This window comes from Zootermopsis nevadensis, unplaced genomic scaffold (assembly GCF_977971745.1).
Source record: "Zootermopsis nevadensis isolate Lab colony 2312 unplaced genomic scaffold, Znev_1.0 Znev_ptg000017l, whole genome shotgun sequence".
Classification (NCBI taxonomy): domain Eukaryota; kingdom Metazoa; phylum Arthropoda; class Insecta; order Blattodea; family Termopsidae; genus Zootermopsis; species Zootermopsis nevadensis.
Window position 1 is genome coordinate 15,658,959 of NW_028259149.1, and position 576,716 is coordinate 16,235,674.

Below are 576,716 nucleotides of genomic sequence, written 5' to 3' on the forward strand. Positions count from 1 at the left end.
GTATGAAGATTTCTGTCTTCTGGGTTGTTGCGCTGTGTAGTCTGGTCGATGTTAACCAACGTTTCAGAGGTCATACTGCCTCCATCATCAGGGCGGTGAGTATGAAGATTTCTGTCTTCTGGGTTGTTGCGCTGTGTAGTCTGGTCGATGTTTACCAACGTTTCAGAGGTCACACTGCCTCCATCATCAGGGCGGTGAGTATGAAGATTTCTGTCTTCTGGGTTGTTGCGCTGTGTAGTCTGGTCGATGTTTACCAACGTTTCAGAGGTCATACTGCCTCCGTCATCAGGGCGATGAGTATGAAGATTTCTGTCTTCTGGGTTGTTGCGCTGTGTAGTCTGGTCGATGTTTACCAACGTTTCGGAGGTCATACTGCCTCCGTCATCAGGGCGGTGAGTATGAAGATTTCTGTCTTCTGGGTTGTTGCGCTGTGTAGTCTGGTCGATGTTAACCAACGTTTCAGAGGTCATACTGCCTCCGTCATCAGGGCGATGAGTATGAAGATTTCTGTCTTCTGGGTTGTTGCGCCGTGTAGTCTGGTAGATGTTTACCAACGTTTCAGAGGTCATACTGCCTCCGTCATCAGAGTATGAAGATTTCTGTCTTCTGGGTTGTTGCGCTGTGTAGTCTGGTCGATGTTAACCAACGTTTCGGAGGTCATACTGCCTCCGTCATCAGGGCGATGAGTATGAAGATTTCCGTCTTCTGGGTTGTTGCGCTGTGTAGTCTGGTCGATGTTTACCAACGTTTCAGAGGTCATACTGCCTCCGTCATCAGGGCGATGAAGATTTCTGTCTTCAAAACTAAAACTTAATTATCTTTATTTCAAGTTAATTACTGTACTGTTAAGATACTGTCAATTTGCAAAGAATACGGACCATAAATACTTTATCGTGAAAGATTTGGGATTGACAAATGAGATGGTTGCACATGTAGCACGCAGCAAGCAATTTCGGTTTATATGTATCAAATTAAAAGAGAACTTAGGAGTGTTACTAAAATTGGTAGGAGAGAAATAGGCCGTGAAGATGGAATTCCAACCATTTAATCACAATTTTTAGTTTAAAGTGACAAATAAAAAAAAGGTTACTGATCCGAGACATTATACATAACATCAAATTCCTATGTGTCTTGTATAATAATGCCCTCTTCCACATTCCTGTAGTGGCAGGTCATTCCGTTCTGCTCCCACGTCTGAATTTCTTCAGAATGTTAAATGTCACTGTTCCTTCACGGTGTGTCCTTGAGACAATTTAAAAGGAGATTCCTACTTTGGCTCCTATCAAAACTGAAGTCTTTGGAAACTTGTTATGCAGTGCTTTGTCGATAACCCTGATACGTGTTACAATTTCAAAATGGTGCGATGACGTCCAATTTCCGGTCTGTGTGTGAAATAGCGCAGACCCTGCAGATGTCCGTTGTTCTAAGTCTCCTCGCTGTAGTGTCTGTATTAAGGCTTTGACCGGGATGTTCTTTTGTTAAATCTTATGTCGTACCGCCTGATTCGACTTCTAATGGTGAGGTGAAGTGTTTTCTTCGCGGTACGGTCTGGATTCGTAAATATTATGAAGACGAGCTTCGGCTTCAAAGGGTTAACCAGCTGATTTTCGTAATGGTGAGGTGTAGTGTTTTCTTCGCGGTACGGACTGAATTTATAAATAATATTCAGACGATCTTCGGCTTCAAAGGGTTAAAGACTATCACGATGCTTCATTAAGGTGGTACTCGGTGGCGTATCGTTATATTAACTAAAGCATTGAAGACCACCCATAGAATTAAAATTGGGTCACTATGTTCAAACCAAAATAACACACGTGCACTAGTTTACTATTTTCAGAAGTCCTGGTCTAGACCGGAGTTTAAATATCTCGGTCGGTTGCTAGAAGTTTGAGTATAAATCATCCAAAACCCAGGAAGATCCGAACATTGGTTTATCGGGGGGGGGGGGGGGGGGGGAGGAGAGAAAATGCAGCGGAAATAAACGATTTTTTGTGTCACACTGGCATTGTTTTAAATTATTTCAAGTGTAAATAAACTGTATCAAAGCTAATAGCATCTGCAGATATATCACTGCATGAAAGTTAGAAAATTTCCTGACGGTATAGTCACCATATCGAAAAAATTGTCAAATAAAATACAGATTTTAAAATTCTGAAACCGAAGTTCGTCCAAATAATATAAATTATGAAGTCCCTACGAAAAAAAAAAACACTCCACTCCACCATTACAAGTATTTATTTTTGGTTTATTTATTTCACGACTGTTCTTTCATTAGCTCAGACTACTAACGTCGAAAGAGGGGATTGTAGTGAATAATGAATTGGAAAAGGATGTTGGGGGTAAGCGGTCGCTGCCTTATTTATGGCATTATTCCAGCGGTTTCCTGAGGGACTGAGGAAAACCACGAACCCCCCCCCCCCCCCCAGTCAGAACGGTCTGTCTCCGGGCCGAGATTTGAATCCGGGACCTCTAGAATACGAAGCAGGAGTGTCAACCATTCGACCACTACGTTCGTACTGTTCCTTTTGGTACACATTTGTAACTGTACACTACAGGATGCACACACACCAAAGAAACACTCGTAAAGTTAAGCTATCAGTTGTAAAAAGTAGTGAGTTTTGAACTTTAAAACCTTTTACAATGTATTTTAGCCACTAAATTTTAAATTATTATTATTATTATTATTATTATCCCATTAAATATTCAACACTTTATGGGGTATGTACTTCTATGTACTCGAGACAGACCTTGTCCCTAAGGTACATAGGACAGCAGCTACGTATTTCCGGGATCCATATTATTTTTAGCAAGTGCTACTTGTATTATATAATTTTATTGTTAGATATGACTATATATTATATATTTTACGACAGTTATTATTATTATTATTATAATTAATGTTATTGTTGTTGTTGGACAAACGGAAAATGAAAAATTAGAGCCTGGTGCCTGTGCAATGACGTACGTCGAAACTGACGGTGGCCTCATTTGGCCGACACATGCAATTAGACACAAAAATGAACACGTATAATTAGTGGAATAGTGGGCGTATTAAAGTAGTGTAATAAGTCATCAACACTTAATAAGGCGTATATCCTATTATACCCTATGTACATATTTCTGTACGACGAGTTTCACCTTCGAGTAGAGTAATCTGTATGTAGGACCACCTGAACAAAAATTAAACTGACTTAATAAATTCAATGTAGATTTCAACACCGAATTCAATCCAAATACGTGCACTAGTAGTTTCGGTGATAAATGGAACTGACGGGCAAATGACCTCATTGGTATGCATTTGTGCATAAAAATCCCTGACAACTGACGTGGCTTGTTAATGTTTGCAAGTTGCATCCCTCATGAAATCTCTCCACGCTCTGATTATAATCAAGCAAACTGATAATTATCAGAAGGAAAAATTACCAGCATAATTAATGTCAGTCACCTGAAGACGGGTTTTAGTTCAAGCTCCCCGAAACGTCGTGTACGAAATTTTTTTTCACACAGTGGACACTATCCAGTATATTTGCATATCAATTGGATTGTGGCCTATTTTAAGGTGAAATGCCAGCATGATAGACTATAAAGTAACAAATGACAACTACGAGAAGTTTTAATAAATGTAGTCGGAATCCTGTCTGAGATTCGAACCCGGCCCTGCAGAAATATTTTTATGATTTAAGGACAACAATGTTAAATGAAGACACAGGTTCAGGTTCCAAGTGAATTCAAAACCACAGTACTCGACAGGCCCAAAATCTCTCGGTTACTGGTCTTGGCCTTTGGGTGTCGTTCGCTCCGACAAGATTTGTGTCTCTGTGTGTGAAAAATGAATCTATATTTACCTCACAGTAGGCTTGTCTTTGAAGTGTTATGTATCGACAGGAGAGTCTGGATGTGGGAACGGGTTGGAGGGTGGGGGGGGGGGTAACAGGAACAAAGCGTCTGTGCTGTTAGAGCGTCACCACACACTTCACTGGAACCAGGTGAGAAGGGCAGGGCGAAGTGTGCTGCGTTAGTGAAGCAAAACCGTCTGAAGTGGGAATCAGTTCGTTGTGAACTGTGATTATTGCTATCGAAACCTCGATTAACGTTGGTCAGAGCCATGCGGAAGATATACAGAAGGTACCACAGAGGAGGGTTCTGTAAAGTCCCTGGTATGTATGTGATTTTTACTTGTTTTTACTAGAATTATATTCCAATATTTTCCATTCCAAAACAATCTTTGAAGAAATTGACAGATTATAATGAGACTGTAACACACCCATTAGAGGTTATGTCCATATTTGTAGCTTAATAATTCCTTGCTATTATTAATGACAACGCGGCGGCCATTTGCAGTTAATGAATGGAGAGTGAGTAAAGCAAACATTATCACGTGAACATCAGATCTGACGGCAGATCTTCGACACGCATTCAACGTCAAACATGTTCTGTACGAAACCTTTTTCACAAGTTAACAGTTACAAACATGGCGGTGTTATGAATCTGTTTTGTTGAAGCAGTGATATCAGAGAAACAAAATAACAGTTCAATAATTAATTGAATAGAGGCAAACATTTGATATAGAAGCCCGGAACACGGTATTTATTAATTATGGAAAAGCATTGGATAATGTATTAAACCGCACTGTATCGGAAAATGTCTCTTGTTCGTAGTATATAAAGTCAGATCCGGTGTAACTTAACCTAAAATAAACGGAAACTGTTTAAGGCCGAAACGGAAGGAATACTTAAGGCTGAAAGTAGGACTCTGAAATGTTCATACAGTTCCTACTGTTCTTTCTAGAATTTATCTTGAAGGAACTATTATATTTTAAAATGGAAGGAGTAAAGTTTCAACCGTTCACATGTACAGAAAACGTGAATGAACTGCTGTAGAAAGGAAAGAAAGAATAAATAGAAGAAAGACAAACAACTGAAATTACGTACTTTTCAATAACAGTGGGGTGCACGTTTGCAATATTAAAATTCTGATTCATGATGTGGATCATAAACACAAGGATACATAATTTATCAAAGAAATATAAGTAACCTATTACGTTTGACTGGTTCTCTGAAGTGGTAAAATGCTTAAGTTAGATTACGAGCAACACGTGTAGGGTGTAAGTAGGCAATGGCACTTTCTCGTTTTGCATCTTTTCATTTCTGCACCGACTCTCCTCCTTTGCCCCAAATTGTTACAGATAAGTCGTCTGGATCTGCCTCCTAAACCCTTTGAAATACAAACGCGGTTCGTCCTCATTCACTTGAAGTAGCCTCTTAACCTCCCATCGCATATGAGGTCAAGTTCTTTTTTAAGTCTGCTTCATTTTAATTATTATGAAGCACTCTTACCTAAGTGACTTATTATCCATTTAATCCATCTCCTGGTAGTCTGACTAAACTGGAAAGGTGAAGGGTTTACCTCACTGGTCTGCACAGATCCTCACAATGGCTACATATTTCGTACTGTATCCGTCCCTAGTTGAAAGCAGCTACACGATACCGAAAAATGTTTTACATGAAGATTTTCACAGCTTCATCAGATCTATATTATAATATAAGTAGGCACATCAGTTTATTGACTAGAGCCTTTTTAGGCGTGTTTGCAGTCCTCTGGAGTTTCGACTGTTTGTCTGTCCGTAGGCATGAGAACTTGAGAACGAATAAACTTATTCCGATTAACAAATCTAAAACTTCTTGACGATGGTGAAGAGTCAATTGAATAAAAATTTTCTTGGATATTATCCATCGTCTAGTAAATATAAAACGTAAAACGACGTTTTGGATATAGGGATTAGCTCTATCTAGTGGGCCCAACTGTGTAGGAACCTGAAGACGGAGATAGAGTCCCATCTCCGAAACGTAGTTTTACGTTTTATATTTACTAGACGATGGATAATATCCAAGGAAATTTTTATTTAATTTATTCCGATTAAATTCGATATTGGAGAAGTTTACGAAAAATATTTAAATGTTTTAATTTAAGTTTACGTTAGGAAACTGTGCCATTTTATATAGCATCTTAACTACGTATCTTGACTTTATCTCAAGAAATACCCTCAGAAATTACTTAAATGAGGTTTTTTTACCTTGGATAACCATTTAGCGGAGCATTAATTCCGTGATTAACTACAACACATACTTTTTCAGTAGTTTCTTGGTGTTATTTACGCAAGGTTAATAGATCATTCCACACGAAATAGATCAATTACTTCATCAGGAGATCGCAATTAAAAAAGTAAAGCAATGATTGATTTCTTATTGCGTCAGATTTTATTTAAGTCTACTAAAGCAGTGTTCTGTCCCAACACGACTTTGAAGCATGAATTAAACAGGTTTTAAGCCTTTGAGCGTATTTAGTTTGTCTTTTAGTGTGTGTAGCTGTCAAAGTGGCCTCGTGGACTGGAGGCTTGGGCCTTGTGTCGCTTGGTAACTGGGACCACGGGTTCGAATCCCACTCAAGCCATGGATGTTTGTCCGCGTGTTTCTGTGTTGTGCTCTCCTGTGTACATGTAGAGGCCTTGCGACAGGCTGATCACTCATCCAAGGAGTCCTATCAACTGTCTAATAGATCAAGCCAACGAAACGTTGGGACCCGCAGATGCTCAGGGCACTGAAGAACGGGTCGTTCCCAGTATCATAAGTAAGTTTAGTTTGTATAATAACAATGAACAGCAAAGCCTGGGTATTGTTTGTTTGTTTATTCAGTATTTTGTATTTTACTTCTCTTAAATTTGAAAATGTATCAACTGTTAATAGTTAATTACACGTGAATTTAATGTATGTTTGTTGAAAGGGTTTATCGTGGTCATAATTTAGTTCGGTAAAGAGTTGTAATGGTATGGATTATCTCGAAGTAAACAAATTTTATATCATTTTATGTTTGTTTGCGCGTGTAATTTGTATATAATCCCATAAGCTTAACTCGCCTGTTAAGTATAGATACTGTACAGGCTCCCTTCTGAAAAATATGATGCTGTTTGATTATTTAAGCTTCGTACATTAGGTTACTACTTCTCCTTGAGCAACTGTTGAACTTTCTGAAGAAATCAAATTAGACCTGCTAGCTCGAAAACGAAACACTGCTAGACGTAGTGACATATCTCAGTAATGATTGATTTTGTTGAAGAAAGTTCTTTTACTAATTTTTAACCTGTTTAAAGTTACGATTGCACATTGTAGATGGGCTGAAGCCCTAACCGATTCTTTCACTGTCAATATTTGCATGATCTTTCGTGTATCCTCGTTCACGTAATCCGCCAGGACCATCGTACCTCACATTATGGCAGGATATAAATGGAGACTGTGACAATGAGCTCTGTTATTGTTAGTCATATTCAAGGCCTCCGTACAGGCCCCAGATCTCATAGAGTTCCTCAGACGTGGGCCTTTTGGTCACCCTAAGTCAGGGCCTCCTTAGATTAAGGCGCATTAGACGCAAGATAAATCCGAGCCTGGATGACACGTGGGAGGGAGGGGAAGACAACGAAGATCTTGAACATGTGGGGAGATAACCCAATATTTCCTTGTACACTCTCAGATGTGAAATTATTAAGTTTCAGTGTAGGAAAATCCCAGCAGTTGAGACAAAATTAAAAGGAGAATAGATGTTTTAAATTTCAGTGGACATACTCAGACAGAAGTTTTGCCTTCTTACACTCTGCGCTTCCAAATCTTAATTTCATATCTTTCTGTGACGGAGCTAAAGCTCAGAGTTATTCTTCGCCCACTGCAGCACCAAGTACTCCAGTTGCCATAAACTCCTGGTCCTATTTTGGCTATTTTTGGTTTTAAACTTCCTTCTGGAACTTACCGACACTTGGTCTTTGCCTGATAAAGTCTGCTTACAGAACAGTTGCCTTCTCAGCGCAGTTTTAGGTTAGGTAGCATTTTATTATAAATCGCCATGAAAAATTTGTAAGTTGTCCTCATTTATGATCAGTTGGTCCCCGAGTGCGTACAAAGGGCGAAATCGACTCCGGGTCTGGAAAGGTTTGATAACCATTGATGTACTGTACAGATGGAAATTAATTCTTCATTATGTGCGAATCATCTACATTCATAAAATGAACGTAAAATTCAGTATGTACTGTACTGTACTAATCAATCTGATTAAATATGCCCCCTGTAGCACTCAATAATCTTTGATGAAAAACAAATCAACACGAATAAATCGTACTTGTTTGTTTCCAGGAATTGTTTGTTCAGTACACTACAGTTTCGTGACCCTAGATACGACAGCATGACGTGACCTTTAGATGAAATGCAGAGCTGCGTAAAATGGACGAATTATTTGTAGGCATACATTTCCACTTCGACCAATGCGAATGGGAAAGGGAATCCATAATTTCCTCCTCATATAGTGCACACCAGCTACCCCAAAAGAGTTCTTTCGTGTCCTCTTTGCTTGATATTGATGGAAAGAAATACAAATCTTCAGATACCACGAACAACCCTCTTTAAATTCTGTTTTTAACATTTTAATCATCGCCCTGTTGATGGAGGCAATAAGTTTATGTGAAACGTCGGTCAAGACAGCCATCTTCGAGGAAAGGTAAAGTTTCCCTAACCTGAGAAATGTTCTGTGTAGAAGTATAGGAAGAATAGGCTAGTTGTACATCTCAATATAATTAAAACTACAAGAAGCAGAGGCTTCAATGAGAAGCTAACAGTCGCTCAGCTACACAGCACGTTCTCCGGACGGTTCTTTGCCATATTAACAAGAGCCCCCCAGTGGTCTTGGTACTGAGCTATTGGAATTCGGACCGCATCGTCATATCTTATTTCTTTAACATCCGTTAAGGAGTATCCTTCCGTCTGAAGTAGTTTTTCCCTTCGGAATTTTTGACCACAATTTTGTGCGCATTTCTTTTTCTCTCTCACACATCTTATTACTTCCTGATTAATGTCACTCATAACACTTGGCGAAAGCTCCATTGGTAGTAATTGAGCAAAGAAGTCATCTTCATACTCCGGAAACTTTGCACACCGGAAGTGGTCAGCCCACCACTCCATACTTATTGTATACGATTCTGAGACGGCCCCAGAGTCAGTATGTACGTAGTGTCAAAGATAAATTCTGTCCTGTCTGCTGGAAATTAAGCTAAACCACTCAGCCTGTAGCCTAGTCATTTTTGCTGTGAGTTGTGTAGGTTTATTTAATAATACAGGAATATATATTTGTATCTCAGAAACTTTTTATAGGGGGTGTGGATAAATCTCGTGGTTTATGAACCTTTGCTAACCATGATCATCACCCTGATGATGGAGGCAATAAGTTCCTCTGAACCGTCGTTAAACTTATACCAGACTACACGATGCAACATCCGAGAAGCAGTTAATCACCTTCGTACTTGCCGCCGTCAGAACCTAAAATTCTACCTACTGTCACAGTAGTCAAATCAAAAAGAATGGGCATGTAACTTGAGCAAAATTATGAGGGGAAATCTTCTGGAAAGCGGCTAGTTTGACATCCAAGAAGAAGATGTCACAACATTAAAATTTGTCTTAGGTGCGTAGCTTTGGAAGATATGATGTGTTTTGAAATGCTTCAGAATCTTGTCCAATGGCAATGCTGAAAGAGTTTATCAAATCTAAAACTTCTTGACGATGGTGAAGAGTCAATTGAATAAAAATTTTCTTGGATATTATCCATCGTCTAGTAAATATAAAACGTAAAACGACGTTTCGGAGATGGGACTCTATCTCCGTCTTCAGGTTCCTACACAGTTGGGCCCACTAGATAGAGCTAATCCCTGGATGTGCGGGCATTTACTATACACGAATGTGATAGCAACAAACCTCTTGAAGCAGACACAGTTAAATTTTCTATTGTACCTAAAAACCACGCCATCCAGAACACTCAAATTAAACTCGTCAGCACTAAATGAAGCCGAGTTTCCGAAATTAATATTTCATTCGCCAATCCGAGTTAAATGTTGCTCTGTGAATTGTGTATTGAAGTCCGGGTGTGTGACCTAGAGCCGGTGACTTCGAAAAAAAAAATTCCTGGAATCGAACCTTGGTCGTCTAGGCGGCAACCAGTTATGTAAGCGACTGACATGCTGGTAGCCCCGAAGCATCGAAACTTCTTTTAATCTGTCGGCACAAAAGCTATGTCCACCTGAAAATGTCGACAAATGCATTAAATTATTTCTAGCCATGTTGCAACATAATTTGCAATGTTAGATTGTGGAATTATTCTTCAGATTTCGTACTACCTACAGTTGACAGCTGCTGTTCCAGATTGAATTCTCGTTAAAACTTTAGTCACGTCCGTCTAGAACAGCACGATATGTATTATGTCATGTAATTATTACAAACTCGAGGAGGATGAGTTGGAACGTAGCGTCTGTTGCGTCTTCAAATCCACTTGTGTTTTTTTCCTTTGCATGAAGTCCGGTGATTATGGTGGGATATTCGTACCGATAGTACCACAGGTCAGTGCTTGGCTTGCCCTCAGGAACCAAGTGCCGATGGAAACAAGACACTAGAGCCCTCGCGGAGAACACATTCAGCTCAGACAGGTTATATCATGTTATATTCTATATTCTTATCTTCTTGCTCACGTGATAATGAAGCTACGGATGACCCTTGGGAACACATGATGAGAGTTTCTTGATCAGATTCGTCTGAGAATTCATTATGAGATAAAGAATGTTTTAAGAAGTTGTTGATATTTCTGTGATCAAAAGGGCGATTGATGAAGTCTGCTCCCATCGCAAGGCAGAGAAGGGCGATACAGATATCCTCGAACCCAGTGTGTGACCTTCTACCATCTGTCCATCTTTTTAACTCGTACTGTCGTTATAATTCATCTAAGTGGAGGGGATATTTACTCATTAGCGAATTATCACACGTAGTTTGTCAATAGCTGTCTGCTATGTTGATGAGTCGTCTGCTTACGAATGATGATATCACTCTTAATTGTGATTTCTACATATAAGGAAACTATGTAAATGCATTCTTTTCACCGGAACAAAAACTGGAAACACCTTCATGTCGCCGATTTTAACACCGATCGCATTTACGCACTCCTTGCTCGAAGTCTAGTAATAATGGGAAAGCTACTTCTTCGGGTGTGTCAGTCTGCATGTTTAAATTGTCATTATTCTTTGCCCTTCAGAACCTTCAGACAGGCGACTGTATGATGCACGGCTGAGTTAATCAGCATCCCACTCTTTAGCTGTATTTGTAGAAGGATTAATATGCATTAAGTTAATATAATTGCGTCATATTGTGAATTAAAATTTAATTATTCGTGTTTTTTTCCCCCGTCTAATCACAATTGTATATAAATAAAATTTATACATAAGATATTAAAATATCATTTACATATTTGGTACATCTTTTTTACTGTACAATTGTGATTAGACGGAAAAAAAACACGAATAATTAAAAGATTAATATGCAGTCAGAATTTGGGCTGAAATATCAAGTATCAAAATATGAAGTATCAAAATAAAATGAGAGTGTGTAACTTACAAATTAAGCAAAGACTCTTACCGTACGGTTGATTGGTTACCTCTCTTCGAAAGCCCAGGCGTCGATGTAAGACCGGAGATCAGATATTTTGACTGATTTGTTCTGGTGTTTCTCATTTCCTCAAGGCATATTCCTTGAATTAAGTTTTACTTCAAAATTCTTCCTAGTTTCTTCTGTTACTTTTAAATTTAGCGTTTTATAACTCGTGCTATTAAGAAAGTTTAGTAAACAATTAAACTAAGGAAGAGACAGTTTAACCTCGAAGGCTTGTATCTGAAACTTACGTCATGACAAAAGAAACAACAGTCCAAGAATGCTAAGACTTTTAAATTAAATCGTTGTGTCGGAGTTCTAAAATGCTGAAGTAATCTTGGCCAATTTTAAGGTGCTAGCCCAAATGGTACAGGAGGTATTACAGTCAGGGAGAAATGAAGATCTGATTGAATTCGGGAAAATCTTGCTATCATGCAATTCAGAATGCTTTGTCTTCCCGTCTGCTATCTAAAAACCTAAAGGTTAAGACATTCAGAACCTTCTTTTGTTCTGTATAGGCGTGACATTTATCTCTCACGTTAAAGGAATAACAGATTGAGATTTTTTTTGAGATTAGAGTGCTGAGGAGAATATCTGGACCTAAGAGGGACAAAGTGTCAGGGGACTGTCCTGGTGAGGGGTCTCTATAATTTGTATTTTTACCGAAAATTTTTAGAACAATAAATCAAGGAGGATGAGATTGGCGGAGCATGTAGCGTGCACAAGTGTGGTGAGAACAGCGCAGAACATTTTGCTTGTATAGCTTGAAAGGTCGATACCACACGGAATGTTTAAGCGTAGGTGGAAGGATGATATTAAAATGGATCTCAGGGAAATATGATTTGAGGGTATGGTTTGGATTCGTATGGCTAAGGATGGGGACTATTATTTAATTCATTATCGTTTTTTAATTAATTGTATTGAAGCCAAGATGCATTTAATTATTTAAACGTTCGATTATTACACCCCCAGTTTGAATATTTGTTTCGTAATTGTTTTTATGGAAAGGTAAGAATTGCGTTCTATCAATTGATTCGTCATTCTAAAATCTAAATATAATTCCCTTGTACACGAGAAAGATCTTGTGTGACTTGGAAGAATTCTTGGGACAAGAGAAGAAAAAAGTGTACACCAACATTTTGAAAATACGCTCTGCTGTTTTACGTATATCATCGGCCTTGATTTTTAGTTATTGCAGACATAATTTCACTTTTACTTGGTCACTCGAACTTTTTGCTTTGTATAGTATTTTATGAAAAATTCACCAGAGGCCTATCAAAATCTTTCGCATCTTCATCTGATATAGTATTTTTTACAACGACCCACTGGGTTTAAGCCTCTTGAAAAGTGAAGGTCTTTTTTGAATACACACGAATCAAGATCATAATCTCCCGACGACATTTAATTTATACCTCCCAATATCAAACTTCTTGTAAACTCGTTAATCAGCTTCGGAGATGAAACATTACGGATATGAATTGCCCGTTATGGATTATATTTTATGTACTTCATGCAGAGAACGCACAATGAATGCGATTCCAAATGTTCTAAGAATCAGTGACACATTTCTCCCGAATAACCTCACTACTGTTAGTCAGTTATTATAATTCTGTTTGGATTACGTCATAATTGCAGCGAGTAGGCTGCTATGTAAAAATTCCAGTGAAGCATACGTTAAGAGCTGCTCACTGGAGCTAACGGAGATATCCTATTGGTGTGCAACAAGGTCATGTGGTTAGGGAGTGCCATCTCCAGCGATGGACTCACCGTGAAAAAAAAAATGTATAAGTTCAGAAACCACCACTAGACTGCTCTGGTGTCGTTCTCCTTGGAGTCTTCGGAGGAATTGTGCGGACGTGCGATCTCAGCCAAAATCAGTGAGAGGCCAATCAAGCACCGACTACCAGCGAGTGAACAGTCAGTCTGTGAGAAGGCGAGGTGTTGATTAGGTGTCTAGTTTAAATCCAGCGGCGTGTGTCTGACAGTTCGGCGCGAAACTTGTTTCTGTGAAGATTTTTTTTAAAAAAAGAGTCAAAATAAGCTGAGATAAAACAGGTTCTAGAATGGGCAATTGTTGTTCGTCTTTTCGGGCAGTATTTAAGCCCAATGAAGGCACCAGCCTGACCCCTCTTGCCCCCACTAGAGGTTCAACAAGAAGGCCGGAGAGCCTTCCAAAGCCTCCCACCACAGTTGACGGAACCAGCAAACGTAAGTTTTGTAAATGTTATTCAAACCAGAGCTTGTATGCATTATAAGGTGCGTGTGGTATACTTGAATACTTACTTAAACATCAGACTACCAAATTTTAACAGCCTTTGGTCGGAGTCAGCGCTGACAAATCCGCGAAAGATTTGTTCATGAAAGGACCAACGTTTATAGTAAGAGTAAAAACAGATGTGCGATCATTGTGTATTGTCTCTCGTGTGTGAAATTCTAGTTACTCCATAGTTTACATCAGAATATATCATTGATATCCGGCCTGGGAACTCTAGTAACAAGGCCCTCGAAATTAGTTGTTAATTTAACATTTGAGAGTTTTCTGTGGTAATTCGTATGTAATTCGTGGTGAAGCATTGGTACGTAAAACTGGTTATTAGTTCTGACCTTGGTTCCAACACAGGGAAGAAAAACCCTGACTACCCTCCATGTTGTTCAGTCATAGACATTGTTGCATTCCGATACAAATTATAAGAAGCTGCAAGTGAACAGCTACGGAGACCCTAAAGATGGCTTTCAAAATTGAGTCCATGTCGTTTTGCATTTCCACTGGTTATAATTATTGCGATTTGTACACGGTGTCAGTATGCTTATTATTCAACTAAATGAATCGATTGTATGTTTTAGGTTAGGTTAATGAGTGAATGATAATTTTAATTTTACGTGAAATCTGCACAATTCATAAGGTATGATGGAGTGGATTCATGTGGCTAAGGATAGGAAAGTGAACACAGCAGTGCCCATTTTGGTTTCTTAATAAGGCAGTTTCTTGATTAGTTGAGTGACTATCAGCTTTTACCCCGTGCGGACAGTTATCGATTTATTTTATCGTTCCAATTGTTTCTATATTTATGCAAGTGACTTGCATTTTCTTTCGTCCCGAGAGCAAACCCATATATATATAACGCTGGCCTTGTAATCCTGGGGTCTCGGGTTCGATTCCCGGCGGTGCCCGAATTTATAACTTGTGTTGGGCAAGGCCGTGGTCTAGGCAACACGGAGTTTTCCTCCGTGGCATCCCAACAATTACTCCATTCACACACAGAAGAAGGCAATGGCAAACCACTTCTGGATCATCTGCCAAGAACGTATATGAACAGGTCCCAGTCCGAGAAAAGGATGGAAGGATCCTGTTCATATGGACCTGTCGTCAGACAGAACACTACAAATAAAATATATATATATATATCGGACTGGACTGATTTGCGTAACATAAAATTTAAATAAAATTGCCTTTATTTCTTTCAATCTTCATGTAGTACCTCATAACATTAATCTTGAAGTTATTTTATGATAGGACAGTTTTAAGACGTTTGTCTTGGATATAAATTATGTACTTATAAATAAATGACAGACATGAAAAATATCGACACGTTGCAAATCAGGTAATATTATTATTGGCCGTCTTCAAACAACAGATCAGTATAACAATCTCTAGAATTTAATTACATTTTATTTCATTTATGAAGCTACATGTTTCGGACACATGGTCTTCGTCAGGGATCACAACCTGACTCTCCAAGGAACAAATCATTAACCCTAACCAACTTTACGTTAACATAAGATAATATGAATAAGTATTTCTGACAAAATTTAAGTATAAATAGGCACTTTGTGACGAAAGATACAAATTTTATACGGTGTCTGGTTTGTGGATTTATGTAATGAAGTAGGTTTTCTCAATATAATGTTTAATTTAGAATCGATTCTTGGGTTATTTAACGATATTGTATCAGCTGTAGACATGTAACGACTTGATTTGAAGTAACTGTGACGTATTTCTAAGGTGCCGTCTCAGTGGCCACGCGGTCTGAGGCGTGGGCCTTGTGACGCTTGGTCACTGGGACCGTGGGTTCGAATCCCATTCAAGCCATGGATGTTTTTCTATGTTGTGCTGTCCTAGGCACTTGAAGAACGGGTCGTCTTAAGTATTTTAAGGCATTCTTCCAGCCGGGAGAGACCAAAATCTTCTGACAGTTGTAGGGCGATAAGACACTACATTTTTCAAATCGCCCTCCGCGGACGTGAAACTGTAGGGTTGGGGAACGTTCTTATGTGTCGTGTCATCGAAGTACTAAGTTGTAACCCGTGGTACAGGAGGGATCAATCAATCAGTCGGCTTCGCAATGCGAGAAAGTATCGCATCGGGTTCTTACAACCACTCGGTATTAATAATGATTATGTCATGTGATTGTTAAGACTTGTAAATGCACTGATGAGGTGATTGCTCAATGGCTGTGTTAACGGAAATGACTTGTCGGAATTGAAGCACGTAAAACTTTCACGAATTCTTAAGCAGTATTTTATGAATAAGTTCCGTAAGTATGACCGAAAACATCGCTCATGACACATTAAAATAAATAACATTTTATTTGCCGTAGACTTGAGAAGAATAATTGTATTTTAAGGATGAACTAGATATGACGACCCTCCGCCATAAAAAAATCTCAGGATAACCAATCATATACAATTTTATTTGAAGGTACCTGCCAGACGCCCTGAATTTTTTCAGTTTTAATTATTCCTTAAATACTAATTACATATTATTAGGTATGCAGAACACCTTAATGGTGACTCAGCTGATAATAAAGCAGTGTCTGTCGTGATATTGACAAGGAGTGGAATTACGTTGATATTATAAACGGTCGAATTATTGAGGAACGCGAATCGACGTTTCCGTGTATAGTGTTCCGGAGCACGTGCGTCTGGTGACTCCGGGCAGTCAGGATACAAATAGAACGGGCATGAACGTGTCGGAAGGAAGGAAGGAACATGTGCTTCTGTCATCGAGTTTGAAAAGTCTCTTTTGCAGAGTTAATAGGAAATGCACTAGACCCGAAACACATAAACGTTTCCCACAGAACTACTCCGTCCAATTTTAGTTTTTACAGCAATGATTTCTCAGAAAATGTTTGCCACCGAGTCTTTTAAAGCGCAAAGACTGGAAACCTTATTTTAATTATAGAAACTAGAAAATTTTCATTTCCATTGTGTTGTATTGTTTAACAAAATATTATTTGTTTGTTTATTACGTTAGTAAATGTGTCAAAAAGGGTTAATTAATTTCTTCCGTTGAAGAATGTTTTTCTCAAACAGATGATAAGTTATTCAATCTTCTTTTATTAGGGAACCCAGAAGTCGGTAAGCATCGCAGAAAGTCTACTTTGGACCCTGTCTTAAGCCTCAATCCTGTCCTGATCCTCTAGACCAGTGGTATTCAACCTTTTTTGTTCGCGTACCCCCAGATATAATTTCTCTTCAACTTTGTACCCCCAAAGTTGTTGGTGTATAATTCAAGTTATTCATAGTATATAATCTACATTTAAGATAAATTAAATACATTTCAATACTGATTATTCAGTGTTTATCATAAAATAATATATATATATTTTTTTTTTTAAATTTCACGTACCCCCTAAGATGTCTTCGCGTACCCCTGGGGGTACGCGTACCCCAGGTTGAATACCACTGCTCTAAACGTTCTCTTGAAGTACTTTTTAATATTATTATTTAACCTTCAAACGAATTAGTATTTGTTACAGAATTATTAAAGTTTCTTAGGCACGAACTAAAATATTTGTTTTAATTTTATACTCTAACGACATCTAAAGACCATTCTAGTAAACCATACAGGAGTGGCTGGTCATCGTATTGTAAAGATGTACCAATTTTGTGCTATTGATTAGGACACAAGAGATAACGTGAAATATTACCGTAAATGAGAAATTGTGTGAATATCACACCATAGGGTAAAATACATCTTGAAAATGAAGACAGTAAAAATTTACCGCATTTACGGAGACTGGATGGGATGAAGTCGTCTCGAGCGATCGAGTGTGTGGGTATGGGATTTATTTATGACGTTTCTGAGACTCTCTGCTTCAGTCACCAGAGATTAATTAATTATGGAAACAGAAATTGGCCTGGAGACTTTGGAAACTAAGTTCATATTCACACTGCTGGTCGCAGTGAAGAATCTATCAGCATAGTTAAGATGGACACCGGATGGAGCTAAATCCCCGAAACGTCGTGGATATTAAAGTACATCGTTTAGCAAATAATTATAACGTAATCTATCTGCAGGCAATGTCTCGGAATTCGACTGGTAGATCTGAAAACTATTAAATCCCTAATTGAAGATGGGTGATAAATCAGTCGGAGTTTGAAGCGGTCTCTTCCTGAATATGAAACACTAATCGAAATCGATACACCCGACGTTGTGTTTCGTTGTCCTTTCCAGTGACTCATTTGAATATCGATAAAAGACTTGGTTTAACGGTATGTTCTTTGTTATTGTCACGCATGTGTTATAAGTGGAGTTCATTAAGGTATTTGTGTATGCAGATTACTTTGCTGGAGCAGCTGCTCTGATAATTAGGAATACCGTTCGAATTATATCACTCGCTCATATAGAACTAACTAATGCACACCTGTATTCAGCTGCATTCTCGGTTTCAGTCTGAGTAGCAGAATGTTTGGAAGTGAGCCTCGTGGTAGAACGAACACCATCTTACGAAGAATTTGAAATGTCGGTTTCAGGCAGGTTTTCGGTTGTCACAAGTACTTGTATTATTATTTTTTATTATTATTAGTGTTCTGTCTGACGACAGGTCCATATGAACAGGATCCTTCCATCCTTTTCTCGGACTGGGACCTGTTCATATACGTTCTTGGCAGATGATCCAGAAGTGGTTTGCCATTGCCTTCTTCTGTGTGTGAATGGAGTAATTGTTGGGATGCCACGGAGAAACCGGGGAAGCCCCCGGAGGAAAACTCCGTGTTGCCTAGACCACGGCCTTGCCCAACACAAGTTATAAATTCGGGCACCGCCGGGAATCGAACCCGAGACCCCAGGATTACAGGATTTTTACAGCTGTGTGAGTTCTGAATTGTAGCGTATTTAGGGTTTGCTGAGTCTGCTCCAAACCCAAATATGGAGGAAACACGTTCCTTCGAATTTTGATGTACAACCACAAGACTACAACATAACAACCCAGAATACAATAATATGAATGTGCAGAATGAACTACTTATTCTGATGATCCAGATCACAATTTGGAAGATCATGCTACATCTGTACATTGAAATGTTTTTGAACAGACCTGTTACAGAGTTCATTGCTCATGCTTTCTGTTCGTCGCCTAATTTCGTGTCTCCTCAATTTTTCAAAAATTTCTGTCGATGGCGTGACTCGGTCTCTAGAGCCTCGTTTGTGACAACAGTTATGCTCCTCTCGAAGACGCTGCTGCTAAGGAGGAATGTGTTTAGTTTTGTACGATTTACTCCACACATCCCATGTCCGTTTGGAATTCGATGGACTCTTCTGGTTATTTTAATCTCTGGCATCCATTTTGTTTAGCTTATTCTAGCAGCCATTTGCAAGCGGATGATTGAACCACGCGAAGTAGCTAACTATAAATACTTCACATATTTTTCTCTTATCAATTTGCGAGAGCCCCGTTTTTGTAAAGAGACAGAGAGAAGATACTGCAGTTATTTGATTGCTGTGTAGAAAAAACAATTCGTAGTTGGCAAAAACACGTAGTCCTGTCACGCTGTGTTTGTTGGCCGTCGTTGGGTTTGAAGTTAAATTACTTTGCGTGCTGTTATACGCAAATTAAAGTCCCGAAACTTCAAAAAAGAAACTTAGAGTAAATTTTAGAAATAGTATTTTCTCCACACCAGTTGTTCTCTTTTTATCACCGTGGCTTCGTTCTTCTTGAGTTAGGCAGCGGTATTTCCTTCGCACCAGATGTGGTAGTTATGCGACCGCGATTCTGCCACCAAAGCTTGATTTATAAGAACAGGGCGCATCGCCTAAAATTAGAATTTAGAGTCAGGACCCCCATTTGGAAGGCTGTGTTTATATGCTCAGACTGCCAAAGATAGCTCAGACAACGTTTTATTGAAGAGAAAATATTTGAAGCTGAAGGAGTCGTGAAACCCCATGGCCTAGTCACTGCACTGACAGAGCTACAACTGTTAAAGTTTTTGTTCCTGAATGCCCCATAAACGAAGCGAAACGTAGAGCACTCAGGACGCTGTATTATGAAATGACGGTAGACTATTGGCATAGGAACTTTTGTCCAGAACAGAGATTAGGTACGAGGGTCTTTTTCGTGTGTTGGGATGTGTTTGCCATCTGAGAGGCCATACGAGACTGGGATGCTGTGAAGTGTTCCAGTGTCTTGGAGTTACGAAGGTAACGAATTTGTTTCTGGGGCTAGTGTTTGCTCGTTCGAAACTAAATTTTGCAAAATTACATTTGACATTCCCGTCTGTCCGCATGTAACAGTACCAGAATTGCTGGTATAATTGTTAACAGTTTGTCATAACGTTTGTTTTATTAACAATTATTTGCTATGTTATTCGGGAATACTCTTAATGTTTTAACATTCGTAACATTGTATGAACAGAGATTTTGAGTTTGTGTTCAGGAAAATATTCGATTCTTCTTCTAATTTTCGACGCAGATTCTTTCTAATTGTGTACGTTGAGATTCTTAGCAACCAAAATAATAGTCTGTATCATTATAATACTGGGACCATCGATGGGATGATGATATACAATACAGACAAAATTTATTAAAGCAATATGAATGAAAATAGACACCCTCAGATGATTCAACAACTCGAAGAGTATACGACAGCCCAGTTTGTTGCTTATTAAGCTTCCAGATAATTTCTTCAGCCATGGCGAGACATTAATAATAGAACTCTGATAATGTTGGCGAAATCATGGGGGAAGTCCCTTGAGGAAGCTGAAGCTAACTGATCCTTTCTAGAGCCACACACGAGAAGAATTTTATTTATAGTTCCATGGGAAAACATCTGCTTGAAAGCTGTATTCAATCTTCACCGAATGCGTCTGTTAACTCTAGCGCATGTGGATAATCTTTTCAACAACACTTTCCCATTCCAGCATGCTGATTGACGAACCGGCTCGGCTGTTCTTTTAACATGTATTTGTCACTTTACACCTTGAATATGTCCAGACCAGAGCATGAATCAAACGCAAACCTACCTTAATCGTAAAGTCACTGGTTCGAAAAGAGCGTAAACCAATGATAAATCACATCTTATGGAGGGAGTTCAAAGGGAGAACATGATTATAACGGAAGATACAGTAGTTTGCTTGAATATCTTTTAAAATTATTTTTGTCGTCCTTTTTTCTTACTGAATTCATCTGAGAGGGAAAGCAGACGAATGATAACGTAATTCAACAGTCGACAAAACATTCGCGCAGTGAATTAATAATAGACTACTGGAAGGATAAAGAAAAAGGCTTTGGGAGTAGAAGATGGAGGACATTGTGACGGGCGAAGAACGAAAGGAAGAGATAAAATGAAGAAAGTGCAAGTCTGCGTGGATAATAAGAAATTCAGACTGATTTAGGTCATAAAATTAGGATGAACGTATTGAAAAGCTACCTGGCAGCAACCGCGTATTACGGTACGAAAATTATATCAGAAGCGGCCAAACTCCCCGTGTAACAGATCTTCCCAACGTCTCCCATGACATTCTAGCTGAGGTCAACCTGGTGTAGAGTTCCTTGCTCACACCAGTTGCCCAAAATCTGAGCACATGCGAAAGTGATGTATTCACGAGCAGAAGTGTGTTTCATTCGAGAACATTACTTACAAATCTCAACTTCAGAAAAAGATTTACAAATATCAGTTTATAAGCTGAATAGCTTGATAAACAAATACGGGATGACGATCTCGACAGAAAAGACAAAGACACTGGCATTCTGTTGTCGAGAACAAACAATAAGTAAAATAATAATAAACAAAATTATTAAATATATATTTATTATCTCAGTCTATACACAAACGTATTTAAAATGTTGTTGTTAAAATTTATATAACACTATAACATCTGTAGTATAAAATATTACAATAAGTTATATTATGTTATATTATGGCGCTTTTATCGTAGTATGATGTTACATTTATTATGGCGCTTATTATTAATTGTACGACATGTTTCGATGTTTTATGACATCATCTTCAGGTTTATATCGTCGTTTTTTTAAACAAATAAATACTTTTAATTACCTCAGTTGTTCCCTGTCATATGAAGCACAAAAAGACAGAATTTCTGAAACTTACGGGCCTTATCAACATGATTTTTAAACCATCAAAATTATAAAAGCAAACTAGAATAAAAATATAATATAATACTTTCGTACTACCCACAATTTAATATGGCAGCGAACACTTGACATTGAAGACAGAAGAATTGCAGCTGCCCGAGATGAAATTTATGAGACGCACTGCAAAGTACACTTTGGTGGACTGTAAAAGAAACGAAGACATACTTAAAAGAGTTAAAAATAGAAACCATTTTAGACAACATTTTGAAATGTAAACACACTTGGCTTCAACATCTTAACAGAATGCAGAAGCAGACTTACCAAATTATTACAACACTACACACCATGTGGGCGAAGGAATTCTGGAAGACCACAGAAGAGAATTTTAGACTCCGAGACCGGAACGCCTCAATATGACCTAACACCTCGACTGTTTGATGATGATGATGATTGCATTACTTCGCATCGAAATCAGTGAAGACTGGCGTGTGGTGCGCTTTGTATAGAGGGCAAATTGTGCGACCAATAGTTTTTTAGGAGATGAAGAATCATGTGACGCAAATAATTTTTCTGTTGTATGAAAATGAAAGGGTTTGCTGGTTTCTTCATGATGGTACGACGGCCTACGCTACGAAGACAGCAACTGCTTATTTTACAGTTTTTTGGTGAGGGCTACCTTACCTCGCACATTATTTTTCTTTAGGGAATTCCGAAAGAAAGAGTTTATTTGAATAAGGCACTAAGCTTTGGGAACTGAAAATGTATTGAACAGACTTCTGCCAACGCTGATCCAGAAACATTTCGCAAAGTCGCGCCGAAACAGAGATGTTCGTCTTCGAAAAGGTGGTCGACATTTTGAGCGTCTTCTGTAAACCTGAAGATTTCTGTCTTCTGGGTTGTTGCGCGCAAGTTTTGTGTCAAGAAAATATCGTTGAAAAGTACGTGACATGATACTAGTCTATGTCTAAGAAAATAACACGACGGCTGTACGAATTAATTTCATGGTGATATCGTAATCATCGTAGCTGGTCACCAATGTTGCGGCCAATGTATCTGAATAGGCCTCTGCGTGAACGATGACAGGAGATTACAATTCCATCCTACCATTTGATGGAGGAGGTCTTCCACCTCTGTTGGCCTTCACTGCCGGAGTTAAGATCGACCAGCCGATCCGGAAGACAATACATCAGGCTTAATATGAACAAAGTTCTTCACAGTGAAGGAATGAAGGAATGGTGCTTTGTATTAGCGTAACATCGTTACAGTGCACGGTAACACTATCATGAAATCCTATGAATACAATGTGGCAATATGGCGTACCCTACAGCTACTGACCCACCGAATCTGAAATCAGAAGACTAATTTCGTTATCACGGCTTTGGGAATCTTCGCTACCCTTCTTCAGTACGATCATGTCACTATTTCGAGGGAAAGATGATTTGTCAGATCGCACACATTAAATTGTCTCACCGTTATCAGTCACTCGATCACGTGTAAACTGCAAGGTGATTGCCGGTAGATCGAGTGAGGAGGATGGCGTAACAGAGGAGGAACAGATTATTTCGAAAACCAGTGGTGAAAGTGGAATTTTCGCTCGCAGTTCACATATTTGCTGGGGGTTCCAGCATTGTCCCTTCTTACGAACAAGGTCCGGGGAGAGATCGACTGATCTGCTCAAAAGAATGCAGTTCCTTGGTAACCTCGGAAGAATAGATGAGTTGGTCGTGCTGTGGGACGCTCGGTTTTAAAACCAACCTTTTAAAGTCCACTGTGCCGATGAAGGTTGTCTTTTGTGATCCTGTATCACACTCGCGGTTAACAGGTGTGCTTTAATTCGGTTGTAGTAAAAGTTGACCTGTGATAGTGAGGCAGTGGGGCAGTGGGTAGCTTGCCCTTTCACACGAACTTCAGGCCACATTCCTCCCCACTTCCTCAGCCAGGCGGAACAGTCAGGCCCACTGCACATCTTCCTGCCATCACACCTTTGTTCATTATGTACAAATTCTATTTTGATGACAAGAAGAAATAGCAAATTAACTCGAAGCCTCACCCTGTTTGTATATAGTCGTTGGGGCGAATCTACGCGTTCCACGTCCGTTAGAAGTAAAATGCAGAGGATGGAAGCATTTCTCAGCGAAAGTACTTCGTAGATCACTGTCTCATTTCCTATGTCGGGAATGCCTTAGTTTTACGTAGTGTTTTATACAAACAGGACTTAGAGATTTGACGGCGACAGACTCGATAAAAAGTCATGTCAGTTATGTGCAGGAGCTCAACATTTCGGAGATCTTCAACGCCTCCATCATCAGGAAAATGATTTACATCACACAGCGGTGTCCCATCACATAATTCCTTTGTAAGTAGAGGCGTTGGAGGTCTCCGAAAAGTTGGGCTCCTGTCCAGAAGTGACACGGCTTGATGCCAGAGAGGACTTTATTGTGTGTAACACATGTTCCCCTTCTGCACTCAATCTCAGCCCGGAGACCGGCTGTCCTGATTGAGGCTTTTCGTTGTTTTTATCAGCTCATCCAGGAAAGTGCCGGGATAAAACCTTAAATTAGGTCACGACGTCTTCCTTCTACATTACTTCCAATTCATTATTCACCATCAATCTCTCGTTCGAAGTTTTTTTAGTGTGAGTTACTGAAAGCGTCGATAAATAACTATATGTAAATAATTAAATTATACTCTTCAAGCTAGTGACGTAGGCAAAGCTCACGGTTTGGTCCGGGTACTGCAATGTCAGCATGTTGAGGCAAGCAAAGGAACTCCCATCTAGAGCAGTTTTCCCCAACCGGTGTGCCGCGAATTTTTATAAGAAGTTTTATTGAATAAAAATTTATTTGGATATTATCCATCGTCTAGCAAATATAAAACGTAAAAACGACGTTTCGGAGATGGGACTCTATCTCCGGAGATAGGGATTAGCTCTATCTAGTGGGCCCAACTGTGTAGGAACCTGAAGACGGAGATAGAGTCCCATCTCCGAAACGTCGTTTTTACGTTTTATATTTGCTAGACGATGGATAATATCCAAGTAAATTTTTATTCAATTGACTCTTCACCATCGTCAAGAAGTTTTAGATAAATTAGGGTGTGCCGCGGGTGAAATAGTGTTGCGGGTCACGGATACAGAGAGTAAAACCTTGCCTATTTTATTCGTGATTATAACTCTGAGTAGAAGTGTTTTATTTGAAGCATTTCGAACTGTACACAGAACCATTTTTAATTCACCATTTGGTAAAAATGATGGAAATACAAGAGATTTTTTTACAGCACACTTAATACTGGTTATACCACTGATTTTCTCGAAATGAGTTTAATGGACGTGTTGTGTAAGACAATGTGAATTTATACATACATTGATATCACTTTATCTTCGTGTCAATAGCCCTGCTTTGCGAGCTGTGTTCGAAAATACACTTAGACCATTAATTAATGCAGGCCTTGACATTAATTAATTAAACATATATATGGTATTAATGATGTTGTTGAATTACATATATGAATATTAATAAAAAATCATGAAAGCAATATTTTAAGATCATTTAAAGTTAATCACATTTACACATTGTAATATTCCTTTATTAGAATTGTCGTATGTCACGTATTACGCCTTTCTTTCTTTCAAATGTCTATCTATAGACGGAGGCTGGTAACTTAGGAACTATTACAGTACAGTCATCTTTTTCTGACCATAATTTGTGCTACGTTCAATTTACAATACCTTAAAGTGTCAGACATAATGTTAAAGATTTGTAAATGTTTATTATGGGCCATCTTTATCCTAAACTTATAGGTCTAGCTGTTTGGTTAAAACGAAATCCTTCAATTTTATTATACTCAACTCTCTACTGTGTAAATTTTATGTTTCGCTTGGCATATTTATAAGTTTTAATGTCGATATCAATAAAATACTAATGAATGTATTGATGTAAATGCCTGGAGTTTGAACACACGATGCCCCTCACCAGGAGGTCAAGGTCATCGCTATCCACTCACTTGAACCATTTTGACCTGTGAAACTCATGACACAATCGCCGAAGGTCCATCGCACTAACTGGACGTTGCAATGTGACAACTTTTGGCCGGATCGAATTCAGAAACTCGTGATGCTACCAAAAGTTTTTACTAGGTTTTCAACGTGCCAGAGGCGGCCAAATACCAGCCAGACTCGCTGCTATCTTCAATTGTTTTTATAATATGTCCATTTGAACGTATTTACTATTTTTAATTTACCATGTCTAAAACTAGGTATGAAAAATTCGAGTGGGCCTTTTATTACATATTGGGTTTTATGCCTGTCTTAACACTTCATAACACCAGCCATAATTTAGGATATCGTGTCCGAATTAATTACAAACAATTTTATTTAACAGCATGCTACACACCGGACTTTGAGGACTTGGAGGAAAAGCTCCATATATTCTTCACCTTAGCACTAGGTGATGGCCAGTTTCACACTCCGTCAGCTTGTCTTGGTAGTCAATGGGTAGGAGGCTTCCTGGGCCCGACCGTGAGCGTAGCTTAGAGAAGAATCCCTTTCGGAAATCGAACCGCGGTCGCCCAGCCTATAGCTAGTCATTTGCTGACTCGTAAGCTAATTTATAATACCTTTAGGAAACAAATTGAAACGAAGAATGTTCGGTCAATGTAGTAATCAGCAGATATTTATTAACGTTTTAAGCACAAAACTTTTCCTGTCATGTTGTAAAAGACACTTTCGCCCCCCGATTTTAATTAATATTTTACTTGCCTGTTCTAGTAGAATGACACCATTTCTGAATACAATCCTGCCGAGTTACAATGCGTCATCATTATCACGCGTCCCACGTTTTACCAACCAATAAACGTAATTGTATGTATGAAGAGAAATAGATCACTAAATCCCAGATTATATATAATCACTGTTAGATCTATATTACGAGGCTCGTCCACAAAGTAAGTTTCCCTGGGGCCGTTTACAGAAACAAAACACAATTTCATGGAAATATTTATTGCAACAGATACAGCAAGTGTCCAGCTATTTTTCAACATATTCGCCACCGGAATTGAGACATTTGTCATACCGTGGGACCAACTTTTGAATACCTGTGTCGTAGAAGTCTGCCGCCTGGGATTGGAACGACTGTGTGACAACCATCTCCGCCTCTCTGCCATTCTCAAAACGCTGACGCTGACCGGACAGGAATTTCTTGAGGTGTAGGAAAAGATGGAAATCACTGGGAGCGAGGTCCGGGCTGTAGGGTCAATGATTAAACACCTCCCAGCTGAACTCCTGCAGGAGACTTGCTGTCCGTCGAGCCGTGTGCGGCCTAGCGTTATCACTGACCGCACTTCACAGTCGGCGGGAGCTGGAATAAGAACCTCCATCTTCAACAGCTGCAGCGATGCTACTGTGAGAACGCGGGAAGTGCCGTTAGTGCATGCGCCATGCTATGTCATTGCTCTATCACATACGCACAGTCGCTTCGCGCAATATAAGGTTTGCTAGCTGTGGGACGAGTGGGAAACTTACTTTGTGGACGCGCCTCGTATATGTTTGAAGGAAGTAGCTTCACAAAATTTTCCCAGAACCTTTTGTTATGTCAGCAATTAGTTTGCAGATATCCCAAGTAACAGCCACACACAGTGCAAGTCTAGACTTGCACTCTTGTGTAGAAGGTTAGTTCCAAAGTAGTTAAAAGACTTCGTTCCAGCTTAATTCATCATTGGATCCGTACCTGCCATTTGACATAAATAAATAAAACGTTTATATAATTCGTGCTTCTTGTTAATAATATTCCTTGGGGTTTTAAACCAACTGAGTGGGACAGAGTCCATCTCGAGAATAATTACCCGTCTTTTATGTAAACCGAAAATTCATTACACAAAAAATATATATTTGCGTCACCTCTCGGACCGCACAGAATCATTATGAACAGCGGTCTAACTAATTATCTCACACCGCGATGCACATGAAAATCCGTCCCTATGCGATAACTGTTTTTCTACCAGATGTATGATCACCCGCCGATAAAACATTTCTTCCATGTAAGTTCCTATAGGCAGACTCCTATCATCTTTTGTTACATTTCTAGATAGAAATTTCAGAACTTGTCTATTTTATACATTCGATGTTTCAAGTTTCCGATCCCAGACCCCGAGCCAATGAATCTCATACCGAGAGTCTTTTAACGTTGGGGGGTTTCCAGCACATTTTCCATTCTTCGATAAATATTATATGTATTTTCGCGTAAATTTAGAATATAAGCTTTTTTTGTTGTTGTTTCATGTCTCAGATTCACAGTTTATAAGTTTATTTTTAACACAGTTTTTTTTTAAACATCCTCTCGCCAAAGGAACACATTCCACATCTTTCTTGTCGTTTTAATCGGGGATTTTTCTTTTCTATCGCAATATTTTTGGTGACCTTGAGAGTGAAGTGGGAGTTTTAAAATGTTAGCGTTTTTGGCTTTCCGCCGTCATGTGCTAACGGATGACACACGTTGACTTGAAAGTGAATAGAATACTTGACAAAATTGTTACTTTTAAGCATATATTTCTGTAACAGTAATTTCAGTATTGCGAGATTTTACGTTCTTATGGCGGTTAGTTTGAATATGTCTTCTGGGTTGTTGCGCCGTGTAGTCTGGTCGATGTTTGCCAACGTTTCAGAGGTCATACTGCCTCCATCATCAGGGCGATTCTTAGTATGAAGATTTCTGTCTTCTGGGTTGTTGCGCTGTGTAGTCTGGTCGATGTTTGCCAACGTTTCAGAGGTCATACTGCCTCCATCATCAGGGCGACGAGTATGAAGATTTCTGTCTTCTGGGTTGTTGCGCTGTGTAGTCTGGTCGATGTTTGCCAACGTTTCAGAGGTCATACTGCCTCCATCATCAGGGCGATTCTTAGTATGAAGATTTCTGTCTTCTGGGTTGTTGCGCTGTGTAGTCTGGTCGATGTTTGCCAACGTTTCAGAGGTCATACTGCCTCCATCATCAGGGCGATTCTTAGTATGAAGATTTCTGTCTTCTGGGTTGTTGCGCTGTGTAGTCTGGTCGATGTTTACCAACGTTTCAGAGGTCATACTGCCTCCGTCATCAGGGCGAAGAGTATGAAGATTTCTGTCTTCTGGGTTGTTGCACCGTGTAGTCTGGTCGATGTTTGCCAACGTTTCAGAGGTCATACTGCCTCCATCATCAGGGCGGTGAGTATGAAGATTTCTGTCTTCTGGGTTGTTGCGCCGTGAAGCCTGGTAGAAGTTTACCGACGTTTCAGAGGTCTTTACTGCCTCCATCATCAGGGCGACGAGTAATATTTATTTGGTTACGTGTAAAGCAATAGGAAGAATTCGTAGATTGGACTTAACTGGCCCAGAATATGGTCGAGTAGCACTTTCTTTTAAACACGAGAGAGAATTTTCGGATTAGTTGAGGGATAATTCTTGAGCAAGTAAATGATTGTTAGTTTCTCAAGGAAGTCTCTGCTCCATGGAATTTGAAAGATCATAAATGGACATGATGGATGGAAACAGGAGGCCGGAGACAATCTTGTAGTAAAACCTGCAGAGCAATGGTTAAAGGTAGAATAATAAAGCGTTAAAGATGTTTGTGAGGCCAGTGAATAAAAAAAAATATATAATTTTGGAATGGAATAAATAATCGAACATAAATACGTAATTCAAAATGAATATGTAAACAGCCTAGCAGAAATATCTCAGCTGTTTAATGCCAGATACTCTTTGTATAAAAAGTTATAAATGTGAGTGGTTTTTGTATTTCTTAACGAACAGGTTATGATTTCCGTCAAAATTATTTCGAGGGCGAAACAAAAAAAAAAATGGGGGGACACTGGGTTGCAGCAGTGGTAACCTTATTCCTTAATTTGAGGTTAGGTGCGTGTTTCCATGATAAGTCCCGGACCTCCCGTATCCTTTTTATCTGTCTCCTCAAAGAGGATGCAGTGTGCTGGAAACATTTTGATAAGCGACAATTACATTCAACTGTATCAGTGAGCACACTGTAATCCGACCGCTTATTGCTTACTTCCCAATTTTTCATTAATCATCGTATCATTTGACGCTATGTAGTCGTCTGTTGTCAGCCTCCTCAAAGTATTTTTTATTTTAGTCGTCTCTGGTCAATACCTGACCGTCGTGACCCTCTTTCGGGGCGCTCATGCAAAGATACCACGGTAGGTTAGTACTTCCTTCCGTGGCCAGTCTTTATCCATCAGACTTGAAGAGGAAGAACGCGGACAAACATCCATGCCTTGAGTGGGACTCGAACCCACGGTCCCAGCGGCCAGGCGCACGAGGTCAATGCCTCAGACCGCGTGGCTACTGCAGCCGGCTCTCAAACTAGATTGAAAAGTTGATTGCTGTTAGACGTATTTCGCACAAACATTGTCTCCCTTGAGGGCACGTTCTCAACAAGGGAAAAGATCTAGCTTGGTTATCTGTTTTTTTATATTCTTTAAAGTTTTACAATTATATTAGTGTTCCCTAGGTGGATTATTTGTTTTTATTTATATTTATTCATCTATTTTGCTCTGTGTTAATATTGTTTCTATTTTGGGTTTGCCTGTACTTTGCAGTTATATTTAATACTGTACATGTATAAGTTTAGTTAATCTGTTTGTGTACTATTTTTAATTATTATTTCATTATTACTGTACGTATTATCAGTGTTTGCCTGTTTTTGTCTTCTTGCTGTTGGCAAACACGTAAATAAATTAATTGAATTGAATTGAATTGAATTGAATTGAAAAAATCCTAGATTTAACTGAATCATATTTGTTGTCATTCTCACAGAAGTTTGTTATTACGTTTCAAATCCTTGCACAGTCTTCAAGGTTTTTTTTAAATGCCTAACATTCTCTTACGTCTACCAAGTGTGTCTGTTCTGCGTAAGATTTTCCGACCACTCTCTCCCTCTCTCTGTTCCTCTCTGCCTCATGCTTTCTATGCGTTCCGCACGATTTGCCATTTTTCTTTAATTACCGTAGTAAAACTAATAAACTTCTGGCAAAAAAACAACTTCACCTCAGTGGCAGGGATTTGGAAAACCCTAGGTGGAGTGTATCTGCACACGTATTGGCGATGCGTGGCCCGGAATGTGACTACTGCCATGTATGGCCATGGCAAGGACAGTAAAACAGGCTCTTAAGTTGATCTCGCTCTGTGTATTAAGACGAAGTCGAAACTAATGTGTGTGTATTCTTTAGTTTCAAGTTGTAGCCATGACATGAAAAATAATCACACAGACATTGAGAAAAGAGATTTTGTGATTTTGCTAGTGCATTGGCCCGGATGTTTATAATTAGTCGATAAAAATATATGAATTCAGATACGAATCTGTTCAATGCTACATAGAACTATAAATTACTTTTTATAAGAAGCTGAAGTTGTTTCTAGTAGTTAAAAAAGCATAATAAAATTTCTACACTTCCTTAATCTTGGTGTTAAATGGAGATCAGTTTGTAGTTCGCATCCTGGCAGCTTTACCGGCAAGGAAAGAACCATGGTATCGTAGGATAGGAGGCTTGGTGGACGAAGTGTTGAAGGAAAAATCCTGCCCTTCCTGGAATCGAACTCTGGTCGTTCAGCCCTCAGCCCATTACAATATTATTGTTTCTCTAAATATTCTCCACTACGAAAAATGTTCCTAATAAAATCTGTACACCTCAGTGAGATTTATATAGTGTTATGACAAATATATCTATGATGAATAGTTATTAGCACAGGACGCCCGTACTAAATTCCGTCGAAATCTGTTAGTTTTCGAGATGGAACATGCAAATGGACGGATGGATACGCCGTTCCAATTTATTCGTTTATTTGAAGCAGTTTCTGTACAGAACACAATCAAAGCATCATTCTGAGATTCGACTCATGTAACTGAGGAAAACATCAGCCAAGATATTCATTGTCTCCACCACAACACAAACAGAAAACACCAGCGAACATTTATATTTCGACCGGATTACGAACCCGTGACCCCTTGTAATAGATTATGAAATGATTACAAATTGGTGACATCACGTTCCGGTTTCATTTGCATGAATCTCTTTCATTCATCATCATCCAATCAAGAGATACATCCGAATGAAAACTATTCAGTGTCTGTGTGGTGAGGACTAATGGTAATTGTCTGACGTCATGCGTGGTCACGGCCTTGTGACGTAATTCTGCCTGCGAACTTGTCAGAATTAACATGTCAGCACCTGTTACCTTCTTCAGAGATGGTCATCGTTACAAATGTATCTGTTCATGAAATACAGCATTCAGGCCACATGGATTCTGAGGAACAGTTTTTATTTGAAAACAAAGATGATTAATTCTTGGGTTATGGTAGATTAATGGTGAACTGGAAAGGAAGCGATCGTGGGTTGATCTGCTTGGAGGAACTGAAGAAAATTATGAAGTTAGGCCTCTGTCGAAATAACAGCTGTCCGGAGCCCTGACCACATTACCACGACTTTGATATGAAAATGTAGACATGTGAATTTATTTTTTAAAATCCTTCTCTCAGATTTTATCCAACTTCTAAATCAGTTTTTGTCATACTGGAAAGACGTGAAGCGAGATATTTAAGTACAGAAGTACCCCATCAGTTTTGTTGCGACAGAACATTTTTGAATTTCCTTACAATATCGAAGCAGGAAAATCAGAAAATTTGAGAATCGCTGGTCTAAATTATAAAATAATAAAATTACGTTTCGGAAGCAAGATTCTGGAGATAGGCCTTTTTTCCTCTCCTCCTTTATTTTTTACCTGAAGACGAAACAGAATCCAGCTTCCGAAACGTTGCAGTTGTATTGTGTTGTAATTTAGGCGACGGACATAGTTTAAGGGAAAATTTGTTACAAATTATAATGCACCATCGTTAGAAACCTGCACACTTTGTCTATGTCAGTTTCTCGTTTGTGTGTTCCTGATAGAACCCTGAAGTATTTATATTTTAAGAGACCATTAAGAATATGCCAAGACATCCACAGCTTCAATACATATCCTTCCTTTTTCAAAATTCAAATTCAAATTTCTATTCATCATTCAGTATTTTGTTTGTATTCGGGAGTCTTCGGTTTTCTTCGTTTTCTTCAGTCGAATGCTGGACAATACCTTGAAACACGCAGAACGCCATCTTAACAGTTTCTTCCATACCATTCGACAGCATATTTACCTCTGAAGTTGAAACAGCGTTTTTAATCTTTGCTATTCTAAAAGCATTGTCGCTTGAACAGTAGAGCAGTTAAATGGTGAATGGCCTAGCTTTGTTCCTAGTGCACATATCTGTAGAGTTTACAGTAAAATTTAGTTCGGTGAATTAACCCATTTTCCTGTTGAAGTTTACGAAGCATTGTTTACCTTTGTCCTGTAATATGACTGCTCTGCACAAGAACCAGATCACGAGCCTGGCCAATCTTAAACAGTTTCCAAGAATAGAATGTAGTTCGCACTTCTGATGAGAGTAAACAGTCTAGCGTGTTTTTATAAACCTAGCCTGGTTTCATTATCCGGCGGAAAGATTGTCTAGTATCCGTTCCCGCGATCACTTTGAAATCAATTATTTTCACAACTTACATCTATGTACTGTAATAAACAAATGTTGGTCGGTAGATTGGTTTGTCAACTTCGACTATCGAGAGATTTGGGTCTCACGGGATAATATGTATGAATTTGTGTGGTCTTATAACCGTTACCATGGTAATGCTGTTTAAGGGATTTAGAGCCTTATGTCTTATCTATGTATGTTGATGGATTTTGGGCATTATGAGATGATACTCGTATTTATGATAAGTGAAGCTCTGATTCAACTTTTAAAATTATTCATAAAATAGATTGTCTTACAAAGAAAATCGTATCTTTGAAGTCTGTGAATTTTATTAGAAACATTTTTGGCAGGTAAGAATTTTGTTTTCAGTTGTGAATGACGTTTTGTAAACGGAAAAAATACTGCACCTATCATGAGAATCCAGCTGTATGTATTGGCATAGACATAGCATTCTGAACGAAAAGTTGGGACCCCGCAGTGCTCAGGCACGTGAAGAACGGGTCGTTCCCAGTATCCCCCAGTATCCACTTAGGTAATATGTACACACTAATTATGTTATTTCTGAAAACAAAACTAGTACAGTGGATTCCGGTTAATTGGTGCACATCGGGACTGTTAACACTTTGGCCCCAATTATGCGAAGTTCCACGTAAATAGTTTAAAAGCTTTGTTCTGTAAGATTTGTCCCAAATAAGCGTCTGCCCCCCGATTAACCGATGGCCCAGTTAACCGGAATCTACTGTACGTCACAGTTTGTAATTGATCTGGGCTGTACTGAATAACAATGAAACTATATAGAAGACAGTGTAAGTTTCGATTTCAGTGAATTTCTCCTAAGTACAAAAATCCGCGGTTTAATTTTTTCAACAACTTGTAACAATGAATAGCACCTTTTATGTTGTTTACTAACCGCGGGTTGGTAACAGCTGGTATAAACTAGTTGCGGGCCATTATTTTAACTTGGGGGCCTGGAGGGGTAATTTAAAAAGACAGACGAACCTCGTCAGAAAAAAAAAAGACTGGCACTACAAAAACCGGTCTAGGTATACATTGTTTACAGCGACTGAACACGCAGTACTTTATAAATACATGTAACCTGTATCAAAATGCAGACAAAGAACACGTTTATGGTTAGTTCGGATGTGATGTTACTTTTTCCTGATCTGTGCTTGTCGGCTGTTAAGACACGCATTTGACTGAATGTGGAGTTGACTCGGGATTATCTTTTCCTACCCAACTATCAGCTTACGGAATGAAAACTGTTGACCTTATAATTTGTTAATATTGGATAATTTTTCTTAAGCCTACCTCAGAGACAAAGGACATCTCGTATAAAAAAAATATATCACTGTTAAGATGCCAAGACTGATTTTATTCCGACCCCAGAACTGTGAGTGAAAAATTCTACGCATTCATTTTGTGTTCTGGCAACTTGTAAGTAGTTTGCATGTACTTCAAACCACAAAAACTTACATTTCCGTCAAAATTAGCATTTTTTAGTTAATTATTTCATTATGGTTTCATTTCATTTTCTTCAATATGTATAAGAAAGACTTTATCAGCTAAGGGTTGCACCACCAATCATCATTGCCATAATAATAATAATAATAATAATAATATAAATCAGAACGCTATCTCAACCCACACAGAATAGGTTTAGAACGCTTGCCTGCGTTCGCATTTTGCCACTCCAAGCATAGACGTTGGTTTCTGAGTTACGTGGACATTGGTATTTTAGGGTCTCATGGCGGCGAGTATGAAGATGTTCTGGGATGTTGTGCCTTATAGTCTGCTAGAAGTATACAGACGTATCCATCATCAAGATGATGATAGATACAGCTATACGACGTAGCATACCACAGGAAAGTAATTTAACTATTTAACTGGCAGCTAAGAACTGATCGCCTGTCTTTAAAATCTAAATCTTACGTTTACATATATAAAAACACTATTTTGGACAGTCTTGATCCTCCAGTCTCCTACCCTGTCACGTAGTCCATTTTTCATGCAATGGACGCCCAGTATTACCCTTGAACTGGAGCCAAGCATATTTCAAGCAAAGTAGCTGTCACTTTATGTCTAGAAAGACAATTCCAATGCTGATGTCACTCTGAGTTACGAGTGATTGGGAATGCTTGCTACAAGGAAGTGACACCACGCTGGTTACAAGCTCGGAAAATTTACACCGTACTGGTAAATATCCTCTTCCATTTTTAGCAACATGTGTTCGGAGGCACTGTGTCTGATTTGTTCGACAGTTCCCACTCCTGTCCGCTGGACCGCAGAACTTCAATGTCTTCCTCACGATTTCCCTCGTTCGTCATTTTGTTATCAACACTCATAGGATATTTAAAAGTACGATTTTGAGGTCGTGCAGAGTAGTATAACCTTCACATTAAATTTCATCCAAATCCGTCCAGCGGGTCTCGAATTGAATCGACTGGACAGACGGACATACAGACTCGACCAGCTTATATAGCGTTGTCTGTGTGCAAATAATAAGACAGAGATACTCCGTGGCGTAGGATGGAACTGTTGAGTAAAGTGGTCTGTTGTTGCTAGTAGGAGTCATAGATGAAGCTTAGGATTTGTACAGGTAGTCTTCTGCTGTTAGGACAATGAAGTCGAGACGTTTAAAAGTACTGGAAAGAGAGATACATAATGACCGAAGGCGGCTACTTGGAATGTTGAGGAGATAGGACAACATTAAGATGAAGGTAGTTGCTTCTAGGTTGTTCCCCATAAGCTGGTAGAAATTTAGACAGCACCTCTGAAACGTCTGCAAACTTCTGCCTTACTAAACGGTGTAACAACCCAGCAAACAGCCGTCTTCATACTCTCGCCGTGGAATCTCAAATCTGGACATGTGGATGATTTGGGATAGTCAGTCTATAAAGTGACCGGCCGCGACGACGACTGCCCTCCCCGTTGAGATTTTTCATGGCTTCCCTCGGCCATTCTAGATAAATATTTCGGACGGTACGAGAAAGGCCACAACCTTTGATATTGGTTCATGCTATTGTATGATACGTAGGATAATAATCCTTTAGCCCTTTGCGGTCCTATGTCGGACCGAGTCGACATTTAAATATCTGAGTTCCTATCCGTTGTCGGACTGAGTCCTCCACGTATTTTACGAATTTTTTACGTGATCTGGAGTCAAACTGAGGCTTGCAGACAGTGTCAGCGTATCATTCAAGCCTTATTCTTTGCATTAGTTCTATCCTACTTTTCCTGGTAAGACTTTGTGTACCTTATGATATTGAAAGAATTTAGGAGAAAAACGTCGATTTGTTCTGACACGTGTCAAAGGAAGCCAAGTGTTCTGCCATACATCATATAGAGACGTAATATCATCGTGTGTGTAGCTGTCATATTTACTTAGAATAGAAGTATTTTATATCTGATAAAGTTACAAAACAAATATCCCATCTTCATAGTAGGAAATTATATTTTTTTAAAATTATTTTTGATGCCAATGACATGCGCATTCAATCGTCTTCTTATCAAGCATTCTTTAAGTGTAATGACTTCATCGTTTACTCTTCGCTTTCCTGGTGCTGAACTTGGTCTAGAACATACGAATGCAATCAGTGCGACAGGAAGCGTAGCTCTGATATTATGAATACATCGTATCTTAATGCAATAAGGCAATGTCCTACGTGTAAGCGATAACAAGCGAGCTGCATAAGCAGCATGGGGTGTCATATGAAGCGGGGAATCGCTTGTTGTGTCCTACGTGAGAGACTGCAATAGAAACACACGGCCTTCCTGCGCATGCCCCAGAGCTTTCTTGCGCATGCGCCTTACTGGTCAGCGCAAAGGGTTAAGCTAATTCAACACGACATAACCGTGTTGTTGAAGTAGCTTCTTTAAATAACGTATGAGTTTAAATAAATACAGATTAGTAAACAAATCGATGGTGGTTATGTTGAAGTAACTAAACATTATGTAGAATTGTAATCCGTGGTTTAAGTTTCGAATATCGACCGGATTTTTGTTTTCCTTTTTAAGAATTATGTGGTATCCTTCTGTATTGCTTGGTGAATTCCGGGATGGTATCTTTAAATACCCAGGCGAGACCGCTTGTTTAAGAATTTTTATCCATTCATCTTTCCATATTGTTCGACGCTATATAATTTCTTGTTGAAACACGGAGATGATAATCCAGGAATAAATCATTAAAATAAATGTTTGATAAAGGGATGGGTAATTAAATGAAAGAACTAATTAATGAAAAATTGAATTCAAGTAAAATATAAAATATATACTTGAAAAGTTAACAGTAGAGATCCATCTTAATATTCTACCATCTGTGGCTAGGTCTTCAAAGTGATCTTTTCCTTTCAGGCACAGTTCTTAACTGTGTAAATTAATAAGTGAACAAACTCAAATAAGTGGGTTGTTGGGCACCTACAGGAAGCCAAAATGTGTAGGCAGAAGGGCGAAACGATCGCGTTCAGTGAGGCTCGTTCAAAGGACGTCAACAGATGCAGACTTCTGTCGCGGACAACAGTGCCCACACGCTCGGGCGACCTTCTGACACCTCGGCCGCATGACCTGTCCTGCGATTAGAAACAGGAAACCAAAGAAATTAAAACTCCACAACAAATTCTGTTGGTAAGATTAATAGGCTACCAGCTAATACCTAGCATTCGACGTCATGTTGTACGTAATTACATTTTATTCTGTACGAAAGTGCAGAATGTGGAGAATGTTTCCGTTATGTCATTCCATCCACATGTTACAATTCCGAATTACGCCGAATAGGTCTCTCACCCTGAGCGAAGGGCGCTGAGGACACGATTAAGTGGAAGGAGTGTCAGGAGGATGGAGAAAATTGCGTAATGAAGATTTTCATAATTTGCTGTCTTCATAAAATATTGTTATGGTCATTAAATAAATTAGTCCCGGGCATGACGTTAAACTGCGTCCACAGACCGAGTGACCACCGGTGTAAGTGGTCCCCCCTCTACCAAGTGCCAACAGCCTCTTCGGAGGGAGGATGAGCGGGTGGAGGTTCAGGACACCCTAATTCCCTTGGGGTGAGAAATCACCCCTAAAGGCGGATGAACCCGGATGGGTCAACGGCATAGGATTTCGCTAGTATCAGCAGCTCGAGCTGCTGCCAACCAATCCTAGGATTGATTGCAACGGAAGAAGAATAAGATTGAATAAATAGGCTGGGCTGGGCGAAAGATAGAAACTCGTGCGTGCAAGATTTTGGTTGAAAAGCCTCGCGAGATCATGCTTGGAGACCTTTTTTTGTTGTAAATAGCAGGCAAATGTTAAAATGAACATTAAACAAATTGGGGAGTGAAGGTGTAAACCAGTCATGTGGTTCACGACAGGGTCTTCTTGAACACAGTAATGAACCTTAGGATTTCTCAAAATCAGGGAATTTGTTGTCGAAGGGAGATCCTGCTTGTTGGAGGAGCTAGTTAGAGAAGTCCGTTGCAGCCTTAATGGCTTGAGATCCATTGATGTATGCGTACCATTGTAAAATGAAGTTAATACTGTTCATGCATCCTTCGTGGAGATTACTGCTAGTGTTATGTAAAGGGGGCGAGAAGGAGATCCATCAGCTGAATCACGCACGGTCTTTTTTAACACTTCAGACAAGATTAAACTTCAGAAGCAGAGCTTTCGGTCAACTAACTTGTAGTCGACAATTCGCGTTACTGATGTCTGTATGAATGAATCTGAAATTACGAACTTGTGTTGATCTTCAGTGTAATTATGTTCAAAGCGTAATGATATCTGACCTTGGTTAACAAATTTGTTCAGAGTGACAGACAGACAAACACTTAAAGACTATTCTTGTTCGTCGAAGCACAGTATAGAATAAGAGAGACTTGAGGCACAACTTCAGGATTTTAAATAACACACAGTGAACAAAGTAACTCAGCCCGCGGCCAGTCAAAGTTTTTTGTGCGATCTTCTTACGTTTATGTAGCATTGCGTGATTCTGCATAGTAAAAATCAGTTGTTCCCTCTGTGTTCAACGTTTGTTCAGAAGTGAACAGGTAATAAAAGTAACAAATCAGTACATTTGTTAATAAAAATTGAATAATTTGGACTGTGCGGTATTAAGTTAGCATTTTTTATGAATTATCATGTGAATTCAACAAATTAAATAGATAGCCCGCGAATCGAAAACCTTTAAAAAAACTCTGCACTAGACGAAATGTGAGATGAAGTCTTTGCTTTGGCTCGTGGTGTGATCAGTTCTCTCTGCATAAATTGAGGCTAAAGATGGGATCTCTTACGTCGAGTCGAGATTCACTTGGCCTTGAGATGACCACAAAAACTGCTGTCTGATACATAGGGGCGAGGCGGAACGTGATGAGCGCTCGATCTGCTCCAGGATCCGACTTCCCACGTGCAGCATTGCGAAGGCCTGCTTCAGGCCAACGTGATTTGCAAGGAAAAACTGCGTTTCAAAGTTGGCTGTCTCCAGGATCAGGCTGAAGTTTTTGAATCGCGTCTTGAAGCTAATGATGACAGAACCGACATTTTCAACAGAGCTTCTCGCTGAGCTGTTTTGTTATGAATCTGAGCCAATTCCCACAGTGTTTTACCTTAATTTGTGTGATCTGGTAAGCACGTAGGATGGTAGCGTTTTAAATAACGAGCATTTCTGATGCAAATGACGCAGCTGTGTTACTCGTCTCAGTAGAGCTGTCTGAAGAGGGTCAGAAAGCGGGCGGGAGTTGGCAAAGGTTTCTTTGTAACATGTCTAGATTATAAGTTTGGGTTCGTCTTTGTTAGAGACTGTCTTCAGCTGGTTGAATGTGGGTCGAAGGAGCGAGGGATGTCTGGTTGATAGAAATGTGGATGGTCTTTGAATACCATCGAGCAACGTGCTGAATCGGGAAGTTTGTAGATTTATGTTACGAAGGTAACCCTTCAGATGCCTTACCGAATGCCGAACAGTACCGGATCTGCCTTCAAATAAGCCAAAAGCGATTTCTTCGTATCGATGCAGCTGTCCGAAAAGAATTTAAATTAACTGACCGTGAAAACTTTTGATTTTACGTGTGTTCTATCCCACAATTCATGACTATTTTTCCATCATATTCGGCGTTGTAACATTTACAGGTGTCCCGCGCCGTAGCCGCGTGGTCTGAGGCATCATGCTTCGGACCGGCGATACGGAATGCGCGCTGGTTCGAGTCTCGGGGGAGAAGAAATCCTCTCATGAGATTTTCGACCAGTGTATGGGACCGGTGCCAACCCAGCATCGTGAGGAAATTGGGGAGCTACGATGAGTAGCGTAATCCGGTCAGGAAAACTAGCAATGGCTGGGGGTTCGTCGTGCTGACCACACGTCACTCTGTATCTGGTTGGATGATCTTTCATCTCTGCTTAGGCATGTGAACGTGAGGCCAGCAGTCAAGCTAGTCGGCTTTGGCTCTCAGAGGGCTCTTACGCCACGGATTTAATTTTTTTTTAAACATATGAAGGTTAAACAGTTTTGCTAGTTGGTATGATTATTGACGAGTTAGTCGGTTAGCTTATTGATTGCTAATTTGTTATTTTCTTTCTTATGTGACGCTTTGTTTGGTTCGAAACCTCGTTCTAGGTGCATGCAACGTGTCTCTTTTCCTCAGGAATGGCAGGTGTAGTAAGTAACAGGCGAAGCGTGGGAAGGACATGAAAGATGAAACTCTTTAGAAACCCTCGGAGATCTTTGTCGAGGATAATAATATGAGGGAGGTATCTATTGAAATTGGTTGTAGTGGCTGCAGCCCCTTTCGTGTTTTATGTAACGGAGGGCCTATTCTCTTCAGGAATGTCACGCGAAGTTGTAAAGAAACTCGATACATTGGACAAGTAGAGCTTTGGTAAGTGGGACCTCAGATTGTTCGCGACTGGTACATCTGTGATCATAATAGTACCCATCCACGCGTAGAGTTTTCAACAAAGTTTATGAAGCTTAAGATATATTCCAACTGACTCATGGCAGTGTCTGGTGTCGAGGTTTCACTTCTGGTGCTGGAACCTGAGAAGTGTATGGCTTGATGGAGCTTATTGCTTTGTTGGTAATTTGTCAGTTTATCTGTTTTTTGGGGGGCAAAGCAATTTATGTATTAAATGTTTTAATTAAATAATTTAATAAATCTATTTTATGTATTGTGATAAAACAATATAAAACATCACTGTCATAAAATAATCAACAATAATTTAATTATCATGCACATTAAATCACCAACTCCTGTTAAACAGCGTAATCAAGTAACCATTATTATTATTATTTAGTGTTCTGTCTGACGACAGGTCCATATGAACAGGATCCTTCCATCCTTTTCTCGGACTGGGACCTGTTTATATACGTTCTTGGCAGATGATCCAGAAGTGGTTTGCCATTGCCTTCTTCTGTGTGTGAGTGGAGTAATTGTTGGGATGCCACGGAGAAACCGGGGAAGAAGCCCCCGGAGGAAAACTCCGTGTTCCCTAGACCACGGCCTTGCCCAACACAAGTTATAAATTCGGGCACCGCCGGGAATCGAACCCGAGACCCCAGGATTACAAGGCCAGCGTTCTAACCGCTAGACCACCGTGGCAGTCAAGTAACCATTATCAAATAATAATAATAGTAATAAACATTCTTCCTGTGATGGCGTTATGTCAGAGGATGACGTATTCGATGGTTGTGATAAAACAGTTCGTGTGGCCACGAACAGATGGCAGCACTAATAGTTGATATGATCACAGATAAATAACAGCACAGTATTTTTGACTGAAATCAGCGACGGGCAGACAGACGAACAGTACGTGACGATAAGGCGTTCTTCGCAAATGCTAAAGCGTGAGAGAACGCCTTAAAATATAAATACCATGAAGTAATTCATATTGTGATTCTGTAGAGATATGATTCATTATACCAGCATTATGTTGTAGAGGTCTGCACAGGCCGAGATTTTAGAGTTCAACCCGGACCCCGAAGCTGATCTTCAAATATGTTACCTGCACACGAACGAAGCCAGACTTATTTTATTCCAGCCCGAATGAAGCCCATATATTTACAATCTGCCCTGACTGCTGTGTGAATAATACATGTTTATTTTAATGCATAGATGCCAATTATCCTTCAATGAATTATTTAACTATGCTCTAGAACATCCGAGGTTAATCTGAAGTGTGAAGCACCGACCAGGAATTTCCAATAAACTTGCACGTGCGGTCCCGTGTCATCTCCGCGCTGCTTAATTTTCTGACAGTTTCAAGAGCAATTGATGGGCTTAACTACAAATACATTTTTCAACGAGAAAAAAAATATCCCCAGAAAGCCCGAAATGTTGAGGCTGCTGTCATTTGAACCTGGACCGGTCTCTGGCCGAGCTCCGTGCAGACGCCTACGCCTTGGTCATTTGTTGACACTACCTCCATATTATTTACGTCTTCGGAAAAATCTTGGCCGAAGACAGACTTTCTTTGTATGATTTGAGGTTTTCACAGCGGTGAATATGAAGATTTCTTACCAAATTTTTCTTAGTCATACTCTGTTCCTTAAAGCAGTCGACGAATTCTCTCTGTTGGAACAAATCTACACAATTTACGGTATCACTTCTCCTTAATTGCTTTTGACGTTCATGTAAATATTATTTAAACACTAAAAGCCATCAACTGGTTGATACTGTTTAGGGAAATAGTCGCTGTTTATAATGTAAATCAAACGAAATACATTAATAAATTATGTGAACACAATACTTTGAAAGGGTTTGACGTTTATATAACCTATTCATTTAAAAATACGTCGTTAATTTTCAACTAGAACCAACCATAAAACTTAATTCATCTTGTGTGAATCCATTACTTTAAAATGTAATTAAATCTAGTGAAAGTGAATCTTATTTCCTAAAAATAAAAAAAATAAAATATAAAAAAAGATTTATGTAAAAAAAATCCTCTTCCAGAACGCAGTTTCGGCGTGAATCTGCGTGCAGGTCACGCCCTTAAGTTGTCGAGTTGTTGAGTATCGAAGAAATACACTCAGTTTTAAATGAACGTAGTTCAGATGCGAGGCAAAGAGGCGTGTCTTCGAGTTACCATGCAAACCGCCAGGCCTTGTTTTTGTGTCATGTGAATTGTAAGAGTGAGTGACGCATGTCTTGAAGTTGTAACTTATTTTTCTTACCAACCATTTAATAGAAACCTGTTGAGATGAGGAAAGTAATTAAGTTCTTTCGCGATGCGTCATTAACTGGACTGTGATGTATGAAGATGGAATATCTTGGGAGTACGAAAACATGGAGCTTGAGAAATTCATTACTTAGGCCTACTGGTGCAACGTATCGGCGGAGATAAACACACTGATCCGAAACGCTGGTATCTTGTCTGCAAATGCACACGGCTGTGCAACTGAGAGGAACGTCGATTAATTGTTGATTACATTCCAAGCATAACCAGGTTTAAGTCTCGGATTTCACGTCGCGGCATGTTGGTAGCACTGCGGATTCGTATTCGGGAGAGCCCCGGTTCGAATCTCGTCCCGGTAACCAGTAATTCTTTACTGAGGTTTTCAAATTTTTTAAATTCCAGGAAAATTCTGGATCTTAAATTTGTTCACTGTTAATTCTTTTCACATTATTTTTCATCCATCATTAACAAATTATGGACACTATAAATCTAGGAGTTAAAGAAGTGTCATTAAATACACTAACAACGGAACCAAGTCGATTTTAACCTCAAATTCGACACCTATAGATAAAATAGGATGAAAGAAAGAAAGAAAGAAAGAAAGAAAGAAAGAATTCTTTGACCCCTCCTACACATATCTCGAAGGAGAACTCTTAATTTTTAACATTTAACATTGAGAAGCCAACAGCACTTCTCTCACAGAATGCGAATAAAGGAAGAAAAATAACTAAATAAATGCAGAGAGTTTAAAAAATAGCCCATAGATCTATTATAGATATGGTGATTAAATTCGGCTTGTCGGGAATCGAACCTCAGCCGCGTGGATCGCATGTAAGCAAGCTGCTACTTGAACTCAGTCGACCGCGTGTCCTTGTCAGGCTATCAGCAATGCTGCAGGCTGTCGAATGGATAGTTGGCTGTCTGTTGAAAGGGATAAATCATTCATCTTCAAATCAGGTTAAGTTTATGTAAATAATTTTAATTCCATTCGAATGTGCGTTTTCATGGATTCGTAATTTAAATGTTTTTTTTGAGTCCAGTTGTAGGTTATTTTTTATTTTGGTGGTCTAGATTTTACTGATCGCAAATGATTTCAGACCTAGAACGTTGTTTTAACCATCTGCGAGACAGGAAAACGCTGTTTTACAATCCAGAAGATTAAAGGCAGCATGAAAATAAACTTCCCTGGAATTATCCGTCGTATTAATTTAATTAAAACTACGTTTTAGAGACTGGAGTCTGCGTCGGTCCTCGGGTAAACACTATTCTAGCTCCATCGACAGGGCCTAATAGATTAGTATTTATCTGAGGACAGTAACAGACCCCAGTCTCCGAAACGTCCAGTTTTAATTATATTAAGACGAATGACCGTAAAGTTTGTTATTTTAATAATACACCCGCGTCATAAAATTTCCTATTTAATTCACAGTCAACAAATGCTTGCCGTGGTATCATCAAATGTTCAGGAGTTTGTCAATGCATAAAAATAATATTTCTGGATTTGAAACATCCGATGTTTTGAATTACAGAGACAAATAAATTATTACCTGTGCAAATGAAAAGGGTTGATGGGTGGGTTAATAATATTAACATAATGATAACGGCTCCTTTTTAGATCTTCATGCACTCACGATGCCATATAATTTGACTCCGTACAATATCTGTAGTTAAAACAGTGTTATTAAACATCCGAAGAAAATTTTAGTAATACAATTTCTCATTTGGCGTTCTATAAATAATGCAGAGAACAAGAACCACAACTCCAGATGAACATTTGTTGCATTTGAACTAAAAGCAAGTCCTTTGTGGCGACCCGAGGTAATGGACCATTTACCAGACGTAATAAGCCCCTTCTTTTTGGAAATGTTTTTTTTTTACATCTCATAAGGGAACAGTGCGAATGGCACTACAAAGGCAGCCGGCTCGTATCGTCTATAAATGGATCTTCCAGTTGCTTTCCCCAAGGGAAATATACAAACTACTAAACCGAAATTAAGTGCGGAAATGTTTCTGTTTGTCTTGAGTCGCACTAAAGTGTCAGAAGGAAGACAACTGGGATATGAGGAGAATGGAGGTCCAATGTATATATTCTATGAAAGATGATCAATGTTTTAAGTTCGCCACATAAGGTGATATAAAATGGTAAAGTTGACCCAGTCGTTCTCAGCACCATAGCTCCATGCATTCATAACATTGGCACTAGACGTAACTCGTATTTTTATTAAGATTCGCAGGATTGCCAATTGAACGGTTTAAATGACTTTCATGTGAAGCTAAAAGTCACTCAGCTAGTCACGAAATTTACCACATTTTCAGAACACGAGGATTCATTACCTTGTCCACTGGGACCCACAAATGGTATATGTCCAAAGCCAGATGAGTCCAGACCACAAGCCCCTACCAAATTTATTCAAGATTGATTTTAATATTATCCTCCCAACTACGCCTGGGTCTTCAGCTGGTCTGTTCCCTTGAAGATATCCCTCCAAACGTTTGTAAGCATTTGTTATTTCTGTTGTGCGTGCCCTTCCCATCTAACTCATCTTGTTTAACCGCCCTAATTGGGGCGCAAAATTAAAGTTCTCGTACAGAACTGGCTTCCTGTTTCTTTCTCTCTCTACAGTAAAGCGAATTTACTAAATGGCTCATTTAAATACCAGACACCAGGAGGCGTGTGGCGTGTTTCCTGCAACATGAACACCTAAACAAACGTGCTTTATGAACACTAAATGTTTTATTGTCAGATTAATCACGATATTATGATAAACACGGTCTCCGAATAGCTCACTTATCTTTCCGTACACAGCTCTTGAAAAAATAAACGTTGAGTAGAAACTTTACTCTGCTGTGTTTGAAGCAAACCAACTGGAGGTTTTAACCAGGGACATTATTCGCTGGGGGAATTTGGAATGCATTTATTGGACATCAGAGAAGGACAGACGAAAGGGAATGGAGAACTATTTTTCTTGTTGTCATTTCACCATCACCTTTTCGTGAGACCCATTATCACAGTCGTCTTCTTTATCTTTATCTCATTATCATATAAATATTCTTCTTATTCGTGTGAACAGTGAGTGTTCGTCTCATGTTTTTGAAAACTATTATTATTTGAATTTCAGATGAAAAATATATAAAGAAGCTAATAGGGGTGCTGATCTAGAAGGAAACTTTGGAATGTTAATGTAATATATAATTAACAGCAGATTATATATGGGAAATGTTTACGGTCAGTCAGTTCAAAATCGTCCATTTTCCTGTCCCTTTCCTATAAAGTTATCGATTAAAATAAGAATTTAAACATAGGATTTGAAGTTTTCACTGCAGTGAGTTTTAAGATGGCTGTCTTTTGGGTTGTTGTGCCGTGTAGTCTGGTAGAAGTTTACCGACGCCCAGATGATGGAGGCAGTATGACCTCTGAAACGTTGGTTAACATCGACCAGACTACACAGCGCAACAACCCAGAAGACAGAAATCTTCATACTCATCGCCCTGATGACGGAGGCAGTATGACCTCTGAAACGTTGGTAAACATCGACCAGACTACACAGCGCAACAACCCAGAAGACAGAAATCTTCATACTCACCGCCCTGATGAAGGAGGCAGTATGACCTCTGAAACGTTGGTAAACATCGACCAGACTACACATCGCAACAACCCAGAAGACAGAAATCTTCATACTCACCGCCCTGATGAAGGAGGCAGTATGACCTCTGAAACGTTGGTAAACATCGACCAGACTACACAGCGCAAGAACCCAGAAGACGGAAATCTTCATACTCACCGCTGTGAGAACCTCAAGTCTTACATGAATGTAAAGGTGTGGAATGCAGCGTCGTGTTATAATTTAAGGAAAAATCCGAAATTTTATAGAGTAACTGAGGACAACTACGAGAAATATGTCAGAACATCTAGTCTCGGGGGTCAGACTTGAACCGAGAACCTTCAGAATACGAAGCAGACATGCTAACCGTTCGACCGCAACGTTCTGTCCAAATTTAGCGCTCAATGGAGAACTAGAAAAATACGTAATTTCGAACTTCACTAATTGTAATGATGATATCGTTCGAATTACGTAAAGAAGGATGAAGTATCCGGGACGTGTAGTACGGAGGGTATGAGACATGCCATGTTCCTTTCAAAATTGTAGGGGAAAGACAACTTGGAGTGCTCAGACATAGATGAGAGAACGCTGTTATATAAAACAGATGGTCCTATTTGGGAAATAAGATCTGAAGATTGAAACTGGAGTGATCTAGCTCAGGGCAGAGTAAACACGGCGACGAACATTCCCGTTGCACACAAAAGCGAAATCTATTACGCTGTTGAATAACTATCAGTGGTTCAAAGAAGACGCTGGATACGAGAAGGTAGTAGGAGGAGATAATTAATACAAAAGGGAGATTTGGATAAGTGGAAAAAGTAGTAAAACTTGATGAATAAATGATGAGGACTGAAGATCAAGAGATCAAGAAGATTAAGGAAGGAGTAGAAAATAAAAATAATAAGAAGAAGACGGAAGGAGGATTGTAAATGAGTTTCAGTAAAAAGCAATTTATTTTCACTGAGTGAGTCATCATTGCAGGCTAGAAAAGGTTCCATTTTTCACTCAAGATTCCGACAGGCTAGTGGTCTTGCAGAAGCGATCCAGACAAGGGGCATCTCCCCTCGTTGACATCAGTGTCTCAGACGCATGTGGATATAAATGGGGACCGAACTTCGAATTTGAAGAAGCAAACAGTCTGTCAGGCTTTGACTGTGGTGGAGAAGATATCACTGCGAAAGGCTGACTGCTGTAGCCAAACCTCAATTTCTTTTATCTTCACGTTTAGAACGTCAGATCGACGGAAAAAGGAATGCGCGAAGTGTCGATGTCGATCAAATCGATCCTTCGTGTCAAATATGTCTGTGCCATGGCTAAAAGCAACTGTCCCCGATGGCAGAAGCGTGGATTTGCTGGCTGTGGCGGGAAACATATCTTAAGAGCCCAAATTATGTTCAAATCGAACAAAATTCATTGTCAGTGTCTGAATAAGTTGGAATCTTTTTTTAGACTTTTCATTGTGACGTCTGAAAACAACAGTATGAACTCCGTTCGTTGAAGGGCCTGACTCACAGTACTGATTGTTTGTAACTCTGTGGTGTGGAGTTATTCTTGAGAAGCTGATAGTTGCACATATGCTTAAGAATATATACGATTTTACGGAATAGGAAAGTTCATTACCGTCTTAAGAACAGTAAACTGCTGGACACTGTCATGATCCAGATGAATCCAGTTCATATCCTTAAACCTTATTTAAGATCGATTTTAATAAGAGTGATCATCTAGATACAGATCCCAGACTTTCAGCAATAAAACCAATATTTAGTGATCAAATGATACATGCATACATACCTCAGTCCTTGCAGAACTGGACTCGACGCTTAAAATTGGTTAATACACTTTTTGACATGTCGCAGGAATCTACTGGCGAATTTTCTCTGAGGTCTTCGACGGTGCGTGGCTTGATCATTTAGAATTTTCCCTTCAGTAGGCCCCGTAGAAAAAAAATTGGCTGAGTGTCTATGGACCTTTCAAGCCAGGTTTTTATAGATAGCCAGGTCTTTGGAGCATTGTGTCCAGTTGTGTATGGACGCTGGGACAGCTACTTGCACTTACACGACTGTGTGTATTAACCTACACAAATCAATCATTGGAGCATAAATAATGGTTATGTTGCTGAATGTCTGGGGCCTCTGACGAGAGGACCATTTCGTGTATTCCCCTCAATTACATCTAGACCTCTCAAGTGACCTTTTTCCTTCAAGTTCTCCGACTAAAATTTCGTATATATTTTTCATCTATCTCATTCATGCTATGCATTCAACCTAACTAACTAACTAGATGGCTTATCGAACCCGAAGGTTCATCACCGAATTAACCAAAGCCCTTCACCAGACCCTGTCCTGGGCCAACAAAATCCAGTCTCCTTCAACTCCTATCTCCCATAGATCCCGCCTGAGATTATCCTCCCATCTACGTCTAGGTCTCCCCAGCGGTCTCTTCCTCTCAGGATTCTCAACCAATACCCGGTGGACACCTCTTGTCCCATCCATGCGTGCTACATGCCCCGGCCATCTCATTCTTCTCGACTTAATCACCCTGACAATACTGGGGAAGGAGTACAGATTTTTAAGCTCATAATTATGCAGTTTTCTCCACGCCCCATCGTCTTCTCTCCTAGGCCCAAATATCCTCCTCCACACCCTGTTCTCAAACACCTGCAATCTGTGTTCCTCCTTCTGAGTGAGAGACCATGTTTCGCACCCATACAAAACAACAGGCAAGATTATTGTTTTGTGTACTTTAATTTTCAGGTTATGCATTCAACCTATCATTATTAAACTCATTATAAACTGATTACATAACATGTTTATTAACGCGGCTTTTAGAATACACGTTTTATTCACAAAAATTTCTATGTTTATTTAGAAGTTAATTACTTAATGGAGAGGTAGACCTACTGAAGAGATCCCGAAGCATAGTCTGATTTAGACATGACGTAATATACTTTAATCATTTTCTTGTGATTCAAGCTCGAAGGTTAGAATTTCGTGACGATCTATTGCCACCTTTTCGGAAACCTGTTAACTTGGGGCCAGGGTCTTCCCGTCTCTGTTCTGATCAGCTTCGGGCGCCAGCAATACAGAGACTAATTACTTGACTTTCGTGAAACTCGTTAAGAAATATAATGCCGTTGTACGCCACGCCATTATTATGCAGCTAGGACTAGAGGCCTGCACGGGTAGAAATTTTAGAATTTCTCCTGTCCCAGCCTGAGAAACCCGAAATATGTTACTCGCACCCCACCCACGTCCGGTTTCCTTTTATTCTAGCCCAAATAAAGCCGGATATATTTACTGTCGTATCATTAATACATTTTTATTTTAATGCATAAATGCCAGTAATCCTTGGATTAAATATTTAACTACGTTTTAATAACATCTGAGGTTATTTTGGGGTTTGAGGATCTGTACAGATATGTCGAATGCCAAGTTTGTAAGGTGTTATCCTGAACGATTTCCGGGAAATCAAATAGGTTTAGGAGATTGACTGTGTCACGAGGATGACTTTTTCTTCTCCAAAGAGGCCCAGAGCGTTCTACATTTATCATCATCTGGACCAGGCACGAACTCGGCTCGGACTCGAACATTGTGCTGCGCGGCCTAGACCCCGGCCCGTGCAGACCTTCGGGGTGGAACTCTTAAACTGACAACAGGAGTTTCAGCCTCTGCGTCATGACGAACATATCCGTCTCCTGCCCAGTGAATACAAAGGGCTCTTTCAAAAGGAATATGGCGACCGAAGCAATACGCTGACCACTCACATCTGTGTAATGCATAAGTTGTGTTTCTAGTACTCCGTACGTCTTACGCGGGACAACTTGGCCTTTTTCTGTCAGTTGAATTCAAGGACGGAGACAGACACGCAACTTTCTTTGTTCCTTCGGTCGGAATGCTAACACGAAATACTTGGTTGTAAGAGTCTGGTATACTGTACACATCGGCGTGTTTTGTTTCACGTTTTAATCCACCTTACGCTCACCATTTGGCTGTGTAATTTGTCAGTTACGGTATCTTTTATAATTACCAAACAACCTTCGAAGTTAGCCTTACGATAATTTCCTTTACTTTCGTAGAATTTGATGATTTCACGGCGGTGAGTCTGAAGATTGAGCCCTGTAGTCTGGTAGAAGTTTACCACGTTTCAGAGGTCCTTGCTGCCTCCATCATCAGGGCGATGTTTGTAATGAGGGACTAAAAAGATTTTTTTTCATTGTAAATTCATGATTTACAGCAGACACTCTTAAAAACGAGGGTGTGGTCGTATCAGTCATGATGGTTGTGGAGATAAATGTTATTAAGTGGTGTTTAAGCTGTGTCATGACACCCGCAGTATTACGAGGGTCAGACATATTAAGAAAATTGTAATTATATCCGCTTGGAATCTAACCTTAATTAATGCAGAAGACGGGCCTGGTTGAAATATTAGCAGTCAAACGCTTTAGAATATTTCTGGCTTTCTCGGGCAAGTGTCGTTTCGTATAGAAAAAAAACTTTGGTCGTAGTTGCGTTCCTGTCACAAATATTTTTCAAACATGGCACCCGTTATCTTTATATTGTTTCCCAAACATCAAACTAACGTTAGATTCTCTTTGAGCGTCGTTAAATAATTCATTCAAGGATTACTGGCATCAATGCAATCAAACATGTGTTAATGGTTGGAGAGTCAGGGAAGATTGCAAATAGATTGGGATTCATTCGGGCTGGAATAATAGAAAATTGCTTTTAAGAGGGGTGCAGTGGGGTAAGATATTTGAAGGGAAATTTTTGGTCAAATGGTCCTCGGACGATTAAAATTTGCAAATTTCGGCCCCTGCAAACCTCTACTGTCTATTATAGTCGAGTGATAGCATGATTAATGAATAATTAAGTTATACCATTCCGTCGTGTACCTGATCGATATTTGAACTGGGATTTCCCGAATACGAAGTAGGAGTGTTAAACAGTCGACCGCGATACAATCGATTTAGAAAATAGAAATTGATTTTAACAGCGAAGCGAAATTCTTAAGGCGTCAGTCCTGTTTTGATTCATATGGTTATTCAACCACGCTGTTTCAGTTACATAGGTCAGGTATATAGCGTTAAATGAGTTAGGAGGAAGAACAAGGCGTATGAAACTAATGAATTGGATTCGTTATTCGCCGGTGTTCTTAAAATTCTAGAAAGAAGGTTTTGTTAACTTCAGGGCTAGCACCAGATACTTCTTTTAATGTATAATAGCCTTTTATTCTGTGCGTTTTGGGTTCTTTATCCTGGGAGAAAGCGGCCTGGCGCGAAAGTAAAACTAGTGCCGAGGTCAAGAAAGACTGGAGCTATACCTCCACACCTCCATACGCCTCGATGGCTTGGCACTTAACAAGTACCATGGACAATACTTTGCCTTTTTTCAGTTTTTTTTTTAAATTGGATTTCACTTCTTGAGCAACCGGAATAAGGTCCCCTCTCCCCAATTAGTGGCCTTCACCTACAAGACTCGACCAGCTTTCTCTCCCGGTGACTCAACTATTAACCGGAGAATCGTTGAATGTCTGTCTGCCCTTGAACACAAGCCACAGTTAATTCTTGCATGTGAGTAGGAAGGTGTTTCCGGCCAGTCCAGTGGCCCAAATAGTCTTCTTTTTGTCAGGATTATAATATTACAAGAGAAGAGTAAGTTAAAAAGACTTAATGTTTTACTTTATTTTATTTATTTAGTGTTCTGTCTGACGACAGGTCCATATGAACAGGATCCTTCCATCCTTTTCTCGGACTGGGACCTGTTCATATACGTTCTTGGCAGATGATCCAGAAGTGGTTTGCCATTGCCTTCTTCTGTGTGTGAATGGAGTAATTGTTGGGATGCCACGGAGAAACCGGGGAAGAAGCCCCCGGAGGAAAACTCCGTGATGCCTAGACCACGACCTTGCCCAACACAAGTTATAAATTCGGGCACCGCCGGGAATCGAACCCGAGACCCCAGGATTACAAGGCCAGCGTTCTAACCGCTAGACCACCTCATCTTATTATTATTTAGTGTTCTGTCTGACGACCGGTCCATATGAACAGGATCCTTCCATCCTTTTCTCTTCTCGGACTGGGACCTGTTCATATACGTTCTTGGCAGATGATCCAGAAGTGGTTTGCCATTGCCTTCTTCTGTGTGTGAATGGGATGCCACGGAGAAACCGGGGAAGCCCCCGAAGGAAAACTCCGTGTTGCCTAGACCACGGCCTTGCCCAACACAAGTTATAAATTGGGGCACCGCCGGGAATCGAACCCGAGACCCCAGGATTACAAGGCCAGCGTTCTAACCGCTAGACCACCGCCTTCCTAATGTTTACTTACTCAGAATTAATTACCTCAACTCTGACATGCAGTAGGAGTCTTTGTTGTTAAATGCAACAAACCAACTGAACACGTAACTTGAATAAACATCGAGGGCCCGAAAGAGGTGAAGGAGTGATAGAATATCACACCATACGTCCTTCAGTGTTCGTGTTATGTTTGCTAATCTTTCTTCAGGATAGCACGGATTCAGATTCAGCTCGGGTAGTCGATGTGTTCGTGTTCGTGTTCATTATTATTTTCCTGTGACTAGATACCTTCAGCATCTACAATGCGTCGTAGAAAGCCTCACAGATGCAGTGGAATAGAAATCAAACGGGATCTTTGTTGCTTCGCACTGACCTTGATGGTAATTTATCGCAGATACGAATCTGCTGTTGAAAACGCAACTGCACAGGACAGTGTCAAATTATGTTTGTTTTGAATTTATATATCTTTCTATAATCCTACACTTTTTGTGGTGTTATAGGTTTATACTATGAGCCGGTTTTGATAAAATCTGTTGGACGTATTTATAGTAGTTAAGCATTATATATTGATCATGTTCTTTGAGTGTAACCTTGGAAAACTTTTAATGGTTACCCGCAAATATCAAATTTAATTGAATTCATTCGTTTGTTTCAGAGATGAAACATGCGGATACTTGAACACCATTTGTCCTGCATGCGTTCACTTATTTCACGTTGTGCAAAATAACTTATTAAAGTTACAGAATAGGCTTTATTTATTTGCTTGCCACTGCAATGTTTGTTAATCGATAAAACAATTCGAGTTCGAGATAAGTGGTATAATAATTCGATCTTGATTCATATTCCCACTCTCGAATGAAAAGTTACTAGTTTCTCTCAGCTACGTGTGGGGAAACAAGATAAATGGAGTTAGGGTAGGTTAGGTTAGGTTAGGTTAGGCTAGGCTAGGCTAGGCTAGGCTAGGTTAGGCTAGGTTAAGTTAGGTTAGGTTAAGTTAGGTTAGATTTGGTTAGGTTAGGTTAGGTTAGGCTAGGCTAGGCTAGGTTAGGTTAGGTTAGGTTAGGTTTGTATTCGTAAAATTTGCGCTGTGCGTCCGAAATCGAGTTATTGTTTGGGTTCGATTTGTCCCTGGGGAAAGACCATTGATAACCTACGGAATGGAGGCTGGATGTATTCAAAAGCCAGTCTGGACAAAATGGCGCAAAGAACAGTCTTAGCCCTTGCTGGGAATCGAATATTATTATTATTATTATTATTATTTATTATTTACTGCAAATGGGTTTCGATGTCCATCACATAGGCAGTCACTTTACTGACAGTGTTGATTATCATCATCATCATCTGTTTTTGTTTTTGTTTTAGCATTTGTCAAGAACGTACGCAAATCTGCGTGGTATATAGGAATACTTTTTCCCATGTTGCAGCGGTTGAGGGGGCGGACGTGGTGATTTCCGTGAAGGAGGTGGACCTGCTGCTTGCAGAGAATGGACCGTTGCACCACACGGATCAGTACGATGTCATGGAGAGAGAGAAGGACCCGTTGCTCGTTGTACGACGAGGACAGGTGTTCTCTGTCAACATAACCCTCAGCAGGGCCTTTAACGTAGATAAAGACGCTGTGTCCTTCATCTTCACCGTCCATGGTGAGATTTCATTTTAGACTCGAGGTTTTGTCGTTTGATGTATCCGGTTTAGATCTAACAAGGAAATGGAAGATTTTACGTAACGAGGGAACTTGGTGACTTACACAGATCACCAAGTATTGAGCAGTTGATGAGCCGAGGCTGGAGAAGCTTTAGTCTTTTATTTGTGTTCTTCGCGAAATATTATTAGAGTGATAAAACGTGAGGAAATTAAATGGACAGGACTTGCGAGAAATATTTATAAAATTTTAGTTTTAAAATCTAAGGGATGATAACTTTCAAAATAGATCTGGAAGGGAATAGATTGTGAGGGTATAGGCTGGACTAATCTGGCTCAGGATAATTTTATGGTTTGTAAAGGGAGGGGAGTTTCTTGTCCAACTGACCACCTTCCAGTTTATTGCGGAGGAATCTGCTCCGTGGAGTTACTTAGTTCTGCCTATGGCAAGCAACGATGATAATTTTCTTAACCGCTTGAAGATTTTATGAGATCTCGTTTTATTCTGATGGAAATCACGAAACTCTCCGACCATTCGATCAAATGAACCGAGAAGCAGGATTATTACGTTGAAAAACGAGATACGTCTGCTTTGGTTTCTTCAGACTTGTAACAGAATTCTTTAATTCGTATGACCAGGAATATTCCTCAGAGGACTCTCATAAACTCTGTAGCCGTGTTATTAGGGTTCAGGTTGGCCTGCTTTGTTTCAGACGCGGAGAAGCCGAACTATGGTCAGGGTACTCTGATCGCGGTACCGCTCCTTGCGAAAGGAGCCGAATCGGGGACCGCCTGGAATGCGGTATTGGAGTCCAGCAACGAGAATGTCATTACAGTCAAGGTAAATGTCTGTCTTGTTTCTTTATACCGGGGTATGATCGGGTGCGGGGATTGCTGTATTCCCGGTGTTGTAAGACATTTGCCATTATGTTCTTGTATGGCTCTCCGGTCCGTATTCGGTCCACGGCCTCCTCAATTCTCCTCTTCCATTCGGTCCTCTGTTAGATCCGTCTGTCCGAGGCTTTGATCGAGGTTTCGAAACATCTTCCTTTTTACAGTGCAAGGTTGTTAGCCTTGCGACCAACCCCCAACCTGGAGGACCAGGGTACCTGTCTTAGTCTGACCTCTCCCCGTAGGGAGGCCCTACCAGTAGCGCTTGGGGTCACTGAGGAACTCAAGCCCCACCACCAAGACAAGGTGCAGGTACCATTAAGTGGGGACTTGCCATTATAGAATGTGGTATATTTCAGTTTTGTGTGTTTGTGTCTAGATTACACCTGCAGCTGATGCCATCGTGGGGCAATGGAAGATGGATGTAGACACAAAGCTGAAGAATGATGGCGCCGTTAGCTACAGCCATAAGGAGCCTATTTACATATTGTTTAACCCTTGGTGCAGACGTAAGTACTTTGAATGATGTGCTGAAGACAAGATATTTTGTATGATTGTTTTTGATATAGGGTACCAGCTGTTATCGTTAACAATTTATATAAATGGCATCGGATGTTAACACGACCGCTTTTTACGTAGAGGACCAAGTGTTCCTGGAGGACAGCGAACTGTTACAAGAATACGTGCTGGCGGATAGCGGCCTTATCTGGCGAGGCAGTTACAACCGCCTGCGACCATGCGTCTGGAAGTTTGCACAGTTTGAGAAGGACGTTCTGGACTGCTCGTTGTACCTCGTGTCACATGTGGGAAAACTGACCCATGCTGGGCGCTCTGACCCAGTTAAAACCAGCAGAGTTCTCTCAGCAGCTGTAAGTATGTGGGTGTGAGTGAACCATTAATGTAATTTAAAGATTTTTTAATTTGGCCATTCCGACTTAACAATTTAGGGAAGTAATTATGTCTGGACATTTATGTTTGTTCGCCTGATCATTATAGCTGCCTCCGAAGTAATGAATCTTTTGTTTCAAATCACCAGCTGAAAGTCACTCTTGAAGAGAAATGGTGAATTTTTACTGCTGAAAGTTGTTGCGTTATGTGTACCTGCTTTTGTACATGGAACGTAACAAATTAGCTTACAAACTGTTGTTCCGTACACAAATTTGGACACGCGTGGAGAAATCAAAGAAATTCATGTTCAGTTTTGGATACAACGCCCAGGAGATGGCAGCGTGAATAGAGGATATAAAAATAGTTTGATGACACATTGAAGTAGCTCAGGTTGTGGCATCATTCTGTGAACCTTCAGGTTCCGTAAAAGCAGAGCATTTTCTTACCATTAGAATAATTAACAACCGCTCAACTAAGACTATGCTGTGGAGTTAGTTCAGTTTCTTAGTAAAACTGGTTTGGTAATGCATTTAATTGGTTTAGTCGGTCACACTTCGTTTATACTCAAACAATTCAGACTGAATACTTTATACTAGGTGAACTCTCCTGATGACAATGGTGTTCTCATGGGCAACTGGAGCGATGATTTTGATGGGGGCACCCCTCCGACAAAGTGGGTGGGCAGTATGAAGATTCTCCAAAAATTCTTTAAGGACAAGAAACCTGTGAAGTACGGTCAATGTTGGGTCTTTTCTGGTGTTCTTACAACAAGTAAGTATCGGCAGATGGCTCGGAGCACATAAGAAATTGAACGAAAGCGTCAGAGATCGATTGATGGTCTTGTTATTTAATGATATTTCTTTAATTTTCATGAATAAGATGGGAAGATTATCATGAGTGTTGGATGTGAATGATTTTGGAAGTAGTCATGGCTCATTCCTGACATTCGTCTGGAGGAACTGAGAAAATCACAGAAAACCTCGGTTACAACAACCAATAAGCACTAAGAATCTCCCGTATTCCACCCTAGAGCATTGTCGCTATGCTGACCACCTCAGTAAAAACATAATAGATTCCATCACTTTCTTTACAGTATATATTTTTTAATATTTTAATATTTTCCGTCAAATCACAATTTTAATAAGATAATAAAATATAAAATATTTAAAATATCATTTCACGTTCCGCATCGAATGATCGATTTACAAATTGGAACGTCTCTTACGACATGTTTCGGTTATATTTAACCGTCCTCATGTATAAATTAGATTGGTAAAATTTAAAACTCGAATTACAATCATTTACAATGTTATGCAGTTTATTGAAATGTTCTTATCAGATTACTCTTATATATTAGAACGAAGGTATTGTTTTTTATATGGCGTGGTTCATGTGATGTTCAATATTAGTCTGTAAAGCAATGATTTAAATTAAACATTAATAAATATGGATGCGGAACGTGAAATGATATTTTAAATGTTTTATATTTTATTATCTTATTAAAATTGTGATTTGACGGAAAATATTAAAATATTAACCTAATTCACAATATGACGCAAATTTACTACCTTAAGTATATTTTTTGACAGAAGTTACTTCTTTGTAGATAATTCTAAAGTCCCAAATGTCAATACTGACTATAGACTCTCTTTAATCTACATTTGAAGGTCCGGTTGATATTTGCGATAACGATTCCCCTTTAAACTAATATTTAATGTCCCTATCAAACTAAGATTGACTGTGACCTGATGCGTTATTTGGTTGTTTCAGAAATACAGCGTCACATGTATCCTTCTTGCTTATTGTTAGACTGAAATTTAATTTTAATGGACTAACATTTTTCACAATTTACAGAACTGCGTCTTAATGACTTGGCGTCTTAGTCCATCCAACAGAAATATAGTAGTCTAGGTGTTAATGTTAGCGCCAACATTTACATTCAGAACATAATTGGAAATCTGAGGTTTTAGTACGAAACGCAATGCATAATAACAACAAATTTAAAATTAAATTCTGTAGCTATGGAGTTTAAACTTGTTTTCTTGCTGTCTGTGAAACACTGCTTTATGTTTCAGTATGTCGGGCACTGGGTATACCCTGCAGGTCTGTCACCAACTATGCCTCAGCTCACGACACGCAGAACAGTCTCACGGTCGATTACTTTGTTGACGAGGATGGCGAAGTAATGGAAGAGCTCAACAGTGACTCTATTTGGTACATTTATGGAATTTGCGTAATTGCGGTTTAGTCTTCCATTATATCATAGAACGCTCGATGACCAGAATCCTTCTTGAGAAACTGTTAGTCACTCAGGTTATCAAGAACTCAAAACCTTTAACCCTTTGAAGCCGAAGATCGACTGAATATTATTTATGAATTCAGTCCGTACCGCGAAGAAAACACTACACCTCACCATTACGAAAATCAGCTGGTTAACCCTTTGAAGCCGAATCTCGTCTTTATAATATTTACGAATCCAGACCGTACCGCGAAGAAAACACTTCACTTAACCATTAGAAGTCGAATCAGGCGGTACCACATAAGATTTAACAAAAGAACATCCCGGTCAAAGCCTTAATAGAATTTAAATGCTTATACAGCTAACCGACGACCTTAAACAAGGAAAGAAGATGACGTTCCAGGAATTAAAGCGAGAAGCCGGGAATAGGGACAACTGGAGAGCTCTTTTTGGGCAGAGCAATGGACCTGTCGTAAGACAGAACACTTAATAATAATAATAATTACTGTTCACAAGTCTGCCACTGGACCCTGTCATTAGTCAGTCAATGTAGTTCAGATTCTACAAAGAATGCCAGACAGACTTCTTATTTTTCTTCTCGAGCACTACAGTCTGTCGTGGACGTCGGCTTCCAGTAAAAATTTCCTCCATTCTTGACCGTCCCTAACCCTACTTTCCTATCGCCGTGATCTTCAAATCCTCTTCATTTATCCATTTTTGGTGTAGTCTAGCTCTTTTCCTTGTTCCTTCCATTTTAGTTATTATGTTTTAGGCATTGTTTCATTATTTATCCTTACATTACGTCCACACTATCTCAATCTGATGGATTTTGTAAGATTTTACGATATCCGCTCCTAACACACGTGCTATCTCCTTATTAGCTCTTGTTTCCCAGCTCTCTCCTTCATTTATGGGACCGTAGTTTCTTCTAGTAATCTTTCTTTCAATTGTTCTAAGGGCCTTCATTTCATTTGAAGCCATTGTCTAGGTTTCTGAACCCGTTACGTAGAATAGGTCTTATAAGAGTTTTGTATATATATATATATATATATATATATATATATATATATATATATATATATATATATAATTTGGTGTTTCAGGACAAAAAATTTTAGTAGTAATTTTAAAACGAGCGTCTTTTCCATTGTCTTTAACTGATCCAAATATGTGAAACTTTCAGCACCTTCAAATTTAAAAATCACCTATTTTTAGGTTTTGATGATATTGTCTTGATTGCGAAGAGGACATTTTTAGATATTTAGTTTTCTTTTCATTAATTTATAGTCCCAATTTTTTTCCCCCTCAGTTTCCAGTACATATAATGATTCATTCGTTGCTGGAATATTTCTTGTAAACAAGACAACATCATCAGAATAAGCACAAATTTGTTGGATTTGTAAACAATATTTCCTTTCTCTACAATTCATTCTAAGACCATATACAACAGGCTTATATTTTATTATTATTTAGTGTTCTGTCTGACGACAGGTCCATATGAACAGGATCCTTCGATCCTTTTCTCGGACTGGGACCTGTTCATATACGTTCTTGGCAGATGATGCAGAAGTGTTTTGCCATTGCCTTCTTCTGTGTGTGAATGGAGTAATTGTTGGGACGCCACGGAGAAACCAATTACTGTAAATAAATGTGTACATTGGTGTTTGCAACTGATCAGCTAATGAAAGCGTATTTTAAGTTTCTACTCTTATATCTTTTGATTTATTTATGTTAGAAGGAGGATCATATTTGAAAAAGTTTTATGAATGATTTGACATTATAGTACAGAATTTTAAAAAGTTTTTCAATTGACCAGAGTTCATATTAAAATTTTTCATTTGCATCTTTTCCAAATCACCCTATGATTCCGCACTATCTAAGCAATTGATAATGTTGTTGAATAGACTAGGAATAATCAGGAATTTTATACTGTTTGTATTTAATGCAAGATTATTTTTAAATGTATACTTGGCCGTCTGTCTTTTGTTCTAGTTGTAGTATTTCCCACTAGAAATGCAAGGTTCAAGATTTTATTTGTAGAGATTGGTAGAACTGTAACTAGCTATGGGTTGGCAGTCCATGTATCTGTGGAACATGAAATTAATTTCATATTCAAAGTCGCATGCAGCTTATTTTCAATGCCGGAGTAACAAGAAACTTGAGTTTGACTCAAGTGTAGATTCTGTAAAAAAAAACCATTTCATTTTTTAACAGCGTGTTTACGTCGGCAATGAATGAACGTAAAGTCTACCGAAACGTGCGCAGTTGCGAAGATGATTCAGATGATATCTGTCATGAAGATTTATGAAATAAACATATTCACTTACAGGAATTTCCACGTCTGGAATGAAGTGTGGATGGAGAGACCAGACGTTGTTCCTGGAGGAGAGTACGGCGGCTGGCAGGTGATTGACGCCACCCCACAAGAGGAGAGTGACGACATGTACCGCTGTGGCCCTGCCTCTGTGAATGCCGTCAAGCGAGGAGAGGTTCTTCGGCCATACGATAACGCCTTCGTTTTCTCTGAGGTCAATGCTGATAAAGTGTTCTGGCGCTATTATGGACCAACTCAGCCACTCAAGCTACTGCGTAAGGACATGTTGGGGTAAGTGATTGAGTGGTTAGCATGTTCGCTTTTTTGTTTAGTTGGTTACGAGTTTAATTCGGATAAGCTCAGAGTAATATATTGCCCGTGAATAAGACTCTTACTTTTAAATTGAATCTGTAAGTTTTTTGGGGGGTTAATTGTTTTTGAAGTTTTGTGGTCCTTACAAGACCACTGTAGGTTCAGTCAGTGCTATTTAATATTTATGTTAAAAACCACTTAAAAATTAAAGGGCTGCCATAAAGTAACAAACTAACTAAATTTATGAAGAAGAATTCTTCCTGAAAAGCTAATTGTTCCTCATTTAGTCTGGAAATTTTCTGCAAAACATGAGGTTTCATTACCCTGTTCGCAAGAACCCGTCGTCGACTCATATCCGAAGTACGCCGAAAACAGGCTACACCCTCACACTGTAAAATATTTTAAGATTATCCTCCCTTCTGTGTTTAGATTTCCCAAGTGGTCACTTTCCTTCAGTGTATCCGACTAAAATTTTGCATGCATTTCTTAATCCATGTTTTATCTGTCTCATCCTAATAATATGTGGTAAGAGTACAAAGTATGAAGCTCCTCGTTATATGATATTATCGATCCTTGTGCGTGTTCCTTGCTCATTATTCTAAGTATTCTACTCAGAATCTTCCACTGGACCCTATCGTAAAACACATGAATCCATGAATCCATTCTACACCTATATATTTAAAATACATTTTAATATCACACTCGCAATTATACCTGGGTTTTCCAAGTTCCTTTCTTGTTTTACAGTCACATCTCTACATGTCCTTCCCATCAGTCTCTTTTATTTGAACTCCGTAATATTATTTAAATGAAGAGTACAAATTACAAAGAACCTCATTATGGACAAGTTCTAATCCCATAGAAAATAATTTTATTTTTTATTTAGTGTTCTGTCTGACGACAGGTCCATATGAACAGGATCCTTCCATCCTTTTCTCGGACTGGGACCTGTTCATATACGTTCTTGGCAGATGATCCAGAAGTGGTTTGCCATTGCCTTCTTCTGTGTGTGAATGGAGTAATTGTTGGGATGCCACGGAGGAAAACTCCGTGTTGCCTAGACCACGGCCTTGCCCAACACAAGTTATAAATTCGGGCTGTATATTTTTATCTTTATGTCTTTAGATAAAAGATGGGAAGATGAACAAGTCTGAACTGAATGATCGCAAGCATTCCCCGAGTTCTCTGATTTTAATTTCTTTCGGAATTTTATTTTGATTTGTAACTGTCAGAATTTGAAATTTGCAACACTTTCAAAGAATATACTAGGTACCTTTTGTTCCGACTGATCTGTTTCACAAAGTAATTGTTAATTAAATAAGTAATCGATCAGTTATAGAAGCCGAGAACAAATACACAAATCATGTAACTGGCAGACAGCAGAGTTTGTGTTTATGCTACTACTGAAATACCATAATTATTACAATTACTGCTGCTTGACAGATTTTTTACAGTTATCCAGATTCTGTGAATAACCAAATGTCGAAACAAGCCAGATGTAATCTGCCGCAGTAATTTGATTGCCACTCACGATGAAAGTTATCGTAAACTTACGTGTTGAAAGCGGCTTGTAAAAATAAATTTCTGTGAAATTTATTTTTAATTTATAGTTGGATTTCATTTGGGTTAAATCTTTCAACTGTTTTTATTACAGAATTGGACAGTTTATCAGCACAAAGGCTGTAGGAAAATGGGAGCGAGAAGACATAACCAAAAACTACAAATATCCAGAAAGTGAGTATAAAATGTGGCATTAATAAACAGGACTCTTTTATTACTGAATGTTGCAGCTGTTAGAGTCATTAGTATTCCTGCTTCATATTTACAAGGTCCTGGGTTCAAATCTTAGCGTGGAGGCTGGCTATCATGGTTGAAGTTTTTGACGGGTTTTTTTCAGTCCCGACAGTAATTGCTGGGATGGTACCATCAATTAGGCCTCCACCCATTTCTTCCATATCCTTTCTAATTTATTATTAATTGACCATCGTATAATTTAATGTTATATAGTGTGAGCTGCTATCGGCATTATTAAATAAAGTATAAATAAAATAAGACACGACGAAGATGGAGGTTCACGCTTTGTAAGTAATGGAGGTGCAATATCTTCTCATTCCCAGTCTGTTTACTTCCAGGAGAAGCAAACATGCAATAACTCACATTTTTGTAGGTTTTGACACATAAAAGTTACAGATAAAATTGCATGTTTCATGGGAAATGTGAAGTTTGGATTCAGAGGAAGAAAACAATGTAGTTCTCTTAACATTTTATTCAAAACAACAAAGATGGGTCATGTAAATTATCTCTTGTGTACAGAATTAAACATCAATTAAATTAATTAATGCATTTCAATCAATGTATGGTAGATAGCAGCACAGAAGTATGTTTTTCACCATGGATGGTGGTTATGTGTACACAGTACTAAGATTTCCGTCTTCTGGGTTGTTGCGCTGTGTAGTCTGGTCGATGTTTACCAACGTTTCAGAGGTCATACTGCCTCCGTCATCAGGGCGGTGAGTATGAAGATTTCTGTCTTCTGGGCTGTTGCGCTGCGTAGTCTGGTCGATTTTAACCAACGTTTCAGAGGTCACACTGCCTCCATCATCAGGGCGATGAGTATGAAGATTTCTGTCTTCTGGGTTGTTGCGCTGTGTAGTCTGGTCGATGTTTACCAACGTTTCAGAGGTCATGCTACCTCCGTCATCAGGGCGATGAGTATGAACATTTCTGTCTTCTGGGTTGTTGCGCTGTGTAGTCTGGTAGATGTTTACCAGCATTTCAGAGGTCATACTGCCTCCGTCATCTTACACGTACACTGTACTGTTCTGATTTTTAGTAAGAGTAAGGTGGGAGCTCTATGTTCAACATCACATAAGTTGGACCCACAAACATTTTAATGAATACACGTGAGAAACTTAATATTCATCTAGTGTATTGTCATTGCAGAGAGTGAAGAGGAAAGGGCAGCCATGTTGAAGGCACTCCGGCAGAGTGAGAATCTTTTCAGTCGCTACTATCTTAACGAAGACTTCAATGACATTCAGTTTGATTTTGAACTCAGGGATGACATTGTAATTGGTTCTCCGTTCAGGTATATTAAACAAACAGTGATACATTCTACCTTTAAATTTTGTAATGTTTTCACCAGTGCATGCATTTAATGAAGTATTTTGAAGAAGGTAGACTGTTTTTGAGGCAGTGAATAGTCGGTAAATTTATGTGGTAGTGTTGAAACATTTGTACATCAGAAAATAATGGTGGGAAAATTTAAAGTAACGCAGATTCTCATTACTCAATTTCAATGCAACAAAACTCCCTCAGTTAAAGAACTGAACCAGTTTTCATCTTGGCAAAATTATATGAATGATGTGTAAGATAAAGCCTATAGGAATTTTTTGTAAAACATAATTTCATTTTGTGGAAGATACACCTACATTTATCTAGATTTTTGTAGTTTGTGTTATGAAAGGAAAGTAAAATAATTGTACTGATGTAAATGTAAAATCTGAAAGGGGACACACATACTCAAACACAGACAGTATGGTGTCCTTGTAAACCTATATTATTTTGTTTTTAAGAAGGGAAATTGGACTTAAAAAGAACAAGGAATACAGAAACAGGTCAACTCTGAGCAGCCATTTTAAAACATACATCATGCATACACATCGGACTGATCTAGTTTTGTCCTTGACAAAATGAGTTCAGAAAACACTAGTGTTTTCAACGTCCCGCCATACAAAGACTGAGCTTACACAATGTCTTAAATGAAGCAGAATTTAATAAGTAACATTTGAGGTTTTCACAGCGATGAGTATGAAGATTTCCGTCTTCTGGGTTGTTGCGCTGTGTAGTCTGGTCGATGTTAACCAAACTTTTAGAGGTCATACTGCCTCTGTCATCAGGGCGATGATATTCATCTACACAGCGCAACAACCCAGAAGACAGAAATCTTCAGAATTTAATAAATTATCAAGAAATGCTGGAAAATGTAAAAAAAAATGGACCGATGATATTTTGGAAGTATACTCTTCAATTGTGAACATAAAAATACTACTCTAATAATATAAAACAGTATGTTTTGAATTTAGATTATATTTTTTTTACAAATGAAACTTGCATGTGACTTGGTAAGAATAATTGTGTGCATAAAAAATTTGAGTTATAAATAATGGATTGCGAATGAATAAGAATCATAAATAGTCAACAACTACTGAAATACTGTCGACTTATATTTCAGTGTGGTTGTGATATTGAAAAACCGTAGCCGCAACAAGGACCACACAGTTACTGTGACTTTACGGGTGGACACTGTCCTCTACACTGGTCGGCATAAGGATGCTGTCAAGAAAGATAAAGAGGAACGTCTTGTTAAAGCAGGAGCGGGTAGGTGTTCTTAGTATGGTCGTGTACAGGTTTTTGGAGCTCCAGTGTTATCACTGTGTTCAGAAGAACTTTTCCTCAAACTTGTACAGAAAGTAGTAGGAATATGCATAACGTCAAAAATTAAGGCAGTTCCTAATTATTTTAAAAACTTGGTCCCACACTGTATCCTGTTTCAGGAGTTTGGAAGGACAATCTCCTGGTATACTGGTCCAGTATTTTCAATATAGTACATCACATTTTTAATTTATTTAATTTTTTTTATCCTCTGCCCACTTTGATAGCTGTGGGACATTCTGGTGGGCTTTCTGTACTCTTTAAAGTACCTGGTAAGTCCCATTTAGAAATATGTGTTAACTAATTTTTACAAATTGTTATGTTCCACATAAAATTAATATTCTTAAGTCAATAAAATTCCAAAGTAAGATTTGAGGTTCTCACAGTGGCAAGTACGAGGATTGCTATCTTCTGGTTTAAAGGACCATGAATGAAAGAATGAAAGTTATGATGGTAGGAACTAATGTTAGACATAAGACACCATACAGTGAAATATATTTGTGAATTTATGAACCTAACTAATTGAAATGCGAGTGTCTTGAAACTTCATGTTTTGAAACTTAATAGCTTGTGCAAGTAGTTATACTATCCAATGCAGTTTTCTCAAAAATCTGTGGATAATTTTTAGAGGTTTGTTCTTTTCTACCACATTCATCTTCAGCACCACTGTTTCAGATCTATATTAAAATATTTTTACTGAAAATTATTTCGTACATGTGGATTTTGACGCGGTTTTATCTGTTCCTGCGAACACATTAAAAATTTAATATTTTCAGTGAAGGAATATTTCCAAACATCTTTTGCATTCATACAAATTCTACAAATCCTACATTTTCATTCTACGCAGATGAACAAAAAGACATGTTTTATATACATGTTTCCTACAGAACTTGCAGATGTTGATGACCACCCAGAGCTGGTCTCAAAATTGTTTATTGCTTCGGTCGAAACAGGTTTTGTTTCTGCCAAACACACACATTGCTTTGAATTAAATGGACTCCATCGAGAGTAGATAATCTTGCACCAGTTTCATAGAATATATACAATAAGGTAATGAGTTGGATGTTACAAAAAGAGCATTTAAGAAGGGGAAACTCATTGTGAGAATCCCTCTTCATCTGCAATGAACTTTAAAATGAGATGCTATTTTTGATCATGTAATTCAGTGCATCTCTTTTAGGCAGACTAATTTGTTTTTAATAAAAATTGGCAATATAAACATATGTTTGAGAATAAGGTGAATTTAAAATAAGATTTCATTTTACTGCTAACAGTCGAGGAGATCAGATTGGATGTGTCATATGATGAATACTACAAGCGCCTGGTGGACCAGTGTGCCTTCAATATTGCCTGCTTGGCAACTGTGCATGATACCAACTACGAATACTTCGCACAGGACGACTTCAGAGTCCGGAAGCCAGATATCAAGATTAAGGTAGGATTTCAGGTTTTCATGGTGATGTGAATATAAGGTGGGTGATTTCCAGAATTGTGCCGTGTGGTATTCGGGTGTGTAGCAGTGTTTTGGAGGAACATGGTGCCTCCATTTTTCAGCCCTAAACATTGGCTGAAGATACAGGTTCTGTGTTCCTCTGATATTCTGGCACACAGGAAAAATGTTACATGGAGCAACAATCCAGAAAATTGCAATTTATAGAAGATTAAGGTAGGTTTTAGACTTTTATTTTTATGAGAGTTCAAGTACATGTTGCACTAGAAGGCAGCTGCCCCTATATTGCTTCTGACGAGTGTTAGTGTTGACTGCTGAAAAGTAGAATTTGGGAACATTTGTACTTAAATTTAATTATGAAAACAGTATTACAAAAGTGCCATTTTATATTCTCACTAGCTTGAAAATGAGATAGCCAGTAATGAGGCCAAGATATTAACCAAGTATCTTTGAAATGCACGTCTAAACTAATACCAGTTTATCATTGTGAGTCACATAAAAAAGCCATTGATTTTTAGTTTTTGTATTAATGTCTTTGGTGATGGTATTACATTACTACTTTCTTTGTTTTGGAATTCATTTATCCACTGTCTGTTGAAAGATTTTGACTTTTTTTAAAAAAACTTTCAACAGCTGATAACTGAAGTACAACAACAAACAACTGTCTCCAAAAAACACTGATATGAGTTAGAAGGTTTTGAAATGTTATGTTTAGATTTTTATCTATTAATTATCATGGTAATTAATTTTTTTCAATTTCGAGGAGATACAAAATTTTCTAGTGAGAATGTCTTTTCTAAACGTATAACATATATTTTAGTAGCTCTGTACAAAATGTAATGGTTACACTGCTATGACTTGATGAAGATGTTTAACAATTTTGAAAGTGTGCAAGCAGGCAATTGTTCTTCACACCCTGACCTCCAGAGTTTTGTATCCCTTTAAAATCTGTTACTGATTATTACCAAACAAATGTAACTGACATTTTGGTGGTGGAATTTCTGTCACACCAAATGTAATGATCAAGGACATGATTTCCAGTTTCCAACATTTTTTAAAACTGTACATAATCTGGTGTTTCTCTCTAGTATTTACCTCATACACATTCAAAACATATTGGACATCTGAAAATATAAAAGACATTTTTCTTGACAATTTAGAAAGTAAATTAAATTGCATTATAAATGTTCATACGTTTGTTTACTTTATAATATTTTGCCTTCTGATTTTGTAGATTGATGGTGAGGCACAGCAAGGCCAGGAGTTTAGTGCCACTGCCACATTGAAAAATCCATTGCCATCTGCTCTAAAGAAAGCCCAGTTTATCATTGAGGGTCCAGGCCTGACTTCTCAGCTGAAGATCAAACTGCCACAGTAAGAAAAATTTTCAGTTTTCTTTTCATCTGTAGTCCTTTGAAGAGTCTGGACAAATTATACATTTAGTGGAAGAATTATATAATTTACACTGTTAAAAAACATCAGTTCCATGTATCAGATTTTTTCATGATACTTATTCTACTCTGTCCAATAAGTAATTTTTTTTACCTTTTTTGCACGTAGTAGTCGGAATAAGTGTATACAGCGGAGGTCATACCGCTCAGGTTTTTTTTCTCTCCAAATATTAAGTACACAATTCATCAAGTAATTCAGTGACTTGGTTCGCCAGTGGTGGCGGAAGAATTATGGCGCTGTGGGAGAAAGTAGATTTTTTTTTTATCTGCAATAAAGTAACGTGTGGTACAAAAAAGTACCAAAGAAGGCATTAGCGTAACATGTAGAGAGTGAACGCTTATGTTCACTCTGTATACTCAATTTTGAAATGCACCTTTCTGGACTATCTTATATATTCAATAGATGGAAGAATTTTTTTTGTAGCAATGAAGCGTCTTGTAAAGCAGCTGCTTGGGAAAATGAAACATACGCAGGAGTGTAATATGCTATAATGAAGAGCACTGTAAATGAACAGATATTTACCTGAGAATTTCTTGGTCTCTTTTATCATTTAGTCGCCAGTATATATTATATGCCATTTAAAGGATAATATAATTGTTACAATGAATTTCAGAGAATGGTCAATTGGTCAGGTAGATAGTTTCCAATACTTACTTATTGCTTGGGCAGGTGACCATTATCTTAATCAGGTAGGTAGATCTTTAGGTGGTTTGTTGAGTAGTTCTGTCACGAGGAAACAGAATGAAACTGTCATGGTCCTGTTGCATTCCATGTCTAAGAATATCAGATGGGAATTGACTGGTATTTTATATTTGATATCTTAATCAAAATGACATCATATTCTGTACTTGTATCCAACAGGAATATACCCCCAGGTGGCGAGGCAACAGCTACGTTCAAAATGACACCAAAATTCTCTGGAAGAAGTACCATTGCTGCCAAGTTTGTGTCAAAGGAACTGGAGGATGTAGATGGCTTCTTGAACTTTATGATTGAACCAAAAAAGGAGGTTGTTAATGGCACTGGCAATGCTGCATGAAATGGCGCGAACTATGAGACTGGATTAAAATGTATTTTAATGGCTGTATGTTTTTTCAGTGGGTGCTCATTTCATTTAGATGGTGATGAGTGCTTGTATATTAAGATGTTACTAAAACTGTCTTAATTTGCAGCATATAATTGCACAAAAGTGTTCAAATTTTACGTAGTCCCAATTTTAGAAGGATGGTTCAGTTGCAGCCAAACTGTTGCCGCTTAAATCTTTGTTTCATATTCTGCACACAAGATACAGTGTTTCTGAATATTAATGTAATACTTAAAATTTAAATTGTTCTTTTTTAATGTTGCCTGTGGAAGTATGTTAAACCAAATGTACTGAATGCATATTTTTATTCTGATTTTTAAATTTGGTAGCTCGTCGTGCTAATACACCAGGTCCTAATCTTATGCGTCAAGCCCTTTAATTTACTCTCAGGGCATGAATTAAGTTATTTGCTAAGATTTGTAGTTGTCTTATAAAGTAATTAGCTCTGGCAAACTAAAAACAAACACTGTTTCTGCAAATACTGAGGTACAGTATGCGACTTTAATATTTACATCCATTATTTGATTACACCCGTCGAGTATAAATAATTGTTTTTTCCTTCCACAGTATCTATTTTGATCAATTTCAGAGTGTCTTCAGGGGTTATACCAGCAATATAAATTATAAGTTTTACATGATTTTTATGTCCTAAAAAAGTCACATTTTAAATTGCGACACAATTTTAAAATATTTTCACATGTTGGTGCTATAGTTAGTGCCTGGTCCATATTTTGGGTACCATTTACTATTCCTCCATAAAGTTACTAACATTTAAAATTTTCACACCTTTCTTCGCCCTTTCGAACTATTCATAACCTAAAACCATTCCTCTCATGACTAAATTCTTATTCTTAATGGAATGAAAATGATTATGTATCTCCTGTCTGGAGGGGAAAGTCTAATTTTTGTTTACTTTTTTTTTCAGTATTTGTTGTTCTTCCCTTAATTTGTAGCGATGACAATATCAGTTAGATTCCCTCAGCTACCAGAGGTCATCTATCTTTCTCCTTGCTAAGAGATGCCATCTGATAGTTTGCAATTTTTGCACATAGGCGAAGGCTGACAAATAGCAAATATAATTCCTTAAAAACAACCTGAAGGTGGGAGACATGTAATAACTTTCTTTCCATATGGAATTAAGAGTGTCACATAAGACTTCGACACACAAAACTATTTTATAAAGCAGCAATAAGAAATTTATAAAGATGTTAATAATTTCAGATTGACAGTCATAATATGGACATTTTTAATGTTAATTTTATAGAGGACTAGTAAATATGTAATTTTTTGAAATTGCTGGTAATTTAAAATGTAATAAGTTTAAGATATTAGAAGCACGTAAACCTTGTACACAAGCGTGGCCCCCCTGAAATTTGTTTAAAATGAACAGAAATATGTTGGTTGTATTTTGTGACTGTAGGGTTTTAATTTTTTTTCTTTTCTTTTTGGTCAACATTAAAATAATACGATAACCCTGAGGGATCTCCAATATTTTACATCTGTACAAAAATATTGATTTATGATGTTCATTTAAGATTAACTTCGGTTGAAATTAAATCATAAGATTGCTGTTTTATTCTATATAAAGTTGGTAACCCTGATTCTACTATTACTGTTCAAGTATCTGTGTCATATGAAAGGAAATGATTGCATTTATATGTTCAGGTTTCTCGTAAAATACGCACTATCATATGAGCAAATTCATGACTTTCTTGTGTGAAAACAACCTGTTTGATGACAAAATTAATTAATTTCTAAATTTTTTTATATTTCATCATTATTGTATTGTTACAGGTATTTTACTCATTCAAAAAAGTTAAATGGGGCAGATAATTTCTGATATAGACTTTGTCAATTTTTGATCAGATAGTCAGCTCTTATCCTTACTAATTTTGCTTTAGGTTCCCGTACTACTACAACTACTATGGCGTAACAGCCCAAATTCGAGCCCTAGCCTCTTCTAGGTTCCCGTACACTTTGTTGTAATTTTAGATTGTATTTTTGGCATCACTTGTTGGTATGAGAATTACTGCTTTGAAATGTCTCTCGTCCATTATCACCACCGCCACTGACATCATCATAATCATTTGTTGTCCTTCATTATTTTAACTATGGCAATACTGGACTTGAATATAGGTCATAACATTTTTCAGTAGACGTACTGAAATAAAATAATAAAGAAGACTGCTTTTATATATCTATATTTACATACATACTTACATATGGTATTTGTGTTGACTTATTTCATATTAAACATACTCGTGTAGCAGGCTGTTATATCTTATTATGAATTTTCTACGGTACGTGTGTTAAAGTATGACGTAAGTATAAGAATATGCAGTTAGCTGTTGTGTTACTCTCAGTTTTAAAATATTTATGGTAAAATTAGTAACCGATGATTGGGTGGCTAATTTCTGTGTGTGAGCTTGCGTTACGTTGCGTGAATTGCATTCAGGTTATTGGACTTTATCGCGTGGCAATTATATTTACTATTTGTAGTATTAGTGAAGAATACTTCTCTATGTTAGTTTACATTTTACAATGAACCTGCGTTTTGCATGTGAGAACATTTATTTCGCTTGTATGAAGACTGAATAGGAATGAATGTAAGAGTGTTATTAACTAATCAGAATTTATGAAATGCATTTAAGATGTGGCAATTATACGCAGTGTGTTTATCAGCCATAAATAATCATTGTTTTATTTTTTATATATATATTTATAGAAATTATAATTTTAATTGATTTAAAATTATTAGAAAGCCCCAAACTACAGTGATTTTTTCTATGTTTTGATTCAGAATTAATTTATTAATTAATTTTAATGTTTAGGACATATTGAAGGATTAATAGTACTAGATTGGTATTGAAACTTGACAGTATGATAATATTTTGCAGTTTTGCCTGTTTATCACAGCCAGAAAAAAGTGTCTTATTTGTCATGTTGTATTCAGTCAGATGCTGATAAAGTTTTATGTTTTGAACTTTGTAAGAAAACCACATCAAGAATAGTATAGACCCAAAAAGAATTCATATGAAATATCTGAATCTCATATCAAACTGTGATTAAAACAAAAATATTTTACAGTGAATTTCATGGTAACGTTAGTGAACTTGGATTTTAAATAACCTGAAATATACGCCAAGACATTTAAAAATGTTTATATTTAGCTTCTGTTTGTGTGTTTACCATATAGGCTATATACTTTAATTTAGCATTTGTTTTATTTAATAAAAATTATGCTTTAAACTTCTTTTTGGTTATATTTTACCTACATTAACAAATACATGTTTCAAAATGTAAAAAAAAAAAAGGTGTAGTTCCATCGCGTTGCTGTTCCTACACAAATGTCTGTGTCCACCTTTCAATCTATGCTAGAAGTATGTTCATACATGCAAGGACCTGGACTAATTATTTTATAATTTTTTTTATTTGCTTACATTTAAAACTGCTGATATGAAGTTTTTAAAAAAAACTGAAGTCCTAAGTGGTGGTGGGGGCATATTAACCTCTTCTTCTGGAAGAGATTTCACTGTAATTTATAAATAAATGTAGCTCGTAATTAGACACTTCTGAAATATCTTGAATATTGGGAAAAATGTGCATTACAGATGTAGACATTTTCTGTAACACAAAATTGCATGTTTCATCTAGACTGATGATTTAAGATACAGGCCTGGCCATATTGTATGAACACGCACTTGAACTTGTGTGCAGAAGAGTCCTCATTTACTCTCTGATTTTCCAACGCAAGATGATTTTTATAGCAGTGCAACATTAACTCTTTATCTATTTCTTCAGTGTTATTACAGATGAAGCAGGCTTTACTGTGGATAGCATAATACTTGTGGGAGGAGTGTTCAATCTAGGTAAAAAAAAGTAAAGTTAATGCTGTGGGCCACCACATAAATTTAATTTCTAAGAATTCTAATATGATTACTGTAAATGTACCTAAATTGAAGTTACAAATGTTTGTGGAGCAGAGATAAGGGTGTAATTTTTGTTGGGGTAGTTTCACCACATCTTATTTCAGCGCGTATCATTTTGTAATTAATACGTGTGTATAGAGCGAAGCTTTCACCGCGATGTTGATGAAAGATTCTCGGGTTACAAGCTGCGTCGGGTGGCTGAACGGCGAATAAACCATATCTTCTGCCGATGTTTCGAGAACATCTCTGCTCTCATCCTCAGGGCTGCTGGGTAATAAACCTGTTCCTTTGTTGCGCGCTCGCTGATGTAAGAATCTTTCATAAACTAATACATGTGTACTTTGAAAGAGTTAATTTTTGTAAAGAAGACAAATTGATTGAATTTGAAGAGTTGTTTGCGTGTGTATTCTTTTTTGAGGTTGATAGTACCACAAACTGAAGTATAAGATGGAAACATTTGAATACAGACTGATTATAAATGAATGGTTGTCTGTTTTTGAAGTGACTGTGGAGAGACTTTGACAGACATTTGTGTGCAGCCCACAAAATTCAACAAGATTTGGCAGCTGGGAAGTCACCATTCATCAGCTGACTAGAAAATTGTCAGGAAGAATTTTACGGTTAAAATGCCAAGAAGATGGATTGCCAGAGGCAGAAGACCCCAGAGCTAAGTTTGTAAGATTTCTTGTTTTGAGGATATTTTATAGAGGCTGTCTTCTCCTCCTCACCTCCCATTATCTCAAAATCTTAAGCACAAAATTCAAAATTGAGATTCTTGTGAATAAATTTTTGACATGTTGTCCAGTGTTTGGAATGAGATTGATTATTTTGGTGTGTATAATTACCATTGGGGTTCGCATTGAAATCAGATAATTTACAATCAAAACTTTGAGAGATCTTGTCTATGCTCTACAGATGTCACTGTGCATAGCTTACGTTTTTTAGAATTAAAAGTGTAAAGAATATTTGTAATCATCCTGTATGTATATATGTATTTAGATTTATTGAAAATGGTTACAATTTGAGAAATGTTTTTAGTATAACAATGTTTACCAGACTTAATAAAACCCATTTGGTGATCCTTCATCAAGTCAAACGACTCGAGATAAAAGAAAAATCATTGAATGCTATTTTTTAAAAAAATGAAAGAAATTGCAGCACAAAGACTTTTTAGAGTACCTCTGCTTTTATCACCACGGACAGTAATTGTAGAGAATTGAATTCTAATTGTAGGTTCAGCTTCCAGTATTGTGAAATTTTGTTTTTGTGACATTGCATATAAAAGTCCAGAACATAACCTAAATTTTGTCACAGAATACAGATGTTGATTTGAAATATACAGTTTTATATTTTGCTTACAACCGGTCCATTTTAGCAGTAGCAGAATAGGTTAATGAGTGCCAATTACTCAGGTCTGATGCTAAATCATTACTGCCATAAGCTCTGTCTCCATCTGATACAGATCAGTTTTGGGAAATACATTTTTAGGCAGGTAATTATATTTTATACTTATTGTACTCGTATATGAAAATATGTCTGTGTTTCAAACTGTAAAAGGTAATATTTTTATATGAGAATAGGATTTGATGTTTGTGCTATGATTCATGTAAAGTTTTATAAACAGAAGAAGCTTGTTTGTATCTGATAACAATAATTTTTTTTTTCATAAACCTAATTATTGTTTACCAATCCTAAGCCAGCGTCAATAATAAAGTTATTTAAGACAGTGTAAAGGTCGTTATTAACATGTGTGTTAAATCATTTTATAATGTTAGGTCGAAGTGTAGACGTCCATCAGTATGACGCATTATAATTCCTGATTTGACGTATTACGTATCCTGAGGACGTTAACAAATTTGTGATATCAGGTAACAATATTTTCATGATAAAAGTTCAGACTACTTTAGTTTTCATTCACGTTTCGTTTCGTTTATTAAACAGGTTAAACAAAAATATTTCTGTGCGTGTTCACAGAAAGATCTGTCGGCCCTCAAGTTTTTGACTCGCTCGTATTTTATGTTCGTATTTTCTATATTCTCAGGCATTATTTGCCCCTGTTATATCTTACAGAAGTAGGTTTTGAGGGTGCAGATTGGATTAATCTGGCTCAAGATATGGAAGTGTGGCGTGATCATATGAACACGGTGATGAACCTTCTTGTTCCATAAAAGCCGAGGAATTTCTTGAACCCTATAGACCGCGCAACTGCGCTTATACGTAAACATGACCCTATTTGATTTAGCATTCTTTCGTATTCAAACAGTTAAGTGCTACCTGTTGCTACGGGTTAAGTGATTCCAAAATAACCATAATCGTTCTGCATTAATATGACCTTGGAAACTGAATTACTGTTAAGTATTGCAGATAATTACTACTACAGCATCATAACTCCGCTGTTGAGCCATGTACCAGTTTGTCTCCGTTTTGTAATAGAGGCCTTTGACATTATACAGACATAGGCATTACACAAAGTGAATAATCAAGTGACCAAATTTATTTATTTTTTGGTAAGGAATTAAGCAAATACATACAATTGTACTAATTTCTGCACGTGAATTGCCTGTGTTGTTCGTTTTGTAGGCATGGAAGCACTGTCCTTCACTTGGATATTCAAACGAGGGTACAAATAGTTTTGTATTGTAAGCATTTCATTCGTTCCTCGCACTTGAGTAAGCTCCCGGAGTCCGAATTCATAATAAATCACAGCTGATTGGAATACCATAAACAAGAGACAAGTACCACACTGATCAAGAAATTTCCAACCGGGAATCTCAGTGTCTGTATCTCAAAATAGACATCTTTGGACCAAAGTGTATTTGCATTTTTTGCTTCTCTATCGTCATTCAGTATGTCCTAAAATTTATGGAAGACAATATTGAATGACACTGTATATTCATAGAAATTATTAAATGCGCCCACCATGTTTTATTTAATGGTGGTAGCTCTGTCTTGATGTCACGATGAGTAGCGACCACGTTCAAAACAGCACACAATCGCTGAGCGCTTAACGAGTTTAGTTTGTCAGAGTATGAAAACCAGAATGACGAAAAGTGACGTGGTAGCATGGCGGAGAAGAAGAGGTTGTTTACAGTCGAAAGTAATATAATATTTTATTTGCAAGTTTGTGGTTCCATGTGTAGTGTACAAGTATTGTAATAAGAGAACTGATATCTGCAGTCAGCTTTTTATACTAGGCATAAAATTCGTTCGTTTCTCCCTAGTGTTTTTGCTTATTCTGAATCACACGAGCGCTGAACACAATGTGGTGTATTTATGAAGCTCCTTGTCGTTCTGTTTCCGGATTACGAGAAGGGAGTTTGAACATTCTGATTTTATTGTGTGTTACGACAAATACTTTGCTGTGTAATGTGTACATGATACAGATGAAAGGGAAACGAAGTTTCTTCAGGATAGCAGACACTTCCTGCAGGCGGTGAGTACGAAGATTGTTCATACATTTCCCACGGTGTGTACTGGGTCCAGTGTAGTGTCGTGTTACCTGCGGACGCCAGTAACCTATATATAAGCCTTTTGCAGAACCGACTTCTGAGCGAGCCAAATATCATTGCCCCTAAATCAGTGCCCACTTAATTTAAATACTCGCCTTTAGTTTAATTGATTATAATATTAAAAGAGAAATTGTTTGACGAGAAACTGAAGACGTTTATAGAGTAAACAAACCAACAACTATTAACACTATAATAAGATACTACTGCCATACGCGTTTCGACCTCAAGAAATCATCAGTGGACTAAATGTATTAATTTACCTGATTATTATTCTAATACACTACACGGTATGCAAAATTTTAAGATTGAAGACGTTTAAACTAAAACGGGTAGTTAATATGGTATTATATTAGTGGTTTTTTTGGGAATAAATTTCGTTACTCTTTTGTATGTCCTGTGAAAAATGTCGCTACCATTATGTTCTTTCCTACATGTTTAACCTAAAGTCTTGTCCCATTGCATAACTTCGGCGAGTGGGCTACTCCACGAAAAGAAAAGTGTTGGTATTAGAACTTCCGTTTTGTTATCTTTACTTCGTTTTCAGACAATTGTCTATTGAATTTAGTTTTCAGTGTAACAAAAACTATCTTCACCGGGATTCTAACCCAGGTAACATTTTTTCGGGGTTTTGGCCTTTGTCACTGTAAATTCGCCGAAACAAACAATCCTAGTGTTGCCTATCATTTTTAGATTCCAAGGTAGAGAAAACGACTTGAGTCCGGAATAATGTTTTCTGTTTTGTGTCTTTCGTTCCTGCAATCTTCTGCCCGAAACTAACAATTGTTGTCTTAAGATGAAAATGACTGTCTTCTGGGTTTTTGCGTCGTTAGTCTGGTGTCCGGTAGAAGTGTACTAACGTCCTTTAGTGACTCGTCGCCCTGATGATGGAGGCATCAAGGAACTCCGAAACGTCGGTAAATTTCTACCAGACTACACGGCGCAACAACCCAGAAGAGAGCTATCTTCAGACTCACTGCAGTGAAAACTTCAAAATCTAAAATTGTTGTCGTTTTCGTGTTTTTATACCGTCATTAGTTTCCAGAGCAACTACAGAAAGTATCTTCACCGGGACTGGAACTCGGGAAACTTTTTCGGAGTTTTGACTTTTCTGAACTCGCTTCCTGATTTCAAGGCATAATCGCGACACATCTGAGGCAAATCGGTTTGTCCGTTCTCGTGCTGTAAGCGAACATACATACGCAGACACGTACAAGATACGTAACATAATTTTATTTTAGTTTTAAAATATATTTGTTGTAGGAGAATGTATTGTTTTTATCTGAATCTGAGAGTTCCCAAATCTAAAATTGTGATATTTTTAAAAATCTTTAATTTTCCTAATGCTAACGATTGACACAAATCAATAAGTTGGTTTAAAGCCTTCAGTGTTTGCGTGGGCTTTGTGGGCGATGAATGAGTTGTTAGTTTGATGAGTGAAACTTTATATAATTTTCCAAGCCCTAATTATAATTTTTCTAGTGGTATTTGTTGTACCTAGTCATTCCGAACACTATTATGATTTTTCAGTCTGTTTTTAAATGTTTTACGCTACGTAATAATTCTTATGTGAATTGATTCCAGTGAAAATCTAACAGGTAAACCGTTTTCACCCACGAGCTCATGAAATACTGAGTAGCTAGTACGCACACAGCGTATGTCTGGCCATGTTTTTATCTTTCGTCATAATTTCTTCATACCATTTCAATTCTGCAAGGATAACAGCCAATGTATGTCGTACATGTGTAACTTGTTTCAAATTACTTTCATGGCATATAATTTTGCAAAGTATTAATTACGTATAGCCTATTATTTTCTCTTATCATTTAATCTTCTGGTACTTGCATTCAGATCAAAGGTTATTGACCGTAATATATTACATCGAAGTTGGATGGGAGTCAGGATATCAATTACTCGTGATTACAGACCAGAAGAGAATTAACATTTTCTTCTAAAAAAAAGTTAGAATCAATTTGGTGCATTTTTTTTGTTTTAGTTTAGAGAAAATTTGTATCTGGACACTGAACACAGGTTAGATTGTTGTTTTTTAACGTCTCTACACCGACTGGAGAAACTGTTTAGTGACCAATGAAAAGAGAGATTTAAATACATTTTTTTTTGGATGTTATCCATCGTCTAGTAAATATAAAACGTAAAAACGACGTTTCGGAGATGGGACTCTATCTCCGTCTTCAGGTTCCTACTCAGTTGGGCCCACTAGATAGAGCTAATCCCTATCTCCGGACAGGAGAGGAGTGCCTGTTTTAATTTGGTAGGAAAAATCGTGGCCTATTTCAAGGTACTATGACGTAATTAGCGGGAAAAGTGAGTATAATTACAAAATTGCTCAGAAAGTATGTCCTGGCAGCTCCGGAGTACAACTCAAAAGCGTTTCACGGTTTCTCACTACAGAGGTCCGGGTTTGCGTCCGGATCAGTCAATGCGCGGTTTGTGGTGACCAAAGTGGCGATGAGAGAGGTTCATCTCCGAGTTCTTCGGATTTTCCCTGTAATATTAATTTCAACTCTACTCCGAATTCTCTCATAAATCATCTGAGAGATGGAAGAATGGTCCATTTAAAAGGCTCAGTTCCGCAAAGGCAAAGTCTCACCCCATCGAAACAATCAAAAACTTCGCTTACGCTAAATTCTTCTCTGTGAAAGATGTTTGAATAGGAAAGTAGCGCGAACTTGTGAAACGCTGGTGAACTTCTACCAGAAGTTAGTATGTTCTGCTAAGAGATGGCAATAGTAGACAGCAAATATTCCAGCACCATCTATCGTAACATTGTACGGTTTCGAATGTCTGTTGATAAAAGCTGCCCCCTCCCTCCCCACATATTCTTTCTAATTCACAATCATTCTACCATTCGACGCCACAAAATATAAGTTTTTTGAAAAAGTGTAATTAAATGAACCAAAATTTATTATCATGAATATGATGGCAAAATATTAATTTTTGCAGACATGAGAGCTACGTTGGTTTTAGAATGTGTCAAGGTCTCTGTTTACTCGCAATTTTTATTATTTTTAGAGTTACGTATGTAGCCTGAATGAGTTTGAAAGGATCGGAAAGAAATGTAAGTGGATGGATAAAATTATTTTCTTGCGCGAACAAAAATTTAGCGAGAAAGCATCTTGGAGAATCACTGTTATAAGGACAGACGAAAAAGGAGTCAGTTTTGTTAAATACTCTCTTCAGAAATCATTTGCATTCATATAAACTGGATTATATATCTTTTTCCAGAGGAGATGGATGTAGCCGGGAGCTGGAAACTTAAGTAATCTGTCTATAAAATTCACCAGATAATAGTTTTAGGAACATAAGACCTCAATATTTTTACGTTTGTAACAAGTGGCTCTGTCTCTATTATATAAATTTAAACTAAATTACGTATAAGTTATGCTTTGTAATAGGGTCCAATGGAAAACATCATAATAGGTGAGATTTCACGTTCTCACAGTCGCGACTTTAAAGAAGACAATCTTCATTATCTTACGTATTGGTGTTGTGCCAGAGACAGTTATTTAATTGAACTTAGTTCCTTATTGTAAGTGTGCTTCATCAACAACCAGAAGACCAATTACAGATATAAAACAAGAAAATAACAACAAACAGATTTTATAGAAATTACGTGACTGTAGATAACATTAATATACGAAACAACTTTTTACTGAATACATCAATATTTATGTAATAATAATTCAATGAAATTAAGTCATTGGGGTTAAAATGAAAGAAAAGATGCAAAGTAAATGCAAAAATAACAAGGTACTAAATCAAGGAATTCATAAAATAATAATAAAATCACACCTTCTACGTAATGAAAACTGATTTTTTTCTCAGTCACTCTGGGTAAGTAGGACCTCAAATGAAGCCACAGCAATTTTTAATTTTCATTTCAGCATCGTATTAAGTAAAAACATTACGCACATTTTAAAGTGTGAACCATAGTTCCCATTTAGTATGAGGATTACTTCGCAGGGACCAGTTTTGGTGTAACTGAGGAAGAAAATTAATATCTCCATTGTCAGGAGAAGGTTTACTGTTGTAAAAACTGACTGATTACGAAAAATTAATAAAGGGGAAACATTTAAGATGTGGCAAGCATATGTTAGATGATTTCATTAGCAGACGAACGAGCAGGCGGTTTCAATATATAACGTGAAAGATAAATTTTTTCATCCGCTTAAAATAATAAATATCAGTTTAGTAGAAATTGATTTTACGAGTACAGAAACTTAGCTTCAATGTGTGCCGCCGGAATATCAACTTGTCATATAGATTAATGTGGCGGATGCGATCACGTGAGACAATACCACATTAACTGCAAACACTGGACTAAATCCTGATGAATGAGGCTTGTTATGGGATCAGTAAAATTCTCGTTTTGGATCACGTGGCACGATTAGTTCCACTTTTGGATTAGGAACATCTGAGTGGATGAGGGGAGGTCGGCTGGTGAGTCAACAATAGCAATGTTAGTCTTGCTTTCGTCACACTGTGACAGAGGGATGCGCAAAGCTTCAGGAGATACCGAGATAAATCACGTGACTTTTGTGAATTTAATACGAGGGTAGACGATTTAAGCTTCGCAAGGGTCTTCATAAGATACGAATATATTTGTTATGCTGCAATGATAGCTTTTTAACACGCCAGGCACAAAATATATTCCAGAGGATGTAACTGACTATATCGGATAAAGTACTTCTTAGAAGCTAATAGTCTCTCAGGTAGTAAAGAATTTTGGCCGGCCATTCTATTGAACTCCGTAAAGGAGATGAAGGATAAAATTGTAATTCTCAACAGAAACGATCTCACTTAGTAAAATAAAACGAGAAAAGTTGGTAGTTGTAAAATAATAGGCTAATATATCGAAAACTAATAAAATATTTATTATTTTATTTAGTGTTCTGTCTGACGACAGGTCCATATGAACAGGATACTTCCATCCTTTTCTCGGACTGGGACCTGTTCATATCCGTTCTTGGCAGATGATCCAGAAGTGGTTTGCCATTGCCTTCTTCTGTGTGTGTGAATGGAGTAATTGTTGGGATGCCACGGAGAGACCGGGGAAGCCCCCGGAGGAAAACTCCGTGTTGCCTAGACCACGGCCTTGCCCAACACAAGTTATAAATTCGGGCACCGCCGGGAATCGAACCCGAGACCCCAGGATTACAAGGCCAGCGTTCTAACCGATAGACCACCGTGGCGCTAATAAAATATAGACTAAGGTAATGCTAATTAACATTTGCGGGATGGTAGCAGACCGCGGGCCACAGGCTGAGATACGCTGTTGTAGACAAGTCCTGTATTCTTACTTGATGATGGTCGTTAACCGTTTGCTGCTAATCTTTTTGTAAATAACACATTCCTGTTGAGTTTTGATTGGTCGACAGACAGAAGCAATGTCCCGTAATCCACTGTCACAGCAAAATTTTACAAGCCTGGTGCTATAGGCTACATTGCTTACATTCTTTGATTCAGACTCCACTGAATTCTTATATGCTGCCAAATTGTGTAATTGAACTGAGTATTTCAGCATTACCTGAAGGTTTGTTGTAAATGGTATCAGCTTCTTTATTTAAATAGTGTGAGTTTTGTGACTGTGTTTTAACGTGAACGATTATCCGAAAAGAAATGGTCACTATTTTTATGTGTGAAGTAGCAAGTGTTTATCATCATCTCTTGATGCATTCGTTATGTTTGAATCCATCCTTTTCACTGTCTTCAATTTGACTAAAAGTATTAGAATACTTATGAAGCCAAACTTTATTGAAATCAAACTCCTACGATCTGAGCTTTTATATTGAGAGTGGTTACTACTGTCTGTATATGCTTCTTTTGGTTTCAAGGATCCTTTTCTAGATAAATTAAATTAATGTTGAAAATATTATGATAAACGACCATAATAAACTTATAAAACAAGTTCCAGATCTACATTATTATTGTTGCATGTTTAATTCAAGAAATAAGGCAAGACAGAAGAAAGGAGGGAGAAAGGGTACATTGAAATAAAGTATATGAGAAAGTTTGATAGTTATATTGGAAACTGCGTGTGTTGGACTGCAGTCTGCTCCATATTTGTTGTGAGTTAGGTGTTCACGTCTTCTTCAAAGCTGTACGGTACAGTTTCAGAATGCCAAGGTAGAAATTTTGTGTACTCCGGTACGAATTTTCCGTTTGTATTCTTTATTCTTACTATAATTTTTCTATTTAATTTCCTTTTTTTTCATCTTAGTAGCTAAGTCGCTGACTTTGATATCTGCGTTCTGGGTGACTCCATTTCAGGGGCATATTTCATTAAATACCATTACATAGAGCCACGGTGATCTAGCGGTTAGAACGCTGGCCTTGTAATCCTGGGGTCCCGGGTTCAATTCCCGGTGGTGCTCAGATTTATAACTTGTGTTGGGCAAGGCCGTGGTCTAGGCAACACGGAGTTTTCCTCCGTGGCATCCCAACAATTACTCCATTCACACACAGAAGAAGGCAATGGCAAACCACTTCTGGATCATCTGCCAAGAACGTATATGAACAGGTCCCAGTCCGAGAAAAGGATGGAAGGATCCTGTTCATATGGACCTGTCGTCAGACAGAACACTAAATATAATAAATACCATTACGTCTGGGGCCCACGGAACACGTGGGCTTCTTGGAGAATCGCGAAACTTTGCGCCCTCCATACGCCTGGTAGGTGTGGTGCTTGGAAAAGGTGTAATTGTTCGGTCATTGCCTTGAATGTTATGTTGTTCAAAATATTTCGACAAGTTGTTGCGTGTGCAAGATTGGTTTGTTGTTCTTACTGAGTTCTCCAGGCCTGTGAGGTAAAATACCCCCTCCCCCCTCCTTGTACACTGAAAGCACCCTCTTTTCGATTCTGATCGATATCGTTGTTTCCCGTTCTATTCGATTTATATCTCATATAATGCTACAGAATCCTATTCATTTACTTCTACTCTGTGGTTTCTTCCAATTTCCCGTAGACCCTTATAAAATTCTATTTTCCCTTCATTTTACGTTGTCAGTTTAGGACAACGTTTGAACCCCTGATGTTTATGATTTCAGATTACTTACAGAACCATTACAATAAAATGAGGTCATCTAATCTACTGTTTTACAGGATTAAAGTTATGTCAATCATATTTCAGCTAGAGCTCCTCTTTTCTGTCTCCGGACTTTAGCTACTTCAAACTCTAATATAGATTTTTATTCCTCTACAGTCGGTCTCTAGAGACGGATTTGATAGCTGTGTGAGTCAGCAGAAAGCTACTCTCTGACATAACTTGATTAAACCGCAACGGTCAGCATTCGCAGGTGCCATAAAAATGATCACAACATGAAGCCCCTTCGTGCTGAAGTTACACCACGCAGAAGGGAAATCGTTTTACAGAAGAACTACTTTGATTGGAAGTCAGTTCTCAACTTATAACGGTCCAGTCAGTAAAGTGACTGGGTATCCTACAGACTGGAGGACCAGTGTTCTATTCCCGACAAATCTCAGAATACCTCACGACCCTGCCGATATTCAAGCTGGCTGCTTCCTGACTTCCGGTCTAAATAGTTACCTTTGTACAGAACTGTCTGGTTATTATTATTATTTAGTGTTCTGTCTGACGACAGGTCCATATGAACAGGATCCTTCCATCCTTTTCTCGGACTGGGACCTGTTCATATACGTTTTTGGCAGATGATCCAGAAGTGGTTTGCCATTGCCTTCTTCTGTGTGTGAATGGAGTAATTGTTGGGATGCCACGGAGGAAAACTCCGTGTTGCCTAGACCACGGCCTTGCCCAACATAAGTTATAAATTCGGGCACCGCCGGGAATCGAACCCGAGACCCCCAGGATTACAAGGCCAGCGTTCTAACCGCTAGACCACCTCATCTTATTATTATTTAGTGTTCTGTCTGACGACAGGTCCATATGTACAGGATCCTTCCATCCTTTTCTCGGACTGGGACCTGTTCATATACGTTTTTGGCAGATGATCCAGAAGTGGTTTGCCATTGCCTTCTTCTGTGTGTGAATGGAGTAATTGTTGGGATGCCACGGAGGAAAACTCCGTGTTGCCTAGACCACGGCCTTGCCCAACATAAGTTATAAATTCGGGCACCGCCGGGAATCGAACCCGAGACCCCCAGGATTACAAGGCCAGCGTTCTAAACGTTAGACCACCGTGGCTACCTGTCTGGTTACAGACGGATAAATCAGCCGAATCTGTGGCTAGATGAAGCACTAATGGGTTCCATAACCGATAAGTCATCCAGAAGTTCCATTAAAGAAAGTTATCTTGGTATTTCTCTGCTATTATATCTGTTACAAGTACAATAAGAAATAAATTGCCTCGTATTAGACATAATTTTGTTAAAGCACTCACTGACAGAGATGTCTGCTTTGGAAGTGTTGACGTCAATCAATAATTTAATTTAATTTATATGAAATAGATTTTGGTTTCTATGGCAGGATGACCGTGAACGATGAATTGGAAATGGTGCTGAAGTAAGTGGTCGTGGTCTGTTTTAAGTTACAATACTGACATCTGTCTGGGGTATCTAGGGTAATGACTAAAACCCTAAGAAAATTCCGAGATCCTTGGATCCACCGAATATGAAACAGAATAGATCGTCGAATACCAAGACGATTTGCAGTGATGAATTTTAATGAATGTAGAAGAAATAATTATGGCTTAAATAAAGGTACGGAATTTTCCAGGAGACTAAGGAAAATTTCTAGACTCTCAGTCAGTATTACTGACGTTGTGTTCGAGATTCGAAACCGGGGCTTCATGAATATAATCCAGAATTACTGACCACTTCTCTGCGCCTTGTGATTGAAGCCATGATTGCCACTTTGGTCACCGGTTAAACCAGCTTTGATGCTGGACTTGAAGATATGTTATCGTTGTTTAAATGCACTAGGCCAGGGGTTCTACCTTGTCGAAGGCAATCTGCCGGGTGAGGAGGCTTGCGTGCTCAAATGACCCTTAGGGCTATGCCGGCCTGAGCTTCGGCTCATGGTAGGGTCACCCAAGCCGGACAGGTCTAAGGAGATGCGCTAGACTAAGAGTGATACCCTGGTCCTCCAGGTTGGGGGTTGGGTGTAGGGCTAACAACCTTTCACCTTTAAAAAAAATATGTGTTACGAAAAAATCAACCAAGCCTCGGATCAGGACGGACTCTTTGGCACGACCACGGCAATTGAAAAAGGACATGAGATTTGGTACCTGGAACATTAGGAGCCTCTATAGGGCTGGGGCACTGAAATCAGTGTGTAGGGAATTAGGGAATTATAAGTTAGACTTAGTGGCAGTGCAGGAAGTGCGATGGGAAGGGGAGGGCACGATCCCAGTGGACAATTTTACATTTTTCTATGGAAAGGGGAATGACAATCATCAGCTAGGGACGGGTTTTTTTGTTCATAGCAGAATTAGGGCAGCAGTTAAGAGAGTAGAATTTGTTAGTGACAGGTTGTCTTACGTAATTTTGGAAGGACGTTGGTGCGACATCATTGTCCTTAATGTTCATGCCCCAACTGAAGACAAAAGCGATGATATCAAGGATAGCTTTTATGAAGAATTGGAATCAGTATTTGATACATTTGGCAAGTATCACATGAAAATTCTGCTAGGAGATTTCAATGCAAAAATTGGGAGGGAGGATGTCTTCAAACCCACAATAGGCAGCGAGAGTCTCCATGCACTTAGTAATGATAATGGCGTCAGAGCAGTGACCTTCGCTACGTCAAAAGATTTAATTGTAAAAAGTACAAAATTTCCACACCGTGATGTTCATAAATACACTTGGACTTCCCCAGATGGCAGAACACACAATCAAATAGATCATGTTTTAGTAGATAAGAGAAGGCAGACAAATGTAATTGATGTGAGATCATTCAGAGGAGCAGATTGCGACACTGATCATTATCTGGTGGTAGCAAAAGTGAGGGAGCGGCTTTCAGTAAGTAGACGAACTAAACAAAATTTTGACACAGAAAGATTTGATTTGAAAAAATTAAGTGAGGGAGAGGCAAAGGAACAATATCAAGTTGAAATTTCGAATAGGTTTCAAATTTTAGAGACAAATGAGGATAATGAAAGTGTGGACATCAACAGGGAGTGGGAAAATGTCAGAAACTGCATCAAAATTTCAGCAAAAGAGAAACTAGGATACTACAGGAGAAAGCAAAATAAACCGTGGTTTGATGAAGAATGTTCAAAATTAATAGATCGAAGGAAGCAAACAAAATTTCAATGGTTGCAGAACCCAAACAAAACAAATGCGGATAATCTATGTAACGTGAGACGTGAGGCTAGTAGAACCTTTAGGACTAAGAAAAGGGAATACCTGAAGGGCAAAATTGCTGAACTTGAGACAAATAATAAGGAAAAAAACATCAGAGACCTGTACAGAGGCATTAATAACTTTAAGAAAGGATATCAACCCCAGACTAATTTGGTAAAGGATGATAGTGGCAATTTGCTTGCAGATCCAATAAAAATTGTGAATAGGTGGAAAAATTTCTTTAGCGAGCTCTTAAATGTTCATAATACTGGTGATATTAGACAGATTAAAATGCATACAGCTGAACTGTTGGTGCCAGAACCTAGCTTAGATGAAGTGGAACTAGCCATTGGGAAGTTGAAAAGTTATAAATCTCCAGGAATTGATCAGATTCCGGCCGAATTAATTAAAGCAGGTGGCAAAGGGTTGCATATGAGGATCCATAAGCTTATTCAGTTAATTTGGGATAAGGAAGAGATGCCACATCAATGGAAGGAATCCATAATTATTCCTATTTATAAGAAGGGGGACAAGACTGAGTGTGGTAATTACCGAGGAATATCGCTGCTATCAACCTCATACAAAATTCTATCCAACATTCTTTTGGCAAGATTAACCCCATATGCGAATGAAACTATTGGGGATCATCAGTGTGGGTTCAGACGAAACAGATCAACGATTGATCAGATCTTTTGCATTCGTCAGATACTAGAGAAAAAATGGGAGTTCGGTGGGACTGTACATCAGTTATTTATAGATTTCAAAAAAGCCTATGACTCTGTGAAGAGAGAAGTGCTATATAATATTCTTATTGAATTTGGTATACCAAAGAAGCTAGTGGGTCTAATAAAAATGTGCTTAAATGAAACCTGCAGCAAAATTCGAGTAGGTAAATATGTATCTGAGACATTCCTCATCAAGAACGGTCTAAAACAAGGAGATGCTTTGTCTCCCTTGCTCTTTAACTTTGCGCTAGAATACGCCATCAGGAAGGTCCAAGGTAGGCAGGAGGGTTTGCAATTGAACGGGACACATCAGCTATTGGCATATGCTGATGATGTTAATTTATTGGGGGACGATATAAATACAATAAAGAGGAACGCAGAAGTTTTACTAGAGGCTGGTAGACAAGTGGGGCTGGAAGTAAATTCAGAAAAAACTAAGTACATGTTAGTATCTCGTCATCAGAAGACAGGCGGGCAAAATTATCTTAGGGTAGCTAATAAATCCTTTGAAAGGGTTACAAAGTTCAAATATTTGGGAACAACAATAACAAATCAAAATGATACTTGTGAGGAAGTTAGGAGGAGACTAAATTCCGGAAATGCTTGCTACTTCTCAGTCCAAAATATTTTGTCTTCCCGTCTGATTTCTAAGAACCTGAAAATTAAAGTATACAAAACAATAATCTTGCCTGTTGTTTTGTATGGGTGCGAAACATGGTCTCTCACTCAGAGGGAGGAACACAGATTGCAGGTGTTTGAGAATCGGGTGTTGAGGAGGATATTTGGGCCTAAGAGGGAAGACGATGGGGCGTGGAGAAAACTGCACAATGACGAGCTTAAAAATCTGTACTGCTCCCCCAGTATTGTGAGGGTGATTAAGTCGAGAAGAGTGAGATGGGCGGGACATGTAGCGCGCATGGATGGGACAAGAGGTGTGCACCGGGTACTGGTTGGGAAACCTGAAGGGAAGAGACCGCTGGGGAGACCTAGACGTAGATGGGAGGATAATCTCAGGCGGGATCTATGGGAGATAGGAGTTGAAGGAAACTGGATTTTGTTGGCCCAGGACAGGGTCCGGTGGAGGGCTTTGGTTAATTCGGTGATGAACCTTCGGGTTCGGTAAGCCATCTAGTTAGTTAGTTTAGGCCAGGGGTTCTAAACCTTTTTCGCTGAAGTACCACTGATTATAATTTGACATATTAAATGTACCAATAACCAAATGCGATGAGGGAAAACTTGATGCCTGCCCCCCAGTGGCGTAACTAACATTTCGCGGTCACCACATGTGTATGTACTTCGATGAGAAATAGTTTCTCTCTTTAACTGCATATACCTAAAGAAACTCTACATAAAATATACTGAAAGGTATGTGCAAAGTAGTGAATAGTTTAATAACTACTCAAATACATAATGTTGGAAATTAAAGTGTACGTACATTTATGACCATTTCACATTGCACAAAAAATCTATTTTTGGATACATAACAGACCAATTTAGGCTTCATTTCGAAGGTTGTGCTTTCGTATGTCAGGTTCAAATTCAGTTAATTTGAGCCTTGATTGATTTTCTTACTTATTTCGCGTACCACTCAACATTGGCTCGCGTACCACCAGTGGTACGCGTGCCATAGGTTGAGAATCTCCTCACTAGGCCATTGACCACAGCTTTGCTGCTACTCCCTTTGGCCTTCATTTGTGCATTAAAATCCTTATTTAATTTACATGCTAATCGTAAGGCTTCAGTAACCAACACCAATTGATGTGACGTCATATTGGTCGCAATCTGGCAGTAAGGAGGTTCAAAGCATTAGAGCATTTTTAAAATCGCTTTATAAGCCACAACAACGACCGAGTTTGATGTATAGCCGCAAAATATAGGTCCAGAATCATGCACATTGTCGTGACGTTATTTATGAAACATACCATTTCTCATTCTGAAACCTTAACGCGCCAGATTCATCAGATAGGTGAACCTCTGTAAGGAGCGAGGCACGAAATTTTGAGTTTTATTGTACTTATCGGGAAATAGTATCTGTGTTCTCGCTTTATTTCAATATTTTACTGTTCTTCTGCGCATTGTTTCGTATTATACTTAGACATAACCATTCTGTGTTTAATTTTGCACCAATTTCTTCGTAGTCACTCCCGAAATGCATTCCTGTCCATTTAAATTAAGCACGTAAAATGCAGTGTTGAGGGGTCACTTTCAAGTGGTAAGGCCTGGATGCATTTACATAGTCAGGCGCCAGCTCTGTAAATAATTTTCTTCAGGATAGTTAAATTACAGAAGATTAAGATGGACTGAGCATGTAGAATAGCTTAGAGACGAGAAATCAGGGTTGTGCCACAGCTCAGGCGCTAATTCGCCAGATATTTTGCCACTGAGGCCAGGGTTCGAACCCAGGTCAGTCTGTGCGGAATTTGTGTTGGAATAGGTTTTCCCCTACCAATATCATTGCTTCACTATTCAATATTCACTCATATGTGATCTGGTGGACGAACAGTGGGTATGTTAGAGGTCCAGCTCCACAGAGACATAGTTTCACCTATATAAAAAAAAGGCTTATGACAGGTATATCCATGTGAATAATTTATCCGACGTCTTTAAGGGAAAATACTACTTGTGAGATCTAGTAGTAGTTTAGAAGATGCTATCAAAAAAAATCTAAGATGTGGAGGTTGTGAATGCACGATGTATTGGTTTAGACCAGTGTTTGGCAACGTTTCTACACTCTCGGTACAATAAATATTGTCGAAGAGTCATGACGGCACACCAACCCCATTTTGCATGTCGTTGGGGGGAGGAGAAGAAAAGGTAGATGGTCCATGGCACTGATTGGCAGCGACAACTTCTTATAAATCGACCCCAACCGAAAAATGTTCTATTTGATGTTCATAATTATTCATTTTTATTATTATATCATTTATTTTAAATATATTATTTATTTGAAATAAATTAAAATATAATGTTTCCTACCGTTTGAACGAAAATTTATTAATTATGTGTAAACTTTAAAACTTAAAGATACTTATTCATATTTTTACATGTAGATTGCAAAAGATATTTAGAGTGTCAATTAAAGCAAAGGAGAGGTTCACATATTTTGCTGCAAAGTGTTTGTGTTGTTCCCCAATTCCATTTAGTAGATCTTGTCTGTCCTCAGTCTACCCGATCATAATAAAGAAAATGAAAACTGAGACAGAGCGGAAATCAAGATTAACAATTTTTTTATCTCATTATGGTTATAATTATAATGAGGTTAAAATTTCGCGGCACACAGGTTACGCATCACTGGTTTAGACTAAGAACAGGATGTGATTAACCTTTGAGTTTCATAGAATATAGGAATTTTTTAAGCACCTGAGTGACTTTTAACTTATGTAGGAGTTGTTTGTTCTCTCTGGTTGGATTCTGTGCTGTAAGTATTTCAACATTTAAATATCTCTACATGTTATCATTATAAATCTTGGTGTTTCTTTACACTTTCAAATAATTATGAAAAGCTAATTTTCTTAGATGGTAGAAATCCTTGGTCGAGTATCGACCTATAACAATATCTCTATCTGTCTGGCTACAGCCCCACATAGAAACACATCACTTTTCAGGTATCGTGCAGCGTTCTAGGATTTTCTAGACCATTACTTCTTTCTCCGCCGTTGTGGCTGGCATCATTATACAATAAGTTTCCTCAGATGTGTAGACGGACTGCCACTTCCTGTCGTTAGGTGATGTACTACATTGCGAGCAGCCAGGCGTGGTGAAATTTAGGGGAGTGAACTGAAACCATCTTCTTTCTAAAACAGGAAATGCTCAGTGATCAAACACAGGGAGATTACCACACAAGCTCATATGTGTTGAAGGTACAATTTAAAATGTTGGGTGTAGTTTATTTATCGAATGTTTTTGGTTTAATTTCCCGACATCCGGTTGTCTGCAGAGAGTTTTCGGCAAGGTGGATGTCCGACAGAAAACTTCGAACCCAAGACGGACTTCCGGTGGAGTCAGTGCAAATTACGATCGAATTAATGTTGCCCTCTTCTCAAGTATAGATGCGATTCAGTTCCCGATAGATGACTAATATTGATTCTGTATAAAGTGTAATTAAAATTACATTTTAGTGAAATTGAGGTTGTATTATCCTTAACATGCAGTTTGAATGGTTAAATAAGAAATGATTACATAAAAGTTTCGTTACACTTTATAAAGAGCGAGATTTTGAAATAATAAGAGCTAGATGGGATAATAATATTATAATGAGTCTTCCGAAAATAGGTTGTAAGGACGTTTGTTGGATAAAAGTTGGCTTAAATTATGTCCAAAAAAACGAGTCCTGATATAACTGTGTTGATTTTTAAGTTAGATTAACAAAGAGTTGTGAAAGGTTGAGTAATTCAAAGATTTCGGTCCTTGTGTGGGACATAAATAAATATTAATTTATTTGTAGTGTTCTGTCTGACGACAGGTCCATATGAACAGGATCCTTCGATCCTTTTCTCGGACTGGGACCTGTTCATATACGTTCTTGGCAGATGATCCAGAAGTGGTTTGCCATTGCCTTCTTCTGTGTGTGAATGGAGTAATTGTTGGGATGCCACGGAGGAAAACTCCGTGTTGCCTAGACCACGGCCTTGCCCAACACAAGTTATAAATTCGGGCACCGCCGGGAATCGAACCCGAGATCCCAGGATTACAAGGCCAGCGTTCTAACCGCTAGACCACCTCATCTTATTATTATTTAGTGTTCTGTCTGACGACAGGTCCATATGAACAGGATCCTTCCATCCTTTTCTCGGACTGGGACCTGTTCATATACGTTCTTGGCAGATGATCCAGAAGTGGTTTGCCATTGCCTTCTTCTGTGTGTGAATGGAGTAATTGTTGGGATGCCACGGAGGAAAACTCCGTGTTGCCTAGACCACGGCCTTGCCCAACACAAGTTATAAATTCGGGCACCGCCGGGAATCGAACCCGAGATCCCAGGATTACAAGGCCAGCGTTCTAACCGCTAGACTACCTCATCTTATTATTATTTAGTGTTCTGTCTGACGACAGGTCCATATGAACAGGATCCCTCCATCCTTTTCTCGGACTGGGACCTGTTCATATACGTTCTTGGCAGATGATCCAGAAGTGGTTTGCCATTGCCTTCTTCTGTGTGTGAATGGAGTAATTGTTGGGATGCCACGGAGGAAAACTCCGTGTTGCCTAGACCACGGCCTTGCCCAACACAAGTTATAAATTCGGGCACCGCCGGGAATCGAACCCGAGAATCTTGACCAAGAGAAAATAGCAGAATTTTGTGTTACGGACTGTTAAGAGTGGGTAATTGTACATTAATGGATTTCAGTATCCTGGTGAGTGCACGTTATAATGGAAGTATTTTTTCACTGCATTACACCCTCAAAACACAGTGCTTTAACATACAAAACAGTCTGAGAGCATATTGCACTCATTCATGTAATTATCAAAGTAAATCACTATTATTTCCGTAAATAGAATTATTTACAATTAAGAGGCTTTGTGGTTTCTTTTCATTGTCGTATGAACTAATTTTTACGTATTATTTAGATAAACTTTAGTTTCAAACGGGTAATGAATTTAAGTAAACTTAAAATATAAATGCCAGAAATACTAACCATAATGTCAATAAAATGTATTTTCGTCTGTCCTCATAATTTGTGTGACGACACTGAATAACTGTGTTTCTGGTCAGGTTTTGTAACTCTTTGTGTATGTTAATCGATTTAAGGACTTGTAGTCGGGTCAATCCTCGACGAAGAACATATCACACAATTGAGATGGAAAATTAGAGTAATCTTAAATCGAAAATTACCTATTTTCATGCTCATTTTGATTTACTTTCTGTAACAACAATACGTGAAATATAATTGTAATTTCTTATACGTCAACTTCCTAGCCAGATTTGTAGTGGTCTCCCGACGTTTCTGTGTTGTTTTCGAGTTCTGTTAAAGTGCAGTTTCTTAATGTCTGACTGCTGAGGTAGTTACCTATATTTGTGTAATTAATTTCCTACTAATTCGTAGTTTATGTTAATCCTTTATTACGTATTTAGGATACTTGGAATTTTTATCATATTCGAAGGAGAGAAAAAAACAATAAATAATTGGAGAAATTAATTGTCGTGTTTTGTTTCTTGCTCGTGAATGTTGCATTACAGAGCGATGGCGACTATTTCAGAATTTATATGTCCCCTATAAAATATAATATATAAATAAACTAGTTCTAATATTTACTATTTCTATACACGAATATAGTTTTGTAGTAATGAAACTATTAGAGCTGCCCTGTATTCTGCACGGCTTATAAGACGGTAAGATTCATAAATTAATTGGGTCATGTTTTCTTTTTTTCTTTTTTAGAAATTCTGTATACTGACATGGTAGTTTGTAGGTATGACGTGATGAGACAAGTCGGATAATTGATAGGATATTCATAAAAACAGAAATGAAATATTACTAGTCTAGATAACGTTATCGATGGGACAGGAACCAATGTCTCTTGGTTTATTGAAATGTAATATGAATTAATGTCACACAGAGGACCAAATCAATCTTACAGAATCTATGTCCTCAAAATTGCTTGCAGCCACCCGACAGTTGAGACATTGAGTTTTAGGCAGAGACATGTTATGGTTACGTTTTAATGTTGGGAGTCCCTCATCGGTTACAGAAGTAGCTCGTTCTGTTTGATCTGCTTGAATTTTATACAAAATCTGATGTCATATCGTTTTATGCATTCTTTGCAAAACGTGCATTATTCTGTATGAACGCTTGAAAGGCTATGGGAAGGTGTCTGTGTGTCGATCTTCTTAAATACATTTCTATCGGTTGGTATTGCTACATCAATTAGAAAGCAAGTTCCATTTTTGTTTTGGACTAGACATCAGGATATATAAATAAATACATAGCGCTTACATTTATAACATTGTTCTATGGAGACATCTAATTAATAATAACATAAACTGAATTTATTTTAATATCAGTCCAAGACGTTTACAGGAAACTTGAGTGTAATTGTAGTTCAATAAGTTTTCTATAAAACCGCTTACCATAGAGAATATGCAATTTATTATTATCTAAAAAATCTTAGTTTGAACATTTTCAGATATTGGTATTGCAAAGACTGAATCTTGTGTATCTGTAATGGAAATTTAATGATAAAATAAATCATTCGAGAATTCTCTCATATTATAAATGTTTTAGCCGCATTTGTTATTCAATAAAGTTTTCGCTCTCAGTATTTAATTGTTAGAGATTATAACACGTATTGTGTAAATTCATTGAAATGTTCATACGTTATCTCTCCTCTTAAATAATTTATCGTACACTGTCGATGTCTCTTTCATTAGAGCGAGAGCTCGGATTTCAGAATCGAACGTGTTTCGTGCGTTTATGTAAGCTCGGCGGAAATATGGGGATTAGAGGAGGGATGGAAAGAAGTTGATGTAATCCACGGGAGATTTTGTAAGAAGGTCCTAGGGATACCAAGGGTCGGAGCAAATGGGGTAGCCGAAGTGGAACTGGGGAGAGACAGCAGGAGGAGCAAGGTTTTAGGGTTGGTCACAAAATTTTGGTTAAGGATTTTGCAAATGGACAGGGATGATTTAGTAAGGAGATGCTACGACTGGCAGGTACTGAACTTGAAAATTGGGGGATGGGCTAAGGGGGTAAAAGAGGAATTAGATAAATTAGGGTTGGGGTATATTTGGCAGGATCCGCAAGGAAGAAGTGTGGGCAGGACGTGGGAAATTTTAAAGGAAAGGTGCAACGCCATAGAAAGACAGAACGTTTTTGCTAAAATTAGAGAAAAGAGATCTCTGGCGTTGTACGGGGAGATGAAATCAGGGTGGGGTAGACAGGGCTACATTGGTTGCTGTACGAGGGTGGAGAGAGAGGGATGGGCATGGTTCAGAGCGGGTATTTGGAAGCTGAGAGGGATGAGGGGGGGCATGGATGGGAAAATATGCCCTTTATGTGGGGCGACAGAAAGCGAGATTCACATACTATTAAAGTGTACGGAAACCGGGAGGTGGAGGGAACAGCTCCTGAGGAACAAGTGGTTCACCGTTGGCGAAGAGTTGGCCTTCAAGAAAATTTTAAGCACTACGAATGACACGGAGGTCAGGGATGTAGGGAAATTTCTGTACAAAGTAAGATGTAAAAGACAGGTCAAAATTAGGAATTTAGAACTGCCACTGAGATAGAAGGCACGAGAACAATAAGAAAGAGTTATGTAAATAGTATTAGGGATTAAGGAATAGTCATGTAGAGTAGCATTAGTGAATAGTTGTAGTAAGCAGTAGTGCTAATAGTGCTACGTATGTAAGGACTGTGGCCGTGAAAACCTGGTGTTAGGCGGCCACAGATCTCTGTATATAGTCTAAACCAAATATATTATATTATATTTTGGTAAGCTTCTCGCTTGAACGTCTCAAAGACCTCTTGTGTCTGTGTTGGATAAACTCTTGACAATTCTAAATTGGCCTCCTACCGTTTGTTTTATTCCGTCATTAATCAGCAAATTCGATATAGTTGCGCGACTGGTAGGTTGATGAATGTGGCGGCACCTACATACACGTCATCATGAAGGTGACGTACCTATGAGATATGAAGAAGGTAGCCTCAACAAAGAAACTCGCCAGGCTTTCCGAACGATATCTCGCCTAATGGAATTGTTCGATACGATAAATGACGAAGATCGATTACTAGCACATCGTACCCTCTGGATGAAATGACGTTTAGAGGGAGAGGGGTGTGTTGTGACATGAACTGCTCTATCCCGAGGGCGAAACAAATGACTGCGATAAACATGATTACGCTGCCTGTAACGTGTGGTGTTATGGGTTTCGAATCTGCATAGCTGTTGTGATTGAATTATTAATGATGTACCGGACCTTTTTTAAACAGTTTGTGCAGTACGCCTGTTATCCCAAACAATGTGTTAGTAAGGAGGTCGATGTCTCGTCGCTAGGACGCAGGATAAAATTGTGATATATAACAAAAATTAACCGCTGTATAGGACAATAATATACGTAGGCCTACACAAAGAATTAATTAAGAGCAGATTAAGTTCTGAAAATGCTTGCGATGGTTCAAGATAGGGATTAGCTCTATCTAGTGGGCCCAACTGAGTAGGAACCTGAAGACGGAGATAGTGTCCCATCTCCGAAACGTCGTTTTACGTTTTATATTTACTAGACGATGGATAATATCCAGGAAAGATTTTATTCAATTGACTCTTCACCATCGTCAAGAAGTTTTAGATTTGACAAAACATTTTTACTTCGCGTTTTCTATGTAAAGGATTAAAGATTAAAATATACAAAAATGTATATCTTTTGCGAGGGAGATTTAAAAAAAATGTTTACAGTGCTGAAATATTTTTGTATGTTTGGCAACATTACTGAGGTCTGATAAGAAAGGTCATACATTGATGTGCTGCGAGTATGGTCAGATGAAATCTGTGCCGAAGTGAGCATGGCTCAAAGATGACTGTCTCACTAGAAGGAATCGAGCGGCCAAAGAAGGTTTTCTTTTACAACAGTCGGTGAAATATTTTTCGAGTCTTGCTGACTGAATTATGTTTTATTCGATAATTATTTAATTTATACGAACACAGCCACGATGTAACTGTTTTAGATTGTAATTTGTTAAAACGTATTGAGTAATCTCATTTTACACCTTACGCTATGAAAATTGAATGTAATGGCTTCGTATCTGATTTGGTATGAATGTATGAATGAGTAACTTGGTCTACCAACGGAATACATTGGAATTATTATTATTTAGTGTTCTATCTGACGACAGGTCCATATGAACAGGATCCTTCCATCCTTTTCTCGGACTGGGACCTGTTCATATACGTTCTTGGCAGATGATCCAGAAGTGGTTTGCCATTGCCTTCTTCTGTGTGTGAATGGAGTAATTGTTGGGATGCCACGGAAGCCCCCGGAGGAAAAATCCGTGTTGCCCAACACAAGTTATAAATTCGGGCACCGCCGGGAATCGGACCCGAGACCCGAGGATTACAAGGCCAGCGTTCTAACCGCTAGACCACCGTGGCAGTACATTGGAATATGACGATAAAAGACTCAAGACGGCAAAATGTATGCGAGGAAGTGTTGGTGATTCCGTTTTTGGCTTTTAACCGATATAAGCACCGCCTAGGCTGAGGGCTGATCAACCGCGGTTCTGACCTGTAAGTCTATCTTGTGTCGAGATTAAAGATGTTTCAGCATTTTACGTTTAGATCTCCAAAGTCCGGTTATTCGTTTGAGAAATGACATATGGGGCTGGATATGGGATCACTATTTTACGTATGTTTTATGAAACGAAATCCCATTAGCTCGTTCTACGACTGTCAAGATGCAGAGTCGATAGGCTTACTAATTTTATTCTGCTTAAATCTGGTGTGAAACATAGTAGAAAACTACCTTCTATAGGCTATTCCGTTCTTTTTAGTAATTTCAGACTAACATTTATTACGTTAGAGGAAAACAGATAGATTTTACAGCAGAAAATGTAACTGCCTGATAAAGCAAGACGCTTACCTTGAATGCCACTGATCATTTACTGGCAGGCCTGTAGTTTATAGACTGTAAAGTGATAGCAGAATTCAATGATAACCGCTTCCGACAATCAGATATACCTTTATCGAAGACTCGGGAGTTATTTGTGATAAGGTTCTCTTAAGTGAGACACCAATGCAGTCACTCTGAGTCAGTGAACGAAGTATCGTACCAACAGAACTCACATTTTGTGTTTGATGCTTAATTTTTTTGGGAGATCCCGCAAACAGTAGGTCGGAGCACCACTAATTTTGTAGCGTATCTTTAAGGTAAGAAGAATAAGAACATAAATAAAACTTGGGATAACGAGTTCCTGTGACCAACTACCGCGCTATAAAGGCTTGAATTAGGCGTGTGAAAAGATTCTGGATCTCGGCACTGGATTGAGGCGAGTTAGCTTTACACTCCAACTGCTTTTACTGTCGAGTAAAGATTCTACCGTACCGCGTTTATAATATGACACTATTGGACACTAGTCAAAATCTTTTAATTTAACATCCATTTTAACAATATCTGTCCATCTGCGATTTGGTCTTCCCAGTAGACTCTTTTCTTCAGTTTTTACTTATTTTTTTTATTTAGTGTTCTGTCTGACGACAGGTCCATATGAACAGGATCCTTCCATCCTTTTCTCGGACTGGGACCTGTTCATATACGTTCTTGGCAGATGATCCAGAAGTGGTTTGCCATTGCCTTCTTCTGTGTGTGAATGGGATGCCACGGAGAAACCGGGGAAGCCCCCGGAGGAAAACTCCGTGTTGCCTAGACCACGGCCTTGCCCAACACAAGTTATAAATTCGGGCACCGCCGGGAATCGAACCCGAGACCCCAGGATTACAAGGCCAGCGTTCTAACCGCTAGACCACCTCATCTTATTATTATTTGTAGTGTTCTGTCTGACGACAGGTCCATATGAACAGGATCCTTCCATCCTTTTCCTTGACTGGGACCTGTTCATATACGTTCTTGGCAGATGATCCAGAAGTGGTTTGCCATTGCCTTCTTCTGTGTGTGAATGGAGTAATTGTTGGGATGCCACGGAGGAAAACTCCGTGTTGCCTAGACCACGGCCTTGCCCAACACAAGTTATAAATTCGGGCACCGCCGGGAATCAAACCCGAGACCCCAGGATTACAAGGCCAGCGTTCTAACCGCTAGACCACCTCATCTTATTATTATTTGTAGTGTTCTGTCTGACGACAGGTCCATATGAACAGGATCCTTCCATCCTTTTCCTTGACTGGGACCTGTTCATATACGTTCTTGGCAGATGATCCAGAAGTGGTTTGCCATTGCCTTCTTCTGTGTGTGAATGGAGTAATTGTTGGGATGCCACGGAGGAAAACTCCGTGTTGCCTAGACCACGGCCTTGCCCAACACAAGTTATAAATTCGGGCACCGCCGGGAATCGAACCCGAGACCGTACTAAATGTCGGCTCATTTTCATTCTTCTAGATTTTATCATCGTAATAATTTCTGGTGAAGAGTGCAAATTATGAAGCTCGTATTCAGTGATTTGAATCTAAATAACGGTTTATTAATTCCCGTAGATGAGTCTCCGGTTCCATACCATGGCAACCGTTTGCAAAACTGAGACTGGGCAAGTATGCGCTGAGATGGCGGACTATAACAAAATGTAAAACGTTCTCGGTAGCGAGAAATAACTGCGGTTGTTATGGATAGGTGCCCAGTTTATGCGGTTAATGTTCGCAACACCGAAGCAAATATCAATGGTCTGTGACGAGAGCACTATAAAGCCATTCGAATTGCCGTGCCAAATTCGTTTTATTCCTTCTGAGTCATATAAAGTTTTTCTTGCTGACTATGCCGCTAAACATTTATTCTTGAGTAATTAATATCCGACTTGAAATAAATAAATAAATACGTAGATAAACATGTGCGAGACCTATATCTGTGTACAGAAATATTTATATAAGTAGAGAAATATTATAAACCCTAAATTAGATATAATTTAAATTAGTGGGTAAATTGTAAAATTCATTTCTGATGTCCGGAACTGTTAATCTTGTGTCAGACCGCACAACCAATCACGTTTCTTTCATCACTGTGTCGTAATGCCATGTCGTAAAATGAGGTACGTTCGACACAACCACGTGATGTTCATTTGTAGTGTGGCTCATGCGTATCGAAATGTAAAATTGCTGGATGAACTCTGTTGAAAGTCGTATTGAGCATTTTCAGAGGTAAAGATGTCCAGTGAAGCTGTGCCATATTGCTTACATTGAGCTCTAATGCGTAAACAGTTATTAAAAGGGACGGTGATGCTACTTATAGAATAATTTTATTATACGAAAGTAAGTGAAATATTAAATAAGATATTGTATGTGCGTCATATTGTGATTTATTTAAATAGTATTAAAAATATATTAAAATTGGCCGTCAATCACAATATAAGATAATTAAAAGATTAAAATATCATTTTATGTTCCGTATCGAGTACTCGATTTACATGTGGAACATTTACGACATGTTTCGGCTATATATAGCCATCATCAGGTGTTATGTTATAAACTTTTTAACTGAATTACTGATTTTTACTGATTTTTAATGATTTTTAGTTTTCATTTTTCTTATCATTTTCTCATCCTTCATATTGTATCTTCATCCGTTGTTGTGTCACATGTCACTAATATGATTGTATTTCGTAGTGATGCCAATGTTGTGTATATTGGACTGTGAAGTAAAGGTTTCAATATTATTAATGAAAATTGAATATAGAAAACAAAATAAATAGCTGAAAGTAATCATGTAAACTTACCCAAGAAGTAATATCGTAGCAGTATTAGGAGAGATTGGAGTTATACTGTATCGGATCGTGGCTGGTTACCGATGTATGAAGGACGTGAACATGATAAGAAAAATGAAAACTAAAAATCTTAAAAATCAGTGAAAATCAGTAATTCAGTTAAAAAATTTATAACATAACACCTGATGATGGCTATATATAGCCGAAACATGTCGTAAAATGTTCCAACATGTAAATCGAGTACTCGATACGGAACGTAAAATGATATTTTAATCTTTAAATATCTTATATTGTGATTGACGGCCAATTTTAATATATTTTTAATACTATTGAAATATTAAAGTTAAAATTTACAGAAATGATTGTGGTGGAAATTATGTGGCAAATATTATAACAGCATGAAAAGTAAGAAAATAGAATTATTTGTTTTCGTTTCAATTTTTGTTTTCTGTATGTGAACGGCGTGTGACGGGAATTAAAATGTCTCGTACAGACTCGTAGAAGCCATTTTTATCCGTTGTCATTTTCTCTTTCCGATCTTTATCTGTAATTCGGAGGCCTCGAAATTAATAATAGGCCTAATTACAAATTACGAAGAGCTGAATACTTGCGCTTATAAAGAAATGGACACTGCGCACGATGGTCGGATATGGAACTAGTTACGTTAAAAATATTTTGACGTGTCTGACTTTCGTCGTGGAATTATAAGAGATTGCCACTCATCATTCAGTGCCGAATGGGCTGACGTCGGTGTGCCACTGTAGGGTCTGTTAGTCTCGATCTTCTTGGTACAGTACCAATTTTACAATGTTAAACCTGTTATTTTGTGGTCTGTGAAGTGTCATGGAATTTTATTACCAATTTCGGTCGTCCACTGCGCTGGAATCAGTTAAAGCATTGCAATCCTCGTCCTCTGCTATTATCTGGGAAATAACTCAAATTAGAGGTCACCGAGAATGGTTCTCACACTGCTGTAATGACAGGCATCCACTTCACTTGTGTTTTTCTTGTTTTCGCCTCATCTCTTTGTAGACTCCTCCTTCAAGATCCCAGCTCGGAACAAGAGGGATTTATGGCACACAGTGTCTTATGTTGAATGCTTTTGGGTTATGTAAGGATGATATTTTAAATGAACAAATTATATCTGACAATAAGACGTTTGTGTTTTGATGCATTTAAAAGGATGATAAGATTTTAAGCTCTAACGGCGGCGTGTATGTAGATGGGCGATTATCGCCCTGATGATAGAGGCAGTAAGCACATGTGAAACATCGGTAATCTTTTACGAGACTAGACGGAGCTATAGTCCAGAAGGCAGCCATCTTCAGGAGAGGTTGTGGCCTGCTTCAGTGTATTGTTATCTTCGTATGCAGGTACAGAAAAAGATACAATCAGTGTTGTTGGTATAGTTTTGTGGATATACAGTAATTGAGACGAAGCCATTTATTGTTAGAATAGTTTGTAAGTTCATGCTCTGACCTTATCTCCTTAGCCGTTTGATTTTATCATAGCTGAGCGACATCGGTACAGAGAGCATAGAGTTAATGTTAATGCATTTGTAGCTATTTCAATAGACCGATGTTACACGATACAGCACTTTTGTCCGTAAGGAATTACTAGGACCATTGGCGGTGTTATTAGAAGTCGTGATAGCTCAGTCAGTACTCTGTCCGGACGACAGGGATTCGATCCCCAATGGGGGCAAAATTTTTTTATTTCAGCCTCTGCGTCTAGTCCGGATCTAGGGTCCCGTCGCAGGGGGTATATTATTATTATTAACTAGGTAGCTTACCGAACTCGAAGGTTCATCACATAATTAACCAAAGCCCTCCACCGGACCCTGTCCAGTCTCCTTCAACTCCTATCTCCCATAGATCCCGCCTGAGATTATCCTCCCATCTACGTCTAGGTCTCCCCAGCGGTCTCTTTCCTTCAGGTTTCCCAACCAGTACCCGGTGCACACGTCTTGTCCCATCCATGCGTGCTACATGCCCCGGCCATCTCATTCTTCTTGACTTAATCACCCTGACAAAATTGGGGGAGAAGTATAAAATTTTTTAAATTGATCATTACGCAGTTTTCTCCATGTCCCATCGTCTTCTCTCCTAGTCCCAAATATCCTCCTCAACACCCGATTCTCAAACACCTGCAATCTGTGTTCCTCCCTCTGAGTGAGAGACCATGTTTCGCACCCACACAAAACAACAGGCAAAATTATTGTTTTGTACACTTTAATTTTCAGGTTCTTAGAAATCAGACGGGAAGACAAAATATTTTGAACTGAGAAGTAGCAAGCATTTCCAGAATTTAATCTCCTCCTAAATTCCTCGTGAGTATCATTTTGATTTGTTATTGTTGTTCCCAAATATTTGAACTCTGTATCACTTTCAAAGGATTTATTAGCCACCCTAAGATAATTCTGCCCGCCTGTCTGCTGACGAGATACTAACATGTACTTAGTGTGTCTGAAGATGGCTGTCTTCTGGGTTGTTGCGCCATGTAGTCTGGTAGCAGTTTACCGACGTTTCAGAGGTCCTTGTTGCCAGTTTAAAAATTCTGGAGCTTTATTCACAATTTGGCCCTGGCATTTGCGAACGGAACCAGTTCCGTCAGAACTATATAGAATCAATAAACTTTATGTGTCGGGGTGTCTGACTGGATGATGACATCGTGGAGGTTTCCCCCTCCTCAGGTTACCATGATAACGAAGGTAGATACAGTCTACAGTTTTCATTTACGTTATTATGTAACTTGGGTGTCAAAATTTATCCGATGTAAATAAAAAATTAAATGACTAAACTGTTTTCGTTAATTCTCCAGTATCAAATTTAATCAAAATCTGTTTGTCATTTCTCTAGTTTTCTCGAACTTACGGACAGAGAGACAAACAGACGAATTGGACTCAGAGCAGTTTTAACAGGCGCTCCGCAGTGTTGTGAGGGAAATTGTTAATGAAATAACGTACCAATTATGTCTTTATGTACCCTAAATTACGAATCCTGCATGTAATTAAAATAAGCCAATATGCTGCAAGTAATTTGTATAAATAGTTTATGGTCTACCTTCTCGTACAAAAACCATAGCAAACTGATCATGAATATCAGTATTTTTTCGGATAAATATAGCTTAATTTCTCATTATGGGATTTTGTGTGATTAGTAACTCTTAGCGGAGTATTTGGTCGTTCATCCGCTAGTCCAAACATTTCATTTTTGAAACTACTGAACGGCTTTCATCGAAAGGTGATACTAAGAATCTGCACTAAACGTTTTGTGCCAAATTGCATTTATGTCTAGACTGGACAATATAATCGCTACTTTAGGAATGAAAATAGTCCAAAACTATTATGAAAAAATGAATTGATCAAGTATTCGTTACATAAAGATCTACAAATGTTATTGATGTATTTTCGATATGATAAATACAAGTTACTTACGAGAAAAAGAAGTGTCTTGACTTGGAAGTCGATACCACTGTTTCGGAGAAATATGCTACCTCCATCTTCAGGGCTTAACAGACCAACTTAGGCGTAATGTTGGTATATTTTAAAAAAAAGTTGAGTCTAAAGAATTTTAAAGACCGAAATAAATTACAATCAGGATTGGTTTTGTTTTTTGTCATTGAATGTTGATGTGTATTAAATTGTTTATACCTTATATTCTTGTGTATTGCGATTCTCATGTGAATGATTGGTTGGTTAGCGGATGCAGTCTTTTCATAACCACTAGTTGTTTATAGCTGTCATCACTTCACGAAGAACTGAAACCACGATTTAAACCAAACTTCAAGCATTTTAGCCTAAATGTTGTTAGTGGCAGTGCCTTTAAACCTCATGTAATGGTTATAGGCCTACAGCCATTACACCATGTTTTTGAATTTTTTTTTTATTCGCAATTATTCCTCACCTGACGGAAATGTTATATCGCTATGTCTCGATTTTCTCGCGTAGTTTGGCATAACATCAGATATTTGATTTGGTTCCTGCAACTTAACTGGATAAAGATCTGTTATGTTCTGTCTTGTTCATTGCTTTCAGCCCATCTCCTTCCCCCTTCTTCCATTTCCTATCATCTCTCCTCATGTAAACGTATTACCACTTCTCACACTCTATCTTCCTTTCCAACTTTTTTAAACTTCTTTTTTTATTTCGTGGTAGAAATAATTTGTGAGTAAGGCCTGGAGCTGTGCTTCACTACAAACTAATTCATCATACTAAGAGATGCGGCAGTCTTTAATTAAACTCTGAAGCCGACTTGAAGGGAGGGCTCTCTGCTCTCTCGTTCCGTTTTCTCCTTATCTCTGTTCCTCTGTACGGATTCCTTCTGCCAGTTTCTCACCTCTTCCAGAGAATAAATCCTTGCAGAGTATAGTCCAGCAGAGAAAAGAGACAGGATATGATTGAACAAACGACATATTAATTCGATGCATAAATATCTTCGCTTTTGTATAATTTGAGGTTTTCATGGCGTGTTGTAGATGCCAAAATTAAGGAAAAACGTGCTGTCTCCATCTTCATCGCTTCCGCCAAAGCATCAACAATAGCTTTGTTTTTGATTCTTGTGTATATGTTACCGGCAAACTATGAAATCCGGCAATGTATAAAGTGTCTAAAGCCAGTAGGTAAAGTATGAAATTCAGGCATTCTGTGGAATGCCCAGAAATTTTATAAAATTCCTAGAACTTTTAGGCAATGTATGAAACTAACAGTTTATTTTATACTTTGCGTAGATATTCTATAGAATACCTAGACGTTTTGTAAAATGCCTCAGATTATTTAGGCAAAGTATATAACAAAGAAGTTTCTTTAATATGATTTATGTAGGTTTGTTTTATATTTACAAAAACTTAATATAAAATATTTTTTTAATTCTCAAAACTTTTGCTATGTTCAGATTCAGTATCTTGGTGTTTACGTACAACCTCCATCTTTACAGATTACCCAATCGACTTTGATTAATTTTAATTTACGCAACCAAACAATATTAACATTACGATTTATTTAATACTTTGCCTACTGACTTTAGGCATTCTATACAATGCAGGTAACATATACAAGAATTTAAACAATCTTGCGAAATAAGATGACTGTCTTCTGAGTTTTAGCACCGTACAGTCTGGTAGAAGTTTACCAACGTTTCAGATGTCGTTGCTAACCAAACATCACTTATCCTGCTGCTGGAAAACTTCTACCAAACTACACGGCGGTACAACCCAGAAGACAGCCATCTCGTACTCACCGCCGTGAAAACCTCAAATCCTACTTAATTCTACGAAAGCTTATAGCGTCAGCAAACATTTGTGCTGAAGAAAATGTTAAGGAAGAATGAATAGTAAAATAGCCATTACTGTATCAACCAGAAAGGCATTACATCGGTGTGCTGTGCTTCAGAGTTTACTGCGAATAAAGGACAGATTCCAAGTACAGTAGACTCCAGATTGTACAGTGGCGGATTAACCGTGGTCTATCTAGTTTAAAGGAAATTAAAAATTAATTTAGAAAATCCGTTGAAGAAGTTAGGGATTGTAAAAAGAAAGGAATTAATACAACAGTGGAATATTATTTAACTCAATAACATAAAATAATTGTTGCTGAAACCTAAACTTTGCGACAATAGAACGTTATTACAATCTGTTGAAATTCTCTGTTTTAAAATAAGAATGTACTGTATTATTTTTTTAAAATAATTTGTTTTGTTAGTAAATCTTTAAAAAATTTAAGTTGGGAATATCTGTAAACAAAACTAACATATTTGTTACATTTGAGAATTTTCTATCATTTTTGCGGATTATCCGGGAAAATATATTTCCCAACCAACCCGGATAATCGGGAATCTACTGTATTCGAAGAAGGGGGGACCAAGGAAAATATTTGAAGCTTTGATGTTATTTAAGATTTGAAAGAAATTTTTCCTGATTTTACATTATCACGTGGTATGTAGGAGCGCGTAAAGATTCTGGGCATAACTGGAACGGTGTTCAAGGTATTCTTATAGAATTGTGGTGGGGAAACCCGGAAAATGGTCATACCGCAGACCGCGAAGTTCGGAAAATAGCATTTTAATAGCTAGTAAAAACCTTTTTTTTTTTTTTTAAATTTTAATGACTGAAGATTAGTGGAACTAAATTATGATTGTGGCTTCTTGTAGGCGGTGGAAATTTCGGTTTTTAACCATCAATTTGTACTGTTCAAACTTATTAGTTTCTTGAAGGAAATTGACATTGAATTTTATGGCATTTGTGCCAGTCAGACATCGGTTTGAATGCATATTTACTCTTAAGAGGAAGAAAATGACAAGAAAGTAGAGAAAATAATATAAGGAACTTTGATGATATAATATTTGGTTTAGACTATATACAGAGATCTGTGGCCGCCTAACACCAGGTTTTCACGGCCACAGTCCTTACATACGTAGCACTATTAGCACTACTGCTTACTACAACTATTCACTAATGCTACTCTACGTGACTATTCCTTAATCCCTAATACTATTTACATAACTCTTTCTTATTGTTCTCGTGCCTTCTACCCCAGTGGCAGTTCTAAATTCCTAATTTTGACCTGTCTTTTACATCTTACTTTGTACAGAAATTTTGATGACTTGAACTTTTCATGAAGTATTATTAGGGAAATCAAACCAGAGAGGACGACGTGGTTGTATAATGTGAAATTTTGGCAAGCGTTAATGAACGCCCGGGTTCTGTGAACGTTGCTGACTTTGTAAAAGGAAAACAGCTTACAGCTGTAATGTGTGTAGACTTACGTGTGTGCGTGGTGGTGAAATAGATATTGAAACAACTTTTCTTGCCGCAATGATTCAGTGAAATATTGGCTTCAAGGATGGAGAGCAGAGTTTGTCAAAACCAGTGATTGTTTTGACAATTAATCCCCATTTACTGCAGATACAAATATTGTCAATGTAAGCGTACATAATCAGCAACAGATGTATTGTACAGCAGAATCATTAACTATTGTTGACAGAGCGGATCAACACGTTACATATTGTTTTGCATACATGGATTAATATTTATTTTCTGTGTTTATTTTAACATAGGCCTACAAAATACAGGATGGAGGAGAGATATAAAAAGAAGAGTGAAAATATATACTCTAAACGCATTCCTTGCGAATTTAACTCGTTGGTGTTATCGTATGTTCATTTAGTGCAGATATGAAACTGCATATTATAAATAAACTCTATTGCTCACAAAGAATAAAACACATGTGGACAATTCATAGCGGGATGGGCTGATGCTTTCTGATATTCATTTACCTATACACTATACTGAAAAAATTAAATATTCTTATGCACATAAATCGTTGATATCTCTCATAGTAATGAAAAACGTAGATCAAGGGAAACTGAGAACAAGGCGTTGAGAAGAATATCTGGACCTAAGACGGAGGAAGTATAGTAAAGTAAAGTTTATCCCACTATACGCCATGTAGGCGCTTGGGGGTGAGAGGAGGTATAGCTCCTCTCTTCCTTGACCTCGGCACTAGATGGGGGTGAGTGGTCGGCATCACGCCCCGGCCGGATTTACCCCCGGGAAAGGACCCCGGTACCCATTGTAGAGGAGGCTGGGTGGGCCCCAGAACCAATCTGGACGCAGAGGCTAGAGAAAAAATCCTCTGCCCGACGGAGAAAGTAGTGAATTTTTTTTAAGAGGGACTGCATAAAAAGTTAGTTATTCTTCAACAGGTCTTATTGAAAGAATTGGAGGAGAACAGAGACGACAAATGCGAAATCAATTTTAGTCAAAAAACCTGACGGGAAGAGACCACGTAGGTGACAAGACTAAATAGAAGGATAATATTAAAGTGGATCGTAACTAAATATGATGATGTGGACTTGATTAAACTGGCTTAGATTCTGTATAAAGGGATGATTTTTCTTAAACCTGCTAAGTGTTAGTTTCTCAGGAGGAAATCTGCTCTTTAGAGTTAGGCTTACATTTTATAATGTTCCGGAAAAGTTTAAATGATAAACGAACTTCGTCCTATGTTGCTGTCCAAGTTGTCAGAGTTAAGAGCCTAATGTCACTGTATTATTGAACGTGCGCGATTATAGACCTACGTATGGAGGTTAAAAGTGTGGCAACCAGAACCTGGTGTTGGCTCTGGTTCTCCACCCTTGCAAGCAGCCCGCGGCTTATAGCTGTTAATTAGTCTCACCATGTAATTACCGAAGCTTCATCTTGAAGCAGTGTGAGGTCATAAATAAATCTGAGATTTGTAGTCTGTTTCGCCCCCTTCTTACACAAGCTCATACTAACCTATACTCTTATCTTACTGAGCCATTAGCCGACAAGACGATGTTTGCGTGTTACCTAAAATCTTTTGGCGGCAGTGGTCAGAGATGATGTTTTATTTTTATCCTCTCTTTTTCATCTCGTATGAAATTCGTATATATCTTTGTGCCTACAGCCTTATAGGAGGCGTTTAACCATATAGATATCAGGGGTGTTAAAACAAGTTTAAAGAACTGAATCTAAGGAAGGAGAAACAAGAAATTAGAGAAAAATCTGCTTAAATATTTGTTGTTTCCTGTGTATGATTTTGTTCCGTGCAGCATTTGATCAAATTTACTACTCGAAAAAGTCCTAAATAAATAAATTCTCATCGCCGAAAATCAAAATCTTATACGGCTCGAAATTATTTGAATTGTTAATGAGAGACAAAATTGTAAAGAGAGAGAGGTTTGGATTGCCGAGAATGTGATGGTCTGTAGAGGTCACATCAGGCATTTGGTAGCCTACAACCCTAAATGAATTAACTCCGTCTTCGAATAAAATAAAATAATAAATTAAGTAGCTAACCTTAAAGGACGGAACTTTCAAATTATTCTTTTAAGTTTGCCTAGGCTACGATCTACCCAATAATATTCTTCACCTCTTGTCTATTATTAGGGTAATACATTTTCCTGTGGATATATTTATTTTAATACATTGGTTGGTGAGTAAACCTCTTTGAAAAAAGTCCTTTACAAGAAAGAGAATGACGTGGGAAGATAACATTAATATTAATCTTATGAAAATAAATTATGACGATAGGAGGTGAATAGATCTGCCTTAAATTCTAACTTGCACTGTAAATTATACCTTTTTATTAATTAATACGCTTAAGCAACAAATGATCTGTCAGACACAACATATTTTATCTGCTGGTTTATTTAGTGATGTTGAAGTACATGTACGGAACTGCTTCAGTGCCATAACCAATGTTTCTTTTTGGTAGTAGGTTTGTACGTTTGGGTTACACTATCAAAAGTCAATTTTAGTTAAAGGCCGTATATTTATTGCTAGCCTTATAATTTACCATACTTTTAGCTTATCTTGTTGGTTCACATGGTTGTTCAGTTTATCGGCCTGTTTCTTTGTTGTGAAGCTCGGGTCACGATGAAAACCAACGGAGAGTGTACGTGGGGTTTCAATATAGAGCCTCAAGGACCATGTTACTGTTGAGGTTCAGGCTTGTGGTTGTTGTTTCTCCTTATTTTCGCCTCCTTTCCTCATTCCCATTCTCTACGCCGTTTAAAATGCAGTGTCGAAATCATTACTTAGGTGTAAACTTGGAAGGTAATTACCAACGGCGTTAATAATTCATTATATCTAGTCGTTCCGGCCAGCGATATGCCGTGTGGCGGAGTCCAGAAAGGTGCGAGTAGGAGGGGCTGTCAGACGAAAAAGGGGCCAACGATGATATTCACCAACCGAACCGGGTTGTTTCATCTCAGCAGCACTTTTTTTGTACAGTCCAGGGCAGGGGTAGACATCTCTCTTTACTCGGGGCCAAATAGGGCTATTTCAAACTTTCGTAAATCTTTACAAAGAAATGCAAAACTTCAAATATTGCTCCTGTTTAGTAAATTTTAATTATTAGTGCAGCGGAACTATTTTGTCCATCCCTCGAATAATGCCTAAAATCTCTGAGCTATTCTGCGTCTTTTAACTCTGAGCCCTTGCAGGTGACATCCTTTTTTTCTGTTTTTATTTTTACAAATGTTGTGCAGAATAGGATGGCGTGGTGGTGTGCAATACGGCTACTAGGCCGAATGGATATGGATGTGGGCCGAAGAATTGGTTACTTGTTTTCTGAAACCTTTCCTATGATTTTCCTCAATTTTTACAGGCGAAAGATTACAGAATATTTAAATATATTTGAGTTCTTTAAATACATTTATTTCGCCATCTTATCATATTTAATTCGAAATAAAATCTAAAAATGATAAAGAATTATTAAATACCCAGCAACTGAACACACATCTTAATATGTTCCCAACAGACCTAATTCATGCAGAGGCTCTGGGTTCGATTCCATGAACATCCATTTCTAAGTATTTTACTAGCTTTATTTCTGTGAAGGAATTTGATTTTAATGCCTAAGGAATATTAAAAAAAATAAGTTAAAACCTTATACGAAAAAACAACTTGTCTGCTTTAAAAAGATCAGTTGCTTAGTGTAGTTTAGGGAAATAATTGCTATTTGTTCTGAGAATGACACGAAACTGAAAACTCCACTCTGTGGACAAAGTACAGAGTTTTGAGTTTTGAATGTTAAAACATGTTCTGTTCCGCAAATTTTAGTTTGCTTTACGTATGGCTATACGCATTTAATCATAACTGAGAACATTATTTTTTATATAATAATGTTTTCCTGTTTATTTATGCAAGTTTGTAACCTCTCACATAATTTTTAATTACGAGCGGACGAGAAATATATACCTTAATCGTGTTGGTCTGGCTAACACTTCAAAAATGAAGAATAGAAAGTGTTATCCGGTCTAACACAGTGAACATGAAAAGGTTTAGCACTTGTCATTGTGAAGTAAGTTCTATTTTATTCATAACGATGGTATTTGTTTATATATTTTTTATTAACATGTATGGACAAGCCAGTAATAATTAGATTAATTGTGGACTATGATTTGTAATCTACTGTATGTGAAGATATGCCTGTATTGTAGCGGACATCGAAGTGTTTATTACTGTTACACGAGTCTGTGAATTGGAAAATAACGTGGGAAATCATAAAAAAATTTATGTTTTCACGGTTAAGTTGATGAAGATAATGATCATATTGTGATCTTGTGAGTTGTTACGTCGTGTAGCATTTTGACTGTGATAATGTTCCTGAGGACTGAAGATGTATCTCCTAAGCGATGGGATACAGAAAAAAAAGCTATACGACGTAAATCAGAAGAGTCCCTACGAAATCATCATCATCATCATCATCCTGTTAATGTATTGCCATGTGACTGGTTACGGTATCATTCAAAATCTTCACTGGCCTTACCAGTAACACTGTTGGGACTCTAGATGATAATGGTAAGGATTCTGTAGGCCAATTATGTGATAAAAGAGACTTGTTATGGCCGGTTGTGGTGGTAAATTCCACGCAGATTAAGGAGCGCACTGGAGTCACGGTTAACAATCTAGATCCCGGATTGAATGCGTTATTTGTGCTGAACTGTGTTATCTTCCGATAGGATGATTGCCCATTAAAGGTTTCCTGCTGCAAATCGGAAAGATTCAATGTGTCTGAATTAACCTTGATGTCTGACTTTTCGAGTATTTAAGGAATTAACGAACGATTTGGGGTACAACCTGAGGGTTAATACTGATACTAGATTAATTTTTAAGAGCGTTTGTACCTAAAGATTGCAAAAATCCTCCGAAAAGCTTTGACATATCTGTCTGTTCGTCCGTTTGTCCGCATTTAAAAACTCGAGAACAGCTTAACGAATTTTCATAAAAATTGATATTGGGGCAAATGTGTTAACACACTTCGATTTTGCTTGGAACTGGACAAAAAATAACTGTAAATTTACATGCGTTTTAGCAAGCGGAAATGACTAGGTGGGAAATTCTTAGGCTAGCAGGGTTGCTCTGGTTACTACGGTAAGTGGGGAATCCTCCTTGATTACGCCATCGCCAGTTATTGTCGCCGGGCAACTCACTGGGCCGTTCGTTACAGTCGAATTCTGGCGAGGGTTACAAAAGAGTTTCGCTGTGCGCACAGAAAATTTCGTAGCTTGTTGTATCTTGAACGCTTTCTGATTCCCAGGTTTGTTTACGAAAAGCTACGTTTTGGAAACGGCTTTATCTCAGTGTTCAAGCGAGGGTGGGCGACGTAATTTGCGGGGTCCGTTAGACAATCAGCGAACATCTTCCTCACAAACTTTATGAATTAACTTATAAAATGGCTGTCATTGAATATTTTTCCTGAACCTGTTTGTTTAATCTGGTGTACAGTTTATAGTACTCTGACCACGAAAGTATTATTTGTCGAAAAGCATAAGTATTTGGGTAGTGTCTTAAAAGAGGCCACAATCGGGACTTTTGAATTCTTCCTAATTCGTCAGTATTAATCATCATGTCCCTAGAAAATATTTGACCTGTTCTGTGGGAAAAGCTTTATTAAATAAATGAAGAAGATATTTGGTTCCCGAAAGATCAGGTCACGGTTTATATACCCCTGCATCAAGTCAGCCTTGTTTCCTACCTACACGAGACCTATGCATGGTAGAGCTCTCAGTCCCACATACAAGCTGTTTGCCCACCATATATCCAGAAATAATTAGTTCTCCTACCACCATCACGTGACAATTAATTACCTTTATGGCGGTCTATAAGTCATCGAATATTGCAGGGATAGGGTCGGGCAGCCATGTGCCTACATGAAACAGTCGATCCATGTTTCTTCTATACCACGCTTTTTATTATTATTATTTTGATCAGGTGTATCAGCGACACTGGAAATCAATGTGGGTGGAAGAGTGTGGTGGACTGTTTAAAAAAATGTTTTATTGCCTTGCGCAATGAGAGGACGGGAAAGGCGTTTGTAAGAGAGATGGAGTCAGAAAATTAAATACGAAAGAGAGAGATAGTGGATGACAATAAATAATTTGAACAATGAATCTTAACAAATTTCTAGTGATATAAATTATTCGCCAGATCTCCCTAAACAAAGCTATAGGTAGGTATGCTTGTAACCACAAGAACACCTTCTGCTAGAAATGTGGAGTCCCTCTAGTTGGTGGTCTAATAATATAGGTTGTTTTTAAAATTAAATTGTATATTTGAGCAGTAAAACCTATATAAGTGTATACTAATAGTTCTTAGGATATGTTTGTTCCCAGGTGACATATAGGCATAACTATTTTCCAATATGACTTTATTTTTGTTTTATTATCTTAATGGATTTTACAACTAAATGTCTTTACCGGCCTCAAAATTCACTTTCTGGAGTCTTAGGGGTCTCCGCATTATTGCACAATCCCTATGTGTATAATTCCATGCTATTTTTTTCATTTAAATCATTGTACTAGTAGTGATCTATTCAAATGTGGACTATTATTAAACTTAAATTTCTCACACATTTAAATAATTAGCTTTCCTGTATTTTTCCCTATCCAGTAGTGTGGACCCTGCTAAGGACCTTACAGTTTCTTCCTTCCATTTTTTATGGGTCTGTTCTGTTTTCTGTCATCGCATATTTATTTCTCACTAAATTTTAACACTTCTTTATAATTTCGTGTATGTGGTCTTCGATAACATTTTACCAAAGTGAGCGTCAATTGCTCAGTTTATAGAGAGCCCATGTTTGCGTTTCTTAAAATAATTTCTACTTCAATACGAACTTATTTAGTACAGAGACACGTCTCATTTCTGCCATTGCTAATCTTCTCCAAAAAAATGTCTGTTAGCGTATTTTACTGCGATTTAACTAACATTTTATGTAGGCTTAACTAACTAACTAACTAACTAGATGGCTTACCAAACCAGAAGGTTCATCACCGAATTAAGCAAAGCCCTCCACCGGACCCTGTCCTGGACCAACAAAATCCAGTCTCCTTCAACTCCTATCTCCCATAGATCCCGCCTGAGATTATCCTCCCATCTACGTCTAGGTCTCCCCAGCGGTCTCTTTCCCTCAGGCTTCCAAACCAATACCCGGTGCACACATCTTGTTCCATCCATGATTTAATCACCCTGACAATATTGGGGGAGAAGTACTAATTCTTAAACTTGCTTTGAAATAAATGTAAGCACCTTAAATTATTACACTTTAAATATGAATAATTAATGTTTTGGAAAAATGTGCTCAGGAAAATATCTGAATCTAAGAAGTATAAACTATGTACACAGAAAGTTCGTGAGTTACTTTCAGGCCTATATTAGCACTTAACCTTCTCATCTGAGACGTTTCGATTTCAAATCTGATCCCGGAGACTGACTACACTTACGGAGTTTTTTCATGACTTCTCTTAAATTATGCCATACCATTATGAATTCTTTCTACCAATCGAAACTACGTATCCTGAGTTATTTTTAGCGAAAATAAAATAAAATTAATATTCACATATCTTCTAGTATATTTAGGACATTGAGTTGAAAGAGGCCCTGGTTTTATTGAAAATATTTTGCTAAGGTATTAGCTTATAGCTGAATATACCAATCGATGCACATAGTCTAGCTCTCAGGAGGTTTGAATGGCGATAAGGGGGAGGAGAAGAGTGCCTATCTAATTGTATTGAAAGTTTTTATGGACAATAAAATCGGTAAGGCTAGATGTACTTCTTAATAATGTAAATGCCCTCCAGCTAGTTCGTCCTGTTCTTTTTTTGTCGCTGATATATAGCATGATAATGTAGGGTAGAGGGTGGGGAACCACTTGAATGCTTAATGGTGATGGCTTCTAGCTGTAATGATAAGGGCGAAAATAATACGGCGGTATCTCAGATTAATTAGACCTAATATGATATAACCTTACACCCTGCAGCTTGGTTGGCTAACGCCTATCACAGATTCAATTTTTTTTATGGAAAGAAGGCGAGTCGTGCTGCTATCTGCCTGCTAATATTATGTGTCGACCTCGAAATGAGAGGATTTAGTGTTTGTTACACAAGAGTTGTTTAAAAAATATATATGAAACATATTTTTCGTTTCAGTGAGAATCGTTAAGATTGTATCAGTAGATATGTAATTCAGGCGCAGTAAATGTGGAACGTAACTATGGAGGTTAAACCTGTTTGTGTAGCTTACTAGTGTGAATTAACCATTTTTAACTGACGTACGAGAATGTTGGTTTAGAATTTCTTAGGGCATTCCAAAAACACATAATCCCCAAAACTGCTCTACGATGTTAAATTTTTTGGTATTGTAATTGAGTTGTGTTAATACTATGTAAACAATTTAATTTTGATACATATCACTCCACTGTGCTTTCTAGATTACGTGAACACCACATCATATGTCATTAATTTTCTAAAAACAAAGCAGTGCATCATATAAAAATTCACATTTGACATAAAATATACATCTAAAGATTTCCGTCTTCTGGGTTGTTGCGCTGTGTAGTCTGGTCGATGTTTACCAACGTTTCAGAGGTCATACTGCCTCCGTCATCAGGGCGGTGAGTATGAAGATTTCTGTCTTCTGGGTTGTTGCGCTGTGTAGTCTGGTCGATGTTTACCAACGTTTCAGAGGTCATACTGCCTCCGTCATCAGGGCGATGAGTATGAAGATTTCTGTCTTCTGGGTTGTTGCGCTGTGTAGTCTGGTCGATGTTTACCAACGTTTCAGAGGTCATACTGCCTCCGTCATCAGGGCGATGAGTATGAAGATTTCTGTCTTCTGGGTTGTTGCACTGTGTAGTCTGGTAGATGTTTAACAACGTTTCAGAGGTCATGCTACCTCCGTCATCAGGGCGATGAAACGTTGGTGTACATCTACCAGACTACACCGCGCAATAACCCAGCAGACAGCAATCTTCAGACTCACCGTTGTGGTAACCTCAAATCTTACATAAATATACATCTGTTTAAAATCTACAGTTATATTTGAAATTTTTCTCAGTTGGTGAAAATGAATGAAATAGAGAATTTTTGATTTATGCAGGATATCTCTATCTTTAAATATGAGCAATACATGAGTATCTGTAATACTTGAACATGAAGTCCAGTAAAGTATGAGTCTCAGATCCATGGGGATTTTTTTTCTAAACTGGAAAGCACGTTTCCATTACTGTTAACATTTTGCCCAACCTTGTTTTTCATAACCAGATTATTTGTCTCTGTCCACAAGTTGTACCTCGTTTACTGTCCCACATAGTAAATATTTTGAAAAGGAAGGAGTCTTAAGTTTTCATTATTTCTTATATATCACGGACATTCAGATATTTTAGAGCGACTGCTTTTTTAAAAAAAGTCAGTTTTAATTTTTTCGAGTTTGTGTTAGCTTATTTTTTTGGTTGGGTATTTTTATTCGTATCATCGTGAGTATTTTGGGGGCAAATAGAAGCTTCTATCTGGAGTCGAACCTTGGTCATCCATCTCGTAGTTATTCTTATTAATGGCTGATTCGTACCTGAGTGGTGTGACGTGGCATTTCCAAAACACGGCCCTGTGAACTATAGAATATCCCAAAAAAATGTGAGCAGCTTCAATGCGTGTAATCTGATACGGAAGAAAAACTATAAATTTGAACAAATTATATTAAAATCAGACCTGGGGATGCGTATGAGGATATAAATAATAATAATATATTTGCAAATTGCGTTGTTATAAAATACAACATATTATTACTGAATTGCTGGTTGCAGTGTTGAGTCAATGGTAGAAATAAGATAGTTCCGATTGTCTACGTGATATATTATATAATAAAGAGAGAAGCATTCCTCAGTGTGTATGTGCGTACACTTAACGTCACAGTAATATTGTTTATAGTTGACACTTCAAGTCATCCAAACATGGAACATGGAAAGCGTTATTCTGCACATTGGACGGGACCATAAAGAAACTTTTATATTGCCAAGGAGTAAATGTGAGTTGGTATAAATTCTCCCCAAAATGGAATATATGAATGCAATACGACGACATTTTTATTTTATTTTTTACTGTTTGTATAAGGAGACAATACAATGGTTGCCGTTTGTATTGTCAAGAGTAGCTGTTTTGGTGGGCTGTAACACCTTCACCATGTTGTGGAAGTGTTGTATGTTATACGGGATAGTTATTTTAATGTAGGATGAATACAAAGTTTGATCACACGTGAAGCCACAGTCCTATCGTCTGTGGTCTTCTTATAAATTCACGAAAGCTTTCCTGCGAGATTGTTGAGATAATAATGCACGTTTATATTGGTGAGTTACAATTATATTAGTTTAAGGTTTACATGCGTCATGTTTGTGTTTTTGATTAAAATATATAATAAAATTCAGGTCAATACACAAAACTTTATTTGGATGTTAAAATTTAAAATTTAAATGTTAAAATTTTAACATCCAAATAAAGTTTTGTGTATTGACCTGAATTTTATTATATATTTTAATTATATTAGTGTTCCCTTGGTGGATTATTTGTTTTTATTTATATTTCTTCATTTATTTTGCTCTGTGTTAATATTGTTTCTATTTTGGGTTTGCCTGTACTTGGCTGTTATATTTAATACTGTACATGTATAAGTTTAATTAATCTCTTTTTGTACTATTTTTCATTATTATTGTATGTATTATCAGTGTTTGCCTGTTATTGGCTTCTTGCTGTTGGCAAACACGTAAATAAATTAATTGAATTGAAATTTGGATACATTTTAGTCTTGTAACTTGCTACAAATTATATAGGTTTTTTTATACACTCATAGGAACATACGACTATTAATTTGTTAACGTTTTATTAGCTGTATTGTTAGTGTAGTGTCAATGGTAGGATGACCTGTAAATTATATATTAGAAAGGATGCTAAACGATTCGGCCATGGTCTACTTTAAGGTAATATCTCAACATTTTCTGAAGCAATGAGGGAAAACTACCAAAACATACGTTAGGATAGCTTATCACAGGGCCGATTTCACAGTTATACGAACGCAGATTCATACATACATATACATCATCGTCATGGATTAGGCACTAATGCCTGTTCCGGCTTCAAATTGATCTTTACATCTTCTTCGTGGTCGACCTAGACATCTTTTTCCACTAGGTTCGTAACTGAACGCAGTTTTAGGAAGTCTTTCTTCAGGCATTGGTTCAACACGTTTTTTTTTATTTTCTTATATATTCTTGTTTCAGAGGTCCTTGCTGCCTCCATCATCACCCTGATGATGGAGGCAGCAAGGAACTCTGAAACGTCGGTAAACTTCTACCGTACTACACAGCGCAACAACCCAGAAGACAGCCATCTTCAGCTTAAAACTGACCGCACGATCCAAGGGGTACATAGTCTTCGTTAAACATTGGTATTGCGGGTTCAATTCCCTTTTAGGGCATGTATATATTTCTTTGGTTCGGGTTGTTCTCTATTGATCTGTGTGGTCGAAGAGTACTATATTATGTATGAATGAAAACCTCATTAAAGAGAGAGAGATAGTCTCAGCTTCATTGGGTCTGTAGACTGAACAAAAAGAAAACGTATGAGTAGAAATACGAATGATATTTAGGTATTTAAACATCTTGTGCTGGAATACTCAGTTGTGGTTTTGGAAATACGTAAAATAACAAATATTTCACTGAACACCACATGAGTCTGTAGAAAGTTACCACTACACCAATCTGTTAGTTCAGAAAATGGAGCTACAAACAGAATTATATATTTGTGGAACCTTTCTTTTGAGGTATGGCGTCAGACCATAACACTGTAGGAATCCCACTAAGAAAGTTTGAATGGTGGGACAGAAGTCATCGTCGGGAATACCAAATAAGTTACGTGATTGGGAGTGCCATCCGATGATAACGAGGCCACGCGCAGAGGACACTCAGTCCAACAAGTAGCCACATTTAGCGTTTTGTTCGTAACCTGATTTAGTCTGAAGTCGAAACAGGTTTTGAGTATTTAAATCTTGTAGTGGCTGAAAGCAACTGCCCCTAAAAATTCTTAACTTAAATTTCAAAATATTTTGAATTATTTTTACAACGTTTATAAATTAATTTTATTAGTTTAAATGTGGCGAAGTTTTAATCTTGTCTTAACACCATGTCATTAAGGCGTATTAATGGATGGCACGGATATAAAGCTGCTTGCACGAGATGAAACAGCCTAGTCAACGTTCCATATCCTTTATTCGCATGGAAAGGACACAGTCTCTCAGTCTTATTGGATACGCGGCTGGATGTATCCGCAGAAATGATTTGAACGTTTCGGAAGATAACAACTTAAAATTTGTGGGTAATCGAACTTCAGCCGTTAATCTATATTCAGTCGTTTTACTGAACTATTCTTTTTGTGATTAACAGTGGGTAATTGTTTTTATACTGAGGCTACCTTTGTGGTATAACTTAAACGTCCTTCAGTGGCTTTCAAGTCACTGAAGAGTCTGGACATAATTCTGTTCCTAATTTCAAATTCTCATTATCGTGATTTCGCTTTGTTAATATTCTCGTTAAAATACCTAGTAAAAACTAAAGTACTTCCATGTAGGATTTAAGGTTATTGGCAGTCAGTATGAAGATGGCTGTCTTATGGGTTGTAGCGCAGCGTGGCTTGGTAGAAATTTACCAACGTTTCAGAAGTCCTTTGCGCCTTCATCACCGGGGCGATTATGGAGACACTTTTACCATATTTGGATTACAGTATGTTCGACATAGCCTGGATAACTTTTAATAGTCTGAGGTTTTCTCCAGTCATTCTAGGAAAATAGTGTTTTTACGTGTTTAACAGTTGGTAATTTATTATAATCCACAACCTATACAGTTGATAAGAGATATTAAAATAGTAATCAAAGATTCCAAATTACGAAATATCATGGAACACGAGCATGATTTTACCGTGAAGTTGTGTGTCGCAAGGAAAAATTGTAAAATCAACTAAGGAGACGATTTCGAGAAATTAAGTTTTAAAATTTGCTGACCTGAGTGTACAGTGTTTTATTAATCGCCTGGTGTGATGACTGGCTTTGCCACCCTGCTGGGAAGGCGCTGCAATCGTCTCTACAGATCTGTTCTTGTCACTATGGCACAGACAAAACGTATTCCGTGACCCTCGAGGATTATAAGGAATGCAGGACGTGTCCATTCAAAGAAAAAATGAGAGAATAACTACTCATGATTTGTTATATCCTGTATTCATTAGGTTTCGAAACTTGAATCACCAATTCAGATCATGTGAATGTTTCTGAAAAATAAAATCAATCCTGAAAGAACTTAGGCTTTTACTCGTTTCAGTCCAGGTGGTATTGCTGCCAAAGACTAGGAATATGAATTGATAATCCAGTAACTAAATCCATGAATAAGAGACCTTCTTGAAAAGCTAAGAGCCACTAGGCTAGTGTAGAGATTCTCGATCCCTTATGAAACCGGAATGTTTATTAATGTGTTAACAAGAAACTGCCGTGGATCTTGGCCAGAACTAGATGAGCCCAGACCAAATAATCACATCTTGCTTCTTTAAGATCCATTTTAACATTATTATTCTATCTACGTCTAGGTCTTAAAAGTGGCCTTTCCAACTTAGGTTTCCGGAATAATATTTTGGATGCATTTTTCTCCCGTTCTCCATCACATCCGCCTTTATTACATCACCTTAATACTAGTTTATAAGAAGGATAAATAATAAGCTTTAAAATATTTTCCTCCATTTTGTATCTTAAGTGCGTCATGTTTGTGTTGAATCATATACATATATTTTTATTTTACAGTCTATACACAAATTTGCATAATAACACTTGGAAATTAATTCCACAGATAATGAACGTCTAAATACAGACACCAGATCATTATGAAGACGGAAAATTTTACAAACATACTAAAAGATCAATAAATGCAATGCATCAAAATGTATAATAGTTTTTAGAATGATATAGATTGATACACCTGAAGATGATGTCATAAAACATCGAAACATGTCGTCCAAAAACAAAAATAAAAGCGCTGAATAATATAATGTCGTAATACGATAAAGGAGCGCCATAAATATAACATAATATACTTTATACTGTAAATGTTATAATATTTTAACAACATTATTTTAAATAAGTTTGTGTATAGACTGTAAAATAAAAATATATGTATATTTTCCTCCATATTACTCTGTCTTATTACCGAGTACTGTCTTCAGGAACGTGACTTCAGAAAACATTAAATTGTATTTATCTTTTTATGTATTATTTATGCTGGTGTGTATAGGCTCCGAGAACGTTAATAGGAATTTTAAATATTTATTTTATCGGATGTATCATTTTTAATTCTGGGTGGTTTGGGTCTGTTGAATTTGTTTGATAAAGTCACAAAACTTATTAAAAGTCATGTGTAACAATGCCATTAGATGAGGTGTTGCTAAGCATCCTAGTATGGACTAAGTAGCAATGTTCCTTTGGCTGTTATATATTATTTCTAGTTTTTTGGAATTTCCTGTGCCTTATTTTTGAAATACGAATAAACTAATAATATTCCCGGGGTCAAATTCGAGGGGAAAAAAATTCGTTGTATAAATTCTTCGGATATTCTGTTCCTAATTTCCGAATTAGACAAAAAGCGATAATTTGTCCAGGGTTGTCTGTCCAAGAGGAATACAGTAGATTCCGGTTAATTGGGGCAGCCGCTTACTTTGGCCAAAGTTTTCTAGTCCCGATGTGCACCAATTAACCGGAATCCACTGTATTTCTTTTCGTGTGTTTATCTTTTGTACGACGTGACGTTTAGGAGAAACCGATTGAACTGGCGGATTTTGACTACCTGGACATAACACCGTGTATTATTGGTGGTGGATATTGACTTTTCGGAAGGACATGCTGCGTTTATCGTCAGAAAAAGACTAAGCCTAAACTTTGAATCGTCTTTGAACCCACCACCACACGATGTCTAGGCATATGAGCGGCTCAACTCATCAGAATAATGTTCCCTTATTAAGATGTATATAAGTCAATGCAGTGAAATTTTTGAAACTAAAAAGAATGACTAAGTGGGAATGAAATATATCATTTAACGAGGAGTCCTGTGACTTACACAGGTTCCTTAAAATATTTGTGATAGTAAAAGTCGACGGTCTACATAAGTAGCTCGCACAGGAAACTATTTCTACATAAGTATGTAGGCCTGTAGGCTCGGAAAGGAATTTGAGTGGAGAAGCATCTTGAAAGATCGAGGAGAATGTGTGGAGATAACAGTAAGTTGCATCCCACGGTGGAGAAAGGTCTTGAGAATGGGAGGTATAGATGGAACTGGGTAAGCATCAGTCATTACCAATGATGCTGAATATTGGAGTTCTGCTGAAAAGAATTGTTAATAAAGTAATAATATGATCTGTGTCTTTTTGCATTGGAGACGCATAAACAGAATGCCCAATCCAAAATCGGAATGTAGTAATACATTGAATAGTAACGCTAAGATTAGGTCACGAACTACGATGCTTTTCAACTGGACATGTATACTTCTTCCATTAAACTGTGCACAATACTCGATGATTGCGTTTATCTCGAGTCCAATCAAAACTGAGAATTCTCTACAAACTTGGGGTTATATGAATCTTAAATTTATAATGCTACTTACCTTCAAGTGACAAATTATCTGCCTGTTGGGCTTCTAATCCGATTACCAAAAGCTCTCTGGACGGCACAATACAAAATAATAGATGTCTAGTACATGACGTAGTGATAAATGTTGTGTTTGTACCAACAACGGTATAGGTATCATAAAGATATGCGGGTAGTCAGATGTACGAATCTGTGAAGTTGTTGAGTCAGATTATAATGCGGAATGTTAGGAGGATGGGAAACTGTAAGAACTGAACTTCGCCCCATGGAGAGATAAAGATTCTGTCCAATATCATCATTTGATACAGCACGCCGTGTTCTTGAAGTACATCCTTAAAATCTTACTTAATTTTCTGAATCAGTTTATTTAGATTTATGCTTTATAGAATGAAAATTAAAAAATGTAAATACGGTGTTATACTTATAACAACGACATTTCAGAGAAGCAACGAGATACCTCAGATCATTGAGATTGTACTCAGGCGTAAATTAGTGTTTCATAAAATTTTCTGCGCGAAGTATATGAAATTAACTCATAACGGTAATGTGTCTATATGTTGCATGTTCGAATTCAAAGTATGCATTGCGTAAAATTTAATAATATGAATATATATTAGAAGCTGTCATCAGAATGTGGTTATGGTTCATGTTGGATCATTATAATTCCTGCGTTGTATGAATCTCAACTCAAACGTTATGGGTTTTGTTAAACATTTGTCGCATATCATAACACATAGACTTAACTGAAGTGTGAAACTTTGGTTTGAAGGTGTTTTGGTATGATGAAAGATTAAATAAGTTTAGGAAAGAGAGGACTTAATATTAGACTTTATGCATAGTGAGTAATTTTGTAGCAGTATGTCTCGGGTTCGATTTCCGGCGGTGCCCGAATTTATAACTTGTGTTGGGCAAGGCCGTGGTCTAGGCAACACGGAGTTTTCCTCCGGGGGCTTCCCCGGTTTCTCCGTGGCATCCCAAAAATTACTCCATTCACACACAGAAGAAGGCAATGGCAAACCACTTCTGGATCATCTGCCAAGAACGTATATGAACAGGTCCCAGTCCGAGAAAAGGATGGAAGGATCCTGTTCATATGGACCTGTCGTCAGACAGAACACTAATTAATTAATGTAATAACAGTTTTGTGTCTGCGGTAGGTAAGAGAAGTGAGGTACAGATATCGGAAAGAACTCATATATCAATTCTTCTTTCACACACCCATCTTTAGAATGGTGTGGTTTATTCTGTGCATTAATTGTTGAGGTAAACAGCCTGATTCTGTAAACGGTGCAAACAAATTGTCAGAAACAAAAATCTTCCATGCTTTACTGAAGAAATCTATTTTTTCCAAAAACTAAAAGCTACTAATTGCAAAGAAATGTGATCATGGAACTCATTACAATTTACGTTTTTAATTTAATGAGATGAGAATTTTGTTTGAAGTCTATGAGTGCGATTCTGATATAATTTTTCCAATATCTGGCTATTGTAAATAGCAGTTACTAATGAATGATTATCATTATGTTGTTTCAGGGATTTAACACATGCGACAAATTCTTTCATAGAACTACTTGTGAAATATATTGACAATTCTTGCATAAGGTCCAACACTAGGCTTATCAGTAAGAGGATTAATAAATTGAAAAGAAATGTTGGTTGCTTGAAACCATACTAATCGTTTGCTTTAGGCGGAAAATAATTATTCTGTTTGCCTTTGTCATCCTGTAGAACTTTACTTGTTTTCATATTTGACTCGGAATAACCCGAGTTGTAGACATTTATACAGCACAATGCTGTCGCCTGCGTTTTATATTGGAGACGTCATTTGCTGGACATGGGTCTCGTAATAGTATTTTTAATATGTTCCAGGTGTAGGCAAGTTGTCCACTCTGACACAGTGTCTGCACAACGATTATTCATTTCGTATTCTTTTCCAAGGAGACGAACGGAGTGAGGGACAGTCCAAATGCTTGCTCTGTTATCTCTAGCTGCGTCCATAAGGCAGATTCCAAGATATAGTTAGTTAAAAAATAAATATCGAGAAGAACAAACTTAATTCACGCTTAGTTTTTAGCATTCATTTTTCAGATACCGACAGCTAGAGGAGGCTGCTGTACTCGACTGCCCTGTTCGTGATTTTGTTTAGTGTCAATTAAACATTATAGTTTCAAAGCTCATAAACAGTATAATATTAATTGAATAAAAATTTCCTTGGATATTATTTATCGTCTAGTAAATATAAAACGTAAAACGACGTTTCGGAGATGGGACTCTATCTCTGTCTTCAGGTTCCTACACAGTTGGGCCCACTAGATAGAGCTAATCCCTATATCCGAAACGTCGTATTACGTTTTATATTTACTAGACGATGGATAATATCCAAGGAAATTTTTATTCAATTAATATTATACTGTTTATGAGCTTTGAAACTATAATGTTTAATTGACTCTTCACCATCGTCAAGAAGTTTTAGATTAAGTATAATATTAGGTTGAACAAGAGAAATACGTGTGTTTCTCTTTCATTTCGAAGTACATTATATAGGGTAAATATATTAATGTGTAAAAACGTATTTCACGTTTCAAAATTTAAATATCAGGTAAGAAACATAGTAAATAAAACTGCATTCATTAGGAGATTAAGAATATGTTCCTATGATTAACCACAACAATATTAATATGTTATATTTTTTTTATTTAGTGTTCTGTCTGACGACAGGTCCATATGAACAGGATCCTTCGATCCTTTTCTCGGAGTGGGACCTGTTCATATACGTTCTTGGCAGATGATCCAGAAGTGGTTTGCCATTGCCTTCTTCTGTGTGTGAATGGAGTAATTGTTGGGATGCCACGGAGAAACCGGGGAAGCCCCCGGAGGAAAACTCCGTGTTGCCTAGACCACGGCCTTGCCCAACACAAGTTATAAATTCGGGCACCGCCGGGAATCGAACCCGAGACCCCAGGATTACAAGGCCAGAGTTCTAACCGCTAGACCACCTCATCTTATTATTATTTAGTGTTCTGTCTGACGACAGGTCCATATGAACAGGATCCTTCCATCCTTTTCTCGGACTGGGACCTGTTCATATACGTTCTTGGCAGATGATCCAGAAGTGGTTTGCCATTGCCTTCTTCTGTGTGTGAATGGAGTAATTGTTGGGATGCCAGTATTTAAAGGAAAAGTAAGACAGCAGGCCCTGTACAGTGAAGTTGGCTATGTGATTTGAACCATGTACGCACAGGACCTAATATGGTGCTTTGTTTCAAATAGGAGTAAGCAGATTCGTACTCAGTCTTTTTATATTTATATTCTCCTTTGAATCTTCATATTTTCTATTCTTATGGTTGGATTCTGTAAGCATTATGAGGAGTGTTTGTTGACTCCAACTGCGGGAGATTATTAGGAATCTCCGTGGGTAGAAGACAGTAGATTGATGAGGGTTCAGGTTATCCTAACAGAAGAAGTCTTACAGAACAGAAGCACAAGATATTATATTTCACACACATGCATAGTCCTGGTTGATTAAATTTTATAACAAAAATGTAAGTGAAGGATAAGAACTTGTAGGCCTAGAATTTTACACGTGTACTGGTGTAACCTTTTACTATCCGTATGTTGACTAATAACATTTTGTATCACCAAGAACGTGGGTTTTCCGATCAGGGTAAAAAGTAAAAAAAAAATCCGTTTGGAAAATATAGTTCTAGCCAGGTTGGAAAGATGACAGTGAGGATGTTTCAGACTGGAAAATTTAACTAAAACTTTAAACATACGTAAAAGAACGCAAGTATATTATGTGCGTTTAGAGGTATTAAATCCACTTTTTAATGGTTTCATCTCTGGCCACCAGATCGTAGCATCATAAAGTCTACCTCACGAATTTCCTTATCCATCATTTTATTATCGCAGGATATTCAAAATCACGGTTTTGAGGTCGTGCAGAACAGCACAACCTCCACACCAAATTTCACCCAAATCCGTTCAGTTGTTCTCGAGTTGAATCGACGGGTCAGACACGACCAGACCATATAATACGTTCTCGATATGGACTTCGTGCAAAGAACGCATAATAACTAATTGTTATTTACAGACTAATAGTTTTCAAGGTCTTCAGATAAATTTACCCCCTTTTAAAGGAACAGTGTGTTCATTACAGTATTTGGACGAGCCAACATATAGTTCCTATCTTGAGTCAAATTAATCTAGTCGTATGTGTATGACGTAAATAATTTGCACTTTACCAAATCAACAGTGCTAATCTCTCAACCACAGCTTTAGATTTATAGTTCACTTATGCAATAAAACTATAATTCATTGAAGTCGATTAAAAACAACCTATAAAATACTAAGTTACGTAACAAACAGTTTGCTGCTCACGTACTCTGTTTCTGGAACTTGTCAGCTGTCGGCAGAAAAGTCAGACTATAAAGTTCGCTGCGGTCTGTCTTTTAAGAGTGATCATGTGGGATGTATAATTGCTTGAAACTATGAAAACCTTTCATCAGTGAACAGGGATCATATTCTATGTTTTCATTGTTTATCCACCACAAATGCAATATTTATTGTTCCGAGGAGAGCCAGGCTTATACAAATAAATTAATAAATATATCGATTTTATAAACTCGATACAATAAACAAAGTCCTTCTTGAGAAGTGAATTGACAGTGAAATTACGCATCTATTGGCTACAGTTTACAATATCTGACATGACATCCTGAACTTTTGTCAAATCCCGGACATGATTATACATTCAAGTTAACATTAATTTTATATTTTATATTTGCTTATTTAAAATTATACTAGTATTTCACATCTTTGTTATCTCCTGGTTTATGATCTATTTGTCCTAATATTTCTTCACTGACGTTTTCCATTTCTCTTCTTATTTTCTTAAATATAACAAAACTTTCTGCAAATTTGTCATAATTTTTATTTTAATCTATTCTTCTCATTCAAGTTTCTGCAATAATACTTATGTCTTTTATCTACGAAGAGAAATTAATTTATGTAGGATCTGAGGTATTCACGGCCGTGAGTTCGAAGTAGTCTGGTAGAAAGATAATTCATCTCTCAGATGGCCAAAAATTCCCTGCCTCTATGAAACTCGCAGCTATGTTATCAAATTCACAAGAACTCGCCATTGAATCCTATTCTGAACGAGATGAATTCAATCCACACTCTCACACCCCATTTCTTTAAGATAATTTGTAGGTTCTCTCGGTTCATTTTTACGTCCTTGGTCATTCTTGCACCAATGCTATACAAGGTCATTCCTATAACCAAGGATCTAACCTAACCTTACCTAATCCAACTCAGTCTGACCTAACCAAACCCAAAGGTGCTACTCCGCCCCGGACTTTGAGACTTATTTATTATTATTTAGTGTTCTGTCTGACGACAGGTCCATATGAACAGGATCCTTCCATCCTTTTCTCGGACTGGGACCTGTTCATATACGTTCTTGGCAGATGATCCAGAAGTGGTTTGCCATTGCCTTCTTCTGTGTGTGAATGGAGTAATTGTTGGGATGCCACGGAGAAACCGGGGAAGCCCCCGGAGGAAAACTCCGTGTTGCCTAGACCACGGCCTTGCCCAACACAAGTTATAAATTCGGGCACCGCCGGGAATCGAACCCGAGACCCCAGGATTACAAGGCCAGCGTTCTAACCGCTAGACCATTCCATATAGCGTATTCCCTCTCATCGGACCCCTCCTCACACGTTAGGTTCCAGCATCAACCCCCTTCTCAACAATTTGATTTCAGTCCATTAAGTGGGCATGGATAACCTTAGTACAGTAATCACCTAACATCAACAGTGAACCCGGTCACACTAGTGCATTTCTTCATTTATCCATAACCCCCCCTCTCATCCTACAAGGAACTTGCCTCACTGCAATGGAGAGAGATGAATCCAATCCACACCCTATTGTTTTAAGATAATTTTTTAATATTATGGTCCAATCTACGCTTAGATTTTCCAATTTGGATGTTGATCGCATATATATCGATTTTATTATATATTATAATTTTTTAATCGAATGAATACTGTAATTGTGTGCAAAGGTAAAACACGTTTCTTTAGCACCACGCCATGGAGGCAAAAGTCCACACATGCTTAATATATACATTAAATGGTAGTGGGTTTGGCTGTGCAAGAGATAATCTGGTTGTGCCCAAGAACTGGTATAAGCATTGTAAAAAAATAACAGGGAATCGAAACCCACCCAACAGTCATAGCCTGCCATTTTACTGCCTGATCCGTCCCGGCACTCGTAATGACGCATAGAAAGTAAGGCATAAGGGATTAAAAGAAATTGAAACCACCTTCACTTTTGCGAGGTCATAAACTTGTTAACGACTTCATAATATAATGCGTTTTTGACGGACCTCGAACACCTGTGAACAAAGTGAAATGAATTATAGCTGGACATGCCCGTTTCTGATTTAGCGTTCTAGACTGTTAAGTATGTTACAAAGTTTACAACGTTAGTCTTAACTGTGTCCACTTTTCGTCATTTTTTGTTGGTGCAGATATTTTATTCCCTTTGATTTCAAACACATTGTTTATAACCAAGACTGAGAAATCAAAAACCACATTAACCATGTGCGGATTTACAAATGTACTTGAAAGAAAATACGTTACTTCAAAAATTGGTAGACGCAACCGGTCAAGGTATTTAGTACCTGCCTTTACGTTATCCGAAAGTTTATTACCATCTTCACAAAATTCCACCATCAGACTTTAACCTGATCCTGTTGACTACCTAACCTAACCTAACCTAACCTAACCTAACCTAGCCTAACCTAACCTAGCCTAACCTAACCTAGCCTAACCTAACCGAACATAGCCTAACCTAACCTAACATAGCCTAGCCTAACCTAACCTAACCTAACCTAACCTAACCTAACCTAGCCTAGCCTAACCTAACCTAGCCTAACCTAACCTAACCTAGCCTAGCCTAGCCTAGCCTAACCTAACCTAACCTATCCGTTCCTAACCTAACTTATTTATAGAGTTATCTGAGTGAATGCAGAATGAAACAGTAGAACTAATACGAAAGGCAATCCGGCCTCTGCAGTTGACAGGGACATTCTTGTTAAAACAAGCTGCAATACAAACTTGTGGGATTTGCACTGCTGTTGCGTCTTGTTTCCGGCAAGCATTACTGCAGCTCCCTTTGTGGACCGACAGCTAGGAATAGATGCAATTAACCTTTTATTGCCGTCAGACGAGGGAATGATAAATCTGCCGTGTAAACGAGCTTTGTTCATTGGTCAAAACTTCAGTTCCTTATTTTTATTGTTGCATTTCTAGTCAGTGACGGCTTGTCGAACACGAGAGTTGAAATAAATGTGTGTTATTTATTTTACATAAAACTTTCATATGCAATTTTGCATATGTAGTTGGTCTTCATTATAACTAATTGGGTTACAGATACAAAGCTATTGTCTACAATTATTATAACACTGCAGATACCAATTCATAGAGTGAAGAAATGTTTTATTGTATTTTACTTTAATATTCACTACATTTATCAATGTTTTGAATTACAAGTAGTAGATGTCAGTACGGTGCGTTATGTTCAGTTTTTATAGAAGGCGCTGAGGAAAATATTTGGACCTAAGACGGATGAATTACTGGGAGGTAAGGTTAGGTTACATACTGAGGAACTTCGTGAGTTGTACTTCTCGCCGAATGTAATTAGACTAATCAAGTCAATGAGGATGAGATGGGCAGGGCATGTAGTCTGAAAGGAAGAGAAGAGGAATGCATACAGGGTTTTGGTGGGCAAACCAGAAGAAAAGAGCCCACTTGGATGACTTAGACATAGGTGGGAGAATAATATTAAAATGGATCTTAGAGAAATGAGATGGCGTGACACGGATTGGATTTATCTGGCTTAGGATAGGGACGGATGTTAGGCTCTTGTGTATACGATAATGAACCTTCGCGTTCCATAAAATGTTGATCAAATCATTGTTTGGGATTCTCTCTTCGTAAATATGTAGTAGGTCACTGTACAAGTTTAAATTTACTCTACAGCGTATACTGTGAATATCACATTACTGTCATTGGTACACTATTCCTAAGGAGCCGTCACTGATACTTTTTATGTATCATTGTTATTTATTGCAAGGTTGATTTGTTAGGCTTGCACTGTGTCTGTAATTTTAAATAAGAAAAGTGAAATGGTAATCCTTAGAGACGGAAATGTCTGTCTTATTATGATAATTACAAAGCAGCTTTTGAAAGACGTGAACCTAACGCGAATATTGTATACTTCATTTCTGTCTGCTCATTAAGATTACTTTGCATCTTATCTTGAAGACTTACAACTGTGTGTTTTATTACTACAGTTTAATGGTTGTATTACAGTTTCTTCGTGGGTGGCATGTAAGTTCAAATTATCGTGTAAAATTGCAGATATTAATTTTTTTTTATTAAAATGTAAGGCGGAAAAATCTCATGTGACATCGTAACTGAAATATGAATTTTGAAATTAATTTTGTTGTGTGATGAAGGGTTTTTCAAATGCTAAATTCAAGAAGTGGACATGTTGTTTGTTTTAAATATCATTTTTGTTTCTAATTTGTCTTGTCTGGATAGTTGGACACTTGCATTTTTTTTAGATCTGTGTGAACTAGTGTTAGAGATTTCGTAGAATTTTCTTGAGTACCATTTAGTATGTACTTATTTATAGACTTCCAACGAAGCTGCTTTGTTTATGTGTAATTATCATGTGGTAAGATAAGTATACACGTGGTGCATGAATCTTATTTGACATAAACGACACGGGTTTCAGCACATGACGTCGCCGCAAAGAAATTTATTTACAGCGTTAAACTGTTAGATCTTAATGTTTACCGGGAAAATAACTTTTCTTTGAATAATATTTGCAGTAGATTCCTCTTAAACGTTTAGTTTCCGGTTAAGAACAGACTTTACATCCAGAATGACAAAGGTAAGTGCTTTTAAATACAATAGGCACTTCTGATATGCAATCCGAGAGCAACACGAAGGGCCATTGAGGTTATTATTGTTTTAAATTCGTAGTTGTCCATATTTTGCTGGTGCAAATGTTAAACCAGCATAAGCGTAACATATATTAAATTGGCGGTTTCTTACATGATCAAGAAATTCTCAGTTTCTGTAGTAGATTTGCTACTTAAAATGAGTCGCTTGAATCCATTTCACAAATTCGCATTCTATTTCTTTGAAATACAATTTAATATTATTTTTGCCTTAGATTTGTCAAATAGATTCTTACCTCGATGGTTCTCCCAACTAAAATTATGTACGTATGTATTTCTCATCACCCCCATGCTTTCTACATGTCCCACCATTACTATCTTTCTAGATTTAATTACTTGAATAATACTAGGTAAAGACTACAAAGTTGAAGCTTCTCGTTATGCGATTGACAGCCATAAATTCATTAATAATTTGTTGCTGGTACATTTTTCGTAAAATATGATATTTTCCATTTTGTATATTAGTTGAATTTTAATTATGCTTTTGTAACTGATATGAGCTTTGAGGTTTTCACAGAGGTGAGTCTGAAGATTGCTGTCTTGTGGGTTGTTGTGAAGTCTAGTCTGGTAGATTTCTACCAACGTTTCAGAGGCCATGCTACCTCCTTCATCAGGGCGATAAAACATGACCTCTGAAACGTTGGTGTACATCTTCCAGGCTGCACGTCGCAATAACCCGGAAGACAGCAATCTAATTTTATAACTGATGTTTCTAACTTCCCACCTATAAGGTTTGTAGTGAATAATGTATTTGAATACATGATGGTGGCATAATAACGACGAGAATCTTTTCAAGCGAGGTCCTTGGATCATAGAAATAAATGAAACTATTAAAAAATGTTGATCGAAATTCAACAGGGAATGATATTTTTCTTGTCATAAATTCCTTCTTCCCTTTTTTAATTTTCTATATGGTTTTTGAACGCTATTCATCTTTAGAAATGAACTACTGAAGTTTATTTGTAAAACAGAAAATTCTATCACACACAAATACTGAAAAGTGATCAGTCTATCATAACACAACGCCATAAACAATGAAGTGTTATATTTAGGCCTATGTAATATGTCATATAGAAGCCTATTAAGTGCGCCATTGGAAGATTTGTCAAATAACCTGCTGTCTCATTGACCTGTCTGGTGTCAGGTTATTTAAAACGTAGCACATTTAGCCTACCTAGAGAGCTGACAGGCGTTTGTGTAAGTAAATCCCCAGGATTGATTTTACCTGTTCTTGTTTTTGATAAAATAGGTCATGTAAAAGCATAGATTTTTTGTATGTTTAAATAATTAATTGTTATAATTGTGTTTGTTATCCATGATCTTATATAAAAACTAAGCAATGTCATTTCGTTTAAAACTCTTAAAATGCAACGTAGCATGCAAATTAAAAAATGAAAAGATACAAATTGTTCCTTTATTTTGTATAGTTGCATGTCTTGGTAGAATAAATAAAGTAAAACAAGTATTGGATTCAACGTCGAGATAAAGGTGACTTTCGGAAATGTAGTGGCCGGGTTGTTACTAATAAGAAGTCAACCGGTAGCACAGGAGTTGCTAATGATATCAGCCCCCCTACTGTACGGGCAACGCACATAATGCATGAGTACTGGAGGCAGACCCCCTGGTGATGAATACCACATAAAGGTTGGCGCAGACCTCGTAAATTATTAACACTCTGCTTATAAGACATCGGTTCAATATGCACAGAGAAGCCGGCTGTTGATAACTATGCAGCTACATGCATAAAGCCCCCGTTTCATAGCAGGTGTCTGAAAAAGGACGTTGATGGTTGATGGTTACTTGGTCAGACGGTTAGATCTTATGTTGATCGGTTGATTGGTCGGCTGTTGGGTGGATGATTACCATGTTCGTTGTTTAATGGGTAGTTGGAAGATTATGTCGGTCGATTTATTCTTACGCTAGGTGATTGTTTGTTAGGTAGATCGATCGATTGATTGGTCGGCTGATAAATTTTTGTGCAATGAATTGCATGAGTAGAACGCATTATGGACTAGTCCTGTCTGCCGGTTGTTTCAACTCGAACCATACTGTACGGATTGGGATGAAATTTGGTATGGAGTTTGTGCCATTCGGCACTACAGGCCTACGCAGGTCCTATTTTTTATATGTTTGTAACTATAACTGGACTGTTAATCAGCTCTTCAAACTATAAGTGTGTTTCTAAATAACTCATGGATGCAAAGTACAGAGATTGTATTTGTAAACCCTATGCATTTTGATAGCAGGACTCGTCTCTGTTTATACTCAGACCTGCTTCGGACTTATACCTGTTGTACTTAGCATTTCGTAAGTACTACGCAAAATTGTTTGGCATGAGACTAATAGCAGCCAATATAATGATTAATGCGACCATCGTACCTTACAAATTTATTTCGTTTAAGAAATAATTGCATTGGTTTCAGCTGTGGGTAGATGTTACTCCTAGTCATACCTTAATGTTAAAGTTCAAAATGGTGGCGCCCAGTCCTATGCAGATGTCGTCATATATCAAGCTAAAATACTTCCCATTGTATGCTAATGAACCACTAAACGTGTGTTTGTTTCGGATTTAACCTAGTGTTGGAGCCATCACATTAAGGATTTTCAAAATGCGAATCGTGACAGTGTCATTTTTCTTAAATTTGATTACAGTACATATCCGTATTTTCTTAAAATCAGAATATGGAATTCTGTACATAAAATTTTCTTCCTTTTCAATAATATTTCTCTGTCTTCCTAGACACCAATTTGAAGTAGCATGTCACCACCAAGGTGTTCGCGAACGGCATTTTGGGTACCACAAATTTAGTCGTGTATATGTTACTGAAATATATTAATATAAAGTCAGTATATTGCATCATTTTTCTTATAATTCACATTTTAAGGATGTAACCTTAGATCGCTTATTGAATTTTTATCATATATTGTTATGTTCTTGCTACGTTATTGTTTCTAGCTTCCTATTCTCAAAAAGGTAGACAATACTGTTTAATGATGAAATTAGTTTAAGGAGGAGTACAAATGTGTATTTCAATTAAATAAACATATTATATAAATACGTTCTTTACTACTGTCATTGCCTTTGAAGTTAATTTATTTCAGGTACCAACAGTCTAATGTCGCGAGGCTTGTGATCACGTCAGATTTGCTCCTTGTTTCGTTGTATATTCAGCACATAGAAGAACGTTTTAAATAAAAAATTCAGATCGTACTGGGGTCTACAGTTCTTGTAACATGTTATTTCTTTCTACAGTTGTCTTTGAGAAAATCAAGAATTATTTACGTAAGTGTCACGTAAAGTACGTGCACATTGAACCTACATTAAACAAATTTACTTTCAAATGATACAAATTGAAGTGTCGACCGACCAGCATTACAAGAATTCAGTGAAGTGCCTTCACTAGTTTCGGAGGCGAAACAAAGCATTGGAATACTGACTCGACACCCCCTTTCAATTTTTCGTAGATTCTGGGCGAAGATCACACAAAAAAACTTTCTGGGTGATAAAATCTTATCAGCGTATACAGTACCTTACTTTCTGCACAGTGAACATGGTTGATGAATCGACCACACAGGCAAATCATGTAACAAACGTGAAACCATCTTGAAAGTGTAATTGATTACAATCAATGACTGAGTGATTCCTGTGGACGTATCATTACCATCGTCAGTAGTAAGTTACGTACACAATGGACTGTGTACCTACCCTGTTATTTTTATTTAGTTGGTCATGTCACGTTCTAGGGGGTGATATAGTGTAGCCCACGGGGTGGTCCAGCCCTCCTCATGAGGTCAATTTGTCACACCCTTCATCCGACTTCCCCCAGCATGACTAAGACAAATGTCCAGTCGTCCATCATATTCGTCATAACATCTCACATACTTACAGATTTCTTTTTCATCTAACATTTCATATTTTCAGTCTGGTTTCCGATGTAAGGCCGAATGTCCTCAAGTATTTTTAAAAGCCCTCTGTATGAACTTCTTTCGTAACGTGGTGAGTGTCCCCAGTGGTAGTCAAGTTCTCTCCAAATCCTGCGAGCATTGTCTTGTCCACTTGTTGTGTGGCTCGTAGGATTTTTTATCTTCAGTACTTCAATGCTGTTCGGTGTAGTAGTTTCTATATAGTTTTACATATTCGATATCAGTTCTCGAGGACCCATAATGAGAAGTCAAGTGAGGTGATCTTTTGCGGTTATGGGATTAGCCAAGTTAATGTTGTGATTACTAGACCAATGCACAGCCAAGCGGCGAACACGCAAACACATGCAAATTACCTGGGGACGTATATCACAAGTTATAGTACATTTCAATTGCGAAGTTTTAATATAAACTGCGCAAAAAATTTTAAGTGAATTTTTCATTGATTGAAGTTAGCTATTTATTTCTAATGGACTCAACTGAGAAGATATTCCCCTCGAGGAAAGAAACAGGTGCATTTTCCTGAAGGTTTTGTGTTCAGAATACTAGGCGACTGGAAGACGTAAGGAGTTTTGCATGGACTTTGTGACGTTGTAATCGATCCTTCGATCAGTAATCTCCACGTCTCGTCCGATTAAGCAAAACTTTACCTGTCTACGATCAGGATTTAGCGGATCTGTATTCATCAGTTGGTGTCATGGTTGATTACTTACTGATATGTGCATGTGGGGAGTCTCGGTTCGGCGCCGATTATCTTAAATGATTTCAATGGCTCAAATTCATCTACGCGAATGTTAGCGTCTAAATTGGCCACAACCGCTTCCTTCCTTACATTGCCAGTTCTTTATTCACACTCACTCTTTCACTAAACTCTATATATGATCTGTGCCCCTGAGGACGGCCAGTTAAATTAGAAAACAAGCAAGATAATAGCATTTCGAACCTATGTTGCAGTACGGTTAGTATCCCAGCAACCTATTCTTGTAGAGCAGAAATCAGATTTTCTCTGTTTATTTGGCTTTTTATGCAGTAAAGAAAAACAAGTTTAGGAATAAACGCTTTCTTTACACCTTGGGATTCTGAACGCTCCTAGCTGACACCAACAGTTACCATATAATTCATATTGTCTACTACTACTCCTACTATACGCGTTACTGTAAGTGTCGTCTACACAAGCGTAGCAGTAGATCTCATGGGTTATAAATACATAAAATAATTTTTAACACAAGATGATTATACTTTTTTACCATCTTATTCACAACTGAGCAAATTGTAGTCCAGTTAAGTACTTAAGTACTCGGCTTCCAGTACAATTTTTCTCCATAATTGACGCTGACGCATATTTTATAACTACAATGGATTCAAGTAAATTGAGACACCTCGGGACTAGAAAACTTTGATCAAATTAAACGGCTACCCCAATTATGCGAAGTTGCACGCAAAGAGTTAAAAAAAATTTGATCCTTAAGATTTGTTCCAAATAAACGGCAGCCCCGATTAACCGATGGCCCCAAGTAACCGGAATCTACTGTAGATGAGATGTGACTATTCATAATTCTGGAGATATTTCTACAAGGAGACTAAATCCCAGATCTTTGTAAGCAGCAGGATGAGAAGGCAAAGACAGTAATATCTGGTGTAGTCTGTGTGTTGTAACGTGCTTATTGCCTGGTATGTCTAAAACTACGTTTGTCTTATGTAAGATACGTTGTTAAATCTTTATCATATTTTGTTAACAAAGTCAAACAGGAAAATGAAACCCGAAATCCACATGACTGTGTCTAGTGACATCCATATTGAACCAAAACCACTTATTTGCGTGCACGATTCGAGTGATAAAAAATGCACACGCTGAGATCGTGTGTAGTCTTGACATGAGGCAGCTTGTCACTGTGTGTGGAGAATGACAGAAAAATCAGACGTACGTCATTGTAATGTTTGATTACGCATAATGGATGGCTGTTCGTCTTGACTTGTACCAGGTTATAAGTCCATAGCTGAGTCGTAGTTTACTTCAAGATGCTGTACAATCCTCTCAGATTTTCTAGCCTTATTAGCTGACAGCTATATTATGTACTGTTAAGAAATGGCGATGACCTATTTCGTTATACTATCATAAGATTCACATGGAATTAGAAATTAGTTTAGTTACTAGTTAGGCCTGTACATTCCTATTTCCGTACTCCGTCTAATTAAACTGCATCCTAACTGCCTTAATCCCTAAATATGGAGGAGATTCGTCCCTTTGAATGTTTGGTAACTGCCTACAACACCACACGGTCTCACAACCGAGAATATCACAGACGGAAACACGAGAATGATATGTCAGTCTATCACCCCTCATAAAAGTAAGCAAAGTATGATATTAAGGCCTGAATTAGGGCAGCCCGTGCTCAAGAGCATTTCTGAACCAAATACTTCCGAATAAAAATTAGAAATATTATTATTTGATCTCTCCTGTCCTGTGATATGTTATAGAATTTGATATCTGGAATTTGAAAATCCTAACGTCTGCAGCGTCACACTATGCCTATATTGATCAAGCCAAACAGATTTGTAAACTTCGACTGAGAACATAACATTGAATTCTTTAGTGCAGGATCAGAGATGTTACCAAATACGATCTGAGGTTTAGAAAATATGTTGGCTGGTTAGTCTTGTCATACTCCTGCGGGACGGTGATCGATACAATTGTAATGGAGTCTTTACAGAATTATGATAGACGAGAGCAATACGAAGTAGGCTACTCTGAGAGAAATCTGTTCCAATGCTATTTGTATAATACGTACAAACCAATTCAGAAAAATTCACATAGGTCTACTAACTTGCATTGACAGTCTCTTGGACAGTTTATCTTGATTTTACTTGTTCTCTGGATCATTACGCTCGAAATGTAATTATAAGTAGGCATTTTGTCAGTATACAGTCTTTAACATATCTACACATGCAGTCTTTCATATCTTAAGCATTTGTTAACTTCCAGGTTTTCTCTGTGTTTTTATACAAGTGTGATATTTAAATGTTTACCCTATGGAAAGAACACAGTCTGGAGGTTTTTGAAAACAAAGTTCTGTGGATAGCATTTGGATCTAACTGTAAGAGAGAGGAAATTATTAAAGGAGACTGGGGAAAATATATGGGGCCAAATGAGGAGCTTTGCAATTTGTAATATCCATGCAATAGTATTAAGGACATTAAATCAGTAGGGATGAGATTAACGAGACATATGGTGAATATTGCGAATCATTTTTATTTATTTGTAGTGTTCTGTCTGACGACAGGTCCATATGAACAGGATCCTTCCATCCTTTTCTCGGACTGGGACCTGTTCATACACGTTCTTGGCAGATGATCCAGAAGTGGTTTGCCATTGCCTTCTTCTGTGTGTGAATGGAGTAATTGTTGGGATGCCACGGAGAAACCGGGGAAGCCCCCGGAGGAAAACTCCGTGTTACCTAGACCACGGCCTTGCCCAACACAAGTTATAAATTCGGGCACCGCCGGGAATCGAACCCGAGACCCCCAGGATTACAAGGCCAGCGTTCTAACCGCTAGACCACCGTGGCAAATATTGCGAATCATATACAAGTTTAATGAGGAAACCTCAAAGAAAAATAGCTTTTGTAGACAGTACGTGGATCCAAATGAGAGAGTAATATAATAATGGGTCTTGAAGAAAGAGTGTGTGATGGTGTTGAAAGGATTGAACTGGCTTACGATATGGTTCAACTGCGAGAGGGTTTTTATGAAAACTGTAATGAAACTTATGGTTCCATAAAAGGAGGGAAAGTTATTGACCAGCTGAGCAAAAGTTTTCACCTCATATGATGCATTTCGGCGACTTGTTTACTGTTACTGGAGTTTATTAAGGTTTGACGCTGACTGTACTTCCATGGCTCATTGATGTAAAAGCTTCAACTACTAAGCCTACTCAGAGTGGAGTGAGATTCGAAGTGGGTCCACCCAAGATTCACGGTCGAGATCATCACAGTACCATCACGAGCAATCTAGCATCAACCTTCACACTCTATACTTCTACGTGAACTCTCTTTCAAGCGGTCACTGCAAGCCAATGCATCCATTTTTTTTTGCCAAGTGATTGTATCATCCATTTACATAAAAGTGTGCCTAATTAACAAATAACGGAAATCAGAATTATTCCGAGCTGGTGGGGTCGATTCATTGACGAGCAGACATAACTGGGTGTACAAAATGCCACTGTGGTCTAGCGATTAGAACGCTGGCCTTATAATCCTGGGGTCTCGTGTTCGATTCCCGGCGGTGCCCGAATTTATAACTTGTGTTGGGCAAGGCCGTGGTCTAGGAAACACGGAGTTTTCCTTCGTGGCATCCCAACAATTACTCCATTCACACACAGAAGAAGGCAATGGCAAACCACTTCTGGATCATCTGCCAATAACGTATATGAACAGGTCCCAGTCCGAGAAAAGGATGGAAGGATCCTGTTCATATGGACCTGTCCTCAGACAGAACACTAAATAATAACAAAATGAAGATGCAGTTAATGTTGTTTAATACGCCTTTATTAACTGCGTGATAGGTGATAGGGCGTCGAATTATGGACTAGGGCCTGATCGTAAATAACACTGAGAAGTATAATGCATGTAACGACTCAATCTTCGTCTGTTTACGTAATATCTCAGCATTTGCCTGAAGTGTCTGATAGAAGCCTCGGATTATTTATACCGGGATAACAAGTTTTCGGGCTGGAATTCGAACCCAGAAAATCCAAAATACGAAGCAGGAGTGCTAAGCTCTTCACTGTCGCGTTAGAAACTGTGTGAATTGCTGGTAGTGAGTGTACTTAGAAATTTGAAAGCATCTCGCCCATTCAACACGTAAACACCATTTATATTCTTTTATATTTTGCCGCCATTGAAGTGGAGATGTAATATCTTCACACCCCTAATTTTAACATTTGATAAACATCAACAGTTGCTTGTGCGAAGGAGGAGCCCACGAAAGGTACGTTCGTGCGTGGGAAAAGAAAATGGCGACTTGATTCTTTAAGATAAAAATTAAGCAGAAATCAAAACGTTTTAAAAAAAGAAAAGCATCCAAGCGATCACATTGTTTAATACGTGAGTTATGGCCCGGACCGCCTGTGGAAGCTGGCTTTGTGCGTGAGGAAACAACGAACCTTAATTTCACTCTGTAACTAATATTGTCTTGATACCCACACATTATCTAGTAATTATAAATGACCCGATGTCCTTTGTTTAGAATCTTGTTTCGGAGGCTGATATAATGACAAGCGCACACTTATGGTTCCTTTCACGTGCTTATACAACACAAAACGGTTATGATAAATGGGTCTCTACCACAATAATATAACTGCTATTAACATATTTTCTTTGTTTCGTAAGAATAGGAAAGCTTTTGGGTTTTTGAAGCTTCGGCGTGACAAATTTTTATAACGTTTCTCACTGTGGAAAATTGTTGTATTTGTCCAGAATTCGATTCCACGTTTTATAGAATATTTATACCACAAGATTTCCATAGTGGAAACTTCAAGATCACATATTAAATTAAAGTATATTGATGGCGTTCTGCTGGACTCTGGCTTCAAAACCCATCATACTCGCCAACGCGAAGACCTCAAATGTTAGAAAAATTAATGTTGATCTCAGTTTCAAAATTTGAGTCTTAGCCATATTTTTTATTACTGATGAAACAAAACAAACTAAATAGTAAGTTATTAAGATTAATAAGTCTTCAGTGACATGGTGTTCGTACCGAGTGTCACAATAGTCGATTAATTATTTTCTATAATACTGATTTAAGAAGAAAGTGTGATCACTCAAAATATATATAATATAATATGCGGTCAGTGTATGCTTGTTTTGGGAAAGAGTAGCCCCAGTCCCAGGGACTTCTCTTGGCGCGCGGACAGCAGTAGAATTAAACGTTTACGAATAAAGAAATATTCTGATAAAGATTTACGTTTTGAGCTTCTCAGAGACATTGTTATTTCCATTTAGGCCTGATATTCAAGCAGCTCAGCCATGTTTTTTGAGGTCCGACTAAGTTATCGAACTATACATGATGTGCGGTCCCAAATGCCCCATTTTAATTTAAAAATGCATGTTAATTTGCTAATTGTGTGCAGCTGTTCTATATTTTAATTAAATGAATTGGAAATATGTTTCAGTTAAATGCATGTTTGTGTGTGTGCTTGCGGGGAGGGGGATAGAACAATAAAAATGTCTTATATTTGAGCTTGGAATTTGTAGAATATGCGGTTATGAGTCTCTTATGTAAATAGTATTAGGGATTAAGGAATAGTTATGTAGAGTAGCGTTAGTGAGTAGTTGTAGTAAGCAGTAGTGCTAATAGTGCTACGTATGTAAGGACTGTGGCCGTGAAAACCTGGTGTTAGGCGGCCACAGATCTCTGTATATAGTTCTAAACCAAATATATTATTATTATTATTATTATTATTAATTCCAGATCTGGAATAAGCATGTGATAATTAAACGAAAATTTTTGTTTTCAATCATGTTAACATGTGTACTAGTTATGTAAATAGTATTAGGGATTAAGGAATAGTTATGTAGAGTAGCGTTAGTGAGTAGTTGTAGTAAGCATTAGTGCTAATAGTGCTACGTATGTAAGGACCGTGGCCGTGAAAACCTGGTCTCTGTATATAGTTCTAAACCAAATATATTATTTAAATTTCAATTTCAATGAGTCTCTTCGCCCATGGTTTCTGGAAGAGTCGCCTATGTTTAAGTCGCTCTCAGTAGACATTGAGTTTGACATGTGTGACATAACCTATATTCACAAATTCTTGGGACATATTGAAGTAAGCCCCATTCCACAATCGGTTTATTGCGATCCTTAACACTTTACGAACAGAAAAATAGTTCAGGATATAAATAATACTATTTTGTTACACTCATAATTCAGTTGCGATTATGTAGACAAAATGACATTGGAACTGCTAAAATAGGGGTGTTTTTGGATTTCATTAAACCCAAAAAATCGTGAGGTGTTGTTCCCAAATACTTGATTGACCTTTCTTAATCACTTAGTCTACTGAAGATTGGAAAATTTAGGACTATGTAGATAACTTGTGATCTGATATCCAGGAGTGACTCGACAGGAAATTACCAGAATTATGTACGTACATTTATGACTACGTCTAATCAGTGCAAATATCTGACAGCTATTTGACAATTGTTTAATTGTTTTACTCTTCTCGAGAAGTTTTCCGGCTCCTAGCGACTTAGAAATAGGCTCATTCGACCCGCCAGTAAACGTGATTAACCACTAGGATTCTAACATCAGTTAACTTGCTATACCCTGAAGCCTCGTATCGTAGTAACAGGCCTTTTGCTTCAGAGCCAGAAGTCGTCTAATTATTACATTTTAGATACTAATGGTGGGTCTACTTTCGAGTGTTTCATGTCCGTTCGAAAGTAGTTCTTTGTAACCGCTTTTCCACACAGAAAGTATCAACACATGCCACTGCCTACAGCGCCAAACGCATTCTGGCGCAAAACTATAATCACGTTATTCGAAATATAATTTTATCACACAAATATTTTATTTACCTTTTAAAAGCGTTAAATTTATTATGTTAATATTTACTATGCTATTTGTGTGCTAGCTAGAGGTGTTCTTAAATTATTGAACTAAAATGCCAGTGACTTTTAAATCGTTTTGTTATTATTTTATTTCAGATGATGTACCGCGTTGTAAATTGATGAACATTAAAAATATAATTTATGAATGTTGAAAACATCAACAGGCCCAGCTAAAGTTATAAAATAACGCGATTAATAAACAAGAAATAGTCTGCGTTAAAATTAGTAGGTACCTGGTAAAAAAAATGAAGAAATGCTTCATCATTGAGTAGCCTAACAAGTGGATCAGAATTATTCCGAGGTCGAACTGCGGTTTGACTGTTTTTGTATGAAATGAATATTAAAACAGTAATATTCTATTAATGGCCCGGGTAGTAGATCGGAAAGGAAACAGGAAGATAATTTTGTGACAGATGGTTGGAATAAGAAAGTGATGGAGATGGATTAATATCAGGATTAGTGACGGGATTTAGTGTTAGCTGTGACGAACCTTTGTGTTATGTTGCGTGATAAGGTTCATTCTTCTTCAGCGGTCACTCTGTTCCGAAAACAGTGGGCTACGTTTGCTTCTATAAACAGCGTTTGCCCTAGTTTGTTACGTTAGTGCTAACTGTGCCTTACTTCAGTTAAACCATATTCTTCCTAAGAAGCTAATGCTAACTCATCAAGTTTAGAAAATTTTCGTCCTTTACAGAACCAGAAGATTTATTGAATTGCTTACAACAACCCACCTCTATGTAAGACTTGAGGTTCTCACAGCGGTGAGTATGAAGATATCCGTCTTCTGGGTTGTTGCGCTGTGTAGTCTGGTCGATGTTAACCAACGTTTCAGAGGTCATACTGCCTCCGTCATCATCGCCCTGATGACGGAGGCAGTATGACCTCTGAAACGTTGGCAAACATCGACCAGACTACACAGCGCAACAACCCAGAAGACAGAAATCTTCATACTCACCGCCCTGATGATGGAGGCAGTATGACCTCTGAAACGTTGGCAAACATCGACCAGACTACACAGCGCAACAACCCAGAAGACAGAAATCTTCATACTCATCGCCCTGATGATGGAGGCAGTATGACCTCCGAAACGTTGGTTAACATCGACCAGACTACACAGCGCAACAACCCAGAAGACAGAAATCTTCATACTCACCGCCCTGATGATGGAGGCAGTATGACCTCTGAAACGTTGGTAAACATCGACCAGACTACACAGCGCAACAACCCAGAAGACAGAAATCTTCATACTCACCGCCCTGATGATGGAGGCAGTATGACCTCCGAAACGTTGGTAAACATCGACCAGACTACACAGCGCAACAACCCAGAAGACAGAAATCTTCATACTCATCGCCCTGATGATGGAGACAGTATGACCTCTGAAACGTTGGTAAACATCGACCAGACTACACAGCGCAACAACCCAGAAGACAGAAATCTTCATACTCATCGCCCTGATGATGGAGGCAGTATGACCTCTGAAACGTTGGTTAACATCGACCAGACTACACAGCGCAATAACCCAGAAGACAGAAATCTTCATACTCATCGCCCTGATGACGGAGGCAGTATGACTTCTGAAACGTTGGTTAACATCTACCAGACTACACAGCGCAATAACCCAGAAGACAGAAATCTTCATATTCATCGCCCTGATGACGGAGGCAGTATGACCTCTGAAACGTTGGTTAACATCGACCAGACTACACAGCGCAACAACCCAGAAGACGGATATCTTCAACCCACCTCTAGTCCCAAATCCTCGTACTCTTGTTATTTTAAGATATGTTTTTAATAGCATCATATTAGTTTATTCCATTTACAATTTCAGGGTAATATATATAATAATTTCTGTCATGCACCTCATACTTCTTGATTTGATTACAGTCTTTGGTGAAATTGGCTAATTATGTAGTATCTCATTACAACTTTTTAATTCTTGTGCAACGTTTCACAAGATTATGGTTCTTTTACGTTGAGATGTTCCAACCCCGCAAGCTAGGGGACTCCCCTTGTCAGCTGTCGGTGACTTCTTATTCAATACATTTGCAGCTGACCTATACATCCGGAGGCCGGGTTCTTCAAAGGAAACTTGCATGGTGACAAGGGACATATTTATCGTTGAGTTAAATTACTTTGAAGAAATAAACTAGGCCTATATTGCTTCAACTACCTTGAAAGACAGTCATTCTGTATTAAGTTTGATTTCTGAATGCCAGCAATTTATGCATCCCTTTGCTGAATTCTATAGAAAATGAGGAGTGGTTTTATAAAAAATAAAGACCAGTATCATCTGCATATTCTTCATGATTACAAAGACCCAGGAACCACAACCCCTCCTATTCGTGATGATGATCATACCAAATTTGCATTTGTTCGCATCACGCCATGTAATTGTTTCTGTATTGACACAGCTTGAGGCTAGTTCGGAGCCGCTACACAAATGACATCAAACGATGCCTGCTGTCAATCGAACCAGACTCCTCCCAGTGTCAAGCCTCGTACATCGCCAGTTGGCGTTGTAAGTAAACAAGACGAGGGACCGCTCACAAAATGTCTCGCGGCGCACGATATAAAAATGATATTATTAAACATATGTCAGAACAGTTGTGGGTTGTATTTTGAACGAAACGTGACGCCATCAAATTATACAGTTACTATTAAATTTTCGATAAAAAAAAAAACATGTTAACGTTTGTGCTGTTTTCTAAAAGGTACAAAGGAGTCATTTCACGAAGACCGTGTCTTTCTTCGTCACACTAATTTGATCTGGAGAGGGGGGGGGGGGTGATTTTCGAAACTACGTAATAACAAAAAATGACGAAGGTTTATCGCCCAAATATATTTCTGTTTGCTTAAAATTAAATTATTTGGTTATTCCGTCAAATCACAATGTATTTAAAATAAGATAATTATAATAATTAAAATAATTATCTTATTTTAAATACATTGTGATTTGACGGAATAACCAAATAATTTAATTTTAATTTAATAAATCACAATATGACGCAATTACAATATTTTATTTTCTGTTTGCTTGCTTTCTCTCATAGGTCCTCATATTCTTATCAGCACTCTTGTTTTCTAACAGCGTCAATCTTTTACTTTCTCTCAGGGTCTGACATTCAAAATATTCTGAAATAAACAGTAATAACCATTTCCTGAATTTAATCTGCTCTCAAACTTATGAAAAATAATGCTTTATTTTACGTGTTACAATCATTACCAGAAATATGAATTCTGACACATTACTAAGGTTCATTAGTTAATGTAATATTGTAATTTATAGTGTTAAATAAATTAGTGTTGACAGTGCTACGCTGTTACATAAGTTAACCCAGTATTTTGTTTCTAGCGTTAAGAAAAGTCAGTGCTAGGCGGTCATTTTTAAGTTAGACATTAACATTTGTCTTTGTTTTCTCACATGCGTTGGCCTTTAATGTAATTACGTACATTTTATAAGATAATTGTAAAAACAATTCATATTTACTAGTCGGGACAAAAGATTTAAATTTGCTTTAGTAAAACTTTAGTTACATCTTTGATTACCAGTACAGCGGGCTTTCAGAGTAACGCACTGGTCGTTTCACTGCACTACATATGATTGTAAAAAGTTTTCGTTTTCCTGTCCAATCATGTTAAAACAGTGTACACTTATTAATAGGGAATGAATAAATCTTACAAATAAAATTCCTCTGTGCAATATTGTTGCCAAGAGAGCAGAATGTTAGACAGGCTATAGATCTATATAGGATTTTAGATTTCCAAAGCGGTGAGTCTGAAAATGGCTGTCTTCAGGTTTGTTGCGCCGTGTAGTCTGGTAGAAGTTGACCGACGTTTCAGAGGTCCTTACTACTTCCATCTTCAGGACAATCGCCCTGATGATGGAGGCACAAGAACCCAGAAGACATCCATCTTCAGGCCATAGATCGTAAGCAAATAATAGTAAAGGACTTAAAATACAATTCTGCAAATCTGATAGTTAAATACTCATAAGGTTTATAAAATTTGTAATTTATGAATGGACCTCTATGCTTGTTATAATTCATTTCAGAAGTTTATAACACACCGTCTCCAGACTAAATGTGGAGAAAAAAGTATAAAATGTATCATATCTGTTACTTTGTATGTGTGTAAAACCTTATCAATAATTGTAGGACGATCAAGACAGAGAATGCGAGTGGAGGGCAAATTGAATAGATAAGAAATGCATCCAGAATTTTTGTCTGAAACCCTGAAAAGAAGACTGAGATGTGATTTCTAAACCTTTTTAAATCGAAGCAGACATTTGTCTCAGAGTGAGAATTCAGTCACTCTTTTTCAAACGAAAACTTAATTTTCATCTACGTCGAAGAACAAGAATTTCAAACCCTTTCAATCTGCTTTAAAATATATGAAATAAATTTCACATACTCCCTTCATGTACTCTCTCGGGACACATGTACCACCAGTTCAGAATCTCTGCCCTGAGTATATATGGGAAAATAATATTAAAAACGATGTTAAAAGAAATGGAGTGGGAATGTGTTGACTGAATACACCTGACTCAGGATTGGAGCCAGTGGCGTTGTCTTCTGGTTTCGGAGATGATCCTTCGTGTTTTATAGAAAGCGGATGATTTGTTGACTATCTGGGCAGAACGAAAATGCTACTCCGCATGGCATCAGTTTAGTTAGTCAGACCTGGTTTCTCAGTCCACAGGAACAATATAAGCAGAAGGTTTTGAAATCAGGGAGTTGAGGAAAATATTTGGACCTAAGAGGAAGGAAGTAACCGTGGGGTGGAGAGATTTACGTAATGAGGATCGTTATCATCTGTAGACATTTGCTTCTGAAATATTGTTAGAGCGATAAAATAAAGTGTGATGAGCGGGACGTGTAGCACGCATGAGATCATAAATGTGTTTCAAATATTAGCTAGGAGATCTGAAGATAAGAGACCACATGGAAGACTGGATTTATTTATTTTGCACGTTACAAGAGATAGTGAACGCTACTGAAGCTTTGGTTTGCACAAGGGCGAGTAATTTCTTGGCTGCTTTAGTAATTATCTGTTTCTTAAGAAAGACATTTCCTTTAAAGTGTTTTTAGTTCGGTAGTTATAAATGTTTGGGTTTATATGAATATCCTCTTTCTTGAAGATATCCGTCTTCTGGGTTATTGCGCTGTGTAGTCTGGTCGATGTTAACCAACGTTTCAGAGGTCATACTGCCTCCGTCATCAGGGCGATGAATATACCAATAGGGTGTGAGGAGCTGGATTTATAGGCTGGGAAGTGAAAGGTGTAGCCTGCCCCGAGCCAATGGGAGCAGGTATGGGAGTGGACCAATGGTAGCGCGTGGGCTAGAGTGGGAGAGGGAGATAAAGTGAAGAGAGAAAGGTGAGTTAGGTTGTATAGATAAGGGCCCTGAAAAGGGCCGAGTTAGTGGTCTGGTTGGTTCTGGCGGCGCACTCTTGCTCGCTCTCGGAGTCCTCGGAGTGTGTCTTACATCCTCTTTCTTCTTTCAAGATATAAAGATCTACATAAGCCCTTTTAGTATGTAGCGCACAGAGTGAAGCTGTAACTAGCCGGCTACCCAGAGTTGTTGCATGGAATAATAAGAGATTCTTCTCAAAGCCCTGTGGCTGCACTTCCCTGTCGCTGTGTTTGTTCGTCCGTCAAACCAAGTTGCTGTCTGTCTGTCTGTCCCTCTGTCTCGGTAGATGGATTGGCTGCACGAGCTGACCCTCTGTTGTTGCCATGACGACTCAACATGTGACAAGTAGACACAGACCTTCAAGGTAACAATGGCCCAAAACAGAACACATGAATCTTTCTGCCTGTCTCAGACACTGGATTCTCATGAATTACATGTCTAAAATAAACGCAATTGATAACTTACTCCGTGCAGTATCCTCTGTGAAAACATTGCAATTTGTCAGGTAGCCAATATGTTCCCTGCTGTTATGTAATCACAATATTCATCATTGTGTTCGCTCAGGTCTGCTACTGGTACGTATACTGGGGCCACTTGTCTCCAGTCCAAAACTGAACACCCAACATTCCACCAGGATCATTTGCTGTATCATTTTATACCCCTTAACTGGGGTTTCAATGAAAATTTTTCAAACATTTCTGATGTCATCATACGTGCTACATTTCCTGTTCATCTCTGCTTACATTATTTGATTGCTCTTAACAATATTTGGTGAGAATTCCAAATTATGAAACTTATCATTTTGTATAATTTCTCTGCAGGCCCTAGTTGGTTCATCCTTCAAACCATAACTTCGTCACTTTGGATACCTTCACTCAATCTGTGCTCTTAAGAGTGGAGATACAATCTCCCTTGTTCATATAAAGAAGTAACGTTAAAATGTGTGTTCTTCGTTAGAACAGAGAATGATAAAACATTTTGAAGTGAATGAAAGTAGACATTTCCCTCATTTAATCTGCTTATAACTTCATCTTATCACTTTCCTATCGTGAAGTGAATTAAATTTAAAGAATTTTCAATTTTAGATCGACACTGTGGCGCTCCCAAGAGTCGTATGAATTTGTATTTGCTCAAGGACCAGGGCGACGTAATCATAAATCCCCCATATATTTCATGGCTTGGGTTTTAATTACGCACACTTTTTAAAGGCAGTCACAGATTACAGTCAAAAGCCAAAAATACATTTACATTAAACATACCTCAAACTGTGGACAATATCCAGAATAATTTCTATGCAAAGTTTGTAGCACAAGAGAGAAGAATGAAGTGAGCGTCATAGAATACAATATTTAATTTTGTTATTTTAAATAAGGCAAGATTTACGCTGTTTTACACGCAGAAAAAAAGTTATTGAAATTGTTGTAGAATTTGCGTTAAGCAGTCAAAATTTGACATGTTGGCCCCCGAATCGCCCTTTTACGAAAATAAGCTGAACGTATTTTTTAATAATATAAGTGTAATTATAATACTGTAAACCAATCCCGGATACTTAGAACTTTATAAAGAATTCATTTGCGGGTGTGGAGATAAAGTTTCTAGCATTTTTAATACGGAGGTACGTAGTTACCTGCACGCTCTTGCAGTCTTGGTGCATCAACAGATGCATGTTAATTGCGAGGACCTCTGAACTCTGTGGGGAAGAGAATAATCCTTGTCTCTATTTGGACTCAAACCAAGCTCATGCTTACTACCAATAACTTACCTAATTAATAGGAGAATGTTTATCGGCAGCTCGGTTGCTTGGTTGATTGGTGATTATTTGATGTTAAGGTATTTTGGACTTCATAAAATAATATTTGTGTCTGTGTGTTTACTATTTCAGACTTCTCCGTCATTCTTAACGGGCATTTTATTAATAAAAATTCAATTGTTTTATGGTTATTGAAGAAAACGTTTATAGGAATGTTAAGAAAGAGACACTATCAAAACACGAAGATCTACGATAGAAGTACAACGCGTCTGTGATGTGAAGGCAAAGATAATACTGATAATTTGAGAAAATCGCAGTTTATCACGATCGATAACATATACTCCAGTGTGTCACCAAATAAAGGAGATAATTCTGGGAAGAGCGTACATGTGAAAAATATATAAATGCCACTATTTATTTCAAATGTATTTTCCGTGAGATACCGTAGTATATAATGAATGTCAGGGACAAAGTTTTTTCCGCGTTGTGCCACAAACGGGATAAATCGATGCCTGTGATATGCAGGCCCTATTCTACAGAAATTTTTATCAAAAATCGAACACTTCTCTGGGACCTAAAATTATTAATATTCGTTGCGATTCCATTTTGTGCTGGCTTTAGTCTATAAGGATATATGAGAAGGTTCCTTTACTGTAGGCTACTTAGTCCGCTATTGTTTAAACGCGGAGTGATGGGCTCCTGACTTCAGCACGTGCTGCTTTTTGTTAGGCAGGTGGTCCAGCTTTCAACTTTCAATTTCAACAATATGTCCAGTTGCTTGTTGCTCCTTTTTCGTGGCCACACTCACTGACAGACAGGACTGATGTTCCTTTTTGCTGTGCGGATAGGTTTACCGACCACACCTTCCTTCAAGTCTTATCTGCCATCCTCTCAAGAAGGCTGTCTTGAGAGGGACTACCTTGTCTAGTAGCATTATTTTATATTTCATTTCAGTAACTATATATATATATATATATATATTTGTGTAGAATTACATTCAGTCATCTTACTTCATAACGTCGATTCAGATATAAAGTGAGTATAAGCATGCAAATTTTCAAGAGTGGTAAATAAGAATAGTTTATACGGTAATTTCTGTTTAACATACTACCCATCGTTAAGCAGATTTTTTAAAGTGTCATTTGCCTCTCTTGAAAAATAGTATTTTTCAGATTTTCGAGTTTGGTTCGACGCGATGTCCCAAGTATTTAAAAAAAAAATCCACCCTTTCTCGATTACTTAATACGAAATCCACGTTAGAGAGCGGATTAGTGTAGCAATAAAGCTCTGGAGGTTTAATAAGCGATGTATCAGGTTCAAGTCTCAATTTTGTGCCGGCTTATTTATTTTCGTGGATTTTTCAAGGCTGTTGGGGTTAATTTGTGGGTACTAGAGCCTAACGCCACGGTGGTCTAGCGGTTAGAACGCTGGCCTTGTAATCCTGGGGTCTCGGGTTCGATTCCCGGCGGTGCCCGAATTTATAACTTGTGTTGGGCAAGGCCGTGGTCTAGGCAACACGGAGTTTTCCTCCGTGGCATCCCAACAATTACTCCATTCACACACAGAAGAAGGCAATGGCAAACCACTTCTGGATCATCTGCCAAGAACGTATATGAACAGGTCCCAGTCCGAGAAAAGGATGGAAGGATCCTGTTCATATGGACCTGTCGTCAGACAGAACACTAAATAAATAAATACTAGAGCCTAACTTGACATGATGCTGCAACATCCTTTCCTTCTCACTATATTCCCGTCTCATTACAGTCTATAACATCATCTGTTGAAAGGGTATTGTAAAATAACTTAATAATCAACTAATCAATTATTGGCCATTACTTTGATTGGGAGTTATATTTTTTCTGCAATTCAAGACAGTTTCTGTTATTATAGAACGGAACGCTTATAACCATGCTCTTAAAATCCTGAAATTATCGTCAGAACTAAACATTTTGAGCTATGTCGTAATAAATTATTTCTATAAGCTCTCATAAAACAGGACTATTATCAATTTTTATAGCCGGGAGTTGTTAGCTCCACTACAGCTCGAAATATATTAGCATTTTGATTTTCTGGAAGTTTAATATCGATGTGTTAAATCCTGATCCACTGAAACGAGAAAAATTTGAATTTCTTTTCGACAAAATGTTATGTCCGTTTGAAATTTTTATTTGCATTTTTAACATGTCTCAGCTAGAAAGCTTAGAAATCTGAATAAAGATGAAGTTATAAAGTTCCTAGCACGTAGTTTTCTCGGGGTATTGATTACGACATCAGTACCATAAAATAACGGGTCCATTGGGTCGTCTTGCGAGCTATTTCAGATTACGTCGCATCCTTCTTAATCATTTTCCTAATAGGTGTCACATTTTAATAATATACTCCAATCCCCGTAACGTGTAGTTCTTCTGAGAGGTTACTTTCAATGACGGTTCCGATCAACAAAGAAAATTATTAACCTTTTCTATCTGAATCTATTTGAAAAAAATAAGTGCTGATTTTATAATTCCATGGAATGCAGAAAACAATTGACAGCTTCATTTGTCAATGTTTGTGGAAGAATTATTTCTACTGACATCGCCACATTACAAAAGGGTTAAATCAGAAGAGACTGATGTTCTGAAGTACGTATCTTGTGCACTTAATGGTAAGGATTAAAACATCAGGTGTATCTAAATCTATCTCAACGCGTTATAGCTCGTTGTTGCATTAATTATGTATCAGTTCCACCTCCCCTCTGCTGGTCGGACACAGTGCAAGCCAGGCGAACCGGATTTCAATGACAATCGAACGCCAAGTTCACTTCATTGAATTAGACAAAAGACTTTCATGCATAGAAGAATGACTATGATGTGTGTGTGGTGTGGAGGGAGATTAGTCTCAACTCTTTGGTTATAGTCAACGGCTGCTTGATAGGTTTAGAGACAGCTAATACGTAATAGATGGAACCATTGTCATATAATAGGCCTATTACCGAAGGCATATAATGTTGAGAAAGAAACATACGGTAGTTAAAAAGGGTTCGTTGGCTTTTACAGCGTAATAGGCATATATATGAGTGTGTTTGTGTGTTGGGGGAGTGGATGACGCGCCTTTAATCTGAGGGATAAAGACTTGGACAGTAGATGAGCGTGGAGGGGTCAGGGGTGGATGGGGTAAATGGCTTGGGAGGTTCTTCCCTCAATCAAATGAGATAAGCTTTGTTGTTATGCAGATAGTGCTAATGTGGTACAGATGAACATTTGTTGCGATTCGTCAGCATACAAATTCTTCAGTTGTCAGTCTGTGTTTTGCTGTATAACTTTTCAAAGGCCTGACCGCTTAAAATGGAGAGTTGGTCGAAGGATAAACTACCATTAGACATAACTTTAAGACACTGTGTTTAAGGATTCCAATCCTATGGTCGTAGTAACTTTTAAATTATATGAAAAAATATATCTTTAAGTACAGGATTCTGATTTGTAAATTATAGGTGTTTTAAAATATGCGTTGACTGTTATGGTTTATTTTATCAGAAGTAGAAAACAACACGGTTATCCGGAGTTATTTGTGATTTTGTGGGGGGGAAATAAAAAAAACATGTATTTACTTTTGTATTGAAAATTACCAATACGGAGATGACACAAATTTTGAAGGTTGTTTCTAAGGATTTTTAAGCCTTTCCCGCGCGCAAAAATTATTTTGGGAATACTGGATATTATATCTATATGATGATATCGTTTTGGTAATCATATTAGCTTATTTCTGAGGATAAATAATTTTAAGTTTATTTGCAGCCCTGCGGTAAACCTATCAAGAGCTCTGTCGAGCCGTCTTTTTGCCTGTAACACTTCGAGAATGAATAAACGAATTTTTGTTGAAAATTCATATCGGGGTGTTTTAATAAAAATGCCGAAACATTCTAATTTTGGTGGAAATCGTCAGCAAAAACAGTTGCTTTACGTAAATATCTGCGTTTCTGCTCTTCGATGTTAATGGGTAGGGAATCTCCGGGCTATTTTGTTTCCCATAATGCTATGGCTACCAAGGCAAAGACACTTGAAATTTAGGATTTACATAATTTTTTTGCCTTATTTTATTTTGCTAATACCGTGTGAGATCACTTTTCAGACCCAGATGTAGATGGTAAGATAATGTTAAAATAAGATGTGGTGGTGTGGGTTAGAGTTAACTGGTCCCGTGGCGGGTTTTTGTGAAGTTGGTAGCTAACCTTTAAATTCCATTGAAATCGGGGAATTTCTTTACCAGATGATAGACCTTAAGAGTCTCAAGTCTGATTCTGGTCCACAGAGGTTATTGATCAGATAAGTAACTGATGGATCATCACAGAAAAACAAGTACAGTCCTAATTCGTATGGCAAAACGTTAAAAACAATCTATGGCTGATTGTTACTACGAGTATCTCCGAAAGATACAGTCAGTTGGTTACTTGGTTAGTATTTCAACTTCGTATTCAAGAGATTTCGGATTAAATTTCACATCGGTTTTCTGCATTTTTTCTCAGTCTTTCCACACAAATACCAGAAAATTATACCACCATCGGTACCTCCTATAGCATTTCTCGTTTCTTGTACGTTATTGAAAATTTCTTTAACCAAAGGATTAGTAAGCAAACAAACCACTAGGCGGCAGTGCCAGAACAGAGACTAGTGAAATTCTGTATAGTAATGGCTGCTCGCGCATTCATATACGGATGAGTGCTGGACCACATCTGAAACGGCTGAAAGGATTTCCTAAGGACCGTCGCAGGTTACAAAGGAACGGGAAGTATCATGAAAAAAAAGGATGTTTATTGTCTTAGATAGAACAGCTGAATTTGAAAATAATTAGTTTCACAAAATGAAAAGAATGGATGAAAAAATGTGTGGTGAAGAATTTTATGAACATGATCTATTTGTAAAAAAGGAGAGATTAAACTATACGAACGTTGCAGGACAATTTCAGAGTTAAACCTTGGAATTCTAACAGTGTAATAAAGCTAATCCTTGAGGTTGATAAAGGCAGGTGCACAAATACTACGACTGTCAGTGAAACAAAAATGTCCATTCGACTGATATCTTAAAAGTGTGCCATGTCATTAGCGGTGACAGGATTATTTTAAACACTGCTGGCCCATGCCTCACATCTGACAACACTCGACTTCTATACCGAAAGGGTTCACAGTTACTGAGTTCGTGAGTGACAATATTTAATCCTTTACTGCTATATTTTCAGAGAATAAAATCCTCCAGTCAGATGCTGTAATCAACATTTTAGATGTTGCGTTTGAAAAGTATCAAATATACTAGAAATTTTTATATCCTTTCTAATAATCTAATTTAAATCCCAGCATGTAATATACAAATTCACGACTGAGTTTAGGGGCATATATATTCAGTTTTAGCAGAACCACTGTTAAATTAAAAAAAAAATCATGTAACATTTCGGTTACATACGTAGCACTGAGCTACTAGATGGCATCGTCAACTAATGATAAGTCAACAGTTTATTGTAAATATATCTGAATCAATACATGACAGTTGAATTCGCAACTTTTTAAAGTATACAAGAAATCTCTCTAATCGGCAACAGTTATTAGCGACATCTGAATATCTGGTAATAATCTTACGTCAGGGCCTGTACAAAGCAGCGTATTATTATTTAGTGTTCTGTCTGACGACAGGTCCATATGAACAGGATCCTTCCATCCTTTTCTCGGACTGGGACCTGTTCATATACGTTCTTGGCAGATGATCCAGAAGTGGTTTGCCATTGCCTTCTTCTGTGTGTGAATGCCACGGAGAAACCGGGGAAGACCCGGAGGAAAACTCCGTGTTGCCTAGACCACGGCCTTGCCCAACATAAGTTATAAATTCGGGCACCGCCGGGAATCGAACCTCGAGACCCCAGGATTAAAAGGCCAGCGTTCTAACCGCTAGACCACCACTGTAAGAAATGGGACGGTACAGTTCTTACATATTTCTCGTAGCGAAAGACCTTCACCACCAATGATATATATATATAACAACACCTGGCGGCAATTTGGTGACCCAAATAACTGATACGTAGCCATTAATTTTCCATCAGTATTTAGAATACTTTGACAGGTTTCATTTCCTTCAGTGGGTTGACACGCCACATGATAGAAATAACATTTAGATAAACCACAATGGAGACAGTTGTGAAGTGGATCACCGTTAAATTTTGCTCAAAGGGACAGCCCATTTCAGAGGGAGTGGAACTGTATGAACCAAACCTTAAATAATTGTGATTATTTCGTGTGGTCCTTCATCCATTGTGTGTTCTTGTTTTGGATATTCAAATATAACTGTACATTCACTTGCATGTATACACATTGTGTACATGAAAAAAAAACTACGTAGAAATTATGGTGTTGACTTCTTTTAATACTTAAATATGTATGGCAAGAACTCTAAATTTATATATATATAAAGCAGTGATCCATTTCTGAGTACAATTGCCACAAGTAGAGGTTCCAGCTGTGTTAATCCTGTCACTTGAATTATAAACGTTCGCGCTATCATCATGTTTATAATTGTTAACATATAAAGTATTTCTCCCATACAAGATTTGTAAGTGTGCTGAAGATATAAGGCCAGATAATGTTAACATCCCTAACTCAAATGGTTTGTTAGATATTTACTGCAAAATATAATTATATTTCGCTCGACCTCCATGTTGTTGTTTTAGACTTTACAAAATATTATGACAACAAAAGTTCATATACCACACCATACTTCAGGGCCGTATATTTACCCTTTGATGGACTAAGTTATATTTTATACTAAAAAGAAACACAAGACGTCCGCTTTACAGTAATGAATTTATTAAGGTTTTTTATTAAAATAATCACCGTTTATTCTGAGAACAATACGAACCCTATTTATACGCATTGTCTGTAATATGCAGAGTTGCTTCATTCAGTTTACTACTGCTATTCAAGGACTTAAGGAGGTGTTAGTGTCGGTCCCTAATTAGACGCTCGCAGAACCACGAAGCTGTGTTATTGACGACAAGAAATTAAAAATAAAGAAAGCGGTGTAGTTTCTTTCATCATGATGTTCGGAACGAGTTTAATGAAAATTCGTCAGGTAATTCAGTTATGGAGGAGCACACATTACACGGTCTGTCGTACGTACTCTGCCGCTACAGGACACTGCAGGTAGAAACACATAAATTTTACTCTCTTGAACAGGATTCAAACCCATAATTATAATGCACGAGTTGTCCAAGACTGTCCTGTTGCTGAGATATGCTGAAGGCAGAGATTTGAATGCATTTAAAATACATGTTACCAATGCAACAATTTTACGTAGGCTATAGTAAGAAATTATCTATTTTCACGGTTAAATAAATTATTCGGCCATGGGTCAGATATCATGTAGTTTATGTGAGAATTATTTACAGTAACTAAATTAGGCCTAAGCCACAACTTACTAATGGGCTGGGATCTTACGTCATAAATACGGACACGTGAAACAGTAAATATTACCACCACTGTTCTGCTTGAGAGACGTGACAAATTGTTAAATTACATTAATAAATAAGCTACACCGTTCCTTAGATTTCGTCGTTCCTACAAACACGTAGTCGGTGGGGGTGAGAATGTTATTAATTTACAGGAATGTGCACAGTATACTGATAAACATATTAGACATTCATGTGAAACATAAATTTTAATAATTGATTACGATTGTTTTATTATTAATTATTATTAAGTTTTGCTTCATAGTTGTAGCCTATCGTTTGATAACGTCATATTTGACGGTTATGTAAAAATTAATTTTAGAGGATTCTTCTTTTTAAATTCTTGTCTTGTTTGAGGATTTTCCAGGCGTTGACGTCGTTGTTATGTGTCATTTTCTCACACGTGTGTGGAATCTACAAAGAATTCAACTGAACTGCCAAGCTATAGGCCTACTATAAATAATTTATTTGTGTGAACAGGTAAATATACCCTGGCGTAAGCTGTTTGTTTATTTAGATATATCTTTAAAGTCTAAGTTGACGTAAAAGTATTTATTTTCAGTTTATTCTTATTTGCGACAAGGGATGACGAACCAACTAACTTGTTAACAGGAGCCCAATGCTCATTAGGCGTGTATAGCACGGAGAAATTATAGAATACTAACAATTATCTGTATCTACGAAACTTATGTTTCTCTGGTTGTATTTCAAAAGAAAAGAAATAAACATGAAAGAAGAATGAAAAGAATAAACTGATCCAAATTTTCTTTCGAAATCCGGTCGGACAGCCACAGCCTATTTTACCATTGCTCAGGCGTGAATAAGGCAGACGTGGGCCTCGTATTATTCTCGGGTGCGATTTACGATGATAACGGAGACTGTCAAATTGTCAAGCCTCATCAGGTGAAGATGGATCGGATAAGGTAACTGCTTAAGGTAGCAGAATATATTCGAATCCATGTCGGTGGTCCATTCCAGCATTCCATCACCACTCCTTCTCTCACGGTAGTCTGCACAATAGTATTAATAAATAACTTATCTGCTTGAAACATCTTAAGTGCCTACCAATACGCGTGACAAGTAGCTCGTATTTCTGAACTTCGTGCATTCGTGTCGAGATGGTCCCCATTTGTCGCCCTCAAAATCAATATGTCAGAAATTATAATTTTCGAAAGCGATCCCCCACCGAACACACGCCGTGTGTATGTGCACGGTCAGAGCCTACATTATTTTGACTATATAATTTATATGGCGTCAAATGGGGGAGATCTGAGTTATGTCGCATACAATTTAAGGAAATAACTCAAACATTATCTCCAGATGACAATATATCTTTACAGTGACAGATTTGTATTATTTTTATTTTAAGATTAGTGTCGGCCATTTCAGAAAAGTATTAAAAAATAAAACAATAAATTATACTTCAGACAATTGACAGTGCTCAATATTGCAGGTGTAATGAATCGATCGTTATGACAAACATTTAGACAATCATAAGGAATTATTCGAAATATAAACTATGAGTTAGCGAATAAGAACTACAAACACTTGACAGCAAGCCATTGAATGCTGCATCGTGAGAAGGTATACACGTAATTAATAATTACAAGTTGAACTCGAGGTAGGCGGACACAAATTTCTACCGCGGGGTTCTCTGTAGGTGTTGAAGGTACTCGTTCGTTCGGTCGTCATCGCCCTCATCTGACCTCCAGGGGAACATCGGAGGCGGAGGTTGCTGTCAGTTCGTCTGTCAGTTTTCATTTCTCCGGTCAGGCATTTTCTTCTTAGGAGGTCCGTCGTCATTGTGTACGCTTTGTTTCTGCTTAAAACTGAACTTGTGAACGGATGTCCTACTAGATAAATTAAGTTTTACAACCACTGGAAAATTTGCGCTTGTTGCTTGCTACGCGGTGGATGCCTAATGTAAAAAACTACCCCCTTTCGTCTGGGTAATTTTATTAGGTCGATGATAGCTATAAACTTCACCTGCTAACAATTAAATAAAACCTAATGATATGCAATTTAATTATAGGAACTGTGTGTCGGTTCGGAAATGTAGGTTTATTGAGAAAGGAGAATTTATTTAAATAAAATTAGCATAGAAAGGCATAAACTCTTCACTGAGTCATCTTTACTAACATGCATCTATTAAGCTGTTTAACTCTGGATACACATAACTTACTTATCATAAATGAGTTCTTCACACTCTAGCGCAGCGGTTCTCAACCTGTGTGCCGGGAGCTTTTGGAAATTGCACTGCTTTGATTAAAAGAATAATTATATAAAATTACATATTGAAATTAAAAATAAAAATAATTTATATCACATTATTATCCGCAGTTGAGTATAGTTCATAATAAGTTAAAGAATAACAATAATTATATTTAAAATTTAAAGGCAGAAATTAGTGACAAAACGGTTGAGAACCACTGTTCTAGAGGGATGAAAGAGGACCTTATGGTTCCGTCCTTCAGTCTGTTTTTCCTATAAGGTAGGTAGCTTACATAACCGGGGTCATTGTTTCGCAAATAAAAAGCCTATTGTTGTTATCTCAGGTTAGATCAATCCAGGTCTTAGGAGGACCAGAACTGCCCCCGAAGGGCTTCGCCATCTTCCGGGAATTGTAACCCTCAGGCACCCTCTGGTAATTCTCCTAAATCCTGGCCCAAAGCAGGATTTTTCCTTCACCAGGTTGGACACCCTTCTGCCACTGCCATGTCAGTTTAGTTCATCTAGGCCTCAAGAAAACTGGGAATTTCCCCGAGGGGGTTCGTCATCAACGGTGTTTGGCCGCTTCCTGGGACAGCACCCCCTTGTAATGCATTTCACGCCAAGTCCCGGACCTTCGCCATCCTGGTCGTTCTCCAGGAAGCTGTTTCGTTGGGGCCTGATCCTTTCCGATCCCTGTTCCTGGAGCTCTGGACTTTCTTCTCCTATGACTACCCCACCAGGGATTTATAAATCATTTTTCTGCCTTCATAGTTTTTCGACGATAACGAATTCGAACTCGGCAGGCGTTTGTTCCCTCCGTGTTCGTTTACTTTAACTCTTTTTCCCCAGGGGCATTACTTTCTTGGCCTTGCCTTCATTATTTTGGACACCCTTGGCAGGCCGTTGAAGAGGATGCTTACTTTGTTGAGGCCTCGCCCCCAGTGATTTTTGCCCCACGGGCCAACTCTCCCCGGTCTTGAGTACCAGGCGAGGACACCCCAAGCTTCCACCATTTTGTTTGCAACATTAATGCAAGGATGACCTGAGGTCAGTGTTGAACACTTGCGTAAAAATGGCCACATTTGACGTTGGTGCAACACTGCGATGCGTTAAGAACACAAGACCGTGCTGAGGATTTAGTGTTGATCCATGCGAACACACAGAGCAAACAACACATAATAATTAGACTGTGTGATATAAATATAAAGTTTCACTAAAACAAGTGTTTAACAGTAACAGGTATTCTGAACGCAGTTTACCAGGAAATGAAGGAAAGATTAATTTCCAGGATTAGCTTCAGTTCCAAAAATTTTTATTTTAGCCCCGTCTGATTTATAAAACACCACAGATTATGATACGAAAATCATTAATATATCTAGTTATTTTGTATGGGTGTGAAATGCGGACACTTTCTGTAAGGCAAAAAAATCATACATTTAAACTATATTTAAAATTTAATTATTTTGAAAAAATATTTGAATCTACAAGTGATGAAATGATTGAGATGTTACATAACGAGGAAAGTTTGTGAATATTTACAAGTTTCCTAATAATGTTAGAATAATAAATCTAGAAAAATAAAATTGGCTGGGTATGTAGTTTGCATAGCTGGGAAACCTCTTGAAATACGAAAAAAGATGAGCTAGCTGTTACGTAAGTTTTAAAGATGTGAGACAGATAGAACCTGCTCAGAATTTGCTTTTAATAATTGGATTTTTTATTAGTTGTATTTAACCCTCGAGATGTACCGCCCGAGATTTAATTATATTCCTCAAGATCTGTAGTGATTGAACACTTTCTGTTTATGTAAGTATTCTAAGGTATATTCATAATAAATTAAGCCACAATTCAAAGCTATAAAGATGTTGAAATTTCGGGTTTTGCTGTTTGCGAGTTAATTAGGTATGTATATATCTGTTTGGGACAAGATAAGGATCATACACACATTTTGTTAACATGAATTCCAGAGGTCAGTAAAAGCAAGAAACACGGTTGTCTCCATTGGTTACCTGACGATGGAAATAAGACAAATACCAATTCGTTATCTTAGAAACGTATGAAGATGACAGATAAAGACTTGAAGAATAGTTACACGCTCGGAAATTATTCATTAGCTTATTATCAATAGTTACAGGAACACAACAAGGCTAAATATTGCGACTCAGCTGTTAGCTGCTTCGTATTTGGTACGTTCTGGTTTCAAATCCCGATCCAGAGACCATCTATCCTGACTTAGTGTCTTCAATTCTTCCTAACATATGCAGGTATAATACCTAGGCCACGATCTATTCCTTTCATATACTTTCTGATTCATTAATTTTCGTATCATTCGACGCTGTTTATTCTGAGCTACTGAGAGCGTCGTTAAATGAACTACAAATAAATGAATAAGGAAATAAACAGTTCCCTTACTGCTTCGTTAAAATACTTGTGTTAGAAATCCGCATCGAACATTCCTACGTACGAATGTGTCAGTAGTGACAGAATTGGGATCACGTGGGCAGATTACAAGAGCAAATATCCTGTCAAATATTATAAATATGATTACAATGCCATTAGTAACCCGTCTAAGAAATTTTTCATATTCGTCAAGGAGTATAAAAGGTGTTGAAAGGACGTGTACAATTTTACGAGTCATGGCGGAATCATCAATATAAAAAAGAATGATTTAAACCCACTCCTCCGTACGACAAGGAAAAAGCAATTACTGGCTGAAGAAATATCCGTCGAAATTTGTCGGGATACACATGAATATTTCATATGTAGTCCACACCTTTTTATAGCAGACAATGGTATGTGACGTGTAGTTTGAAGAGGGTTTATGCCATTTGCCCTGATGCCCGTCCGCCTGGCACTGTTTCGTAATGTGATTCGTTTCCAGACATCACATACCATGATTTTTAATGTCCAGTCTCCATTGCTTCAATGGAGTGCTCGTTTTCTCTGTTGTTTCGGAAGTCTGGAGCAGCAATTCGCTCAAATCCTGATTCCTTGTCTTAACATTCTGCTCCTTGCACTTTGGTAAATACTGCAATAATGTTTTAACATATTCCATGTCAGTTTCTTATTTTAATATGTCTGGACTTCGTTGTAGAACTCAACGTGTTACTAAAGAAACTTAAAGATTAATTTTACTCTTGAAGATTTGTAAATAGGGAACAGTTTAAAGTAGTTAACAGACGGAAGAAAAGCGTCCAAGAATGTATATTAGTTTAACAATTTAAATTCCTCATCTTGAGTGTATTGTTTTGGTATTGCATTTTTTAAAGAAGAAAAGTTATATATTCACAAATTTTTGTGTATTTTAAATATTCGTGAATGCCAAATTTCACTCAGAGAATGTTTAGAACGTTGTCATTCCTTGGTCATCACATTTGAGGTGAATTTATATTATATTTATATATATATATAAGAAAATAACAAATTGTGTATTTGGTAATGCTAGGAATGACGCAAGATGGCGCCTACTTCTTGGCTTCTCAGTTTATTAATTCTCAGTCATTTGAAAGACAAGAACTTATTTATTAAAATGTGACGTCTCTATAGCATTTCAATGGAAGAGTATCTGAAGCTGCAGTTAATTGCCCAAATGCGTTGAAGCACAGGTGACAAGAGCTGAATTGCAGCCAGAACGGACAAGCCTACCGAAGTGCCGACTGAAGTTTACACCAAAATATAAATAAATTAATTGCTGTTTGTAAGTAACATTTATGTAACGTCTTAGACTTGAGGTTGTAATGGCTGTGAAGATGTGGAAATCGACTCTGAATATGGAGACCTCAAGTTCCTCCGAAGCGTTGGTAACAACCTACAATTCAATCCAGAAGACCACACTCGAAACATTTCATTTTATAAATAGGCATATTCAAGTTTAAAATGCCGGTATTCCTCTGGCGTATTTGACCCATAAAATTCATGGAAAGCCTAACATTTACGACGCTAATAGTAACTGCATTTAGCAGCTGTTTGTATGACATCTTATAATTAAGAGGATATTAATGGATGGATACTGGGTGTCTTTATCTGCTACCATATTTCATCTCCGGAAGCAATCAATACAGCCTGATCAAAATTTTAACTGGAGATAAAAGTTGTCGTTTTAAATTTAGTTTATTTATCTGAAATTCATTTGATCTTAATATTTTTTTCCGGTATGGTTTATCTTGCAAAATAAATCTTAATTTCATAGATGATCTACGTCATCATAATCTATAGTTTCAATGTTAGACGATTTCTGATGTGCTGTATGTTTAACGAAATGTAAAGTGAAATATTCTGTGTATGCAGTGTGACAAACATTTAAAATACATTAGTACTTTTAGTAGATCAGCATCTAGGACAATTCGTAATGCAGAACCATAAAGAACATATTTAAAAAAAAAAAATACATGAATTTGAAATATGGTTTGCATTTTTTGTATAGAAACTGAGGTTCGTAAGACTTGAGGTTCTCACAGCGGTGAATATAAAGATTTCTGTCTTCTGGGTTATTGCGCTGTGTAGTCTGGTCGATGTTAACCAACGTTTCAGAGGTCATACTGCCTCCGTCATCAGGGCGATGAATATATATATTCATCGCCCTGATGACGGAGGCAGTATGACCTCTGAAACGTTGGTTAACATCGACCAGACTACACAGCGCAATAACCCAGAAGACAGAAATCTTCAAACTGAGGTTCCTTAAACTCAGTCGACCAGCCCTTTGAACAATCTGGCGTGCGCCCGAAATACCTTTCATGTGACTGCGTGTCCAAACTCCTTGCTGGCAATCTGTGTCAATCATCGCGAGGGGAAACATATAGCCGCCCGATCAGATCGTGTGTTTTTCTGAGATTAAGAACATCCAACACGCTCATTCGCCATGCTTCAGTGCAAAATACCATCTCCCTCTAACCCCATTACCTCAGAGACGTAGCTCCATGATTCTGCGCATTACACATGGATGCACATTACTCATTAGTCACGGTTCCAATTATTGCCAGGTAATTAATATTTTTACGTACAATTAGTTATCGCAAGACTTCTTATTTTAAAGAGCGTCGCAGTTGTATTGCATTGCTTAATGAGGCCATGAGAAAACTTAAAAAGACAAATTAAAAGGTGCCTCGCCTTTCTTTTATCATGAATTTATTTTATAGGTTAATATAGTTCCTTGGCATCAACGAGGGAAGCTGGAGAGATTTCTCTGTGACGTAATCTGTGCTACATAAAAGCCAATTGTTTATTGTTTGCGTGTCATCACAGAGACATAAAGCATCTCAGAAATTATACATAACAAAATATTCTGTTTAATAAGTTCTTTAGTTAATTAGGCAGTTTTAAGAAGCGATTTTTGTGTGGGCGACGAAAAGTTTAAATAACGTAATATGTAGAATTCTTGTTTCCAGTTTAAATACGTCATTCCCCCGCTAATTTCTGAGTATTTTTGTGCTGTAATACGAAATGTTTATAAAATATCCTTGCTAATCTGTCTGTATGATATTTCAATGCCCTTTGAAAGTATTTACTAAATTTTGATTGATCTCAAACTTCAGCTTTTTCTTCTCTCTTGTCTCTCCGTCTCGTTATTCTACTTGTAATCTCATTTCCCATACTTTATTTCTACTTTTCCAAAATAACATCTGCATTCTTATTCTCCTCCACTTCTCCCTATCTTTTCGTGATTTATTTAAGATTCAATGTAATATTATCCTCCCATCTACTCCTTGGTCTCCCAACTAGCAATTTTCCTTTCAAGTGCACCGCCTAAAATTTTGTATGTATTATCATCTTTGCCTATACTGTATATGCTACACCCAAACCATCTTATTCTCCTTAATTTTTCCATCCTAAAGGCGTAATATGTGAAATTTTCTGAGTTAGGAGAACTTGATTGGTTACTATGTTATTTAACGATGTTGTATCAATTGCGGAGTTATAAAACGAATGAGATTTAAACATCTTTAATGATGACTAGCTAAGGATTGTAGAACACATCGGTCATACTCTGTTTCAATAAACTGTCCGGGCTAATGCCTAGAGATACTGAGGAAAATAACGTGACGTATCAGAGTATACGATGCCACTACGGGCACATGGATCATTTATTTTCGTCATATAAGTGTGAGGCGTGTTGATCTCAACTGGTCATTGCGAAGGTGTCTTGAACAAGTTTATTATAGTCATATTGCTTGTACATGTTCACTCATGAATAAGAGTAAAATTTATCAGTGTGGATAATTTAAAGTTGTATTAACATTCGTGTGTAAGACGGTGATAACTGATTAATGTGGCATGTTAATGGAACGTCTGGTACGTGTTATGTCATAAACTGCTTTTTTGAAATCGGTATGCGAAGACAAACCATTCAAGACACCTTTTCTACTTTTATCTTTATTTAAAATAAGAAAAGCATCTTTCTGGTTGTAGTTTTCCAGACAAGAGGACGTCAAGCTGTGTGACGTAGCCATCTGATAGGTCAAATGGATTGAAACCTTGTGCCTTACGTAAATGATTTCAGGATAATCATTCAAGTGTTCGAATTCAACGTGACTCGTTTCTAAGTCTCAAGTGTCTGTCCGTCTGTATCTTGTTTCCAAAGCCTTTTGTAATATATATATATATATATATATATATATATATATATAAACACAGAGTGGTTCAAAAGTTCCTATGAACTTATAAGAAAACAAATATATTTTTATGTATGTGTGCTACTGGGCTTTTGAGTCACTCTGTACATTGAGCTATCTAGCTCCTTATTCACATCGATATATAGTCCTATTCTGTTTGAATCTCTACAGAGGACAAACTATTCTAATGAAACTTTTTCATAACTCTCTTATATCTATCTAGGAAATTGAGGATGTGATGTTAAACTTCGAACACATTCTCCCTTCTCCTTGGCGATAAATTTATAGTAAATAATTATACCCTCGTCTCATCCGAGGCTAAAACGTCGTTAAACATCATATGAATGACCTATGAAGATGACTGTATTCTGGTATGTTACGTCTTGAAATTGAGGGAAGTATGCACCTTCGAAACGTCGGGGCAACTCTTAGATCAGAGATGCACAACATCCTTCTTTCAAAGGGCCAAATTGCCAAATTACGTTTATCGGCGAGAATCATTAAGAATTTCCTGGTACTTGAATAGCAGTTTTGAAAATAACGGCTGTAATTTACAATGTCTTATTTAAGTACAAAACAAAAGAGGTTTGAAAAAAAATAAAATAAATTGGGACTTACTAATATGGATGTTAAATTTCTCGGTAACCGGGTAAAATATGTGAAGGCAAACACTCGCCTCATAAGAACATAATGACGAAGTTTAGCAGGCCTTATGCGGCCCGTGGGCCACGGGTTACGAATAACTGTTTAAATGTCTACCCTTCGAGCTTTCATTCATAACGCATAACTCCTGAACAGTGTGTCGGACGACGGAATTGTTAAGAAAGAAATGGTTTTAGTTGTTAGAGCAGGAAAAAATGGAATCCAACTTGGACCCCATACTTCGAAAGGGGGGTGGGGGGTGGAGATAAAATTTGATGTGTCATATCCAAAATCCCCTGAGCAGTGCGATAGAAGAAATGAATGGTAACTACTTCCTTTGAAGAGAACAGAATAAAGAATTCTGATTTTATCTCGGGCTGCTGAAGACAGTCTTTGTATTCAACCACAATTTACGTGTCTCAGGTTAGCGTGTTATCATACAGGATACAGGCCCGTGTGATTCTCACTCGGAATAACATTTCCTTTTACGCTTCTACGCGATGTACCCCCTTGCCCCTCAGTTAACTCTGTCTCATTTCGAACTTGTCCATGACAAGTCTTCTGGTCGTAATACCGACTGGACTTTATACATACAGATGTTTCTGAGGAACATACTGCCTCTACCATTGGTATCTACCAACAAATAAACCACTCCTGTTTCGTGTTCGAGGATTTCGGTTTATGTTCTCACCCTGAAGGCAAATTTAACGATGTTTTTTATGATTTTCGCCAGTTCCTCCAATATAACGGTGGAATACATACTTTAATATAGGGCCTATACTGTAACCTCTTCCTTCCACACCCTTTCCAATTTATTTCTTATATTAATTCTACACTTTGACGTTACAGGCCTGTAATATGTGCAGTTGAAAAAATGTTATTAAAATGTGTAATAAGCAATGGTGTGGATGTTCAATAGAAATATCCACTTTTGAAAGTAAACAACATTTTTGACATTGAGTACATGAGAAACTGAAGTTGTCGGCGTATTATATTCCCCATTACACGAAATTATACAGAAAAAAAGAGATTACCTCTCAGTTAGGGTGGAGCTGTAGGTTATATTCTGATTAGCGAAAAATGTGAATTAGTGTTTAACATAAAAAATGAATGTTTTTTGCAACAACCAATAAGGACAAAACAAATGAAATTGTAATTTTTAGGAGCAAAGCAGTCTTGATGTTTGTTGAATTTTATTTATTTGTATATTTCTGCGGTATTTTAATCACTGTCATAATATTCTACCTGTTTAAGGCTAATTCAATGTACAATTGTATATTTTGTATATTTTAATTTCAGGTTTTAGATAGCAGTCGGAGTGGTAAAATTTTCTAGAATTTCTGAACGGAATGGTAGCAAATATTATTTCGTTCAAGGTTATGAAGTTGAAGATAGTGTGTGTAATACGTTCGTGATAGGCGAGTAGGCATATCTGTTTACAACACAGCTTTAATTTTCTTTAATATACAAAATTGTACCTTGGATACGTATAGACTACAGAGTTAGTAGACTGCGACTTTATATGAATATGACATTTGGATTAAATAGCTAATCAAAACCACATAAATGAAAGAACGAACTACAGGCTTAACGTCACCTAGAGTCGTGCGACCTCGTCTCTGTTTGTTGCTGAAAGTCGTAACTTTTCAGGTACAGTGCAGCGCAGTGGCCTCTGATGAAATTTCTTGTGACGCGTGTTTTAATAAGTCTGATGCGAGGCTTTTACTCGCCTGTCTCATTGTGTATGGAAAACGTCTGTCTGAAAAATCTACCGAGGCGGATTCCACTTGGAGTTACGCTCAATTCCAATGAAAGTGGACACCAGCTCCATTTTTAGTGATACTTCTTTAAGAGAATCGCGGAATATCATTCGTTTTTCAGACTAAACTCAGATACGCAAGAAACGTAGGATGAACTTCAATCCATTTTATGCTTGTAAAGGAAATCTTGTTCGTTGAATACATTTCCATGCCAAAGTACTATTTATTTTTTTCGAAATTTGACTTTTAGCTGTTGAGAGGTGGACAAGTTTCTTCAGGTGAAATTCTCGAACACGGAACAAATACAGAAGGACCAATGATTCTTAAGAAGGTATCTCTTGCAGATCATGGAGAAAGTTAAATCACAGACACAAATATTGTTAATTGATTTACTTAACAAGAATTTGTTAATTTATGTAATGCCCAGTGGGTTGATATTTACTTATAACTCAGAGCCCATGGCTTATTTTTAAACAATCCTAACAGGATTTGCTTGCAAGAACTCGGAATAATCGCAAAATAACATTAGGTTTCCAGCATCCGGATATATAAATCGAAGCCTGTGTCTTCCAGATGTTTTGCAAGAGCGATAACCACTACACTGTAATGTTCAAAGAAAAAACATAATCCCAATATATTAACAGATCGACGATGTATTCCCTGAATATATCTTCTAACCAAGAGCGTTACTACTTAGGGTCGATGATTTATTTTTGATGTAGACAGAATAGTACTGTAACTTGCTGTAAACGTAAATGGAAGCAACATATAGAAAAATAGCAACGAAGCAATTACTAGAGAGAGACTTGAGTCTTACTGCCTGACGTAGATTCAGATGGAACTGAAGTGGAGAACATTCAATCTATACTTAGTTCTTTCAAAATCGACATCGAGACGTTGCATCAGCGCTTGAAGCAGGCAACTGAAGCACAATTTGGAAGATCAAGGTTTTAAAACTTGTAAAAGAAACCTGGAAACAGCAGTGGAACTATGGTTGACAATTCAGGATAATGACTCCTATAGGCAGGGGTCAGAAAACCTCGATCCATGATATAAGTGCGAGTCATCACAAGACTTACGCAGAAAAATAGCACGAGTCGTTCAACGACGTATTATCGGTATCAAACATTAACAAATAACTCTAGGCAACAGGGTCTAGTGTTTCTAAACCTATTTTCTGACCACCTCTCGTTATTACGTAAGCAGACCTATGTTGGTTTTATTTATTTAGTGTTCTGTCTGAGGACAGGTCCATATGAACAGGATCCTTCCATCCTTTTCTCGGACTGGGACCTGTTCATATACGTTCTTGGCAGATGATTCAGAAGTGGTTTGCCATTGCCTTCTTCTGTGTGTGAATGGAGTAATTGTTGGGATGCCACGGAGGAAAACTCCGTGTTGCCTAGACCACGGCCTTGCCCAACACATGTTATAAATTCGGGCACCGCCGGGAATCGAACCCGAGACCCCAGGATTACAAGGCCAGCGTTCTAACTGCTAGACCACCTCATCTTATTATTATTTAGTGTTCTGTCTGAGGACAGGTCCATATGAACAGGATCCTTCCATCCTTTTCTCTTCTCGGACTGGGACCTGTTCATATACGTTCTTGGCAGATGATCCAGAAGTGGTTTGCCATTGCCTTCTTCTGAGTGTGAATGGAGTAATTGTTGGGATGCCACGGAGAAACCGGGGAAGCCCCCGGAGGAAAACTCCGTGTTGCCTAGACCACGGCCTTGCCCAACACAAGTTATAAATTCGGGCACCGCCGGGAATCGAACCCGAGACCCCAAGATTGCAAGGCCAGCGGTCTAACCTAACCTACCCTATTATTTATTTATTTAGTGTTCTGTCTGAGGACAGGTCCATATGAACAGGATCCTTCCATCCTTTTCTCGGACTGGGACCTGTTCATATACGTTCTTGGCAGATGATCCAGAAGTGGTTTGTCGTTGCCTTCTTCTGTGTGTGAATGGAGTAATTGTTGGGATGCCACGGAGGAAAACTCCGTGTTGCCTAGACCACGGCCTTGCCCAACACAAGTTATGAATTCGGGCACCGCTGGGAATCGAACCCAAGAAGTTGGTACTTATGAAAATTTTAAAACAATTAAAGGCAGTTTTTATAATACCTTTCTTGGTTGTCCCTGGTGCTCTGATCGATCTATGTTTTAACCTGAACACATGACAGACGAGCATAATGTGCACTCGCCAGTTTTTCTTTTAAAACGTTCTCCCTTAAAATATTTCGTATCACTAACGTTTATTACCATACTCAACAATTATTCGCATTTATGTGGTACTAATTTTCTCATCCTGTGATTTCGAAAGTAAGATTACATAATACTTTCTCCTTCGAGAGTTCTATTAATGTAGTAGCCATTTTGAAGTAGTCATACAATTATAATTTCTAAAACAATAATGAAAAGAAGCTGGGTCCAAATGATGTATCTCCCATTGTTTACATCTACCATCTATTTCAGTACTGCCAGTACAAATTGTGAGATAAACTGAAACATTGCTTAGTTTTTGACTTCAAAGAACATGTTGGCACAGCCTTCAGACGCGCGTCTATCAATTTCATGTTACATGGACCAAGTTTTGAGCGTAACCAAACTGTAGAAGAGCTGGAATTCAGACAGAGATAAAACTCCCTCTCGCGAGCGCCCAAATGGGCGAGGGGTTGAGGAGGGCAAATTCTGACTTTTTGGTCTGACGTGTGATGGCGTGTGGTACGTGGCGACAGGCCCCGGGTTTAGTTTGCATTGTAAAACAGGGAGAGCCGGATTATGACAAGTTTCTGTCTTGCCAAGTCTCCCACGGAGAGATAGGCTAGGAGTGATGGGTGAGAGAATTATGCTACTCGGCTTATTTCCTTTATGCGATGTCCAAGACTTCGCTTTATAAGTGAAGTTACAACTGTATAGTACATTGAACTGATATAAGATTCTTACATATTTAACTGCCTTCTATCACCTGTAGGGATTATATGGCGTCCGGTGAGACAGGAAGATGATAATGATTGATGAACAGGTAAGAATTTCAGAAGTGTCGCATATATCAATCTGGGATCTCTGCGTTAGTCTGGGCAGGCTGAGGAAAGCCACGACAGAGTTAGTACAGAAGATTTCTGTCTTCTGGGTTGTTGTGCTGTGTAGTCTGGTAGATGTTTACCAACGTTTCAGAGGTCATACTGCCTCCGTCATCAGGGCGATGAGTATGAAGATTTCTGTCTTCTGGGTTATTGCGCTGTGTAGTCTGGTCGATGTCTACCAACGTTTCAGAGGTCATACTGCCTCCATCATCAGGGCGATGAGTATGAAGATTTCTGTCTTCTGGGTTATTGCGCTGTGTAGTCTGGTCGATGTTTACCAACGTTTCAGAGGTCATACTGCCTCCATCATCAGGGCGATGAGTATGAAGATTTCTGTCTTCTGGGTTGTTGTGCTGTGTAGTCTGGTAGATGTTTACCAACGTTTCAGAGGTCATACTGCCTCCGTCATCAGGGCGATGAGTATGAAGATTTCTGTCTTCTAGGTTGTTGCGCTGTGTAGTCTGGTCGATGTTTATCAACGTTTCGGAGGTCATACTGCCTCCGTCATCAGGGCGATGAAGATTTCTGTCTTCTGGGTTGTTGCGCTGTGTAGTCTGGTCGATGTTTACCAACGTTTCAGAGGTCATACTGCCTCCGTCATCAGGGCGATGAGTATGAAGATTTCTGTCTTCTGGGTTGTTGCGCTGTGTAGTCTGGTCGATGTTTATCAACGTTTCGGAGGTCATACTGCCTCCGTCATCAGGGCGATGAAGATTTCTGTCTTCTGGGTTGTTGCGCTGTGTAGTCTGGTCGATGTTTACCAACGTTTCAGGGGTCATACTGCCTCCATCATCAGGGCGATTCTTAGTATGAAGATTTTTGTCTTCTGGGTTGTTGCGCTGTGTAGTCTGGTAGATGTTTACCAACGTTTCAGAGGATGTTCGCCCTGATGATGGAGGCAGCAAGGCCCTCTGAAACGTCTATTAACTTCTACCAGACTACACAGCGCAACAACCCAGAAGACAGTCATCTTCAGACTCGCCTCCGTGAAAACCTCAAATCTTACTACAGAGTTAGTACAGTTGGTAAATCGAGCCGAGACACTTCGACCCTGAAACAGGGAGCAGATCAAGTCAACTGCATGCAGCACTGAAGTGAAGTGTTTGATTTCTGAGTCCTGTAAGTTATTCTGCGGTCATGCCCCCTCCCGGCCTGGTAACTGCCCCGACAATATATCACCCTGCGTCTACTGAGACTGCGCTTTGTGTATTTTCGCATGCTGAGAGGGACTCTTGAATACTTTAGTTGGGGTAATCAGTAACACCAGCAGGTAGCTGCAAGTCCATCTGGTTATGTCTACCTATCGGAATACGTTTTATAATGCTGAACCACATAATGCGGCTCTATAATGCCCACATCACTTCCTTCGTGTCTTGTACATATACAAAATTACGGTTGCACTGCAGGCGAGAGTGTAGTAAGTCGCTGTGACGTAAGCTTCCAAGATAGCCACGCGCTGCACGAATAGCATATCGAAAAACGTCGTGCTTGTTCTAATTTGACGGAAACTTTGCTGGTAATTAAATAATTGAAGTTTTAAATAGTCAATAATAACGAAACAAATAATCCAATAACGGTACTACCAACAGCGGGGCAGCGGAAAGCAATGAATACGTGTGAGAAATGTCTTTGTACTGATGTTCTTCACACATTGATGGTGGAGGGAGTGGGTTACGCATGCGTACAACGGTCATTGACTACCGGGCAGCCTACGTCACTAGTACTTCCTAGACTCTCGCGTACAGCACTTGTTTTCTCTTACAGAAATGAATATTGGCCTCTCACGAATATAAAATTCTAGTGTGTTTGAGAATATGATTCTGAGATTAGTTGTATCAAAGAGAAAGGAAACAGAAGAAAGATTGGAGATTATTTCAACCGGTGGCGTATAGTACAGACCAGGAGAAAATCCCTGCTAGGAATGCGATACACGCGCATGCGCAAGATTTCGCGGTGAGTGACGAGCTACTACTAGCCAACTTAAAAGCATTCGTTCCACAATCACTGAACAGACAACAGGCTTTCATGTGTTCTAATGGGAATAGCTTTAAGATTTAATCTAGAACACATTAGAGATGCACTCACTCACTACAAACTACTCTTTACTGCTTGATGTTTTCAGTCTATGTGTAGTAATGTAACTCTGTGGCGTGTCACACTTCCCACCAATAGCAGCCCTCTAGTTCACCTGATAAGTAACATTCCCCCCGCACCGCACCAGAAACGACTTCTCCTCCGCAGGACTTTTCTCCTGGTCTGTGGACAGTACATGAAGTTGCTTAATATATTAAAGTGACGTTATAAGACAATGTTACCCATGTGGAACGATAAGTAATAAAATATGAAAATGAAACAGGTTAGGCATGCGGCGCGAATGGGAACTATAAGAAATTCAGAAATAATTTCAATCAGAAAACCTGAAGATAAGAGACCACTTGGAAGAAATATACGTAGTTTGGGGTAATATGGACATTAAATAAGTGGGTTTTGTACGTGTGGACTGGATTTATCTCGCTCAGGACAAGGCCTAGGACCTTAAAAAAAAATAACGCTGTCCCACTATATTTCATGTATGCGTTTGTGGTGAGAGGACTCATTCAGGACCTCGGCACTAGATGGGGGTAAGTGGTCAGCGTCACGCCCCGGCCGCAGTTAACCCCAGGAAAGGACCCCGGTACCCATTGTAGAGGAGGCTGGGTGGGACTCGGAGCCGGTCTGGACGCAGAGGCTAGAGGAAAAAAATCCTCTGCCACCGTCGGGGATCGAACCCCGGTTGTCCAGTCCGTACAAAAGTAAACCTTAGGGTTATACAAATACTGGATAGTTTTTGGAGTGTTTGGGAAAATGTCAGCTTTACAGTAAGGACTCTTGACAAAGCTGCGGATATATCCAGAGTTTGTTATGGAAGTGAACTTGGATTAAGAATAAAATATTCAGAAAGAGGCCTACAGGCGCAAGACTACAGCGCAGAGCAGAGTGTCAGAATCCAAACTCATTTTGCCTTGTAAACCTCATAAGAACAAACATGGTGGTAGCATGTTGGTTGGACAACAGGTCCTGTGTCGCAGGTTGCGGTCCTGCACTGCAGGTGACTGGCTTCTCGTGCCGAAGCGATTCGTTAAGAGGGATGCTTATCGCATCTTACCATCTTGTTCTATCCAAGATTATGGTGATGGATGTGAGAACATTTAGATGTTCCAGTTGCCTGAAATGGCCGAGTCATTTTTAAGAGTTTTTCATTCATTAAGTAGAAGCTTACACCCTATAGAGAATTTCTGGCCCAACCGTATTGTCACTCTTGAAAGCCGATTTCTGGATTACATCAGGTGTGGCATCTCCGTGACAACTATTCTTGTTGATCTGAAAGCGAATGGATGTTGTTGGATGTTCGCGTCTGGAAATGCATTGGACTAAGGTACTTACCAATTAATCGATTATCAAAAAGTGAAGTGAATAAGACCAATGCAGAATCTGCCCGTCATTTATTCATCAAATTAGTAATGTCGATCGCATTAATTGTAAGCAGATTTAGCTATATTTTTAATATTACATGGGATTGTATGTTTATGATAATCTGGCACAAAACGGATAGACGTTTCGCTCGCTCAAACACTTCGTGTACGTAGTTCGTGTCCCTCTCGGATCATGGACATTTATTAACAAACTGATATTTTGTTAGCAAAGGGACTTGGAATATTCTGCTGTTCTTAAGAGATTATCACACGTTTGTAATAGAGAAGATCAAAGTTTGAATTGAGTTCTAGCACCATGGAGGAAGTGTGACACTGACGGTAGAGGCTTGTGATAGTCTGATCACACATCCAAGTCTTCTCGCTTGACTTAATACAGATTAAAAAAACATTAAATCTTTATTTCTTTTTAGCCAACTTCGCAACCTTGCTTAGTGCCGGTTAAAATTGCTATGTCGATTGCAACAATTATGAAAAAGAGTCTTGACTAAGTTAGATTGCGCAGGCAATTCACATCTGAGTCATCGCACCCGAAGGTGAAGTGCGCAGGTCGAAAAGTGTAGCAGATAACAAAATGATTTTCTTTGGAATACAAGTTTTGTAGACAGTTGTTCTCTCAGGCCTCTACTTTTTATTGGCTTAAATTCACAATAGGATGAAATCCCTAAAATTAGTACTGACTGTTTATTCCCTCGGTGAATAATTTCGACTTATCGACAGTGAATAGCCGCATGCAAATTTAATGTCTGTTTATTAGATTATATTATTATTATTATTTAGTGTCCTGTCTGACGACAGGTCCATATGAACAGGATCCTTCCATCCTTTTCTCGGACTGGGACCTGTTCATATACGTTCTTGGCAGATGAACCAGAAGTGGTTTGCCATTGCCTTCTTCTGTGTGTGAATGGAGTAATTGTTGGGATGCCACGGAGGAAAACTCCGTGTTGCCTAGACCACGGCCTTGCCCAACACAAGTTATAAATTCGGGCACCGCCGGGAATCGAACCCTATACCCCAGGATTACAAGGCCAGCGTTCTAACCGCTAGAACAAGTTCTGTATTAAATTAGTTTCGTATATACATGTCGTTCTACCGAACACGCCACTCTGAATGCTTCTACAATCTTGCGTACATTTTACAACTTTTTTTATATTTCAACTGTACAATACTGTAACGACGTCCCCTTAAATATTTTTGTTACTTACAGGACTACGCATTTTAATAACCTAATTGTAGGACTGTTAGTGTGGTTGAACCATTTGTAGCTCTTAGGCACACCTTCGGGGATCCATCAAACCCTAATAACTTTTGCAGGAATTCCTCTGGACAATTATTTTGCTTATTTATTATGGAACAGTTTTTTATTTCGACTGAAGATTTCAAGACACGGTGGGTAATGCATGAAGAATGTAAATAGGATAACTAACTCTATGAAGCAGGATACAGCTTTAGAAGCTTGTAGTCGCCCTATTGGTCAAGAAGGTTTCCAAACTTTTTCTTGAACATGAATGTTCATTAATGTGTTGACAAGAGCCCATTGCTGGACTCTGTCACGAGTCAGATGAATCCATAATCCTCACACTGTTTCCTTCTAAAGCATCTTAATATCCCCCCCCCCCCCATATACGACTAGTCTCCCTTTACGGTTTCAAATAAAACATTTGTATTCATCGAGATGCCTTTAAAATTTATAAGATATTGTAGGTGCGTCATATTGTGATTTTATTTAAAAATAGTATTAAAATATATTATATTATATATTCTCGGAGAATTTTCCATATGTAAATCGAGTACTCGATACGGAACAAAAGATAATATTTTAACCATTTAATTATCTTATAATACTTTATTGTGATTGACGGACAATTTTAATATATTTTAATACTATCTTTAAAATTTAGTCCATTGAAGCACGAAGCTAATGTAAATAATATTTAAACATGTCAGTACTTACTTCAAATAAAACACAACGCATCTACGTTACACGATCAATTCAAAAATATTTTTTAGTGAAATAATCCTTGTTTATTCTGGGAATCGTATAAACGCATAAGTGGCCTACAATCTGTGGGAACAATTCAGGGTAATTTCAAGTTAAAATATGCAATACATGGGTCTATAGTAAACAATACGATATTGAAGATAAGATTATTGTTGATATAATTGTAAGCGTCATATAGTTAATTTTCTTTCAGATTTGAAGTTTATAAATTTATTGCATTGTTTATAAACCCTGTGACTAATAGGGCCTATTACGTAATGTGAGTTTAGAGTGCATCTCCTGTCGATATGTAGGTAGATCTGTAATTTCTATGAATTCGCCGATAGATGATATGCAAACAAAAACTATACAGACGTTAGAACATGTCCTGTTGTGTGTTAATGGAGTAATTGTTGGGATGCCACGGAGGAAAACTCCGTGTTGCCTAGACCACGGCCTTGCCCAACACAAGTTATAAATTCGGGCACCGCCGGGAATCGAACCCGAGACCCCCAGGATTACAAGGCCAGCGTTCTAACAGCTAGACCACCGTGGCGGTACTGTTTATGTTATGTGGAGAAAAAATGAAAGCAAGTCAGAAAGAGGAGGGAAGCTCAGTCCAACGTAATTGAATGCTGTCACTTTACATAGGCCATCTATGACATAATGTTAAGCAACTGTAAACCATTACTAGATGCTGCAACACCTCCGAGTAATCACCCGTAAGTAGTGTGGCTAGGAAGCTGCTCTGTTTTCTCTGGAAGAGTGGCACAGATCAGGATAACATCGTATCGGTATGCTGCGTGGTAGCCAATTCCTCACGCCTAATATCGGTCGTGTCGGCTTGGAATAATACATGTTATCACGCCTTGGACCTCCCTAGCAGCAGTTCACAAGAATTATGGCGCCCAGACACGCAAAGCTCATTCGATCGAAACTAATCGGCCGTCTTTTCCACTGTCTTGATTTGTTTCCAGGCGATATTACATAACTCATTCTCTTTTTGTCTTACGGCAACTGATGAGTGCATTGCTATTTATAACAAAAAAGACTACATCACCATCGGTTTGCTGACCACTCACCCCCATCTAGTGCTGAGGTCAAGGAAGAGAGGAGCTATACCTCCTCTCCCCCCAAGCGCCTACATGGCGTACAGTGGGACAAACTTTACTTTTACATCACCGTCGGTTAGTAATATAACTTAAAGAGTGTCACTAGTAGGCCTTTGTATAGTTTAGTGTGTGGAAAAAACGGAATTAGAATGCAATTTTTATTTATTTGTAGTGTTCTGTCTGACGACAGGTCCATATATTATGAACAGGATCCTTCCAACCTCTTCAGGTTGTCAGGGACCTGCTCATACATATATACATTCTTGGCAGATGATCCAGAAGTGGTTTGCCATTGCCTTCTTCTGTGTGTGAGTGGAGTAATTGTTGGGATGCCACGGAGAAACCGGGGAAGTCCCCGGAGGAAACCTCCGTGTTGCCTAGACCATGGCCTTGCCCAACACAAGTTATAAACTTGAGCACCACCGGGAATTAAACCCGGGACCCCAGGCTTACAAGGCTAGTGTTCTGACCACTAGACCAACGTTTTAAAGAATCTTTAGCGTCAGCATTTGGGTGGAAACGATCAGTATCCGCCACCCAAAATATGACTCTAACAGCCGTTCGGTTTAAGTATTTCAAATAATGAACACAAATGTAGTCACTTATATTAAATCAATATATTTCGAAAGTTTGTTTATATTTGTTCCCTTGTGTGTCTAATATATATGTATATGAAGCTGACAAATTTCCTGTTCTTTATTTGTTTTTCCTTAAAAAATACTAATTTCTTATACATAATAATGCATAATTTTTTAACTTAAAAATCAATTAATAGTGTTAGTACACTTCAGGAAAGAAAACACTGAATTATTGTGTAGGATTTGAGGTTTTCATGTCAGTGAGTCTGAAGATGGCTGTCTTCTGGGTTGTTGCGCCGTGTAGTCTGGTAGAAGTCTACCGACGTTTCAGAGGTTCTTGCTGTTTCCATCATCAGGGCGATGATGGAGGCAGTAAGAACCTCTGAAACGTCGATGAACTTCTACCCAACTACACGGCGTAACAACCCAGAAGACAGCCATCTTTCACTGAATTATTATTGTCATAATTCACGTTCGACAGACGAGATTATACATGCGTTACATCGCTCATATTTAATGACGAAGAAGGACGGGACATTTAGGACCAAGTCATGCATTGGGGAAAGAACAATTCGGCTTGTACTCACAAAATCTTCCTTCCGTGAATCTAAAGGTAATAATGCGTTTGTAGCACAAATTGCACATATTACACGCATAATTAGGAGGTTGTGATTCGATACATAGATCTATAGTTTATGGCCTAATATTAATCCAAGATTTACCTCATGTGAGTAACGATAGCATATAGAGACTGAAGAATCCAAGAATTTAAAAATTATTTTAAAGAGAAAAACCCACATATGTGACATTGCACAGTTAATTATACCAAACAAAGTTTAAATATACCGCTAGATCTCTCTTAGTAACAAATGAACATCAGATGGAAATATTTGTGAACTAGGTATACATATACGGACTTAGAATATAATGTAGCATACATGTAGACTTATAAATAGACTTGACTCTACACACAGTCACTTCTTAAAATTAAGGGAATGAGTGTGTGTATGTTTTACTTACGTGAACCTGCTGCATATTATAATAATTAATTTATGATTATTTGCTGGCTTCACAGATTAAAAACAGGTTTAATCTACCCAAATCCTTTTCTATGTTCGAGGTACACGTTTCCACCTCAGTTCTAAGAAATAGAATTTTACAGGTTACAATAGGAACGGACATAAAGATTTTGTTAATTTTCCTAGTACTTTGTGTCTAGACTAGAGTAAATATTTGTATAAGCGGTGCACAATATCATGAAAAAACAGCCTTTAAGTATCAGTTATGATGACTAAAAATCATTTATAGACAGAATGGTACATTAGCAAGGCGTAGGATGTTGATGGAATAAAGTGGGGTATAATGGGAGTAGCGGTGGCCAACACATGTCGACCGCTCATAACCACAAACGTTGGAAACTCACAGTTACCGCCCTGAACATTGCTGCAGGAGTGACCATGATGCCGGCACCACGGCTTGCGTTCGGTTGACGCTTCTTCCAGATGTTTTCCGAAGGACAGTGACAATAGCTGATTCAAGTCTCATAGTAAGAGAAGAGCACAGATTGAGAGTACATGAGGTGAACACCCTACGGGCATGTGAAACACAGAAAACCCATTGTGAAGTAGGCCAACCTAACAGCAAAAGTCAATACCGAAAACTGAAAATGTGTTCCTCAGGGGTATGGTCAGTAGTAAGTGTGGTGGTTGACACGCCTGCTTCCAATCTGGGAAGTCCGAGGTGTGGTCCTTGACTCAGAAGGCGGCTAACCTAACTCAAAAATTTTGTGGTTTTCTACTGTATCTCCAGTTAAGTATCGTACAATAGTTTTCTTCCAAAACTTTACCTGCACATTCAGGACCTTAAATTAGCCACGACTTCTATTTTCCAATTCATAACTTTCAAGTCTCCTTCTATTCAACACTGTACAGCTTGAATGTACAATGCCTTCGAAATCTGTTCATGCAGTCCCGCACAACCAATTACAGTCACTTGTACTTGTCTTCTTATGACCACCTGATATGGAAATAAAGCGTTACCACAATGTAAGCTGTGGATTAATAGACTAAGAGCTAGTTGCTAGTTGCCAGTTTCAACACTTGTAAAAACACTTTAATGGAGTACAGTTGCTTTTGGAAATGGAGGTATGAAACAGTAAAGAAAGGAAGATAGACAAGAAGGAACAAGGTTACCAGTTCGAACACCTGCTGTTTTACGAAATAAAGACTGATGTTTTCAGGTTAGAGTGTATAACAGTCATTGTGCGGGACTGCATAACAAACATTCTCATGCACTGAACAATTACGCTGTTTTAGGCTAAACTATGAACCTGAAAATGCGTTTTAATCAAAATTATATTAAATTCTTTTGAAGATTGGATTTCGATTTGTGATATGAAGGAATTTTTCTCGTCGTAAACACATCGAGACCGGGTTTGGGGTTCAGTAAGCCTCATATCCAACAGGGACCGTGTGCAGAGTTATCGGAACGTGAAATGGACTTCCCTACACACCTCCGCCTCGTTGCCTACAGAGGTTAAGGATGCTTATTCCCCCATATGTATTTATGATATGGACGTTGAACTCAGGGACAATTTTACCTTTAAAATACAAGTGATCATAATGTAAAGTGATCCGTTTCTGTCTCGGCGACCGGGATTCAATTCTCTACAGGAAGATACTTAAATTCGTTATGACGACCTGACGGCTTCCATTAACTTCTTAGCACATGAATCTGAATACTATCTTTCACACAATTAGGCCCTAGATAAATAATCTAACAACGTATGAAAATCGTTTTTCTAGCTCCTCGGACTTTTTTCAATATCCTTACGAAATCATGATATCAGTATGAACAGAGGACATAAATTGAAAAAAAAGATTCATGAGATGTCGGTGGGCGAAGGTAAAGGGATAATATTAAAGTTTATTTTACGATAAAAAATGCTCAAACGTAGATTCAGCTTGTTGAGCATAGGATATAATGGTGGGTTTTGTGAACACAGTAACGAACATTTAAGTTCCATGAAATTAAAGGAAATTTTGCAGCCCTGACGAATGTCAGCTTGTCAAGAGAGATCCTGCTTTTCAAAGAGGAGCAAAATATGTTTATTTGAATTTATTTCGATATTGAACTTTTCAAATAAAAACTGAAGGTGTTAATGAGATAAACTTTTGTCTAAGGTTTTTTATCTAGTGTTCTACCAAGTTTCTTGTTAGTGGAAAATTGGAAAACATTTGTGATTTCCATTTAAAGTTAAGAATTAGCTACATGGACAAAATTGAAATTGCTCTGACAACTTTTAGCTCGGACTGCCAATGTCAAGTTTTAGTAAACACATCGAATTGTTAAGGGGATGAAATCTACAAATGGACGGACAAATAGATTCAGTGTTTCTGTTAATATGTGTGCTGATTTTATGATCTTTGTGCAACGTTTTTATAATAATTACTTTACGAACTGTTGGAAAAGTCAGATACCGAAGTCTATTAATTTCCTTTTAAGAAAGGTCTCGCTGTTTCGTTATACATCTCTGAGGTAACTGAAACCAGAAAGCTTCCATCCAACGGAATGACCCTTGTTATTAGATCGAAGAGGAGTCACGTTGCAAACTTATGTGCCTTGTAATGTTTTTAATTTTCGTGCCAAGTTCTGACCTTGTTTTGTTTTTGTTTCCCAGCTGGTGGGTCCACTTTCAGAGTGGCGACTGAAGCACGTAATACGTCTTTCCTAGCATGACGTTTGCCAGAGAGACAGAGGGCACTCCGGTGCCACTTTATGGCCATTGGAAATGTTTCTTCTTGAAATAATCTCAGAAAATATTCTCCTGTTTCCATTCTCTCCTTAATTCTCCTGTATAGGACCACAGCAGAGTGTGTCAAACTATGACAATCCTTTGGCAACTCAACAGCAACTGAACTTATTAAAGTTCCTACGCATGTGACATAGTGTTCACTTTATGACGTTTCTCGTTTTATGTTCTCATAAATGCAGTCAAACCGTTTAGAAGTGGAATTTTCCCCTTCGTATTTTAGTTTTCTCACTCCATTAAGTTTTCATGAATGTTTCGTGCTCTTGAGGTAGACGGAGCCGTGGGTTAGAGTTTGATCTAACACTTCACATTTCATGATCCGTAACTCAGTAATAGAGGCACACGTGCTACGTAAAAGTTTAACATTGCACCATTTCCGTAGTTGGGATATCTGTACCATCGTCTTAGAAGAATCAACTGTAAATACAAGGAAGTTGGTACAGTATCTGCATTAGGCTTGCATGTTTACTTGTTAGAAAACTGTGTACCCGATTTATTTGTGAGCCAACGTTAGAAGATTTCATTATCTATACTACGCTAAGATAACAGGCTGGTTATACCCCAGAGACGTTATGTACGTCATTATTTTCTGTAAATACGAACCAAACATACACTGTGTCTTAGGAAACGTGTGATACGTCCTATTACCACTCGTAATTCGAACATTTAATTGATTCCATCAGAATAATATTAAAAGGAAACTTTAACCTAAAGGTCTAATGTGAGAACATGGCGTACGTGGTAGGATTATAACAGACTGAATCTAAAGGTGACTGAAAATATTTACTAAATTAAACTGGCACAGTATAGGGTACACATTTGCATTTTTGTCTACCAGACTATGTGGCACAACATCCCAGCAGACGGTCATTATCAAAATCGCCTCTGTCTGAACTCTGACTTTATTCGCTGAGACAGGGAGCTCAGTCAGTATAATATAGGTTGCGCGAGAATTGGTGGAACATGCGCAAAGGACTGATTTTGGTCGTATGAGATGGACCCGTCCGAAACACGCGCTAGAGGGGTGTCAGCTTCAGTTGGTGTATAGCTCTAGCTGTGTTTAGTTCGGTGCGTCACCGCAGCTGAGTCTGTGCGACCCCCACTACTACTGAACTCCCCTCTCTCGGCTTACACATCGCGCATTTTAGGCGCCACCAATACTCGCGCGACCTGTAACCGTCTGTAGTATGAATGACTAGATTCTGTGAGAACTAATAGTTTTCAAGACAGTTAAGATTATATTGTTGTCATGAGTTTCGGAGCCGTTTAGACTTGTCAGTAGATGCCAACATTTCGGTGAAACATACTATCACCGGAAGTTCTGAAGATAAAGACAATATTGAATAAAAATTTACTTGGATATTATCCATCGTCTAGTAATAAAACGTAAAAAACGTAAAACGACGTTTCGGAGATGGGACTCTATCTCCTTCTTCAGGTTCCTACACAGTTGGGCCCACTAGATAGAGCTAATCCCTATCTCCGGTCCGGAGTAGGAACCTGAAGACGGAGATAGAGTCTCATCTCCGAAACGTCGTTTTACGTTTTTTACGTTTTATTACTAGACGATGGATAATATCCAAGTAAATTTTTATTCAATTGACTCTTCACCATCGTCAAGAAGTTTTAGATTTGATATAAAGACAATATGTTTGACGGGAACGTTGGCATCTACAGATAAGCCTACACGGCTCCAAACCCAAAAGAGCTTCATGGTCCAGATTGTACTCACATCATGGATTTTTTTTCTTTTCCAAACCAATTATCGGTATATTGTAGCTTCTTATCCTGTGGGTATCGAGGGCTCCTTTCCCCTAGAGGAAGAGGCTGGGACACGAAACTGATCACTCATCTCATCATGGAGTGTTTATTAATTAGGCACAGGGATAAATCTGCCTCTCTGGCATTAAACATGCCAGCACTTTAAAGTGTTGTACTTTTCAGAAGTTGACGTACGCTATGGGCCTCTGCCATCTATCGTGTCTTTCGGTATAAATGATTTAAATTTCTGTAGGCCTGCAATGCACGAATTCCTGTCTGTATAGCTATCTAATTCAACCACAGCAACGTTCATCAAGCTGCGATAACCACATTGAAATGACAGTCACGCCTCGCTTGTTTGTAACAGGTTTGTGTAATCGCTGGACGTGTGTCGGCCGGCTGATGGAGCAGATAGTAGTGGCAGGCTATTGTGAGGCTAATGGTGCTGCTAATGCTTGGTACTCCAGTGTGAAGCCTGGGACAGCTACTGGCTCTGACCTCACACGCTGTTCAAAATATTCTCACATGACGCATTTCAGCACTTTATAATTCGTCGGTGCCAGCTTAAATGTATACAGTACTACAATGTTCCAGAAATAAAAATTTTCAATAAGTCCACACTAAAGGTGTATATAGATTTTATTAAAATATTATTTACAAGTTAGAAATGAACTCAAGGCTTCTGGGTAGGTTTTATATAAAATGTAGGCTCTAAACAAGTTTCACTTACAATTGTCGGACTTGTACACATTTATCCTGGGTCCAGGTAAATTATTTAATTCTACATTAGTTTCACAAAAACAAAACTTTACCTTACATAATTGAATTTATTCTCTCAGTTTGCGTTCACAATAAAATTGTGTGTCGTAAAAATGTGTAAATCAAACACGTTACTTCCACAGACTATATGGTCAAACTGAGGATTACGTTTCGGAACATATAGCAGGCCTATACGTGTTTTTCAGCTGGTATAAATAGCCGACTGATGGTTAATTATTTAATTTCGTAATTGAAACATTCTGGTCCTATCAAAGGACTTCTAATTTATTTTACTTGAATAAAGTATTATTTATTATTTATTTAGTGTTCTGTCTGACGACAGGTCCATATGAACTGGATCCTTCCATCCTTTTCTCGGACTGGGACCTGTTCATATACGTTCTTGGCAGATGATCCAGAAGTGGTTTGCCATTGCCTTCTTCTGTGTGTGAATGGAGTAATTGTTGGGATGCCACGGAGGAAAACTCCGTGTTGCCTAGACCACGGCCTTGCCCAACACAAGTTATAAATTCGGGCACCGCCGGGAATCGAACCCGAGACCCCAGGATTACAAGGCCAGCGTTCTAACCGCTAGACCACCTCATCTTATTATTATTTAGTGTTCTGTCTGACGACAGGTCCATATGAACAGGATCCTTCCATCCTTTTCTCGGACTGGGACCTGTTCATATACGTTCTTGGCAGATGATCCAGAAGTGGTTTGCCATTGCCTTCTTCTGTGTGTGAATGGAGTAATTGTTGGGATGCCACGGAGGAAAACTCCGTGTTGCCTAGACCACGGCCTTGCCCAACACAAGTTATAAATTCAGGCACCGCCGGGAATCGAACCCGAGACCCCAGGATTACAAGGCCAGCGTTGAATAAAGTATATGGTTATTAAAAATAAATTTTTTTCAAGTACCATAAAGTTTACAAATTTCACTATTATAACATTCTAGAATCATCAGAAACAAGTAGATGCCTTATCACCATTGCTTTTAAAATTCGGTTTAGAACTCATTATCAGTAAATTCCAAGATAACAAAAAGGTGTTAGAATTTTAATGGGATACACCAGCTTCTCGTCTGAGCTGTTGATGTCGGGCTATATTTTATTTCGACGAAAATATAAATTCCACGAAAAACACAGAAGCTCTTAGGTGCTAATAAGGAGTGACGACGGAAAACAGTACGTGTTATGTTACCAGATATCAGCGTAAAATTAAAGTATACAGAATTGCAATAACGAAAAATGAGAGCAGATTAGGTTCAGGTAATGCAGTTTAGAATATTTTTTCCAGGCGGCTATCTAAAAGCTTAGAGATTAAAACATGCAGAACTATAATTTTACCCACCGTTTTGTATGAGTGTGAAACTTGGTCTCTCACAGATTGAGGGTGTTTGAGAACAGGATTCTGAGAATAGCTCTTGGACCTCAAGGTTGCTTTGGAGATACAATAAATATTGTTTCTCAGCTTGTGACAGTGGTTGATTCGTTATAGGAACATTATATTAGACATTGCCCATTGTCTGCGGTATATTAAATATACATAGCGTTGATTCAGCATATGAAACGTCGTATCATGTATCAAATATACTTCAGACAATGGACAGTGTTTAATATAATATTCCTATAGCTTACCAAATATCTTTAGGATAATCAGATCAAGAAGGTCGAGATATACAGAGTATGTAGAACGAATTGGGAGATGATAAATGCGTAGTAAATTTTGGTGGAACGCCTGACGGAAAGAGACCACTTGGGGATTTTTTATTAACGCGTTAATGGACATTTTTATTCCATAATGATCCTGTATAACTGAATCACCAAGTCCCTCGCTTTACGTATAATAGGTCTGTTTTAAGTTGCTGGCTTAGATCTGCTTTATTTTTCTTAGGTCGAGATGTATTCCTAAGCACTGTTTTAAGATGTTTGTCACTTTTGTTCTTTCCCCTGAAGTAAGAGCACGTAATATACAGTATTACATGAATTTTGTGTAACAGTGTAGCCTTAGTTTCATATATCAAACTCACAATCATCTTCATTGCATCCTTGTTTCCAGAATTATGGTTCTCCTGTGTGGAATTCTTATTTTCTTGTACCTAGTGAGCAGGTGCCACTTTATCCAGCATCCAAGGAAGATTTTCTTTCATAGGAATTAGAAAATGGAGAGACGGAAATGTTTCTCGAATCCGTCGAATCTTAAATCCCTTTCATACGTAGACAACGCACATTACTTTACAAACAAGATGGTTGCCGAATATCCTAGGCGGACAGACAAGGAGATAGGGAGAGAAAAGACGCCTTGTTACTGTAGCGCAGAAAATCCTTAAAAGAATCAGGACACCTGAGTATTATTATTCAAGTGGAAGAATGCTCTAAGTAGCTAACTACACAAGATTTTAGGTTTTAGACTGAGACAATATTTTTCTCCGAGACAACGATAATCACTTACAAGATTTTATAACTTGTGTTGGGCAAGGCCGTGGTCTAGGCAACACGGAGTTTTCCTCCGTGGCATCCCAACAATTACTCCATTCACACACAGAAGAAGGCAATGGCAAACCACTTCTGGATCATATGCCAAGAACGTATATGAACAGGTCCCAGTTAAGTATTAGCTCTGCAAGCCATTAAATAAATTTTTAAGTATTCGAGAATATTAAAAGTCAACGGAATGAAGGAGTTAATGTTTAATTGCTTATTTATAGGGCTTTGAGGAAGCGTCCACTGATGTCATAAACTTGAATACTGCTCCAGGCACAAATGTTGTACCAGTGTTTCTGTGTTGCGATGTCCTATGTCAGTGGATTCCATGTACAAGGAGTCCTACTGAATGTTCATACGATTCATATTTTCAGAGCTAATTCCGAAACTGACTAGCCTAGAAGCCCTATACCGTGATAGTTCAAGAATAAAGCTACCATTTTTCTCCTGGCAATGGTATAATTATTATTATATGTTATAATCATAAACATAATTATATAGGCCTCTGTGATGTCCTGAACTGTTGTGACTTATGCAAAATGCCATAATTTCCAATGAAATGAAATTTGATTATTTACGTATTATCAAGTAATATCCTCATATTAGGGATTTTTAGAGATAAATGTAGATGTTGATCAATATTTCATATAGCAGACGCTGCGATTAAGACTGGCATGGTTCCAGTGGAACTACAGTATTAGTCTAGCTATTATCTGTACTTGCTTTTGGCTCAATATTTGTCTTAATCTCTCTCTTTTTGTTGTGGGTTGTTTGTTATAAACATTTTTTAAAGACTGGACAAATAAGACCAATGTTTCTCTTTTATATTTGTTACTTTTGTGTTTGATTAGTTATGATTATGATAATTATAACTAAGCAACTAACTCCGTGGAACACAGTCTGTCCTTTTATGAAGTGGTGCTCAAGCATGGGGTCAACTTTACTTTTGGTTTTTGTTAAATTACAAGATATACATACACTGGATCTGTAAAAACAAGGATTAATTTGACTAAATTTTAGGATTTTTCTTCGTTAATCACAGAGTGATAATGTAATTGCAAACACCGTCATAGGTCTATATTTTTTGCATTCAAGTGTTACTTACCGGCATTATTCCATCTAGGCGTCCTTTATGCTCGACAGAATTTTTTGAAAATTTACGTCAGGGTTTCACATTATATGTGAGCCAGGAGGGTAGATCAAACATCTGAAGCGAAAAATTCAAGTCTGTTAGGCTGTTACAGTCTTCCACAACAAATGATATCGGTACATTTTATACACAAATACTTTAATTCACAAGCACAGAGCTGCATTTTTTATGACGACGCTGGAACGTAAAACAGGTTTATTTACGAAGATTTTGTCTGTTTTATACTAGCAGTCTCATTTGTGCTCACACAGTAAATTGATTCAGATAAGTTTTACATTTAGAACGTACTAAATACAAGTAAAATACTAAGTTTTCAAAGATCGTTAGTCAAGTCATCCTGTTCCTTGAAGACTTCAGCTTAGCTTTATTTGCCAAGTACTTTCTAGAATGAAAGTATTCTGAGGTGATCCAATGTATTAAGGTGATCTATCAAGTTATCTCTGAGATAATTTGCCATCCATGCTCTGTAATGCGCTATGAATTAGAAACACGATAAATCTAATAGACAATATTTAACAAAACTGATACACTATAGATTATTTATGAGGACATTTCAGTTGCTTCGGTTTACAAATTTGTGTATGTTCAAACACAGTGTAAATGTTATAATAATTTTGTATATTCATTTCTATTACAGTGACTGAACTTTGCTCAATTGTTAGGCCAATGTGGAAATTAGAAATAACGCATTTTTAGCTTATGTAGCGATATATTTTTCAAAATGTACGACTTTTATTGAATAAATTTTTAATCAATGTAAAGAAACACCATGGAGCAGGGGTACGTGATAATATTTCTTGTCTTTCAGTGTGTCGGTAATAACTAACGATTCACATGAGTTAGGCAAGTGAAATGTCGTATGAGGATCGATAATGAACATGAATATAAAGTATACACGACTCTTTTTATAAGTCAACAGTTACAAACATGGCGGCGATGAAATTTAAAGTTATATTCGACAAGGTTAACGTAGACGGAAATTGTATGTAAGTTCTTCCCAAAATTAAAATAAGCCCAAAAACATTTTATCCCTGAAGATGGAGACAGTAGTTCCTCCGCTAATATCTACCTACAAGTCCACCAACATCGACATCTTCACCGCTATGAGATATTAAATCTCGTTCTTTAATCGAATTGCATTCTAATAGGCCTATTGTATTACCTATAAACATAAATTAGCTACATTTAATAATATACAGAATATATGTGTAATAGGAAATTAGGCTCTTTGAGTTATATCCGAAACTAGTGGTCACTGAATTTAATATTTTAGCGTTCTCGATTACTACAATATCGATTTTGCATTCACGTCATATTTGAACATTGCAACAAATTTTTTTTTGTAGAGGTCGTAATATATCCTATTACCTTTTCATGTTCATAGAATAATACAATATAATATACGGTATAAATCGTAATTATTAATTTTTTTTTTATTTATTCACATTGAATCTCTGGCAGGCAGCATGCAATAAGAACCATTATGGATAGATTAAATATTCAAACTAAAATATTCATGGAATTAGGCATTAGTAAAGTAGTCGTGGTGGAGTGCAGAGAACATTAACAAGAAACATGTAGGTTGTCACCTTATACAATATTTATTGTGATTAAATAATAATGCCTTGCTCGTAATACAATAAGTAATTAAGTATATTAAATATTTATATGATAAATGAGAGAATGAAGGTATATAATATATATATATATGAATTAATAAATAAATAAAATGCTGTATTTCTTTCAACAATCATTTACTTTGTCCGAGATTCGAACATACACACTCAAAGCACAATTTACAAGGGAACTTCAATGGAATCTCGCACGCTGGCGGTTACAGGAGTCAGTTTGTACCCTTCCGCGAAGCATTCTCGTTCGTTCAGTCGAATACTTTGCGAGGTGCTGGCATGTCATTCGTGCGTTACAAACATTACAATTCCTTTCTTCGAACCTCCGAACAAGATGCTCGCGTGACGCCGAACCCAGATGCAGCTGACTGCGATTAGTTTTACATAAAAAACAACAGACAGCGAAATTCCACTAGAAAGTCATCCATCGCTTTGCTGACTCACAGTCAATGAGAGATGAATGTCTCAACGCGTAAGGTGATTGAGCTGAATCGAGCTCTGGCGGCGATCGCCTTCAGCCGAGTTTCTATTAAATTTTCATTATTTTGTACAGAAAATAACAGGCCTAGATGGCCTATTGAAACGGTTTAGATAAAAATAAAAGTTTTTTCAGCTCCGTTTAGGTCTACTTCTGTGGTAGCAATGGAATCGTAAGTTATCCATGTGCGTTTGTAGAACAGCATGAAAGCAGATAGAATGCATGGGTGCAAGGTTTCGTACATTCTAGACCACAGCACTTAAAGTAAGCAAGTCTGCAGCTGCATCCTGGGAAAAGAACTCTCGGTAACGAATTAGTAACCCGAGAGCCGTTCTCGGCTTGGAGGCGAACCGCAGTCAACTACTGACAGCTATTTCCGACAAAGAACGCATAAAAAATAAGCAAGAGTTTTCGGACTTATAATGTTCTTGCACGATGGCCACTGAGCCAGTGAGCCTTTGCGTAGATATGGAACCTAGCAACAAATACACTACGTCTCACTATAAGGAAGGGATTAAGACAATCCGGTTCACATGTGGCAGTGGTAAGGCTTTCTTAGTCCGCAATCTAAGATTGTCTTCCAACCCGCCTCAGAAAAGCCGACAAGAAAAATAGCTTTACGTAGGCCTACGTTGGAAATATTAGCGAACCTAGTTGCGACAGGAGTGTGCTAACGCACTGGGGCAGAGGTTTTACAGTGCGACCCACTGCCAGACAATAGTCAATGTAGCATAATGTTGTTGCCAACTCTTATAAAAGTTATGAGGTTGCTTTCTTATATGCCACAGAAAACTCAATTGAATAAAAAATTTCTTGGATATTATCCATCGTCTAGTAAATATAAAACGTAAAACGACGTTTCGGATATAGGGATTAGCTCTATCTAGTGGGCCCAACTGTGTAGGAACCTGAAGACGGAGATAGAGTCCCATCTCCGAAACGTCGTTTTACGTTTTATATTTACTAGACGATGGATAATATTCAATTGACTCTTCACCATCGTCAAGAAGTTTTAGATTTGATAACACAGAAAACTGTTGCTGAAACAACTGTTTATTTGTAAAATTGTTCTTTTGGACTGTGTCTGCCGTCTTAATTTATAAAATAAAAAAACGATTTGGAAGCTACGTGCTGGTTCCATCTTCAGTCCAAGAAATACAATTTTACATATTATAATACACACTCGTCAGAAACATTCAGAATTCAACTGTTTATTTACGCTCTAAAGAGAAATATTTTTATACGGATAATGTTATTACATACAGCACATGAAGTTATCTGATTTAAACTTTCGACCAACGCAAAGTATTCCAGCAACCCACAGGAAAATATGGCGCTTTCTTGGATGAAGTGAATTTTTGTGACAAACAAAGGTGCTTCGAATTTTGAAAATGTTCTATTATCCTGTGGAATGTAGGCCGTGGGAATATTGAATTGACTGTACTTACAGTTTTTCCTTGATTTTCCTAGCTCTTCCAAACAATCTGTGTCTGTAACTGTAGACTTGTCCCGAAATGCATATTTTTATGCACTACTGGATGAAAAAGTCGTTGGCAACATACATCTACGTCGACATATGTAGCATATGCCGATGATTTAATATTATCCTTAAAGATACTTAAATTTCAATTTTGGGAAATCCATTAAGGTATTAATTAATAAATTAGAAATTTCACTAATATAGACCTATAGGTCTTTAGTTTTTAAGTGAGTGTGCGTTTTAATATTATCCTCAGAACATATCATCTCATCACTTCAAATTTTCCATCAAAAATTTTATATGTATTTCTCATTTTTATTTCCCATGATTTAATTACTGTAAGTAGCAAAGAATACGAGTTATGAATTGAATAAATTTTTTTTTTGGATATTAACCATCGTCTAGTAAATATAAAACGTATCCAAGAAAAATTTTATTCAATTGACTCTTCACCATCGTCAAGAAGTTTTAGATTTGATATACGAGTTATGAAGCTTCTCATTATGTAATGTTCTCCATTCTGATATTTATTCTGTCCTAGGTTCAAATATTACAGCCAGTAATTTGTCCTTAAGCACACGTCCTGTTTGTTTTTCGGTTAGGGTGCACCACACCCATATGTCGGTTCCAATTCGATACAGGTTTATACCAGAAGACTACAGAATGGATAAAGCAAACAACTTAATCCGCTTTTGATTAAACCCTCTGCGTGTACATTAAGAACACAAATATGTGAAAGACCCAAGAGATTGCTCAGATAGCTTATAGACACGGAGGGCGCATCTGGTGGATGTAGGAGGCTTTGCAGTGGACAAATGTAATTCTTTTCAAGACTCCTGGCCAAGGCGGGTAATTGCGGATTACAGAGTGCGGTAAAAGTTTGAGTCTAGCAATTGTCTTATCCTTCTGACGACTGTTGGGCTTCGTGAAGATCTCTGTTAATTACGACGCCCAGTTCTTCCTCGAGGTGTTGTAAATTTGATGCCAAAACGAAACTATTGTTTACCGACCACTTGGGTCAGCATTCGAGGTTCAAGTAACGATGCCGACGACCGACCCAATGAAGGGCTATTCCTTGATTGTGTTTGTATCAAGGACATGGACTGTTTAGTTTGAAGAAGGGGACGGGTTCGTTGAAAGTCTTTCGTTAAACGAAAATACGACTCCTAATTGGGCTTGTAATTCTGGGGTCTCAGGTTCGATTCCGGTGCCCGAATTTATAACTTGTAAGACTTGAGGTTCTCACAGCGGTGAATATGAAGATTTCTGTCTTCTGGGTTATTGCGCTGTGTAGTCTGGTCGATGTTAACCAACGTTTCAGACGTTCAAACGTTGGTTAACATCGACCAGACTACACAGCGCAATAACCCAGAAGACAGAAATCTTTATAACTTGTGTTGGGAAAGGCCATGGTCTAGGCAACACGGAGTTTTCCTCCGTGGCATCCCAACAATTACTCCATTCACACACAGAAGAAGGCAATGGCAAACCACTTCTGGATCATCTGCCAAGAACGTATATGAACAGGTCCCAGTCCGAGAAAAGGATGGAAGGATCCTGTTCATATGGACCTGTCGTCAGACAGAACACTAAGTAAAATAAAATACATCTACATCGTGAAAACTGAAAACTGGTGCTGACTAAATGGAAAGATTTAAGAATTCAAATTCAGAAAATGAGACAAGTCAATCAAGAAGTTGATCCTTTCACGAAATTTGATCACGAGAAAGAAACAAAGCATTTAGAAATGAAGCTTAGAAATTATTTCCCCCGTGTTCCTTTTTAGCCACTTTCGCAACGAAAAGTAATATAAAAATGTTCCAGTTAACCTGGACATGTCAATTTATCCGTTCGTCTGTCTGTCCGAACGTAACAAACGGAGAATCGCTGAGAGGATTTTCATTAAATATGATGTCGGTAACTTTCACCAAAAGTTGATCACACAAACCAATCTCTGATGTGTTTCTGCGTGCTGAAGAGACCGTGTGGGGAATCCCCAGTCAGACGCACAACCACATCGTCCATGATGACGTCATCACTCAGCAGTTCAAGCATCAGACTCCCGCCTCAAGCAAAGAACATCGACTCCCCGAAAGTTTTGATGTCGTTGGCATCACTCTCAACGTCAAATATTAAAATCTGTCGAAAACGCCATGATGGTTATTGTACGCCATGCATATGGTTTTGTGACTTCTTACTTATGTATAATTATTTATTTGTCGCCTTGTCTGTTTCTTTCTTCCTGTACTTTATTTATTCTTGTTATGTTTGCTTTCTTCTTATATTTCTGTCTTAATTTTTTATTTTATTTTAATTTATTATTTGGAATCCTTTCTTTCAATTCAACCCACCGTTTCCATGCCAATGTACACAGAGGTAATTTAGTAATCTGTAAATAGTTTTAAGTTCTGCACTAATATAGGCTGTATTACAAACATGTATTCAATGCGATTTACGTTTTATAAAACTCAGAGTTAAAAAAAAAAACTCACCCGTAACAAACTTAATTTATTTGTAAATTTTCAATGTAACTTTTCCGTATTACAGTCCCTCGCTCCCCATCACATTATTTCAACATTGTATTTTTTATTTGGAAGCAATTCATACAAGTAAATATAAATAAATCCTTAATTAATATTTCCCATCCTGTTCGTATAAAAATGAAGTACAGGTAAGCCGGCCGGGATTCAGGAGCTCGCTGTTAGCAATCCGTTCACATCGATTTGCTGCTAATGCATGTTCATTTCACAACACAACTATGAGTCCCACGCCGGCTTTTTGTCTTTTTAACCCTGATGTGTCCCTCCACGTTTCTGAGCTCATTCGTCTAGGGGCCCATTCAAACACACACATGTAACATAATACTCTACGTTCCCCTTTTTTGTATTTGTAATAAATAATCGAGACTTTTTTGTACTCTTTTAAACACGTGAATTGAGTCCCATGTTGAAGAGACCTGGTCTTCAAGTGAATTCCGCCTCAACTGTAGTCGCGGAAGGATATTCAGATCTAACATGAGTGTTGTTATTAACGTAGTTTATTTTATTTTGTTAGTATTTTATTAGTGTTTTACATTTATACTAGTGTTTAACTAGATATATTATATATTTGTTTAAATCTTGTCAGCCTAATCACAATAAAATTCCTATTAAATATTAAAATATTACTATAATTAACATTTAAATATTTAAAATATATTAAATGTTGTTCTCTATCGAAATGTTCGATTTACATTAGAACATAACTTTTTTACACGACATGTTTCAGTTCTAAAAGAACCATCTTCAGGTGCATAAAATTATATAAACTTAAATATAATTTCTTAAATGCAACTTTTTGCCAGATGTTTATCAGATTTCAAATGATGTTTCCTTCCAGATTTTATTGTATTTTTAATATCGTATTCGAAGTTGTTTTGTATATGTACGTCGTGCTTAACATGATTTTGTGTGGGTGAACGTTTTGTTGTTGTTTTTGTATCATCCAGAAATGAAGTTGTGGAGGAGTTACGTCTTTCTGGAAGTATTGCTGTATATTATTTTCTTTTTATTAAATTTGTATCTCTGTATTAGTGTTTGCCTGTCATAGGCAATATGCTGTTGGCAAACACTCAACAAAGCAACAAAGGAATTGAACTATTATTATTATTATTCAATAAATTAATTGAATTATTATTAATATGGTATATTTATGTATTTAGTTTCATTAGTTTATTTTTGTATTTTTATTATTATTGAAATGAATTTAATTATTTATTATATTTTATCCTGTACTCTGGTTTAGTGTTTGGCTGTTGTCAAGCACTTAAATAAGTGAATTGAATTGAATTAAGTCTGTATCAGAATATAATGCTTTGTTTTTAGCCAAAACAGGGGATGGTTTCGATTTGTTTTAAACCTGTTTCGGCGGTTATGCTAGGAAGTACTCGGGTAGAGAAAATTAGACTAAAAAGTGGGTAATGATGAGTTTCATATCCTGTAGTCATTTCTCCGTCTTCTTGTTATTATTCTTAGGGTGATTAAATCAGTGGTGGGGGTATAGCACTTATGGGGTAAAGATGTATATAACATTTTTATTAGTAAACTTTTAAAAAGGGACAACTTGGAAGATCTAGAAGTAGACGGGAATAGGCTTATGTACTTACTGTTAACATATGGCCTACTTGTATCAGGGAATAGGACTTGAAACTGTAGGATCAACAAAATTGACTTTGGATTTTGTTAGAAGGCTGGTTTATGAAAACGTTGTGATAAAATGAATACAAAAAGTAGGCGTAAGTGCTTATTTTAAACAGAGACATGTCTGGAACGGAAATAAATCCTGTCCCATTGAATTTCTTTATAAGCAGATTTTACTGTATTATACTGAGCGTATGCTCTAACTTACTGAAATATCATTAGACTGTTTGTCTTCAGGTATTATTCTATTTGATAGTACAATTTTATTCATTGTACTACAGTCTTAGTTTTATAGAGTAGAATTTTACGTTATAAACCTAAATATATATAAGAAACTGTGCACTACATTATAAATGCCTCCTCATATACATCATTTAGGCTAATTGCAGAGATTTGTGTATTTCATTTTTCGCAAAGTGTATTAACTATGTGAATGTTGGCAATGGCCCATGCAGCTACAGTGCCCGACTGTAAGCCACCCGCTCTATGAACGTGATTGACGAGGGTCTGTACTAATACGCTTTTTAAAAGTTTAAGTCCGAGAGTTCTCGAGAGAGACAACGCTTAGATAATAGGCATTGGAGGATAATGCCACTAAATTGTAGCCTTGGGGGTTATTTTTCAATTTACTTAAAATAATCCACCGTCTCTAAGTTAGTGAAAAAAGTTAAGAATTCTTTATAGACCTACCAGAAGCTTGTTACGTCATATCTGTTTTATGAGTTGCCCGTCGTCTGCTTCGCATCGAGAGAGCTGCCCCGTGTTGGTGGTCTGGACTACTTCCTGTCATATTTAATGTTGATTTTAACATTTTGTATTCAGCAAACTGTAGAAACACTGCAGAAGTAATGTTGGTAAGATCTGAGATTCTTAAGATTTCTGTCTTCTGGGTTGTTGCGCTGTGTAGTCTGGTCGATGCTAACCAACGTTTCAGAGGTCATACTGCCTCCATCATCAGGGTGATGAGTATGAAGATTTCTGTCTTCTGGGTTGTTGCGCTGTGTAGTCTGGTCGATGTTAACCAACGTTTCAGAGGTCATACTGCCTCCATCATCAGAGTATAAAGATTTCTGTCTTCTGGGTTGTTGCGCTGTGTAGTCTGGTCGATGTTAACCAACGTTTCAGAGGTCATACTGCCTCCATCATCAGGGCGATGAGTATGAAGATTTCTGTCTTCTGGGTTGTTGCGCTGTGTAGTCTGGTCGATGTTTACCAACGTTTCAGAGGTCATACTGCCTCCATCATCAGGGCGGTGAGTATGAAGATTTCTGTCTTCTGGGTTGTTGTGCTGTGTAGTCTGGTCGATGTTTACCAACGTTTCAGAGGTCATACTGCTTCCATCATCAGGGCGATTCTTAGTATGAAGATTTCTGTCTTCTGGGTTGTTGCGCTGTGTAGTCTGGTCGATGTTTACCAACGTTTCAGAGGTCATACTGCTTCCATCATCAGGGCGATTCTTAGTATGAAGATTGCTGTCTTCTGGGTTGTAGCGCTGTGTAGTCTGGTCGATGTTAGCCAACGTTTCAGAGGTCCTTTCTGCCTCCATCATCAAAGCTGTCGTCCAGAACAATCCAGAAGACAACCATATAAAGGAACAATATTATTTGAACGTAAATACGAAGATTACAATAATATAATCAACACCAGAATTATTATTGCTGCATTTTTATAAGATAGGTTATTTAATAAATTATTTTGCATAGATTTTATATATATTTCCTTATTCCATAATAATTATTAATTAGTATTTGTTTAACGTACGGATGCTATACGCATATTATGCTCTTTACGTTATGACATTTCAGTCTCTTTCATGTTAAAATTAACTTTTGGTCTTATAAAAATACACATATTTTGAAATATTAGTAATAAACGCCATGATGTTGGCCATGTTACTAGTCGAAATACGTTTCTTATATTGATATATCGACCTTATAAATGCTATTCAAAAGTTAAAGATATGAAGGTAAAATTGTGTGTAGAGTAAAAGTGGCCAAGATTATGATAAAAGTGATATGGGTAAGTATTCCTATTGGTCACTTCAACTGCAAAAAATTCTGATTTAAGAGGCTTTATTTTTGGACTGGTTTTGTAGAATATTTCAAAAAGAGACTTTGAAATCGTATAAGAACTGTAAGCAACCTTCTTTCTCCGTCCATAACCTCATCTTCTTGCATCAACGGCGTGGAAGAGAAGTTATGGGTGGTTTTGTGAACGTGAGTGGACACAGAAATGGAAATTGTATTATTTCCAATCCAATTCCGTAGTCCACTAAATTTCATATAGCATTAGCCCTCGTATGCTGCATTAGTAACTGCTTTACTTTTGTAATATCAGGATGTCTCTCCCCCTTAGAGGACAGCAAGTCTTTATCAGAGTCTCCCTCGTTTGTAATAACGTAGTCCTAGTCTATAGTTTTTCTCCGAATTGTAGATCGAGTGTCGTAAAGCACGGGAGATGTGAATGCAAAATCCCTTCCTACAATATCATAAGGAATAAGAAAATCTGGTGGAGATTGTACAGATATATACAAATGTTGAGGTTCTTCAAGGATATAACACACAGATGTGTGTAATTTATAGATAAGACGTGGTCAGTCTTGGTATGGTGCTGTATAAAGTCTGTTACAATATTCCTGCTCTTCGTTATGTATCCAGACACCTAAAGATGTTGGATTTGAAGTTTGCGATTCAAAAATGATCTCGATTGTTGTTTATTGGATTTAAAATGGATCAACAGTAGTGGTATCACGCGATTAGTTAACATTCTTAACAAATCAGACATGTGATTAGGATGTTCTTCTGGGTTTTGGCGCCGTGTGAACTCGTTGGTAGATGTCAACGTATCGGACAAATACACTGTCTCCATCTTCAGGGCTTCAGTCCATTTCCCCGAAACTTTGGTATCAACGCCAAAATTCTTACATCTTTGCAGTTATGAACAACTGAAATCCCCAAAACTAACCTTCAATAACCTTAAATTAACTTAAAGTTTAAGAGTAATATTTTCTCCACCGGAGTTAATGATTAAATGACAGTGTAACTTCTACATCAGATTTTCTAGATCTACCAAACAGCTAGTTCCTTAGTCGTTGATCTCTTGGTAAGCTGTATTAGTTTGATTAGTTGAATAAGTAAACCTGATTAGTCAACTGGTTAATTGTTTATTGCCGTAGTAAATCATAGGGGGTTACGTCTATGGCGTGGGTGTTTACCTCTCGAACACTCGAATTGTGGGTTCGAATCTCACTTGATTCTTGGATCTCATGGTCTATGATAGCAAAAGGACTTTATACCCACCCCCTTACCGAGCGGTCCCAAGTCACCAGTACAGCGTTGCTAGCTTTGCTGAGCTACGAGTTGCGAGCTGTCTTCACTCTGATTGGATTCGCTATTTATGTTGTAACGCATTGCTATTTTGCTGACACCTTAAAAAATGCAATTAGGTGACGGCTGTTCTGTAATAAACTTGTTAATTGTTTAGTCCATTGCTTGTGACTTCATCTTTGTGAAGTTGTTTATTGGACAAAAACGTTTATAAAGTGACAGATATTTTATTAAATTTACGACTTGAAATGTTATATTAATAGGCCTAGAGTACCTTAGCATTACAGACACACTACATAGTGTCGTAAAGTCATCGAAATACTGTGAAATGTAGCCATGCTGCAATCAGTAACTGTGTGTACGTAATGCAAGTTCAATATGAACCGGAGAGGTCAGTCTGCTGCTTCAGAACATTTGGCAGGACTTGCACGTCGACGAATATATTCAGATAGGGGGCAAGAACTGAAGACCCACATGTTCTTTGCAGTTGTAGTCATTTTGAAACCTTCCACGAGTTCTGCTAATATAACAGACCAGATTCAGTTTTATTTGCTCTAGTCCACTTCTTGCCATGTGCCTATATAAGTTATTTTTGGCTGTGGTTTGAGCGTTAAGATGGAATCGCCATAAGCTGCGATGTCTGTCCCGTTAAGGTTTTATGGAGGTATTCCTTCACACTCAGAACATTTAGCTTTACTAACTTATTTCTGAACACATAATTTTGGAAAGCAAAGCAATGAGTAGAAATTTTACATTTATACTTCAATCCATAATATTTTAAGTCATGTACTGTAATATAGTTGCATTAGCTAAAACATGAAACTCTTCTAAATAATATTTAAAAATTCAGTTCGCACCTCTTAGAAAACGGTTCTACATTATGCAGATAAATTGTTTGATGCTTTTATGGACATAATCGATATTTTCAATAAGAATAGTAGAAAATTTAAAATAAATTATTTGGGAAAAATACATAGTTACTGTGTGAGAAAGTATATGTCACATATAGTTACCGCTGTATTTTAAAGGGCTGAATACTAAATTTATACAGGAAAAAAGCCTATAGGAAGAAATATGAAAACGTGTTAAGAAATAGGTCTATAAGACGAACATTCTCCCGAACGGACTAATAATACGAAATAATGATGCAGATCGGTCGATTAAGAAACATGTACGTACGTACACTTCCGTTCCACTTACGTAAGGTCAGGGCATCATGGTCAATATTCTTGTTTCGTATCCGAGATGTCCATGCTAGATTTCCGTCACATAGGTAGACTATTTTGACTCAGGATTTTTCAGAATAACTTATGGTAAATTCTGGGACAATACCTTACAATAGGTCATAACGAATTATTTCCCTACGAACGACTGTTATCCTCTTAAGAAGGACTCTTATTTATGTACTTAAGCTACTTAAGACACGTTACTAGTAATTTTTAGTAGGCCTAAACTTGCAAAGTGATAGCGGACACGTCTTTTGGAAATGAAACTTTGATGCAGAATGCATCTTATAACTATTCTATGGTCAATATTGCAAGGATTACGATGTAATCCACTTGTTATTTGGAACGGGAATGCGTTTCGTGGCTGAGACAAATGGGCTTAGGTCATAATTAAATAGGATTTGAGGTTTTCACGGCGGTGAGTCTGAAGATATCTGTCTTCTGGGTTGTTGCGCCATGTAGTCTGGTAGACGTTTTTGACGTTTCAGAGGCTTTGCTGCCTCCATCATCAGGGCGATGATGATGGAGGCGGCAAGGACCTCTGAAACGTCGGAAAACTTCTACCAGGCGCAACAGCTCAAAGACAGCCATATTTAAGTCATAATTAAATTAATATATCTACTGGGAAGCTGTAAACCATCTGGGCCTAGGACACGTCCTGAGTAGAATAATTTCGAGTGTTTTACCGTTGAGCAAGTCTTCTAAGTTTAGCTGTATGTAAAATGTTTTATGATATTAATAGAATTTCCCGAGTGAAGTGACGACCCGTACATAAGGCTCTAGTTACCTGATTACCGTGTAATGCTCGTACTTCCGGTGCAGCGAGGAAGCCGATGTTGCTCAACTCGTATCTCCGGGCGCGAGAATGACCGGAATAAATCACACTTGTGCGAGCCGGATGCGTTCCGAGCACTTGCAACAACTTTCATAAAGAGATTCGGTAATAGCCGTTACTGTAAAAGTTTACTGTTATAAGAAGAATTCTCTCCCTTTATAACCTTCCACCAACTGTTCTAAATATACGCGGAAAAGAATTAAGGTAAGCTCGTTCGTTCTCTTTTACTGTGATGCACGAAAAAAAGGCTTGCTTTATTCCTTACTTCTTTAAACATCTTACTTTATTTAACTCTTTGTATTTCTACCCTCTCTTCCGTCTTGACTATTCTCAGTTTAAGTCTCAATGCTTTTATTCCTTTACTCATAATTTGTTCATCCACTCTCATATCATTCTACGTTTCTTACAGCTGTTATAAGCAACTTCTTATTTGAAGATTTCTGTCTTCTGGGTTGTTGCGCTGTGTAGTCTGGTCGATGTTTACCAACGTTTCAGAGGTCATACTGCCTCCATCATCAGAGTATGAAGATTTCTGTCTTCTGGGTTGTTGTGCTATGTAGTCTGGTCGATGTTAACCAACGTTTCGGAGGTCATACTGCCTCCATCATCAGAGTATGAAGATTTCTGTCTTCTGGGTTGTTGTGCTATGTAGTCTGGTCGATGTTAACCAACGTTTCGGAGGTCATACTGCCTCCGTCATCAGGGCGATGAGTATGAAGATTTCTGTCTTCTGGGTTGTTGCGCTGTGTAGTCTGGTCGATGTTAACCAACGTTTCGGAGGTCATACTGCCTCCGTCATCAGGGCGATGAGTATGAAGATTTCTGTCTTCTGGGTTGTTGCGACTTGTAGTCTGGTCGATGTTAACCAACGTTTCGGAGGTCATACTGCCTCCGTCATCAGGGCGATGAGTATGAAGATTTCTGTCTTCTGGGTTGTTGCGCTGTGTAGTCTGGTCGATGTTAACCAACGTTTCGGAGGTCATACTGCCTCCGTCATCAGGGCGATAAGTATGAAGATTTCTGTCTTCTGGGTTGTTGCGCTGTGTAGTCTGGTCGATGTTAACCAACGTTTCAGAGGTCATACTGCCTCCATCATCAGGGCGATGAGTATGAAGATTTCTGTCTTCTGGGTTGTTGCGCTGTGTAGTCTGGTCGATGTTAACCAACGTTTCAGAGGTCATACTGCCTCCGTCATCAGGGCGATGAGTATGAAGATTTCTGTCTTCTGGGTTGTTGCGCTGTGTAGTCTGGTCGATGTTAACCAACGTTTCAGAGGTCATACTGCCTCCATCATCAGGGCGATGAGTATGAAGATTTCTGTCTTCTGGGTTGTTGCGCTGTGTAGTCTGGTCGATGTTTACCAACGTTTCAGAGGTCATACTGCCTCCATCATCAGGGCGATGAGTATGAAGATTTCTGTCTTCTGGGTTGTTGCGCTGTGTAGTCTGGTCGATGTTAACCAACGTTTCGGAGGTCATACTGCCTCCGTCATCAGGGCGATGAGTATGAAGATTTCTGTCTTCTGGGTTGTTGCGACTTGTAGTCTGGTCGATGTTAACCAACGTTTCGGAGGTCATACTGCCTCCGTCATCAGGGCGATGAGTATGAAGATTTCTGTCTTCTGGGTTGTTGCGCTGTGTAGTCTGGTCGATGTTAACCAACGTTTCGGAGGTCATACTGCCTCCGTCATCAGGGCGATAAGTATGAAGATTTCTGTCTTCTGGGTTGTTGCGCTGTGTAGTCTGGTCGATGTTAACCAACGTTTCAGAGGTCATACTGCCTCCATCATCAGGGCGATGAGTATGAAGATTTCTGTCTTCTGGGTTGTTGCGCTGTGTAGTCTGGTCGATGTTTACCAACGTTTCAGAGGTCATACTGCCTCCGTCATCAGGGCGATGAGTATGAAGATTTCTGTCTTCTGGGTTGTTGCGCTGTGTAGTCTGGTCGATGTTAACCAACGTTTCAGAGGTCATACTGCCTCCATCATCAGGGCGATGAGTATGAAGATTTCTGTCTTCTGGGTTGTTGCGCTGTGTAGTCTGGTCGATGTTTACCAACGTTTCAGAGGTCATACTGCCTCCATCATCAGGGCGATGAGTATGAAGATTTCTGTCTTCTGGGTTGTTGCGCTGTGTAGTCTGGTCGATGTTAACCAACGTTTCAGAGGTCATACTGCCTCCATCATCAGGGCGATGAGTATGAAGATTTCTGTCTTCTGGGTTGTTGCGCTGTGTAGTCTGGTCGATGTTAACCAACGTTTCAGAGGTCATACTGCCTCCATCATCAGGGCGATCTCGTAACAGCCCAGAAGACAGGAATCTTCTTCATTCTCACCACTGTGAAAACCTGAAATCTTGCAACTTCTTATTTCTTGGTTCTATTACAGTTTTTATTTATTTTTTTGTTCAAGTAATCTACACCCTCTGTAAATCAGCGTTGATCCTAGAAATATAATGTCGCTCCAGAAAGTTTCCAAACCAAATTTAACCTTATGTATTAGGGCTACATGATTTTTCTGCTTCCCGTTGGATGTGTTATGTAAACACGGTGATCAACTTGGGCCCCATAGAATAAAGGCTTTTTTGAGAAACCAATGAATGCATAACAGATCCTCGAGTTATTACTTACTTAGCTATTTTATTGGCTAGTCACTTATGGACTTTATTACTCCAACGGCTGACTTGTTAGTTATTAAGTTTGGTAGATATTTTTATGTAATTAAATGGCTAATTAATTAATTAAATACTTAGTGAAATTATTTCTGATTCAAAACCAAATTTTCACGTTACTATTTGATAATTGGTTCTTTACTTAGTAAAATAATTTGTGGCTCCAAACAAATTTTTTTAGGGCGTGCATTTGAACTACTTTGACTAGTTTGGTTTTACCTTCGCGTTGCTCCACGTTTCATGTTTTTCCACTCCTTCCACTTTGTCAAATGTTCGATAGCATTTTTCTTACACAGACTTCCGAATTGTATCACGCAATTTAATCTCTTAAACTTCTATGTGAAGTCTTCCAACGTTATCGTGTTTAAAAGTTCTTTCGTAAGGAAACATTTTGGTAGAATGATGCAGCATTTCGTTTGAATCATAGTTCCCGCAAGCTCCAAATTTTGCAAGGCTTTTAAAAGATCATCCGTGTTACTGCACTTGTTATCTGAGTTCTAATGCTCATCGCCGAGGGGAGCGGCCGGGGGGCGAAGGGGTTTGCAAACTGTTTCCTGGCCACTAGAGGCTAAGGATTAAGTACTCCGGTCTATAGAGGAACGTCAGTTAGTTTGAGGGGAGGAGATGAAGGGTGAGTCGGCCTACAATAACACTGCAGGATGTACCGCAAGAAGGGAGTAATACCTCAGCAAATTATCTTCAATTGTAATCCATACACTGCCTAATCTAGAGTAAAGCCTCAGCAGTCTTCTAAATTAAGGGGTAATGACGTCATAATCACAAATTGAAGAAGATGAGTCTGTTTCTTCTCAGTTTTTGTAGAAACGTCAGTAGAAATGATGGCGTAGGCTTGCATCTGACAAGAACAACATTAAACGGAACTGATTTATTCCCGAAATATGATGATGTTCTCAATTAAATCATGGGATTGTTTGTTTCCTGAAACTCTTTAAACCTTCTGTGCTATGCACGAGTTCTTTTTTTTTATGTAGTGTTCTGTCTGACGACAGGTCCATATGAACAGGATCCTTCCATCCTTTTCTCGGACTGGGACCTGTTCATATACGTTCTTGGCAGATGATCCAGAAGTGGTTTGCCATTGCCTTCTTCTGTGTGTGAATGGAGTAATTGTTGGGATGCCACGGAGAAACCGGGGAAGCCCCCGGAGGAAAACTCAATAAGTTAGGTGCCTGAGCCTCTTCGACACAGTCTGGCTCTATCTTAAGTCAGATTAATTCATTCCGTACACTGTTCCTTTTTAATATTTTACAGGAGTGGAAAGATATTCTCTGCAAATATACAGTTGTTCCGAAGGCGTTCTTTACGCCACGTCCAGTTTGTATAAAACACGAACTTCATTTGGCCATTGGCAAATGGTAACACGAAATTTTCGACTGAAAGTTGTGACAGATAGAGGGACAGATGGGAAAACAAGCGGACAGGACGTGCCAATGAGGCAGTTTTTGAAGGATCTAAGGTTTTCACAGCGGCGAATCTGATGGATGCATTAAGAACCTCTGAAGCGTTGATAAGTAGATTACACGGCGCTGGAGCTCAGAAGACAGCAGCTATCTCCTAAGGCGAAAAGTGAAAAGATTCCTAAAATGAAATCATTGCAGTTTGACGTACATTCAGTAATGTGATGAAGACAGACGGTAACATTTTTATTTCTTCATTTATTGCTTAGGCAGTGAAGATGATCCATCAGTTACGTCTTGCGGTTCGTAAGAAGACTACACGATGGCGGAATAAACTCCATGTGTCACACAAACCATGGAACGAAAGAAAAGAAGGTCGTAATCCGGTATTTATTACAAGCCTCCATCCCTTTAACCGAGCGAGCCCTCAGCAATTTTATTGTTTTCGATATTAATCTTTGCAGATCCATTCCTCCCCAGCCAGACAACCGTCCTCCCTTCCCGTTCCCAGATCATTCGAGTGTGTACACAAGGGGGAGGACAAACACGCGCGACTTCCAAATTGTAACTTTCGACAAGAACGGGCTAACTTTGTTGGTGCTGCTGATTTGGTATGGTGTAATTTCTTAAGAAAGTTCCCGATTGGTGTGGTATACATTTTAATAAGCAGCTCAGATCCGATCACAATGGCGGCGCGGTCTAGAGTACAGAAGAAATAGTCAGCTCGAAAACTAGAGTCAAGGGTTCGAATTCAACTACAGACTGGATGTTTACCCACGTGTTTTCGATGTTGTGATGTTAAAGGCCTAGCAACGGGTCGACTACCCCCTCCCCAATTCAAGGAGCACTAAAAAGTTTCTACTACCCATGTCAGGTGACTGAATGGAGACTAACCACATGAAAGGCTGTTAGCCCGAGAAGAATTCATTATACTTCTAAGATTTGAGGTTTTCGCAGCTGTGAGTATGAAGATTTCTGTCTTCTGGGTTGTTGCGCTGTGTAGTCTGGTCGATGTTAACCAACGTTTCGGAGGTCATACTGCCTCCATCATCAGGGCGATGAGTATGAAGATTTCTGTCTTCTGGGTTGTTCCGCTGTGTAGTCTGGTCGATGTTAACCAACGTTTCAGAGGTCATACTGCCTCCGTCATCAGGGCGATGAGTATGAAGATTTCTGTCTTCTGGGTTGTTGCGCTGTGTAGTCTGGTCGATGTTTACCAACGTTTCAGAGGTCATACTGCCTCCATCATCAGGGCGATGAGTATGAAGATTTCTGTCTTCTAGGTTGTTGCGCTGTGTAGTCTGGTCGATGTTTACCAACGTTTCAGAGGTCATACTGCCTCCATCATCAGGGCGGTGAGTATGAAGATTTCTGTCTTCTGGGTTGTTGCGCTGTGTAGTCTGGTCGATGTTTACCGACGTTTCTGAGGTCATACTGCCTCCGTCATCAGGGCGATGAGTATGAAGATTTCTGTCTTCTGGGTTGTTGCGCTGTGTAGTCTGGTCGATGTTTACCAACGTTTCAGAGGTCATACTGCCTCCGTCATCAGGGCGATGAGTATGAAGATTTCTGTCTTCTGGGTTGTTGCGCTGTGTAGTCTGGTCGATGTTTACCAACGTTTCAGAGGTCATACTGCCTCCGTCATCAGAGTATGAAGATTTCTGTCTTCTGGGTTGTTGCGCTGTGTAGTCTGGTCGATGTTAACCAACGTTTCAGAGGTCATACTGCCTCCATCATCAGGGCGATGAGTATGAAGATTTCTGTCTTCTGGGTTGTTGCGCTGTGTAGTCTGGTCGATGTTTACCAACGTTTCAGAGGTCATACTGCCTCCGTCATCAGAGTATGAAGATTTCTGTCTTCTGGGTTGTTGCGCTGTGTAGTCTGGTCGATGTTAACCAACGTTTCAGAGGTCATACTGCCTCCGTCATCAGGGCGATGAGTATGAAGATTTCTGTCTTCTGGGTTGTTGCGCTGTGTAGTCTGATCGATGTTTACCGACGTTTCAGAGGTCATACTGCCTCCGTCATCAGGGCGATGAGTATGAAGATTTCTGTCTTCTGGGTTGTTGCGGTGTGTAGTCTGGTCGATGTTTACCAACGTTTCAGAGGTCATACTGCCTCCATCATCAGGGCGATGAGTACGAAGATTTCTGTCTTCTTGGTTGTTGCGCTGTGTAGTCTGGTCGATGTTTACCAACGTTTCGGAGGTCATACTGCCTCCGTCATCAGGGCGACACAGCGCAACTACCCAGAAGACAGAAATCTTCGTACTCATCGCCCTGATGATGGAGGCAGTATGACCTCAGAAACGTCGGTAAACATCGACCAGACTACACAGCGCAACAACCCAGAAGACAGAAATCTTCATACTCACCGCCCTGATGATGGAGGCAGTATGACCTCTGAAACGTTGGTTAGCATCGACCAGACTACACAGCGCAACAACCCAGATGACAGAAATCTTCATACTCATCGCCCTGATGACGGAGGCAGTATGACCTCTGAAACGTTGGTAAACATCGACCAGACTACACAGCGCAACAACCCAGAAGACAGAAATCTTCATACTTACCGCCCTGATGACGGAGGCAGTATGACCTCTGAAACGTTGGTAAACATTGACCAGACTACACAGCGCAACAACCCAGAAGACAGAAATCTTCATCGCCCTGATGATGGAGGCAGTATGACCTCTGAAACGTTGGTAAACATCGACCAGACTACACAGCGCAACAACCCAGAAGACAGAAATCTTCATCGCCCTGATGATGGAGGCAATATGACCCCTGAAACGTTGGTAAACATCGACCAGACTACACAGCGCAACAACCCAGAAGACAGAAATCTTCATACTCATCGCCCTGATGATGGAGGCAGTATGACCTCTGAAACGTTGGTTAGCATCGACCAGACTACACAGCGCAACAACCCAGAAGACAGAAATCTTCATACTCATCGCCCTGATGACGGAGGCAGTATGACCTCTGAAACGTTGGTAAACATCGACCAGACTACACAGCGCAACAACCCAGAAGACAGAAATCTTCATACTCACCGCCCTGATGACGGAGGCAGTATGACCTCTGAAACGTTGGTAAACATCGACCAGACTACACAGCGCAACAACCCAGAAGACAGAAATCTTCATACTCATCGCCCTGATGATGGAGGCAGTATGACCTCTGAAACGTTGGTTAGCATCGACCAGACTACACAGCGCAACTACCCAGAAGACAGAAATCTTCAATAACATGTTCCTTATTTTTCTTGGTTTATCACTCTTTATCGGATATAAACATTTTCAATCAGTAAATACACGAATATTCAGTGACTGTAAACGAATAATTAAAGTAGTTGTTATTGAAGCGGTGATAGCCGGTCACTGGGTCGAGGCTCGAACAGTGGACATCCAGAATACAAACTAGGAGTGATATTCGATTTTGCTTGTTAACTACACTACATTCTTCTTCTCGAAGTCATAGACGATGTTACATGTTACATTATTGCTCGCAATCAATGAACAAAAACTGTCTGGAGGTTTTTTGTCAAAGAAAAAAAGAGCATGAAATGGTAGGGGTGTTGTGTGTGGGCGAGTGAAAGAAGAGAGAGGTTGAGATTATAAAGTCAATATGCGGGAATTTAAAATTCCAGCCAGGCATCCACCAGCAGCGTAGGCCTATATAAGTTATATTATATGCTCCTTGTCCTTTTCAGCTCGATGGAAAGCCATTTGCCTGACAAATCCTAGCTGACTCTTTTGTTCCGCATACATAAGCTCCACTTGTTCTTTATTTTTAAATTATCTCCCTTCCTGTCACTTAACTCGCACCCTTACCCTAATACACACACTACCTGCACCACATGAAAGAAATTTTTAAAATGGCGTGCAATATGCATATTTTACACAATGCGTTTTGTTTCTTTTGAAAAATATTTTTCATAAGCACTGGTATGTTGGTTTTTAAAGTGATGTGGTTAGGAAATGTATGAAGAAAGAGACAGGGTTAACATTTAGTAGGCGTGGTTTTGTTAAAGAGGTGTGGTTGCATGTAGTACAAAAACAAGCCACTGGGAGGAGCTAGTGTTCTCATATTGCATTGTGGGTACAATAACCTCACCTGGGACGTTGTTGCTTTTCAAAAACATGCTATAACTCTTCAGGATACAATGACAAACACTTGAATGTGAAGGAGTGTTGTAGTAGGAGATAAACAAATACATCGACGTGGTTTCTCCTCTGCTGTAGCTCAGTGAAACTGTTTTCTGACAGCATTGATGGCAGTCTCTCGTGACCCAGCTTGGTCTCGGTCGGATTTGCAAGTGTCATGTCTTCACATACAGCTGAAGGATCAAGCGTGAACTATTCCTCGAAAAGAAATCATTGAATTTTTGAAGAATAGGATGAGCACAGTATCACGTGGTGAATAACACTTATTCTCCCACTGAGGCGACGTAATGAGCCCGTCTGTCGTATGCGTTACAATTCCTAGAAGGATTAAATTATCACAACGGCACTGAGAACAATGTTATTCTTTTGAATAAAAATTTCCTTGGATATTATCCATCGTCTAGTAAAATATAAAATATAAAACGTAAAACGACGTTTCGGAGATGGGACTCTATCTCCGTCTTGAGGTTCCTACACAGTTGGGCCCACTAGATAGAGCTAATCCATATCTCCGACGTTTCGGAGATAGAGTCCCATCTCCGAAACGTCGTTTTACGTTTTATATTTTACTAGACGATGGATAATATCCAAGGAAATTTTTATTCAAATGACTCTTGACCATCGTCAAGAAGTTTTAGATTTGATATAAATGTTATTCTTGGTTTGTATTCGGGAGGACCCGGGCTGAATTTTTAACCGGTAGTTTACGAAGATTTTACATGGTTTTCTTCAGTCCTTCCGCATATAATCTTAAAATTATTTGCTGAGATTTTTTGTTTCGCTCCAACTTTTAAAAACACGCTTTTAAGAGAAACTGGAATACGTTCCACTTCAATTTATTATATTTAGGTCTATGTCAAATAGAATAAATAAAATCAATAGGCTAATTTGTCCTACATTTACTAGTGTTCCCAAAACTTTCATTAATCTTATTTAGGCCCATTTTTGTGCTTGTTTCAAAAAGGAAATATTTATATCATTTTTAAGAAAATAAAGAAAGTGAAGATTACTTTTATGAACATGCTTATCTTAAAAACGCTGGTCGGATTTAAATATTTCTTTGACACTTAACGGCCGAGAATTGCTTACACTCCCTATGTAAATATTTTCCCCAGTATCGATAAGTTATCATTAAAAAAATTCCTGAGGCTAGCATCACAGGCTTATGAATTAAAGTTTAATTCTACTGGTCTCTGATATAAGAAGGCTAATTTAATTTCACGCCCTGTTCCAATGAATGTGTATATTCTTCGAATTTTTGTCATCAGTTTGTAGGCGGCATAGATTAAAAGGCGTACACCTGAAGGATTAAAATTTATCTTAAGCAAACAGATGGTGTGGATTGGATTCAGCTGACTGAGGATAGGGTTGAATGATGATACCGTAATAAATCTTCGTGTCTGATAAAAAGTGAGGAATGTCTTAATCTGTTAAGCAATGTTTCTCAAGAATGTTTCTACTCCATGAAGTTAAATATATCTGTAGGACTATTAAGAATAAGAATGTATTCTCTCCAGGTTCACTTTATTTTATACAGTAGACCTACAGAAAATTACACGCAAGAGTGAAGGCATTTCGCTGTTAAAATCTTTCGTGAATAGGAATTCCCGGTGGAGTGAACTTGCTCCAAAATAAAGGAGCAACCTTTGTGGCTGTACTTAAAAGCGACCTTACATTTCTGAGGCTTCACTCCGTGTATCTACGCTTTTGGAATGCGTTAGGTCTAGGGTTTATTTAAAACTCAGTTTCGAATGTGGGAGGCGGGCGAACTAGTAGGGTCATGCTTACAATTAATCGTTATTTCCGAGCACTCCTCCTCCTCCCCTCAGTGGCTATATAAGCTAGACTCCCATGGGATTTGACACTGCTGCAAGATCTAAGAGGTTGACTTTCCGCCCTACTGGCTTTAATGGTGGAGACAGAAGAAAAACGACAGGCGTCGACGTGGTAGTGGCGCTACGGCCATCTTCCCCATCCTCCTGAGAGTTGTTCATACAGATCGTAGCGACAGGAGTGTGCAGTGCTGGTTGCCATCCTGCTTCTGTGCTTAAAGTGACCTCGCCTGTCATCTGCCTTGCGTTATGATTTATTAAGAAACGAGAATGGAATTTGTGTTTCACAAAGCGTTTTATCAACCGGTTTGACGCACAGTCAGCCTAGGCGTAAGTGTGCCTAAAATGCGTTTATACATATTTAATTTAATGAGTAGGTCTATTTGCAACAAGGCGTGGTAATATGCTAATGACTAAGACCTTTGTCAACTAATCGATTAGATTGTTACAACAACATTGTCGACATACCTTGTTTCTTTAGTCTATCTATAGGTTTTATTTTAAGTTTACATAGGTTTATTATGATTTCTCAGAATAATAATTTTCTTATAATTATTTCTGTTATCTCTGTAACTGTTAACTTGTACTTAAATGTTATCATGACTTCTGGTTTGTAGTGACGTGTAATGTGGAAGAAATTTAACAATAAATTTTTACCAGACTACACGACAATACAACCCAGAATACAGCCATCTTAATAAGTTACAAGTGTTGAAAACAAAATGACATGAAAGTATTTATACCTAAGAATAATGAAATACGTGAGTAATTTATAGTAATAAGCCAACATAAAACGGAACTTTGAGACTCTTTTGTTGTTGGGAGAGGGACATCTAGGATGTTACTGTGGGCTGGACATGCACCATGAAATACACAGAGAAATTTAGTGAGCAGACATCTTGGACAACTGCCAGCTGGGTAGACCTAGAAGAAGATGGAAGAATACCGTTATCATGTACCATAGGGAAATACGTTTGTGGGGATGAAACATAGAAGAAATTGTCACTAAATCATGCCCAATGCAGGACTCTGATATTAGCCATGTTGAACCTTCGTGTTGTACAAATTACAAGAGATTCAGTTACCTTGGACCTTGATCCGCCACTGTAAAGCAAGGAAGATGGCGACGACGATGCATGGTGAAGAAGGGAACGATCATTACACTGCAGTGCTTCATTTGCATGCCCCTCGGGTGAGATCCAACCACTGTTCATCGTGAGAATAGGCGCATTAATTAGCATTTAGATGGCTTAATGATAATTAGTCCCCATTAAGCTACCAACAGCTGCAACTCGATGGGTTTCATGGCAAAGTGAACCACCATGAGGCATGGTGTAACATGCGGGGGAGAAAGGAGAAATGGTGTGAAAAGAAGAAGGATAAAATACAGAGAGCATAAAGGAAAGAGAGAGACACGTGCTCAAAGGAAATTGGGAGTGATTTGTAAGTTGGTACAGCTAAAGGAGGAGATTGGAAGATGGACGTCGTTATTTGAGTTACCAAGAGAATGTTAAGAAGAAATTCAAACTAGGAGGAATAAATAGGTATAAATTTTTATATTCTTCCTCTGATTTCATGTAAATGTTTGAAGAGAGTGAACAAGATTTAAAAGTGGTTAAATTCTTAGTTCTAATTTAGCGACTTCTTCAAACTTTCAGGGTATTAATGATAATGACAAGGAATGTAAATGCCTAATATTCATGTTAAATATGTCTATGTAGGGTAACTTATGGCAATAATTCTCAAAGCAAAATTTGTCCACCGCTGTCTTTGCAGTTACGAACAGCGTAAAAATTCTGGCGGGTTCGATCTGTTATTTATTTAGATTTTCATTTCGTGAATTCTAACTTTAGATAAAAGTAAAGTAAAGTTTGTCCCACTATACGCCATGTAGGCGTTTGGGGTGAGTGGAGGTATAGCTCCTCTCTTCCTTGACCTCGGCGCTAGATGGGGGGGTGAGTGGTCAGAATCACGCCCCGGCCGGCTTTACCCCCGGGAAAGGACCCCGGTACCCATTGTAGAGGAGGCTGGGTGGGCCCCAGAGCCGGTCTGGACGCAGAGGCTAGAGGAAAAATCCTCTGCCCCCGTCGGGGATCGAACCCCGGCCGTCCAGCCCGTAGCTAGTCACTATACTGACTGAGCTATCCCGGCTCATTCTAACGTTAGATACTTACATAAAAACTGTGTATAATAGAAGGGGCGGACCTTCGTTAAATTTAGATCAAAGTCCGTTGAATGATTATCGAGTTCTAATACGACACATTATGTGAGCCCCTTTCAAAAATTATCTATAAAACATTAATTATTGTTTTATGGTGTAATTCATAGGCTCTTAGTAATTCGAGTTATCAGTTGCATAGGTATGGCGACACTATTTGTAATTTAATTGTCATTCCAGAAGATCGCTAAAAGTTAGTTTAGGCGGCTTTAAAGTCTGTGTTAAAAGGCGTCTATTTCTCAAGATTCTTGAACAGCTGTCCACTAATCACGTCTTCTTGTAAGCTAGAAATGTGGTATAAAGAAGAAAATGAAACTAGGACCATCGAAGTGGCCCGGGCGGAGGGGAGGTTGACCCTCATATGTGTCGATGCCTGTGGGTGGGCTTCTGGGCGCCGTAGGTTCTGGTACTTGAGAGTTGTCGTCTGTCTGGCTGCACTAGGGGTGTCAAAATATGGGGTAGTACGCCTATATATACATTGCAAAACTGCAAAATTCTAGAAATGTCTGTCGTTCCTAAAGACGTTTTTCTTCTTGGAAATTTTTGCTGCATATTCTGATAGGTTTAAAACGACCTCTCAGGGATGTTTTTCTCTTCATCATCAGGATGATCGTCCTGATGCTGGAGGGAAAGTTTGTAGGCATTAATTAATTAATTAGTGTTCTGTCTGACGACAGGTCCATATGAACAGGATCCTTCCATCCTTTTCTCGGACTGGGACCTGTTCATATACGTTCTTGGCAGATGATCCAGAAGTGGTTTGCCATTGCCTTCTTCTGTGTATGAATGGAGTAATTGTTGGGATGCCACGAAGGAAAACTCCGTGTTGCCTAGACCACGGCCTTGCCCAACATAAGTTATAAATTCGGGCACCGCCGGGAATCGAACCCGAGGCCCCAGGATTACAAGGCCAGCGTTCTAACCGCTAGACCACCGTGGCGGTTGTAGGCATATAGACAATTAATTAGAGATCCGCTAAATGTGCTTGTAAGCCCATTTTGCAATTCATCTGCGAATTCCAGCAGAAATTTGGATTTGACTTTCCATCTCCCCCTCTACCTTTCTCATTCTCCTCGATTTTATTACGATAGTGTATGTAATATTTGGCGACTTACACATATTATGAAGCTCCTCATTTTTCTCCCAATTTGTCTCTTTGGTCTTCAGGAACCTGTTTTTAAACGTTCGTAATCTAGTTAGTTCCCCCTTTAAACAAGGCTGAACGCTTATACAGAGCAACAGCTAAAATTATATTGATCTTACGTGTTTATTAAGGAGACTGGAAGATAAAATATTCTAAAGTACGTTAAGTACAAATCTATTAAGATTTAAGCCTTTATAAAGTAATTGTAACTTTATTGATTTATTTTATTGTGTGTATTTTATTTATTCAATTGACTCTTCACCATCGTCAAGAAGTTTTAGATTTGTTATTTCATACAGCTTATTTAACGACGCTGTATGTGACGTAAACTAGAGAGATGCGATGATTTATGAACAATGAATTGAATAGAATATGGGGAAGCGGTCGTGGCCTAATTCAAGGTTCTTTCCCGGCATTTGTCTGGGAGGGAATGAGAGAAATTATGAAAGATCTTGTTCATGATAACCGATCTCCGGGTCGAGATTTGAACCTGTGACCTCTCAAATGTCTCGGTGAGACTGCCGGTTATAGTAACTATTTGAACCACCTACTATAAAATTCAGTAGTTTGTCATGTCACCCACAGAGGCCTATTCACTTTATAGATTGCATTTGTTTTTCAGAATAAACAGGAATTTTTTTTTAAATGTCATGAAATTACTTAACTCTGTAAGCGTGATACAATGTTTTTTTTAAGGTACCAAATCAAGAGGGGAATTACTACTTAAAGGGTTAATCTTCTTTTAATTTCCCTGCAAAACGTAATTGTGATTTATAGCCGTCGTTCTCAAGTATTCGAAATTTGAAACATTCTCGAATGATTTCGGTTATCAGGTTTATTCGCCTATTTTCGTATTCGTGTATTTCGGTGATAAGATATGATGAGGCTAGGTTACACAAGTTTCCTCTGCGTTTATTGCTACATCAGCCTGTTCAGTAACATCTGTAAGAAAGCAAGTTTAAAATATTCTGTAATCTCTTTACATGTAACACCTTGGGACTGAACTCGGGTCTGCTCTTCCCAGCTGTATGATGTAGATTTAATAAAGAAGACACCAATTTATAATATTTTATGTTGTAATTGTGTTCTCATTTTATATTACTTATTTTGATTTCAAGGTTAATTATTTCAAACTGCGCGTTTAATTTCCAAGACCGTGAGGAAATTATAATTTCGTGTCCTTCTCTTGTATGGTAGTCGATGTAGATCTTTCAGAATCATGAAAAGAACAAGCAGAAGATATTCAATCTATAGCCTACACCTCAGACTCTTCCAATATGCAAAGCAAGCAAAGTTATGTGTAAACCCTTCCGAGTTCTATCCTGTGGAGGCTGGGTAAGAATTGTTTTTCTGGCGTTTCAGAAGGCATTAGAATATTAATAATCCTAGGCATATACAAAACTGAATGCATTTGATAACATGTCATTTCTCCATTTTCCAACTCTTTCATTACATAGCCTATGGAACATATAGGCTATTGTATAAGAATCGTGAAAATTATAGCCTTGCTCCTGTGATAGTAATTGTAATAGCATTTAAGAATATAAAGTTTTGAACTTGGTCTAATTAAAATAAGAGTTATTTAAGGAATTTATTTTATAAACTGAGTAAATTAATTGTAGATCGGTCGGGTTACAACGTTTGAAAATAAAATTTATGAACGCATTTCATTTAAATGAAGCGTATATGTTGGTTTTATAAAACTACGTCTTTAATATTTCTATCCTGATATTTAGAATAATAACTGTAATTTATAAATTTCTAATTAATTCGCAAGAAATAAATAAATACTCGCTTCTTCCGTGCAGTGTCTTTGGAGAAAGATTTCGCTGGCTGTTGGCACCCCTATACCAGAACACGCGTGGTCATTGTAACAGTGGGACCACCCTAGCGACCACTTTGCTGGACATACGTTTGGAGCCCTTGCCTTCTCACTACCCCTTAGACATTTTGTTCAACAAATTGCGTGAGGCTAGAAGCTGAGGCGGTTAATACCTCCCCTTCAATCTTCAATTCTATTTATAGTCGCCACCGGTTAACCAACATATAGTATCGTATTTTAGTTTATAATAATTTTTACTTCACAAGCAACCGCCTTATGTCACTATCACCACAATTCAGTCGGACTGAATAGTGTGTGAAATATATTTCTCCACGGTAACCAGGTGCCGGCCCTAACCTGACTTTTGTTGTGACTCCGCAGTACAAAACAAATATACAAGAGAGTGTATACGGAGGGTTGTATGTGGGGCACAATACTTAAGGTTTAAGAGGCATGTAACTCAATACTGTTCAGTTACTGAACTGATAGTTCCTTGAAACAGGACAAAAACACCAGAATAAACTTGTTTGAGAATGCCAACCACAGATATAGGCCCACGGACAGCAAAATGCTTCTCAAATTCTCACTAGAAGTAAATTCCCATAACTACAGAACTCAGCTGTTCGTTTATTCTCTACATATACAACGGAAAATTCATAATAATGCGTGCTGTTTCGTCTAGGTAACTGCTGGGAAGAAAATATATACTGTAGACTACACCAACTAAAAAGTTGACAAAATTTCAATTAATACATTTTTGTGTTAACACTATTATTAATATACTTACTTAGAAGACCCGATCTTCAGTGCCTTGAGCTTTGGCTTGATCTATAGACATTCGGTAGGACTCCTTGGATGAGGGATCGGCCCTTCTCAAGACCTCTACCTGTACGCAGGACTGCACAACACAGAAAGACGCGGACAGACATCCATGGCTTCAGTGGGATTCGTATCCTCGGTCCTAGTGACTAAGAGGCACAAGGCCCACGCCTCAGACCACGCGGCCACTGTGACGTCATTATTAGTATACAATTTCGTTAATTTGTGTTACACTCGACATACAAGGGACGTAGTGACTCCTCATTCTTCCACTGAGTAAAACATTGACCGTCGATGTCGCTTACAAACGCAATCCATTTTCATCCACACACAAGTTTGTTGTTCCGCACGATTATTAGAAAGCTGGAGAAATTTGCAGACGGAAAATCTTAAGAAAAGAGAATGTTAATGAAACCTACACGTAGACAGGATAATACTGACACGGGTCTTAAAGAAATAGGGTGTTTGTACGCGGACAAATAAATATTAACCGCCGGTCCGCACAATTTTTTATAGAGGCATAAAAACTTTTAGTACCGAAAGCCATTCTTTCTTAGAACCCTTAATTCGGAGAAATCTCCATCGCCGCAGGAACTCAGTGTTCCAGTGATCACGTGACAGCCCAGCAACAGCGCATTCTGTAGTAGCAGCCAAGAGGCGTCAGGAGGGACAAATCGGTGGACGTCATGACAGTTATATTATTTTATTATTCAGTGTTCTGTCTTACGACAGGTCCATTGCTCTGCCCAAAAAGATTTTAATTTAATTTGTTTAATATAAATACCATCTAAATATATGAATTAAATAAAAATGAGCCAAAAAGAACACAGGACATTGCTTTATTTTGTTCACAGGAATAGCGATGAAGATTTCTGTCTTCTGGGTTGTTGCGCTGTGTAGTCTGGTCGATGTTTACCAACGTTTCGGAGGTCATACTGCCTCCATCATCAGGGCGATGAGTATGAAGATTTCCGTCTTCTGGGTTGTTGCGCTGTGTAGTCTGGTCGATGTTTACCAACGTTTCGGAGGTCATACTGCCTCCATCATCAGGGCGATGAGTATGAAGATTTCCGTCTTCTGGGTTGTTGCGCTGTGTAGTCTGGTCGATGTTTACCAACGTTTCGGAGGTCATACTGCCTCCGTCATCAGGGCGATGAGTATGAAGATTTCCGTCTTCTGGGTTGTTGCGCTGTGTAGTCTGGTCGATGTTTACCAACGTTTCAGAGGTCATACTGCCTCCATCATCAGGGCGATGAGTATGAAGATTTCTGTCATCTGGGTTGTTGCGCTGTGTAGTCTGGTCGATGTTTACCAACGTTTCAGAGGTCATACTGCCTCCGTCATCAGGGCGGTGAGTATGAAGATTTCTGTCTTCTGGGTTGTTGCGCTGTGTAGTCTGGTCGATGTTAACCAACGTTTCAGAGGTCATACTGCCTCCGTCATCAGAGTATGAAGATTTCTGTCTTCTGGGTTGTTGCGCTGTGTAGTCTGGTCGATGTTTACCAACGTTTCAGAGGTCATACTGCCTCCATCATCAGGGCGATGAGTATGAAGATTTCTGTCTTCTGGGTTGTTGCGCTGTGTAGTCTGGTCGATGTTAACCAACGTTTCAGAGGTCATACTGCCTCCGTCATCAGGGCGAAGAGTATGAAGATTTCTGTCTTCTGGGTTGTTGCGCTGTGTAGTCTGGTCGATGTTTACCAACGTTTCAGAGGTCATACTACCTCCATCATCAGGGCGATGAGTATGAAGATTTCTGTCTTCTGGGTTGTTGCGCTGTGTAGTCTGGTCGATGTTAACCAACGTTTCAGAGGTCATACTGCCTCCATCATCAGGGCAATGAGTATGAAGATTTCTGTCTTCTGGGTTGTTGCGCTGTGTAGTCTGGTAGATGTTTACCAACGTTTCAGAGGTCATACTGCCGCCATCATCAGGGCGATGAATGAGATACTTCAGATTTTCTTATGCATGACAATAAGGATAGGCACGACTCGATTATCCACCTGAAAAGAAGTTAAGATTCAGGTTTGTTTAGAGTTGTAATGACGATAATATAATATTTGGTTTTATTGTTTAGCCTGTTTTAAAGGGAGATTTTGCCAAGAATGTAGAATGTTGTGTGTGGAGATGAGCTGTCGAACGACTGTTAAATACGACTATTTTGTGTTTTTGTCAAAACAAATTTACACACGCATAGGCCTACGTTTCGTATATATTGAACTTTTTAAAGCCTATTAATTTTATGCGCGATTTTGTACGAAGCGTAAAAGTAAATTATTATAATCATATTTGTTTATTAGTCCGATTGTATAGATCTAGGTCTACTTTATCTCCAAAATAGCGACCAAAATTTTATTAAATTCTGTGTTGAGGGGTCTGCACGAACATGTGTAGAGAAAGTTTACGTTAATTTTTATTCCTGTCTGTCAAACAGCCTAGTAACTGGCGTAATATGCCTACTGAGAACGAAACAGAGTACGACTTTATTGATTTTATCAGACGAAAAATTTAAGACACGTTGCATAATAATTAGTGTTATTAAGACTGGAAACTTTTATTTGAAACATTTTCCGTCATTATGAATATTTAAGTAAGTTCGTAAAATAATTCTTATACCTACAGACTATATGTATTCTGACTGATTTTGCAACAGGAGACATATACAGTAATTTATTTGGAATAAAATGAAAAGCAAATTTACTGAGTTGAGGCACGTTAAGGTACAAAGAACACATTTTAAAATATTGTAAAATGTGTAAGGTAAGTTAAATCTCCATTTTTTAGTCTCTTTCGAGTATTTCCACTGTGGTCATAACTTTTTCATTGCATTCCTAAGGACAGAAGTCACCATATCACGCATTACTCAAACAGCGTTAAAATAATCATTGCTTACACCATAAGTTAATCTTTAATGCATCGTAATCATTCAAAAGACCTGGTAGCAGTTCTACACGCGAAAGCATGTCGTGGTTCAGGTACATGCCAAACGTCATTAAAATTTCTTGCATTACCGGGAAATATTTTCCTTTGAATATCCGCTTGACTGAGACCGCAGTAACTCATAAACGGATCCACAGTAACGGGTGTCTTGGTGTTAAGTTCACTTTCCAATTTGTTCCTGTTTCATATCGCATTCATCTTGTAACTTAGGACTAAACGTAAACTGTCTCTAAATCTGAAGGATTTTGATTATGGTGTTTTTTTAAAACAACGAACCATCTTGGCATTATCCATACTCTTGATTTTTGTTAAAAATACGACGTTTCGGAGACTAGACTGCCGCAGATAGGATCATCAATTGGGCTCGACAGTGTAGGTTTTACCTGAGGACAGACAGAGAATCCAGTCTCCGAATCGTCGTATTTTTTTTAACGAAAATAAAGTTATTTATAGTGTCCAGAGAATTCGTTTTATTAATCAACTGTCTCTATTTACCCTCCACCCCCGCCTATGTACGCTGTTATTTTCTGGCCAAAGTCTCTCAGAAAGAGAAAGTTAAACTGCTTATAAATAGCCAGTTAACCTACGAAACAGAGTCTTTCTTGAAAGATGATTTTTGCGGTTTTTAGTCTCTGAATATTCTCGAAAAATATGGGCTATTCGGTATTATGATCAGCTGTATCAACTTGTAGAATACATCTTATTGTAAATAGGACGATAAAATGAACTTACGATATTTTACTGATACCACAAAAACCTTATTTCTAATTGTTGTTCGAAAGAAGCTAATTGAAGTATATCTTAAGTGGTTTTAAATGTTTTCCAAGAGCTAGTCACTCAGCCTCAATGTGAGTACTGCTTTAACTGAATGAATTTTACGGAATTTAGAATTTCTGCGTGCGTGTACTGACCTGAAATGTTTCCAGTCTTTTGGGAAAGGTCCTACACCGTAGAATTTGTTAACCTGTCAGCGAATTCCGGCGACTAGTTAGTTGGTTAGTTAGTTTGTTCTAAAAGTATTAAAAGTGTCCTGGTATCGTAACCACTGCATTCATATTGGATCATATCCACATAATATTCTGTGGATACGAATGTTTTCCACCCTTTGAAAATGTTTCAGCTATCTTCTGTGATATAGAATGTTGGCCTATTAACACAAAAGCCGTTTCATTTAAGTTCCAAAAGACTGTCGCCAGCCGTATCAGAGAAACATAAACTTAAATATTCTTGTACAAATTTTGACTTGAAACGGTTGGATTCAGTAGTGAAAATTAACAGAACCGAATATTCTCGCGTGTATAAGCTAACATGAATTGTAAAACCGAGTGTTATAAATTCCGACATTATTCCTTTTTAAAGAAGAAGGCCATCTCATACGAAAGTCAATTTTTTCTAAAGGAGTGTTTAAATAGTCTAGGCCTACTGAATTTTTATGTTCTTAGAGCATATTTTCCTTGTAGACACGATCCCTTCGTAGTCACGCAACATTGTAGAATGCCGAATAGTCTGGTTTATCTATGACCATGGCCAAGATGAGCAACCGAACAATTGTGCGGTGAAACACACACAATCATGTTCGCTACACACTGTTTCTCAATGCTTGTTCCTAAATTTTAGATTCAGTTGAAAATTATGTGTCTTCCGAGACAAAATTGCTGAAATGTGAATCAGGTTCTTTATACCTTACCCTACAGGTGAAAATAAGCCTGAAATCATGCAGAATTTGGTCTGGGGACATATATGTAAGAATAACATGGGATACATATTACCTGATTGCTACTTACGCCACAAAGATGTTTTGGATAATAAAATTAAAGAGACATAGCGGAGCGATTTGTGTAAGTCTTTATTTACGTATAAATTACATCATAAAAAGTTAAAGTAAAATTGAAGTCTCGTGGAATGTCATTTAGGAGACGCTAATATCGGAATATATCTTATAGAAGTTGGCAACTCTGCCACATACGTACAGACACATTCTGTGGCATCGCTATTCCCAGTGTAAGTATAAACTTTCTTCAGAGGTCGGTTGATTTGTGACTATATCTTAGATATTGCAGTTTTAATTTGAATTTTACTCTCTTACGACAAACGCATCCTTCTTGATTCCGTGATTTTTGGTGTTTCCTTAAGATGAAAATAATAACTTCAAGGGTATCAATAAACGTGGATTGTGGGGAGTAATTTATCAGTGGTAGAAACATGCAAATAAATAAGAGGTTTGAGCGTTTATCAAAAGTTAATTACAATTGTCAGGTGTGCGTAAAGTAGGAATCTATGCTGAAAGAGTAGAAGGTACTGTTTTAAATAATGCACTTTTAAAGTAGAACGGAACTTAGGCCTTCTTTGGGAATATACAGCGTACTTCTAGCCAGTTGTCCATAGCTATAAAGTGACTGACTGTTCTCTGTGAAGTTTCAGAAGGACGGAGTAAGAGATTTCAGTGTGAATCCTTTCCTTCTCAATATGATGTAAGTGAATCTTGGTATTAATTATAGTTAGTGAAGTACAAGCCATAGAAATGAACCATTTAAGAAGTTTTGAGAGATGTACAGAGTTAAAACTGAATATAAGTCTTTGCAGGACGTGGCTCAGAATATCGATAAGAAGAGGGCTGTTGTGAACGCGATAATGAACATTCTGATTTCATAAAAGGGAAGTAATTTTTTGAATATCTGAGTGACTGTTATCATTCCAATAAGAGCTCTGGAAGGAAGAAAATATAATCGCGGAACAAATAACAAATTTTAAGCGGGAGGGAGATTAACACATCAGATAACGGACAATAACAGATTTACAAAATTTGCTTTCGTACAGTGTAAGAGGGAAGACTTTGTGAAAGATGGTTATGTAGGCTTAGAGGTTTTTAACTAATCAATGACAACAGAAGATTTAAGGAATATATTGTGATTAAATTAATTTTATTCAAGTGATTACAAATAGAATTTATGTTATAAATATTCGTACTGCAGTCAAAGTGCATCATTTCTAGAATAGCTGCATGGCTCCATAGTTTCTGTACTATGTTTGAACTATGTTGGTCCTTTCAACTAGATTCAAACCGGTTCTGTTGTGTTCCTCCAAATCTGTGCTTCAGATGACGGATTTTTCTTCGGTGAAAACATAGTATCCTATACCAAGACTTCGGTTTGACGAGGCCTCCAGTTGGTATATCAGTAAGAAGAAGCTCTGGGAAGAACTTGATAGGCCTATGTTCCATCTCATTCTTCATTTTATTCTGTATGATGAACTGACAAAAATACATATTAATTCTTAATTTTAATAATTTCATGATATATTCCGTAGCAAATTTCCATAAATTAGGCCTGTCAATTTCCCACCATGTTAAAAATATCTGATAAGCAATGACATATTATAATATATTTCGAATTCAAAATACTTTTATTAATTTGTAATCAGAAGACACTTGCTACTCACTGATCTGGCGTCACTGTATCGTGATTGGCATTCTTGTTCTGTATTCGTGTCGTCCTGGTGAACGATTAGCCACTTGTAGTTTTCTCGACTTTACTCAGTCCCTACACAAAGGTTCTGGTATAATATTGTTAAACCGGCCACAATTACTTCCACGTCAGTCACAAATCAGGGTTCCTTTCTACAATCTGCACAAAATATATGGTACATATTCATAAATTAAAAAATAACTTATCATCACGAAATTTAACAGTGTGACGAGATGAAAGTTGTATTGTATATGTTTAGGCTGTGGATGTGATAGAACCTTTTGTTCTTTTGTTAAATCTTATGTGGTACCGCCTGATTCGACTTCTAATGGTTAAGTGAAGTGTTTTCTTCGCAGTACGGTCTGGATTCGTAAATATTATGAAGACGAGCTTCGGCTTCAAAGGGTTAACCAGCTGATTTTCGTAATGGTGAGGTGAAGTGTTTTCTTCGCGGTACGGACTGAATTCATAAATAATATTCAGACGATCTTTGGCTTCAAAGGGTTAATCCTGTTAACGGAAGAATTGATAACCTTCGAGATACGCTCTGCATCAGACTTATGGTTAATGAAACGTTTATTTGTATTTTTATATTATTCAGAATTGTTGATTTCGGAAAGAAAACATTGCCTCTATATTCATGAGAACCTCAAAGGTCAAAATTATTTCTAATTTTGTACAGTAACTGCGTTATAGCCTATATATAGTATATATAGTATATATATATATATTTACTTTTATTTACTTAAGCTAAGGTATCACAAGTGGTATCTTTCAGTACAACAGCACCAGACCTATGACGTTTAAATGCTAACAGAGTTTACCACGGTGGATTAGGCCTGGGCTACCATAGCTGTGTGTTGGTTATAACAATGCCTATAATAAACTCAGGTCCATAACATCTGCTAAGTAGAACAACAGTTGCTGGCAATGAAAATCTGAAAGGCATGTTCGTACATAAAGTTTCACATGCACACATATTGCTTCTCAAAGAACAGTCTCCGAAGTGTTTTATACTCACGCTAAGCCACCCACATTGAGACTGCAGGCAACAGTAACCAAAGCTATTCATGTTTATCAACACAAGAATTCTAGTAATAAAATTAGAGTCGAGCAAACGTGAACCCCATCTCTCTACACTTCTGTGTTGGACAATTTCAACTATCTGAGTTTATCATCGTTAAAAAAAGACAACACGAAGTTTATGGAGTTCAAACGATATATTGTAATTATATTCATATTTTTATAAATAATATATGTTAGTTATTATGGGCGTGTGTAGGGATCGATCCAGAAACCACTTGAATATAAAGAGGATGGAAGACGTAATATGTTCGCCTAATATTGTTACGGGATTTAAACGAAGAATGAGATGATTTTTACATGTAGCACGCATGGGGAACATGAGGAATATCTATTTTGAAAAACTGAATGAAATATTTTACTTATGCTTAAATCGGAGGATGATATTAAAATGTGTTTTAGAGAAATGCGATACTACAGATTGGATTTTTTTGTCTCAGACGAAGCTCTGATGACATTGTGACGGATATTCGGGTTCCATAAACCCAGGGGATCTGTTATCCAGTTGAATGATAAAACTTCAGGACGACCCTGCGCTAGGAGTCAGTTATATGGTTTTAAAAATTATGCTGGTTTTGTGTAACTTGTAAACAACTACGGTTGAAAATATGTCAAGAAGGAAAATGTATGCTTCTGTATCGCAAATCTCAGAAGCATGTTGATCTACCTACCTACCTACCAACCTACCGCATATCCAAGCTCTAAATTCTTAACTGCATGAATGTCTGTCTACCTAGCTCGACGCATTGTATCATCCTACATCCCTCCTACCACAAATATCTCTCTCCATTCTTTGCTCTTATGCTAGTGACGATGACGTGATAAAGACTTGTTTACATTAGCCCATCATTTATTAAAGGATGATTAATCACGTGTTAGGGTATGGGTGTTAGGATGAAAAGGACCGTGGTGAAAGGAGAGCTCCCTTACTTGTGTGTGTGTGGCTGGTTAGTGAGGTATTGTGTGCATCTGAGGGACCTCACAATTTTACATTTAGTGTAGCTATTCTTGTGCTGTGACCATGGTCCAAATGATGGGTGGTTTACTGTAAGCTAATCCTAGGAAGGACGCTACATAATTCATACCATCTCAAGCAACACAATTATAATGGAAATAGAAAAAGAGATGGAGAGAGAAGTAAGGATGGAATAAATGAGAGAGGGATAACAAACAAGAGAGACAAAGAAAATGAATGAACGAAGGTAGGAGAGTTAAAGAAGGAAAATAATACAATTGGTTAACATCAGCGGAATATTTGTTTGTATTTTAAGTTCCAAAATTAACTTATGTAAATGTAACATTGGTAGATGTTGAGAGATCATTAACAATAAAACCCACGAATTTTTTTTTTCAAAATAATGCGTGTCTGAATAAGAATAGAACGGAGTTCTCTAACACGAAGCAAAATTTCTAACCACAAAATGTGGAGGTTCAGTGCGTTCAGAAGCTCGTGTATATTATTTCTTATGTAAGTGGCTGAGTGCAGACACTGACATATTCTCCAGCAAATTTTATTGAGATGCGAGCATGCATGTTTATTGTTTACGACCTACATGTATCCAGGGACACATATGGTTTTTCAATTTCTTCTGAAAGGCGACGCGACGCCACGTGTCTGTATGTTTTACCGTTGTTTAACGCCAAAGTACTACGGAATTTCTCTCGCCTCTAAATGCTATAGGCTTACACTGACACATGTGGCCGATACTAAGCTAACTACACTAAACTTATGGAGAGTGGATGAGACTGCATTTTATTTTCACATTTGTAAATTATCACTCCTTCCTCCTCTCGAACATAATTATACACGTTATCATCGTTAGTTACCCTAATTTCTGAATTGATAGGTGTAAAACCTGATTTCTCGCCCTGGTGGAAAGGCTGAAACTGGGGATCGGAGAGGATAGAATGCTCAGGCCCTCAGACAAAGGAAATGACAGGAAAAATGTTAGGTATTTTTGCTTTACTCTAATTCTACAGTTCTCGGAGAACCTTGGCCGCTCGCTTGTATGAGGTTCTGGAACCATTCTTCGATGGGACTTCTTGAAAAAAAGGGGTCTGCCTGTCGCATGGCCTCTACATATAAGACATCACAATACAGAAGAACGAGGTCACACATCCGTAAGTAGATTTGGATTCGAACCCAATATCAAGACTCAAGGACCCAGGGTCAAGGACCAGGCCTTAGACCGCATGGTCACTAGTTAGACGTGTTACAGTAATGAAATAAAGGAATATGAGTTTTGCGGGATATGTAGCACGCGTGGAAGGGATGAGAAATACATAAAATTTTGGTCTAAAAAACTAAATTTAAGAGAGCACTTCGAATACCTAGTCAAACGAAGGTTTTCCGTGTTTTTGTAGGACTTACCTGGCATCTAGACTGATTTTGTCTATGTCAACACAACAGCTTCAGGTAAATTTTTCCCAGATGTTCACGCCTTATTTTACCTTTGATAACTGATAGCGAATCCCACGTGCTTTAGAAGTAAAACGAAAAATTCTCTCCGCTCAGGGTAACGACTGCCTTAATGGGCTAACAGCCCAGTCATCCGAAAAGAAGTTATTTTTAAAATTTACTACAGGCTTTCTAAAAAAAAATACTTTAAACTCAGTGTAAAATTGTAGCCAACCAAAAATTACCAAATGTTAACACGGTTTCTTTATTTGAAAGACTGACTGATAATAGGCCTAGCCCGAAATTCAAAAACGATACCGAAACTGCTATTGGACATGATATTGATTAGACAAACTTTACAACCTTGCAAACTATTTCTGTAACAGGCCGTATTACTTTTATATTATGCTTATAAACTTGCTCATAAACTGATCGTTTGGTGTGAAGTTTTATATTTATTTAGTGTTCTGTCTGACGACAGGTCCATATGAACAGGATCCTTCCATCCTTTTCTCGGACTGGGACCTGTTCATATACGTTCTTGGCAGATGATCCAGAAGTGGTTTGCCATTGCCTTCTTCTGTGTGTGAATGGAGTAACTGTTGGGATGCCACGGAGGAAAACTCCGTGTTGCCTAGACCACGGCCTTGCCCAACACAAGTTATATATTCGGGCACCGCCGGGAATCGAACCCGAGACCCCAGGATTACAAGGCCAGCGTTCTAACCGCTAGACCACATCATCTTATTATTATTTAGTGTTCTGTCTGACGACAGGTCCATATGAACAGGATCCTTCCATCCTTTTCTCGGACTGGGACCTGTTCATATACGTTCTTGGCAGATGATCCAGAAGTGGTTTGCCATTGCCTTCTTCTGTGTGTGTGTGAGTGGAGTAATTGTTGGGATGCCACGGAGAAACCGGGGAAGAAGCCCCCGGAGGAAAACTCCGTGTTGCCTAGACCACGGTTTTGCCCAACACAAGTTATAAATTCGGGCACCGCCGGGAATCGAACCCGAGACCCCCAGCGTTCTATCCGCTGGTGTGAAGTTATGTTCTTTTTAAGTCAATATTTATTCTGTTATAAAGTCAGGGGCAAAATAATTGGTGCGTGTTCGACAGTTACTAGCGGTGGAAGTCTTGGCCTCGCCATTTTGAAAACATTTTTCTCAGGTTTCAGTTCCTGATCGCAGTTCGAGTCGTGCAGCTGACGATACGGTGAAATACATTTCCAGTTACTATTAAAATCGCTATTAATTTTCTGGAATTTTTGACGTCAATCACTCGCCAAGTTATTTGCCATTTATAATAATACGCTTAGCTACAAGTTTTGTCTGGGCACATCTACCGACCCTTCTGTCTTCTAGACTATTTCGCATTCTACAGACTGGGTGAGAAGTAAGTAGGCATTGAGAAATGGTTATAACCTCTATATTTACAACTACTTACTTCCCACAAATCCTGTACATACAGGAAGGCTATCATAGGGGCAACGCGGCTTAAGGAGCGCGTGGTCTTGGGGCCCTCAGAACTAGGATCGCGAGACCCATTCGAGGCTCAGGTGTGTGCCTGCGTTATTCTGTTCAGTGCTGCTCTCTGTCGTCGGTCCCATAAATTCGCTACGCTTACGTAACCTGAATGTTATCTTCATGTTCATCATAACTTCACTGGACTCGCCGAATGTATAGTTTAATCCAATACAAATCTTCACTCAGTGTTTTAATTAATATGTTCCTAAGACGATGGACCTACAGAGAAAGGCAGGTGTGGTTTTGTGTTTCTGGTGGTCTTGTGATGGTTGAAGGCCTTAAGGGCCTACTTCTATGAAACTAATATAAATGGACTCTATTAAAAAAATAGGCTCACCGGGAGTTTTTGGACAAGGAAAATTTTGTAAGACTTGAGGTTCTCACAGCGGTGAGTATGAAGATATCCGTATTCTGGGTTGTTGCGCTGTGTAGTCTGGTCGATGCTAACCAACGCTTCAGAGGTCATACCGCCTCCGTCATCAGGGCGATGACGGAGGCAGTATAACCTCTGAAACGTTGGTAAACATCGACCAGACTACACAGCGCAACAACCCAGAAGACAGAAATCTTCATACTCTGATGACGGAGGCAGTACGACCTCTGAAACGTTGGTTAACATCGACCAGACTACACAGCGCAACAACCCAGAAGACGGATATCTTCATACTCTGATGACGGAGGCAGTATGACCTCTGAAACGTTGGTTAACATCGACCAGACTACACAGCGCAACAACCCAGAAGACAGAAATCTTCATACTCTGATGACGGAGGCAGTATGACCTCTGAAACTTTGGTTAACATCGACCAGACTACACAGCGCAACAACCCAGAAGACGGATATCTTCAAGGAAAATTTTAACAACATGGGAAATCAGTTCCAGTCTTGAAGTTCAATTTGCATAATGCCACCTGAACGTAACCTTAAGTGGCCACTGAACATTTTAATATTATCCAAGAGAAAAAACTGCTAGCCAATAGAATCTAACGTCTCAGAAATTGTATTGCTTGCATCATATGAAGTTATTTTGGGTCGCAGCAGGCTATAAACATTATAGCACTATTGCAAATGGCATAACGACAATTCGATTCTTGTTAAAAGTAGCGAAACTTAGTCCTGAGAAATTGGTTCAGTAAACTGTTCCTTTGTTTAGAGACAAATAAACAAGTAATGGTTAATGTCGTCTAACAATAGACAGTAATTAAGCCTTGTGAAGCCAGTCGCTCTAGATTGTGTTCCATTAGGCTACTGGAAAAGAAGTTTTTAAGTTAAGAGGGTTTTTCTTATTTGTTAAGTCTAAGTCTCGGCGTGATCGTTACGGGGAAATTTTCATTTGCTTGGCAAATCTACGTTTCTGAAGATGGCTCTCTGTCTCTATTTTCCAGGTTGGCTTATACCAATTCCTGCTCCTTAAATCCTACCCTAAGACGGGGTAACGGATAGGTATGAAGTTATCACTCTAGTCTCGTGTTCAGAATATTCAGGAATCGAATTTCGACTCGGAGACACTAACTGAGGTAGAATATTGCGTGCTATTTCTCAGTCCCTACGGGTAAATGCAAGCCTACGTTACACCATGAAAATAATGGTAATGACTAATATCCAAACACTTTCGTGGAGGATCTAAGGTTAATGATAATCACATTTTGAATCCTTTCAATTTCGTCATTGATGATTGATCTAAAATTCGAGTCTATATTTGTAAAAAAAAAAATCTGTACGAGATTAATAAAATAAGATTATATGCTAACTAGGTCTATTTAGGCCTTAATTTTAATATGTGGATCGTACAAGCCTATAGGCCTGTCTTATTTTTATAATTAAGATAAAATAATTTACATTACATTTAAAGATTTCGGCAGCTCTGAGTAAAAAAATGAAAAAAAGGATAAATGTTATAGAATAAGAAAAATAAATTTATAAAGCAATGGAAATGCCTAGTTTGGTCTGAAGTCTGTATGAACACACATGCGTAAGACTATGGTATTAGGCTCAAAAATGACAAATAAAGACTGAGGTACTCAATATAGGTTACTTAGATTTAGCCTAGGCCTCTAGAGGCGTAGAGAGATCGAAAACAAGTCTCTTGAACACTGGACAAGCGGACGGGCCAACTCCTTGAAGGCCTTTACTGGTCTGAAATACGCAATTTTATCTCCCGAAAGCTCTGTTCAGGCTCATAGAAGCCTATTAAAGATAAATGATTTAGAAACTATTTAGAATTCTCTCTGTGGCCGTGCGAGTTGACTCAGGTCCCACGCCATAACAAGAAATAGGTACTGTTATTTCTATTTTGTGGAAAACAAACGTTTTATCTGTGAATTAAGAACCATTTAGGAACAGTAGTACTTGACATGGGGTCCGCAGTGGCCTCGCGGTCGCTGGGACCGTGGGTTCGAATCCCACTCAAGCCATGGATATTTTTCTGTGTTGTGCTGTCCTGTGTACAGGTAGAGGCCTTGAGAAGGGCCGATCTCTCATCCAAGGAGTCCTACCAAAATGTCTATAGATCGAGCTAACGAAAAGTTGGGGACCCGCAGTGCTCAGGCACTTGGAGAACGGGTCTTTCCATGTATCCCAGTACTTGACATGGAATGATGTGTCAGAAGATCGTTTCATTTATCGAATCAAAGTCTCGTACGTACGAGAGACAGATCAAAACACGAAAAGGAATGGTAAAAGTTGAGAGTACGAGCAAATATTAACACCTCTCCGAATACGATGACTTCTGTTCGGAAGTGACCTTGCTACTGATCGTTCAGACCAGTTTAAAGATGCCTGAAAGGGGCCCCTTTTTGTCAGACCACACACATGGCCTAGTGCTAAAGACCCCCCCCCCCCACTCCATCTATTCCTTTGTCCCTTGGACCGCAGGGCTGTTTGATTGTACACTTCACTGAGCCAAATTCAACATCTGATACCCCTCCTTCAGACGCGCGACTGCCACCAATAACACCGCCTAGCCTACGCTTCTAAACCACGCCCCATACGTTTCGTGACGTAAATTACTTCTGTCCCCCCCCTCCAATGTGATATCATTTCCCCCACCACGTAATTTGTCAATCAGTTCTGCGCCTCCTAACTCCGCCCCTTCTTGGGGGCTCCTGGTGCGAAGAGCCTGCCATCTGGCGGCGATCGCTGGCAGCGCGCAGGGTGTGGAGAGAGGTTAGTCAGTGCGAGAGTGCTTCGCTGTTAACCACGAGCTTGTGATGGCGGGCCCGTGCTGTGGGTAGAACTGGGCCACGGTGTCTTGTGGCGTGTGTTTAGGAATGTTACTGGGGACAATGCAAGAGAATGGGCCGGGCGCTGCGATGCTCCTTGTACCCACAGTGAAGACGAGAGCTACGGACTTCTCGATAGCAGCGATTATGGCTCGCGGGCCGCGTGCTGAGAGGCGAAGTACCTGCGTCCCTACATCGGCGACGTCAGCTCAGCACACCGTCGGTTTGCCAACGCTGGGTAAGTGTAAAAAAAACAGTGAGAGTGGAAAACAGCGCTTTGAGTGTCTTCATCTCGTCCGCTATGAGAGAGTCTTATTAAGACATTTTTTTCGTTATATAAGTAAATGTATAGAGGCCTATGGGGTTTTACCACCAACTCATAAATTACAAGAAAAATGACTACTCTGTGAGGTGTAATGGTAAGAAATAGATTTTATAAAGGATCCTACACAGGTGGTAACCGTTCCTTACCTGAAGATGGAGAAGGAATCACATTCTGAGAGAGCGTACAATCCTCTGTCCGCCTACGGAGTCCCAACTCTGTAAAGTCCGCTAGGCCATTGAAAAGTCCACGTAATTATTTTTATTCTGAATTTATCCATCGTCCATCATATAAAATGTTAAGTGGTCCTCGTCTCATAACGCTCTAAAATCACTGACAAAAATAGTTAAATTGGGTTATGTTTTATTATGGTTCAGACGCAAACTAAATTGTGCAGTCAGGCCTCGTTTGATGTAAAATGTAAACTAGGCCTGTATTGTGCGTGCAGATTAATCAACTTACTTCAAGCCTAATAGACTTTATAGTCTATTAGAGGTCAAAGGCGGTAGTCTAAAGCCACAAATGGTGATTTCTGAAGATGGGACAAATCCGTAAATATCGTCTTTACGCCTAAAGACATTGAAAGAAATGGAATTTTAACTTTAATGTTGTCTGATTATTGTGAAATTATGTAGCGTTGCTAATTATTTTTGAATGTTAAAATGAGATAGTTTGTACAAAAGCCCGTGTTGTTTAAGGAATTCAACATTGAAACATGAGCTTCGCGGGGAAGTCGCGTGTCGTTGACTGCAGGTGACCTCAGTTTAACTCCTGAACACATGCACTACGTACAAAAGCTGATTTGTCGTGTCCTGTAAACCGTGTGCCTATGAATCTTATTCTCTATTGTTTAAAAAAAAAATCTTCACTGAACACAGCGTGAAGACTTCATTTTTCTAGGGTCTTTTGACGGGAATAAAAGTAATGATTTGATGTGTTTTTTTGGGAAATGCTAAAGACTTAGCCTACGCAACTCTCATTAACTATTTAACTTAATTTTTTTTTGTGAGATTAGGCCTGATACGCTTATAAATGAGTTTCAAATAGGCTTAATGATAAGCTTAAGCAATCTTATTTTCAGTTTTAGATGAATTAAATTAATTGATTTTATTTTCTAATTGAAGTAGACTGCACAGTTGTTTTAAAATTAGACCTTAGGCTTGTAATTTTATTTCAGTTTGTATCTATTCTACCTGTTTGGGTTAAAAACTACAAAATTCTAAGGACGCTTAAGAAAAGTTTTTCTCTTTATTTTGAGAACGAAAATGAAATCTATGATGGCCTGCGTTCCGAGTTGTTGAACGTCAGGGCCTGAATACACGTAGCCTACCGCTAAAACTTAACTGGTTAATAAGCCTATATTTTCAGTTCAATTTCATGCGTGAATCTTAATTTTATTGATGGTATAAATCGTGCCCCAGAAATTGAGCAGAAAGGTAGGTCTGAATAAAGATTACAGTTGTCAATAAAAAAAATTACGTTATTATAACGTCAACTGTTTTGAATATGCTATGATTTTGGCACAGGCCACAACACAATTTAAATGTTTTACGCAATGAGTACAGTGATCACATGTTCTACAAAAGACAGGCCTGCCACATACATTTCTGAAGTCGCACTTAACTGCAGCGGAAAATTAATAAAAATGTTTGATGTAAGAATTGTTGCTATCCGATGTTTGAAGTATAAACCGGCTTATGTGCACGCGCTGACATAAGATACTCTAAATCGAGTTGAAATAGAAAAATTTCTGATCGCATTTTACTTTGAAAGCAGACAAAACAGATGTATATCTAATTTAAATATATTAGGCCTACGTACTTGAAAACAAATGTATATAATGTAGACCTATCAATAGAATTTGTAGGTCTACCTGTATCTTTTGTACAGTAAGGTTATTTCAGCTACTGAGATTTATCAGAGATGTACGGACACAACCGGAAAGTTCGAAAGTCCGGCAGCCGTCAAATTGTCCCAGTTGAACAACAGTAATTTTCCGAAGTTGAAGTTGCTTAGATGGGGAGGTCTAGGTCCAATGGTGTTTTATTGGAAAATAAACATAGATTTGAAGGATATTTGTGTGAAGGACGTTCTTGCACCAGTCCTTAAACGCGAATTGGCTAGGTCGTTCGCTTTGTTCCACTAGCTGATATCAGAACTCATTATTCTTAACCATGGGACTCAAACCCGTATCAGATCCAGTATCGTCGTGTTGTTAAGGACATATTCGTCCAGGTGATATGATGGGTACTTGTCGTCTGAACGAAAGGCCAAGTGTTTTTGGTGGAAGGTATTAACCGTGGATCAGAGCCAATCAAAATACATAAGGCTGAAAAAAAAAGTGAAAGTCAGTGCGATAATGTTTTAAAGATGTCATTACCATTGCAATGGTTTTTCCCCAGTTACACCAGATGTATTATTCAAATTTATTACGAACGTCAGATTTCAGTTTATCAACGACTGTGTGCGATAATCTATCAAATTATTTGTATGACACATCACTTAACTAAATTGTCTTACAAGCGGCCAGAATATTTAAATATTTGGTAGAACTCCGTTTGCAAGGCTCGGTCTATCGCAAGACCTATTCCAACACTGGACACCACGATACAGACATCAGCGAACGTAATTTCAATGCCTCGAGCGTAAGAGCATTTACGTCATCTTATGAATTTAATGATGTTAAATATTTAAATAAAAATAACACCGACTAAATATTGGCCTAATTTAAATTATATGTCTGTCTACAATATTTATCCAACAACATATTCATGTAAATGCGATCACTAACTAAATTATTATTGACGTTTAATACATTTTAAATGGCTTCTGGTGATTTAAGTATTTGCTACGTTTATGAACCAGCGAGAAATGTAAGATCTGATTGTGTAATTTGTTTTTAATGTAAACCCCGACTTACAGATATCTCCGCTTGTACAGTTTATTGATTAAAAACTGAAGTGCTAGTACGCAGTTGAATTTAAGGTTAAAAAATTAAAATTTGAAGATATTCCGACTCTATAAAATAAATAATTACAGTTTTCCGTCTGTAGACCTACTCAGGTAGGATCCTACGTCCGATCCATTGATAAAGTTTACGTCTTTGCTGCAAACTGCTGTAATCGGCTTAGTAGGTGGTATTATAATCAACAATAAACTCAGTAATAGTAATAATAATAGTTTATAAATAGGAGACTTTTTCAGATTTCTCGATTATGGACTTATTTAACGTAATGCTAGGTATTTCGAAAATGTTTGTCACCATTTCTCGCTAGAGACAAAATGACATTTTTTGTTTGTTTCTCGAATTGTTTCATGGCTAGGGAAATCAGTGTGCCAAGGAATTTGAACATTACCGCAGTGAATTATTTAAACAATTTTCATAACTTGCTGCAGTGCAGAAAGGAACAACACAATTTTGCATAGTGTTAATTGCGTTATAAACAAATGACAACAGTTGAGTTATGGAGTTAGCTTTTAATAACATGCACCCGTTTCATTACAAGTCAAAGAAATATCAAATAAGGTCTTCTTGAAAAGCTGATGGTCGCCTAGTTAGGCAAGAAGTTCCCCGTCGTTTGTAGAGCCCAAATGTTTATTATGACCAATCGTCTCTGTCCATGTCCGAGGCCCTCTTTGACGCATTGAAACATGAAGTTTTATGGCTAGAAGCTGGAGGACCCCCTTGTCGGCTGTCTGTGGCTACGAATTTATAAGTATTTGTCATAGGCCTATCTGGGGCCCGTCTCATCCACGCACGAGCTGAGTAACCTCTGTGCCCCAGTGACAAGAGATCCTCTTAACTAACATAGGCACAATAGTTTTTATAGAACCTAGTAGATATATTTGCAGCATGTAAACAAGTAAATAGATACATAAATGGATAAAGTGAACATCTTAATACACGAATGGGAATAACGTCTGCATAAATAATAAAGTGACGATAATGTAAGTTTAGGGCACACATAGGCTGGGCTTTTACAACATTTTTTCCTGTATACATAGATCAAAACCAGGTGAGAAGAGGTCGATTGTGCTTACAATGGGGTTTAGTTTACATTCGGTTTAATACGCGTATCATTAAAAATTAAGTTGCGATCAGAGTTTAAAATGCCTCCGTCATCAGGGCGATGAATATTCATCGCCCTGATGACGGAGGCAGTATGACCTCTGAAACGTTGGTTAACATCGACCAGACTACACAGTGCAACAACCCAGAAGACAGAAATCTTCATACTCATCGCCCTGATGATGGAGGCAGTATGACCTCTGAAACGTTGGTTAACATCTACCAGACTACACAGCGCAACAACCCAGAAGACAGAAATCTTCATACTCTGATGACGGAGGCAGTATGACCTCTGAAACGTTGGTAAACATCGACCAGACTACACGGCGCAACAACCCAGAAGACAGAAATCTTCATACTCATGGCTGTGAAGACCTCAAATCTTACAAAATAAGCTTAACAGTGTCTTTTCTTTAACTATGTTTCTGTGGAATGTAGTTTAACATGTGTACATATCGGAAATGTAATACCGAAACAATTTAAAATCTGCCTCAAGTGTGAACTTTATCTGCTTTGAATTAAAATCTGTCTTTTCTCTTTTAACTTCAATCAGTAACTTGAAAATCAATTATTTCTTTGATTTCAAACACTACCAACAATAACTACGCGAGAACAGTTAGTATTGTAGGAGTGACGTTTACATTACACAGAAGCGTTCATATGATTTTGTGATAAAATTAATATCTGGTGGGCATTTTATCACTTTAACCTGCCCTCAGCGATATCCTGGCAATGGCCCCACCGCTATGCGGGGAGTCGGTCGGCTTTACAGCGCTCGTACTCCGGATATGCGGACACCATGCGACGTTGAGGAAATAGGTTGCTGCTATTACAACGGATATTAAGTAGCTTTTCCTACACTCAGTTTAGGCCCGTATCTGTTATGAGGTATTTAGGCCTACGCACGTGGCACATGATTATACATTAGATGTAGTTAAGAGATAAATTTTTCTTTTCTCATCACGGGTTAAACTTCCAACCTTTATTAATTATCACTGTGATTTAAACAGTGATTGTACGTGATTTTAGTCATTGTTTTAATTAGCGCTTAAAATACTGGTCGTATGAATTTGGGGTTAAAATTTGATTATTATGTGGCGGCTGAATGACGTTAGATGTTACTACAGTTATAATCACACACTAAAATTTACTACTAAACTCTGAAATTAACTTCTGTGATTTGTAGATGTTTATATATTAATATTAAATAGCCAATAAACATTTAAAATTTTTCTTTGTTTTTGGGTACCCCTATATTTTATTACAAATCCTGAATTCGTGGACGCTTTCCGATCAGTGGGAATTGAACCAATGTGGGAGTTAATTCAAACAAAATATTTCTATCCTAGTAATAGGCCTATATTTTACAGGGTATTACATTTTATTTTGGAGTAATTAGAGTGTACGAGTAACAGCGGCTTTTTGTCAGTTTTTAAATAAATATTTCAGTGACTCGCTGGTGGTAAGTTACGTGACATTGTTTACTTGTCCAGGTCAGAGGCTAGCTCAACGATTGGGCCTAACAGATACATTTTCTTCATTCTTGCCCAATTTTTACCTGAATTTGGAAGCAGAATTCAGCTTTCAAAACGTTGTGCTTGTATAATTTAGACGATGGACAAAGTCCGAAAGAACAGTTTTAAACATCACGAATTATGTTTTTGTTTTCAGTCAGCGCTCAGAATGGACGTAGTATGAACTATCATTTTCAGAGCAAAGTATCTTGAAGTTCTTTAGATACCAGTGTCCTAGTATCCGTTTCTCCTGATGATAGATGATTAATACAATACTGTAATTAATACAATAGCTTTAAGTCTACACTATACTACACGCGACTAGAAACAAAACATTTGAAGAAGGCATTGCGATATTAATTCAGTGAAATTAAAGGTATTAGAAAATCAGGAAGTTTGATCTGTATTAATTATTGGTGCTATGAGGAGAGTGAAAGAGGCAGAGTTATGCTCGTTTGAGGCCTTATAAGTGGACCAGACGAAGTGGATAAACTATAAATTATGGTTCATAACACTGTGCTGGCGTTAGTAAGCGAATGCAACAGTAAGTTATTAAGTAATTCACGTGTTGTATTTGACGACATTAGATAAATTAAGAAACCAAGACCACTGATGATATCGATGGTAGACTCTACAAAGCGTGAGAGATTGTGGATTGAGGATAGAGTTTTAAGGAAATAAACATTAGCAAGTGTTCCGTTAAACGTCTAATAGCCGAAATATGCCCGTTTCTAATACACATTGGCAGGCGTAAATTGCGGGGTGTCTAACTGTTAACCGAAACTGCTACTTTACTAGGAAGAAATTATACGTTTACTGGCTCATAAATCGCGGTAAATGGACACTGTGACAGAATTTTAAAATATTATTTACTTGACTGTAGGCAGAACAGTCTACAACTTCTAATGTCTTCATAATTAATATTTATTTAACTACACTCATTAGCTCATAATATGTAGCGTAGAATGGTAAGATGATTAATGAATTTTGAAAAGATGTAAAATAACGCGGCCATGGTCTGAAGTGACTGAGTAAGAACTCGAAAAGATTCTGTAATATTAGCCGGCGTCTGGCTTAGATTTAAGTCCGGGACTTCGAATACGACGCCGGAGTGCTAACCACTCAGCCGCGACGATGATGCAGGCATTTGTTAATAAAACAGAATCTAAAACTTTGCTCAAATGGATTTTAACTTGTAAGTAATTTTAAGTAAACTTGTTCAAGGTGCACTCTCGTTATTATACAGGCAAACGTATTTTCTTTCCGACACCCCGTCACGTCGTTATTTCACATTACACAGAAAATACCATAATGTATAGAAAATTATTCCTGATTATGAATTGTAGTATTGTTCGTATGTTTAGTTGAAGAGATGCAAATAGAAAAACAATTCTCAGAACTCATAGTACACATGGATTTATCTTTATGCTCTTCTGTCAATGAAAATGTTTCTTAGTGTAATTTATATATTCATAGTAATTTAATCAATAGTCGTTTGAAATCAGAATCTATAATATCTATTTGTCCCGATTTATAACCAAGTATCAGAAGCCAGATAGTGGCTCAGGCCAGATGGGTTTGTGCTAGTTTTCCTTTTTCTATATATTATTTAAATCTTGTCCGTCTAATCACAATAAATTCTTATTAAATATTAAAATATTACAATAATTAACATTTAAAATATTTAAAATATTAAATGATGTTCTTTATCGAAATATTCGATTTACATTAGACCATCATTTTTCACGACATGTTTCAGTTCCTAAAAGAACTATCTTCAGGTGTATGTAATTATATAAAGATTCAAATCAATAATAACTTAAATACAATTTCTTAAATACAATTTCTATATATTATTTTAGCGAACATTTTTATCAGATGTTTATCTTTATGATTTCTTTTTTTGTGTTTACAGCCATTAACTGATATTGTGTTACTATAAACTTAAACCACTGACGAAATCACAATGCAGTAATCTACAAATAGGCTTAATCTTGCTATTTATGTTAGAATATACCTATTATTATTTATTTCTTTTAGTACTTATAGACCCACATATCTTTAATATTTCTGGGTTGTGACGCTGAAACGATGGTTGTTATCTGCAAGACTACACAGCGTCATAATTCAGAAGAAAACAATCGATATATTTACCGCTGTGGAAATCTCAAATGTCAACATATCTATTTGCATTGGCTTTCTGAAAAAAGAAACAAAAGTAGCTATTTTACTGTATATATCATGGCTGACGTATGTCTAAATCCGGCACAATTCCAGATTTCGTACAAATAGCAGAAAAATAATAACTTTTAGTTCAGTGGAGACGTGAGCTCATATTTGGTCGAGATCGCAAGATGGCGGACTATCGGAATTTAGCACATTAATCGTTAATAAAGACACCTGCTTCGCCCGCTTGTTTCCTTAAACATGGGAGAAACGATTTATAAGTCCACGAATACCTGAAGACGTCTTCACTGTGAGGGCAGTGGAATTTCACGGGCGTGCCTCGTGATCTATCTCGTTCCTTCTGCTTATTTCAAGAGCCTAAGCTTGGTCTAGTCTACAGTAAACATTTTTCACCTATAACCTATTTGAGTGAAGGCTCTCATATACGCCGAGCTTTCCATTAGGGCCTATACGTTTTAATAACACTTTGGAAAGTAATTATAAGACCTGAATTAAAACACTCGGCAAAGGCCATTGGCGTTGTGTGTTTTGGAGTTCTGAAGTATTATAAATTGAGAGAATAGACCAATTTAGATGTAGGGTAAAGGAATTGCCTGAATGTTAATGGTAGGCATAATTACACAATCACAATCTTCGATATTTATGTATTTCTGAAAATAATAGATTCTCTAATCGAAGAGAATGGGTAGCACATATGAAGGAACTGAAAATGAATGTAAAATTTTAACCGGAATATCTAAAAGGAAGTGATCACGTAAGATCTGCTCCTTTGTTAAAAATTAATAAAATTTTAAAATGTCTGTTGTATGCCAGTTATGCGATCATGTTTAACCCTTTGACACCGAAACGTGTTTAAATAGAATTAAAGAATTCAGTCTGTACCTCAAAGAAAACACAACACTTTACTGTTAGAAAGATCAACTGGTTAATGATGTTTACGGAAATAATCTGTGTTTACGCTGAGAATCATAAGTAACACGTATAAAATGAAGACTTATTGATTGTCGAAGAAGGTGGGACAGAGAGCCTAATTACCACTGTGCTTCCACGTGTTAAACATTGTGTTAATATAAGACAGTATTTGTAATTTTCAGACATTCTGTCATAAATATTACTCCGATGTTTGAGAAAAAAGTAGAAACATATTTTCTTCCCGTACATAATGTGACACAGTTTCCATTCCATAAATGTGCTGAAGTGTAAGTCAGCCAGCTAATGTTAACTTCGAAACGAACGTTAAGCGCTCTGCCCGTTGGCCTTGCTTGGATAGCTGGTTATTTGCTGAACGTGGGATTCACAGATCACAGCAAAATGATTTTGACGAGCTAGTCCTACATTATGTAAGTGACCACAGTTCCAGCTTCATCCGTGATGCATTGTGATTAATTTGTAATTATACCATTGACACCTGAATTACATTTGAATCTCTTAGTAATATTACAAATTTAAATAGAATTAGAGTACTGGTAGTAATAGTCGTTATATCCTTGTACTGGCAAAATTTGCAACTGCACAATCATACGTTTGCATCACCGCACCATTAATGTTGGCATTGCTCTGTATTTACCAGAACATTATACTCATCTGCTTTGACTGTATATTTAAGTGTAAACGTTTTATGTAGGTAAAATCTAGCGAATGAAATTACTAATGGGAAAAGGTTATTTAAAATGCAACGGGGTTTGATTTGCTTTGTATCATCATTTCATAACTGGTTTCTTTCTTTGCTGTCTTTTTCGTATAATCTCCTTTGTCATATATTATTTTTCCTTTCTTATAACATAGAATGAGATTAAGAAATATGAACCACACAACGTACTACGTTATATTTTGTTTTGCATACCCGTTTTAGAAGTGTTTCTAGAAGCTGCCAAATAGCAGCCAAGATTGTAGAATATGACATTTTGCCATCTGGCGAAACAGATTAAGCAAAATCTTGCTAGGTCACTAATTTCGTCATCTACTGAGGATGTTAGGTCTCTCCAAAAGCATATACGAGGAAGAAATAGACTACGAACGTTGGACATGAGACTTTTAAGACACAATACGATACAAGACAGGATACAATCTTCTCGACCACAGAATTAACTAAGAAATTTTAACAAAATTCTGATTGGTTTTGTTGAGAGAAGAGTTTTAACTTCCAAACACCTTTGGCGACAGATCTGTGTTACTAATTTCTTTATTTTGGACTTTGTCCATCTTGATTTGAAATTTGAATTATTTAAATAAAACACTACATTTCGAAAGATAGACGTTCCTTTATTTTTCAGGGAGGATCTGACAGTTGGCACTATCTTGTTTGTTTTTTTTAAAAAAGTGGAGTCGATGGCATTACGTTATGAAAATTTGGAAATTGCAGGAATATGATTTACCATTCTTCGAAAATGAAAAATAAACATTTAATTAACACTTTCATTTTGAGATGATGCGACCCTTATTGTTGAACACAGCAGGCTTCCAGCTTCTCTGTTTCTGAGGCAATAATCCGCCGACGGATCTGTTTTACCTGCCGCGTGTCTAATGGAACTAATCAACAACTGGGACGTGTCGGATTTACACCTTAAGGGCTTCTCTGCGGGCGAAAATCCCTGCGTCTTGGCAAAGCACAGATGAGACCTCTGTTGACGAATGATGAGATTTCCTGAGGAGATGACACAAACAAAGTCCCGTCTGTGTTGCCGGAATTTATAGGAGTTTGCTGTGAAAGCCATCTAGAGGTGATGGAAAGTTTGTAAGGAAACAAGATTCAGCATGCAAGTCAACATTTGATATACGACGGCTAATTACACACCTGCTGAAGTACTCTATATTATTCTGTTTTGGGGTGTACAACCAGAGTTGAGTTCTGGCCCCCCCTCTTAGGTTTTCTCATTCTAAGTTATTTCTTGTACAGAATGTCACACTTTAGAATATCCTCGTGGACTATCACCACAATAAAACGAGAATTAAAGCGGATAATTATAAGAATTTAATTTTTACATTAATGTTTTAAAAATTATGTAGGTCTTTTAAGGTCTCAGATGCCCCTATTTTAACGTTAACCTATGGCGTTTCTTGATTTATAAGCGTAATAGAATTAACTTAATAATGAATATGATCGGAGCGTCTGAATATTTTGAATTGCTACTACTTATAACATTAGACTGCATGTTGTTTTATATGGGGAGCGTGTACTTTCTCTCATTACAAGGGAAAAAACAAACTGAGGGTGAAGATGGCTGTCTTCGGGGTTTCTACGCCGTGTAGTCTGATAGAAATTGGTACTTACTGCCTCCATCATCAGGATGATCAGCGCTCTGATGATGAGGGCAGGAAAACGTCTGAAATGTCCGGTCGCTTATACCAGACTATAAGGCGAGGTTTCCCTGAAGACAGCCATCTTTATACACGTCGCCGTGAGGACCTGAAATCTCATATAAATTAAGGATGTTTGAGAAAAGAGTGTTGAGGGAATAGCCTATTTGGATCTAACAGGAGGAACTTCACATTTTGTACACGTGAATCGATAATGAATCTTCGGATAAGATGAAAGTAGTATATATATTGAAAACCTGTAAAACCTCCAACTTTTAAAGAGCAAAACTTGTATATTGGAGTGTCTTATGAGTTATCTTAAAGTCTCTTTATTCAAAACGCACGAATGACCGAACATAATGTTCTTGAGCTTGTTTCGAAAATTTTTGAAATGTACAGATTTTCCAAGAAATGTTACGGTGACCAAAAACACTGATGATCTCTATACAGTAGCTATTAGTCTGTACGAACCAAAAGAGCCCATGGGATATGTACATTTGACGCAAGCCATCTGCTTCCTTTATGTCTTCATTACAGCGGGGAGCCATAACTAAGCACCCGGTAATCAAAAGGACAAGTTCATTGAAATCTCTAGCGAGAGCTCAAATTGTACGATCCTATCTAGCTAAATGGTTTCCTCCCCAGTATTCTTACATCATTCAGGCACCTGAAACGTGATAGGATGCTACAGGTAGCTCTAAATTACCTCGAAAATTTACCTCCAAGCTCGTATGCTTCATGTTTATTTATCGAAATTACTGATAAATTAAAACTTCAATTGAAATACAAGCTGAAAGTTAAAAACACACTGGTATAATAATACGGGTAGTGAAACAGTAAGGTCTTAGATTTAATTACGTAGGTTTATACAGTGTTCTTTATTTTGAAGTCTCTTGATTTACGTGTGTTAAGAAGATATTTAAAAACATGTTTTGAGCTGGGTAGAGTAACTTCGTACAGGATAAAACCTACAGATTACGAAGCATTTCTTATAGAACAGTTGACTGTTTTTACCATCGTCACGTTTTATTTTCTAGCCCAGGGAAAGCGAAACTTTTCGCTGGATGGGGTTTAGTGACGTGGTCTTGTGAATACGACAATGAAACTGTGGATTCTGTAAAAAGGCATGTAATTCTTTGGTCAACTGAACAACTGTCAGCTTCTCAAAGACTGTGTTGTGTTTAGTTGGGTGGGTCTAGTTACCAGAAAGAAGTTGCGTTAGATGTTTTTTTGTCTTTCCATTACTAAGATAGGTCTATCTGCTGGAGCATATGTTTTTAAAGTTCTTGTGTGTGTTTGCAAGACAGGCGACTTATTTCATTAGTGAGAGTTTTTCTTATATCTGATTTTATGCAGTCTGTTTATCGAATTGACATAAATCTGGAATAATCCACAACAAAAAGATGGAACTAGTATATTTCTCCGAAACGTTGGTATCTATCTTCAAGTCAACAAGGCGTTACTACACTGACACAAAATTCCGGGGGGTAAGTTGTTTATTGAGTTGCTCCAGACGGTAATATGAATTGGAACCTGTAGGGTTATTACGGCTGTCAACCTAAATCTCAGTCGTGGAAACCGGGCATTGGCGCCAACTGTTTGTCATCCATGTTCCAATACATCGGTGATAACATGGCGCTGACAAGAGTAGTAATAGTTTGGAGATAACACGAAGTCGCACTGACCTTACTATCGCCTGGAGAATTTAGTAACATTTCATCCCTACTTGCCCAGTCTACAAGTACTGACTAATTCTTAAGTTCGTTTAAAGTCGCTGTTCCAACTGCATGAGTAAAACTGGAAGATAGTGGTAGGTTACGATTTTGAAGGAGGCAATTTTAGACTAGTTATTTAAAGATAATACCCCTTATATACACACACCTTGAGAGGCATAGGAAATCTACGAAAAATCTTAGTCATGATGAAGAATTCCTCTGCGGAGATTCGAACTGTGTACCTCCCGAATACAAGTCTCGATATAGGCCGTATATTTACACAACTTTCAGGTTTATGTCTGTATACAGAATGTAATTAACAAACATTTTGGCAGCGGAACTTACAGGTTTATCACCAAAAGCAGCCAGCAAGTCAGCCGGCTATTTGACACGATCCTGAGACACTTCGATTCCCATCCTGACTAGGAACTTTCCCATCACATAGTATAAAGTTGTCCAACTCATTCTCGGTCTTCCGGCTTAAGTTTCGCCACCAAAGTCACTTTAACGCTCTAAGCCGTAACAATACTAGATGATAATATGTATCAATAAATGACGAGGTTCATCAACATATAGACCCAATTATTCTAAATTGGGCACCACATCTTTCTTAGGATCACATATATCACTACGCACTTTCTTTAAACCCCCTTATATGTATGTTTTTCTCAAAATAAGAGTCCACATTTTGCATCCATACAAAACAACGAACCATATCCTCTGTCAACGTTTCGAGAGCAATTTCTGTTTTCATCGTCAGGGATGCTGCGTAACAAATCCGGTCCTTCAGGAACATCGGCGAGCGCGCTACAAAGTACCAGATTTGTTACGCAACAGCCCTGAGGATGAGAGCAGAAATTGCTCTCGAAACGTTGGCAGAAGATTTGGTTTAATCACCATTCAGCCACATGACAAGGCTCGTAACCCGAGAGTTTTTCATCAAGTAACAAGATTGTTGCTGTGTTTTCAGATATCCAGTCTTTTGGGAAAAGGGCAGAATAATAATAGTTTTTGAACCGAATATTAACAAAATTTTGCGAAATTATTCTTCTAACTTCAGCATGAAACTAATTTCTCATTGTTACTTTTAACCTCAGGGATTTACATTTAGTAACATTGGTCTAATTTAAGTGATTTATTTCTTAACGCTGTAGATAGATTACGGCCTGTTTATGAAATTATTATAAAAATTAAAAGAAGAACTTACTACTTTTCTTGTTCCCTTTTGGTTTGTTTAGCCCGACCTGATACATGCTTGACTTTCATCCATTTTCTTCCGATTGCTATAATCAATGCATAAAAATGTCTGTCTGAAAATATGTAACTTAATACGAACAATGGCATTACTAAAGAAAGTGGATTGCGTGGTGACCGTGTAAGCCTATAATTGATACGCCATTACGACCTGTTGACTGGTTATTGAAGTATAAATTGTTTCAAGGGAAACACCGATTCACCTCCCAACACTACTTATGGAAAATGAGTTCAGCATCTAGAGCAGGGGTGGCCAACCCAAATGATCTTTCGGGCCACTTTGGAAATGCATCATAACTCCGCGGGCCACATATAAAATTATATATCCCCATATTAGATTTAGATACACTTTAGACATTTTTTTGGAGTGAAAAATTGAAACATAATGAGTTATTATTATTGTGTTTACTATTATTCTTACATGTAAACATAGATAATATAATAATAATGATACTAAGCGTACATTGTAAAGAAATATAAAATGTTCAAGGCGGGCCGCGGGTTGGGCACCCCTGATCTAGAGAATGCAACAGAACAGAGAAGATTAGAACAGACTATACCAGAATGAAATAAAACAATATAGAATGTAGCAAAATGAATGAAATGAAACAGAGGTGAGAGGATTAGACTGACGTAGAACACAACAAAATATAATTTAATAAAACGAAGCAAAACAATGTAAAATAAAACAATTTAAAAGCAGAATTGAGTTGGATAAATCAGTACAGAATGTAATGAAACACGACGGAAAATAATGGAGCAGAACAGAACTGAGCATTATGGAGGTCAATAGAAATGTAAGGTAGAGTAGAATAGATTATAATGTAGGAAATATAAACGTGGTTATACTTTTTACTTACAGAGATATACTGAAAACTGAATAGGCATGTTATATGTACATGTCAATCACATACGACTCTACTGATAGGATTTTATGGTGACAAAAATACTATTTGGACATTCGTGTTTATTAAGCTTCTTTGTGCCTAGAGCAAAGTGAAGGTTTGAATGTAAATGTTCATTCCTAATGCAGAAATTTAACACAGATGCCAAGAGGCCTTTAGATGCTGTGAAGCTCGATGGTAATGCTTTTGTAATTTAAATTCTGTGAATGGTAAAAGCAAATAAGCCAATACTTGATAAAGTACAGCTCCCTGTGAATTCTTAATCTCAACTGTACTGGAGTTAAGTGGCCAGCGCTGTCTCAGTGCATATAACAAGTTCTGTGGGACAGACTCTGTCTGGATTTGATGGCGAATGGAAAAAAGCTTTGCCCCTGTAAGGAAATCAAACCTCGGTCGTTTAGTCCACAGCCAGTGACCTCTTATAAACACTGAAATGAACCTCCGGGTTCCATAAGAGGTTAGGATATTCTTTATCAGTTTAGAGACTTCTCAAGGACGACTTCAGGATGATGGAAGAACACTCATTTTGCATCACAGTCTGATAGATACTGACCAACGTTTCAGACGAGCTTACAGCTTCGATTAAGTTAATAAGTTCCTCTGAAACTCCAGTCAATATCTAAGAGACTACACTCTGCAGAATTCCAGAATAAGCCATCTTCATACTCATCTACTCGAGAATGTCACTTAAATATGATATTCATCCATTCCTTTTTCTGTGTTTGCGCAGAGCGACTGTCACAGTCAGCTGGCCGCAGGCACGAGGCAGCTCGCGACGCCGAAATGGATGACGAGGACAGCAAGTTAGGCCGTCGGGTTAGAGGTGGACGCCTCGAGTGCGTGGACGAAGTTGAAATGATCCATACCTCGGACACGGATGATCACCCGGCAGTGGACGATGATGACGAAGACATTGAGGTAGACGTCGAGGAATGTTCGGACAGTGAGACGATGCAGCAACACGATCAAAGGCTGGGAGCCGGAAAACTGCTGAAGCCGGCCACCTCGGAGTCAGGTTCGGAGCAAGGTGACGAGAGGGACGGGGACTCCCCAGATCCGGCAGACGAGAAGGCGGGAGCAGCTGCCAAGGTGAAAATCCGCTGTAACTGCGAGGAGCTTCTGCAGGCTGAGTGCCACCTCGAGACCAAGGACTTGTGGGACAAGTTCCACGACCTGGGGACGGAGATGATCATCACGAAAACGGGCAGGTGAGTAAGCCTACATACACGCTACCAACATTTACTTTGTGTTTACTGACTGTTTTCATTCAGCTCCAGTAACTACAGGATGTTTCTGATTCAAGACTGTAGAGCAGTAGTTAATGAGGTTGTTGAGATTTTGAAGAAGAAAATACGAATAACGTTTCTTCATGTAGGATTTGAGGTTTTCAAGGCGGTTAGTCCGAATATGGCTATATTCTGGGATGTTGTGCCGTAACATTGGTAGATATTTACCAGTGTTTCAGAGGTCATTACTGTTTCCGTCATCAGGGCGACTCTAGCTCTATTTTTAAGCTGCCCTCAGTAGTCACCCAGTCTGACGTGTGTGACGTAGATTCTAGACCAGGGGTGACCAACACGCGGCCCGCGGGTCGCATGTGGCCCGCCTTGAACATTTTTCCGGCCCGCGACATTCATCACACTTTTACAAAATATATTTATATTTAATTTTTAGTGCTATATATTTCTTTACAATGTACGCTTAGTATCATTATTATTATATTATCTATGTTTACATGTAAGAATAATAGTAAACACAATAATAATAACTCATTATGTTTCAATTTTTCACTCCAAAAAAATGTGTATAATGTATCTAAATCTAATATGGGGATATATAATTTTGTATGTGGCCCGCGGAGTTATGATGCATTTCCAAAGTGGCCCGAAAGATCATTTGGGTTGGCCCAACCTGTTCTAGACTATATAATACCGTATACAATTCTGTTGTTTCCAGGAATACTGGAGTATTATTTATCTGTATTTCAGTTAAATATGTCTTTTGCGTTGCTAGGTGGTTACCAACTTATTGGAAGAACGTATTTAACCACCTACGGTGTTACAATGCAGAAGATCACAATCCGAGGTCAATACGATATGAATATGGCTGTCTTCTGGGTTGTTTCGCCGTGTAGTCTGGTAGAAGTTTACCGATGTTTAAGGGATCCTTGCTGCCTCCATCATCGCCCCGTTGATGAAGGCAGCAAGGACCCCTTAAACATCGGTAAACTTCTACCAGACTACACGGCGAAACAACTCAGTAGACAGCCATTTTCTCACACACCGCAGTGAAAACCTCAAATCCTACAACTACACGGTGTTTTGACTTGTGAGCCATGTAAATTACGGATCTGTTGACCACCCAGCGCATAGTTTCGTCAAAATCATTCTACGAACTTCTGAGGACTGTGTGGCAAATCCGAGTTCTCACTGTGTTTCCTTTTTAATTACTTCATGCAAAGAACTCTTAAAACGGTGTCTTCTTACAGCTTGTGAACAAAGTAAATTAATTTAGTCGTAAAGATGTGAATGTAGATCAAGGACAAGGAATCAGGTGGCTGGATAAATTATTAGTTTATTTCTTAATTTACGAAAAATTGTTTTAAAAACAATGTTCTAATAATACATAATTACCGGAAAAATAATCTCCCCAACCTCCGCGCAGTCATTGGCGAATTAATAAATTGCACTCGGCTTCATTCATTGTCTTCACTCTTTAGTCTCAAAGTTACAACTTAGGTCTAATTAGTTTTCAAGGCTTCAAATTGCAAGATAATTATGAGTAATGTGACCTACTTATTTTTAAGCATGTATGAAAAGAAAAAAAAAACATTAAAGAGGGGAATACGTCTCGATATATTTTGATGTTAGCCATAAATGTTAAAGTTAAGTAATTAAAATACATTTCAATAGAAGATAGTGGACTGCAAGGTTGGCGATATGACTCACATATTATCACTAACTATAGAAAGTATGTATACAATACAAAATAAACTTACCAGCGACGTTTTAAATAGCTTACCAGATCAGTTTCTTCATAGTTTTCCTTCAGCTTCATACGGCGGCCAGTATAAAAAAGGTCTTCTGGGATGTTAAGCCGTTAGTCTCATAGAAATCGACAGACGTGTTAGAGGCACTTACTGCCTCCATCATCTGGGTGGTGACACTGATAATGGGAACAGCAAGCATTTATGAGACGTAGGACAATTTCTACGAGATATTTGCTGCATTATCACTAAAAACATTTACCTTTATCTCCAAATAGACAAGGACCGATTCAGTTTCAGAAAAAAAAAATTAGCACGTGTTCTAATAAATAAACAATTATTTGCCATGCGCAATAAATGTACAACAGAGAAATAGGAGAAACATATTAGCAAAGAACGATCTGGAAACATGAAGACCTGTGTAGACCTAATCTATTGCAGCATCTTATTTTATCTCCATGTTATGAGATGTGCAAGGGTGTGCCGTATTGAGACCAACTGGTGTTCCTTGTTGTGTATGAGTGGACTGACGGTCTTATTTCAAATGCCAATCACCACTGCTGTTTCCAGTTTTTGCACTGTGCAATCCAACATCCTGTACTTATAATCATAGGCAAGAGTGTTATGGTTGACCTTTCATCATGTTCGTGTGTTAGTCGAACGTCGCTCCGAGTGGCTAGCAGTCTTGCTGTATATTTTAGAGGTCATAGGTTCATATCTCTAGTCAGGATACGAGCTAACCTGACTTGAGTTTTCCTTTGTTTTACTCAGTCGCTTCAGCAAAATGTCAGTGCACTATTTTTTGATTAGAATATTACCGCGTCCTACTATATTCTTTGCAATTAATTTAGTAATTCTGTCATTGGACGGTGTACAGTCTGATTTACTGACTGATTCTTTACATGAACAAATAAAAATGGCCACATGTCTCCCTGTAATTTCATAATTTGAATTCTTCCCCAGAGATTATTAAGATAATAAAATCAAAGACGCGAAGATGGGCGGGGAATTTAGAACGTATGGGAGAAATGAGAAATTAGAGTGTTTTTAAACACCTGAGGTTAAGGCCTAGGTGTAAATGGAGGGATAATATTAAAGTGGATCTTAGGTAAATATTGTGGGAAGATGTAGACTGGTTTGACCTGGCTCAGGATAGGACAGGCGAAGGTCTGTTAATAACACGGTAATGAAAATTCGGGCTCCAAAAAAGTCATGATTTCTTGAGGAGCTGAAGGTAGCTACTATCAGTTTCTGAAAAGGACTTCTTCATGGAATTTAAATATTTTGTCTTTGTTCCGTTTAATAACTTATGTAGCTCGCAATTTATTCATAAATAAGGCTTGATTTTATTGTTTTCTCTAGGAAGAGAAGTAGTTTTATAGGATTTCGAAATCCCGTTTCATAGTTCACTTAAATTTCACGTTTAAATGTAGCATACCAGTCAAATATTTGACTATATGATCACGAAATGAAACTTCTGTGATCTGCTTACATTTGTAGAACTCAATTTGCTGCTCGACCTGTGTCCACATGCAGATGTTTGAGATACGAGCCGGGCTTTACGATTCGTTACAGAGGGAATTCGAGAAAAATTAAAAACAAAACTTTTGAAATGCACAGCGTGATGTCGTCCTCGTGCGTTTCGTACCAAGTAGCAACATCTCGGCCTTTTATTGAGAAACAGCAGATGACTTCCACAGTCAGCAAGGTAGCAGATTTATATTGGAGTGTCCATCTTGTGGTATTCACGTTAAAACATTTCTGTTGAGATTAAAAATCTCGTTAAGTGTTGTCTGACACTTCATTAAATCTGCATGTCATAGAAACTGTGCACTGACAAGCTGAGTTGAATCTAGGTGTGACCAAAGTGTATTTTCGAAAGCTGTTTACATAAACCAGAGTTCGATACAAAATTATATATCTTCGTTATCAGAATTTGTGAGAAATAGGTAAGATTTAAATATTTTCTGGAAATGTATCCTATTACTATGATCATAGATAATACAAGATTGATCGACATTTTTTTTTTATATTTTAATATTCTTAAAATTGTTATATTGGGTGCTTTAGTGTACGTTAAAGTATTCACGGTTATAGAAACTGAGAAAATAGAGCCTGCGGTTGAATCCAGGTGCGACCAAATTTGAATTTAAAAAGACAATTAAATTTCCTTTTCTAACTAAGATTTCGTACAATGCAAATATCAGTTTTGCGAGATTAAACACAAGATCTTTAGTCCTTCATCTTAAATTATTTTAGTTTAGTTTGTACACTTCTTTAGCTGAATTTTTCATCAAATCGAAATTTATTTTTACAAATAAATTAAATTGAAGGAATTGTGTGAATATGTTATATCTGTATACTTCACGTCAGGTAACTTATGATGTTTCTGAATTTTAGTCCGCTCTTGTGAGCACGCTAATAAAACTTAGTCTTCATACAAGGCAAGAATTTTGTTTGACTACCTGAGCCACAATTAGATTCTCAAGGATTCTGGTCCGTGGAGTTACGCACGTTTTCAAATACAGCAGAAATATATTTGAAAGTGCATGAAAGACCTGGCAAAATAATTTTTCATCATTGTTTTGAAAAGTAAATTAAACGAACATAGTTCCAGATTAAATGAAAAGTGATTCGTGAATTTGCTATTTGCTGCATTCTGTATGAACTCTTAAAAGTTTTAATTTCTGTTACAAATAGGACTATAGATTAACCCATTAAAGTGGTTTTAATTCGGTTCCTGCCACCGAGAAAAGACTTCCGATATTTCTTACGAAAATAGAATATCACGATGTACTCATACTTTTTGTGTTATACTCGATTTGATGTTTCTAGATCATACTAAAGTATTTATTGGTTAATTCTATAATTATTATTATTTATATTAGTGAAATAATAGCTGATAAATTATCGTAATTTAACATGTGCAGTTTATAAACAAATATATTTTTAAAATAAGTTATACTTGGTTTTAGAGCAAATTTAACACCTATATGGTTAAGTTATTTGAATTATAAAGTGCATTGATGTTTGTAATTCTCGTTAGGTATTGCCTTTATTTTATAATTGCAGACAGGCTTATGTATCATTTTATTTGTTTATCACTCTGTGTGCGTGCGTGCGTGCGTTTGTGTGTGTGTCCCCTCCCGATAGCTTTTGAAGAAAATGAGTTTTTATGAAACTTGGTATGAGTATCGTGTTGATAAATAGAACCCATCCCTTTGAACTTTTGAAGTGCTGCCATCATCATCTACCAGTAAAACTACTTTTTGAATCGTTCCAGCCTAATTTTTTCCGAATGCGTCTTTAAAGCTTGTCCTCTCCCTTAATCCACGTGGTTTGCCCATTGTGTTTAACAGTTTGTGAAGTTTGTCTGTTTTTAATTTCGTCAAAATTTTATCCGATATGGATTGATTTATCTCTTATAATATATTATATTTAAGCATATTTCACTGTTAACATAAATTTAATTTTATTATCTGCAATTCAATTTTGTCTTTAATATTAGTAGACGTAATAAGAAAATGTCTACGTGAACTTTCGTAGTTTAGGTGACACATTCTGTGATTCGAAAAAAAATGCTACTTGTCTTCAGAGTACTCGAAATTTTTGTACGATATAAAGAACATGGAAAGCAGACCGAAAACTGTATTTACCTATCGGATTGATGGCAATAGGCTAAATTAAATTATAGTAACTGGGCTTGAATTACTTGTATGGAGTAGACGATAAACATAGGCTTGCATATGTGATCTGTAGAAAACAACTTATTGTTTGCTTTTCAGCTGTTATAAAAATGGCGACGGTAAGAATGTTTTATTAGAAGTAACACAAAATTTAAAACGGTTGGAATCTGTAAACGTACTAGCGGAAATTATTAACAGATGTAAGGTTTACGAAGCATGGACAACCATTAAGTAGCCTCAGGATGGATTTGGTTTTTTCGTTATGGTCGCGGACCATAATATCGATGAAATATCAAATAAGTTATTACAAGTAATTCAAAACAATTAAGACCGAAATCGAGAGTAATGTTTCGATGAAACGAAAATGGCGATCTGTCGATTTTAAAAATAAAACATCTTGATATTTTAAACATAAATTAATAAATGAATTAAATCATGTAAAAATTTGAGATGGCCGGATACAAGAAGGCGGACCGGGCATTGTGTGTTCTTCCCTTCTTATTCTCACCGTTTAGACTGAAAGATATTGAGGGCTGTAGGCGTCTTGAGTCCTGGTCACAAGTTTTTTGGTTCTTATTTCTGAGACTTTGTATCAGATTATACAGTCTATAATAGGAATCTGACCTGTATAAAATGCATAGGATACCACTGAGATTATATTGTGGTTTTCTTCTCAATAGGGAGTGTCATGTCATTTTATGTGTTATAACGCGTCCCTCCTTTGCATCACCTGTCTTTCCCAACTGTAATACATTCACTGCCTAATTTCTCATCAAAACGACAACCCTATATCCCAGTAGAAAAAACCATTGCATGATCTGGAACTTTCGCGGCGACTAAGTGTAATTAATTCTTCTCGGGCTACCAGCCGTGTAAGGTGGCTTAATGAAGAAAAGACCATCGTTTCGTGAACCATCTTCGTCCTCGTCCACCTTACACGGCTGATAGCTCGAGAATAATTTATTATATTAAACCAAGGTAATTCAGTAAATGTGTAGAATGTAATTCTGCGTGTATTTTTAATAATAAGTTACTAAAAAAATCATATTTAAAACTAATTAGTTAAGAAATGTTATCAAATCTGAAAGTTCGTGACGATTGTGAGTTATTTAAATAACAATTTCTTTAGATATTTTCTATCACCTAGTAAAATAATAAAATAGAACGACGTTTCGAGAGATGGTGCTCTATCTTCGTCTTCAGGTACCTACTATGTTGGGCCCAATAGATAGAGCCCCATCTCCGAAACGTCGTACTATTTTATTATTTTATTAGATGTTGGAAAATTTCCAAAGAACTTTTTATTAGAAGAAATGTTATGTTTTATAAATTAGCCGCAGGGTATTTTAGGGTATTTATATTTAGGTTCTAAATGGGCGAATATGGTAATGGTAAGAAATACATACAGAAATTTGGTGCTTTGAAATACTGTGAAGCGGACACTTTTAAGATCAATAAGTAGATGGGATAATAGGAGAATATTATAATAGATCGAAGGAAAGAAGTTGTGTAAGTGGCTGAAGATATACGGGGATTTCGTATCAACGGCGTTGGACCTTCTGGTCTACTACCGAAGATTTAGTTTGTTAGAATAATTATTTTAGTACTTCAATTCACGATCATCTCGTTTTCTGGCGAAAAATTTTACCCTTTACCACAGAATGTTTTTTGGATCTAAAGTTGACAAAATAGTTATTTTCTTATGACGCCTCCGCTCAACACATTTCAAATATTGCCCTGGAGTAACTAATCGCTTTTAAGGTTTGTATTAAAAAGAAAGAAAGGAAATAAAATTTTTCAGAGGGGATTTAAGAATTTTATAGAAATTTTGCCGTTTATTTATGTAATTAGCCTTGGATTGATCTTACTCATTAATACGGAAATGAACCTTCATATCTTATAGGTTTGATAGTATGCGAATTTTCTATGGACAGAACTTACCATGACAATGTTAAAATTCTATTGAATATTAAAATTTTAAACAATTTTTCCTAAATGGTATACACGTTATGGAAAATCAAAATTTTTCGAGACTGCACTACGAAAAGTAACCAATACCGCGTTCAATTTAAATCTTGCCTTGGAGATGGGATTAGGCAGTGTGTTTGAACTGCACTCCGCAACATACGAATAGCGGACAATGACAGGATTACTAGCAATCTGACACTGTGCTGGTATGCATACCACAGCGGACGACCTACCCGGTGGTCTAGCTGCGTGTACGAGTATTTTATCTCGTCTCCTACTGAAATCTGAAGATATTTCTCGAACAGAAATGCATTCCATTTGTACGTCTCCTTGTAAAATATAAATAAAATAAAATAACATAAAAAATAAATAAAATAAAATAAAGTAAAAATAAAATTGTCTTCGTGCTTAAGAACTTGGATATGGAAGCGTCTCAGGGCAGTGGAGGTGAAGCTCCACGCTTTCACTTTCCTGCCGCATCATCTGTTAGGAAATTTATCACAGCGCCCATTTGATGGAGGCTGACAAATTCCCAGGGCCCTTGTGAACGAGAAAAGTCCCGGTCCCCGCTGGGAATTTAAACTCTGTTGGCTATCCCTTAACCAGTCATTTTATTTGGCGAAATTCGCATCCGTGTAGGGCGCCTATTCAAATTGTTTTTTTCTGGTACCAACTTGTGCGCTGGGGAAGTTAAACGGATTTTCAGGATGGTTAAATATTGGAAAGTCTTAATAAAAACTATCGACCTTTAACGACAAAGTGAGACTTCAGGTTCTAAAGGCGGTGATAATGAAGATAACTGTCTTTGTGGGATGTTGCTCTTATAGGTTGGTAGAATTTGACGACGTTACAGAGGGCGGTCGTCCTGATGATAAGACAGCAAACGCTGGTAAACGTCTACCAGACTACACGATACGTCTCAGAAGACCGTCATCTTTTCAATTTAATCGATCACTTAACATAAGAGAAATTCTTGATGTAATATTTCTTTCATACTTAAAGAGTATGGAGCAATTGATCTTATAGTTGAAGGCGCATGTTGTTTGCTTTGAGGTGGGAACTGAATTTTCATTAAATAACTCTGGTCAACACGAAAATGTCAGACCAACGTACGTTCTGCTGATTCGATTATTATAAGCATTAATAAAACTGACAGAACTTTATACCTTGCAGTGTACTGATGTGTAAACAGTTCTGTTTGAATCCATGATTTATATATTAAATACCTTAAACTTATGCAACCCCGCAACAGGATAACTGTTATATGCCTGCTAATTTGTTCACGTTTTGTGTAGACTCTTCGAAAGAGAGCATCAAAAGTTACCTTTTGGAACTGAAACTCTTAGAGGTAACAGCAGAACGAACTCACTATGTTATATTATGAATAACTTGTTTAATGATTTATTTATTTATTGTTAAAATAGTTGTTGGTACCGAGAATCTTAGACTAAGTTGTTAGAGCACAGAAAACTGGAATGTATAGAAGTTCATTTTTCAGTCACAAATGGCTAATTATCGAACTAAATCTGAGGTACGATATGGATTCTCAGTTATTTATTATAATATCATTTAATAAGCAACATAGTCTATACTCATAAGATTATGGATCGTAAAATTAGGAACTGTAGAATCAGAATCAGTGTTGGATTTTGAGTAAAGTTTGAGAGGCGTTGGAGACCTTTCCGTAGGTCGGTGGACGAATGTGGGGAAAAATCCTGGAAATGTGAGACAAGACATTCAGTTTTTCTTTTTATATATTTATCTTATTTTTGTACATCGCTTCCAATTCATCACAAATGGTCATCCTACCACGTATCGCTTTATAATGTATTCTATAAAACTGAGAATATACTAGTAAATGAATTGACGAAATAGCATTTAAATATGACGTCCTACACAGATGTAAGTAATTGTGTTTCATTATTTAGTCTTTTGAACTCTACGCCATTAGGTTATCAGTAGAGAAGTTGACAGTTAAAATGAAGAGAAGATGAAGTCTGGTAGAACAGTGCCAGTTTCCGTATACGGTTGTATCTTGTTAAGTATATTTTCTGTATAAGACAATCATCTTCATTCTCGTCTCCGTGAGAACCTGAAATATCAACTGTTAGTTTCTGTCATGAGTTGACAATAACGTTATTGCATGGATATCATGATAAGGTCTTCTGTTCGTCTAGAGGTGACGCGCACTGAAATTACGTTAATATTCTTGTCGTTAAAATATTTTACGTCACGCTGTTAAGTAGACATACACGATATAATGGACTTGATAATCTAACAGGGAAATAATTTTATATCACTTGTAGTGAACCTGTAAATTTGAAGCACGTACACAGCAATAAAAATGTTTGTTGTTTAATTAGGCAACACTTTATCGTAGCACATGTTAACGAACATTTAGTAAAACACAAATACAAGAAGCAGTGTATATTCATTAGGTTCTGCGTGGTACCAAGTGTGCGCAGAAGCGTATAAACCTTTTCACGCACAATTTAGTGTTCGTGGAGACATCAGATTTTGGTATCGGAATTTGATGGTTTGTACAAGACACGAAGGTACGGAGCCTGAAGAGCGAGCTCATAACTTATTTTTGTCCAAAAGTAGACAGGCTGTACCAATGTTCATATGAGATTTTGAACTTTCTGGACACCAAAACAGCCCACGGAGTTCGTAAGCCCATTCTAAAATAACCCATAACACGAAACGAAGCATTTAGAAATTATTTCCTATTTGTTATATTAAGTAAAGCTTACTTGTTTGCAGTCAATTAGGCTGATGCCTGTGTTATGAACTGCTAATAGCGTTTTGGGGTTGTACGAAACACGCATCTTATAATAAGCATTATCACGTGTTATATGCATGAAACAGATTTCGCGTGAGGCATTACATATTTTATATGAGCGTCTTTCGAATGATTTATTGTTATTATTATTAGAATTATTGTTACTGCTAGAAACTTTGTCATTTTTTTGCATTTATCAAGTTTGTGTCTCGAATGTGAAGATTAAACAGTACGAAGAATAGAAAGTGTGTAGACTAGTGAAATTTTAAGGAGACATAATTTATTTGATTTTATGGTATTTAACTGAATAATAGTAATAACATCAAAGGTATGCAGTCGTTTTCTGAGAAGCTGCTAGTTGTTCATGTAGTCAAGACATATTCCGCCTATGTACAAATCCCCTAATGTTTGCTGCCATGTTTACAATAACCTGTCACTGGACTGTACCCTCAGCCAGTTGAATTCAATCAACCTCATTTACTTCAAGGTCTATTTTAGTATCATCCTTCTATCTACAAATACATGTCAGAGTGTTTTCTCCCTTCAGGTCTGCGGCCAAAATTTATGTAGGCTTATGATCAGGGACGACGAAGTTCGAACACCATTAATACCATTTCAGTTCGTTCAATTGATTTCATATTCTCAAATTACTCTTCCCCGGAATCCTAATTGTCAACAAGAAATGAACCGTTTCCATATTCCCTTTATTGTTCTCCCTAATTCATTTCTAAAACATTAACACGATTAGAGTAAAATATTTCTTAGTTTAAGGAATGTATTTCTTATATTGGTTTTGAAATGTATACTCATTTTTATTCTACATCGTTTTAATAAAGAAGTTAATGTTAATATTTATGTACTAGAGAATATTCCACTAAATAAAGGACAAATAGAACACATCAATACGTAAATCATATTTATTAGATTTAAATAAAGAGAAACCCATTTGTTAAAAACCTCAAAGATAATTTAGAATGTGCATGTGGGTTGTTTTAAGTTGACGATTATTTCGTTCATGCTTGTGTATGCAATAACATCGTTGGTATTTTAGAACAACTTATGAGTAATGACGTCGATCCTATCAGTGAAGAAGTTGGTAACAGTCTTGACGGACAAGTTAAAACTTACTTAAGTGCAGAAATACATTTAACAGTTCAGTTTGAAATAATATCTAATATATTTATATTTATCCCCTAATGATAACCGGCTGAATATTGGCATTACGTGTTCTTTACATGACAGTCGATCGTATTACGATATTTTCATGTTGAACAGGCTTGAAATTAACAAACGTTTCATGATTATCGTGGAGATGTGAATGCAAGCAATCGTAGAAATACATTTTGCCTTTGTAATACGTCCGTATGAAATGCTAAATAAAAAGCTGATATCAGATTAGAGATGTCGAATGAAATTTTACATAACAGGTCCGTATGGACATGTTGTGGATGTCAGTTTTTAAAATAATAAATATTTGCAAGCTTTATAAATTAATTTAGATTTGATGATAAATCGTAGCTACACTTAACGTACCCACATCCAGATGTTGTCAACATTTACAGAATCGTTGTTGTTGGTCTTCAGGGCAGTGTAGATACTTAACAGTGCCTCCATCTTTAGGGCTGAACAGTGGGCAGGTTACAGTGTATGTCTCCGAAACGTCGGTACCTACCTTAAGTTCACACTTCGTTATTTCACAGAACACCGGCCATTATCACTATATTCATCTACGGGAGAGCTGAAATTTCACAAAAGACTGATAACTTATTCGTGACCTAGAATATACACGTAATACCAAACAGCAAAACAGGTTTATACATGTAGGATTTGAGGTTTTCATCGCGGTAAGTCTGAAGATGGCTGTCTTCTGGGTTGTTGCGCCGTGTAGTCTGGTAGACGTTTATCGACGTTTCAGAGGTCCTTGCTACCACCATCATCAGAAACGTCAGTAAATTTCTACCAGACAAACAACCCAGAAGACAACCATATTTAGGTTTATATCTGTCAAAGCTCAGAAACACGTCGCTGTGGCAATCCGCAATAGCAGAATTTTTTAATTTCTGTATGTACAGGGTATGTCAAAAGTAGCTGAACACCTTTGGAGAACTGTAACCTTGTTACCAGACAAGCTAATGGATCCTTTGAAAATGAGGCAAAGTTTAGATATTTGGGAACGAAGGTAACAAATGAAAATTTGATCCATGAGTAAATTAAGAGCAGATTAAATTCGGATAATGCTTGATAACATTCATTTCAGAACCTTTGGTCTTCTAGTCTGCTGCCTAAAACGTAAATAATCAAAATATACAAAATATAATTTTTCCTTTAGTTTTGTATGGGTAAGAAACTCGGTATCTGACAGTAAGAGAGAAACGTAGATTGAGGGTGTTTGAGAACAGGGTGGTGTGGAGAATATTTGAACCCAAGACGGATGAAATAATAGCTAAGAGGGAGGAAGTTTCATAATGGGGAATTTCATAAATTGTACTCCTCTCCAAACGTAGTTAGACTGATGAAGTCAAGTGAGGAGAGGAGGGTATGTAGCCCGTATGGGAGAAAAGAGGAATGCATACAAGGTTTGTCTGGGCAAACCAGAAGGAAAGAGACCACCGGAAAAACCTAGACATTGATGGAAAGATAATATTAAAATGGATCTTACAGAAATATGTTGGGTGATATGGATTGGATTCATCTGGCATAAGATAGGGGCCTGTGGCGGGCTGTTGGGAACACGGTAATGAACATTAGAATAACATGAAATATTGGGAATTTGTTGAGTGGCTGGGCAATTGTTGTCTTCTCAGGAAGGACTCGGCTCTGTGGAATTAGTAAGTATGTGAGTAGTTGCCGTAAGTGACGAGGGAGAACAGCCTTGTGAGTAGATCTCTTGGAAGCATTGTGCTCTTGTGCAGACGCACGTTAACAGTTTCCAGGATTTATTCAGAAAGCTTGCCCAGCTTTGAGTCTGACTTGTGCAAGGCCCATATGTGCTGGCAGGAAGGACGCCAGATTGTCACCATGGCACGAAGGAATAAATCAAGACACTAGTTAGATGAAGTTGTATGAGTTTAAATCAGCAAGTGTAGGCGCAATGAATCACGCACCCTCTCCTCAATGTACTTGTCTGAGCGCCACGGTTCCGGAACGAGCTCATGCATCTATTGTCATCTCATCCCCTGCGAGGCGGTTCATCCGAATTGTGTTCACTGCTTCTCACATTGTCCCGATAATGAGATACAGCTAATGGCTCTGGCAATCTCATTTGCGATCATTTTTAAATTGAAAACTGTAATGTTCTTTAACGTTGTAACAGGTACTTTTAAATATATTTTACACGACGTTTAGACTAATATCCTCATTATACAAAAATTATAGTCATAAAAGTATGAAGATTTCTGTCTTCTGGGTTGTTGCGCTGTGTAGACTGGTAGATGTTTACCAACGTTTCAGAGGTCATACTGCCTCCATCATCAGGGCGATTCTTAGTATGAAGATTTCTGTCTTCTGGGTTGTTGCGCTGTGTAGTCTGGTCGATGTTTACCAACGTTTCAGAGGTCATACTGCCTCCATCATCAGGGCGATGAGTATGAAGATTTCTGTCTTCTCGGTTGTTGCGCTGTGTAGTCTGGTTGATGTTAACCAACGTTTCAGAGGTCATACCGCCTCCGTCATCAGGGCGATGAGTATGAAGATTTCTGTCTTCTGGGTTGTTGCGCTGTGTAGTCTGGTCGATGATTACCAACGTTTCAGAGGTCATACTGCCTCCGTCATCAGGGCGGTGAGTATGAAGATTTCTGTCTTCTGGGTTGTTGCGCTGTGTAGTCTGGTCGATGTTTACCAACGTTTCGGAGGTCATACTGCCTCCATCATCAGGGCGATGAGTATGAAGATTTCTGTCTTCTGAGTTCTTGCGCTGTGTAGTCTGGTTGATGTTAACCAACGTTTCAGAGGTCATACTGCCTCCGTCATCAGGACGATGACCAGACTACACAGCGCAACAACCCCCGAAGACAGAAATCTTCATAATCACCGCTGTGAAAACATCAAATCTTACATATAAATTTGTGTTGCACTGTAACATTGTCTGTGCTTGTTTTTTTTTGTTTTATTTTCACTTTTTACACAACTTTAATAAAAATAAGTAAATATTTACAAATATCTTATAAAATTTAAATGTACGGATGATATTTTTTTGTTATTTTAAACCCAACGTTTAAATATATGACAAGAAGATATAGTAGCTAGCTTTAACAAAACAGTGCAACTTGTATTCAGATACGACCGAGTGACAGTCGAAACTTACTTCATCGTGAACCCAGAGAGTAAGTGCAATAATAGATAGAACACTTTAACTGCAATAGACGTTCGTGTGAAACCCTACGGTTTAATAAAAATGCACTTTACATTTTACGTCTGCGTGTCTTTGTGTGTGTCCCCTGTTATAGGTTATGAACAGTGACAGACTTCTGTGAAACCTCACACGAACGTCACGCCACTAGGGGGACAGCCACCTTTATCCTACTCAAAAAAAAAACTTACCATCACTAGAACCAAACTTCTGACATGGGACCGACACTAACGCTACGAGTGGTTTCTTGATACAGAATCATAGAACCCTACGGTCTGATCTTCGTAGCTTATCAACTGACTTCAGTCAAACTTGTTATCGAGGGTCTACGCTTTATTCTGTCGAGCTAATTTCATTTTGGTCTGTGAAGCCCTCACTTTATGAATCCGAAATCGAAGTTTGCCAATTTTTATAATTCATATAATTTGAGATATTCAGGCCCATAAAGATTTCGATTATGGTCTTCAGAATTATGATACCTTGTAGTCTTCTCATTGGTTACTAGTATTGTGGATGAACTTACTATCTTATCCTTCAGGGTAGAAATGTAAGGTACTTGTCATTCAGACAAATACTGTTTATTTGTATTGTTTTACAATGTGGTTTGTATTTGACGAAATACAGATAAAAGTACATTTTTTCTTTGTACTGTATAATGCAATTGACTTTCATTGCTTATGGGAAACTGAATGTGTATAAGCAATGAAAATGAAATGGCCTATGCAAGAACGCAAGAAAAAGACATTTGGAAGAAATGTGTCTTCCAGTTGAAGAAGGCCTATAACATTCCACGCATTTTCTTGATAAATTCCGTAAATGAGCTGGATTGGTGTTTGCACAAAAGGCCACAGCTCAGCTGAAACATAAGAACATTGCATGGAGACTATGTTCACGGGGCATAGCCTGACTAGTCACGTAATTATAATCTGATTTATATGTGTAAATGATGGATCTATTACATGAAAACGAAATGATTCTCGTAGCAACCAGATTGAAATTTGTATTTCGCAGCTTCATAAAACATGAAGACAGGAGATTTTACATTAACTAACTAAGTAGCACTTAGTGAATTAGCGAATATAGTGTTAGTGTTCAAAATGACTACTGTTCACGGCTTCCGTAAACACAACACAGGGGATAGATAACATGGTTATTACACCATTATAACGTGTAAATGTTACCGGCAAACTATGAAATCCGGCAATGTATAAAGTGTCTAAAGCCAGTAGGTAAAGTATGAAATTCAGGCATTCTATTGAATGCCCAGGCATTTTATAAAATGCCTAGAAATTTTAGGCAATGTATGAAACTAACAGTTATTTTATACTTTGTGTAGATATTCTATATGATACCTAGAAATTTGGAAAATGCCTCAGATTATTTAGGCAAAGTATATAACAAAGAAGTTTCTTTAATATGATTTATGCAGGTTTATTTTATATTTACAAAAACTTAATATAAAATATTTTTTTAATTCTCAAAACTTTTGCTATGTTCAGATTCAGCATCTTGGTGTTTACGTACAACCTCCATCTTTACAGATTACCCAATCGACTTTGATTAATTTTAATTTACGCAACCAAACAATAATAACATTACGATTTATTACATACTTTGCCTACTGACTTTAGGCATTCTATACAATGCCGGTAACATATATTTTTGAGACAAACTGTAGATTGTATTTAAGTTTTAATAACAGTTATAAAGACAAATATAATACAGTTTAATTAAATAAATGTATCTACATTTAAAGTCACGTTCAAAAACGTTCTTTTTGACGGAAATTGGGAGTTCTTTCAGTACGTTGGGGCGAAAAGAGGAAACCGGTGACCTGACGTGGAGGAGACTATCATTTATCAAGCGACTGCACACACAATTTCTGTCTATTAGGTCTGTGCATACAGGAGTATAAGATTGATACAGATGAGGAGGGCAAACTAAAGCAATTTAATATAAGTTGGGGTGGTGGGTGGGTGGAAGGGGGACCGGTTGATAGCTCTACCAAATGTCATCTACCTAGTGGCTTCCGCTTGTTGCTTTGGCCGTTGATTGCAATATCGCGTGCGGACCCACTGACCGACCCTTGGCCACAGAACTGTAAACTATCGTCCACTTCCGCCTGGCGGCTTTCATCATTGCCCACACCGTTTTCTAAAACTACCCTCTTTCTCTCATCTCCAAAAATGTTTATTTTTTTCAGTGAAACAAACGGATGATGAATACTCGTGTGTCATTATTCATTCTTAGTGTATCATGATGTTCCTTTTTGTTCGGGTTAGAGCTCATCTTTACGGAGGACGGTAATTCCAAGTGTGAAATTACTTTTAATGAATAAGCATTAGTGAGAGAAAGGTCGGCCATTTCAAACATCCTTCGTTTGTGACTATCCAACCATTTCATGTATTTTTCACCTCGGTTTAAGGAAGTATCATTCTTACGCTCTCATTCCTCTGATGATTTAGAAAACAAGCAAGAAAATTACGTATAATGATGATAAAACAACGCGCGTGACGTTGCAGACTACATGTTGGATCGATGTGACCTGTTTAATCGGACACATTCGCGAGGCACAGAGAACTGCTTAACGATAAGTATCAGAATCTGCTACAGAATTTTCACACCATATAAATTGAGAATGAAGTGATATCTGAAACTTTTTACTGTATGTGATGCCTGTTGTGATGTGGGGGTTTTGGTTATGATAGTGCATTCCCACTGTTTAACGTTTAAAATTGTAACTTTTAAAATACCAGGAACTTCAGCTACTCTACGGATAAATTTATCTGCAATAGAGATTAATTAGACATTTTCATGTGATTCAGTTTTGAAATTAGTCTAGAAGTAAAAATACCAACATAGTTGTAATAGACTATAGATCTATCCATGCGTAATAAATTTTCTGAAAATGTTTCAAAATGGTAATATCTGAGAACAAACTGAAAAGAAAAGGAGTTAACTATGGAAATGCTTATTACTCAGTTAGAATAATATTATTGTCCTTTCTACTGCCAAGACGTTAAAACAGATTGGGCTATACAAAATATTCCTGGTTATTTTGTACTTGTTTTCTTACTTTGGGGAATTTAATCATCTTCAAGTGTTTGAAAACGAAGTGACCAGAAGATATTTTTAAACTGAATAATATATATTTTCAGAATGTTTTATAATTTCTTCATGGTTATTTATATTTGCTGCGTAGACCGTATTACTCATTTAGAATAATATTAAGGTATATTGTGATTTTGGAAAGTGGAAAAAGTGCCTATACTTATTTTAACTTATTTGATAATATTTGTTTGATCTCACACTTTTGAGTAAAGGTGAATACACCAGAGTGTGCTGTCTGTTCACAGTTTAACTTACAACAAGCATATCATTCCTTGTTGGTTTAAAAGATGTATGAAACTGTATGTCTATTTATCTTTCACCTTTTAAAGCTCATAATACTTCAGCATAAATAAAACCACATAAATTACACTTCTTCATCACTCTCTGTCTCTCTGGCAGACTGTCTATTTGTCTTGTTAGCACTGCTGTTGAACATAAACATTTTGGCGGTCCTCAGTGCGTCAAAGCATGTAACGTTTTGAACAAATCCAACATTGTATTCCACGAGCTGAGCAGCAAGGGGACGAGTCGTGTGGCCAATCGGCCAGGGGTGTCCACGATCCTGAGTGATGATAGTGTACAATTCTGTTGATTAGTCAACTTTGCTGGCGTCTTAAGAACTCTTCACTAGTCTGTAGATTAGTCAACTTTGCTGGTGTCTTAAGAGCTCTTCACTAGTCTGTAGATTAGTCAACTTTGCTGGCGTCTTAAGAACTCTTCACTAGTCTGTAGATTAGTCAACTTTGCTGGTGTCTTAAGAGCTCTTCACTAGTCTGTAGATTAGTCAACTTTGCTGGTGTCTTAAGAGCTCTTCACTAGTCTGTAGATTAGTCAATTTTGCAGGTGTCTTAAGAACTCTTCACTAGTCTGTAGATTAGTCAACTTTGCTGGTGTCTTAAGAGCTCTTCACTAGTCTGTAGATTAGTCAATTTTGCAGGTGTCTTAAGAACTCTTCACTAGTCTGTAGATTAGTCAACTTTGCTGGTGTCTTAAGAGCTCTTCACTAGTCTGTAGATTAGTCAACTTTGCTGGTGTCTTAAGAGCTCTTCACTAGTCTGTAGATTAGTCAACTTTGCTGGTGTCTTAAGAGCTCTTCACTAGTCTGTAGATTAGTCAATTTTGCAGGTGTCTTAAGAACTCTTCACTAGTCTGTAGATTAGTCAACTTTGCTGGTGTCTTAAGAGCTCTTCACTAGTCTGTAGATTAGTCAACTTTGCTGGTGTCTTAAGAGCTCTTCACTAGTCTGTAGATTAGTCAATTTTGCAGGTGTCTTAAGAACTCTTCACTAGTCTGTAGATTAGTCAACTTTGCTGGTGTCTTAAGAGCTCTTCACTAGTCTGTAGATTAGTCAACTTTGCTGGTGTCTTAAGAGCTCTTCACTAGTCTGTAGATTAGTCAATTTTGCAGGTGTCTTAAGAACTCTTCACTAGTCTGCTGATTAGTCAACTTTGCAGGTCAGTGAACTTGGAGGTGGCTTAAGAACTCTTGACAAGTCTCTGGATCAGTCAACTTAAACTGGTTTAACAACGCTGACATGAAGTGATGGCAACCCCTGTGCTATGCTGAAGGTGTCTGTAGAGTGTGAGCATGAGAAAGAAAGGAAAGAATGCGTGATTTAGCCCACTTCATTACGGATATTGTGTGGGCCCGAGTCCGCCCTATTCGCGGTCACTGACGCGTTGAAAGCCGGTACACCGAACCGTACCGGCGTGATACGGGTTGGCGCTTTGTGAGCGATGAATGGCTGTTACTGATGCTGTGTCAATAGGATGCTGGACTCACCCATCCATACAGCCAGCCATCTGCTCACAAATCTGAGGAGAATCTACTTACAAACTAGGAAATGTGCCCGTGTCATGGAGAAGTCATGAGAAAGATTATTTCAGCATTCCACACTTTTGCTCTTAGCCAATGGAGATGAAGGAGTTCAGGAAGTTAGCTGTTTTTTCTAACACAGTATCTCAGTTGCTGAGGTTGTATAGCATCGGAAGACATTTTATTAATCGATTTTTTGGATGTTTAATGATGCAGATCAATATTGGATATTTCTGCTTTGTATTTGACAGGTTTTGTGTTTTAGTACCTTTAACAGCCTTCGCCACTCTTTCACATCTTCGTTAATTAATAAATTACAATTCTCTTAATTTCGGTGACTATAAATTAAGAAGAAAATAAAGAGAGAGTAAGAAAGAAGGAAAACACTAATGTTTCCCCATTTCAAAATAAATTCCAGGAATTTGTAGCTTACAGATAATCATCACCCGCTAACAGACGTAGGATACATCTCACAACACAAAATCGAAAATGAACGTCTAACTACAGACATGAAGAGCATTATGAAGACAGAAAAATCTACAAATATACCTATAAATCAATAAATGCATTGCATCGAAATATATAATAGTTTTAAAAAGATAAAAACGACGATATAAACCTGAAGATGATGTCATGAAACATCGAAACATGTCGTGAAATTAATAATAAGCGCCATAATAAATGTAACATCATACTACGATAAAAGCGCCATAATATAACATAATATAACTTATTGTAATATTTTATACTACAGATATTATAGTGGTATATAAATTTTAACAACAACATTTTAAATACGTTTGTGTATAGACTGAGATAATAAATATATATTAAATTCCAGGAAGTACAGCACAACAGTTAATTTTATGAACATTAAGCGGTGTACTCTAAAGCAGAATTTTTGCCGTTGATTTATCGTTTTTCCTTCGTGTTCTTGTGTTAAATTTTCAATTTATTTGAAGTAACTTACACACGATTTACTCCATATACACGGTATTAGAGAGCTGTCATCCAAATCGTCCTAAATATATCCATCAAAGCATTGCTCCTTCTGTCAACATGTGAAAATCGATCGATCGAACACTCGATATATGTATGTATGCATATGTGTGTGCGTGCGCGCGCGTGTGTATATATGTATCGAGAAGTTATTAATAAAATTAACACAATATTATATTATATTAAGAGATGCTGCATTTGAATCTCTGCCCAGGGACCACTGTATGCGACTGTAATATCTCATAAGTTTCCTCAGTCCTTCCAGGGTAATGCCAGGATAGTAAGTTAAAATAGGCCACGATAATTTCCCCTCCGTCGTTCCCTAATTGAGAGTTCATAGTAATCTATACAAATTGTTTGTTGCTAAATAAACCGTACAGTAAACATTGCTTTGATATCCAAATAATCAATTAACAAATGAATCAGGCAGTCAGTCGGTTATGTGGACAATTCGTATAAAAATTGTAGGGAGTGTTAATAGTTCAGCGTTTTGTTTTGGTTTTAATTTCTAATTATTTAGGGCCAAACACCAAAAATAAAGCTGCCACAGGTTTAATTAATTGTGGTTATTCTGTTGTGAAGAAGCTACGGATGAATAGTATAATAGTTTATTAGAAATTATGAAAATATTTAAGTATTTCTACCTTGTTGTATCAGAATAGATCTGTATTTTAGAAATAGGCCTGTAAATTCTTATATCTTGATAGTATTTAAATAATTCGGCCCCTGGCTCTAAGCAAACAAATTGCATTAATGTTACAAGTAAATCGTCTATCGGTAACTAATATAAGATTATGAGCTGTTGTATATTTTGAGAAGGAAATTTATAACCCACATTTTTGGGCCAAATACCAAGTTACTGGACTTAGTACACGTAACTGCCCTATAATAAATTAATTAGTGACGTCAAATTTCTCGTTACCTTTAGGCTATAATCAGTATTTCATGAATTAAGGCGCTGGAATATAGGCCTTGGACAATTTCGAATGAGTTTATATCCCGTTTGCGTCTTTGAGTTTATGAATATGACTAATTATGTTGTTACATAACCCAGTTATTCTGTATACAATTCTGAAACTTTTATCACCGCAGCTATAAAAGTATGTACGTCTTTTGAAACATGTGGAAAATGAAACAAATGAGCTATGTCACGAGAAAGGCGTACGAACATGTTTGCGTAGCAATTATCATATTAACGTCTATTTTAAATGTTCGGGGCTGCACAATTATTATAATTATAAATATTCTGGACACTAATCCGATAACGATCTTTGCCCTAGAGGCGTTCAATGCTTGCTCAACTTAAACCTTTGTCTGTGGTCCCCTAACAACTTGATGGTTCACACAGTGACCGCTCGTAAAATTGCTAAGAAGATAGGCTACAGTAGACCTATGTAGATGACATTCTTTAAGCCCAGCAGGTGTGTAATATATCAGAAGAGGCATCTGGAACTTAGAATACTTGCTGCAAAGAATGAATGAAAGGACTTCGCATTCCAAAGTGTATTTTTCTCATTTGAAGTTTTCTCCATTCTTCTTAACCTCTTGACAGGAGTGTGTAAATAAATGGTTGGTTAAACACATTCTGAGATCAGCAAAGTGTCTACTAATCATAAATTCTGTCGGTAGATTGCCTAATCTACTCTTCATAACAGGCGTGTTTAATGTTGCTCTGTACTGCGTTGATGTAAATGTTTGCAAATGGAATACAATTGACATGTAACGTGAAACATTTACTACGATACTACGTGTAAGCAAATTCGGATTATCGTGTTAAATCAGTGGATAAAATACAGGCTATGCCACGCGCACACAAAATGTAGTATTATTTGAAATAAATTCAAAACGAAAATATCTTTATAAAAATTAGATGTTATGAGAATATGTTGCAATAATATTCAGAGAATGGAATTAGCATTTAAATATTTAGGAAAAGTCATACCTTATTAGATTACATAAGGAATGCAGAAATGTGATTACATTTCAAAAAATAAATAAGACTTTTTCTCTCATAATCGATCCTCTTCTATCTGTAGGTTTTTGTTTTTACACTTGATCTATAGACATTTGGTAGGACTCTTTGGATGAGGGATCGGCCCGTCGCAAGGCCTCTACCTGTACACAGGAGAGCACAACACAGAAAAACGCGGACAAACATCAATGCCTTGAGTGAGATTCGAACCCACGAGGCACACGCCTCAGGCCGTGCGTCCACTGTAACCAGCCAAAAAATAAAGAAAATTGTTCTTCTTCTTCTTCTTCTACGCACTACGGCCCTTTCAGTATAGCCTTGGCTTCTCTTGTGATCGATGCCCAGTTTCGGTCTTCCTTTATTTAATTTGCCAGGAGATAAGAAAATTGTTACTGAATAATAATTCTGTGAAGAGTGTTATTATCAGGGATACAAAAAAAGAGAATACATTCCATCTTTATCAGAAGGACGGTTTGCATTTGGCACTGAAGTCGGAGTATTTAAGGAAAGAGACTTTGAAAAACTGGAAGTGGCACAGATGAGGTTCTTACATTCTTTAATGGATGCTGGAAGACTTCATCACCAATAAAATATAGATGTTACAAATACATTAGTGGAATACTGTCGAAGGAAATGGCTGTAATACATGCGGGCCTAGGGGATGAAGTCGGATTAAACAAAGGTTTATATTATGGGCTCTGAAATGTAACTAATATAAATGTAAGCAGATTTTTGGTGCACGAAGAAAATATTATTATTATTATTATTGCATAATATGTGACTACGCGGATGATAAATTACAAGTCTTAACCTATTTAGGCGTTTTGTACTCTCTAACTTGAGCAAAGAGAATTTTTGCCGACCGGAATCCCATGTCCCATTTTTGCACAAAAATTATGCAATGGTTACAACAAAAACCTGGGGTAGAATTTGTGCAAGAATGGCCAGTTAACGTGTTCCGAACGCTTTATTTTACAAAAGACCGTTGTCTCGTTTGCGTATTTTGAAAGAATTCCGATTAATTGAGTTCCGTAAAAGTATGTAAAAATTTTATTTGCAATCGAACGTGTACCAAATTTGTAAGAGCTTAAGTATATTTTACAGCATGGATAATAGTCATAATTCTACGTTAGGGCGAATGCACATATGTTTTTCAGCCTACATTATACATACTTGTAGCGTATTGGAATGATGTACATGATTTGTGAGACTTAAGGTTCTCGCAGTGGTAAATATGAAGATTTTTGTTTTCTGGGTTGTAAAAACTATTCTGTCTTGTTGAATACATTCATAGTAACTAAAAATAAGCCGACAGCTACTTATTCGCAAATCCATTCTTGTTCATCTTCCTATTATTCTGGACACTTTGTAACAAGTGCAGTTGGAACAGCGTCGTTAAATAACGTGAGAATGAAGCATATTCTTCAGAGATTTGGACATCTTTTGCTGTTTGCAAACCAGTTCATAAACACGTTAGTATCTTTCCAATGCCCTATATCCTATGCAGCTGAAATAGCATCGATAAATAACTTAAGCATTAGGTACTTATAGCCTTGGAGTTCGATCGTAGCAGTCGTGGTTCCTTCCTATCTGAGCCACTGCGTTGATAAATTGCGGGCCAGAATTCGTGGCGTGCCAGACCACCGCGCTCACTCAAGTCCTCTGGGCATTCCGACATTTAATTACACCCTTGTAGTGAGCCACCATGCTACACAGATCTGCTAGTATTATATGTCGTTACACGACTTGGGGAACATGCTGTAGTTATGTTGCACCTGTTTCTACCATTTTAGACCAGTTGGTCAGTACGGGATCAAGAATGTTTGCACTGGCTGAAAGATACAGGGGGCTCTGTCATATTCCAGACCATAAAAACCTTTATTAACACCTGGCTGATTCACTTCGACTAATGATCGTTGCCATTTATCGAAAATTATGGTAAAAACTATAAGAATTTAATTTGTATCTTATATGCGTCATGTTTGTGTTTGATTAAATATATTTATTTTGTACAGTCTATACACAAACGTTTGAAGTTTATTGGTGTTGTAAAAATTATATAATATTAAAACATTTTATTGTGTAAAATATTATATTAGCGCTCTTACTATTTTTAATAGATATTTATACAAATATTTATTTATTTCCTATGTCAATTCATACTCATTCCAAGAAAATAATTAAACATTAATTCCACAGATAAATATAACTTCTGACTACAATAAACAACTTACCATGAAAACGGAAAGCTACAAACAGAACTACGGATCATTATAATATATTGCATCAAATATCTAATAGTTTTTAAAATATTTTAAATTGATAAAAACCTGAAGACGACGGTATTACCCGTCGAAACATGTCGTTTTAATAAAAGCGCTAAAAATATAATGTAAAATCGTATTTACGATTAAGAGCGCTAATATAATATTTTACATAATAAAATGTTTTAATATTATATAATTTTTACATCAATAAACTTTAAACGTTTGTGTATAGACTGTACAAAATAAATATATGTAAGAATTTATTACTTTCATTTATGGCAATGGGAATTGGTCGGGAATCCTGAAGGGAAAAGAGAACTGGGGAGACCTAGACATAGATGAGAGGTTGATACCACGCGGGATCTGTGGGAGATAGGAGTTGAAGGTGATTGGATTTTGTTGGCCCAGGACAGGGTCTGGTGGAGGGCTTTGGTTAATTCGGTGATGAACCTTCGGGTTCGGTAAGCCATCTAGTTAGTTAGGTAGTTCTTATATTCTGAATACAATGTAAATAAAACAAGTATGATACATAATTAACTTATTTGCGATGAAGTAGACGATTTTATACGTATTTGAGGTTAAGGTGAAACTGTAGTTTGCAGGATGAATTTAAAATGTAAGAAATTGTCAGATTATCATAAAGGATTTGTCATTAAAAAAATTTCTAATTGTAATAACAAATTTAATCTTTAGGATACTAGAAACTACTTGTTCGAAATGAGTTAAAGATGTACGGCGCAAAAAAGATGTTAAGAATGGAGTAGATGAATAAAATTGATATATTAAACTTGTAGGCTTACTGAAGAACTAATGTATGATAAGGAGCTCATCCCGCAAAACACGTGGGTTTCGTGGGAATGTCATATTGCATTAAATACACAACCAATAAACTGTGAATTAAACATACGACATTTATTGAATCCGATGATCCAACGTCGTGTACTTAATCTGAATTGGAACTTGCTAAGGAAACATTAAATCGACTCCACACTTTGAAAAGTACTTCTGCAAAGTTAAATTGTAGTATTACCCTCTTATCTGCTTCTCGGTCACCGTGATTGTGCATTTCGTGTCTAGTCTATCTCAGATCTTCTTTAATTTTGTTAAAAGTACAATTTAAAGTCTTTATTATGTAATTATCTCCAGCCTCTTGTTAATTCTCTTTCTTAGACCAACATATTTTTCTCAGCTTCTCGTTCTCAAACATATTCATTCATGCATTTTTTAAGGTAAGAGACCTAGTTTTTATTTTTTTATAAAACACCAGGTAGGCCTATAATTCTGCATGTTTTAATTTTTAGGCTTGTAGATAGGAGACTGAGAAATAAAATATTTTGTCCTGATTGATATTAAATGCTCCCCGACGTAGGCCTAAACCTGCTCTTAATTTATTCCTTAATTTAATATAACTTTCAGTTCCCAAGTACATGAACTTTCCCGTATTGTAGACTGATTAAACTGCGATATGACTTTAAATCAAGGTTGGTTTTGCTGGTGACGAGACGTAAACACGTACTCAGTATATATTTGGCCTTTCTCCCTACTGCCTTTTACTACAGTTTTAGGGTAATAGCTGCTTCGAAAGTTTGGTATTGACAAACGTTTCGTCAAACATTACAGTTGCATTCTTCATGGTTGGTATACCAATTTTGGAGTTATACATTGAATACCAGCCGCCAAAATCTACTGTCAAGAGCTAGAGCTTGTATTTTTATTTTCAAATTGCCATGTGTCCTCCCCCGAGTCAGTGTCTGACCAGAGTTGAGGTCCCGTAGAATAATCGTGTTCGTCTAGCATGCAGCACTCCGGAATTGCCGGAGGGTTTCATTCTGAAATTTTCTTAACCCCTCAGGCAGTAATATGTTGGTAACTTAAAATAGGTCGCCACTTGTCTACTCTCTTCACATTCCCGATCGATCGTCAACATTAAACACGAATTTGGTATTACGTTCAAAAGCCTACTTTTATTAGTAACCCAAATTTAAACAAACTAGCATGCTACTGTTAATTTAAATCGAGAGTAATAATTTGATATCTAAACTAAAATAAAGACGATATTAACAAAATTCTGGAAGGGGTTATGTTTTCTAATTTAATTCTACGTCTAAACTTAGGAGACAATTATAGAAATATACTGAGAAAGATTACGTTTTTAAGCTAATATTTGGAATTGTAATTCTATGCAAATGGAAGTATACAGTTAGTACTTCTCAGATATCTTCCATTTGTTTCTTGATTTCTTTCTATCTTTTCTTTTTTCCTTATATACTTCTTCCTGCCTTTCATTCCTCGTGTCTCTTCCCTCACTTCTCCGTGTTTCTTTGTTTCGTCTTTTCTTCTTTCCATGCAACAACCGATCAGTTAGCACTCGAGACATTTGGCGTTAAATTAATAGTGGACGAAGCAGTGTTAAAGTTTAGTTTGATATAATTTTACACCTGAAGATGGTTCGATGAAACCGAAACATGTTGTAAAAATGTTCCAAATGTAAATCGATTATTCGATGTGGAACATAAAATGATAATTTAATTATCTTATTTGTAAATTTTAAATTTTAAATATAATTGTGATTAGACGGACAAAACTGAATAATTAATTTAGTAAGAAAGTTGTTTTTATTAACTGCAGCTGAATTCCTCCAAATGGGCAATGACTTCTGCCTCCATTTAATCATCATATCTCTTATTTATCACACTGTGACTCGTTTAGAAAGCAACCTCAGTGGTTGGTTCATTGTCTTAAAATAACCGAATAAGCAAGCAGCGTTATCTGTTATTGTATTGTGAAAAAATGAGACAATTCGAAAAACTATTTAAGCATATTTTGTTTCAGTATCTCTCAACCGATTTCCCATGATGAGACTTGAGACTGTAACTTAACTGCGATATTTTTTAAATTAAATTTCTTGTTAAACACAAAAAAACAGTCTACGAATATACGAATTGTGAGAGGGCAGAAATATTCTTTAGATCAGATTTGTTGTTTTATCAGAATGTCTTTTACTACGCAATTGTTGCCTGGATAGTTTTCATGTGTGCTATATTAGACACGCTTACATATGCGTTAAATATCCCGCCTTTTCGGAAATTCATGTTTTTAATTTTAATGTTTGTCACTAGTCTATTGCTCCATCCTGAACTGTTGTAAGGCTCTTAGATGTTTGTGTAAGAAGCATTGCTGAATTCAGAAAAGTGTGTGAATTAGCAAAAAGCTAAACATGAATAATTAGTATAATATGCAAACAGGAACAATCGTATACATTTATTTATAAATGATTTCATACACACAGCTTTGTGATAATACTTTAATTAATGTGCCACGAAATACCGAAATATATTTATGTGTGCCGCCACGTGAAAATTATTCCATAACTATTTTAAATAAATCTTCAAATCGAGTTCCAGGTTATGAAATAAATATTCGGTTAGAGTGCCGAAAAATCGAAAGAATAATCAGGTCGACATTTGCTAACGGAGCTACTCAACCCAATGACCATCGCTCGAGATTTCTCGGTACATGATATTACGCCATCATATCATCACGCGATGTCCTGAATAAAACATTTGGCGTCCGTGAAGGCTTCATAAATGCGGCTGTTCGCATGAACATATTCCTTTTAAATTGATTATATGAGCATGTATGGGCTACACATATGATAGGTGTAAACGTGCAGTGTGGAATAGCTAAGGCCTTCTTATGATTCCGTTATAAGCCTAATGGCATTTTACGACTATACCGGCCTCTTTCTAATGTTATTTGATCCTCGCAAACTTCGTGACACGTAGTTTTTAGATTTGTTTCGAGAATTCTCTTTTTCTTTTCGAGTTTTACCACTGACATTTATTCTTAATTCCGTTTTCTTCTGTCAGTCTTGTTGAAGTCTTTTGTTTACAATGAAATTTGTTTCTTTCTTGTCTCTGTTTATTCCTTCAGCAGTAGTCTTTTCCCATGTTTCCTCTGGCAGTCCTTGTCTCCACTGTCCTTTGGTCTTTCTCTCTCCTGTCCCGGGTCGCTTTTTCGTCATAAATGATTCAGTCTTGTAATTCGACAAACAAAGTCTTCGCTGTCAGAGAACTCTAGCGCGTGACGTGTTGGGTGCATTTTTCATGATGAGCTCCTTTCAAACTGCTGCATCAGCCCCTCCCCACCCTACCGTACCCTTCCAGGGGGTGAGGAACGTAAGTATTAATATTCTGGAATGCAATATTGCGGTAGGAAGCAAGTTTGTGGAGATATATTAGGGCATCATGAAGGCTCATGTATATCTGACCTGACGTTGATAGGAGACTTTTAGGCTAGGCCTCAACTGCCAGGAAACACGTACCCACATAAATAATTAAACAACAAGAAATAACATTTATTTCGTCATATTTAACAATAACAGAAATACCCTCCATTTTTGGTGTACATGTATTTTTCAAAAACTTTTTTCTAGGTTTAAATGGGAGGATATTAAAATTGGTCTTGTGTCGATTACACTCATCTGGCTCTGGATGAAATAAAATGATGGGATTTTGTGTACGCGGTCGTAAACCTTCGAGTTCGATAAAATGCAAGGAATTTCTTGAGTGAATGAGTGGCTGTTAGATTATCAAAAAATTTTGTGCGCAGTGAAGTTCTTTAAGATTGTACATGCCTTATTGGTCTTAATGTTCATTTAGTACGGATACAAATATATGGTTGCAAGGCTAATCGCACTACAGAGGAGGCTTCACAAAACTGAAGTTACTTACTATCGTATTTCGTTATATATTTATCTTACTTACAATACAGTTTGTACAACTTAACAATATATGGATTTTACGTTATGTACTAAGTAGTAGTAGCCGTTTATATATAGAGCTTTCTTGTAGACCAAAGTTGTCATGTTCGTAATAAAACAGGGCATATACGAGTATGCTATTCGACTAAAATTAAACCCACTCAACAAACTTTACTGTAGGCAACCAAATACTATATTTTAACAGATTATTTGAAATGTTTTAGAGGTAAAACATAAAATTGATAGACTTAACTTACCCATAATGAGTTCGTTATGTGCTATTTGAGGGAAAACTTATGTAATGAATATATGATAGAGATGGTTGTCTTTGTTCCATGCTTAAATAACAATGCCTAATCAACATAATTGTTTTAGCTGTCAGTTGTAAGTATGTTATGAATAATGAAATAGAAAGTTCGTAGAAGTAAGCTCCAGTGGCCTATTTTAAGGCACTGTCATAGCATTTGGTAGTAAGAACTGACGAAAAACTTGAAAAAACTATAGTCCAGATACAAGTATCTGTAGTAGCGAATGTGAGGCACGTTTACTAATCAGTGGGCCTGATACTAACATTCAATTTTGTCTTGATTCAAATAAGCAACTGGCCAAGTCTGCTGCAGTAATATATTATATATTATATATATATATATATATATATATATATATATATATAGTCAATTGAATAAAAATTTACTTGGATATTATCCATCGTCTAGTAATAAAACGTAAAAACCGTAAAACGACGTTTCGGAGATGGGGCTCTATCTCCGTCTTCAGGTTCCTACACAGTTGGGCCCACTAGATAGAGCTAATCCCTATCTCCGGACAAATTAAAAAAGTGAAAGTCCCGGAATAAAAAGGCATTACCACACCATCCATCCGCGGGACGTAAAAGAATAGTATGTAGAAATCAAAATTCATAAACACGAATAAAGCCAAAAAAACAAAAACTCACAAAAGGTGGGAATAAATACACCTGAATATTAACTTGAAACTCGATGCCCAACTCGGATTTCTTCAGAGATGACAGGTATCCAAATAGGAGATAGGGATTAGCTCTATCTAGTGGGCCCAACTGTGTAGGAACCTGAAGACGGAGATAGAGTCCCATCTCCGAAACGTCGTTTTACGTTTTATTACTAGACGATGGATAATATCCAAGTAAATTTTTATTCAATTGACTCTTCAAAATCGTCAAGAAGTTTTAGATTTGATATATATATATAGTGATCGAAAAGTCACGTAACTCATTCCTGAAACATGTCCTATGTGTCAAAAACATTAAAAGCATTAAAGAAAAAGCGATGTTATATTGAGTGTTGCAAATGTCAGGTAACACCCTCGGTCGGCCACAACAGTTTCTGTCCTGCACACTTTTTGTGTCATAAACTGTTCACCGCTTCAGATATCGTCCATTTATTTGTCACAGGAAAATCGTAAAATGTATTTCTAAACAAACTCATACTCGAAAGCTAGGCAGGAAACGATATGCCGGTGGTGTTCGACAGTAACGCAATCGTTGCACTTGTAAAGAGGACACCATTGCACTCGACTGTTTGAAGAGTGCTGACGGAAGATGGCTGTCTTCTGGTTGCTGTGCCGTGTATTCTGGTAGAAATAATCTTTTACGAGATTACACGCGATGCCCTGATGATGGAGGCAGCAATGACCTCTGAAATGTCTGTAAACATCTATCAGAATACAGTATGCAATAACCCAGAAGACCGCCATCTTCATACTCGCCGCCATGACAACCTCGAATCTGTGAGGTTGTATATAGTTGGTTGATTGGTTGACGAAATTGGCTCAGGATTGCTTACAGTGGTTGGGTTTCTTAGCAGTGTTGAATCTTCGGCTTTTATTGTCAGAAAGTTGGCCTTAAATCATTTGGTTAGCTAAGTTTGCTTAACTTGTTTAAATTAACTCTGAATACTTGCTTCTGGAGGATGAAGTGATACGCAGATCTTAGTTTGTAACAATACAAGAGCCAGGTCCAAATTCAGCAATTAACCAAATCTGGTCTATTGGATCGAATGAACTTAGCAGTCCGTACCCTGAACAGTGAGTTGTGTGTATTCGAATAGGTAAGAAGAGAAGCCAGAGAGCATAGGCATGTGCGTTGGTGTTAGTGTTGGTCCAGCTCGATACCGACCCTATGGTCTGAGGAGCAATTTGTACTGTGTATTGGCGGAATCGATGATGTGAGCAGAAGGGGTGGATCAGACTGGCTATTAGGGTGTAAACTGAGAGTGCGCACGAGTCCAAGGGGGAGATCCAGCTTATAAGAGAGGGGTGTTGCAGATAGCTCAAGGGTAGAAAGAGATTTTCGAATCGCGTTCTGCAGTGTATGAAACGGGGGTTGGTTCTATATAGTGCAGATAATTAGCTTCCTCATTGACTTCGCCCTTCACGCCGGAGGCACCCAAGTTTATTTAACTATTGGCATTGCTGTTGCTTAATTGGGATTACTGAATCTCGTTATCCCTCTGCACCCATTACAAGTTTAAAGGCCTGCAGCGTTCCGAGTTCCACGTCCGACGTCTTGAATTTGTCTCTTTTATCAAATCTAAAATTTTTTGACGATGGTGAAGAGTCAATTGAATAAAAATTTTCTTGGATATTATCTATCGTCTAGTAAATATAAAACGTAAAACGACGTTTCGGAGATGGGACTCTATCTCCGTCTTCAGGTTCCTACACAGTTGGGCCCACTAGATAGAGCTAATCCCTATCTCCGGAAGACGGAGATAGAGTCCCATCTCCGAAACGTCGTTTTACGTTTTATATTTACTAGACGATGGATAATATCCAAGTAAATTTCTATTCATCAGATATGATTAGATCTAAAACTTCTTGACGATGGTGAAGAGTCAATTGAATAAAAATTTTCTTGGATATTATCCATCGTCTAGTAAATATAAAACGTAAAAACGACGTTTCGGAGATGGGACTCTATCTCCGTCTTCAGGTTCCTACACAGTTGGGCCCACTAGATAGAGCTAATGCCTATCTCCGGAAGACGGAGATAGAGTCCCATCTCCGAAACGTCGTTTTACGTTTTATATTTAATAGGCGATGGATAATATCCAAGTAAATTTCTATTCATCAGATATTATTAGATCTAAAACTTCTTGACGATGGTGAAGAGTCAATTGAATAAAAATTTACTTGGATATTATCCATCGTCTAGTAAATATAAAACGTAAAACGACGTTTCGGAGATGGGACTCTATCTCCGTCTTCAGGTTCCTACACAGTTGGGCCCACTAGATAGAGCTAATCCCTATCTCCGGAGAGTAGTTTAGGCGTTTCGGAGATTGTTGCTGCCTCTATTATCAGGTCAACGACTTCTGAAACGTCGACAAACATCTACCAGGCTACATGCTCAACAATCTTTATATTCTTTGCCGTGAGAATTTCTTATATCACAAAATATCAGTTGTTCTCAAATTTATTATAGTTTCACCAAGAAATATGCTGTCCGAAGAAATAGTGAGATTTTGAATTCATGAGTTAGGAAATTGTTATAAGTTTTAACACGATCTAGTGGTTTGTTTTGTCTTTAAAGTATCAAGTTTGTTCAGATACGTGGAAACGTTTAATGCAAGATAATTGCTGCCTTCCGTTCGCTTGTAACATTTTATAGACACATCAGACTACACTTAACATTTTCGGTCAACTGTGACCGCTGAAAGGCGGAGTTTTGAGGCACGACTGCAGTTCATATTGGCAAATTATCAACTTTTGCAGTGCAGTTATATCATCACAGCGTTAGGTAGTTTGGCGAATAAAACTTACATAGGTAATTATGTTCTCGTGATGACGGCTACTACATACAGGCTAGACTTAGCTTCCCTGAATAGCGTCATTTTTGAGAATATTTTTATCCTCAGCTGGTCAAGGAAGACAGCGCGTTTTATGAAATCAATAAAGTCGTCGTGTTCATAACATTGTTTCCTATCCTCTGCCAGATGAATCCAGCCCACGCCTCATATCCTAATTCTTTTAAATTTATTTTAATATTATCTTCTCATCTGTGATTAGGTCGCTTCCATTCAGGATTTCTGACTAAAATTATGTATGTGTTTATCTACCCCATACATGCTACCTATCCCGTTCATCTTATCCTCTTTGATTTGATCACATTAATAGTTCTCATATTATTGAACTTTTAAAATTATGCTAAGTCCTCATTATGTAATTATCTTCATTATCAGTTTAATTATTCCCCTTTAAGCCCAGAAATAAAGGTTTCCGCTTAAATAACGCTGTGTGACACTTCTATATTATTAGACATAGAATTGTTCCGAGATTTAGGGTTCCCACAACGTTAAAGTCAATCATAAGAGTACGACTCACATGCATAAAAATTGATCACATCATATAATTGTGAATCTGTAGTTGACCTGTTGTTACATTATAATGTGGATTGAAGTTTTTGGAGGAAAACAGGTATATTAATTTCTGCTCATAACTTCATCTATTTTTTAGACAAGCCGTCGTTTTGCCATCAGAACAATGAAAGAATGTGAATGTGACTCGTTTGCTGCGTTGTCCAAGTCCAACATTTATGAGTGACCGCGTAACCCCATAAAGCAGTGTGGACAACGCGATGTTGTTACAAGTAATCCGCGAGACTTCACTATTTTGTCTAGGTTTCAATGTTTCGCTTGGCACAGTCACTCTGACTAGTCTGAAAGAATCGTTGATACTTGGAAGCATATTAAGTTAACGATCGATGGACAGAGGCTGACATTGGTTGAAATGTGTTTTGCAAGTCGACTGCATAGAGCGTATTAAAAGAAATACTGAATATTTTAATTGGAAGAATAATATCTGAGATATATTGCTCAAGGCAGTGATGATGTCGTTTGTACACTTCTGAGCTCTGACGCCTTGTAGTCGCCCGGGACTATACTGTGCGTTTCGCCTACGTCACTGGTTTGTAAGTAGAAGGAAAACAAACGTTTACCTACATCCTACCGCTCCCACCCTCCTGGTTACCTTGATTTTTACTTGTAACTGACGTTTAACTCACAGATTCGCCCAAATACCGCAAGTGCTTAGCAAAGTTTTAAAGGGACGTATCGGCTCCATTTTCAGAACTGAGAATTTACAGATTTTATGAACATTACGTTGGAAGTATTGCCACAGATAAGTTTAAAGAAATTTATAAAATAGATCTATCGAACAATATGAAACAGCCTACACGTGTAACTCATTGGAATGCTAATAGTTTTCGTCTCCTCAAAACATCTATAAAAATTTAATTAAACATTTTAAAAACTAACTTCTCTCATCTGTTACAAAAATTTTGCTTATGTAGGTCTATGCAAATTTGTGTTATTTAAAAATTTAGTCGAAAACCCTGATGGGTGGAACCAACTTGAGAGACCTGAACGTTGATGGGACAGCAGTAACATTGATCTTAAAAAATTATATCTTCTATGGACTGGAGTCATCTGGCTGAGTACAGAAGCCAGAGACAGACTCGATAATAATCCTTCGGCTTCTATAAAACTTGATAAATTCCTCCAGGTTAGGGGTTGGTCGCAAGGCTAACAACTTTGTACCGTACAGACGGACCTAACAGAGGACCGAATGGAAGAGGAGAATTGAGGAGGCCATGGACCGAATACGGACTGGAGAGCCATAGAAAAAGAAGAAGAAGTTGAGAGGAACTGGTAAAATTGAGAACAATGGAGTTTACAGAACAGACAACTATAATATTTCGGGAAATGTAGGAGGAAGGAAAATATATACTGGTTAAGACTGGCAGTTTATGAAATTGGTCGGTCAACCGATTGGCTGTGTTTTTTTTTTGTATAAACCGCTATCTCGATACATTTGATTCTGAAAATTGACATGGAAACTTCAGTCGAGATTGAATGAAATGTGTAACTCAATTAAGTGGCTGGTTATTATCAGTGTAGTGTCATAAATGTGACTGACTGAACATTGCAATCCAGCTAAGCGACTGACTAGCTTATTTGCATATGCATGTGTCTGACTGGTTGAATAATTGACCAGGGTCAACGTACCATTCCACCACCCAACTCGCGGACCTGCAGCGAAGATGAAGGCCTACTTAATTGTGCAGGAGACAGAGTGGGTGACTTGTAGATGCCTACAGCAGTAGCTGCTCTATGCTTCTTTCCAGAAAATCCTCTGTTGGGACAAGGTTGACATGGCGAGGAAAATTTACGACTCTGTAGTCAGTATTATATATACAGAGCCTTAACCTGTCCTCACTCCCCTCCCGCTGGTCTCCTTTCTAATAAAATGTTTCTTCTCAACTTTCCTTAGCCTCTCCTCTCTAGTGCTAGCAGGGGATAATTCTACACTACATTACAATAAAAGAAGTAAAACGTTGTAAAATGGAACCTAGGAGCGACTAGATTTTTAGTTTTAAATAAACTTAATTTATTATCAATTTCTTTTTTAACACTTCACGGCATCTCAGCTGGAGGTGAAAACATACCTGATCGTCCATTTGCCTGCGACCACAATAACTCGTATGAATAGGATACATCAAGCAAGACCACCATCACAACATCAGCTATGGCGCGGTTGAAGCTAAAGTTTCGCTCCACGCGTTTTAAAGCACGACGGTAGATGGAGGTGAGTGGCGAGTTTCACGTTCTGGCCGCATTACCTTCGGTAAGAGAGAGCCCTCAGTACCCATTAGATACGAGGTTGGTTGGTCTCCAGGATTAGTCTTAACGCGGTGCGGAATTAATGATTTTATCTCTACCTAAAATCTAATATCGGTTTTCTGGCCTGAAACTTAGTCATTGTAATGACTCAACTGCCATCTTCAGAACACCAGAAAGAAGAACAAAGAGGTAGAACTTTAATAAAAGGAAAGTTTTCATCTTGAAAGCTTTTGGGAGTTAGTGTAATTTTTGGTGGATATTTTATAAAGGTTAAAGAACAATTTTATGTCGGTCTCGGGTTCGATTCCCGGCGGTGCCCGAATTTATAACTTGTGTTGGGCAAGGCCGTGGTCTAGGCAACACGGAGTTTTCCTCCGTGGCATCCCAACAATTACTCCATTCACACACAGAAGAAGGCAATGGCAAACCACTTCTGGATCATCTGCCAAGAACGTATATGAACAGGTCCCAGTCCGAGAAAAGGATGGAAGGATCCTGTTCATATGGACCTGTCGTCAGACAGAACACTAAATAAAAAATAAACAGTAAAAATAGTAGTGTTAGCCTCGTGAATGGAGGATGTGGCTGTCTTCTGGAATGTTGCGCCGTGTATTCTGATAGAAGTTTATTAACGTTTTTATTCGTTTGCTGCTTAAGGAAGTGGATTATGTAATTAATATCAACGTTACGTATTTTGAGTAGTAACGTCCTGTAGACTTGTAGGAAGATACCAACGTTTCCCTGAAGATGAAGGCATTATGTTCCCCCGTAACGTTAGCATCCACCTCCTAGTCCAAAATGCGATGTAGCCCAGGTCAACATTGACATCTTCACTGCTTAAAGAACCTGAATGCCATGTAAATCATTGTTTTCCCCTTACTTAAACACCACGCGATGAAGACGTTTGGTACAGCGGAGTTAAAGTTCCAGAAATTATTCCCCCTTGCTCTAGATCGATATGACGGATCAGAATCATGCTCCGGTCACTCTTCTCAAGAAGGACGAGCTTCCAGTATTGACAGGATAGAAGCCTGTGTTATTCTAGAACCGGTACAATAGTATGTCTTGTTCATAATAAAATGACATAATTAATTCATGAATTGTTCATACTTTTCTCTGATCGGTTGTATCTAGTTACAACATACTTGTTTTATGTCTCATTGTAATATAGAATGGTCATAATATAGTTGAGGATTCTCGTAGGATTGATATAATCCTAATTTCCTTTATGTAGAGTTGAATTTTTAGTAAAGTAAAAAAATCGACTGGGTAATTAAAACACGGTCCTGACTGCCTTTACGCATGTAACAGAAGTTCACAATGTTCACCCTTGCTGAACTCTGTCTGTCCATTTAATTCGGTTTTTTCCGTCTAATCACAATTGTATATAAATAAAAATTTTATACATAAGATATTAAAATATCATTTACATATTTGCTACATCTTTTTACTACATGTTTCGGTTACATTGAACCATCTTCAGGTGTAAAGTTAAAAGTTAAAAATTATAATCTTATAAACTAAAACTTAATTACTGTTGTTGTGTAAATTCTGATGATGTTAACTTCCAAATTCATTGGAGTGAGGGTATATTTTGAAGTGATAGTGGTTCAACATTGGTCTGTAACGCAAATAATTTAAAATATATTAAATATTACTGGACTTGAAAGAAAGAGTATAGAAGACAAAATGTAATAAGGTAAAAATAAAAATAAAAATAATGAAAAGTAAAAATAAACATACCGAGGAAGAGAGTAGATATGTCTTGAAGGTATTCAGAAGTACTAACGTATCCGAGGAGAATTATATCAACTTCTGTCTGTCCAGCTTTCTTTGTTTTCTGCTACGATAATATTTTTCATATCTATGTTTTATATTACATACGTACTGTGAACATTCAGAATAAACCATCAATAATAGCAGAGTAATAATTTCTCTGTCAACCTTGTAATTTATTACTCGTTTTAAAATGTTGTTAATCTGTTAAAGTTCTCTTTTATCTGTTATGCATATTATAATAAATTATCCAAATGAAACGCATAACGTAATATGAAAAATAATCTGAACATCCATCGATGCATACATAAATATAATTCTTTACTATAATATATTATACAAAATTATACATTATTTTGTGTGTGCCGCGAGACATTCAACGATATTTTGAAGCATAAACACGTGGGGAATGCCGTGAATTGCTTCACTAATTAACTCCGTGTAGTCATTCAACTGGTCAATAATATTTATGATTTTAAAGTGTCTGTGATTTAGTTTAATCATTTCATATCATTATACCATATTTTTAGAAGATCCCGATTAATGTTACGACACAAATATCACTATAATTCTCGGTTATTCTAATAACATTTTATGAATGTTTCTTGCTCCTTGCGTGATTTATCTCTTGCATTGCCACGGTGGTCTAGCGGTTAGAACGCTGGCCTTGTAATACTGGGGTCTCGGGTTCGATTCCCTGTGGTGCCCGAATTTATAACTTGTGTTGGGCAAGGCCGTGGTCTAGGCAACACGGAGTTTTCCTCCGTGGCATCCCAACAATTACTCCATTCACACACAGAAGAAGGCAATGGCAAACCACTTCTGGATCATCTACCAAGAACGTATATGAACAGGTCCCAGTCCGAGAAAAGGATGGAAGGATCCTGTTCATATGGACCTGTCGTCAGACAGAACACTAAAAAATAATAAGATGAGGTGGTCTAGCGGTTAGAACGCTGGCCTTGTAATCCTGGGGTCTCGGCCTCGATTCCCGGTGCCCGAATTTATAACTTGTGTTGGGCAAGGCCGTGGTCTAGACAACACGGAGTTTTCCTCCGGGGGCTTCCCCGGTTTCTCTGTGGCATCCCAACAATTACTCCATTCACACACAGAAGAAGGCAATGGCAAACCACTTCTGGATCATCTGCCAAGAACATATATGAACAGGTCCCAGTCCGAGAAAAGGATGGAAGGATCCTGTTCATATGGACCTGTCGTCAGACAGAACACTAAATAAAATAAAAATAATAATATCATAACTATGGACTACTTATTTAATAAACATGAGCATATTATTGCAAGGCATACACATTGTGAAGCACTGTGGAACTTTATACAATGCTCAGCCAATTCTTCCGTTTACGTAATATTATTCAATTGCGTAAATAACAGACGAGTTTCGTTGTTTGGCTTCGCTGAATAAAAACCAAACAACCTTACGTCCAGGTTTACCACTTTGTTTCCTTATATTGACGTGGCTTTTGTATTGTTTCCATGGAAACTACAAACAAAACTTTGCCCTCCAAAGGACACCAATACAAATTTTCTTTCCAATACGCATTGTGGTTTTAGGAGGAAACTCGACTTTATAGTTCTGTAACCCACAGAGAAGCAGGTTTTCGGTGAAAGGCTTTTTATTGCCGTTTTGTTAAAAAAAATAAACGGTCCTTTCCATGAGTTCAAGCCACAAATCGAATGATCCTGTTTTCCTAAGCCGTTGTGACCTTCAAATGTGTGACGTGAAAGAAGTGAGACAAATTCCTGGAACAATCTTCGAGGGACCATAAACACATAAAAACTGGAGGAATGGAAATCACCTTTCTAAAAGGGTAAATCTGGACTAAAATACTAGCAGGAAGTTATGTGACAAACTTATGAACATGGTTATCATCCGGGTTGTAGCGCGATGAGGACTGATTGCCCTGATGATGGTGGCGGCAGGGAAATGTGAAACGATGGTCAACTTCTCCGAGAAGACCGCCATATCTGTACTCACAGCCTTGAGATCTTGAAATCCTTCTAAACTTAACGAGATTTGTTCCTTCAATATAAATTCATAATTACTCAATTTAAGTGTTTTGAGAGATTGCCACTAGAGTTTCTTTATTGTTGAGATGTTTTTTTATAGAATGTGCCTCTGTAAGGCCCTTGTCCGTCCCTAACAGGATATACCAGGGGAATACCTGTCCCACTGTCACTTATTTTACCAGATATGTGTTATCATATGGTTTGCCCTGAGCACGAACCCGGGCCGTGGCGGTGAGAAGCCCAAACTGTGGCCTTCCAGTAGCATAAATTCGAAAAACGTTGTCTGACTTTATCTCAAAGTTTTGTATCGTTGTCATATTTAAGGTAAGAAGATTTCTGTCTTATGGGTTGCGGCACCGTGTAGTCTGGTAGATTTTCACTAACGTTTCAGAGGTCATACTGCCTCCGTTATCAGGGCGATGAGTATGAAGTTTTCTGTCTTCTGGGTTGTTGCGCTGTGTAGTCTGGTCGATGTTTACCAACGTTTCAGAGGTCATACTGCCTCCATCATCAGGGCGATGAGTATGAAGATTTCTGTCTTCTGGGTTGTTGCGCTGTGTAGTCTGGTCGATGTTTAACAACGTTTCAGAGGTCATACTGCCTCCATCATCAGGGCGATGAGTATGAAGATTTCTGTCTTCTGGGTTGTTGCGCTGTGTAGTCTGGTCGATGTTTAACAACGTTTCAGAGGTCATACTGCCTCCATCATCAGGGCGATGAGTATGAAGATTTCTGTCTTCTGGGTTGTTGCGCTGTGTAGTCTGGTCGATGTTAACCAACGTTTCTGAGGTCATACTGCCTCCATCATCAGGGCGATGAAGATTTCTGTCTTCTGGGTTGATGCGCTGTGTAGTCTGGTCGATGTTAACCAACGTTTCAGAGGTCTTACTGCCTCCGTCATCAGGGCGATAAATTCACCGCCGTGGTCTAGTTTCGTACAACCTTTGGTTTTCCTTAGAAAATTCATTTAAGCACTTCGTATTCGGCTCTGGACTTTCTTAATGGGTACCTAACTTTCACGTCCATATAGTAAGGCCGGTATAGCCACTGTCTTGTAAAATTTAAATCTTGTTTCTTTCCGTGACTGCGTCTGAAGCTTGGCTGCAAAGACTCTTAAAACTTTGTCTGCATTTAATCTGTAGGTTATTTTTAATACAATCATTTTCTGACAATTTGAGGATAGTTTACGGAAATGAATGGGATTTCGAGGCGTTGCTGGAGTCATGATGCCTGCGATTCCGACCTTGTCTGGACTCGGTCCAGTTTGTTAACCTGCTTTCCAACACTGGTGTCAACGGCAGTAATTCATTTCGCTTACCAGAGTGACAGAAATTGAGAACTGAATTCTGTGTCCCAGGCCCATGTTTGGGATTCCTCTGGACTCTTCACACCTGACTCAAGAGGATCTGTCTGTTGTAGTAAAAGGATTGTTATGCTGGTATTCATTTCAACCAATGTTATAAGCACCTGAAATTATAAAATTATATAGGATTTAAATCAGCTCAATATTTTCATTCATTCAAATAATTTTAAAGGCTGTCATTTCAAGTACCACCACTGTATAATTCTGGTTTCAACTAAAGTTTTTAACAAGGCGCTAACTTTACTGAACTAGACTTACCTTTGTTTGGAACTTACTCTTCTTTAAACGCGATGCCAACAAGGAAGCAATATACTAGATATTACGACAAGCGTCTATATATTTCGAGCTCTACCCTCGGTCCCCAGTCATGTTTAATGCATTTTAGAACCGGTTTTTAACATATTAAGTTCCTTTATTACTGCAATTAATGTGAAAATAACTCGACAAGGCATTTAACCGAATATGCTTCTTACAATGAATTTCATACGTTATTTAAGATCTTGATACATTTTATTTTGTAGGACTAGTTTATATTTCTCACACGAAACTGAAAGCCACGTCTACATACGTATGTTTATGTTTCATATAATCTTATGAATCAACTGAAGAATTTGAGTGGAACTTGGTATTAACATCATACCACCAGAGGTCACCTCATCTACATAACTTTAATAATTTTGTACCATCTAAACGCAAACACGAATTATAAGTACACGTGATAGTGTAATAACAGTGAAACTTAATATTCATTGTAAAATGTGTAGAAGAAGACGTTGGGCCGATCATGTGGCGGTGTTGTGTAACCTAAAGAACACTATGATCGTGGGTTCTAATACTGTTCGAGGAATGGATACTTTTCCGAGTGTTCGTAGTTATGTCATTCCGTGTAGTTAGAGATCTTGCGACACGCCAATAAGCCGTCCAAGGTACTACCAAATGTCAAAAAGGATTCATAAAACTTATAAAGTGGAACGGTCCACATAGCTGTGAAAAAATGAATTTTGTTAATGTAATTATCTTGTAGAATTTTAAGCAAAATTATAGCCTTGTAATATCTCTATTTGTAGTTTGGTTTTAAAGAGGTTATTATTACAACGAGCGAGCGCTTACAGAAAACACGTAAAACCTGGTGTGGCATAAGCATATGTGTGAGGACACGCGTACCTACAAATGTTGTAGAACACGTTTCCTTGCATGATAAATACTTCAAATATGTAGGATTTGAGGTTTTCACATCAGTGAGTATGAAGATTTCTGTCTTCTGGGTTGTTGCGCTGTGTAGTCTGGTCGATGTTAACCAACGTTTCAGAGGTCATACTGCCTCCATCATCAGGGCGGTGAGTATGAAGATTTCTGTCTTCTGGGTTGTTGCGACGTGTAGTCTGGTCGATGTTAACCAACGTTTCAGAGGTCATACTGCCTCCATCATCAGGGCGATGAGTATGAAGATTTCTGTCTTCTGGTTTGTTGCGCTGTGTAGTCTGGTCGATGTTTACTAACGTTTCAGAGGTCATATTGCCTCCATCATCAGGGCGATGAGTATGAAGATTTCTGTCTTCTGGGTTGTTGCGCTGTGTAGTCTGGTCGATGTTTACCAACGTTTCAGAGGTCATATTGCCTCCATCATCAGGGCGATGAGTATGAAGATTTCTGTCTTCTGGGTTGTTGCGCTGTGTAGTCTGGTCGATGTTTACCGACGTTTCTGAGGTCATACTGTCTCCGTCATCGTTGGTAAACATCTACCAGACTACACAACGCAACAACTCAGAAGACAGAAATCTTCATACTCACCGCCGTGAAAACCTCGAATTCTAGTCTCAAATAATGTTAAACTTAAATTTAGCTGTCGCAAGATGCAGTCTACTGAGAATCTCCTGCGAAAATATAATCAGTCTTGTGATATTTTAGGTTTTCTCTGCGGTGATTATGAAGATGGCTGTATTCTGGGTTCTTGTGCCATGTAGTAGCCCTGATAATGTAGGCAGCAAGGACCTCTTAAACGTCGATAAACTTCTACCACGGCGCAACAACCCAGAAGACATCCACCTTCATGATGAATCTTGATATTCTGTAGGCAGAATAAACCTGACGGAAACCAAGCAACGCGATCACGAGCTGCATCAGATAAGCTCGAGGTTGAATGTGACGCTGTTTTATCACGTTACGTAATTAATGCACTAAAGATCCAGACCCGTTACCTTGAGGAACCGTGCCAATACATCTCAATCAGAGCTGCTGTTGTGGGTTGGTCGCCCGATCGATACGAGCGTCGTGCAGAGGGCAACTCAACTCCGAGAATTTAGACAGCAGTGTCAGCAGATTGCAGATAGTTGTCTTTTCGAATTGTTTTCTTTCCCTTTTGTTTCTGTCTTTTGTACTTTCTTCAATTGTCTTATTTCTTTCCATCTTCCTTCCCTTTTTCCTTCCTTAATTTACCTTTAAGTTTTAAGACAATTGCAACATTTCTACAATTTGTTATGTTATGCGAATACCGTGGATTTATTAACAAAATAGGTTGCTTAAAGTAGCAACAAAGACTTACCTGAGTAAACTTTGATATTTTGAATAATAAACATATTGAACAACAAAAGAAACTGTTCCAGCCACTTTGGTTATTACATCACGTTCACTGGATGCTATCCATTCTGGCCGCTGACAGGAAGATTGTGAACCACTGTTATAAGATTTACCCGGCCAAATGAAGGAAACATCAAAATACTTAGATTTAGCAATAAATTACTCAAATACTGAACACAGGACCGAAACAGTAGAACTTAGGCATATCACATCATAACATGGGTTTAAAACCAGTTGGGTCCAACATGGATTTTCTAAGATATGTGTGTTTTTTTTAAAAAAGTTAGAGAAAATAGAGCTCAAAGCGGCAGTGGTCTATACCAATATTACTACTCCGACCATTGGCTGTTTGAGAAAATGGCCGAAACCTTAAAAAAATTAATAGGTTCTCCGTGATTGGAATCCAGTGACCCCAAGCTTTGACTATATGTTCAGTGAAGGAACAGTGGGACATGGATATAAGTGATAAAGAAAGGAGGGCAGAGAGAACAAAAGAAACATTAACTGAATAAAAAAAAGTATTGTTATCTTCTTGTAGCGATTAAAGCGAACACAGCTTTCTAGTTCAAGACAAAATTTCCAAAAGAAAAAACCAATTAGTTTTTGCGTTGAATTATCAGAACGGAAACCGAAAGCTGTGAACTATAGAAATTAATAAATGCCTGTTCCGTGTATGTCTTCATCAGGAGCTACTGGTTCGGCCAATCATTCAGTAATGGAATACTCCATAAGAATGTTTCCGACCCGTGAATTATTCCTAATGAGGTCCTTGGAAGGTGGCAGATACGATCGGTTCTTGTTTTAAAGCACTCATTTGTGGTTGACAAAATTCTTTTACTAATTGAATTTTCAGATGTGTGATACCGTTTAGAACTTCAGACTACGTGTGGGCATGTTGATAAATATCGCAAAGTATCCAGTGGTAAGGTGTTTATACCACGTTTTAGGAAAATTCGTCAGTTAATGTTTACATAGAACAGACAGGATACTGTAATAAGATTACTATACCAGTCTTTCGCTTGACAAATTATGATTATTTAACGCTCAGTACAACAAATTACATTACAGTCTGTTATCGCGACTGCACTTCTAACTAAATCTCTCCAACATTAAGCGCATGCAATTGTAATTAAAAAACTCAAGGCGAATGGCGTTAAGGACGTCTCGTACAGTCGGAGCGACCACAATCCGTACTGCACAGAACAAGTGCGAGAAGGATACATCTTAGCCCCCCCCCCCCCCCCCCCCCGGGACGTATTAAACGACACTTCATACTTCACCATCACCAATTGCTTTTTGTTTCGTTTTACGATAGCCTGTAAATCGAATTTTCAATTCCTGGTCTCGGGAGTGATATTACACTTTTTTAATTTATAATCAGTTTTTAGCATCATGACTTTGGTTGGCTGCGGGCCAAATGAGTGATGTAGAAGTAATATTTATTGTCATCTCCACGTTCAGATCTCTTCTTGAATCCCCTCAAATCTCATATCAAACGTGTAATGGTAACTGATTCTTCGAGATAAAGCAGTTTAAGTGTGAATTTGAGAAATCGATGTGGGTTAAGAATACGTTAACTGTATCTCCACTTCTCCTATTCTCCTTCATGTGATGTTGCTTACGCACTGGAAATAATAAAGTCTACAACACCATGGACATTATTATCAGTGTTACCTCTTAACGTAGGGCCTCTGACAGCAATAAATAAGACTGTATGGAGATTTCTGTCTTCTGGGTTGTTGCCCTGTGTAGTCTGGTCGATGTTTACCAACGTTTCAGAGGTCATACTGCCTCCATCTTCAGGGCGATTCTTAGTATGAAGATTTCTGTCTTCTGGGTTGTTGCCCTGTGTAGTCTGGTCGATGTTTACCAACGTTTCAGAGGTTATACTGCCTCCATCATCAGGGCGATGAGTATGAAGCTTTCTGTCTTCTGGGTTGTTGCGCTGTGTAGTCTGGTCGATGTTTACCAACGTTTCTGAGGTCATACGATATAGCCTCCGTCATCAGGGCGACAGGAATCTTCATACTCACCGCTGTTAAAACCTCAAACCTTACAATAAGACTGCACGTTTTTGATGTGATGTCCCATGTTGTGTAGGCTAGTAAACACTGGGAGTCTGATGTATATCGGTGAGATTTTTTTTCTCAATGGGACGTGTGTAAAGTGGTTGAATAGTTAAGCTGACAGCTAACCTTCATCTCATGTCGAGGTCAGGAATGTGTGAACCTTAACCTCCACTCATACACACACACACACACATGACGTTATGGTTACCTTACAGCTGGCATAATGTAGTTCTCTTAAGATTTGCGACTGTGTTACATTCTTTTTGTAAATATTATGCAGAACTTTGTCTATTTTATGGTATAGAAGTATATAATATTTCAGGAACTGGTTCTTCAGTTTTCACGTGATTAGTTTTTAGTATATGCTATGTACAATTTTGTTTTTGTGTTACGTAGTTGTGACAGTTTGTATCGAACCAGGAACCTTTTTAATACTAGGCCAGTAATGACATCCAGTTACGGGAGTAGGGCAAACTCCTGGAAGTTCGTTTGATAATAGGCAATGTCCACACAATATTCCTTAAATTACTTATGTCACCGGTCTACGAGCTATGTAGAGGGGCGTAGAGATTTGTACCGAGTTACTAGACAAGGTATTTGCTCTAAGCTAGCACGTAACGAGCCAAGTTCTCAGGAAGTAGACGCAGGCAGGCAGGTGCTCCAGCTAGGCACTGTGCGTGCTCTGGGATCCAGTCATGGTTGACTATAAGCTACAGCTACGGTCAAAGAGCGGTCGTGTTCGCAGAAACGGGGCACGACAAATTTCTTATTGCTGTCGAGACCGGCAGGTACTTATTTCGCATAACGGACATCTCTAAGTGGCTAACGTTAATACCAGAAACACAGAAACCTCTGTCGTTTGACGGTGATGAAAAATCTGTTGATATTTTCGGAATTTCTGAATACCAAAGGCCTCTGCGTTCAGACAGGCCCTGGGGCCCATCCAGAATCCTATCCGACCCCTATTTATTTGAGATATATTTTAATATTATCATTCTATTTAAGACTTGGACTAGCAAATGAATTTTTACTCGTAGGATTTTTTGACTGAAATTTTTATGAAATTTTCATGTGCCCCAAGCGTGTTACATCTCATAATTTTATATTAGGTCTCTAATATGTCGTAATATTTTTCCGTTATTATCCTCGGTAAATTAATTTATAATAGCTCGGAACGAACATTTACAAAGTTTATTGAAATATTTCAAAACATCCGATTCGTCAATTCTCATAATATTTCTTTACTAAATTTGTGTGGGCGTGTTCTTTCATTCATGCACAAGACTCGTCCAGCACTTAGAAAAGTCCTTGGCCTAATTTCTCTAGAATTACACATAAACAGTACAAGTCATACAGCCTGTAATTACGTGCGTTATCTTCAACTCTTCAGTAAACACACTCAACTTTTACATCTGTTCTACTTAAATCCTGCTATAGACTACACGAAGCTCAAATCGAACACATTTTTCTAAAGTATGACTCGCCATTCAAAACTTTGCAACGTCTTCTTAGATTTTCAATTAGGATAATGATTATTGGCTATTAACGAGTTATTACAAGAACCGTGTACGGGAGGTGTTTGCGCTGATACACTGGGCGGTCGCAGAAGTCCCCTCTATGATTCTTGAAACATTCAAATAGAAACCACACTTTATTTTGTTTCTATAGCGACGATGTAACCAATATAATTCAAGAGGTTAAAAGTGGCTTAAGGCTAAAAGTGGGCCAATGTAATTAATACTTAAAATAGAAAATTTCCCGTCAAGAGTAACTGCAAAATCTGATGTATTGCACATTTTTATTCAATTGTATAACAAAGCATGCATATAATTAATAAAACCATTACTTATCTTTGCTTAATTACGAAAGCTGCGAAGCGTTAACACTTAAACATCTGTTTCGTTGGGTTGTATAGAATTACATGCACGTGGTTATGGATGAGTGAAGTATGTCTTTGTTTCCACACAGTGGCACATAAAAATTTAAAATTAAATAATGTTATGCAATAAAAATTAATATTATTATTTATATTTGCATAATTAGATAATAAAAACGATTTCACGTCTCTGAATGTCAAATATTATTTTACATACTTACTTAGGACACTTAAACGACCCGTTCTCCAAGTGCCTGAGCACTGGGGGTCCAAACTTTTCGTTGGTTTGATCTGTAGACATTCGGTAAGACTCCTTGGATGAGGGATCGGCCCGTCGCAAGGCCTCTACCTGTACACAGGACAGTAAAATAACCCCGGTACCTCCGCAGAGATTAAATTAGTCCTTTGAAAGTTTAAAAGCGCCAGGAATGAAATTGCATAAGATCAAACTCGAATATGCAAAAGTTTGCATTTCACAAACAACTTTTATCGATTCATCGATGTCATTTGAGCAAATTCGCGTTAACGAAACATACGTAATTGCAGAGATGACTTTATTTATAATTTGTATTCAAAATCAGCGATGTAAGAATTACGATTTTTTAAAATAATCAGTACGAGAAACATTGTAAAACGTTATAAATAATAGTAAAATATATTTTTTCACTTTTTGAATTCCTGGTTTCAAAATCGGCGTTATTCTGAATCGGCGCAAATTGAACAGGCGCAAATCGAGGGCTACTTCTAATAATATTTATATTTGCAGTTTTTATTAGGCGATTTTGTGTATAGAATATGATTGTATGGCCCATTAGGCTGATTTTTGTTGTTGGTTGAAATATGGTATTTATTACGACACGGGTTTGGGCCAAGATTTCATTTGTTTTTGTCAGTCTTTCTGAACTATGTGGCAGCTGATGTGATTAGTAATTGGTGCAATTAGGCGAGTCGGGAAGTTCGTGTGCTAATGACAAGGCAGTGGGAAACTACGGCCATGCGTGAGCCCCAATTTCGTATGCAAATCTACGCCACACTAATATAAATAGAGGTAGCAGTACTGTTTTTATACCTTTAAATTTGACATACACTGATTTATGCCATGGCGCTAAATGATAGCATTTTCTAATGGTGATTGATTTTTCCTAGTTTCTATTACGAATTCCGCTACTTGAGTCTAAAGCGCGTTTAACCTTTGACTTCTCCTTTATTGGGAACTCAAGTCTTGAATCAAAATTGTCATGGAAATATAACCGTTTTTATCCGAGGCCTTACAATGGACCGAATGTTCGTTAAGGAAATTTACCAAAATATTAAGGGTGGGTAATCGCAGACTCTGTGAAAGTTAAAAAAAATTTTATCCATGCTTAAGAGTTTCAATTTCAAAACATCTCAGCAAAACGGACAAGTTGACCTTTATTCTGAAAGTGTTGGGTTTGAATTTCAGCCGATATTTTATTTATTTATTTATTTAGTGTTCTGTCTGAGGACAGGTCCATATGAACAGGATCCTTCCATCCTTTTCTCGGACTGGGATCTGTTCATATACGTTCTTGGCAGATGATCCAGAAGTGGTTTGCCATTGCCTTCTTCTGTGTGTGAATGGAGTAATTGTTGGGATGCCACGGATAAACCGGGGAAGCCCCCGGAGGAAAACTCCGTGTTGCCTAGACCACGGCCTTGCCCAACACAAGTTATAAATTCGGGCATCATCTATTCTTTTGTTACATGTGAAGCCGATACAGTATCTTAACATAACTTAATAATTAATCAGTCAGTATTATTAAATTTACATCGATAAAATTAATAACAGATTACATCTGTGTGTGTTCTCTGAGCTATAATTTTATCCTCTATTGTAAGCCTATGTGGCCGTGGAAATTTTTTTATTCCAAAGAACAAAGTCCTGAGGAAGATGTTTAGAGCCAATAGCAACCAGCTCACAACGTAAGAGTTGCTTCAACATCGCAATTGTACTATTTTAACTAATATTGTTAAGGCCATTAATCGAAAAGATTTTGATGGGAGAAAAGAAAAATTACAAATATAATATTTGTTACGAAATACGAAGAAAAGTGACTTCTTCTAAGAAATAATCGTGTGTTGGAGAATAATATTAAAATTGATTTTGTTAAGTGATGAGATGTTTACTGGATAGTGACGTAGCTAATGTACAGAGGCAAATATACACACGTATATTAACACAAGTTATAAATTCGGGCATCATCTATTCTTTTGTTACATGTGAAGCCGATACAGTATCTTAACATAACTTAATAATTAATCAGTCAGTATTATTAAATTTACATCGATAAAATTAATAACAGATTACATCTGTGTGTGTTCTCTGAGCTATAATTTTATCCTCTATTGTAAGCCTATGTGGCCGTGGAAATTTTTTTATTCCAAAGAACAAAGTCCTGAGGAAGATGTTTAGAGCCAATAGCAACCAGCTCACAACGTAAGAGTTGCTTCAACATCGCAATTGTACTATTTTAACTAATATTGTTAAGGCCATTAATCGAAAAGATTTTGATGGGAGAAAAGAAAAATTACAAATATAATATTTGTTACGAAATACGAAGAAAAGTGACTTCTTCTAAGAAATAATCGTGTGTTGGAGAATAATATTAAAATTGATTTTGTTAAGTGATGAGATGTTTACTGGATAGTGACGTAGCTAATGTACAGAGGCAAATATACACACGTATATTAACTACACTAGTGACTGCAAATACATTGTCTTATAAGTAAGAAAGTAACTCGTTCCATAGTGGAGGTGTGAAGAGTCGATAATTGGACACTATAAAAATCAATTTTAATCTTATACTTATCAGATACATTTTAATATTATACCCTTTCCCTGAAATAATGAGGTCTATTGGATGATAATGAATCCCCTACGCAGATTCTAATAACTTAACCAATCCATCAGTTCTTTACGAAGTCACTTAGCTCTGTTAATATTAATATCCAGTTACGATATTGAAGATGGAATCAACTCTTGATTGTACATGTAAGTTACAATCTTCGCTAGCAATGACATAATTACGTTAACAGCCCTCTCCAAGTCTACATCAGCTTCTGATGGAGTGTCTCCCTCCTTTTACACGAGTATTCGTATAATAACGATATGTTTCTGCCACAGATACAAGGTTAATGGTCTTCTGCTCTCCAACTTTGCGATGGAGGGGAGTATTTAGCGATGCCATGAATTGCATGGATTACTTATAATCGGACGATATAAATATCATCACCATATAGCTAGACTGGACTTTAAAATATTAGTAAAAGCACGCCTGTGTTATTGTCTAAGATATTATTTTAGAATGAAAACAAGGATAAAATTTCGAGTTTTAATTAGTATGTCAGCTGTTCTGTCCGAGATTCGAACCGCTCACCTTCCGAATGCGGTTAGAAATGTAGCAAACATTATTAACTCTTGAAATGAATGTCGTAAGACAAAATTTACTACATCAAAGTAGCATTCGAAATGCAAGTGTGACTCATACGCAACGAGCAGTTTGTCATAGTGACACTGCTCTAGACTTGTATTCAGACGGTATCTGATTCGAATCCTGGTCTGGTTACCGGCTACTGGCCCCAGAGACAGTCTGGACGTGGTGACGAAGAGATAAATTATTACCTCTGATCTGCCTGGATGTTCAATATTGATGACAGTCTCAATAAATAATTTGATTATAATCAGTGCTAAAATTGTAGCCAAGCCCTGGATTGGGGACAAGATAAAAAGCTACAGATATCAGTAACACAAGAACTATCTAAATATCCTAGCTCTTACAAAATAAGATGAACATTTTTCTACATTAAGCGCAACAATATATATATTTTTATTTAGTGTTCTGTCTGACGACAGGTCCATATGAACAGGATCCTTCCATCCTTTTCTCGGACTGGGACCTGTTCATATACGTTCTTGGCAGATGATCCAGAAGTGGTTTGCCATTGCCTTCTTCTGTGTGTGAATGGAGTAATTGTTGGGATGCCACGGAGAAACCGGGGAAGCCCCCGGAGGAAAACTCCGTGTTGCCTAGACCACGGCCTTGCCCAACACAAGTTATAAATCTGAGCACCACCGGGAATCGAGTGTTGTGTTGTTGGCCATTCTTGTACTAACATAATCTCATGTCATTGCTATGCGGCAACAATGACCTTGGACCGTTCTTATCGCGCAACAATGTAACCTCCTGCCCACTGTTCCGGATTAAGCTACAGACAGACATGGTCTTCGCTCACACTGAAGAGAGGTTTTTTGACGTAAATACGTCTATAAGGAAGGGTCATTCGGCGAAAAAGGGAAACGAAAAAGTGTAACCTGGTTACCTAGAAAACATTACATTACCTTACCTTACATTATGGCCACGGTGGTCTAGCGGTTAGAACGTTGGCCTTGTAATCCTGGGGTCCCGGGTTCGATTCCCGGCGGTGCCCGAATTTATAACTTGTGTTGGGCAAGGCCGTGGTCTAGGCAACACGGAGTTTTCCTCCGGGGGCTTCCCCGGTTTCTCCGTGGCATCCCAACAATTACTCCATTCACACACAGAAGAAGGCAATGGCAAACCACTTCTGGATCATCTGCCAAGAACGTATATGAACAGGTCCCAGTCCAAGAAAAGGATGGAAGGATCATGTTCATATGGACCTGTCGTCAGACAGAACACTACAAATAAAAAAACCTTACATTACCTTACCTTACCTTACCTTACATTACTTTATATTACATTCATCTACCACATACCCATCTTAGGCGTAACTAATTCAAGTTAAATAAGCAAAGTCTTAATCAAACTTTACTCAATTGTAAAGCATGTTTAAAGGAAATTTTTAGAATAAAGCCAATATATAAACTTCCTTTCCGTATAGACGTATTTACGTCAAATTCTCCGGAACCGTGGTTCCACTGTCAACTTTGGTTGGGAGTAGGTTTTGCCCATTTCTGAATAACCAAAGAAACTCTTAGCTGATGGTGCAGTTTTATTACGTGATTACACCTACAAACCGTTCAGCATCGAACTGTGAATAATTGCAGAGTTAGAGAAATTCATAGACAATGTAAACGCACTAGCCTGTCCAGTGTTTTGTCAAATAATTACCTTCATGCATATTAATTATCAAGACTACTTCCGGCACCACAGGCTATTAAGATGATGACTTAGAATATGGACCTTGGACATTTTTTTGTTTTGTTTATTTTATTCATTACTTTGTCATAGCGATATAAACGTTATCAAGTACAAATGACCTGAGCCATTTGTACGTGTGTTTTTGATGTTAATCTTCAGGCAGCACCATTCTGTATAAGAGACTTCATCAACTTTTCAATCTTTGTTTTTCGTCGTCTTTATAATTGTTCTTGTTTTCTTTTGAGCTTCGTCATTCAATCATCGGTTATGACGGAGTGACAAGAGCATTAAATTTCAGTCTTTCGGCCGTCAAATTAAACGTCCTCAGGTAGCCACTTCACAGCAGCAAGGATCTAATTCCATTAGTTTAGATGCGTATATCTTCAGTGTATTTAGAAACTTCTGACTCTATTCAAATAGTTAGACTTCATAAATTGAAAGCTGTGACTCTGTGAGAAAGAATTTATAAGACATTTGTAATCTCCCATAATTAAAACACGATATTTATTCTGAAACCTTGTCTTCGAGAACAATTAAATAAGGAATTTTTAGACTGTATTGACATACGATTTTAATTTTCGTGTTTTTATGTAACAAAAAATTTTTTTGGTATTGCTACAGAAGACTGTGTCACAAAGAATTATGTGCTCTATTACTGTTTTAAATTTGAATTTTATAAACGAAATATTACCCTAAGATGGTAGGCACAGATTCTTTGGTTACCATCTTAGCAAAATTTGGGTGTTTGTAAATATTTATAACTTTTATGCTATGAAACTTGTCTGCGGGCAATATTGGGATAAGTCATAAGACGTTGCTTGGTAATCCAATGGGAATTTTGTCAATATTTTTTCAATTTTATATTTTCATGTCTAAGTAATAACAAAAGAAATATGAATTAACATGGGTCTAAATGTTTCGGTTCCTCCCTTCCTTGGTGGTACAGACTGCAGCGATTCGTCTGTGAGATGAAATCTCCGTTCTTAAGGCGTGTAAAATTCTTGGTAGTGCCTGCTATCGCGTGAGGCGGTTGAATGCGATTATGGATTGGATTCGTCTGGCTCAATATATGGACTAGTCTCTATGAAGTCTGCTGTTTCAGTTAGCAGATTGGCTTTACGGTTCGTGTTGAATTTATGTGGGGCTACTTTGTTACGACACGTATTTCATGTATTTGTTAACTTAAACAGTGCTTATCACTTGAATATACATGGCCGCTACACTTGTAATGCTGATTACTATGTCAACTTCAACCATGATGACAGAAGTTGTTCCTTACATTCATGTTTTATGACTAGAATATTGCATGTATTTCGTGACTTCTCTTGACCTGTTAATGCCATCGTCTTGGACGTGATGACTTCAGTAGTATATTGTGAAGGCACAAATTATTAACTTTCTTTTTCCCAATTTAATTCTGTTATATCATCACTCTTGGGCGTAAATATTCTCCTCAACATTCTTGTTTCAAATACCCTCAATCTGAATTTTTCTTTTACGCAGGTCAGACACAGAGAAAAAAGTTGTATGTTATAAGTTTCCTCCAATCAGTTTCTTGATGATAAGAACACAGGAGAAACTACGATGGTCCAATCTCAATCATAACAAATAATAATTATTACTGTGGTATTAGAAAACTCATTTCAATAGAGTTTTATTTCTTATTGCATAACTTTTTTATTGTACGCTCAATTATATTGCCCCAAAGATTGCAAGAAATTTAAGAACATATTTATAAAATAAATGTTATGTGAATTATCTATTTGTATTTGTAAAATAACACTTAAATCAAAATTATGTTAATTTTTTTTAAAAATATTATTTGTAATTAAAATTGTCTAAATAAACTATACGTTCTTTAAGTGCAAATTACTTAATTTAAGTTTATTTCGGATTGTGAAGTTACTTTCCCACAAGCAAGAAGCATGCAGATGAAGTGTTCTGATAAAACTGAAGTTGTAGGAATTATCCTCTTTATATAATCCACTTTTGAGTAAAAGACCAAGTTTCACTCGCATGCGTAAAGTACTAGTTTAGTATATTTTCATCTACAATTTTTTTTAAACGCTGGAAGACGGAGTCTGTAATCGGATCTTAATTTCTTTTCTAATGCAATTTTGATTTATTACTATAGTTCCTAATTTGTCTTCACTTCGCCATTCTTCCCACCGATTATCAGTATGATTTTGAGCTACATTCTAGTGATACACTAACTGAATTTTTACAAACGTGGGCCGATGTAATTTTGTCACTGCTTATCAGAAGAGGAGATATGTATTTATTTCTACTGCCATCTTGTAATTTCCTATTCTAAAGAAAACTTATTGTATCTGAGAATCTCTTACCACACAAGATCGGATACAATGTTATTTTCCTTTGTAAGATATTAACATGTATGTAACTTCAGTTTAAAATATACAATAAAATTCAGGTCAATACACAAAACTATATTTGAATGTTAAAATTTAAAATTTAAATGTTAAAATTTTAAATTTTAAATTTGCGCCATTCATCACAATAAGGATGTTACATTAGAGCGCTTTTATTCATTTCACAACATGTTTCGATGTAATACATCATCTTCAGGTGTTGTTTTTTAAAACTATTTTATATTATAATGCATGCTTTTCAATATATTTATTATTGTAACATGTGTTCCGTTGAATATATTAAAAAGCATGCATTATAATATAAAATAGTTTTAAAAAACAACACCTGAAGATGATGTATTACATCGAAACATGTTGTGAAATGAATGAAAGCGCTCTAATGTAACATCCTTATTGTGATGAATGGCGCAAATTTAAAATTTAAAATTTTAACATTTAAATTTTAACATCCAAATATAGTTTTGTGTATTGACCTGAATTTTATTGTATATTTTAATCAAAAACACAAACATGACGCATGTAAACCTTAAACTTCAGTCTAGTTTAACCTCCCCTCCAAGCCTTGAATGAAACTCAAATCGAACCTAAATGTTATTTTAAATAACGTTTCATCCACAGAATATTTAAGTGGCATAGACCCCAAAATATGGGATATATTTAATTGAATCCAAAACTTATGTTCAAAACAGTTTTATTCGTCAAATATTACAGACATTTAAAGTCATATAATTAATTTGTCATGTATTAGTTTGACTGACTTTAAAATATCGCGTTTATAGCTCCGAAAATATATTTGTATCTCCAATTAAACAACATAAAAGGAAAATATAATGAACAAATTTAGAGAATTTTTATTGAATTTTACATTTTTTCATCTATGTATCCGCGCAGCCATGGAATGTAGAAGGTTAATGGATAATTCTTTGTAAAATAAGGAATGTAAGACAAAAGTTATCTCTTCCAGTTGTAACTGACAGCGCCATGTCGCAAGTGATGGCTTTGTCTGTGTGGAGGTAAGATGCAGACTAATAGAGCGGTTAGTAAGCCGTCTTTTGACTCAGATATAATAACAAATTATTTAATTACAAATCCATCTTATTTTTTCTGTTACACCAGAAAATTAGAGCGTATGTCCTCTCAGTGAACAATGGCTTATGCATCCTGTATTTATGTATATTATGTGTATGATGCATTAAAAGAAATAATACTGAGACGAACAGAGTATGTTAAAACACAAAATTCTTGCAAAATTTTGGTTGGAAAACCAAACAGAAGCGATCGGTCTTTTTTAGGAAAATTGAAGTGTGTGATCCGGGTAGCTCAGTCAGTGTAGTGACTGGCTGGTTTACCAAAAACTAATCGTTGACAGAACAACACAGATTCAGAGGGTCTTGGCTTCGTATTGAAAATTGCCAACGATACATTTTGAAATATGAACCTGTGTATCGGTTAGATGGTGATTATTTTATATAATTAGTATTCGTACTACATTAAATCGTATTGTATTATTTAATTAAGCAATGATAAGTGATTATTCAAATAAAATGTGTTTTAAAGCCTTTAATAAAGTCCCGATTATCCAATCTAAACGGTTCGAAGGAAGCTCGGATAATAAAAAATGTCGGATACTACAGAAGTCTAATGAAAAAGGCGAGGGTAAATATGAAATCAGTTTTGAGGTATTGTCAAATTACGAAGAAAAATACAATACGGCAGGGGAAAAAGTCTCACAATGTAGAATTGAAAAGAAAGTTTATTTTTCTTTAGTAAACTACGAGTTCCGATACGGCATGTCGGATAATCTGGACCCCACTGCAGGTTACATTCACCGCCAATGTTGACGGTTAATTTTCATGTAAATCTTAATGAAGTGAGTTTTACAAACATTTTATAACCTGTCTCATGGAATCAACTACCGAAATATGATAAGGATTATGCATTTATGATTTACATCACAGTCATGACCTCTTCTATTAAGATCGCTGTCGTCTTGAGGATACAAAATAAATTTTATCTCGCGGAGAATTTCAAAATTTGTATTTCGGAGCAAACTAGTTGATATCTTGGAAGGTGATTATTCAAAGTGTGTCGTGGTTTTTATCAGTCGCTCCAGTCGAGTGCCACTACAGCCTCTTCCATATATTATAATTCGTAATGGCGATTGTATATCAAAATTTTTCAGGTCTGGCAGTAGATTATAACAACCGCTGTCATATTAGCGCCTAATTCTCCTTTTACACGGCCAAGTAATGTAGAAATGACACTGGGCGACTGTGTGGTGGCTTGTTTGGAGAAGTCGGTCTAAAGCCTTTTCTTTTAACGCCGGCAGAATGGTCATGTGGTAAATGTTGGCCACTTGTGATGACAGATCTTGACAGTCTCAACCACTCTATACTACGGTCTAGGGCTGACCAAATGATGCTTTTTAACAAACATAAGCTTTGGACAGACCATCTTAAATACCGTTCTTCATTCAAGTTTTTAAAATAAATTGCATCTACTGAAATAATAAAGTTACTTATTTGTTAACTGGCAAGATGTATCAGCTCTTTTAGTAAGCACTACGCCGTGCAGACGTATGAGAATCGGTATAACTCCATATATTCTTATCCTCTGCACTCCTAGAAATGATCCGTGGTCCTCGTTGTGTAGAAAGCTGGGTGGGCCTCAAAACCAATATGGACGTTTGGGCTAAGAGAAAAATTCTGCCCCCGGTCGTCTAGCCCGTAGTCTAGGCTTGTAAATAGATGCTGGCTGATATCTCGTTCCTGCACCTTTAATAAATCTCATAACAGATGTAAAATATAGCCGAACGAGGCACTTAAAATTTAACACACGGCAGGAAAAAGTTTTGGAATATTATTAGCGTATTTACGATTACATTGAAGTTGCATGGTGATGCGTCTTTTAATTACAAAATAGATCGCTTGATGCATTAATTCAACATGGTTGCCTAGGGACGAAACCACTTCGGACGTATGTTTGTGCACTGAAATATGTGTACATGTATGCATGTTCAGTGTTGTATTGATTATCATCCAGCGGACGTTTCGGAAAGAGGTTAAAATAAAAAGAAACATCTGCCTCTGTGTTTCAATAAAACATTATGATGAGCTTTAAAGGGACAGTGGATGTTATTCCAATGCTTAAGCTAGACATTAGATTTAGATAAGTGAGAATACGTCTGGGTAAGATACGTCTAATCCAATGGATCAGATTTTGGGTTGTCTCCAGAGGCGGTCTAGACTTGGTGACAAATGTTTGCCCTTTTCTGGATATCGAACACCATTCATTGATATCGTAGCCATGACTGACCTATTCCGGCTGTTTCTGCGAACGTCTATACGTTAAAATTAAGAAGATGGCCTATACTGAAAAGAGTAAACTTTGGATCACCCTTGCTTAGGTTTGAAATGACACTCAAGAACCTGAAACTTATACCACTCGTCGCCATCAGTAATGCTATGTTTCGAAGAATGCAGAGTGTATAGCAGAGTCTTTCAGTTTCTGAAGTTATGAAACAGATTTCATTTTGGAGTGGACGTATTACATTTTAAATATTTTTACCACCACTGTATTACATGCAATTATCGAAGTAGCCAATGCCCTCTCAACTGAAATCGAGTATCAAGATTAGACATTAATGACTTATATACTACTAATATTTGTTAAGTAATGTTTGTGTTTCATGAGGTTACATAATTTGAATTGATACTTAATATCATAAAGTTTATTATATCAAGGTGGATTATGTGAGCGGGATATGTGGAGAAGATACTTATAAAATTTGAGTGGAAGGCCACAATCAAAAATATCAGTGTAAGGTATAGGCTTAGATTGGAGTATAATACTAAAATGGATCGAACTTAAATAAAATCTGAGATAGTGGTTGAATTCAACTGGTTGAATAAGAGCTGCCCCACTATACATCATGTAGGTGCTTGGCGGAGGAGAGAGAAGGCATAGCTCGTACTCTTTCTTAACCTCGGCTCTAGAGAGCCAGTCTGGACACAGACGCTAGAAGGGAAAAAAATCTTCTGCCCCAATCGGGGATCGAACCCCGGTTTAATACAGGGTCAAATGTCTTGCTTCTTTGAACACGATACTGTCCTCAGGTTGCGGATGGAGGATCCGGCCACCAGAAATGGAGTTTAGATGCGAATGCATTGACAGCTTGTCCCTCCCATCTCATTTTCATTTATTTTGGTTAATGACTCTGTCTCTCTATAATGCCATATCAGACCACCATTGAACACAAAAGAAGTGTTATAAACTGATATGACGACGTCCACAAGGCATTATGATACCATAAGCATATGACGATTCAGTTTGGAATGGAGACTGTTCATTAAGATTTTATTTCAATTTAGTCGCTATATCAGTAATGTAAAACTAGAGGACCGCGGGCCGCGTGCGGCCATCTTAGATAATTTTTAGACTCAGTTCTCGAATTATAACACATGACGTGCGGCTCCAAATGTCTGAATAAAAAAATTAAAGCAAATCATATAGGTACATGTGTACCGCTGTTTTTAAATTAAATAATGCGTCGAAGTGTTAAGCAAATTTAATATTTTTGTGTGTTTGTGAGGAAAATAGTAAAACGAAATGCAAATCCTACGCTCATGTTTGACATAAGTAAGAATTGCTGTTATGATTTTCCCCATCCATGTGATGGCCACCGACACAATCGTTTCTTTTTTACGCGGCCCTAGCCGACGTGAAGTTTGACATGGTTGCACTACAACAACGTGAATTTCCCTGTCCATTAATTAAATCAGAGAGTGGAAATACTTTACATAGTTCTGAATAAAGTGGAAGTCTAAATCGGAGCTTGGATTTATCGCCATTATTTGTAAATGGCACGAATTACGGATGATTCTTGCCTGCTGTGTGCGCTTCGTGAGTGGCGTCGCGACGCTGGCGCAGTAGATGTGGCGTCGGATCGATGTAGGCAGAGCAGCTAGCAGACAGTCGTATTGGGTCCGCCTCTTTCCTCACCCGCCCGAAACTTGTCAATGGCGGCGGTGAAGTTAGGGTGTCTTTACTGTCAAATCCTAAAGCCAAAGTGAGGTTCAACCTCTTATCTAGACTAGTGTCCTGCATTCGTCTTCAGCATGGACTTACCATGGCATTTGATATCGAGGTTTTCTTCGAGAATCGAGCGGATACAAAATTTACATACGAACAGACTTACATATCATTTGTAGGTTCTAACTACAGGACATCATGATGGATTATTATTATTTAGTGTTCTGTCTGACGACAGGTCCATATGAACAGGATCCTTCCATCCTTTTCTCGGACTGGGACCTGTTCATATACGTTCTTGGCAGATGATCCAGAAGTGGTTTGCCATTGCCTTCTTCTGTGTGTGAATGGAGTAATTGTTGGGATGCCACGGAGGAAAACTCCGTGTTGCCTAGACCACGGCCTTGCCCAACACAAGTTATAAATTCGGGCACCGCCGGGAATCGAACCCGAGACCCCAGGATTACAAGGCCAGCGTTCTAACCGCTAGACCACCTCATCTTATTATTATTTAGTGTTCTGTCTGACGACAGGTCCATATGAACAGGATCCTTCCATCCTTTTCTCGGACTGGGACCTGTTCATATACGTTCTTGGCAGATGATCCAGAAGTGGTTTGCCATTGCCTTCTTCTGTGTGTGAATGGAGTAATTGTTGGGATGCCACGGAGGAAAACTCCGTGTTGCCTAGACCACGGCCTTGCCCAACACAAGTTATAAATTCGGGCACCGCCGGGAATCGAACCCGAGACCCCAGGATTACAAGGCCAGCGTTCTAACCGCTAGACCACCTCATCTTATTATTATTTAGTGTTCTGTCTGACGACAGGTCCATATGAACAGGATTCTTCCATCCTTTTCTCGGACTGGGACCTGTTCATATACGTTCTTGGCAGATGATCCAGAAGTGGTTTGCCATTGCCTTCTTCTGTGTGTGAATGGAGTAATTGTTGGGATGCCACGGAGAAACCGGGGAAGCCCCCGGAGGAAAACTCCGTGTTGCCTATACCACGGCCTTGCCCAACACAAGTTATAAATTCGGGCACCGCCGGGAATCGAACCCGAGACCCGAGGATTACAAGGCCAGCTTTCTAACCGCTAGACCACCATGGCTTCATGATGGATATCACAGGAAATGAATTACTGATCCCTGACATTCTTAACCAGTCAAACGCAACATTTTGTGAACTGGAATGAAACAGTCAGAATGTGAGGCTAACCACTTGGTTAAGAAAAGTCCACAAGTAATGGATTTTTGCTGTGAAATGTTACCATTCGCCTTCATGTGATCTAATGAACACTAAGTCCTTGTTCTTTCAGTCAATCTAATCTTCAAAAGACATCTGTGGTAGCGTCTGTGGACTGGTGATGATTATAAGAACGGTTTACGCGTGGGGAGAATGCATAAACGTCACTCTTCTTTAACTGTTCTCGATTGGAAATTTAAAATCCATACTGAAGTACACAGTTTCCAGGTACTTTCTTTGTTCTATGGCATTATGAATGCTCTTAGCTGTTAAATACGGCTTTATCGAAGACTTAGCAACTAAATAATGGGCCATTACCGATGTTTATTGTAGTCCAGCAATTTAATTAAGTAATTTACGCTAAAAAAATGTAGCTAAGTTTGAAATGTTAATTATTGTCTTTCTGAAATACTGATTCGTTTGTGTACTTTAAACTTATTATTTAGAGGATAGCTTAGCTTAAAGATTCCTTTGTAATGGATTGTTTCTAAAATATCACGGCAGCTACATACTTCATAAATCAAATGCAGTTAGGACAGAGAGAAAGTGAATTCATTGGTCTTATGAGATTTGAGGTTTTTACGACGACTGGTATAAAGATGGCTGTCTTCTTGATTGTTTCGTCGTGTAGTCTCCTAGAAGTTTACCGATATTTCAAAGGTGTTTGTGTATGCCTCCGCCATCATCAGAGACATGAGTAAGCCGCTCTAGGATTACTCATCACCCTGACGATCGAGGATATCCGAGACTTCTTATTTAATATATTTACAGCGCGTAACTGGAAAGTGTCGTCTGTTGGCAGCATCGACGCTACTAATGATTCGGCTAGCGTCAACAATATTAGAGCTCTGAGCAGCTGTGCAGTGATTTGTTGGGGGGGGGGGGTGTGCCCGACAGCGAAAATCCCCTGGAAATCCGGCGATAATGATGGCCACAAGGCGAGCAGCCCTAACGGCGGGGACATAATCTGACCGACCGGGACCTAACAAACAAGAGGTCATTTTACAAGGCAAGCTAAATCTGACCTAACCTTACACTGTTGGCAGATTCAATGGCAAGCCGGGGAAACCCCCTCACAAACGTCATGCTTTAAAAGTTACGTTACGTTATTCGAGTTTCTGCTATGCTAAATTTGTAAAGCTACAAACAAATTTTTACTTGTTTCTGTATTTTCATGACAAAGGTCAGTTTTAAAACACAATAATTACAAGTTACAAGTTTATCTGTCGGTATAAATCTTAGCATCTCGTCCTAAGGGAAGAATATAATTAGAGAGTCAGATCTGAATGCTAAGAAGAAAATCTGGCGAGAGAGAGCATGACAGTATCACAGAGAAAATTATGTAATGAAATATTTAAAGATTTTTACTCTTTAAAATGAATTGTAAGGGTAATTCAATGAAGGAAATTGGCGAGACATGTAGCACGCACAGGGACTTTGAAACAAGTTTCGTATCCTCAAAAAAATCGTAGTTAAGAAATCAGTTTGGAAATAAAATTTTGAAGACGTATGTTTGACAAGAGGATAATATTAAAATGAATTTTAGAGATACAGTCTTTGAGAATATGTACGTGACATTCACACACAGAAGAAGGCAATGGCAAACCACTTCTGGATCATCTGCCAAGAACGTATATGAACAGGTCCCAGTCCGAGAAAAGGATGGAAGGATCCTGTTCATATGGACCTGTCGTCACACAGAACACTACATAATAATAATATGTATGCGTTATGTGTTGGAGCCACTTATTAACCAGTTGATGCTGCACCAGTATTAATCACAGGCTGTAGGTAATGTAAACAGTCCATTTGGTGGAACGTGGCCTTTGTCTTCTTATGCAGTGTAACGTCTCGATGGCTAATGGGCGCAGGTTTTAACTCGGTAATTAGATGTTTATGAAGGCAACAGATGAGTAGCAGCGGACTCGTTTAGAAGGCGGCGACATAAGCATTCTTCTGTTGGCAGACGTAAATATAAACATTGCAATCAAGAAGGCGGTGTGCCAGGGAGGACGCTTTATGTTAAAGAATAGCTAAACATATCAAATGACTTTGTGCCTGGATTTGTTACTGAAACCATTATACTATATTTAAACATAGTCTATTGTTTGAGGTATATTTTGTATGTTCGACGTTTCGGTAGTTGGCTTTATCCCCGCCCTCAAATTATTGATAGCCATTAGAAACAGTATTGCAAAGGTTTGTTTTATGTGTGTTTGATATTAGTGAATCCCCTTTTCCACTGTAGTAAGATTCTGAAATCTTACACGTATAAAATAAAGATTTTATTATGTTTTATAAATTTAATTTGAAAAATTCTGGTATGCATACTATATTCAATGAAAAATAAGAAGAAGACATTTTTAACCGTGAGTTCTGTATCTAAAGTGTGATTAGCTTAGCATCAATGGACTAAAGATCATCTGTGATAAATGAACATCAAAGTTAAATTAGTATATAACGCATTTGGAAAATATGTTTACCAGTCTGGAATAACCTGCACATTTCTTGATAATCGCTGTAATTCAGAAAGAGATTCTGAAGCTGTTGGAACCGAGAACCTAACGAAATACTTAAGTTTTCGTGACATATAGAAATATTAGGCTGCGTGTCTGTGGTTTTTAACGTACAAACACAGACACGTGCTACTACTTTAGCAAAGGGACTTCGCCTTTATTGCTATCATCACTCAATTGGCACTTTGCTTTTACAAGACCCGAGATACAGTGTACAAAAATAAACAAATCCTGTTTAATAAGATCAACTTAGTAGTCATTTTAGGTTCTTATAAGAAAAACAAGCTTGTGATGACGTACATCAGTAAACTTTTAAGGGTTTGGATACATCCGTGTCATCAACCTGTACTATTCATTTAGGGTGCTCACATGTGTAAGAATACATATTAGCTTCCCTATTTATTCTTATAAATGTGATATATGTTTAAAGTGCCGTAAGAATTGTTTCCGATCCAAATGTTTAAAAAAAAAGAAAGAGAATATGAACGGTCTACTTTAATACAAAACTAATTTCCGTGTTAATATGTTGTTTAAAACCTTTTAATTTTATTAAAATTTATGACCAAATGTTTGTATTTGCATGCGCGGTTTTAGTCGGCTGGCTAATGCAAAATGAACATGAAAAATACACGTGACAGACACTCTTATATTGATAAAGTATAGTTCCAGACAACCCTGAGCGGTGGTATGCATTTATGTTGATAAAAGTATTGACAAACAATCCGTTGTTCATATTGCCAGGTGGCCTAATCTTATGCTGATAAAAACGCTGCAGGCAGGAAGTTAGTTGAATGAGAAACTATCACTAATATTGCTTTTATTATTATTGATTTAGGTTATGCCAGTCATTATAGGTATTGGACGAAGACCCGGGTTTTGTTCCTAACTGAGTCAGGTATTTTTCTCTCAGACGGCCTCTCGATAACACCCAGCCTCTTATCCACTGCGTAACGGGGCTTCGTTTTTTTAGGAGTAAAACGGACGGAGCATCAAGCTTGTTACTTTCAATTAGTGCCTATATTAAGAGTGCGTAGAAATATTTAATAAAGAATTAAATATTATTATTAAAACTTTATTAAATTGTGTATAAAAGTTATGTCGGAAAATCTGAAAGATATATATATTAAGAGGCGTTGACGACAATATTAAAATCGATATTAGAAAATTAATGTGTAGGAAGGACTTGATTCAACTGGTGTAGGATACGGTCCAGCAGCGAACTTCCGTTAACCTAGCAACTACCAGCTTTAAAACAGAGATTCTGCACCGCGGAAGTAATTAGATTGTTATTCAACTAAAAATATGTCACGTGTCAGTAACGTCATCATATCGCTCTCCTGTTACATATGTTCAGTCTTATAACGTAAGTCATCAAACTATCAGCTTCTCAAAAGGACTGCACCATGATGTTCAATTGAGTAGGCCCCTAGACACAAAAAGTCTCCTATCCTGTGGGTGTGTGCATTGCGGTTGCTTCAGTTCATTGCCACTCATGCACATCAAATGCCTAGAAGGCATGATTTTGAAGCTGGGCCATCTCTTGATTATTTTTTTCCATTTGTCAGACACAGGAAAGTAATTCTTAATTCTTTCATTACTGAGTTTAATTTATAAAATAAATAATTTCCTTTCGTTGTTCCTATGGTAACTTACACGCTCAATACACATGCATGAAACACGGTAAGTAAATCTAAAAAGCTATGGCGAAACGTTTATATTATATTATATTATCAAATACCGAGGTTGATCGAAAGTAGAAGTGCGCTGTGTCTCTTAAAGAAATATCTGTTTTTAGTATGGAAATGCTTAATGCATTCGTTAATGGTTCGCTACGTTTAGGACTGGTTCAAAGTTTCTGGAAATACGAGTCTCTAAAATATAGTTTAATAACTAACTACCTAACTAGATGGCTTACCGAACCCGAAGGTTCATCACCGAATTAACCAAAGCCCTCCACCGGACCCTGTCCTGGGCCAACATATAGTTTAATAGGATTGGTAAATTGGTATAATATAATTTGTAGCTTAAGTGCGTCATGTTTGTGTTGAAATCAAATATATATTTATTATCTCAGTCTATACACAAACGTATTTAAAATGTTGTTGTTAAAATTTTATATACCACTATAACATCTGTAGTATAAAATATTACAATAAGTTATATTATGTTATATTATGGCGCTTTTATCGTAGTATGATGTTACATTTATTATGGCGCTTATTATTAATTTCACGACATGTTTCGATGTTTTATGACATCATCTTCAGGTTTATATCGTCGTTTTTATCATTTTAAAACTATTATATATTTCGATGCAATGCATTTATTGATTTATAGGTATATTTGTATATTTATATATATATTTGGTATAATATAGTTATGGCAGATTATTGTTTATTAGATTAAAAGTATGCACGAATTTTCGGAATCTGGTTCTGTACGCGTCTGAAAATAGGAGGGCAGGGTATCCACTCCGGTAAGTGTCGTGAATATTTTTATTTAGACAGTGGACATCGTCCAAAGAAAATTATCTTTCAAATATCTAGACCTTACACTTTGTATGTTTATTTGGTTCGTAGACCACTGTTTGCTTACCACTTCCTTGTAACATGCTGGTTGTGTCAGGTTGACATAGTTGTAATAATGTAGCTAGTTAACAGCTTAAGAGCTTTTTATATTACCCATATATAACAAGATATTTTTTGCCCACTAAAAGCCTCATTTAAAACGTATTGGTAGATGTTATCTCTACACTAGGGTCTCTTTGTTTAAGACAATTCAAACGATCAGCTGCTACTCAGTCGATTGACAGCTGTTGTCCAAGTGTCATCATTAGCCAGAACTTTACACTATATAAAGCAAACACACGAGAAAGGTGATTTGTAGGCGACTGGCTAAAACTGTCATTTGTCATTTAATTACTGAATGCACTTTGAAAATTTTAATCATGGAGTTATCTAATAAATGACAAATACTATTCAACATAAATTAAAAGTTATTAATGTATCTTACTCTCGCTGAGTGTTGAGACCCGAATGCGTGTAATTCAGATCTTAATCTACAAGAGGCACTTGTAGACGTTGACAAAGCCTTGAAAAGAGATAAATAAGGCCAAAACAAAACACTGTCATTGCATTAAATTATCTTCTTAGATATACAGCAGATTTAAATACACAAAACTATGATTTTGCAAGTGTTGTGTATGGGCGTGTAATTTCACCTTCTACTCTAAAGGCAGAACATAAATGAAGATTTCCGTCTTCTGGGTTGTTACGCTGTCGCCCTGATGATGGAGGCAGTACGACCTCTGAAACGTTGGTTAACATCGACCAGACTACACAGCGCAACAACCCAGAAGACAGAAATCTTCATACTCATCGCCCTGATGACGGAGGCAGTATGTCCTCTGAGACGTTGGTTAACATCGACCAGACTACACAGCGCAACAACCCAGAAGACAGAAATCTTCATACTCATCGCCCTGATGACGGAGGCAGTATGACCTCTGAAACGTTTGTAAACATCGACCAGACTACACAGCGCAACAACCCAGAAGACAGAAATCTTCATACTCATCGCCCTGATGATGGAGGCAATATGACCTCTGAAACGTTGGTAAACATCGACCAGACTACACAGCGCAACAACCCAGAAGACAGAAATCTTGAGACTCATCGCCCTGATGACGGAGGCAGTATGACCTCTGAAACGTTGGTAAACATCGACCAGACTACACAGCGCAACAACCCAGAAGACAGAAATCTTCATACTCATCGCCCTGATGGAGGCAGTATGACCTCTGAAACGTTGGTAAACATTGACCAGACTACACAGCGCAACAACCCAGAAGACAGAAATCTTTATACTCATCGCCCTGATGACGGAGGCAGTATGACCTCTAAAAAGTTGGTTAACATCGACCAGACTACACAGCGCAACAACCCAGAAGACAGAAATCTTTATACTCATCGCCCTGATGACGGAGGCAGTATGACCTCTGAAACGTTGGTAAACATCGACCAGACTACACAGCGCAACAACCCAGAAGACAGAAATCTTCATACTCACCGTCCTGATGATGGAGGCAGTATGACCTCTGAAACGTTGGTTAACATCGACCAGACTACACAGCGCAAGAACCCAGAAGACAGAAATCTTCATACTCATCGCCCTGATGATGGAGGCAGTATGACCTCTGAAACGTTGGTAAACATCGACCAGACTACACAGCGCAACAACCCAGAAGACGGAAATCTTCATACTCACCGCTGTGAGAACCTCAAGTCCTCCAAGAACATAAATGTCGATTACTTATGGTTGCCTAGCGATGAAACATCAGTCGACATAGCTTTGTAGGTTTGAAAGTGACCAAGAATGGAGAGTAATTGATTTTTGATTTGTAGGCAAAAATCCATATATTGATACTTCGAAAAGAATTCAATTACAAAGTTGTTTAATGCGAGACGGAATCATTTTGGTGAGCGTCAGTTTTTTTGTGGCTCAGCGATGCTACTTGGAGCGTTGTTTCGCAGATGGCGGTTTGTACAACTCACTGACAGGTGAGGCAAGTTGCCTGCCACCGTTGGTTCGCGCACCGTAAACTCGAAGGTATCTGAGGAACTAGTTTTTCCTGTTCGGAAGCTACCGGCTTCGATCTCGGCTTGGATACCGTTAATTCTTTGATTATAATTTAGATAAGCCACGGTCCCGTACAGTTAACTTACCTTCACCATTAGCACTCATACTTCGTACTAGAAGCGTCCCAGCTTCAGTTCTGGAACCTGGCAGATCTGACTGAATTCTTTGTAATTTTCCTTCCCACTTAACGTATCGCGAATAAACAAAGAATCGAATAGTTTTAACAGACGTGTATTTAGTTTAATACAATGAATTCTTTCCGTGTCAGGTCAAACAATATACTTTTGACTTTAGTTGCACTATGCAGCTTACATATTTAATTTAATACGTAATTTTATAATGAATTTGATATGTTGAGATGTAAGTTGATATAATTGCGTCATATTGTGAATTAAAATTTAATTATTCGTGTTTTTTTCCGTCTAATACAATTGTATATAAATAATAATATCTTATGTATAATTTTATTTATATACAATTGTGATTAGACGGGAAAAAAACACGAATAATTAAATGTTGAGATGTATATATGGACCTAATAAATGAGGAATTTTGTCGGGAGAACTTTTTTGTAAAACGTCTTCTTTGAAGATTAAAATGGAGGTTTGAGGATAACATTAAGATGTATCTTAGGGAGATAGGTTGTGAGGGTGGAACGTTAAAGGAACCCAATCAGGATTGTCCCCCAATGGTGGGCTTTGTTATTTGCGTTTGGGTTTAGGTATTGCAGTGTTTGAAGTAGGGCTAATTGTATTAGGAAAAGGAAAATTTTAGATTTTATAAGATTTCTTTATAAGGAAGTTCTGTTATTGTAGTAGCAGACTGAATCAAGTGAACTGCTAGTGAATGCAGAAATAGTCTCTGTCCGGAGGGTTAGTTTCAAGAGTCCTTTTTGTTCTCCCCTAACGAAGCATGGGCTAATTTGTCATGGTTCAGAAATGCACAAGGTGTGCATAATAGCTTCCAGACGGCACTATTAAGACTAATTATGGTGTTACAATGGAAGATCGATTGAATCGTAGATAGGTCTTTGTGAAATGTAAACGAACGTAAAATAAAATGGAATTATTTTAAAGTGCAGTCAAGAAGTAGTCGAGACCTGGAACCACAGGCTGATTAATGATTCGCGTGATGTTGGTTTTCTTAATGATATCAGGTTACTGAAAATAATATCAGCAGACCTAACCTAACTTATAAGTAGAGCCCCTATCTACAGCATGAGACTACCCTTATGTTTTATTACCTTATAAGATATTATCTAGTGAGAATATTTACATAAGCAGATGCTTATAATGTCGGTAATTAATTTATTAATTAATAAAACATCATTCATTTTTAATGTTTGTTGTTCCATTAGTATGCCTGTTTAAGATATTGCGAGAACAAGGATATTTGTAACTAAGATTTTATTTGTTTTAAAACTTATGATTGTTGTATATTTCATTGGTGTAATGTGTGTGCTCATAATTTTAAGCATGTAGAGTGTTTCTTAACCACAGATTATCATTATAGGTTGGGGCATTTCTCAGAAGAAATTATTAAATAATTATTATTCCCAATCGAGATTCAAACCCGATATGATCTGATTCTGCCTCGCGCTGGAAACCCACTCGCTGTTATTTTATATAATATCTATTATTAATGTAACAATATTTTCTCAAAATCGATTGGAATTTATCTTATATTTATTCAATTTCAGAGTATCCATAATTAATATTTATATATAATGTGTTATAAATAGTGCAGTTTATTAATAACAATGCATCGTAAATCTGAGGTCGAAACGTGAAGCTGACCAATGACCTCCAACTACTGTGGACCTTAAGAACACGTGAAGTTGTATCTGAATTACGTCGTGGTGTTTAACCGGGGATAATTTTACCTGTCTGTCTTATGTTGAGTAATATCTCTGTTTTGCACTTAATCTAACTTCAGTGCTTATTTTCATTCTTTAGCGTGGCGCCACTAGGAGCGACTCAGAAGATTGTCTCACGACACACAAAATAATATATTATTGTTAAATTTTTACTCATTATTATTCATATTTTGTCTGTTTAAATATATTTTTCTACATTAATTACAATTTATAAAAATATTAAATTACAAATTATAAATGCATGCAAAATATTAATATTAAAAGTAATATGACTCTGAAAGGGCAGTATATGGCAACTACTACATACATGGAACACTGTAAATAAATATTTTTAAAAGTGCAGTCCATTTGAAAAATGAACAGTAAGAGTAATGTGCTTACAGCATTTTGGTATCAAAGAAACAGCGTCACAAGTTGATGAGACGACAGAAAATGGCGGAAGAAAATCTCACCGCTATTATCACAGATCATGGACAACTTTACAAAATTCAAAATGTCAGAGTACACTTAGTCACACCACAATGGTCGTTAAATACTTTTCTAGCCCAATCGTAGCAAGATTACAATATTTGTTTATAAATGACTAGTTAAGTTCTGAGTGTGTGTTCATAGATTAGTGACGCCACAAAGAAAAATAATTTAATCTTATTCGGAAGTGCCCAAGCCACTAGACAACCTGCAAATAATATTTCACCTGGCCAAACACTGTGCTTAAAACTCATTCTGCAAAGTCACGAATATAACAATCAGCAGGTTGTCCTTTTAGTGGTCTATACATCTCTGTCCTATTATATTACTGTATTTTAATGTAGGTTGCTTTTCATAACGTCAACTTTTTTTACGTACCAGTATTTCTATTTTAAAATCTATGACATGTCGGATGCAAATTAGAATCGATAAAAAGTTTGGGGTGAATAACTCACTTTTACTTCAAGACAGAGTTTCTGCCATATCTCAGCAGGAGTAGTAAGGCGTTCATGTCACGCCCTGTTTGTAACAGACAATCAAATTTGTGAAAACAGTTAGGTCTGCACAGAAATATTAAAAGGCATATGGAACAAGGAACACGCTGTACGTGTAATTTGTTTTGTCGCATAATACGTACGTTAGAAACCGTTTTATTAGACTACGTTTCATTAATATTGATGATCTTGCTCTTTTTAATATTACGTGTGTTCTTTGCAAGAAGTGGATGCAGGGAATGGATACCTAACTGGTTATGTGTGTGTGTGTCTGTCCGTCTGTGTGAGTCAACTCGGTAAACGTGGTATCCAAAGCAACCACAGCAGTCAGGGTAACTACGATAACCGTAGTAACCAATTTAAATACAATAAGTTTAGCAAATAGATTTCGTATCGGCCTTATGCGTTCTTTGGAACGTGCATTAGACACATCACACTCTCTTTGTCCCGGGGAATAAATTTACAAATTTTGAAAATAACCACTGCCACCGGGTAAAAAAACCCATTTGCAGTCAAATAAATAATAATAATAATAATAATAAACTTCTAAATCGTCTATATTTTCAAAATTTGTGAACATTAATAGAGAATAAAAAAGAATGCGACAGAAAATAAAGTAGTGTGCAAAGTCCTAAGGCAGTGGACAAGAAATACAGCTCTTTTCCGAATTTGGGCTTCAAATATTTTCAATACAGATTCTTTACTTTATACAGCACAAATAGTTTGTTTTACTTTATTTGCAGTGTGCAAGATGTGCTAAATATGTAATCAGGAGGCAGCGTCTGTTCTGTTAATCCAGTGTGTTCTTGTTCTGCAGGTGGATGTTCCAACGTTAATCCAGTGTGTTCTTGTTCTGCAGGTGGATGTTCCAACGTTAATCCAGTGTGTCCTTGTTCTGCAGGTGAATGTTCCAACGTTAATCCAGTGTGTTCTTGTTCTGCAGGTGGATGTTCCAACGTTAATCCAGTGTGTCCTTGTTCTGCAGGTGGATGTTCCAACGTTAATCCAGTGTGTTCTTATTCTGCAGGTGGATGTTCCAACGTTAATCCAGTGTGTTCTTGTTCTGCAGGTGGATGTTCCGACGTTAATCCAGTGTGTCCTTGTTCTGCAGGTGGATGTTCCAACGTTAATCCAGTGTGTTCTTATTCTGCAGGTGGATGTTCCAACGTTAATCCAGTGTGTTCTTGTTCTGCAGGTGGATGTTCCAACGTTAATCCAGTGTGTCCTTGTTCTGCAGGTGAATGTTCCAACGTTAATCCAGTGTGTTCTTGTTCTGCAGGTGGATGTTCCAACGTTAATCTAGTGTGTCCTTGTTCTGCAGGTGGATGTTCCAACGTTAATCCAGTGTGTTCTTATTCTGCAGGTGGATGTTCCAACGTTAATCCAGTGTGTTCTTGTTCTGCAGGTGGATGTTCCAACGTTAATCCAGTGTGTTCTTGTTCTGCAGGTGGATGTTCCAACGTTAATCCAGTGTGTCCTTGTTCTGCAGGTGAATGTTCCAACGTTAATCCAGTGTGTTCTTGTTCTGCAGGTGGATGTTCCAACGTTAATCCAGTGTGTCCTTGTTCTGCAGGTGGATGTTCCAACGTTAATCCAGTGTGTTCTTATTCTGCAGGTGGATGTTCCAACGTTAATCCAGTGTGTTCTTGTTCTGCAAGTAGATGCTCCGACGTTAATCCAGTGTGTTATTGTTCTTCAGGTGGATGTTCCAACGTTAATCCAGTGTGTTATTGTTCCGCAGGCGGATGTTCCCCACTTGTCGCGTCTCCTTCACTGGGATTCGGCCCGACCAGAGATACGCTGTGTTAATGGACATTGTTCCGGTGGACAACAAAAGGTATCGATACGCATATCACCGGTCTTCATGGCTCGTGGCCGGTAAGGCGGATCCCCCCGCCCCCTGTCGCCTTTACATGCACCCGGATTCGCCCTTTACTGGAGAGCAGCTGAGGAAGCAAGTCGTCTCCTTCGAGAAAGTCAAACTTACCAACAACGAGATGGACAAGAACGGGCAGGTAAAGAGATTTCTTTTAGTCTATGGTCATAAAACTCTTTTAAACGTCTGCAGTAATGCAGAAGTTCAGGAGAATACAAAGTAGGTTGAACTATCAGTTCAACTAAATGTTGCCCGGTATATTTGCCGTCTGAGCGCTGTGGATCTAACGGACTTCCCGTCCACAGACGCGGGACCATCACCAAAAGAATTCTGAATAGTTAAGCTATAAATTGTCTGAAGATGGCTGTCTTATGTGTTGATGGAGACAGCAAGAACCTCTGAAACGTCGGTAAACTTCTACCAGATTACATGGCTCAACAACCCAGACGTACCGCAGTGAAAACCTCAAATGCTACTTAGGTAAATTGCCTTTTTTATATTCCCCTTGAAAAATATGAAAAGCAACCGATTAATATATCAAATTCGATTAAATTTGACCATGTCTTGAAACCCAAGAAAAAATGAACAAAACACCGGTTACCGGAGTGGGAAGCTTCTCTGACTGAAATGTTTGTCTCTCTCCGTTTTTCCTTTCTTTCTTTCTTTCCTATCTTTCTGTTTGCCTGTGGCTTTCACCTTTCCATGCTATTAATCGAATTCCCACATTCCCTTCTCAGAACGAAGATACTAAGTGACACAGGTAACGCACTGAGCCTGACAGTTGTCGCCGTACACCCCCCTCCCCCTCCCCCACCCGTGGATTCGGAGTGACTGTGGCTCAGCTGGTGGCACCAAGCACGATTTACTGCTTTAAGGCAGGGGAGCCGCGTGTCGTACCACAACCCCGTGCGCATTTGACAGTCTTCGGCGATGGACACGGTGATTGATGACAGGCAAGAGGTGATACTACTGACGATAACGGAGAAAGCGATATTACGTATGACATGAAATACTAAAAAGAGAAATACAGCAAAAAAGTCTTATACAATATTAGGCCATCATAGGTACTGGAATTTTTGACTGTGTTTCGTGTTCAGATGTACCTGAGATTTGCTAAAAAAAAAAGAATATAGTACCGGTATCTTATATTTTGAAAATATTTTATTTGAAATAACATGACATAAGTTAAATTCTCGTTCTTATAGCACACACACATACATACGCGTATATATACAGGTACAAACTTACGTAAATGGTATATAATGTGTCCCATAAGTGCACAGCTATAGGAAAAAATGTACAGAAATATATGATCATAAGCTGTGGATCTTGGCCGCATCTTTTGGAGGTTGTTTAATCCAGTGGTATGCAACCTTTTTTGTTCACGTACCCCCAGATATAATTTCCCTTCAACTTTGTACCCCCCAACGTTGTTGGTGTATAATTCAAGTTATATATAGTATATAATCTACATCTAAAATAAATTAAATTACTGATTATTCAGTGTTTATCATAAAATAATATATATATTTTTTTTAAATTTCACGTACCCCGTGAGATGTCTTCGTGTACCCCCAGGGATACGCGTACCTCACGTTGAATACCACTGGTTTAATCTATTTAGATATTTGGTAGTACTCCTTGGACGAGTGTTCATCCTATTGTAAGATCTGTTCCGGTGCACAACGCAGGAAGACGCGGACAAACTTTCATGGCTTGTATTGGATTCGAATCTACGGCCCCATTGTCCAAGAGCACAAGGCCCACGCCTCAGACCGTGATGCCACTGTGAATGGCAAGGAAAAGAGGGGAAAATTTCAAATAGGCCTAATGTGTTTCCAATCTCAAGTTTTAGAATTTTTAATCTGGGGTAAGCCATTAAGATGCTACATACAGTCTTTACTTTAGCAACAGCGATGTTACCATTCTTCATCAAATATTGTTAAAATGTTCATATTAAGGATGATTAGGTTTGTGAAAATTAATTTACAATCCTGAAAGGAAGTCCTAGGAGTAAGTATAATGATAATATTAAAATTTTTTTTAGGAAAATGGGTGTAGATTTGTAGCCTTGATTCATCTGGCTGAGGATAGGGATCGGGAAGGGGGTCTTGTAAATAGTAAAGACTGAGCATTTCTTTACTAGCTGAGAGAGTTTCAGCTTTTCAAGAAGGACTCTGCTCTATGGAGTTGGTTAAACTGGACCTTTTAGGGGATTTACTATTCTCCGTGACAAAATTTCTTTAGAAAATAATCTGATCGTCGAAAGATAAGCATTTATAAAAGCCTAAACAACATAGTTTATCTGTAATCCTGTGTAACGAAATACATATTTTTATATTACTTTTAGAAATATGCTCTGCTTTTCATGAAATCTAGGCGTCTTGTTGCCATATCTTCATTACGTTAGTCTGTGCTGTACATTTATTTCGATTTTACATATAGCGGATAACAATTTAACTTATTTTTGTTTTTGTTTTTTGAAATTTGTTGTTAAAGGAACAGGTAAGATGAACTATGAGAATATGTGAGAACTTATTTCTTCAACAAACACGTGCGCATAAGAATGTTCATCCTGTCAGCGGCGGACAAGATCGGGGACAAACTGGAGTGCCACGGGCGGTCGTCGTCCAGTGATCTCTTCCTTGTGGAAGAGTCAAGGGGATATGAACTCCTTTTGTCCGCACAGACAAAACAAAGTTTTGGACAACGAATTCTGACAAGTCACTATTCAGTGCTTTGCCGTATCAACAGATTTTAATGAAGGGAATTCAAGCAAAATCTATATATGGGCTAATCGGCAAAGGAAACTCGCCAAATTAAATAAATACCGTATTGTTATCAGTATTTCTGTAGAATATAAAAGACTCACAGTTTCGTAAAACAAATTCACAAAAGTAGGAGACACGTCTGTGCTCTAGTGAGTTTCGAACAGGTGTTTCAAGTTTATTAGCGATCGTATTCATTCTAGACCAACGTGTTCAGGAGGGCGTCCATGTTTCTTTTTGTATGCCTTTCATTTCTTCCCTAGTAGTTTCAAATTTTGCTTTAATTTTCATTTTTGATGTTTTCTTATAATCGTGATTTTATGATTTTCTGAAAAATAAAGACAGGCTTACCGACAGACAATAACTGTACTAAAGCTCTTATGCCCGTCTTCATGTTTTACCGATTCTTTATTTACACCGTCGTATCTTCCTTCTGCATCATCTTCCTATTCTTGTTTCATGTTCCTATCATCTTCTCTCTCCTTCTCATCACTGTTCTTCTTTAGGGTTCTCATAAGCATTTGGCTTTTGTGTTGTCGGTGTTGAATCTGCGAGTGCTGCTACAAGGGAGTTAGTTAGTTAGTTATAGACATTGGGATTTTCAGGGCCTCAGACCGAACAAATAGAGTAACAAACATCTGAATTTTGACTAAAAACACAGGTTTTCTTTTCGCTGGAAAATAAACGTATTGGAGTTCGTAATCAAATTATGAAGACTTGGCTTCAAAAGGATTGATACGTTCCATCCAAGTAATAAAGTATCAGTGGGCTGAGCAGTCTCAGTAGGACAAGTCACATACATACAGGAGGTCACAACGGGGGTTAAGAGATTTCTCACCTACACTTCTTAAAATGCTTTCTACTTTTCCTTTTTTTCTTTCTGAAATTTCATTTGAAAAAACAGACTGATCTCCAACAGTATGTAGTTAAAACATTTGAAATATAGGCTTGTAAATGGGCCACATGCATTGGAAGTCCTGGCGTTGATTTATCGGCAATAGCATATTTTACTCGCGATTGTAACTGAAAGCCAGTGAGAAGAATACGGTACCATTTCAATTAGCATCATTGTTCATGATCGAGAGGGGACGGATGTGAAGTTGATCCTGTGTCTAAGCATCACCCCACGAAGACGTATAGAGGTACGCGTTCTATAAGTCAATACTAGATTAAGTTGTTACCTTCACATTCCGGCCGCTTAATCCCCAGAGAAAGAATGCAGTGCCCATTGGTTTAGAAGCTCCGTGGATCCAGAAGCTGTTGTACGCGTGATAGTGGAAAAGAGAAACATTTTTCTTATGCAGTGAATTGAAACACGGTCATCTAGACCAGTGGTATTCAACCATTTTTGTTCGCGTACCCCCAGATATAATTTCCCTTCAACTTTGTACCCCCCAAAATTGTCGGTGTATAATTCAAGTTATACATAGTATATAATCTACATCTAAAATAAATTAAATAAATTACATTACTGATTATTCAGTGTTTATCATAAAATCATATATATATATATATATATATATATATATATATATATAAATTTCACGTACCCCCTAAGATGTCTTCGCGTTCCCCCAGATATAATTTCTCTTCAACTTTGTACCCCCAAAGTTGTTGGTGTATAATTCAAGGTATACATAGTATATAATCTACATCTAAAATAAATTAAATAAATTACATTACTGATTATTCAGTGTTTATCATAAAATAATATATATATATATATATATTAAATTTCACGTACCCCCTAAGATGTCTTCGCGTTCCCCCAGATATAATTTCTCTTCAACTTTGTACCCCCAAAGTTGTTGGTGTATAATTCAAGTTATACATAGTATATAATCTACATCTAAAATAAATTAAATAAATTACATTACTGATTATTCAGTGTTTATCATAAAATAATATATTTTTTTTTAAATTTCACGTACCCCCTAAGATGTCTTCGCGTACCCCCGGGGATGATATACCCTCCCGACTTAGGAATTAATGATATTTTGGAGAAAATTTGCTTTCTGCCTTTATATTACATTCAAGGATCAAGATGATTTAAATAGGTGTATTGTATCGACTGAATGAATTATTCAGAATTAACTTTTGTCAGAGAAATCCAAATAAATTCTAGATTTTAATGTAAGTAGACTACTACATCTTGGATTTGACTGAATCGATTGATAATTAGACGAATACATTTAATATGTGTGCTTTACAGTGTACTAAGTAGCACCTAATTCTAGGCAACGGAAATTGGATCTTGATTTCACTGTATAAATCGAGCTTCATTTTTCTTTCATATGCCCTCCGAAAGAATAAAATTGTTTAAACAAGAGTGCCTCAGTTGCATCTGTCTGTCCACGTTTCATATCTTCGAACTTGGATTAAATTTAACACGAAGGGTGGAAGCTATTAACAATAGCCTATGATGCAACATGCTCTCCATTACCAACATAACACCACAACAACGTCCTGAAAACCAAAGCAATCCACCAACAAACTGTTCAATGTAGAAGCTAACGTTTTCGAAATTTGTAACCATATGTCTTCCGTAATGACTACTGCAATGTAAACATTAACTCAAGAAACGCTGTTAATCTTCTGTTTAAATTTTGCGTTGGTAAGAAACTTTAAGGATTTACTTTCCTATTCTTTGAGCGCAAAATAATTTACAACATGACACGAGTACTGTGTCCATTATCCGAAGTCTTGGGTATTAATTACGTTCACACGTGGGCTTTATAGCATCAGGCATGTTGGTATGTCATGGCTCGAACTATAACCATTCCAAACACACACACACACTACATATTATGCATGTGTCCAGGCTGGTAACGTTGACAAATTCGTTGTCAGTGTTGAGTTATAGACTCACGAATGCTCGAAGTAGCTGTGTTTCGGTCGGAGCATGCAAAGCTGTAGTCAGCATACCTTACCATTGTAACAGATGTAGCGATAAGTATTTAAACAGGACCACAATCAAGCAACTAAAAGAATGTAAGAGACAGGGAAATCAGGCGTTGTGATCTGTGTCATTCAGTTACGTGATAAAATAAAGATGAATGGACGTCCTAAAGTTTTCTGTGTTTCACAAAAATATTTAGAGATCTGGTTTACAAACTGCACACATATTAAAGTATTATTATCGCCTACACACAGACAAATATTTGAAATATATATTTATTTCTATATATTTTTTTATTTATTTATTTTATATATATATATTTATATTTATATATATTTTTATATATATTTAATCAACACAAACATGACGCATTTAAGCTACAAATATTTGAAAATATCGTATCGCAAATGGCCCTATTTAACCGAGTCAACATTACCAACCAACTGATGAAATATATATATCTACGCACCGCAAAGTTTAACCTTCTCTGTATCCGGAACTTTTGATAAGAGCGTATCATATGAATATGTTAGAATAAGTATTAGTTATTGTCGCCCTCGGTGGACTAGTGGTTAGCGTGCTCGCCACTGGACCCAAGGTATTGTAAGAGGTGATAAAAATCCTTATTACAACTTCCTTCGGAGGGGAAGTAAAGCCGGCGGTCCCATGACGTAGATTTACGGCATGTAAAAGAACCTTGCGAGCATGAACGAGATGTTTCGTAAGCATAATTCAGCGGCTATTTCTCTCCCAAGTCTCTCCTGATTCTCTAGAAGACAAAATCAGGATTGAGTAGAAATTGTGCAGAGGCAGTGGGCTGGTCACTCACTACTCACACATTTCAAAGCCTAGGAAGCCCCTTAAAGGAGTTGGCGAAGACCCACAGTGGGTTGTAGAGCCACAAGAAGAAGAATCATAAGTTTTTTCGGTAATTTTTAGTGTTAAATGATAAATCTGGATTAATTCTTGCCTTTAGATTTCCTTGGCTGAAGTTCAATGTAAAACTGCGTCGAACATTAAAGCTTATCGAACATTTCGGCTATGTTTACCGAAACCTCAGCATTCGACGCTGCGTATTCCTGGCAGCCTGTGTTTACTTTCTGGAAAAATGTTGAAGATAAAACAATACTATTTTCCTTGCGGAAATTTTGGATAATAACGAAATGTTAGTCAATATATTTATAGTTGAACGAAAAAAATTCAATTTGCCTATACCAAAGATAACCATTTTACACGATACTGGATCAGTTCAATCCACACCTTGAGAGAGCATTAACAAATATGGAATATTTTTAAATAATTTCTGGCTCTTAGCAAGTATATCTGTACTGCGATTACCTTCCAGACAAAAGATTTATATCAACAAATGTGAATATATATGCACATATACCTACATATATACACATTAATTGTGTATGCAAATTCGTAAAAAAAAAACACATTTCAGAATATGTTTTCTATATTCGGCTACACTTTCCTGTTTTAATTGTATAGCTCCCAGAGCTATGCAAAGGCTTCACAAAGTGGTTGTAACTCTCCATACACCTGCGCATTACGAATTTTTAAGCGCCAGTCACACCGACCTGCTAATACCCCAACTACGTGTGCGTGTCGGCTTCTGTTCTACTCTACAGGAAATGCACAGTACTTAAATATGCCCTTCATAACAGAAAATTTGTCACTGCTATGGCTTCAGTGATCACACAAATAAAATAACTAAATAGGCCTCTAATAATTACACACCATACATTATCCAGTCTTAAAAATCTCATCAGATAGGAGGCTTCATTTTGTATTCCTTGAAGGGGACTGTCATTACGGACAGCTAAAACATTGAAGATTTCTGTCTTCTGGGTTGTTGCGCTGTGTAGTCTGGTCGATGTTTACCAACGTTTCAGAGGTCATACTGCCTCCATCATCAGGGAGATGAGTATGAAGATTTCTGTCTTCTGGGTTGTTGCGCTGTGTAGTCTAGTCGATGTTTACCAACGTTTCAGAGGTCATACTGCCTCCATCATCAGAGTATGGAGATTTCTGTCTTCAGGGTTGTTGCGCTGTGTAGTCTGGTCGATGTTTACCAACGTTTCAGAGGTCATACTGCCTCCATCATCAGGGCGGTGAGTATGAAGATTTCTGTCTTCTGGGTTGTTGCGCTGTGTAGTCTGGTCGATGTTTACCAACGTTTCAGAGGTCATACTGCCTCCATCATCAGAGTATGAAGATTTCTGTCTTCTGGGTTGTTGCGCTGTGTAGTCTGGTCGATGTTAACCAACGTTTCAGAGGTCATACTGCCTCCGTCATCAGGGCGATGAGTATGAAGATTTCTGTCTTCTGGGTTCTTGCGCTGTGTAGTCTGGTCAATGTTAACCAACGTTTCAGAGGTCATACTGCCTCCATTATCAGGGCGATGAGTATGAAGATTTCTGTCTTCTGGGTTGTTGCGCCGTGTAATCTGGTCGATGTTAACCAACGTTTCAGAGGTCATACTGCCTCCGTCATCAGGGCGAAATCTTCATACTCACCGCTGTGAGAACCTCAAGTCTTACAGCTAAAACATTCTCGTTTCTTCACCTCTAGGACAGGAGGCTCGAAGGGTCTTGGACCAAAATAAGTTTCATGTTCATGATAAATTATTATCAGTTGCCCACAAAGTGACACTTAATACTGTTTACTTTTCGTTGTTTAATATCGTTGTTATTTTAACTCGTCTTTCGTTAGTATTAGTCTTTTTTTTAACAATGCCACAATGATAATGCTATTTAGTTTTTAATATTACTTGGTTTTGTTTAAAAAATATTTACTGAAATTATTGTACCATCTTTAATTGTTTTATTATATGAATTTAGTGCATGTTAGAGAGATGAAAAATACGGACAAAACTTGGTTGGAAAGCCTGAACAGAAGAGACCAACTGGGAAACCTAGTATATAAAGGTAGTCGGAAGTCATTAAAATAGACCTTCAGTGAAAGAGTGAGAAGGTACGGCTGGATTCATCTGGCTAATGACAGGGGCAGGTGGCAGTGGCGAGCTCTCGTATAGCAGAGTATTATCAGGTTCTCAGGATGAAGTTAGCTGTTTATTTTTCAAATATTTTTAAAATCTAATAGTCTACACTTTATTCAGCGTAAAATCGTATATTGAGCTCATTTAAATCTTTTGTCTCTTCAGAATTCTCCATTTGTTATCCTGTTATAGATTACATATTAGTAAGACAGCCATACTGTTCGGTACAGTTTATTTCAACAAAACCCTGTTTTGACGGAAGAACGATTTCTAGTAAGTAAATTAATTTGTCAATATCGTTTCTACAAAAATTCCTTATAAATATAGCACAGACGTATTCAGGATTTCGGAGAAGACGTGGAGGCATTACGAGTATATCAGAACGAATAAGTAATGATTGCGATGTTGACTCCAGACCGTGAACTCTGAGGCCGTACATAAACCTTATGTTGACATCCAACACTTGTACATCAATGCCACATATTCAAACGAACCATTATGGTACGTGTTTTGCTTGTTATATTTGACAACTATAATTTATGATAAAGAAACTCTTTAGAATTGTTTTACGCATTTGGCTTCTCCATTATTTTTAACAGACCACACATTCTACGCAGATAAAATATATACCATAAGACTTTCTGTGTTAATCTGTACAGATGGAAATAACTGAAGTTTTTTGTATTTGTATGTAACATTATATACTACGTTTCATATGCATGAGTGTCATACATAGCAGGATGTGTTTAGTAGCGAGTAGAAGTAGTAAGTTAAATCTCATACAGACGTGTACAGTTTTATAGGGACTGGATTACACAAAAACAAAAGTCAGTAAAAGGAAAAAATTTGTCATCCTACGTTTGAAATAAACATCGAAGGAGGAAAACATACATGATTTGTACCTAATCGACCTACAGCACTTACAAGAATGCTACACACACGGGTCAGATATAGAAAGCACCTGGTTACAACCCCCTTTCTGGGGTTGAGATGTGGACACCAATATCACGTCTTAGCTGTCACAGACAGACTCGACATGAACTGAAATTTATAAATATGACGTGGTCTGGGAGTTTTGTGGTATGTTGTAGTAAATATAGACAGAAGAAAACATGTGCTGGACCGCTGAGAGAGATGCTGGCTGGCTTCTGACTGCCATCAGGTAACACCTGGATGGATAGACGCCGAGTGATAGACTGATCTACTTCAAAAAATAGAAAATAAAAACTGTTCGTCTGTCTGTTTGGGTTCGGATATCCTGCAACAAACACGAAACGCTTTGTAATTGAACGCTGAGTAATGGCGGACTGAAATATTTCTGTAACTCTATACACTCTTATTTGAATTTCAGATTTCGACCTTACAGGCACAAAAATCATGTCTCATATTCCTTGGTTTATGACCATAAGCGTGTGCCTGTGTATATAGGCTGCATGTACACTGTAAGTTATTTCAATGGCGTAACCTAATGTTTTTAAATGCATGGATTAGGCCTATACACGGTCGAATTAAATGATTATTGTAAGTGACGAATTTAAAATTATGTAGAATGTAACGACCGTAGCCTATCTTGAGGTATTTTTCTCTCCAATCAATGGTTTATAAGGATTTATAAGGAGATCTAAGATTGAATCCTGGACCTCCCAAATACAAAGTGGGAGTGAAAACTACGGGTAACGCTTGGTGTAGACATGTAATTAACGTTAGCCAAACCAGCAGTTTTAAGCTTGATTTATTTTTTTAATAATATTTGAAACGTGGCTAATTTTTTGAAACGATTATAGTTGAAAGACTTGAGGTTCTCACAGCGGTGAGTATGAAGATTTCTGTCTTCTGGGTTGTTGCGCTGTGTAGTCTGGTCGACCAGACTACACAGCGCAACAACCCAGAAGACGGAAATCTTCAATTATAGTTGAATTTGAGGTTCTGACGGTAGTGTGTCCGAAAATGGTGGTCTTATGCATTGGATCTCAGTGAAGTGTGATAGAAGTTTACCAAATTTTTAAGAGGTCTTTCCTGCCTCATCATGGCTACGAGACTCATCGCCCTAATAATGGGGACCTTATAAAAGCTACAGCCTTGAAGACAGTCATCTTCACAGTTATAGTTCATCAAAATATTAAGGAAACGATGCATGACTTATGTGTTTATGTGACTTTTCTCACTGCTGGGGTGACCTCTTTAAGTTGTTGTGGTTTTCAGCGATTTGTGTATTGTCAAAATCTGAAGAAAAACCCTAACATTAAATAATATGAGTCCAGGACTCAACTTTTCGTCGGCTTTGACGTATTAGACATTCGGCAGGACTCCTTGGACGAGGGATCGGCCCGTCGCAAGGCCTCTACCTGTACACAGGACAGCACAACACGTAAAAACGCGGAGAAACATCCATCGCTTGAGTGGGATTCGAGCCCACGGTCCTTGTGACCAAGAGGCATAAGGCCCACGCCTCAGACCTCGACGCCAAAATCAAATTGTACCAAAACATTTTTGTGTTTCCATGTAGTAGGAGTAGAATACCGAGCTTCGTCAAAATACGTTCAGTAACTCTGAAATTGAAATATACTTGCGGACAAACATTTCTCCCCGTAAACATGCGTCCATTTTAAGTAATATTTGCAAATTTCAAGTTTGTTACGTTAAAGTGGCAATTTTAGTTTTGATTTTACAGCGTTGGAATATTGTAAAATATACCAGTGTATCTCACATCGTTCTATGTATCGGAAATATTGTTTAATTTCATATGATTTTGTATATCTTTTATTGTTAATAATTCTTCGCGAATGGAAACTGAAAGCAGACATATTGAAGGACGTCATCTTTCTTCACATTCCCTATGTTTCCGCTCAGTAATGAACACTGTGGGGTGGCACAGCGCGTCTGGAAATGTGTTTTCCCATTTCATAAATTATACAGTTACATTATATCAGCAACATAAACAAGACATGGCTGCCGTCCAATATTTCATGTTAACACTAGCAAAGCCAGAGGCATAGCGCACAGGAGAAACTAGCTAGATGCTTTAAAGCACTGTGTTTACTTAATGATGATTTCGTATTATATGTCATTAAATTGAATAATGATTACGGAATAATAATTTGGATGGGACAGGGTTAAGAGAAAAGTAGCTGTATTCTAATTTAAGGCAATATTCCGGAATTTTACTGGAGGGGCTGAGGAAAACAGTGAAAAACCTTAATCATCACAACCGGTCTTCGGACCCAGATTTGAATTTGTGACCTCGCGAATGTAAAGCAAACCAATGATAGATTCATTGTTTATTCAATGCTATATTTGTTTACAAAGATTAGGTCTACACAGTGTATGTCATAAAACCACCCGCACTGCCAGCAGAGGTCCTTGAAACCTGACACCACGCACACTTCTGTGGTCGAGATAATTTGTGGGTTGTCATCCTTACATCAAAATAGTTCGCGCAGCTACCGTGTCATAATCTTCCATTTCTTTGAAAAATACATTAATAAAAGTTGAACACTATCCAAGTAGATACTGAGATGCAGAATCTCAGATAGGCGCTTGTTTAAAGGCGCTAGTATTATTCCCACTTCACAAGTCGTAATGTGTATGTGTTTTAAGAAGCACAAACATACAGGAAAATGGTTACTATAAGCTAATCAGAAATGTCGTTTGAAGATGGCAGTTTACTTCAGGATTCCATAAAGAGCGGGGATTTCCTTGACTAACTGACTGTCGTATTCCGTGTAGATGGTTAATAACCTGTAACCAAATTTAACGTAGCAGAGGTCTTATTGGGAAGCTGTTAGTCGCTCAGTTAGTCAAATTCCCCGCCTTTAAGGACACCCGACAACGATTTCGTGTTCAGTAGTACCCTCCAGTGGACCCTATCCTGAACCAGATGAATCAAATCCACATCGAAAATCCCAATTTTTTTTATAACAAATTGCATTAGCTATAATAGAATTTCTCCCATCTAAGAATGCAAAAATAATAAAGTGGTCAAACCTAACGTTTTTATAAGAAGAGTGCACTTTCCTGTATGTGGGTAACTGTCTGAAGCTCATACCTTAGGTTGTAAATATTATGTAAATGTCTCCAGTTCAAAAGACTGTCCAGCGCACAAACCGTGACCATGTTTCCTTTGTTAAATCCAAGATGATAACTATATCATGTTTTTCTGCGAGATGATGATATCTTATGTGTCTTTCATACATTGAAACAATCTTCAAACGCATTCATCATAGTTCCATTACTTAGAAGTGTACAGAATGTTTCAGGTTTCACTTACGTTTGTTAATATTTCATCATATTCAGGATACGTATATTTATAAAACATTGGCTGTTTACCTGCAAGTTGTTACTTTCTTTTTCCAAGTTTCACACGTCTACATACCGTGTTGAATGAGATATAACTAGTGAACTGAATACCAAATATGGAACTCTGACATTATTTTAAATTTCCGGAAGGTAAATCTTCCTGAGCATAATTTATTAGATTCGAAACAGATTTATGATTTTTTTGCGTTAGATTAGGCTTTAATTGGACCTTAAACGATTGATTTAGTTATATTTGTTCTAATAAAAAATGTTGATTTTAAGTTTTTCCCATAATGATGTATTCTCCTACGAAAATTAAGCTAGGGTTTAGGGCTATGGGCCCAATTTCTATTGTTATAAACACAGTATGAAATTTCGAGTGTCATGACTATATTAGGGACTCTCATGTTTAAGAAGGACAATGCTCCATGTAGTTAGTTAATTTGTGGCCATAATACATATTGAACGTCATTTATTGCAGTTTAAAATCTATTATCCGTACAGACAGTCAACAGCTGGAATAATAAAGTTTGTTTATAATTCAATTAATTCTTTATTTTAATTTGCTGACTTAATAGGTACATAATCCAATTACAGAGTCTGTTTAAGAAGATAAAATAAATACATATAAATAATGTAATCACTTTCACATGTCGAGGTTTCCTCAAAGTAGACAATAACAATTTATAAGTTCATTTATTTATTATATAGATCTATTACTATATTTATATGTCCTGATTTAACAGCAAAGGTCGAATTACAGTGTCAGAAAGATTACAGTAACAAAGCTATGCAGAAAAGGATCGGGAAACAGTTTAAACAATGCAATCTGAATAATTTAAATTAAAACGCAGATTTGTAAAGATATCTACAGATTTATAAACTGTATTAGTATCAAAGGTTCATCTAACAGAAAGACTGTGATTTGAGGATCAACTGAACATAGAAAAATTAATCTGTATACTATGTTGGTAGCAGGAACATAAGTGCTGTTTCGAGAACAATATTGACATTAATTAAATTGAGTTCTTAATTCTAGTGTGCTAACTCAACATCTACGGGAGCTAATTACAGATGTAATATAATAATAATATTAATAATAATTCAATCATTTGCCAACAACAAAAAGTCTATGTCAGGCAAGAAACTTTTAAATATAGGCCTACACATTTAACAATTTCAAGACCAAATTAAACTAAACGCGTACAATCTAAATACTTCTCCTTTTCGAGAAAGTATCCTCTAAGGAAAGGTCTTTGCCGAAAATGTCCAAAAATCTCTATGCCATTTGCATCAGTGACACACCCAACTGAGGGACTACGTCTTAATACACTGTTCATGCTTCAAGCATGTAATAAAATTTAATTCATTTAATTAAAACATAATAATAAATCTATGTATAACAATTTTAATTGTCTGTTCTTTATACTTCAGCGGTAGTCGATCTCTCAATATTTTCATCATTATGTAATGATTGTATTCCAGTGTCTGCTGTCGTAATAAATTTGTCTTCATTCTGTAACGTATATGTGTTCAACTGTAAATAGACTCTTTTTTTCATTATTAGTGTTCTGTCTGACGACAGGTCCATATGAACAGGATCCTTCCATCCTTTTCTCGGACTGGGACCTGTTCATATACGTTCTTGGCAGATGATCCAGAAATGGTTTGCCATTGCCTTCTTCTGTGTGTGAATGGAGTAATTGTTGGGATGCCACGGAGGAAAACTCCGTGTTGCCTAGACCACGGCCTTGCCCAATACAAGTTATAAATTCGGGCACCGCCGGGAATCGAACCCTGAGACCCCAGGATTACAAGGCCAGCGTTCTAACCGCTAGACGAGAAAACAAATCAGTAACATAAATGAAACGTCGGTTAGTATCTACCAGACTACGCAATGCTACATTCAGAAAGACAGACATCTTCATACAATCGCCATGAGATTCTGAAATCTCATAACTTTTCTTCGTTGGTGTTGATAAATGTATAAAATATAGCTAAATATGCCAAGATTAAATATTTATGTGCAGGGTGGAACCCTGTTATAGAAGTAGATTCTGCAGAAATGCAATACTATTAAATCCAATGCGTCTATGTTGTTTTATATAATAAAAATTTCTTTTATATTCCTGTGATGTCAATGGTGTGTTGGTGCATTACTAGCCAGATCGGAGCACTCACCATTATTCACGTAGTTTTCTGGGAGGAAGACGACTTGCTGAAGCTTTTGTAGGTGAAAGGCGACTTGGTAATGTTTGATTTGATTGTGACATAAATTAAAGGTTGGTTGGGGGACCGGAGAGTTATTGGCATACTTGACAGTTGCGAAATGCCATCGAATGACACCTGTTTGACAAAACAGGCTTACGTACAGCGTACTACAGTTCAAGGCAACAGGATGCATTCCTTTTAAAACAAACTATAGGTCATTCCTTTTCTTATGAAGCTTTTGGAGAAAACAGATCGAAAGAACGAAATGCAACAGGGTGCGGGGTGGGCCGACTGTAATCCAGTACTTCTCGGCTGGTTTCGATCGGGGTCACGTGGCACAAAGCCGAACTCACGAGTGTTGCCAAATGTGTTTCATCCTTCAGCCGAGTGTGGTGGGTCAGTCCAGACTCGCTATTGTTAAACAGTAAAATGTGACAACACTGAACTGACGACTATACAAACGCCTCGTACCGCTGCCACGGCTTCGGCTAAAGGTATTTTGATTGGCGCTTGTACGTCCCAGCGAAGGTCAAGCTTTATATGAAAAGGAATGAATGATAATCTTGTGACATTCGTATTGTAATATTTGAAAATTTGAACCAAATTTATATAATAAATACATATTAAAGCTTTGTGCTTTTACCATGAATGAAATTGATAAAATTTTCTCTGGCGATCAGTCACATCAATTCGGAATGAAGCTCAACGTTTCGGAAACTGTTTATTTCTCTATCGTCAGGACCGAGAAGATTTTATCACTCTTTGTAATTAGTTAGTTTGAGTATGAAAAATCAAGCATAGTGCAATTGACATGATTCTTAAAACAGGAAATATAAAATGGGAAATGATAAAACAAGAAATTATAAGCTACAAATGTTGTAAGACATGGCAAGGTCGTGTGTCTCCGTAATTAGGCTACCAAAACTGCCCATTAGCTACAGTCTACAAGGCTCATTGCTTCAGGGGCAGGTGAAAGCCTAGCAACGTATTTCTTAGAGATCATAATCCGACCATTAAACCCGTTATGCGTGTTACACGACTGGCTCGCAGACCACCTTAAGTTCTTCTTTTCTGTTACAATATCCTAACTAATTTTCCACAAATATTTATAGTATACTTTATAATTTTAATATTACCAACTGCCAAATGTTGGTTATTTCTTTCCTTTCACAACTCTGGCCAAAAATGTTGAAACACTTTAAAGTGGCCTTCGTTATGTTCATCAACATTAAGCCCTTTCAGTGCTGAGGTTAAAGTTTATCGATTGAAAACTATAGTCACATCTGTGTTCAATAACTGCTATTTATGTCAATGACAAGATCTACTAAAATCCCTTTGTTAATTATTATTTATTTTTATTTCATTTTTCTGATAACCTTATTCCTAAAATTAATTTTAATCTGGTATTTATTTTCATATAAAATTATAAGTTTATTTTTATATATATATCCTTTGTGATATGAAATAGAATATTCTAAATAACTTACTTATATTTTGATACCTGTTCAGAAATTTTGCTGTGTAACATAGTTTTACTCTACATATATTAATTATCATACGTTCACATTAATTCAACGTGTTTATACAAGTTTTTGTTTTAAAGTCAGTAATTTCCGAATGCAATTGATTACTTCAGAATACTTCAGAATTTTCTATAAACTTTTCGGTGCTTGTCATGTTGATAAGTGCGGTTTAAATAAATATGATCTTTACGTTTTATATATATGATAGGCATACATTTATGGTTTTAATTACAGTTTAAATGACCATAAGAAAATACAGGTCTACGACACAAATACTTAACATGTAAAGTCTAAATTTAAACGTAAGGGATTATAAACACAAATAAACCTTTTCTTTTAGAAATGAATTTGTAATGGAGGTTGATAGGCCTTGTCGATAGCTGTTTTCTGTTTTGTGCCTCGGTAAGTCTTGTAGGTGTAGATGATCAGAAGAACGTTGGTAACAACCTATAATCTTAGATTGCTTATGTAAAGTTGATGTATCATGTTGATGAAACATTCTTGGGTTACAAGCCGCAAATGATTTACTTTATACGTACATAAATATATCATCTTACGGATTTTCCTTCATTTTATATATCTTACTGAATTCTCAAATTCAGACCGGATGGCAGTAGTTTAAGACGGACGGGGATAAACCATGAGGACAAGTGAGAGACTGAAAGGAATACAGCCCGAAAAAAGAATTAAATGAAAAAGGAGCTGAATATTTTAGGTCAGCGTTTCATTCAAGATGATTAAAGCAGGAAGAATATAAAGGGGGGATGTAATTTTCATGGGGAATATGAGAAATACGAACAAAATCCCGTTCAAAAAAGGAAGATACCGCTTGTGAGACATACTTGTAAATAGGATGATAATATTAAAGTTTGCCCTAAAGAAATGTGTAAATGTGATCGAGATTAGAGCCCAGCTTCCGAAAATGTCTAGAAACACTGTGAACATGTCTGTTAACCCTGCTTTCTGGGACACCCCATTATTTTACAAATAATGTTCTTGGTTCTGTATATATGAGAATTTCTTAAGTCAATTGTGTAGACTTAAACACTTACATGCTTGCAGCTGCAACCTTGTAGTGGAGCCCGGCTATTAACTCGAGAGCATGTAGTTTCGAGTGTTGTAAGAGATTAAATCAAACCGTGGGTCCTTTCCCTCGCCTGCGGGCCCCTACGGTCACATAATGTAGCCCTGAAGTAGGGGGGAAGAAAGGATTGCAAATTAGACAACAGTCGTTGAACCGTCAGCACGCTAACCTCGTGTACTCGAGCTACCAGATAGCCTACATACACACTTAGGGTAGCTTTCCTGTCGCATTACTCTAATGCGAGCCAGGAAACAAGGCCCATGTTCCTCTGTATAAAAGTGCAAGTGTAACTAATTTAGAATATACGATCACGGAGAAGAACACACAATACAAGTGTCTGGAAACAAAGTGGCGAAGAAAATAGCTTCTTAAGTTGATGAAGTAAGTGGGTAGTTTGCGATGTTATAAAACGAGAACTTTGTTTGATGACAGTAATATTACATATCCTTCCGTCTACATGACTTCGTTCAATGTGGTACATCAAGGTGACTCGTTTCAACTTTTTAGAGCTATCTTCAGGTCTTTTTTACATTTTTATTACTGTAGAGTACAGTCTAATAAAGCAGAATATCCGCTAAGACGTGATCACATGTAGGACTACATAATAATCTACTCATCATAGAAGCGAGGACGTACGAAACGCAGGTAAACAAATGAATCGGTCCAAATTACATATTGATATATTGGAGAAGGTGAAATGAGTCAACGTATAGCGACATTAAAAATATTGTTAAAGGAATAAAGAAAACCTGAAATGAAACTTTCGTTATAAAAATTTAGTTAAAAACAATGTTTCAAAATTTATCAAATATATTATTTTATTTTCTATTTCTAATTTATTAATATTCATTTAGTATTTATAATATTTACTTTACAGGATGATACAAAAACAACAACAAAACGTTCACCCACACAAAATCATGTTAAGCACGACGTACATACAGAACAACTTCGAATACGATATTAAAAAAATACAATAAAATCTGGAAGAAAACATCATTTGAAATCTGATAAACATCTGACTAAAAGTTGCATTTAAGAAATTATATTTAAGTTTATATAATTTTATACACCTGAAGATGGTTCTTTTAGAACTGAAACATGTCGTGTAATGTAAATCGAACATTTCGATAGAAAACATCATTTTAAATATTTAAATGTTAATTTTAGTAATATTTTAATATTTAATAGGAATTTTATTGTAATTTGACTGACAAGATTTAAACAAATAAAAACTAAAATAACATTTTTACAGTGGTGTAACCAGAGAAAATTAGAAAACATAATGTTCTAATAAACGGAAGAATCAGACTACAAATTTTGTAAGCGGAGCTATAAGACTTTTAAAATTTGTTTTTTAAAATGCAAGGAAATATTTTCACAAAATTAAGCGAAAGAAACATATTTATTCACTAATGCATTGTAAATATGTAGTGTAGTGTATAAAGGAGTCCTGAAGATGACCGTCAGAAGTTGAAACACATCGCCTTGATATTGCATGGTGATTAAAATAATATACACGGTAGAGTATAAAAATTTGTTTTTCAAATTGGATGTAGTAAAGTTTTCTCTTTAATCATCATGACCTAACAGGCCAAGTATTGGACGTCAGCGATTAAAAACTTGTAAATATCGACTTCGTACATTTTGGAATCTTTATCTTCGTTTCCAAAGTTGATTGTGTGCTGTACGCCTGTCCACTCTTGTTATTTTTGAGACTTACTCGAATATTTATCTTTCGAAAAGTAATGTAAGATTTTTGTTTCGCGACGTTTGTGTAGATACCAACATTACAAATCGTACAAGGCATCAAAGCTCACATAATGTCTGATTGAGTGGCGCCCGTGTACAATATTAGCTAGACTAATGCATTTGTAATGTGTCATGTGCTGGTTTCCCGCGCCAGGGATGTCCATATATCACTCACATTTCCGTTTTTAGTCCTTGGCAAGAAAGTCTCAGTTCTGGTTATAACAATATTTTTATGGTAGTGTGGTCCTTCGTATAATTGCATTAGATGTGTATAACAAGTTACGGAGTGTTGGAATAACCATAAAAATCATAATTTCGCTCTAGATTTGTAAATAAAGGCTTGTACGATTTAATGTAATTCACATTTTGTGCAATTTTAATTAAAATTGGAATGTGTCGATAACATTTAGCGCGTAGGATTTCAGGTTTTCACGGCGGTGAGTACGAAGATGGCTGTCTTCTGGGTTGTTGCACCCTTTAGTCTTGTAGAAATTTACCGACGTTTCGGAGGTCCTTGCTGTAACGCTGCAACCTACAAGACAGCCAACAATAATTAACGCGACTCCTTAATATTAAATTTGTGAAAACAAATCAGCCGTTCTTGAGTTCTTAATGAGGTCAGACGGACCAACAGACAGACTGACCTACCGAAGCTGAGAGAAGTATTTTAACAATTATTCATTGCGAACGTTTCAAAATTAAATGTAGAATTAATACTCGACACTGAGCACGCGTAAAATGAGTAGATTTCAAAGAAATGTTCCAAGCCTATATGACGTCAGATTACAGAAAACATACCTATAAACCTACAAACGTGTTTAAAAATAATAACCTATGTAAGAGTTAAATAAGGATAAGCTCAGGCCTATACTCTGACACCTATTTTATGAACAAATATAAATTTAAACATTTGTACTACGTTAATGACTAGAGATTAAAAATCGAATTTCCCACGTATATATAGGCCTAAGTGTAGGAGGTCGCTTTACTGGTTGAGTTAATATGGCTTGAGGATAATAAAGTAATCCCCTGTTTATGCGCAAAACATGAAGAATCATAAGCTGAATCCCGTATCCTACCCATTTAAATCCTTATTTAAGGCCAATTTTAATATTATACTTCTCGGTTTTTGTACATTACACACGTTTGTCTTTTACTGTGGTGTGTGTACTACATGCGCCGTTAATATGATCCTTGTTTGGGCTGTCATCATGAATATAAAATGTGGCTGAACAATTCACTAAGAATTTAGCGATCTCGCAATGTCCTGGAAGAACGCAGTCTACGTAACTTATGAGATAAGTAGAAATAGAAAATTAATCTGAAACTCACTCTGGTAGTAAAACCCAAATATTTACCACCGATACTGAACCACTCGATTATAAATCAGCACATGTCGAGATGATTATAAAACCACTGCTGTCTGGGATTTGAGGTTCTCACAGTGGCGAAGACGTTGATCTTAGACTTTAGGGTTGTGACACCATCTTCGCTCTGAAAATGGAGTCGATAAATTCCTCCGAAAGTTTGGTAACTACTTACAAGTCTACACTGCGTTGCTACCCAGAAGCAGCTGTGGCGTAGACGTTGATATTGGACTTTAGGGTTGTGACACCATTTTCGTTCTGAAAATGGAGTCGATAAATTCCTCCGAAAGTTTGGTAACTACTTACAAGTCTACACTGCGTTGCTACCCAGAAGCAGCTGTGGCGTAGACGTTGATCTTGGACTCTAGGGTTGTGACACCATCTTCGCTCTGAAAATGGAGTCGATAAATTCCTCCGAAGGTTTGGTAACTGCTTACAAGTCTACACTGCGTTGCTACCCAGAAGCAGCTGTGGCGTAGACGTTGATATTGGACTTTAGGGTTGTGACACCATTTTCGTTCTGAAAATGGAGTCGATAAATTCCTCCGAAAGTTTGGTAACTACTTACAAGTCTACACTGCGTTGCTACCCAGAAGCAGCTGTGGCGTAGACGTTGATCTTAGACTTTAGGGTTGTGACACCATCTTCGCTCTGAAAATGGAGTCGATAAATTCCTCCGAAAGTTTGGTAACTACTTACAAGTCTACACTGCGTTGCTACCCAGAAGCAGCTGTGGCGTAGACGTTGATCTTGGACTTTAGGGTTGTGACACCATCTTCGCTCTGAAAATGGAGTCGATAAATTCCTCCGAAAGTTTGGTAACTGCTTACAAGTCTACACTGCGTTGCTACCCAGAAGCAGCTGGTGGAGTTCTGACAAACAAACAAGGATAATGTAACCACTGAAACATTCGTGTGGCCACACGTCACAGTTCTCACCCCTGACAACACCTGCCCTGCCCCTGAGGGCCGTGGCGAGCCGCTAACCGCGCTCTGTCAACTGTTGCAACGAGATTTCCAGCGGTAGCCATCACGGAGTGGAACAATGATGGATGTGGTAGCGTGACCGACCTGGCGATCGACCGACGCCTGTCGGAGCACTCTTTGTACTATATGGCATGTGTTATAGCGTGTCGCATGCACGGTCGGCCATTGTCGCCTTTAGTCGCTAATCATCATTGGTTGAAATTATGAATGTCGTTGCCTAGCAACGTTATAGTTGACATATTAGAGGGAGTGGGAGAAACACTGCCTCCCTCTTGTTCTGCAGAATGAACAGCGTAATATTATGAACCCTCCAACCCCTCTCACTAACCCCCCCCTCCCTATACAACTTATTCTTTGAGAACAATGAATGAGTAGGGGGCGGGTCGCTTTAAAACTGCAATTCTTGGAACTGTAATTTCTCCCCGCCTTCAGCTATCTTCTTAATAATTAACAGTTACGTCTACTTGTTATAATTTGTCAGCATTCTATGTAATTTGACTGTAATTAGATGTAATTCCTCGTCTCGACATTGCAGGCCCGTCTAATCTTTACAGTGGTGTAATTAGATTTATGAAATAGAAATAAACACTAAAGAATGTTCATCAAAACATGCAATAGCAAACTCAGTAAATTATACGCTTTGAATTTTGATATTCAGAGACGTTGAAGTTAAAATACCAAATCGTTTTGTTGCTTTAAAAAATTCAAATGACCCCGTGTCCACCACGTCCGGAAAATGCTGGGAAATATAAAGTTTTCGAATAAACATTATTTGTTTTTTGTTTTTTATTTGTAGTGTTCTGTCTGACGACAGGTCCATATGAACAGGATCCTTCCATCCTTTTCTCGGACTGGGACCTGTTCATATACATTCTTGGCAGATGATCCAGAAGTGGTTTGCCATTGCCTTCTTCTGTGTGTGAATGGAGTAATTGTTGGGATGCCACGGAGAAACCGGGGAAGCCCCCGGAGGAAATCTCCGTGATGCCTAGACCACGGCCTTGTCCAACACAAGTTATAAATTCGGGCACCCCAGGGAATCGAACCAGAGACCCCAGGATTACAAGGCCAGCGTTCTAACCGCTAGACCACCTCATCTTATTATTATTTAGTGTTCTGTCTGACGACAGGTCCATATGAACAGGATCCTTCCATCCTTTTCTCGGGCTGGGACCTGTTCATATACGTTCTTGGCAGATGATCCAGAAGTGGTTTGCCATTGCCTTCTTCTGTGTGTGTGAATGGAGTAATTGTTGGGATGCCACGGAGAAACCGGGGAAGCCCCCGGAGGAAAGCTCCTTGATGCCTAGACCACGGCCTTGCCCAACACAAGTTATAAATTCGGGCATTAATTAAATTAATTAAATTTAAATATTAAATTAATTAGCTTGAAAGTAATAGGAAATATGATCTCCCTGGTGATGGAGGTAGCAAGGACCTCTGAAACGTCGATAAACTTCTACCAGACTACACGGCACATCTCAAATTACTGAGGTGTTTGACTGCATACACAGACCAACAACTAATTTGTTGGAAAGAGTGGCCACTTGAAACTTTATGTCTTTTCATAAACCCTACGTATATAGGCCAAAAGGTCATTAGTTTATTTCTTGTGTGGTTTTAGATCGTGTTGAATTCCATGCACCGCTACCAACCTCGAATCCATCTCATCAAGTGGAGGGAACATGGAGGTCCCATCACCGACCTTGAGGCTGAGGAGTATCGCACGTATATATTTCCAGAGTCCGTCTTCACAGCAGTGACGGCGTACCAGAATCAGCTGGTGAGTACTGGCTGGATATTTGATTAGATCGGCACAAAGTTATGAAACGTATGAAATTATTAGAACGTAGTTTAAGGTTAATAATTTGAACAGATACTCCGATGTGTAGAAACCGAATTCTCACCTGTTATAAATAAACAGTAATCTACAGTTTTCATAATCTTATAACCCTGTTTAGAGGTTATGTTTTGCATTTTTATACTTTATTCTCAAAATTCTTTTATAATTTACGTTTTAGTACCCATAATCGTCTCTAATTTATCCGTACAGGAAGATGGACTACGGAAAAGTATGTTACAATATGTTATAGTAAAACCACGAAACATATTTCTAGTAAAATAAGGAAACCTCCAAACCTAGCATTCCCCAGCAAGAATTAGAAATTATTGCAAGTGTTTTCGAAAGCCTAATTAATGGTGTGTAGCTACTTTTGAATTCCCCTGTATTTACTTTTCTGTTCAGTAAGCCTGGCTGTTAACATATCTTTATTAATTAATACCAGTAATTCTTTCTGGCGTTAGTCGTTAGGAAGAAATGTCTCATATTTACTGTACAGATTTTATTTAGTCAGCTGATATAGAATATCCGTCAAAAATTTTAATGCCAGACTCATTAATATTCACCGAACCTAACCTAATCTAATCAAACCTAATCTTACGTAGACTTGTGTAACGTAACCTAATATAGCATGTTATATTTGTCCGATTAAAATTGTTGTTACTTATTATGCAACCCTTGCATTTCGTAAGAATGTTCATTAATGTAGGTGTGGGCCTAGGCTTTTAAATAAATGATTCATAGCCATTCTCTCTCTCTCTGAGTATCTCAGTACACAGACACACACAGCGAGAAATGTGAAGGGATTGAACATGGTTCTTTCAAGCTCTCTTAGCTTTCTGCTAAGAAAGTGTTTAATAGAAAGACCGATTTTATTAAAGTTTCTTAGGTCTGTCATTAACTTTACTAATGAAATAAAATTAGAGCTAAATTTCCTGGAGATTATAGATCGCGAAGCTAGCAGATAAGACTGAAACTACTAAAAATATGTGTCATTATTTGTGATAAAAGGGATGTCTGCTGTTCACTAGATATAATTATTCAGGATCGGCGAGAAACAGCTGTAACTGATATGTTATTAGAAATTGCAGCAATAGTCTTCCAATTTTTATTAATTTTTTAACGACAGTTGTAGTAATTTCTAGTTATTATTAGGGAAGACTACTTTTGTCTGTTACTGTACTAAGGATTTATAGTTTTACTAGTGATGACTTATATTAGACGTGGACCTTCTTGTCACAGAATCATTAAACATTATGCCAACTCAGTAGTTAGGATTCTGCTATTGTTTTTCTAACTCGGGTATGATTTGAATGGAATAAATTCATTTACATGTCAGAGGTTTTAGCCAACATTTTGTCTGGAGAAATCTAAATTCTGTCTTTAGTTCCTCTCAATAAACTGTACGATTTCTATTGCAGATTACGAAGCTGAAAATCGACAGCAATCCTTTTGCAAAGGGCTTCAGAGACTCTTCCCGTCTGACAGACTTTGACCGGTGAGTTACATTCACTTGACTTTTCTTTTATTAAGCTAAGATTATCAAACTCTATCGCTAATTGTACCTTTTATCTTCAGCTCTCAGCCTCAACTTACCTCTTGCCTGTTTTGATTCAGAATAAATTCCGAAACAACGAATCCTTACGACTCGTTGGACTGGGGATCGAACCAGTACGAGACCTTTACCTACATTAGACACATTTTATCGCGTAGAGAATCGAACCTGAGACAAGAGTGTTTTAAGGGTTAAGGACCGATCGGCCACTGCAAGCGGCTGTTTATCTGTTTATAAACATGTTATTTATAATATTATTTTATTTTAATAATTGGACATATTTATCTTAAGTTCCGTTTTGTCTTGCGAGAAAATCACTGGAAATATAGAAAATTTTCATCAACCTTAAATAATAATTTGCGGTATTTACAAAGCCGGTCTTTAATTGTTTATTTTGGACATTCTTTGTTTTTAGATAACATTCTACTGTGTAGATCATTAAACGTTTATTTCCCGAAAATAAGAAAAAATAGTAGTCCAGTACAGGCTCCGGGCTACCTGACTAGGTTTCCATCTGTACGTCCAAATGGTTTCTGGGTCCATCCAACTTTTTGTTAAATATGCGCTGAAAAAAGTTGAAAAATCTTAAAATCGTGGAGTTACCATTCACACCCGCATATGTCGAGATCTATGATCCATGGAGATTCACGCTAAGTTCCTTATACTTATTAAATGTGTTGTTGTTGGGTACAAATTAATATTTTACGCCAATATTTTAACCATAATACCTCATACGTTCCTTTTACCCGTATATAGGTACAGGAGGCATGAAAATACAGATCAGTTTGATAGTTTTTGCTTCACATGTTTTAGGTTTCCCCAGCCTGTTAACACGAAACACTGGTTAGGCCAATTTTCCTTGTTGAATAATCATATCGGATAACTAAACGAATCACAGATAATTACTACCTACTTTCCGACTGAAATCCTTCGTGCGCCGTTATTCGCCGGAAGACATGTGGAAAAAGGATGAGGTCCAGCCAGATCATCATTTGGTCAGACATTCTGCATTCATCAGATAATCTACTGAAAAATAAAATGAGATAGACCTACAATGTGGCATCATATTAGCCTTTTATAGACTTTAAGAAATCTTATAAAACCATTTATGATAGTAGTATGATGAAACATTCTGATTGTATCAGTTATAGTCACGACATTAAATAGGCTAATTAAATTGTGTCTGAAAGAAACATTTAATAAGCTCCGTATAGTAAACTTTTTTTCTGATATATTTCCTGTTCAGAATCATACAAACTAAGAAAATGCTTTGACATCATGTACTCTTAATTTTACTTTTGAATACGTCTTCAAGAAAGTCCAGTAGTACAGAAGAAAAGGAATTTGATGGGATATAAGTTTCTGTACTATATTCAAGATAATTTATTAGGCCTTTATTATTTTATTTAGTGTTCTGTCTTACGACAGGTCCATATGAACAGGATCCTTCCATCCTTTTCTCGGACTGGAACCTGTTCATATACGTTCTTGGCAGATGATCCAGAAGTGGTTTGCCATTGCCTTCTTCTGTGTGTGAATGGAGTAATTGTTGGGATGCCACGGAGGAAAACTCCGTGTTGCCTAGACCACGGCCTTGCCCAACACAAGTTATAAATTCGGGCACCGCCGGGAATCAAACCCGAGACCCCAGGATTACAAGGCCAGCGTTCTAACCGCTAGACCACCTCATCTTATTATTATGTAGTGTTCTGTCTGACGACAGGTCCATATGAACAGGATCCTTCCATCCTTTTCTCGGACTGGGACCTGTTCATATACGTTCTTGGCAGATGATCCAGAAGTGGTTTGCCATTGCCTTCTTCTGTGTGTGAATGGAGTAATTGTTGGGATGCCACGGAGGAAAACTCCGTGTTGCCTAGACCACGGCCTTGCCCAACACAAGTTATAAATTCGGGCACCGCCGGGAATCGAACCCGAGACCCCAGGATTACAAGGCCAGCGTTCTAACCGCTAGACCACCTCATCTTATTATTATTTAGTGTTCTGTCTGACGACAGGTCCATATGAACAGGATCCTTCCATCCTTTTCTCGGACTGGGACCTGTTCATATACGTTCTTGGCAGATGATCCAGAAGTGGTTTGCCATTGCCTTCTTCTGTGTGTGAATGGAGTAATTGTTAATCTACAGCATTGTATAATTGTAACTAATAAATATTTTGAAAAATATTGGCGAGATTCAAATGTTTGAGAGCGACGGCAACAGCTCAGAACCGCGTTCACGGAAGACATTAATTTTACCGAAACGTGGTCTCGCACATTAACAGAAGAACATTCTAGAACGAAGGCGTTTGATAATAGGCTTGTTGAGGAGGATTTTTAAACCTGAGAGAGGAAGTAACTTTAATTGCATAATTACGAGATTCATAATTTGTAGGCATATTATTTATGGTCTGTTAATTGTTGTGATTATTATTACGATATAATCAGGGAGAATGAGATGGGCGGGATTTGTGGCGCAAATGGGAAAAATTAAAATTCCGTGCCGGGTTTTTAGTCGAGATGCCTGGAGATAATGGACTACACGGAAGACCTGGGCATAGATGGAAGAATAATACGAGTAACAAAAATTTATCTTAGAGAAATGCGGTTGGACACTGTGGATTATATTTATCTGGTTTAGGGCAGGGACCGCTGACGGGCTGTTGTGAACACGACAATGAACATTTTTATTCCGCATATGGCGGAAAATTTGATGATTATTGCCCTCTCAAGAAGTTTGCTCCGCGAAGTTGTTTACCAAATTGGTTAACTGATAATCCCCTCGAGGTTCTAACAATATTTCTTCTAAATACAAGTTCATTACCACTACACCAGTCTGCTGGATAATTGCGAGAATATTTGTTAAACGTAATAAAATTGTATTTGTTCCTATTGCCTGTATTTACTTTGTTAGTGGGTGAAAAGTTAGTAGCTGTAAGTAGTTAAGTAGACGTCAAAGAACATGTAGTTTCCTGAAGTGCATGCTTTAATACCAATGTTTAAATCGTGAATAAGACAGTACCCTCCGCCTCTAAAATAAGTTGAATGCGTATATAGGCCTATGTTTTATTGGTTAAAGTTTGTTCCTAAAGAAATGTTTTAATTTATGAATCTCCCCAACGACTTTTATTATTATTATTTCTAAGGTTTGGAAAACCCTGAATTTATGTACCGGATTCACGTTTTCAATATCAAGCACGAATATCAATGTAACCCTCTGAGACTTAAGTCCGTATAAACAACATTTAAGAATTCAGTCCTCACTTCAAACAAAAAGAAACATGCTTCAAAATTACAAACATCGGCTGAACACTGTGGAACGAAACACTCTCTACTTGCATTGAAAATCACACGAAACTCACTAGTACAAAATGCAGCGTTATGGTTAGTTAAACACGAGGTACATATAGTTACCACTGGGCTTTAAGCCGTTGTAGTAGACGTAACCGAATTGCATGCTACAAGGTCACAGAAAACCTCTTGCAGCTCGGCTCCAATTCAGTGGACAGCTTTGTTACGATGCGAGTTCTGAGCTGTCTTCATTAGCCTTGGCTCTGATGTTTGCGTTACGACGTTGGCCTTCCTGTGCCCTTGAAGCATGCAATTTCATGATGGATTCCTCAACTTCATTTTAGAGTTAAAGGAAGTGAAATGACTACTACGTACATTACAGATCTTAATCTAGATATTTTTATTCCACATTCTTTATTTAATATTAAAACATGGACTTGCAGTGCTAAAATATCAGTGTGTCTGTGTTTCTGGGTTCAAGTGATAGACGTCTAAGAACATCATGTAAATAGAAACCAACTTACCTTTGTAACTTGTTGTTTATTACAAGATTAAAATTACGAAGATGGGATTAACTAATTGCATTGTTTTAATACTGAGATTAGCTAAATTTGGTAAATTAATGTTTATAGAAGCCTTTTAATGTTTATAGTTGAATAAAAGGGCGGACGGATGGACGAACAAAGATATGTAGCCTGATAATACGAGCTCAAAGAAGAATTTAGAAAAGGTGGCCAGGTATATCACTGACTGAAGTATTCGTTTTAATCTACAGGTTTTCTTAAGGTATAATTACCTATTTAGGTTACTGGGATTATGCAAATTTTGTTTACGACATTCTTCGTGGTAAATTAATTGCTTTGAGACGAATATAAAAACTTATTAAAAACAATATTTTAAAACATCTTTTTGTACACAATATCTGTAGTCTTTCCAACTAGGATGAGAATATTTAACGTGTACGAACTACATTTACTCAGTACGGTACTTTATGACATCAATCTTCTAAATTCTTCTTTAATTTCGTGGAGCAGAGTCATTATTTACAAGCTGACAGTCGCTCAACCAGAAAGAAACCCCACTCCTTTATGGAAACCGGCGGTATATTTCCGTATTCAGAACAGCCAGCCACTTGAATGAACTCCACACATACTCCAACACTATTCTTCTAGAATAAATTTTAATATTATCATCCAAGTTGTATATTTCATTCAAGGTTTTTCAAACTAACTTGTACCATACGTACTTGTCATCGTCGACATGCGTGCCACAAGTTTCTCAAAGTGTTAGGGTAGCGATTATCGATCTCTCAGGTATCCTGACAGATTGTGTAATCTCTTTAACTGACTCATTAATTACGGTGCAAGAAACCATAGGCCTATAGTATTTGGTAGCCTACCGACGTAGCAAATACGGGCATAATTTGCTCTTTGCATAAAACCGTAAATATTTGCCTAGCGATGGAACAATTTTGGACATAGGCTACTTTACGCATTACACACATAACATTTGGTGTCCTAGTAACAACTGAACAGGACTGTAGGAAGGAAAATGGGGAGTTAGAAGGATGTTACATGATAGATGGTTTGTTGAGTAGGGAGAAATAGTGGCCTACGTCATTCAATCGCTAGGAGGATTTAATGACAGGCTTAAACTTAATGTGTACAGTATTAGACTTTAATATGCTTAAGTATCGATTCTCTACAAGTCTCTTGCAGCACTGCGAGTGTTCGTATAACACAAAATATTAAATGTAAGTGACGAGAATAACTTTTATGGCAGCAGGAGATACTGATAAAAACTAGAATATTCTTGGTATAATAAGTTTCTTTAAACATCCTTTTCTCTTACAGACCACAGCGTCGCTACTGTCTAGATCTTGTGCTGGATAATGCCCATTTACGAAATGAGGTTGTTATGTTGTTAGATTTTCTTCTGTAATAGCACATTTCCTCTAACATCGCAATGTAAATGTCATTTATCATTTTCAAGTGTTTCTATTTCGTTTTGTTCTTTAAGAAGGAAAATAGGCATATTCCTTCTTTAAAGCTCTTAGAGACAGGTTACAGCAAACGAGAAATATCTGCTTGTATAATTTAATATGTCTAAACTGTATGTAAGTGAACTGATTGTGTCTCTATATAATAAGAAAGTGTTGATAAATTAAGTTGTTGGTGATAATTCGCTGCTAAGGGATATTGGATCGTATGAAATACTAGTAGATTGCCCGCAGTATTAACTGCGCGAAAATGCGACAAATGCTTACATTTCTTACGAATAATTATTGCCCGTAGGCCTGATCGTTCGATACGTATCGATGAATATCGCAGAAAATTTTTTATCCCATAAACCTAATTTCTTCACCGAAGTTGAAGCCTAGGACAGTATACAGGTCTGTGACCTTGGTTCCTGTAATATCTCCGCCGAAACAAATAATTTTGTTCTTTGTTATATCGCAAAATTTTTCGCCCGCGGCACGCCCATATGTATCAAAGATACATGACGAAACTATTCATAGCTAGAAATGTGTAATTTTCTACATATAAATCCTTTTCTTATAAGAAGGCATATGAAAACGTAATTTATTTTATTTTGTAATATTCAGACTATGGCAAAGTCCTAAAGAAAAATAATATAATGTAACGCAAATTTGCGAGAAACCTCGACAAATTCAAATTTCCTATGGGGTGGTTAAATTCTAAATATGACAACTTTTAGAAGCGACTTGAAGACTACACACTGGAAATTGCCCATTGCACCTGTCAGTAAAGTGCATTTAGGATAGTAATTTCTATAGCTCATTTCTTCTGGAGCTATTGTGTTATCCTACAGGAGAATAGGGCATCTCTTTCAATGTGGTTGTTTTCAACGAATATCCTCTGTTGAACGCTTACAGTTGCTCAGATAGTAAAGAAATCCTCGCCCTCCATGATCACACCTTATTTCTTATAGATCAGTTTTACAATTATATTCTCGTATTAAAAATATATTAAAATTAGCTGTCAATCACAATATAATATAATTAAAAGATTAAAATATCATTTTACGTTCCCTATCGAGTACTCGATTTACATGTGGAACATACACGACATGTTTCGGCTATATATAGCCATCATCTGGTGTTATGTATATAAACTTTTCACTGAATTACTGATATTTTACTGATTTTTAATGTTTTTTATTTTCTTATGATGTTCTTGTCCTTTATATTGTTTCTTCATTCGTTGTAGTATCACAGGTCACTAATATGTTTGTATTTCGTATTTCGTAGTGATGTCAATGTTTTTTATATGGACTGTGAAGTAAAGGTTTCAAACTATTAATGAAAATTGAATATAGAAAACAAAATAAATAGTTGAAATTAATCTTATAAATTATATTCTCGCCTAAGCTTGGTCTTCGAAGAGACTTTTCTTTCTGTGTGTACTGACTGAAATTTTGTATGCATTTCCTTTCTCTTCATGCACTCTACCTCGCGTATCTCATCCTCCTCGATTTATTTGCTCTATTAATAACTTATTCATATCAGATGGAGAGAGTCACTGTAATTGTAACAAATAAGTAAATATCTACTTAATACAGCAATAATTGGAATAATCTGAACCAGTTCTACATTTCGAGAAAACAGACGCTGGTTTCTTACTACGGAGACACCCGTTAAACCCCGGAGTGTGGGGGGGGGCTTCAAATAAGATTTATGGTGAACGAAGTACTAGACCAGAATCTTTGGCCCTATCCCATCATTCCAGCATTGCTTAATTCTCATTTATCACCGCCCCAAAAGGTCTGTGATGGCCATGACCAAGCACATTTAGCATACTCTGACTTTTAGGTATATTGAAGTTTATAAATATTCGTGATTAGAGATTCTCCCTATAAGTAAATACATATACGAGGTGCGATCGGAAAGTTTCAAGACTGCGCCTATAAAAACCCCGTACACTTATCTCAGGTATTAAATTCATCCATCACCCTCGAAGTAGTTCCCCTGGGAGTGAACACAACGATTCCAGCGCCGCTGCCAAGCCTGGAAGCATCCCTGGAAATCTTTCTTTGTCAGCCTGTCAAGCATCATCTGCGATTCTGCCTGAATCTCTTCTATCGTCTCAAATCTCCTTCCCTTTAGCTGAATTTTCATCTTTGGGAAGAGGAAAAAGTCACACGGCGAATAAGGAGGGTGCGAGATGACGACCATGGTATTTGAGGCCAAAAACTCGTATTGGTGAAGTCATCAGTATGGACACCCCTGTGACCAGCAGCAGCCGACCGCAGCACGTACCGTATTGACTCCCAGAACATACCAGTCCTCATTCTCAAAGATTATAGTCTATTTCATGCAAGCCGCCTTCAAATTTGATTGTATTTCCATCACATGAGGCTCACCTTCACTTAATTTCATCTGCTTCAAAATCTGCCGTCTGTAATAAACTTCAGAGCGCCTATAAGTTGAAGTAATTACGAAGGAAACGTGTGAGCGGTTCTCTGGTCGTTGCTGTGGCGTTGAAATCATTGAGACGCTGGTTGAAATTACCTTGATCTTGCTGCTGTATTCGCACGAAGCTTAGAGAATGGATGAACATTGGGGGAAAGGAGGTTGCATCTGTCTTCTGTCCCCTCCGTTAGCATCTCTCGTCTCCAAAGCTGTTGGACGAATTCCAATTAATTTTGACAGTGACATCCTAAACCGAAATTTTGGTTCTATGTGTGTCCTAAATTTGCACGAAGCACAAATAGATTTTTTTTTAAATTGGATCACCGTAAAATAAATTTCACTTGATATAAGAAAGAGATCATGTTGAGATCTAATACTTTATTCGCAAATTCCCCAATGATAACAATTCTATGTTGGTAACTCTCTATTACCGTGCCACGGTGGTCTAGCGGTTAGAACGCTGGCCTTGTAATCCTGGGGTCTCGGGTTCGATTCCCGGCGGTACCCGAATTTATAACTTGTGTTGGGCAAGGCCGTGGTCTAGGCAACACGGAGTTTTCCTCCGTGGCATCCCAACAATTACTCCATTCACACACAGAAGAAGGCAATGGCAAACCACTTCTGGATCATCTGCCAAGAACGTATATGAACAGGTCCCAGTCCGAGAAAAGGATGGAAGGATCCTGTTCATATGGACCTGTCGTCACACAGAACACTAAATAATAATAAGATGAGGTGGTCTAGCGGTTAGAACGCTGGCCTTGTAATCCTGGGGTCTCGGGTTCGATTCCCGGCGGTACCCGAATTTATAACTTGTGTTGGGCAAGGCCGTGGTCTAGGCAACACGGAGTTTTCCTCCGTGGCATCCCAACAATTACTCCATTCACACACAGAAGAAGGCAATGGCAAACCACTTCTGGATCATCTGCCAAGAACGTATATGAACAGGTCCCAGTCCGAGAAAAGGATGGAAGGATCCTGTTCATATGGACCTGTCCTCAGACAGAACACTAAAAAAAACAAAAAAAACTCTCTGTCGTCTGAGATATATTGATACACACGACGTTCCGAAAGTTCGTATTATTCCCATCTCCAGATATTTGTTGTCATTATGCCGAAAATAATCTAGCCAAGAACCTTTTCAGTATTACATACCACGGTAATCATTTCACCACTGGGGCAGTCACTTAAAGACAGCAGTTTAATTAAGTTGAAAAACTTCGTGTTTATCAAATATATCTCACACAACGGACGATACCTAACATAATATTTTTGTTTTTACCCCTACATTTATATCATGTATGTCCTGAACAGTGAATATTTAACTAATCATAAAGTATAAATTTTGCAGAATAATCGCTAAGGACAGGTCTAATACCTACGCAGCTCTCTTTTTAGCACTTTTCTAAAGTGTCTGTGGGCGTAATTGGGCCGGAAATTCTCTTGAATGACGTTGTTTTTGAAACCAGATATTAAGACTGACAGGTCTACATTGCTTCGTGCGTTAGTTCTGCAAAAAGCAACATATTTGCAAAATATACATCATTTCCCACGGCGAATATCATAATAGTAACTTCAAATTGAAAAGAATAACCTCCTTCCAAATTCTTATCTCTTCAACATACATGATTATCTTCCCATCTCATTGGATTCTTTGAAGCCTCTACATAGAATCACAATGGTTTCATGAAATTGTTCTACCTAAAGATCAGTTCCTCGAGCAAAATTTTCGGAAAAAGTGTTGCCACCTGCAATCATTTCTAAGAGGTCTACCTCTTAAAAACCGATCAGAGGTAAGATGACACAAATTCTATTGTGTCCCCAGCGTCATTGAAATTGAAAGGGATACATGAATTGATTCCATTTTCTTTTAATGTTGCTTAGAAGCTTCTGTGATTCAATTTGTCACAATCTACTGAAACGTGTAAAGATTTTACCAGATTATTGTGTAGGTTAACGAATATTTAGACGCCCGTGTTGTTCATTGGTCGCTGTAATGGTTTCTTAAAGACTCATGTCCACACATTATGAATAGTACGTCGTACTGCAATTATCTGTCCCGTAATTGAATAACATGCCCACAAGTTGTTCCGTCCTCACATGCAATTGGCTAATTATTTCAGCTGCCTTGTTAATACTCTGTAATTTTCTTCTACTTAACATAAGAAGAAAATGTTTCATAATTTAGTTTATACTTATTTCTGTTTGTTAGGCTATGTAGAGTATCGTTTAGTGATCTGAAGAGCAGAATATATTAATGTGTGTTCAGATGCCCCCATCATAAAAGCGTATAGGGGAGTGGAGACAAAGTATCGTGCATTTTTAACCTTGAATCTGGGAAGAGGAGAGTTATCAGCTCCACAACCCGACCGCTTTAATCCCAAGAAAGAACCACAGAACAATTATGGCCAAAGTGAAAAGGAGAAACATCCCTGCCCTTGGCAGCAAATGGAGCTCGGCCGTCTAGTTCAAACTAATTTTACTGCCTGAATTATAATTCAATTCAATTAATTTATTTAAGTGTTTGCCAACAGCAAGAAGCCTGTAACAGGGAAAAATTGATAATACATACCATATTAAAAGAAAATAATAATGGAAAATATTACACAAACAGGTTAACTAAATATAAATAATAAATAAATTAAATACAACAGCCAAGAACAGGCAAACACAAAATAGAAATAATATTGTACACAAAGAAAAATAAATGAATAAATATAAATAAAAACAAATAATCCACGTAGGGAACACTAATATAATCGTAAAACGTTAAAGAAATACAAAACACAGATAACGAATCTAGATTATCTATCAGGACAACCTATCTAGATCATTTCCTTTATTGAGAATAATAATAATAATATTTGGCCAACGTCCTGGGAGTACACGACATAAGGGAACTTCAGAAAACCGTCATTCTAGAAATATCTTACATCATTCGAAAGACGCTGTCGTAAAATATATAGTCATCCCTCATGTAGCACTTATTAAAAACAAAATGTATTTCGAAAGTAGCTGATGCACTATGTACTTCAGGGGCAAGATTTGTCTCGGAGACATAGAAGTAAATACCCTATAAAGTGGTGAATAAATGGAATAATAATAATAATAACAATAGTGTGAGATTAACAAGACGAAAATATTGTGGTTACATCACACATCTTGAAGAAGATAATTACGAATGTATTTTTTAGAAGCTGCTAAGTAATGAACCTCGTGAACTAAGTTCAGCCTCTGTTCGTGCCGAGATATTTTATAAGACTGTGATAATGATATTAATTCATATAATATGAAGGGTCCTGCCAACGGGAAGAAGCCAATTACAGGCAAGCATCACGAAACAAGCACACACACATGCACAAAATATAAAAAGGAGCACAAACATATGTTTCAAACTTGACTAACCTATATATATATATATATATATATATATATATATATATATATATATATATATATATAAGCTCCTTTTTAAATTCGCTACTAGCGAGTTTGTGTATCTCACATTGCCTGTATAAAATATCGCTGTCTGTTGATCAGATTATTATTTAACTTTGATAAATCAGACATAAACACCATTCAGCGTTGAATTATATGAGAAGATATTAACACCGAATTTGGTAAAATGAGCGAAAAAAGGGTCGTGAACTATTTTAAAAGAACTTCGTATTCGGAGATTTCTGTCTTCTCGGGTTGTTGCGCTGTGTAGTCTGGTCGAAGTTAACCAACGTTTCAGAGGTCATACTGCCTCCATCATCAGGGCGATGAGTATGAAGATTTCTGTCTTCTGGGTTGTTGCGCTGTGTAGTATGGTCGATGTTTACCAACGTTTCAGAGGTCATACTGCCTCCATCATCAGGGCGATGAGTATGAAGATTTCTGTCTTCTGGGTTGTTACGCTGTGTAGTCTGGTCGATGTTTACCAACGTTTCGGAGGTCATACTGCCTCCGTCATCAGAGTATGAAGATTTCCGTCTTCTGGGTTGTTGCGCTGTGTAGTCTGGTCGATGTTTACCAACGTTTCGGAGGTCATACTGCCTCCATCATCAGGGCGATGAGTATGAAGATTTCTGTCTTCTGGGTTGTTGCGCTGTGTAGTCTGATCGATGTTTACCGACGTTTCAGAGGTCATACTGCCTCCGTAATCAGGGCGATGAACAATCCAGAAGACAGAAATCTTCATAATCACCTCTGGGAAAACCTCAAATCTTACAACTTCGTATTCATTTAGAAGATCAGAGAGAAACGACGAAAATCATGTCACGGAGTGACGGCTAATGTTTCCATCAAGATGTAAGCCCAAACAGCAAAGACGTCTCCGCTGTGTTAATTATCATTCCCTTTTTATGACACGCGTGATTAAATCGTGTTAAATCACACTCGGGTTTCCTGAGGTCGTTACTCTCAGACAAGACAGAAATTAATACTTTCCACGCATTCTTAAACTCGTCAATAAATTTAGACAAATGGTCAGCTTCACCTCCCAGCCGCAGCTACCCCCTGAGCATCGGTTTATATTAAAAGTTAAGAGTGCTGGACCTGGTGGTGGCCCTTGTTGGGTGTCGAACTCAGGTCGTCCAGCCTGTCACCTAATCACTCTACTGACTGAGATACACCGGCTATTAACACTAAAGCACGTTTTAAATGTAACAAAACATATTTGCTAAGACATTAGGAAGAATGTCAAACAGATCGGCCTAGATTAAAGGAGTGCATGAAGATATAATTATTATTTAGTACATAACAGTAAAAAGGAAACATTAATCATTTGCATTTCGTCCTGACACTAATGTGATGTAATTAAAGAAGCTATTCTATGGTTTAGTTCATAACGTGACCGAAACCTAGCACGCCCTCTTTCTTAAATTCTGTTTGCGCTAATTGAAAAGCCTCTTCATGTAGGTCTAATGTCCGAAAACGAATCTCTATTTGCAGTATTAGGTCCTGATACTGATTGTAATATTTGTTCCGGTTTATTAAATCGTTTCTGCATTCTTATGTTTCACAATATTAGCTGGTACCATGGACACATTACCCCAGCGCGCGGTGACCAAATGGTATGCTTCGACACAGTTCATTCTCAAATAAAGGACGCTCTTTAAACTTGATAACGCTTCGTATATGAGACATGAGTTGAAAATAACGTTACCCGGGACAACTAATAGACTGTATGTAACAAATTAACTAACTTATTTATATGAAATTTGGGGGTTTTAACACAGAAAATATAATAATTTTGTTATTCTGTCATCGTTTAGTCTCACTGACGAGTCGACACGACGCCGAAACGACGCCGAAACCTAGAACAACATCTTCAGCTCACTGATTGACCGAACAACAAACCCACTGAGCTATTAAATAGCATACAAATTGACTAAGGAATTATATTTTTGAGTGTATGTGTTGTAATATTTATTACAACAGCACTTTAACATATACAGTATTTATTTCTGATACAAGCATGTCTAATAACTCTCTCCGTGATCCAGATTAATCCACACAGCAATCTCACTATTACTTATGGATCCACTTTAATCATATTCTCCCATCAGAGTTTATACTTTCCAAGTGGTTTCAGGATTTTCAACGAATATTCTGTTTAATCTTTTATCCTATTCAGTGCATGCTAGATGCCCCACCCATATTATATTGCTAATTTAATCACTATGATGAACTAATAATGAGTTACTAGGCAAAGTGTAAAAATGATGATGTTTCTCGTTCTTAGTCCAGACATTTGTCTCAGCATCTCGTTTACAAAAATCCTCAATCTACGTCTCTTCTGCTGATGTAAGGTACACAAGTTTCGTCGATAAAACACATCAGGAATAATTCATTTTGTTTCTTGTCTTTTATAAGTATCGAATTGTGTAGCCTCTTCAGGTTATTTTTCATACCAACTTATTAATTTATTCTTTAGTTGGCGTAACAAAGTTAGGGTCTATATGTAATAACTTAGCCCGCAGATAATGAGTCCCCTTGAAGCACCACATTTTTCATCCAATGTTGGTCACTGGTCGCGTAATTCGCATGTCGTAACCTGGTGTATCAGTGAGAAAGATAGAATATATATATCGAGAGGGAGAGAGTGGTTTGGTTCGGGTCTGTATTTTTTTTGGGGGGGGGGGTGCGCTCCTCAGCAATTATCTCACCTGTGCCTTGTGGCCAGTGCCTCAGCCTGCCTGCCTTTCTATCTTTTTTATACGAAAAGGAAAAGGTGCTGTTACAAATATTGTAAGATTATAGGGTAGACCTGATGATGGGTCAGCTGGTCAACAGTCCTTTTTACTGTATAGTCTTCATCAATAAAAATTGCTATAAAACTTGTATAATGTTAGGTACTTTCAGCGTCGATTAGATCTGTACTACAGGTGTTTTTTAGTGACACGAATATAAATGGTCCGAAACATCTCTTAGTACGCGGTTCTCACGGTAGAATGTGCGTGTGAGCCATTTCCGGAGTTTCAAGTCCTCAAGGTTAGTCCAGGTTTTCGTTGTTTCATATTCGACTGCACATAATGTCCGAGGAGTCACGCTTTATGGGAAGTATTGAGAACTACTGTATACAAAGTGAGATTTCATGTTCTCACAGCGACGATTATGAATATGGCTGTCATATTGATTGTTTCGCCGTGTAGATTGATAGAAGGTTACCGACGTCTAGAGGCAGAAGGTACTTCTGAAACGTCGGCAACAACCCAGAAGACAACCATATTCATATTTCTTATCTCATTTGCCGGGGATATAGAAGAGATAAGAGGACAAGTGGGAAGAAAACCAAGGTCTCCGGTGTCAATCCACAGGATTTCTTTACCTGGAGTTTAGTCAAGAAAAGTTATCTTTATGAATGAGTTACGAATGCCCTCCTGCTCAGAACAGGCTTGCAGACATGCGCTGTGACATCCAGACATGCTATGTAATCACAGATTTCATGTAGAACGTAGGTCCCCTTGTACTTGTATCTGATGCGAGAATGTTTGGTTAAATGTTGGATGTAACGTGTTACAGTGGGTTACACTACCGCAATGACAAACACGCCTAACATAGACCTATCACCTGTAAGTATATTGTTCCTTGCCTTACCTTTAACATTTATCTTCTATTAAACCGACTAAGCCGTAGAGACAGGCTTAGCTACTCTGACTTTATTGATGGGTAAAGATCATACCAGCGTGAACCCATGTATACTTTCGCGCCAACAATTTCTAATCAACAGACGTAATTTTTATAAAGCTCTTAATATACAGCAGTTTTAATTCACTGCTCTTAATATCACTAACATGGAGACCGTGAAAACGTCTTGATTGAAAGCTCCACTAATGCTGCTGAATATAGAGCCCTGAAATGTTTTGTGGTAATGGACCTGGGTCTACGAATAATATGGTAATATTGTGATAATAAAATTAATATGTTAAAAATACGATTATGACAAAAGTATGAACATTTGAAGACAGCCATTACTTAGGAAATTTATCGTAGGCCTAAACTAAATCTGTGGAAATTACGTACAAAAATAGTTGGCTAAATTTTGTAACTAATTAAGTTCTTCATTGTTTGCTATCCTGAGTCTAAATCCAGTCCTTAGCCTCATTATGTTTCCGTATGATACGTTAGGATATATGTGTCCCATTTATCCATAGGTTTCACTTAAATAATTTTGTAATTATTAATTAATAATACCTATTTGCTTCCTTTATCATATTGACATTAAAATGTAATAGGTTCTTGCAAGAAGTTTTCTAAGATATGTTTTAACTTTTCTTTCTATCTGTATCTTCTATTTGACACCAAATTTCAAAGTCTGATACACGTAAAATCAACTGGTAAAGCTTATATTTTTTTACATAAGCTTTGATGTTTAGGCCTAGAGTATGTTACAAAGTTTGTAGATAACAATTATCATAATATATCTAGTGAGAATCAAGCGACTCAGAAGATAGAATAAGAATAGTATTAACTCTTATGTAGTTACATTTTACAGACTTAAAGTGACTGCTATCACCTTACATTTAACGTATCTAAACTATGTTTTAAAAAAAATTAATATGAATGAATTTAATTGGACACAGAACAGCCGAATAGCCTAATCAGTGAATACTATGACGATAATCTTTTAATCCTTAAACCTATCAAAAACAGACGAAAAGATGAAAGAGATAAATTTTGGAAACTATTTATTAGTAAAGTGGAATTTCTATATGAGAGCACAATTAGAAAAAAAAATATTTGGATCAGAGCAGGAAGTTTTATACGATACTTCATAAAATATAACGGACCTCTCAGACTGATTCAGGAAGGGCATGTAACCGCTGTGTACGCCCTCATTCATTTCTATATAACGACAGTGTTTGGTGTAGCAAATTGTTTTCCGTGTGACGTAGGCTCTACATTTTGTGGTCGGATAAAGAACTTAACGCATTGCACGCAACCAAACCCGACTTGTCCTAATAAAGATTTCTACGTCAACCAGAGATATAGTAATTTGTATGCTTACCCATATTATCACAACGTTTGTAAAATAACGTCAGATCCTTATACAAACCACCATTGATCCATCATTATATGACATTGATTCATTCATTCATTGAGTTTTCTGTACAGAAGACTGTGTCCACATTACATGACACATTTTGAAAGTGTTGTTCTCTTGTATTTTAATTAATCGAAACATTTAATCGTTTTTAAAAATCATATTTTAATTAATAAATTATCATAATAATTTAGCTGAAAAATTATTTGGCTTTAAATGGGAAGGTGGATACTAATGCTGAATTGGGAAGGAAGCTGTTCTGCCCTAATATTTGCTTGGGGGAGAAAGAATTCCGTGTTAAACCCCAGTAGTGACTGTTGGTAACGCTGTTGAGATGAGAACTCGGTTCCTCTCGTGCGTTACAGATACTTCGCCCTGCTAAAGCTATGTATTCTGGATAAACGAGTCTCTTTGCCCTCTAGCACGAGCGAAGAATACTATGGGCATGTCCATGTGTGTCTGATCTTGGAATCTCAGCGTTCTCCAAAGGGTACTGCACCTTTTCAATCACTCCGAAATATATCGTGGTTTTCCTCGATTCCTCCAGTCGAATTCTCTAAGTCACTTAGACAAGTCATGTTCTCTCGCCCAAATTTTCCGGTATTCATTAGTCACAACATAAATATGTTTCTCATGAACTCTTTCTTAGGAACCACTGTGGTAGTCGGACCCTGCTGCTATTAGAGAGGTAGAAATAAATTGCCACCGCCTTCTCCATACGATCGTTTTAATGAATGATCACAGGAGGCCGTGACTTGTTTTTAATTTCTTCGAGCGGTGTTGGACGCAGTCTGTCTCCTCGGTTACCTTGACTCTGACAGCATCGCCACTTATTTGTAAAGAACCTTCCCTAAATGGACTTTCAGGAAATGGGTCTAATTAGTAATGGATACCCACCAGAGTTTCTAATGCTAAAGCAAAGAAGTTATTTTGACGGAAATTAATTTTATCACATCCCACATAAAAATTACGCTTACCTAAAACAGGTAAGACCTATATCCCGACGTACGGAGCTGTCATGTTCCTGGACCACGCAGCGCAATATGGAAATGCCTAAATCAATGAACTTACAGATTTAATCCTTGACGTGTTATTGTGAACCGTTTGTGTCCCACCTATAAATCTACTCTCCGTCGAAGCCCACAAGACCACAATTCATACGTTCTTCACCAATGCCCATGTTTTACTGTCTGCACGTTTACGTTTTAGCGATTGAAATTACTTTGTAACTTTTTAGCCTTAATCTTTAAAATCAAAACGACCATGTAGTCTGGTCGAAGTTTCCGACGTTTCAGAGCTCCTTGCTGCCTCCATCATCAGCTCTGAAACTTCGTTAAACTTCGACTGGACTACAAGGTGCAACAACCCTGAAGACAGTCATCTTCAAATGGTGTCAGATCTGAATATGAATTCAAATATTCAAAGTTAACAAAAACAAATTAGAAGATTTTAGACGACAGAAATTTGTCTTGTCGCTGTGGCCACACAGAATGTAGCATATTTAATGATTGATGAATCATATGAAACTTAATGATACTTTTAAGAAAGAAATATCAGATGCCAATACAATAATAAAACTATCAAAATAAAATACTCTAATATCATAAAGAAATGCCTGCACATCCGGATCTTATCGAACATGAAAAAAATTCCACGGGCGTCTGACAGAAAGATGGAAAACGTGGAATCAGTTCTAATCCTTGCATGTGAGCCACAGTGGCATAGAGAGGATGGAATGACTGTGGATGGTACTGATCAGTGGCGATTACGAATTCATAGGTGTCAATGACATCAACAAACAGATACATATAGACGGTAATTTGTTAAAATTATTTACCAATATTTTTAGCCGAATTCATTTCATGACAATACTGTTTTGTGTGTGTCTCAGATTTATTCTAAAATTGTAGGTTTAGTTTCTTTTTTATGGTATATATTATTAAAATTATAATGACCCCGAAACACGGTGCCTATTTGTCGGTGTCTTTTGATGTGAAGCAATCAAGAGCAGATTAGTTTCAGCAGAGATTATGAAGTAGCTTGAAGCTTGTGTCCATAAATAAAACTATCTAGGAAGGTGGGTGTTTAAAAGAGCTATAAATAAGTGTACACGCCTTGAATAGACGGTAGACCTATATCAGTTCATATTTAACAGTTTATCAATATAATAGCCGATAATAAAAATGGAATATTTCAGACTGTATAAATTTAAGCTACCTACCTGTTATTAGGAGAAGATTAATTCAAATTCAGCCCAAACTTAGGTATAGTTCACACGAACCTGCCAGTACAATTTAAGTTCAGTTGAAAGAATATTGGAGATAATTGAAGGGTAAGGTGTGATGTTGGCGAGAGAGAGTAAGGGTGTGCCATGAGTGGTGGAGTGAGAGGAGTTATTAGCAGTGGGTAAAGGTTGACAAGGAGAAATGAGCTAGAGGAAATGACGTCACTGCTTTGAGGCTGCAGGTATCAAGTTGTCGGTCTCCGGCGCTAATGACAGGACTGTGCCACAAACTGCCGCTCATAGGCCATCAACAACCAGAAAGAAAGAAAGAAAATGAATACCATACTGGTAGCAGTGAATTCCAAAGAACATGGATGTTGAGACGTGGTCACATCCGCTTCAACAACAAATCAAGTTATTATTTTGAAACAGCAACTTGCTCTTAACCTGTCAGCACTCGCAGAAAAATAGCAGCAATGTTGGATTGGAAACTATGGAGTAATATTACCTTGAAGATGGCTGTCTTCTGGGTAGTTGCGCCGTGTTGTGTGGTAGAAGTTTACCGACGTTTCGGAGGGCCAGGCTTGCGGTCATCAGGGCGATCGTCGGTAAACTTCTACCACACAACACGACGTAACAACCCAGAAGACAGCCATCTTCAGACTCACCGCTGGTTTAACCTCAAATCCTACTTAATATTACTTTGCATTCTAAATTTAGTCGGATACTAGTACAGAAATTGGAAATGTTGATCAAGGCTGAAATCGTAATCGGATGTTATTAGCAGACAGGTTGTAAATACCAACTGAGCAATGTAAGTGCTAATGGCTGTTCACCTGATGACAGCAGAATTTGACAATTTAAGTCGGACATGAAACATCTTGGTATTTTTTCTCTTGTTTAATTTTGTTTTGCATACCTCTGTTAGCAAATATAATCCTAATTAAAATACTAATCTCAGTGTCCGTGCGGTTTACGGCGACAGTCTGGGCCCGCGTGGTCACTCCGGATAAGAGTATAGTTTATTTTTTTGATATTTGAGAGGGAGGAAGAAATCCCGGTTGATAAAACCAGCGAAACGAGTGGAACAAATGAATAATAACAGTAATAAAACGTGGGGCGAAAGGCAAAGAGTGAAAGCATTGGACACAAAGACACTGGAAAGAGTATTTGTAAGAGATACATAAAGAAGGTAAATTTAATGAAAAAGAAGTTAGACGCTGTCCGAATTTTTTTTTTTTTGAAAATCTGGATAAATAGACTGACTTGATACTATGTTGTCAGTTCTAGATAATTGTATAATTTACATTAGTTCGTACATTATCAGTACCCGTCTTTAGAATTATAATTTCAGTCCTTTAATAGGAAATTTGTTAAGGCATGAGACACTTACAACAGACATAATAAATACCGTATTTTCACATGAATATAATAAGAAGTAATTCAGAATAGAACAGAGGTCAAAACTACTAATTTTGACGAAATAAAATCCTATCTATTGTATTCTTCTTTTCCACCGTTGAGATGAAAACTAAGTGGCCTCCATTGCATGTCTAAGTTGTTATTATTTATCATTATTACAAAATTGTGGCTCACGCAATGATGAGTGTGTAACACCCTAACACCTCTACAACATTACCTCGGGCTCAGACGTACTAAATTACTAGACAAAATAACACATGTTATTGCACGTGATAATACACCAAGGATTCTTTTCAGTTTTTATTTTTATTATTTCTGTCTATCATCTTTCTTTTCCCATTATTCCATCTAATTGATTGTTGTCCTTGTATTGTGAATGAACTTGTGCAATGACACCGCGGCGTCTATAAAGGATTTTATTCAGGACAGCAAGAATTTCGGTTGTACTACTCTGTACAAAACAGTTGATTTTAGAAAGTATCCTGTACACTTGAAATGCTAATCCACGTGTTTTTCTCTCTCTTTTTCTCCCTATGCATCTCGAATACACCCTCGACAAGACGTCGTGGTCAGTCGGCTTAAACTCCCACTTCATATTCAATAAACTTCGGGTTCCAATCTTTGCCGATTATCTGCCATCTTCCATTCAAATGCAGAGACAGTAAGACGTCCTTAAATATATCAAGATCTCTTTCTTCCAAGTTCTACCAATTATTGATGCATAAATAACCTAATTTGATGCTGTACAACGTACTGGGGATACTGGGAATTACCCGTTCTTCAAGTGCCTGAGCACTGCGGGTCCCAACTTTTCGTTGTCTTTGATCTAAAGACATTCGGTAGGACTCCTTGGATGAGGGATCGGCCCTTCTCAAGGCCTCTACCTGTACACAGGACAGCACGACACAGAAACACGCTGACAAACATCCGAGGCTTAAGTCGGATTCGAACCCACGGTCCCAGCGACCAAGTGGCACAAGGCCCACGCCTCAGACCGCGCAGACAACGTAAGAATATATATATATTTCCGGTTTAACAATGTTTATACATTTTCCGGTACCCAAGGTTACATTTAATCCCCTGGGTTTTTTAACATTGTTTTTCCCCCATTGCATCAACCTCCAACCTGGAGGACCGGGTAATTTTTTTTTTCAAGGTTTCCTTCCTTTAGCCTTTGATAATCCAATATCTCACTGCAAGGCAGTAGTCGCTACTTTTGGCCTGCCCCTGGTATATTATTTCCTCGGTACTCACCTTATCTGGTGAGCCTTTCCCTATCTGCCACCTGGGGAGGCGCCCGATGGGAGAGTATCAACTTATAATAATAAAATTATAAGTTTTACGCGATTGATAGTATTATATGTTTTAGGTTGTTTATATTAATTCCACTGCATATTAAAGGTTAAAACTCTATTAACAGAAGTTTACATTTTCTATATACTAATTAAAAGTTAATAGGTCTATAAGATTACACAGAATGTTTAAGGTGATGGCAATTTGGGTTTATGTTTACAGTTCTATCTTGCAAATATTTAGTGTCAATTAGTGTACAAAAATATACCAGATTTTTAGAATCCTGAAAGTGGTTTGTTCTCTTCACACTTTTGTTATATTTGCTATTAAATGATTTAAGGTTTAGCTGCCTTGGCTATAGGATTTTGCATTATTTCTTTGGGCAAACTGTTGCCTAATCTTTCAAGATTGTTAAGCCTAACATTTTCAGTCGATAACAATTCGTTATATAAATCAATAAAATATGAAAATGTGAAAATAATTTTCAAAAAAAGTAAGAAAAACACTCAATGGATACGTGTACATACATAGACCTACAGTCTTGTACTTTAGATTATAAAAGAAAAAAATAGAACGAAAGAGATGAAGGCCCATCTCTGCAGGCTGTGTGTAAGAATAATAAGAAGTTAATATATTTTGAATTGGTAATACTTTACACTGAGCATGGACAGATCGGTTTGAAAAAAGCTCCGGCAGATTGTTGACTGAAATAAGCAGTAATACTCGGAGGCATCGCCTGTGTTTTGACTGCGGTAAGGGAAGTGTCGGGTTCGCTCATTATATCATCATCGTATCATCATGAAAACACAATCGGGCGAGATTACAGGGCGGCAGAGAGGTGTCAGACCGCCGCATTCTGACAGCCAGCAACACGAAAATTCCTTATGATTTTCATGCCTTCGGTCTTCTTTTCTCTAACCGTCGCATATTTAGTTATAAAAATAAATGTGTATATGAAATTTCACTTTAGGGAAAATACTTTCACTTCTGTAACGCATAATTATTATTTAACACTGCATGTATGAACATTTTGTATAGACGAAGATTTCTGTCTTCTGGGTTGTTGTGCTGTGTAGTCTGGTCGATGTTAACCAACGTTTCAGAGGTCATACTGCCTCCGTCATCAGGGCGATGAGTATGAAGATTTCTGTCTTCTGGGTTGTTGCGCTGTGTAGTCTGGTCGATGTCTACCAACGTTTCAGAGGTCATACTGCCTCCATCATCAGGGCGATGAGTATGAAGATTTCTGTCTTCTGGGTTGTTGTGCTGTGTAGTCTGGTCGATGTTAACCAACGTTTTAGAGGTCATACTGCCTCCGTCATCAGGGCGATGAGTATGAAGATTTCTGTCTTCTGGGTTGTTGTGCTGTGTAGTCTGGTCGATGTTAACCAACGTTTTAGAGGTCATACTGCCTCCGTCATCAGGGCGATGAGTATGAAGATTTCTGTCTTCTGGGTTGTTGCGCTGTGTAGTCTGGTCGATGTCTACCAACGTTTCAGAGGTCATACTGCCTCCATCATCAGGGCGATGAGTATGAAGATTTCTGTCTTCTGGGTTGTTGTGCTGTGTAGTCTGGTCGATGTTAACCAACGTTTCAGAGGTCATACTGCCTCCGTCATCAGGGCGATGAGTATGAAGATTTCTGTCTTCTGGGTTGTTGCGCTGTGTAGTCTGGTCGATGTCTACCAACGTTTCAGAGGTCATACTGCCTCCATCATCAGGGCGATGAGTATGAAGATTTCTGTCTTCTGGGTTGTTGTGCTGTGTAGTCTGGTCGATGTTAACCAACGTTTTAGAGGTCATACTGCCTCCATCATCAGGGCGATGAGTATGAAGATTCCTGTCTTCTGGGTTGTTGTGCTGTGTAGTCTGGTCGATGTTTACCAACGTTTCAGAGGTCATACTGCCTCCATCATCAGGGCGGTGAGTATGAAGATTTCTGTCTTCTGGGTTGTTGCGCTGTGTAGTCTGGTCGATGTTTACCAACGTTTCAGAGGTCATCCTGCCTCCATCATCAGGGCGGTGAGTATGAAGATTTCTGTCTTCTGGGTTGTTGCGCTGTGTAGTCTGGTCGATGTTTACCAACGTTTCAGAGGTCATACTGCCTCCATCATCAGGGCGGTGAGTATGAAGATTTCTGTCTTCTGGGTTGTTGCGCTGTGTAGTCTGGTCGATGTTTACTAACGTTTTAGAGGTCATACTGCCTCCATCATCAGGGCGATGAGTATGACGATTCCTGTCTTCTGGGTTGTTGCGCTGTGTAGTCTGGTCGATGTTTACCAACGTTTCAGAGGTCATACTGCCTCCATCATCAGGGCGGTGAGTATGAAGATTTCTGTCTTCTGGGTTGTTGCGCTGTGTAGTCTGGTCGATGTTTACCAACGTTTTAGAGGTCATACTGCCTCCATCATCAGGGCGATGAGTATGAAGATTCCTGTCTTCTGGGTTGTTGCGCTGTGTAGTCTGGTCGATGTTTACCAACGTTTCAGAGGTCATACTGCCTCCATCATCAGGGCGGTGAGTATGAAGATTTCTGTCTTCTGGGTTGTTGCGCTGTGTAGTCTGGTCGATGTTTACCAACGTTTCAGAGGTCATCCTGCCTCCATCATCAGGGCGATGAGTATGAAGATTTCTGTCTTCTGGGTTGTTGTGCTGTGTAGTCTGGTCGATGTTTACCAACGTTTCAGAGGTCATCCTGCCTCCATCATCAGGGCGGTGAGTCTGAAGATTTCTGTCTTCTGGGTTGTTGCGCTGTGTAGTCTGGTCGATGTTTACCAACGTTTCAGAGGTCATCCTGCCTCCATCATCAGGGCGGTGAGTCTGAAGATTTCTGTCTTCTGGGTTGTTACGCCGTGTAGTATGGTAGTATGTTTACCAACGTTTCGGAGGTCGTACTGCCTCCGTCATCAGGGCGATGAATTAAAATCTTACAGTTTATATACACTTCTTCTCTTTACTTTTCGCATCTACCAAAATTCCGGTGCTGAATTTGAGTGTATAGCATGCGACATATTTGGTAGTTGTGATTGGCTTCATAAGTAGAATGGCTTAGAGACATGTAAACTTTTACTGCCCACCCCCACACACAAACATACTTTAACTTTCGTGTACCAGATAAACAATTGTCGCATAATTTTATTGAATCGTCATTCTGGTTCTGTGTCTCCGGTAAATGAACACGTAGGTTCAGGGAGAGATGCTTACTCTACAGAGTACATCTTTCTGAAGACCCAGTCTGAAGCGTGAGTGTACTTTCCTCCCGGAAAGCTTAATGTGTGTCGCGAATTTCAGCCTCTCTGAGCAGACGAATCGTGAGGGGGATTTTGTGGTGGTAGTCGTTTGTTATGCAAGGCACTGCCTGTTGAACAAAGCCCTCGCCCTTCCAGTGTGGACGACTGTAATGCTCTTTCTCCAGTAGCAGCTTCTACCTTCTTCCATGTATCCCTGTTTCCATCCTTTGCTTCTCTTGTATTCTCATGGTCCAGCTTGTAGCGTTGTATATAAAAACAAGAGATTTGGATTTCTTTGATTGAAGGATTATACGTACGGTGGCGGAGTGTTGAACTAGATGCGTGCTGCTCATACAGAAAGGGTTGTAGGGATTCTGTTTCTTTCTGGGGAATCGTATGCAAATGAAATAAATACTAACATTCATAACACGAACCTACAGAACTGTTTTAACTCATCCTTTCTTTTCATTGAAACATTTACCCTGGAATATTTCAGGGACCTGCCATAATAAATGCATTTTATGTTCCAGCAAACACGAATGTTATAAATTTTTTGGGGTGAAAAAGGTCCAAAATTAGCACAATAATAATTTAATTAAAAGATTCAGCCTCGTAAATTTTATAAACTTACGGATTTAAATAAATTTTATAATCAAAAACATTAACGTCATGTGAGTAAAATATTTTGGGTAGAACTATTGTGAAAATAAGAAACAATAATTATTACATTAAGATATTAACCCAGCTACATATTACATCTTCACCATGCAAGTTATACTCAGTCGGTGTCTACTGAAGCTAATCTGTTCCAAAGGCCAGGTTTAACTAATTTTACACTTACGCTCAAGATATATTTTCGTTCCACTATATTTCCATAAGCACACGCAAATATAAATTTCTTAGAAACACATGTTCACTTTATTTATATATTGAAATACACAAAATATTTACATAAATAACTATTTAACATACTCCAAATCTAAGATTTATTAAAACTGGAACTTTTGGGGTCGCCCATCATGTAAAATTAGAGAATATTTGAGAAGTATAAAACTTCGGAAAGGCCCGAATGTTTTATTTGCCTCTTTAACTGTATTTCCTCTGGACCTACCCGACTTCTTTCTAATGGGTACCGGAATTCAAGGGATTGGAAAATGAAGCTAACAACTGACCTTCAATCTACTTCCGAAATTATTAATGTAGTTCTTTGCTACCATTTCTCCCTAAATCTTCATATAGGTTTATGGAACGTAAACTGATTGTAAAAGCCCTACACAGTGATAATTTATTCACGTGTTTGTGTCTTTAGTTAAAATTTCATCCCACTTGACTGCAAGATTTCTCCGAAGAGGTTAATAGTAATTATTTTTATAAAGATAAGGAGAGATTTTGTTAAAACTTTATATAAACTTATGGAAGTCCAAGGCTTCTAGACGTAATGAAATTATTTAGGTAAAATGTCTCTAGCAGGGTCCACGAATTAATACGTGTAGAGTTTATTGATTTATTTCTGTTCGTAGTTCCTCTTAATACAAATGTCTACTAGGCTAAATTTGTCAGATACAACTCCAAATATCTCTTAGATCACGAATTATTACCGTAGCCTAAAATTATGAAAGTGTTTCGTGCGTAAATTGTAGGCATATCGATGGTCTAGATCTATTTCTAAACTCAAAATTTCACATGCCTAGATCCAGTGTATCAATAGTTATAATCAACAAATAAGCCCATCGTGCAGAATCCTTCTAGACAAGCAAATAATTTCCCAGCATGTCAAAATTACCCCACTATTATTGAACCCGATGGTTTATGATAGTGTTGACAAGAACCCATCACTTATCCCATCCTGGGATTGATAAATATAGTCCACGCCCTACTATCCCATTTCTTTCAGATCGATTTTAATATTATTCTCCCATCAAGTTTTTTTTATTGATAGCAGTAAAGTAAATATTATAAAAGTGCTACTGTCCCTCGAGGCATTGATACGGTGTCGTAAAAATGTCAGATATTCCGTACTTCAAACGTCATTAGATCTGTCATGCGCACAGACACACAAATGTGATGACAGCACAAACCTGTATTTAATTGTAGGCTACACTGCAAAAGTAGATTAAAGGTCATACTAATGCAAGTAAGGAGAGCAGTAGAAGTCAAACCGTTATTACGAAGTCTCACACAAAAGCCCTGGTAGGTTTCAGTGATAAAGAAGCCGTCAGGTACTGCAGGTTTAAAACCTCAGGAGCATAATTGCTTAGCCACACTCACATCAGCATGCTCGTATTTGCGCAGGGACCCGATGGACGCCATGTTTATGGAGCAACACTTCCTGCGGTCTCCGCTGCGACTCTACTCCGAGTTGGACGCGGAGAACAACAACAGCCTCTTCTCCGCCGCCATGATGGAGAAGGCACGAGCCCACCTACAGATGTGGGGTCGAACGGGAGGACCGTCCTACTCGCCCGCCGAACTGCACACCCTTCTGATGAACGGCGCTGGTCCACCCGTGGGGCCACCGCAGATGTATGCTTTGAGTAGTCCTAGTCGCGGTGGGCCACCCCCGTGCCAACTCCCCATGCCTCTTCCTGCTCACCTGTGGACAAGCGGCGGTGGAGGACAGACGTCATCGCCGTGGTCTTCGCCAGCATCGATGCACGCCAGTTTGCCACCGGGACTTCTCGGACCGCCTCCCCCTCCCCCTCCCAACGCTCACTCGCACCCTCAGTTGACACCGCCGCCGACAGCGACCTCTTCTTCTAGTTCCTCTGGGTCACCGTCTCCATCCTCGTCGTCGTCACCCGCGGAGCTCCGGCTACCGAGGCCGATCTTCCCAGGGATGAGCGGGCTGCAACAGCGATACAGTCCGTACCACCTAGTCTCCAAGCAACTGTCGCCCCCTGCGGCTGCAGAAACCAGGAACTGAACTCCCCCAGTGCTGAGGTGTGTTCTGATGTCCCAGTCACAAGTATGATTTTCAGATATGACGAACACATTTTAATGTGTTTCGTCTTCCCAAGTAAAGGAATGGCCCGATGGATATTCTGATTTGTAAGAAGTACAAATAGAGAGATGAAACATTTGTTACATCGTAAAATGGTTACACAGTTCTCGGACCTTGCTGTTTCATCAGCGGAATTCTGTAGATTATAGTTCGATGCCTATCACGTCGCCTTCTTGGAGAGTAGAGATCTCTGTCGTGCAAGAATTTTTAAAGTAACAATGTTTTTCCATCTCACATTAAAATGGAACAATTTATTACGTTGATAGCCTACCAGTATTGAGACTGAGGAAAACAGTGGTCTGTAGCATGTAGTGTGTACCAGAAAATGATCTGGTATGAAATTAATCTTCCTGTAGCTAGTGCGCATTTTAATTACATTTGAATGGCCAAAGAGACTGATAATTTAAGCAACAGATTTAAAGTGATGACATTCGTTTTGAGCATGCGCAGTGTTAGTCCGTATCAGGAGTCTAGCGTCCGGGACCTATCTCTGTCTCACCAGGGTACATTACAGATCCTCGACTATTCCATGACGGAGCAGACAGAGACGAATTTACGTGGCTGAATATTCTATCACTTTTAGTCGCCGTGAAAGATTCGAGTCTAATATAGGTTCTAAAAATCTAAAGTTCCAAGTAAAATCAATTGCGCAAACTGAATATTAAACCAAAGATATGAATGTACATTACATACTGCTGGCTGATGTAGATGTTTGTATGCGTAGTCAGATGTGTACCTTTTGTAGATGGTACCCAAGGATGGATCTGTTTAGAAGGTAAATATTTATTCTAAGATCTTTTAGTAAAATGAACTCAATAAAGATGAGTTATGATAACTTCACATTTTTACACCATTTTCTCCTTCCTTTTTTCGACAATTAAAAAATCAGAACTTGAAATCAAAACGTTGATAATATGAACGTATATGGATTGAAATTGAAATTGATAACCCTACAACAACATTAAAGTCTATTGGCCACCAATGATACTGACGTTACAGATATCCAGATTTTAACCTACAATGTAACTCATGCATATTTATACGAAAAGAATATGTTAAAATGTAAACTTTCCTTCTTAAATCTGAGGGTCTGCACTACAGAAGAAATTAACACCAGATATTTACATGGAACGTAAAATTGTATATTCTATGGTAAATATGCTTTATTCTTATTTAATATTATCTGTTAATACATTATACTTACAGACTTTTGGGTCAAATGTAAATTTATTTATAACAGTTGTACGTCAGTTATGATAATGATGGGAAATTGTACATTGAATTTTTCTCGGGCTACCAGAAATGCCAGGTGGTTTAATTGAGAAATAGTGTTTTCTCCATTATACCACCCGACACGGCTAGTAGCACGAGAATAATTTATTATACTTAATCGCCGCGAAAACTTCAGATCATAAATGAGAAACTGGTTTCAATCTTACAAAAATATATCTGCGTATTGTTTAAACACATTAGTTATATTGTGGCAAATATGGACAAAACAGTAATAGTCTCCAATTTACGCTGTTTATATACTGCAGTATCAGGTATCTGAATTTTGAATCATTTGACATATCAAAGCATTGTTACTGTATCTTAAAAACATCTTAAAGACCTTAAAATTTACAAAGTAATTCCAAAACTATGGTTGTATAAAACGTTATTCAATTTAATTTAGCATTTTTTGTCTTTAGACACAATAATTAAGGTATTTTAAAAATTTATAATTTTATTCCACGAATAATATTGTTTTCAATTTCGTATATTTCAGAATACATAAAATACATCAGTGTTGATTTTGGATCTCTTGCTAATCTAATCTTAATTAACAGTTCTAATTATTCTTTATCACTCTGACATAAGCAAGTTACGATTAAATCTATTGCAGTTAAATTAAGCGCTAAATTATTATAACTTAATAATATGTATTTAGGTTGCTGTGTTCCACAGAAAATATTGCCTTCATTATGCATGCTTACGGTGTCCATAGTCATGTTTCGGAGACCCTAAAAATATGCCCCTAAAATATTTCGGTAAAACAGAATTAAAATTCGTAAAGTTTGAAAACATATTATTATATAATCAGTACAGAAAGTTTAATTTAATATGTATACATATATAGGCCAGACTTATAAAATCAAACCTCTAAATACTTGATTGCAAATATTTTGTAAGGGAGAAAGGGATATATTAGTGATTCAAATGAGACAAATAACGTCGTATTTTAGAACCTCACTTATTTATTGAAGTCCAACAGAATGTCGCTTTAATTTTTTACAGACTGTTTACAGAAGTTTCTGAAAATGTGCTTCGTTATTATGAATGGATACTGAATCCTATAACGCCAAGAATTAATGGTACATTGAAAAATTCCAGGTGTGTGTTGTATTGTCCCGGAAACTACAGTCAAACGCCAAAGATTTTCTCTCGTATTGACTGTTTTCCAGTAAGCTATGCTCTTCCGATTATTCCACAGAAGTGAAACTCGGCGATTGCCGTGGCCACACAACCAACCTTTTTGCCCTCTCACCTTATCTGGAGATTAAAAAAATGTCTTTACGTCGCAGATATAAAGTTTAGGAACTCTATGATTCATATGCCATATGTCGTTTTGCCAACGGTAAATCGGCGAATTGGTTCAAAATTGAAAGGGTTGGAACACATACTTAATTGAGATCATATTAGCATACGTACTTTCCATAAGACAGGAAAGTAAGCTAAAATGTCACATCATATTTTGTTTCAACAAAAATAAAGTCTGTCATAGATAAAATTATAACGTAGTTATTACCACTGTGATCCCGATACGTTTCGATAAACTTTCTAATATGTATATTTTCTAACATATTATTCTAATTCTATTGAAGTGAACTATATTTTATAGAATAACATGAAGCAGGATGGATATTTTGCATCATTCTGTAAAACATACAGAGCATTAAACGAGTCGATTATATTGTTTGAAAATTATTTGAAATTTTAAGTAGATACGCATTTATGTTTTTCGTCAGTCAGTTTTCTCATCTTCGAATTTGATTTTAATTGATATTAAAGTGACTGCCTCGTCTAAGGAATTGATTGATTGCCATCTTACTCATGAGAACATGAATTATTTTCTTAATTCTGGAATTACTGTTGTCACAAACTTGATTAAAATCAAATAGAGAGAATTATAGAAGTACAGAATTAATTTCTTCGTAACTTTTAATAATTTATAGGAGGAAAAATGTCACAAAACCAAACATGATTCTGTAAAATTTATGTGTAGGCAAATATGTATATATTTCGCATAAGAACTTGTGTATTTGTGACGTAGTTATCGTTGCAAGGGGGATCCTTCCTGCACGTGTTAACGGAGTGCCTGCAAGTGTGAGTGGGTCTACAGTAGCCTGTACTTTACTGTACCATGAACGCGAATGAGTGAAGTTGGTATCAATAAAGAATGATACTTTAAAGCATGATTTCATATTTTGTAAATATAAACTGTCTGTAAATATAAAATGTTGGTGATGTAATGTGTAAATAGTATATAAAATTGTGAACGATAAACCTAAGGTGTTATTATTTCATCAAACTTTTATCTAATGGCAAGTTTAACTGAGCACAACTGTCCCGCTCAGAGATCAGTACGTAGTAAAATGATGAGATTATTGCGTACTAATATTTTAAATTGAATTCGCTACAAACTAGACTTACAACCATATAATGCTACTCAACAGGATGAAAAATATATCTTGAGCAAAAACTAAAATTATGTACTTGAAAGTTCAACCTAATTCACGCCACAAGCAGAAACAGATCATTAGTACATACAGTACAGTCGGAATTGTTTCTTTGTACATTAAACGTAAAGTATCACGCCAATATGTACAGCTGCACTATGAAATTTGTCACAACAAACCTCGTAACTAAACGGAAAGTGAGTAGTCAATTGCACGCTCCGGCCAATTTATCCCAGAGGAAATATTTACTCAGTGGGGGTCTCAGACATTAAACAGTAGGCTGAATGGAATTCAGTTCTGTTAAAAACGTGATAAAATTTCCCTTTATGAAGAATTTATCACCGTAATTACAAGAGTTTTGTCATTTATACCTGATCTGGGCCATACGATGGTTAATATTTTACATGAATGCTCTGGATTTACAGATACAAACTTTTTAATTTTGAACCTAAAATTTTAATTTCTGTAAAGATATGTCAATTCCTATAGTCCGTAAAAGTTACCACGACAGTACAAAACTGTTATGACAAATCCGCATAAACGTGGGTTACTGATGATATAATATACAATTAAAAGCCTCTGTTCGCTACGAATTGTTCAGTACTGTTATAAGTGTAATAGAAGCTGGTTGGTCAGATACTGATAGTTGATTAGAGCTACACGGTTTTAGACGAGTCCAGTTAATACAAGCTAAACCGTTTTATATTATATGCGTTTTAGTTTTATTCTGCAATCTTCTCCCAGATGTCCCAAATGGCCCTTTCCTCAAGTTCTCCCAATCAAAATTTTGTATTCGTCTATGTTTCTCCTGCTGTTACATATCCCGTGATGGGCGCGTTCCTCTCGATTCTCAGGAAACTGATCTACTGTCAGCTATGCCTTTCCAGCACCTGTCAGCTGCTTCTCACCTTGAAGGAAGCTCTTCAGAGCTCGAGGAAGTAACACTGAGAGCACTTCCTTGTCACTCTAAACCATCATTATGATTTATTAAACGTTGTGTCAGGTCGGAGCTATTTTCAGATTTCTTTCCTAGAATTATACGTTCATACAACGCATTTCGTGCGAAATATACACAAGAAATGTAAATAATTTCCTCCACAGAGACTTGCTTTTCCAGATTAGGGTTTACAGTAAAAATTGTCAGTAAAATTGAATTTTTGTACACGTATTCAGATCTAAAGCTCACTAATAAAGCTCAAATCAATTTTTTTAAACAGGAAACTGGTTATTGTTCACAAATTTTGTTACCTAAGAAGATAATATATGACAAGCCTGAATCTCGAACTTTGGTTTTAATAATTAGTTGATATGAAGATTGGTAAAGTAAATAAAAAAAGTATTTTCCGGATTGAATGTATTATGTAAAGCTATTACATTTTTAATCAATAAATAAACGTTTACGTCAATACGATGATCAGAGCGGCTTTTGGAAAATATGTGTACCGGTATTTTATTTTGGAGTAATCTTGTTCAATTACTTCCCTCGGCAGAAATGTAAATTTCTGAACGGTTCTTGCGCTAAACACTGCTTGCGCATAACGTGTGACCTCTCCTGTATTGCTTCCTCTATGGCTGTTCTGTTCATCGTCCCTTATTGTATGGATACACCGATAATTGCCGATCTGTCCGCCGAATTTACCCGATTGAAAGTAGACAAACAAGAATCTTAGCTAAGACAGTGACATTGCCGTGAAATGACTTGTTTCTCATAACCTGTGATATTTGTGTCGAAAATGTTAATAAGTAAATGTTAAATAGTGTATAATTACGTATCATTTTGTGTATTATATCCTGTGTGGTTTGAAATGTCGTTATGTGAAGTGAATCTAGTGTAAAAGACACTTCGTGCAACGCCTCGGAACATGTTGATTGCCTCTGTTTCAAAACGAAGAGTCCAGACTGTAATGGAGCTGAATGTGCAGTTGAGGTAAGGCTAGCGTGCACACTTTTTAACGCATGCAGTAAGAAATATTTTAGTGGGAAAAATCCCCTCTTATCCCCACTGACATTTCTAGCTTTGTATCAGTACGTTTTCAGACGATGTCTGCAAATGAAATAATTTTTAGAAACAACTTCCGATATTTATTATATTTTAGTGATATTTTTCATCCCTCTTAAGTATCTAATGGTCGCTCAGCTATTCAACAAACTCTTTCCTTTTAGAAAAATTGTTAGGGTTAATTTTCGTGTTTAGAAGAACCCGCCATGAGTTTAACCTGAGCAGGTTGATAAGTCAACAAAATACACCACTTTAAATTTGTTTTAATATTATACTTCCAACTCACCTAGTAACATTAAACAATAGAAAATGATGGTACCTTGGACCTCTCTAATTTAATCTGGTCTCAACTTCTTCCGTAATGCAATCTTGATTTTTACTTTAGCATTCATATCCGTTAGTTCGAATACTTAAAGATCAAGATGACCGATTAAGGTCGAAACATGTAGTTTATTCTTGATAAGCATTAAAACTGTAATCAGAAATTGTTGTGTGGACGGACTGTCAACCTAACGTTTGTGATTGTCGTTCTCAAATATCCATTCGAACTTGGCCAAGTCCTATATTTTTCCATGCATTCTGGTGACGACAAATGATCACGTAGCCTGTTAAGTTTTGTTTGCTTTTACGTATAAACCAACTTCTTTACTAGCAATTACAAGATTTCTTTGTTTTTCATATTTAACATTTGGCCCAATAAATTAATATAAGCATAGAGCGGAAGCTGGTGTCTCCCGATCAGTTCCAGTACATTCCTTGGACCTTTATATTATAAAGGGGGGTACGCAGCGGTCGCTGGGACCGTGGGTTCGAATCCCACTCAAGCCATGGATGTTTTTCTGTGTTGTGCTGTCCTGTGTACAGGTAGAGGCCTTGCGACGGGCCGATCCCTCGTCCAAGGAGTCCTACCGAATGTCTAATACGTCAAAGCCAACGAAAAGTTGGGACCCGCAGTGCTCAGGCACTTGAAGAACGGGTCGTTCCCAGTATCCCCCAGTAAAATAAAGGAAAGTTAAAATAATTGCGATAAAGTATGTCTTTCAGAACGTTTTCATAATGAAATACATCACACAGACCTTTACCTATAAGGATCATATTATAGATACGTTCAAATTGGGCATGTAGCTGATTTTCAATTCAGTTTAATTTATCTGAGCTGAGTTTATTTACAAATAGGCCTACACGTTAGTAGAGAGTCATCATGTGACACGTGGTACAGTGGTCGCAGGGGAAGGCTAGGAGCGAGTCACTTGTTCGATAGTGTAATGCTGACTGCACCGAGGAGCTTGTCTGACTGAACGCCCAAACAAAAGAAATGCACTGACCGCGCCACCTCAAGTACACAGAGTAGATTCGTCCGCTAGCTTCGACGATATCTGATGTCTTATTCCATTCTATAACAATGTTTCCTTTTTCAGTACTTGTATCTGACGAATACAGAGTATCTGATATATTTTGTCGAAATCTGCATTTATGATCACCTATAATTTTGATTGACTTAACCTTGAGAGAAGGGTGTGGAATCAAATTTTGTATTAAATTGACGATTGTGATATTCCTTAATAACTGTTACAAACAGCATCAAAAGCGTAGCCTATACAAAATGACACCTGACAAAATATAGATTTTTAACACATTCGTAACAAATCTTGATTAGAAATTCTCAAGAAGGGAAACAATATTTTTGGTTCTAATGATTGTGAGGATGTGGATTGTGGAGTTCTGTCTTATCACGACGTGTGAACTTTGTAGGCGGGTACAAACTTTCGGAGGGACATGCTGTCTTAATCTTCAGGGATTAAGCCCATCTTTAGTTCTACACGGCTTCACAAGACCACCAACTCAAAACAAGAGAGGGGTTTAGATTATGTTGAGTTTGATAGAAAGATAATAAAATGTATCTGGTGTAAATAGAATGTATTGATGATAATACAGTTACTGACTTAGATTAGGGTAGGTCTACAAATTATACCTTTTTGTGATGAGTAATTTACAATGGAGTTAGCTGATTCATTCACTAGGTATAAATACTGAAATTCAAAAGCTAATAAGAAGACAATATTTTTAGTTATTAACATACGAAACGTTTTTAGATTTCCCTCTTTCAGGGAAAATTTTTTGGTCCACTCTGATTTATTTCCTTTTTTATTTTAAAACGATTCAATGTTTTAGAATGCCCAGAATATCGTTTCCCTTACCCCAGAAGGAGGTCCGCGGAGAACAACACGTCACTGAACACGAGCTATAAAAATCCCGTACCCCGATAAGTTAACGTGCGGGATAATTTGTATTGTGTCTCTGACATGAACGCCCACAATGCCAATTAATTTATCAGACGAAGCTGCACCTGCTCGTTTTTAAAAGGGATAGCACACTCAATTTGTTATGAGGACATTGATAACTCTAAAAGAATCCATCAATCAACGCGTAAAACCCTGTATATTCGTAAAAAAAAAATTGTACGGAGTAGCAATCAGTAATCAGTGCCATAGCCAATAAAATATAACTGATCGTCCATTCCTGTGTACGAAACAGAAGACATTGAAATATTTTATATCAGTCTATGTGACCAATTCTACACCAATTTGGTTTTGTATCGAAATGCTGCTTTTATTTGTGACGAAAGATTACGTTTTGTTTCTGCTTTAACTTAAATTTGATGTTCCATCTGACTAGTTGATGGCCGCTATGCGTGTGTAATCAGTTAAACAAATAACAACCAAACATACTTTATACCTGTTAGACCAAAAGGAAGATCAGAGCTTAAAAATAAAAGAAACATTTATTTCTGTTGGATCGGTGAGCAAATTGGGAAATTCGTGAACAGATCAAGTTAGATGAGAAAGATGAAATTAATACAGAGTAGTCTGTAGAAAGGGGTTTTATCAAAAGAATTGTATTGACCTAAAAGTAAAAATAAGAATCATTAAGTACATTGATTTATGTGTTTAACGACGTAGATTCAACTTAAAGGTTGAGGTCTGTAGGCCAGTAAATTAGGCTAGAATGAGACTGGAAGAAGATCATGGGTACTGGCGACGAGATGGTTGCGACATCCGAAGGGATGTAGGATTATATTTGAAAGGCATTCTCGCTTCGAAGCTCGGTCGTGTTGACAGATTTTCTGATTGAATTGAGTTTTTCTCAGTTTCTGCAGGCCAGTGCTCGGCTTGCATTGGTCTGAATAAACACTTGTGAGTTGAAGATTTCTGGGTTGTTGCGCTGTGTAGTGTGGTCGATGTTAACCAACGTTTCAGAGGTCATACTGCCTCCATCATCAGGGCGATGAGTATGAAGATTTCTGTCTTCTGGGTTGTTGCACTGTGTAGTCTGGTCGATGTTAACCAACGTTTCAGAGGTCATACTGCCTCCATCATCAGGGCGATGAGTATGAAGATTTCTGTCTTCTGGGTTGTTGCACTGTGTAGTCTGGTCGATGTTAACCAACGTTTCAGAGGTCATACTGCCTCCATCATCAGGGCGATGAGTATGAAGATTTCTGTCTTCTGGGTTGTTGCGCTGTGTAGTCTGGTCGATGTTAACCAACGTTTCAGAGGTCATACTGCCTCCATCATCAGGGCGATGAGTATGAAGATTTCTGTCTTCTGGGTTGTTGCGCTGTGTAGTCTGGTCGATGTTTACAAACGTTTCAGAGGTCATACTGCCTCCGTCATCAGGGCGATTCTTAGTATGAAGATTTCTGTCTTCTGGGTTGTTGTTCTGTGTAGTCGGGTCGATGTTAACCAACGTTTCAGAGGTCATACTGCCTCCGTCATCAGGGCGATGAGTCTGAAGATTTCTGTCTTCTGGGTTGTTGCGCTGTGTAGTCTGGTCGATGTTAACCAACGTTTCAGAGGTCATACTGCCTCCGTCATCAGGGCGATTCTTAGTATGAAGATTTCTGTCTTCTGGGTTGTTGCACTGTGTAGTCTGGTCGATGTTTACCAACGTTTCAGAGGTCATACTGCCTCCATCATCAGGGCGATGAGTATGAAGATTTCTGTCTTCTGGGTTGTTGCACTGTGTAGTCTGGTCGATGTTAACCAACGTTTCAGAGGTCATACTGCCTCCATCATCAGGGCGATGAGTATGAAGATTTCTGTCTTCTGGGTTGTTGCGCTGTGTAGTCTGGTCGATGTTAACCAACGTTTCAGAGGTCATACTGCCTCCATCATCAGGGCGATGAGTATGAAGATTTCTGTCTTCTGGGTTGTTGCGCTGTGTAGTCTGGTCGATGTTTACAAACGTTTCAGAGGTCATACTGCCTCCGTCATCAGGGCGATTCTTAGTATGAAGATTTTTGTCTTCTGGGTTGTTGCGCTGTGTAGTCTGATCGATGTTTACCAACGTTTCAGAGGTCATACTGCCTCCGTCATCAGGGCGATGAAGATTTCTGTCTTCTGGGTTGTTGCGCTGTGTAGTCTGGTCGATGTTAACCAACGTTTCAGAGGTCATACTGCCTCCGTCATCAGAGTATGAAGATTTCTGTCTTCTGGGTTGTTGCGCTGTGTAGTCTGGTCGATGTTAACCAACGTTTCAGAGGTCATGCTGCCTCCGTTCTCTTCCTCTCAGGCTTCCCGACCAATACCCGGGGCACACCTCTTGTCCCATCCATGCGCGCTACATGTCCCGTCCATCTCATTTTCTTGACTTAATCACCCGTCTAATGCTCCTTGATTTGTTATTGTATCATTCCGAGAAACCGTCCATTTCAAAACTAAAACATGTGTGTTAGAAGACTACAAGTACTAAAGAGCAAAGTATCAATAGCACATGTAATTGGAGATGGACTGAGAAGGGTTCCCGTATATTAGCTTTTTTCTCGCTTCCGTAGCGCAAATAGCAATGCTTGTTGCATGCTACGGTCTGCCGTAAGTACAAGCTTCTATTCAAGAGCGGAGCATATGTAAAATAGCAGATTGAAAGCCTTGTGTTTCAATATGCCAGCGTCAATTGTTACTTCAATAAAAAGTGGATAATCGTCTTATGAGTATAAAAGAATCTGGTCACGATTTTAAAAAAGAAATCATTTTGGTATAAAGAAAATCTTAACTGGCCGTTTGATTAAATTTCATTTTGTGCCCAAACGCCATGTGGCTGTTAATTATGATTAGGAAGGCGGGTCTTGACAGATGCCTGTAACACGTAAATGCGATCTGTGAAGGAGACATGTACTTGTACTCAATTTACATTTAGATTACTATTCTTAAATTTAAGGGAAATTATATCTTAATACACCTGTACCTCTACAATGGAAATGAGTCTAGGTCTATAATCCAGAACACGACTGCAACACAACGTAGGCCTACGTCGACTTTAACGCTAATGGTTACCACCACAGAGCGAGATGCATTGTGGGCATCAGAATATTTTAATATCCATTGCAATCATTCGATGTTGACGTACATTTTAGTGTTCAGAAGGATAATATAGATATATGTTCGATTTAAATGGTATTCGTACGACCAGTAGTCGTGTTTGTAACATGACATCATAGAAATATCACAAGTAAATATCCAATTCTTCGTTGTTTATCATCACAAAGAAAGTTTAGTACGGTTGTATGTTGTTTTCTGTTTTCCGTAAAAGGTACCATGGTAAAACTTGCTTACTCTTAAAGGAATTATTGACTATTAATAAAGTCTTCTCTGGCTATCAGCAGTGTTAGTTTGTGATCGATCACCAACTAACACTGCTGATAGCCCGAGAAGACTTTATTAATGAAAGCCCTCGTGAAAGCTTCACATCATATATCGACTTATTGGCTAGCTGAGCGATTGTCAGCTCCAAAAGACACTGTTCCATGGAGTCAGTAAACCCACGTCTTAACACGGAAGTGTCTTGATACGTGAAGAAAACAATATTGATGTTCAATGCAAATAGTTTCTTGCTGATCGACAGTCATTTTACAAGGGGAATGATTTGTTCCTCCGGTGGTGATAACGTCGGAAGGAAAAGACGAAATTGGATACGTTAGGTCAACGCTGCGAGTATATCGTACATTGCTAAAGAATTAAACTGCAAACGAGGAAAAGTGTTGGTGTTCCTACGAGCTGAATCGGTCTTCTTTAGGGACATCTTACGTGTAGTTCACGAAGGACACAGACTACTTCAAAAGAGAGGCTTCGGTTGGTATGGTATGCTCCACGGCAGTATTTCCAGCGAAACTAAACTTATAGGAAATCGAAGATGGCTGACTTCCGTGAGAACCTCAAATCCTAATTCTAGGAAACCTTTTGGCTCAGTACCACGACACAACATCTGCCCATCCATCGCTATATGTAGCTCTGCGTGTGACCTCCAATTTAAAACAACAGCGTTTTTCATTGAAACCACAGTGTCCAGTTTTATGAAAGACTTCATGCAATTGGTTTCCGCTGTGTGTGTTCCCTTTTAACCTTTAAATCTGAATAGTAGGCTTTACATCATCTGCTATAACAAACAGTAACACTGCATTTTCTTACATGTGTTTTGTATAATTCTCAGCGTAACAGGGAATATTTCTTTAAACAGCCTTAACCAATTGGACTTTGCGATAGAAACATGTGGTGTTTACTTTGAGGTATATAATTAGTTATTGAATATTATTTAGATGAGTTTTGGCTTTAATTGGTTAAACGCCACGCATTGTAGGCCCAATGGATTCTCTCTGGAGATTAGTTTGAAGGTGACAGACTTATGGGACATTGCACCGATACTTAAGAGACGTTCACTACCGTCGAATTCAGGACAAAACTGTTAAATAAACATTGAATTCTAAAAGTTGTGGAACGTAGCAACCATAGCCTAATTAAGGTATTTTCTTGGCAGTTGTGTGGAGGAATTGAAGAAAACTTCGAAGAATCTCATTCAGAACAGAATAGGCTCCCAAACCACTCTTAACGTTCGGAAGCAAATATATTATTTGACTGTTTGTCTGTGAGTTTCACACTGACGAAAATAATATAGTTTTCTTCGTATATATTGAAAGACCCATAAGAAACGAAACTTTTTAGTATTATATTTTTTCGGTTGAGTTACGTTAGAATTCGTACAGACAGTAGCTGAAGCATGCCGTATATTTGTGTCAACATTTCAATTTGTAGATAAACTAGTAGAGTTTTTGCAGTGTTACTATTGGAAATTTGACAAATGCTCACAATTCTTGTCAATATTTATTGCCCGAATGCTTATCATAGGCTTAATCGTTTGAAACCTATCTTTGGATATTGAAGACAAAATTATTATGCCTGAACCCAACACGTTCACCGAGACTCGAGCCCAGAACAATTTGCGGTTTGTGACCTTAGATCCTGTAATCTCCTGGCCGTTCTACTATCGTGTTTTGTTTCCGTGCAGCAAGAACCGACCTCACAGGAGTCGAACTCAGGACACATAATTCGACGCTCATCGGGCAAAAGTATAGTCTATTAAAATAAACATTTTCTTGTTCTCATCTGTAGAGACCTACTATTGAAATTGTTCTATTACTGACAGATCCAGAAACAATCTTAGAAACCCTTTCCGTCTGATTTCGTTTAAAAAATTCTACAGAAATTCTATAAACGTAACTTATAGCTAATATTTCTGTAGCCCTTACACACCAATTTCTGGTGTGAACTTTTTACTTTATTATCAACAGACAGCTTAACTCTCACACAGACTCTTAAAAATCATTCCGATTATTACGTACGTACACTGTGAGTCTTTACTGTAATGATCTCTGACTCATTGTCTTCTAGAAGGCAGACTTAAGTTTTTTAACAAGCACCTCTCATCACCAACGACGTCAGTTTTAATGTCTGTGAGTTTCCATGTTTGGGTTTTCTCTAAAGAATATAATTAACTTTAGTGTTGAGAATAACAAGTAGCAAGAATTATATACGATGACAGAACTGTGAGTCATGAGAATTGTTAGCCAAACGCAGGGACAGTGGTTTTACACCAAAGGTTCACCACTACACTACACTCTCAAATTCATTTTCTGTTAAGATACGCTTCTATGTTTTACCTTCCGGATAAGCATTGGTCTCCAAAGTTGTCTGCGTCTTGTAGTCTGGTTGAATTTTGCCGGTGTTTCACAGCTGCTTGCTGCCTCCATTATCAGGGTGATTATTACAAGACAATCATCTTTATACTCGTCAAATTTTACAAAATTTTGTTTGCATTTCTCATACCCCATTATGCTTTGCATATTTGCATATTACAGCCAGATACATAAATCGTGCACATAGTTTCGAAGAATATTACAAATATCTGCGTAAGTAAATAAGAACCAAATAAATAAATTACGTTACATTTAATTGATTATTGAATTAATAAATAAATATTTAAACAAACACGTAATTAAATAAACTATTTCGAAATATATAATAAATAACTAAATAAGTATATAAAAGTGAACGAAATATAAAATCAAAAATCAATGGAATGAATAAATTATAAATAAATAAAAATACTTAACTTTGTGAGTAGAATATTCTGTCCTTAGGCTTTTACTACTTGGGAAGCGATGGGAATGTCTCGGAGTTGGAGATGAATTTACATTAGAGCATAAATGTTACTACGGAACCGTCACTGTTTGTCTAGGCGGTTACAACTCGTCATTTGCTAGGACTGGAGTCAAGCATCTCATGCAGTCTATGTTAAATATAAAGTTCTTGTAATACGTACAACGATGTGGGTTTACATGTCTACTTTGTTACCGTTGTGACGGGGTGAGATTGTGTGTCTGTGGTACTTCACTCGTTAACAAGTCCATTGTCCATCCCCCATATGATCCACGAGTAAATATGCAGCGGTGGTGGAATTATATTGGCCGGGGACTACCGAAGGACTCAGACAGAATCTCTCCTAGGACCACGAAGTCCAATATGAATTTCCCTTGTCGCTAACACAGACCTCTGTGGTGAGAAACCGGCGAATAAAGGTCTGAGCTATAATACAGCCTTCACATGTTAAAGTTTGTCATGATAGATAGTATTTTTACCATTTTCAAATCAAATACTTGGGAGCGTTTAAAAGAATATTCCATTTTGACTTTGACGGTCTGCGGCTCAGATACAATGAAATAATATTATGACCTCTGAAACGTTGGTGGAAATCTACCAGACTACACAGCGCAACAACCCAGAAGACAGAAAACTTCATAATCACCGCCCTGATGATGGAGGCAGTATGACCTCTGAAACGTTGGTTAACATCTACGAGACTACACAGCGCAACAACCCAGAAGACAGAAATTTTCATACTCACCGCCCTGATGATGGAGGCAGTATGACCTCTGAAACGTTGGTTAACATCGACCAGTCTACACAGCGCAACAACCCAGAAGACAGAATTCTTCATCATCGCCCTGATGATGGAGGCAGTATGACCTCTGAAACGTTGGTTAACATCGACCAGACTACACAGCACAACACCCCAGAAGACGGAAATCTTCATACTCACCGCTGTGAGAACCTCAAGTCTTGCAAAATAATATTCGTCTTCAGTTGCACTCGAAAGAGTCTCATTCTACTGGTTGAGAAACACCAAGTCACTTTTCGCCTTGCAACAACATAGCGTGTTGCTAAAAACCTTGAGCCTCACACTCAAGAGGGGCTGGCGGTCTGCGGCTTAGATAAAAACACAGGACATTTTTTTGCAGGTGTTGGGTTTTCAAATGCGTCTTCCAAGTTCTCACCTCGTGTTACTCTGATATCAACATTTCTTGCCCCAGTGGTTTAGTGGTGGAAGTGGTAATAATGATTGCGACTTGGGTAAAAATATTCGTGGTCACGACTCAGGCGTAAGAAAGCCAGACTTTCGCCCTGTTCACAACTCTTATATACCTACTTGTCTCGGCGGGTGCTCGCTTTACGCCGGGAATCTAAAAGATACAGTAAATAATAATCCATCATCTCGTCCTGTCGCCGTTCCTCTGATGGCCTCACAGAATCCTCTCGGTCACTGACTCGTACCTGGAGGCGAAGGACAGACACAGTCAGTGTCTTGGACGAAAACTGCAACACACCGGACAACCAGTGGTTCAGGAAGCATTTCTTCTGTTAATGAGCGGTTTGTGAAAACTCACGTATCTCCGTCTAATCTCTGAAACAAATTATGGAATTTTTTGTAGACTTGGTGCAACCGAGAGCTGTGAAACGAATCCTTCTTGGACTTAATTTTATAACAAATAGGTTACAGGAAATTCAAATTGGAAATATTTTAGAAACGTAGAAAAAATCGGTGCGTTATATGTAGTCCATATTGAAGTCAAAAACTGTTATTTAAAAAAATGATTATATCTTTTACAAACAATGACAGAAATATTTTAATGCAGTAGTAAGTAGACTTGTGCCGGAGTACAAAGCACGACAACCCAGAAGACAGCCATCTTCATAACTTAAACATATTAAAGCATATTTAATAAAATATTCTCGAGTTAACAGCTGTATTACCGACGTTTCAGTGACCATAATTGTCATCGTTATAATGAGGTCATATTGTTCAAAATTTTGTTAGTCATTTTGTTATTGGTCTTGGCGTCGTTCTTTTATTGAGAATATTTCCGAACTTTTGAGCTACAGAAACCACCTTCCCCGGAAATCAAACTCAGGAGATGTTTTTTTGGAGTATTGACCTTTCTGATATCTCTCCCTGGCCTCAAAGAAATATAATGTCAAGTTTGCAAGAAATAAATTCATCCGTTCTCGAGCTAAAAGCCAACACACACACACATACTCGTAAGCATAAATTTTTAATTTAGGGTTTTAGCTAATGCATTAACTGGCATGGGGAGTTGCGTGATTATTAGCATATTCATTAAGTAAAAGTTGAAAAATTTGCTCCAATTTAATGTAGACTCTGCACATGTTTACAAAATATTTTAAAAGATAAAACTATAATTTTGAAAACAAAACTACACTACAGTTACTAAACTGTTTCATTACATTTCAATACATATTCACCGTATCAATGAAGTTAAATATATGAGAAAATCAGCACTTTTATACGACAATGAGTGTTTTCAGAAAAGAAATGTTGAATTTATGCTTCATATTAAGCAGGAGTTAGACAATTTGCTACAGACACTGACACAAACGAAATTCATCCGAAAAGTTTACTGGAAATCCACAGTACGAAATATTATTTAAATCCGTTGTGTAGGTTTCAGATAATGACTGACGAAAATGCGAAATCTCCATTACGCGTTAATTTTAAGTACTTTTTTTTGGAAACAACGTATCAATTGAGACAACAAAAGATTGAAATCCATGTTAAAATAATTCCATATCAACGAAAGAATAATATTAGAAACGATAAAATAAGTTGTATTATTTTCTTGGACAAGTTGTACCAGCGGAAGAGTCCTCGTTTCCCATCAGTGAGGATATTAACAGCTGTTTTCACCTTACCATAGTGCCGACACCTCCATCACTAAATAAAAACAACAAAAGGAAGTTAGAGCCATCACAAATTATCCGTGGCCTTCGTGTGAGTGATAGATGGGTGCTGGGCATTCAAACTATTTACACATTTATAATCCAAACTTTATGTTTAAAAAACAGAAGAAATGTTTGTGACAAAGCCATTTTAGAACGTGAATTCTGCTCACACATAATATCTGCTATATTTTAATAAGCTAATGAACTACGTCAGATGAATAAATGGTCAAAATGCTGAGAGGAGCTGTTGGAAACTTTTTTGTTCCACTTAATTCTACGTACTTTTCTTTTCACAAGCGGCTTCGGTTCTGTAAAGTTGGCATGAGTTTTTTTATTCTGTGTATTCGGTATTCCGGTGATCAGATTAGGTCTGTAATTTTTCCGACTATGTGTTTGGAATTCTTTACACGAGGTTCGTATAAAAACTTTTGCCTGTTGATAAATCGTCACTATTTGTGATGAGGTAGTTTAGCAGCTGACTTAACAGGTATTCGAATGAACGTGAGAATGTAATGGCTGTACTGGATACTAAGATATGTCTCAGGTAAGCCGATTATTTATTTTTAGATTCATGATGTAAACTTTGGACGTTTAGAAATAATTCATGCCTACCTAGACCATGAAATTATTGTATGAAAATATTATTAAAAATTTTCATTTTTATACCAAATAAATCTTATGTTCTTAATATCGATTTCAGCTTTGCATGAAGTGGAACATATTTGGGCCATAAAAGGTTATGGGAATTTTAGCGTGGAATGCACATTTTCCACATATTGTGTCATGGAAATTTTTTTTCAATCTCAGTATGTTTCACTCCGTAGCATTACTGTACAGCAGGGACCTCGAAAGGGCTTACGCAACACCCTTCTTAATAGTCGGATAATTATCTAAGCCCTTTGTTATTGGTACATTAAATATCTAATTATACAGACGATATACCAATATCAAAATGTCGATATAACCTCAAAGGTCGATATATCTTGCCCGGCCCTACTTTCACGTACACAAAAAAAGGTTGATAGTGCTGGAATCTTTTTAAAAAATTGGCACCATAGGTATCAAATTTAGTGAAATTCAGATTGAAAATATGTGTCCCAATAACCTTAAGATTATCGTTAAAGTTATAATCTCTAATACTATAACTGCAGTAACATAATATCTAGTAGCCTACAATCATTCTTCTAGAACAAATCTGAAAGATATACCTTTTCTAGATGAGCTAATGAACGTGTAAAGCAATAGTAATACAAACTGCCTAGCACATATAAACATCGGTGTTAACAAAATACCCACATAAATCATATAAGAAAATACAGTGAAGTCTTCTCGGACGTTCAAGCGTGTGAGAATTTCGTTGTAATCCAACTTTTTGAAGACTTTCTTTGCCCCCATCGTCTGGGTTTCTGTTCAAAGATAACTGGATATGCACAATAGTTGAGTAAGCAGACATATTCATAACTCATGTTTTCTTCATATCCTTGTATTAACCCTGATAATGGAGACAGGAATAGTCTTCGAAACATTGGATTACGTCATTCTCACGCACCCGATCGCCCGAGAAGGCTTCATTGCGTTCGGTCACCGTGAAAGCTAATATTGACATTTTAAGCGTTCTGTCGCATTTTTCCTGTGAAATAGGCTACCAGCATGACAAAGCAGCCATTATTCATTTTGCTATTACCGACATTCCTATTGTTATTCCTGTTATTTTAAAAAATTAATGTTGAGAGGGTAGATTTAATACTACTACATTCGCATTGGAAAAAACTCGTGTTGCTATTTTATTTTTATTTATATTCTGTTGTAATTGCTTACTTCCCTATCTATCCCTCCCCCTTCGTTTGTGATTGCTGGGTTGGACCCCCCCCCCCCTGGGCCTATATAATCTCAAGTTAGATCCTCCAGGTCTCAGTGGGACAGGGTCTGCACCCGAGAGCTTTGCCATCGACGCGGAAAGGCTGCTTCTGCAGACTACAACCCTTTGGAACAGCCCCCTCGCTTTGTCCCAACCGGGAAGTTTTATTCAACCCCTCAGGCTGTACTATCCAGGCCCTCGTCCAGGATGCTCGCGTTTTTGGTTTTCTACCCTTTGCGTAGATCACCAGGGCTTTATAAATCAAGTTACTGGCCTCGCAGGGCTTCGATTATGATAGGTTGGAACTTCTGTACTCCTCCGGACTGTCTCACTTTGGTACTTTGCCCTCAGTAACATTGTCCCCTTGGAGGTCAAAGCTCGTTAGACACCCCTGGGCCTCTACCATTTCAGGTGTGACCATTCAAGCCCTCAGGTGGATTGGAACTGGCCTCGAAGTTACGCCACTAGGTCCCCTTTGGGTCACCCCAGACAATATTCTCAACGCGTACTCCTAACCAGGATTATTTAACCTCTGGGCCCTCCACAGGTTTCACTCCGGGGTGTTTGTTTGTTGATGGCTGGACTTCAGCGATTGCTCCCACTAGCCTGGTTGCACATTTGGCAAAAGAATGTCCTAAGGTCATTGTTAAAAAATATTGTTGCACAAGTCTTGGATTGAATTAGTGCAACAGTGGCGTACGTATTGCTACGTGAATACTCGGACAGACATCTTTACAGCCTCGTGTAATGAGTTGCCACCAGTAATGAAAATTGTAATTTGCTATCTAGAAGTAATCACGGTATTTATATATTTTTTTATTTTTATAGGTCTTAACTGTAAATTGTTTACTTTCCATCTCAACTACATGATTACGATAAACAGTGTTAATTATAACATTAGCGTTGGAAAATTAATGAATTGAACTAAATTATATCATGATATATTAGTGCAGTGGAAATTTCAGAAAATAATTGTGATTAATTATTTCGCAACGTAGGAAAATGAGTAGCTATTTTGGACACAAAGTTGAATTAATTAATTAGACATTTTCAGTGGGCAGGCCAATCTTTCTCTGGACGTTTTAATAATCTGATATTTTCCAACAACAATTTTAGGAACTGGACCATTAATTGGAAATTAATAATTTGTTATGTCTACATTTTACTTGAGACATTGCTCATTGAATATCTCCCAATTAATTTTATCAACTGGGCAATGAATTATTGTATATCTGAATATCTTACATTGGGTATTTCTCTAATCGAATATATTTTGTTTGATATTTGAAAACATTAATATCCTTCATTTGATATTTTAGTAACTGGGCATCTTATAGTTAATATTACTTCAGCCAAAAGTAATATTATTTTCAACATTTTAATTTCTTATTTACTGCAGTACCTGGATTTATTGATCTCTGTATCTTGTAAGAAGTGATTGTCGTTAAAATTTGAACTCCCCGGAAACAAGTCATAAATCTCGTTGTCAGGAATCGATTAAGGTTTGTCATAGAAACGTATAAATATAGAAGTGTGTTATATTGTGGGGTATTAAGGAGTTTTGTCGATTTAGAAACCCCATCATATCATAAGCAGGAAAGTAGAATGAGTTGCAAATTACAACTAAACATGAAACAGTCTTGTAATACAAACGACTTGTTTTTGTCTCTCTGAAGCACAGCAGACGCAAAATGAGCTTCTAGCTTTCGACAGCTGGCAACTGGGCCACACGCGAACTGTAGTATTACATATACTTATTTTGAGTTTCAAAAAAAAAAAACAGCATTTGTTATAACAGCTTGTTTTTATCAGTGCGTCATCAATCACTATGGTAGCCTATTGACTGTTGGGCACGCAAATGTAATAGACCTGCAATTTCTGGTACATCTAATTCTAACACATTCCATGCAATAGAAATCAGCAGAAAGACGTTTCCAAGTAAATGATTTATGATCCTCGGTGTGTTTTTATCAGATGTATTTTGTGTATACGAATCCTTTTTCTTGTGTCGGCGAGGTATAAGACATAGGGACGTGTAGAATTAATGTATACTGGAGGAATTTCTTGGACTGTAAAGTAATTCAAAATGGAGGTTAGAATTTTCAAAAGAAAGAGACATTTTAATTGGGTTACCCTTCATCTTTCATAGTTTACATACGATTACGTATTATAACCTCTATCGTAATCGATTGAGAATGAAATATCTAACAGTGATTTAATTTGCTGGGGCTATGTGGATATGAAACCTGGCCTATTGCAAGATCATTATCGAAACAGGCAACATAACAAAAAGAAAAGCAGATGTCTGAAACCTGGATTTGAAACAGCGTCCCCAAATTTCGAGTTGACCAAGATCGCAGTCTCATTTCATGCACGTAATATCCTTCAGAGTACTGCAAAACAACACCTCGAAAAAAAATACACAAGAAAAATGTAATATTTCAAATGTTATTCATGAAACTGGAGATATACAGAATATATATAGTGAGTGTAGTGAATGAGGACAAAGAATACTAACGGTAACACTTAAATATAAACCATTTTAACGAAGAAATCTCGGACACCAGAAAAGAAGATGGAGACAAATACGTCCACGTGGCAGATTATTGCTACACTGACAATTAATTTTTTGGTTTTATTTTTGAGTTCACTGATAGAGCTCAAGATCCATCCCAAGTTTTCGGCAACCTCTATTAAGGATAAGGGTAAAGATAATACTCGTTTATATAAGTAAAGTGCCACGGTGGTCTAGCGGTTAGAACGCTGGGGGTCTCGGGTTCGATTCCCTGTGGTGCCCGAATTTATAACTTGTGTTGGGCAAGGCCGTGGTCTAGGCAACACGGAGTTTTCCTCCGTGGCATCCCAACAATTACTCCATTCACACACAGAAGAAGGCAATGGCAAACCACTTCTGGATCATCTGCCAAGAACGTATATGAACAGGTCCCAGTCCGAGAAAAGGATGGAAGGATCCTGTTCATATGGACCTGTCGTCAGACAGAACACTAAATAAAAAATAAAATATATAAGTAAAATGGCCACCAGACGTCTGAAGACGGTAGTACAGCCAATTCCCCAAACGTTTCTTTTATGCGTCCTGTATTTAACAGCCTGCTGCAAGTCCCTATCGTGAGAGTAATAAATACACTCTACATCATCCTACTCTGTTTTCTAAAGATCAATTTTATCCTTTCATCTACTCTTAGTTCTTCCAATTAATCTTTTCCTTTCATTTTTTTAACTTAACTCTGATATTCGCTTCTCAAGTCACAAACTCGTCCCACATGCCCGTCCATCTTAGTTTCTTCGACTTGATTACCCTGATATTATTTAGGTGAAGAGTACAGATCATGAAGTTTCTCAGTGTCTATTCTTTACCAGCCTCCTATTTTTCATCTTTCTAACGTCCAAATATTTTATTTAGTTTCCTATAATATAATAATCTTATTTTGATACACTGTACTTCTTATATTTGTTAAACGTATTTTAATACATTAGTGGTATATTAGTAATATCAATAAATATAATATTTCGTGTAGGTGTAGATATTTCATAGGCAATACTAAAACTTCTTAGCATCAGAAATCGTGAGTTTGTGGAAATATAAAAGCAAGGTCCTTCCTCTTATCTTCAATAAACTGGCACGACAGTGAATAACTTCGGAAATTTTCTGTACACGTTTTGTTTTGCGACATACATCAGAAAAGTTTAATGAACAATTTGCATTCGTATATATTAGTTTATTAGGATAAAACGCGGCTCATTGTGTCGACAAAGCAAGCTGACAGGAATATTGTGGAAGACACAACTTTAAACAGGAAATACGTACTTATATCTGATGACTCTGACTCCTGTTATACCACGGCTATTATTTCCGTTGAGGAATTTTTAACTACTCACACCATTTTAAAGAAACCCACTACTTTTAGGTTGACTGAAACAAGGTAATTTTTTTTGTAAACTACAAGTTGATAAAGGACTAGCTTCGAGCATCTGCGTCATAAAATTGTTATAAGCGTGGTCTTGTAATGAGCATTTGTTTTCTTGTAAGGTAGCTCGACAGAACAGCACAGAAGTCCGCAACTTTATGAAAATTTAATTTGAATTACTTATAATGTTAGCACATTATAATGTTCTCTGTATAAACCCGTATGAATATATTGTATACATAAAGAAGGGCGACATATTATTTCGTTCGAAAGGCTACACCGATTTTGTGGGAAAAGGCAAGGGTGTAGTTACGAGGTAGCCGATTTGTTTTATTTTATACTGTTTGATTATTTGTATACGATCCACTTAAATACGAGAGATATTCAGAGTAATTCCGATCTGTGTTAAACTTGTATTTATTACATTGACACAGCTGTCCCGAAGGACGGGAAAAACATGCAGACACTTTTCCATGTAATAGCCACGACGGCTGGGACATTTTTCTCTGCGAAACGAAGTTTGAACCATTCTTAACTGAGAACAAATCAAGTCTTAGTTTTCGCGCCACCCGGCGTACCTCGGCTGTTAACCACATAGCGTGGTACTTTGCATCGGAGAACTCCTGCAGTTGTCTGTTGATTAACTAAAGGCCAAATCATCTGTTCTTTTTCCCGTGGGGGGGGGGGGGGTTCTAAATCTGGTACTGAACTCAGAATTATTCTAGCTAAACGAAATATGGTAGTCACATATTTAACAGAAATAACTGAGGTTTAGTTTCGTTATGCTTTTGTGCCATGTTACAGGATATTTATATAACTCAAAATTGGAGACTTCTGCTGAAATTTGTCAACGTATACCAATTTTGGTCAAGATCGGACAATAATATGGGGACTTTTTATGAAGAAATCAGCGTCTTTCTGGTTTCTGTGAGACGAAGTCACAGGACGGGGAAGGCCCCCCCCCCCCAAAAAAAAAAATGCGGGCCACTCAACCTCGTTACAGCTCGATTCCTCTGTGCACGACCTTTCTAAGTATGTGCCTGTAAGTGACTGTCGCATGTACCCATTTCAATGTCGATGTCACGAGGAACTTCCATGTACATAGTACGAGTAGTAGCTACCACGCAGGCCCAGTAGGCTGCGCGTTCAGTTTCACTGATTTGCTCCACAATTTTTGACTCCGGGCACTACAAATTAAGGCTTCCCATGGTGTACCTCAAAGAAAATCTCCGAGCATTTGAAGGTTCATTGCACTGTTCACAAGAGCTCATCATTTATCCCCAGGCTGTCTGATGAATTCAATTCATACTTTTATTATTCTCTTTAACACCGTTCTTAATATTATTGTCCCATGTATGTGTATATTTTACAAGAAGTCTATTCCATCCCAACCAGAATCTTGTCTGAGTTTCTCATCTCTCATGTGCCTATTATATGCCTCGTCCATTTTCTCATCCTGCATTTGATGAGATGGATCTAATAATATTCGGTGGAAAACACAAGTTGTGGAACTTCTCATAATGTGATTCTATCCATTACCGTCTCTCTGAGGCCCAAATATTTACCCACTCTCTCCTCAATCAGCCACCGAACTCACTAATTTTACCACGGTAATAATAGTATTATGTAATGAATAAAAATAATTTCCAATGTGGGTGACGACTCATATTTGAATTACCCTGAATTTATACTGGAGGCTATACTTATTTCATCCTTGGTAGATCTATAATTATTGACATCAGCTGAGAAGTAATACAAGCATAATATTTATGTTTGGATTTTCGTCATATTTCTGACGTAGAAGCAATTTGTCCTTTTTTTTAATTTAATGGAAATATACTGACGAGACAATTGCTTTGAACTGTGAGACCTGAAGTTTATTAATGACAGGAAGTGGACCCCGTCCCGTAAAACAAGACATCAAGACATAAAAGTACACATAAATCTTACGTGTCTTCCGCTGTGTTTATGTGGCCAGGGGTGGTAATGAGATATTTTGCATCGGCCGTTTTGTAGTGACATTCCGCGAGGACGGATCTGTCGCATTTGCAACTTTCAAAAATATTCATATTCAGAATAAAATGTGGTATTTGTCTATGGTTAAATTAATCTATTGATATAATTAGTTTATTTCTTTCCTGAGAGAGAAATCTTTTGAGCCGATATATATATAAGATTATGAAATGATTTTCTGCGAATTTGTTTGCTATCACATCCACGCTGGCCCTTGCATGCTTATATGGAATCGACACCTTGTCAGTAGAACAGTCGAACCTGCCACATGACCCTACCTAGTGTACAAGCCTCTTCAAGGTGTGGAGTTTAGACAGGGAATAAGCTGACCTTTGCCTTTAAAGCTGCATTTATTTAGGATATGCAGTGGATTCTTGAGAAAATTAAATACCTAACGTTGCTCTGTACAGATTGGTTATAAATACAAAAGTCCCGGGCTCGATATCCTGCTGTCATTTGTTAATGAATCGTTTATTTTCAACAGTTCCTATAGGAAATTGCTAAAATTATTAGTTACAATAAATCACAGCTACACCCTTTCCATTGCATCTTACTTTCTGGATATCTGATTTACTGATCACTTAATATATCTTTGTACAGTGCAATTGTAAATAAGTTTATCGATGCTACGCAGAAAAAGCAACGCAATTGGTTTAGCGAGTCCTTCGAGAATCGAGAAAATGTCTATCGTAGTTACATTAGTAACTAAGTGAAGGTTATATAAATACACGGAATACGAAATAATTAATAAGTATGAAAGAAAGGAATAAAGAAAGACAGAGAAAGAAGAGAAAAATATAAATGGCCTGTACAAAGTATTAAAGGAACAACAAAAGGAAGATAGATAAAGAGAGATATAAATAAACTTGAAAGAGAAAATAAACGGATGATGAAAGAAGTAAACGTTTAAATATAATAGGGAGGATAAATAAATGAGGAGAAAATAGGAACGAAAAGAAAACGTGCAAGAAGACAATTTCGAAAGTTAAAAAGAGAGAAATGGAATGAATAGAAATGTGTGCTGTTCAGTAACATGGTTTATGATCGGTCCTTTTATGTAAAATTTTAACATGTGTTTTTCATAAATCTGTCTGAAACGGAGAAATTTTCATTTACCTGAGGATATCGTTATAAGAAGCTTTTATTATGTGTTAGGACATGGTAACGAACCCTAATGAGACTGCAGTGCAGCGGAATGAACCTCCACATTTCAACATAAAAATATGACCTTGAAATCGGAAGCAAGTGGCCGAGAAGTGGGGCTTGTTGGCAGACTGTTTTCGCTTTGTTATGTTGGTATTGGTGGATGGGTCTCATAAGCTATGTGTGTGGCATCGTCGCCGGAACTGAAGTGACCCAATGCAGTGACCTCAGCTTCTTCACGGATCACTGCACCATTTCCTTCCCCATTTCATGCAATTAAGAAATGGTACTCAGCCTGAGAGCAGGGACATATGGCATCTTGAAGTTGGATACCATTTCCAGACTTAGAGAGTGATAGTAGGTAGTAAACAAAATGAGAGAGCTAACTTTTCTTTTTGCATTACAACTGGAAGTATCTGTTTTATTATTGTTGTAGTGAACACTTGTAAGTGCTTTTCAAGTCGTTAGCAATAATCAGCTGTAGGAACAGATTCTGATTTCTGAGATGCATCATTTACTGAAGATTACCTATACGTTTGTACCCATGGCCCCTGGAAACTGTCCTAAGAAATTATCATTATGTTTATTGAATAAAGTTTATTAAACGAATTCACAAAGGATATACCTCGTAAATCTTAAGCTGCGTAAAGAGACATAGAAAATGTAAGAAAATCATAAGTTTGATTTGAGCTTCATGCAAATCTGTGATTATATTGCTCTTATACGTATCAAACTGCATTTATCAACACTTGTAGCATAGTGATCCGTATTCTGAACTGTTTATTTAAAAAATAAGCTATGATTAATACAGGCTGCCCTAAAAAGATGTAAACACATTATAATACGGTGTATTAATCTTGTGTGTATTTCCCTTATGTGCCCTTCAGCCAGGTGTGTCTTTGCAGGAAATGACGTATGTAAATTTTTCGACGTATTTGGCATAAACATTGTTTCTTTTGAGGGCACTTTCTCATTAAGAGAAATGATCTAGATAGCTGCCTATATTGGATCTAACTTGGTTATTTGTTTCAATTTGATTATTGTTTTTTTTTTGTATTATTTAAGTATTTTTTAGTGTTTTTACATTTATATTACTGTTTGAGAGTAATTTGTTTTTGAATGTAATTTATATTTTTTGTTGTATTTTTGTTTTAGTGTTTGCCTGTCATAGGCTGTTTACTGTTGGCAAACTCTCTAATAAAGGAATTGAGTTGAATTTTTGGATAATCTGTACAATGGAAAGGTTATGGAAGCAAGGAGTTTTCCCGGCATTTTCCTGGAGAGACTAAGGAAGCCCGCGAGGCCATAAGGCCATAAGGCCATAAGGCCATAAGGCCATAAGAAGTTTCAAAATTTAATTTCTAAGCCTGACCCGATCAAATATATAATAAATTATTGGCGGATGCGTAAATTCGTCGTGGTGTATCAATATTTATTAGGTGATGCCAATTTTTGTCGAAAGAGAATAGCCTAGCCATTGCATGTATTTGTTTTATCTTTATGGGTTATGGGCCTATTAACATAGGCTACATTGCATTGTTTTTGGGCCCACCCAGGACGCGAGGGTCCGTGTCTTTACTTGGACCCCTGAGGCTCCTCTGACTGCCTAGCTAATAGCTTTCACCACTAGTAATTAGATAATAAATTTTACACACACCTTTACCATTGCTTTCATCTTCTGTTGCCCATTCTTTGATGCTCCATCTCTTTCTCTTAGAATCTCTGCTCATTTCTCTCCTCTTTTCGCTCTTTCTTTTTAACTGCCTTACCTCAGAGATTTATTCTCTCTCTCTTTCGATTCCGTGAACCATCTTGCTACTGGCACGTGATGCAGGTTTCTATATAAATATTCGTATCAACTTATCTTCTTTGCTGTGATTTGGGATGCTGTAACTCTTCGTGATGCTGTAGGCGATTTGATTCTTTCCTAATTGGTCAATCGAGATCTCCCGACAAGACGCGAGAGAGGGGGGGGGGGGGGGTCCGGGGTCGGGGGAACAGGTAACAGTGAGATAAAACACATGTAGCCCCCAGGGAAATCTCAACACGAAGAAATTAAACAGAGAAAGAAAAAGGTTTCAAAACAATTGTATCCACTTCACAGAAGGCGTAAGGCGGTCATCGTAGACTACCCATGGCGAGTGTGCCTATATATAGTTATAATATAGGATTGAAATTTGAAAATTTAATAATGCAAATATATTTCTAATAAATTCCTTTTAGCATACGCCGGCCTACAGCCCGATTTGGCTCATTCTCGGCAGGATTACCGAACGAAGTTTCTAGTGGTTTTCCTCAGAAAAGCCAGGCGAAAGCTGGAATAGTACCTTCAAACAGTTCTCAGCCTTCTCCTGCCAAATCCTTACCTACTCACCGTTTAAGCCTATAGATCGAACTTGGCGATCGAGTGGTCGGAACCGCTACTTGCTACTTTGGAGGCTGAGGATTCTAATTTCGGTCTGAGATCGGCCACACTGACTGTGAGCTTCTGATGCATTTCTTAATCACTCTGTGCAAATATAAGGAAACCTGTGTTACTTAGAATAAGCCACGACGTTCGTGTTTAGTTATTCAGTCAGTCGTAATTTCATTTTGCCTGATAACTAACTAACTAGATGGCTTACCGAACCCGAAGGTTCATCACCGAATTAACCAAAGCCCTCCACCGGACCCTGTCCTGGGCCAACAAAATCCAGTCTCCTTCAACTCCTATCTCCCATAGATCCCGCCTGAGATTTACTTTTTTTATTTAATCCAGTTCCTTAACAGATATTTAGGGATTTGGCTGGTTAAGCTACTCAGTTGTGAGCAAGCCATTTAATGAATTTGCTAGTCAGTCAGTGAGTTAGTTAATTAGTCAGTCAATTAATCACTTCGTCTGCTAGTCAATTATTTGGTCAGTTAATTTAGTCCGTTTGTTAGTTGGTTAATTTATAGCCAGTCAGAAGCTTACGAACTCCACATGTCCCCTAGTTTTCAATTGCTGACCTGCTCTGACTGAGCTTGTTTACACAAGGCCTGTAATATTTCTAGCCACTGACTGTCTAGTCTCAGAAACTAAGTGACCCGGCTCAAATCGCCAAGTGTCGTCACATCGCAGCGGGAAACTTCTAAATAACTTACAAAGAGAAAGCCACTTGTGAGAGGAATGGACACGGGCTTTCAGGTTTTGGTACCGGAGAAAGGCTGGGGGTGAGTGGAAAAAAATCATATTGTTTGGCCACATAGTCACGCACAAACAAATGGTTTCTATGAGTTTTCTCCCCATCTAATTCGTCTCGCTGGTCAAAAAGTTCTGTATAGTAACACTTTAACCAGAAATACATTTCAGAAAATAACGGATTCGAAAACCGTGACCTTAAGACTCCCATCAACATTTTCCTCATGACCGTTCACTTATCCTTGTGTAAAATAAGGTTAAATGGTATATGCCGGTGGAGCGTAAACTTATTTTACAAGAACCAGTGAATTCTTTGTGTAAATTTGTTTTCCAATACATTCTCGTTGTTCATTTATTGTAGACAAGATCATCAATAAGTTCGTTTCATTTATCCCATCCGTCAATTTGAGCACGCAAATAGGTGATACATATTTACAGCGCAGAGCAAAATGCAAGACTATTTTTGACAAACGATTACAACTAGACATAATCAGTGCCGTTATAAATATATAACATTTCCGAAATGAACGTAGTGGTTTGTGGATTTCCTAGTCAAGAAATATCTGGCATCTGTGGAATCGGAAGAATTGTAATTTTACAGTCTATCCTGAATACTTTCGATTTAGTAATAGTATCTCCTCATCTGCATCTAGATATTCAGAGTGATAGACTTCCTTCAATTATTCCGACCTAAACTTTTTTCGGTTTATAGCCTCCGTGCGTGCTACATTTCTCACTCATCTCACCGTCCTGTTTTGATCGTTATAATAAGGTAATAGTACGTTTAGCAGTAAAATTATTAAGCTCGTTTGTTTTACAACTTCCTGTTATACTTTCTCTGACTTACGTCCAAACGTTTTCCTCAGCACTTTCTTCTCGAAAGCTTTCAATCTGAATCAATGTTCTTCCTTCGAAGCGAAACATCAGATATATTTATTTTAATCTTTAGTATGTAAGCTGTAATGGTCCAGTCAGTAAGCAACTTTGTACTTATTGGACGACAGGGATTAGTTTCATGTTTCGGATACGAATTTTACACATTACCAGTAGTTTTAGACCGACTTTGGGACCCACACTGTAGATACCAGGTTTAGTCTTTCGGTATAAGGCGGTCGGAACCTGAAACTGATCACTCAACTCCGATGACCGAGATAAGTTACTTGTACTCCACTGTTTCTTAAGCCTTCCTTTTGTCACACTTTGGTATAGGGTCGAGTCATCTTACCTTTAACTTAGTTCGATAGTTAAGGTAAAAATCATTAAAGATTATGAAGTGTTGTTCCTGCAGTAGGCAGTTATTTTTTATTTGTAGTGTTCTATCTGACGACAGGTCCATATGAACAGGATCCTTCCATCCTTTTCTCGGACTGGGACCTGTTCATATACGTTCTTGGCAGATGATCCAGAAGTGGTTTGCCATTGCCTTCTTCTGTGTGTGAATTGTTGGGATGCAACGGAGGAAAACTCCGTGTTGCCTAGACCACGGCCTTGCCCAACACAAGTTATAAATTCGGGCACCGCCGGGAATCGAACCCGAGACCCCAGGATTACAAGGCCAGCGTTCTAACCGCTAGACCACCTCATCTTATTATTATTTAGTGTTCTGTCTGACGACAGGTCCATATGAACAGGATCCTTCCATCCTTTTCTCGGACTGGGACCTGTTCATATACGTTCTTGGCAGATGATCCAGAAGTGGTTTGCCATTGCCTTCTTCTGTGTGTGAATGGAGTAATTGTTGGGATGCCACGGAGGAAAACTCCGTGTTGCCTAGACCACGGCCTTGCCCAACACAAGTTATAAATTCGGGCACCGCCGGGAGTCGAACCCGGTGAATTTAATTTACGAAGGAAAAAGTGTTAAGCCAATAACAAAGAGTATCTGTGAGGAAGATAACTCTTCACTGATCCCTACACATTCACTGATCAGCTTGAGTCTAAAAGACTTAATTCTTTGTAGAAGAATGCAAGAAGAGATATGAACACTTAATACGAGATGCGGCATATAATATATCTAGACTACGATTTGCAGGAAGTTAGAAGGGGAACCATCAATTAGACCCAATTCAACTTTCATCTTTCTCTCACATATATTGCACACCTCTCTTGAGTGCTAACGAGTGATAAATGACTATTCCGACAGTTATGAGTGGTCCATGGGAATTAGTCTATAGTCACGGTGAAGGGAACTAAAATACGTGAAGAACACTATTTATACCAGCGAGGAAAAAAAAAGAAACTTATCTGCAACTCCAAGTAGTAAGTGTTTCTTGGGCTATCAGGAGGAAGGAAATAAATCAATAATAAAGAGAGAAAGACGAAGGTGAAACAGGAAATAACCACGGATGTTCAAAGTTACTGGAGCGTGAGGCAAACCAAACCATTTATCTCAATATAGCGACAGAGTCAAGAATGAGTGGATCTGTACCTCGTAAGTCCATAGGCATTCGTGTTATGGTGGTAAGGCACGCAGACGACTTTGCATCTTATTTAAAAAATAAAAATAAATGAGAGAAGAAATTAAGCGATGAAGAATGTAATGAACAAAGTATCGGTCGATTTATTTCCGGTTTGTGGAAATTATTTCGGAAATAACAGTTTAATTAATTATGCATTGCGCATTACAGGTTTTATGAAATATTAAAAAAAAATGTAGGCAGTTCTAATCCCATCAATTTATTGTTTATACCGCAAAATATATTTGTGCACGTGCTTTCTGGCAGTAAGCCTTGTGTTATGTTTATTGGTCGCTAGGTTGGAGAACGCTGTTTTGGCTATCAGGGACGAATGTTGAACTCAGATGTCTGCCTTCTTGAGTGTCTTTTATGAAACATCGCCAAAACATCCTTGGGGGGAAGGTAGGCTGTCCAACTGTGCGACCACAATACCAGCCGCCTTCATGGGGAAGGTTTTCAGTAGATCAATGAAAGAAACGATAAGCTTGAATGAAAGGGCGAAACATTTAGCACGCATAGGGTAAATGAGAAATAAAAACATATTTTTGGCCAGAAAACCTCAGTAAAAATTCACGTGTATTTTTTTTTTTAAGTCGCTCTAAATCCAAGTCTATTATTTGATTACAAATTTGTTTTCTCCTTTCGAGCGTGATAAATAAAGTAACAGTTGGTATAATAGTCGGGATTGTCAAATAATAATTTAATATACATACACAGAGCTTCATATAACGAGATTCTTGAGGTCATCCTTAAAATCAGAGACGGTCTTGACGTTCAGCTTAATAAAATAATAAGAAAACGAAATAGTATGATGAAATTACCTCAGCAGAAGATGTAATTTGGACCGGAACAAACACTGAAGATGGGGACAGTTTGTTTCCGAAACTTCGGTTTACTCCGGTAACCATTTAACGTGGCTGATTGCCTGAGAAGATTGTATTGAACATTTTCCCGAAACGTCTGTTTACTACGGAATCTGTACTACGGTAAAAAGTTAACGCGGCTGATTGCCCGAGAAGATTTTATTGAATTTGTTCCCGAAACGTCGGTGTACTACGGTAAAAAAATTAACGCGGCTGATTGCCCGAGAATATTTTATTGAATTTGATTCCGAAACGTCGGTTTACTACGGTAACCAGTTAACGCTTCCGATTACATATAGTATTGTGAATATAGGCATTCGTCCATGTGAGCATTTGTCCGTGTGAGTAATTTTCGTGTGAGCATTCATAACAGTGAGCTTCTTTCTGTGCGCAATTTTCGTGTACGGTTTTGTCATGGAACCGACGGCGAATAATCCTTGCCCCTATGTGGAATCGAAACCCTATCTTTCAGTCGCATTAGTCATTAACTTAGCCTTTGAAGATGGCTGTCTTCTGGGTTGTTGCGCCGTGTAATCTGAGTCATCGACCTGATGATGGAGGCAGCAAGGCCCTGTGAAATGTTGGTAAACTTCTGCACAGACTACACGGCGCTACAACCTAGAAGACAGCCATCTTCATACTCACCGCCGTGAAAACCTCAAATCCCACGAGTTTGCCCTTCTCATCGCCTCATTTTAGTTCCAAAGCTTTGATTCTGCGTCCTATTTACTTACATAAACCTTCGTGCTGTTATAACAGGACTCAGGGGTGAAAATTGGACAACCCTGAGCTCTGCATGAGGCCTACTCCCTTTTTCCTGTGGAATTTGTAAGATTGTTATTTTGACCGGGAGTTGTTAGGCGACTTTTGTCCTTTCACTTTTATTGACCGTGACCTGTGCTATATTGAACAATGCGAGGGTTTACCTGTATATTCTCTCTGTGGGTGCGAATGTATTTTACCGCACAAACAAAAGTCGTGAAGGCAGTCACACGCTTGCAAAAAATTATGTGCAATGCGAAGGTACCATTTCGACATGATTTTGAACTAATTTCATCTCCCATATTTACAAATTGCCTCTCTAACTTCCATCTCAATGTAAAAATTCAATTTATTCCTCAGCCTTCTTGCGGTCTCCTTGTATTAGTTTTTTTTTCTATCCGAATTACATGTCACCCATCGTAAAGTCGACTGTTAAAGGAACCAACAGTTGAAGTGGGTTCTCAAGACCTCGCAGACTTGAATCTCGAACTTCCTCCGGAACTATGAAAATCCAAATGTTTTACTTAATAATTTTTAACAGTTTATAAACCGACTGTCTACGAGCTGGATGACAAGGATTCGACTCCCGATGTCACCACTTTGTTCATACCGGCTCTAGGGCCTATCCATCCAATCTCCTATCGTATGCGAACCGGCAGCTCTTTATTAGATGGAAGTGGCCGGAGCTTAAACCTGACAACTAATCTGTGGCTAAGAATGACTGGATCTTTAGCAGTACTCCTCCCATGCATCTTCATGGAAGTTTCTGCATTTGTAGTTTGTGTGTTAACTGCGGGAAGTATTCCATAGACGTCTGCAAATACACGTACTGGCTTGTATTTGACCGTAGACAACATAAGTTACTATTACAAAATTAGTTTATTACATAATTTCAAACTAGTATTCGTTGCCAACGCAGATTTTGAACCAATATATTCAGTATTAAGTGCTTGAGCTTCATAATTCCAGTTAGTCATCAACTTGTCACCGAAATGGCCTGTAATGTCAGCTTCTAATGCAGGTAGGGCTTGTGTATAGCCCAGTACTCAAGTTTATTGTTGAAGAACGTTGTTTGACATAAAACTCATCTGTACAGCAGCCATTTTTAGCCGAAGTTCACTATCTAGCGTGGGCGAAGGACGCCAAAAGGGCCCTTCTGTGCCCGTCTCTAAGACTGTCTTTCACTTCTCTGGCAACATTGTAAAAATAGGTCCCATTTTTACCCATTTATACGCAGCAGTTGGTTCAAGGTTGTTGTACAAAAATGACCCTGGATCACCTGAGACACAACGGTGACCTCGGATTAGATTAGCGCAACAACGACATACGTAATGTGTCGCGAACAACACCCTTGAAATATCAGTGTACTCCAAAGTGTATATGTTTCCACTTTTTATTTTTTTGGTGGTCAATGATCTATTCTATTATACAGAGTAACTGCTATTCTGCAACATGATTTTGCATACTGAAGAGAAGTTATGCGTATGTTAATTCGTTGAGCTGTCTGTCCGCATGAAACATCTGTGAAAATACGTAATTGATATAAATTAAATGTTTTATGAAATGCCCATAGTGTATTATGAACAGTTACTGAAAATAATCGTGGAGTTCTACCTTTAATTCTGCTTGTATGTATGAAGTTGAAAGAACATAGAATATTTCTATGAGTGAAATCAAACAATTGTGTGAATTAATCTGAAAGTTGAAAGTCCATTTATTTCCAAAATGGGTTCTACACGTTTTTGCACACCTCATCTCTATAGTGATGATGTTCATTTGTTACAGAATCAGACCCATTATAACAAAAGAAATTGACAGTTGTCTGTAAGTGTGCGGGAGGAATATGGATTCAGAATGTGTTGAGATGAATGTGCTGACAACATTGTTTGCATCACCTGAGAGATTAAAGTAGTAACAAAGATTGGAGAATATTACAATTGGGAACTGCAACATTCTTACACCAACTCTGTGAAGCGTCTTGAACTGAACAAAAATTTAATTACTTCATACGTATTTAAGATCTCTAAAATTTGCCATAATGTTAGAACAGTTCAATCAAGGGAAAAAAGTATGTTATGATCATGATATCTTTCACTCACGATGGGCCCAAGGAATGCATATGTCTTTACAGTTTTTGTTTGAAATATTAAAAGTAAGAGACGACTTGAAATATGTAGGTGAGTATGTTAAAATTATATTAAAATACTTCTTAGGGAAATAGAATATGAGAATGTTAATTGTATTCAACTAGGATCCAATGGTTTACTATTATAACCTCGTAATAAATTTTCTAGCTCTCCAAATAATGGAATTTCTTCATCAGTTAAATAAGTGTTAATAGTAACAGAAAGATTAGTATTTTGTTGCTTATCTTTGTAGCTTGGCCATTTTCGTAGCGAAAGACGGACACAGAGAAGTTTATTTAATACACAAAATGATAACCTGTGTCCCTGTTGTAGATGAAATTACATATTTCTCTCTAGCCAGTACAATGTAATGTAATCAACTAAGATCATATCCAAACAGCGCATGCGTGAAGCATCAAACGGGGGGTAAGTGACGAGACAAATTATCTGGCAACTTTCATGTATACATAGGGCGATTTGTCATCCTTATCCTATGTAAAAGCTTGTGATTTATATAGCGCTCATACGATGAATTTGTGAACGCTGCTTTGATATTCCATGCAGCTTAACAAATTAACATCAAAGTAAGTTTAATGGTATAACGGCTGCAGAAGGCTTAGAGCGTTGTTGCAGTTACACAGGTAATGCACGTTAAAATATAGCTAATATTTTGAACCTACAGGTAAAAATGCGAATATAAAAAAAAATTCTGTTTCTGCATCACGCCAGTAGAGTGATTAGAAATTATGTTACATTTTTCGGAGATTCCGGGCTCAAGTCTAGACTCGGAGAATGACAATCCTGACTTTATACTGACTGAAGTTTTTTCGGTCCAAGAAATTTCCGGGATAGTCCCTTAAAATAATCGAGGATCGCTTCCTTCCATACTCTGGCCAATTAATTATAAGGCGTTCTTCACGCTCGTGCTTGAGCGTGTCTGACACCCTTTTCGTAGGAAACCCGAATGACAACACTGGAATATTGTTGAGACACTTTGTTGCTCAGAAATGGGAACCTAGATCATTGTGATTATCAACGAAGCAGCCTGATAATGTCACCGTGCGTGATGTGACGTGAGAAAAATATTTGTTGTTTGAATAGACGCTACGTAGTCTTAGTAGTTAAACTAAAAAGTGATAGTGGTTCCGGAGAATTTGACGTAAATAAGTCTATACGGAAAAGAAGTTTATATATTGTTTCCTAGGTAACAACAATGCTGAGTAAACAGATGAGGTTTCCTAAGTAACATAACAATGAAGTTACACTTTTTCGTTTCACTTTTTCGTAACAATTTTTCGTAACACTTTTTCGTAACACATTTTTGCCGAATAACACTGACCCTAAAATATAGACGTATTTACGTCAAAACAAATATATTAAATTCTTCTCGGGCTACCAACGGTGTCAGGTGGTTGAAAGGTAAAAAAACCAACGTTTCGAGAACCACCTATTGGCTAGGGTGCAGCCATGGCAAGTATACGTATAAATATAACACGGGACTGGATCTCCAAACACTTTAGTACTCTGAGGACAAGGACGAAGATGTTTCTCGAAACGTTTGTGTTTTCTCCATTCAACCACTTTACACGGCTAATAACCCGAGAAGAATTCATTATGCTCAGTCGCTGTGAAAGCTCCAGATCATGCAAAAGACAAATAAACCATTAAGCCGTACGTGGGAGTGCCTGAAAAGCTCCACGAAATCTGAACTGACGCGAAAGAGAAGTGGTAGGTTGTGTTAAATCCGGAGGCTGTCTGCACACAGTGGTGGCGATAACAGTCATTAAGTTGTGTTTATATTCCTGCGAAACGTCTGTTGAGGTCGTGCGTGTCTGTACTCATTAAACAATACGAGAAAGGATGATGGAATTAAATCAAATCGGACATTCTGAAGTTTTACTAAAAATCGTCGATTCATCCAAATTTTGGTTGAAGTCGGACAACAATAATGATCACTTTACCTGAAGACCTACACGCCCAATAAACTGGGTGGGGAATCCCTAGCTTCCATGTTCGTCATTGTTACTGTGGTTACCCTGTTTAAAGGTCGAAGGTCGTATTGTGGCGAAAACGCCAAAGTTACTAGACCGTGCTTGCATATCTTAACTTGTTTAAATATATTTCCCTTGAGTTACGGATTTGAAGTAAAACTGTCATTTTATAATGTCTGTTCGTGATGATAATTTGGATTTACTTAATTTAAATTAAGAACTTTAAAATATTGGCTCCTGATTTTATGGAAACCTGTCACATTACTTTAGCGATGCTTAGGAGCATAATCGTGTGTAACCTGAAAACTTAATCTGAACCCATAACAACGTTCGGTGGTAAATTGTGGAGTCATTGAACTGAAAGCGTGGGACCACAGTGCTATGAAGAGTTAGGAGCATTTGTCTATGTCTTACGGTAACTTGTGGGGTTGATGAACTAATGATCAGTCATGTTCTGCATCTCACCTGCTTTGCGAGATGAATGTGAATGTTAATTGATTCTTGTTTGTTTTGCTGAGGAGAAGCTGCTGCTACCGTGTGGATAAGGCACGAACCAGGACGGAGTAATGTAATACAATGGGAGGAAATAATTCAGTCCGAGTTTGTGTCAGCTACTGATGAGCTCCACGGTTTCTTTCCTGCTAATGATACGTGGCGAGAGGAAATGAAAACGTGAGAAGTTATGGTTGCAGAAGAAAATAAAGTCAAAACAATTATTTCAAGTGTCAGTGACAGAGGAATTATTTTAAAATATATTTCCAGTGATTATATCGCCTGAAGAAAGTCGCTGTTGACAAAGAAAATTTTGAAATTACTTAAATCTTTAATTTGTTTTAAAATTTTATTTTTATATTTGCACGTTATTTTTACCAAGTCATTTAACTGCCACAGTGATTAGTTGTTCCTCGCAAGAAATGTCCTTTATTACATTTTTGTCTACAATTACGCTGGCTTCATTTCTTTGTTTATTTATTTCTTCATACAATTATTTCTTAGCGAAAGTGGACATATTTTAGTTTCTTGCAGATGCGCTACGTGTTTAAATAGAATTATCTTTATTCTAAACGCGGTCTATAGGCGCACTAGCAGATTGCGTGTAGTTTTTTTGTATAAAGAATATAAAAAAAAGGGTATACAAAAACTGTTCGTGTGATGAAAACTTTTGTTTCGTGCATTTCCATCTACGCGGAAAGCGGATATTCAAGATAATCTTTAACATCACTGTATCCTATCTGTCATCAGTAAACAGCAAATAGAACCGATCAAAATACCGCCGGATGTTGGAAAGCCATTTTATATCGTATTTATATCGGACGTCAAAAGAATGGAGCATCACGGCATCGCGTGACGTCACGTTCATGTTTCCTAGGTGCTACGTCGGAATGGGATTGAATGATCCCTTGTTGACATGGCCGACGCGACTGAAATAATACGTTCGCTCGTCTTACATTTAGTAACTTGGGTAAAACAAAGAATGAAGATGACTTGGCTTGAGGGTAAGTTACCGACTAGTAACTTTAACTGTACTCTTACTCTCTCCAACTCTCGCTTTTCAGATAATGAGGAGGCGTTACTTTAATATTTGTGATCGTCTGCGAGGAACAAAATATTTGAGAAGCCAATAGTCTTTCAGGTAGCGACGAATTACCCCGTTTTTAATGGAACCTAAATTTTGGATGCTATGTTTAAAACAGTCTGCCACTGGTTCCTGTCTTGTGGAATATGAAATTAGTCCAAAGTATCGCATTCGTAAAGACCATTTATGTATCCACCTAATCTAATTTGTCTTCACGTCTTTGAACTTAAATTTCCATCCATTTCTTTCCCGTGTGTACCACATGGCCGTCTCATGGTGGAGTCTTCATGTGATTCTACCAATAATTCCTGATAAAGATTACAAATAACAGATTTGCTAATTGCAGGCCTATAATTGTTTTCCATCCTCCCTTTACCATGGGTTCTTTGCAGAACGTATATATAATTAACGCACATGGGGATGATCACGTCTGTCTGTGCGAATGATTGAATTCGAGAACCGCTGAACGGTTTTTGATGAAATTTGATATGTTCGCTGTGCTGTTATGATATGTACTAAAATTGTAGCTGCTTTTCAATTTCCTACATTCGGCAAAACCAGCATGGAACACGAACACAGCTGTGAGGTGGGATCGGCACTAGCGCCACGTACAATAGGGACATACATGTTTTAAAATTTTTCGAAAAATACAAAATTTTTGGTGTAACAGTTCTTTGTATAATGTGAAATAAATAACTGGATCAACATTCGATCCCCTTACCCAAAGCATTCGAGTTCATTATACTAACTACTGAGCTAGCTCATCTTGTGATGTATCCGTGCTTATTTACGATACTTAAAGAAGACTTCAAGACCACTTGATTTGAAATTTAAATTGTTTAAGCAAGTAACTGACCCAGTGTTCATTTTATAGTTGTTGCTTGAAAACTGTTTCAGCTAGGGGCATTCAAAATTCAGAATTTGCAAACGACACACGTTTTGTTTTCCAGAAAACTTAAAATCATATACACAGGCCTATATTACACAACAATTGTTTAGTATAGGGAGTGATACGCAATCTTTTGCAAATTTAAGGCAGCGATGAGACATCGTCTTCCTTCATTATCAGGGCCCTGATGATGGAGGCAGCAAAGACCTCTGAAACATCGGTAAACGTCTACCAAACTACACGGCGTAACAATTAAGAAGACAGCCACCTTTATGCTCGAAGCTCTAAGAACCTGAAATGCCATTAGTCACAAGAGTTTGGAAACATAATAGATATAAATAAAAATATTGGTTCGTTTTCAACATATCTGTTAGGTCTGCAGGTTTCCTAGTTGCCTATTGATTGAATGTGGAATCTAGGAGTTTACAGTGAGACTGAAATGGGGAAGTGAGGAATACACACAAAATTCTGGTGCTGAAATATGTTGAAGGACTGTCCCTTAGAAGACAGAGAATTCCTTGAAAGGATAACACTAAAAAGGACATCAAGGAAAACGGTTCTGAGGGTGAGAAGTGGATGGAACTGGTTTGGGATCCTGATTAATGGTAAGGGATGTCGGTGTCGAGTTCTGTTACTGGAGACGGTAGTTAAAACACGACAAGGATGTTTGCTGGAGTGTAATAACACAGAATCTGAAGGAGAATTAAGTACTTTAAACTAGATAGTCAATAATTATAGCTTCACGTAAATTTTGTGTTGTATGAAAGAAACACGAATGCGTCCTGCAGTGTCCCCTTCGCCGCTGCCCCGACCGCAAAGTGTTGCACTCTTAGCTTGTTATCCTCCATTGTGGTGTGTAGAAATCGGACGCAGCGGGGAACCTCCATCTAATCGCTTTTGAAAACATTTTCACATTATCGTATTGCTTAAGTCATGTCATCCAGAGGGGATGCGTGAACCATCAAAACAGTGACGAATATTAGCTACGGTATTTTTATATTATTTACTTTCTTAAACGAAAATTCGAATGTATCGGATATAGGCAATGAGGAATGGTGACTCGGAACAGAATGTATCACTGAAAACATTGACTCAATATAATAATTTAATTTAATCTAATTCAGTTAATTTATTAAAGTGCTTGACAACTGATAAACCAATTACAGGTAAGCACTAAAATGAACAAAAAAATTAAAAACAAAAAGGAAATACAGGATGGTTATAATGATAATAATAATAATTCAAATAATTATTAGAGTTCTACATCGACAACCAATTACAGATCAGCACAAGAGATGAAGAAAATAACACAGTGATAAATATAGATAGATAACAACAGAGATTGTTAAAAAATCGCATGATTGCTATTGAATACATCATTAAATTTGTAATAATAGTTCAAATAAATTTAGTCAATTAGATTAAAATTAGATGTAAATAAGCAAAACATATATCTTGTAATCCTGGGGTCTCGGGTTCGATTCCCGGTGGTGCTCAGATTTATAACTTGTGTTGGGCAAGGCCGTGGTCTAGGCAACACGGAGTTTTCCTCCGTGGCATCCCAACAATTACTCCATTCACACACAGAAGAAGGCAATGGCAAACCACTTCTAGATCATCTGCCAAGAACGTATATGAACAGGTCCCAGTCCGAGAAAAGGATGGAAGGATCCTGTTCATATGGACCTGTCGTCAGACAGAACACTAAATAAATAAAAAAATATGGTACTAGAACAGAGAATTTATATGATTAGAATTATAACACAGTGAGAATTACAGAAAGATAACAGATATATGTTCATGCTTCGAGACGGATTTAAATCCGAGATTCCAAATTTGGAATATTCCGAGACCGGAGGCCTACATGTCTTAGAAGGCGCGGTAATTGTGGTAAGTTTATATAGGACTATTCATCATGCCCATTTATAATTCTGATAACAGTCGCGCCTTGTCCAAAGCCGCTCGAACACTTAGATCGTGGGTTTGAATTCTACTCGAGACATTGATGTGTTCGTCTTTCAGTGTTATACTGTCCTGTGTAGGCAGAGGCCTTGCGACGGCCGACCTGAAATCAAAACAGTCCTGCCAATTGTCAAAAACGTTCGAAAATCTGGGATAAAAATTCCCCGAAAAATGTGCAAAGTCTCAGTATAGGCTGAAAGGGCCCTGAGACTCATATCTGCAACATTCCCTAAAAATTCGAGTAATAAATTTGTACAGTTGGTCAATGTGAGTGTATAAAGCAAGACTACCAGCATAGGAAATACAAACCCTGCTGCCTGAAATACCCCATGTCCCAGTTTACCTGTCAACCAGATCATAATTTTTATAGACTAATATTACTTGCAGCTGTAGGCCTTTGGTCTGATAGAAGTAATGCAGGTGTGTGCCATTAAAGACTAAATGTTATTACCGATGTTAACATTAAGAAATGGGTAGATGAATTTTTGAACAAGTTTAAAGTAGTACTGACGAGTAGAATTAGATTGTTAATACTAATCTGCAGAGGCTAATCGGTTTGTTGTATTAAATTTGTTACAGGACAAAACAAACTTGACTTCAGTGTAGAAAGGTACAGTTTCATCATATGGCGACATAAATAATATTAAAACATTAATTATTTTTGACAGAACAATTAGTGTGTTTACACAATGACATGTCGAGTTCACAATGATTTATCATGTTGTCACGAGTGGCAGTCTCGGTGTTAGCTTCCGTTCCTTCAGTTAAAACAGGAAATAAAACTCATCGAGCCTGGACTCAGCAGCGTTTACATATAATCTAATTCTGTAGACACTTGTGTCATTTTTGGTTTAGCAAATATGATTGACTCTTCGGTGTGTCCATGTGACAACGCTTGTGCAATTTCGGAGGTTGAGATAAGAAGAACGTCATAGATGGTGAGTGCGGAGATATTTTAGGCTGAAAGGAGTAGGGAAAATATTACTGTACGATGAAATAATGAATGAATATGAGAGATAAAAACAAATAATAAGAAAAAACTTAAACCGAACGTGGTTGCTTAGAGGTGAACAATTCTGCTTCTTATTTGGGTAGGCCCGATTGGTTCAAATCTTGGCCTGGAAACAGGCTACACTGACTGTGGTGTCTCGTGGATATCCCCAAGCAGGTGCCAGGATAACGCTTTGAATGAGGCCACAACGATTTCCTTCCACATGTTTTCCACTTCATTGTTTGCTAACCATTTTATTGTCTGAGTCTACGTAATTCGAGAAAAATAACAGAGTCATTAAATAAACAACTGCTATAGGCTCACGTTACGAGAAATTTTTTGAGAAATAATAAGCTACGTGACAAAGTAAGTTTCCCTGGGGCCGTTTACAGAAACAAAACACAATTTCATGGAAATATTTATTGCAACAGGTACAGCAAGTGTCCAGCTATTTTTCAACATATTCGCCACCGGAATTGAGACATTTGTCATACCGTGGGACCAACTTTTGAATACCTGTGTCGTAGAAGTCTGCCGCCTGGGATTGGAACCACTGTGTGACAACCATCTCCGCCTCTCTGTCATTCTCAAAACGCTGACGCTGACCGGACAGGAATTTCTTGAGGTGTAGGAAAAGATGGAAATCACTGGGAGCGAGGTCCGGGCTGTAGGGTGAATGATTAAACACCTCCCAGCTAAACTCCTGCAGGAGACTTGCTGTCCGTCGAGCCGTGTGCGGCCTAGCGTTATCACTGACCGCACTTCATAGTCGGCGGGAGCTGGAATAAGAACCTCCATCTTCAACAGCTGCAACGATGCTACTGTGAGAACGCGGGAGGTGCCGTTAGTGCATGCGCCATGCTACGTCATTGCTCTATCACGTACGCACAGTCGCTTCGCGCAATATAAGGTTTGCTAGGTGTGAGACGAGTGGGAAACTTACTTTGAGGACGCGCCTCGTAAAAGACTGAGGCAATATATTTATCCAAAATTTCAAGTTCACACAACTTCGCCTTGAGAACCTCTCATCTTAGTTAGTCCAACCTCTCACATCAAGTTTCTTTAAGATCCATTTTGCATAATAATTAAGCCGAATATATCTACGCCAAGGTTTCCCAAATCGTCGCTTTTCTTTAGGTCATCCGACTGAAATTCCTTACCTCACAATCTGCATGATGAGAGGGCGAGTCGCATGTAAGATTACTCTTTTCCCCATTCAGAAGACAAGGCTGTAAAGAAGCTAGTGCATTAGCGTCACACATTACATTGATTGAGATGAATAAGCAAGAACTTTTATGAGTGCAATACTGTGTGCCGATGTCCGTTGGCTGCCCGAAATACTCACATGAAGCCAACCAATTATCCGTCACAATCTTGGAGAAAGCAAATTGCCAGTCACATAATTGTGGACGCGATTATTTGTAATGCAGTGCACGACAAACGTTGTTTCACAAAGTCATATTTCTTCCGCTTTCGTGATAATAATTCTTGCTTTTATTACTGATGTTACTGATAATCATACATTACACAATTAGACTGAAATGTATGGATTCAGGGTGTAGGCCAGTCGGTGGAGAATTTACTTGGTATTGTTCTCACTTATGCTAATCAGTGACAGTCTTGTTGCTGATTAATGTTATTTTTATTTCGTATTTCTCTGAAATTTGTTGGATGAAGACATTGACTTACCTTCGTATCAATTATTTATTTTAATCCGTCTGATCACAATATAATTTTATTTAAAATTTCTTATAATTAAGATAATAAAATATAATCCATGTTCCTTATCGTTTGATCGATTTACATTTCGGAACATTTACACAACATGTTTCGGTTTTTATAAAACCATCATCAGGTGTAAAATATATCTAAGAGCTTAAAACTCAATTATGATTTCTGTAGTTTTTTGGTGATGTTTCATTACATTTGTTTTTCCATATTTGGGCGAAGGTGTTGTTTTTCTTAAATGTTATTAGATGTACATATCGGCCTGTAAGTAAATGATTGAAAGAAACACTAAATAATTTGAAAGAATTTATAGAATTATAGAGAATAAAATGCAAAATATATAAATTATAGTTAGAAAATATCGATATAAAAAAATAATACCTTCGTATTTTGTTTTAACACGAACTAAGCTTGTGTGTGTCTGTAACGCACAGTAACCGTGTGCACTTTGTTCCCATCTGTTTTATTCTTTTTCTCTTTATATTCCCTTCATTATCATTATATTCCTCGTTTCATTCTGTTCTTCCTACCCCATTATCCTTCTCCTTCATATTATTTTTCATATTTTTATAATTTCCACCTTCCTTTAATCCTTATTATCTTAATCCCTTTTTCCCAGCTATTTTTTTTATTCTTTCCCCTTATCCGTCTTCTTATTCTTCCTTAGTTTCATCCACTTTCTTTTACTTGATTACACTTAAATTTTCCACTCGTTTCCGTTGTCTCTCTCTTAACCTAACCTAACGTTACATATAATAAATGCAAGCAACCTGAACAAACAAAATATAGAATAATTAATCCAATATTTATGTATATGAGAATATAGGTTGAATTTGTGTATGAGTAGGCATATTTTTTTGTACCGCGTTATTATTTATTTTATTAATTTCCTGTGTCAGCCAAAACTGGACGAAACGCGAAAGGAAACTCGTGGAATATTTTTTTTATACGTATTTTATAGACAGGCTTTTTCATAACAGGTGTAAGCCGATCGGATGTTGTAGAGAAACAAAAAGGTGCAAGCTATTCACGGCGTGTTGGACACACGAACAGCCGATAAATTGTGCTGTTAGCCCCGTAATAAAAAACAGAGTGATGGCGCTTTTACCTAATGGAGATGATAATCTAAAGGCAAGGTTTTTAGAAATTAAAGCGTGTGTAAACTTTCATTTTGTAACTTCACAACGTGGAATAGACCACTGTGCCTTTCATTTATATCTGCTCATGTTATGAATGTTAACCCTTTGAAGCCAAAGCTCGTCTTCATAATATTTACGAATCCAGACCGTACCGCGAAGAAAACACTACACCTCACCATTACGAAAATCAGCTGGTTAACCCTTATGAAGCCGAAGCTCGTCTTCATAATATTTACGAATCCAGACCGTACCGCGAAGAAAACACTACACCTCACCATTACGAAAATCAGCTGGTTAACCCTTTGAAGCCGAAGATCGTCTTCATAATATTTACAAATCCAGACCGTACCGCGAAGAAAACACTACACCTCACCATTACGAAAATCAGCTGGTTAACCCTTTGAAGCCGAAGATCGTCTTCATAATATTTACAAATCCAGACCTTACCGCGAAGAAAACACTTCACTTAACCATTAGAAGTCGAATCAGGCGGTACCACATAAGATTTAACAAAAGAACATCCCGGTCAAAGCCTTAATAACATAGGAGCTGTTAAGAACATCTCCAGTCACTAGGCCTAGAACTAATACAAAATTCTGAATCCCTCTCTCTCTCTCTCTCTCTCTCTCCAAAAAAGAGTGCAATAATTTTACAATTCCATTCTCACATCTTAACAAACCTAAGTAATTAGCTAATTAACTCATTTATTGCATGAAACAAAGTTCTTATAGATAAGATGATAGTCGCTCAGCGGGTCAATACATTTTCGGCACATTATGGAAACGGGAGACTTATTATCGTATTCGTAAGAACCTGCAAATTCGAGGACGGTGAGATGAGCATTGCGTATAGCACGCATGGTGATATTAATAAATGCCCACAAAATGTTAGTTGGAAGGCCTGAATGGAGCAGACCACTTTAGAGAACTATAGAAGATGACATTTACTGAGAAAACGGTGTGGGAAAGTTTGGATTGGGTTTAACTGGCTCAGGATAGGGTCCGGTAGCGAACACGATAATGAAACTACGGGTTCAGTAAAAAGTGAACTGTTTGTTAACTAGGTGAGATGGTACCCGTCTAGAACCGGAAAGTGAAGTACACATCTTCAGATTCTGAGATTTTAATATTACATTTCCTTCTGCCTATCTTAAGAGTTTTCAACTGAAATTTTTTACTCATTCCGAATAATATTTGGTAAAATCTACAAATTATGAAAGCTTTTATTATAAAATATTCTCCAACCTTCAGTTATTTCGCCCTCTCTTTCGTCCAGATATTCTCCTCAAAATTTTGTTTTCAAATATCCTCATTCTGTTTTCTTTCCTTAACGTAAGGTTTTCAGATTTTTTATACTCTACAAATCATACTTCTATACATTCCCTTGGCGAAGATAGTCGTTATGATAAACCATTAAGAACATATATATTTTTATTGCAAAATACATTATCGATTTATTTATGTATTTGTGCGGTTAACTGTTGTGGAATACTTTAAAATAAATATATCAAATCTAAAACTTCTTGACGATGGTAAAGAGTCCCTATCTCCGGGATAGGGATTAGCTCTATCTAGTGGGCCCAACTGAGTAGGAACCTGAAGACGGAGATAGAGCCCCATCTCCGAAACGTCGTTTTACGTTTTTTACGTTTTATTACTAGACGATGGATAATATCCAAGTAAATTTTTATTCAATTGACTTTAAAATAAGATCTCAGATTAAATGAAAAGTATTTCTATTTTGTGCGCTTTCAAGTTTGGGACTAATGTCTTTACATGGCTCTCATTAACTTCTAATTCTAATTCTAACTTTAGATTTTATATTACCACCTAGATCTGTGCGTACCCTACAAATTCGCTTCGTCATGACATTTCCATCAGCTGGCTGCAGTAATATTTTTGCAATTAAGAGACGTTAAAACCGGTATTTCGATTTTACCATGTAATAATACTTGTTATGTTGTCAGTGAAGCAATTTCAAATGTTTAGCAGAATCAGCAAGGTCGGTGAAACAGGTGGTGATTTCATAAGGCTTATTTATAAAGGGCAGATGTTCCATTACATTTGTTCAGTTCTAATGTAAATTCGATTGTCGGTAGATTTAAATAGGGAGATAAACATTCACTGGGCAGTTAAACAAGTTGTCAAGCACCCCTTGTAATGGGAGGACAGTGCTTTCCGTGAATAAATAAATGCTTCGTATAGACTCCTAGGGCCACGTGATTAATATGGAAATAAAATACGTATTCTTTGTAATGTTGATAAAACTCCCGTGTTACGTTAAAAGGTGGCTTCTGGAGACACATTCTATGAAATAACGTGTTACATTATATGAACGTTAAGATAAAAGAATGTTCCTGTGATAATTTCAGATTTGTTAAATTTGAAGACATCATTTACATTTGGAAATTCGTAATGTGCTAGTTCGAAAACTATTAAGTTTCATAATTACAAAAATCTTGGTAGAATAGTTGGAAAAATACGAAATGCTATTGATATTCTTAAGATGCACGTTGTCGGATAACTAGAAATTAATTAAATAATAAGGTATTTTATTATTAAGTAATCCTGGTGGAATATTCCGAAAAAAAAAGTATTTTAATAAAGTTGAAAATTCCTGGTAGGATATTCTAAAAATATTTTGAAATATTAAGTAAAAGCCTTGCTTCAAACATATTGATTTATAAATATATGCATTTATGCATGTAATGTGTGTGTGTGCTGGCAACTCATTCAGTAGCCTTTTGTGGTAATGAACTGGACAACCCGGCGTCGGCTTCCAGCAAGGGCGAGACATTTTCCTTTTAGCTACCGCGTCCAGACCGGTTTTGGGGCTCACTCACAGCCTTCTATAAAATTAGTACTGGGGCAGCTTCCCCGATCGTAAGCGAATGTGCGTTAACCTAACCACCCGTCTCCATCTAGTACGGAAATCAAGAATAAGTGAATCTGTACCTGTACTCCACAGTAGGTTTTCAGAACGTGGTGCTTAATGAACGCCAGGGATAATTAATATTTTCCGTTCTACGCCAATGCGTCCCAAGCAGTCTCTTAACCTTGGATTTCTAACAACCAAAATGACAGTGATTTTATCGTTTTGCATCATTCGTGCTACATCTCCCGGATTCTTATTATCGTCGCTGACATTTTACAGATTACTTCTCTGGTATTTTAGAAGGAGCATAAGTTACGTGGATATAGTTAAAGGAAACACGAAGCACCTCGACGCGTATTATTGTCTGAACATGTTGATATTGGGGAGCACATGTGGCTTTGATTACCACCATTTAAAGCTAACATTTGCGAGACATGGTTGCTCATACAGTCCCTGCCAAACCTCCCCCAAAACAGGGGAAGAATCGTAGGGAGATGCATGTTGAAACGGTTCAATCAGAGCACTTTGGAGCCTCGTTTCACAAGGAAACACATTTCACTAGTACAAGTAAAAACGACCTAAGTTACATTTGCTTTCTCTCATATGTAACGTTAGATAATTTTGTTTTGTTTACATTAAGTGGTAAATTGGACTTATAATGGCCTATGTACTATCGCATATATCACATTACAATTTACATATGGATTTGTTATGAAACGTGGTTTTAGGAGAGTCGGGGGAGGAGCTACACGAAAAATTGTAAAGTCAATTTACTTTGGATATGTAGGATTTGAGGTTTTCACTGCGGTGAGTCTAGAGATGGCTGTCTTTAGGGTTGTTGCGCAGTGTAGTCTGGTAGAAGTTTACTGACGTTTCAGAGGACCTTGCTAACTCCATCATCATGACGCGAAGACAGCAATTTTTACATTGGATAGTTTGACTAATTTTGTCTAGTCAGTATAACACATACACTATACGACTCTGAAATACAACTTTGTCTAGACTATCCATAGTGCTAGACATTGGTAATCTGCATAGTTTACATTGTAAATATAGCTAAGATCAACAGAAAGTATTTGAAACATCTTCGGTACGGCGTATATGTGAAAATGTAAATTTGCGTATGAATCTTAACTAAGCACTGCGTCATACAGACGTGTAGAGGAGCATTATATGGAGGTGAGATGTTAGCTTCACGATCTGGCAGGAATACTGACAGGAAGAAACCCTGTAACTCTTTTACCAGAGAGCTGGGTGGATCCCAAAGCAGGTCTGGACGTTGTGGCCCTGTCGGGAATGGAAACCTGGTCATCCGACTCATATCATAGCCGTAGTCAATGATCTTATTCTTTATGGTGTGTATCTACTGAATACAAACAAATAAATAGCCCACATTCTTCATTTTCTAACTAGTTTTATCAAGACCTGAATGTATTTATTCTACTTTACGAATACCCTCATCTCACCTCAAGATGTTCACGATGAATAAGGAGAAAAAAAATGAAACACTGACGTATGTTTTGTGTTTTAAATAAATGAATATTATGTTGCACGCATAGAAGAAATGCATGCAGAATTTTAGTTCCAATACCTGGAAGGAAAGTATCACTTTATATACAGAGGTGTAGGAGGATAATGTTTAATGCAGCATAAAGAATTAAGACAAGAAGGTGTTGACTGGATTCAACTGGCTCTTGACAAAAGCCATAGCGGGCTCTTTTTGAAGACGGTGATGAACCTTCGGGTTCGGTAAGCCATCTAGTTAGTTAGTTAGTTAGTACGTTAAACATACACAAATATACAAAAAAGAAAAAAAATCAGACGATGCATTGCTATGCATTTTGCAAGGCTTTACGTATCAGTTTCACAAACGATGAGCCATTTTTGAAGAAAAGTATATTGGGGCGATAGAAAACAAAAAAATAACAACCAGGCTACTCGGCGTTACAACCCAGAAGACAGCCATCTTGTACTTACTACCGTAAAAAACTCAAATCCTGAAATTAATGTTGTTAAAAAACCGTTAATATAGACCCAAAAATAAAAATTATACTAATATTACTTTATTATTATGTGCTAATTTACATTTAACTTATTAGACATTATTAGAATTAATATTAGGAAACATTTATGAACGTTTTACCTTTTCGTGATTACAGCCTACAGTTCATAAACCCTTAGGCTAAATTATTACTGATTCAGATCAGAGTAGATTTTTTCCAGTGGTATAGATTAATCTGCTGTTGAAGAAGACTCTCACCTTTTGTCTTTAACCTCTGCAGTATGAATCTAGTCTACACGCCGTTATATCGTGTTTCTGTGAAGGTACGTGCAGACGTTTCGTCCTGCAGAGTTCGGACTGACTGTTTCCCTGTGTTTACACAGCTCTGACGGCACTGTAGCGAACTGTTAAATCACATGGCTCCTGTTGGGCACATGCTCGTGGAACCTACCACATTTATAGACTCACCTTTACATACACGTTAATATAACTCTTCCTTGTAGGCAGACATTTAGGTCTATCAACTGCACAACCAGTCCATCTCATACCCCCTGATTTGATCACTGTAATAACAATACGAGGCTCGTCCACAAAGTAAGTTTCCCTGGGGCCGTTTACAGAAACAAAACACAATTTCATGGAAATATTTATTGCAACAGATACAGCAAGTGTCCAGCTATTTTTCAACATATTCGCCACCGGAATTGAGACATTTGTCATACCGTGGGACCAACTTTTGAATACCTGTGTCGTAGAAGTCTGCCGCCTGGGATTGGAACCACTGTGTGACAACCATCTCCGCCTCTCTGTCATTCTCAAAACGCTGACGCTGACGGGACAGGAATTTCTTGAGGTGTAGGAAAAGATGGAAATCACTGGGAGCGAGGTCCGGGCTGTAGGGTGAATGATTAAACACCTCCCAGCTGAACTCCTGCAGGAGACTTGCTGTCCGTCGAGCCGTGTGCGGCCTAGCGTTATTACTGACCGCACTTCAGAGTCGGCGGGAGCTGGAATAAGAACCTCCATCTTCAACAGCTGCAACGATGCTACTGTGAGAACGCGGGAAGTACCGTTAGTGCATGCGCCATGCTACGTCATTGCTCTATCACGTACGCACAGTCGCTTCGCGCAATATAAGGTTTGCTAGCTGTGGGACGAGTGGGAAACTTACTTTGTGGACGCGCCTCGTACATAAGACAAACTATGTATCTTCTCATCATTTATTTTCTCCAGCAATATAACCACTGAACCAATCGGTTAAACACTTCGTAGGGTTCATATATTGATATCGCTGTTGTGAAGCTATAAACCTGTCTTTCCTGATGTAGTATGCTAAAAAAACATAGGCTCCTAATCAGTAGTATAATCTACTGCACTGTCACTTATTAAATTACTTCTATCAGATGGATATGCGAACGACATCTTTATTAAGCCCTTATGTGGCCTGGAATGTTTTATGGTTATGGCCAGGCCGCCGAACAAACCATTAGCCTTCCATCAATATGCGAGGGCACACTGATTGCCCGCCTGGGATGTCGTTCCCTCGCACCCACATGACGACTTGACTCTACTGGTGCCCCTTTCAGGAAAATGAGGTCTGGATTTATTAGGTCTGTTGCGAGACCGCGGCTAATTGAGTAACAATTTGCTCAAGCACGGTGGTCCCTTCTACCACCATGTGTGTATTCTAAATGGCGGCCTCAGCTCGAGAAGGATACAAGGTGGAGAAAAATTGTTCGTTCGTTCCTTCGTTCAATATGTCCAAAATATAAGTAACGGAGTTTTATGTTAGGAATACTAACATCTCAGTGTATAGACTATTGACGAAATGTGATTATGTTCGTAAAGTTAGCCTAATGATAACAAATGCGAAACTATTAAGCAATTCATACTTAGCGTTTCATTAGGGATGGCTGTTTTCTGGTTTGTTTCGTCGTGTAGTCAGAACCACCGCCGTGAAAACCTCAAATCATACGAATGCAATCTACACTTAGTGCAGTGACTGCAGATTAACAAATCACAGAGGACTATATTAATGTAATTACTCGTATATTAAAAAGTAAGATATAGGCTTCTGCCATTGATCATTGCGGCCAAGTGTTGTTACCAGTCCGGTTTCGTGCTCTGCACACCCAGGGTTCAAATCTCGTACTCCATCGTCGGTCTTCATTTGTCTTGTCTTGATGTTTCTGGAAGATTTTCACAGTCCCTCCAGGCAGTGACGGTACTTTAAATTAGGGACCGATCACTTTCTTTGCATTCTTTCCTCTTTATTATTCAGTAATGAATCCATTAGATGACTTGAAATAATATGAGTGACAGAATGTGTCCTTATAAATAAATGTCCATAAGTCTCTTAATTTGAACACTATCAAAATCCATAAAAATCGTGGAGCTCTTCGCCATATACATTCCTAAATTGAACATTTATTTCATTTCTTAAATTCATTAGTTTATATTGACACTTTTTTCATTTTGTTACGTATGTGATTATCTGCCCCTTACAGTAAAAAAAAACCCAGCAGTTTAAAACAGAAAAAAAAATTATATTTCAAGATTTTAAGTTCAGTTTTAAAGTTGTATTTGTTTGTATATTGGGCTGTAACGCCGTGGATTTGAATGTAGATTCTAACGTTTTTGGTATAACCTACTCCATCATCATTGATGGAGATGGAGACAGTATGTTCCTAAGAAGTTTATATTTACCTGCAAGTCCATATGGCAATGCAACCCAGATTATCATAGGTAGAAGGAAAAATTATTGTTTTATACCTATATCATTTTGTTTCTGTTGGAGCAAACTGCTTTAAATTCTAATTCTAATGAGACTGCATATTAAAAGAATCCCTGTCTCGAGTATAATTGTAGAGGGTCATGAAATTAATTACATTTTACATTGCAACGGATTTTACATCAAAGGAACCGCTTCAATTTCTTGTCGTAACACTAAATATGGATAATTGCTTCAGCTGAGCTTAGAAGAAATATTATATAGGCCTATACGCATTTATATTTCCCCCATCTGGTGTGTACGATCACTTTCTGAAATTGGTGGAAACTTCCCTGAAGCACCGACCATCTGGCCTGCCAGCCTCCGAAAGTTGAACTCGTGGTAGGGCATACACAGAATCGGGTAACATGACATGTAGAAACGCGGACGGTGGACATCCACAAGAGAATAAGGAATTATGATGATCGTTTCAACAATAAAATTAATTTTGAAATACGCTAGACAGTATGAGCCAATGGTAAATTAACGTACCGAATAATTAAATAGAAATAAATGAGCTACTTGAGCGTATTTAAGTTTTAAAATTATTTTCATGGCTGTAACATCAGGAACTGTGCAAGATTATAGTCAGTATTAAGATGTGGTAGGTAGTGGGGTGTCGGGTTCGATTCCCGGCGGTGCCCGAATTTATAACTTGTGTTGGGCAAGGCCGTGGTCTAGGCAACACGGAGTTTTCCTCCTGGGGCTTCCCCGGTTTCTCCGTGGCATCCCAACAATTACTCCATTCACACACAGAAGAAGGCAATGGCAAACCACTTCTGGATCATCTGCCAAGAACGTATATGAACAGGTCCCAGTCCGAGAAAAGGATGGAAGGATCCTGTTCATATGGACCTGTCGTCAGACAGAACACTAAATAATAATAAGATGAGGTGGTCTAGCGGTTAGAACGCTGGCCTTGTAATCCTGGGGTCTCGGGTTCGATTCTCGGCGGTGCCCGAATTTATAACGTGTTGGGCAAGGCCGTGGTCTAGGCAACACGGAGTTTTCCTCCTGGGGCTTCCCCGGTTTCTCCGTGGCATCCCAAAAAGTACTCCATTCACACACAGAAGAAGGCAATGGCAAACCACTTCTGGATCATCTGCCAAGAACGTATATGAACAGGTCCCAGTCCGAGAAAATGATGGAAGGATCCTGTTCATATGGACCTGTCGTCAGACAGAACACTAAATAGATATAGTCATTTAGGAGTTCCACAATGTCCTTGCTACACAAGCGACCTATTTTGTTGTTTAGTATCAACTTACTTTTAAGATAATACTTTTGTACCTTCAGTAATTGAACATCGTATCCAGTGACATGTGTATGCAAAGTAGAAACAGACTCATTTTGAAAATTTATCAGTGTTTGCTATTAAATTTAACCTAAATATGAAAATATGACATCTTCTTCGAAAGCTGTCTTTGGTGTTTGTAGTTGGTATACAATTACATTAGAAGTTAACACGAAAACAATAGAATAATTATAATACAATCAGAGAGCGAAACAGATGCACCCTGCGTGCACCAAGACCGAGTGTGGTGCTTGAACATTACTCAGATTAAAATATCATTGCAATCCATCACCATTAATTACAAATATGGGGTTGAAATCTGACGTATTATACTCATCAATTTTCCATCAGTGATAATATGTCAAAGTTCCACGATTTTGTTAAGTGTACCTTTATAAACCGAAAACCTTTCAAAATATAAATCTGGCGAGAGTAAAATGATCAGCTTTTATTACTGTTTTCAATGCTATAATAGTCTAGTTTCCTTTTAATGTGTGGAGACCTTTACATCTTCATGTCCAGTGTGGAGATGTGGGGTTGATGGATTAGCCGTGTCTTGCTGTTCATGTGGGTGACGGACGGGTCTGTGTCGCGGTTGGTGGGCCATCTACATATGAAAAGGACGACAGCAGAAGGTCTGGAGCAGGGAGAGTGCCTCGAAACATGTGTATGTTATGGTTATTACCGGAACAAAACTCCAGGGATGAGCATATGACGCTACCTTAACCTCAAATAGGCTTATGTCGATTACTAGTTTCCAGTAAGTGTGGCAACATCTACAGCTGTTAATTACTAATAAATTAATTCTATTTTTTGGATTTTTTCTTAATAAGATAGTGTAATTGCGTCATATTGTGAATATTCTAACAATTATTTATTTTCATCCGTCTTATCACAATATTTAAAATTTCTTATAATTAAGATAATAAAATATATTGATGTTCCATATCGATTGATCGATTTACATTTTGGAACATCCTTTACACAACATGTTTCAGTTTTTATAAAACCATCTTCAGGTGTATAAGATTTACGAACTTAAAACTCAAATATTATTCCATTTGGTGATGTTTTATGCCATTTGTTTTTCAATTTTGGGTGAGGTGTTGTCTTTTCTTAAATTTTATCTGATGTACATATCGGTCTGTAAGTAGAAGATTGAAAGAAACACTAAAGAATCTGAAAGAATTTATAAAAGAATTTAGAGAATAAAATGCAAAATATATAAATTATGGACAAAAGTAAATATAAATATAAAAATAATAAAATAAAATAAAAGTAAATCTAAAATAAACATACCCTAGATGTAGGATTGATTCTGGACATATCGGAACAATCAATCCTACATCTAGGGTATGTTTTTTCTTAATATAAAATTTTAGGTGAAGAATCTTAAGGAAAAACTATCAACGTTTCTAGACACACCCTGCTTCGTGGCGTTATTATGTCATTTGGTTAATAAACCAGTCATTTAGTTGGTTAGTTGGTTAGTCCTTCGTTAGATAGTGACAGTTATCCAGCTAGTCAGACAGTTATTTGAATGTGTTGCAACTCAGCAGGGTGCTTTGGTTTTCACATTTACACTCTCTCGTCTTGTCATACGAATGCGTGCTCTGCCCCAGCATATCGGTTGTCAAGCCGAACCTTTTCTTTGTGAGGGAGAGAGTTTGAAGTGTCTTGGGCTGGAACAGACGAGAAGCCCTGCCGACCTAATCCATCATACGTGTGTTGTTACAATACCGCTACATGTCAGCCTAGACTCCCCGACCACACATTACGCCGCCCTCGGTTTTCATGGCAATTTTAGTCACTTTGCTGAAAGATTTTAGTACCTACAAGAGCAGTACAATAATGGAATAATATGGGGAGCTGAATTCTGACCAGGAGTTTTAAGCTTGGGTTAATCTGTATAATTTCAAGGTCCATTTTTTAAACATTTTGACTTATGTTTTGAGTTTTTACACTCTTATTAACTATGATTAAATTTCGTGCACATTAAAGTGTGAAGAGGCATATTACGGTAAGGCCAAAAATCAATCCTTGGTATATTTTGTTAATTAAACTACTGGTCGAACATATAATATCTTGAATATTAACGTTGTAATTGTCCATTAAACAAGCATATCATATTCAGTATTTAAATAAAGCAAGATTATTTAGAAAAAAAGAGATTAAAATGAATTAAATATGCACCATCAAAATCGTTAATCAAACAGAATTCCCACCAGATGAAAATACTTGAAAAGGACCCAGTGCTTGTACAAATAGGAATTTATCGCGTAAGGAATTTGTACTAAGATTCACAGCCACAAACCGCGACAGTGCCATCAGCTTAACTGTGCTTTGACTTCCTCCACACAGATTAATGAGTTGTTTTCATTTCACATGTAGGCTATAAGTGTCATGAGTAAACAAAATGTATCTTCAATATAAATGGGTTTGAATAAAGTCACTTAGGGATAATTGCTACTGTCATTCAATGTTTTACAAACTTATCCGTATGTCGGTTCACTGAAACACCACACGCCACATCAAATAAGTTATTACTGCGAAGTTGTTTGTATATGTGTAAAGGTAAAGTTTTCCCCGTGCCTAATTAAGAATCTTGTTATTAAAACGTGGGGGAGTGGATATTGAGCTCCACGCATTCCTGACCGTGACATTAGACTTGAGGTGAGTGGTCAGGTCCACACTCTAATAGCTTTATTGAGGAAGAGAGTTCCCTTAACATGTCAGACCTTGCTGGGAATCAACCCCCGACCGTCCAGCCAGTCACTTCAATGACAATACCGTCCTATCTTGTGTGTGTGTGTATGCAGGCAAAAAGTATGTATCATTGTATTCGTGTAACTTACGTCAATGTTCGGGACAGAAGTCAGTGTACAAAACGTAGGTCTTGAGTTCGTTATGAGCGCATGTTTGGTCTCCCACACCCGAAAGGACTATTTTATTCAGTAAATTTAAAAGATCTTGATGCCTACACACCCACTTAAGAAAATAATTAGGTAACCCGCCCGGCAGGATTCCTAAAATATTCTCACCCCGAGGTCTCAGTTACTGTTTCAGCGTAAAAAGAGGAACACAAAAGATTTGGGTTACATTTATACTTCCACATTGCAGTTAAATACACGAATAGAAATCCACACATCCTCTCTGTATTTCAGTTTGTGTTATGTTTGATCGAAATGCATGAGATAAATCTTGGAGAGTAAGTGCGAAAAAGACCATCGAATCTATACCCCGCGGCAGGAGTCGTAGCGTTGTATTCATTTTCACAGATTTGGGAATTACTTCTCGTTAAGGAAGTGTCAGTATTGAGAGGGCAAGCTAAACTGCCAGATTACACTCACAACGGCTGTCGTAATGGTTTTGCTGTGAACTACAAAATTAATATGTTCGCTGTTACACGATTTTGTCTCTTTTCCCGCTGTAAATGATTTGTTTCGTACTTTAATGCACTACCTTCAGTACGAATCACCCACTCGCGTTAATTTTTACAACAGAGATGATAAAGTTGCGTCATATTGTGATAAATATATATTTGTTTAAATATTGTCAGTCTAATCACAATAAAATTCCTATTAAATATTAAAATATTACTATAATTAACATTTAAATATTTAAAATATATAAAATGATGTTTATTACTCTTTAAAAAGTAAAAAAGTGATGATCTAATGTAAATCGAACATTTCGATAGAGAACATAATTTTATATATTTTAAATATTTAAATGTTAATTATAGTAATATTTTAATATTTTACAACAGAGTGACTGAAATGTGACTTGGTAGAGGACGATGACAGTTCTTTTCTCAAGTATAATGGTGACAGTGGAATCTCCACTCACGGTTCACATATTTTCCGGGGTTTTAGGTCCATAGTCTGTCATTACGTGTGTAGGAAGGTGTAAAATATTTTGATAATATCGCTTATACTGCTTCGTGTTCTCGGTTTATGCGCATATAATTTTTTGTATATGGATTACATTTAATAGTCTATAAGAATGACGAATCTGCATCCGTTCAAAAACTAGTAAATTAACAAAAGACAAGAAAACAGAAAAATATTAAATATGTGTTCATAAATAACACAAGACGAAATAAGGTAAATATCGAGGCAGCAAAATATAGCACTTTGGGCCAATGTGTTGACTTAAAAAGGGACGTAAAATATCTCAATGCTGTTATTATATTTTATGGTGAATACCTGTCAAATATGTAGAAAAGCGAATATGGCTATAGGAGCTTGCCATCAGAATCGCACCTGAATATGGAGGCAACAAGGTCCTCTGGAACGTTGGTAAACGTCTACTGTTGAGAAACACTGCTTTAAGTCCGTGTCTACTGAAGCTTTCTCAGATCTAATCACACTTCAGATTGCCACCGACTCGTCTGATGGAGGCAGCTGTCGTAATCTACGGTGGATAGTCTGGTGATGAACCTAGGAGCATCTAATGGCGTATACTCCGTAAATAATATCAATGGAAACGCCATGAAGGCTACTACACTTAGAATACAGACGAAGAAACTTGAGTGTTGTCTTTATCTGTCATAATCCATTCCTCTAGCATCATTTTTACTGTCTCTACGTATGAACAGGTATTTAATGTAGTGGTTCTTCTTAATATTGTGTACAAGAATTTCGTAGACCTAGGTATTTTCATCTCGCCATGTATAAAAATCCAGTACAGACGAAAAATCTTGAAAAGAACTGTTTTTAAATTTCTCACCTAACAAACAGCTTAACAGTCTAGTCTAACAGGCTAGGCTACAGTGAGCCAACCCTCACTATACCAAAACAGGGAGACCGAGTTAAATTTTTGCAAAATAAGCGTTTTCCGTATCTTAAAACTTTGCATACTGTATAGTGTATTAAAATAGTGTATTTTTATAGTGTTAATAGTTGTTTGTTTACTTATTTTATTTTCCGTATCTGTGAGCCAATAGCCACGGTGGTCTAGCGGTTAGAACGCTGGGGGTCTCGGGTTTGATTCCCGGCGGTGCCCGAATTTATAACTTGTGTTGGGCAAGGCCGTGGTCTAGTTTTCCTCCGGGGGCTTCCCCGGTTTCTCCGTGGCATTCACACACAGAAGAAGGCAATGGCTAACCACTTCTGGATCATCTGCCAAGAACGTACATGAACAGGTCCCAGTCCGAGAAAAGGATGGAAGGATCCTGTTCATATGGACCTGTCGTCAGACAGAACACTGAATAATAATAAGATGAGGTGGTCTAGCGGTTAGAACGCTGGCCTTGTAATCCTGGGGTCTCGGGTTCGATTCCCGGCGGTGTCCGAATTTATAACTTGTGTTGGGCAAGGCCGTGGTCTAGGCAACACGGAGTTTTCCTCCGTGGCATCCCAACAATTACTCCATTCACACACAGAAGAAGGCAATGGCAAACCACTTCTGGATCATCTGCCAAGAACGTATATGAACAGGTCCCAGTCCGAGAAAAGTATGGAAGGATCCTGTTCATATGGACCTGTCGTCAGACAGAACACTAAATAAATATAATAAATCTGTGAGCCATGGCCTGTATTTGCCACCCGACGGCGTGCAGTGCCGTGACTAGGTGACAAGGTACAAAGTCACGCCCATACATCGTATTGATCGGTATAAAACAAACAATTTAGTTGTCACTTATTTGAATCACGCTTCCGGAAACACGTGTCTAATTGGCCATGGTTTTAAGATCTTCTCTTGGATCATGCCCAACTGTGCATGAAGATTGCATCACTGAACTGCAAAAAACTATAGGCCTGTAATTAGTTCTGTTATTACGTCGTGAGTCTTAACAAACCGTATCTGACAGGCTTCATTTGGATATTTGGATATTTCAGGAACCTAGGATGCTGTATTGCAATGTGATCATTCAAATCGAGGATGATGAGATGGTCGGGGCATGTAGCATGTGTGGGAGAGATGATGAATTCATGCAATTTGAGCACAAAAATATGAAGGCAAAATGGCTTTGGGAGGCTGAGATATGGGGTTTTTTTTTGCTCATATGGATCTTAAACGGACTGTGTGGTTGGACGTGAATTCGATTCAGCGTGGGATTTCGTGATGAGATTTTGTGAAAACGATAACGGAAATTCAGATTCCACGAAGAAGGTACATTGTTTGATAGCTGAGTGACCATTTGCTTTTAAAAAAAAAAACCAGTATGCTCCACGTAGTTAATTAACTCCATGGAACGTAATTTGATAAGCTACATGGTTCAACAGGTAGACACTGAATGTCTAAACGTGGAGTAGTGTTGGGTCTAGTAGGAGTTCCTTTGTGAGTTGAGACAAATGTGGGGAGTGTAGCTTTGATGATTGGAAGGAAGAAGTAAGATAATGGACACTGTGGAAACAACTCTTAAAATGTCAGGAGAAGGAAAGAAGTGATGGAATTACGGGGGTGGGGTGATGGAACATGATTCTTAAAAACGACAATTGGTTGTTTCCTCTTTCGTCAGTATTGTGCTGTTTCCAACACGGCGGCTTAACCTTCCACTGACAGGAAGCCAATTCCTGCGAGTGTTGCAGGTCGAGATTGTTATCGCCGAGTTGCGTTTCCAGTGGCGTGAGACGAGAAGACTTCTCTGCGCACGTGATGTCTTATCCGTTCTGTCTTCTTCTCATAAAACTTCATAGAGCTGGTGCTTGTTCAGTCTTTGGCCTGATTACCTGGAACTAATTTTACTATTTGATTTTTCACAATAGAACATTTGGTACCAAAACAGGGGTGAACAAATGGGGAGATGAGAAATATGTTTTTTATAAAAATTTTCAAGGAATAGATTTCAGTTGGAAAACCCCAAGGGAAGAAATCACTTGATAGATGTAGGGGTACGTGGTGTGGGGGAATAATATTAAAATTGATCCGTAAAACAAAGTTTGAGTATGTAGACTATGATGATATGGCTCAGGATCAACTTTTGGACTTCTTGAGATCTTGATGAATTGTAGGGCCTCATGAAAGCAGGACATTTCTTGACCAATTGAATAATTACTAGTTTTTCAGGGAATACTCCATATTCAACCAATGGGCTGCGATTTCGATCTCATTTTATAATATATTTTTATCTCTCTGAGTATTCTAAATAAATTATGGACTGAATTAGTTTTTCCACTTGTGTTTTAAACTATAAATTTTCTGTAGTTTCTCTTTTGGTGACTTAATCTCAACGAAAGTTCCATGCCTTACACTACGCAGTGAATTTTAATTAAATTTATTTCCGGGTTTCACCTAAAATTTGAAGGTAGAATTTAATTTTTGTCTGTATTAATACACTAATTCTCTTACTTTACATGACTATCAAGACGAAATTTATGAATTTCTCAAAAGAACTTCCTTAAAACTAAAAAGTTGTGCAAGAAATCCTGTTTTACCACATTTTTTTCTATACTCTTATTTTCTATACGAGTGTTTAACGTCCCACAAGCATACTTTATTCAAAGCTCCATGCAGTGTGATTAACTTTGCGCCAAGAGGGTTTATGTTTACAATAGATGAACATAGACGACTGACAAAAAGGTGAAAATTAAAACAAGGAAAACGTATAGACTACACAGAATTAAAATCGGTCTTGCAAATTTGTTACGTAGTTTGAATTACGTATAGTCTACGTATCAATGACTTCAGTGTCTTTACGTGGTGAATGTAGTCGCACATCTTGAGGCTCGTGAAGTTTTAGACCGCTCAAAAACTGAATTTGTGGGCTCGAATTTCTCTCTAAACATTAGATGTATGTCCCCGTTCCTGTTTTTGAATGTAGATGCCTTGTCTTAGGCCGATCTCCCGCCCAGGGGGGTCCGACGAAACTCGTAGACTTAGAGTTAACTTTGATTCTGTAGAGGTCAGATGGTCTCATCCAAGATAGTTGCAATAAAGTCTTCTTTTTTTGTTTAGTGAGGGCTGCCCTAGAGATGGAGACAGTATGTTCCTTAAAAACGGTTTTAAACCACTTACAAAAAGAACTGAACGACATCAAAATATACAAGTTATATTTCACCGTTTGCTCAAGACAAGAGGTCGCCAGAGAAAAATTGCTGCGAAACACTGACTCGAAGCGAACAAAACTAACTTAAGCTGCTATAAAATGTTGTTACGGCCCTTAAGTGAAGTGGTTTGAAGACTACCAGAATTAAAGTGAAATCAAAATGGATTTACAAAATTTGGTAGACATATTTCCAGGTCTGCTGTATGTAGTTTGATGGAAATCGGTCCTGTACTGCGAATGATATAACTTGCCGACAGACTGTTGGACGTAACGTAAATAAGGATGTGGTTTTAGAATTTATTTTTTGAATCGTGTATAAAAAGAGTGGTTTTAAAATAAAGACGATAATAAAAATAATGGAGAGAAGACAACGATAAATTGTTAATGTTGCAAAATGTTTTAGTATGGTAGTACATTAACTATTTCCATAGTCTGTGATGGGTGTACCTGATTACCAGTTTTGGAAAGGAAACTGTGTACCTATTATGATAAGCATCCTCTAAATTGCTGGAAAAGGATTATTACCTTGTGAAATTTGATTATAGAGATACTAAGAAAGCATTTAATAACATTAACACCTGCCAATAACACACACAAAAAATTACTTAATCCTACACGCATATACATTGCACCACAGTGTGTGTTCAGATTAGTTTAAGTCTATGTATTTGTCATACGATGTGTGATTTTCATTGTGATCATCAGTTTTTCTAGACGTAAGGCACGTAGAACGTCCGTCGTTAAAGTAGAAGGCAGTTTCATTACAAGGTGTCAGCTTGACGTGTCGTGTTTTAAGGGCCATCATTTAATACTAATCGGATCAGCTCCTGGATGACACATCAATGGATTGGAAAGGTTGGCTTCTTCAGTTTCACTTAAATCTAAGAACTGTCATCTGATTGACCGTTCAGGAATGTTACCCGGAATAAGATTCCTGTGTTCCCTGATGAATCAATGACGGCTGGCGTGTCACTCCACTTAACATGTCTGTCACACCTGTTTCACGATTTCTTTACGCAAACGGAACCTGCTTCTGTCTGTAGTAGAAGGTAGAGCCAGGTCGTTGATGTCAAAGGAACGAACCAAGTAACTAACCGACTAACTAACAAAACAACCAAAAGATGCTGCATAATTTAAGGCTCATACCGCCTCGGAAAGATCAAACACTTTTTGTCAAGGGTTCGAATCCTCGGGACATGGTTATATGTCGGCGTTATTCTATTTATCGTACTTACGTGTGCACGTAAAGGCCTTGTGATGGGCTGTTCCCCATCCAAGGTAACATGCCATTTGTCTATGGATTCATAGTTTCTATTATATTCGCACGAATTCTATGTTTTTGCACCCTTATCATCTATCTAAAATCTATATTCTTTAGGTTCTATGTCATATTTATCCCTCTCTTTCCGAAAAATTTTGCATTACTGTTTTCTTTAACACTTGGTGCTATAGACGAAATACTTAACTGAGGAATGCTGGTCAATTCTTGTCTGAATAACTTCTGAGTTTGAAAATGACACTGAAAATATGATCTTTTATCCCTCTGGCAATTACAGCTAACAGTTTTCGATTTTAGTAATGGACGTTTCGTAAGTAAACGTGTGCATCGGAAACACAGAAACCACACACACACACACACACAAATGTTTCGTCTTAATTGCACTCATTACTTAAAAAATTCTGTAACTTATTTCTCTGCTTCGTGTAAGAGCGGTGTACGAGAAGAGGCGCGTAATTACTGTACAGTATTTCTTGCTCTGTTTGCATCTAACCAAGTAAACAAATGATGAACCGGGATAGCTCAGTCAGTGACTGGGCGACCGGGGTTCGATCCCCGACGGGGGCAGAGGATTTTTCCTCTAGCCTCTGCGTCCAGACTGGCTCTGGGGCCCACCCAGCCTCCTTTACAATGGGTACCGGGGGTCCTTTCCCGGGGGTAAAACCGGCCGGGGCGTGATGCTGACCACTCACCCCCATCTAGTGCCGAGGTCAAGGAAGAGAGGAGCTATACTTCCGCTCCCCCCAAACGCCTACTTGGCGTATAGTGGGACAAACTTTACTTTTACTTAAGTAAACGAATGACAAGACGTTCTCTGCAAGATTCTCACAGAGGTATTGAAGACCAGTTGCAATCAGTAGCAGATTGGTTAGTTTTTACTTAGTACGAATTGAGGTTTTCAAGGTAGTGAGTCCGAAGATGGCTGTCTTCTTGGTTTCAACGTCGTGTAGTCTGGTAGAACTTTACCAACATTTCAGAGGTCCATACTGCCTTCATTATCAGGGTGATTAGGACTTATCAACACTGATGATGGAGATAGGAAGGACCTCTGAAATGGCGCTACAACCCGGAAGACAGACATCTTAGTTCGTACTTATTTCCTAAGACCGCATTTTGTCTCTAGCGGTATTGTAAGTCGGCTTATAATACTGGGTGCTGTTTTATAGATTTGCACGTAGGTACACCACGCTCGCGACCATCAACAACAACTGTGCTGAACACTTAGGCTGTTCTAAACGGCCTAGCTATTTTCAGGCACTTGAAACTCAGCGTGTTAGGATTATAACCAGCCATTTTAATTCTCGTCACGTTCAAGTTATAGGATTATTTTTGTTATTTTTGTCGTAATGCAGGGGACAGTGGGCAGTGATTAATACTTGTTAGTGGCGGCGAAGAGGGGTGAAGGGGGCAGGGAGTGGCCGGGGCGGAGTGGCATGGTGAATGGTTAATGATCGACACCGTAGTCATGACTTGTTGCGTGGCGGTCCCCAGTGGCGGTTTTCAAATTTGTGTCGCATCAGATAATTGCCACTACAACAAAACAAAAATTAAATTCAGGAAAACCTTTAAACAGATTTAATTTGAGGAATTCTCGTAAGCTTTCGGTTCAGAAACGTTGTCATCATCTGTCCCGTCTAAACGTATTGAAATTAAAACATTAAAAAATATTATTTTAGTCAACTTATTGTCTTACGTGAGGTCTGAAATGTGGCCTCTTGCTCTAGACCCCTAAAAAATGATTTGTGTGCAGTTTAGTAAGATTCATTTCACAGTTATGAAGTGCTTACCCCAGCTTTTGAAAGAATATCTGTTATCGGTTGTCCGCAATAGGACGATGTATTTGCTTGGTTCTGATAGCAAACAAAATGTTGCCCCCAATACCTCTTTTCCTAGAGACTGTTTCGTTTGAAGTGATTCCATTCAGATTATTATCAGTGGTGAAATAAGACAAAGTAGCTCCCATCAGCAAGAGGATTTACTAGAAGCTACCGACCACCAGTAAAGATAATGGACACGAAGAGAGACTTAAACTCAGCAAATGATGTAATCGCTTTCACTGTCTTTTCCTGTTAAAAGTAGTCCAATGACGCTTTAGCGTTGTGGCTCAATACGATTGACTTATAATCAGTTCGAACGATTATCAGAAATCCCATAGTTACGTGCTGTGCTGTCAAGAGATGGTAGGATAAGTTTGTTTTTAATGGTAATGTTAGGCTATATATTTTCAAGGGATATATTTTTTAACAATTATTTATTTTAATCCGTCTTATCACAATATTTAAAATTTCTTATAATTAAGATAATAAAATATCATTGATGTTCCATATCGATTGATCGATTTACATTTTGGAACATCCTTTACACAACATGTTTCAGTTTTTATAAAACCATCATCAGGTGTAAAAGATTTACGAACTTAAAACTCTAAATATGATTCCATTTGGTGATGTTTCATGTCATTTGTTTTTCAATTTTGGGCGAGGTGTTGTCTTTTCTTAAATTTTATCAGATGTACATATCGGTCTGTAAGTAGAAGATTGAAAGAAACACTAAAGAATTTGAAAGAATTTATAAAATAATTTAGAGAATAAAATGCAAAATATATAAATTATAGTTAGAAAGTAGCAGTAAGATATAAATAAAAATAATATAAAATAAAAGTAAATCTAAAATAAAACATACCCTAGATGTAGGAGTGATTGTTCCAAAATGTAAATCGATCAATCGATATGGAACATCAATGATATTTTATTATCTTAATTATAAGAAATTTTAAATATTGTGATAAGACGGATTAAAATAAATAATTGTTAGAATATTCACAATATGACGCAATTACACTATATATTTTTTGTTTAGCATGGAAATTGTTAAAATAAATACTCTGAAGCACAGTTGAAGTTGTGACTCCATTTAATTAAGCACCACGCGATGAAAATGTGTAAACAGACATAGACTGTAGTAATAGATGTAGGTGAATGGTCGGCCTTAAGCTCCGGCCGCCTTTGTTTCATAGAGACTTGAGTGAATCTCAGAGCCTGTGGTGGATTGTCGAAGGTAACGACACGAGTCTATTACATCAATCCGATCCTAGTCCTTCAGCCTACACTGCTGAGCCAGAAATACTATTAAAATTGTTAGATCTCATGTGCAAATGGTAAACGCATTACTATCTTAAATGATCTCAATTCAAATCAAGCGTGTATAGTGTTAATCCCGCAAACAAATTATGGTTTAAATAGGATTTCTGGTTTTCACGGAGGCTAGTGTGATAATAACTGTCTTCAGGGTTGTAGTTCCGTGTAGTCTGGTAGAAGTTTAACGACGTTTACGTTGTATGGTTATGCCGAAATACAATGTAATGGACATGACCTTCATTGACTATGGTCGTTCTTCACAGAAAATATCTATGTGCTCAACGAGCAGTGGTCATGAAACTGTGAGTCTGAACAAATTTTCAAAATGGTGGACTTTTCAGTCTTAAGTTCAGTTTAAGAACAACGTTTACACATGATAGGCTAGTAGGCTGTAAGTTAATAGTCTGTGTCAATAGATCAATTGTCATATAATTTTAAGATACGTCAAAATACGCGCCCGAATATAAATGTTTACTTACAGTGACCATTATGGTGACCCAAACTAAACCAAATGAAATGTACTCGACAAAATTAAGGATGAATCTGTCTTATCGAATTTCGCTGAAATGAGCTCGGTAGTTTTGAATCTGTTACTTGAGGATGGACTAACGGATATGGTGAAACACATAAGTTACTTCAAGCGAAATTTTAGGTTCTCACGGCAACGAGTACGAACATGACTCTTCTGGGATTGTTTGCTGTATATTCTGGTAGAAATCGATCGACGTTTCAGAGATGTTTACTGTCTTCAACATCAGAGACTTTTACCATTCTACATGGTACATCATCCTAAATGACTATTATCTTCAATTTATTTTTTTAATTTCAGCCCAAGAACGAAATACTTTAATAAATCTAAAACTTCTTGACGATGGTGAAGAGTCAATTGAATAAAAATTTTCTTGGATATTATCTATCGTCTAGTAAATATAAAACGTAAAACGACGTTTCGGCGATGGGACTCTATCTCCGTCTTCAGATTCCTACACAGTTGGGCCCACTAGATAGAGCTAATCCCTATCTCCGGACCTTACAAACAAAATAATTAACTTACCCGTTTTGAGCTTGTCTCTTTCTACATAACATGACACTTCTACAGGTTCCAGACAGATAGCTGTAAATATGTTTAACACGGGTCTGCAGTTGTGAACATTGGTTTGGTGGCTGAATGTGCCACAACAATTTCCCCTTAAATCTACCTTTGTTCCATAACCAAATTTTAACGAATAACCAAGATTGTCAACTGCATTCAATTGACTCAGAATAGTGTTTAGCGTCATATAGGCGATCTAGCGGTTAGAACGCTGGCCTTGTAGTCCTGGGGTCTCGGGTTCGATTCCCGGCGGTGCCCGAATTTATAACTTGTGTTGGGCAAGGCCGTGGTCTAGGCAACACGGAGTTTTCCTCCGTGGCATCCCAACAATTACTCCATTCGCACACAGAAGAAGGCAATGGCAAACCACTTCTGGATCATCTGCCAAGAACGTATGTGAACAGGTCCCAGTCCGAGAAAAGGATGGAAGGATCCTGTTCATATGGACCTGTCGTCAGACAGAACACTAAATAATAATAAATAAAAGGCGCGAACTAGATAACAAACCTTAGGCTTACATGTAAGCAGTTAAATGTTGTTGTTGCTATCTCCTATCCAGTTCGTACCTTGGAGCAAGGGGACCGGGATCTTGAAGCTGACAACTATAAACATATATAGTATAGGTTAAGAATACGTGGAACCATACCTCCACTCCGCTTACATATTCGTGGTCTACAGCTTAATTATGCACCAGGAACAAATTCACCTTTACCTTACATAGGCTATGAAGTGATGGGTAGGTCTTGTTGGTAGGATTCACGAAGACATTTTTGACTGAAGATTTTAGATAGTTCGTTTAGAACTCTACAGAACGAAGGATAAGAGAAGATCGAGGAAACAATGGAAATAGGATCTGGAGGCTGGTACAGATTCTAAGTTGAACAATACATGAAATCATGAAATGGTGATTAACAAGATTAATGAACTGGAAAGGGTGTACAAGGAAGATGTTGTGGTCAGATTTAAAGCACTATTACATTATTTGTCTGGAAGGACTAAGGAAACCTACGAAATATACAGTGTTAGAGGATAATTTTCAGCCACTTGCTTTCTAGTCGGTGCTATGAAATGTAGTACAATTCAAAATCATGTTTATAAACTACTTTTGTCTTCTGTTTTAACATGACATGAAAATATAACATGAATTATTGTGCTGCTTGGATCTAACACGACTAGGAAAAAAACTGAAGTTTCGTGATCTGGATGTTACCATTAATGACCGGAGGGCGCTCCTTAATGCTCTGATTCCATTTCTTGAAGTATTCGGACAGGATGCCAACTCAGTGCATGATATCCTGACTTATCGTCCCGTTAGTTTTACTCAGTCCTTGAAAAAATGTCGGGTAGCCCTCAGAAACAGGCCATTAACGTTATCAAATATGTTGCCTCTCACATTATCACAAGATAAAGAACATTTCAGTTGATATAAAGTAGTTAATGAACCTACAACTTCAATACTTTGCTGTAAATAACTATGTAGATATACTGAAACCGAATGTTTTTTTATCTGTATAAAGCAGGTCCTTCGTTGCTGTTTCAGACAGGTTTGCTGCCGTGTGGACGCCTGTTCAAATCTCTTTATCTCTCCGGTTGTCGTTCCATACGCATCAGACTACTCTAGAACTGCTTAAACGAAATTCATGAGATTTAATATTGGAGAGTTTTGTTAAAATTCATTTAACGCCTGTCAGTTTTGTTAAAATCGGACAGCAATAACGAAAATTTCGTAGGGACATCTGTGATATTTTGCGCGCCTGAGTAACTGGGTAGGGAATCTCCAGTCTACTTTGGTTATCATGATTATTACGATTAATTTTATTTAGTGTTCTGTCTGACGACAAGTCCATATGAAAAGGATCCTTCCATCCTTTTCTCGGACTGGGACCTGTTCATATACGTTCTTGGCAGATGATCCAGAAGTGGTTTGCCATTGCCTTCTTCTGTGTGTGAATGGAGTAATTGTTGGGATGCCACGGAGGAAAACTCCGTGTTGCCTAGACCACGGCCTTGCCCAACACAAGTTATAAATTCGGGCACCGCCGGTAATCGAACCCGAGACCCCCAGGATTACAAGGCCAACATTCTAATAGCTAGACCGCATTGGATTGGATAAAGTTAGAAAGTAATAGTTCGACAAACGTGTCAGGATTGTTTTGCTGTATGTAATTTTCTTGTTTTTGTATTTAAAGAACCATAATCTGGTGTACATTTACGTGGTAATTGAAATATATGCAGAGAAAATGAAAGTGATAGCTTTTTATGGAAATGAATTCATATAAATAAAAGTAGAGGAAAGAGGTGTGACAGTTCCCTAAAAATTACGAAGCAGTTGTACAAAAACAGTGGGAATTATAAAAAGCACGCCCGGATATACACGTTCAGAATTCTAGATAGACTAGTCCTCTGTCATGTTACTGAAACGTGGACATTAAGAAAACATAATGGTAACAGAATTACAGCCTAAGAAATAAGTTTCATGAGACGAAATTCGAGAAACAAGTACGTGCCCATAAAAATGAAGAGGAAAGAAAGAATTAAAAATTGAACTAGTTATGAATAAAATATAATAATTCCAAGAAAACTGATAGGTCCATATTGACAGAACTGGCGAGAAAATGTTCTTGAAAGCAATTCTGTACTATCGACGTAGGGGACATCCGAAATACAGATGGACAGAAAATGAAAATATCGCAACAAACAAAACAAAACAAAAAAAAAATCCGTACAAAATATAAATTATAAATTTTTATTTTATTTAGTAGTTTTCTTCAGGAAATATGATTTCAAAAAACATAAAATGTCCACTGAACGATTACGTAATCTTGTTCTTATTCTAGATACAAAATTGCCTGAAATAGAAAATACTCTCTCACTGGCTACTGAGCTTGGTTTTATCATTTTCAGGGCATCAAATAATAAATTTAAATTCTTTGTTCTTTTATTGGTTGCCTCAAATACTGAAAATTCGGCCTTCAGTGTCTTCGGGTTTGATATTATTTCTTCAGGTTCCTCAAGAAACATATGAATTGATTTTTCCATGGCTTCTTTTAGAGCATTGCCCTGATTAATAGTTTCTCCGTCTGCGATATATTCATCATCGGAATCTGTTCCCATACAAGAATTTGGATAAATTCTAGACAATATTTTTCCAGATAACTTAAATAATATCGAGTTTTGAAGCCAGTGGAAATGCACTAGATTTCTTTGTTGAAATGTTTTGTGGATTTTGCAAATATAGCAACAGGGTTACCAACCCAACTTGTCTTCTTTCTTGAATTCGTACTTCTAAAGCATTTAATAATTTGGAACTAATTTCAATCTTTAAATTTTTTAGTTCATTTAACAGAAATTTTTACATATTAATTCTACTATCTAAAACCGGTTTTTTAAATTTTAAAAACCGGTTTTCGAATTTTAAAATTTATCAAAAAAAAAAACGGTTTTTAAACACGGTTTTTAAAAACCGACAAACCCTAGTTGGGAGAGTCTATTACACGAGGGTGGACCTAATGCCAGTTATGTACCATAGCAATCGATTGTTGTTGGGTTGCGTTTTAAATGGTACTTATCAAGCAGAGAAAGAATAATAATCATAAATAATTAACCTTAGCTATTAGGAGATTCCGGGATGTATTCTTTCATGGATCTTCTTAAATTTTAAGTAAATGAATACCAGAAGGACCAATGCTTGTGACGTATCTAGTAAAAAGCATGGAAAATGCTAGGAAAGATAAACAGTTTTGAATTGAAAGCAATAAAACTGTAAATACGAGCGTAAATTTACACTTATGCCTAAGAACCACCGCATAAAGACAGTGTAAATTGGCAAACAATGGGTTATTAAGACACGCTCCAAGGCAAACTGTAGATAGGGATCTATTAAATAGAGTTTTTAATTATTATCGACTGAAAACTAATATATTTTCGAAAACGTGTAATTAGATAAAAGTATATTCCAAGAAGTCTCATTTCCATAAATTGAACATATGAAAATATCGAGACATCCTACTTGATTCGATGAATCTAGTTTTGTCTATGATAATTTTACAGTTAGGCTACAAATATTGCATTTGCAAGCAAGTTCATATTTATTTTATCTCTTATAATAAAATTTATGATATTCTATGCATGATTTATACACTAAACGATTAGAGCTACTGATTACATATTTTATGTAGCTGTTCTGTAATTAGGACATGCAGCGTAATTTGTTCACCATTTGTAAAGTTGTAAAATGTGACATCTTGTGGTGATAATTACCAGTACCTTTTACGTGTATATTAAAGTACAGAAATTAGCTTTTGCATTAATTGACAGCTACAGAAAAGTCTTGTACGTTTCACATTCAGAAAGACTGCTATCGTCCAGAAGGCTCGATTCATAAGGAATTTAATCTAATACTTTGCTTTTGCATTCAGCTAAGTTTCCAAAATGCCTGAAACGTAAATGCATACAAAAAGTGCAACAAATTGTTTTGTAATACCCCAAAAATGGGTTATGCATTATTTCAGTATTTACTTTATAAACGTCATAGAATTGATTTTACACAGCACACACTCCTACGATAGCTCAGCAAAACGTGGCACAACAAATTTTTGTTTTGAATAATTTTATTTGTGGATTAGGCGTGTAATAACTGTGAAAACCTCAAATCTTACATCCTGCCGAGTGTACGGTTGGGAAGGGTGGAGCTAGGTATTCTTATATTGTATGTAGGAATTCCATTTGGCGGGAGTACTATTTTGATAGTGATGATAATATGAAAATGAAAATTATGGTGACCAGCACAGTGTCCCTACAGCCCAACACAGGACGCGGCCAAAATGGGATCTGGAATTCCCCACACACGTAAGTGTCAGATTTGTTGAGTTTAGTGAACAATGCAGCTGCTAAGTCAAGCCAATTTACCTGTGGCTAAACCACTAACTTCTCTTGGATGTGAGGTAATTTGTTAAATTATTATATAATACTTTCTCAGCTACTTTGGTTATGTGGTGTTTGTAAATCCTAGATATATGAAGGGTTTTTTTTTATCGAAATTACAACTGAGACACTTTCGACACAAGCAAGCAAATTTTCAAAGTCCGAGTATGCCAGTGTATGACGTAGGATATGAATAAGCTAGAATTCTTTCTAATTATAGTAATTTGTTGTCATTATCGTCATTACTATAATAATAGTCATCGTAACTAACACTTCGTGATTCATATTACCCTTGTGGTGTATGCGGTTATCATAATATCACTTTACATCTGTCAGTTAAGATATGACGGATGCATTAGCACGCCATTCATAAAATACTGAGTCCAACACTTTTAAAGGAATTAATTATATATTTCATTTTACTGGACTGTGTAAGCTCAGTTTTGAATTAGAATTAAAATAATAATTGGTTGTCTCGTGGCAGTATATTTCGGTGATTTTGAGAGGAGACAAACATCTTATTATGCCGACTTACATACTTAGTCTACGATGCAGACAAGGAATCGAAAGCTGATCTTTACTTATTCACTAATGTCCAGGTTAAATTCAGAAAAAAGTTACCTAACACTTGCTAAGATGATGATTGATTGAAGGTTTAAGTTATCATTACGTTCAAACTGTTGATGAATACGTAATTGAGCGGTGGAAGGAAACAAGACCTTGGGGGAAAGACAGACACAAATTAAGGAAAGGAAAAGGTAAGGCCTATAAAGAAGCCTTGGGATCTTATCGTTGGAGAAAGACTGAGTTACGACATAATGAAGCGGTCAGAGCATAGGATGGCGTTGGACATCTCCTATAGCTCGACTCAAATATACTGACCCATGAGAGAAACTTTAGGCTGGTCTATTCATCATGTGTCTGGTTCGTAGGGTTTTAAGTGATGCTATGTAAATGATTCGGCACCTGTATTTTGCCTACAGATCGACTCGAATATACTGACCCATGAGAGAAACATTAAGGGTTCAATTCCCGGTGGTGCTCAAATTTATAACTTGTGTTGGGCAAGGCCGTGGTCTAGGCATCACAGAGTTTTCCTCCGGGGGCTTCCCCGGTTTCTCCGTGGCATTCACACACAGAAGAAGGCAATGGCAAACCACTTCTGATCATCTCTGCCAAGAATGTATATGAACAGGTCCCAGTCCGAGAAAAGGATGGAAGGATCCTGTTCATAATATATGGACCTGTCGTCAGACAGAACACTACAAATAATAAATCTATCATATAATATTTAGTTTTAATTATACATTATTTAATAACGCTTTATCAATCGATAAGCTGTCGTACTGTGCCTGTAGTTTGGTTTAAACGTACAAACCACATACGATAAGCACTCTGTAGATTATTTTCAATATGGGGTATGTCTGTCCAAATGTAGTTTATAGACTGTTTAATGAAAATGTATGAATTAATTTGATGATGACATTGTCCTCTCACCATAGTGTGCAATGTAAAGGATTGGGGATAAAACCGCTCAAGAACCGCGATCCTTCTGCGACTCGAAGTTTCATCCCATCAGCAACCCTAAATCTGCAACACTTTGCTGAATGGGACCTTATCACAGTCGCAAGACTCAGATGTGACTGTACATGCGAAACAACCATTAACTGAGATTTTTAAGTTTTCACGGCGGTGAGTATGAAGATGGATGTCTTCTGGGTTTTTGAACCGTGTTGTCTGGTAGAAGTTTACAGACGTTTCGAATGTCCTTGCTGCCACCATCATGAGGGCGATGAATCTCATCGCCCTGAACCATCTTCATACTAACTACAACGAAAAAGGAGGTTATTGACAAATATCTGTCACATCAAAGTACAAATGAGTTCCTTAAATTCTCATCAAATTTAATAAATTAAATTTTAATGTAATACGGGAAACGCAATGTAGTCTAATTGTCATCGGTGCGTAGCAGAACGGACGATGAACCACCCACTGAGTAGTAACAGTTTGTACGCTTGTTTTCTTTTACGGAGGATCCTTGCTTCGTATCTTCAGTTAGTGAATCTAAAAGAATCTTGTTTACCAGGGGAGGTATGGCGTTTCGTCTTTCATACACATACAGCCCATCTGGCAGGCATCAGAATGAAACATGCCTGGTTCAGTCTGTGGGGGAATACACGATTAAACTCAAGGTTATAAAATGTATCTTATGGCAGTAACCAAATTGCATGCCTCAAGGTCACAGAAAAATCGTGCAAAGTTGAAACGAGGACAGCGGAATCCAGGCGGGTGAAGACAGCTTGCAACTTGCAACGTAGCAAAGCTAAGACCGCTACTTAGGCGGTGGAGTCTTCCCGTGGCCTTGAAGCATGCAATTTTATGACAGCTACAATAGTTACACTGAAGCGGTGTGTTAAACAAATTGTATTTTTCACTCAAAATCTTTCACGATCATAGCGACTGACACTTCAGATTATCTTCTATCAATATACTTTAATTTGTTCATAATGTTACCGGTAAACTATGAAATCCGGTAATGTATAGAATACCTAGGCAATATATAGAATGTCTAAATTCAGTAGGCAATGTATGAAATTCAGTCATTCTATGGAATCCCCAGGCATTTTATAAAATGCCTAGAACTTTAAGGCAACTTATGAAACTAACAGTTTATTTTATACTTTGCGTAGGTATTCTATAGAACACCTAGGAATTTTATAAAATGCCTCAGATCCTTTAGGCAAAGTATGTAACAAAGAATTTTCTATAATACGATTTACACAGTTTTATTTCATCTTTTATTTATGAAAGAATTTAATATAAAACAATTTTTTTTTAATTCTCAAAACTTTTGTTACGTTAGGTTAGTTTAGTACATAAAACACTTTTTTTAATTCTCAAAACTTTTGTTACGTTAGGTTAGTTTAGTATATAAAACATTTTTTTTAATTCTCAAAACTTTTGTTACGTTAGGTTAGTTTAGTATATAAAACACTTTTTTTAATTCTCAAAACTTTTGTTACGTTAGGTTAGTTTAATATATAAAACAATTTTTTTAATTCTCAAAACTTTTGTTACGTTAGGTTAGTTTAGTATATAAAACAATTTTTTTTAATTCTCTAAACTTTTGTTACGTTAGGTTAGTTTAGTATATAAAACAATTTTTTTTAATTCTCAAAACTTTTGTTACGTTAGGTTAGTTTAGTATATAAAACAATTTTTTTTTAATTCTCTAAACTTTTGTTATGTTCAGATTCGGTAGCTTGGTGTTTTCGCGACTATCTTGCACAATCTCCACCCTGACAGCTTACCCAATCGACTTTGATTAATTTTAATTTATATTAACATTACGATATATTTCATACTTTGCCTACTGACTTTAGACATTCTATACATTGCCGGATTTCATAGTATACCGGTAACATTCCTGACACAAGTAGTAGTTGTCAAAAAATAAATTACATCCAAATCAGAAGACAAAAAATATTGTTATATTGTGTGTAGGAAATGTACGTCTGGTTCAGTGATTCATGTTTGATGCAACCGCCTGAAGATTTTCTGCAATGACCGGAAACGGTTAACCAGACAGGATACTGTTGATTTGTTGGGCACAGAGAAGGACTCGGGATGTGTATCCCTAAACTCAGTCTGACAAGTTAAGTAAGAACGAGATGCTACGTAATGTTCCTTGAACTTCGACTGTTAGAAGACAGCTGACAGATTTGTGCCAGCAGGTTACAACATGATGTGACCTGCATTGGCTATTTTATAGTCTCAGCGATTTTATGTGTTTATTAACGCAATCGAATTGTATTAAATTTAAAATATCAATAAATATTTTAAGGTGGGTTACATGACTTTTGATCATTACCCTAAGCTATAAATTGTTATTTTAAGTAATCTGAAGCTTAGCAGAATTAAATTCTTGTTAGTGTAGCAAATTATAAGTAATTTGATAACGGATTAAAACACGAATAGTATGTGTGGAACTGAATCTGAAATTTTCTGTAGTCTGCCACACTTTAACTTTATAATTACGTTACGCGATATAAATGCATTTATTTTTATTGAAAACACGTGTACGGTCTTAAGACCTTACATCTTGGATCATTACTCTGAAGCTATTAGATAAAGGTATGTAAGAAATTCGTAACTTATAGAAAAGTTATTATTGACACACGACAATTATCTGGAACTTAGTTTTTCATTACGTAATTAACATTCCTTAAGCAGCACTGGAAATGTCTTTCAGAACTAAAGAATCCCCATGGACCAGAATAAGATACGCTTTAACAGAACTCTAATAACTTCACTGTGAATTAAATTCATTTTAGGTGCTTGAGAAATTGCCTTGTCTTAAGGAACTCATACGTCCATTACCATGTTTACAAAAGCCCACATATTGATGTTGCCCTGAGCTTGAATCCAGTTCTCACCTCAACTTTATTTGTCTAAGGTTAATTTTAACATATATTCCATTCTGTGTCCAGGTCAGCTATGTATAATTTTTTCTTAGGTTTCCTGAGCAGAAACTGATAGGCCTACGTGTTCCTAATTTCTTCTATACGTGCTACAAGGACAATAAAGAGACGAAAAAGTTCGAATCGTGTAGTCGCATTAGCACATGTTGCTTGGTGTCAGTGGCTTCTGAAATCTTTTCTTAATGATACATTTCCTCAGTGCACGTTAACAGATCAGAGGCGCCATGAGAAACCATTTCAGTTTCTCGTTCCAAAATAAACGTTATGTGCGTAGTCATATAATTGTTTGTTCCCAAGAACATTACGAAAGAAAATGTACCACATCCGCCTTCCCCATCCCTCGGGACTGTAATCTGTGAAATAATAATGTGTATTCTCCAGAACTACAAGAAATGTGTCGACCGGTAGTGATGTAATTAAGGCGTGTATGCATTTTTGTAGCATAGTTGTACTTATTTTCCTCCGCATATTTTTTTATTCCCGTCTGACACACTACACATGCATTTAATGAGATTAATGTAGGAAGCTGAACACAATTAGCTGATGTGGATCTGCCTATTAACAATTCAATTTTGATTGCATTGGTTATGTAATTTTATAGACGGTAAGATATATGTTAATAGTAGGTCTATATGCTTAAGACATCTGTACCAACACAGCTGCATAATCTAAAATATTAACCTACATATTTAATTACATTTTTTAAAGGTTGGGCTTGTTATCGATATATGATGTAAAAAATATTTAATATATAAAATTTCTATGTGTACATAATTACCATCTTTATGAATGTATATAAATATACAAATCTACAAATAAAGAGCATCATATAGAAAATATAATTTTAAAAATAAAATATTAACATCGACTTTGATAGTAACATTTCACTCTTGTTAAATAATTGTAATTAATATGACCTACAGGTAGTTGCTGTTTTGTTTAAAATAATGTTAAACTATACCGGTCGTGTGTATGTAGTTTTTTTTTTTTAACTTCTAAAGAAACAAATATACTTTCACGTGTTGCTATACTAACAGTCAAGAACTACACATATCTAAAATACACTGTGGGTCATAGCAGTTTTTAGCCGACATGAGAATCAGTGGTTTTATGGTCAGTGATGCAAACTATAAGGTATACATACAAAATATGTTTATAAATCTAGATTTTTGGATTTTTGAACCTTGTTCATCGTCTATTGTTATAGAATACACAATTTTTTTTAGTACTGAGTCTGTCCTCGTCTACAGGTGTAGTGTAGAGGGACATCTTACTCTGTGGGCCCAGTTAGAATGAACTAATCTCCAGTGACTAAGTCAAAAACCCCAACAATTTAGACTGTGTAACACCATCGTCAGAACCCTTCAGATTCGATAGTTATAAATGCTTTCCTGTTATTTTACACTCGATTCGGCTCCTCTTGAGTTAGGCGGTACAGGTGGTGCCATATTTTCCACTCCATAATTTATAATGTTACTGTCATGAATCGGTTTAAAAATACCCGTTTCTAATCGCAGTGTAGACCTATCAAGTTACTGCAAAGTTTACATTAACACACGCGAATATTTCTACGCCATTCGTCCTAAATTACTGGTGTTTAACCCGAATGTGGCTTGGTGGAATATTTGAAGACATTTTTAATAATTAGTAATGAACGGTTAGTAGCGGCTGTCTTTAAGAACGCGCACCTCTCAGGAGACTGCACTACCGTTCAAGCCGAGTGTTGGCACTTTTGAAATGGGGAAAATAGGACCCTCCGTCTATGTCAAACCGCAGCGTACTACTGGAATTACTGAAATGTTGGGTACATACTTGTCAACTTTTCAGTGGGGGCCTCTCAGACCCCAGGAAATCTACTGAAGTTTTATATACCTGCCAGTTTAGCAACAGAGTCTGTGAGAATCTAGCACACCACTGGCAAAGTTGAAATTTACATACCAACACGCTACTGTATTTGCTGAAATGTACATAGGCTACCTTCTACTTTATTAGTGTGGGATTTCATATTATGTGTGTAATTCTAACACCAAATTATTATGGATGAAAAAGTAATGTACGTTGCATGAAGTTATGTTTTAAGGAATTTACCGTCCGGTAAACTAATCTTAACATTTTGAAATACAGGCCTGGACATGTAATCGAATACGTCTAAGTAATTTATTGTTTAATTTAAGATTTTCACGGAGGTGAGTCTGAAGTTGGCTGTCTTCTGGGTTGTTGCGCTGTGTAGTCTGGTCGATGTCAACCAACGTTTCAGAGGTCATACTGCCTCCGTCATCAGGGCGGTGAGTATGAAGATTTCTGTCTTCTGGGTTGTTGCGCTGTGTAGTCTGGTCGATGTTTACCAACGCTTCAGAGGTCCATGCTGTCTGATCGTCCTGATGATGGAGGCATCAAGGACCTCTGAAACGGTGATAAACTTCTACCACATACACGGAGCAACAACCCAGAAGATAGCCATATTCTAATTTATTGTAGTTTTGTCTTCAAGGAGTGGTAAACGAACAATTCTTCCTGGGACCATTGAGGTCCCTTCACTCTGAAGCTAATAGTGTCACGATCTGAAGTGTATTACACTCTCACCTTGAAATGAAAATTTTAACAAAAATAACCTTAAATTCAGTCACCTTGTGATTATCAAACTGTAGATCAGTAGCAGGACAAACATTCTACCACTGTTGTTCGTGGTAGTGAGCCCTCTTCATAATCTTAAACCGTAATTCTAATTAATTATAAAGAATGAAATGATGAAGAACTTTACAATAAGAAACATTTGTATAATGTTGCTGTGATACTTTTTCCATCAAAAGTAGACAATCTCTTTACCTGTTAAGTAACTACATTCTGCTCAAGAAAGATTCTATATCATCAAGTTAATTATCTAGTTAACTAATTAATAAGTTTGATGGTTAAGTAACTTGTTAATTACTTACATAGTCAGCTACTTAGCTAACTAATTATCTGGTTAACCGGTTAGTCAGATACTTAACTAGTTGATTAGTTAGGTAATTAATTGGTTACGAAGTTAGATAGTTAGTTCTTAATTAATTAACCATTCCTCAGCTACTTTCTTAGTTAGTCGACAGGTTAACAAGCTATTTGCAATTACCAATTATTTGGTTAATTAGTTTACTATTTATTAGCTAGTTGATTGGTTAGTTACGTTGTTAATTTGGCAATAATTTTGTGAGTTATTCCGGTAATTTATTGATTACAAAAATGGGTATTTAGGTAAATGTATCAAATTGTTACATTTGTTGGCTATTTAGTTAATTAATCAGTTCGTTGGTTTACTGGTTACATAATAATGATATTTCATTCAATTTCTGCCCGCCCCAGTTTGAACTGAAGTAGATCTCCTGTGTTAACACACCTCTGTCCATTGAAATTACACTGAGGTCCGCTCTGTAATCTGCGTAACACCGATCATATATCTGCCTAGCTGCATGATGCGCCTGTCAATTTATTCCATCTTTGTATCTGTACCCTTCCATCACCCACCCTACCCCGCGGCAATCAGAATCCAATTTCGGAATCCACCCTCCAGCTTTTGATCGTTCGTTTAGGTTCTACAGGCGTGAGATAGCTGTGAGCCGAGCAGACAAGATTTAGGGGTTAAAATCACTCTATACAGTAGCGGTCGCTACGGATAAAGGAGGTGGGGGGGGGGGGAGACAACCCTGTTGGGGTAGCTGACTGACACAAATAGGGTGAACTTTTGGCTTCCTGAGGATGGGTATGTTCACTCTGCATGTTACATGCGAACAGTATCTAATGTATTCAATATTCTCCCCTTTTCAGTACTATAGGCTACTCTGAAGATATGATTATATACGTATGCATGTCCCACGGAGAATTACTGAACAAAGGGCAGTGTGTATCAGGATAACTTAAGGGTGGGGAGTTGTATGAAGGCGGAATGTGTGTGTGCAGGGGTTTGGGGTGCGGAAGTCAATTTGTCCTAAGTGCCCACACGCAGTTACGTTGCCATGGACTTTTGGTTTATCAGTGTAGTAAATAGAGAAGGCTTATGTTTATACATAAATGTTCTCTACACCATCTCAACTGAAGCGAATGTTGAAATGACTCCATAAAAGGCATCACGAGGGAAGAGAAAGGGAGAATTATGTAGTAAGGGGTAGAGAGTATATAGACGTCTATAGCTACTCTCTCTCTCTCTCTCTCTCTGTCTTGTCGTTTCACGGTATCCACAGACAACCCATTATTTTATGCGTATTTCGGGGCCCGGCGATAGAGTGCAAAGTTGAAACCATTAGCGTCTTATCGCGCCGAAATTGCCCCCATATTTCTCACCCTATCTTAATAATGCATCGGCCCCTGGAGTGGTTGGTTGGCTGGTTGGTTAGCTGGGAGAGGAACGTTCTGCCATATCGTGGCTGGCTATCTTGCGATTCCAGCAGGAAAAGGAATGGGCTTGGCGCTCGAAGTGTGAAGGATTACTCACCAGAGGGGAGAGGAGTAACTCTGAAGCCACCGCATTTCCGCGTTGCTAGGCGACTAGCAGCCTCCCAACCTCGGTCGGTCCAGGTAGCCATAGCAGCATCATCATCATCGAAAGAGGAAACGTACAGCGTGTTAAAAAAAACATCAATTTGTTGAACAGTAATCGCTAGATTTAGTGTCCAACTTGTATGGACCAAAAATGCTATAAAAACGGTTATATCAGTGGGATATTTCTGCAGCTGCTCCAGACTCACTAATCCGATGTTTATAAACCAGTCTACCGGAAGGGAACCGAAACAAAACGTGATAAAATTTCATCAGGTTATTTTTCAATTTAGTAACCACGATTATGCTCCTATTGTAAGCTATCTGTAGACCTGTAATCGATTACCGAAAGCACCATTTCCGTTCCATATTTAGTTATACTTAAACAATAAAGTTGTTTATTTATTGTGCTAGTCTTAATGATATGTGTATAGGCCTTTTTAGATTATTTTATGCACAAAATAAATTGATTATGATGGCTAATAACGAGGACGGAGAAACGGAGATTAATGGGAAGACGTAGACTAATAACTTTTTAAGTCTCTTTTTAGACGACGTTGAGAAAGCGTCGTTATGAGTAAGATAAACTAAATAACTTTTTGTTTTTTATGTTAATTATATGTAGAATCCAGTCATGTCTTCTGATCTTAGCCTTGCATATATTAAATAGCATTTATAAGTATTTAGTTAAAAGCTTTATATATTTATTTTTATGTTGTGTGTAGACTGTCTTTATATTAAAAATATGGTTTAGTATTATCTCAGTTTGGTCCCCGACTGTTTCGATTTACGGACGGAACAATCTCTGAAGTTGATTAAAGCAGATCATGAATCTATTTTGTTGACGTAATAGGAGAAAAAAAAATATCCTGTACTGTGAGAGGGCGAAGGAGTTGCGAAATATCGAGAGGGCATATTACAAAAATTTAAAGCTCCTACTCGCGGACTTTAAGGATAAAAGACAAGAGAATTGACGTATTTTGTTGAAGATAGTAGCTTTTAAAATAAAACACCTGTCAGTGTAAGTGTAATATATTGACTAAAAGAGTGCCTGGAGAAAAGAACGTATTTTTTATTATCGTGTTCAATAATCCAGGTACTGGACCCTATCCTCAGCCAAGTCTAGTCCAAATCCTCACACTTTACTTATTCATAGATGATTATAGAAGTAACCGTCTATGCTCAGGTGTACCAAGTTGAATGTCTCTTCTGTTCAAGTTTTTCGATTAAAATTGTGCATGCATTTTTCATCTAAATGGGATTTTGGGTTTTGACGGCGGTGACTCTGAAGATGGATGTCGCCTGGTTTGTTGCGTCGTGTAGTCTGGTAAAAGTCTGAAGACGTTTTAGCGGTCCTTGCTGGATCCATCATCAGGGCGATTGTCCGTAAACTTCTAGTAGACTACACGGCTTAATAACCCAGAAAACAGCCAACTTCATCTTTCATCTGCTACACATTCCTCCCATTTCACACTACTAAAGTCTGGTAAAGATTATAATTTATAAAGTTCCTTAATATGTAATTTTCTCTAGCTACTTCTTGCTTCTTTCTTTAGTTCAAATATTTTCAAAATTGCTTATTCTTCGAATTTTATGTTCAGGCCCACTATTTGATCTCGTACTTAACGTTGGACAGGTTTATAATGTTAGGTTAGTAACTCTGTAGGTTACATGAATAAGCCTCACGTAACTTGAATATGAAAAACTGATGAAACTGAAAACAAAAGAATGCAGAGCTGTGGATGTTATTTTATCGCTTATTTTCCAATCACGACAGATTACTCTTTATTCGCTGCCGTGTTAATTAACGTGTATCGTCTTAAATGTATTAAGAGGTGATGATTTAAAGGTGTTAGCATCAAAACCAAAACACAATTAAATGATAAACAAACAACTCTCTGCCGCATAAAATATGGAACTTTATTTTGTGTCTCGTAAAACAGAAGGCCGCTTCTGATATAGACAATGAAAGAAATCAATACGTATGAGAGTTTTCAAGGAAAACTGTACTATAAATACAAATAAAAAGGAAAACTAAACGCTGTTTCTTCAGCTGCGGGCGCAACCTCCCCCCCCCCTTTTCCTGTCTCTTTCATCCATTAATCGTTCTTATAGGGTGCCTATAAAATATGGAAACCAAACGCCAATACGTTTGCTACTTGTTTCTTATTCGGTTGGACGAGGATGGATATAATTTGCGACAAGCAATTGTTTTCCCTTCTTCTTGTCAGATAGATGTCGCGGGTGTAGTGGTTAATACCCTGAACAATATTGGATGCGACCCAAATTTGAGTATCGGAGTCAGGCATCCATTAGTTACCTCGTTCTAACCAGGGAGACAGTGGAAAAATAATTTAAACTAAAGTACGATCACTTAATTCTGTGCTCTTTGTAGCCCATAATTTACGATCGTCTTCCTAGTCGACAGAACGGACATAACCTAAGCAGTTGAGAAAGCGTCGATATAATTATTTAAGAAACAAACGGAGAGTTAAAATGTATAATAAAATACAGGTCAATACACAAAACTTTATTTGGATGTTAAAATTTAAAATTTAAATGTTAAAATTTTAAATTTTAAATTTGCGCCATTCATCACTATAAGGATGTTACATTAGAGCGCTTTCATTCATTTCACAACATGTTTCGATGTAATACATCATCTTCAGGTGTTGTTTTTTAAAACTATTTTATATTATAATGCATGCCTTTCAATATACAATAATGAATATATTGAAAGGCATGCATTATAATATAAAATAGTTTTAAAAAACAACACCTGAAGATGATGTATTACATCGAAACATGTTGTGAAATGAATGAAAGCGCTCTAATGTAACATCCTTATAGTGATGAATGGCGCAAATTTAAAATTTAAAATTTTAACATTTAATTTTTAAATTTTAACATCCAAATAAAGTTTTGTGTATTGACCTGTATTTTATTATATATTTTAATCAAAAACACAAACATGACGCATGTAAACCTTAAACGGAGAGTTCTTTCTTCCCCTACAGTAGTTTGGAAAATGTAGCCCACAATAAACAATACAGTTAATTTTACCTTTCTTCCTTTAATACAATTATTATTATTAATTTCTCAGTATTCACTAAGTACACTAATCGGTATATTTGATGTTACATTAAAACTGACCTCGGCACTAGATAAGGGTGAGTGGTCAGCATCACGCCCCGGCCGCGCTTAACCCATGGAAAAGGACACCAGTACCCATTGTAGTGGAGGCTGGGTGGACCCCAGAACCAATCTTGACGCAGAGTCTAGAGGAAAAAAAAAATCCTCTGCCCCCGTCGGGGATCGAACCTCGGTCCTGACTAAACTTCATCATCATAATTATATTTACTTACATTTTCTTTATCGTTGCTGTGGAACTGCGGATGCTGAAGGCACAATGGACCATCCCCCGGTTGACGGAAGAGTGAATATCAGCATTTATAGGAATTATTTTGGTAGCGAAAAAACCGAATTACGCAGAGAAAGACACGAACCAAGGTCACCGCAAATCCAGTTTGGTATACTGTACTTGCTGTTAGTTCCTCGTACCATGAAATTTAAAATTTGGCTTCTTGAACAAGAAGATAGCCGAATTAAGAATTATCGTATAGCAATTAGAGTACTTGCTTCGTTAGTATCCTTGTCATTTTAATTACTACGCGGGTTATGAACTTTTCATTTTGTTTTTTGGGAGGAAAAAGCTGTACCAATTTGATCATAATATTTAGGCCCATTTTTATGGATATTACTATAGGCCTGCTCTAATTATACGACCCTTTCATAATTTTTAATCTCTTTCTCATAGGTCTAGCAGAGAGAGGAAGTAGACACACTGTAATAAAAATAAATAAAATATACAGAAGTGACTGAAATTCGATTCCTTCGGACATGCCACCAATAGAACTTTTTTTTGTGCGTCAGTATAAATGTTCTGCCTTAAGGCAGGTTACTTTTCGTTATGTTGATAAGATATATAGGCCCTATTATCTTGTTCTATTTATGCTGAAGATATATCTTTATAATGGTCTGTCAAGTCTGCACGACACCTATAACTTGTACAGTTAGTAAATCGCATTAAAATAATTAATTAATTAAGTAATAAATCCAGAACAAAGCCAACTACAATACTCATATACTGAAAATTGCCGTATTGGTATTAAATAAGTCCTGTAACTGAGGCAGCATCTTTAAATAAACTGCTAATAAACGGACCCAAGTGAATGCCGAGATAGTACCTTGTAATAGGCCACAACCTACATTTTACGAATTTTTACCTACTAAATATTCATTTTGAGTTTTCAATTTTTTCGATGTTTCGCTGTTCAAACAGCGTCCTTAAACAAACTATGCAACAATCTCGGCAAATTCAGGAAAGAGAGGATTCAAAATGGGTAGATTCATTTCACCACAGCTTTTCCAAATCATCATTTCAGAGGTAAACCCACTATTCGACACTTAATGACCGAGGTAACTGATAAAACGTCGTTAAATAAACCAAGAACTGGGCGACGAATCACAGTCAACATTAGGCTTACGACCACAGCAGGTGAAACACTGTCTACTGCCTTTGCCGACCCAGCGCATTGTAGTTCCTTTCCTCCAGAGTCCGATGAATCGATGCCCGAAGCGATAATCAATCATAGCCGGACGAGTGTGAAGTAGCTGCAGGTAACCGAATGGGAATGATTATTTTATGAGCATCATCCATTACACGGATCAATGATGAAAAGTTAACTACCATTCTACCCTGAAGATTAGTGAGTAGCCAGGCTTGAAGGTCTGAATTCGGCGGACGATGTCAGCTATGAATGAAACAAACGAAAGCACAAAGTATCTTCTGGTAGCTCATCTTAACAGCCACGGTGGTCTAGCAGTTAGAACGCTGGCCTTTAATCCTGGGGGTCTCGGGTTCGATTCCCGGCTGTGCCCGAATTTATAACTTGTGTTGGGCAAGGCCGTGGTCTAGGCAACACGGAGTTTTCCTCCGGGGGCTTCTTCCCCGGTTTCTCCGTGGCATCCCAACAATTACTCCATTCACACACAGAAGAAGGCAATGGCAAACCACTTCTGGATCATCTGCCAAGAACGTATATGAACAGGTCCCAGTCCGAGAAAAGGAGGGAAGGATCCTGTTCATATGGACCTGTCGTCAGACAGAACACTAAATAATAATAAGATGAGGTGGTCTAGCGGTTAGAACGCTGGCCTTGTAATCCTGGGGTCTCGGGTTCGATTCCCGGCGATGCCCGAATTTATAACTTGTGTTGGACAAGGCCGTGGTCTAGGCAACACGGAGTTTTCCTCCGTGGCATCCCAACAATTACTCCATTCACACACAGAAGAAGGCAATGGCAAACCATTTCTGGATCATCTGCCAAGAACGTATATGAACAGGTCCCAGTCCGAGAAAAGGATGGAAGGATCCTGTTCATATGGACCTGTCGTCAGACAGAACACTAAATAATAATAAGATGAGGTGGTCTAGCGGTTAGAACGCTGGCCTTGTAATCCTGGGGTCTCGGGTTCGAATTTATAACTTGTGTTGGGTAAGGCCGTGGTCTAGGCAACACGGAGTTTTCCTCCGTGGCATCCCAACAATTACTCCATTCACACACAGAAGAAGGCAATGGCAAACCACTTCTGGATCATCTGCCAAGAACGTATATGAACAGGTCCCAGTCCGAGAAAAGGATGGAAGGATCCTGTTCATATGGACCTGTCGTCAGACAGAACACTAAAATAATAATAATAATAATATTATTAGGTGTATCAGTTTTTAATTTCTGAGACTTTCACCTTAAGATAATTGACTAGATGTTTTGTAGGCGTAGGCATGTACCCTAAGTGCTAGTGATATGGAAAGTGGCGACGGAAGAAATACCTTTTGAACTGCGTAATTACTAGCATGTCTACTGTGATGAGAATGAGTGAGTTCAAATAAAATTGTTTTTCCTTGACCCTTCATTGATTAATTATAAAAATAAATCTCTTCCACGACTATCACCGGAAATCAATTTTTCGTGTTTGTGCTGAGTGGACACATGCTTTTTAAGCAGCCGTATGTGTTCATGGTTACTGTAAGCTTCGTTCGTAAGTCATCTATCTTTTTATTTTGTTTTATTCTTACGATGAATGACTGGAGAGGCTAAAAGGTCTCATATCTAAGACGATGATTAATTACTGACCTTAGTAGCATCTAATAAATACCATGAGCAGAAGCAATGCTGCTGTAAAACTTGGCGTGGATCTAATTATTTTGTTTGTAATATAAGGAGTTATGAGTTTGATCTTCGAATAAAGTTTAAAGGAAACTAATCGAAATTAAGAGTTGAATGTGGTTAATACGAGGCTCGTCCACAAAGTAAGTTCCCCTGGGGCCGTTTACAGAAACAAAACACAATTTCATGGAAATATTTATTGCAACAGATACAGCAAGTGTCCAGCTATTTTTCAACATATTCGCCACCGGAATTGAGACATTTGTCATACCGTGGGACCAACTTTTGAATACCTGTGTCGTAGAAGTCTGCCGCCTGGGATTGGAACCACTGTGTGACAACCATCTCCGCCTCTCTGTCATTCTCAAAACGCTGACGCTGACCGGACAGGAATTTCTTGAGGTGTAGGAAAAGATGGAAATCACTGGGAGCGAGGTCCGGGCTGTAGGGTGGATGATTAAACACCTCCCAGCTGAACTCCTGCAGGAGACTTGCTGTCCGTCGAGCCGTGTGCGGCCTAGCGTTATCACTGACCGCACTTCACAGTCGGCGGGAGCTGGAATAAGAACCTCCATCTTCAACAGCTGCAACGATGCTACTGTGAGAACGCGGGAAGTACCGTTAGTGCATGCGCCATGCTACGTCATTGCTCTATCACGTACGCACAGTCGCTTCGCGCAATATAAGGTTTGCTAGCTGTGGGACGAGTAGGAAACGTACTTTGTGGACGCGCCTCGTATAATATTTTTCACTTAATACGGGCCCCAGGCTTATTGTAAACATTAAATAACGTATACAAGATATATGTAGTGTACACAGTATTTACTTAATCTAGTATAAAGGTCTAGAATGAGTGATGTTTCACTTCATGCAGCGTAAAAACCTTCGTGCAGAAATATGGCCATGATGTTTATTTAAAGGCTGAAGTTTAAAGATTATTAAAATTGACACAAAATGAAAGTACGTAGGTAGTAGGTTTGGCCCAAATATAAACACAAAACCTAGCAAATAAACCTGTATTTTTGTATTTTGTCACTAGATGCAAATAAAAGTTATAATACAATCATCTCGATGCGTTATTTCTTATTAATGTATTTAAGGGCAAAATAAATTGCCATTCCATTATGGACGCTGTTGGTTTACGTGTGCCGGCGAGGCAAATGAGAGAATTGTCTGCTTTTAGTGTGAGCAGTGCGCTAAGACATAGTCCTTCAGCCAGGTGCGTCATCGCCGCAAATGACGTATGTAAATCTTTGGACGTATTTAGCATAAACATTGTCTCCCTTGAGCAAACGTTCTCAACAAGGGAAATGATCTAGCTTCGTTATCTGTCTTTTTATATTTTTTAAAGTTTTACAATTATATTAGTGTTCCCTAGGTGGATTATTTATTTTTATTTATATTCCTTCATTTTTTGCTCTGTGTTAATATTGTTTCTATTTTGGGTTTGCCTGTACTTGGCAGTTATATTTAATACTGTACATGTATAAGTTTAGTTAATCCGTTTGTGTAATATTATCTATTATTATTTCACTATTATTGTATATATTATCAGTGTTTGCCTGTTATTGGCTTCTTGCTGTTGGCAAACACGTAAATAAATTAATAGAATTGAATTGAATTGAATTGAATTGAATAACTAATACAGAAAAATGCAAAACGCTAGGCGTGTGTTCAATCTCGCACGTTATATCCCAGCCAGAGCGTTTGCTGATGTTTGTGAATCATTTGGCAGTTCGTAACACATAAGACACCAGCACACTGGACTCGTAGCAGAATTTCGAGATTCACGAAGTGTTCGCCTCTGACAAGTGAAAGCTGAAATTAGTACCGCCCCGGTTTCGAGCAGTGTTACGCCGCTGCATGAATTCAATGTTTATTGATGTCTTTTAGTACTTGAGGGGTTCATTTGTAGTAAATATTGCTGAATTTTAAATGGAAGAACCTGTACAAAAATAAAATCTGAAGGGAATAATGACGATCGAAAGTGATTTAGAATGAAGTACCGAAGAGAGTATTTTGATCTAACAGTTAGGAGGTGCGGTTAAATAGATAGAATTACGTAATAAAGAGCTTTATAATTTTACTCTTCATCTAAAATATCAGGTCGGTTAAACCAAGTAGCATATCACTAGAGCTATGAATGTACATGTAACAATACAGAAATTAACCTTAAGGTTGTACTTCTAAGACCCAGTTCCTTCCTCTTGTGAACAGGTAATGTGTCATCGGGTACCATAAAAGATGAAGAATTTCTTTGCAGGCTGTGTGTCAGTAAGCTTTTTAAGAAAAATCTGCTCTATGCGCTCTTGCTACGTACGTAAAATAACGCTGGCCTTGTAATCCTGGGGCCCGAATTTATAACTTGTGTTGGGCAAGGCCGTGGTCTAGGCAACACGGAGTTTTCCTCCGTGGCATCCCAACAATTACTCCATTCACACACAGAAGAAGGCAATGGCAAACCACGTCTGGATCATCTGCCAAGAACGTATATGAACAGGTCCCAGTCCGAGAAAAGGATGGAAGGATCCTGTTCATATGGACCTGTCGCCAGACAGAACACTAAATAAATAACAGATACGCCCCATTTTACAAAGTTAGGAACGTTGCATTTCTGCTTCGTATCCGAAAGTTCTCCCGGTACCAGACTTAATCTTTGATACCAGATTTCCTGCCTGGGATTTTTCGTAGTTTTCCTTAGTTGCTTCTGGAAACTCCTGGGATAATACAGTATAACAGGCCACAGCCCTCGAAATGTTTTCATTCACACTAATCTTCGCAAAGGTCGCTAAAGGAATAAGGTTGGAAACACATTTTTAAAGAAAAGTAATTGGTGCCTGTTCCGTCACAGAATTAAGACAAGAGTGTAATTAACCAAGAGTATTGGGTAGTCATTTATTTATGTAAAGCAACATGAGGGCCTTATTTAACATGCTTATTTACATGGGCATGATTTTCTGCTAAGATATTTGAATATAAATAAATTACAGTAACTCCAAATAAATAACAATTTATTTGAATATTTTGAGGTCCTTTCTGGCACAGACTTCATCTAAACCCACTCACACTTGCAAAGAAAACATATAATTAAAAATTAAAATCTACCATACTTACAGATGGACATCTATTCAGATATTATCAAATACCTTATTGAACATAAATAAAGAATTTACATATTTTTATACAACTGTTTTATAAACAACGAGAATGTTACAGATAAAACAATTAAGCCGTTTTTGTTTGACAGATAAATTAGAACTAGAGAGTGGGGATGGGGGAGTATTATACAGCAGAGGACACTGAGTGTATTATATTTCCGAAGGACTGTAGCAAATATTTAAAATACACTTGTCCAAGTTTCTGTTTCACTAAATATAGCGTAAGTTTATAACAGGCAAAGTGAAAATAATACTGTTTGTTGAAAGTACATCTAAAAGCTAATCATTTTTATATAATACACATAACACGTACTGTACCTAAATATTTGGCGTGCTACACGACAATCCAGACGTTTTTCTTCACTTCGTCATTTTATCTGATTATTCCGCTAGATGACAATCACGGAATATGACTTTACTTAATAACGCCATTTTCTGCAGGAGAAACAACAAAATCGAATGTTGTCGTTATTGATAATGAAATTACAGGCAGTTTAGGAACTTGTGGAGCATCACGTGACCATCCTTAGGGGTACAATGGTGCTTATTGTTTTACAAACCGGCTAATAAACTGAAATAAATCATCGTAAGGCATTGCGACTTTCTCTGTTGGTGGGATCTTCGTCACTTTTATACTAATACATTTCTTGAAGTAAGTATGAATTACTGTTAGTAGGTATCACTATAAATCTATTGAATGTCTGAATTGAAATGGTTTCATTAATTAAGTTTTGTTTAAAAGTCATTAAAATACCGCACTTTGTTTCAATGTACGACACTGCGTCCGATGGTTTGGATTTCTTGCGAAGAACATTGATTCTGCACTTCAGTGGTACTCACTTGATACCAGTCACTTTATAATCACTTTATTTCTGGCTACAAATCTTCGCTTCGTGGATGCTGCCATTGTGCTACAAACTCGTTGACAACAGCGGGTTGTCGGCGCCTACGTCAAGGAAGGACTGTGAGAAGAGATCTCGGAAGTGTCCTGGATGCTATCAGGAGACGACACCGGAGACACTGTTCTCCTGATGCTACTCGCTGGCGGTCCGTAGGGAGAGAAACGATGTTGAGAGAGTCCACCGCTCAGTTGTGGGGGATATAGTGGTCGAGGCAGAGCCGGCGGTCCCTGGTGAGAAGCAGCCGCCACGGCGTTGCTGGAGGCTGCGGCAGCAGCCACCAGGTGTTGAGCATGCTGATGGTGAGCCGCGAGCAGTGACGGGCCCAGGCATGCCCACTGACTCCAAAGCATGCCCGGAGGAACTCCACCTCCTCCGCTCCCGGCACCGCTGGCAGCCCCATACAGGGAGCACATGGGACCCATGAGAGGGCCATATGGACCTGCAGCTGCCGCGGCTGCTCGCAGGAATAACTGAGAACGTGCGGCTAGAAGAGCTTTCTCCTCGAGGGTTAGGTTGTTGTTGTGGGTGTCCAACTCGGTGAAAGGACGGAGAGGAGATCGCAGGTAGTGCTGTTCAGCTAGCATCGACTCCATTGTCTCCCTGAAAGCATATAAAGTTCTGTGAGATTTTTAGGTTTGACGGCGACGAGTGTCTTCTGGAATGCTACATCGTATAGTCTGATAGAACGTTTCAAGGCAGTCGACCTGATGATGGAGGCACTAAGCGGCTCTGAAATGTCAGTTAATTTCTACAATACTATAAGACGCGATAGCCCAGAAAGAAGACATCTTCAAATTTTAGTGCGCTGGATCTTGTGTTCCTGTAAAGAAGTTCCTACATTTATAGGATCGCCATATCGCGTCTCCATAAAGCCTTTCTTTGGCCCTTGTCTTCAGTCAGTCTAACCCAATTCACATTCAAATTTTCTACAATCTTTCTTTAAATTACAGATATTTCGATATGCGTCTAGATCTCCAAAATGTATTTACAATTTCTGTTCAAAACTACAATTTTGTATTAGTTTTTATTACAATCCTCGACGTTATCCATCGTCTGTTTTTTGTCCTGAAACGACGTTTCGGGGTCTGGATGTCTCCGTCATCAGGTAAAATAAGAGAGCAGCAGTGGGTACCCTTAGAAGGAGCTCCGTCTAAGCTCATATTTCACGTGATGACGGAGACAGACCCATTCCCCGAAACGTCGTGTTGTGACAAACAATTGACGATGGCAAAACCTCAGAATTTTAATTAAAACTATTGAGATGCAGCATCGTCAATATCCTTTAGAATGAACTACAACTGTGTATGCATGTTTCTCCTCCATGCGTGCTACATATCCTATATTTTTCGTCTTAACAAATAATCTGAACCAAAGGAATTGCGCAATAGTTTGTCACACAGTAGATTTCCTTATGATCGGGTTAAGTAGCCCTGCACCGCTCCCTTAACTGAAGAACATACCCTCGTAGGCTGTCAACTACTTCTGATTTAATATTTATCAGTCGCCCTCTATAACGGGAGTCCGACACCTCTGTTCGAAAACTGAGCAAGGACTGTCCTGTGGGTTCACAGAATTTCTAAAACGTCTAAATATTATCACAGATCAGCGGAGGAGTTGTAAGAGGAACAAAATTTAAAAACGCACACTCCGCAGGGGTCGCCATGTTAGAGGACAGATGTATATACAAATAAAGTAGCGTGTAAACTGACAGAGTAAGGATTCCCAGTGCAATATCTAAGAATTAGAATAATAAGCTTTACTCTACAGGCCTATGAGACGAAAAGTGTATTGGGACCATTTAATTTCTTATTTTAGTTTATATAAAAATATGTGCCGCCCCTCACTGTTCAGACAGAGAAGAATCATAGCTTGAAATTTGTTAGGGTACGTGACTATCTGTTGGTGTCAGCATACATTTTGATCCATAGGAAACATTAAAACATACGATTAAATCCATGAGAACAACATTGAAGTTGTACATAGGAATTATTGCTCAACACCAATAATAAACGTACAAGTTATTTAATAAATAATAGCTTAAGCATATTAGAAGCTCATGCAATGAAAACTTTTAGTTGAAAGCGTTTAAATTCATGCAATATGAGAACTAGTAATTAATTCAAAGTTTCTAACTTCCTATGTTCGATATGTTATTTACCGGATTAAAGGCCTATAAAGAATCCGGTGTTACACCATGAATGTTAATTTGTATGCAAAGCACAACTTTATTATGATTATACGCCTGTTTCTAAGAGAAGGACGTTGTAAACCAGGCATTCTCTGTGTTCTGTTCTGCAAGCAATTACAAGCTTATACATAGTATCAGCATCGAGATAACGTGCCAGAAAATTTGTGTTACTAAAATTCAATTTTAATTTCAATTTCAAATGAATGGGCCAGGCAGACAGACTGCATTAACTGAGATGTGCAGAAAGCTGATGGCAACAGATAAGAGAGATAATAAGAAAGCTGTTCACTCGAGTGACGCCTTCTCTCTGAAAACAAAGAAAATTAATCAGAGAAGTTATTTTCTAGAGACAAGAGAAGGATTTGCAGAAAGAAAGGGTTGAGAGATTGTATCCTTCCAAATAAATTAACAGACGCATTAAATCGTACTGAAATAATAATGCTACATCTATTCTTTCTTCAACACATCAAGAAAATTGCTTTCATTTCCATCTAAACTTTAGCAAAGAGACAATGATTAAATATATATTCTTTGTAGCCTAGAAACAGTGAGAGAGGGAGATAAATAATTAGGAGAACAAGCTGTAACAAGTAACAGTAGCAGATTTGTTTTATGGCCCACATTCATCAGGATGGAAAAATTACTTTCTTCGAGAAAAATACACACGGTCTTCGTTTATGAAAGAGAGACTGTGGGACAAAAGGAAGTATTTATCCTCTACAGAATGACCAGAAGTTATCCACTAACTTCAAAGAACTGCTACTATGTAAGGAAATATAACTTCCAGCTTTATGTCTTAATAATATTATAATTAAGTACGTTATTAAATATTTCAATTTATTGAATTCCTTTGCAGTTGATCTCGGGGTTTTAGACCAGCCTTTCTCTCACCTTTGACGAAATCGAAACTTTGTGTACTATGAAATTTTACCCCCCCCCCCCAACCCTGTTACCGTGGTTCGAATCCAAAGTTAAACTGTTGAGCGTTTTATGAACATCATATTTACTTTCATCCACTTTTCGAGAGGAATTTTAAAATCCTGCCACTCGCATTATCTCATCCACAAATGTGACAGAATGTCTAAAATTGTCTCAGTTAAACATCAAAATAAAGACTGGATTTGGATCGTCGCAGAATAATAGAATGGTTAATTATCAGTCTAAAATGAGACAGTAAGACGTCATATTTTATTTTTTTTCCGTGAAGCCTGCTTTGCCATTTAAGAGCCCCTGTGTTTTCAGAGACGCACTAAACAAATATGCAAATGTTTCTGTGTTAACATTCCATTGCTGTTTGCTTCGAATATTGTTTTCAAATGCGCTCTTTAGTCTGAACGTGTATGTTGGCTCGCAGGCATAGTAAAACTGTGGTTGATGAGCAATAATATCAGTGGTCTACTTGTTCTTTTCTGCAATAACTTAGCTAGCAGAGATACTGAGACAGTGCCTGTCGAACTGCCCTTTCTCGAGTTGAATAGAATAAACTTGTAATATCATATTTTGCTTTCATAATTATATTATGTTAAAATCTTAGTCGTTTATCGGAATGAGTTTGTCGCTGTATTCGATTAGAGCTTTTGTGCTACAAGCCATGGAACTGCTTGTAGGAAGAAGATATATAATTCATAATCATTCTTCACCTTAGTTGATATAATAACAGACAATTTGATCGAGGGTCTAATCGGTGATATTTTATTACCTAAGTGCATCTAATTGAAAGTTAGACAGAAGACAACAATTCTTGTTGTGCAGGGTCGTATGAATATCGATAGAGAAACTTGTTGTCGTACTTGTTGAAGGCGTATAAGGGGCAGTGGAGGTAATTCTTGTCCTTTGGTTTTTACGGCAGAGTTTAATGTAGGTACAGGTTCGGGTTTCGGGTATGAACCACATCGTTTGCTGGAAATTATTCAACATTTAATATATTCACCTTGAAGATGGCAAATACATTGCTTACCGAGACGTTGGATAATTTTTAACATTAGGAATGGTCCATCCTTGAAATTCGAAGTTGTACAGTGGAGGTCAAATTCTATACATTCCTAACCCCCGCATTCATGAAATTGAGTAGCCAGTTGCATGCCGGGAAATGAGATCTTGGTACCTATTGAATGAGAGCTCATGTGGGGCTCAGAGCGAGTCCGGACGCCTTGGCAAAGAAAATAATCCTTGTTGTAGACCAGTGTTCCGCAATCATCGTGCCGAAAATATTTTTGACAAATTGTATATTCGTACTTTGGTAAAAGGAAATATCTTATCGTCAGTAATTACAATTCACACAACCTCACAGATTGGTTCATCATCGACAGTTTAATTTAGAATGGGCCTGTATTCTTATAGGACACGGATTTATACGAGGTGTAGATAACATGTTTATTCAACAAGTCGTTTCGTAAGGCAAAATATTGTGGTGTGCCGCCATGTTTCTTTAAGAAGTGTGTCGCCGGTGAGAAAAGGTTGTGGATCACTACTGTAGTCGGGAATCGAGCAGGTGTCTTTTATCCTGTGGTTAATCACTTTACTAACTCGACTATCCCTGCTAAGACTTTGAAGTTTATAAAATTGTTAACCAGACAGGCCTACGCACATTTAAAAGAACAGTAATAAAGTATTACATACATTACTTAGCTATAAATTACTACTATAATAGTGTTAAGTAGTCAGTACGTATAAAGAAATTAAAGACGTTTAGGTAGCAATAATTTAAAATAGAACCGCAGATCAGGCCGATGATATGGCAAGACAAGGCCCGGAAAATTTGTCACAGCTATTATCATACTTGGTGAACTTCAGGTGAATGCACACGCTCTCTGCACACCTTTTGAGAAACATTTGCATAATTTATGGCGTGTACAGTAGGAATGTAGTTGCTAAACATACATACCTTACATCCAACATATGTTTAAAACTCGAATCGCCATTTTTTTTAACTCACAAAATTATAACGAATCATGTAGGATCTTATTTTTGACGATAATTGGCTTTGCCGTATAAATACAGAGTAGACTCAGTGAACAAGTAAAAACTTGATAATGTAAACTCACAGCCTACGGCGACATAACACTGCAGTTGAGAGCTTGCGATTCTTATCTCTCTCACGAGATAGATAATGGTTTGGATAATAATTTAAATACATGCCTACATGTTGCCACTGGGCTCTTCCGGCACCAGGGTGACATGTGACTTTGAACAACAGGAGGACAAATGAGGCATAGTCCTGCCTTCTACTACAGAAGTAAACAAGCCCGAATGACGACAACATTAATGCTTAAACAAATTGCGTTATGTAGGCTTTAAGGTTATCACGTCGACGAGTATGAAAATTCTACAGCGTAGTTTGAAAGAAGTTTATCGACGTTTCAGAGGTACTTGCAGCTGCTGATGGAGGCTGCAAGTACCTCTGAAACGTCGATAAACTTATACCGCCCTACATGGTGCTATAACCCAGAAGACAGTCATTTTTAAACTTATTTTTTTTGAATTGAATAAAAATTTTCTTGGATATTATCCATCGTCTAGTAAATATAAAACGTAAAACGACGTTTCGGAGATGGGACTCTATCTCCGTCTTCAGGTTCCTACACAGTTGGGCCCACTAGATAGAGCTAATCTCTTTACTAGACGATGGATAATATCCAAGAAAATTTTTATTCAATTGACTCTTCACCATCGTCAAGAAGTTTTAGATCTGTTATTTTTTTTGTTTCGTTGTTTTCTTCTAAATAAATTAAGTTCTGGCCTATTTACCTTAAGAAAAAAGACATTTTTATGGAATGTCCGTGTGTCTGAACCTTCAATTGAATGATTACTGAAGCTAAGAAACTTGGTATTAATAATATGTTACCAGGGGCACCACCTTTGTGTATTTTTACTATCTGTTATCGATAATAGACCAGAAAAATGACAGCAATGCAAAGTTCTGAGCTGGAATCGACGCTTATAACGCGAGATTTAAAATTAAATGTTGAATAACTTTATTTTGGGTATAGTTTTGTACGAATTTTGTTGCACAGTGTTCTCGAACGCGCTTAGCTAACTCGACACAGTTGGACATTAATCTCTAGGCCTTTACCTGATTTCGAGGTCTACCTAGAGCCATTAACCGAGTCAACATTTTTTCCTCTCTGCAGGCTAGTGCAATGAGACACTTGGTGTTCTTAACATTTTCAGGCAGTTTGCATTTGGTGTGGTGGTTACTATCGAAGGCACCAACAGGTGTGTGCGTGATAAATGCGTGGCATTGTGATCGATACGGACACTAAGAGCCAGAACATTAATTCCGTGTCGCGCATTATTATAAAGGCTATGGTAATTTCAGACGCATCGTAAAAACCTATGCTAAGAGAAAAATGTCTCCTACGTCAGGTGACAAATGCAAATGATTTGCCTTGCCGAGGCAAGGCGCGACGTCAGGGATGGACAAATTATAAATAAGCCAAGTAAGGCCACAGACACTCTTAGTGTTGTTTGTGGTGTTAATGTGTGTGGAAAACCAACCATGAGTGTTTATACGTTTATTTTCAAGTGTTCTTTGTACAAATTGCATGAACTAAACGCATAATGGTAACGTGTAGTCCTTCCGTATGTCCGAACGGATGTGCCATCTCTGAAAATGAGAATGGCCGAAGTTTGGGATATCTAGCTAGGCCTCTAGTCCTAAACAAAATTTGTCTGGCGAAATTAATTTTGTAGGATTTGAGATATTCACGGCGGTGAGTCTAAAGATGTCTTGTCTTCTGGGTTGTTACGCCGTGTAGTCTGGTAGAAGTTTAATAAACTACATGGTACAACAAATAGAAGACAGCCATTTTGAAATTAATTTTGTTTAATACCAATCCATAGCAATCCATATCAAGAATTTTTATTCTAACCGAATATTCTATAAAATGTAATGCAATTTGTTAATTATTACTCGAGCAAGAAGATTTTAGAAATTTAGCCCAGAATTATTTAAAACGTTGGGGCATTCAAAAGACCTATATACGCCTAATACTTGAAATAAAGAAAAAAAAAATTCAAGTAAAATTGTTTATTTTTAACAGCATTAAGAAATGTAATTTTGTTATACAGCTCCGAAACTATGCAATATCGAGCAGATAAAAATGTGTCTTATTTCATAACATTAAAGATGTATACAAATCCCTTATTATAAATTATCATTGTCACAATAATACATATTACCGCGTTAAATATAGCGTGAACGTAATTTACATTTTAAATGATGTTTAAATTGTAGAATGATACAAATTGTCTTATATATTGTAAATGGAACTACATTATAACAGAATTTTAAAACTTCAAGTTCATACCACATTTCAGTCACCATGTTTGTTTGTTTAATAAAGTTTAAGGAAGTTTTTTCTGAGAACCAATCGAAACTCGATGTCTGTTGTCGAAATGCCGCGTGTTTAACATAAAAACACTACACATTTTACCTCGGACCTTGAAACGTTTAGCAAAATAACTGAAATTAAGCGATGGGAATCTTTCTCCACGCTGTCAGTAATTAGCCTACTTTAAGTTGGCACAAGTAGGCCTAACACACTTATTTATAGATTTATCCAGAAGCGATTTATGTTACTGAAAGCTGCGGTATTTACCTTTCGAATTCCGTGAGCCTTGAGGAATCTCGAAAACCCTTGGCAAATGGATTGCTGTCGATCTTCAGTTTCGTGATCTGAAACATGGAAACAGAAAAACGACGTATTTTAAAATATCACGTAAAGAATTTATCGCCACAGTCAGTGTGCCCATTGAAGATGCTGTGGAATGGCACACGGAAGACTAGTCATGCAGAAAGATTCGATGTTATATTCAATGTTTTTTTCTCGAATCCATTTTATTCTAGGACATTCACGTTAATTTATATTTAACAGCGGTAACAAACTAAGTCTATTGCAGATTTTTTTATTTGTAGTGTTCTGTCTGCCGACAGGTCCATATGAACAGGATCCTTCCATCCTTTTCTCGGACTGGGACCTGTTCATATACGTTCTTGGCAGATGATCCAGAAGTGGTTTGCCATTGCCTTCTTCTGTGTGTGAATGGAGTAATTGTTGGGATGCCACGGAGGAAAACTCCGTGTTGCCTAGACCACGGCCTTGCCCAACACAAGTTATAAATTCGAACCCGAGACCCCAGGATTACAAGGCCAGCGTTCTAACCGCTAGACCACCGTGGCCATCATTTATTTTATTTAGTTTTCTGTCTGACGACAGGTCCATATGAACAGGATCCTTCCATCCTTTTCTCGGACTGGGACCTGTTCATATACGTTCTTGGCAGATGATCCAGAAGTGGTTTGCCATTGCCTTCTTCTGTGTGTGAATGGAGTAATTGTTGGGATGCCACGGAAGCCCCCGGAGGAAAACTCCGTGTTGCCTAGACCACGGCCTTGCCCAACACAAGTTATAAATTCGGGCACCGCCGGGAATCGAACCCGAGATCCCAGGATTACAAGGCCAGCGTTCTGACCGCTAGACCACCGTGGCACCTACCATATGATTAAGTCCATGCGTGGGATACTTCTCGAAAAGTTTGTACTTAGATGATAAAGAAATTCTCGATCTGTATCTAACACATCATCGTATTCACAAAAGCCCTTTTCTGTATCCAGACTCAGGTTACTTCATTCCATAACTTCATGACCATTTGCTTTCAGTTAATTTTTTAAATAAAACGTACTTTGGTCTCCAAAGTTATCTCTTAACTTGAGGCTTTCTGAACAAAGTCTACAACAGCGTTCCTCAATCGAGGGTCTGCAAATTGTGCCCAGGGGGGTCTGTGAATTTTTTATATTGTATTGCTGTAATTTTTACTTCCACGTTGAAATTAAAACAAAAGATATGCCTTCTGTCTATACCTTAGTTTGTCTGCATTCTGTTTAATCGGAATATTATTATTATTAAGTGTTCTGTCTTACGACAGGTCCATTGCTCTGCCCAAAAAGAGCTCTCCAGTTGTCCCTATTCTCGGCTTCTCGCTTTAATTCCTGGAACGTCATCTTCTTTCCTTGTTTAAGGTCGTCGATTAGCTGTATCAGTCTTCTTCCCAGTCCTCGCTTTCCTTCAACCTGGCCTTCGATGATATCACTCAGTAAATCGGAATATATGAGATTATTTTGAAGAATTGATTTGTGGTATCAGAAAGGTTGATATGTTGCCTACTGTAGACGGCAATGAACCTTCGGGACTAATATAGCTGGGAACTTCCTATCTGTATGAAGGTCTAACAGATCCTCAAGAAGAACTTTACTCTGCGGAGTCAGTTACAAGTTTCCCACCCGCTCCGTCGGGCGCTGGCTTGTAACAACACGTGATCCTGTGATACTTAGGGTAGGAGAGGCGTTGTAACTCTCAGGGTGGGCCAATTACTGGTACATGGGGGAGTGTCAATATGTGTTACGGGTCCATGGAAGATGATGCTGGAGGTTTTGGCAAGGGTCTAGCAGATGGTGTAGCACCAGCATCAGTAGCAGCGGGAGGTCTGCTTTCCATGCAGACACAGGAATCTCTGGAATGCGAACCCTTACCGCTGACATACGTTATCCCCGTCTCATCTTGTGTTGCAACCCTCTGCCTACATTGCCTAATCCCTTAGTAAACAAGAATGGAAACGTGTATCCTAGTTAGGAGTGCATACAAAGTGAACACAAATTATCTCTGTGGTTTCAAATACGTATTAGCAAAGATTGAACACAATAGAGAAATGAAACATCGGTAGAAGGAAGACTTTACAAAAAAAATATTGTAGAATACGGAAGGAGTTACGTAACTCCAACGATGACCAATAGGAGCGCAACTGTTGACATGACAACTAGATGGCTGTTTAACCCCAGAAAGGGAATTGAATTTGAACGTGGAGAATTTTTATGAACTTTCCTCAGAAAATCAAGTTAAAAAGTGGTCACATGTTTTATGAAATGAAACTCGTGAACGTAAACACGCTTACCCGACTTAGATCAATTTACTGTCATGTCAACTGTCGCTCTCCTAGTTGTCAACGTTGGAGTTACGTCACTTCTCTAGTGAGCTAGAATAATTTTTTGAAGTTTTCTTCACAAAGATTTAAGTTTTATTTTCGTAATGCCGTTTAGTATTTTTAATAAATGCTCATTTCTGCATTCCGCTTAGTTGTTAAATATTTTAAATCGGTCCTAACATTCGTATTTACCCTGTATCTTTAATCCATTTTTGACATATTTCTTTCGTCTTGATTTTTATATTTTGCAGAATAATTCAAGCACCAGGCCATTGTCAGTGTTCGCATAAAATAAACTCTACTGAAAAATAAAACATTTATTTTATATATTACGCATCTGTTTATTGCCACAACTAAGTGAGCGTCAAATTAATGTATTATGTAGAATACGTACTAATAAACTTTGTAAATAATTAAAAGAATAAAATGACTAAATTTAAGTTCCAAAACGAAAGAATGTAATATAACGCATCTTATATAATATTTTCCGCAGTGATACCGTATTATTGCAAGTCTTGATCGTTGGTTGCTTTTCATTAACATATTTAAATGATTCTTTTAGATACCAAATAAGTTATATAATATCAGAACGCACAGTGCTACTAAACGAGATATATCGTGCGTAACATGAAAGTGTTAAATATTAAAATGAATACTGTGTACCGTGCGATTAGGCAGTAAGGATGCTGAGTGTTTATGCCCGGCTCCCAGCTCACGGCACATCACCTCACCACACACGCTGTGCTCCATGTCCCCCCCGCCCAACCCCCGCTTCTGAAACGTCCTGTCTCATTTAAAAACTATTATTTATGTTTGCTTTGGCCTGAGGCGCGAAAACTTAAGAACTCACTACTTCTCTCACATTCTGCCTCCGATTCTGAAGAAACAACGGAAGAAGGAGACTTGTGAACTAAAGATGAAAGTGTAATGATGAGGGAAAAAAAGTGTTGTGGGAAGAGTGGAGATGATGAAGCGTCAAAAGTTCGACACCGAAAAAAGAGCGAAGGATGTGTACCAGAAAGAAAGTAAGAAAAAAAGAAGGAAACCGCTGATGAATATGTTGAGAAGTTTCCAGATCGTAAAAAAATACAGATGAGGTTGTTGTCCTAAAAATATAACTGTGTAGTCTAATACTTGAAGTGTTCGAAAGATGTGTTGTAAAAAGTTCAAACTGCACTTAATGATCGTCTCCTTTATGAGACCAACAAAGACCGTTCTTCCTGTTTCACACCAGTCGGCGCTGGATGACACCAAATTTTGTCTCACCTTACCTATCACTTAACGTTCAATTTGTGGCAATGTTCATTACAGCCACAAAACATTAAGCCTCTCAGTTCTATATTCTACTATAAATTTTTTTGATTTTCGTCGTCTTCAAAAAAATAACGTCGTCAAACAATGTCACCTTATATTTGTTTACTCGACATTGTTGTACCAACACAACAATACCGGGTAAACAAATGACGTGACAAATGACTTAAGTAAGTCACTAAACTAACCCCCCCCCCCGAAGGGGGTTTGGTCAAATGTTTTAACCCCCCATTCGGGGGGGGTGTTGGTTTAGTTTCTTTCTCAAGATTTTAAAAAACGACCAATCCCCCTTTCGGGGGGGTTGGTTACGTTTTGAAAACTTGACTAAACCCCCCCGAGGAGCTCCAAAAGGAGTGCTCTGCTCTAGTATTTTAAAATACAACATCCCACACATTCAAGTTTACTTTGTTTGAGTTTGGTAGCCATCGGACTCTTGAGTAATATTTGACTGGAATATGATTTTTCGGACCGAGTTCGACAGTGGATATTCATTTTGAGGTCCATTTGTTTGATAACAGGACCAACCAGCAAATTGTTTTAATTTGTTCGTGATTCAATCTGTATCATCGGACTCTGTTGCAACGTTAGGCCAAAATGTTATTTTCTTAAAATATTGAACCGAGTCCCCCCAGACGGGGAACCTGAGCAGGTTAGCTCAAAGCGGTGACGAAAGAATCCTGTTCGGATCACGGTCGAGGCATGGGTTTCCCGAACATAAATTCCTCTCTGTTTTCTCAGACACTCCATTCAGTTTCAGCATAATATTTCGTAACAAAGTGTTCTCGTCTCTTTCAGCCAGTCAACTAACTAAATCCCTGATAGGATAAATAAGTTTAATACTGCCAATACCATAGCCAGCCTTTGATTGAATAACTCTCAGTATAAAAAGCGATGATTTTCTAAAACAGAATTATTCAACTGATTTTGAATTTGGACGTGTAGTGTTTCCATCGAGGTAAGAAATTAATTTTTATAGGACTATATTATTTATACGAGCCTCGGCACTATGCATCTGGAAGGTCCTACGACTGATCATCTTAACACAGTTTTTCTATGTTTTCCTCTGTCTTTAAGCAAATTCCGAGATGGCCTCCAAGATCCAAGCTGTTACTGCGTGCTTCCCAATTTAAATTAAACAGAATTTGCCCCATTATTTTGAAGGCCACTAAATTATTGACTTAACTTTCCAAATTATAGTTTTGACATTCAGTAACATACAAATACAAGCTGCTGTCTCTTTCATATCACTCAAAAGTCTTTAATATTACTCTATCCTTATCAGAAGGACGAGCGGGCATTGCCTGGGAACCCTCTAATTATAAGATGAGTTTTCTCTTACCAAAAATAAAGTCTGAGTCAATTACCATATTTGCACACTTTTCATCTAAATATTTGAAACGTATTTATATAAGCGTATGTCTACCCCTGATCTGTATCACACATTTAATTCATTATGAGTCTCAGTAGGCTGATGGGGTAGCTCAGTCCGCAGACTCAACGCTTCCTATAATGAGGTCGGTTGGGTTCCCGTCAAGCACTCGTATTAACGACCACGAGGGACGGATCGTGTTCTGTGCTGTCAGTCGTAAAGTGTTGATGCCTGTTTCCTTAAAAGCGCATATCACATGTAAGAGATTTAATATTTACAGCCAGAATATTTCCAGGAGTTCTTGCCCACAAAACATTTAACAGACTGCCGCTCTCAGGCATTTCCTGTGTCAAATGTCAAACTTACAAAGTTTCCATGTGCAAGTGAAACAATGAAACTGTAAGCTATTTACAGCACAATAACTTAAATGTTAAATGATGCGTGTTACCTCGTACGAGGTATCGGGTTGAAATCTCGGACTGGTTACCAGATGTTCCAGCTGACGTTTCGGTGGGTCTCCTTTGTATTTACAGGTGAATTCACAAATAGGCTACGACCTCCTCCTCATTATTCCCGTCACATTCAGATCTATATAATCTATGTAACTGAAAAAGCATCCTTAAATAAGAAGGATTCAATTACTGTGCATGATGGTTCCAGGTGACGAAGGCCATGATTTCCTGAACTGTTCAGTAGCTGTTGGTTTCTGAACAAAGACTCTTTTCCTTGAATATAGTCCTGTGAGGGACTTATGTACTGGAGTGCAAGGTACCGGAAAATATTCGACTTGAAACCGTTCTCTTGACACCTGGTAAAAGCTCGAAGGCAATTTAACAGGTCATCTGCCTCCAGCGAGGACATTATCATCGTACCACAAATTTGAACATCCATCCGGGCCTTTGTCTTCAAAGTTGTCTTTTCTCTCGACTATTCCTATTTTAAATCATTTGTACATTTATTTTGTCCAATGTACATACATACGTTTTATTTTTAACAAGACGGAAAAGTGCTAAACGAATTTGTTCACACGGATCATATTTTTAAAATAAGATCTTTACAATTTTGCATAACTAATTGGCCCTCACGTCTATTTAATTCAACAAACATTTATTGCTGTGAAGCTTTAAGTTAAGTTATAACTGAAGTAATATATGAATTAGTATTAAATAGAGTAAAATTATGAATCTTTCTTATCACATCTCTTAAAATATTTTCCAAGTCGGAAAATCTCTTCGGGTATTGATCGTCGATTTTAATGAGATTTATTTACGCACAACTACTGGCTGCTATTTAAAATCTGACATACGTCGATTAGAGCTTCATGGTCAATGAGCTTATATGATCCAAGACCACAAACCACTGATAAATATCAGTGACTATATGTTAAAGAACAAATTTAAACAGAATCCATACAACACCTTCTTAGGCCAAGAGAGAGAGAGAGAGGGGGGGGGAACTCGCCATTGTGCTCTTGTTTTATGCAATACGTCCAATAAATTACATGATAAAATAATTTCATCGTAAATCACCTATCAGTTTTACCACATGAGTAAGATCTAACTGCCACTGTAGAGAAGAAATGAATAGTAAGTATAAAAATGTTTGCGTGCGAACGTAATAATGTGAGAGGCCTGGCGTGATGTTATTTGTCTGTCTGTCAGGATTGCTTGGCAGATTCCCATGCATCGTCAGACCAGTCTATACAAGATTGGTGTAAGAAAAAATAAATTCCTGTAACAAGTAAGACGTATCGAGACTCGTATTTAGCCTATGCGAAATAACCTCTGCAGATACGAGGTGCGATCGGAAAGTTTCTAGACTGCGCCTATAAAAACCCGTACACTTATCTCAGGTATTAAATTCATCCATCACCCTCGAAGTAGTTCCCCTGGGAGTGAACACAACGATCCCAGCGCCGATGCCAAGCCTGGAAGCATCCCTGGAAATCTTTCTTTGTCAGCCTGTCAAGCACCATCTGCGATTCTGCCTGAATCTCTTCTATCGTCTCAAATCTCCTTCCCTTTAGCTGAATTTTCATCTTTGGGAAGAGGAAGAAGTCACACGGAGCTTAGAAAGGAAGTTGGGGTCGGTTCTTGCGAGATCTTTGAGCTCTTGACAAACGAGAAGTCGATTCTGCTTCTGGTCCTCGGACAGGATGCGTCGCATGTGGAGTTCTTCCTTTAGAATCAGCTGACAGGTCCCATAGCCTATCCCAACAATGTCGCACAAGTCGTTGATGGTACGCCGTCGATCTTCGTGAATGGCCTGCCGAATCTTCGTAACATTTTCGGGCGTTGTGCTCGAAGATGGTCGTCCAGAACGCTCGTCATCATCGACAGAGGTTCGGCCATTATAGATAAATTTAAGAGGGCAATAGCCAACCAAGTAACGTAGTCTTCGCAATGATGTTTTGAAGACATTTTTCGTTTCTTTTCTGTGTACGACGTGTCCCTTGTGTTTTAATCATCTTAACTGTAAAGAGCGGAATATACTAACACCCCATTATGATATTTATCAGTTTTTCTCTACCTTCCTCTTACATAACCCCGAATGATTCTGTCCTAACCATTATTTATACCAGATCTATGACAATGTTAGTATAAACAGTAAACTTCCATCACAAATTAACACTGGTTTGGAACTTTTACAATGATTCATTGTTTTAGCGCTCTGTATTCATTCTTTTGATCGGAGTATCTTCGCCTTTAACTGAATGTATTTTTCTTAGCATTCACATAACACTGTCACTTCGAAAGTATTTATATAAAGTTCGATAATGTAGAGGCACATAGGCAGTTCTTTAACACTAAAAATATTTAAATAAGTGATAATGGCAGAACGCGCAATTCTATACGATTTTGTGCCAGTGTTAACTATCTTCCACCCTTATTTTACAAACTTAAATTCCATTTCTCTTCCTTTGTGTGTTAATTTGTGTATTTTTCGCTATCAGGATTCCGAGATGTAACTCACTAATGTAACATTAATTTTAAAACACTTAATGCTTGTTGCCAGCATCTATAATAATTATATTCTGTGTCATGAGAATACGTTGTAAACTAATGACCAAAAACACTAAACACAGTTGCACGGAAGTTGGCTTGCTTGGGAATTCAGTGATATGACAGCCTCATTAAACTATGTCGGTAGGTGGGGTGTGTCACGTCATTCTTTGTCAAGTCGTTAATATAATGCGTCTTGCATTTTTCATTACGAATTCTTCAGCAATAAACTTCATAGAGAATTTAGTAAATTTATGTATGATTTGAGGTTTCCACAGCTGTGAGTATGAGGATTTCTGTCTTCTGGGTTGTTGCGCTGTGTAGTATGGTCGATGTTAACCAACGTTTCAGAGGTCATACTGCCTCCATCATCAGGGCGATGAGTATGAAGATTTCTGTCTTCTGGGTTGTTGCGCTGTGTAGTCTGGTCGATGTTAACCAACGTTTCGGAGGTCATACTGCCTCCATCATCAGGGCGATGATTATGAAGATTTCTGTCTTCTGGGTTGTTTCGCTGTGAAGTCTGGTAGATGTTAACCAATGTTTCAGAGGTCATACTGCCTCCTTTATCAGGGCGATAACAGTTGGTAACAATCTACCATACTACACAGCGCAACAACCCAGAAGACAGAAATCATTAATGTAGTAAATTGTTACAAGGACTAAGCTGTATGACGAGCATCGCTGTAAAACTCCACTCATTCTTAACATCGACATCAGTTTACTATTTATGCCTCTCTATCAACAAGAAATTAAGCACCACTAACTAATATAAAATCGAAAATAACCTCTCTAAATAAGGAAGAAGTCATTACAATCTCTATGTCATATTTGTTGACGGTACGGAACAGAGTTCACTAAATAGGATATGGAAGGAAGTGTTTCGACGTTTATTTTACGGTACTATCAAAGCGTTCTTCTGCATAATATAAAGAAAGGAATATAAGTTTTGAGGATATCTAGTATCGTGAGAAAAAATTCGAAAGCGGGACCTTATACAGTTTTATCTCTGTATTGTCCTTTTATGGAATTACCTACATTATCCAAGCAGTTTATCGAGTATTCTGACTAAGATATCCCTCAGCTACTCTAGTGGACTGTCATGATAAAATTATTACTTAACTTTCGCACTCATTACGGTAATTTATTTATTATTAGTGTTCTGTCAGACGACAGGTCCATATGAACAGGATCCCTCCATCCTTTTCTCGGACTGGGACCCTTTCATATACGTTCTTGGCAGATGATCCAGAAGTGGTTTGCCATTGCCTTCTTCTGTGTGTGTGAATGGAGTAATTGTTGGGATGCCACGGAGGAAAACTCCGTGTTGCCTAGACCACGGCCTTGCCCAACACAAGTTATAAATTCGGGCACCGCCGGGAATCGAACCCGAGACCCCAGGATTACAAGGCCAGCGTTCTAACCGCTAGACCACCTCATTTTATTATTATTTAGTGTTCTGTCTGACGACAGGTCCATATGAACAGGATCCTTCCATCCTTTTCTCGGACTGGGACCTGTTCATATACGTTCTTGGCAGATGATCCAGAAGTGGTTTGCCATTGCCTTCTTCTGTGTGTGAATGGAGTAATTGTTGGGATGCCACGGAGAAACCGGGGAAGCCCCCGGAGGAAAACTCCGTGTTGCCTAGACCACGGCAAAGCCGGGAATCGAACCCGAGACTCCAGAAATTTAGAGAAGGGCATGCGGAGGGCGTAGAAATTCCGACCTACCCACATCTCGGGCCCCTTTGTTTAAAACGCGAAAATAAATGACGGGGACAGCAGTCCCCCCCCCCCCCCCCCGTCACCTGTTCATCATTTTTGACCACAGTCCGTTCTTACTCGAGACTACAGATCTTTAGTTGAGACAGCATTTTAAAGACTCAAGATTTCACAGTTACGAGTATGTTAGACATCGTGCCACATGCTGCCCCAACGAGTTAAGAGGTTATTGCTCTAGGAACTAGTTTTTAAGACTTTAAAGTGGCCCTTTTTGCTAGATACCGGACGAAACTCGGAAGTGGGATGGTCAATGCTATTAGCGGGACCTCGATCTAACACTGGGATATAAAGGTACTAATGAGAGAGGGTCATTACAAGTGCAAGAGTTGCGGTTACGCCATTTAGGAACACATAGATATCAGGGGTGGCCAATATTTTTTGATTCGTTCTTCGTACAGGTGATATCTTATAACGTAGCTGGAAAGAGCAGGTTCGACTCCATAAAGAGAAGTCTCTCTTGGTCTTGGTCTTGGTCTCTTTAACTGGTCTGTATTCGTCATCTGCCAAATTTCCTCAGACGTAATGTGGGAAGAACATGGAGCCAAACGTTCGCCTCCATCTTCTGCCGTCATTTAAAATTCACTGAAATTTAACTCTGTGCCTCTGATAGACTTTCAAAGCATGGTGACTGAGAACACCCTTAACATTTATTTCTCATGACTTTATTTTATGACTTATTTATTTATTATTTAGTGTTCTGTCTGACGACAGGTCCATATGAACAGGATCCTTCCATCCTTTTCTCGGACTGGGACCTGTTCATATACGTTCTTGGCAGATGATCCAGAAGTGGTTTGCCATTGCCTTCTTCTGTGTGTGAATGGAGTAATTGTTGGGATGCCACGGAGGAAAACTCCGTGTTGCCTAGACCACGGCCTTGCCCAACACAAGTTATAAATTCGGGCACCGCCGGGAATCGAACCCGAGACCCCAGGATTACAAGGCAAGCGTTCTAACCGCTAGACCACCTCATCTTATTATTATTAGTGTTCTGTCTGACGACAGGTCCATATGAACAGGATCCTTCCATCCTTTTCTCGGACTGGGACCTGTTCATATACGTTCTTGGCAGATGATCCAGAAGTGGTTTGCCATTGCCTTCTTCTGTGTGTGAATGGAGTAATTGTTGGGATGCCACGGAGGAAAACTCCGTGTTGCCTAGACCACGGCCTTGCCCAACACAAGTTATAAATTCGGGCACCGCCGGGAATCGAACCCGAGACCCCAGGATTACAAGGCCAGCGTTCTAACCGCTAGACCACCTCATCTTATTATTATTTAGTGTTCTGTCTGACGACAGGTCCATATGAACAGGATCCTTCCATCCTTTTCTCGGACTGGGACCTGTTCATATACGTTCTTGGCAGATGATCCAGAAGTGGTTTGCCATTGCCTTCTTCTGTGTGTGAATGGAGTAATTGTTGGGATGCCACGGAGGAAAACTCCGTGTTGCCTAGACCACGGCCTTGCCCAACACAAGTTATAAATTCGGGCACCGCCGGGAATCGAACCCGAGACCCCAGGATTACAAGGCAAGCGTTCTAACCGCTAGACCACCTCATCTTATTATTATTAGTGTTCTGTCTGACGACAGGTCCATATGAACAGGATCCTTCCATCCTTTTCTCGGACTGGGACCTGTTCATATACGTTCTTGGCAGATGATCCAGAAGTGGTTTGCCATTGCCTTCTTCTGTGTGTGAATGGAGTAATTGTTGGGATGCCACGGAGGAAAACTCCGTGTTGCCTAGACCACGGCCTTGCCCAACACAAGTTATAAATTCGGGCACCGCCGGAAATCGAACCCGAGACCCCAGGATTACAAGGCCAGCGTTCTAACCGCTAGACCACCTCATCTTATTATTATTTAGTGTTCTGTCTGACGACAGGTCCATATGAACAGGATCCTTCCATCCTTTTCTCGGACTGGGACCTGTTCATATACGTTCTTGGCAGATGATCCAGAAGTGGTTAGCCATTGCCTTCTTCTTCTCTTTTAAATTACACAAAATTAGGTTAATACTTAATTTCATTTTCAGTGGCATGTTTTAGTTACTGATCACAGAATAAATTTACCCAAGAATAAAAGACTATATTCTCGTTACAACTTAATTACACGTACCCCGATCAAAGTAAAGAAATCTGAAATTATTCAGTTTAGTTCAATTTAAACAAATTGAATTTTATCTCAAAACATAACGCAAGTGTCTCCCTTATTTAATCCAAAAACAATATGATCCTCTGACAGCGTTAAAGCGGCCATGGCTTTCCGTCACGTGAGCACAGAATGAAGAAAGATGCTGGACGTGTCTGATACTTATGCATTATCATATAGGTGGGAGCTGAATACTCGAGGCAGCGTGACCACAGTGCAAAGTGCATCTTGAAGATTATTATTTATGAATATTTTGGAAAATTACTGAAAAATTCGATGATATAAATTAAATGTACATGATAATTATGCTCTTATGAGTTCTGACACCGTGTATACTAGTCGTTTCGGAGAAACATACTGTGTCCATCTTCAGGGCTTCGGCCCTTCACATACCAGAAAGGTAGGTAACTTGTGAATTCATGTTTTGATCGGTTAAATAAGGAATATTACGTCATAGTCGTCCGAATACGGGTAAAGCTCTGTTATGTACATGATTTTACGACATTGCAGTTACCATGGATTCCGAACACTATAGGTGTAGGAAGTAGGAAGAGTGTGAGACGAAGGAAAGTCTTGCCAAGTTCTTGGAAGGCGACGAACCTTGTCTGACTGATGGACTGGCTTTAGTAACGAGTAGTTATTCATGCTTCAACAGGACTGCAGCACAAACAGAGCTTTGTTGTTCCCTCCGCCCGCCTTGATGTATATACGGTGTCTCCTTGCACCATTAAATTTCAAAACGCACAACTTCCTAAATGTGGGGAAGCAATTAGTAGTGGTCTCTGTGTTCGTGTCGCGTACGTGAAAGATTCAGGTTGTAACACAAGATGGACATTGGAAAAAGCTGGGATTGAATGTCGCGTTGTAGTTGGCAGCGACAGTGTCTCTCATTGGGAAAGTCCCGAGTTCGATTATCATGTCTTAGGCCCCCATACACTCATCTTTTGATTCCTAATGATGCGTCTCTTACCTTTGAGTTATGTTCATTTCATTTATAGGTAAGCATTTGGCGAGTTATCCGTGATGTATAAGTCTACTGTACCAAGGACGCGAAGAATATGGGATTATTAAAACGATTCAGAAACGGAATTTTTTTAAATATGGCAATTGGGTCGCTGTTAGTGTCATGCCTTTGGTAGGCTGACACATAACTCGTTATTTTATCCAATTTTTTGAAAGAAATTACGGGGAAATGTTTCTAGGGGGACATATTAAGACAGCTTAACTGATAGATGCTGTCTTTATTCAGACAGATTTTAGTTTGCCAGGATTTTGCTTGGGAAAACTGAAGTACAGAGATCAAGAAAGTCGGTCTCTGACCACGATTCGAAACCGGGATCTCCAGACTTGAAGCAGGAATGCGAAGCTACTGCTGAGTTCGCACTGTCGGGTGTCGTAACCGTGTGTGGACATGCGGTTGGCTTGAGGAGCGCGCTCCGTGCTTCATTTCATATTCACTCGAATGCGACTGCCCTAACTATGCGTTTCGGCGCATTTAATGAGGGGCCTCACGTACCTGCTGCTACCATTTTGTCAAACTGACACATTCAAACACCTGTGTCACAACTTTACGAAATTTTTATTTCATTTTTCGTCTGTCTTAATGAAAAGTAAGTGGTTTTCAAATTTGAAATGTACCCAAAGGAGTCGAACCACGTGTTCTGACTACACAGGAATGTTAAAAAAACTGTAAATTAACATTCTGATTCCTTATCAATATAATGAACTTAACAGATATATCATAATCCTTTTCGGAAGTTAATATTAGCTCAGTTAGTTGAGAAATTCTCTACTTCTTCTAAAACCAAAAGTTTAATTATGTATTTGCAGAAACCTGCCAATGGCCCATATTCTGAGCCAGATGAATCCGGTCCACATCTTCCCACCACATGTTTTAAGATACACTTTAATAATATCGTCATATCAAAGCCTAAGTGTTTCCATCATTTCTCTTATAGTAGCTCTTATTTGTGTTCCACAAGTCTTTTGATAGAATTCACATTTGAATACTTTATATGTATTCGCGACAATCAGATGTATAATATAGGCTAATTCACAATAGCCTGTGTATTTATTCTATTATAGAAAGCGATACATATCACTTAGTAACGCTCTCTTTAATGGCGAGGTGACACCCCAAACCGGGAGACCGACCCTGTCAGCATTTACCGATTTTCTCAGTATATTCGCATCTACCCTCCACATCTCTGCGTATCCTCCACAATCATCGGTAATGTTACACTATATGTAGAACTTATACTAGGAATATCAGGGAACTAACCAAATTTATTTGCCTCAATTAGTGTCAGTGAGTTCACAGTTTATGATTTTCCTGAAGAACTGATACTGCTAATTAAAATCAGATTGTTAATAAATTTCGAATTCTAGAATTCTTCGCCCAGTTCACGAACACTTTCAAAGCCACTTCTGTATGGCCCATTTATATAAAAGTAAGAATCATGTTTTCCTGAATTCCTAGGTAACCATGTCATTTCTTTCTTCGCAGTTCTCTGACAAAATTTCTTACGCATTTCTTATTTTTCTAATGCCTGCTGCATATCCTTCAACCTCATAGTTATTATAATCGTGAGAAGAAACGAATTGATAAAGGATAATGTCATTACAGTATTAGAAAACTGAAAATAACAGATTTCGATACACAAAAGATGTCACAAAAATTATTAGAACATTCGTAAGGAATGAGTAACTACCGAGTTCCGAAGTTTCTGTGCCAATGTAAGAGTGAATTGAAGGATATATGTTATTATGGACGTCCAAGAGAAAACGAACAGTTACGAGCCTTATAACCAGAATAAGCCAAGAAATTGTCTGTGATAATATGTGTGATGACGAGGAAAAATGTTGCTAGTTCGCGAAACATACTCTTGTAAACTAAAGAACTTACGACAGCATTATTTTCTAATACATATCTAGTCTTGTGGTCATACACCGTCCATAACAGAAATGACAGCAGCTAAGGACGACACAGTTAACGTCTGAAATAAACGAGTGATCGATTTTAACTTTTTGTTTTCAGTAGTTCACATACCACATTTATGAGAGAAAAGTAGGGTTATTTTTGTTTGTAACTTAAGTTTCTCAACAGTTGGCAATGGAATTATTTCGGACATTTGACAAGTGTAAAGATTTTCGTTCCCAATAAAAGGGCAAATTTTTAAATCCACACGAAAAGTCGGCTCCTGTCTTACATAAAAGATTTTGTGTGTGTAATTTATTTACTCCTTAATCAAATTAACAATGCAGTTGGTCTTGCCTTATGGCAGGACTTTCTGCTTGAGAGAGTCCTGGAATTTCGAGTGTTCTCTAACTAGCGACTTACCGCATGCAGAATGAAATGAGACAGAGTTGTTAATTGAAAGATTACTCATCTGTCACTGTGGCTGTACCTCAAACATCAGGCTACGAGCCAACACCGCCACCGTCCAGCTGCCTACAGAAGATTTCAGGTACGGTACCTCAGAGATGATTCATATCACCACAACGTTCTAGTCACTCAGGCGACAATAGGGCAGTACCCGGTTCGAATATAGGCTGGAGAATCACTAATCTGACCCAATAACTTTCATGTTTTTCCTCAGTGCCTCCAGGCGATGCAGTGATGGTACCGTGAGGCAGATCTATTCATTTGTTTCATTTTCTTTCTACTTCTCTAAAGATAGTGTAGTTGCGTCATATTGTGATTTATTAAATTCAAATTAAATTGTTTGGTTATTCCGTCAAATCACAATTTATTTAAAATAAGATAATTAAAATAATTAAAATATCATTCTGTGTTCCATATCGAAAAATCGATTTACAATTGGAAATCGATTATTCGATATGGAACACAGAATATTTTAATTATTTTAATTATCTTATTTTAAATAAATTGTGATTTGACGGAATAACCAAATAATTTAATTTTACTTCTGTAAACTTAATAATTCTTACACGCATGCCTACTTGGATGACAAATGAAGTATGATTATGATACATCGTCGTTAAATAATCGCTTTACAAGTGACTTTCGTTATACGCGTGGATTGCATTCATGCGAATACTGAAGACGGTGTTAAACTGGAATCGTATAAAATGCAAGTGAATTTTATGATTAATACGCCATTAGAGGTCTTAATTTGCATTCTCCGGAGTAAAATTTATAGTAAGAGACAGTCAAAGTGCTCACGTAGCTAATTGAGACTGCGGATATGATATTGATGCTTCGTGTGATACTGAAATAAAACCACGAACGCGTAAACGAGCAGGGGAAAAAAGCGGAAATAAACGACATCTGTACGATTTCGAACGCTACTCTAGCAAAAAAGTCAGAGCAAAGAGATCACATTCTTCTCTTGACATAAACACATAATGGAAACTTCGTGGGTCTTTGTCAATTTGCCCATATGTTCATATCTCCGAAGGTACTTGACTGATTTTAGTAATGACATGGCAACTTTACGTAGGGTCTGCAATAATATTTGTTGAGAAAAATTGATATTGAACGCTGGCCTTGTAATCCTGGGGTAACGGGTTCGATTCCCGGCGGTGCCCGAATTTATAACTTGTGTTGGGCAAGGCCGTGGTCTAGGCAACACGGAGTTTTCCTCCGTGGCATCCCAACAATTACTCCATTCACACACAGAAGAAGGCAATGGCAAACCACTTCTGGATCATCTGCCAAGAACGTATATGAACAGGTCCCAGTCCGAGAAAAGGATGGAAGGATCCTGTTCATATGGACCTGTCGTCACACAGAACACTAAATAAATAAATAAATGGTCCTGTATTCTGTACAGTGCAAAGGGCTCATTACAAAAATATTAAAACCACTTATTCTAAGACTGCTGCTTGAAATGGTTTTTGATGTCGTGAATATTTATTTAAATACGAGGATAAATAGTTTGACTCGGCGCAATATGACAGGCTGTCTTTAGTATAATTGTCTTTTATCAATAAATATATGTTTGCTCTATATTAATACCAAGAATAAAGAAGCAGGCATACACAAGATAAAAAAGAGAACTCATTTGCAAAAAGCATAGGGAGAATGTTTGTTTAGGGCTGTGTGAGACAGAAGTCACGAAGATGAGATGGATGGAACACAAGACACATGAGAAATGCAAATTTATTTCCATAAAATACGAAGCAACAGTCTTCATGGGAGATCTAATCGTAAACGAGAAGAGAAAATAATAAATAGGTTTCGGGAATGTGGGCTAAATTCTTCTGACTCATAGCATGGTCTAATGCGGCAATGAACTTTCTAATATCGAATATCTTTACTCAATTGCCGTTTATTTTGCTTCTCAAAAAGGACTCTGCTCTGTTTAGTTGGTTACGTACCTGTAAACAAGTTCTACACTTGATTGCGTAAACACGACAAAGAACGACCATGATATTCCTCTATGTTTTGGCTCAGTATAGACTCGTCTAAAGATGCTATTGTTTCAGAGAAACATACTAACTCGATTTTTAACCCTGAAGGTGGAGACATTATGTGAAAACCTCAAATCTCACAACAAAAAGTGTCTGTTTCTATAATTTTATTTTATTATCGAGTAACAATCTACTTGCTGCTTCCATATATATTCTATACGCCCAAGTTCTTTGCATATGTAAATATGCGTGCGTCTTGTATTTTGTTGAGATTGAGCAATGTGTGAGAACACACGGTATGTGTGTGGGCATGGGCGAGGCATGATGAGGTGTGAAGCGACGCTCCGGGTGCAATTAGGCCGAGCTGTTGCCTCACGATAGCTTGTCAACAGTCAAGGCAGTTTTTACATCAGTACACAGGTCTTAGCTCAACGAAACAAAACTTGCAAGTTTCTTTTATTATCCAACAACATCAATAACTATGCTGTGTATAACTATGACTTTGGGGGCTACTGCCCACCCTATAAGAGATTTTCAAATGTTTATAGAACCCTAAGATTCGTTACCATGTTTACAAAAGTCCGCGACAGTCCACAGCTTTCTTGAATGTGATTAGTCTAGTGCACATCATAATACCCTGTTTTCTTACGATCCAAATAAATATTATCCCATCGTCTGCGTCGAGGTCCTCCGAGTTCTCTCTTTCTTTAGATTTTCTGATGAAAATTTTGTATTAAATTATGTGATGAATAATGTGTTGTAAAGGATGTGTGTGGCCTAGATTTGCGAACTATCCCAGAATTGTCTTGTCATTTGTCTGGAGTGAGTGAGGAAAACCGTTAAAACCTCAGTGAGAATAGATTGTGTCCGGGCCGAGATTTGAATAACGGACCTCCCGAAAACTAGGCGGGAGTACTGCTAACCACTCGGCAACTTCGTTTATTACAACAGCATTTTTAGAAGTCTGTTATCGTGATATTTGTTCCTAGGAACTTGCCTAATTTATCTTAAAGTTGTGGTCCTCCGTGCGAGACGAACATGAGTCAGCATAAACCAGTTCACTTCCGTTAATGTTGTAGCAAAAGATTAATTTCAGTAGTATCTTCCCATCTGTATCACGTCTGACCAAGGAGTGCCTACGGCGAACTTTGAAATCTCTGTCTTGCTGTCTGGGTTAACGTTTGTTTCACACGGGCTGCACAACATACTCAGCTTTTTCCTCGCCTAATCCTTTCCAGTCCCTCCCCTTTAGAGCCATCATGCAAATGTTTCACAAGCGCCGGACGAAATCTGCGATACTTTGTCTTTCAAGCGGGCTGTTTCCTAATGACTTCGACACCAACGATCTCTTAGTTTTTCGTCTTCGCCACGTGTCCGACCTGTCATGACGTTTATTTACCTCTACGATAGTAAATGAAGTAGGAATTCTTTCCTGTAATATCGTTCATAGCCGTCACAGTATCCCTGTAGTCTGAGGCGTCGGCCTTGTGCCTCTTGGTCACTGTGACCGTGGGTTCGAATCCCACTCAAGCCACGGATGTTTGTCCGCGTTTTTCTGTGTTGTGCTGTCCTGTGTACAGGTAGAGGCCTTGCGACGGGCCTATCCCTCATCCAAGGGATCCTACCGAATGTCTATATTCAAAGCCAACGAAAGTTGGGACTCGCGGATGCTCAAGACACTGAAGAACGGATAGTCTAAGTAATATCGTTCATTCTCAAAACATTATCTCCATCTCTCGTTTTTGATAGTAATTTTAAATGTTGATAATATGAAAGTAAACTACATATCCCAGTAGCGGTTAGAACGCTGGCCTTGTAATCCTGGGGTCTCGGGTTCGATTCCCGGCGGTGCCCGAATTTATAACTTGTGTTGGGCAAGGCCGTGGTCTAGGCAACACGGAGTTTTCCTCCGTGGCATCCCAACAGTTACTCCATTCACACACAGAAGAAGGCAATGGCAAACCACTTCTGGATCATCTGCCAAGAACGTATATGAACAGGTCCCAGTCCGAGAAAAGGATGGAAGGATCCTGTTCATATGGACCTGTCCTCAGACAGAACACTAAATAAATATAATAATCTTTAGAAAATTACTTTCTCTTTCATTTGCGCCCGCGACCAACTGGGTTTGTGTCGGTAAGTTCTAAAACGCATATAATAATTTTGAAGAAGATGACAGAGAAAGGAGTGACGAATAATAATGTTAAATAAAAACGTAGGCCTAATCGTTGCTCGTTCCTTCAGTAATTCAAAGGTAAGAAAACCGGGGAGCATGTCTGTGGTGCGCCAAAACTCACTTAGCTTACGATCATAACACGAAGTTGCATCTACTCAACTGCACTGCAAAGTGGATAGGATGTTCGTTCCACAAGAGTGGACGGCCTGATGACAGGTTTACGCTCAGGGCGACCGGAAAACAATGGAATTGTACCAAGCCGAGCACCGTGGCTAAACACAATTCGGTTGTCCGCGTAACCTCATTATATTTCAGTTGAACTTCCATTTTTGATGCAGGCCTCAAGGCCTGAAGGGACTATGAATAGTTACGTATTATAGAATTAATTGTAAGTCCTCGTATGCTTCAGTTAAATTTCCAATGTCGGTATAGAATGTACTCGTTGTAATAACCATGTATTTACTGTAGAATTTACTGCTTGTTGGAATCCAGTCCAATCTTCTTTGTTGATCTCTCACAGAATAAAAATTGCTCGAATTTAATTTATTTCTGTTTAACTTTCTTTCCCAGACATGTACATTTCTATACATGATAAAAAATAGGAGTTATAGGATTTGATACTTTCACAGCGAGTATAATCAATAAAATCTTCTCGGGCAATCAACCGCGTTAACTGGTTATCGTAGTAAACCGACGTTTCGGGAACTAACTATGTCCCCATCATCAGGGTTCTGATGTAACTGGATACCTCGGAAGTCGCCTCCGTCATCAGGGCGATGACTACACGGCACAATAACCCAGAAGACAGCAATCCTCGGACTCACAGCTGTGATCATTCTACTATATGAAGATATCCGTCTTCTGGGTTGTTGCGCTGTGTAGTCTGGTCGATGTTAACCAACGTTTCAGAGGTCATACTGCCTCCGTCATCAGGGCGATGCTTCAATTTGAGCAATGTCAATGTCATCGCCCTGATGACGGAGGCAGTATGACCTCTGAAACGTTGGTAAACATCGACCAGACTACACAGCGCAATAACCCAGAAGACAGAAATCTTCATACTCATCGCCCTGATGATGGAGGCAGTATGACCTCTGAAACGTTGGTAAACATCGACCAGACTACACAGCGCAACAACCCAGAAGACAGAAATCTTCATACTCATCGCCCTGATGACGGAGGCAGTATGATCTCTGAAACGTTGGTTAACATCGACCAGACTACACAGCGCAACAACCCAGAAGACGGATATCTTCATACTCACCGCTGTGAGAACCTCAAGTCTTACATTCTACTATATTCCATTATATTTAACGTCTCTGGTTAAAAATCGTCGTTAAATAAACAAATAATGAAAATTTATCTTGTGTATACCGAGAAATAGAAAGTTATGTAATTTTATTTGTCAGCAGTAAAGCATGACACGCAAAATGTGCGATATTGGATAACTGTTTCTACTAGGACGGACATATTTGAGTGCGACTGATGCAACTGTTAATGTCCTGTGGAATCGTGTGGACCCGGCGACTTCTTGTCCAGCAAATCATGCTAGCGTCGACAGGGTGGGCGGACAAATTGTAGCGGTTTATGGAGCAGCGCACAATGGTGGTGCCAGCGACCGGCAGAGTGATCGATAAACAGAATCCAGGGGCTGTCACGACCCTAAACCCGTCGAGTATTGGAACGCGAGCTTTGCTGATGTATTCGGTACAGACATTGCCTGTTCAGCAAAATAATGAGCAGATTGAATGGCTTTAACACTTGCTGGCCTCATCAGGAGGCAGGCCGAAGTTATCTGCAGTTAGCAGTTACCAGTCAAGGGTGTCACTCAATCTTCAGCTTACTCGTGCTCGAATTAAATTCAGAATAGTCTATCTTCCTGCTCTTACCTTGTTGCTCTGTAATTCGATACTCATTTCAGACACGTGTCCTCTATCTACATGGTCATTCCATCTTTTATCACGTTATATTATGTAGAGATATAACACAGACATAGGTCACGTATTGCATTATGTTTGTCAAATATTGTATATCTAATTGCTTTGATGTTCTTTTTTTTTCATCCAATGCATATATTTGTTATTTTTTATGTTATTAGATATGTACTCCTGAACATTACTTTATCAAAGTGTTTGCAAATTGGCGGTAACTGTCCTCTATGTCTTTGCGACGTGTAGTATGGTAGAAATTTACCAAAGTTTTAGAAGCTTTTGCTGCCTCCATGATGAAGAACGCTGCAAGGCAAAACAATCCAGAAGACAGCCATCTTCCTGCTAGCCACCGAAAGAAAATGAAGTCTCACATTGAAACTTAATATACTTCTACTAAATCAATGAATTTTCTAAACCTTCTAAACCACTTACTTTTCCAGAATATTTATATCCACGTTCTAGTAGCAGTGGTTAATTATCTAATATATTCTCATGTGTTATTAATTGTTTTTAATTCAGTAACATAAATTTTCATGTGAGATCGATTCATTATAAATTTGATTTATGAATTTTGTTGAAATAAACTAACTAGATGGCTTACATCACCGAATTAACCAAAGCCCTCCACCAGACCCTGTCCTCGGACAGCAAATTCCAGTCTCCTTCAACTCCTAACTCCCATAGATCCTACCAGACATTATCCTCCCATCTACGTCTAGGTCTCCCCAGCGGTCTCTTCCTCTCAGGCTTCCCAACCAATACCCAGTGCACACGTCTTGTCCCATCAATGCGAGCTACATGCCCAGCCCATCTCATTCTTCTCGACTTAATCACTGTGAAAATACTGGGGGAGGAATTTTTAAGTTCGTCATTATGCAGTTTTCTCCAGACCCCATCGACTTCTCTCCTAGGTCCAAATATCCTCCTCAACACCCTGTTCTCAAACACCTGCAATTTTGTTGAAATAAATGAAATACAAAATTCAGTGTACAGATATAACCGAAAAACTTTTTTAAACCGTTAACAGAGATTTTTTTTCTTCAATTTGGTTCTCGTTGCTGAACACTTACCAACTGGTTCTGGTACGCTGTAACCGCTGTGAAAACAGATTCGGGGAAAATGAAAGTCTTGAATTCTTCCGACTCTAGGTCCGTGATTGGAGCACTTCCAGATGACTCGTGACGCTTCACAAGATGAATCCGAGGTTGATATTTGTGCATCGAGTTGAGAACCAGCTGGAACAAAAAGAAATTAAATTGTTATATTCACGATATATTTTTTTGTAAAAACAATTTTTGCTATCGCATTATATCTTAAGTTCCAGAGGCTACTTAAAAAAGATATAATAATAATAATAATCCGTGGCGTAACAGCCCTCTGAGAGCCAAAGCCGACTAGCTCTCTGCTAGCCTCACGTTCAAATGCCTAAGCAGAGGTGAACGATAACCGTATCACCGGTTCGAAGCATGACACCTCAGACCGCGCGGCTAAAAGAGATATAAAATAGTTGAATCTGATTTAATAAAACCAATAATATCGATATAAGATGGATCGTTGTTCAGTGAAAAATTTACCTTACTTTGGTACAGCAAATTTTAATAGACTCGAGCACTACAACAAACTTGACATTTCAGGAGAGAAACTTAAAATCTCTTTCACAGACTTTGTCATACCATTGCATAGGAAATGATGGTCAAGGAGTAATACAACATATAAAGTTATTAAGACTGATGTACGATATGTGCAATGCAAAGAAGTGCCTTTACCACTAATTGTGACAGAACATAGAAAAATTTAGAAATAACTGTAGCAAAAATAGCCTAAGTAAATTATAGAAACCGGGTAACCTTAAATGCGAAATACATTAAGAAAAACACTGAAGTGATTCACATTATAAATGTTAATACAGAATAAATTGAATTCAAATGTAGTTTTTTAATTTTAATTTTTAATTTAACTTTTAATTTTAAAGGAAACAATTTTTGAGTGATTTGTTGGTTCGATCAGAATCCCTGATTATATTAGTGTAATATGCCATCAGCAATTATACGGCTTACTTGTCATGTCTCATTGAATTTTTAATCTTTTTTCAGCCTAGGAAACTGTTTTTTTGTGTCAGTCTTCAAAACAAAATACCTGTGAGTGGTAGTCCTTCATGACAAGTGTGCCAACTCACGTTTAGAGCACATGCATCCTGAGTTGATGACTTTTCTCAGTCGGAAATATCTGGGTTTATAAGCATAACAGAGACTAGTGGAACTTGCACGATTTCAGCACACAAGGGACTAGCCTACCTGCCTCCACAAAATAAATTTCGGTCAATATTTTTGTTTTAAAAAGTGTAACATTTTTTATGAAATCAACATTCTCATAAAATTAAGTACGCAAATATACAAAATTATGATTATTAAAAATTAATTATAATGAATACAGAACTTGACCGGTAAAATTTAAAAGAAAATAACAGTTAGAGATGTAGATTACGAATATCTAAATTTTATCTCAGTAGCCTCCAGTGGCAGTGTGTGTTAAATAGGTATTTATCTCTGTGTTTAAACAAATACAAGAAATTCTTTGATAGGTTAAATAAGTATGAATCTGTCGAGGACCACAAGGAAATTAGTTTCATCCATTTGGAAATGTATTTTACGAGATAACATTTGTAACCTCAAAAACTATTAAGAAAGCACATTTTCATTTCAGTGTTGCAGAGCAATACGGTTGGTATATTTTCAACCACGGATCAAGGGACCTTTTAATTTATGGTCCTAAGTGTAAATTAATTTTAAAATAGGTTTATAAATACCCATGAAACTCACATGCCCGTGCTTGTCCATCTCGTTGTTGGTAAGTTTGACTTTCTCGAAGGAGACGACTTGCTTCCTGAGCTGCTCTCCAGTAAAGGGCGAATCCGGGTGCATGTAAAGGCGACAGGGAGCGGGGGGATCCGCCTTACCGGCCACGAGCCATGAAGACCGGTGATATGCGTATCGATACCTTTTGTTGTCCACCGGAACAATGTCCATCAACACAGCGTATCTCTGGTCGGGCCGAATCCCAGTGAAGGAGACGCGACAAGTGGGGAACATCCGCCTGCGGAACAATAACACACTGGATTAACGTTGGGACATCCACCTGCAGAACAAGAACACACTAGATTAACGTTGGAACATCCACCTGCACACCAAGAACACACTGGATTAACGTTGGAACATCCACCTGAAGAACAATAACACACTGGATTAACGTTGGAACATCCACCTGAAGAACAATAACACACTGGATTAACGTTGGAACATCCACCTGCACACCAAGAACACACTGGATTAACGTTGGAACATCCACCTGAAGAACAATAACACACTGGATTAACGTTGGAACATCCACCTGAAGAACAATAACACACTGGATTAACGTTGGAACATCCACCTGCAGAACAAGAACACACTGGATTAACGTTGGAACACCTACCCGCAGAACAAGAACACACTGGATTAACGTTGGCATATACGCCTGCAGAACAATAATACTCAGCATTAGAACTGTATAATTCTGCAGATTAAAAACACACTTATTACATACACCTTCAGAATATTACCAATGGGAGATTTGTCTGTATAAAAAGAGCACTATTAATATTGGAGCATCTGCCACTACAGAAAGAACACGCAGCATCACATTCAGAACAAGAACGGGGCTAATATACGAACATCCGCCTGCAGAACAACATAGCTCAGCTTTAACATTGAAACACCAGCTGTAAAACAAAAATGCATTTAATACTGGAACATCTGCATGCAAAACAAGAACACACGACACTAATAATTGAAAATTACCCTCAGAACATGAACGTAGTTAATACCACAACGTTTACCTTCAGAACAACGCCACTTGTGGAACAAGTTTATTCTGTACATCGGTATAAATATTTTCTCCCAAGAAAAATTAATTTTAAATACAGATATTTTACTAGCGTTGTTGGGACCGCACAAATTTCGTATGTGCTAATCAGGCTCCTTTGTTTATTTTAATCTTCGTTGTACAACGTGTAATTGTGTGTACATAAATTCATTTCCCATAAAGAGACGTACTGATATGGTAATATTTCCAGCACACAGACTAAACAAATCCATTATTAAAATATTAATACCTTCTTGCTGTTTAGTTATTGATTATAAAGTATCGTCTTTTGTTAGCTGTAGAGATTCTACAATGTAAACAATATTAAATTATGTTATTTCAAAAGTTGTCTATATAAGAGAAATTTGAGAGCACTGGTACATAAATTAGGTATATTTTGCCTTGTATTTTGTTCAGTGTGGCTTATTAAAACAAATTATGTTTCAAATAAAATACAGATTTTTAGATTACAAATTTAATACGAAGAGCAGCTTTTAAATTCAAGAATTCCATATGAAATAAGTTTTATAATCGAGCGATATGGATTAAAATTAAATTCTTCGTATAACTCTATTTTACATTTTGATATTGAATGTAATTTTAATAATTTAAATGATATGAGGAATAGAATGTTATGGCATACACAGACAAACATTTTATACTGAAATGTATTTACTTTTATGCACTTCCTAAACCGAAGATATACAATTTCACATAAAAACAATGCATAAGCTTTTAGTCACAAATATGAAAAAAAAAAGTTATGATTCTGGTGCAGAACGGGCAAAGAGGAGCATTGAATACAACTGTGGGCATTCTTTTGAGTGGGTATAATTATGAAGAGCATGAAGGGCATTTTTGTATCTTGTATTTCAGATTTCTGAATCTAGAAACAGTTATCTCCTAACTTTCCAAGACTGTAACCTATGACGTGTATAACGTGTATAACGCACTGTATCGTGTACGTTTTGTTTTGTATTCATTCAACGCTTGTAACTACAACATTATATTGCAACATGCTTAATTGCTTAATCTATAGCACATGACGTCGTGCGACTGATACGCGTGACCAGAGCTCCAGTACTTTTTCGATTTCTGATTATACCTGTGGTAAATATTGATAAACATGCAGTGCACCTCCAAATGATCATAAATGGAGACATTAGATTTTTTATCAAACGACTTGCAATGTGAATAAATATGCTCCACCCTCCAGTTGATGAGACAGTTTAATTTTAAAATATATCCTTTGGCCTTTATTGAAATCTGAGGTTTGTGTGCATACTAACTGCAGACTGAATCGAGAAATACACGCCAGAATTTAGTTCAGACATCTATCTTCTCCTGTATCTGATACTAATAACTGCATAAGGCTCTTCGTAACCAAGTGGTAATTATTCAGCTGTCTGTCATTGATTAAAAATCACTACGTTGAACCCAGAAGATCAATATCGACATTTTTACCGCTGTAGGAACACCAAATCTCACATCATCCCCGTCATCTGTTAACATATTATTGTAACAGAAATTAAGTAATTGTGTTTAACATATATATTTATTATTCAAGTCATATACACAAACTTTTAAATTTTAAATTTTAACATCAATAATTTAAAAGTTTGTGTATATGACTTGAATAATAAATATATATGTGAATTTAAACACAAACATGACGCATCAAAACTATAAACTATAAATTGTGTTTAAGTTAAACGTATAGTTATGTTAAATTGATGATTTTAAATTTTGTGGTGCTGTGGTTAAGCACCGATATCGTGATCACCTAATGTTTCACACCCTTTTTCCTTAAATTCCATCACAGTAAGCCTAGGTCTTTCGGTCATTTCCCTCCATGGGTCGAGTTAAAGAACAAGAATATTTGAAGTTTAATTAAAATAATCTTAAAACTTTGCATACCGTGTAGTGTATTAGATATAAATAGGCAAACAAACAACTATTAACACTATAAAAAAGACACAATTGCCATACGCGTTTCAACCTCAAGAGGTCATCATCAGTGGCATCAGGGAAATCAATTCATTTAATTAAATGTCTCAAACTTGATTTAGAAAATAAATAATGAATAGGATATTTGACGAAAGTATTTTAAGCGACACTACACCAGATGTTGTTATTCATAGGAATAGACTCTACGCTTAGATATTTGTCCGGTGGTCCGGTGGCCGTAGCTGGTTGGCGGCGAGCTGCAGTTGCGTCGTCCTTACCTGTGAACTCCAGAACTGTTCTGGAGTTCACAGGTACGGACTTTTTAGTAAGGTTTAATATTTAATAAATGGGGCCAAATTCTACTTTGAACAATGTTGTCAGTATGTAGAATATGATATGATACATTCTGTAAATTCGTCTATATGTATGACCTCAAAAATATGTAAGTACTGATTTATATATTTTTTGGTAGCTGAAACCCTAACCTATATGACAGATATCCTGGTAATTGTGAGTTTGTAACATATATATATATATATATATATATATAAACATGACTTAATGATTACGTGTAACATGAATAATCTACTTACGAACTGCAAAATTGAACCATAACTGTAAATCTTGCAGAATGACGCTGTGTTGCACACAGTAATTGAGGGATACGACAAACGTCAGACCTCTGCCTCTTTGTCAGCAATAAACTAAGCGGGATATTTCACTTTGATTAAACAGAAACAGAACTGATGTTCAGAGAACGTATACAATGTCTAGGAACGTGTAGGAAATATACAGATATGTATCTTCCATCGTGTTTGAGTCATCGAACAATCGTATGTTAGGAATTTTACGTGTTTCACTCATCTGGGACAAATTTTGATCGAGAAGATGGCTATCTTCCGGGTTGTAGCGCCGTATATTCTGTTTCAGAGGTTCTTAGTGCCTCCATCATCAGGACGATCTTCGTAATCACCGCAGTGAAAAAAAACTTATATCCTACTTAATTTTTGCTCAGTTTTACCTTCCAACAGCTACCAATATAAGAATATTTACGTAGAAACCTTGTATATAAATATCATATAATAGTATAAGGGCGATGCTTATTGAAGCCTACAAATTATTTGTTTGTGAGATCTGACGTTCTCAGGGGAGCTGAAGATTACTTTTATTGTAGTGTTGTGAGTCCTAACGCCATGTGGTCTTGTAGATGGTTACAAAACATTCGGAGGAAGGTGTCGCCTTATCCTGAAGCGTTATTAACCACATTCATGACTACGTGATGTCGTAATCAGGAAGACTGCGATAAACATTTATGTTTTTGTTTTATGTACCACTTCATAACAATATTTGTTAAAATTTTTATGCTGATAATACAACTAGAAAGTATACGATTTAATTGGAATTTTATTCAGATAATTCAGGAGTGTGTATGATTACCTTCTGTACCTCGGTGGCATCAGCCTGCCTTTTATTTTATGAAAATATATTTAGATATATTTAAAAATTAACGTGCAAATTTGAAAAACATAAGGGATATTTTATTAGCCCACAGATAAGTGGCAAACGATGATAGCTATAATTTCATTTTATTGTCTGAACTAACCTAAGTATTAACCTAGGCGTACACTGCATTTGAAAACCCTTATTTATGTGGTACTTTCACTTAAGTTTTTCGGTCTGCCGCAATATTGCTATTATTGTTCGTAGTGAGTTATAAGGCATAAAGATACGGTAGCTTCGAATTACTTGTTGCACTTAACAAAATGTTGTCAATTGTTTTGTATTTATTTAGAACCGAAAACAGACTTTCGTCAAAAACAAACAAGAAGTCTACTGAAAGGCATTATTATTATTTATTTAGTGTTCTGTCTGGCGACAGGTCCATATGGACAGGATCCTTCCATCCTTCTCTCGGACTGGGACCTGTTCATATACGTTCTTGGCAGATGATCCAGAAGTGGTTTGCCATTGCCTTCTTCTGTGTGTGAATGAAGTAATTGTTGGGATGCCACGGAGAAACCGGGGAAGAAGCCCCCGGAGGAAAACTCCGTGTTGCCTAGACCACGGCCTTGCCCAACACAAGTTATAAATTCGGGCACCGCCGGGAATCGAACCCGAGACCCTAGGATTACAAGGCTAGCGTTCTAACCTCTAGACCACCGTGGCTATTTCTGAATAATTTATTTATTTATTTTATTTAGTGTTCTGTCTGACGACAGGTCCATATGAACAGGATCCTTCCATCCTTTTCTCGGACTGGGACCTGATCATATACGTTCTTGGCAGATGTTCCAGAAGTGGTTTGCCATTGCCTTCTTCTGTGTGTGAATGGAGTAATTGTTGGGATGCCACGGAGAAACCGGGGAAGCCCCCGGAGGAAAACTCCGTGTTGCCTAGACCACGGCCTTGCCCAACACTGTAAAATTTGTACTCGTTAACACCAAAGACATTGTTGTGTAAGCGGAAGGTTTGTCACAGAAGAAGACCGAACAAAATGGCTTATGTGATCGCATCTGATTTGCATTCGTCTGAATCTTGGACGACACCGACTATGCTGAGTTTTCTTTTTGGTTTCCTCAGTCACTCTAAGATCAATGCCTTCTTAGTACCCCATTCATTGCCGGTATCCGAACCTAACCTAACCTAGTATAGGTCTTTCGTTCTACGCTTAATGATAGTTGCATTTGATACAGAACAGTTAAATAACGCATAAGTTATCCGTCCTGTTGTAAGGGATTATTTCTCTAAGCGATTGATCAGCGGAATTTTTGAATCGTTTATGTTTGAGTCTTATCCGTTAAGAATTACAAAGCTGGTTGATCCGCCTTTGTGTACAATTATTTGAATCAGCCTGTCCTGAATAGTTGACTGATTTGAACTACAGGCAGATTTGTGTCTGCGTTGTCATACCGCTATGGGTCTGCATTCGAATACGCGTAGGTCAATTGAAAATATTTAGGATCATGTCGTGAGTCTGCATATTTCACATCGTTCTCCATAATCGCCTCGGCACGACACGGGCAGTGGTTGTCATGTGCGACTGGATGTCACGTCAGTGGCAGGTCAAACACATGTCGCCGCCTACACATTTGAACTGGATATCCAGGCGGTCACCGGTCACTCGAAAACTACTATTCAGATTTCGAATCTTCCTTGGAAGATAGATGTTTGTCAGTTTACGTGTACACGTCTTGTGATGGTACGAACACCCCATTTTACTGTCCTAACGCCTGTCTGAATGAAGACGATACGAGACTTTGGTGGTAGTATCCTCTCCGTCCAAGTCAGTTCTAGGATAGTATCCTATATTAGGATTATACCACGAACATTCTTTATACCTTTTTCATTCAGAACAATCACAGAGCTCCATTCTGTATTGCCAATACAGATAGAAATATGTCGTTGAATAATCTAAGTGTAATGCATCAATCAAAGCGTATCCTTATTTAACCTTGGGTTTCGCAAGTGAAAATATAATCGAACAAATAAGTTTAAATAAAACTCAGATTTATTAAAAGGGAGGCCAAACGGAAATATTTGGGTAGGTTTGGGGCAGGTTGGAGTAATTTACATCTATTCGGTTCAGATACTGTATACGAAGGATAATTAGGCAAAATTTTGGTCACCGAAATTTAAAGTTGTTTTCTGCAGAAAAATTAGGAAAAGGAAACTCTAAAATGAGTTTCAATCTGTGACTGAAGCCGTTGTATATAAGAGCTTTCTGCGTACCTGTGTTCGCCCTGGTAGCAGACTTTAAAATAATAAATTACCTGCCGAACTGAAACTGGTCCCTGTTAATGGTACGCACGTGTAATGTGGCGTCGTCCATCGGGAATTCTACGCAGATGTCTCATCATCACATCCAACCGCTGGTGCTAATTGCACACTATTTGCGCCGTATAGTTCACTACTCTACCACCACACCTGCTGCCTTTGCCTGTCTAATTTGCTGATATTTCAGTGGCTTTAAACGCATTCTTAGCCTCAATGCACAACAAGAGTCACAAATCGCTCACATTCTCTTTCTCCGAACTGCAAAATTAACACGGCTACTCGAAATTCGAGAGTTACATTTTAAGTTACACGTGATATTTAAGGACATACAGATATGTCCTCCCCATTGTGTGTTCATTTTATGAGCTCAAAAATGCATAAAAACAAAGGGAACTATATAACAAATATAAAGTTGGTGTCTTCGAACACAAAAGTGGGCACTATTATATAGGCCTATTCAAATTAATAGGTGGGCCATGTTATTAATTACAACAGAATAGCAAAGCTAAGATCAAAGAGAGAAACTTTTGTAATGCAAATCATTTCTGGATTCGGGGATCGTTTTCGTGACCACAGCCAGCGGAAGGGTTTCGCTTCATCACGTGACAAGCTGATAGCAGATGACGCTCTCTCCCTCTCTCTCTCTCTCTCTCTCTCTCTGGCTTATTAGAGCAGTAACTTCGTGAAGGAGTTGCTATATTGCATCGCGTCCTACACTGTTTTAATGAGGTTCCGACAGCCGTAGTTATGACGTGGTGTGCAAGTCTGTCACAATTCCTGTCATATTACAAGCAAGCACCAGCCACTCATTTATTAAGAACATCCAAGCCCTCCCTCCTACTGCCACGTGTAATATATAGCCTGGCTTATGTTGGGCTCCTCAAAGCGAGCTTTTGTTACCCAACGTATCCCAGACTGTGTTTACTGAGTGACTAAAATGAAACCCGTAAGTTAATGACAAACGATTACCATTGAAGTCAATTGTGTGCCAGCTGAATCCGGTCTACACTTGAAAATCTCAGAATTAGACTCTTAATTTTTTTTTCCGCTAAAATTCTGTGCTTATTTCTTAGGTGTCAGTGCTGTACTTGGTATTTGTCTTAGCCCAACTCATGTTCCGTCATTTAATAACCCTAAGAATTTGGTGTAGAATACACAATTTGAAGATATTTATTCTATAGATTTTTAATTCTCATGTGACTTCCTCAGAATTCTTGAGCCGAAAGTGATCCAAATAATATTTAAAAATTAAATACATGCTAAGAGGAAAACGTAACCCGTCACCATAAAAAATATGGACTAGTTAATGATGGTTTTTTTTGCAAATGGGCTACTCGATGTTTATTTTGAGAATCATGTGAAACCCCATAAATAAACCCTGCGTACAAAATGCAGATTGCTTTGTCTTCATGTAACAAACAGAATGCGAAATTTCAAGCTTCGCTAGTTGATATATGACATAAAAAACCCATTATTTACATTCGTTGTTTGCCTTTTAACATTCCCACAACCATTACTGCATTAACGAATTTCATATTTCGCTCTTTTATCAATATTACGTAGATGTTGGTCTTCTGGGTAGTAACATTTAGATATATATCAACATTTCGCAGGAACATTGTCTCCATCTACAGCAGAACGGCTAATTTAGCCCTGAAGATGGAGGCAATATGTTCCTCCGAAACGTTGATATCTATCTAGAGTCAACGTGGTATTAATACAGACGTCTTCATGGAAAATTAAAACCGTAGATCCCATGTACGATAACAACTTTTATCATCGGTTTATGTGCCTGGTTCAAGGAGTTGAGTAGCCGCACTTCAGAGGTTTCCACAGCAGCAGGAACGGATCTACTGGGAATCTACTAATTTCTTTAGTAGCTACCGCGGGTGGAAGTAGCGTCTGCTAGAGCAGAGGCGTCACGAGGGCGTCGCTGACATGTTCCCGACGACGCCTCGTTCACTGCCACATTATAAATTCCCAAGTGGAAGGAAGACGGTCTACATACATGTTACAGAACAAGCTTGTTGCTGTCACTTTCGGCCTCAAGAGGAAAATAGCAGCAATTTTAGTTCTTTACTGTCCGTGGGAAATGGATTGTGTTTCGAGTGTTCTGTGACAGACATTGAGGCATATACCGCCAACAAACACTCTAAAACATGAATTTTTCTCCTTGTAAAATATACGTAACTGGATTTACATTTGTATTGTATTGTCTTTCTTTGATGTTTTACATTATTTTTTGGGCAATATTAACCAGACAGTAGACTCTAATAAGTAACCGAAAACCTTGATGAAATATCTAAACCGAAGATGAAGACAATATGTACCTCCGCCACATTCGTAATTACCCGCAGGACTCTTGTCGTCACAACGAAGATCATATTTGACTACGTGGTTAAATTACATTTTTGCTCCGTATTCGATAAGTCCTTGGTTTGAATCTCGGCTGTGGAAAAATTATTCTGGCGTAGATTTTTTCAGTCTATCTAGAAAGAATTCTGTGATATAAATGGACTATAATATATTCTTTAATAACATTTCCAATTTGGTAATTTACAGTCATCTTATCATTGATAGCAACCCATTAAACTGGCAAAGTTGCATCAGACATACTAATAAACTAACACACAAACGAATAAACGGACACGAATTATTCGGTTCACACGTTTTTTGGTGCTTTAAATATAATGTAACGTTAAGAAATTAACTCAGATATTAAAGTAAAGTAAGTCTTTTTGTTGAAACCCACGATTATCATAATTTATTTTATATTTTGTACGAAAAGCAATATGAATCCTTCTGCGTTCCCCCTCGATTCCGTCTTTTCTGCTTCGTAGTTACCAGAAAGTTATGCGCAATGCATAAAGCGATTTGGGCAACTATATATATGTTTTAATGTGTAATCATATACCCTGACATTTACAAATCTTGTACTGTTGTAAACGGGATAAAAGATTTTAATGTTAGATATTTCCCAGTTTATTTCCTACATTTAACTTACTTATAATTCCAGTTATAAAGTCGAAGTGTCCTGTTATTATGTACAGATATTATAAGTTTATTAAACATGCACGTATAATATTAATCTAATTCATACATAATTAATAAGCATAAGTATTTTATTAAAATGTGCTATATATTATTTCATGTAGAATTTTCATAATAATTATTTCATTACAGAGCGAATACTTCAGTTATTTAATATCACTTTACACAAGATGAAGTTCTAAAATACTATGGTAGGCCCTTCTGAGAGTAATTGTAAGCTTCCAAAAAAGTTATTTTTAACAGAAAATGTTATGGATTCTTCAACTTTTACCTTGTATAAGATAATAATATTATATTGTATATTTAGTTATGAGTGACTCTATTAACTATTTATTTAATTGTTTGTATATATTGTTATTATAATCTTGATAAGTTATAAAAATACGTCCTCTGCAGCAACTATTACTGTCATGGCGCTATTGAGGAAATAATTAGTATAATAAAACTTTCGTGACTATTCAGTATTAAGGACGCATTAATGACAAAATTGATCCAGCACACCTGCACATAATAAATATTGGGAAATATCTCGAAAGCTATGGCAAATAAAATTTGTGATTGGAGTCTATCTTATGAGTCTTGTATTGATCTTTATAACTGTTAGTCTTGTTTACAAACTTTCTCGTCGTCTTCCATGATTGTCACAGAGATACGACATAAATGATATTGAGATTTCGGTTAGCTGTGTTGGTTCACACGCCCGGCGTTTATAAGATTCATGGAACAGAATTAAACGTGTCGAACGTGTTTGTTGTGCTTCGTTTTTGAATCGAAACGTCATTTGGCATATACTATATGTCATATTTTAAAGTTGACTTTTTAATCGGAGATTACATAAAGACTGTGGGCCTAAAATATAGGATGTTCGCACGTAATGCACACAATTTTACTGTTACATTTCGCATGAAACAAAAGATACAGGATTTAAAACTAAACACTTTTGAACAGATTGTGACCAAGGTTTTTTGGCTCGTATTTTACAGATTTTCAATGAGGGTACCGTGGGTGGCGTGGCTTATATAATAAATTCGTAATGTGTCTCGTATGTTTAACAAGTTTTATAAGGATTGCTGCCCCCCCCCCCAAATTCACAGGTTATGTCGATTAACATGTCCCGATAAATGGAATGTGGTTGCACACCGAAGATAATTTTGGTTACAAAACTTTCGTTGTCTTCAAGTCTTCAAAGAAAAGCAGACCAAAGTATGTAGTAAATTTCTTTGTTTTTTGGTAAACACGTAATGCAAAAATTGGTACTTGTAACTTTCACATTTCAGAAGTTTCCGCATAATTTTTAACACTGTTATGTGTGCCATGTTTAATTGCCAGGTGACATATCTGGTTAAAGTTAGGAAACCTGAGAGCCAAGCCTCGGATATAAGATGGAGTCGACGAAGAAAACCACGTGTTACTAAGGAACTAGACTTTGTTCTAAATGACATTAAAACTTTAAAAATTAAGGCCTATTGGATGAAAGCACAAGAACGAGATGAATTGAGGAGGGTTCTCCAGGAGGCTGTAGAAGAATCATGTCTGGTTGGTCTGCTTCGACTGTAAACGATAGCCACACGAAGTGTAATCACCTGAGCTACAGTGACTGGCAGTCTACAGAGGATTTTCCCTTTAGAAATCAGCCAGTCTGTACAAACAACTTACACCACTTGAAAATAAATATTTTTGTTTGAGGTTTTGTTCCAAACACCATATAAAATCTCATCTGCACTGTAACCGCAGACCTAGACTCAAAACCACAGCACGTATTTAGATTGTCGTGCTTAAGACGCCATTTTAACAACTGCGACTACAGCGCATCTGCTCGGCAAAAATTGGAAACTCAAGTGACGTGAATTATAAACTTGAGCGTATAACGTACTCATATGATTTTAATTTTAGACTTCTGATTTTCGGTTCTTAAACAATGATAAAATAAAATAAAATAAATATTTTATGTGTACATTCTGTTTTAAAAGTCAAAGCATTGAAAGTTTAATAAATCCTGACTTCATTATTTAAGTTTTATAATTACGAAGAACAATCTATGAGTTTACAATTGTACTTATAAAGCTAATCCGGAGGACCTTGTTTCAAGCGCTGAAATATCATTTGCGATTTTAAAATTAATGAAAATGATTAAAAGAACGTTACACTGTCAGGAGTTTTCACACAAAAATTATGTGTTGTAATATTTCGAGTATTCATGCCAATGAATAACTTCAAGATATGCCTCGTAAAATGACATTATGATGGTGCCACGTATGGTTTAACTTTTAATTGTGAAGATATGGATTGTCCAGAAGTTTAAAGTTAATATTTGTTAGTGTGATGTGGATCTCAGTTATCCACTAAACTCCATTCATTCCAAGAAACCGGTGGTTTGACTCAGTTTATTCGTAATTTTTGCCCTCTAATAAACTGTTTAATAAGCACCGCGACGTTTTTAATATTGTAGAGGGTTTTTGTGTTGAACATTATTTTCGAACGCATTTGTATGAAGCAGATGATAAGGGATATCAAGTTTACTTTCCTGATGCCGGTGAACAGAGTGAAGTTAAGCGTTTTTCTATTTGTTTGTTAGTCGACGGCTGTAATTGTCGCAGTTTCTACAAAATTTGTTGGAACGGGTTGAGTTATGTCTGTAACAGAGCGAGGCACCATTCGACATATGTTGTAATTACATAATTATAATGTAATATGTATAATAAACATAACATCTTTTGGTTTCGTGACTTTTGTGTTCAGGACATGTCCTGAGACATAATATTTAAGACGAGATAGTTATTACCGTTCTCTTAATACAGTCATATGAATTGACTAGAAAATTGTTTTGTCTCAGAGAACTCGTCGGAATATCTTTATAACAAAGAGTTCTACAGAGAAATTGTAAAGCCATATTTCCTTAAAACGTTTAAACCTTTATGGTAAGAGGGGACTTATTTTAACTTTTAATACTGCCGTTCATAATTATGGTGTAAAATGTAAATTTCATTATTATTACAAATAAAGTATATAATAATTTATGTTACTGACTGTGGATTCATCCTTGTTTCTGTAATTTTGTATTAATATTTGGAAACACAAACAACCGGAAGTCCTAATATAAGATCATATCTCGCCTTAAATTCGGAAGATATTAGAGAAACGTTTTATTTAAGCGCTTTGCTGTTATTGTTTCATTAAAATCTGTGTATGTACTGTGTTGCTGATTTCATTTTATAATACGGTAGAACGGATGTAATGCTACAGGAATAATTCCAAAGAGAGATTTTGACGATAGGTGGGCAAAGGATGTCGTCGTCCATTTCTGACGCCTCTACCGTAAGCTAAATTGCAGACAGCCACTCCCACGATGGCTACAAATGAAATAATTAAGTTTCTGATATTAAAGCTGTGTCAGATATCTCGATTACAGTTATCCTATGCCAGCATATGTAGCAATAGAGGAGGCTCGATCTTTAGTTCCGAAACAGTAATACCACTTTCAATAACAGGGGTGTACTATCCAGATATATAACTAACTCTGTCGTAGCACAACAAAGATATTCATCACTGTTAATGTAGAAGCCAGTCAGTAAACACGGTCCTCAGCTTTTTCCAAATCTGACATGTTATTTTCAGATCAATCTTAATGTTATCCTTGCGTCTCATCAGTCGTGCAAGTGACCATTTTTCAAGACGTCATCCCAGAAGAAATCTGTACGCTTTCCTTGTCTTGTCTATCGTAACAATGGAAAGGAATCTTCGTAAATCAAAAAATTCTCCTCTGTGAAATCCTGATATCCTAAAAGGCTCACTTACGTCATCATTGTTAGGTCTAAATAACTTTCTGAGTTTCAAAACAACTACTTGTAATTTATGAAAACGTTTGTCGTCCTGATGATGGAGTAAGTTAGCCCCATCGAAACGCAGGTAGATTTCTATTAAATCTCGTGGCACAACTCAGAAGACAGTCATCTCCAACTCCATGCCATGAGAACCTGAAATATAACTTCTATTTTTTCCCCACATCAAAGTAATAGACCGCTTTTTACACGTACAAAACAAATGGCAGAATTATTATAATAGTCATGAAACTTTAAATATAAGTCACTACCACAATTCATTATACTTTCATTTTCATCTTGAACCTCATTTCTATTTCTTAGTGATATTTTCTAGACATCGCATAATAACATTAGAGGCCACTGTATATTTGTACTTTTAAATAACCTGTCAACTACTAAAGAATTAATAATTTCGAAATGCCTATTTTTTCAAAAGCTCTTTACATTTGTTTATTGTAGTAAGTACTATTTCCTTGAAAGTCTTTATCTGACAGATCCTTTAAACAGGCATTGTGTTCCCTTGGCTCCATTAACCAAATGAGATAAGTGTTGTCCTTTAAAAGTGTTAAACAGTCGTAATATGCCGCGTTACTCTGACGTCAGTTATACAACATCCCTCACTCTGTGTTCGGAAATTGGTTCATCTTTATTCCATACAATTGACTTTAATTTATGGTTGCAATTTTTAAACAAATTAAATGTTTTTTGCCTGATCAATTAGTCTGGCTTTCATATGAAATGAAACGAATAATATTTAATTTTTGAAGCCTTAATTTGTAGTTGAATGGTATTCTGTGAAAAAGGAGGGGGAAATTCTCCCTTCTGGTTGAACAAATACTGCAGGGGATACTAATAGGCTACATCCCCCATTACAGTAGGTGAATCTTAATTCACATCCATGCAATACATCATATCTAAATCGATCAGCGTACGTATACAATCGCACACTAAGCAATTATACATTTTGTTTTTATTAGCAGTGTATTTCATGTATTTTCTAGCTCATACGCAGAGTCGATGCGTCTTCTGAAACTGTAGGTAATATATCATATAGTAAACTCACGAATCAACACGCAAGAGCCATTTTGAATTCACTGCAGCATATATATGCAAATGCCTGCCTGAATCATTTATCTGCTACGGACGGAAAATGTAGGCGGTGGTTGCGAAGGAAGGGGAAATTCTCCCTTTCTGTATGTACAAAAATGGATGTGTTAGGGTTATTTCTCGCGTCGGGCTGTTGGCAAATGAATGGGTTTCAGTATATCGCCCCGTTGGTTTGCATGCAGATAGAAGGCGTAAATATTGATGTCCACTTAGACTGCGCAGCTTTGGATCTGTGAGGGCCGTAAAGTAGTTATGGTTGTTTCAGAGGAAGGAGCAGAAAATCCCGTGAGAATAAAATATGCCTTATATGAGTAAAATAAGTGCTTAAGTATCTTTATTTTCTTTCGTGTATTTCTTCTTGTTTTCAGGGAAGAGATGTAGAAGTACTTAACAATGCAGAAAGTAATAATCTGTAACGTAATTTGAGTTTTAATTTCTTGAAGATTTCTGTCTTTGGGTTTTTGCGCTGTGTACCGATTAATCGCCCTGATGATGGAGGCAGTATGACCTCTGAAACGTTGGTTAACATCGACCAGACTACACAGCGCAACAACCCAGAAGACAGAAATCTTCATACTCATCGCCCTGATGATGGAGGCAGTATGACCTCCGAAACGTTGGCAAACATCGACCAGACTACACAGCGCAACAACCCAGGAGACAGAAATCTTCATACTCTTCGCCCTGATGATGGAGGCAGTATGACCTCTGAAACGTTGGTTAACATCGACCAGACTACACAGCGCAACAACCCAGAAGACAGAAATCTTCATACTCATCGCCCTGATGATGGAGGCAGTATGACCTCCGAAACGTTGGCAAACATCGACCAGACTACACAGCGCAACAACCCAGGAGACAGAAATCTTCATACTCTTCGCCCTGATGATGGAGGCAGTATGACCTCTGAAACGTTGGTTAACATCGACCAGACTACACGGCGCAACAACCCAGAGGACAGAAATCTTCATACTTACCGCCCTGATGACGGAGGCAGTATGACCTCTGAGGCGTTGGTAAACATCGACCAGACTACAGAGCGCAACAACCCAGAAGACAGAAATCTTCATACTCTGATGACGGAGGCAGTATGACCTCTGAAACGTTGGTAAACATCGACCAGACTACACAGCGCAACAACCCAGTAGACAGAAATCTTCATACTCTGATGACGGAGGCAGTATGACCTCTGAAACGTTGGTAAACATCGACCAGACTACACGGCGCAACAACCCAGAAGACAGAAATCTTCATACTCACCGCCCTGATGACGGAGGCAGTATGACCTCTGAGACGTTGGTAAACATCGACCAGACTACACAGCGCAACAACCCAGAAGGCAGAAATCTTCATACTCTGATGACGGAGGCAGTATGACCTCTGAAACGTTGGTAAACATCGACCAGACTACAGAGCGCAACAACCCAGAAGACAGAAATCTTCATACTCTGATGACGGAGGCAGTATGACCTCTGAAACGTTGGTAAACATCGACCAGACTACACGGCGCAACAACCCAGAGGACAGAAATCTTCATACTCATCGCCCTGATGATGGAGGCAGTATGACCTCTGAAACGTTGGTAAACATCGACCAGACTACACAGCGCAACAACCCAGAAGACAGAAATCTTCATACTCATCGCCCTGTTGATGGAGGCAGTATGACCTCTGAAATGTTGGTTAACATCGACCAGACTACACAGCGCAACAACCCAGAAGACAGAAATCTTCATACTAAGAATCTCCCTGATGATGGAGGCAGTATAACCTCTGAAACGTTGGTAAACATCTACCAGACTACACAGCGCAACAACCCAGAAGACAAAAATCTTCATACTCACCGCCCTGATGATGGAGGCAGCATGACCTCTGAAACGTTGGTAAACATCGACCATACTACACAGCACAACAACCCAGAAGACAGAAATCTTCATACTAAGAATCTCCCTGATGATGGAGGCAGTATAACCTCTGAAACGTTGGTAAACATCGACCAGACTACACAGCGCGACAATCCAGAAGACAGAAATCTTCATACTCATCGCCCTGATGATGGAGGCAGTATGACCTCTGAAAAGTTGGTAAACATCGACCAGACTACACGGCTCAACAACCCAGAAGACAGAAATCTTCATACTCATCGCCCTGATGATGGAGGCAGTATGACCTCTGAAAAGTTGGTAAACATCGACCAGACTACACGGCTCAACAACCCAGAAGACAGAAATCTTCATCGCCCTGATGACGGAGGCAGTATGACCTCTGAAACGTTGGTAAACATCGACCAGACTACACAGCGCAACAACCCAGAAGACAGAAATCTTCATACTCACCGCCCTGATGATGGAGGCAGTATGACCTCTGAAATGTTGGTTAGCATCGACCAGACTACACAGCGCAAGAACCCAGAAGACAGAAATCTTCATACTCATCGCCCTGATGATGGAGGCAGTATGACCTCTGAAACGTTGGTAAAATCGACCAGACTACACAGCGCAACAACCCAGAAGACAGAAATCTTCATACTCATCGCCCTGATGACGGAGGCAGTATGACCTCTGAAACGTTGGTAAACATCGACCAGACTACACAGCGCAACAACCCAGAAGACAGAAATCTTCATACTCACCGCCCTGATGATGGAGGCAGTATGACCTCTGAAATGTTGGTTAGCATCGACCAGACTACACAGCGCAAGAACCCAGAAGACAGAAATCTTCATACTCACCGCTGTGATAACCTCAAATCTGACATTTTAATTTCTTGTTTGTAACTGTTGATCTCCCCACTAATTATTTTCAGTCCGAATAACATTTGAAAAATATTATTATGATTTAGTACTTGTAAGTATGGCAAATAGACTGAGTTAGTGTTTGAAGAAGGTGATGAGAATATTATTTGGAGATAATGGAGAGAAATCAACAAAAGACAACCAAATTTCACAGTGAGAAGCTTTATAATACGTATTATTGACCATACATTATTAAAATATTAGGCGGTCACAGCAAGGAATATAAGATGGGTGGGGCATATGGCACGCATTGGATAAATGACAAGTAACCTATATAAAAATGTTAGTCTGAAAACTTAAAGGGGGAAGACCATTTTTAGAAATAAGTGACGACGAGGGGCTAATATAAACATGAATTTTCAAATAAGAATTGCGTGAGACTGTAATGGATTAATCTGGCTCAGGTTAAGTTTCCATAAGATGTGGAAAATTTCTTAAACACCTTCGAGTCTAATACGACAATTGCAAACAATGCATTTTAGTCATTTTCATTTTAGTCATTTTCATTTTTTTTTTTCCTAACACGACGTCAAAAATAGTTGAAAGCAGATGTGTAATTGACGAAAATCCTTATGAATCGACTTTCGTCAAGATAGAAAAAGTCTGGAGTGACAGAGAGAGAGAGAGGGAGAGAGATAGAGGCATGGAAGGGTAAAGCTTCCATAAGGGACAGGAGAGACTCCTCCCAGCCATGAAAAACTGCTAGCAGTTCAATTCTGTTGCTTCTCCCAGAGGTCCCTTTCCTTTACCCCGCCCATTCTATTGCATGTGTCAGAGAGATCTAGTGCGAACAGCATCACCTCTGCCGAGGGCCCAAAGCGCGCTTTTCCAATTGACTTTAATTTGTTGATATCCTATCGCAGGAAGGAAAGGAGAGGATAAGATGAATTCTCAGAGAGGGAAACCGACAAGCGGAACAGAGAACTAACTGCAGAGGTGGAGGACTCTCTGAGAGATAGGCGTCGTCGGGTATAGCAGGCAGCACTCCAGATAATGCAAGTCCTCCTCGGCTCAGGAACGAGTAGGTTATAGCAGGGGTGGGCACTTTCGTCGCACGCGTCATCCGAAGAGACATTCTAAGTCAGGCGGGACCTTCAGCTTTCTCACGCACTCAGTAATCAGCCAACGGTGATGGTGATAATAATAATGAGTGACTCTGAAAATATTTGGCCAACATCTCGGGAGAAGCTGACATTTCGGAACTTCAGAAAGACGCCATTCTAGGAGCATCATACATCTTTCGAAAGACGCTCTTCTAAAATAAAAATTGCTTCAAGCGAAATCTGTATAATGCATGTAACACGTATTTAAAAAAATATATTTCAGAAAGCCACGGATTATTATTATTTCAGAAATAGCTTAAGACGTTTCCGTTGGGTCTGAGTTTCTCAAAAATATAGATGGCTTAATTAAAAAAAAAAATTGTTTTTGGACGATCAGATTTATCGAGTTGAGGAAACTGGAAATATTAGATCGTGTAACAGATATAGAAAGTGATAAAATTTATGAAAAATTAATTTAAAATGCCTGGAAAACTTGTTTGTTTTGTAACACCGAAAATATTAGCGTTATCAGTGTTATCATTTCTCGGTTCAAAATATACATCGAAAAATTATTTTAAACAACAAAATACTTTACATCACACATAAGAAACTGTCTTACAGATGAAATTTATCTGGAGCAGAAGATGGATCGATGGCAAACTCTTGTGAACACGGCAATGAACGTAGGGATTTTGTAAAAAAATTCAGAAATTTCTTGATTGTCTGAGCGACTTAAGAAGGACTCTCTTCTATGGATCTGGTGGTTTTCCTTGGTGATCACTGTGTTAGGGATGAAGTGTGTTGTGGACAACCCTGGGGAAACCTCCCCTGCGAGTAAGCCTCTGGCACTCCATGGGTCTCTACCCGTTATCGGTCGGTATATAACTGCTGGCTAGACGTCGGGGTAGCAGCGAAAACTTTTGCATTATTTACATATCAGTTTTACTTGTGCACCAAATAAAAGTCATGTCTTCCTTCCTTCCTTCCTTCCTTCCTTCCTTCCTTCCTTAACACCGTTAAACCATCTACATCTCTCAGACGCCAACTTGGCTTCGTCGCCATTTCTTGGGATTCCGTGAATATTTCTTATTTTATCTTATTTTATCTGAACTCCAGACTTTTTCTCTCTTATTTTCCTTTACTTAACTTCATGATGTCAAGTTGATTCAGCAAAGTCAGTCGTTGGTACTTGGCGATAAACTCTTAGACTATGCCTCTTAATTCTATCTGTATTTCTCTCTCTTCGTGTTGAAAATGTTAATATTAAAAAATTGAAATAATATTATTGTTTTTGTGGTAACTAATCTGATTCAAACGTTACCACATAGAATTTTGTATGATATTGGTATTACAAGTTTAAGTAATGAAAATATGTATCCTTTAGGATATGAATATAGATTAAGATGTATTCTTAATCGAATAAAAAAATGTGGGTTAATGAAAGGCACTAGTGAGTAAAGTCTGCTATAATTACAAATTCAATTCCTGTTGACAGAAAGTTGAAGGTTTATATTGAAATAATTGTTAACCATTAATATCAACGCAGAAAACTATGTTTTAAATATGAAAACTAATACAATAAATCGACTAACATTTAAATTACCATGTATATAATTACCCCTTTAAATTATTAAAAATCTTGTCGAGTCCAGAAAGGCTAACCCTGAAAATGAGTTTAACCAAGTGACGCGGCTGCTGGCCCGAGTAGATTTTATTAATGAAATCCTCTGTGAAAGCTTCACATCTTACATCCCTGTAAATGTTTAAAACTTTGTTTATTCACTTTAATGCAGAAAAAAAGATAAAACGATATATCGCCGAAATATATTAAGTATAGGCTAAAAGATATTAGTAGTAGATATCACATGATAGGAGATGAATTTAACTGTTTGAGTTCATTGAAAAAGTTCGATAACATAACATAAAACGTTATATAAGTCGAAGGATTCATTTGAAAATAGTCGTAAGTTATTATTGCTATTTCAGGTTATGACCGGAATTTTAAATGAAACGACTATTCAGGTACAGACCATGGCTTGATTTAATCTTCTACAGTTGATGTCTTAAAAGAGATTCAAAAGTGAAGTGAGGTGTTCGGAAAGTATTGGCCTCGACCATCCATCACAGTAGACAATGAAGCGAACGGCGTCTATGGCAGAGAGAAGTTCCCTTTTCCTCAGAGCTACATCACACAAAGAATGCAATTTGGCAAGTGCTTAACTGGGTTTTAGTCTCCGGGATAGGGCAAGGAGGAAAGGAGGAGCCGAGACTTAATATCAACGGGGTTGAAATATTGAAGTGCGGCGCTCGACTCGCTTGAAATAACCCCTGGCGCTGGAGAGTAACGAGCCGGCAAGGAGCAGGCGTGGGGCTGAGCAGTGAAACCGCACCCAGTGTGTTACCATAGTTACCATTTATCAGCAAGTACGCCCAGTGGCTGTGCTCCTGGAAAGTCGGTTCCTGTCTCAATACATTCTCGTTTCCTTCTCGTCGAGACCATCACATTTCTTTGTTGCTTACATCTTCGTTTGTTTATATATTTCCTCCTATCAGTCTTTCACGTGTTTTTCTTTTAATATTTTCTTCATTCTTTCTCTCTTCATCCCATTCTTTCGTTATAAATAGGATGAAGATTATGGAAACAACAGGCTAATTCGTATTAATCTTCGCAGAATTTAATAACATGTAATTGATGGATACCCGACCATAGAATATTATTACATCCGCGTTTTTCTGTGTTGTGCTGTCCTGTGCCTTGCGATGGGCCGATCCCTCATCCAAGGAGTCCTACCAAAATGTCTATAGATCGAGCTAACGAAAAGTTGGGACCCGCAGTGCTCAAGGCACTTGAAGAACGGGTCGCCTGAGTATCCTAAGTAATGAGTGTACTAACATGGCGGCCTTTCGAATGTCTGAATTGGGAACGATGAGAGTGTTAATTGACTTAATACAAGAACCCTAAAATATTTTAAACATTATTTTAAACCATATTCTGTAGAATGTTAAACAGCGATATGATAATGGCGCGAAAAATAGGTATAAGCTACTATTATTTCTGTCTGAAGGCGAAAATTTATAATAATCACAGTAGATGGGGGTTTGAGACTTTATGTGCGATAAGTACGTTTATTGTATAAAGCGTAATACTGTTTACATGTCAACAAAACGATGATGTGTAGTTATCGGGTAAGAACCCTATTTTTGTAGATTTAGTAGGAATCTGTAGTCATGGAAATAATATACATATATAGATAACTGACCCGTATTACTATTAATTTAGAGTGTCTCTTAGCCTTACTATGTGTATTGAAGCATTCGAAGAGAAGTACACATCATAAGTTCACAATCGTAGTATTATATATTTTTAAGATGCTGCTACGATGTTATTTTGATAATGAGATATTGGTTAAAGATTAAATTTCAGAAAAGTATAAGTTTCATAAGTAATTACAGCGTTATCTGGTTGGAAGGGGGCTATGAAATATGCGGTCACCATGGGAGTAGAATCGCAAAATATTTCAGCAGTGAGATTCTTTCAGTAGTAAATTTTCTCTTCGTAAGTGCTGAACTTAGCTAACGCAAACTCGTCCACCTCACACAGATGATAAACTTGTGACTAACCATTTCGTATTTAATTTTAGGTCTGGAGATCATCTATTATGTATGAGGGCTTTCGTGATATTCCTCCAGTCAAATTGTTGGATAGTACTTTGAGAATAGGCCATGATCACTGCCACATTAGTTCCAATTTATCATACAGAACAATCCTATCATAAGACATCATAACTTGTAGCTCACGAAACTTAAAATGCGAGGTTGAATAATCCACAAATCAGTGAATAACCATTTCGGGATAATAAAATCTCCAAGAAAGAATGTATATTTTAACGACTTTTTTTGAAAAAAAAACGCAAATTTATAGCTCTAATATTAGTATGGAAAATTAACAATGAATTAGAATTCCCGACATTTGCGTGGAAGGACTGAGAAAAACCACGACAAACCTCAGTCAAGGTAATCGGTCTCTGGGACGATATTTGAACTCAGGACCTCACGAATACGAAGAAAGAGTACTTGTTATTCGGCAACGTCGTTTGGCAGAGCTATAAACTAAGGGATAAATAATTTGTCTGTTTTTACTGTGCGAACATCGGTATGTATAAGTAGTAGTTTATTTATGTTGATATCCGTAATTTAAAATGAGAACTGCTGCCATCAATTGTAATTCCACGCATATGGGACCCGAAATTCAGTAGTTCTGGTAAATTGTTGTACCGGTTTCCCGCAGGACTGACATGGCGATTTGCTAGTGTACGGGCCTAATATTCGACCACTTCATCCTACAGTCGCCTCTTATAACCCCAAAAAGAATCTTTGTATCGTGTTAACACATTTATTGTCATTTATTTTGTTTTTAAAAAAATGCTTAACGTATGTAGGATTTGAGGTTTTCATGGCGGTCTTCTGGGTCGTTTACCGATGTTTCAGACGTCCTGGCTGCCTCCATCATCAAGGCGATGAACTGAAACGTGCTTAAACTTTTATCAGACTACACGGCGCAACAACCCAGATGACAGTCATATCTGATTAACGTAATTAGAGAAAAAATTAAGATCTATGTTCGGTACATTTTCCTCTTATAGACGAAATATTGCTTGACATCTGTGTTTGTAGGTCTGTAACATTTGTTTATTGAATGCTATTATACCATGTGTAGATTTTATAACACACCCACAATATGTAGGCTGCCATTTATGTGGTGGTCATGTTTTCGTAATGACGATAATGATTTTTAGGAATAGCGTGTCGTCGAAAACGTACACAACAGGAAACAAACTTTCCTTATCGGTTTATTAAGTTATAAAATTGAACTTTGGAAGCGTCAAACACTTCCAGTAGTAGACTTTATTTAAAAAAAATTGTTATGTATATTTCTACTGTAATATAATTTTGTTACAGTCGTGATCGTGGTACTGGAAAGGTTTAGATATTAAACGTCATTAGACAGAGGATGAACTAAGTACTGTAACACGAAAGTTGTTCTGGATTAAACTTGAATCACTGCCTGTTATTCTTCACAGAATAATAAGTAGTGACACTTCATCTCCGACGTTTGAAACAGTAGATATCATAACTGCGGTGAAAGTCTTCTTAATCAAATTGTGCTCATCACAGCTTGATTTGCTACTGCAAAACCTCATTAATGAATGAGCTGGTTGCCTGTAACTTCACCATGAGAAGTTTCTTCTCTCCCCCCCACGACATGATTCTACCCCCTTCATCCTCTACCCCCCGAGGCAGTCAGAAGGTTTTAGACAGGGGCGCTGGAGAGGGAGTTGACACAGCATCTGGTGTCATCTCCGTATGGAAACTGTTTCTGAATCTGCATGAGGGGGATTGGAGCAGGGTGTCCAGGGGCGGGGAACATGGGAGAGGGTTGCATCCACAGCAGAGAGATGAGGTGATGGAATGACCGTGCATACTTCTTGCATCTCACGACTGATTCGTCAGCCACGAAACGCTTTCCTAGTATATACATGATTGATTCGATTTTAGATTATTTAAAGACACCGTTTCAACTGCAGAGGTTCTTTCAAAAGAGAAAGGGGATGATCTTGAATAATGTGTATGAAAAAGGACTTGGAAGGAGTGAGTTGTGGTTTATCTAATGGTATTTTCCTGACCTTTGACGAGATCAAGAAAATGCATGAGAACCTAACTCATGATACCAGGTAAAATTACTGAGATTCGAACCGAAACCTCCCAAATATAAATTTTAAACTTTAATTGCAACCATCTGGACTCTTCTGTGTTGTTGCAATGGGGTTATTTTATATATTAATTCTTAATATTATTTATTTTTATTATATTAGTAACTGTTTTGAAGATTAGACTATTTAATGGTCTTAAATTGAGGATCTCTTAAGTTTATGGAGGTCTGCTGAAGGGCATTTGAGAGTAAAACCATCAGTAAAGGCACCTTCTATTTCTTGGTCTACAACTGTACTTTGTTCTCGTATTTTAGCAGCTGGTAATGTAGAGTTTTAGGGGTACTTGGGCGTACTGAATTAAGATATGTACGCAGTGAATCCACTGTTACAGATTTACGAAAAGAGGTATAATGCTTAACTGTAAGCCTCCTATAATTTCAATGCTTATAAAACTACATGTTTTGTTAACTCTGTTTATTGTATTATTCTGCCTGTGCTTAAACAATGTGTTTTACTTCATTTCACCTCACACACAAACTGCAGATTTTCGTTCACTATTTAAATACCAAGAATAAAAAGTCTGCTGCATTTCTCCCTTTTTGCAGAATTTAAAACAAATTACTTTTATCTCTTTAACACGGAGGTTGCTATTTTAATACTGAATCTGTTTTACAGCTCAAAGAAGTCTATGTACGATGTACGATAGATCGATTGTTGGTTTACTGAACAGCTCTTGTTCAACTGGACTTAGCTCCGAATGGCAGTATAGTTGTAAATCATGAACAGTGACGTTGTTGTGGTCAAATTTACAGTATTATCTGTATATATTTGCATCACGAAAATGACTTAAAGAAATTCTGTTTCGTGGCGGAAATTCAAATCTGAAATCATACAGATACGAACTAGAAATGTTTATCACTCGTTTACTAAATCCGGTTTTACCGTGAAGTTATTCTGTAGGTTTGTTTGTTAGTTGTTACGAAAGATGTAAAATAGAATTGTTTTTCTTTAGGGGATTACTTGTTACAAAACCATGGAATCTCCTTAACGTAATCTCGTGTTTGTTAACATAGGCTTATGAGGGAAGGACAGAGTTTGCAGATAAATGAACTGAAGACAAAAAATATTATAATAAAACCTATGTTTCCCTTACTTCATTTATCACGATAATGGAGGTGGATATAATTATAATGTTCTACACACAACACACGTATTGAACAAATAACAGGGCGACTACATTTTGCCTCAACTGTCATCTGAAAATACAAAGGCAGCGACGTTTTCCATAAGTCTTGTGGTCCCCATTTCCAGACATTTATCATAGTGTCTGTGGGTCGCATGACATTTCATGTCGATACGGGTATGTTTACTCGAGTAGCGCAAAGTAATTGCTATCTTCACACTGCTGGCTGTCAACCTGACGCCTGTACCTTAGACATCATGCTTCAGACTTTTACCTACGCACCATTTCCCACGACCCACAGTTTTACTATCAGAGGTGTAATTAAACAAAGTCGTAAATTTGGTTCCTAATTTGTAATGTCCAACAGTTTAATAAGTGTGTGCTTGAAGATTTCTGTCTTCTGGGTTGTTTGTGCTGTGTAGTATGGTCGATGTTTACCAACGTTTCTGAGGACATACTGTCTCCTCCTGATGACGGAGGTAGTATGACCTCAGAAACATCGACCATACTACACAGCGCAAATAACCCAGAAGACAGAAATCTTCATACTCACCTCTGTGAAGACCTCAAATCTTACAAGTGTGTACTTGTTTACAGTTGATTATTTACGTATCTGTCATGAATTGTATCTGCCTTTAATTGCGTTTTAGGTATTTTAAATGTATGATCAAGTTATCTGGTTCCTAAGTTTTTATTTGTCCTGTTAATCAATTTTGAACACACAATTTTTTAATAACAGTTAGTATGAAAATAATACGTTTAGATTCCACCTCAAGTTTTATATAATTTGAAGTTTCCTATAGTTAATAACACCAATATGGAGACCTTGAGAAATTTTATCTCCATAAATTTTCAGTTTTCGTGTTATAAACAAAAAAAATCTTAAAAATAAATTAGTATGTAAATGTTATTAATAATCATTCAAAAATTGGCTCTTACTTTAAAATGTATCAGGAATTAACGAATAACTGTCTGACTTATTATTTTTCCAAAATGCTAGTTTCATCTGTGACTTTACTTGAAAATAAAAAAAAGGAAACGAAATGAGGGGAATTTTATTGAAGATAATATAACACATCACCAAGAACATTTTAATGGTTATATGTGGCTTTAGATAGTTTACGTTTTTTTTTTTTTTTTTTTTTTTTTTGGCTATCATTCACGCAGATGAGAGGCACTGGCCCTTGTGTCTGGCAGGCAACTGCTGATGATAAACATAGACTTTACGGTTCCCTAATTTGACGACGGACTAAGAAACGTCTTCATTGCTCAGACTGACTTTACGAGTGGCTATGCACTCTTCGTGCTTCAAAACTTGAAAGCACTGTAGCCAATAAAAACTGTTTCATAATTTGTTAGCTAGCTCCCAGTATAACGTATCTAAAACTGAACTTAAATTATCGAAAAATATCTTTGGTCTATAGAAAATGGAACGAAAGCTAATGCAGTCTAATTCCTGACCTTCATATAACATAGGCGCTAATAGCCAGAATAGATCATGCGCTTATAGACTTCATACTAAAAAAATGTAGACTGGTAGGAGAGTGTGCTTGATTAGGGTTACTTATTTATTTTTTTAGATTTTTAACCGAACTGTGTCTCCTGAAGTTTATCTGAAAGGAACATTCCAAACACAATTGGTAAGCAAGCGACAAGGTATGCACTGCTACTACTAATGAGCTACTGAAACAATTATAAAAATGCTAAAATAAAACAAATGAAGACAAAGGTGTAGAAAGTTAAATTGAATATACAAGCAGAATTTTATGTTTTCACAGCGATCAAAGTTCAGTTTCGAACATGTGCTCTGCCTAAGTTATCAAGTCTTTGAAACGTAGGGTATTAATTAAATTTTTATTTTAACGCAATACACAATAACTACATTACACATATATATTTTAATATTTTCCGTCAAATCACAATTTTAATAAGATAATAAAATATAAAATATTTAAAATATCATTTCACGTTCCGCATCGAATGATCGATTTACATTTACATTCGATGCGGAACGTGAAATGATATTTTAAATATTTTATATTTTATTATCTTATTAAAATTGTGATTTGACGGAAAATATTAAAATATTAACCTAATTCACAATATGACGCAAATATACTACCTTACATTACACATGTCATGTTCACAATAGAAATTTATTAAAAAAACACTTTGCCTCTTCCTTTTACTGAATAATCCACAGGCTTCAATTTTATATCAACCTATAGTCTCCTACAAACTGCGTAGTTAGTTACTTGTACTGTAAAATAATTTCGACTAGCATTTAAATAACTTTTAACTTTATTATACGGTCTTAATCATCATGAAATTTCTGTATAATCTATATATTGATATTCTGTTTCGTAATAACGTAATTTGTGGCATGATACATGCGTTTTGTTACTGCGAGGTTCAATAATTTAGATGTCACGAACTATAATCACAACACCACATGTTGTTATCCGGTCGGTTACAAAAATTTACCTTCTTCAACACTGACGCGAGGAAATATTTTTAACGATACGTAAACCAGCATATTTCAACTTTCATCATAGAAAATATTTAGTTGTTTAAAGTGCTGATCCAAATATGACTTTAAGGATTTTATGTCGGCCTGTGACATCGTAAAGTGAATTCTTGGGATATCAAAATCAACATTAAATTCACTCAACAACTTTCAATGTTGATCCCTCAATAGCAAATTTAAATAAAATCCTGCCCAAAGTTTTGGGTATGAAACACGAAAAAGCGTAAGTAATAATTGTGTGTTTTGTTTTATGCACTTTAAATAAAGAATGCATAGACATACTAGTTTTCCATAAACAGAAAGGGTCTAGAAGTACGCATAACAGATTTAAATCCATAGAAATAATTCTGTAAGGCATAATTCTAAAGCTGATCTGTCCCAGATGTCTGCTATATAAACGTTGTGTCATCAGACTTATGAAAACTTCGAAATAACTCTCTTTTGGATAACATTTGTCGAGTATCAGCATGTATAAAAATCCGTTTTGCTCTGTTGTAGAGAGTTACGAGGTGCGATCGGAAAGTTTCAAGACTTCGCGTATAAAAACCCGTACACTTATCTCAGGTATTAAATTCATCCATCACCCTCGAAGTAGTTCCCCTGGGAGTGAACACAACGATCCCAGCGCCGCTGCCAAGTCTCGAAGCATCCCTGGAAATCTTTCTTTGTCAGCATAGCAGATCGTGGACTAGCTTAAAGTCTTTTGTTTCAGTTCATTGTTTTTATCTTGTAAATGTTGATAGTGTTTGAATGGAAATATATGCTTCACAAGACCGTAAATAACAGCCTCTATGATAAGTCGAACATCATTATTTTTTTAGCGTAACATTCTTATATTAATGTAATACGTAGAATAAATTACAGATAGTCTCTCTATAGGCATGTCTCTAATTATTAAAATAGTGCTTGTAAGTGGTTCTGAAGTAGCAATGGCGTTAGAGCATAAATGACATATAGCTTACATGTGACTGATATTGATTTTTTTTATAAGTTTTGTACAACGGGCCGTTCCATTAGTATTTATTGAGTTATATGATACAGAAATATACACCAAGCCATGACTTACAATAAAGATCTTTTATTTATTTTCGAATTCCTACGCAGCGCCTATTAAAATAGCTTGTATGCATAAAAGTTCGAGAAAGGCTAAATGTATTTTCATTAATTTTTATCCTGGTAAGTTCTATTAACATTTACAGAAACATTTTTAACTTTTAGTTAACGTCGGATAACAATTTCGGACAATTTACATGAAGCCTTATATCAGTTTCTGCACTCCGAAGTAACTGAGTGAAGAATCCCCAGGCTATCGTAAGTCACCATAATTATTATCATTATCTTTGTTTACCATGGTTACCTGTAAAATCCCCAGCCACCAAAATAAATCTGTCGTCATTTGTAACATTTGTAAAAGTCGAAGGTTAGATTCTGACACACATTCTAGAACTGTTAAGTTATGTGTATGTTTCATAACTTGCTTTATCCTGGGTTGTATTGTGTCGGTATCAGCTCCAGCCTGTAATTCATCTGTTGCTTTGTGCACTCCAACGTATTTTGGCTTTATTGCAGTTCCTGATAAATATATTTTAACTGCTGTAGGGACCTCACTTGTGATATATTAACTTTGCCTTTTACACAAACACAAAAATGGAACGTAATGGGTTTGGATCGAGTGAACGGCTAGGCCATGTTGCTCGACGCTATTGACATCTCGGGATGCGCCATATTGCTGGAAGATGACGTTAATACGCCTCTACAGAAGAGGATAAACTTAGGTAGCATGCCGCATAAACATTATCAATTATTGAAGATTTCTGTCTTCTGGGTATAATGATGATAATTGTGATAACGCTCTTCGGAACTTTGCAATATACCTTTAGGTTCTTATAAAGACGACAAATCTTTATAAATTGACAGACTATCATCGTCTCGAGGAGGACACTACTCCATAGTTTCTATTAACAATAATAATGATCAGTCTTTATTTTATTCCTGTGTTTATGCCTCTCATTCTTGTGTCTTTAGAATATTTTGGAGAAGTTCTGAGCAGGTAACATGAAAGAGAACGATAAAATTTATAAACTCACACTATTTTACACTAGGCAGTCTTAGGTACAGAATCGCTTGTTTCGAAATGTCCAGCTAATGTAGCGTATTTAGACCGAAACTGGCGACGCATTTGGTTTGTTTGTAGCCCAGTGTGCAGGTGCAGTATCGGTCTACAGTAATTCACTCACAAACATAAAATGCGTTGACATGGAGTATTATCTGGGCTTTCGGCGGTTATTGTCAGTTTCATTAGGATTTAATCAAATAAATCCTGTTCAAGAATGCCACTGCGTTACATATTACAGACTGAATTTAGGATTAGAAATAATTCTCATTGAGGCTGTTAGAGTAGCCTGTGAACACATAACATATTATATACGTTATAAAGTTCGCTGCTGAAGAATAGTATTCCAGCGAAGTTATATATATTTTCACAAAGGAAGTGTTGTTATATATAACTCATTAAAATGTTACTTCATCTTCTCTACGCGTGCATATAATTTGCATAGCATTAAATAATTATTCTGTTTGATTCACGAATTTTTTCAGTTTAAATTACTAAAGTGAAGATGATTGTCTTTTGGGTTATAGCGCTGTGTAGTCTGATAGAAGTTTACCAACGTTTCAACTGACGATGGAGGCAGCTAGGACCTCTGAAACGTCGGTAAACTGTTTGAAATCTGATAAACATCTGACTAAAAGTTGCATTTAAGAAATTATATTTAAGTTTATATAATTTTATACACCTGAAGATAGTTCTTTTAGAACTGAAACATGTCGTGTAAAAAAGTGATGATCAAATGTAAATCGAACATTTCGATAGAGAACATCATTTAATATATTTTAATATTTAAATGTTAATTATAGTAATATTTTAATATTTAATAGGAATTTTCTAGTGATTAAACAAACAAATATAAATTTTGTTTTAAATTAATCACAATACAAAGAGCTAGACATTAAGTTGTAGTTGTAAGTTATGTTCTTCTTCTTAATCTGTACAGAAAATCAAATCAATAAATGACCTTTTTTGGCCTCAACATTGTAACCGTGTACATGTCTAGTCTGTTAAATAATACTTGAAGATATTATTATATTATATATTCTATGCCATTTCATGTAGGCCTGTCAATTATTTGTAAGATTAAATTTTATTTAAGGAAATCAGTAAAATTTTATTTCTTAAATTAAATTGGACCGATACTAACCAAATTAAATTAGCTGAAGAAATTTTATGCGCAGACCTTCAGTACCAAATTTTACAATTAGGTGTAGAGATGAAAGATGCATTGCCGACGGAAGGAAACACGTGCCCGCTATATCACGCGTATATTATTTTTTTTTTACAAAACGTCAGCATAAAATGTCGATAAAATCGAAAGACAAGTAGATCACAGAGTCTTGTGAAATGAAGTCAACAGTGTTCAGACGATTGTCCGTTATGAAACTTTGCATCGCCATTGGTTGTTGCCTCGAGATTGGCCATTGAAATCCGAATCAGTGAGACAATCTACAATCGTAATAGTTTTATGTACACACGAAATCGTTAAAATTGTTCCCAACAACCAATAAGAAATCCTTGTTGTCTAGTACTGCATACTACAGTTTGGTGACTGGTTAACAATAACATAGAACAACCTCTAACTCACGCTATAAAATAGCTTTGTCTATAAGAATTACGTCTTTCGGCTCTTATAAGCCGTTTAGGTGGTACGTATTGGTTAAATTTTACCAGCAATCGTGTTACAGACATCCAAATAAAATTTTTAGTACGGGTTTGTGTTTGGCGTTGACACGTGCTATATACACTCTAGCTCAGAAAAATATACTTATAAAGTATTTATTACTATTCTGCTACCACGGAGACCTATGAACATTTCGACTCAACGTGTCAGATCAAAAGCCATTGCTGCTGAAACTGAAGTAGAAATCGCAATGATCGATTTATATTATATTTCTTCTCCAAAACAAATTTCAGATTTGACCGATTGAAATATTCATAGTTTTATACCTGGAATATTCTCTCTAAATATCTGTACTCAAAGCAAAACCTAAAGAATAGTCCCAGTCGATCAGTTGCACCAAACACATCACAGAACGTGACGCTAGAATCAAATGCCAGTCTGTGAACGCTGGTGTAGGCCTTTAAAGTTGTTAGCCTGTTAGTATCTTCGTTGTTTGGCTAAGATTTTCTAGGATACTATTTTGGATACTAGCCAAGTCCGAGGTATATAAGCCTTTATGTTTCGACAGTTATCTCCACTTCCGTCTTCGGGTGATTGTGTCTGTACCTTTTGATTAGCTTATTCTTATTTATTATATTAATAGTTGTGGTCGGAATTGAACTCAGAGCCCTTAGAATAATCCTCTTCTTATGCCTGTCACTACGTATCTCAAATATTCAAAATATAAAATATAAATATCTGCCAGTAGAATAATGATAATCTGAAGACGATAAAAAGGCAAATCTCCGGAAATTTCGCAGTAAATATCCCTCAGAACACGGGTATATCCTCAATAATTAAAATGTAATGGTTAATTTGTTATTGTAAATTATTATTTTAAACTAGCAAAGTTGTGCGTTTAAATTTAACGCCAAATCACATGGACATAAATTTAAACAATTGTGATATTTGCTATCTGAAACAGCACTTGGCTATTCTCAGAATATAAATAGTTGTTTTATGTTTTTTCATCCATTTAAAATATAAGTTTGGGACAAACCAATTTTTCGTTTATGCTGAATGTGTTAAAATAATGAGTAAATATATTACCATAAAAACAGAATATACATTAAAATGCATATTGAGTAGGCCTATAATATGTGCTCATCAACAAATAGGCTATTATTAGGTTGATAAAATCAAAGATGATGAGGTTGGCGGGACATGTAGAATGCATTGAGGGGATAAGTGAGAAAAAATTATGGTTGGAGAAGCCGAACTGGAAATAGGTCAGTCATAAGACCTAATCGTCGGTAGGAGGAAACACGGTCAGAGGGTGTGGAGTGGATGCATCTGGCTCAGGACAGGGGCCGGTGTCAAAACTTCGTGATCATGATAATGCGATGATGAACCCTCGAGTCCCGTATCAGACCCGGAACTGCTACATTAGCTGGGCGAGTATTAACTTCTTAATTGTTTGAAGCCGAGCCTCGTCCAAATAATATTCAAGAATGCCTTCAGCCCGTACCGCAAAGAAAACTTAACATTTCTCCATTACAAAGATCAACTAGTTAATGCTGTTTAAAAAAATAATGTTTTACTAGAAGTAAAGTAAAGTAAGGCTTTCCCACTATACGCCATGTAGGCGCTTGGGGGGGGAGGTGGTATAGCTCCTACTCATTCATGACCTCGGCACTAGATGGGGGTTAAGAATGAGTAGGAGAGAATCATACTAAATCAATATATACAAAATACTGTTTTATTGTTAGTTAAAGGAGATGGTATACACTGTGCTTTAAAAGGTTCAGTTAATTCATACTTAGAGCCTGCAAATAGCGTTCCCGTGTTCATAATACAAGATTAGATAAAACATAATCTAAATATGACACAGTTCACGATTATAAATTTAGTGTGTGGTGCTGTCAGTTAAAATCGTTTGAGAGTGGCTTATTTTATTTATTAAACAACTTTATTTTTCTATTCACGTTCTTTGTTTTACTCCAAATTTTATGGGAAATTAACTGTGGTGTATAAATAGAAAATATAATCGTCTCCAGTTCAGATGAAAATTAAACAATAAACAAATGTTTACACATGTGTGCGTAGATAACGCTTCAGAGGTAGTTTATTAAACGCATTACCTCCTTGGTCCTTACACCAAATTGGCCTAAATGCAAGAGCAAATTCCGTTCTTACCTGTGAGTCAATTTGTAAAGTTATTTCTAGCAAATTTGAGGCAGAAACGGTGTAAGATTCTTAAAGTGATAGAGGCAGATAAGTTTTAGTTCCAAAAAGAAATTATTTATGTGCACTTTCGAAATGTAATCTCCACGAACAGGCTACATATTTTGACTGCGTAGAATATTACTCAAAAAAGTGTTAAACTACTGTAGGCTTACATAAACATAAATATTTTGTTGCATGGACAAATTAAAATTCGATAAGGACAGCCAGTAGAAAATGGCAAATGGATATCCATCATTCGGCCCTATACAAATCAGCCTCCTGAAATGCTTATGAAAGTTAATGTCAGTAACAGGCCGTAGGCCTTACTGAATAAATGGCTTCATACAGGACGACGTAAAGTTGTGTAGATGGAGCGGCGGAAAATTTTATTACCAAACATGGCACGAAATCATAACTTGTAGGACGAAGAACCACACACCTTAAAGAGAATTTTAATGGCTGTACGGTCATTAAACAGTCTAATTTGTGAAGGAATGAAGAGTACAAGAAATATTGATGTGTCTAATTTTCTTTTCTACTGCGATTTGACTTAAGCGTTCCAATTGTGTAGCTGGGCTGGTTAACAATTTAAGTACTCCAGGTCCCCGAGAATTAGTGTTTCGCCGAGTCGCTATAACATCCACTAAGTGAATTTAGAGATTTCTTTTGTTTAAGAGTTAAAAGTCCTTATTAATTTCTTAAATGTTACTGTTTAGATCATAACATTTATTTGTCACAATGAAGACAACGTTTCGACTGGAAGATAAATGATAGCCAATATGAATAAGTAGAATAAAGATTCATTTAAAACTAATATTTATAACGAAATTGAGATATAATAAACAAAAATTTTAAATGTATATTATACAGACTTTGTCCTTCAAATATTTTAATTTAAACCTTCAATATGAGTGAACTTAGACGTGCAAGTTGAACGAGAAATCAGTTTCTCACAAAACTCGCAGACTTATTTAAAAGTTCGCCGTGCAACACTTTCCGTTCTGATATTAGTTTCGAGACATCTTCTTCTTATGGCATATTTCCGTGGTAAAGTATAATAAATTATAAAACAACAAATGTCTACTTCTAACGACTGATACATTACTAGTCGCTTTACTAATCTTAAACACCGTATAAATTAACGAAAGTTTCAGAATTATTATTACATTTATGAAGAAATTAAAGAGTTTCTTATGTGGGTCTAAAAGTTGGACGTCGGAGAATATTGCATCATGAGTAGCTTCATATTTTATGCCCTTAACCAATTATTATTAGTGGTTAAATCATGAAAATGAGATGGGCGGTGTATACAGCACGTATGGGATAGATGGAAAATATATACAGAAGATAACACTTGACAGCTCAAGGCGTTGATCAATTGATCGCAGTTGAAAATTAAGTTGTGATGCAGCAGACTGGTTTCTTGACTGAGAACAGGGTCCAGTGACGACCACTTGTAAACGTGGTAATGAATCGTCTGGTTCTACAAAAGGTCGGTATTTTCTTGATTAATTAAGCAACTTTCAGTTTCTCATGAAGGATGAAGCTGCATGGAGCTGATTTGTTATTTCTACTTAGCACGTGAACGGTTGAAATGTTACCGCCGTGGAATGAACTCACCTCCCTGATTTAGTGATGATCATCTCCGTCCCCAGCTCGTTGAACTTGTCCCACAAGTCCTTGGTCTCGAGATGGCAAACCACGTGTCGCAGTTCCTCGGAGTTGAAGCGTTCCTGTAAGAGTGGATTCTTCGGTGGTGACGGCGAAGACGGAGGTGACTTCTTACCGCCGCGGCTCCCCGAGTGTCCCGCACTGCAGTCTGACGTAGACGACGAGATCTCAGGGGGACTCTCACGATCTTCGTCCTCTAACTCGTCTTCTTTACTTGCTCGTGGAGTCGTCGGTTCAGGAGAGCTACTAGCCACTGAAGAAGACGTCGTTGTCGTCTCCACAAACTTTTCTGAAAGAGAATGGGCAAATCAATACGATGTATCGAAATCTGACTCAGTATTCATTACCACGCCGGTATCACCGTACTATGTATTTTGTAGGTCTAACATAAATAAAGTAGCGGTAACATTGTATCCCATAGCAAACTGCAGAGAAATATCATATTAAGGATGGGGGCGAGATCATAAACTAACTTCATGGAATAAAATCTTTCTTGAAAACGTAAAAATCGTTCATCCTTTAGATCTGTGTAGATTTTGGAACCCGAACATTCACTGCTGTGTTCCCAAGATGCCGCAATTGGAAAATAATATGGAACTTGAAACGAAGAGACAGCTAGGACGAGATTAAACAATTTTATTTCCGAATAAATTTTTAAGCGTAAGTTCGTGGCTTGATTATGTTAAGAATGAAATTAAGCAGACCTAATTACCGACGATATGACGAAGTAATTTAAAGTTAATGAAATTTTTTCGCTATAAATCGGAGGAAAATTTTCTATGGTCTATTTCAGTGGTCTAAAACACAACTAATTTGTAGATATTCTAAACATAGGCCTAACTAAGAATAGGAAACATAGTCCTTTTTATGAAGCTAGTCAGCTTTTCAAGAAATTCCCTGCCTTTTATAGAACCTCAGATCCAGCTACTAATCAAAATATAAAAGATGGCATATAGAACTGGCTGTTCTTTTATTTGCTGTGTAAATCATTCGATAAGTTGCATGTGTTTTGGGTGAGATGATACACATAATCACATAAACTGTATGTTATGAGAACAATACACAATAATCAGTCATCGCTAGTCACCCTCAGGAAATGACCTAGCTAATGTGACTACAACATTATGTACAGAGAATGAGTGCGATTTCATTAACCTCTCTTCTACACAACTCACTTTGCCTTTGTTTACTCTGCTGTCCAAATTATGATTAATGAACGCACCCCCCCCCCTCCCGCCTGGAACTTGGCCGTCTGTCCCTCATTCCTCCTGAAAACGTAGCCTGTTATGAAGGAAGAAACATATCTAATTCACATAGATACAGTCATAATTTGATAATTTGGTTACAGTAGTTTCGAAAATCCCTCAACATAGGCTTAGGCCTTTTTCTAATACGTTCGACTATTAACACAAAATCCTACCATATATCTTGATTACTGTATCAGCTGTTAATTAGGTGTACTGAGTTCTTATCGGAGTTTTTCCCCGGAATTCCTGAGTCCGTTTATCTGGATGGAGATAAAGATAAAATCGGAAAGGAGGCGTTAGAAAGTTGGGTAAAAGTAAAGTTTGTCCCACTATAAGCCATGTAGGCGTTTGGGGTGAGTGGAGGTATAGCTCCTCTCTTCCTTGACCCCAGCACTAGATGGGGGTGAGTGGTCAGCATCACGCCCCGGCCGGCTTTACCCCCGGGAAAGAACCCCGGTACCCATTGTAGATGCTGGGTGGGCCCCAGAGCCGGTCTGGACGCAGAGGCTAGAGGAAAAATCCTCTGCCCTCCGTCGGGGATCGAACCCCGGCCGTCCAGCCCGTAGCTAGACACTATACTGACTGAGCTATCCCGGCTCATTAGGAAGTTGGGTATGGTAATTAAATATAAAGCAATAATATGGGCTGGGAATTTAGTATGTACGGGGTGAGTAATGCAGACACTTATGAAATGCAAAAAGCTCAGAGGTCTTCTTGAAAAACCAATGCGTAGATGGAAGGGTTGTATCAGAATAGATTTTGACGAAATAGTATATCATGATTTGAATTACACCCAGCTCAGGTTTGTATCCAGTGGTGGGATTTTGAACCTACGGGTTCATGGAAAGTAATATTTCTCGTTGAGATATAAGGATCTGACGGCGGCGAGTATGAAGATGGTTGCCTTCTGGGATGTTTCGCCATGTATTTCTTAGCCAATTTAGGAACTGTACGTTTTGAAGGCCACGTACAGTTGAGTTCTTTACTTAGTTGCAATACTTATGCTGCTTCAAGACAGCCAACGATTCGGATAGGAAAGAAGTATTAGACGACACTCTAAATTCAATATACTGGGAATACTGTGAACGACCCGTTCTCCAAGTGCCAACTTTTCGATGGCTCTGATCTATAGACATTCGGTAGGACTCCTTGGATGAGGGATCGGCCCGTAGCGAGGCCTCTACCTGTACACAGGACAGCACAATAGAAAACCGCGGAGTGGGATTCGAACCCACGGTCCCAGCGACCAAGCGGCACAAGACCCAGGCCTCAGACCCACGCGGTCATCGCGGACCCCATAAATTCGATATATTTGTGAAATTATTTGGGTTAATTAAAGTGTTTGAAAGATCCTATATTATAGTCCATAAAGTTAAAAGGTGCTTTGGATGCGTTTTCCCTTTAGAGCAGGGATTCTCAACTTATTCTCTGAAGTACACCTTAAATGTACCACTAACCAAATTCGTTTAGGGAAAAGTTATTTATGTTAATAGTATATTTTATTTTCTTACGTATTTCGCTTACCAACAGTGGTACGCGTATCATAGGTTGAGAAACGCTGCTTTAGAACACGCCATTAGGCAGGCCCAAGGAAACTAGGACTGAAATTGAATGCGACATTTCAGCTTCTGGTCTGTACTAATGGCGTTAATTTGTTAGATTAAATCACGAAAAACATAAAGGAAACACGAAAGGTATTAACTGATTTTTTGTGTTTCAGGATAGGGGCCGATTGCGGATTCTTGCAAACAAGGTAATGAACGTTTGCGTTATGTTAAAGGCTTACAGTTTCTTGATTAGCTAAGTATATCTTTAATTTACTTACTTATAGAATTGTTATTGGACTGGATTTGAGACTAGTTCGACCAGGGGACCGAACAGATTAAGATTTTGACTTAAGTTCACCTTAAGACACAAGTTTAATCGACTTCCAAAATCCTGTATGCGTTTAATAAACCTAGACAATGTATGGGGTCCAAAAATAACTTTATACAATATGTCGTACCATCGTTAGAAACCTTCAAACTTTGGTATCTAGGTCTTTAGGATGTACCCTGTTCCATGTGATAAGTTAAACAAGGATAGTATCTGCTATACTTGTATGTTCTTCTTGCCCTCGGCCTACACAACAGCTTGTCGCCATGGAAACGTGGATCGGAAGGACCACGGAAGTTTTCTTTTTTATTCAGTCCTGCGTACATATCGGATCATAATAGCGCAGGATGGTTTTATTGAACCGCGGAAAGGAATTACTACTTTCTTTCAATTCGAGTAATCGATTCTAAGTCTGAGAGGGAGGCTTTTCCATCTTTCAAATAACTTCACAACCCCCTTAAATTTTCAGAAAAATTTATCAAAATTTTTCGGTTTTATGTAGTGGACCTACATTTTATAAAAGTTGCGTAAGTTACTGAAAAACATGCCATGAATTCTCTCCTCCAAAATAATGTAGTGCTGAATAAAATATGCCACGAAACATATTACAATAGAAAAAGGTGGTCTTGTCTGCTGTTACAGATGTTCATAAACTGCAGTAAGGATTTTAAAGGATTTAACCTTTTTCTGTTATAATAACACTACTGTTAGTGAACATGCAAATTCGTCTGTAACATGACATCATAGCAATTTTACACACGTATAATGCTACTTTCATTAATTATCGATGTCGTTTCACAACATGCTTAATGCAGATGAAAATGGCGTCTTCTGGATTGTTGGGCCGTGATGATGGAGGCAGTAAGGGCCTTTGAAACATCTGTAAACTTCTACCACACTACTCGGCGCTACAGCCCAAAAGACAAGTCATCTTTAAACTCACCGTCGTGAAAACCTTACACTAATAAGGCACAAATATTGAAATTTTCATGATTTTTTGGCAACAGAAGTAATCAGGGGAAGGGAATCATAGTTAGAGATAAGGTTGTGACGTTATTCGTAAAATAACATACGCTCGAGTAAAGAATTTAATGACGAGAGGGTTTATTCGTTTGCAGTGAAATGTAAACGTCTCTCGGTCGACCGGACCTAACCTATCGAATCCTGGAAAATTTCCTCAAACACATCTGTAAGTCAGTTTAAATAGGTCCTGTCTATGTCACATGGTCTGGACGACGTTAAATACGTCAAAACGTGTCTCAAAACAAAATGATAATTGTCAGATCTCGTTGAATGCGTCACTTTTCTTAACAGAGGATAAGGACATGAGTATAGATATTAGAATAAATAAATGTTTTTAGAACGGTCTGTATACTCGCAGATTTGTTTACCGTTGGGAACATAGGAGGAACAGAAGCGGTCGTTGTTAGTAATAATTTCGGTTATAACGAAATTGCCACTCGTCTGCACTTGCAAGGAACAGTGATTAAGAACATGCACGTACTGACAACATAGCAGCTGTGGTGACGATTTTTGAATTCGAAGGAAGAATTGCGGCACAGCTGTTAAATGTTCGTCTTCTAGGTGGCGCCAAAATCCGTACATTAGCTTACATGCATATTTACTCAGAATGTTATATATAAGTGTCAGAGAGTGGAGATGACTCTCTGTATTACATCGTTTCGAACATATCATTTAACATTCTTCACTTGTCTAAAGAAATATAAACAGAATTCCTTAATCTGTGTCTTGTCATACGTTAGCATATCGAATAGTCTTGTACAAACCAGATATATTTACTGCTTTATACTTAACTTACTTAGATTTTGTAACTGAGAATCGTGATTCTACCCATGTTGGTGTGCTGTCATAGCAAATTCAGCGAGTACCACATTCTTCTCATTGGAAGAACACAACAGTTCGTAAATGTTAATGTACCGTATTGACGTTTTAATTCCACAAATAGACAGACAAAGAAACGAGATACTTAGATGATTAATAAAACCTCTGAAACGTCGATAAATATCTACCAGACTACACGGCGAAACATCCCAGAAGACAGACATATTCGTGTTAAAATTTCAGGCTATTATGCAGCTGAAATAATTAATATAACTATATCATTATTAACACGAATTTAAGTAGGTTAATGAATGTGAGAAGAGTTTCTTAAGAATAAGATGGTTATTCTTAACTCTTCATCTCACACATAGCCTCAAACTCGTCGTTAAATTCAAATTTAATACACTATGGTTAACCTAGACGAATATAACGTAACATAAATTAAATAAAACTCATCTGATCTGTGACGTAATTTGGATTTGTTAGATAAGTATTAAAATCTGAAAACATTTTGATGAACTTTGCCGATAACTACAACTACCGATAGAACAACTTGTGTCCGTCGGTCAACATACAATGAAGAAATAAGCGTTTAGAGAATCGATTTTTTTTAGGCCTGTTGCAAAATAAATCCACAATAATTTATTTTATTTATTTATTTAGTGTTCTGTCTGACGACAGGTCCATATGAACAGGATCCTTCCATCCTTTTCTCGGACTGGGACCTGTTCATATACGTTCTTGGCAGATGATCCAGAAGTGGTTTGCCATTGCCTTCTTCTGTGTGTGAATGGAGTAATTGTTGGGATGCCACGGAGGAAAACTCCGTGTTGCCTAGACCACGGCCTTGCCCAACACAAGTTATAAATTCGGGCACCGCCGGGAATCGAACCCGAGACCCCAGGATTATACAAGTTAAATTATTTATTACGTTTGGCCATTGATTTTTGCCATTAAGTTGTTAAATTATGTGGCGTCATGTCATTTATTTTCTTTGTAGAATAAACATTTTTCAGTGAATATTAGTTAATAATATTACCAGGTAATTCATAATTACAGACGATATATATGTAGTTTTAGGTAACAAGCTAACAGTATCTTATGATGTATTATAATTTATATAAGGCAAAACAATAACCATCCTCTTAGGATAGTTAAAAAGACAAAATAGTTGTAATGAGCAAATGCTAAAGTTAATTCCAAAGAACTTGTTGACAACTGTATTTCTGCAAGTGTCCATAAACTTGTCAACAAATTGTCAATTGAGTGATATCAGATAAACGTAGCTTGCGGTAACTCAGTTATTTCTGCGTAATTACTACGAACTCAGGAATTTCAGAACAATGATGATTATAATGATGATTCTGTTGATATGATGTCTTTGATGATGGGTAATGGTGGGTGAAAGTTGAGGGCGCGTTCGGAGAGGTTTCTTGTTTGAGGAAAGATTGACGGGTCATTATCGGCACGAAAGTTACCGGAAATTGTGTGGGAGTAAAGTACAGGATGCCCAATATTTATCATCACTTCCCTTTCTCAGTACCTGAGGCGCTGTGAAGAATTTTAAAAGGAAATCGTAAGGTTAACAAAATAACTGTCATAGATGTTAAAGAAACGGTTACGATTATAACTCAGACAAATCTTTTACTGCAAGTTAATGATGTTTTTACGTGTTCTTTAGGCGTACACGAAATCTATCTAAGAATCTGCATTGAAATGTGTTGATAGCAGATGTCTGGAGATATGACAGATCTGAAATGGAAATTATTTTGTGTCTTAGGAGACCAGTGTAAGGTTAAGTAACGGGAATTAGGTCTACACGTTAACATGTAAATAGCCTATAATTTCTAGGAGAAGGTTCCTTTTAAATCAGAACTGGCGTGGAAAATGTAACTTAACGAGATAGAAGAAAATTAACTTCTATTTAGACTATAAAATTATTGTGTCTCCCGTCTTTATTTACTGACTGATGGTAACTAGGAGACCCTATAATGCAAAAAGAGATCTATTGACAGCTATACAATTTACCACAAGATACTTTTATTTTTATAACGTGAAAACAATATTCTGTTAATTAAGAAATCAAAGTGCGCCCTAAAAATTTATACTGTTTATATAAAGTTTATTAAAATGTATTTATAAGATTAATTTAAAAGAAGGCCTATAAGTATTGTTACAAAACTCAGTTGGAAGGTTACTAAAGACACGCTGTATTACAGAGGCTCAGACAATTTCATTTTATCTGTATGCAGTTTATTTCAAGACAAAACCTCGCTAAGAGCGGATAGCTTAGCAACATCAGTCATGAATTATTCTGGAAACCTTTGCTAGATTCCCAGCGTGTAATAAAATGATGCTATTATAGGCCTGTTGTAAAGTTAGTCCTATTATAGATTGGCCGTTGTCACGTAAACAACGCTCCCGATAGGCAGATACACACAGGTAGTGCTCAAGGACCTTTATTAATACCAAAGAACAGGACATTTCTGTGTTGAATTATTGAAAGCGCGGTGAAAAGATCATTTCTTTGGTTTATTAGGTAAGCCTATACCATTCTAAAGTTTTGTACAACATGTCAATATGATTTACGGAATAGTTTTTAAAAGTTCAAGTGATAATTGTTAAGATATATTGCTGTGAAGTTATTTAAGGAATTCAGTTGTATAGTAACATTGCCAACAACCCAAATCTCTTTAACATCTGATTTGATTTAAATCTGAAATGGATCGAAAATTTTTATTTAATTATTTAATCTTTTTTAAACATTTTCTGAAGTAGGCCTATGTAAACGTACATTTCATTGTCTTTCAGAGGCATATTTTATTTATTTTACGAAAAGTTTTTTAAAACCTCAACAGTCACTTCAATGAGGCAAATTGTTTTCTGGATATTATAAATCGTCCAAGATTAAATCAAATCAATAAAAACCACGACGTCTTCAAGTAAAACCTTCTCTGTTGGGACCAATACATATAATTAATCCCTATCTCCGGACGGAGATAGACTCCCATCACCGAAACGTTGTGGTTTTTGTTGATTTTATTTAATCTTCGACGATGGATAATGTCCTGAAAACAATTTGCTTCAACAACGCACCAGCGTCACAAACTTTCAGACTTGAGTTACTTCATTATTAATTTAAAATTACTTTGCCAAGATTATAGTGGATTAACGTAAATCTCGACTTACAGATTTCACTGCTCTCAAGGCACCAGAACTACGTTTCACGTGTCGATATTGTGATTCTGAAGATAGCATATTCCCGAGGTATAAATGACACCAAGTAGATTGAAACTTGGCAACGCATGTTTTTGGAATTGGAGTGGATTCAGCAGGCGTACCATCACAAACAAAAAGATCTTTTGTTAGAAAATATGAAGTCAGTGGTATTTGAATAAAAATTTCCATGGATATTATCCATCGTCTAGTAAATATAAAACGTAGAGTCCCATCTCCGAAACGTCGTTTTACGTTTTATATTGACTAGACGATGGATAATATCCATGGAAATTTTTTATTCAAATGACTCTTCACCATCGTCAAGAAATTTTAGAATTGATAAGTCAGTGGTAGTTTCGTCTGACATCACAGGGCACTGGAAGTGTCTCTCACGTGTGTCGTCATATTTCTGCATGTAGAATATGTTATTACATATAAATCTAATTAGACCTAATAATTTTCAAGACCGATTTATTGAAAAAAGAAGTGTAAGGATGAAGGAAGACACGGAAAGTGAAGTTCAAAAATTCTCGTTATGGCAGCACCTGTCACAGTTGAGGAAATCATTAATATCGGAGCAGAGTACAAGTTGAGAAGTTTGTGGTTTACAGTCTGTTTGTTATTTGTGGATTTTTAATGTCAGTAAAGTGCGAAATTTTTCCCACCCTTGAAATAAAACTCGTGGCGTAACGATGTTCATATCGTAAGATTTAGCCGTCATTCCACACTCAAACCATCGATCATACAAAATGAAACATGAAAGTTAAGTAGAAATAACGTAAGCTATGTACAGAACAACGGAAAAGCCTTCAATTGGAAATACACGCAACCGATAAGCCGTTGTCTTTTTAAATTGGTATGGACAGCCTTATATTATGTTGCTTTGTGCCATCTCTCTCAGATCCCCTGATAGTTCAATGTTGTTTTATTCAGAACCTTCGATTTGAATAAGTGATAATTTCTTCAAAAACAACATGACTGTTGCCTCTCCGGTCCTCATGTGTTTGAATTTATCCTATGGCAAAAACACACCTTTCTCTTATATTTTGGCCTTTCGTGTTTTTACTCTAATTACATATAATTAAAGCATAATTTAGAGGTTATGTCTGTCTTGTCTTTTGTACACTTCCAAAACTACTCGACTCTTTTCGTTTACATTTGGTATGAAGGAAAATTATGGTAGGCGAGGTCTACTGTCAAATTCGACAACTACGTTACAAAGTTAAAATCGAATTTATTCTGTTTTCTGACAAATGCCATCTTGCAAAGTAATGCAGATTTTAACAGTTCAAAATATAGACTTACATTTTTTTTGAAACATTTTTTTCGATTTTCGCAAACGTGTGTTCACATGATGCTGCCACCATATGAATCCAGTTAAAATTCCCTCAAGATACATTTTAATATTATCCTTCGACTCACGCTTAGATGTCCAGAGTGCTCTGACACTCACAACCCGAAGTACAGACACTGTCATAATTTTGTAACTGCGTTAACTGTGTTTCTGTTTTGGTTGTAATTCTTAACGATGTGCTGATGGTCCCAAACATGTGGTGAAATTTATGTTAATGTATTTACCAGATCCTTATCAGAAGTCTTATGACATGTCGCAGGCAAAGTAATTAAAGTACAGGGCTACTGCATGTTGAATGTTAGTATAAATCATTATTTTTCGTGGCGTATTTCAAACTTAGGCTAAAGCTTATGTATTTTGTGTTTAACCCTTTAAAGTCCATCGGGAACTTTACGTAGGCCTATCTCCTGCTTTAGCAATCAATAACTGTGCATTTGGCATTTATGGGTCGTGTAGAATTCTCAGTGAAAACAGAGATTATTTTCTTAAACAGCATTAGCAAATTAGTCTTTTTATTAGTAAAAATGTTGTGTTTTATTTAGGTGCAAACCGAATTCTTTAAAAGGCCTATTATTTAGGTAAGTTTTGGCTTCAAAGCGTTAGTTGCCGAATGGCTGTTGAAAACTTTCGTGGACTGTTTTCAACCATGACATAGAATAAGTATTTTATAATTTTAAGAAGATTTCTATAGCCCTGTAGGTGAATATTCTTTCCTCTAACTAAATTATTTCTATATCTTTCTCATTAAATTTCAGAGCCGTTAACGTAACGGAAGACGCCACCCGTCAATGCTGACCTAAATCAGTGTACTGAAACGGTTATGTCGTCTTACAATTGGAAATTTGTAGAAATTTCTGTCATTATTTCCAGAGAACTCAGAATAAAATTTAAAAGTATGCGGGTACCACAAACAGCCACCGTCGACTTTCAGTAACTCAAAATTTTGCCCATTTTGCTCATATAATTCTTAGACTAAACAGCAATTAGGTCAGTTTCCAGATAGCGTTAACCTGTTTATCTTTGTCATGGTTTGAGCTATATGTTTTCTTTGTTGTTAAAACTGAATTTTAATTATTTTATAGACAAGCAACGGTATCAAAGTGTTAAACACGTAAGTTGTTTCTATGAATTCGTGGACTGGATTTCTCATTAACACAGCAATGAAATTTTGGATTCCATAAAATCCGGAGAATTCTTCACCAGCTGAGCGGCAATTAGCTTCCCAGTAACTCTCCACCATGTCACTATTTATAGGCTTATAATAATAATAATAAGAAGAAGAAGAAGAAGAAGGAGAATAAAGTGAAAACAAAAGTAATTCCAATAATTACAGGAGCAACTGAAACTGTCTCCAAATCATTAAAAAAATATTTGGTCAAAATCCCGGGTGAACACAACAACAGGGAACTTCAGAAATCTGTTATTCTAGGAACATCATACGTCATTCGAAAGACGCTGTCGTAAAATATATAGTCATCCCTAAAAATAAAACTAGATAAAACATATTAAAAACAAAATGTATTTCGGAAGTAGATGCTTCACTATGCACCTCGGGGGCAAGATTTGTCTCGGGTACATAGAAGTAAATACCCTATAAATTGGTGAATAAATGGAATAATAATATCAATGACATTCATAACGAGAACAAAGTTTTAGTTTAGTTTGAACTAGAGCTTACAAATTTCGCTCGTAGCATTTGGTTCTTTTGACAGAGGGAATTCGTGGTTTGTCTACGCAATTTTCGGGACAGCATTAGTCCTAACCACATCCATAATTCAGGGCCACTCTTGAAAAGTTGGAGCTTTCGGGGACTGCAAAGTAATTCCCTGCTTTTATGGAACCAGCCTACATTACAGATTTACAAGAGCCAGCCAGTAGACTTTATCGTGAGCTGGGTTTCTATTTTCCCAGGTTACACACGCTCGTATTTCTTTAAGATTACATTTAATAGTGCTTGGCTGTTATTGATCTTATTTGGCTGTTGTCAAGCACTTATATAAATGAATTAAATTCAATTCACATCTAACAAATTCAAATGACCCGGAATGTCAGTCAGCGAAGAAGGTTACGGAATGAACGACTGCTGTTGGATTTCCGGAAAGTGCATCCCGTCCCGACCGATTCTTGGGTCCATCCCGGTCTTTATACAGAGGTTACTTTAGGTCCTCATCCCGGGGCTAGATTTAAAGCGGTCGGTTAAATGTAACCATTTAAATTCATCAAATACAAAGTCTAAGAATGTGTGGAGTTTTGCTACCGTTCAGCCATACGCATTCATAGACTGGTGTTTAAACACCAGGTTACTATACTATACGTGTTTCCTTCCCATCAACGTTTAGTCCTTCTAAGTGGTTCCTTATCTTGACAGTTTCCGATTTAAACTTAAATTTTACATGTAGGTTTATATATATATTTATTATCACAGTCAATACACAAACGTATTTAAAATGTTGTTGTTAAAATTTTATATAACACTATAACATCTGTAGTATAAAATATTACAATAAGTTATATTATGTTATATTATGGCGCTTTTATCGTAGTATGATGTTACATTTATTATAATAATAAGCGCCATAATATAACATAATATAACTTATTGTAATATTTTATACTACAGATGTTATAGTGTTATATAAAATTTTAACAACAACATTTTAAATACGTTTGTGTATTGACTGTGATAATAAATATATATTTGGTTTCAACACAAACATGACGCACTTAAGCTACAAAATGTAGTTTTATATTTTACGTTCGTTCTACTTTCCCCGCCAATCTAATTATTGATCATCTCATGTTTCTGTTGTTCATAATTCTTACTTATAAATATTTTCCTCGAATCCCGGCACAGTTCCACAAATACGGACACTTGGGCCTACCTAGGCACAGTCTTTACGTTACTAAATATCTCTACTGTATTATAACCACAAGGTTCAAAATCACAATTAAAAATATCTACCATTCTGAGATAGTTCCGCTCACATTCTGCCTCTTAAACATCTTATCCATTTTAGTATTATCTTTCCACTTTGTTCTTGGAGTTCGAATCAACCGCTTCTAAATAAATCTCCCTCCACTAAATGTTTAATTATTTGTAGACAGTCTTCATCAATGTGTTTATTGTCGAACCTGTAATGATATTCTGTAATCTGATTAACCTCTAATACTTTCAGTAGTCTACAAGTTTGCCTCTTTCTGAATCTGTGAGTGACACTTCAGTACTTTAATCTTCCGCGAAATTTCAGTCTGTAAAAGATAGGTACCCTTGGAACATATAAATTAAAATAAAATACTAGACTATGGATTTTCTGACGGCCTACGTCTCTTAGACCTTGTTTCGTGACCCTCATTTCAGCATAGCCTATATAAATACACTGTGACACTCACTGATCAATGCAGTATCGACTCCTCCATCACTCGAGCGCTAGGAAGGAATTCTCGATTACTTATGCAGGCCACAATGTAGATCTATAATAATTGAGTTTCACAGTAGTTGTGGAAAGGCCATCTAATGCCCATTTGACCCTAGACAAATCTCTCGGCTTTGTACATTGGCTTCATCCCAGAAAATCACGTGGATGTTTCATCGGTATATTGATTATACACGGTTCTACTGGTGTTATTTATAGACCTGAACCTATACACAGAAAGCCTGCGGAAATTAGAACCGATGTCCACTCGTATTCCGTCGATAGGCTTAAAGTAAATTAGTCGCTGTGCGTCTCTCTCTGTCTCTGTGCATGACAGTGTTCATCGATGACGCCAAATCGCCAGATGTCACTGCATCCAAGTTGAAATACCCACTGCAGGCCTGCAATAGTTCGAAGTGCTGTCTGTAATGATTTCTGCCATAAAACAGCGGTGGAAATTTAACATCCGTGAATTATTTTTGTGATATAAGTTCACTAAGCTGAACATTTGATGTGGCCTTCAGGAAATAATCTGGCTGTAAATTGGAATTTTGCTCTAATCAGCACGCTAATCAACATCAAAATTATAACATTAGGGCTATAGCGTAGCACATTATTACGTTGCATGTTATAAAATTGGCATTACAAGGTTTTTTATAGTACGACATCAAATTGTAATTAACCTTACACACACAGGAATGGGATTCCTGATTTTGTAAAATATTTCAGCTTCCAAATGACTTTTTTTTTGTTTGTGTGTGTGAGTACACGCCCTTCATATCTGTGTGGACACAAAACAGGAACAAAGTGAAAATGTCTCTGACAAGTGGCAGCCATGTTTATTCCATAGTATTTCACGGAAAAGTATTTTAAGCTAGCCCTATGAAAATTTACGTAGATTTAGTTTTCACATTAGGCATAAAATTATAAATAGACCTATAATATCAGCTGAAATATTTCATTTATTTTAAAGCATTTTTTAATGTTATGGATGCATATAGAAGGGGCCACATGTGGATATCTGAACCTTTTTACGTGGCCGTCACATAATTCATAAATTAGCCAATACGAGAAGGGCAGATATTTTCTGCTACTAAGGAGAATATTTATTTAAATATATACTCATTATCTAAGCGTAAGGACAAACAAACAAATAATACGTAGATGAAACCAAAATTTTGTATATGTAGCCTTGTAAAGTTAACATCGTGTTATTGTGAAAATTGTTACGTTATTCTGACGGTATGTCATTTAACAAATAATATAAAAATCACTGTGGAATTATGACTGAAGTTTTGTAAAATTGTCTCGAAATCAAAACCGACAGCTAAGAAACATCGTCTTTAGAATAAATTTAGTTGTAAGGAGAAATAGTTAACCTACTAACAGTTTTGTAACAGCTGTAATCTTATAGCTGAAGAGATACAATTTCACTTAGTGTCAACTATATTATTTTTTCCTGCGGTCATCGACAAACATATGAGTAGCCAATGCGGCCCGCGGTAAAGAAAGGATTGCCGACCCGTGGCAATTGAAAACACGGCCGGTTACTCAGTAAAACTTTAGTGTTTAGACTTATATTAATTAAAAATTACTTTTCTTCAAACATGGTTAGTTCTGACATGTCACTGTAAATATTAAAACTCGGTCTACAGGCGTTTATTTTAAAATAAAACTAAGCACACGGAGGCTAAATTAAGTTTCGTTGCCCTCATGGACAGTAACTTATTCTCGTACAAATAAAGCAAGTTCGTAAGCCTATGGGTAATTTTAAATTTTTGAGAAAAATCTTGTTGACTGAAAATGGTAGGCCAATGCGCCATTCAATTCTTATAAGTTGAGAGATTATTTTTTTTTTACAATTATATTTAAATATGCCTACTATAAAAATTGTTTAATAATGCCTGTATTTTAATAACGCGATAGGCTTATAACACATTAAATTTATGATTGAAATAGTTTCACTAATCTCAATTTTAAGTTAATCCAAATAAAAGTAGTATTTTAAGCTGTGTTCATAAAATAGCTTAAGTAACAGGCTTTATATAGGAGAAATTGAACTCTAGAACACCAGTCGACAGACAAAAAGTGGGCCTAATAATAGACACTTAGCTTCCGGGCTGTGACACTGTGTAGTCTTCTAGGTGGCTACGAAAACGTTTCGGCGAAACTTATCGCAACCATCTTCAGGGTTAAAGATGAGGCAACAGATTCCTACGAAACGCTGACTGCACGGCTTCACAACCCAGAAAATAGTTATCGACGTCTGTACCGCTGAGATAATCTGAGAAAGGCGAATACCAGGCATGGATTTGTCATACGGCGCTGCTAAGGTTAAAATATTTTGATTATTTTAAGATCTGAGACATGTAACAACTTGGGACAGGCCTATTACAATAGGCTTAGTTCCTATGTTTAACCAAAATCTCGATCTAATTCACTGGTCTCGTTTACAGCCATACACAACAAGACGAATTATTCTATAACTTAAGCACTCAAATAAATAAATTGAATTGAATTGAATTGAATTGAATTAGTAACTAATAACTAACCACGTGCAGAAATATTACAGCAAGTTAACGTAATAGGCCTATAATAGGTTATTCAAGACATATATTAGACCTGATGATGGCTGAATTACATGTAGTCGAAACATGTGGTGAATATCTATAATGTGACATTTCAGTGAAATTAGTGTAAGCTCTGTTAGCTTTTTGCCTGTAACCAAATTGACTGCTTTCACGGGGCCCGAGACATTTATTTGGGTTCGACGAATAATCAGCTGTTACAGCCCCAGTAATGGGCGTGAGCGTCGGTCGAGGTGACGGAGGGGCGTGTTGCCTACCTAGTGGCGATAGTGCGTCGGCGGCGTCCAGCTGCCTGTTTCGATTGCGACGGTCGTGTCGCGCCATAATGGCGGCGATGGAGAAATCGGTTGCGCAGGGTCGGAGCGTACAGTTCTCCTCCATGGTCTGTAACAACATGGAGAGCTAGACTCGAACCTCGGTAATTCACGATCAGGAACCACGTGGTTTCAGTTCTTCGGAACACGAGAGAGTCCTACACCCGCAGTTCCCAGCGCCGGCTTCCTGAACCGTCTGTCAACGCCCTGGCATGTCTTCGGCACAGCAGCTGGTGGGCTGTTTATCTTTTTCATGTCTCTTCCGGGGGGAATATCCAAACGTCTTAACAAGGTTTATTTTCTTTTTGAAATAATATTCTCCATTAGCTCGAGAAACTAATGATCACTGACTATCACCAGAACAAAAAGTTTTTCTCTGTTGATGGGTCGACGTCCGGTCGAAATGTCATCACCAGTGTCATTAAACTTCTCTGCAGAATGTGGTCGTTGTCGTACGACGTTGAACACTCACCAACGACACTCACACGGGAGCTGTTTCTGTACAGACACTACTTAACAAAACGACATTTCCACGTTTGAAGACACGTAAACGTTGATCTAATTCTTCTGAATCCCCTCCTCAGTTTTTCCTTTGGTCCGCCCAGAGTATCGGATGGGCACTCTCATCCATGGACCACCCAGCATTCAGGGAGGGGGCGTGGCACTAAGAACTCCCGCGGAGCTCACCCTGAAGAACACACTTGAGTACTGTCACGAATACGATGGATTTTACCTGAATGCTGTCGTGTGGGTGGGCGATTGTCGGAGTCGGAGGGTGTGAATTATCTTGGCCACGGATGAAGATCGCGCGTCGTGAGTCTCATCTCTTGTCGCGAGGCGAGGATACCGTTTTAACAGCTGCTAGAGCGCCACTATACGGTCGACAACTGACAGTCGCCACCGCGAGGCGCTGCCATTTTTTTCAACTTGCTTCTGAGTGTTTGGAGGGAGCCAGAGAGGGGAGGAGGGGGGATAAGATCGAGTGGGAAACGTCTCGCTGACAGGCCCGAGCAACAATCCCCCGTCATGCAACACCACAACCTGGTGGAACGAGGCTGGAAGGGGAGTTTCGAAGATACCGGATTTTTTTTTTTTTTTTTATTCCGTCACCGGAGCGAAACGAGTGATGTACCGGAGTGGGGAAGGGAAAGGAGGGGTGGATAATGTGATGGGTGAGCGCGCACATGTTAAAAACGGATGTCGTGGTCAGGAGAAGAGAGAGGGGAAGACGTTAGTACCTTGAATTGTGTTCAGAATCTGGAGGCAGACCCACCTGCCGGCAGACGCCGGATCTACAATCTCTGGCTTTGTTAAAAGTGGATGATCGGAGAGGGAAATGAAATCAGGAATAACGTTCAAGGAAGGTAAATACAAATATTTTTAATATGAATAGGTTTTTATATCCATAGAAAGGTAAAGGGATTTAGGGAAAGGCTTTTTGATTTCAGATTTAGATAAGCCGATAGATATTTTGTTATTTCCAAGTCTTTGAAATATGCAATTTACCAAATACGAGTCGAATATTATTTGGAGTACAACCGAAGGCTGTACATAACATTTAGGATGTATTAAAAGTGGTCCACACGAAATTTTCATCGGGAAAAACTTCGATTTTCTTTAAAGGAGATAAATTTCTTTACAATTAGTTTCTTACTAAGAAAAACCTTTGTACGAAATTTCTTTCCGTAAGGATATTTTGTTCTTTTAAGCTAAATTATGCCTGATAATGGCGATGATTTCGATAGGCATAAATGATGATATGAACAAATAAAGTTATACCGAAGAACCTCGGTTAGATTCCTGCCTCATTATATTACGTCATAAAGACATGTGGTTATTAGAGACGATAACTCATCACATTCTTAATCTTGACACTAAATAGAGGTGAGTTGTTTCAGGCTTCGGCTGATTTACATGATCTCCGATACCCATTAATACGTCGAAAGTAATAATATTTTCTGTTACTCCTAGTAATCGATTCGAAGTCGTCAATTCCATAGCTAACCATGCTTAAAAAGCTAAATAATGGCGAGCCTAATTTTACTAGAGTAGTCATAAATAAAAATTTCGTGTGAATGCGGATATCAACATTATCTGTTGATAAACTTTTGATATATTTCTTAATTATAGAGTTCAGTACGTGAAGTACGTCTATTTTGTAAGCATTCCACGGACTGTGTTATATTAATTTGGATTTTGTTTTTAAAAAAATATAAACCTGCTACTTCTTATTTTCGTTGTCAAAAATTACAACTAATTTTTCTTTTCCTTTACAACAATTATCACTTATATTTTAATCCCTCTTTCTTCTAATTGTGGAAAATTATATAAATTTGAGACAATGTCAATGTCTTTTCCTCCCCTGAATCTGTCATCGCCTGGCCGCACGCTCTAGAGGGGTGGAGTCAAATGTTCTTAGCCCCGCCTTCTAGACTTGGGGTGGAGCCACTGTCCCATCACGTTGAGTTGTAATGCGTCGGCTATAATTTGAAGACACTGGCCTATTACGAGAAATCTCACCTAATAGGATTTTACAACTAAAATCTCTGATTTAAAAATGCCACACATGAGGCTATGACTTATAAATGACTAACTTTTAATAAAATAAAGCCGAAAGTACTCCTTTGCCAACCCTAGATATTTCTTTGGTTATCATTATGTAGTCACATATTATATTATACAAAGTTCAACATGCGTCAGTGTTTATAAGATACAGCAGCTATAAATTCAGCAAATAAGATGAGTCATTTGTATTTTCGTGTAAAATATGCCTTATGCTATTGCAAAATTAAACTTTCAGAGCCTGATAGTAATTGTGTACTACTTGTTTATCAATCAGTAATTCTGCGTTTTGAATAAAATGTATTTATCAGTTTAAAAATTCTCAAATTACACATTGTAATTTACTTCACAGCATAAATATTGGCATGTGCTGAATATTTCTCACTGTCTGAATTCTGCCTAGCCTATATTCCGTAGACTATGCCGTTGGCCTGTAAGCCTACAGCATTCCGTTAGTTTGCTCTGCCCATCGTCAGATGATCGACTGTCATTTTACTGACACGCCTATATTTTATTTAATTACATGAAGACTTGATAAGGATTGTCTCTCGGAACGTCGTTTGGCTAATCTAAGCTTAGAACAGTCAAATTGAAGCATCGCCCTGATGACGGAGGCAGTATGACCTCTGAAACGTTGGTTAACATCGACCAGACTACACAGCGCAACAACCCAGAAGACGGAAATCTTCATACTCATCGCCCTGATGACGGAGGCAGTATGACCTCTGAAACGTTGGTAAACATCGACCAGACTACACAGCGCAACAACCCAGAAGACGGAAATCTTCATACTCATCGCCCTGATGACGGAGGCAGTATGACCTCCGAAACGTTGGTAAACATCGACCAGACTACACAGCGCAACAACCCAGAAGACGGAAATCTTCATACTCATCGCCCTGATGATGGAGGCAGTATGACCTCCGAAACGTTGGTAAACATCGACCAGACTACACAGCGCAACAACCCAGAAGACAGAAATCTTCATACTCTGATGACGGAGGCAGTATGACCTCTGAAAAGTTGGTAAACGTCTACCAGACTACACAGCGCAACAACCCAGAAGACCGAAATCTTCATCGCCCTGATGATGGAGGCAGTATGACCTCAGAAACGTTGGTAAACATCTACCAGACTACACAGCGCAACAACCCAGAAGACAGAAATCATCATACTCATCGCCCTGATGATGGAGGCAGTATGACCGCTGAGACGTTGGTGGAAATTTACCAAACTATAAGGCGCAATAAGCCAGGAGACAAAAATCTTCTGACTTACCGCTGTGAAAACCTCAAATCCTGCAGTGCCCAAATTATTCCTAATTTTGTTGTGGTCTTCGACATACTAATTTAAAAAAAGCACGTAGATAGTCTTAGGCCTATTACTACGGTAAATGCCAGTCTCTAAGCACTGTATGCAGAGCTTAATTCTTGCTTGTTTCCGATAATCCAGGTTTTTTTAAAAAAATATTCCTCCAATTTTAGACTCCACTATATCAATTGAATATCGTCGTCTATCATAATTACAACTATCTTCGCTTTTCAATTTCAAAACCAACTCTTTCGAAAGGCTCATTATTCTTACTCTGTTAATAAGCTTTATGTTAAGGCGATCATTTCAGGGAGAATGGTTTGGCATGTAACACGCAGGAAGAGGTCAGTAATAAATCTACCTCTTAAATTTTTGTCGGTAAGTCCCCAGAAAGAAATCATGTGAGAGACCTATACTTGGTAGGCCTTCACAGCCTGTAAGTTTAGTTGGAAGATCGAGCTTTTGTGAAATAGGTAATGAACTTTGTGGTTTACTAAAAATAGGAAATGTTTTGTCCTGCTGAGTAACTATAGACTTTTTAAGGAAGGCTCTGCGTTTAATAATTAGAGGATATTCTCGCAGTAGCCTATAGCCAACTACAGAATAAGCGTTTTGATTTGGACCCCTTGTAATTAGGCAAAACATCTACAGTAGTACGATGTAATGTGGTGAATTACGTGGTGTACTTTTTCTGAATTTAATTAAGCCTATCGTCTCATTTTTTAAAGGGATAGAATATATTATGATCTGATTGAGCTGTAGAAACTTACTTTCTCGTGTCAAATTTATTGAAACTGTACAGCCCTGCTTCCAATTTATTTTTTGGCTCATATACTGGATAGGGGAAGAGCGAGGGCACATTCTAACTATTCATTACTTTGTCTTTGTAAACTAGAGTGCGCCACTGCGATCAATGAAACTAGTGTCACAATGGTATTGACAGAACGCTGTAAAACTTTATCGTATATTTGCTGTGTCCAATGTTTTTCGTATTAAATAATTTGGGCCGAGTCTGTAAATTTTTGAGTGTTCTTTCCAATATTCAATACGTTGTCAGAGTGCGACACAGCAGAAGCGTAACTCCATTAAAAGCGTCTTAAATGTGTTCTTAATCCACGTCTCTCTGTCCTTCCTCTAACGCATCATTTCCGCAAGGAGATCAATTTTATCTACAAGAGTGACGCTCTGGTAGAGTAGAACTGAACTTTGACTGGCTCCAAAAAGTTCTTTGTTTTAAGTTGTTTCAAAATGTATTACCGAATGTTTTAATGATCTGAATAGGCCTTCTTTGCTAAAACAAAAATATATGCTGTTTATAAATGCAATAGAATAATTTTATTTATAATTACAATTATTTTATTCGTTTTCTTTGTTTTTTTTTCAATTTTCCTACTGGTTTGTAGTGGGCCTATGACAATTAAACTAATATTTTAAACATCATCGCGTGGTTTATAGGTAGCCTATTTGCAATAGGCAAACGTATTTAATAATATAAGTTTTATTTTAATTTTCTGATAACTCACACATTTGAACTAACATCTTCGCCACATTATTATTAATATTATTATCAACATTATCATCATATGTTATTTACAGAGACTTTGATATGTTTGAAACAAAAAATTGCTACACTTAAGTCACATTCAACAATAATATAATTTACTTAATTTATTTAAATTATTATACTGATGTATTCAGTATCAGTTTACCTTTGTGTATTAACACACAGCGCACTAATAATAACGAATGGAATTTAATCTTCATCATTAGAAAGGCAAAAGCGTCTTAGTTACAAACTACAGACTCATTTCGATCTTAAATAATTTTTCACCTTTCCTTCAATTTAAAATTTAAGTCACATCCTAGTCAGAACGGTTTTATTAAATCACAATCTACGATAAACGAATTTAGTTACTTATCTAAACGATGTTCTACCATCTGTCTGCTCACAGGAACAAATTGTCTGTGATATTTGAACTAAATTAGAGACTTTGACTTTTAATGGCAAAAACTTTTTTTTTGCGCGTGAGGTATTGATTCGACGAAAGTTGTCTATATTTGCTATGTTGAATTCTTGTTTCTGCTTTCACTGAGCCGACATTCCTTTCAGTTCATGATGACGTCGGATTCCAACTCGTCGTCTATGTCAGAGTGTAGGCCTACGCCTCCCCCCCCCCCCCCCCCTCATATGCTGCCACGGGTGCCATGCACCCGGGGCAGCCAAAGGTTGGCGCGGCCCTGAGCCTACGTGTCAGTAAATTATAGTCGTTGATTAAGGAGTCGAAGGTTTCTCTGTCTTTGACAGTATTTTATCTTATTTCAAGTGCGTCGGATTAACTGTTTTTATTTTCCCAGTGATCTTCCTCCCCTGGTGTAGGCATATCGATGTATCGAACGATTTATTCCTGATTTTTTTTGACATACTGGATTAATCTTTTCATTGCCTCAGTCGTGTCTATGTGACTGGTAGAATAATTGTTATCAGTTGTATTATGCCCAATTTCAGAGTCTTTAGAGTATAGTTTTCATCAGAACGGATCTAAATATGTGAGCATACGAAAACTTTAACACTCTATTCCAAAATCAATGTTCACTTAGCTTGTATATGATTCAGTTCTAGTTCTTGGATTGTTTCCGTGACATTTGTGCGATATTTGTGCTCTGAGGGGCTTAAAAATGTTAGTCCCAAGGACTGTAACACGAGAAGGTAATCCTCAGAACTTTTGAGTCGTGGCCTTTGCAGAACCGAATAACTATATAATTCTTTTTGCTTAATGTTTATCTAGATGCCACGGTCGTCTAGCGGTTAGAACGCTGGCCTTGTAATCCTGGGGTCCCGGGTTAAATTCCCGGTGGTGCTCAGATTTATAACTTGTGTTGGGCAAGGCCGTGGTCTAGGCAACACGGAGTTTTCCTCCGTGGCATCCCAACAATTACTCCATTCACACACAGAAGAAGGCAATGGCAAACCACTTCTGGATCATCTGCCAAGAACGTATATGAACAGATCCCAGTCCGAGAAAAGGATGGAAGGATCCTGTTCATATGGACCTGTCGTCAGACAGAACACTAAATAAATAAAAATAATGTTTATCTAAAATTAGCAGCTATTTGTGTTCTGATTTAAATTTTGAGGATTTTTTTAACCAATTTAGAAGCATGTCCTTATCATCCCAGAACACAGCTATCTTTATATTCGTCTCAGCGAAATCCTAGAAATCTCATCCGTCACTAAGTCCTATAAGAGTGGAGTGGCTAAGCCAATTAGCAACATTGACTGAAAGTTGCCTACCCGAAATTGAATGCTTCAAAGTCACATCAAAATCGTGCAACGTTGCAACATGAATAGCGGAGCTGGAGCGAGTGAAGACTGTTCAGAACTTGCAGCGTAATAAAACTACCAGCTAACTGTTGATTTGAACAGCGCGGGAATGGTTGAAGTCCTTCTTTGGCCTTGAAGTGATAAATACTATAGACTACAGGCTGGAGGACCTGATTTCGATTATTAGCTGGGACATGTGTTTCTCCAGTCAACACCGCTCTCAGACGAGGGCTGGGGCCCACACGGCCACCTACACAGGTGGAACCTCGTGCTATTTCATCGGAAGTAAACCGGTCGAGGTGTGAAGTTGAAAATTCAATCTCCATCTGGTGTCGAAGTTAAAAAGCCTGAAGCTTGATCTCCCTCCCTCACACGGATTCATGGCGCTGTGCTTAATTTAGTACTAAGGTTAACTTTCAATTCACATATTTTACCCTTTAACAACTCTTAACATGAATGTTTGGCCTTATACAGAAGAGGATGATGATATGAGCAGGAGATATAACAAATATCACACAGGCCTACGTCTCTCTAATGGGTAAATATAATAGGAAGAGACTATATAGGACTTATGCTTATTAATACTAATATTATTATTATTATTATTATTATTATTAAGTGTTCTGTCTTACGACAGGTCCATTGCTCTGTCCAAAAAGAGCTCTCCAGTTGTCCCTATTCTCGGCTTCTCGTTTTAATTCCTGGAACGTCATCTTCTTTCCTTGTTTAAGATCGTCGGTTAGCTGTATCAATCTTCTTCCCAGTCCTCGCTTTAATACTAATATGGATCGTGAAATAGGATAATAGGATGTGGTACAGTGGATTCATCTGGCTTAAGATATGGGCCAGTTGTGGGGTCTTTGAACACGGCAATGAACACTAGTGTCCATAAATGAAGTAGGGGGCTCGGAAATTTCTTAACCAGCTGAGCAACAATTAGTTTCCAAGAAGGACTTTGCTCAGCGGAGTTAGTTATAATTAAAATTAGCTAAATTGTGTTTCATTAACTTTAAACAGCTTTCTGATAGTTCTATCTGGTTCTTATAGACAAGTCTAGATATTTAATTAATCAAAAGTGAATTTTTTTATTCCAGTTTGGATTAGATGTGTAGTTTAAAGTAAGTCAGCTTTCACAGTTGTGATTTGAAAGTTGGCGTTGTGTAAATTACACAGTACAACTTACTGTTGTAAACATTGGAATAATTAGACTGCGAATGGACCAACACTCATCGTACTTTGTTAAATCGAAGAGAGCTGAAACCTGTGTCTTTATGTGACTATTGGTCCAGTGAGTGAGTGTTCTGCCTAAGATGATTTTTCTTGCTTCAGCCAAACAAATGCTGAGATACTTACGTTAAAAAAATAACAATTTCATTTCACATCCTATCCAACCCCACAATTAGTATCCCATTCTTCTACGACTGTAGATAATGTAAAGAGCAGGTTAAAACACGATATTATACAAACAACAGGTCTGATGCGGTGATTTCCAAAGGTGGTTCAGTGGTCCATTGATGTACGTAAAATGTTTCTAGCATCTTCGCCAAAAGAATCAGTGATGATGATTGGTTTTTATATTCCGTTATTGTTTTTGTGGGAATTCACCAGATTCAATGACGAATATGACGGCACATCGAGTGTTTTTTTTTTTTTTTCAGAGTAGCATAACACATTTCAATGGATTTAGATTAAATTTGGTGTTGTACTGTAATGAACATTGTATTCCGAATTTAAATTTGGTTTGTCTGTTTCAGAGGTCTATAGGCTAACTGCTACTTTAAATGAAACTAAACTTAACTTCATTGATTTTCATAACTTGTTTTAACCTATTTTTTATATTGTATAATATAATTGCCACGGTGGTCTAGCGGTTAGAACGCTGGCCTTGTAATCCTGGGGTCTCGGGTTTGATTCCCGGCGGTGTCCGAATTTATAACTTGTGTTGGGCAAGGCCGTGGTCTAGGCAACACGGAGTTTTCCTCCGTGGCATCCCAACAATTACTCCATTCACACACAGAAGAAGGCAATGGCAAACCACTTCTGGATCATCTGCCAAGAACGTGTATGAACAGGTCCCAGTCCGAGAAAAGGATGTAAGGATCCTGTTCATATGGACCTGTCGTCAGACAGAACACTAAATAAATAAATAAAATAAAACAATATAAGTTTATACTTTGCAATTTATTGATTAACTGTTGACAAAGTAGAGTTTCCAATGATTTCTGAACAAAGCAATCTGACGTTGAACATAAAAATCGAAAGAACAAATCAGTATAATAAATATTTTGTTAAAATCAGTCAATCGATTAAATCTATTGTAGGCTATATTACGCTTTAGACAATAGGGTACGCCAATACACTGCTTTATATCAGAGCAAACGTAGTCTAACCCAAATAAAGATGGCGTAGCAGTAACACGCATCGTAGTGAGAGAGTTCTGGTGACATTTATGGGGTTTGCAACAAGAGGGCTTGGTATTGGGTGGATTAAAACTGTACTGAACAGGCTCTATCGCGAAGACCATTAATGTCAACTGAAATTACAACATCCGAGCGTTACATTGATACTGGTGCTTGCCCGGAGCCGATTCCGTCGAGCTCCCAACGGAACTTGTCTGAAATATTTCGCCTTTTATGGTACCAGTGTTGACAGTAAGTAAAAACAGTTGAGGAATTTGATTCTTTAAGATTATTTAAAGTTTCGTAGATTAGCAAGAAGTACCGTGAGGATTATATATTAGCTTACTTTTAAATAATTCAGAAGCTTCTGGTAAAAGGCCATGGCTTGTGCTGTCTAACTCCATGGATGAGTCTTTTTTTGAGAAGCTGATAGTAGCTCGAAGATTCATTACCGTGTTCACAATAACCTGTTTCTGTGGGTCATTTTCTAACAAACTGAATCCAGTCCACAACCTTCAACAGTATTTCGTAAGAATTTATTTTAATATTATCATCTTATCTACGTCTAAGTCTCATAAATGATCTCTTGCCTTTAGGATTTCCGAGTTAAACGTCGTGTAAATTTCTCACCTCTCCTGTGCATGTGCCTTCCCAATTTATCATCACTTAGGGCTTGAATGAAATAGATATTCTTTTGTGATCATTGTACCATTTGTAATATTAGACATATTAATGATAATACGATATGATAGCTTTGCTGAAGAGTAAAACTTACGAAGCTGCTCATTTTGAGCCCCAGTTAAACCTACTTTCTCCCTCTCAGACACAAATATTCTCTGCACCCTGGTGATATGCAATTTAGAGATCCATTTTTGTGTATAATTTCAGCTAAAACTTATAAAATCGGACTATGTTAAATCTTTCAAGTAGGTTTTAATGTATTTGTTACGATATACAAATTATCTCTGCTTCCAAGAGAATAATATTTGTTAATTAGGTCTGTGTTTTAAGAATGAGGTGCAGAGGGATATTCAGACTTACAAGGGAGGCAAGTAGAAGGAAAATGGAAATTTCTTTTGCCTAATTTGTACTGAGTTTCTGTTAGGTTCTCAAGGACTTTGTTCTATTGAGTTAGAATCATGAAACTCTTAGATCAAACTTGTCTGTCTACAACATGACTTTTTGTGTTGTCATGTGTTACTAAAGCTGATTTCCTTCATCACAAATTTCTGATTGGCTTAGTCATAACATCGTTTGAAAAGTAGTTTCAGATTACTTTCAGTATAATTAACTTTCGTGTGTCCCAGCCAACTTGAGAATGTAATTATTCTTGATTTAGGAATCTAATAATATAAAGAAATATTATAGGTCTATATAAATCGTGTAGGCACCGTGAATCTCAATACGTTCTTTAGGCCAATGACCTGCAGCTCCTTGATAAATTTTAATGTTTTTTTTTTTGGAATCTGATCATTTGTTCGCGGATGGGAGTATACTTAACTGCTGCATTATTTTACGCTTATATATCAGCTTCACTACAAAAAATACATTAGTTTAAAATGTATTTCACTTCTGCAGCAGTTGCTTACAGGACTTTAATTGCGGGCTCAGACCTAAAATGACAGAATTTCTGGTTTAGTTATTTGAAATCTGACCGTTTTGAACACGACGACCATGCAGCTGAAGGTCATTACTTTTAACGACATTACGTTATGCTTCAAGTTTTAGTAACTATGACTTCTGAATAAGCATGACTTAAACTGCCGGTACATTTTTATTTGTTTAAGGATGCAATAATTTGTACTTTGAGACAGATAGACCTATTAAGTTACTACACGAAATATTATTTTTTTTTAGTGTTCTGTCTGACGACAGGTCCATATGAACAGGATCCTTCCATCCTTTTCTCGGACTGGGACCTGTTCATATACGTTCTTGGCAGATGATCCAGAAGTGGTTTGCCATTGCCTTCTTCTGTGTGTGAATGGAGTAATTGTTGGGATGCCACGGAGGAAAACTCCGTGTTGCCTAGACCACGATTTTGCCCAACACAAGTTATAAATTCGGGCACCGCCGGGAATCGAACCCGAGACCCCAGGATTACAAGGCCAGCCTTCTAACCGCTAGACCACCTTGGCACGTGGTCTAGATATGTAACACTTTATGGAACTCGAAAATTAATTACCGTGTTCACAGTAGCCTAAGCGTTATGTGACGTCTTCCGTTTATGCTCTCTCGACACTCCATCTTCAGGATTCTAGTTAGGCCTACCTCATGTTTCCTCCTTTATAATTCGCTACCGTCATGTCAGTACGTATTGGCCTCATTGCTCCATCCGGATTCCTTCTTTAGTGGCAGTAGGAGTCATGCCATATTCAGCCTGTAGTTCTGTCATATGAATTTATTGATGCTTTATGCCTGTTGCGACCCACGTCCGTGGAGACTGTCAATCAAGATTATCAAGTAAAACTGGTGTTACAACGCCCTGTCTGTGTCCTACATGAAGCTCGTGTCTCAACTGATTAAACCACAGTGTTTACTGCAGACCTGCGTATCACCACTTTAACATCCAGGACTTTTGGATTTTGTCACAGTGTATTTATAGAATTCTCAGAATAAACAACAATAATTTTTCCTAAAGAGCACTAACAAATTTACCCCTGTAATGAAGATACCCTGCGTTTCCTTTGAGGTGGAAACTGAATTCTTAAATACAGAATATCCATAAATTAGCAGACGATTTGAAAGAACTTAACGAAAATATTGTGTATGAAGTTCTGTGACCATACACTAAAAACTTATGTAATGTCTGACTGTTTTGTAGTATAAATAAGTTTGTCATTGTGTTATAAATAAATATTAGACGCCCTTCAAATCGGTGATTTATGGACATCTTGTTATTTGAAAGAGCTTAGTGCTTCAAATACTTCAGTCTTATTACATCAGTAGACATTTGTGGTTTTATACAACAGTCAGGTGTTAATTTTTAGGCATTAACATACTTCAAAGTATAAAATATTTTATTGTGCTATAAAATGTTGTAAACCCTCTGTATGCTTCAAACGAGATTTCTCGTTCAGGATAATCAACCACATTGTTTTAATGTTTAACAGTGTTCGTGAAAAAGTATCTTCGTTTTTTTTCCGTTTATTTATTTTATTAACACGAAACTTGCCTGTCAAATATGACAGAAAACCCCAGAGTAGTATTTAAAAACACATTTTTATTAAATTTGTAATAAATTTGCAAATAAATTTAAAATCTTTTATCAGTAAAAGTCGCAAACTTGTCTAAGTTACTATGGAAACTCCGTACATGGACCAGGAGTAACAGGCTTAGTTGATACATTATCTGTAGACCCAATCTGTATATTTCAGTATCAGACCTATTTATTTATTTATTTATTTTTCTTCTATCTAACGGTGTAGATTGAGACACATTGCAAATATATCAGCACCTCCTTCACTTAATAAGGAATTTAAATTGACCTTTGTCACCAACTTAATAACATAGCGGCAATCCCACACTATGTAGGAAGAGATCTACCAGTCTACAATCATTTTTATTTCACCATGTTTCCAGTCGTGTGTGGATCTTCCTCATTGCCTTCTTCCTTAACATAATTTCTTAACCTAAGTTCTATGTCTCACTCTGCATTCATGTTTCAATTACTTAGGTTACTTATATGTCAAGGCCTATGTATTCGATTTCCTTTTATCTAACGATGTGCAAGTATCGATAGGAGCCCAACACGTCACTGCTAGTGCATTATGTTAAAGCTTTTCCTTTCAGTAGAGTTTAATTAGTAAATTCTCTTCTACTAGGTCTAACAGAGTCTCATCTATTTTCCACCATGTTGTCGACTCTAGACAATATTTCATTTTCCATCCCGAATCAGTAACTTACAAACGTAATTCATCCTCTTCTGTCTGTCGATATAGAGATAATGCAGATATCGTCATATTTATCGGGTTTTGGCGTTGATTTTTGATCGTCGTAAGAGACAGAATAAATATCGGCTAACAGAAGAGTAAGTACCTCGGACAGGATTCGAGTCTGGTACCTCTTGAATATTGAATATAGAATTATAGGGTTGGCTACTAACACTAGCCGAGACCAACCTGAATATCGTGTTCCCTGTCTGCCTACAACAAGGTGTTTTTGATGGACTGACAGGCGGCAATTAACTCTCAGCAGGGTAGCCGGAGATGACAACCCTTGTCAAACTGCAAGCTAATAGGAAGTACGCACAAAACAATAATAACTTTCCACTTGTACAGTAAGTAGAGGTGTAATGGGGTAGAAACAGCCTCGCAAACTTCGGTGTAATATATGCGTGTCTAGAATGACTCATTTGGCAAAGAACAGATTTTCACACCGTCACCATTGTGGTTCATGTAAAGTAAATCTTTTGTCACCATAAGTTAGAGATTTCTTAGGGTGTAGATGTGTTAACCCAGTGGCATATTTTGAGGGTTATGGACTTTCGTCAATTCCAATGCCATCAGCTATTTTCATAACTATGAAAAGTTACCGTTTAACCTTGCAGGTTGTTTTTCAACGTTCCGAAGGACCTTTTGTTTCTACCTTCAGAGTAAACGGGCTACAGTGTGTAGCAGTCTAGAATACTACAATCCATGAATATACCGCTGTTAATATATTAAATCTCTAAATCAAAATATTTAATTTATTATGACATAAAATAAGTTACAGATGCTAAATGTCAGAGGAAATAAACGTATTGACTTTTGTTGGTTGGTATTTTGCACATATAATGGGTGCATTATGAGGAGACCGTATTTGTTCGTGTCCGTCCGCGTGTTTTATATGTGAAAGTACTACTTCCAATTCTGTTCTATATTAACTTAGACTGCACTAAAATTTCTTGATCAAATTTGAATTTAGACCCAATATAATAAAAATGACAAAAATAATATCCACCTCTCCATCCAAGCGCCTACATGGCGCGTAGCGGAACAGCTTTACTTATTTTCTGTATTTTATAATCAGTAGATCATGTAAATGTAATGTCTAACAATAAATCTTTACCTGCATTTTTTTAAAGTTTGACGTAACATACAAACAGATGGACATAATTTTTATAGTCTCTAAGTTCAGCCCAAAAATTAACAACTTTTATTTTAAACTGATTCGATTTAATCTGTTTAATGTAATATTATGTAATATAATTGTGTATTTATAGAGTGTCTTGGCCAATCTATGATTTGCGGTTGTGTATTTGTGTCTACGATAAATCAATGTTATTTCTCATTAAATACGGCTAGACCTATAACTTTGCTAGGAATGTATCTGAAAATACACTAGCACTCCAATATTTCTTTCCAGAACTAAATGATTTTTTTTTCTGTAGTAGATAAGTTTAAACGTAAGAAAACGAAAAAAAATTAGGATGAAAGAATTTCATTCATTATTCTTCTTAAAGTATTTTTAGGGCGGAGAAGTCAAGGCTGTGGAACATGAAGCACGGGTTAGATGAGAAATTCATACAAAATTTTAGTTGGGAAACTCGAAGGGAAGAGACCACTAGAAATACGTGCAGATGTTAAATTAATATTGTGACGATATGAAGGGGATTCAACTGGCTTAGAGCAACAATTAGGTCAAGTTTCTCCTGTAACCTTTTGTACAGAACTACAATTGCATTAGCTTATAATAAATCATCTGAAACCACGTTCTTGAAGGAATTTCTAAAATTGTTTTCCACATATTCGTATTTTGAGCACGGTCTTGTTAAAGTAAAATCTAAAATATTTTTAAAGGTTTCTATGGCTATAAATAATAAACCGTATTCAGCTCTTAATACATTAAAATTTGTTGTTATACTGTGAACTTTCTCACAGTAGCTTGTATATGTGAATTTACTCAAATCGAGATTAAAATAACATGGCCTGGTGTGACAAAATGTATTTAACTACGCATCTTTGTAGTGTGTCTCAACGTGGTGAGATTGCTGTCTTGTGGGTTGTAGCGCCATGTAACATGGTAAATGTTTACCAACGTTCCAGAAGTCCTTGCTGCCTCCATCATCAGGGCTATCGCCCAGAAGACAGCCATCATTAGACTAACCAGCATGAAAACCTCAAATCCTACGTTGAGAAACAGTGTTGCTTCCGTACTTTTGCTAATAGTCTAGGAAATAGGGCTTCTTGGATCCATGAACAAGGAATAGACAGCAAGACTTTGGTAGGCACAACAGACCGTATCATCAGCATCGCATTGTATCCAGCTGACAGTAAGCTTGTGGCAGAATGAGATTAGACGCTGGGGCAGGACAGTGTGGGTGGCTGTGTGTTTCTTGACGTTGATAGATGGAGCCAAGAAGCAAGGCGCATTGTACAGACAGCCTAATTAACACCATTGTACCAGTCACGGGGTCCAGAGAAGACAAAAGTGCCCTCAAAAGCTTTGGGGGTTGATCTCGCTTTGATTTGCGACCAAGACACCTTGCTCGTATGTTTATAGAGATAGTATACAGGCCAGGGATGGGCAAAATATGACTGGAAACTGCACATGAAAGAATTTAATTACACGTGCTGTGATGATAAGATATTAATATGATATTGTGTCAGTGTTTAATTCGTTATGCACAGCGTACAAAAAAGTTTTATTAAAGATATAAATAAACAAATTGGTGAAAATAAAAGTTTGGATACCCCTAGTAGATATGAGTTTACGTTTAACATTTAATTGATCCTGTAGCTACAATTGAATATAAGATAGTCGAATGGGGCCCACTTCAAATTCGGTTTTATGAGAAAAAATCTCAACTTATTATAACTCAATTGAATAAAAATTTCCTTGGATATTATCCATCGTCTAGTAAATATAAAACGTAAAAACGACGTTTCGGAGATGGGACTCTATCTCCGTCTTCAGTCAGGCCCACTAGATAGAGTTAATCCCTATCTCCGAAACGTCGTTTTTACGTTTTATATTTACTAGACGATGGATAATATCCAAGGAAATTTTTATTCAATTGACTCTTCACCATCGTCAAGAGGTTTTAGATTTGTTATTATAACTCTTTAGAATTAATTAATAGTCTATATGTAAACGGAGTTGCATTGAATTTTATTATAGATTTACTTGTAATTTCGTCAAATGCAAATTGACGTAATCTATATATATTTCCCGTTTAGCTGATTAGGCATTAACCGCATCGAAAGTAAACGTATATTCTAAGGAGATTTATGTTTTATGTGTATCAAGTTTTATATTATGGTTACCATTTACTAAATTTATGAAAGTTAGCAATTTCGTATAGACAAATTTAAAGATAATGATCGATGCGAACCAAGAACTGAATTAGAACAGTAGTCAATTTAACCGAAATTCGTTCAGTTATTACGGAGATTAAACACGCAGACGGAAAAACACCAATGTCAGATAGATCATGCCACAACTCAGGAAATTTCTTTTAAAAGGCTCGGATTTGCGCCCGGTATATCGCCACGCGTTCTTAAGCCTTGTTTAAGCGCGTTTAGGGCCAAGAAGTTGTTACTGGCATGAGCTACTGGATTGATATATTATTATTAGTTGTATTTAGATTTAGCTGATATTCAAGTAACTAAACATTTTACTGGTAACTCTCTCCAGTAACTGGTCTGCGCTAAAAACCCGTGTGAAGAAGCCTGTAATATGTACACTAGAGGGGGGATTGGGTTTAATGTTGAGCTTCATGCTCCAGACGTCTTTATTACCGAGCAAAGAGCATCGGTACATATTAGATAAGTCGGGTTTGTCCTGGAGTCGACCTGGACTCTTTAGCGAAGAAGTATATCCCAAAAATTATTATAACAACAAGGTGATTATAGATTCAAGTTAAAAATTGTTATTTGTTTTCAGATATCAAGTAAGATGGAAGATGCTTTGTAAGGTAAGTCTTCACGACTTTTACTGCCATTAAAACTTTGTTCGAAGTACTAAGCGGTATCCTACACAACAACGACTATGTTGAAGTATTCTTATGATTTCCACTTATACAATAGTCTATATGAAGTAGAAACTCAGATATTTTTTGTATACACCGTACCTATTAGGATGTCTGTCTCTTCACTAATGTTGTTTTGCCAGTTTTATTTTGATAGCTCAGTCTCTTTCGAAGATATGACAAAGTCTGTTTTCTATAACCTTATTAGTAACAGACTTAGTTTTTAAATTTTTCGCTGAGCGGCGTGTCACTAAATGTGTTCTGCAGAACTGTGAATTTCAGCTTGTAATTTATGAACGTAAAATTTTCCTTAAAGCAAAAATTGTTTTACTATTCTCGAATTGCCGGCTCGTCGTTCAGTTTTATACACACGATTATTCTCGAATCTCCATTAATCATTTTCAAACTTTCTTAAATGAAGGCTAGGTAGGCCTATAAACACTAATAGCATGAGGATGAAACCTCTTCCAAGGTATGAGATTTGAGGCTTTTACGACATTTAGAATGACGATGTTATCCCTTTGGGTTTAGGCTAAATGTAGACTCGTCGGTAGATGTCACCTTTTAGGAGAAACATTCCATCTTCATCTTCAGGCCTGAAGTTCGCAACAAAACGCAGAAGAACATTGTCATTCTCTTCCAAGATACTACTCCTGTTTGTTCGATTTCAATTAAATTGAATTCCCAGGCCTAACTTCTCTCCTACACAGGGATTTTAGAGTAACCAGTAGGATTTTATTATTTTAAATGTATTACAATATATCTAGTGCAACGTTATAAAGCGGGGTGAGGAGAAGACTAACTTGGAGCTCTATAGGTACCTCTAAAGTTAGATCGGAAAGAATTAAAACGTATAAGGGAAAGGTCTGTGAAGAACTTCCTTCAAATGCTTCGCTCTAAACAAATTAATACTTATCCAATTTAGTGGTTCATTTCTAGCACAGTTTCCAAAATTATATGTTCTTATTACGTCAGGGGTGTCATGTATAGGGCAGCCTACATCTGAAAGGTTATCACTGTTTTATTAAGTATATTAATAACATATGAAAAATTGTGTTTAAAAATTGTATACGTGTTAGTTATAAATTATATCAGCATAAACTTTTCACGTGCTATACCAACATATTTATATTATGTATCATAAAGACTTCCGAAGTTTAATGTAGATTATATACTGTCAGCTTATGCCTTACATTCTACAAAGGAAGACACTTTCCTTTTTTCGAAAATGCAGGTATTTCCGCAAAGAATCTCATGTCACTGCATTAAAAACAGTCTCGTTTTCATTTCATGAAATCAGAACGGCTTCCATGTTAAAATTACTGTTGGTGTGAAATTTGTAAGTTTAAATTAACGTGATTTTCATATAAATCGTTTTATTTCCTTAAATGCCCCAAAACTATAACTAACTAACTAGATGGCTTACCGAACTCGAAGGTTCATCACCGAATTAACCAAAGCCCTCCACTGGACCCTGTCCTGGGCCAACAAAATCCAGTCTCCTTCAACTCCTATCTCCCATAGATCCCGCCTGAGATTATCCTCCCATCTACGTCTAGGTCTCCCCAGAGGTCTCTTCCCCTCAGGCTTCCCAAATAGTGGACCCAACCAACCAGATGGCTTACCGAACCCGAAGGTTCATCACCGAATTAACCAAAGCCCTCCACCGGACCCTGTCCTGGGCCAACAAAATCCAGTCTCCTTCAACTCCTATCTCCCATAGATCCCGCCTGAGATTATCCTCCATCTACGTCTAGGTCTCCCCAGCTGTCTCTTCCCTTCAGGCTTCCCAACCAGTACCCGGTGCACACCTCTTGTCCCATCCATGCGCTCTACATGCCCAGCCCATCTCATTCTTCTCGACTTAATCACCCTGACAATATTGGGGGAGGAGTACAGATTTTTAAGCTCATAATTATGCAGTTTTCTCCATGCCCCATCGTCTTCTCTCCTAGGCCCAAATATCCTCCTCAACACCCGATTCTCAAACACCTGCAATCTGTGTTCCTCCTTCTGAGTGAGAGACCATGTTTCGCACCCATACAAAACAACAGGTAAGATTATTGTTTTGTATAGTAATTAAAATTGTGGTGGTATAGAACAATTTAATTAAACTTCGAAATGGTTTACGTCCGAGAAATCAGTAGGCCTACAGTTAGAAGTGATATCACATACCTTAGATACAGGAATACCAACTGTTATTCCTAATTATGTTTAGAAATTAAAGGTTTAGCGCAGTGAAATGATTAGGCAGCTAAGGTACACCAACAGCACCGTAAACGCGTTAGCGGCCCTGAAGTCGGGGGACGCTAATAAATCCTCTCTCACTCAGCCTCAAACACTGGAGCTAGGCGAAACGTAATCTCCCCCAGTGGCGATATTTCACTGCATAGCAAAAGGACCCCATGTATCTGTATGAGCGCCAAGACAAAGAATTACGACCTCTAACCTATTTCACTTCATTGATGCAGCCTTAAATAAAAAAAGTAGCTATATAACATTTTGCAATAACAATAATTTATTCACCGTCCATACACAAACTTAAAAATGTTGTTAAAATTACTTAAAACTACATTTTTTTTTTTTACATTAGATACTAGATCTTGTTACATTTATATTGACGACATGTTTCGGTGTGTATTACACCATCATCAGGTCAATCAATTTTAAAAACTGTTTTAAAAACTGTTGCACATCTTGCTTTGCGTATATTGATTTGTTTGATTTTTAAGTCTCTTCCTTTAATGTTGTGCTTGGATGTTTATACCAGGTTGTAAGTGATGCGCTGTGTGATATTATGGAGCGGTTAAGATAAAGATATATTAAGATATAAAAAAAAAGATATAAAAAAAAAATAACATTTTGCAGTGGGCGAAGTATAATTTTTACAAGTAATGGACTTGGTTATTTGCTTTTGTTTATTGCAAAAGTATTTTAGCTTAGTGTTACGTACAGTAATTATATTGTGGAAGCGATTAAACATAATGTTGAGGACAATGTTGAATTAAATATTCGAATAATTTCGGTTATCGTAATTACCAGAGCGCAACTCGTAACCAGACCTGAAATGTTTGAAGGTCAGCCATTAGGTTTAGGCTTTAACCCAAGCCACATGACTGAACCTTGCCCCTTACTCAGTGCCTTCGTGAAGATCTGGAACGAAATTTCCCTCATCAAATTCCATGACGAACTCTGTTGAACAGAGTCCTTCGAGGGACGCTATCAGTTACCACTCAGACAAAAAGATACCCGTCTGTCAAGGTACACGAAATTTCATTTCCAAATTCACAAGCCTTCTGATACAAGTCCATAATATCACACATTATATTCCCAAGGTTAATTTTACGCTCAGTCTTCCAAATAGTCTATTCCTTTCACGTTTTCTGCTCAAATTCTTCGTTCATTTCTCATATTTTATGCATGCTAGATGTCCCATATATTTGGCCCTTCTTTGGATTTTTTCATCTAGCCTCTGGGTCCCACCCAGCCTCCTATTCAGTCCTCTACCGGGGGTTAAGGACGGCCGGGGCGTGATGCTGACCGCTCACCCAATCTAGTGCCGAGGTCTCTTATTTTACTTTTATTTATCTAATAATATAGCCCCATTTGATTAACAGTACTAATTATGTAGGCCATAAAATTATGTTAAATGTAACGTGATTGCGCTTATGTATGCATGTATATGTACGAGGTGCGATCGGAAAGTTTCAAGACTGTGTCAATAGAGGGCGAACCGGATGTAGTACAAACTTCTGCCGCTAGGGGGTGCGGCCTACATTCATAGTGAATCAGTGTGCCAGCCGGCATCATCGAATTAGCATTTGTTTCTTAGTTACGGGCGTTTTGGTAGTGTATTACACCGACCCTCCTGCGATTTCGGAATGGCGTGTGCATCAAATTTTGCCAAAGACTCGCCAAAACGGCTACGGAAACCTATGAAATGCTAAAGCAAGCATTTGGGGAGTCCGCAATGGGTCGTGCACAAACGTTTGTGTGGCATTCACGTTTTAAAAATGGCCGAACCTCTGTCGATGATGACGAGCGTTCTGGACGACCATCTTCGAGCACAACGCCCGAAAATGTTACGAAGATTCGGCAGGCCATTCACGAAGATCGACGTCGTACCATCAACGACTTGTGCGACATTGTTGGGATAGGCTATGGGACCTGTCAGCTGATTCTAAAGGAAGAACTCCACATGCGACGCATCCTGTCTGAGGACCAGAAGCAGAATCGACTTCTCGTTTGTCAGGAGCTCAAAGATCTTGCAAGAACCGACCCCAACTTCCTTTCTAAGCTCCGTGTGACTTCTTCCTCTTCCCAAAGATAAAAATTCAGCTAAAGGGAAGGAGATTTGAGACGATAGAAGAGATTCAGGCAGAATCGCAGATGGTGCTTGACAGGCTGACAAAGAAAGATTTCCAGGGATGCTTCCAGGCTTGGCAGCGGCGCTGGGATCGTTGTGTTCACTCCCAGGGAAACTACTTCGAGGGTGATGGATGAATTTAATACCTGAGATAAGTGTACGGGTTTTTATAGGCGCAGTCTTGAAACTTTCCGATCGCACCTCGTATATATTTATGAATGTTTGCGTGCGTGCATTTGTATATAGAACAAGCAACAGAAAGGTAAGGAAAAGATAAGAGATAATGAAGGAATTAATGAAATACAATTATGAATTAGATTTAATAAGAGTGTTTGTTTACTCCAAATTTTTAAAACTTTTAGGTGGACTTCGTTTTTATACCACTCATATTTTATTAGGAAAGGAAGAATCGGAGACTAATCGACTTTGGCAGTCAGGAAGTTAAATGACGTTCAAAACAATAATTAAGTATTTCGTAGCATTTTATATTGAATTCTTCAAGAGTAATAAAACTGCCGAGCGTTGCAAAGCATAAATACGGTTATGTAGTGGGTGATCATGTTTCAGTACCAAAAAATAATAATCTACCCGCTGTAAAACCCAGCTCATATTTCACATACGAAAGATCTTAAACGTGGTTTTCACGCCTGTTTACGTCCGGAACAACATTCATCTGAGAAAAGGAATGTTAGGCTTAATGTTCCTAAACTTTTGCGTGGTTCGATCCGTCGTTTAACTTCAAGGTCCATTATTCCATATTTTTACTGTAATGAAAATAGAAATGGCCCACGAGGTCTAATTCTGGAATTTCAGTAGTAGGCTCTCCGTAAACGTTGTACTGAAAACCGATACAAAATAATAACCTGGACCAAATTAAAGCCATATTCTCTTAAATCGTGTACACGCCTCAAATAGTAGCCGGATAATAACACATAAACTGCAAGTAATGGGGAGCGAGTTTCTCTCCTGATTCCGAAATGTGTTTGATATAACAGGAAAATGTTATTTTTAGTTATATTTTTTTGTAATTAATATAGCAGACTCTTTGTAGAACATTGCTACTGAGAGCATGGAGAAACCGATACTCGATCAACTATTTAATTCGTAGCTGTGATGGTATTAAACATACAGTACTTATTATTATTATTATTAGTGTTCTGTCTGACGACAGGTCCATATGAACAGGATCCTTCCATCCTTTTCTCGGACTGGGACCTGTTCATATACGTTCTTGGCAGATGATCCAGAAGTGGTTTGCCATTGCCTTCTTCTGTGTGTGAATGGAGTAATTGTTGGGATGCCACGGAGGAAAACT

The 576,716-nt window shown here is 37.7% G+C and overlaps 3 protein-coding genes across 5 annotated transcripts; 2 read left to right on the forward strand and 1 right to left on the reverse strand.

Moving 5' to 3' along the window:
• Positions 1-4,004: 4,004 nt before the first annotated feature.
• Tg (Transglutaminase) lies at positions 4,005-73,347 on the forward strand. 2 transcript variants are annotated; one of them, XM_087350621.1, is made up of 14 exons: positions 4,005-4,157; positions 54,814-55,032; positions 55,744-55,871; positions 56,301-56,430; positions 56,561-56,790; positions 57,406-57,580; positions 58,885-59,023; positions 61,378-61,653; positions 63,329-63,408; positions 64,618-64,762; positions 65,909-66,054; positions 67,383-67,543; positions 68,793-68,932; positions 69,872-73,347. In XM_087350621.1, the coding sequence occupies exons 1-14, from the start codon at positions 4,106-4,108 to the stop codon at positions 70,047-70,049; spliced, it is 2,199 nt and encodes a 732-aa protein (XP_087206747.1). In that variant the 5' UTR covers positions 4,005-4,105; the 3' UTR covers positions 70,050-73,347. The 2 variants fall into 2 exon arrangements, with proteins under 2 accessions (XP_087206747.1, XP_087206746.1); XM_087350620.1 differs by lacking the exon at positions 4,005-4,157 and adding an exon at positions 13,334-13,709.
• A 3,704-nt stretch (positions 73,348-77,051) lies between these two features.
• On the forward strand, positions 77,052-381,089 carry LOC110831455 (T-box transcription factor TBX10). Of its 2 annotated transcripts, none has more exons than XM_022067469.2 (6): positions 77,052-77,456; positions 250,848-251,325; positions 324,700-324,973; positions 348,349-348,507; positions 349,986-350,062; positions 376,835-381,089. In XM_022067469.2, the coding sequence occupies exons 2-6, from the start codon at positions 250,901-250,903 to the stop codon at positions 377,463-377,465; spliced, it is 1,566 nt and encodes a 521-aa protein (XP_021923161.1). In that variant the 5' UTR covers positions 77,052-77,456; positions 250,848-250,900; the 3' UTR covers positions 377,466-381,089. The 2 variants fall into 2 exon arrangements, with proteins under 2 accessions (XP_021923161.1, XP_021923159.1); XM_022067467.2 differs by lacking the exon at positions 77,052-77,456 and adding an exon at positions 234,718-235,092.
• An 87,620-nt stretch (positions 381,090-468,709) lies between these two features.
• On the reverse strand, positions 468,710-554,438 carry LOC110831456 (T-box transcription factor TBX20). The gene is made up of 6 exons (XM_022067470.2): positions 553,434-554,438; positions 537,588-537,927; positions 501,991-502,264; positions 500,242-500,406; positions 477,688-477,764; positions 468,710-470,499 (listed from the first exon to the last, which is right to left on the reverse strand). Exons 1-6 carry the CDS (start codon positions 553,570-553,572, stop codon positions 469,944-469,946), a joined length of 1,551 nt encoding a protein of 516 aa, XP_021923162.2. The 5' UTR covers positions 553,573-554,438; the 3' UTR covers positions 468,710-469,943.
• Positions 554,439-576,716: the final 22,278 nt, after the last annotated feature.

Coding starts and splice junctions, on each gene's coding strand:
- Tg (XM_087350620.1), top strand. CDS start 13,565: ATGGGCAATTGTTGTTCGTCTTTTCGGGCAGTATTTAAGCCCAATGAA. Junction 56,791..57,405: donor GCAGAGTTCTCTCAGCAGCT/GTAAGTATGTGG, acceptor ACTTTATACTAG/GTGAACTCTCCTGATGACAA. Junction 68,933..69,871: donor CTGAAGATCAAACTGCCACA/GTAAGAAAAATT, acceptor TGTATCCAACAG/GAATATACCCCCAGGTGGCG.
- LOC110831455 (XM_022067467.2), top strand. CDS start 234,903: ATGTTACTGGGGACAATGCAAGAGAATGGGCCGGGCGCTGCGATGCTC. Junction 251,326..324,699: donor ATCATCACGAAAACGGGCAG/GTGAGTAAGCCT, acceptor ATTGTTCCGCAG/GCGGATGTTCCCCACTTGTC. Junction 350,063..376,834: donor CGTCTGACAGACTTTGACCG/GTGAGTTACATT, acceptor GTATTTGCGCAG/GGACCCGATGGACGCCATGT.
- LOC110831456 (XM_022067470.2), bottom strand. CDS start 553,572: ATGTTGTTACAGACCATGGAGGAGAACTGTACGCTCCGACCCTGCGCA. Junction 502,265..537,587: donor ATCATCACTAAATCAGGGAG/GTGAGTTCATTC, acceptor ATTGTTCCGCAG/GCGGATGTTCCCCACTTGTC. Junction 477,765..500,241: donor CAGCGTACCAGAACCAGTTG/GTAAGTGTTCAG, acceptor TCCATGTTTCAG/ATCACGAAACTGAAGATCGA.